The sequence below is a fragment of the Apiospora phragmitis genome, assembly GCF_038363925.1.
Source record: "Apiospora phragmitis strain CBS 135458 chromosome Unknown utg000002l:1.0-5516284.0:1.0-5523493.0, whole genome shotgun sequence".
In the NCBI taxonomy this organism is placed as follows: domain Eukaryota; kingdom Fungi; phylum Ascomycota; class Sordariomycetes; order Amphisphaeriales; family Apiosporaceae; genus Apiospora; species Apiospora phragmitis.
This window is the reverse complement of record NW_027117400.1, coordinates 6,304-540,932: the sequence shown is the minus strand read 5'-3', so window position 1 is coordinate 540,932 and position 534,629 is coordinate 6,304. Positions and strand designations below refer to the sequence as shown.

The 534,629-nt window shown below is 48.6% G+C and overlaps 168 protein-coding genes across 168 annotated transcripts in view; 86 read left to right on the top strand and 82 right to left on the bottom strand.

The window, feature by feature from the left end:
- Nucleotides 1-14,898: 14,898 nt before the first annotated feature.
- PG994_001046 (transposable element tc1 transposase) lies at nucleotides 14,899-15,750 on the bottom strand (the record flags this gene model as incomplete). The annotated part of the gene is made up of 2 exons (XM_066852455.1): nucleotides 14,899-15,402; nucleotides 15,463-15,750. The coding sequence occupies 2 exons, from the start codon at nucleotides 15,748-15,750 to the stop codon at nucleotides 14,899-14,901; spliced, it is 792 nt and encodes a 263-aa protein (XP_066720596.1).
- Nucleotides 15,751-20,915: 5,165 nt separating this feature from the next.
- Nucleotides 20,916-21,864, bottom strand: PG994_001045 (uncharacterized protein; the record flags this gene model as incomplete). Its single annotated transcript, XM_066852454.1, has 2 exons — nucleotides 20,916-21,094; nucleotides 21,231-21,864. The coding sequence occupies 2 exons, from the start codon at nucleotides 21,862-21,864 to the stop codon at nucleotides 20,916-20,918; spliced, it is 813 nt and encodes a 270-aa protein (XP_066720595.1).
- Nucleotides 21,865-24,185: 2,321 nt separating this feature from the next.
- PG994_001044 (uncharacterized protein) lies at nucleotides 24,186-26,250 on the top strand (the record flags this gene model as incomplete). The annotated part of the gene is made up of 4 exons (XM_066852453.1): nucleotides 24,186-24,284; nucleotides 24,416-24,782; nucleotides 24,926-25,867; nucleotides 26,069-26,250. 4 exons carry the CDS (start codon nucleotides 24,186-24,188, stop codon nucleotides 26,248-26,250), a joined length of 1,590 nt encoding a protein of 529 aa, XP_066720594.1.
- Nucleotides 26,251-28,018: 1,768 nt separating this feature from the next.
- On the top strand, nucleotides 28,019-28,207 carry PG994_001043 (uncharacterized protein; the record flags this gene model as incomplete). The annotated part of the gene is made up of 1 exon (XM_066852452.1): nucleotides 28,019-28,207. The coding sequence occupies one exon, from the start codon at nucleotides 28,019-28,021 to the stop codon at nucleotides 28,205-28,207; it is 189 nt and encodes a 62-aa protein (XP_066720593.1).
- A 23-nt stretch (nucleotides 28,208-28,230) lies between these two features.
- On the top strand, nucleotides 28,231-28,440 carry PG994_001042 (uncharacterized protein; the record flags this gene model as incomplete). Its single annotated transcript, XM_066852451.1, has 1 exon — nucleotides 28,231-28,440. The coding sequence occupies one exon, from the start codon at nucleotides 28,231-28,233 to the stop codon at nucleotides 28,438-28,440; it is 210 nt and encodes a 69-aa protein (XP_066720592.1).
- Nucleotides 28,441-30,178: 1,738 nt separating this feature from the next.
- PG994_001041 (Autophagy- protein 8) lies at nucleotides 30,179-30,859 on the bottom strand (the record flags this gene model as incomplete). The annotated part of the gene is made up of 3 exons (XM_066852450.1): nucleotides 30,756-30,859; nucleotides 30,289-30,506; nucleotides 30,179-30,230 (listed from the first exon to the last, which is right to left on the bottom strand). The coding sequence occupies exons 1-3, from the start codon at nucleotides 30,843-30,845 to the stop codon at nucleotides 30,179-30,181; spliced, it is 360 nt and encodes a 119-aa protein (XP_066720591.1). The 5' UTR covers nucleotides 30,846-30,859.
- Nucleotides 30,860-33,158: 2,299 nt separating this feature from the next.
- On the top strand, nucleotides 33,159-33,685 carry PG994_001040 (uncharacterized protein; the record flags this gene model as incomplete). Its single annotated transcript, XM_066852449.1, has 2 exons — nucleotides 33,159-33,194; nucleotides 33,263-33,685. The coding sequence occupies 2 exons, from the start codon at nucleotides 33,159-33,161 to the stop codon at nucleotides 33,683-33,685; spliced, it is 459 nt and encodes a 152-aa protein (XP_066720590.1).
- Nucleotides 33,686-35,463: 1,778 nt separating this feature from the next.
- PG994_001039 (uncharacterized protein) lies at nucleotides 35,464-35,877 on the bottom strand (the record flags this gene model as incomplete). Its single annotated transcript, XM_066852448.1, has 1 exon — nucleotides 35,464-35,877. One exon carries the CDS (start codon nucleotides 35,875-35,877, stop codon nucleotides 35,464-35,466), a length of 414 nt encoding a protein of 137 aa, XP_066720589.1.
- Nucleotides 35,878-37,816: 1,939 nt separating this feature from the next.
- PG994_001038 (uncharacterized protein) lies at nucleotides 37,817-38,011 on the bottom strand (the record flags this gene model as incomplete). The annotated part of the gene is made up of 1 exon (XM_066852447.1): nucleotides 37,817-38,011. One exon carries the CDS (start codon nucleotides 38,009-38,011, stop codon nucleotides 37,817-37,819), a length of 195 nt encoding a protein of 64 aa, XP_066720588.1.
- Nucleotides 38,012-38,125: 114 nt separating this feature from the next.
- On the top strand, nucleotides 38,126-40,479 carry PG994_001037 (uncharacterized protein; the record flags this gene model as incomplete). The annotated part of the gene is made up of 2 exons (XM_066852446.1): nucleotides 38,126-38,998; nucleotides 39,085-40,479. The coding sequence occupies 2 exons, from the start codon at nucleotides 38,126-38,128 to the stop codon at nucleotides 40,477-40,479; spliced, it is 2,268 nt and encodes a 755-aa protein (XP_066720587.1).
- A 1,022-nt stretch (nucleotides 40,480-41,501) lies between these two features.
- On the top strand, nucleotides 41,502-43,048 carry PG994_001036 (uncharacterized protein; the record flags this gene model as incomplete). Its single annotated transcript, XM_066852445.1, has 4 exons — nucleotides 41,502-41,619; nucleotides 41,957-42,271; nucleotides 42,412-42,627; nucleotides 42,726-43,048. The coding sequence occupies 4 exons, from the start codon at nucleotides 41,502-41,504 to the stop codon at nucleotides 43,046-43,048; spliced, it is 972 nt and encodes a 323-aa protein (XP_066720586.1).
- A 676-nt stretch (nucleotides 43,049-43,724) lies between these two features.
- On the top strand, nucleotides 43,725-45,222 carry PG994_001035 (uncharacterized protein; the record flags this gene model as incomplete). The annotated part of the gene is made up of 3 exons (XM_066852444.1): nucleotides 43,725-44,528; nucleotides 44,672-44,928; nucleotides 44,988-45,222. 3 exons carry the CDS (start codon nucleotides 43,725-43,727, stop codon nucleotides 45,220-45,222), a joined length of 1,296 nt encoding a protein of 431 aa, XP_066720585.1.
- Nucleotides 45,223-46,476: 1,254 nt separating this feature from the next.
- On the bottom strand, nucleotides 46,477-47,300 carry PG994_001034 (uncharacterized protein; the record flags this gene model as incomplete). Its single annotated transcript, XM_066852443.1, has 3 exons — nucleotides 46,477-46,604; nucleotides 46,786-46,961; nucleotides 47,017-47,300. 3 exons carry the CDS (start codon nucleotides 47,298-47,300, stop codon nucleotides 46,477-46,479), a joined length of 588 nt encoding a protein of 195 aa, XP_066720584.1.
- A 6,688-nt stretch (nucleotides 47,301-53,988) lies between these two features.
- PG994_001033 (uncharacterized protein) lies at nucleotides 53,989-55,665 on the top strand (the record flags this gene model as incomplete). Its single annotated transcript, XM_066852442.1, has 1 exon — nucleotides 53,989-55,665. One exon carries the CDS (start codon nucleotides 53,989-53,991, stop codon nucleotides 55,663-55,665), a length of 1,677 nt encoding a protein of 558 aa, XP_066720583.1.
- Nucleotides 55,666-56,306: 641 nt separating this feature from the next.
- PG994_001032 (uncharacterized protein) lies at nucleotides 56,307-56,783 on the bottom strand (the record flags this gene model as incomplete). The annotated part of the gene is made up of 1 exon (XM_066852441.1): nucleotides 56,307-56,783. One exon carries the CDS (start codon nucleotides 56,781-56,783, stop codon nucleotides 56,307-56,309), a length of 477 nt encoding a protein of 158 aa, XP_066720582.1.
- Nucleotides 56,784-57,466: 683 nt separating this feature from the next.
- On the bottom strand, nucleotides 57,467-58,940 carry PG994_001031 (uncharacterized protein; the record flags this gene model as incomplete). The annotated part of the gene is made up of 3 exons (XM_066852440.1): nucleotides 57,467-58,263; nucleotides 58,481-58,693; nucleotides 58,730-58,940. 3 exons carry the CDS (start codon nucleotides 58,938-58,940, stop codon nucleotides 57,467-57,469), a joined length of 1,221 nt encoding a protein of 406 aa, XP_066720581.1.
- A 10,086-nt stretch (nucleotides 58,941-69,026) lies between these two features.
- On the bottom strand, nucleotides 69,027-69,539 carry PG994_001030 (uncharacterized protein; the record flags this gene model as incomplete). Its single annotated transcript, XM_066852439.1, has 1 exon — nucleotides 69,027-69,539. One exon carries the CDS (start codon nucleotides 69,537-69,539, stop codon nucleotides 69,027-69,029), a length of 513 nt encoding a protein of 170 aa, XP_066720580.1.
- A 51-nt stretch (nucleotides 69,540-69,590) lies between these two features.
- On the bottom strand, nucleotides 69,591-70,208 carry PG994_001029 (uncharacterized protein; the record flags this gene model as incomplete). The annotated part of the gene is made up of 1 exon (XM_066852438.1): nucleotides 69,591-70,208. The coding sequence occupies one exon, from the start codon at nucleotides 70,206-70,208 to the stop codon at nucleotides 69,591-69,593; it is 618 nt and encodes a 205-aa protein (XP_066720579.1).
- A 32,879-nt stretch (nucleotides 70,209-103,087) lies between these two features.
- On the top strand, nucleotides 103,088-103,513 carry PG994_001028 (FAD/NAD(P)-binding domain-containing protein; the record flags this gene model as incomplete). Its single annotated transcript, XM_066852437.1, has 2 exons — nucleotides 103,088-103,092; nucleotides 103,312-103,513. 2 exons carry the CDS (start codon nucleotides 103,088-103,090, stop codon nucleotides 103,511-103,513), a joined length of 207 nt encoding a protein of 68 aa, XP_066720578.1.
- Nucleotides 103,514-103,953: 440 nt separating this feature from the next.
- PG994_001027 (uncharacterized protein) lies at nucleotides 103,954-105,754 on the bottom strand (the record flags this gene model as incomplete). Its single annotated transcript, XM_066852436.1, has 2 exons — nucleotides 103,954-105,445; nucleotides 105,582-105,754. 2 exons carry the CDS (start codon nucleotides 105,752-105,754, stop codon nucleotides 103,954-103,956), a joined length of 1,665 nt encoding a protein of 554 aa, XP_066720577.1.
- Nucleotides 105,755-106,487: 733 nt separating this feature from the next.
- PG994_001026 (uncharacterized protein) lies at nucleotides 106,488-108,677 on the top strand (the record flags this gene model as incomplete). The annotated part of the gene is made up of 3 exons (XM_066852435.1): nucleotides 106,488-106,583; nucleotides 106,798-107,166; nucleotides 107,277-108,677. 3 exons carry the CDS (start codon nucleotides 106,488-106,490, stop codon nucleotides 108,675-108,677), a joined length of 1,866 nt encoding a protein of 621 aa, XP_066720576.1.
- A 520-nt stretch (nucleotides 108,678-109,197) lies between these two features.
- On the bottom strand, nucleotides 109,198-110,484 carry PG994_001025 (uncharacterized protein; the record flags this gene model as incomplete). Its single annotated transcript, XM_066852434.1, has 2 exons — nucleotides 109,198-110,008; nucleotides 110,123-110,484. 2 exons carry the CDS (start codon nucleotides 110,482-110,484, stop codon nucleotides 109,198-109,200), a joined length of 1,173 nt encoding a protein of 390 aa, XP_066720575.1.
- A 304-nt stretch (nucleotides 110,485-110,788) lies between these two features.
- Nucleotides 110,789-112,717, bottom strand: PG994_001024 (uncharacterized protein; the record flags this gene model as incomplete). Its single annotated transcript, XM_066852433.1, has 3 exons — nucleotides 110,789-111,884; nucleotides 111,947-112,443; nucleotides 112,535-112,717. The coding sequence occupies 3 exons, from the start codon at nucleotides 112,715-112,717 to the stop codon at nucleotides 110,789-110,791; spliced, it is 1,776 nt and encodes a 591-aa protein (XP_066720574.1).
- Nucleotides 112,718-114,271: 1,554 nt separating this feature from the next.
- Nucleotides 114,272-115,648, top strand: PG994_001023 (Cholesterol 7-alpha-monooxygenase; the record flags this gene model as incomplete). The annotated part of the gene is made up of 1 exon (XM_066852432.1): nucleotides 114,272-115,648. One exon carries the CDS (start codon nucleotides 114,272-114,274, stop codon nucleotides 115,646-115,648), a length of 1,377 nt encoding a protein of 458 aa, XP_066720573.1.
- Nucleotides 115,649-116,651: 1,003 nt separating this feature from the next.
- Nucleotides 116,652-117,541, top strand: PG994_001022 (uncharacterized protein; the record flags this gene model as incomplete). Its single annotated transcript, XM_066852431.1, has 3 exons — nucleotides 116,652-116,858; nucleotides 116,919-116,994; nucleotides 117,084-117,541. 3 exons carry the CDS (start codon nucleotides 116,652-116,654, stop codon nucleotides 117,539-117,541), a joined length of 741 nt encoding a protein of 246 aa, XP_066720572.1.
- A 1,626-nt stretch (nucleotides 117,542-119,167) lies between these two features.
- PG994_001021 (uncharacterized protein) lies at nucleotides 119,168-119,503 on the bottom strand (the record flags this gene model as incomplete). The annotated part of the gene is made up of 1 exon (XM_066852430.1): nucleotides 119,168-119,503. One exon carries the CDS (start codon nucleotides 119,501-119,503, stop codon nucleotides 119,168-119,170), a length of 336 nt encoding a protein of 111 aa, XP_066720571.1.
- Nucleotides 119,504-119,539: 36 nt separating this feature from the next.
- Nucleotides 119,540-120,421, bottom strand: PG994_001020 (MFS general substrate transporter; the record flags this gene model as incomplete). Its single annotated transcript, XM_066852429.1, has 5 exons — nucleotides 119,540-119,651; nucleotides 119,747-119,925; nucleotides 120,081-120,129; nucleotides 120,187-120,311; nucleotides 120,362-120,421. 5 exons carry the CDS (start codon nucleotides 120,419-120,421, stop codon nucleotides 119,540-119,542), a joined length of 525 nt encoding a protein of 174 aa, XP_066720570.1.
- A 2,196-nt stretch (nucleotides 120,422-122,617) lies between these two features.
- On the bottom strand, nucleotides 122,618-123,335 carry PG994_001019 (uncharacterized protein; the record flags this gene model as incomplete). Its single annotated transcript, XM_066852428.1, has 2 exons — nucleotides 122,618-123,055; nucleotides 123,114-123,335. 2 exons carry the CDS (start codon nucleotides 123,333-123,335, stop codon nucleotides 122,618-122,620), a joined length of 660 nt encoding a protein of 219 aa, XP_066720569.1.
- Nucleotides 123,336-124,600: 1,265 nt separating this feature from the next.
- On the bottom strand, nucleotides 124,601-126,225 carry PG994_001018 (uncharacterized protein; the record flags this gene model as incomplete). Its single annotated transcript, XM_066852427.1, has 7 exons — nucleotides 124,601-124,796; nucleotides 124,872-124,961; nucleotides 125,018-125,120; nucleotides 125,202-125,541; nucleotides 125,626-125,766; nucleotides 125,844-125,952; nucleotides 126,020-126,225. 7 exons carry the CDS (start codon nucleotides 126,223-126,225, stop codon nucleotides 124,601-124,603), a joined length of 1,185 nt encoding a protein of 394 aa, XP_066720568.1.
- A 2,822-nt stretch (nucleotides 126,226-129,047) lies between these two features.
- On the top strand, nucleotides 129,048-130,781 carry PG994_001017 (uncharacterized protein; the record flags this gene model as incomplete). Its single annotated transcript, XM_066852426.1, has 5 exons — nucleotides 129,048-129,243; nucleotides 129,307-129,326; nucleotides 129,739-130,109; nucleotides 130,167-130,262; nucleotides 130,313-130,781. The coding sequence occupies 5 exons, from the start codon at nucleotides 129,048-129,050 to the stop codon at nucleotides 130,779-130,781; spliced, it is 1,152 nt and encodes a 383-aa protein (XP_066720567.1).
- A 638-nt stretch (nucleotides 130,782-131,419) lies between these two features.
- PG994_001016 (uncharacterized protein) lies at nucleotides 131,420-131,944 on the top strand (the record flags this gene model as incomplete). The annotated part of the gene is made up of 1 exon (XM_066852425.1): nucleotides 131,420-131,944. The coding sequence occupies one exon, from the start codon at nucleotides 131,420-131,422 to the stop codon at nucleotides 131,942-131,944; it is 525 nt and encodes a 174-aa protein (XP_066720566.1).
- A 437-nt stretch (nucleotides 131,945-132,381) lies between these two features.
- Nucleotides 132,382-132,759, top strand: PG994_001015 (uncharacterized protein; the record flags this gene model as incomplete). Its single annotated transcript, XM_066852424.1, has 1 exon — nucleotides 132,382-132,759. One exon carries the CDS (start codon nucleotides 132,382-132,384, stop codon nucleotides 132,757-132,759), a length of 378 nt encoding a protein of 125 aa, XP_066720565.1.
- A 590-nt stretch (nucleotides 132,760-133,349) lies between these two features.
- PG994_001014 (zinc-binding dehydrogenase family oxidoreductase) lies at nucleotides 133,350-133,688 on the top strand (the record flags this gene model as incomplete). Its single annotated transcript, XM_066852423.1, has 1 exon — nucleotides 133,350-133,688. One exon carries the CDS (start codon nucleotides 133,350-133,352, stop codon nucleotides 133,686-133,688), a length of 339 nt encoding a protein of 112 aa, XP_066720564.1.
- Nucleotides 133,689-134,467: 779 nt separating this feature from the next.
- Nucleotides 134,468-135,199, top strand: PG994_001013 (uncharacterized protein; the record flags this gene model as incomplete). The annotated part of the gene is made up of 1 exon (XM_066852422.1): nucleotides 134,468-135,199. The coding sequence occupies one exon, from the start codon at nucleotides 134,468-134,470 to the stop codon at nucleotides 135,197-135,199; it is 732 nt and encodes a 243-aa protein (XP_066720563.1).
- Nucleotides 135,200-137,855: 2,656 nt separating this feature from the next.
- PG994_001012 (uncharacterized protein) lies at nucleotides 137,856-139,197 on the top strand (the record flags this gene model as incomplete). Its single annotated transcript, XM_066852421.1, has 2 exons — nucleotides 137,856-138,392; nucleotides 138,508-139,197. The coding sequence occupies 2 exons, from the start codon at nucleotides 137,856-137,858 to the stop codon at nucleotides 139,195-139,197; spliced, it is 1,227 nt and encodes a 408-aa protein (XP_066720562.1).
- A 3,448-nt stretch (nucleotides 139,198-142,645) lies between these two features.
- Nucleotides 142,646-143,527, top strand: PG994_001011 (uncharacterized protein; the record flags this gene model as incomplete). Its single annotated transcript, XM_066852420.1, has 2 exons — nucleotides 142,646-143,036; nucleotides 143,118-143,527. The coding sequence occupies 2 exons, from the start codon at nucleotides 142,646-142,648 to the stop codon at nucleotides 143,525-143,527; spliced, it is 801 nt and encodes a 266-aa protein (XP_066720561.1).
- Nucleotides 143,528-144,991: 1,464 nt separating this feature from the next.
- PG994_001010 (uncharacterized protein) lies at nucleotides 144,992-146,142 on the bottom strand (the record flags this gene model as incomplete). Its single annotated transcript, XM_066852419.1, has 3 exons — nucleotides 144,992-145,570; nucleotides 145,973-145,993; nucleotides 146,128-146,142. The coding sequence occupies 3 exons, from the start codon at nucleotides 146,140-146,142 to the stop codon at nucleotides 144,992-144,994; spliced, it is 615 nt and encodes a 204-aa protein (XP_066720560.1).
- A 384-nt stretch (nucleotides 146,143-146,526) lies between these two features.
- PG994_001009 (uncharacterized protein) lies at nucleotides 146,527-147,155 on the bottom strand (the record flags this gene model as incomplete). Its single annotated transcript, XM_066852418.1, has 2 exons — nucleotides 146,527-146,991; nucleotides 147,060-147,155. 2 exons carry the CDS (start codon nucleotides 147,153-147,155, stop codon nucleotides 146,527-146,529), a joined length of 561 nt encoding a protein of 186 aa, XP_066720559.1.
- Nucleotides 147,156-148,047: 892 nt separating this feature from the next.
- PG994_001008 (uncharacterized protein) lies at nucleotides 148,048-148,665 on the bottom strand (the record flags this gene model as incomplete). Its single annotated transcript, XM_066852417.1, has 1 exon — nucleotides 148,048-148,665. The coding sequence occupies one exon, from the start codon at nucleotides 148,663-148,665 to the stop codon at nucleotides 148,048-148,050; it is 618 nt and encodes a 205-aa protein (XP_066720558.1).
- Nucleotides 148,666-150,084: 1,419 nt separating this feature from the next.
- PG994_001007 (uncharacterized protein) lies at nucleotides 150,085-151,329 on the top strand (the record flags this gene model as incomplete). Its single annotated transcript, XM_066852416.1, has 1 exon — nucleotides 150,085-151,329. The coding sequence occupies one exon, from the start codon at nucleotides 150,085-150,087 to the stop codon at nucleotides 151,327-151,329; it is 1,245 nt and encodes a 414-aa protein (XP_066720557.1).
- Nucleotides 151,330-151,997: 668 nt separating this feature from the next.
- PG994_001006 (cytochrome p450 protein) lies at nucleotides 151,998-154,376 on the top strand (the record flags this gene model as incomplete). Its single annotated transcript, XM_066852415.1, has 5 exons — nucleotides 151,998-152,593; nucleotides 152,653-152,907; nucleotides 153,009-153,488; nucleotides 153,533-153,722; nucleotides 153,819-154,376. 5 exons carry the CDS (start codon nucleotides 151,998-152,000, stop codon nucleotides 154,374-154,376), a joined length of 2,079 nt encoding a protein of 692 aa, XP_066720556.1.
- A 5,598-nt stretch (nucleotides 154,377-159,974) lies between these two features.
- Nucleotides 159,975-162,527, top strand: PG994_001005 (uncharacterized protein; the record flags this gene model as incomplete). The annotated part of the gene is made up of 4 exons (XM_066852414.1): nucleotides 159,975-160,052; nucleotides 160,128-161,325; nucleotides 161,384-161,686; nucleotides 161,788-162,527. The coding sequence occupies 4 exons, from the start codon at nucleotides 159,975-159,977 to the stop codon at nucleotides 162,525-162,527; spliced, it is 2,319 nt and encodes a 772-aa protein (XP_066720555.1).
- Nucleotides 162,528-163,365: 838 nt separating this feature from the next.
- PG994_001004 (uncharacterized protein) lies at nucleotides 163,366-164,655 on the top strand (the record flags this gene model as incomplete). Its single annotated transcript, XM_066852413.1, has 1 exon — nucleotides 163,366-164,655. One exon carries the CDS (start codon nucleotides 163,366-163,368, stop codon nucleotides 164,653-164,655), a length of 1,290 nt encoding a protein of 429 aa, XP_066720554.1.
- A 511-nt stretch (nucleotides 164,656-165,166) lies between these two features.
- Nucleotides 165,167-165,848, bottom strand: PG994_001003 (uncharacterized protein; the record flags this gene model as incomplete). Its single annotated transcript, XM_066852412.1, has 2 exons — nucleotides 165,167-165,575; nucleotides 165,727-165,848. The coding sequence occupies 2 exons, from the start codon at nucleotides 165,846-165,848 to the stop codon at nucleotides 165,167-165,169; spliced, it is 531 nt and encodes a 176-aa protein (XP_066720553.1).
- Nucleotides 165,849-167,367: 1,519 nt separating this feature from the next.
- PG994_001002 (uncharacterized protein) lies at nucleotides 167,368-168,662 on the top strand (the record flags this gene model as incomplete). Its single annotated transcript, XM_066852411.1, has 2 exons — nucleotides 167,368-168,402; nucleotides 168,447-168,662. 2 exons carry the CDS (start codon nucleotides 167,368-167,370, stop codon nucleotides 168,660-168,662), a joined length of 1,251 nt encoding a protein of 416 aa, XP_066720552.1.
- A 2,306-nt stretch (nucleotides 168,663-170,968) lies between these two features.
- PG994_001001 (uncharacterized protein) lies at nucleotides 170,969-173,202 on the bottom strand (the record flags this gene model as incomplete). The annotated part of the gene is made up of 2 exons (XM_066852410.1): nucleotides 170,969-172,789; nucleotides 172,855-173,202. The coding sequence occupies 2 exons, from the start codon at nucleotides 173,200-173,202 to the stop codon at nucleotides 170,969-170,971; spliced, it is 2,169 nt and encodes a 722-aa protein (XP_066720551.1).
- A 5,777-nt stretch (nucleotides 173,203-178,979) lies between these two features.
- Nucleotides 178,980-180,649, top strand: PG994_001000 (uncharacterized protein; the record flags this gene model as incomplete). The annotated part of the gene is made up of 2 exons (XM_066852409.1): nucleotides 178,980-179,078; nucleotides 179,186-180,649. The coding sequence occupies 2 exons, from the start codon at nucleotides 178,980-178,982 to the stop codon at nucleotides 180,647-180,649; spliced, it is 1,563 nt and encodes a 520-aa protein (XP_066720550.1).
- Nucleotides 180,650-184,909: 4,260 nt separating this feature from the next.
- Nucleotides 184,910-185,233, top strand: PG994_000999 (uncharacterized protein; the record flags this gene model as incomplete). The annotated part of the gene is made up of 1 exon (XM_066852408.1): nucleotides 184,910-185,233. The coding sequence occupies one exon, from the start codon at nucleotides 184,910-184,912 to the stop codon at nucleotides 185,231-185,233; it is 324 nt and encodes a 107-aa protein (XP_066720549.1).
- A 1,104-nt stretch (nucleotides 185,234-186,337) lies between these two features.
- Nucleotides 186,338-186,848, bottom strand: PG994_000998 (uncharacterized protein; the record flags this gene model as incomplete). The annotated part of the gene is made up of 2 exons (XM_066852407.1): nucleotides 186,338-186,568; nucleotides 186,675-186,848. 2 exons carry the CDS (start codon nucleotides 186,846-186,848, stop codon nucleotides 186,338-186,340), a joined length of 405 nt encoding a protein of 134 aa, XP_066720548.1.
- Nucleotides 186,849-187,439: 591 nt separating this feature from the next.
- PG994_000997 (uncharacterized protein) lies at nucleotides 187,440-188,734 on the bottom strand (the record flags this gene model as incomplete). Its single annotated transcript, XM_066852406.1, has 3 exons — nucleotides 187,440-187,704; nucleotides 187,856-188,583; nucleotides 188,672-188,734. 3 exons carry the CDS (start codon nucleotides 188,732-188,734, stop codon nucleotides 187,440-187,442), a joined length of 1,056 nt encoding a protein of 351 aa, XP_066720547.1.
- A 581-nt stretch (nucleotides 188,735-189,315) lies between these two features.
- Nucleotides 189,316-191,311, bottom strand: PG994_000996 (uncharacterized protein; the record flags this gene model as incomplete). The annotated part of the gene is given in 3 exon segments (XM_066852405.1): nucleotides 189,316-189,624; nucleotides 189,644-190,089; nucleotides 190,207-191,311. The coding sequence occupies 3 exon segments, from the start codon at nucleotides 191,309-191,311 to the stop codon at nucleotides 189,316-189,318; spliced, it is 1,860 nt and encodes a 619-aa protein (XP_066720546.1).
- Nucleotides 191,312-191,972: 661 nt separating this feature from the next.
- Nucleotides 191,973-194,539, bottom strand: PG994_000995 (C6 zinc finger domain containing protein; the record flags this gene model as incomplete). Its single annotated transcript, XM_066852404.1, has 4 exons — nucleotides 191,973-192,809; nucleotides 192,848-194,063; nucleotides 194,132-194,309; nucleotides 194,386-194,539. The coding sequence occupies 4 exons, from the start codon at nucleotides 194,537-194,539 to the stop codon at nucleotides 191,973-191,975; spliced, it is 2,385 nt and encodes a 794-aa protein (XP_066720545.1).
- A 2,425-nt stretch (nucleotides 194,540-196,964) lies between these two features.
- Nucleotides 196,965-197,240, bottom strand: PG994_000994 (uncharacterized protein; the record flags this gene model as incomplete). Its single annotated transcript, XM_066852403.1, has 1 exon — nucleotides 196,965-197,240. The coding sequence occupies one exon, from the start codon at nucleotides 197,238-197,240 to the stop codon at nucleotides 196,965-196,967; it is 276 nt and encodes a 91-aa protein (XP_066720544.1).
- Nucleotides 197,241-197,285: 45 nt separating this feature from the next.
- PG994_000993 (uncharacterized protein) lies at nucleotides 197,286-198,799 on the bottom strand (the record flags this gene model as incomplete). Its single annotated transcript, XM_066852402.1, has 5 exons — nucleotides 197,286-197,437; nucleotides 197,527-197,591; nucleotides 197,638-197,940; nucleotides 198,038-198,567; nucleotides 198,635-198,799. 5 exons carry the CDS (start codon nucleotides 198,797-198,799, stop codon nucleotides 197,286-197,288), a joined length of 1,215 nt encoding a protein of 404 aa, XP_066720543.1.
- Nucleotides 198,800-199,346: 547 nt separating this feature from the next.
- On the top strand, nucleotides 199,347-200,586 carry PG994_000992 (uncharacterized protein; the record flags this gene model as incomplete). The annotated part of the gene is made up of 3 exons (XM_066852401.1): nucleotides 199,347-199,367; nucleotides 199,720-199,950; nucleotides 200,059-200,586. The coding sequence occupies 3 exons, from the start codon at nucleotides 199,347-199,349 to the stop codon at nucleotides 200,584-200,586; spliced, it is 780 nt and encodes a 259-aa protein (XP_066720542.1).
- Nucleotides 200,587-200,637: 51 nt separating this feature from the next.
- PG994_000991 (uncharacterized protein) lies at nucleotides 200,638-201,334 on the top strand (the record flags this gene model as incomplete). Its single annotated transcript, XM_066852400.1, has 2 exons — nucleotides 200,638-200,828; nucleotides 200,878-201,334. The coding sequence occupies 2 exons, from the start codon at nucleotides 200,638-200,640 to the stop codon at nucleotides 201,332-201,334; spliced, it is 648 nt and encodes a 215-aa protein (XP_066720541.1).
- A 257-nt stretch (nucleotides 201,335-201,591) lies between these two features.
- PG994_000990 (uncharacterized protein) lies at nucleotides 201,592-202,875 on the bottom strand (the record flags this gene model as incomplete). Its single annotated transcript, XM_066852399.1, has 1 exon — nucleotides 201,592-202,875. One exon carries the CDS (start codon nucleotides 202,873-202,875, stop codon nucleotides 201,592-201,594), a length of 1,284 nt encoding a protein of 427 aa, XP_066720540.1.
- Nucleotides 202,876-204,465: 1,590 nt separating this feature from the next.
- On the top strand, nucleotides 204,466-206,026 carry PG994_000989 (uncharacterized protein; the record flags this gene model as incomplete). The annotated part of the gene is made up of 3 exons (XM_066852398.1): nucleotides 204,466-204,926; nucleotides 204,989-205,625; nucleotides 205,712-206,026. 3 exons carry the CDS (start codon nucleotides 204,466-204,468, stop codon nucleotides 206,024-206,026), a joined length of 1,413 nt encoding a protein of 470 aa, XP_066720539.1.
- Nucleotides 206,027-206,322: 296 nt separating this feature from the next.
- Nucleotides 206,323-207,221, top strand: PG994_000988 (uncharacterized protein; the record flags this gene model as incomplete). The annotated part of the gene is made up of 2 exons (XM_066852397.1): nucleotides 206,323-206,484; nucleotides 206,562-207,221. The coding sequence occupies 2 exons, from the start codon at nucleotides 206,323-206,325 to the stop codon at nucleotides 207,219-207,221; spliced, it is 822 nt and encodes a 273-aa protein (XP_066720538.1).
- Nucleotides 207,222-208,301: 1,080 nt separating this feature from the next.
- PG994_000987 (FAD dependent oxidoreductase) lies at nucleotides 208,302-209,710 on the top strand (the record flags this gene model as incomplete). Its single annotated transcript, XM_066852396.1, has 2 exons — nucleotides 208,302-209,354; nucleotides 209,381-209,710. The coding sequence occupies 2 exons, from the start codon at nucleotides 208,302-208,304 to the stop codon at nucleotides 209,708-209,710; spliced, it is 1,383 nt and encodes a 460-aa protein (XP_066720537.1).
- Nucleotides 209,711-210,851: 1,141 nt separating this feature from the next.
- Nucleotides 210,852-212,679, top strand: PG994_000986 (uncharacterized protein; the record flags this gene model as incomplete). Its single annotated transcript, XM_066852395.1, has 4 exons — nucleotides 210,852-211,559; nucleotides 211,628-211,892; nucleotides 211,961-212,037; nucleotides 212,131-212,679. The coding sequence occupies 4 exons, from the start codon at nucleotides 210,852-210,854 to the stop codon at nucleotides 212,677-212,679; spliced, it is 1,599 nt and encodes a 532-aa protein (XP_066720536.1).
- An 889-nt stretch (nucleotides 212,680-213,568) lies between these two features.
- On the top strand, nucleotides 213,569-214,215 carry PG994_000985 (uncharacterized protein; the record flags this gene model as incomplete). Its single annotated transcript, XM_066852394.1, has 2 exons — nucleotides 213,569-214,024; nucleotides 214,141-214,215. The coding sequence occupies 2 exons, from the start codon at nucleotides 213,569-213,571 to the stop codon at nucleotides 214,213-214,215; spliced, it is 531 nt and encodes a 176-aa protein (XP_066720535.1).
- Nucleotides 214,216-215,060: 845 nt separating this feature from the next.
- Nucleotides 215,061-216,890, top strand: PG994_000984 (FabD/lysophospholipase-like protein; the record flags this gene model as incomplete). The annotated part of the gene is made up of 3 exons (XM_066852393.1): nucleotides 215,061-215,182; nucleotides 215,259-215,521; nucleotides 216,178-216,890. 3 exons carry the CDS (start codon nucleotides 215,061-215,063, stop codon nucleotides 216,888-216,890), a joined length of 1,098 nt encoding a protein of 365 aa, XP_066720534.1.
- Nucleotides 216,891-224,644: 7,754 nt separating this feature from the next.
- PG994_000983 (uncharacterized protein) lies at nucleotides 224,645-226,199 on the bottom strand (the record flags this gene model as incomplete). The annotated part of the gene is made up of 4 exons (XM_066852392.1): nucleotides 224,645-225,113; nucleotides 225,180-225,504; nucleotides 225,567-225,925; nucleotides 226,018-226,199. The coding sequence occupies 4 exons, from the start codon at nucleotides 226,197-226,199 to the stop codon at nucleotides 224,645-224,647; spliced, it is 1,335 nt and encodes a 444-aa protein (XP_066720533.1).
- A 1,010-nt stretch (nucleotides 226,200-227,209) lies between these two features.
- PG994_000982 (uncharacterized protein) lies at nucleotides 227,210-227,851 on the bottom strand (the record flags this gene model as incomplete). The annotated part of the gene is made up of 1 exon (XM_066852391.1): nucleotides 227,210-227,851. One exon carries the CDS (start codon nucleotides 227,849-227,851, stop codon nucleotides 227,210-227,212), a length of 642 nt encoding a protein of 213 aa, XP_066720532.1.
- Nucleotides 227,852-228,149: 298 nt separating this feature from the next.
- PG994_000981 (uncharacterized protein) lies at nucleotides 228,150-229,229 on the top strand (the record flags this gene model as incomplete). Its single annotated transcript, XM_066852390.1, has 3 exons — nucleotides 228,150-228,155; nucleotides 228,201-228,524; nucleotides 228,696-229,229. 3 exons carry the CDS (start codon nucleotides 228,150-228,152, stop codon nucleotides 229,227-229,229), a joined length of 864 nt encoding a protein of 287 aa, XP_066720531.1.
- A 2,339-nt stretch (nucleotides 229,230-231,568) lies between these two features.
- On the top strand, nucleotides 231,569-233,633 carry PG994_000980 (uncharacterized protein; the record flags this gene model as incomplete). Its single annotated transcript, XM_066852389.1, has 6 exons — nucleotides 231,569-231,667; nucleotides 231,754-231,875; nucleotides 231,950-232,080; nucleotides 232,195-232,496; nucleotides 232,578-232,760; nucleotides 232,866-233,633. The coding sequence occupies 6 exons, from the start codon at nucleotides 231,569-231,571 to the stop codon at nucleotides 233,631-233,633; spliced, it is 1,605 nt and encodes a 534-aa protein (XP_066720530.1).
- Nucleotides 233,634-234,092: 459 nt separating this feature from the next.
- On the bottom strand, nucleotides 234,093-234,791 carry PG994_000979 (uncharacterized protein; the record flags this gene model as incomplete). Its single annotated transcript, XM_066852388.1, has 1 exon — nucleotides 234,093-234,791. One exon carries the CDS (start codon nucleotides 234,789-234,791, stop codon nucleotides 234,093-234,095), a length of 699 nt encoding a protein of 232 aa, XP_066720529.1.
- A 33,813-nt stretch (nucleotides 234,792-268,604) lies between these two features.
- PG994_000978 (aminotransferase) lies at nucleotides 268,605-270,190 on the top strand (the record flags this gene model as incomplete). Its single annotated transcript, XM_066852387.1, has 3 exons — nucleotides 268,605-268,724; nucleotides 268,940-269,000; nucleotides 269,088-270,190. The coding sequence occupies 3 exons, from the start codon at nucleotides 268,605-268,607 to the stop codon at nucleotides 270,188-270,190; spliced, it is 1,284 nt and encodes a 427-aa protein (XP_066720528.1).
- Nucleotides 270,191-270,832: 642 nt separating this feature from the next.
- On the bottom strand, nucleotides 270,833-272,067 carry PG994_000977 (uncharacterized protein; the record flags this gene model as incomplete). Its single annotated transcript, XM_066852386.1, has 2 exons — nucleotides 270,833-271,825; nucleotides 271,924-272,067. The coding sequence occupies 2 exons, from the start codon at nucleotides 272,065-272,067 to the stop codon at nucleotides 270,833-270,835; spliced, it is 1,137 nt and encodes a 378-aa protein (XP_066720527.1).
- Nucleotides 272,068-272,518: 451 nt separating this feature from the next.
- On the top strand, nucleotides 272,519-273,295 carry PG994_000976 (mitochondrial 54S ribosomal protein bL28m; the record flags this gene model as incomplete). The annotated part of the gene is made up of 1 exon (XM_066852385.1): nucleotides 272,519-273,295. One exon carries the CDS (start codon nucleotides 272,519-272,521, stop codon nucleotides 273,293-273,295), a length of 777 nt encoding a protein of 258 aa, XP_066720526.1.
- Nucleotides 273,296-273,704: 409 nt separating this feature from the next.
- PG994_000975 (Tryptophan synthase) lies at nucleotides 273,705-276,050 on the bottom strand (the record flags this gene model as incomplete). The annotated part of the gene is made up of 6 exons (XM_066852384.1): nucleotides 273,705-274,460; nucleotides 274,528-274,778; nucleotides 274,805-275,468; nucleotides 275,504-275,733; nucleotides 275,807-275,897; nucleotides 276,000-276,050. The coding sequence occupies 6 exons, from the start codon at nucleotides 276,048-276,050 to the stop codon at nucleotides 273,705-273,707; spliced, it is 2,043 nt and encodes a 680-aa protein (XP_066720525.1).
- Nucleotides 276,051-277,009: 959 nt separating this feature from the next.
- Nucleotides 277,010-279,316, bottom strand: PG994_000974 (serine carboxypeptidase; the record flags this gene model as incomplete). Its single annotated transcript, XM_066852383.1, has 5 exons — nucleotides 277,010-278,071; nucleotides 278,138-278,288; nucleotides 278,362-278,952; nucleotides 279,012-279,124; nucleotides 279,188-279,316. 5 exons carry the CDS (start codon nucleotides 279,314-279,316, stop codon nucleotides 277,010-277,012), a joined length of 2,046 nt encoding a protein of 681 aa, XP_066720524.1.
- Nucleotides 279,317-280,124: 808 nt separating this feature from the next.
- On the bottom strand, nucleotides 280,125-281,330 carry PG994_000973 (uncharacterized protein; the record flags this gene model as incomplete). Its single annotated transcript, XM_066852382.1, has 5 exons — nucleotides 280,125-280,245; nucleotides 280,376-280,480; nucleotides 280,620-280,733; nucleotides 280,779-281,110; nucleotides 281,187-281,330. 5 exons carry the CDS (start codon nucleotides 281,328-281,330, stop codon nucleotides 280,125-280,127), a joined length of 816 nt encoding a protein of 271 aa, XP_066720523.1.
- A 1,787-nt stretch (nucleotides 281,331-283,117) lies between these two features.
- On the top strand, nucleotides 283,118-283,340 carry PG994_000972 (uncharacterized protein; the record flags this gene model as incomplete). Its single annotated transcript, XM_066852381.1, has 2 exons — nucleotides 283,118-283,192; nucleotides 283,221-283,340. 2 exons carry the CDS (start codon nucleotides 283,118-283,120, stop codon nucleotides 283,338-283,340), a joined length of 195 nt encoding a protein of 64 aa, XP_066720522.1.
- A 235-nt stretch (nucleotides 283,341-283,575) lies between these two features.
- On the top strand, nucleotides 283,576-285,351 carry PG994_000971 (HET-domain-containing protein; the record flags this gene model as incomplete). Its single annotated transcript, XM_066852380.1, has 1 exon — nucleotides 283,576-285,351. The coding sequence occupies one exon, from the start codon at nucleotides 283,576-283,578 to the stop codon at nucleotides 285,349-285,351; it is 1,776 nt and encodes a 591-aa protein (XP_066720521.1).
- Nucleotides 285,352-285,901: 550 nt separating this feature from the next.
- PG994_000970 (uncharacterized protein) lies at nucleotides 285,902-287,727 on the top strand (the record flags this gene model as incomplete). The annotated part of the gene is made up of 4 exons (XM_066852379.1): nucleotides 285,902-286,528; nucleotides 286,618-287,023; nucleotides 287,099-287,303; nucleotides 287,376-287,727. 4 exons carry the CDS (start codon nucleotides 285,902-285,904, stop codon nucleotides 287,725-287,727), a joined length of 1,590 nt encoding a protein of 529 aa, XP_066720520.1.
- Nucleotides 287,728-287,812: 85 nt separating this feature from the next.
- On the bottom strand, nucleotides 287,813-289,971 carry PG994_000969 (uncharacterized protein; the record flags this gene model as incomplete). The annotated part of the gene is made up of 4 exons (XM_066852378.1): nucleotides 287,813-288,373; nucleotides 288,796-289,236; nucleotides 289,295-289,382; nucleotides 289,451-289,971. The coding sequence occupies 4 exons, from the start codon at nucleotides 289,969-289,971 to the stop codon at nucleotides 287,813-287,815; spliced, it is 1,611 nt and encodes a 536-aa protein (XP_066720519.1).
- A 2,602-nt stretch (nucleotides 289,972-292,573) lies between these two features.
- Nucleotides 292,574-292,903, bottom strand: PG994_000968 (uncharacterized protein; the record flags this gene model as incomplete). The annotated part of the gene is made up of 1 exon (XM_066852377.1): nucleotides 292,574-292,903. One exon carries the CDS (start codon nucleotides 292,901-292,903, stop codon nucleotides 292,574-292,576), a length of 330 nt encoding a protein of 109 aa, XP_066720518.1.
- A 1,454-nt stretch (nucleotides 292,904-294,357) lies between these two features.
- PG994_000967 (glucose-regulated 78 of hsp70 family) lies at nucleotides 294,358-294,729 on the top strand (the record flags this gene model as incomplete). Its single annotated transcript, XM_066852376.1, has 1 exon — nucleotides 294,358-294,729. One exon carries the CDS (start codon nucleotides 294,358-294,360, stop codon nucleotides 294,727-294,729), a length of 372 nt encoding a protein of 123 aa, XP_066720517.1.
- Nucleotides 294,730-294,946: 217 nt separating this feature from the next.
- PG994_000966 (ER Hsp70 chaperone BiP) lies at nucleotides 294,947-295,640 on the top strand (the record flags this gene model as incomplete). The annotated part of the gene is made up of 4 exons (XM_066852375.1): nucleotides 294,947-295,041; nucleotides 295,096-295,207; nucleotides 295,245-295,427; nucleotides 295,506-295,640. The coding sequence occupies 4 exons, from the start codon at nucleotides 294,947-294,949 to the stop codon at nucleotides 295,638-295,640; spliced, it is 525 nt and encodes a 174-aa protein (XP_066720516.1).
- Nucleotides 295,641-297,750: 2,110 nt separating this feature from the next.
- PG994_000965 (uncharacterized protein) lies at nucleotides 297,751-299,093 on the top strand (the record flags this gene model as incomplete). The annotated part of the gene is made up of 4 exons (XM_066852374.1): nucleotides 297,751-298,065; nucleotides 298,265-298,770; nucleotides 298,827-298,895; nucleotides 298,949-299,093. The coding sequence occupies 4 exons, from the start codon at nucleotides 297,751-297,753 to the stop codon at nucleotides 299,091-299,093; spliced, it is 1,035 nt and encodes a 344-aa protein (XP_066720515.1).
- Nucleotides 299,094-299,212: 119 nt separating this feature from the next.
- On the top strand, nucleotides 299,213-300,282 carry PG994_000964 (uncharacterized protein; the record flags this gene model as incomplete). Its single annotated transcript, XM_066852373.1, is given in 2 exon segments — nucleotides 299,213-299,689; nucleotides 299,701-300,282. 2 exon segments carry the CDS (start codon nucleotides 299,213-299,215, stop codon nucleotides 300,280-300,282), a joined length of 1,059 nt encoding a protein of 352 aa, XP_066720514.1.
- A 75-nt stretch (nucleotides 300,283-300,357) lies between these two features.
- PG994_000963 (caspase) lies at nucleotides 300,358-302,440 on the bottom strand (the record flags this gene model as incomplete). The annotated part of the gene is made up of 3 exons (XM_066852372.1): nucleotides 300,358-300,992; nucleotides 301,159-301,897; nucleotides 302,069-302,440. The coding sequence occupies 3 exons, from the start codon at nucleotides 302,438-302,440 to the stop codon at nucleotides 300,358-300,360; spliced, it is 1,746 nt and encodes a 581-aa protein (XP_066720513.1).
- Nucleotides 302,441-303,092: 652 nt separating this feature from the next.
- PG994_000962 (uncharacterized protein) lies at nucleotides 303,093-304,108 on the top strand (the record flags this gene model as incomplete). Its single annotated transcript, XM_066852371.1, is given in 4 exon segments — nucleotides 303,093-303,386; nucleotides 303,398-303,640; nucleotides 303,695-303,960; nucleotides 304,045-304,108. Coding segments are annotated over 4 exon segments (867 nt in total), but the record flags the coding sequence as incomplete, so codon positions are not given.
- A 507-nt stretch (nucleotides 304,109-304,615) lies between these two features.
- Nucleotides 304,616-304,957, top strand: PG994_000961 (uncharacterized protein; the record flags this gene model as incomplete). The annotated part of the gene is made up of 1 exon (XM_066852370.1): nucleotides 304,616-304,957. One exon carries the CDS (start codon nucleotides 304,616-304,618, stop codon nucleotides 304,955-304,957), a length of 342 nt encoding a protein of 113 aa, XP_066720511.1.
- A 606-nt stretch (nucleotides 304,958-305,563) lies between these two features.
- On the top strand, nucleotides 305,564-306,608 carry PG994_000960 (uncharacterized protein; the record flags this gene model as incomplete). Its single annotated transcript, XM_066852369.1, has 3 exons — nucleotides 305,564-306,146; nucleotides 306,214-306,228; nucleotides 306,283-306,608. 3 exons carry the CDS (start codon nucleotides 305,564-305,566, stop codon nucleotides 306,606-306,608), a joined length of 924 nt encoding a protein of 307 aa, XP_066720510.1.
- Nucleotides 306,609-306,908: 300 nt separating this feature from the next.
- Nucleotides 306,909-307,844, bottom strand: PG994_000959 (uncharacterized protein; the record flags this gene model as incomplete). Its single annotated transcript, XM_066852368.1, has 1 exon — nucleotides 306,909-307,844. One exon carries the CDS (start codon nucleotides 307,842-307,844, stop codon nucleotides 306,909-306,911), a length of 936 nt encoding a protein of 311 aa, XP_066720509.1.
- Nucleotides 307,845-308,370: 526 nt separating this feature from the next.
- PG994_000958 (uncharacterized protein) lies at nucleotides 308,371-309,737 on the top strand (the record flags this gene model as incomplete). Its single annotated transcript, XM_066852367.1, has 2 exons — nucleotides 308,371-308,652; nucleotides 308,778-309,737. The coding sequence occupies 2 exons, from the start codon at nucleotides 308,371-308,373 to the stop codon at nucleotides 309,735-309,737; spliced, it is 1,242 nt and encodes a 413-aa protein (XP_066720508.1).
- A 627-nt stretch (nucleotides 309,738-310,364) lies between these two features.
- PG994_000957 (FAD-binding oxidoreductase) lies at nucleotides 310,365-312,085 on the bottom strand (the record flags this gene model as incomplete). The annotated part of the gene is made up of 4 exons (XM_066852366.1): nucleotides 310,365-310,872; nucleotides 310,927-311,260; nucleotides 311,337-311,427; nucleotides 311,510-312,085. 4 exons carry the CDS (start codon nucleotides 312,083-312,085, stop codon nucleotides 310,365-310,367), a joined length of 1,509 nt encoding a protein of 502 aa, XP_066720507.1.
- A 626-nt stretch (nucleotides 312,086-312,711) lies between these two features.
- On the bottom strand, nucleotides 312,712-314,533 carry PG994_000956 (uncharacterized protein; the record flags this gene model as incomplete). Its single annotated transcript, XM_066852365.1, has 4 exons — nucleotides 312,712-312,837; nucleotides 312,858-313,422; nucleotides 313,495-314,286; nucleotides 314,337-314,533. The coding sequence occupies 4 exons, from the start codon at nucleotides 314,531-314,533 to the stop codon at nucleotides 312,712-312,714; spliced, it is 1,680 nt and encodes a 559-aa protein (XP_066720506.1).
- Nucleotides 314,534-314,990: 457 nt separating this feature from the next.
- PG994_000955 (uncharacterized protein) lies at nucleotides 314,991-316,225 on the top strand (the record flags this gene model as incomplete). The annotated part of the gene is made up of 4 exons (XM_066852364.1): nucleotides 314,991-315,182; nucleotides 315,259-315,366; nucleotides 315,427-315,812; nucleotides 316,048-316,225. The coding sequence occupies 4 exons, from the start codon at nucleotides 314,991-314,993 to the stop codon at nucleotides 316,223-316,225; spliced, it is 864 nt and encodes a 287-aa protein (XP_066720505.1).
- Nucleotides 316,226-316,989: 764 nt separating this feature from the next.
- Nucleotides 316,990-317,876, top strand: PG994_000954 (uncharacterized protein; the record flags this gene model as incomplete). The annotated part of the gene is made up of 3 exons (XM_066852363.1): nucleotides 316,990-317,024; nucleotides 317,100-317,532; nucleotides 317,655-317,876. The coding sequence occupies 3 exons, from the start codon at nucleotides 316,990-316,992 to the stop codon at nucleotides 317,874-317,876; spliced, it is 690 nt and encodes a 229-aa protein (XP_066720504.1).
- Nucleotides 317,877-318,031: 155 nt separating this feature from the next.
- Nucleotides 318,032-319,218, bottom strand: PG994_000953 (NAD(P)-binding protein; the record flags this gene model as incomplete). The annotated part of the gene is made up of 3 exons (XM_066852362.1): nucleotides 318,032-318,161; nucleotides 318,288-318,799; nucleotides 318,838-319,218. The coding sequence occupies 3 exons, from the start codon at nucleotides 319,216-319,218 to the stop codon at nucleotides 318,032-318,034; spliced, it is 1,023 nt and encodes a 340-aa protein (XP_066720503.1).
- Nucleotides 319,219-319,620: 402 nt separating this feature from the next.
- PG994_000952 (FAD linked oxidase-like protein) lies at nucleotides 319,621-321,412 on the top strand (the record flags this gene model as incomplete). The annotated part of the gene is made up of 6 exons (XM_066852361.1): nucleotides 319,621-319,636; nucleotides 319,771-319,876; nucleotides 319,938-320,275; nucleotides 320,411-320,834; nucleotides 320,891-321,096; nucleotides 321,147-321,412. The coding sequence occupies 6 exons, from the start codon at nucleotides 319,621-319,623 to the stop codon at nucleotides 321,410-321,412; spliced, it is 1,356 nt and encodes a 451-aa protein (XP_066720502.1).
- Nucleotides 321,413-321,627: 215 nt separating this feature from the next.
- On the bottom strand, nucleotides 321,628-324,199 carry PG994_000951 (uncharacterized protein; the record flags this gene model as incomplete). The annotated part of the gene is made up of 5 exons (XM_066852360.1): nucleotides 321,628-322,652; nucleotides 322,726-323,093; nucleotides 323,167-323,328; nucleotides 323,479-323,993; nucleotides 324,023-324,199. The coding sequence occupies 5 exons, from the start codon at nucleotides 324,197-324,199 to the stop codon at nucleotides 321,628-321,630; spliced, it is 2,247 nt and encodes a 748-aa protein (XP_066720501.1).
- Nucleotides 324,200-325,828: 1,629 nt separating this feature from the next.
- Nucleotides 325,829-326,160, top strand: PG994_000950 (uncharacterized protein; the record flags this gene model as incomplete). Its single annotated transcript, XM_066852359.1, has 2 exons — nucleotides 325,829-326,043; nucleotides 326,100-326,160. 2 exons carry the CDS (start codon nucleotides 325,829-325,831, stop codon nucleotides 326,158-326,160), a joined length of 276 nt encoding a protein of 91 aa, XP_066720500.1.
- Nucleotides 326,161-326,713: 553 nt separating this feature from the next.
- Nucleotides 326,714-328,369, top strand: PG994_000949 (uncharacterized protein; the record flags this gene model as incomplete). The annotated part of the gene is made up of 3 exons (XM_066852358.1): nucleotides 326,714-326,951; nucleotides 327,119-327,371; nucleotides 327,424-328,369. 3 exons carry the CDS (start codon nucleotides 326,714-326,716, stop codon nucleotides 328,367-328,369), a joined length of 1,437 nt encoding a protein of 478 aa, XP_066720499.1.
- Nucleotides 328,370-328,449: 80 nt separating this feature from the next.
- On the bottom strand, nucleotides 328,450-329,914 carry PG994_000948 (Protein BTN; the record flags this gene model as incomplete). Its single annotated transcript, XM_066852357.1, has 2 exons — nucleotides 328,450-329,681; nucleotides 329,776-329,914. 2 exons carry the CDS (start codon nucleotides 329,912-329,914, stop codon nucleotides 328,450-328,452), a joined length of 1,371 nt encoding a protein of 456 aa, XP_066720498.1.
- A 631-nt stretch (nucleotides 329,915-330,545) lies between these two features.
- Nucleotides 330,546-331,996, bottom strand: PG994_000947 (phosphatidate phosphatase APP1; the record flags this gene model as incomplete). Its single annotated transcript, XM_066852356.1, is given in 4 exon segments — nucleotides 330,546-330,747; nucleotides 330,823-330,859; nucleotides 330,930-331,849; nucleotides 331,866-331,996. The coding sequence occupies 4 exon segments, from the start codon at nucleotides 331,994-331,996 to the stop codon at nucleotides 330,546-330,548; spliced, it is 1,290 nt and encodes a 429-aa protein (XP_066720497.1).
- A 1,552-nt stretch (nucleotides 331,997-333,548) lies between these two features.
- Nucleotides 333,549-334,070, bottom strand: PG994_000946 (2-oxoglutarate-dependent dioxygenase; the record flags this gene model as incomplete). Its single annotated transcript, XM_066852355.1, has 2 exons — nucleotides 333,549-333,857; nucleotides 333,957-334,070. 2 exons carry the CDS (start codon nucleotides 334,068-334,070, stop codon nucleotides 333,549-333,551), a joined length of 423 nt encoding a protein of 140 aa, XP_066720496.1.
- PG994_000945 (uncharacterized protein) lies at nucleotides 334,027-334,579 on the top strand (the record flags this gene model as incomplete). The annotated part of the gene is made up of 2 exons (XM_066852354.1): nucleotides 334,027-334,136; nucleotides 334,342-334,579. 2 exons carry the CDS (start codon nucleotides 334,027-334,029, stop codon nucleotides 334,577-334,579), a joined length of 348 nt encoding a protein of 115 aa, XP_066720495.1.
- A 2,315-nt stretch (nucleotides 334,580-336,894) lies between these two features.
- Nucleotides 336,895-337,503, top strand: PG994_000944 (uncharacterized protein; the record flags this gene model as incomplete). The annotated part of the gene is made up of 1 exon (XM_066852353.1): nucleotides 336,895-337,503. One exon carries the CDS (start codon nucleotides 336,895-336,897, stop codon nucleotides 337,501-337,503), a length of 609 nt encoding a protein of 202 aa, XP_066720494.1.
- Nucleotides 337,504-338,024: 521 nt separating this feature from the next.
- Nucleotides 338,025-338,874, top strand: PG994_000943 (uncharacterized protein; the record flags this gene model as incomplete). Its single annotated transcript, XM_066852352.1, has 3 exons — nucleotides 338,025-338,389; nucleotides 338,412-338,619; nucleotides 338,683-338,874. The coding sequence occupies 3 exons, from the start codon at nucleotides 338,025-338,027 to the stop codon at nucleotides 338,872-338,874; spliced, it is 765 nt and encodes a 254-aa protein (XP_066720493.1).
- Nucleotides 338,875-339,813: 939 nt separating this feature from the next.
- PG994_000942 (uncharacterized protein) lies at nucleotides 339,814-340,236 on the bottom strand (the record flags this gene model as incomplete). Its single annotated transcript, XM_066852351.1, has 1 exon — nucleotides 339,814-340,236. The coding sequence occupies one exon, from the start codon at nucleotides 340,234-340,236 to the stop codon at nucleotides 339,814-339,816; it is 423 nt and encodes a 140-aa protein (XP_066720492.1).
- A 1,199-nt stretch (nucleotides 340,237-341,435) lies between these two features.
- PG994_000941 (Integrin alpha N-terminal) lies at nucleotides 341,436-346,031 on the bottom strand (the record flags this gene model as incomplete). The annotated part of the gene is made up of 8 exons (XM_066852350.1): nucleotides 341,436-341,816; nucleotides 341,928-342,270; nucleotides 342,583-342,760; nucleotides 342,879-343,058; nucleotides 343,103-343,698; nucleotides 343,787-344,309; nucleotides 344,354-345,720; nucleotides 345,790-346,031. The coding sequence occupies 8 exons, from the start codon at nucleotides 346,029-346,031 to the stop codon at nucleotides 341,436-341,438; spliced, it is 3,810 nt and encodes a 1,269-aa protein (XP_066720491.1).
- Nucleotides 346,032-347,571: 1,540 nt separating this feature from the next.
- Nucleotides 347,572-348,631, top strand: PG994_000940 (uncharacterized protein; the record flags this gene model as incomplete). The annotated part of the gene is made up of 2 exons (XM_066852349.1): nucleotides 347,572-347,637; nucleotides 347,795-348,631. The coding sequence occupies 2 exons, from the start codon at nucleotides 347,572-347,574 to the stop codon at nucleotides 348,629-348,631; spliced, it is 903 nt and encodes a 300-aa protein (XP_066720490.1).
- A 1,834-nt stretch (nucleotides 348,632-350,465) lies between these two features.
- On the top strand, nucleotides 350,466-350,941 carry PG994_000939 (uncharacterized protein; the record flags this gene model as incomplete). Its single annotated transcript, XM_066852348.1, has 2 exons — nucleotides 350,466-350,490; nucleotides 350,535-350,941. The coding sequence occupies 2 exons, from the start codon at nucleotides 350,466-350,468 to the stop codon at nucleotides 350,939-350,941; spliced, it is 432 nt and encodes a 143-aa protein (XP_066720489.1).
- A 144-nt stretch (nucleotides 350,942-351,085) lies between these two features.
- Nucleotides 351,086-352,160, bottom strand: PG994_000938 (NAD(P)-binding protein; the record flags this gene model as incomplete). Its single annotated transcript, XM_066852347.1, has 2 exons — nucleotides 351,086-351,639; nucleotides 351,734-352,160. The coding sequence occupies 2 exons, from the start codon at nucleotides 352,158-352,160 to the stop codon at nucleotides 351,086-351,088; spliced, it is 981 nt and encodes a 326-aa protein (XP_066720488.1).
- Nucleotides 352,161-352,942: 782 nt separating this feature from the next.
- Nucleotides 352,943-355,458, bottom strand: PG994_000937 (uncharacterized protein; the record flags this gene model as incomplete). Its single annotated transcript, XM_066852346.1, has 4 exons — nucleotides 352,943-353,217; nucleotides 353,361-353,800; nucleotides 353,868-355,287; nucleotides 355,437-355,458. The coding sequence occupies 4 exons, from the start codon at nucleotides 355,456-355,458 to the stop codon at nucleotides 352,943-352,945; spliced, it is 2,157 nt and encodes a 718-aa protein (XP_066720487.1).
- A 723-nt stretch (nucleotides 355,459-356,181) lies between these two features.
- PG994_000936 (uncharacterized protein) lies at nucleotides 356,182-356,804 on the bottom strand (the record flags this gene model as incomplete). Its single annotated transcript, XM_066852345.1, has 2 exons — nucleotides 356,182-356,350; nucleotides 356,410-356,804. 2 exons carry the CDS (start codon nucleotides 356,802-356,804, stop codon nucleotides 356,182-356,184), a joined length of 564 nt encoding a protein of 187 aa, XP_066720486.1.
- A 9,930-nt stretch (nucleotides 356,805-366,734) lies between these two features.
- Nucleotides 366,735-367,142, top strand: PG994_000935 (uncharacterized protein; the record flags this gene model as incomplete). Its single annotated transcript, XM_066852344.1, has 1 exon — nucleotides 366,735-367,142. One exon carries the CDS (start codon nucleotides 366,735-366,737, stop codon nucleotides 367,140-367,142), a length of 408 nt encoding a protein of 135 aa, XP_066720485.1.
- Nucleotides 367,143-368,680: 1,538 nt separating this feature from the next.
- On the bottom strand, nucleotides 368,681-372,462 carry PG994_000934 (uncharacterized protein; the record flags this gene model as incomplete). Its single annotated transcript, XM_066852343.1, is given in 5 exon segments — nucleotides 368,681-369,410; nucleotides 369,477-369,585; nucleotides 369,662-370,972; nucleotides 370,990-372,315; nucleotides 372,381-372,462. 5 exon segments carry the CDS (start codon nucleotides 372,460-372,462, stop codon nucleotides 368,681-368,683), a joined length of 3,558 nt encoding a protein of 1,185 aa, XP_066720484.1.
- Nucleotides 372,463-373,112: 650 nt separating this feature from the next.
- On the bottom strand, nucleotides 373,113-374,172 carry PG994_000933 (uncharacterized protein; the record flags this gene model as incomplete). The annotated part of the gene is made up of 3 exons (XM_066852342.1): nucleotides 373,113-373,136; nucleotides 373,202-374,010; nucleotides 374,085-374,172. The coding sequence occupies 3 exons, from the start codon at nucleotides 374,170-374,172 to the stop codon at nucleotides 373,113-373,115; spliced, it is 921 nt and encodes a 306-aa protein (XP_066720483.1).
- A 1,883-nt stretch (nucleotides 374,173-376,055) lies between these two features.
- On the bottom strand, nucleotides 376,056-377,288 carry PG994_000932 (RmlC-like cupin; the record flags this gene model as incomplete). The annotated part of the gene is given in 5 exon segments (XM_066852341.1): nucleotides 376,056-376,355; nucleotides 376,418-376,529; nucleotides 376,625-376,727; nucleotides 376,803-377,020; nucleotides 377,032-377,288. The coding sequence occupies 5 exon segments, from the start codon at nucleotides 377,286-377,288 to the stop codon at nucleotides 376,056-376,058; spliced, it is 990 nt and encodes a 329-aa protein (XP_066720482.1).
- Nucleotides 377,289-377,870: 582 nt separating this feature from the next.
- Nucleotides 377,871-378,125, bottom strand: PG994_000931 (uncharacterized protein; the record flags this gene model as incomplete). The annotated part of the gene is made up of 2 exons (XM_066852340.1): nucleotides 377,871-377,903; nucleotides 377,976-378,125. The coding sequence occupies 2 exons, from the start codon at nucleotides 378,123-378,125 to the stop codon at nucleotides 377,871-377,873; spliced, it is 183 nt and encodes a 60-aa protein (XP_066720481.1).
- Nucleotides 378,126-378,726: 601 nt separating this feature from the next.
- Nucleotides 378,727-380,295, bottom strand: PG994_000930 (5-carboxymethyl-2-hydroxymuconate isomerase; the record flags this gene model as incomplete). The annotated part of the gene is made up of 3 exons (XM_066852339.1): nucleotides 378,727-379,006; nucleotides 379,085-379,732; nucleotides 380,240-380,295. The coding sequence occupies 3 exons, from the start codon at nucleotides 380,293-380,295 to the stop codon at nucleotides 378,727-378,729; spliced, it is 984 nt and encodes a 327-aa protein (XP_066720480.1).
- A 251-nt stretch (nucleotides 380,296-380,546) lies between these two features.
- PG994_000929 (uncharacterized protein) lies at nucleotides 380,547-381,377 on the bottom strand (the record flags this gene model as incomplete). Its single annotated transcript, XM_066852338.1, has 1 exon — nucleotides 380,547-381,377. One exon carries the CDS (start codon nucleotides 381,375-381,377, stop codon nucleotides 380,547-380,549), a length of 831 nt encoding a protein of 276 aa, XP_066720479.1.
- A 1,691-nt stretch (nucleotides 381,378-383,068) lies between these two features.
- Nucleotides 383,069-383,485, bottom strand: PG994_000928 (uncharacterized protein; the record flags this gene model as incomplete). The annotated part of the gene is made up of 2 exons (XM_066852337.1): nucleotides 383,069-383,429; nucleotides 383,463-383,485. 2 exons carry the CDS (start codon nucleotides 383,483-383,485, stop codon nucleotides 383,069-383,071), a joined length of 384 nt encoding a protein of 127 aa, XP_066720478.1.
- Nucleotides 383,486-384,332: 847 nt separating this feature from the next.
- PG994_000927 (uncharacterized protein) lies at nucleotides 384,333-384,821 on the bottom strand (the record flags this gene model as incomplete). The annotated part of the gene is made up of 1 exon (XM_066852336.1): nucleotides 384,333-384,821. One exon carries the CDS (start codon nucleotides 384,819-384,821, stop codon nucleotides 384,333-384,335), a length of 489 nt encoding a protein of 162 aa, XP_066720477.1.
- A 2,592-nt stretch (nucleotides 384,822-387,413) lies between these two features.
- On the bottom strand, nucleotides 387,414-387,734 carry PG994_000926 (uncharacterized protein; the record flags this gene model as incomplete). Its single annotated transcript, XM_066852335.1, has 1 exon — nucleotides 387,414-387,734. One exon carries the CDS (start codon nucleotides 387,732-387,734, stop codon nucleotides 387,414-387,416), a length of 321 nt encoding a protein of 106 aa, XP_066720476.1.
- Nucleotides 387,735-387,777: 43 nt separating this feature from the next.
- On the bottom strand, nucleotides 387,778-388,663 carry PG994_000925 (uncharacterized protein; the record flags this gene model as incomplete). The annotated part of the gene is made up of 3 exons (XM_066852334.1): nucleotides 387,778-388,083; nucleotides 388,153-388,464; nucleotides 388,529-388,663. 3 exons carry the CDS (start codon nucleotides 388,661-388,663, stop codon nucleotides 387,778-387,780), a joined length of 753 nt encoding a protein of 250 aa, XP_066720475.1.
- A 1,917-nt stretch (nucleotides 388,664-390,580) lies between these two features.
- PG994_000924 (uncharacterized protein) lies at nucleotides 390,581-392,134 on the top strand (the record flags this gene model as incomplete). Its single annotated transcript, XM_066852333.1, has 6 exons — nucleotides 390,581-390,776; nucleotides 390,837-390,856; nucleotides 390,918-391,025; nucleotides 391,111-391,419; nucleotides 391,450-391,578; nucleotides 391,673-392,134. 6 exons carry the CDS (start codon nucleotides 390,581-390,583, stop codon nucleotides 392,132-392,134), a joined length of 1,224 nt encoding a protein of 407 aa, XP_066720474.1.
- Nucleotides 392,135-405,909: 13,775 nt separating this feature from the next.
- PG994_000923 (uncharacterized protein) lies at nucleotides 405,910-408,153 on the top strand (the record flags this gene model as incomplete). Its single annotated transcript, XM_066852332.1, has 4 exons — nucleotides 405,910-405,975; nucleotides 406,071-406,435; nucleotides 406,516-407,691; nucleotides 407,823-408,153. 4 exons carry the CDS (start codon nucleotides 405,910-405,912, stop codon nucleotides 408,151-408,153), a joined length of 1,938 nt encoding a protein of 645 aa, XP_066720473.1.
- A 2,041-nt stretch (nucleotides 408,154-410,194) lies between these two features.
- PG994_000922 (uncharacterized protein) lies at nucleotides 410,195-412,895 on the top strand (the record flags this gene model as incomplete). Its single annotated transcript, XM_066852331.1, has 4 exons — nucleotides 410,195-410,277; nucleotides 410,401-411,808; nucleotides 411,889-412,666; nucleotides 412,753-412,895. The coding sequence occupies 4 exons, from the start codon at nucleotides 410,195-410,197 to the stop codon at nucleotides 412,893-412,895; spliced, it is 2,412 nt and encodes an 803-aa protein (XP_066720472.1).
- A 1,498-nt stretch (nucleotides 412,896-414,393) lies between these two features.
- On the top strand, nucleotides 414,394-415,535 carry PG994_000921 (Chanoclavine-I aldehyde reductase; the record flags this gene model as incomplete). The annotated part of the gene is made up of 2 exons (XM_066852330.1): nucleotides 414,394-414,612; nucleotides 414,642-415,535. 2 exons carry the CDS (start codon nucleotides 414,394-414,396, stop codon nucleotides 415,533-415,535), a joined length of 1,113 nt encoding a protein of 370 aa, XP_066720471.1.
- Nucleotides 415,536-416,847: 1,312 nt separating this feature from the next.
- Nucleotides 416,848-417,267, top strand: PG994_000920 (uncharacterized protein; the record flags this gene model as incomplete). The annotated part of the gene is made up of 1 exon (XM_066852329.1): nucleotides 416,848-417,267. The coding sequence occupies one exon, from the start codon at nucleotides 416,848-416,850 to the stop codon at nucleotides 417,265-417,267; it is 420 nt and encodes a 139-aa protein (XP_066720470.1).
- Nucleotides 417,268-418,919: 1,652 nt separating this feature from the next.
- On the top strand, nucleotides 418,920-419,873 carry PG994_000919 (trypsin-like cysteine/serine peptidase domain-containing protein; the record flags this gene model as incomplete). The annotated part of the gene is made up of 1 exon (XM_066852328.1): nucleotides 418,920-419,873. One exon carries the CDS (start codon nucleotides 418,920-418,922, stop codon nucleotides 419,871-419,873), a length of 954 nt encoding a protein of 317 aa, XP_066720469.1.
- A 1,194-nt stretch (nucleotides 419,874-421,067) lies between these two features.
- PG994_000918 (uncharacterized protein) lies at nucleotides 421,068-422,173 on the top strand (the record flags this gene model as incomplete). Its single annotated transcript, XM_066852327.1, has 4 exons — nucleotides 421,068-421,130; nucleotides 421,198-421,373; nucleotides 421,478-422,010; nucleotides 422,139-422,173. 4 exons carry the CDS (start codon nucleotides 421,068-421,070, stop codon nucleotides 422,171-422,173), a joined length of 807 nt encoding a protein of 268 aa, XP_066720468.1.
- A 221-nt stretch (nucleotides 422,174-422,394) lies between these two features.
- PG994_000917 (uncharacterized protein) lies at nucleotides 422,395-423,489 on the bottom strand (the record flags this gene model as incomplete). The annotated part of the gene is made up of 3 exons (XM_066852326.1): nucleotides 422,395-422,740; nucleotides 422,800-423,173; nucleotides 423,220-423,489. 3 exons carry the CDS (start codon nucleotides 423,487-423,489, stop codon nucleotides 422,395-422,397), a joined length of 990 nt encoding a protein of 329 aa, XP_066720467.1.
- A 495-nt stretch (nucleotides 423,490-423,984) lies between these two features.
- On the bottom strand, nucleotides 423,985-424,761 carry PG994_000916 (uncharacterized protein; the record flags this gene model as incomplete). The annotated part of the gene is made up of 3 exons (XM_066852325.1): nucleotides 423,985-424,196; nucleotides 424,274-424,464; nucleotides 424,562-424,761. The coding sequence occupies 3 exons, from the start codon at nucleotides 424,759-424,761 to the stop codon at nucleotides 423,985-423,987; spliced, it is 603 nt and encodes a 200-aa protein (XP_066720466.1).
- A 1,657-nt stretch (nucleotides 424,762-426,418) lies between these two features.
- PG994_000915 (uncharacterized protein) lies at nucleotides 426,419-428,357 on the bottom strand (the record flags this gene model as incomplete). The annotated part of the gene is made up of 4 exons (XM_066852324.1): nucleotides 426,419-427,139; nucleotides 427,267-427,771; nucleotides 427,875-428,202; nucleotides 428,268-428,357. The coding sequence occupies 4 exons, from the start codon at nucleotides 428,355-428,357 to the stop codon at nucleotides 426,419-426,421; spliced, it is 1,644 nt and encodes a 547-aa protein (XP_066720465.1).
- Nucleotides 428,358-429,068: 711 nt separating this feature from the next.
- PG994_000914 (uncharacterized protein) lies at nucleotides 429,069-429,919 on the top strand (the record flags this gene model as incomplete). The annotated part of the gene is made up of 3 exons (XM_066852323.1): nucleotides 429,069-429,275; nucleotides 429,355-429,689; nucleotides 429,742-429,919. The coding sequence occupies 3 exons, from the start codon at nucleotides 429,069-429,071 to the stop codon at nucleotides 429,917-429,919; spliced, it is 720 nt and encodes a 239-aa protein (XP_066720464.1).
- A 43-nt stretch (nucleotides 429,920-429,962) lies between these two features.
- Nucleotides 429,963-432,306, bottom strand: PG994_000913 (uncharacterized protein; the record flags this gene model as incomplete). The annotated part of the gene is made up of 5 exons (XM_066852322.1): nucleotides 429,963-430,287; nucleotides 430,348-430,829; nucleotides 430,892-431,577; nucleotides 431,629-431,931; nucleotides 432,228-432,306. 5 exons carry the CDS (start codon nucleotides 432,304-432,306, stop codon nucleotides 429,963-429,965), a joined length of 1,875 nt encoding a protein of 624 aa, XP_066720463.1.
- A 1,370-nt stretch (nucleotides 432,307-433,676) lies between these two features.
- On the bottom strand, nucleotides 433,677-433,970 carry PG994_000912 (Endoglucanase-4; the record flags this gene model as incomplete). The annotated part of the gene is made up of 1 exon (XM_066852321.1): nucleotides 433,677-433,970. The coding sequence occupies one exon, from the start codon at nucleotides 433,968-433,970 to the stop codon at nucleotides 433,677-433,679; it is 294 nt and encodes a 97-aa protein (XP_066720462.1).
- A 6,748-nt stretch (nucleotides 433,971-440,718) lies between these two features.
- On the bottom strand, nucleotides 440,719-444,511 carry PG994_000911 (general substrate transporter; the record flags this gene model as incomplete). The annotated part of the gene is made up of 7 exons (XM_066852320.1): nucleotides 440,719-440,862; nucleotides 442,642-442,861; nucleotides 442,967-443,264; nucleotides 443,350-443,515; nucleotides 443,587-443,859; nucleotides 443,880-444,324; nucleotides 444,438-444,511. The coding sequence occupies 7 exons, from the start codon at nucleotides 444,509-444,511 to the stop codon at nucleotides 440,719-440,721; spliced, it is 1,620 nt and encodes a 539-aa protein (XP_066720461.1).
- Nucleotides 444,512-447,218: 2,707 nt separating this feature from the next.
- Nucleotides 447,219-450,340, top strand: PG994_000910 (uncharacterized protein; the record flags this gene model as incomplete). The annotated part of the gene is made up of 3 exons (XM_066852319.1): nucleotides 447,219-447,930; nucleotides 447,968-448,396; nucleotides 448,563-450,340. The coding sequence occupies 3 exons, from the start codon at nucleotides 447,219-447,221 to the stop codon at nucleotides 450,338-450,340; spliced, it is 2,919 nt and encodes a 972-aa protein (XP_066720460.1).
- Nucleotides 450,341-457,185: 6,845 nt separating this feature from the next.
- PG994_000909 (PTAB protein) lies at nucleotides 457,186-459,928 on the top strand (the record flags this gene model as incomplete). Its single annotated transcript, XM_066852318.1, has 4 exons — nucleotides 457,186-457,384; nucleotides 457,495-457,772; nucleotides 457,958-458,725; nucleotides 458,789-459,928. The coding sequence occupies 4 exons, from the start codon at nucleotides 457,186-457,188 to the stop codon at nucleotides 459,926-459,928; spliced, it is 2,385 nt and encodes a 794-aa protein (XP_066720459.1).
- Nucleotides 459,929-460,721: 793 nt separating this feature from the next.
- Nucleotides 460,722-461,429, bottom strand: PG994_000908 (uncharacterized protein; the record flags this gene model as incomplete). The annotated part of the gene is made up of 1 exon (XM_066852317.1): nucleotides 460,722-461,429. The coding sequence occupies one exon, from the start codon at nucleotides 461,427-461,429 to the stop codon at nucleotides 460,722-460,724; it is 708 nt and encodes a 235-aa protein (XP_066720458.1).
- Nucleotides 461,430-462,014: 585 nt separating this feature from the next.
- PG994_000907 (uncharacterized protein) lies at nucleotides 462,015-462,203 on the bottom strand (the record flags this gene model as incomplete). Its single annotated transcript, XM_066852316.1, has 1 exon — nucleotides 462,015-462,203. One exon carries the CDS (start codon nucleotides 462,201-462,203, stop codon nucleotides 462,015-462,017), a length of 189 nt encoding a protein of 62 aa, XP_066720457.1.
- A 3,664-nt stretch (nucleotides 462,204-465,867) lies between these two features.
- On the top strand, nucleotides 465,868-466,263 carry PG994_000906 (uncharacterized protein; the record flags this gene model as incomplete). The annotated part of the gene is made up of 1 exon (XM_066852315.1): nucleotides 465,868-466,263. One exon carries the CDS (start codon nucleotides 465,868-465,870, stop codon nucleotides 466,261-466,263), a length of 396 nt encoding a protein of 131 aa, XP_066720456.1.
- A 103-nt stretch (nucleotides 466,264-466,366) lies between these two features.
- On the top strand, nucleotides 466,367-466,966 carry PG994_000905 (uncharacterized protein; the record flags this gene model as incomplete). The annotated part of the gene is made up of 2 exons (XM_066852314.1): nucleotides 466,367-466,429; nucleotides 466,619-466,966. 2 exons carry the CDS (start codon nucleotides 466,367-466,369, stop codon nucleotides 466,964-466,966), a joined length of 411 nt encoding a protein of 136 aa, XP_066720455.1.
- Nucleotides 466,967-467,434: 468 nt separating this feature from the next.
- On the bottom strand, nucleotides 467,435-468,933 carry PG994_000904 (uncharacterized protein; the record flags this gene model as incomplete). The annotated part of the gene is made up of 3 exons (XM_066852313.1): nucleotides 467,435-467,767; nucleotides 467,869-468,466; nucleotides 468,551-468,933. 3 exons carry the CDS (start codon nucleotides 468,931-468,933, stop codon nucleotides 467,435-467,437), a joined length of 1,314 nt encoding a protein of 437 aa, XP_066720454.1.
- Nucleotides 468,934-469,506: 573 nt separating this feature from the next.
- Nucleotides 469,507-469,839, bottom strand: PG994_000903 (glycosyl hydrolase; the record flags this gene model as incomplete). Its single annotated transcript, XM_066852312.1, has 1 exon — nucleotides 469,507-469,839. One exon carries the CDS (start codon nucleotides 469,837-469,839, stop codon nucleotides 469,507-469,509), a length of 333 nt encoding a protein of 110 aa, XP_066720453.1.
- Nucleotides 469,840-471,472: 1,633 nt separating this feature from the next.
- PG994_000902 (uncharacterized protein) lies at nucleotides 471,473-471,792 on the top strand (the record flags this gene model as incomplete). The annotated part of the gene is made up of 2 exons (XM_066852311.1): nucleotides 471,473-471,644; nucleotides 471,716-471,792. The coding sequence occupies 2 exons, from the start codon at nucleotides 471,473-471,475 to the stop codon at nucleotides 471,790-471,792; spliced, it is 249 nt and encodes an 82-aa protein (XP_066720452.1).
- Nucleotides 471,793-472,305: 513 nt separating this feature from the next.
- Nucleotides 472,306-473,793, bottom strand: PG994_000901 (alkaline protease (oryzin); the record flags this gene model as incomplete). Its single annotated transcript, XM_066852310.1, has 4 exons — nucleotides 472,306-472,608; nucleotides 472,711-473,022; nucleotides 473,159-473,515; nucleotides 473,566-473,793. 4 exons carry the CDS (start codon nucleotides 473,791-473,793, stop codon nucleotides 472,306-472,308), a joined length of 1,200 nt encoding a protein of 399 aa, XP_066720451.1.
- A 2,176-nt stretch (nucleotides 473,794-475,969) lies between these two features.
- On the top strand, nucleotides 475,970-476,740 carry PG994_000900 (uncharacterized protein; the record flags this gene model as incomplete). Its single annotated transcript, XM_066852309.1, has 1 exon — nucleotides 475,970-476,740. The coding sequence occupies one exon, from the start codon at nucleotides 475,970-475,972 to the stop codon at nucleotides 476,738-476,740; it is 771 nt and encodes a 256-aa protein (XP_066720450.1).
- Nucleotides 476,741-477,167: 427 nt separating this feature from the next.
- On the bottom strand, nucleotides 477,168-477,909 carry PG994_000899 (uncharacterized protein; the record flags this gene model as incomplete). Its single annotated transcript, XM_066852308.1, has 3 exons — nucleotides 477,168-477,310; nucleotides 477,401-477,489; nucleotides 477,605-477,909. The coding sequence occupies 3 exons, from the start codon at nucleotides 477,907-477,909 to the stop codon at nucleotides 477,168-477,170; spliced, it is 537 nt and encodes a 178-aa protein (XP_066720449.1).
- Nucleotides 477,910-481,536: 3,627 nt separating this feature from the next.
- Nucleotides 481,537-482,418, top strand: PG994_000898 (uncharacterized protein; the record flags this gene model as incomplete). Its single annotated transcript, XM_066852307.1, has 2 exons — nucleotides 481,537-481,920; nucleotides 481,978-482,418. The coding sequence occupies 2 exons, from the start codon at nucleotides 481,537-481,539 to the stop codon at nucleotides 482,416-482,418; spliced, it is 825 nt and encodes a 274-aa protein (XP_066720448.1).
- Nucleotides 482,419-483,277: 859 nt separating this feature from the next.
- On the bottom strand, nucleotides 483,278-487,079 carry PG994_000897 (uncharacterized protein; the record flags this gene model as incomplete). The annotated part of the gene is made up of 4 exons (XM_066852306.1): nucleotides 483,278-484,297; nucleotides 484,335-484,551; nucleotides 484,617-486,299; nucleotides 486,379-487,079. The coding sequence occupies 4 exons, from the start codon at nucleotides 487,077-487,079 to the stop codon at nucleotides 483,278-483,280; spliced, it is 3,621 nt and encodes a 1,206-aa protein (XP_066720447.1).
- A 3,732-nt stretch (nucleotides 487,080-490,811) lies between these two features.
- Nucleotides 490,812-491,491, bottom strand: PG994_000896 (acetyltransferase; the record flags this gene model as incomplete). The annotated part of the gene is made up of 2 exons (XM_066852305.1): nucleotides 490,812-491,061; nucleotides 491,199-491,491. The coding sequence occupies 2 exons, from the start codon at nucleotides 491,489-491,491 to the stop codon at nucleotides 490,812-490,814; spliced, it is 543 nt and encodes a 180-aa protein (XP_066720446.1).
- Nucleotides 491,492-492,066: 575 nt separating this feature from the next.
- Nucleotides 492,067-493,715, bottom strand: PG994_000895 (chitinase; the record flags this gene model as incomplete). The annotated part of the gene is made up of 6 exons (XM_066852304.1): nucleotides 492,067-492,157; nucleotides 492,244-492,434; nucleotides 492,469-492,609; nucleotides 492,712-493,315; nucleotides 493,371-493,500; nucleotides 493,559-493,715. 6 exons carry the CDS (start codon nucleotides 493,713-493,715, stop codon nucleotides 492,067-492,069), a joined length of 1,314 nt encoding a protein of 437 aa, XP_066720445.1.
- A 1,531-nt stretch (nucleotides 493,716-495,246) lies between these two features.
- On the bottom strand, nucleotides 495,247-495,426 carry PG994_000894 (uncharacterized protein; the record flags this gene model as incomplete). Its single annotated transcript, XM_066852303.1, has 1 exon — nucleotides 495,247-495,426. One exon carries the CDS (start codon nucleotides 495,424-495,426, stop codon nucleotides 495,247-495,249), a length of 180 nt encoding a protein of 59 aa, XP_066720444.1.
- A 262-nt stretch (nucleotides 495,427-495,688) lies between these two features.
- On the bottom strand, nucleotides 495,689-496,165 carry PG994_000893 (uncharacterized protein; the record flags this gene model as incomplete). Its single annotated transcript, XM_066852302.1, has 1 exon — nucleotides 495,689-496,165. One exon carries the CDS (start codon nucleotides 496,163-496,165, stop codon nucleotides 495,689-495,691), a length of 477 nt encoding a protein of 158 aa, XP_066720443.1.
- Nucleotides 496,166-496,173: 8 nt separating this feature from the next.
- On the bottom strand, nucleotides 496,174-496,518 carry PG994_000892 (uncharacterized protein; the record flags this gene model as incomplete). Its single annotated transcript, XM_066852301.1, has 1 exon — nucleotides 496,174-496,518. One exon carries the CDS (start codon nucleotides 496,516-496,518, stop codon nucleotides 496,174-496,176), a length of 345 nt encoding a protein of 114 aa, XP_066720442.1.
- Nucleotides 496,519-497,425: 907 nt separating this feature from the next.
- Nucleotides 497,426-499,124, top strand: PG994_000891 (uncharacterized protein; the record flags this gene model as incomplete). The annotated part of the gene is made up of 3 exons (XM_066852300.1): nucleotides 497,426-497,443; nucleotides 497,549-498,655; nucleotides 498,699-499,124. 3 exons carry the CDS (start codon nucleotides 497,426-497,428, stop codon nucleotides 499,122-499,124), a joined length of 1,551 nt encoding a protein of 516 aa, XP_066720441.1.
- Nucleotides 499,125-499,987: 863 nt separating this feature from the next.
- Nucleotides 499,988-500,968, top strand: PG994_000890 (uncharacterized protein; the record flags this gene model as incomplete). The annotated part of the gene is made up of 3 exons (XM_066852299.1): nucleotides 499,988-500,134; nucleotides 500,499-500,677; nucleotides 500,758-500,968. The coding sequence occupies 3 exons, from the start codon at nucleotides 499,988-499,990 to the stop codon at nucleotides 500,966-500,968; spliced, it is 537 nt and encodes a 178-aa protein (XP_066720440.1).
- Nucleotides 500,969-501,531: 563 nt separating this feature from the next.
- PG994_000889 (uncharacterized protein) lies at nucleotides 501,532-502,039 on the bottom strand (the record flags this gene model as incomplete). Its single annotated transcript, XM_066852298.1, has 2 exons — nucleotides 501,532-501,719; nucleotides 501,811-502,039. The coding sequence occupies 2 exons, from the start codon at nucleotides 502,037-502,039 to the stop codon at nucleotides 501,532-501,534; spliced, it is 417 nt and encodes a 138-aa protein (XP_066720439.1).
- Nucleotides 502,040-502,297: 258 nt separating this feature from the next.
- On the top strand, nucleotides 502,298-503,700 carry PG994_000888 (uncharacterized protein; the record flags this gene model as incomplete). Its single annotated transcript, XM_066852297.1, has 3 exons — nucleotides 502,298-502,376; nucleotides 502,852-502,930; nucleotides 503,412-503,700. The coding sequence occupies 3 exons, from the start codon at nucleotides 502,298-502,300 to the stop codon at nucleotides 503,698-503,700; spliced, it is 447 nt and encodes a 148-aa protein (XP_066720438.1).
- Nucleotides 503,701-504,326: 626 nt separating this feature from the next.
- PG994_000887 (uncharacterized protein) lies at nucleotides 504,327-505,922 on the top strand (the record flags this gene model as incomplete). Its single annotated transcript, XM_066852296.1, has 1 exon — nucleotides 504,327-505,922. The coding sequence occupies one exon, from the start codon at nucleotides 504,327-504,329 to the stop codon at nucleotides 505,920-505,922; it is 1,596 nt and encodes a 531-aa protein (XP_066720437.1).
- Nucleotides 505,923-507,410: 1,488 nt separating this feature from the next.
- Nucleotides 507,411-507,796, top strand: PG994_000886 (uncharacterized protein; the record flags this gene model as incomplete). Its single annotated transcript, XM_066852295.1, has 2 exons — nucleotides 507,411-507,648; nucleotides 507,738-507,796. 2 exons carry the CDS (start codon nucleotides 507,411-507,413, stop codon nucleotides 507,794-507,796), a joined length of 297 nt encoding a protein of 98 aa, XP_066720436.1.
- Nucleotides 507,797-509,088: 1,292 nt separating this feature from the next.
- On the top strand, nucleotides 509,089-509,689 carry PG994_000885 (uncharacterized protein; the record flags this gene model as incomplete). Its single annotated transcript, XM_066852294.1, has 2 exons — nucleotides 509,089-509,214; nucleotides 509,594-509,689. The coding sequence occupies 2 exons, from the start codon at nucleotides 509,089-509,091 to the stop codon at nucleotides 509,687-509,689; spliced, it is 222 nt and encodes a 73-aa protein (XP_066720435.1).
- Nucleotides 509,690-511,311: 1,622 nt separating this feature from the next.
- On the top strand, nucleotides 511,312-512,442 carry PG994_000884 (uncharacterized protein; the record flags this gene model as incomplete). The annotated part of the gene is made up of 2 exons (XM_066852293.1): nucleotides 511,312-512,131; nucleotides 512,180-512,442. 2 exons carry the CDS (start codon nucleotides 511,312-511,314, stop codon nucleotides 512,440-512,442), a joined length of 1,083 nt encoding a protein of 360 aa, XP_066720434.1.
- A 1,604-nt stretch (nucleotides 512,443-514,046) lies between these two features.
- Nucleotides 514,047-515,893, bottom strand: PG994_000883 (oxidoreductase; the record flags this gene model as incomplete). The annotated part of the gene is given in 3 exon segments (XM_066852292.1): nucleotides 514,047-514,269; nucleotides 514,282-515,113; nucleotides 515,683-515,893. 3 exon segments carry the CDS (start codon nucleotides 515,891-515,893, stop codon nucleotides 514,047-514,049), a joined length of 1,266 nt encoding a protein of 421 aa, XP_066720433.1.
- Nucleotides 515,894-515,943: 50 nt separating this feature from the next.
- PG994_000882 (uncharacterized protein) lies at nucleotides 515,944-516,451 on the top strand (the record flags this gene model as incomplete). Its single annotated transcript, XM_066852291.1, has 2 exons — nucleotides 515,944-516,083; nucleotides 516,340-516,451. 2 exons carry the CDS (start codon nucleotides 515,944-515,946, stop codon nucleotides 516,449-516,451), a joined length of 252 nt encoding a protein of 83 aa, XP_066720432.1.
- Nucleotides 516,452-517,112: 661 nt separating this feature from the next.
- On the top strand, nucleotides 517,113-518,728 carry PG994_000881 (uncharacterized protein; the record flags this gene model as incomplete). Its single annotated transcript, XM_066852290.1, has 4 exons — nucleotides 517,113-517,231; nucleotides 517,287-517,699; nucleotides 517,762-518,042; nucleotides 518,123-518,728. 4 exons carry the CDS (start codon nucleotides 517,113-517,115, stop codon nucleotides 518,726-518,728), a joined length of 1,419 nt encoding a protein of 472 aa, XP_066720431.1.
- A 219-nt stretch (nucleotides 518,729-518,947) lies between these two features.
- PG994_000880 (uncharacterized protein) lies at nucleotides 518,948-519,948 on the top strand (the record flags this gene model as incomplete). The annotated part of the gene is made up of 2 exons (XM_066852289.1): nucleotides 518,948-519,608; nucleotides 519,677-519,948. 2 exons carry the CDS (start codon nucleotides 518,948-518,950, stop codon nucleotides 519,946-519,948), a joined length of 933 nt encoding a protein of 310 aa, XP_066720430.1.
- A 13,398-nt stretch (nucleotides 519,949-533,346) lies between these two features.
- The window catches only part of PG994_000879 (uncharacterized protein), a gene marked incomplete at both ends in the record, with an annotated part of 1,406 nt that continues 123 nt past the window's right edge, over nucleotides 533,347-534,629 (top strand). The window contains 2 exons of the mRNA XM_066852288.1: nucleotides 533,347-534,226; nucleotides 534,304-534,629. The exon at nucleotides 534,304-534,629 is cut by the window's right edge and continues 123 nt beyond it. Of these exons, the coding sequence (XP_066720429.1) occupies nucleotides 533,347-534,226; nucleotides 534,304-534,629 (1,206 nt within the window). The remainder of the gene's footprint in view (nucleotides 534,227-534,303) is intronic.

Below are 534,629 nucleotides of genomic sequence, written 5' to 3'. Positions count from 1 at the left end.
TTGTTGTTATTGCTGACTGCAGCTCATGCGACCGACGAACCCTGGTCCTAGTTTGCTCTGGTCGAGACCTTCCATTCTCAAATACCACACCACCCAATATGGTCAGGCTGTCACTTGTCACTTGCTGAGGTGTATGTACGTACCGGATGAACCGGTTGCACGAAAAAGCAAAGAAAGAAAAAGCCACGAAGAGAGTAAAGCGAGCACCAGCTTCCAACACCAACACGAATGGAGAATGGCCTGGGAAGCTTGGGAAGCCACCGCTATCCCATAACCAGAAGTCTGATCTGACGGATTACTTGCCGTGTAATCTTTCACTTTTTTACCCCACCCACAGCCAGCACAGGGGACGGAGGCATGGCCGATAGCCCAGTGATGTGAGACGTCATTGATGGGCAAGCAATGGAAAACACAAGGGGAAGAAGGTCGGGCGTTCTAAAGACCGACCACGATAAAGAGCCGCTCTAGAGCGTGGCCGGCCTCCCAAAGTGTACCGGCGTCGGAGTTACGCACGTAAGGTCGGGCCAAACCAAATCATTAAGACATTGGAGAGCCGCCCGCCAGAGGTGGATATCCCTCCGCCTGCGAAGCAATGCAACGAAGTCAAACAGGATGGATCCTCAACCGTTGTATTTATGCAAGACATACAGCAAATGCCTGCCGTCTTTCTGGTTGTCTTTGCATATGTCTCAAAGACATGCGCGCGCGCTCGCGTTTTTACGTGGCAGGGCTGGACTACCTTGTCATAAGCAGTACCATTACGGAGTACAGTACACACCATACCCCCAAAATGCCAAGGTCCGAAGTTAGGAGATACCGTAGTGGTTGGGGAATCAATGTCCTGATCTCTACCGGCAAGAGTTGCTCAGTTGGCCATCGAAAGTGACCGATAGCAATTATCAAATGTGACTGCCAGAACCAGCGGCCAATCTGGCCAGATCTACTAAAAGTAATCTACCCCGCGGGGTGCAAGTCTGGTAATAAGCGGGAATAGGTCCTGCGCATTCAGTAAGTGATCTGCAGGGTGTTTATTAGTACATAGTGCGCCCTGGCACCCTTGTCAGACCGACGACGGCTAAAGGAAGGACGCGCCCGCCGTACGTGGGGTACAGTACATGGCCATCAATAACCTTGTGTCAGTGAAACTTGCTCGTCACCGTCACTGTCTTGTCTGTCGCGTGGGAAATTTGCCAGCGCCGAGGTGGCTCATCAATGAGATGAGACCCTCGCTACCTGGGCTAAGAAGAGAGTTGCTCGACTAGGGTATGCAGAAACCTGGCACATGGTGAAAGGAAAATTCCGAGCAAACAGTTCGAAAAAAAAAAGGCAAATGGTAACCGCCGGGCGGCTTGTCACGGGCTCTGGTCGTCGATCCCCCTGTACATCGACTGAGACTGCGTATCTGAGATCTGATAACATGACGACGGCGGGATTCGCTTTCGTAGCTTCTTGCAACCGCAAATAATCACTGGGCTGGGCTAGCTGGCTAGCTGAGTAGCTGGTAGACCACTGCAGGAAGAAAACGGCTTGCGTAGATGCTGCTTTGATGCAAGGATTCGCGCGAGAAGTAGTCTCGCATAGGCATCGCGCCGGCATTGGTTGCATGGGGGGCTTAGGCGTGGGTAGTGGGCAGCTCCTGCGACAGATGTAGCTTATACCGAAAATTCATTTGCAGAAGGTCTTTCGTTCAGTTCAAAGTAATGCTGTGCATGGTTTCAGCTCAACCTCAACCCTTTCCCCTCGGTCTGCGAGAATGGATCGGAGTACGACGGGGCCCCATCTCACCTGTCACTTGTGCGGGGAGGGGAGGAGTTCCGTCGGTCGCGTGTTGTGGCACAGCATCACAGCAGTTCGTTCACCGGTCTGTCTGACAGCACGAGCCGTGCCTTTGACCGGACGGGAAGATAGGGCCGTTGAATCGCCTTTCCCATGTGTCAGAATCTCTTCCCCCCCCTTCCCATCTCACCTAACCTTTTTGCCCAGGGCTTACATACCTCTCTGGAAGAGACCGTTTTAGGCTAAGAAGAGGTTGCCCCAAACCCCGGTGTACATCCCTCTCTCTCTACGGTCATGATACCCGGTGTCACCCCAAGGCGGTGATGCGGATGCGGATGCGGACTTTGGAATAGCGGGAGCCGCCAAGCATGATTGTACTGGCTGCTGCTGCCAGGCTGCTGCTGCGATTGTCAAACAAGGAGAGCACAAGACCAATCAATGGTTAATGCCAAAAATAATCAGGCCCAAAAAAAAAAAAAAAAAAAAAAAAAGGAGAAGAGCACTGCATGTGACTCCCAATTGGCGTATAATGTATAGAATAAGTCCAGTCATCCTGGGAGCGAACGGCCGCATGGGCGTTTGTACGTCGATTCTTATTAGCTGGAGCTGACCGATGTGAAAGTTGAAGAAGCAGCTTGCATTCGTGTCGTCGTGCGCGTGATACACGTAAGGCCAGCATCAGGAAGACAAAAAAAAAAAAAAAAAAGCCGTCGCCAGGCTTTCGGTTTCAACTTGACGTGACGTGACTGACGGTCAAGGGGGAGAAGAAAAGTGAATTGCATAAACCCGGCGACGAAGAGCAAAAACAGCTCGATGACCATCGACAGTAGCTCCCGCACCGCGTAACACCGGAAGATGCAGCTTCCTTGCCTTTGCTTGCATTGCAGCACGCAGCACGCAGCTATGCGAAGAGACTAGAACCTGACTTTTTTTCTTTCCGTTTTGAGGTCACTCAGTCAAGGCCCAGCTCGATACCACAGAAGAAATACCCGTTAGATCGAACGCCTCGCGTAAAAGAATAGGCCTAACTCTTGTCGTGGTGAGAGCGGATGGGTTTTGATAATGAAGGCCTAAAAAGCCTTTGGGGAGGGTGGCATGACCTTGTGCGATCTGGGCTTGGCATGGCTCTTATCGACAATCACTGGCGCGGCTGAGTCTGGTTCAAGACCATGTCATGGCGACCAGCAGTAAGACCCAACAGTAATACGAGCTGGATGCAATGTAGATATTGATGAATTGATAGAGATTCAAATTGCCAGGCTCCAAGCCCACTGGAAAATAGATTACGGTCTTGTCGGCTTTAAGATGTCAGAACCACACCAGGGACTAGGATCTTGCCCTACTTTAGGGAGTAATCTGGCTCTCTAGCGGGCGCTACCGCCTAACTTACGCGCTACTCTGGTGCCCCGCCATGATATGATCTCCCCGTCGTCGAGTTAGTCTACACCACATGGCCGAATGGCATCACGATGTGTGCCTGGCTTACCGTGGTTGACCTACCTTGGGTACGAATGGAAGCTTACAACAGCCTCGCATGTTGTGTTGCGCTGTCTTGTGGTGGCTCATTGGTGCTGCCAATGCATGTTTGCTTGGGCTGCCATATGGGCAGGATTACTTACATACATCTTGGGGTACATACCTGGGTAGGCAGGATAGAAAGGAGTACATACAGCCAGCCATGCAGATAATCGGCAAGTAAATGCTGTACGTACAATGTCGACCAATCCCCGAGTTCCTGGTGGTCGGTTCATCCAATCGTGGTTCGCTTAGATGAAAAACCCCCCGGTCATCGCAGCTGCTGCTTTGCTGATGCTGCGCTGGACCGACCTGTATGGCGACATGTGGTCAACACTTACTTACAGGTTACCTTAGGTAGAACCGAGAGGAAAGAGGGCGACTGCAGGTCGGGTCATCAATAATCATCATCATGGTCTCCTGCTTTGAGGTCCCAATGCAGCAGGTCGAGGATTGGGTTGTCTCGCCGAAGCAGCCCTGAAGATTTCGCGAACCTTTTTTTTTCTGCCCTGTTGCTGGTCCTCCTGCTGCTACATATCCGCATGCATGCATGCATGCACGCACTCGAAGGTCGCAGAGACAGCCAGAGCGGAAGTCTATGCACACGGGTGGCAGCATTGCAGATTCCCGTGTTTGGTCTGTCCTTCCTTCCCCTCTGTATAGAGTGGTCGGCATGTGGGATGCTGGCTTGCACTGCATAGAAAAGAGAGGTGCATTGCGCGCAGGTTAGGTGATCGAGGTCCAATGTTCGTGTCGTGTCGTGTAAGGGGGGCACAACGCAGGCGCTGCGTCACTCGGATTGTGCGGTTCATCCAATAACACGGCTATCTGCGCAATGGCGGCCATGATAACGACCGATGAAATGGTATCTCGATCTCTCTGTTTTTTCGGTCTCGCATCCTCGTTCCTTTGTTTCCTTTTTTTTCCACTTTCGTTCTCCCGTCATCATCTCGTTCAGTGTTGGACGGTTTGCCCGGGATTGCCCTGGGCAAGATTTCCCCGTTCCTGGATGGTAAGAAAAGGGGAGGGGGTTGCCGTGGACGGGAAGATAGCCCTACCTTGAACTGTTGCGGCGGCGGGCAGCTGACGTTTTGGTTCGGGAGGGGCAGCTAGGGAACTCCGGGTGCTGACCCCCCCCCCCCCTTTAGCCATTAATCCTTGGCTGCCTGCCCCCCCTTCCCCCCACCAACCGCTTTTCTGGTCTTGGTTCAAGAGAGACAGACTCCTGTCAATTAAATCCGATCATCACCACGAAATCCCATTTAGCCCATGTGACTTGTCGCTGGTCAGATTCCAGGCGCTCGGGAGCCAATCAGCGCCCGCGCTGGCTGCTTTGGTCAGATCCGATGCATCATTGTTCGGCGTGACGATGGCATCAATAAGCGGTTTCCGCTACTTTTTGCGTTGTCTCTTTCTCTCTTCTGCTTGCCCTTCCTCCCTCCCTCCCTGCGTGGTATTGAGCCGACGAGAAGCCCCGGGGGATTGACCAGTCCAGAACAGAGACCACCCTCCCTGTCTGTAAAATACAACTAATGGAACTTTGGTAGTGGTAGTAGTAGTAGTAACTTTGTAGTATTGCTTTTCTATATGGCCCAAGGGTATCTGCAACATCAGCCAGTCTCAAAAAGTATCAGTATCGGCGGTGTTCCTAACCAACCTTTCTCTCTTTCTCCGTAAAACGCCAGTGCCAGCAAATTGATCCAAGAGAGAAAATACATGACGCCGAGGGTTGGCAGAATCGTGTATGTGTGTGTGCGTGTCTTGATATCATCAGGAACCTGCCAGGGGAGGGGGGGGGGTGTACATCCATCGGAAGAGGCAGACCGCGGGGCAAAATCCATTACCGTTACTTTGCAGTTCGAAAGCAATAAATGATCAAACGCCGACCGCATCTTCCAGACAGCGAGCCCCTCGTAGTAAAAAAAATCAAATCCTTGTTGAAAAAACACCCATCCGTATCGGATATGCAATGTTGCGCGAACCGGTTCCGCCCTTTATTTTTATTGGATATAACGCCCATGATATGTAGTAGTGTGTGGTAGTAAGACATCCGAAGGCCTGAAAGTAGTGTTGAGTCGCATTGAAGGAAGGCTCCGGGAGTTGCGCCGCTGGTTCCGTCCTCCCAGCCCTAGTCGCCTTTTGCCTGCTTGCTTGCTTTCTTTCTGTCGTTCGTTCGTCCAGGGGCCGCAACGCAAGTAAGTATGCGGCAGCAGCATCTAGCAGCGGGAAGGCAGTTCAGACGGAAGCTAAGAAGTCGTCGAGAAGGGTCAGGTTGAATTAGACGTATTGGCCGGCGCGGACAGTTCGCCGGATCATGTGTTCCCAGGGCGCGGGTTTGTGAGGTCGGCAATCCGCTGTTTGGTGACCGTTAGCGTAAGTGCTCACCACCCCAAGACACCAAGACAAGCCCGAGTGACCGCTGCAAGCCACTCAGCGGCCAGAAACAGTTTGTGATTGACTTACTACATAGCTCGTCACCTCTGTAACCCCCACATCGTCAGCATTTGGACAAGACATATACACTTTAGAAGAACATTAGAAGCATGGGATATGTGACTTACCGAAGCTCTCCCGTTGTGATGTTGGGCGGGCACACTCGATGTGTGCGTTCGTAGTGAGAACACCATCTCTGAACACGGAAACGGAAGTGGCCGCAAGAATATTCCACCTGAAGAAGAACAATGTGTTAGTTGGTTTATTCGACCGCTAAGAAACCCGTCGTCCATGACCAATGGACTCGAGAATAGTTGTAGGGAAGGCGTACTTGTGTGTAGTCACACATTTCTGACTACGGGGCAGAGTTGAGTCGGGTTGACTGCCTGCCGCCTGTCCGCGCCTCGCCAAGGGGACCGGTACAGTATGGCAGCGGGTTGTATAAGTCGAATAAAGTCGAGTTATAGGTGGTGCACTCAATGCACCCCAGAATTACCAAGAGGCTTTATAGATCTTCGATTCTAACAAATCTCCCGCCCTCTCTTTTCAGGGACTGTACGTTCGTTGTTGTCGAGAGCGTGTAGTATGACGAACAGGTTGAGAGGTAGGATGTCGTTCCTGGGAAAACGGAAAATATGGAGAAGCTAGTAGATTGTAGGATGGCGTTGGTGTGGTCTTTTCGAGAGTGGGATTGGTGAGGAACAGTAACGAGTTCAATGTGGTCGCACTTGTGCATATACTTCTGCTCCGGATGAACGAAACGTCGGAAGTAGGGTGAGGAGGGACGGGAACGAAGTTATTTAAGTGTGTCAAGTTCAAGTTCACGGTTCCCAGTCTAGTCCATGGTCTTGTCTTGTCTCTGCGCTGCTGCTGCTCGGTGCTTGCTGTTGCTCGCTGGCTGGCTTGGGCTTGGGTCGTTTGAGTCTAAAGCTTATTAGTTGCCAAAAAAGAGCCCACCCCAGACAACCCGAGCAGACGTGTTACCGGGACCCCCTTGGGAAGTAGCTTGTTCCTGGGCTGGCTGCTGGGATTCATGCAGTGGTGTGGTATGTACATCGTGCAGCAGCCGTGCAGGGAAAAGATACATACCTGGCTTCGACCGCAGTACGGGCGGTACATAACGTCTCCATACACCTGCGTGTTGCTTCTGCCGTATAGGGATACATAGGTACGTATTCGATGCGTCGATTTGCAGAGGAAGCAAGTTGACAGGTAGACCCATGGCTGCGAGGGGTGGGGTGAGGATGGGTATGAAGACCCGGTGGATCCTCGATATTTTCCTCAGAACTAGACTAGTCGAAAGAACATTGGAAGCAATGGAGAGCATGGCATGGACATGGCATATGGCGTATCTGCATGGGTGCTACTTTGACCTGTTTCTGGCCTATATACCTACAGGTACATTACATTACGTAGGGTGCGTATGTGTGTACTTTACTTCAACCGAGAGCCAGACTGGCAGCAGCCCTTTCGGAGAGGAGAGGACACTACCTACGGAGTACCAGTAGCGATGTAGTGCGTTGGCGACTTATTACCGTGCAGTATGTTAGGCAGAGGACCCCTGATCCCTGGCGCCATTCAACGTCGAACATGCTGCTCACTGGAGCCCGCCCTCACGGAAATGGCCTATCGCATGCTAAAGTTTAGCGTGTCGACCTCCCTCCTGCGATTTGACAAAAAAAAAAAAAGGTCGAGAAAACGAGTGACGAGTGGTGGCTCGAAATGCGAGAGCCGCTTTTCTTCCCTGTTCTGTCTCTTACCTCACAGAGTTCAATGACCACTGACAGCAACCCCTATGAGACAGGCCGCTGCAATAGACAGGAAGTCCACTTCAAAAGGTATTTGTGTTAGCAACAGAATAAGCAAGCCTCGACCCAGGCCGGCAGATGTACAAAAAAAAAAACGAGACACGGCCTGGCAGACAGACGTCTAGATTCAAAACTGTACTGCACGTTCCTGGCCAGTCTTTTCTCTCGGCTTTCTTTGCCCTTGAACCAGCCAACCTCACACACGCACACTACCTACCTTCTCAAGCCCACGAGATCGTCGCTGTTTCCTTCTTGTCTCTGTCTCTCTTGCCATACAGCAGCTTTGGTCCCCAATGCAGTGCAACGGTGAGCGAAGGAGGTATGTAGGTCATGGTCCACGGAAGACCGGGAAAGATGTTTGCTGGCCCTAGCCAGCTTAGGAAGGGGGATAAAAAAAGAGTAGGTAGGTACTTCTCTTGCATGGTGGGGGGCTTTTCATCCCTCCCATCAATCATCCCGCGAAACTGTGGAGTGCGTCTTCTTTAGCTCACGAGCGACCGGTGTTCCAGAAAAGTTCTATTTGTTATTGCTAGGTCGCACTCGAGCTAGAGTACTCCATGAAAATCCTGCTTGCCACTTGCTTGCCTGGCTTCTCGTTTGTCTTCGACGATGGGGTCTAATGAATCAATGACCCTGACCGCGGTGCAGACGACGACAGCATTATCGGGGCCACGGACTGTTCGCCTCAAAAGCTACTACAGTCAGTGCCCGCCCCAGTTGCTTCAGCTCAGGCACAAGCGCCAGCACCAGCATCAGCTGGGTTAGAGGGAGGGCGCAAGTACCTTGTTCGAGCTGATACCAGCCGCATCCCCTGGAAAACTTGCGAAGTACAGTAGATCAGTGATGCAATTTGATGTAGGTACGCCTTCCTTAGCCGGGCCTAATGCATCATCATACTTATGACACATTGGAGATGGCGGAGTGAGAGAGCAGCAGCTCGTCGCCATCCCATATCTCGAAATAGGGTGGGATCAGTAGAACCTGCCTATTCCAACGTTAGGTACAGCAGGTAAGGTTGGGGTGTACCAAACAGAGAAGCGAAACGCCAACGCTGTAAGGGCGGCACGTGGTCCGTATTCACCTTTAGGCAAATGCCGACCGGTTTGGGCTATTGGCTCTGGGTGCGGTTCGGGGACAGGATTGGGAGCAGAGAAGGGATGAGAAACTATCCGCTGGCCACCGAGTACAGGCAGTCAGTCAGCAATCGACCTTTGCCAGCAACATTCTGCGTATGTATGTACTATCGTAATCAACTGGCCTCTGTTTTACTGGGCAATACCAGGGGGGTTGCTACCTCGGACAGCATTCCCCACACCGGTGAAGAATTAACGTCGCACCGGAAGATTTCGTGCCTCTTGTCTACACCCTGTAGCCTTGTCTGTTTGCCATTGTCTGGTTCCGTCCTAGCGGTCCCTTTCCTGGCTGACGCTTCACAGGTCAGGTAGGTATCGACGACAACCGACAGCCATCAAATCCTCAACGGTGCGGCGTCGGCCATGACCGCGCGCCATTCATATCGCAGCAAATGAAACCCGATCGCCCGATAGGGAAAGTCTGTAAGGAATCCATGGACGGTGATGATGTGATCCGATAAAGGGCAGGCATCTTTCGCATTATGGGTGCACGCACTGCAAGCACTTTATCAAAGCGCTCTTTTTCCAAACAACAGCTTTGAACCACGGTGAAACTGTGGCATTCACTTACAACCTGCTGTTGGCCGTTCGCTCGCTCCGACAGAGTTTGGAGGGAAAATTGGGAAGTGTCAGCTATTTTCGAAACATGCTGGCCTCTCTGCCTACAATGTGTGGGATCTCTCTTCTCATTCTCTCCTTCGCTTCGAGAAGAGTACAGGAAGTACATGCTCATGTACCTACATGTTTCCAGTAGCCGGTCAAGGTCCACGGTGAAAGAGAAGGGGGCGGTGGATGCTGCGCTGTGGGTGCTGTACCCCTTCGGTCGGATACAGACTAAGCGGCAAATGCAAGATGGGTGTGTGGGCAGAATGCGCAGCGGCAACACGTGGACTGACTTGCCCACTCCCACTCAAAAGGTGGGCAGCTAGAAGAGCAGAGTCTGCAAGCAAGCACCCTCCGCAATACATACGTGATGGAAATGTCGCGCCAGACTCCTCTGCTGCGGCGCGGAATCCGTACATGTATGGAGATCCTTCAAGGCAAGGGAGGGGGGAAGGCATCCTGGCAGGAAGGGAGGGAGATATCCATACCTGCTGCACAAATGCTTGCATGTTCAAGCATGCAGCGTCAAACTCAGTGCTGAGTGCTAAAACCCCCACGGCAAACCCAAGAAACTACTACTACGGATAGGATTCGCCCAATGCAACGACGGACACGCCTATCTTCGAGACCACGACACGAGAACAGTAAGAAAAGGAAGGGAAAGACAGCGGGTAGAGTAGGTCGAGTAAACGCGGTTGAGTCGAAATTACAGCGACTTTCATCTCATCCAGTAGGATACACAGGAATGACCAAGTAACGAGAGCCGCTTTGGCCCTGCCCCCTCTTTCTCCCTACCTAACCTAGCACCGTTCGTTGCCGGTGGGCTTTCTTGTTGCTGTCTCAGTTGCTGACGCTGATTGGCCCAGCAGGCGACCGCCTAGACATTGACCTAATCTCCGATGATTGAAAGAAACAGAACTCTTCGACGACGACGACGACGTTAGCAACCAGACCGATACTCTCTCAATCTATTGAACTCATCTCTTCAACGGTTGATTCAGGAGTGGGCCTGCAAATTATCCAATAAATAAGCATGTACCAATAAGGTTAGGTACTGGCTGACTCGGACGAGCGGCTCTAATGCAAAATACAGGCCCTCTGACAGCTCGGGTGTCGGGTGATTGCCAGCTAACATCTAGCGTGCGTCCCCCGTCAATAAGCCAATGGGATCGACAGCAGCACACCTGGGGGAAGGGGTTAGTCATCTGATATCATTGTGCGGTCATTTTACCCTGACATTCAGACATCTGGGAAGGATTCAGGGGTCGCTCAGGAGAAAGTCAAGCGGTCATACTCCGTATGCATTCGAAATATGTAATAAGAAAAATGGAAGACATGATGATGGATCCTCAGGATGTTCAGGGTCCAAATCTCGTTCGCCACTGTTTTTTGGTTCTCCGTGTTTGCTACGAAAGTCGGTACCAGCAAATAAATAGCAGGTCAACAAAGGTCCCGACAGACTGGATGGCCGGCTGGGTTAGGAAGAACTTGGAAATGAAGACGGTGTCACGGATTTCCTTACATCTGGCAAAACCGGTCAGCAGGTCGGTCGCATTGAGATTGAAATCATCTGATTCCGATGATCTAACCGACCATTCAGACCAAGTCACCAATATCTCAGCCACCGCAGCACCGCCGTGCTCCTTTTTAAACACCATTCAACCCTGGAGAGGATATGTAGTCCAGCCAGCCTGATCAAAGATTATGTACAGACCTTTCATATAATAGCATGATGGGCCCCCAAGTTACTCGAATGTCAATAATCAACCAGTAACTCAGATGGCCAGGCCGATGGCCGTGCCGCACCGGGTACGGCAGGCTTCGATGCCAGAATCTCGCTGCGCTTTTCTTTCCATTTTTTCTCAACTCCTATGCGGCCAGTCAGGGTATGGATAAATCATCCCCACACCATTTATCCATCCTACGGGACGGACTCGTTCCGCTGCGGCGTGTAGACCTCCGCATTAAATCCAAATGCCCTGGGCGAGGACGAAGCTTTAGGTAGACCCTGAAAAAAGAGGCATCATGCACGATACGGCTGTCGCCATCATCCCGTCATGATGGAGTTTCGTGGCCGGTTCTCGCGGCACATCTCCTGGCGAAGCCAGTTAATCGCTTGTCGTCGGGATACTACGTGGTCAGGGCGCTCCAAGGGCCTCCAGGGGGGTGAATTGACCAGACAGGCAATCTAGGCCCTCGTTGATCAGCGCATTTTCGCCTTTTGAGTTGATCTGTGCATAGCCTCGGTGAGACCGCGAGAGCGGCGGTGGCCCGACTTTCCTGCTTTCCAAAACTCGATTGTAAATAATTGTACCTCAGCGCTGAGTCCTTCCTGGCCTGGGTTTCCATAGCGTCAGGAACCTGCCAGGGGGGGCGAAGGTGGTTGATCATTGGTTTAAGCTTCTTATTCGTGGCTCTAGAATTCTAGACAGCCCAGCACCCCTGCTGGCGCCTTGGAGCAAATCCCGCCGCCTGGCGCAGTCGTTCAGAAGGGGGGCAAAAAGAAGGCCAAAACCGCGGCAGCCACGGTTATCGAATTTGAGTACCTTCCTGGCTCGTTCTCAGCCCGAAAGGGAATGTCGAAGAGATGACATGCTTTCTATGGAAACTGGCAAACATATGAAATGTCTGCGAAGCAGCATCTTAGATTTGTGGCTGTCAGTAGTTTCCTAGAGGACAGAAGCCCTTTTTGGTCCTTCGATAACCCATGCAAGCTGTGTGACACCGAACCAGAGGATAATGCCGTATTAACCGCAGGTGAGATATGTTCTCATGTCTATGTACGGAGTACGCTCCAAGTTGAGTCATCCATCTACTGTCAGTTGTACACCAGCAAAAGGTGACTTTCTTCTGTGTACATACGGAGTAGTGACCCATTCATTCATTGCTCCCCTTGAGGAATTTCGGTACTTGTGATAGGCTAGCCAGCCTTGTTTTCCTTCTCCCCTTCTCTACATACGATCCACACACACGTTAATGAGCCTGATGGAGAACGAACTCGCTCCACCAAGGCTATTCTTACCCACTTGCACTCCCACGCTGCCGCGTACTGTTCGAGAACGAATCTCGGTAGTGAATCGCCATGAAACGTGACAGTCGAACTGCCAGTTCCCGCAAGTCCACATAGCGTATATGGGATGAGGAGAGGAAACTCGGAGTGAGAGGGGGACAGAAACGAAAACAGGACGATAAAAATCGAAAGAGCAATATGAATAACATTTTGACAGAAATCTCCGGGTGGGGCACTATTACACCCTTAGACATTAATACACATCTTAATGGTATATACCGGTACCTGCCTGTACCTTGAGTGTGTAGTACTGAAATATTCAGTACCCCCCGAGATACCCGTTCCTTCCCCGGTAAAGACTAACGAACCGAGAGTTCTGGATGAGGACCTGAAATTACTCGGGTTTAGATATTAGAGCGGCATGGTCTAGTAGGAGACCGGCTTTGGGGTCGAGATGAAAGCACCCAATCAGCCATTCTCCAGAGATGGCTTATTTAAGCCCGAGACACGACGACACTCTTTGGGATAGATGATGGTTTTGGTTGCAGTTCGGCAGTTCTCGTCACTGGCTAGAACTAGGCTAGAACGTACTACTAAAACTCACTATTGTTCATGCAACACAACTAAATCACCTAGCTGCTGCTTCCCCCAAGACGCCAGGGCGTTTTAGGGGCACATACCATTAGAAAAAAGCAAACAAATGTTGAACTGAGCCTGTGCAAATCATGAAACCATGACGGAAAAGCCGTGATGATCATCCCACTTACTGTACATACGACTGGAGTAAGGGGAAAAGGGAGATGGTCGGTCTTCCTCCCCTTGTCTTAATACGCATTCTGGTTCACATGGTGGTGTGTTCTTGGTCATGTTCCTGGCCAGTTGATGACTTGCAGCAACAACTGGCGTCACTATCCACTCAAAGCACGGTACTGAATTTGGTTTGCTCGTGGCCAGGCCGGAGGGTGGCCGGGTGGATAGGTCGCGGTGCATCAGCACGAACCCCCGATGATGCAAGCAGAGAATGACTATATGTCCATTACAACATGCTATAATATGTGCTCGTTTTATTGTATACGTGCCAACATATCAATCTCCATACCGAGATGCATGCATATTGCATCAATCTCAGATGTTGCCGTGTTTCAATAACACATGTCGTAGGGATGCAAGGTCGTGTCAGTGAGCCCTGAACGGCCTGATCTCCGGGCGCGTTCCTCTCGCTAAAACGAGCACTCGCATCAAGAATCAGTCACGGGATCGCTACCAAGTTTTGGCTGCTGGACAGGGCGTTTCTATTCTTCTTGTCTGTTTGTTCTTGTTTTGTTTGTTTGCTCGTTGCACACTATCACCCAAATGGGCGTAGGACAAGATGCGACTAGGTAGACTAAGCAAGGAGATCAAGAGAAAATCATACGACGAACACTCGGAGGTTTCTTTTTTCATATTCTCTATTCTCCCTTTGGCACAGCATCACGGAATACATAAATAGACATTTTATGGGCCAATTGAATGCATACGGTGTGTCCGACCGCCATAGTCGCGCCCGCCCTGCGACGAAGGGCGGTCCTCTGCGTCAGTTTAACCCCCCCCCCTCCCCCCCCCTGCTTTCTGACGGCCGAGTCCTTTGGTAAAGTAGCATTGTGTTGGCTCACGAACCTGGTAACTTCCCATCTTCCTCCTGTGTACATACCTGTTTTCCACTGACGATCTCGAGCCAAACGCCACACCTGCAACCCGAGCATGACAAGCCTGAGCGCACTTCAAAGTGGTATGCGACGGTTACACTACTAACCAATTGCGCCATCGAATTGGCCAGTGCCTCTCTCCCTCTGTCTCCCGAAAAGGGTTATCAGCTCGGGTTTCTCTGCCCCATTTGCGACTGCCGGTCCGCGCCTCGCTTGCGGCATATAGACGAGTTTCGAGTTTCCTGTCCGTACACTGCGAGATAGATAGAGTTCTGACTCCGGTACGACCCCAAGTTGCAAGGGGGTTGATTGATAGGCGGAGGAGGTGCGAGGAGGGGCAGAGAATAAAACGTCAAACCGGCGCTTGGTTGGGAGCGTTGTAACCGCGGAACAGCCGAGCGGGCCGCGGGCATTTCCTTCGCTCCAAGCCAGACCGGGGGGGGGGGCGGTCAGATACATGATGCACGCATCATGGCGTGAAGAGATACATGGCGCGCCGGCCGGGCATATGCACGAAGGAAGCAGCAAGGCAGGTAGCGCTAACATACCATGTTGGCCAGAAATACAACAAGGTGTACAGAGTACGGTGTGCGGCGTATGATAGGTAAGAAAGAACTGGTTACGAAACCCAATATCCATGTCAACTATCTGCAGGTGTGGGGTAACAAGGTACTATGGTGTTAGGGGTAAGTTTTCCATGACCCATCCATACACGGGCCAAAACCTTGGCATCCCCCTCCTAATATATTTTATTAGTATTTTGTATGTATTCTATTGGCCTCGATTACAGCCATACATCTCTCGGGCATAAATTGTAAAAGTGACTGTAAATAATCATCCGGTAATTCGTCCCAGGCCTCCTTAACCCAAATCCGAAGCCGGTCATACGAAGGCTTCTCGATAAGACCGTACTTATCTTCAATATAATCCTTCATCTAATTCCAACACATCTCTATTGGATTTAAATCAGGGGAATAAGGTGGCCATTGGATAATTTGGATACCTCTCTCCTGTAGATCTAGAATTGTATCACTGGCAGAATGAGCTGGCGCACCATCCTGCATTAGAACCAGCTGGTCCGCGAGCTGTTGTTGACAAAATTGTATCCAGCCATGGATGATTGGAATTGTATGGGATCGATATGTCTCGGCAGTAATAGAACCCCAATCCTTTTCCCAGAATAGACCAGGTCCTTTTCCGAGGCCCGAAAAACAGCCCCAGAACATCCAGCCGTGCTTTCGTTGGTATCGCTCGATGATACAGGTTGGATCCCATTCCTCTCCCAGTCTTCGGGTAACGTACTGTTTCCGATGGTGTCCTCCCGTAATCCAGGTGTCGTCGGTCCATAGGACTCGAGCCCATTGTTCTGGGGTCCAGTCCTTATGTTCGAGGGCCCGGGCCAGGCGTTTCTGTCGGTTGGTTTCGGATATTGGTGGTTTCTAACAAGCAATATATCATTTAGATCCAAATCGACGGAGGGTAGATCGTATAACGTATACTCCAAAGAGGGACTGGAAGAGGATAACGGAGAGTTGGAGGAACGAGGCTCTGCGTCCTTCTTTAGAGCTAGTCACGAAAGAAACGAGTTCTTTTTCTTGCTCACGGGAAAGGACCCGAGCTCGGCCAGACCTCTTCGCTACATTGCTCGAAGGAGCCTTGATAGCAGTCTTAATCTGGTCGATAGAAAATACAGCAATATCGTGAATCTCGGCTTTCGTTTTATTACCCTCAAAATAAAGGGTTCGGATACGTTGGCGGTCGTCGTTTGTAAGGTGTTTCGTACCCATCGTATCGTACTGCGTATCGTAATTGAGGAGCGCGTCATTTTCCAAAAGAATGAAAAGAAGTACCGATTTTCTGAGCCCAAGTAGGCTATACTGTAATTAGTATAGTGCCTCCTTGGCAGTGGATTATCGGTACCTGACAAGGGGGGGGGATCTTATGCCTGATACCGCAGTATGTACTGACCTGCCAGCAGCCATGGAGAAGGGCCAGCACCAAAGCGATGAGGGTGCAATTCGACAGGTTCCGTAGATGTTCAATCTTCGGACTTAATTCAGCCGCCAAGCCGCGCGCGCCATATTCTTCCTCCCGTTGGTTACGATACGTAAGGTATGTATGTACGGAGTACGATCCGGCAATAAGCCCCATACGTGACGATGGCCAGCTGCAATTGCATTGAGAGCCGTTTCTGGATGTGATTCCACGATTATCTGCGATCGCAATCGATATCACCATCCTGATCGTTCGATCTTTGAGATATCGATATCATACCACAGTTCTTCCTCGGTCGTCCCACTCATCGATTGGCGAACGAATATAGGAAGAAGAAGGCGAACCTAAGAATATGCAGTGGCAATCGGTGAAGGCAGGGGCTCGCATGCCAGGCTGCCGCAACGACCAGTTACATAACTACATACAACCTGCACTGCTGGGGTCCCCGGCTGGGTGTCCAAGACCTTACATCGGTGTCAGGTCACATGACTTAGACTGTATGCGGGTAATGCAAGCTGCCTGTCGATCGATTACAGCGTCCGTCCTGCCCTGGTAAGACATACATACGAACCAACAGGGCCGCATGGGAACTGATTGATTAGCAGATGCGTATGTATGTACTACTGCGTAGCACACAGCGTACATGCACGGCTTTCCTGCTTCATCACACAGTGCTGTTTAATGCCGCAAAAATGGCTCGGGATTTGAACCGCCCTTTAGCAATCCGTGGCACCGATCATCTTCCCTGCCTTACCTTCGTTTCTGGTAGGGAAGCAGTAAAACTCGGTCAAATATGCTGGACAGGTGTTTACGTGAGACAACAACAGACGAGAAGCCCCGGCCAACTGTTCGTTCCGTAGAAGATGCATTCGTGGTCGTGGTAATCGTCTCTTCTCCCCTAACTGCCCATTACCAGGCACGGTATTGCATGTCTTCCATATGAGCCATTTTATTTACATCGATATCGGCGGTGCAAAGGACAGAGATAGATCCTTTGGACGGAAGTCGGCAACGATGATCTCGAGGCGAGGTACATAGTAGTACATACGCGCGAAAATGGCGCCGAAGGGTACTTACCTGGTAGGTTGTAAGTCAGTGCTGCCTTTCGGATTACTGTGATGGGTATCTATCGTGATTAACGTTCTGCCCTGCCACGGTAATTGATACTACGTCTTTGTGGTACGGAGTAGGCTCCGGAGCTTAATGCAAGCGGTAAAGCATAATATGTGCGTTAGTAATATTATGGCGGTACGTTGCTTTGGACTCGGCATATACTGTCTTCGTGTTTCATCGGATCCGGCGTTGAAGGCCGGGGCCGCGAGTTCCGCTCACGCAGCAGCTGTTCGAAGGGACAAGGTCTCATTTGCTACCATGAGACGTCGAATTTGGGTTCTATTACGGAGTAAGACATGTAGTGTTAGCCAATGAGTACAATGCGTTCGTGGGTGAACCCTTGCTCGCTTCTTGTATGTGCTAGGTATAGTTTAGAATCATTTGTCACGCACTCATATCTTCGGAAGGATCGTCAGGACGCGTCTATCAAAGCAATTATTATCCTGAATAGCCACTTACCATGCTATCCATACATATGGTTGCATACACGAATGACACTCTGATGTATCGTAGTGGAACTCGAAGTCGATATACTAGCCGTGATTCATATTGACCATGTCTGGGTCTTATTAAGCGCGTACTACGCTCCCAAGGCTGATCGTATACTCTTAGGGAACCTGTGCCTCGTGACTGCATGATCCACCAGATAGGTAGATATGCCCGGTAAGTGTGCGTATCCCTAGGGCTCCACTGAGTTGGTTACCTCGTGACCATTGGGGCAATCCTCTATAAGCCACAGTACTGCTTGGCTGTCCATCCCATCCCCATAGCAACAGAGACTCAAGAGGAGAGTTGGTGGCAGGAAATACGACGCAGTACGGGCCCGGATAGACATGACGAATCTGTGCACGTTTGCACGCCTATACAGCAGCCACTACCATTGGTAGCCTGATAAGAGCTTCGACGACACTGCCAAACACCAGTGGGTCCCACAAGTCAAAGCCTAAATGCCGCGCAGACCAATAGTAGATTCTTAGCGGTGTGTATGTGGCGCGGCTGGAAGTCTAGAGACGCTGTATCATGCGCCAATACCTCGCTGGCCACTCCGATAGGCATGTGATCTTCTCGTCCGTCTCCTCAACAGACTACTCCAATAACGGTGTGCTATAAGATCGACACTTAAGATGCCCCAACTTATGTAGGACTTAGGCATGTCCTAATGAGAATATAGGATATTGGCATCAGCTGGTATATTACCCGGGGTTCATCTGAAGGATCGGTCTAGACCATGGAAAAAGTCAGCATGTTTGAAACTACAGGGACTTGATGCAGGAGACGCGGAACTTAGGGCAGATCATACGGGCAAGCCACGAGGCACCCGGGTTTTGACAGGAAGAATGACACTCTAGTCGCAGGACCTGCGTAAAAAGTTCTTCATCCCCCTGGTCCAGCTGGGACAGGGGGAGGATGTCACCCATAGCTTATCATGAGCTGCCCTTTGCCCGCTGATGCCCAACGTCACCTTAAACTGAGGATCGGCGTCGCATACTGCTGCCCAACGTAGGGGTCTTGGTCTGATACTACCAGGGTGCAAAACTCTAAATGAAGGCCCCCCCTTTCCAAAATTTCCGCCGCGGCAATAGCGACTCAGTATCGAATTTTACGAAGATTCGATGAAACAGTCTCATGGGCGTGTGGGAGAGCTTCGGCAAACTGATGAGGGTTGCTACTTACTGAAGAGACTGGGGGGTTGTTGGATTCGGTGACCTAATATTATGTACCACATCTCCACTTCATGTCGGCAGGGGTCTGTTCAGGGTATAGACGCACACCATGGCGCATTTTTCCGCACGGCAGCTTCCAAGTCGAGCCCTAGTGTGAACTCTAACATCCGCATTAAGTGCGCACCTATGGTCGTCGTCTCCGAATCGGAGTACGCGACAAGGTCACGTCAAGTCTTACTGGGGTGGCTTGATGCATCATCTTGTCCCTGCACCGTTGAGTCTGGGAATACACCACACTGGACACGTGTGGCGTTAGAGTACGATAAGAACAACCTGTTATCTTCCGTTTATACGAGATCATCGGGTTGTACTGCTCGAGATGATGCCAGATTCGCAATCTTGATGCAATGCCAGAGTGAACATTGTCCGTGCAGATGTTCAGTCGGACGTTGCCCGACAGGCAGCTTGACATTCGTTCAGCTCCGCACCTGAGTCGGACTTAACGAGTCGGCTGTACTCAAGGCGCTCTCTCTCCCTCTCTCTCGATATACCAAAGCCCCCGAAGTCGACACACCTACCTATCTCTCTTCCTTTCTACCGGAACAGCTACCTGGATGTACTCATCGACAGTGATCACCCGCGGAAATACAAAGATGTGTGACAAAGCTGCATCTGACCTATGCATAGATGATGTGAGATATGAGTTCATGCTGAACGCGAGCCGGGGACCTCGGGGACCTCGGGGACCTCCTTATCCCCCAGATCTACCACTCTAAACCTGAACCTAAATGCGCCGGATATCTAGACAACCGCGGATCTTGAACGGGATGCAGTTTATGGAAGTGCAATGCAATGCCATGTGGAAATAGTAGGACCGATGCTAAACATATCAGCGCTGTTGCCGTGTCGGACACCCCGTCTCTACACAGATGCCTAGTAGCGTGCTAGTTCTAATAAAAGGGGAAGGCAATGTCTGATGGCAGCTCCTATGGGCCCGGGGGACACACCCTAAAACACTTAATACCATTGATAATAGTATAGAACAGATCGAAAAATGCCTCATATTATAGGAAAAGCGATACCCCTCGCAGCTCGCGGTCTAGGTAAGACGTGATATCACGAACGCCGTCTCTTTCATAAATGTGATCACATGCAAGTACCTCCAGATACGATAATAAATATGTAATCTAGCCCAGATACTCCCTATCCGTAGTAGGTGAGCTAGTTTATGCTCTGGTTGGGGCGGTAGAAGTGAAAGAGAAAACCTCTAACAGTATGGGAATTACCACGGTACTCTTATGCAGAGAGATCGATCTAAATAAATGTGAAAGCTCGGTCATTATTCCTGTAGAGCCGTACTGGGCTTCCTGTTGATGAAATAAAAAAGCTGCTGGATGTATGACCTACAACTGCGTCTCCTCTCATACTCCCATTGTCAGCTCGGAGCCGGGGATGTGGAGCTCCCGTCGGGCTAACCAGCAGTCTGTCACTCCTGATTCGCTCCGACCAATCCTCCCCGCGGTCACCAGAGTGACAGCGGCCCCATGCCGGAGTCGATTCGGGTCGGTTCTGACCGCCCGCATCGATCCTGACCAACCCCCCCCCGAAACGGCACGCGCACGGGGCTACAGATCACTCAACCCCAGGTCTAATTATGTCTTGTATGCTTTGATATCGGTTACGCACGGATAGTAGGATTGTTTTTGAGTTTCATTTGTCGCCTTTGGCCCTGCGGTCGCCAATCCCCGGGTGAGCGAGTCTCAAGGCGGGCGGGATGAGAAGCAAATGGTGAGTAAGTAACCCCATACATATACTCTCGGGCTTCGGCCCCACTGCGCAATATCGGTTGTATCATGTTAGATAACTACACACTCCTGGCCATGGTTGCCCTCGCGGACGCACGTTGCCCCTGTAATGACCCTACTGTGCTTGGATAAATCTGCGATAAAGAGTTGCTTGCGCGACGTGGACATTCACATCTCAAAGAAAGGCCGTCTTCCTTCGGTCATCATTTTGGCATCTGGGACATATATAAACCTAGCAATTGGGTTACCTAGTGTGTCCTGTTCTACATCTCTTCCCCTGAGTACCGAATTAGCCTGCAACGAATAGCACCAAACACCCAACCTGAAAGATCCCGTCCCCCCATTTCCAAGAAAATTCGCCAGCTCAGAAGGGGCTCAATGCGGTAAACAGCAAGACCGACGTGTTTGCAGATCGCATCCATCCCCGTTGTGCTCCGGGGGTTGGCACTGGACGGCTCCGCCGCATGCCTCGAGCCAGCCGATGCCGTTGCCCTGCTCACATTGATACAAGTCGTTGTAGGGATCGCTGCTCCCCGCACGTTGGAGGAGGTTCACTGCGTAGTCTGTATGGTTGCAACCTTATTAGTCTTCATCATAATCAACAACACCCCAAAGCGGAGCTGAACCAGGGCCAAGAAAGGGAGCGTGTGTGTGTGTATGTGTGTGTAAAAGCTAGGGTCCGCAACTTACGATGCTGTTCTATCAGGTCCCAGCCGCAGTACCGAATACCAGTCTGGCACGTCGCGTTGGCGTTAACACCCGGCGTCACGGTGGACGTCGGCGAAGGAACGGACGCGCCGCCAGAAGACGACGAAGCTGCCGCATCTGACGTCGCCGTCACAGTAGCCGTGTCGCTGCTGCTCTTGTTGTTGTGCTGAAGCCCGAGCCCGACGCCGAGCCCGACGGCCACGATGACCACGGCGAGCAGCGAGAGGACGGCGAAGAAGGCGAGCCGGGACACGCCGCAGACCCGCGTCCGCTGCGCCGACCGGTCGCTGCGGATGGCGATCGCGTGCGAGGTGTCGTTGATGGGCTCGAGACCGGAGGCGCCGCCCTCCTTGGTGTGGGCGTATCCGTGGTGCTGCTGGTCTTTGCCGCCGCTGTACGACGAGTATTCGGGGAGCTGCGGCGCCGTGCGCGACCCCCTCGTCGACGGCCGAACGGATTCGGGGTGGAAGCGGGGGTCGGCGGCGTTGTACTCGATGCCGTGGGACTCGACGACTTCGGGGGCGTAGTCGGCGCCCCGGTTCGGTTGCGTTGGGGCAGCGTTGTGCGCCTTGCGGAGAGTATCCGGGTACCCGTCCTCTTCCGGTGGGCCGTACATGGCTGGGTATGATATGTTCGTTCCGAAGCCCAGTGGCGAGATGTGCCCAAAAGAAACGAAGTTTCTTTCACCCGTACAAGCGGAAGAATCGAGAGGACGAGTCAACCAAAGCGAGGCTAACGAACTCTCCAGGTGGCTTGATTACTGTGCGACAAGAAGAGATGGAGAGAACAGATGGCGACCGAAATCCCTCCCTTCCGCCTAGTAAGTAATAAGCCAGACGCGCCTATTCGGAACGGAGAGGGGGCCAGACTGACGTGGGAGACAAAAAGCAAAGAGAGACAGGATCACCCGTCGATCATCAGAGTCTAATGTGAGCAGGAAAAGAAATAATAGTATCCTGATAAAGGATTTTTAGTGATAACTGTTTTGAAAGCCCGAGAGAAAAGAGTCGGCGCGGACCAAGGTGATGGTAATGCACTGACAGGAATCTCGCGGGAACACCTCTTCGACCCCTTTTTAGACCCCGAACACTGGAAAGATGCGTACAGCAACCATTTCACGGTAGGCCATGCACCGACGGGAGCCTTGCGAGAGAACGTCATGGACCCTTCCCCTTTAGACCCCAAACGCTGGAAGGATGCGTACGGCAATTGTTATTGCGGTAGCCAAGGAGGCGCGTATAAGCTTGAATATTTCCCGTAGCCGTATTCTAGATGAACCCGCGAAAGGCGGACTGCATCGTGGAGAGCCGCATGATTGGCTGCACAGCCAGCCAATATTTGCTACTACCACCCGAGTGCGATAAGCGTCGATGGTGTTTTCTTTTTCTTTCTGCGGGTAGCCACCAACCAAAGGTGTGTGTGGCACCACACCATCCATCCATGCTTGCTTGATTGCTGCTTGCATACCTGAAGGATTCTGAGTCTGACGCAGGAAGGATTGTTCGGCGCCGTTGACTGGCTATATTTGGGTGCCACAGCCGCCGTGGCTTTGCTGCTGCACTAACGTCTGTCAAGCAAGAAGAAGTAGGTAATTGGTTCTGCTTCCCCGTCTTGAACTCCGATGACGCAGGAACCCCAGGAACCCCAGGAACCCCAGGCCGCCAGGGGGGCTCTGGTTCCCGCCGCCCTCTTTCTACGGCGAACTGACTATTGACCCAGCCAGCTGAATCGACAGTGCATATTGCCACCCGAGACAACCGCACTGTAATCAAAACAGATATGTGCATCGCCGGACTGGGTAAGCACGTGCCCATCGAGAAAGCCCCTGCTTTCTGATTTACATATGTAGGCAGGCTGCGTGCAGGCAGTCGACATGGAGTCAGCCCTCTGCTCATCTGCACGATTTGTCGCCGCCGGGGGTTGATCAGAGAACTCAGAAAACCCTATCTGGGATGGGACTGCCTCCTCGATTCCGCAATGGTCCATGGAGATGACCGCTGGGCTGGCCTGAGGTGTCAGGACCCTTCATCTCAAGTCCCGACACGGTTTCCTCGAGCGCGGGCACACCCAGCGGATGATGCCCAAAAGAAGGATCGGTCCTGCCGTGCAAGCCACGAGGCCCAATGTCATCATTGCTACGATCCGAGATCGTGACTTGCTCGGACAATGTGGCTCAAAGCCATATCAAGCTGGTAGAGAGATGCAAAATGAGACCAAACAACACTTGCACGAACCCCGTTGAGAGGTTAATATGCCATTAACCCTAAGAGGGGCACCAGATCGTACAAATTCTTAACTGGGATGTGACTGACGGCATAAAAGACAGCTAGCTATTCAAGGGTTATAGTGAACAAGTCGTAAAAAGAACTCCATAGGTTTCTAGGATGTTTTCGGAGATCAAGGAACTGTAGAGTATAATATTTATATATTATGTAGGTGGCACCGGCACGGATACACGGCCGTGATATATCGAGTTAGCAAGACGGGCCAAACCTGGGAGGCTCGACAGCGTGTTCTCGATTGCAAGTGATATATTACTAGCTGTCTGGGCAGGTAGGAGAAAAGGCTACATGGTTTGCCTTGACACCTTGCCTCAAAGAATCATGATATTTGATGCATCTACTGCACTCACGATGTGAGAGAGCTGTGCGTATCCTGTGAAAGGTCATACTCACCGTCGATGCGCCCCTTTCTTGGCAGTTTCGAGCCTTTCGGGATATAAAGGTATGCCATAGATATGACTGCTATTTACATATGGCCTCCTAGCTAGGAAACTCATTAGTGAGACAGAGGACCGAATGCAAAATAACATCGAGACTCGAAACTGTGAACATGCTGGTTGAGAGAATAATATGTGAGAAGTATAGCTTGCTTTCAGGGCAATTTGTAGCATTGTTCATGGGAAGTGACTTGACCTGCCACTCTAAAGAGCTGGCAATGCCAGTGTTTGAGCATACCACTGACCACTGTAAGCTCAGCTCAGTGGGCAACATCGCCGACCTCATCGTCGCCCCGGCCGCGAGCACAGACCGATGCGTACCGAACGAAGCCCTCAAACACAGATAAACAGATCAAGTTTCTGCCCTTGCGAATTTTTCCCTTGAGTAAACCAACACGACTCTTGACCAATTCTTTTAAGAATTTTTCATCGCCATCATCAACAACAGCGGCAAAGCCATCTCTCTATCCCTCTCTCAAACCACCATCATCATCATGTCTCCCCCTCCGCCCCCGAGGAGCCCCCCTACCTCGCCCTCGTCGTCCTCAAGCTGGCCGAGCCCGCCGGCCTGAAGCTGGCGTACCGACAACCACCGCCGGTGCTGATCGTCCCGATCGTCCCCGGCGCCACCACCAAGCGCGCCTTCGTCCACGCCGACGTCGCCCAGGTCGCCGCCGGCGCCGTCAAGGCCCCCGACCACATTCTCCAGATGCCGCGCATCACCGGCGCGGGCGGCCGCCCGCTCGAGACGATCGTGGCGAGCACCGCCAAGCACGTCCAGATCGTCTGGACTATCTCGGCCTTGCCACCCCCTGGTAAGTTAGGTAATCTTGGCATCCATTCAATTCCAAGCGCTTCTTGTAGTTGGGTGATTCATATTCTGTTGAATTGTATAAAGTCAATTTGAGAGCTTTGAGTCATTCGGTGAAAGAGTGATACTGACTTCGAAACTTGATAGGTTTCGGGATCGGCAGTAATGCCACCACCTCGGCTCTTCCCACCACCACCACCACCAGTTTCCAGGCCATCACCAGCCTGGCCGATCTCAGCGACGCCCAGTTCCACGACTGCGTCCGCAAGCTGCAGTCGCGCGAGGCCAACGGGGGCCGCGCCCAGGAAGACTACTCCGTCATGGATGTGCAGTACAGCTACGAGGAGCAGAAGCAACAGAAGCAGCAGCCACTACAGGAGGACGTGGAGGAGGAGGCGGACTTCTTGCCGTTGCCTCCCGTCGCGATGTCGACCACGTGCGAGGACTTCTCGCCGGAAAAGAAGAAGAAGAAGAGACTCGCGCTGCCCCAGCATCCCCACAGCCCGCAGTACGAGGAGGACCTGAGGAACCTCAACATGTTGAGCCAAGCATCCTCGTCGGGTCTGATGGGGCCTCCTGCTGGCGGTAGCCGTGGCGGTGGCCTCCCGCGCTCGCGGACCCAGTACCTGCCGACGGTGGAGGAAGAACCAGAGGAGATTGAGCTGTCTAAGACTCCTGTCGCTTCTCCTCGCCACCGTCGCCGTCAGCAGCATCTCCGGCCACGAGAACCCGCCGCCGGTACCGCCTATGATCTGAAAGGCAAGCCCGAAGATGACCGGCCCCAGACCTACACCCCCGAGGTCTGGGGCATCAACAAGACGATCCTCGATACCCGCATCGCCGCCCACGAGCAGCAGCAGACGGCGCCCAGCGACGACTTCGGCGATGATGAGGAAATGCTACAGCCACGACGATCCCCTAGCCGACGCAGTGACAAGTCCCGCATCCCGATTTTGCCGTCTTTCCGTGGCTTCAACCTTAAGAAGTCAGCCTCGTCACCTTCGCTTTCGGACGATTACAAGAAGAAAGGCCACATCGTCTTTGTCGTCTTCATCTCAGCAGAAGAATCATCCCGGTCCCGAGAGCTAAGTATCACAACCGGCATATTGTGTCAAGGATGATCAGCGAATCAGGGTGATGGTGCCACGAAGTCTGGTATTGTGAATAAAACGAACAGGCAAATACCCTATCTGCCTTTGGTTCGGGAGGGCATCGCTGAAATGTGGACATCATCATCTCAGAGTGGATGGGCTATTTCTTGTTGTACGAGTCCATGCTCAACACGCTGAGTAAATCCGCCTGATGAGGAGTTGGAGAATTCCGATCATCTTGTCGTCAACACTGATCTGCAATTCGAAAATGCAGATCTTGTTCTCAAGACTGACGAGGATCTCTACGGCCACCTCGTGATCCCCCTCGTGATCCGCCCTGCTTCGAGCTTTGTGGATGCCTCCATGGACCAGATAGGTTAAGGTGTCGCGACACAGCTCTGACGCAGGATGAAGTCCGTAGTTGACATAAGACAAAGGAATGTTCGCCAGTCTTTGATGTAAGAATTGTGACATGTAATTAATGAACATTGTTAAGGCATCAAAAGATAAAGAAGAATAAAGACGTGGTATTCTAGAAGGGTCATCTATATAATTCCATTGATGTTTGTAAGCAGCTTTGATATTTGCTCTCCAAGACTCCATCCTCGGACCACACCCTTTACTTTACTCGAGAGGTAAGTAGCAAACCACAAGAACCATCTGAGAACCCCGGTCTTCGTAGATATCTATCTACCCTTCTTTTAAGATCCTAAACCACTTATACAAGTCTTTAGGTAGGTAAAATCACCTCGCTAAAGTCTGCGCACGCACCACCTGCAGCCGATTTCCAGCACTTTTACCACCATCTTTAAATAGTAATAACGCAGTTAAATTAGCTGTAAATCGGTTATATTCAGGTTTATTTTAATCGTAATCGTATACATTTTAATAGTGACTATACTAGCCCTTTACGCGCCGCACAGCAGCTATGCGACGAGGGATAGAACGTAATAGCCGGAATATTATCTCCGGATCTAGTACAGCCCACGCCCTCTTAATTATCTCCTTCGCATACGTTTCGTGTACTATATTCTCTTTAAAGTATTAAAATTAAGGCTCTATTTCATATATTTTAAGCTTAAGGGCCTTCTACACCTGTTTAATAGGGTTCAGATCGGGTGAATAGGCAGGCCATTAAATCGTCCAGATGCCCTTTAATTCGAGGAACTCCTTTACGGGGTTAGATCGATATATACGCGCGTTATCCTATATAAAAGGGTCCCTAGGCTCGTAAAAAAGAAGAAGGGCAGCCTCTAAAACCTCAATATACCGGGTAGAAGTAAAGCCGCCGCCTGGAGAGTCGGGATCTCCCCGGCAAAAGATAAGGGGGAAGTCCTAGCCTCTCTATCCCTCTGCCACACTATTACCTACACCATAAAGCTAATCCGAGGCCTAAAATAAGGTTCAGGGTTAATTAGGTCCTTCCGGAAGCGTTCTAAACAGTACCGGAAGACCTAACGGCCCGGTATGTACGGTGCATTCTAGATCGTGCATTCGTCGGAAAAGAGGCAGAGCATCAGCTGTCTCAAACGCGCCGGCGAGGACCAATAACGGCAGAAAGAGAGTCTCTCTTTGGCGTCATCATTCGTTAAGAGGATGCACTTCGCAGCGCGCCAGTGGCCGATCCTCCTTTTACGTAGGTTGAGGCGTGCGGTGTCGACGGAGAAGGAGCGTGGTCTGGACCCTAGCATCACATTCATGTCTAAGCAGAGCTCCCTCCAAGTAGCACGGGGCTTCCGGCGTACCAACTAAAATAGATAGCGCTCTTACCGAGTCGATAATCTATGAGGGCGACCAGGTCTCGGCTTCTTTTTTTGGTGTTTTTCGTTCAATGAAGCGCTTCACGAGGTTATTAATAATAGCTGGCCGACGCGTACCAAACGCGTCGGCAATGGTGCGCCTTGGTACACCGGCGATGGAGAGCGCGGAAATGGCCGCAACAGCTTCGGAAGAGTATTCGCCATTTGGCTTGCGATCTGCGGTTAAAATACAACCGAGCTCGTTTAAATCCATGTTGATTTAATAGAGTTATAGTGAAAGTAAGTTAGAAGGAAGGAAAAGATGATGAAATGAGATTTGAGGTGTTGGTGGTGCGTGCGCAGACTTTTACGAGGTCACTTTACCTTCCCCCCAGTGACCGAGAACAAAGATGGACAGGTTCTACGCCCTCCCCCCGGTCAGCGAAAAGGACTTCATCGCCGGCCTGGTCCCAACCACCTTCCTGATCTACCAGGCGGGCGCGCACCCGGCCCAAGACAACCCCCATGACGCAGCACGACGACTACGTGCGCCTGTCGTTCCTGCCCTCCTCCTCGTCGCGGCGGCGGCGTTGGCCTGAGCGTGTCCGAGGTCGAGAACACGATGCGGCGGAGCGCGAAGCTGCTGCTGCACTACATCGGCGGCCTGGGCGAGTGGGGCGACATCCACCATGGAAATAGTGAGATCAGTGTCCTCGTGATATGCCAATGTGAGCTGGTCTACAGAGAATTCGTGTGGGCTCAAGACGTTTCCGAGTTCAGTTATGGCCAGCCAGAAAGCAGTCTGTTTGTACACTTGACCATGGATTTGTAATATCACTTTTGGCGAGAGCATTCTGGAATATTCGTTTGGCTTGAAGCAACGAACATGATGGCATGTTCCTCAACTAGACTCCCTATAATGACCGGCCACTTAACCCCATTACCCTTCTCGTCTCACTCTCGGACACTCCCATCGTCGATTGCACGAGTCGCCCCGCGAGGTCGGCATGATGGCCCAGTTCAACAGTACGAGTAGCTCGCAGCAGCAGCAGCAGAAACAGAACGCCCGGCTGGCGGACTGAGTCTGGTGAGGGATACAGCAGAGGGATCCGGCCAAGTTCCGCTTCGTGGTGCATCCCATCACTCCAGCTGACAACCTGGCCTAGGGTCAACAAGAGACGGCGCTGACACGTTGAGGGATATGTAAGTTACATGAGGTCAGGAGGGTCAAGGTAGTAAGGACGATTATTGAGAACCTTTGCTGCTAGTAAAGAAAGGACAAACCGGCGTGTGCGGTTACTGGACCCCAATTAGCAATGAGATATCTGAAATGAAATGGCTGGCCGGCAGTGTAATGGCGGTTGGAGAACTGGCTGGTACTGGAGTAGTTGGCATCTTCCCCGGATTTCCCAAGAAAGATAGAACTATCTGAAAGATTTGCCAGACAGCGAGCTCCTCATTCAAGTTCACCACAGTGGATATGTGACACTGGCCCCAATCATGCTTGGAACAACCGCCAACATCATGCCCTGTCAGCTGTAATTCCGCCCCATCCTCGCCTGGGCCCGGAAGAGTGAGGATAGACAACGCCCCTGTCTCCTAGATAGGTATCCAGCCTCAGTACATTCGAAGCCAACAGTAGTCAGTCCCTCTCGCACCGACATACCTCTCTACCTTCCATGGCTCCGATCCAATAACCATAAGACGCAGCAGCCCTGGAGAACTGCCAGACCCCAACCAACTGATCCTGGATCACCTGCGGCTTCATGAAGGCATATCTGTCTGATCGTACTAGGATACAGTGAATCGATTGAAGCGATGTGCCCGCACATCAAGGGAGCAGTAGCGAAGAGGGGCGTTCCAAGCCCACCACCAAGTGGCAAGGAGAATAGCAGATTGGACAAGACATCAAGCGAGGCTAGAGTGGATAATATCATATAGAGCTACATGCTGTAGTTGCGGGAACTAATAAGCTGAAAGATATCAACTAACTAGAAACGATACCAGGGTGGACCCGCTCCAGATAGGGGAATACGACATTGTAGATGGTGGGATTATGGCTGGGGACGATGAACAGGTTTACCCGTACTGCGAGATCAACCTACTGTCAGCATTCGCAGATGAGCCGTTCATGGCGCAGTTGTACGCAATGCAATATACACCGTTTTCCCAGGTACAAGAAAGGCAAGAACTGGCAGACAAATAGGACCATAGATCACCAGGAACAGACATAGGTTTGATGGGCCAAGTGCCTCTGATGATGTATGGATTGGCAATCAGCAGGGCTACCGAGTCTTCTGGGTATTGTCTTCAAACCCAGCATATCCGTCCTGCCAAATGTGGGAAGAGTGTAGACCAGAAGAATACGAAGCATTACCAAACTACTGCCGACGGATGCAAATCCGGTGCAAATTCATTGCCGCATGGGCATTCCATTGCTACCTAGCTGCTCTGCCGTATCCATAATGCGTCCATCGCAAGCTCTTAACGAGAAATCCATACGCGCATCGTGTAAACCCTAACCGTGAACGCCGTCGATTGTATCAATGTGAGAGGAAGAGGGACGTCGCTCAAGCCGACTCGCCGAACGTGTTCTCGCCCGAGTAGGTGATGTACAGGAAGCTGGTCGGTGTGTTAGTCCGGGTCGCCAGTACATAGTCATGGGGAAAAAAACACGTACCCATCCTCGTCCTTGTGCTCCTCGTAGATGCTGCTCATCAAGGCAGCGGTTGGGGGCAGGACCTCATCGACGAAGATGAAGATGGCCTTCTCGGGCGACAGCTTGATGCGCTTGCGGATGACGTAGACGAACTGGCCGACGGTGAGATCTGCGGGGACGAGGTACTTCTTCTTGTCGATAGTAGCGATGTCAGACTTCTCGACCTTCTCGCAGATGACCTAGAAGCAAATGTCGTGTCAGCAACTGGCTCATAATGTGTTGGTCGGTGAATATGATTATCCAAGTCGGATCAAGACATCGAGGCAAGAGATTCGACGATGCGGCGATGGGCGTTCGGCGTTGGGTGGGGTTGATTAGACGGAGAGATAGGCGCTTTGTAGTTGCTGTGTTGTCCTGGAGTCGTTGGGCGCCCCAAACCAGGCCAGACGACCATGGTAAAAGACAAAGACACGATGCAGATAACTTACTGGAATACGGTCGGCGTATTTCTGTCGGATGCGCTCGGCCTCGGCCTTGCGCTTCTCGAAGGGGTGCTCGTCCTTGAACTTGGAGCGCATCTTGGCGGTGATGAGTGACGACTAGCGGTGGAGGTTGGTGTTCTTTACTTGGGAAATCAATACCAGTACTGTGATGATGAAGTGTAGGTGATGCTAGGTTAAATGACGATGGTGATGGGATGTAGTTGTTGGAGGGTGCTTAGAAATAGGAAAGAGGGATGGTTTGGGGCGATAAGGTGCCTGCCTGGTCGAAACAGTGCCACCGGTTCGGCGGATGACTGATCGGCCTGACTTGAGGTGACTTCACACTACCACCCGAATGGGTGTCTGCCTACCTAATCCAGGCGCGAACGAACCTCCTGACTGGGTAACTGCACGTAATGGTATGTATCTAGGGAATGACTGGGATTGACTGTATTGGGGAATGTATTTCTGGTTGATTTAGACTCGACTTACCAGGATTCCGCAGGTACGGATGGGAAGGCTGATGGGAATGCGTGCAAGTGTTGAAGATGTGGATGGGAAATGGCTTCAACTTACTGTAGAGTGTTGCAGGTGATTGATTGATTGATGGGGGAGTTTGGAGTGACGACTGACGACTGACATGGGGTGGAGGTCTGCCTTGTAAAGTGGGTGCTGCGCCTGGGACCAGACCGGTTGAAAGAGAAGCGAGGCACTGAAGATTGAATAAAGACAGGCAAAAGGGGATCCTCTGATTTGGTAGGAGGGGGAGGCGGGACACATAGCGGGGCGGCGACCCCTTCTTCCTTAAGGAACACTCTCTGACTGACTGAAGAACGTGACCGCCGTGGATATGACCAGACGAATTCGGCTTAACGCTCCCTTCCTCTTTGTGTAAGCTTCAGCACGGGTCATGTCGGTGAGCAATCACGAGTCACTTTTGGCACAGTCACCGCCACAAAGAAAACAAGAGCGTGGGAAACATCGGACGCAATCTCATTAGTAGATTGCCCGGTGGCTGGCTATGGGTTTGTGGTTTGTTACCCGCATGGATATTGCGCTCATGTTTGCGTTCGTAGGTAGGAAAGCATTATATCATCCCCGAAGTACTCCGTTGTAAGTCTTATCGTTATCGGCATCGCTATCGTAATCGTACATTCGGGGGAGAGATAAGCATAAGCATCAGTGCGGGGTCGGGGACTTCGGCTCGAGTCTCAAAACCCACCCTCGAAGCGATCTATTTTGAACCATCGAAAGCGGCTCAGCTGGGGAACTCCGGATTACTGGATGCAACCTTTGAAGGCTGGGTTGGTCGACACTTGCCTCATCATGGGGACCAAGAAGCCGGGTCAAGCCTGTCATCTCCCTCCCCTGACTAAGAATGAAAGCATCCTACATACTCGACCCAAGCTGGCGGATGAGGCTGTATATATCGAAATCGGATGTCACCATGTTAATCCAGCCGTTCGTATTGTCGGGTCTCGAGCCTCGCTAGGACAGCCACGTTTATCGGTGTTCCAGTCCCCGGTGCCGTTCATGAAGCCCAGCTGAGGCACTGTCTCTCCACCAAACGTATTCCGGGGAAAAAGAAGCAAGCATGGGCGCCATCCCTTTCCGAACTCCCCTCGCTTTTTCCCAGAAGGGTCTGCTTGCCTCGGCTCGCCCGAGGGGTCCATCTTCGTTGTTTGGTTACGATGATATGATGGTATGATGAGAGGGGACATATACCAGACTTCCCGCTCGTTGAAGGAGGTCCAGCTTCGAAAGAGGGAAAGATCCCCCCCATCCAGACTTGATCAAGATGTCTGCCCCCGTAATCAGCAGTTCGGGAATAGTAACGACCAATGACGAGCTCGCCCCTATACGGGAAGCAAGGGGAATTCGGCTGCTGTGTCACCACCCTCATGGCATTCGATGGCTTCATCTGACATCCGCAATGAAGCCGCTTAGCCAGAAATGTACTTACAGTTGGTGAGATCCTATTGGGTTGCCGCTGCTTACATCCGCATCTAGACCAGTGTATGTTCCAGCTCTCACTGCCATCAACATGTCATCACTCGGACCCGAGACTTGATTACCTGCACGACACGACAAGACACAACACTACGCCGAATACTTGCTTGTTGTCGCATAATATTGATTGCGTGACGGTAAGGCTCTGGAGAATAAGAAAGCACAACTTGAACGGCATGGTAAGACTAGAGAAGGTAGAGTATCTCGAATATGAATGTCGAAGGGTATATAAAGGCTCCTCGATCCAGCTAAGTCAGGTGTCTTTTCATGCCGCATCTCACATCGTCAAGCTTCACCCTCCAACAGATAGCAGCAAACTCATCCCGTCCGCTCGACCATCATCCCCGAGACCTACCCCTCATCATTACCACTCAACACCGTGACCCATCAGCCTCCAACATGCGTTTCCTCACCTCACTCCTCTTCACCGCCGTGGTCAGCGGAGCCTATGCTTCTCCCCACCCCAACCGGACGGTGGCTATGGCGGCAAATGCCTCACGAAGTCCGATGTCGACGACATCACCAAGAACTATGCGCAGGTGATCGGCAACTACACCGAGGCCCTGGCCGACAGCTTCATCGCGGAAGGCTTCCAGGACACGTCCGACTCGATCAACGTGCTGGCGCAGCAGCCCCTGGGCAGCGTCACGTTCCCCAGCAAGGCGGCCTTCAAGGCCGGCCAGAGCCAGCTGCCCAAGATCCCGCTCGTCGTCAAGTCGGTCAACGCCGTCACCTGCGACACCATCGTCCTGCGCTGGACCCAGACCTTCGGCAACCCGCCCGCACCCGCCCAAGGTATCAGCATCCTCGTCGTCGTGTTCGACAAGTCCAAGGGGTGGCAGCTCAAGACGCTCTACACTGAGTTCAACAGCTTGACCTACTTCACCAACACTGGCGGCAGTTGCACTCCTCCTCCCCGTGCCTAAAGCGTTGTTCGGATTTAGTAGGGGGCTCTCCTCTTCGGTCGTTGGGGGCGTTGATATGCGTCTCAGCCAGTCCTAGGCGGGGGTGGATTCGGAGCTGGGAGAGCCTCAACGGCCAGCCAGTCTCATAGCCGATGAATGTCTTTCTACTTCTTCTACCTTTGTCTAATATTCAATACTTTTACGGTTCCCGTCCTGACCCTTCCTGGTACTGCGAGTTGCGAAACGTTTAATGACGTGATGATGGTCTGATGGCGAATGTAATGCGATATGTCTAAGGACTCTTTGGCCGAGCCTGGTTTCTCGCAACTTACAGCATATCGCCCCATCCCCCCCTTGTTTGACCAACTTCCGGTGAGGCCTTTCGGGCGAACTAGCCCCCGGTTTGGTTGGTTGCGTACGAGTCCTCCCAGGAACGTCTGAGACTACCTTCAGGTATAAGTTGATGCGTCACGTATGCTCAACGCGATGCTGGGTATCGCTTGCTGGCATAGCTGTGTATCTGTCCGACTGGCACTCGATTCGTGAATTCGTCTATACATATTCAAGAGGTAGGTTTGATCATCGATGTTCGATATAGGCTGATTGTGCTTCGAGAAGAGACATCACTGGATCCGCGAACAATGACACATGGCATGGAGAGACTTGCCCGTCGTATGTACGTCTTGCGCGACCATCCATCTTATTACTCTTCTGTGAGACTTGAGCACAACATCCAATGCTAGATCGTCAGATTGCTCGGATTCTATCCACGCTCCGCCATGTGTACCCATCCTCTTAGGATGGCTGGATGACATTGGAAGAGGGCGACTGCTGCGACGGCGACGGCATCGTAATATACAATATACATATCTATTGAATACTACGACTCCTGTCCACGAAGCAACATGCACATAGCCATTGCCACATGGTACAGGGTCAGGACCAGAGGGGATGTGAAATTTATATCGAGCGCATTGAATATAGACTGGACCCGAAATGATGCAGGTGAGGCACCAACCAAAATTCACAGTATATACAGTAATAAGCTTCATAGCTCTCACCACCAAAAAGATGCACGCTTATGGTCTGTTGGCCCAATGGCAAGGCGTCTGACTACGATTCGTGTAATCAGGAGATTCTGGGTTCGACCCCCAGGCAGACCTAAAATTTTCCTTTTTGACAAATCGCGTATCAATGACACTACAATATAGATAGGTACTTTTCCCCGAGTCTCTTCTCTACATTTATGCTTCTGCATCGTCTTCTTTTTCTTTTTTCGCCATTAAGAGCCATATTCACTGATGAGATTCCATGGCATGTTACTTGTGTAATAGTTTCGGTAATCTGCGAGCCTGCTGCTGCCAGGGGCGCACGGCGGGGAAGATGGTACAGTCGCTTACTGCGTCCATATTGACCACCTGCAACCTTACGCGACTAAGGGGGAACACGACTCGACCTAGGAGCTTGGCCATGATAGGGCATCACAGCTCTGTGTCGTCACCAATCCCAAGCTCTCAGCGCCAAGTTCACTGGTGATGATGATTTGGGCGGGTATGACACTTTTCGTCTTTTCCCGTACTCCTCTTCACTTTGTAGCCCTGGGGCGAATGAGCACCAGGCTGTGGGGTTCAGCGCCCATGCAAGACTTGGGTATCAGCGATAGCGCAATGCGCCCGCGAGAAAGACGCTCGATTGTTCCATCGTTGGACACTACCTTGTCCATATCTGCATCGCGCTGACTCTCGACCACAGCCCTGATGAACTTTCCCTTCTCGATGCTCGGGCCCCCCGTGCCCCTTCTACTTAAGTTGGTCGCCAGGAACCCGGGGGAGATGCACTACATAGGTCCTGAAGCCGGCGTTGGCGAGCCGCCAGGTCCTGTTGACCATCATCATGCGGTTCCCCATAATGACAAAGGCGGGTAGATCCTCCTCCTCCCCAGGCCAGTCAGCGGCCGGCGGGGTCGGGCCCCCCGAGGAGAGCTTGTGTGTCGCTATGTCCGCTGCAGGCTCGACAAGGGGCCTGTTCGTGAGGAAGAGAGGAGTGGCGGGTGCGAAGACGGTCGCGTCATGACGCGGGCTTGCCGCGGGCACACGTTGCCATCGAAAGGCTTTGTTCCAAGAGTGCGCGCAGCGAGATCCGGTCCCGCCTTCAGCCCCCCCCCCCAGTCGAACGCGAACGAACGGCTCGCCCGTGTCGTTGACGAGGGGCATCGAGGCGGTCGTGTGTCGAGCTGACTTGTTGAAAGCCCACCCTTCATTCACCTCTAACGACTCATCGCTGGCGATGTCGACATGGACTGCCTCAGTGCCTCCATGAAGCCACGAGGGTCCGGCACTTCTCTGCCTACCCTCTCGATGGCGTATTGGGCTTTCTCCAGCGATCGGCAAAATTCTACCAAGCCGAGTGCCGAGTCACTCATATTCATCCATGCATTGAGAATATTTGGTACTTAGCTTACTACTCCAGGTGAGGGTTAGGGCGGGTATGAGGGTCCCGAGGGACCGTAGGAAGGCATTTTCCGTTTAAGAGGACAGCACGTCGGATGCGACTTCCTCCGGGTCCATTCTTAGCTTGAATACCTTCAGTCTCTTCATCAGTCTTCGTAATTTAATCCAATGAGCGAAGAAGAGATTACAGTATTAATCGCATAGAATATCCAAAAGACTAGTAGATTAGACAAGTCGTCAATGGCAACGAGCGGATGCGAGTGTGTTAGTTTGGTTAGACAGTCGCATTGATGTCCAAGAAGCGCACTTTCCTCGTTGCCGTCCGTGGCTTGCAGTGGCGTACCGCACTTGCGTTTAGGGCAGGTTAATTCGTTCCATCGATCATCCATCCACTTTCCAGAATCCCATTTTGATGCTCGTCAACGTCAACTCACCCACTCTGCGAAGCGCTTTTTGTCTCGTTTTGTTGTTTCTCCTGCTTATTTATCTCTTAGTCAGAGGCTTCTATCCCACTCATCCCGGTTTGCGATGATGCCAAGGAAATACGCTCGACCCGCCGAGACGGCACGATCCGCCTGGGGACATCTGGGTTTGCCAATCGTGCATTGCCGTCGTGGCGCATCTGTCATGTGTCGTCGCCATGAGACCAAACAACCCTCATGCAACGGCCAAGGTGCAGTTGCCGAAGCCATATCGACGATGGGCTAGACCTCCGGTCATTTGCACCTTCGTTAAACTCGACGACACCAGCGTTCCGGCATTCAAGGGTCGCCCTACCAGGAACATCGTATCAATGACGGACCCGCGTTCGGTGGTGCCGCACCGTCGAGCATCCATCGAACGAATTGCTCGTGTTTTACTAGCGCAGGCGTCCCTATGCATGCCATAGTTCCTCCTGGAAGGGTGATCAAATCTCAAACGGGCTCAGGTCGCGTAGTGTCAGCTGCCTGGCTGGAGGAGGCATGACTGTTTTCGAGCTCCTGCATTCTAGAGAGAGCTATTGCGCAGCCAAGACGTCCATTTTCGGCTTCCCCGACTCCCGTACGCCCATTCATTTCATCTTGACGTCGCCGCGATCGAAGCGTGAGACCGGATTGAACCCTGCCAGAGCTACCGTCAGCTCAAGCCTGGGAGATTCATTGAGATAGACGGTCATGGAGTCATACAATTATGGACAAGAAGTGATGCACGACTGCGTAAGAAAGAGTAATAGGCTGTGGCGTTTGGGTTGGGGTAGTGGATGTGACACTTTTGACTTTGGGGCTACTAGTCCATCATGCTATTATCACCCGACAGTGGGAGTTTTAGCACGACCCGCACTGCGTCGGGGTTCATCCCGACAGCTAAACCCTTTGGGAGGGTTTCAATTCGTAGGACCGTTACGTGAGCCCTGCCATGCCATGCTACCCACGACTGCTGCGAAGAGGAATCAATCAAGCGTCGGACAGCAATCCGATGACCTCAGTTGCGCGAAATGCTCTCCAAATCTCTCTCCAAGGTCTCCAACGGCTGGCTATTGCATTCAACCTGCCCGCCGCACTTGCTACTCGCCTTTGCCCGGCTCACACAAAAGCACGCCTCGATTCATGCCTTGCTCTTATACTTGAGCATTGCGAATCAGCCACAGAGTGGAATCGGCCCCTAGGATTGCGATGGGGCGGCCTGTAAAAGACGGAGCTCCCTGAACTGGCCTTTCCGACCTTCAATGCTTTCTCTGCGGCAGAACCCAGAACCCGTAATAATCCTGGGGGAATTGCTCGACTGTTCTGCCATTCGACTGGCCGAGCGCGCCCATACCCAAAACAAAATCATTGCAGGCCATGCTCTCCACCTGCTTACCGGTCTCGTGGGATCCCCGAAACTTTATGAAGTGTGATGAAGGCAGGAAAGGATCCATTGTTAAGATCCGGCCTCCGTGAGAGAAAGCAAGAAAAAAGCAAGCATACATCGGGATTACGGAGACGGATACAGATATCCCCCTACCCCCACACACAGCCGCCGACTCAAGAGTATGTCCACAAGTGATCTGGAGTCGTCACTCCATCGTTTTCGCGTCAGTCGGACAGAACCGACATTCAAGACTGAAGACACCCCGTCGTCTATGTCACCTCCGTCATTAGCACATGAGCAGCCAAGGTCGGCCGTCGGCGGCCGAGCGACGCCGCCAATCGGTGGAGCGGGCGACAGTTGCCACAACAAGCCTACCGGTCTCCCTCCGCCAGCAGCAACGTCATCATCCTCTAAATCCATCCCGGCATGTGACCGCTGCCGCTCCTTCAAGAAGAAGTGCTCGCGGACATTCCCCGTATGCTCGCTGTGTGCTAGTGCCGGTCAGCGCTGTTCCTTTTCCACCCCGGCTTCGTCGACCAATGCCCAGATTCATCATCTGCGGGCGCGCGTCGAATGGCTGTCGCGCTACATCAACGAGGCCCTCCCCATAGGCCCGGCCGGCATTGAGGCGGTCGAGACGGGCACCGACATCAGTGAACTTCTATTACTACAGGGGACTTCCCCGGGTCTTTCCCAAAATGGGCAAAGCCCGGCGGCGTCGGCCATGTCGGCGGTGGCAGCGCGACAGGCTCAGCAGCTTCAGCAACACCGTCAACTGCCACCTATGCACGAAGACCATCCCATGATGGACCACACGCAAAGTACTGTTGAGGTGAACATGAACAACAGTCAACCAGCTTCCTCGCCCGATCATCATTCTATCGCCCATGGCTCCGTGGAGAGCTACAGCGATGCTCGATCAGTTACGTCTACGATGACCGCACAGCGGCTGCCGCAGGACGCGGCGGCTCGGCGCTTCGTCGACGCCTACTTCCGGAACGTCAACCGCGCCTACCCGTTCGTGGATCGGAACAAGATCCTCCACGATCTCGAAGTCATTGGCGACTTCGCCCAGCGGCGGCGGGATGCCGATTCGACATTGCTCTACCTCATCATGGCCATCGGCTGCACCACCTGCAGCGCGCCGGGCAGATACCCGACGATACTGCGCTACGGTTTGACGTTGCTTACTCGGACATCATCCAGGAATGCCTCTGCCGGGAGAGCATCGAATCCATACAGATCCTCGTCCTCTTGGCGCTCTACTCCCTGTTCGACCCTGCCGGCGCATCGGCCTGGTCCATTGTGGGCATCGTCTCGCGGCAGGCGATGCTGCTCGGCCTGTCGCGAAGGGCCTCGGACGAAACGACGTTGTCGGCAACGGCCATCGAGTTACGGCACCGCCTGTTCTGGAGCATATACGTGCTGGACCGCATGATGGCAACTTCTCTGGGCTTGCCGGTCGCCCTGACGGACGAGAATATGGACGTGCCTTTGCCAGGCCTGACGGTGGAGGAATTCGCATCAGCGGAGCGGTCGCATTTTGCCACGATCTTGCAGACGAGCCGACACGTCATTCAGCTGCGGCAGATGGAGGACCGCATCCTGCGTCACGTGCACTTCCGCCGCCAGGCCGAGGTCAGCTCCCTCACCTATGCCGATCGCCGCGCCATCCTCCAGGAGATGCGCGCCGACATTGAGAACTGGTACAGCAACGGCTGTCTCGTGTCACCACTGGAGCCCGACAACGTACCCATCCACAACTCCATCACCTGGCTCAGCGCTCGCTACTACTACCTGCTCCTGCTGCTGTATTACCCGTCGCACTTCAACTCGCAGCCGAACAACGGCAGCAGTGGTGGCCGGGGCGAAGGCGCAAACGGCGGTGTCGTGTCCAAGGCGGAGCTGCTGCGTTTTGCGCAGAAGCACCTGCAGTCGACGTCGGCCCTGTTCAACCAGCGCCAGCTGCCCCTTAACCGCGTTACCTTGAGCCGCCTACTACCGGTGGGTCTCGTGCTTATCCGCAGCTTCCTGGCCTCCTCCTACTGCAGCGGTGGCGAGGGCGGCGTGCCACGTGTGGGCTCGGGTGCTGCCGCGGGCGACATGCTGCCGTTCGCTGCCCGGGAAGACGTCGCCGTCCTCATCAGCATCCTCGACGCCTTCCCCGAGGGCTGGGACAGCGCGCGGCACGGGGCCCAGATCCTCCGGCAGTTCTTGGGCCTACTCAACAGCATCTCGACGGCGCCGCCGCGGACAACCACACCGACATCATGCCAGGACATGATGCGCCCCATCGTGTCGGCTTACCTGGCTCTGATGCAGGATGCGCTGGGCAAGGCGTCGTGTTACCGCTTTCTCGACGTTCCCGAGGACGACGACAGAGAGCTAGGGGCGTCGGCCAGTTCCCACCAGCCACACTCGCAACCACAGCATCAACAGCAGCAGCTGCAGCCGCAACAGGCACCGACGACGATGCGCGGGCGGACGCCTTCGGTCAGCATGGGCGGTACGGACGTCGGGGGCGGCATAGTGTAATGACGAATGAGAATGCTGTAATGAATTATGTCAACGGGAATGGCGGTTGGGGCTCCATTGAGCTTGATTTCCTATAAGTAGTAGCGTGAGAAGAATGACGACCGACCGGACAACAAACAGTCGCGTGATGTGGTGAATGATAGAAAAAAAAAGTAGATGTGGCTCGTCTAGCAATAAATATTATGATCATGAATGAGAGAGACTATACGTCTCGTGTGCTTTCCATATATATGTTGAAAGTTTGATGAAGTTGGCTGGCCTGCCTGGTGGTGGTGGTGGTACAGCATTTGTTTTCAAACCGAAAATCCGATGGCTCGTTTCTTTTTCCAACTTTTCCGGGCCCCCAAGAAATGCCAAGCATAATAGCTACTTACTTAGCCACTTATGAACATTTCTTTTTCTATCCGCCTCGTTACTATTGGGAAAACGGCTTACGTCTTTATATAGGCGAGAAGGTGCCTCCTTTTTAGGAGCGAGAGAGAGAGAGAGAGAGCGAGAGAGACGAGCGTGTGCGCGCAAACTCCGACGCCAAGCGGGAGTAGGATTTCCCTGGTTCGTATCTCCTCCCGCTCGCCGCCAAAATCGTCGCTGACTGGTGGGTTTGGGTTGGATCACGCAAACCGTTGGGGAGTCGGTTGTCGGGTCTGCACCGACTGTCGCACTAATCTCCGGCAACCGGGCACACGTGAACCTTCTATTCTGGGGTAAGTAAGGTCAGCCAAACACAGCGGTCCTATTGGGGGGGTTAGGTAAGATGTTCGGCGATAAAATAGAAACACATCCCAACTATCATGATGGAGATATAAACCTGATTGAGAAGGTGGTGATTCTTGGTGGATTGTTTCGGTGGGGGATGTATGTTATGCAGTACAAGTGCATCTTGGGACGAGAGGGGTGGTTGTTCTGCTGGCTGTAATGTTCTACTGCTCGGCTTGACCCATTGCACGCAAAGTTCTAAAGACCGATAGTTTAAAAGAAAGAAACCTTTTCGCGAAGAACCTCAAGGATATCTCCAAACCATCATGGGGGGCGATGATAATGTGCAATTCGTCGAGATCAACGGCGCCCGCCTGGCCTACCGGATCGCGGGCCCTGCGGACGCCCCGTTGTTCATCACGCTGCATGGCGGCCGCGGCATGGGTGAGTTGCAGACTTGCTTACCAACATCATCCATCATGCCCTTCGTTTCTGCTTTACGCCTCCCTCTGTGCAAATCCCGAATACCGAGATTAGATCCCGGGTCATATTTCATCAGATTGGGTTTCATCCTTATTACCACCTACGTTACCTAGTCGGTCTGGTTTAGGCGCATAATATGTCTTCTTTGGCCGGCTTTCCCTTGGCTGTGTGCCTCATTGTGCACTTACACATACATACCCTCCAAGCCTGTCACGTCGGGCTGTTGGCCGACGATCTGCATAAGGGAAGGGAAAGGGCTTGCCTAATAATTGGTCGCGCGGACTAAAACACAAAACAGGCGACCACCGCTCCGACTTCAAGGCCTATAGCCCGCTCTCCGTGGGGGACGCTGCTAGCAGCGGCGGCGGCTGTTACCGCGTCCTCTCGTTCGACTACCGGGGCCACGGCCGGAGCTCCGCGACCAGGCCCTACACCTTCTCGCAGATCGTCGACGACGTCGAGGGCATCCGCGCGCACTTTACCAACAAGGAACGGGAGAAGGTTGTCATCTGCGGTGGGAGCTTTGGTGGGTTCTTGGCTTTGCACTATGCTATCCGGTATGCGGATCGGGTGCGGCATCTGGTGCTGAGGGGGACGGCGGCGAGTTGGCATCGTGAGTCTAGATATGGAGTTCCATTTTCTTCCGCCACACCCCCTTCTCTTCAATTTTCTTTTTTCTAGTGAGAAGGTAAGTGTAGGTATGTGTGTGTGCTATGCTTGCTGACTGCCGAAACCAAACACCACCAACAACAGAGGAAGAAGACGCCATCAAAGTGCTCGAGCAGCGCCTGGACCGGGCGCCGAGTTTCTCGGTCCGGATGCTGCGCGACAAGGTCTTCGGCCGGTTCGCGAGCGACCTCGAGTTCCGCCTCGTGCACCTAGCCATGCTGCCGCTGTACAGCGAGGCCTTCGATGCTGACCAGGCGCTGCAGAGCTGCCTGGGGAATGTGTACAATGCCGAGGCGCATAGTGAGTCCGTCCGTCCGTTCCGGTGAAGTGGCTACGAGAGTGTCGAAGGAGAGAGAACGAAGAAGCAGGTGAGAAAACCCAATTAATCTAGGAATTAGATGACCTCTACTCGGATTCGGAAAAGTACTTTGACTACCGGGACCAGCTGTCCCGGATCACGGCCAAGACGCTCGTCATCGTCGGCGACAAGGACTGGATCTGCCCACCAGGTCTGTCACACAGTTCCTCCACAGAAAACGATGCTGCGTCATTATCACCAGGCGGCAGACCACTGACATGCGAGAAAGCAGAGAACTCGGAGTTCATTGCTTCCAGGATACCTGGCGCGGCGCTCATGGTGGTCGAGAATGCGAACCACAGCGTGCATCTCGAGAAGAACGAGGAGGTCATCGCCAGGATCCGGGGCCATTTCGAGACGTGATGAGATGCTTGCATACATACTTACGCTGAGAGGGAGAAGTATGCTTCTATAGCTCAGGTGCTGGACTGACATGTTGTAAGTAAACCACGGGTGAACGCGGGATTATCCACAGCAAATAAGCGGGCGCATGCGTTGACACCTTCGGTATGACGCAGGGCTCCAAGCGTGCGTGCCAAAGAAGATCCAATAGAGGCAAGAACCTACATAAGTACTTAGGTGAAGAATCATACTGCTTTGAAATCTTGTACGTTTGGTATGTTTCTACTGTGAAATGGTCGGTATTCCAAAGCATTTGACCACCAACGGGCGTGCAAAATGAGTCGAATGTTGGTGCTGTTTGACGTCGGACAGCGGGGTCACGTCACTCACTAAATTTTGATTCTTGAGAGTCCGCATTTATGCCGGCCGCAAACATACACCACACCAGCAGAGCAACATACATCGACGTGAACAGGCCTTGGAAATTTGGATTGGTTCATCTTCTATTTAAAGAGCACACTTAATTTTGCCAGAACCATCTCGAGCTGCAACGGAAGCTTCGCAATCTATTTCCAGAGGATCTGAAATTTATAGTTGTTCACGTCCGGTGGAACCCCACCAAGAAACGGCCGGGCCGTGGAAAAAAAACGTCGACAGCTTCCATCTCTTCTACGGAAGCAAGCAGTAGGAACGAACCATGACCACGCCCAATGAGCGGTACGCCGCCCTCATCCACTGGGTCGAAGAGGCCGGCGGCAGCCTGCACCCGTCGGTGGAAGTGTACCAAGACGCCGTGACCAAGGGCTCCTTCCGCGTCAAGGACGGCGGCGCCGTCCGCCTCGGCGAGACGGTCGTGACCCTGCCCATCGCCCGGAGCCTGTCGTACCTCAACGCCATCTGCGGCCACCCGGACTTCCCCGCCGTCCAGCACAAGAGCATCTCTGGGAAAACCGACGACAACGATTGGTTCCCCGCCGCGTTCCTGCGCGAGGTCCTGCCGCACGTCGTCGGCCGCTTCGTGCTGATGCGGGAAGACCTCCGCGGGCCCGCGTCGGCCTGGTGGCCCTACCTCCGCACCCTGCCGCAGCCCGAGCACGTGGCGGGGATGCTGCCGGCGCTCTGGCCGGCCGACGACCTCGAGTTCCTGGTGGGGACCAACGCCTACGTCGCCGTGCAGGAGATCAAGTCGACTCTAAAGAAGGAGTACAAGCAAGCGATAAAGCTGCTCCCCTCATCGGATGCGGCCGCCTACACGCGGCCACTGTACCTCTGGGCCTACGCCATCTTCACAAGCCGCAGCTTCCGCCCGTCCCTCGTCATCCCGGATGCGGACGCGCTGGCGCTGCCGTGCGAGATCGACGACTTTTCTGTCTTGTTGCCGCTCTACGATGTGGGGAATCACTCGCCGGTGGCCAGGACGGCGTGGAGGACGGACAGCGAGACGCTTCTGTGCAGGCTAGTATCTGGGCAGGCTTGCGAGTCCGGTAGTCAAGTGTACAATGTAGGTTTCTTTCTCTCTCTACCCATCACTTAGTCACTGCCTAGCCTGCCTCCTGCCGATGCAGGCACACACACACATACACATTCACCCCACAAAACAAGAACGCAATTATTTACTTACATGAGAGGCTTTCTTTCTACTAGAACTATGGCATGAAAACGAACGCCGAACTGCTTCTGGGCTACGGCTTCATCCTGCCGGAAGAGGAGTATCTCCATAACGACTACGTCCACGTGCGGACCCGCGCGACTGACGACGACGACCTCGCGGGCACGCACCTCGTCTCGCTGCGGCCCATGACGGACCCCACCTCGGTCGTGGGCCGGTCCAAGCGGCTGATTTCGGGTGACGACGTGGCGACGCAGTTCGCCCACATCCAGGACTCGCTGGTGACGAGCCTGTACGAGGCCATTACCCGCGCCGCCGCCACCGCGGCGGCGAAACCGATTTTGAGGACAGCGCGACCATGGACGATATCATGGCGGGCCGCATCGCGCCGCCGGTGAAGGAGCGCATCGTGCAGGCGCTCGGGTCCAAGCTGGCGCAGGACCTCGACGTGCTCGAGGAGGTCGAGGAGCCCGACGCCGAGGCCGAGGGGCTCAATGCGAACCAGCGGCTCGCGGTGCGGTACCGGCAGCAGTGCGTCAAGGTGCTGGAGAATGCGCTGCGGTGTCTGGCCAGTGACGATGAGTAGAACCCATTCGTTGCCCGGCCCCCTGGCTGCTATTACCTGTAGGGCGGGCTGTTGTTTGGCTGATAGAGAATGAGGCCGGCTCCACAAGAAAGTTAGGGCTTGAATTTAACAGTATACTAAGTACATGCAGTTGGTGTAATGGGTCGGACCCGGTACGTCCCCGTCTGTCTGTCCGTTTTTAACCGATGTTAACATGTATCATCGTCAACAGTATACATACCTATACTTTCAATAATTGGGGGCCAATAACAACAACCTGTCAAAGTAGCGCCGTACTGGGTCTTTCGTCCCTTCATCACAGAGGGGCTGGGCCGCAAATAATTCACCGCTCATGCCACCCACAGAAGAAGAAGACACAGAAAAAAAAAGTGAACAGACTGACAAAGTCGGAATGTACCGGCGAAGCTGCAGTCGGGTCGACATATCGGAAGCCAGTCGTTCTGGCAATCAACGTCAGCAAACTCCTGGAAGCCCAGCTTTGGACCTTGGCACTACAGCAGCCAGCGCCCTATCGAGCCTAGGCAAGCGCTAAATCGTCGTCGGCCAACAGCCTTTTGCTTGCTGGGCAATCCTTGCAGCAAATCTTGGTCCGGGCAAGATTGTGCTATGTGAGATCAAGTTCTGACCATGCAATGAGATGAGCGTTAGCAAGATTCGTTGACGGCTACACACATACTCAGTTACACTCGCAAACATGTTTTGCCAAGGAATCGGACATGCTGGGTGCGCCACATTTGCGTATCGAGCAAGCCCATTCAGGGCGCTGACTCGGGCAGCAGCAGCCCTAGCGCAGTAGACAGTCACCTAAAACAATAACAACAACAAGAACTGAAAAAGCAAGCTTCTTGAATTCAAAAAGTGGTCGACTACTAACCACTGGTGCAGCGTGCTAAGGGGGTATCATCGCCTTCCTTAAGTTCGTCGTCCGATCAATCTTATCGCCCGCCGCCCAATGTTTTCATGCCCAATAAACTCCATGCGATACGAGATTCAACAAACCAATGCCCGTGGTAAAACCCAGTTTGCGGCTGGCTGTGTTTGCTCCTTAATACCATCCGCCCAAGATAGAGTGAGAATTGAAAATGCCTCACCCCAAAGCAAAATTAAGCAAATAAACAAGGAAACACAAATCTAGTATCCAAGTAATCAATCTCGTAGTAAGATCGCTCGCCCGCTGCCCAAATTAATTAACACCTGCCAAGGTCCATCACTCAGCCCCCGAAACGTGGCTGAGATACCGGTTTTTCTTTTCCCTTAGTGATTCCTCGGGTGCCCGGCAGAAGTTGCTGTGGTTGTGGTGTTGCTATCCCTGAGAGCGTAGTCCGTGTCATCGGGGAGGAGCACCATGTGTTCGTTCAGGAGATTCAGGCAGGCTCTCGACGCTGTTGTTCCCGTTCGTTTGGGTCAGCCAACCAGATCGTAGAATTGAAGACAGACAGACAGGCGTATATGCATGCATGCACGCACGCACACCACACGTCCCAACATGCCGGGAATATAGAGAATGGTATGTATGTGTGGGGAGAGAGAGAAGAAGGGAAAAAAGAAAGAAAAAAAACTCACGTCGTAAACTGGCATCGCCCGACTCGAGCGCGGCGCTCATCCGCGCCGAGTTATAACACCCGTAGGTCTGCTGCAGCTCCAGCATGCGTCTCCAAAGGCGTTCCGGATCACCGCCCGCGCCCTGCTCGAGCGCGCGGACGGGAGTGGCGGCGCCGGCTCGCGAAGGTGTCCAGGGCCTCCTCCGAGTTCGCCTCGCTCAGCGATGAGGTGATGGTGGTGGGCGACGGCGACCTGTTGCTGCGGTGCAGACCCAATGCGGCTGCGAGCATCCTCCGGTGGCTGCCGCTGCTGTGGCTGCCGCTACTGCTCCGTCTGCTATGCCTCGGTGCATCTTCTGAAAGGTTGCGACTACTGGTGGTAGAGTATGAGGAGGAAGAGGAGGAGGAGGGGCAGACTGGTGTTTTTGATGTCGATGTCTCGGTAGTGGTGGGGGCGGGTAACGGACACGGCGTGATAGCGTCGATGTCGTCGTCGGAGGCCGAAACCGACGATGATCTGCTGGAGAAGCGCGGCATCTTCTTGTGTTGTGGTTGCTACTTTTGTCCTTTCTCTCTCTTGATATTTCCGCCCTTGTTGCTCCTTCTCAGCCCTATGTGTATATATGTGCTGGTCTGAGGTTCGGTTGGGATGACTTTGTTAGTTGCCCAAGCGTAGTAGCGTTGAATTTGGTGGGTGGTGGGGTGTGATATATAAACACAGTGAAGTATTAGATGTGGACAATGGTTTAAAAGATTTTTACCAGGTTAAGATCGAGGGATGTTTCCAGGTCTTAAATACAGAATGTACAACAAGCACGAACCTATTATTACGAGTAGCATGGGTTATGGGGGTCCAAGTATGTAAGTACTTTGACGAGACATGAGTGCTTCTGGTCGGAGGGGGGCGGCGAATGCTACTGGACTTATATAACTGGAAGCGATGCAAGATGTCATACAAACATCCCCGGCGCAGTATGCATGCACCGATTATTGAAAATATCTGGTAATCCCCGAGTAATAATACGGAGACCTATTATTCATTATTGACTTGACTTGACAGAAGCCTAGTACTAAGGTGGTAGTAAATAAACATTCGATCGGGAAAGGGGGAGGGAGACAAACGGGAAAAATCCTGTGATGCGCTGTTGCTGTGTCTGTTTGGGTGTGTGCTATGCTGCTTGCTGCTTACTGACTAACGTGCATGCTTGGATGAAGTAATTTTTGCATTATTTTTACAGGGCCTTGCATGCCCAATCAGCCAGCGTTGGGCTTTGCATGTCTTTGTCCCCTCAAGGTCCCCTAAGCTGCTCAGGTTTGCTCACACACTCCACTTTGGGTTCCTAGTCTAGCCGGACGACGCCCCGTCGAATACCCTTCGCGTTAGGGACAGCTAATGCAGAGAGAGGAGGGAGACAAGAACAACGCTCCCGCATCTGGATGGATGGGCGGTACATCCCACATGCCAAGATGCTGTCTCAACTTACCCCTAAGTTACGTGGTACATGCTAGGTCAGGTTCCAATCGTCAAGCTTGTCAGTCGATAACGGAGACGGCGACACCATCTACAAAGCTTGGCGTGGGTCCGCGTCTCCAGATAGATGTGCAAGTGTGCGGATGTCTGGATATGGATTGGATGGGTGAAGGGAAGAAGAAGAAAAAGGAAGTACCTGCCAAGCTGCGTATCTACAGGTACGCATAAGCTCATTTGATTCCACATCTTGAGATGCTCTCAGCTGCTCCCCTTCGGGATGATGAGTCTTGGGGTGACAGACAACCTTTATTGAACCGCAATCTAATATGGATTTATCGAATCTGGCAAGACTCAATTTTTGGCAATCTATTCCTCCATGGGGGGCCAGGGCGATGCAGAGGGACGGGAGAATGTGACAGGCTCGCTTGGCATCACCCATTCTTAGAAAAAGGAGGCATGCGCGTGTCATCATCATTCAAAGGGAATATTGTTGATTTGTTGTTGCTCCCTTATTAGAGCCCCTAAAGCAATAGGCCCCCCAAGCAAGAACGAGGCGCAGGGGGGCTTGGGTCTTCGCTTCTGTGCTTCCTCTGCCGCAGGAGCCGCATCTGGTCAGCTTAAGTCACATTAGGCAATCCCGAACCTTCAGCAAATCTAACCCGAGTCCGAAGATGCCAGCACGCTGAAGACCGAAAACATGGACCTCATCTGCGTGATAAGAGAATGCGAAAAATAACACATCCAACTCAGTTTTCTTCTGTCCCGCTGAAATGCCCTGGCCCTGGGTGAGTGATCTCTATCCATCCCGATCCATGTGATGATGAATGGGTGTGATGAGATAAAGTACCCGTATCCTTCCTTGGCGAGGATCTAACCAACCGACCCAACCCAATCCGTCTGATTCAAGGTTTGGCCTGCGCGGCAAGCAACCAGCGCCAGCGCCGGCACGTCGATCATCTGGTCTCCAACTACCGAAGCGCAACACCACCCAACCCACTATCCCAGACCCGGTCAATAGCCCTGAAAAAGTGTTGTTGGTGGGGTCCTCTTCCTTTCAGTGCCCACTATCGGCTCCGGCTTTTTGCTTGTACACCCTACTGCACATTCTTTCATCCCACTCACAGGGTCATAGGTATCATCATCATCATTGGGAAGAAAAAGTAATCCAAACAACAACAAAAACGAAAACCACTAGTTCAGGGGGACAGAGATACGTGGTTAAGCTTATTGGCCGTCACCAGATGGATGATGTAACAATTTTCTTAGCTGTGTGGCGTAGCACACTCCAGATTCGTCAATGCCATGCGCCTTTTGGCGTCTTACGTGGACGACCATCGCTTGGGGGGGGAAGGCCGGACTGGCGATGGGCTTGACGGCGTGCCGAGTTTGATTCCAATGTAACCTACTACAGTAGGTTAATTGTTTCCAGCCTGGGGGCCGTTTCGCAAATCAACGTGCATCGTCCACCACCACAAACGAACATGTGACCAACTGGCAATAAACATGCCAAGCATGCCCGCCACTTCGTTCGAATGGCACGCAAACACAGACAGGAGATACCCAACCTGCTAACGGGTCTGGATACTTTCTGCCGTCGTCGTCGTCTAGAGCGTTTCTCGTTCATGCGTCCGTTGTTCCCGAGGGTTCGATATCGCCGAAGCGCCGCCCGCCTCTTGTCACCAACTACAAAGTTGAGTGGGAAGTGAAGTGCAATGAAGCGAGGCGTGCAACGTCGGGCGAGAAGCGGTGACCATGAATCTCACCAGGGAAATACTCCGCGACATTCGGGAATGCAGTCATCACCAAGATTTTTTTTTCCGCCTTATTTCTTCTACTTGCATCGGCGAAGAGTCATGACTCAAAGGTGCCTTTTGGTCCTTCCCACGTCGCACAATGGGCATTGAGTCCACATGCCCCCGCCGCCCGCCAGAAAGTCTCGGAGATAGATCTCCCAAGACCACCACACTTCAAGTGGGATCCGCCCATGGGGATTCGGGACCCTTCCCCGGAATTCATTGATTTGATACCATACTATGGATTTCGATACCTCCTCCATGAAAGCCTCACCATCCCGATCACACCGACGACCATTCACCGCTTCCAAGACCCTCGTCGCTTTATTGAGTTTTAATCTTCTATTATTTTCTTCTTCTTTCTCTTTTCCTTCCTTGGTATATCGCAATCATGCGAAAAGTGAAGTACATACGGAACCTCACTGGGCATCAAAGTCGATGCCGGGGGTAAGCATCAACCGAAGTTACTCCACTGGGCGGCTTTGTCACCACCCTGCCCTGCACTGCTACATCTCACCGACAAGCAACATGAAAGTGGAGATAGGAGAGTGGCCATCAAGTCCAGACCTATCGCTTTTCCCCTCACGATCGTCGCAGCTATAGGATAGAACATACGACCCGCGTCGAACAATGGCTTCACAAACTCACGAGGGTCAGCTGTTCGACCCATACCGTAGGACCTCTACTAGGCATCTAGACCACAGCATGAACAGCGCATTTACGCACACACACAAAGTGGAATCGCGCCGACTATCCCTTTCACACAACATTTCATCTCGTGAGCTTCTCTTTCTGGCGGGTTGTGGTGTTTCCATTACGGAAAGGGGTGAAGCTCATCTGCTGCACCTGCACACCCACAGTTCCTTATCTACTACTACCTATGCCCCCAAGACATTTGAAGATAGAGATGCACCACGAGCCGCGGCATCCAAAAAAAGATTCCTGAGGTGATGAAGTCATGCGCGGCCAGAGCCCGGACGGGACCTGCCAAGGTAGATCGCGGGGTTTGGAGATCTCTAGTCACCGGGTCGGTTTTCTTATCAGAAAGATAAAGTAAGTAAGCATGTAGATCAATGAACTATCGACCAAGACCGTCGTCGCCAGTCCCCAAGAGCGAGCGAGAGAGAGAGAGAGAGAGAGAGAGCTAACCTAGGTTAAGCACTTGTTAGATTGGCGAAGAAGCTCATCAGTCTTCCCGTACCATATCTCGAGACCTATCGAAAAGTCACCTAGCCTTCGGTCCATCGGTCGGTTGCGAGTGATCTGGGCAGCAGAATTGGCATTGCAACTGTAGCATTTTACTTCAATAGGGTTGAATGTGAGACCTACATATGTACAGGTCAGGATACATACTAAGTGGTGGTTACCGGTACCCATGGGGTCACAGTGATCGGCGCCGCAGACTGATCGGTTACATGGGTTGGGGAGGTGGATGTCCGCTTTCGGTAGCACCTCGCGCCCCAGTCGGTCGAGGTGTCAATGTTGCCATATGCCGAGGTAGTCACACTAACACTATCGCCAACCTAACAACAACACTGGTCAGCCAGTCTCGGAGGGAGGTACTCAGCACATTGGGACGTGAGGCAACATTTACTGGCAGAGACGCCGGCATTGTTAGATATGGTTCGCCCAGGGAATGCAGATATAACTGTGATACATTTCGTTACCCCCGATTGGGGTCCCGCGTTTGTTACGATGCACCAACAGAGTCACAGTGGACGACGGGATCACAAGCAGGGAGAAACTGATCGGCAGCGAGCACGCGGAGGTTGTTGGGCTTGTAAGTCGTATGCACACACTAACCTACTGCTGTGTACACTGTTGCATGGAATTCAGAAGTGTGGCGCCTGGGGTGCAGGAGGAAGGGCAGTTGACGGGGATCCGGATGTCTTAGGGTGATGCTGATAACCAGAATAGGACATTCTTGGAGTGGTTTAAACTCAGTATCACAAGAATCCGAATGTCGCTTTTTCTTCTTCTTTTTCTCTCAGATCTGCATTATTGGCCATGGCAAGACGATGGAATCATCTTGGACCGGTGGCATGACCGACGATGTTGCGGTGTCGGACTTGGAGACCGCCCCCCAGTTGGATGATGGACGATGAAATGATGATGGATGATGACAATCAGTCCATACTCACATCGGTATTTGGGGGGGCTGTCAACAAGCAATAAGTAACGATCGACAAGATACTGCATCTTGGAGGGTGGGATTTGGGGCCCGGCCAGCTAAGCTTATCATTAGCGTCGAGGCGGGGTCGGTCGTCGGTTTTGGCGCGGGGTTGTTGACCGCAATCTTGAGCATGTAGATCCGATCCCAGACGACAGCATCACTTCTTCGTCGAAAGAAAAAGCAGAGCCGGCTAGCCAGGTTCATTAATAAGTGACTTCACGGGGAATGGAACTTTGGGGTAGCGAATCCACCCCATAGGAGGAAACGTCTGATTCCACACACAGGTCATATGTCCATGCCTACTCAACCTGGTAATGATCGGTAAGACAGCCATTTCTTCGGGGGCAGCTTAGCTTGAACGATAAAGCGCGCCAGAGATGATGATTTGGGATCTCTTTGAAGATATGATCGCCCGCCCGTTACAATAACTTCACGACAAACGCACTCTGCTGCGGCTGGAGTAAGAATTAATTATGAAGCCATTTCATCAATACCCGAAAGACTAATAAAATAAAGCACTTCGTCCTTGGCCGACCTGAGCTGAGCTGAGCTGAGACAAGTATATAGTTTCCCCCTAGTTATTCATGCAATTCCAGTGTCGGTAGTTTATTATTCCTGAGCCTCATCTAAACCACAGAACGTCCGATCGATAAACTTCGCCGTCTCAAGCAAGTAACGCTCGACAATATGAGTGTACCGATTACTTGAAGGTTGCGTGCTGTTACTAGGTTACCAGATTGATCATCAACGGCCGTCTGAATAAGAAGCAAGTTACCTATCTCATCCACGAATCGGATGGTGCATGCTGAGTACTCGACTCTGGTTGCTTCCAACTCAAGGGTGGACGGATAGGGGGTTCTCAATATTCACCAGTATCTGCAGTATCTGGGACTTGTTGTCGCGCGGTTCATAACGAGACCAAACAAGTACGCCATATGCTATCTCTCTATCGCACAAATCAAAGCAATTGGCTAGACTATATACCTAGAGTCCCTCCATTCTCACTCCATGTGCGCGAGGGTAGTACTTCGAGCTTCCCACCTCAACCAGACTCCCACAATTCCCGCGCCACAGGACCTACACTACACGTATCCATAGGTGCATGCTGTTTGGGTAACTGCCGTAATATCATTGGCTATTGAGAGGAGATGGAGTGGCTTGGGTAGACCAAAGAAACTCGGGTTCGGCCCCCAATGGCGGCGCCTCGTCAATCGTACAGCAGATGTTGGCCACGAGCTTGGGCACCCGAGTCCTCGTTCCAGACCTGCCGATGTTACACGTCTTTTCCAAGATCTTGCTTTGAGCTTGGAGAAAATCGTTTCACAGGTGCTACCGAGTTGCGTCCGTCTTTCTCATGGCAGCTGACGTCGTTGCATGTTCCGACTTACCGTAATACTCACTTCACGTACCCTTCTCGCCATCAAGTCTTTGTCTATCTCTCTTCTCTTCCTCAGCAAGTGCTTGGATATCGGAGGATCCACGGCAAGTCATGCGCCACGGTAATGAGTATCCGCCATTCGCCCTAGAACGATGTTTGGTTTTCCTTAATGTTAGGTACGGCTTGACCTCCCGCGGCGTTCGAGAATGATTGCGGTTTGCCCCTGCTCGAATTAAAACTTGCTCGGCTTTTTTGGCCGCTGACGGTCCGCACCTTCGATCATGAGTGGACACAAGCGGGCAGATGGCCCTCCCCCATAAAGAGCGCGTAGCCCTTTGCCGGCCGGCCAGGTTAGCAGCAATGCTTCCATTTTGGCCTGGCTAGAGCCCCCCAGTTGGTCAGTACTAGCGATGCATCTGCTCCCGAGGTGGAATGTGCTGCTATGCGGGATAGTCCTACTGCTGGGTGCGACGGCCCTGATTCACCCCTATCTCCGACTGCGACTTACCCACCCCTACGTTGCGAAACCATGGTCTCCGGGAAGGCAGGGTGTCCAGGCAGATGAACCCGCACTACCACCGCCTCTGCCTCCTCTCAAGTACAAGCCGGCGCCGACCTACACCGTCCCGCCGATCCAGGACCCGTTCCCCCTCCTGTCCCAGACCTCGACACCCCCGCCGATCCCGGTCTACAACGTCCCCGCCAAGGACGCGTGGAAGCAGTACGACGGCCTCGCGGTCGCGCCGCCGCTGCTGATCGGCTTCACCCGCAACTGGCCGATGCTGCTGCAGACCGTGGTCTCGTACCTGACGGCGGGCTGGCCGGCGGACCAGCTGTACGTGGTGGAGAACACGGGGACCCAGCAGGCCAACGCGCGGGCGCAGCTGTCGCTCCAGAACCCGCGCTTCCTGAACCACACCCAACTGCGCGACGTGTTGGGCGTCCGCGTCGTCCAGACGCCCGTCCTGCTCAGCTTCGCCCAGCTGCAGAATTTCTTCTTGGCGCTCTCGTACGAGCATGGCTGGCCTTACTACTTCTGGAGCCATATGGACGTCGTCGCGCTCTCGCATGAGGACGGCGTGCCGGGGCTCACGGAGCCGGCGGGGCAGCCGGGGTACAAGTCGCTCTACACCTTATGTCTCGAGACGTTGCAGCAGACGCTACGCAGTAATAGTAACAGTAGCAGTAGCGATGACAGTAGCGGTGGCGACATCACCATCCCCGCCAGATCTAATAAGGACCGACTCCGGAAGTTCTGGCCTACGCCCCCATCGCCGAAATCCCCGCCCTCGTCAGCCCCACCGCGCTGGGCGGCGCGCTTCTTCGCGTACGACCACCTGACGCTGCAGAACCCCGCGGCGCTCGAGGCCATCGGCGGCTGGGACACGTTCATCCCGTACTACATGACCGACTGCGATACATACTCGCGCTTCGCCATGGACGGCTGGAGCGTCGAGCCGGCCGACGCGGGCGTCATCACCGACACGGCCGCCGTGTTCGACGACCTGCGCGCGCTCTACCGGGACCCGGCCGTGACGCCGCGGTTTACGGATCCGAATCCGCCGCCGCCGCCGCCGGAAGAGAAGAAGAAAATGGACAGCCACACAGAGCGACGGAGAAGAGGAAGAAGAAGCGATGGCGACTCTAAAGCCTACTACACACCACCATCTGCCTCTTCTACTACTAGTTCGACTACTACTAGTACCCAAGAGAAGAGGATATCACTACTCAGACAACCACCCCCACCCCCACCCCACCAGCAGACCAAACGCGACGTCCCCTTCCCCCACGAGCCCCTGAACACGACCCTGCCGACGGACTACTGGTGGCAGCTCCGGCGCGAGGCGGACAACATGTTCCACCACAAGCACGGCGGCGCCCGGGGGCGCAACACGTGGCAGTGGGCGCAGGCGGGCGGCGCGGGCGAGCCCTTCCACTACGACGCGGCCGGGTTCGAGGAGGCGGTGCAGCTGCTGACCGAGGCCGGCAAGCAGCTCTTCGCGCGCAAGTGGGGGCACCGCGGGTGCGACCTCGGGGGGCGGTACAGGACGGGGGACCAGTGGCGGGTGGTGAGGGACTGGGAATGAAGAATAGATAGGAGAATTGGGAAGTACGTAAGTAATGAAGAAGAAGAGGTAGAAGGGAGAGGGATGGTTACTTCTGACCTTCTGTGCAGGGCAATTTATGTAATTGGGGACCCCTGGCTTCGTGTGTATTAGCTTAGGACTGTAGAGTTTTGGATGAATGCTGAGGCAGCCCGCCCCCGGGCGGCCTTCTCTGCAGGATATATTTTTCTCCATGCGTATTGGTACCACGAATCAGCGGACCGTGTTTGCCAACCTAATACTTTTGGTCTCAAGAAACTCGAGATCTCAACCTGCCAGCTAACCCAGTGCCCAAGATGTGAGTTTTCCTTCCACTCGACTCATCTTTTCTAGCCAAATTTGAAGGACAAACTCCCCTTGAATATCCTTAAAAAGAAACTTCCATAACTCTTTTCATCTGGCTGAATTGGCTGAATTGGGCTGCCTCTGGTCTCAGAGGTAGAAGGACTGCAGGACGCCAGTCACTTGTACAGATGTCCACATCGCTTATGGGCGTTTCTAATGGGACGGGAAGCCCTGGCTTGGAAGCATCGATCAAATCAGTGCTATTAAAACATCTCCAAATCCATATCAACCTCTGTCTCGCCCGTATATTCTGTCAATACCTGTTGGACTAGCTTCACCTACCAAGCGTGCTCGGTCCGCGAACCAAATAGGGCCTTCCGATACTCCCACCACTCGGGCCAGAAACCTACCATTTCCCAATCCACGATACCAGTAATACTCCCGGAGACGGCATCCACCAAGATGTTCTCCACTGACAGATCAGCATGAGAGAAGACGGCACCGTAGTCATCCGGTAGTTGGCTGCGATACTTTTCGACACAGTCGGGGCGTGGACACTTCTTCACGGGGGCGGCCAGAAAGTCGTTGAAGTCGCGGATGGACGCAAACGGCCCATATGTCTCCCTGTTGCTGAGGCGATGATCGTACACAGGTCCCCCATAGCAAGAGCCAAGAGCGTAGGGCGAGTCTGGAGGGGCCCGAAGATGGCGCAGTTGTTGAAGATAGGGTCGAAGCTCTTGAGCTGTCCGAGTCCTAGCTTCTTCGCCCATTCGTGGCCACGCCTCGCCGAGCTGCTGGCCGGGCAGGCGGCTCATCAGGATCCAACCCACTTCCCGATCCCCACCGTTCTGGGACGTAGCCCTCGATCACCGTGGGAAGCGGAATCGACGTATGGCGTTGTACATAGTCTAGTGCCTCCAGCTCTCTTCTAGTACGGAAGGCGAATGCTTGTTTACGAAATGTGTCGGACGTGTCAGACATTTTCGCAAAGTTGGCGGTCGCAAGCCGGTGGTGCGGGATCATCAGTCGAGGTCGGGACGGTGTTTGGGAAAGGAAGAAGTGAAAAGAAGAGTTGGCCGATAAACGAACTCGGGGTTTAGTGGATCCAACCCCGCCAGCCGAAAGGTGTACTGTTACCCCTGACTTCCCCGGGAGCTACTTACATGAGCGGCTATGGGTGTGTCTGTACACGCGTGGTAGTTCGAAGCCCATCTCCGTGACGCCGCGAACAAGGATATCGAGGACCTGGGAGGCTTTTCGCCGGGAGGGGCAAAGTAAGAAAATTATATACCACCTTAGGCGGACCCCTTTGTTCTATTATTCGTCACAGAAGTATGTTAAGAAGTACGTCTTGGCTAAACTTAGCTCGCCATTCTTCCTCTTCTTTTAGAACAAAAAGCTCGTTTGAGGATATAGGTATATATAACTTAAGCACATAACCTTCCCTTTAATACCTATAGGTATCAGGCATAACATAAACGCGCTACCCTGGTTAATATCAGAGTTCCTCGTCATAATACTCGTCGTCCCAATAGATGAAGGGGACGGCACAGTAAGCCAGTCCGGGAACGAGTTCGGAAGTGCACTCAGAGACGACGTCGCCCAACGAAGGGTTGACCCGCAAGAAGATGGCGACGGTGGTGCCGCTGCCGTATGCGATGGGCCCGCACTCGTCGCCCGCCTCGGCCGCGACATGCCAGACGCCGCACTTGCGGGCAGTGCCCTCCGCGATCGTCGCGTTGGCGGGCGGCGCCGTGACATGGTCCGAGTACCCGTTGGAGCGATTAGGCGTCGTGGTGTCGCCGATGGTGGAGGCGTTGCCGATGAAGGTGCCGCCCTGGGGCGAGAGGCACAGGATGTGCCCGAAGACGTTGTCGCTCGTGAACTGCAGGTTGTCGCAGGCCTCGTTCACCCACCGATTGTACTTGCGCACGTAGCCCTCGGACCAGCTATGCAGGGCCTCGGTCCGGTTCATCTCGATCGAAGTGCAGTTGTCGCCCGGCATGAGCTCGTACGTCTCTTGGCAGCTGTCCGGCAGGCACAGCTCCGTTCCCTCGGCAATATCCTTGCAGTTGTGGATGCCGTCCGGGTTGCTCTGGTACAGCGACGCGGAGGACAGGCTGTGCGACTTGGCGATGGAGTCGCATGTGTCGTCCGCTTTCGTGGTGTAATACTTGTCTGTGTAACAGAACTGACTTGGCTTGGATGTCTTGATGGGGGAGTTAGGGATCGTGGTGTTGCCGTCGATGCCACAGCGCTCGAAGGAATAGTTAAGTTGAGATTTGAGGAAATCATCTTAGAGGAAATACGGGGATTTCTGCATCATGGAGTATTGTTCCAACCAGCACTAGGAACATATCTCTTCTTGGGGCATGTCCTCGATGTCGTCGACGTCAGTGAAGGCATCGATTATCTCTGTGCCTTGGTTAGCTGCCATCCTGTTTGCCGGAAAAGAAGGCGGGGATCAGGTAGATGCCGCAAGCAAGGAAGTGGAACCATTCCGAAGACTTACCATCACAATACTTATCAGTCGAGGTGCCCTTAAGACAGGTTTGGTTCCAGCCCGCCCAGACGCGCCCTCCGCGAAGCGTCGGCAGACCGTCACTGATTTGGTAGCCATCGCAAGCAGTACTCACAGAGTCAAACCAAGACTGCAAGCTTTGCCCACAACTCTGGTGACACACGACGTCGGTTTGGTTATTGTCACCAAGCCAGCTCCGAAGTCCTGGAACCTAGAAGTCCTTGGTCTGATTGTCGCAACGGATCAGTTCCGTCAATGCAGATTTGCACGTCTCTGGCAGCGTGACCGTGACCAGACTGTCTACCGCCTCGGGCGTCCACAGTTGGTAGCCGTTAAAGTCTCGCTTACCCGCCGTCTCGACCGAGCCTTGGAGCCAGGCGAGGACAGAGGAGAGGAGGCCGTTCATGTTGTCCCGCGCATAGGTGGGGACACCACCGAGGGGCGAGATCATCTCAACGACCGCCTTGGTGCAGAGGTTGTAGATCCAGATGTCGCTGGTCTGCTCGACCTCAAACCCGCAGAGTTGGCAATCCTCGGTGCCGAGGCAGTCCTGGCTGTAATCGTTGAACCAGCTATAGAATCCCGCTCCGAGGACGTAGATGGAGCTAGAGTCGATGATTCGAACAGCCCAAGACGACGCGCAACCCGAAGTAGTGCCAGCAATGCAGTCAGTAAAAGTTGGGTCGTTGGAAAACAATCCGGGGCTAAATGGCGCTGGCGCTTTGGGAGCCGGTTGGTAGTACTACGTATTCTGGTCAGGGTGATGAAGGTAAAGGCGATACACATCTTCGCGCCAATGGCACAGAGTACCTCGTCAAGCGTAATGGGGGGCACGTACTGGCGACTCGGTTTGTATCATGCCCATGACAACATCACGGGCGTTGGAGAGCTGATACTGGTAAAAGGTATTGTGCTCGACGGATGTGCCCCAGAGCCAGGCATGGTCACTTTCAATGAGCAAACCTCTTGCAGAGTAGACGTCAATCTGGTCCTGGGTAACCTTGTCCATATCATGGTCGGCCACCCAGAGCCATACGTTCTCCAAGTACGCTGTAGAGCCCGGCGTCAAGTGCATGAGCAGCGATGCCGCTTTGCAATGCGGCTCAACGTGCCCGAGTTGCTTCGGGCAGTTCTCCACGCTGAGGTCACTTCTTTGAGCTCCGCCAATACGCACGTGGGTATCTAAAGTCGACATGCAAATTCAGCAAATGAGCATGTCATAGATATAAATAACGTATGTCACCTCATAACCGACACCCCTAAACAATACTAAAATAGCTTACCGCTACTTTTCTTTATTACTTACTTTTTTAACTAATTTTAAAGTAATTTATTTTATTCTTTTTATATTATATTTATTTAATATTTATAGTATTTTTATTAAATAAGCTTTCGTACGTACGTATAAGTGAGTTCCGGGTTTAATCGAGGTTATATTATTATATTCTATTGTTTATATTTATCTCTAGTACTAGCTACGAGGGGTATTGTATGCCCCTCTTAATAAAATAGAAAAGGGGTTCGTATGCGCAGGTACGTGGTACCCTTTTTAAAGTAACATAGAAAACCTTAGTTCCTGCTGTTCTAATAATTTTATATATAAAATAATATTACTACCGCGATTTTTAACGTTATAAATAGTAAATTAATACGCCGGGCCGCTTTAAATTAAAATATATCAAAAACTACGCTAGTTAACCGCCTTTATAAAGCTAAATTAAAGCGAGAGGTTAAAGAGAGTTATTAAAGGCTTTTTTTAATATAATAAAAGCATTTAATAGATTAGGTTTTAATTTAAAAAGCCCTTAGCGTGGCACTAATATATACGTAAATTAAGAAACAAGTTTAACGAGTTTTAACCCTTAAAAGGAATTATTAACCACTTGGTAAAAATTAGATAAAAGCTTTCCTTTAACGCTACTTAGTTTTAAAAATAAAAAAGTAACGCCGAATTTATTTTTAACGCATTAATAAAGTATTAATTATTAAATAAACTGTTTATATATACGAGGGTTCCGGGTTTAATCGAGGTTATATTACTATATCTTTTTTATTTATATCTATCTTTAGTACAAGCTACAAGGGGCATCGTATACCCTTTTTTATAAAATAGAAAAGGGGTTCGTACGGGTAAGTACGTGGCACCCTTTTTAAAAGGGTATAGAAAACCTTAGTTTTTAGTTTAACGATAGACTTAATTAAAGTGATCGTTTAAAAGTTTACGCAAGGACCACCTTTATTAAAACTTATATTTTACTACCTTTTTACCTTTTTTATTTTTATCTTTAAATAACTCTATTAATTTAATATAGATTTAAATAAAATTAGTCGTAATTTAGCCGTAGAGCGTAAGCTTAATAAGGAATATATATTCGAGGCTGTCGCGGCTATTATAGCGCTAGCTGCTATCGAGGTTAAAAAGAAGGCTATTGCCGACGCGTTCGAAACGCGTCGGCCTGCTATTATTAGTAATTTTATAAAGCGTTTTATTTAACAAAAGTCGCTTAAAATAAAAGTAAGACCTAATAGCTTTTATAAATTATTAATTTAATAAAAGCGCTATTTATTTTAATTAATATATAAAAAGCCTCGTTTTATTTAAAAAAAGCTTTATTTAAATATTAATATTATATTAAGCTTTAAACGACGCTCCTTTTCGATTAATACGGTAAGGCGTGTTTTACGTAAAAGAAAGATCGGCTATTAACGCGCTACGAAGCGTATCTTTTTAACGAAGGAGGACGTTAAAGAGCGGCTCAAATTCTGTCGTTATTAGTCCTTTTATGCGCGCCTTAAGCGGCTAATGCTTTCCTTTTTTTCGGACGAATATACGATTTAGAACGAACCTTTTATACTAGGTCGCTAGGTCTTTTAGTATAGTTTTAAACTTTACCGGAAGGATTTTATTAGCTTTACGTCTTAAGAACGGCCTTGAATTAGCCTTATAATATAAGTTAAGGTGTAGTAAAAAGAAGGAGAGGTAGGAACCTCCTCTTTAATTTTTTATAAGGGAGATCCGGACTCTCTCGCCGGAGGCTTTATTTTTATTAAGTATATTAAAGTTTTTATTAAATAAGCTTTCGTACGTACGTATTAATTCCGGGTTTAATCGAGGTTATATCGTTATATTCTATTATTTATATCTATCTTTTACTAGTTACGAGGGGCATTATATGCCCCTCTTTATAAAATAAGAAAGGGGTTCGTACGCGTAGGTACGTAATACCCCTTTTAAAGTAATATAGATATCTAGCTATTTTAATACTAGTAGTTTTCTATTTTAGCGATAAAATTAGCTTATTCCCCTTTTTTAAATACGAGCCTTCCCTTTATAAAAGTTTCGTACGGTTTCGTACGATTAAGTTACTTTAATCCGGTATTCGGTACTTATTTAAACCGTATAAGTAATATTATACCTTTTTAACATTAATTCGGTTAAATAATAAGTCCTTTCGAGTAATTATTTTAATCGGCCGAAGGTAATAATAGTAACGAGGGCTCCGTCGTATATTAAACGTTACACCTTGTTAAAAACTACCCTTACTAGTTTTATAAATAAATATTCCTTCGTACGTAAATAATTTATACGGTTTATGTTAGAACAGCTGGAACTAAAGCTGTCCATATTGCTCTAAAAGGGGTGCTACGTACCTGCGCGCACGAACCCCTTTTCTATTTCATAAAGAGGGGTATACGATACCCCTCGTAGCTAGTATTAGAGATAAATATAAATAATAGAATATAGTAATATAACCTCGATTAAACCCGGAACCTACTTGTACGTACGTACGAAAGCCCATTTAATAGTTTAAATTCTTTTCTCTTTTTTTATATTTCTTTTTTTCTTACTCGCCATACGAGTCTAACTTCTTAACGTACGCCTCGACGCGTATAGTAAAACTATTCGTTGAAACTATCCTATTTCGAGGGCTCGTAATACGAATTAGCGCTTATTTAGTATTATTTTTAAAATTTTAATTAATTACTTTTCGGCGTATTTACTTTTCGGTCGTATAATAATAATCGCTATTTAGTTTATAAAGTATTATATCTTTAAAAGAGGGACGACTTTATTTTAATCGATCTTATTATTATAAATAGCTCGGTTTAAAAAAATATCGTATTTTATAACACACGCTAGACTAAATAATTATACGGTCTAGTCCGGCGGTACCGGAGTTAAAAAAAAAAGGGACGATATTTTATAACGCTTAAATACTTAAGAATCTAAGGTTAAACGTCGGGCCTAGAATATCCCGTAGTGTCGCGGACGATTATTTCGTACGAAGACCGGGTATCTCTCGTTTAGGCGGCGGTTATTCGACTATCTATTCTTAGGAAGAATATAGAGCATCCTCTTTTCGAGTTTTTAAAATCGGTTCTATCGGTCGGTCCCGTTAGTAAGTAAGAACGGCCGGTAATACTAAACTTGCGAGCTTGCTTTTAAAGGATCCGTTCACCGGTATATTAACTCCGTTTTTTTCGAAATAATAAGAAAGCTTTTTTTAAAACGTATAATTAATTTAATCGAAATAATATTCGGTTTATTTTTTAAATTTTATATTAAATAGTTTTTTTTAAAAAAGTGTTTTATATTATTAATATATAATATTTTAAAAAGTATAGTATAAGGTATATTGTAAGTAGTTCGAGTATTATTTCTTCGAAAAGTACGTTTAAAGGTTCGAGTTTTTAAAAAACGAGGTTAACGTTTCTTTTTTAAATTATTAAAAGGATCCCGGTATTTTAAAAAACTTTTTCGTATATAAATAGTTCGGGGTTTAAACTCGTCGGTTTATTTAAATTTAATATATCCGGGCTTAATCTCGATTTACCGACTATAATTAACTCTATTTTAATAAGGGTTATTATTTTATAAATCGTTTAATAAAGTTATTTAAATATATAATTATATATAGCTTAGCTAGTTTCGCGTATAATTCGAACCCTAGTCTCCTCTTTATAATATATATTCGAAAAAAGGGTTCCTCTTTATACGGTTAATTTAGTTCAGCTCTTCCTCCGAATCTTTAACGGGCGGAAATTCTCGGGGCTCTTTAATACGATCGCCCTTATATCGATAAGGGCGTAAAACCGTCTCTTTACTCTTATTAATTTATAATTACTTTACGTAATTATTAATTAATATTAAATAAGCTTTCGTACGTACATATTAATTTCGGGTTTAATTAAGGTTATATTATTATATTTTATTATTTATATCTATCTTTTATTAACTACGAAGGGTATCGTATACCCTTCTTTATAAAACAAGAAAGGGGTTCGTACGCGTAGGCACATGGCACCCCTTTTAAAGTAATATAGATATCTAGCTGTTTTAATAGTTTTAAGAGCTGCTATCTTTTCTTTTTATAAGCCTAGGGACCTTTTTATATAAGATAACGCGCGTATATATCGATTTAATGCCGTTGAAAAGTTTTTAAAATTAAGGGGCATTTAAAGGATTAAGTAGCTAGCATATTTACTTAATTTAAACCTTATTAAATAAGTTTAAAAGGCTTTAAAGGTCAAAATCTATAAAATCGAGCCTTTTATTATAATGCGTTTAAACTAACCACTACGCTATAAAGTAAAAGCTTTAAAAATAACTAGACGGTTATTTTTATTTAATTCTATACTTCGAACTCACGTCTCTTATTTAATAAGTATATTTAATTATTACGTTATAAAATAAAAGTTTCGGAAATAAATAAATGGTTATTTTTATTTAATTCTACGCTTTAAATACTACCCCGCGAGGGATTAACCTACCGATCGTAATACCGGGTTATAACGTAATAATAAAGGGTCGAGTAAAAGTATTTATATAATAAAATTGTTAAAGCTATTTATTTTATTAATAAATTAAGATTAATACTTAAATTAATTACTAAAGTAAAGAGTATTTATATAAAATATAGAAGAATACTTATCGTTATATATTTAATCCTTTTTTTATTAATTACGTTCGCTTAGTAATTTTTATTAATTATATTTAATATTATTTAATAATTATAATTAAGCTACTTAATATTATCTTATTAAACTACGTCTGACTTTTATTATTACGTAATTTATTTTTAATTATTTATATTACTTTATTTATTTTTATTTACTTATAATTAGCTGGCCTTATCGTGCTATTATCGTAGTATTAATTATCGTAGTGTTATAACGGTATAGCGAGGTTTATTATTATAGGGGAGTTCGTTAGCGTTAACCGGTGGGGTAAGCCTTAGTGCTAGTTCTCGTAGGCGCCTCGAGATATAGTGTCGCCGTGCCGAGGGTGGGTCTAGCCGCATAGTTAAGTTAGGTTATAATATAAAGGAGTATATTAAGATCTTATTCTTTACGAGGTCGCTAAGCTTATTATTAAACGAGATATCCGCGCTTTTTTTAAAAATAAGCTTATACGAATTAAAAAAGAGTATAGTACTTTCGTATTAAATAATCGATACGTACTCGCTATATAAGCGCGCGAAATTAATATTTAAACTTTAATTAAAATAGCGGTATTATTATTTATTATCGGCGTTATTATTTATCGCTTTATTAAAGACCGAAAGATTAATAATTCGATTAAGAACTTAAGCGAGGTATTAAAATAATAAATACGAAGTTAAAATTTTTAACTTAATATAACGTATATACTTATTTTAAAATATTTACTTTTTAATTTCTCGATATAATAACGAGCGACTAAACTATTATAATTATATATTATTATTAACTCGATCGTAGTATTTATTAGTCCTCTTTTTATATCGGCTTTAACTTAGTTATTTTATGTTATTTTAAACGATATAAGCTAAGGCACCTCTTTATAAACTACCCCTTTATAAACTACCGCGTTTCGCGTTATAAGCGCGTTAAACCTTTAAATAATAATATAGATTTTTTTATTACTTTTACCTCTTAATTCTATATATTATTATTATTTTATTCGGTTTTTTTAATTATTTTTTATATTATTATTTAATACTTAAAAACGCGCGTAGGTTACGATACGTGACGTAAAACTCGGACTAGGTGTTCGCGAAGCCGTCCGTAGATAAGATACCGACCGATCGTACGTTATCCGGCGCCTAGCTGGTATATCGACGCGATAAAAGCTAAATAAAGACCGGCAGGTATTATTACTATTTTTAGAGACTTAATTAGCGAATTAAGTTATCGGCTAGGCTAAACTAGGCTTCGCGCTAACGTTTATTAAGTTTAAATATATAGTTTAATAAATATTAAACGTTTTTAAGATATCTTATACGCTAAGGTAACGTTAATATAATCGATTTTTAATTAAAAACGAGTTCGTTAAAATTATTAAGTTTAAAATAATTAATTATAACCGCGTTAATAAGGTAATTATCGTTAATATTAACGTTTTTTTAATAGATTTAATATTTCGAAGCTAGTTAATATTCGTTTTAAACGCTTTTATAATACCGATAAAATAAATATCGGCTAAGGCGTTAGCGGTGACTATTAGGTAATTATCGAAGCTATTAATTATCTAGCCTTTAAAAAAGATATCGAAAAAAGGGAATAAATTACTACCCTAAAATGTGTAGGTTATAATAGGGTAGCCCTCTCGCCGCTAGTTATTTTTAAAGGGGCCGACGTTTAAAGCTAGTAGTTTCTAGACTAAGACGACTATTTTTAAGATAACTAGCGGTTTAAGGTATCGCTTAAAAAATGGATTAATAATCTTATAGTATTAGATTAAATTTAATATATTTTTATTCTTTATATTTAATTTTATAACGATAATAAATAAGTCGTTTTAGTTTATAACGGCTATAATTTATATATAAACGAAAACGTTTTACAATTTTTTTTATTAATAAAATATAGGTCGTCTTTTACGAGCTATATTATAATTATGTCGTATGAGTTTTAAATATAAGGGTCTTCGGGCTATTAAAAAAAAGGCTAAGAATCTATTTAAAAGTATACTTAAACGCGGTCCTTAAATTTAAGCCTATTAAATTAAATATATTAAAGGCATACCGCTAGGCTAAGACTAATGTGTTAACTCCTTTAACGATTTAAAATGCCTAGAAGACAGTTAGGATTTATCCGCGGGATCGATCGAAACCTTTATTATCGAAATATATTATCCTAGAGGATAAAGGTGTTGCTTAACTACGTCTAAAGCCACCCCCGGTAGTTAATAAAGAATCGACGCTTAATTTCGTCGCCGAATTAGCCTTAACGCCTATTAAAACACCCTCTAATAATTAGGCATTAAGAAATAATAATCGAAAACTAGCCATTATAAACCTTACTTTTAATCTCTTTTTTTAAAAACTCTTTATTTATAAGGCTAATAAAGCCCTTAATAAATAAACTAATAAAATCGCGAGCCTCGAGGCTTAAATTAATTATTAAAAAGGTAGTCCACCGACGGCTAGCGATAGAATATATACGAGTAATAAATAGCTCGCTGCGGACAGATATCTGCTAAGTCTAAGCGGCAAGGATAACACTCTCAGAGATCGATCCTAAGTAGATCAAGACGCACCTGCGGCTAGAGATATAATATACCTGTCGTTACTAGGTGTACTACTTAAAGTATTTAAGTACTAAGCTCTCCGACGGCGATAAGGTCCACGAGTTCTTAATTATCTATTTTCTATATTAGTTAAAAGCGTTTAATTTAATAAATAAAGCTTTAAAAAGCTTACGAGTTTTAATTATATTAAATAGTTTTATAATACGCTATTTTTAAACTCGTTTCGTTAAATTATTAATTAACTATTAAGCTAAATACTAATAAACTATTAATCGATTTCCTTAGCAACGCGAACCGCTTTATTCTAGCTAACGTTTCTACTATTTATCTAGCCTCCTCTTCGCCCCGAAATAGAGCGTAATCCGTGCTATATTTCAAGATCTTATCCCATAATGGATCCTGCACCAGCTAGTAGTAGACGACAAGTGGAATAATTGCCGCCAGACGCTCGAGGGCCACAGCGGTCCGGTCGACCCGGTAGCGTTCTCGCCCGACAGCAAGCTGGTGGCGTCGGCGTCGGACGACAACACGGTCAAGGTCTGGGACGCTACGACGGGCCAAGAGAAGCAGACGCTCGCGGGCCACAGCTCTTGGGTTAGGTCGGTGGCGTTCTCGCCCAACAGCAAGCTGGTGGCGTCAGCGTCTTCCGACAAGACGGTCAAAGTCTGGGACGCGTAGAGGGGCCAAGAGTTGCAGACGCTCGAGGGCCACAGCTCATCGGTCAGGTCGGTGGCATTCTCGCACAACAGCAAGCTGGTAGCTTCGGCGTCGGACGACCAGACGGTCAAAGTCTGGGACGCCCAGACGGGCCAGGAGAAGCGGACGCTCGAGGGCCACAGTAACGCGGTCAGGTCGGTGGCGTTCTCGAACGACAGCAAGCTGGTGGCGTCAGTGTTGGATGACCACACAATCAAGGTCTGGGACGCGCAGACGGGCTAAGAGCTGCAGACCACCCATATAGACACTATTTCCTTTATAATATTATTTAGACCGGATTCTTTATATCTTCTTACTAATGTTGGAGCTATTTCTGTTGGTGCCCAACCTAGTTAGTCATTACCTCCACCGCGCAAGATTGCACCCCTTAGCTATGGTATCAGCGAGGATCGCTGTTGGATAACCTAGCATGGGAATTATCTGTTATGGTTACCGCCTGATTTCCGGCCAGTATCATCCGCTGTTACCGGTTCTTTGATTACGATCGGCTGTGCTTCTGGGAGGATCGTTTTCATAGAATACGACATGGAAAGGGTTGGGAAGCAGTGAGTCTGGTGCAATTTCTATTCTAGAGCTTCTCCTCTTTATCTTCTCTTTCCTAATACTTTTGAAAATGGAGGGTTCCAGGGAGCGTCGTCAATTTATAGACCGCTTCGCTTTCGTTGGGGACCAGGAAGAGTCTAGACATAGGTCCGAAATGAGTAATATTTATTGCCACTGTAAAGTAGGAGGGGTATATGCCAAGTCTATCCAGTGGCGCCAGCCTTCGATCAATCGATAGAATTGAAAGGGCATGCAGGCTTCTTCGTGGTGCTCTATATGTGATGCTCTACATGGGATGCTGGAACATTCCTCGAACGCTTTTGAGGTAATGCCTTCATGGGGTTATGTAGAAAGCAGCGCGGAGCTGGTTCGCAACCCCGCGCTATTAGGGTCAACTTTGTCCTCGTGATTAATTACCTAGAGCCTATATGGGATGACAGGTACATGCTAAGCCTTGGTAGAGTACAAAACCAGGCATCTGGTCAGCGGGTAAGCGTCACTGTGCACCTTTCCCAAAATAGAAAGTGGTCCAAGCGGAGACGAATTTCTCGGCCCGCCAGCGAGGAAGCCGATATCGTTACCTTCTGTAGCATGTGCTGTAGTGTATTCTCTACGCCTCAGCTATTTGTGGGCATCTAAAGACATCTCATTATGGCCGTAGTCACCAGCGTTGTGAGCCCTATCCATGAGGCAAATATGTAATCCTTTCTCGGGGACCCTATCAATTGCCAATAATGTCCCCTTTCTCTACCTTCCCCCAAGGCCTTAATTCGCACCTGATTTTCTGGTCTGCAGCCGAGAGGAGCGACGGAAGGATGCCGACTGTACGGCAATGGAGTCACTACTGCGGTAAGACGGGTCCTCCTGCTCTTCGCCGCTATCCTCCTCCTGAACATTGTCGTCGTTGCTCATCTCGTCCATCGTACAGTCACGCTTGGCTTTCAAGCGAGTTGGTACCTCGAGCGGTTGGTTGTAGCGGAGGTGGTACTCGATTGCCTCATCGACTGCTGTGACGATTTGACCGTACCGTAGCTCGATAGGCTCTTTAGGAAGGTCCTCATGTAGATCCGATAAAAAGAATTTAATCGTATCGTCCGGGTTTTGTCGGCGGATATCCTTGCAGGAAGAATCATGTACCACTTTCCACGTTTCTTCTGTTTCAGCGATGCGGATAATTTCGAGACTGATAGCATCTTCAAGGGACGGGACAGGGTTTCGGTTGTCGTATTTCAGATTGATGTGAATAGCACTTCGGGGCTGACCCCATCGCTCCCTCATAGCAGCGATGGTATTCGGAATAGGTGTCGGACTAGACCATCCAACTTCCAACTAAAAAGCAGGGATGACCTTGCCGGGCAGACGGAATACAATCATGCCATCGGAAAGTTTGGAGGATGTGATTTCGATGCCGTCTTGCTCGATGCTGACTTTACTTGCGCCATAGCCCCTTTCAAGTCGGGCATTGGTAAGAGAAGGTGGTGTCGGGACTTGTTCGAAGGCAGCCCTCGAAGCTTTGAGGATGATGCCATTGAGGAGATGGGCGGCCCTGTCATGAAACGCTGTCGTAGTCATAGTAAGAGTGAGCCGATGAAACCGAGGGAGGTAGTCGTAGTGGTGAGCTTTCGTGCCGAGTAAATGTTGGCAAAATTCATTGGCTTCCAGGGCGTTGAAGTCGGCCGGATGGAGGGTAAAGACCTTGACCTCTTCTTGGCTGGACTGCGCGGGGTAGTCGGAGAGAAACTGGGCAACGAGGCGGGCGTTCGGCGGGAGATCTGGACACGCAAGGTGCCGTTCGGGAGACGTGGCAGCAGCGTGAAGCCCACCGGAGTCCTTGGACTGGCCTGCGAGCTGCTGGGTTTGCGGTTGGGCCTGCGGCTCGTGAAGTGCCTCATTGTGACCCACTTCTGGCAGTTGAACTTGCGGCTGGAGAGGTGCTGTCGGCGCCATGCTGTGATTGACCTTGCTGGTGGTGCACAGAATGGGCGACGACGAGCTTTGTGAGTATCGGCGAGGATGAAAATGGAATTGAGAGGGTCGGCGATTTGGCCGGTAAGGATAATTATTCTAGCTATGGTACAAGTGGGGTCGACGAATGGGGTGGCCTAGCGCCTGCCTGCTTAGTGGGGTTATCCCCCTTGCTATTGTTCACACTGTTTAGACACCTCGCTCTACAGTACCTGAAGACCAGAGGCCTCTGTTTCATTGATGTACACTTAAATTCTTTCGCCAAGAGAATTAGTATCCAGGGCACCGTAGGCGGCTCAGTCGTCAGCATCGCTACCATCATCTGGTCGGTACAGTACTGTGATTGCTGGATGGTGCATCCACTAACTTTTCTACTTGCTTGGAAGTCCTCGACCTTGTTTGTTGTTGCAGACAATTTGCTGGGACTTTCCCCTCTGTATTCGCAATTCGATCATAAAGCATACGGTTCAGGACATGACATTGGAAAATTCTCCTGCGAAACACTTATTGATCAACTGGCGATGAGTAAAAAGACGAAAAGAACGAGGAGCACGTGTAATGTAGGCTGACGTATTGCACTCAAAAGCGGGGGTCGGTGCTATCGACGCTCTGGTTCCCTTCCTGCGGCTTCTGCTTGATTATCTTTTGGCATAGGTTTTTATCTGTTGATGTATAAATTTTACGATATTGACTATAAGTGCCACAAATGCCACTATGCAGGCAGCATCATAACGGCCTTTTTTGTGGGCAATGAACGGAAGCTCTGCTATTGTTTCGAGAGTAAGCTTGAAGCTGAACTAATGGCTGATCCACTCAGTGTTAGCTCTGCACTGCTAGTCATTATCACGGCTACGGCCACGGCTACTAAGACGCTACATGAGACCATATAAACGTTTAAAACCTATCAACGATGCATCCGGCAGCTTCTGGACGAGCTGGCTGGCCTGTCTGGCGTTGTAGAAAGCCTAAAAGCTTCTGCTGTCCAGGGTGATGATATTTTCGAACCACTGAAGCCTCCTCTGCTCTAATTCTCACGAGCTTGCAGCGAGTTCAGGGGGCTTGTCCTCAAGTGTAACAAGTATGCTGTGGATCTAGAACGAGTTTCCGCGACTGGGCTAAGACAAGAGAATCGGACTGAAAACTAGAGTACTAGAGATGATCGAGGGCAATAGTAAGGTAAATCATTTGCTGCCCTTAACTCACCTACCCTACTAAATTAATTATTTCTATTAAATACCTTAAGAAAAGTAGTATCCACTTTTAATAGCTGTAAAGAAAGAGATAAATAAGCTAGACTAAGTTTAAAATATAGTTTTAAAAGCGGTTAATTATAAGTGTTTATTTTAATTTATAAGTATTTTAACTTTAATAAATATAATATTTATATATATTTAATATTTACTTTATTATTTTTATTATATATAAACCTTTTTAATATTAATAATTATAACTTATAAAAAAGTTTCTTACCTTTTTTAAAATAAAATAACTTATTAAAAAAAGTTTTAACCGAGACACTATAAACTGAGGGCTTAGTCAACGAGGTAGTTACTATTCCTCTCTAAGTAAATACGCTAAACCCGAAATAAAGGTTCCCCACGCGACTAAAAGAGCCTTAAGAAACGAAAAGCATTTTATAGTGCCGCGTTATTTAAGTAGTCCGGTCTCTTAAAACGCGAGGCGTCGAAAAGCAAATCAACGGTGCTTATAGAACGATAGGCAGTAAAATATTAGCGTGATATGAATAGTAGGCCTGGGACTAGTAGGCTAGTGAAAGAAAAGAATAAACCCGCCTGCGCGCCAATAATAGCTGCAGCGATCTTAGCGCAGCAGCTGATCTGTCAGCGCCACAGATGTCCTGCTGGTTGGTACGTCTGCCGGAGGTGTTATGAAACGGAGCGGTAATGGTGGAAGGGTTGTTGGTTAAAGGGATGTTGCTAGAGGGGCAGCTGTTAGAGGGGTAGCTGTCGCTGGCTCGGTTATAGATAGAGGGGTTGTGAGTACTGGAACATTCGGGGCGCAAGGTGGTCCTATAAGATCTACTAATATAATAACTGATAAGTAAATATAATGTGAGCGGTAAGTGTTTTTTTTAACTTTAAATAATATACTTTATAAGTGAGTTATATATATAAGCGAGCTGTGCATTTTTAATTAACTTTTTTTTAATAAGTATAGAATTAAAAAATAAAGAAAAAAGGTTTAATTTAATACTTTAAGCGCTTTAAAATAACTCGAAATTAAGTGTACGAAAAGCTATAGTAATATATTATATCTTAGAGTCGACGTTACGTAGCCGACGGTGCGGAATTCGATTACGATTTAAGAATTTTATAAGCTTTTAAAAGCTTTTTAATTTTAAAAAAGAATTAATTATTCGATATATTATTAATTTAAATACGGGATCGTTTTTTCCCCGGTTAAGTAGTATAAAATATATAATAAATTAATTATTTAATTTATACGACGCGAGACGCGTCGGCGTTAACTAAGCCTTTAATTTTATACGATAATAACTAGACCTTCGGACGCGTTTTAACTAAAAAATCGATTATTAAAAAGTTTTTTATAAAGATTTTACCGCGTATCGCGCGTAATTTTTTTTATATAAAATATAATTAATAAATATAAGATATAAAAAGAGGATATATATAATTTCGACGAGACTAGGTTTTTTATAAATTAAATCTTGTTTAAAATAATTATAACCACCTTTAATTATCGCGGAGAGCTTAAGGTAATATAATAAAAGAATAAAAAATAAATTATAATTATTTAAAGCGTCGGATTAAACGGTTACGCTATCCCTTCGTATATTATTTTTACCGGGAAAACATACCTCTCTTTTTTATATAAAAACAGCTTATTATTAAAGGATTAAGTAATTATAATTATTAAAAATAACTAAATTACGAATAAAAAAAGCGAGGACTAGATTTAATATTTTAATTAATATATTAGGTTTTATATAAAGGGTTATTATCGCCTTTTAGTTTTAAACGACTACGAAAACTATTACTTAATAGCTTTTAAGCTTTATTATAAAAAGAACTCGATTATTATACTTTATATATCTTTTTATTCGTTATATAAGCTTTAACTTTATAATATCGGCTATTTTTATATATTAAAAAAGGCGTATAAAAAGAAATTAAAGGTTTTATATAAGCGTACATTATTTATATCTTAAAGGAGGGCTTCCTATTAACGTTTTTAAAAGCGTTCTAAGCGATTTTTATCGTTTCGAATATATAAAGAAGCTTTTAAAAAACAGGACTGGTTTTATATAATTAAGAATATATGAGTTTATAATTAAATATAAAGCTATATATTTTAATACCTCTAGGGATATTTTTCGACTTATTTATCCCTTAAAAATTAATAACTTTAAATAATTCAATTAAAGCTTAGTTTTAAACTTAATACGTTCGAAACCCGTTAGAACAGCAGGAACTAAAGTTTTTTATATTACTCTAAAAAGGGTGCCACGTACCTACGCGCACGAACCCCTTTCCTATTTCATTAAGAGGGGCATACGATACCCCCCGTAGCTCGTATTAAAAATAGATATAAATAATAGAATATAACGATTAAACCTCGATTAAACCCGGAACCTATACGTACGTACGAAAGCTTATTTAATAAAACCGTATCGTACGATATTAAAATAGCTCTCCGATGTTTATTTTAATTAATTTTAATTAAATCGTAAAAATTATAACATAACGTATCTTATAAACGAATATCTTATATAAGCGAATGTTTTACTTTTATAAATTTCTTTATAGCCTTAACCTTTTTTTATATTCTTTTACGTCTAAAAATAATATAACTTAAAAAAAAGGAATATAATTCTAGCGCTTTAAACGTTTTAAAAAAACTTAAATTTAAACGTATAAAAAGCTATATTAATTTATTACGTTTTATTAAAACCTTTATAACGTAGACGAAATAATTAACCTATACGACGCGAAATATTTACGAATTTTTAAAAGCTTTTAAATTTTAAAGAAAATACGATTATTCGATATATTATTAATTTAAATACGCGATCGTTTTTTTCCCGGCTAAGTAATATAAAAGATATAGCGAATCGATTATTTAATTTACGTAACGCGAGACGTGTCGACATTAATTAAGCCTTTAATTTTATATAATAATAACTAGACCTCCGGAATCGTTTTAATTAAAGAATCGATTATTAAAAAGTTTTTTATAAAGATCTTAACGCGTATTACGCGTAGTTTATTTTTATATGGTATATAATTTATAAGTATAAAATTTAAAAGAAGGATATTTATAATTTCGACGAAACCGGCTTTTTTATAAGTTAAATCTCGTTCGAAATAATTATAACTACCTCCGATCGATGCGAAAGGCTTAAAGTAATATAGTAAAAGAACTAAGAATAAGTTATAATTATTTAAGGCGTTAGATTATACGGTTATGTTATCCCTTTATATATTATTTTTATTAAAAAAACGTACTTCTTTTCTTAATACGAAAACTGCTTATTATTAAAAGACTAGGTAATTATAATTATTAAAAATAATTAAACTATAAATAAAAGAGGCGAAGATTAAATTCGACAATTTAAATAAATACACGAAGTTTTATATAAAGGGTGCTTACCGCCTATTAATCTTTAACGGCTATAAGAGCTACTACTCGATAAATTTTAAGCTTTATTATTAAAAGAACTCGATTATTATAGTTTATATATTTTCTTATTTATTATATAAATTCTAATTTTTTAATATCGGCTATTTTTATATATTAAAAAAAGCGTATAAACAAGAAATCAAATATTCTATATAAGTATATATTATTTATATTTTAATGGAGGACTTTTTATTAACGTTTTTAAAAGCGTTCTAGGCGGTTTTTACCGTTTCGAATATATAAAAAGGCTTTCGAAAAGTAGGACTCGATTTATATAATTTAAAATATATTATTTTATAGTTAGATATAAAGCTACGTATTTTAATACCTCCGGGGACGTTTTCCGGCCTATTTATTTCTTAAAAATTAAAAACTTTAAATAACTTAATTAAAATTTAATCTTAAACCGAATACGTTTAAAACCGTCTTATACGGTATTAAAATAACTTTTTAACGTTTATTTTAACTAGTTTTAATTAAATTATAAAGGTTATTATTAGAACAGCTGGAACTAAAGCTATCCATATTACTCTAAAAGGAGTGCCACGTACTTGCGCGCACGAACCCCTTTTCTATTTTATAAAGAAGGGTATACGATGCCCCTCGTAGCTAGTACTAGAGATAGACATGAACAATAGAATAAGAACGATTAAACCTCGATTAAAACCGGAACCACCGTACGTACGAGAGCCCATTCAATAGTTATAACGTATATTATATACCGAGTTACTTTTTTAAAAAGTAAGAACGCGATATTTCGAAAAGTAAATAAAATACTTAACCGGCGCCGCTGTACGAAAAAAAAACGGCTATAAAATAAAGGATTATTTCGTATATAAGCTAAAAAAGACTTATAGTTTTAAAGGAACATTAATAAATAGTTATAAAACGAATCGCGTCGAAAGAGTAGTCGTATAATAACGTTTAGGACACGTTTATAACGCGATAGAATCTACGGAGAGCTCGGGTATAATACGCGTACTTATTAAAATAATATAAAAGTATTTAAAGATAAGGATTTCGATTAATTTTAATATATTAAATACGTTATAATAAAATTAATTTATATTTTATTAAAAAGGGTGTAAAAGAATAAGATATTCGCTTATGAGATACGTTAGGTTATATACCGAGTTATTCTTTTAAAAAGTAAAAACGCGACACTTTAAAAAGTAAATAAAATACTTAGCTGGCGCCGCCGTATGAAAAAGAAACGGGAATAAAATAAACGATTATTTCGTATATAAATTAAAAAAGACTTATAATTTTAAAGAGACGTTAATAAATAATTATAAAACGAATCGCGTTAAAAGAGTAATTATATAAGGATGTTTAAAACACGCTTATAACGTTATAAAATTTACGGTGAGCTTAGGTATAATACGCGCACTTATTAAAATAATATAAAAACCTTTAAAAATAATAATTATTAATATATTTAATTAATTCTAAGCGTTATAATTAAATTAATTTATAACTTATAAAGCTTAATAATAAAAAGTGCGTAGTTTATTTATATATATAGCTCGCTTATAAAGTACGTTACTTTTAAGCTATTAAGTTTATTTCGTAAGCTTATCGTTAAAGTATTAATTTTATTTATAAACGTAAGGTAGATCTTTAAAAATTAACCGATGCTACTACTTATATAATATAATCTTAGCTAAGCGGACTTTAAATAGCTTTAATAAAGTTATAGTATATATTAATATAATAAGGCTTTAAGGCGAGAATTTTAACTTAAAGGGTTATAATAAGTTAATAGTTATTATTTAAATAATCCGGCTTTATTTTATTCGAAGGTATAAAACTCATCTTTTTATTTTATTATTAATATTAAGTATTATATTCTAAGCTATTATAGATTTATAGATTATGCTCACCGACCTATCACTTTCACTTTTAAAATTAATAGCTTAATCGAATCCCGCCTAGAGGTTATTATATATTAAAAGTCTATACCTTATAATAAAGGGCTTATACTAAGCCTCGCTTATATCTATGCTTTAATTATAAATCTATTACACTTGAGACAAAATTAAGCTCGCATTCTCTTTCCTTAGTTTACGAGTCTGCCATATAACCAATGAGCTACGCACTTCGCCACTTCGAACCCATGTAGGAAAACAAGGGACAGCCCAGACCTCTCATATAAACCTATCACCGGGCTGCATGCTACGAATTGCAGCGAGGTAGTTCTACTGAACTAGTCTATCGAACATTATTTACTAACGCATGCTTATGCATCTAAGCGATAAATAAACCGGCAAGTCGCCTTTTTAATTTTAATTTAACTATATATTTATATAATAACTTTAATATAAGACTACTTTAATTAACTTTATTAACTTAAAAAAGTAACGTATAAAATTAAAGTAAATAAATTAAATAATAAAAGTATAAGTTCCTCTTTTTAGTTTACCTCGTATTTTAGTTTAATAAAAAAGTACTAATCTCTTTTATTAAAACATTTTTAAAAAGTATATATTCTTACTTCTTTAAGCTTAAAATAAAACACTAAGCAAGCTTAAATAATATAATAAATTATACTATATTATATAAAAGTGTATATATTAATAAAAATAATAAACTTAAAATATTATAAAGCTATTAATATATAGCTTAAAATAATATAAGTATTTAATAGAATTATATAGCTTTTTATTATAGTTTTAAAATATATTTTAACTTTAAACTTTATAATTTCCTCTAGTCTTATTTTTTTTAAACTTAAATTAAAACCTAAGTACTAGTTTTTAAATATTAATAATATTCGCCGCCTTTTATATACTTAAATTTAATATAACCTAGTTAATTTATTTCTTTAACTTAAAGAACTTAATCTTTATAAGAATTAATTTTAATATTAATTCATTTATTAATACTTATAACGAAACTATAGCGAATTTTAAAGAGGTTATTTAAATAATAAAACGAGCGGTAGAGGCCACTCTAGTAGACCACTTAAACCGCGCTGCGATATTAAGTAACCTTAGAAATAGTCTCGGTAATAGATAAACAAGAAAGGGATCCATAGCTAATCTAGAAGAGGCTATTAAAACAGCACGATAAACGGTCGAGGCCACGCTAAAAGACCACCCAGACCGAGCTATAAGGTTAGATAACCTTATAAGAATCCTCGTTAAAAGATACTCAAGAGCGGGAGCCATGGTGGACCTCGAGGAGGCTATTCAGGCAGCACGACAAGCGGTCGAAATCATACTAAAAGACTACCCGAACCACGCTAGATGGCTAAATAACCTTAGACTTATGCTCGGTAACAGGTACTCGAGAACAGAAGCCATGGTAGACCTAGATGGGGCTATCTAAATACTCCGAGGAGCAATCGAAGCCGCGCTAGACAACCACCCAGATCGCGCTGCAATATTAAGCAGCCTTAGAAGACATCTCGGTACTAAATATTCGAGAACGCGATCCATGGCGGACCTAGAAGAGGCTATTAAAATGGAACGACAAGCAGTCGAGGTCACGCCAGACGACCACTCAGACTATGCTGGACGGCTTAATAACCTTAGAGTTAGCCTCGGTAATAAGTACATAATAACGAGAAACATGGCGGACTTAAAAGAGGCTAACGTACGTCACCTCATAATTGACCCCCCCTTATAATTAACCCCCTTAAAAAATTAATGGTATAAATCGATCATTAACTTTAAATAGTAATTATTTTTTTAATTCTAAATTATAATATAATCGCTTTTAATAATAGATATAATAGATTTTTTTAAATTTAAGTCTTTAATTTTAACTTAATCTAATCTCTCCTTTATATATTATATGCTTTTAATCGATATAAATTTCGAATTTAAATTAATTTATACCCTTCGCTTTTTTCGTAGCCTTACGAGCTTTAACTTCTATTTTAAAGACTATAATTATAATTCCGTATTAATTAATAAATAACTATTTTCTTAATATTTTTTTTAAATCTTTTTAAAAAGCTAGCGTTATATAATAAGGTCGCTTTAACTTAATTAATAAAAGTATCGAATTTAACGCTTTAAATTAATACCTTTTTTTAATATTAATTATAAGATATTAATTAAAAGAGTTTAAATAAGTGTAAGGGCTTTATTTTAACTAGTTAAAGCTTGTGTTATCTCTTTCGGTCGTTTTCAATTACTATTTTTAAATAAAAGAGGGCTAGTAAGTAGCTTAGTAACACATACGGGCTAAAAACTACTACCACGCTAACCACCTTTAATATTTTAAGCCGATAAAGCCTTTTTACGAGCTCTAGTATAGTATATAAAGAAGTTCTATTTATTAATAAGGGCTAAATTCGTTAATAAAGATAAGAAACTAATCTCCCTTTTAATAATAAGCCTTTATAGGGGTAAAAACCTTAATATCGAGGGGTTAAAAAACGTGTAATAAATAAAGGGGTAAAAATAATAAGTAAATATTATTCTACTAATAAAGGGATATAAAATCGTCGGTTATATAACTACTATACTTATTTAAAATAAGTAAACGAGCATCTTTTAAATCGTCCGGGGCGGTTTCCGGTATAGAGATATTTTCGAGCTATTTAATAGCGATTTCGTTATTCGTTTAGCCTTTATTAATTATATCGAATTTTTATCCTTTAAATTTATCGAGTTTTTAAAAGAATTATTACTTTTAGTATTAAATAAGCTTTCGTACGTACGTATAAGTAGGTTCCGGGTTTAATCGAGGTTATATTACTATATTTTATTATTTATATCTATTTTTAATACGAGCTAAGAAAGGTATCGTATACCCCTCTTGATAAAAAAAAAGGGGGGTTCGTACGCGTAAATACGTAACACGTTTTTTAAAGTAATATAAATAGCTTTAGTTCTAGTTATTCTAATACTGGTAATTTTTTATTTTAGTGATAAAATTAACTTATTCCCCTTTTTAAATACGGGCCTTCCCTTTCCGAGGGTCTCGTATAAATAGGCTACGCTAATCCGGTATTCGGTGCCTGCCTAAGCCGTATAAATAATATTATACCTTTTTAATATTAATTTTATTAAATAATAAGTTTATTTAATTAATTATTTTAATCGTTCGATAATAATAACGATAATAAGGGAAGTTATTATATATTAACGTGTATTATTTCCCGCTATAAATTAAACAAAATAGTTTAAAAATAATAATAATAATGAAAGTGCCGTCATATATCGCGATCCGTTACACCCTATCGGGGACGTGCGAGTCTAGCTTCTCGATATACGCTTTTATACGTACGGTAAGGCTGTTTATTAAAACTATTTACTCGAGGCCTTATTTAGGGATACCTTAGTAAGGGCGTCTACCGGGTTATCTTTATTATCGATATAATAGATTTATAAAATCTCCTTTTTCTCGTACGACTTTTAAAAGGATATAATATTAATTATAAGCCTCTTTTAGTTTATTATACTTAACTTAACTAGGTCATTATAAAAGAACCTTAAATCTATATAAAAAGTTATTAATATATCTTAAAGTTTTAAAGTTTATACGATTCTTTTAAGTATAATACTTAGTATAATATCGTTATTTATACCGGAAATCGTGCCGTGTAGTTCGTTAACTAATACGCTCTATATAACTCTTTTATATTTCCTCGAACTTTAATAAATAATATTACCTTAAATCTCGAACTAATTTTTCGTATAATTTATTTCTTAAATTAATAAAATTAAATATTTAAATTAAAAAGTTAAGTTCTCGTTCTTTATAAACGAGCCGTTAATAAAAATATATATTTTTATATAATAAAGGTTAAAAGGGATATATTTTAAGCCGCGTATAAAGTTTTAAATTTATTAATTAATACGCTTATTTAAGTTCTTAATATTTTTGTTTTTTAAAGTCTATATTTAAACGATAACAAATAAGTTATATACTAATTTTAATTAATAAATAAATATTAAATATATTCCTCTTACTCGTTAAAAGACGTATTATTAATTTTTATCGATAATTTTCGAATTAATAAGCTTTAATTAGTTAACCTATTCCTTTTATTCGAAAAAAATATCGTATAATTTAATCGAATCTTACCTTCGTTAAATTTTATGGGCGTACTTTCGGTCAAGATGCTTTTCAGCTTTGCACGGAATCGTTACTGTATTAACTTTTCTCCCTCTTTTTAAAAAAAGGGGCTATAGCGAAAATAAACGTATCATTAATTTATATTACTATAATATGGAAAATATCCGGTTTATTCGTAATAAATAATAAATAAGCGTCGTACGTTATAATAATTATTTTTAAATTTCGTATATAATAATTATAATACGTTTTAAACTAATAAAATCTTAACTTTATTAATTCGTATGAGGATAATACGATTTAAAATAGCGTCTTTTCGAGATATTAAATCTTTAACTATATTAATAAATATATATAAACTAGTCGGTTTAATTTATTATAGGATTAAATATACCCCTATATAATATCGCGTAACTCGCTTTATATATTAAAATCTCGGATCAAGGTCGGTCCGAGGGCTGGTAAAAATCTTTAGCTTATTCTTTAAATTATCGATAACTAAATTAAAATAGCCTCCTTTTCTATATCTCCGTAACCTTATATTACGAGCCTAAACTTCTCGTATAGCTTCGTAGTTTTACCTTTAATCTCTCGTACGAGCCGTGTTTTAAAGATTTTCCGGCCGGTATACTTACCCGGGTCGATGTAACGAACGCTATCAAGGGTCTAAAGGGAAACCTAGTAAGACGTACCGAAGGGTTTATGTTTAGTAATACGAGAGAGTATCTAAACGTGCGATAAGAGTCTGCTCTTATCGATATAATATATAATAGCCGTAGGAATAAAAAATAATTAAGGCGCGTTAATTTAAAGGTATTTTTAATAAAGTTATTAAAGTAATATGCTTTATTAATAAATTAAATTAATATTAAAATTAATCGTTAAAATAAAAAGTATTTATATAAAGTATATAAAAAACGTTTATCGTTATATATTTAATCTCTTTTTTATCGATTATTTTAGATCTATTAAATCTGCTTAGATCTAATAGATCCTCTCTTCCCGGGTCTTAGGATCTGCTTTAGATCCCTAGATCCGTTACGTGATCCCGTTCCGCCGTAATTACTTTCCGGGTACGTTTAGCGCTGCCCTAAGCACGTTTAGTATTATTCGATAATCGTTCTTTACTATAGTTTTACGTATCGGTTTTTTAACTTCGCGTACTCGGGGTAATAATAGTTTTATACTTATTACGTACGCCGTATATTAGTCGTAAAGGGGTCGTCTAGGTTTATAAAATTAGTACGCGCCGTAAAGTATTATTAAGCCGTTTCGTAAAAGTGGGTCTAGGCCGTATAATTAGGCTAGGTTATAATTCTATTTTTTCCTTTTTATTTATTTTATTTTTAAAGCGCCGAGTTTTATAAATACTTTAATTTATTTATTCCGTTAAGTTTTAATAAATTCTTTACTTTTTTTATTTTTATTATAATATATATTTATTATAGTTTTTAATCGTATCGAAAAGCGTTATACGTTAAAATATTTTAAAACTAACCGTTACGATATTATTTTAAATCTTATTACTTAAAGGTTTATTATTATACTTTTTTATTTTTATTACGAAACCCGTAGTTTTACGAACTATAAAGTTTTAAAGATCGATTCTTTTCGTTATAAATTATATATAAAACATAATTAATCGCGGTATAACGTATAAAGTTTTTCGGCCGCTTAATTAAAAATCGTTAATAATAACTACGCTCGCTTTAAGGGTAACCTAAACGCCGCGGAGGAGGAGCTAAAGCGTGCTACCGCGAAGGTGCGCTTACTTCGGAAAAAAAAGAAGTTATAGTTTAATAAGATAATACGTATAATTCGTTAAGGCGTTTTTAATATAAAGGAGTTAAAGCGAGTTAAGCGCGAAGAGGCGGAAGAGGAAGCTCGTTATAAGGCGGCTGCCGAGCCGTCTACCGAAACTACTCCTACGTTACTTTCCGATTTTATTTTTAATTAAAACGAGGTATACTTTAACGTTTTATTAAAGCCATCGTTACTAACCGATTTCGAACTTATTCCTCGAAGCATTAAAGTTTTTAAGCGGCGTTTTTTAAGTACTTTTTAAGTTTTTAAGTATTATTTTTTAATAAATAACTTTTTTATTTAACGAGATATTTCTATCCTTATTTTAATCGTTTTTTATTAAAGATAGCTTCGATTTCGTATTCGTACTAATCTGTTTCGATTTCTAGTTATATATTAATTTTCGTATTTTCGGAGGCTGGTTTAAATAATAAATTATAAAATATAGGGTATATCCGTATTATTTTAAGTAATAATAATCGATAATTAATTTTTAAAATAACTTTTACGATTTTAAATAGTCCGATCTTTTTAAAGTTTAATTTATCGCTTAGTCGTTTAGTTTTAATATTTCGTCGAAAGAGGTAAACTTTTCTGCCTTTTTTAAAAATAGGTCCCTTTATCCTTTTCTAGTTTACGTATTCTTTTATTCGTTCTTAAAAAAAAGTAAGGTTTTTTTATAACGATATTTAAAGTTCTTTTAGTTTTTCGATTTAAATAGTTACTATTAATACTAAGTCTCTTTTTATTTAAAGCCGGGTAATATTTAATTCGAACCCGTAATTAGCTTTAAAAAGTAATATACGTATAGCTTCGTTATCCGTGTTATTATAAACGAACTATGTTATAAGTAATAGCCGTACCTAATTATTTTATCCGTAATTAACGTAATATTATAAATATTACTTAAACGTTTAGTTTATACGTTCGGTTTATTTATCGGTTTACGGATAGTACGTTATAAATAACTTATACTTAAGTCTTAATTAAGCTATAAGAGATTTCTAGAATTTAGCGGTGAATAACTTGTCCTAATCGGAGATAATTGTTTTTAATAACCCGTATTAATTAACGATTATCTTAAGGAAGGTATATATTAAATTATCCGTATCGCTTACTTTTTTATAAAGTAAGAAATAAGTATACTTTATAAGTTTATTAATAATAATTAATACGTTATCGTATTTAACCTTAATTAATAATTCTTTTAATAGTAATAATTTAATAATAAAATTTAATACGATATTACGACCTAGCCTAATTATGCGGCTTAAACCTATAGAAGCTACCGGCGCGGAGATATTATGCCCCGACTAGGTTACGACATTACTAGCACCGACCGGACCGCTAGTTATACTAATATGAACTTACCTACGCTCTACGACCGATTACTACCCGACACGACACCTCCCCGACGAGCCATAAGACGAATGGGCACCCGGACGAGGAAGGCCAAGGACGGAGGTCACGTGACGGATCTCAGGATCACGACGAGATCCTAAGATCCGGCTTAAGCAGATCTCGCGAGATCTACGAGATCTAGGGAATTAGTAAAGGAGGGATTAGATATATAAACGACGAACATTTTTTATATATTTTATATAAATACTTTTTATTTTAATAATTAATTTAAGTATTAATTTAATTTATTAATAAAATAAATAGCTTTAACGATTTTATTATAAATATTTTTAAATTAAACGTACTTTAATTACCCCTTTTATTTTTACGGCTATTATATATTATATTAATAAAAGCGGACTTTTATTATATATTTAAATACTTTTTTATATTATTAAATATAAACCCTTCGGTACGTCTTATTAGGTTTTTATTTAAACTTTTAATAACGTTCGTTATATTTTAATTACTCTTATTTTTATAAGTTATTACTTAAACCTTTAAATAATAATACTTATAAGAACTATATCTATACCTAGACCTAATAATACCCCTCGCTACGGGAAGGCCGCTATTATTACCGTAAACACCCCTTAGCGAGATCCCGCTATGGAGGTAGATAGCGACGATAGCGACGACGGCTTTATCCGTTAGGCGTTAGTTAAGCGAATTAAGGAATTTAAGTAAGAAAGCGTTAATTATTAATACTATTACGCTAAGCTCGAAAAGGAACGTAATACCTTTTTAATAAAAAAAAACTTAAAATAAATACCCGATATTAATAAGCTACGCGAGGAAGTATGTTTCTTCTGTACCGCCGCTAATATTATTTAAACCCTTGTCGTTTTAAAGAAAGGAATAAAGATTAGTTTACCTACGCCGTTTAACGGAATAAGCGAGAACTTTTAAAAGTTTTTCGTTTAAGTTAAGGCTTATTAACGGTTTTATAAAAAAATATTCGAAAACCTTATTTAGCGAGTTATTTACGCCGCCTCGTTTTTTAAAAATAAAATACTCGCTTAGTTCGAACCTTACTTTAACGAATTTATAAAAAACGACTAGTAAATCGAGCTGTGCCGCACGGAGGTATAACGTATTTTCGGAAGTTATGATAGCTTCGAGGACGTTTTTAAGTTATTTTTTTAAGACCCCAATAAAAAACGATAAGTAAAAAGAGAGCTTAAAACTCTTAAATAAAAGGGATTAGCCGCTTTTTACACCGCCGAATTCCGACGTATTATAGCTCGATTAGATTATATTAAAGCTATTAAAATTATAATATATTATTAAGAATTAAAAGAGGACGTTAAGGATAAATTTAGCCGGCTCGATACCCCCGATAATTTCTTTTCGTATATAAAGTTTACGATTAAGATCGATACTCGTATATATAAATAACGCCGCGAAAAGTAAGGCGAATAATAGCGATAAATTAATCGAATTTAGGTTAATATAAGACGACCGCGTTACTATTATAATATATAGTTTCGAAGTATTACCGCGTATAGTTATTATAATAAGCCGATAAATTTTAACGCTATTAAATATAATAAAAACGATAAAAAATAAAATATTACTTATTATAACTATTAAAAAAAGGGGTATTATTCCCGAGAATGCCGAGCCTCGAAGAAGGACTTTCGGAAGGTCCCAAACGGACGACACGTTAACGCTACGACGAGCGAGAACGCCCCTATATTAGCTATTAAAAGAAGTAGCGTTATTACCGAACACGATAGCCTATCCTGGATAGCCTATTACGACGATAGATATACCCTCTACCTAGCGGATAAGGAAGGAACCGGATGGTTTCCCAGGGCCTTAAAGACGAAAGAGAGCCCTAAGCGGAGCGTCGCTATAATAAGTAGAGATTTCGCCTTAACTCACGATTTCGCCCCCAATAACTCTAATAATAATAATAAAATTATTAATTAAAAAGAATAACCTATTAATTATAAACGATTAATCGGTATATTAATAAAAGAACTTGTAAACGAGATTACTGGGTTTAAAAACCTTAAGGACAACGGATAGCTAGTTATTTTAAACGTTCCCCGCTTAGATTTAAAATATTTACGCTAAGTACTTATTACGGTAAAATTCGTTTAAAGAGTCCGCGGTAACTACATAATAAGCGATAACCCCCGAATCTTTTTTATAAGCGAAGTATACTTTATACTCTTATAAATCTTATACGTATACGACGCTTATATAAAATATTTCGCGAAAAAACTCGAAAACGAATAATTTCCCCGATAAATTAATAAACGAGTTATTACGAACCTATACCTCGATTATATAATCGAGAAAATTAAAACATTAATTTTTAATAAACGATACGCGTACTTATTAATATAAAAAAATTTAAAGTAATTACGAAAATACTACTTAAAAAAACGGGATTAAAAAGAGTATTTCGAGAACTAATACCTCGAATACGCTTAAAAAAAATCGTAAGCCTATAAACGTTTAAAAGAAAACGCCTAATACTTTTAAAACGTATAGGTATACATTTAATAAGAAAACTTTTTTATTATAATTAAAAACTTATAAAATATTTATAAATTCTAATAAACTTAATAAATTTCCGAATTACTTAAAAAACCCGAATTTTAAGTATTAAGAATAATATTATATACGAGGAGGGATATAAAAACATTTCCGCCGACGTATTAAGAAGCTCCTTATAAAAAAAGGAAAAAATAATAACGACGATAAAATAATCGGTCGTAAGAATTTATTACTTATTTAAAAAAATATCGGTCGGGAAATAAACGCCGCCGAATATAAGGGAATAATACTAAGCGAATTAAAAAAGGTTTTTATATTAAATAATAAATAAATAAAAAATTTATAAGTATATTATTTTAATAATAAATATAAAAAAAGTTTATATTAAAGCGTTACTTAATAACGGAACGTAAAAAAACTATATCTTATTACGAATCGTTAACCGCCTAAAATTAAAATAATAAGAGAAAAACGCCCTATACCGATTTAGGACCGTTAATAAAGGATTTATAACTTACGAAGATAGAGAAGTACGGAAAGAAGTCGCGAACTTTTCGATCGATATCGAAAGACGCTATAAACGAATCTCGTATAATATTACGGATATCGCAAAATACGATATAATTTTAAAAATACCCTAATTACGGGTAAATAATCTTAAAATTAATTAAAAAATAAATTAATTTTAATAAAATATATTAAAAAAAGGTTTAATCGATAAGTAACGATTTAAAAAACGATCTTTTAATAAACTTAAAATATTTAAAGTATATATTATTATTAAAAAACTTAAACTAAACGTTATAACGATTATATTAAAAAAGTACCGGTAATTCGAAACTTTTTTTAATAAAAAATTAAAAATAAACTTACCGCTTTATACACAGTAAAATTATAAAATACCCTTTAAAAATAGGGAAGAACCCCTATTTATATTTATATATAAATTTAATTAAGAGTATAAACAAGCCTTAAAAAAGTATATTACGGAAAACCTCGAAAAAAGAGTTATACGACTATTTATATTACTAGCGGGCTTCTTTATCCTCTTCGTTTTAAAGAAGAGTAAAGACGGGAAACCTAAGTGGCGTATATATATCGATTATTAGAAACTTAACGAAATTATTATTAAAAACCGGTACCCTTTACCTTTAATTAGCGATTTACGAAATAAATTACTACGCGTTAAAACCTTTATAATACTTGACCTCTTTAACACATATAACCTAATTCGTATTAAAAAAGGAGAGGAATAAAAAACCGCGTTCTAAATAAAATATAAATATTTTAAATACTAAGCTATGCCGTTTAATTTAATTAATATATTAATAAATTTTTAATTAATAATTAATTATATTTTATAAAAATATTTCGATAAGTTTATTATTATATACCTCGATAATATCTTTATTTATTCCGAAAACGATAAATAATATAAAAAGTATATAAAATTAATACTTTAAAAGCTATAAAATACTAATTTATTAATAAATTTAAAAAAAAACGAATTTTATTAACGAACGGTTACGTTTATAAAATATATAATATTTTTTAAAAAAATCCGAATAAAGTAATTAAAAATCGTAATAATAAAGGAGTAACTTACGCTTATAAGCGTTATAAAAGTTAGATCCTTCTTAAAACTAGCTAACTATTACCAAATTTTCGTTCCCAAGTTTAATAAATTAGCGATACCCCTTACAAACTTAACGAAAAAGGACGAACTATTTAAATAAACGGAAACGGAAGAAACCGCCTTTTAAGTAATAAAAGAGCGAATCCTTAACAAACTAATACTTCGCGTAATAAATCTAACTAAACCCTTTAAAATCGAAACCGACGCATCGAACTATGCGATCGGAGAACAACTAAGCTAACAGGACAATAACGGAAAGTCGCACCTTATCGCATTTTTTTTTTAAAAAACTAAATAAACCGGAACTTAATTACTAAATCTATAATAAAAAATTAATAACTATTATTAAAATATTTAAAAAATAAAGATATTATTTTAACGAAATATTAAAATTAATAAAAGTTTATACCGACTATAAGAATTTTATAACGTTTATTACTATAAAAAAACTTAATAAATAATAAATATAATAATCCGAGTTCTTTTTTAAATTTAACTTCGTTATTATCTACCGAAAAGGTAATAAAAACGGTCGCGCCGACGCGCTAAGCAGGCGACCGGACCATTAAAAAGAAGTCCCACCAAAGACCAGGACTATCCTTAAATAAGACCAAGACGGCAACCTTATGCCGTCACGACAACTAAACGCCACGAGCCTCGTTTAATACTATAATAATTAGGTCACTAAGTTTAAATAACTAAACCGGACCCTCGATTTCACTAATTATGCCAGGGATCACCTCGAGGACCGCAATGGCCTCGTTTTTTACCGAGACAAGATCTATATCCCTAAGCAGTATCGGGAAGATTTCATTAAGGATTTCTACGAACACCCCGCACACGGACACCAAGGAGTGTTTAAGACCTGGAAACGAATTACTAGGTAATTCGATTACGAAAACCTCAAGCTAACCGTGACTAAGGTCATCAGCAAATGCGACTTGTGTAGTAAAGCTAAGCCCGCAAGATATCGATCGTACGGAGAACTATAACTAATTTTACCGCTAAATAGGGAATAAAAATTAATCGCGCTCGATTTTATAATTAAATTACCCTTATTAAAAAAACTATTAATTAAGGTTAATTACGATAATATCTTAATAATTACGGATAAACTCACGAAATACACCTACTTCTTACCGTATAAAGAGTCTAGCGATACTAGCGATTTAGCCTACACCTTCCTCCGCACTATTATTAGCCAGCACGGGCTATTAAAAACGATTATCTCCGATCGAGACAAGCTATTCACGGCTAAGTTTTGAAAATTACTTATAGTATAACTCAGTGTTAAGTACAAGCTATTTATAACTTACCACTTTTAAATAAATAAATAAATTAAGAGAATAAACTAAACTTTAAAATAATATTCATATTATTATATGAATTATAAATAAAATAATTAAATAATATTATTATTTATAACGTAATTTATATATAATAACGTTAATAACGAAACTACGCGTATTTTATTATTCCGAATAAATTACAAGTATAATTTAAAAATTATTAAATAACCTTTAAAAAGAGAATTAATATTAATCGCGACTATATAAATTAAAAAATTAAAAGAATTTTAAACTATTTTATAATAAGACTTTACTTTTTTTTAAGAACGAATAAAGAAATACGCCGATAAAATAAAATTAAAAGGATTAATTTTTAAAAAAGGGAAAAAGTTTACCTCTTCCGACGTAATATTAAAACTAAACGACTTAGCAATAAATTAAACTTTAAAAAGATCAAACTATTTAAAATTATAAAAGTTATTTTAAAAACTAATTACCGATTATTACTATTTAAAATAATATAAATATATCTTATATTTTATATCTTATTACTCGAACTAGCTTTCAAAAATATAAAAATCGATACATAACTAAAAATCGAAATAAACTAATACGAGTATGAAATTAAAAAGGTTATTAATAAATAAAAAAAGGCGAAGGCTTTAATACCTCGTTTAATAAAAAGGATACCTATTAAAAAATAATACCTAAAAACTTAAAAAATACTTAAAAAACGTTATTAAAAAACTTTAAAAGTTTAAAGAATAACCTTAAACTCGGTTAATAGTAACGGCTTTAGCGGGACGTTAAAGTATACCTCGTTCTAATCGAAAAAAAAGCCCGATAACAGCACAGGAGTAACCGCAGGCGACGGCTCGGCCGCTACCCTACGACGGGCCTCCTCCTCGGCCTCTTCTCGCTCGACACGCTCTAACTCTTCTATACTCGAAATACCACGACGAACCGCCCGTATTATTTTCTCGAACTATAACTTTTTCTATTTACGAAAACGCTACACTTTCGCGTTTATCTCTCGACGACGCTCTTCGATCTCTTCGATCTCCGCCTTTAGCTTAAAATATTAAAGAGTAATATCTATTAAGACCTTCGCGGAAAACCCTATATCGTAATTAGATTAATAATTAACGATATATTTACCGTAACGCGATAAATCGTCCGGAAAAGTATAATAAAAAAAACCGCGACGAATATAATAAGAATAACCGTTTAGTATTTTTATAAGATTTTTAAAAATAGTTTACGTAAAAAGATCGCAAATACGAAATTTTTTAATTTTTAATTTTTAATTATTTTAATACACGACGCTTTTTAATACGATTAAATATTATAATAGATAAATATTATAATAAAAATAAAAAGAAAAAAACTTACTAAAAAACTTAATAAAATAAGAAAATAAAGGTATTTATAAAAATCTACCGCTTTAAAAATAAAATAATTAAAAAAGAAAGGATAATATTACGACCTAGCTTAATTATACGGCCTAAACTTATAAAAATTACCGGCGCGGAAATATTATACCCCGACTAGGTTATAATACTACTAGTACCGACCGGACCGCCAACTATATTAACATAAACTTACCTACGCTCCACGACCGATTACCACCCGACACGACACTTCCCCGACGGGCTATGAAACGGATAGGTACCCGGACGAGAAAGGCTAAGGACGGAGGTCACGTAACGGATCTTAATATCACGGCGAGATCCCAAGATCCGGCTTAAAGGAGATCTCGCGAAATCCACGAGATTTAAAGAATTAATAAAGAAAGGATTAAATATATAAACGACGAACGTTTCTTATATATTTTATATAAACACTCTTTATTTTAATAATTAATTTAAATATTAATTTAATTTATTAATAAAGTAAATAACTTTAATAACTTTATTATAAACACCTTTAAATTAAACATACCTTAGTTACCCCTTTTATTCCTATAATTATTATATATTATATCGATAAAAGTGGACTTTTATTACACGTTTAAATACTCTCTCATACTACTAAACATAAACCCTTCGGTACGTCTTACCAGGTTTCTATTTAGACCCCTAATAGCGTTCGTTACATACGATCGTTTTTTAAGCCCTATCTAGCGGTGGTATAGGCTATAATTCCTTATACGGTTAGTATCGTACGGCCTTAGCTTTATTATAAAGGTCGTAATTATTAATTATTTACGCGATCTTACTTTTAAGGTTCTCGTAATCGAATTACTTAATAATTCTCTTCTAGGTTTTAAAGATCCTTTAATATTTATACGCGGGGTGCGTATAGAATCCTTTAATAAACTTATTTTAGTACCGCTTAAAGATATAGATCTTATTATAACGGTATATAAGTCCGTTTTTAGTATTAAGCCCGTTCTTGGCCTAATTTACGAAATTTAGGGTTCCGGTATATCTTTTAAACTTCTCGATTTATTTTTCATAAAAGTATACCTTATAAGTAGCCTATATATATCGTAACGGTATAAGGTTTCCGTTTTTATCGTATATTAAGATCGTGCGTATTTTTAATAGCATATCTTGCTAATAGTTTAGTCGTCGGTTTAAAATATTAGCCCTGCCGTTATCGCTACCTTTATAATAAATAATAACGAAGTTAAATTTTAATAAAAATTTTAATTATCGTACTTATTTTTTATTTAACTTTTTATTAGTAGTAAACGTTATAAGGTTCTTATAATCGGTATAAACCTTTACTAGTTTTACTATACCGCTTAAATAATGTTTCTATTTTTTAAATACTTTAATAATAGCTATTAATTCTTTATCGTAAATTTAATAGTTAAGCTTTAATTTATTTAGTTTTTTTTTAAAAAAAATACGATTAGCTGCGACTTTCCGTTATTATCCCGTTAATTAAGTTATCCTCCGATCGCATAGTTCGATACGTCGGTTTCTATTTTAAAAAGTTTATTAAAATCTATTACGCGAAGTATTAGTTCGCTAAAGATCTTTTCTTTAATAGCTTAAAAGGCCGATTCTTCCGTTTTTATCCACTTAAATAGTTCGTCCTTTCGTATTAAGTACGTAAAAGGGGTCGCTATCTTACTAAATTTAAGGATAAAAATCCGGTAATAGTTAATTAATTTTAAAAAGGATCTAACTTTTATAACGTTTATAAGCCTCGGTTACTCTTTTATTATTAATATTTTCGAAGGTTCTATTCGAATTTTACCCGGGGATACTACGTATTTTATAAAGGTAACGGATTTTTAATAAAACTCGCTTTTCTCGGGGTTAACTAAAAAGTTAACGTTTTAAAGCTTTTAAAATACGAGCTTAACGTACTCTTTGTACTATTCCTTATTCCCGGAGTAAATTAAAATATCATTAAAATAAACTATTATAAATTTATCGAAATATTCGCGTAGTACGTACTTAATTATACTTTAAAAGCTTATTAGCGCGTTCGTAAATCTGAACGGTATAGCTTAATATTCGAAATATCCGTATTTAGTACGGAATACGGTTTTTTATTCTTTTCTTTCTTTAATACGGATTAGGTTATATACGTTAAGTAGGTTAAGTGTTATAAAGATTATTACCTTATAAAATTTATTACGTAAGTTATTAATTAAGGGGAATAGGTATCGGTTCTTAATAGTGATTTCGTTAAGCTTTTAATAATCGACGCATAGTTTTTATTTCTTTATTCCGTCCTTGCTTTTTTAGGGAACGAAGAGGATGGGGTATCTTGTTAGTGATGTGGATGGTTATATAACTCCTTTTTCGAGGTTTTCGGTAATGTACTCTTTAAGTACTTTTTTGTGCTCCTAGTTAAGCTTATATATCGGTATAAACTAAGGTTGCTTCCTTTTTTTAAGAGGTATTTCGTAATCTTATTGTATATAAAGCGGTAAGCTTGTTTTTAGTTTCTTATTAAAGAGAGTTTCGAATTACCGGTACTTTTTTAATATAATTATTATAATATTTAGTTTAAGTTTTTTAATAATAATATATACTTTAAATACTTTAAATTTATTAAAAAGTTATTCCTTAAACTGCTACCTATTAATTAAACCTTTTTTAATATATTTTATTAAAATTAGCTTATTTATTAATTAATTTTAGAATTATTTACCCGTAATTAAGATATTTTTAAAATTATATCGTATTTCGCGACGTCCGTAATATTATACGTGATTCGTTCGTAACGTTTTTTAATATCGACCGGAAGGTTCGCGACTTTTTTCCGTATTTCTTTATTATTGTAAGTTATAAGTCCTTTATTGATAGTTTTAAGTCGGTATGGGGCGTCTTTTTCTTATTATACTAGTTTTAGGCGGTTAACGATTCGTAATAAGATATAATTTTTTTACGCTCCGCTATCGAGTAACGTTTGAATATAAACTCTTTTTACGTTTATTATTAAAATAATATATTTATAAATAGCTCGGTTATCTGTTATTTAATATAGAGATTTTTCTTAGTCCGCTTAGTATTATTTTTTTATATTCGGCGGCGTTTATTTCCCGACCGATATTTTTTTAAGTAAGTAATAAAGTCTTATAACCGATCGTTCCGTCGTCGCTATTATTCTCTCTTTTTTTTATAAAAGGCTTCTTAATACGCCGGCGGAGGTGTTTTTATACCCCTCCCCGTATATAGTATTATTCTTAATGCTTAAAATTCGGGTTTTTCGGGTAATTCGAAAATTTATTAAGTTCGTTAAAGTTTATAGGCGCTTTATAGGTCCCTAATTATAATAAAGGGGTTCTCCCGTTAGGCGTGTACCTATACGTTTTAAAAGTATTAAATGCTTTCTTTTAAACGTTTATAAGCTCGCGATTTTTTTTAAACGTATTCGAGGTATTAATTTTTAAAGTACTTTTTTTAATCCCGTCTTTTTAAGTAATATTTTCGTAGTTATATTAAATTTTTTTATATTAATAAGTACGCGCGTTATTTATTAAGGATTAACGTTTTAATTTTCCCGATTATATAATCGGGGTATAGGTTCGTAATAACTCGTTTATTAACTCGTCGAGGAAATTATTCGTTTTTAAATTTCTTTACGAGGTATTTTATATAAGCGTCGTATACGTATAAAATCTATAAGAGCGTAAAGTGTGCTTCGTTTATAAGGAAGATCCGAGGGTTATCGCTTACTACGTAGTTACCGCGGATTCCTTAATCGAATCCTACCGTAATAAGTATTTAACGTAAGTGTTTTAAGTCTAAGTAAGAGACGTTTAGGATAGTTAGCTATCCGTCGTCTTTTAAATCCCTTAGCTTAGCGATCTCGTTTACGAGTTCGTTTATAGGCATCCCGATTAACCGCTAGGGGTCGTCGGTTTACTATCCTTTTTTAACCGTTTTTTTGTCGCCGTTAAAGTTATCGACCTCTAGGGTATACACGCGAGCGTAAGTTCTCGGCTAGTTACTACGAGGGTCCGGTCGTAATTTCTCTTACCTTACGGGGCTTTTAAGAACTACCCGGTGCTTTCTTTATTTACTAAATATATATTATATCCGTTATCGTAATAAGCTATTTAGGATAGGCTGCCGTAAGGTACGTTTAACGTGTCGCTAATACTACTTTTTTTAATAGCCGTTATAAAGGTAGCTTCGCTCTTAGTAATATTAACTTGTCGTCCTTTTAAAACACGTTAAAATACTTTTTTCGGTTCGCGGTATTTTTTAACGTAATATTTTTTTTATAGTAATTATAATAAATAACGTTCTATTTCTTATCGTTTTTATTATATTTAATAGCGTCGAAATTTATAAATTTATTATAATAATTATACGCGGTAATACTTTTAAGTTATATATTATAATAATAATATAATTATTTCATATTAGTTTAAATTCGATTAATTTATCGCTATTATCCGCCTTACTTTTCGCGGCGTTATTCGTATATATAGGTATCGATCTTAATTATAAGCTTTATATACGAAAAGAAATTATCGGGGGTATCGAGCCGGCTAAGTTCGTTCTTAATATCTTTTTTTAATCCTTAGTAATATATTATAATCTTAATAGCTTCGGTATAATTTAATTAAATTATAATACGTCGAAACTCGGCGGTATAAAAAGCGGCTAGTCCCTTTTATTTAAAAATTTCAAGCTCTCTTTCTACTTATCGTTTTTTTCGAGATTTTAAAAAAGTAACTTAAAAGCGTCCTCGAAGCTATCGTAACTTCCGAAAATACGTTATACCTCTATACGGCATAGTTCGATTTATTAATCGTTTTCTACGAGTTTATTAAGGTAAGGTTCGAATTAAGCGAGTACTTTATTTTTTAAAAATAAGGCGGTGTAAATAACTCGCTAAGTAAAGTTTTCGAATATTCTTTTATAAAACTACTAATAAGCTTTAATTTAAATAAAGAATTTTTAAAAGTTCCCGCTTATTTTATTAAATAGCGTAGGTAAACTAATCTTTATTCCTTTTTTTTAAAGCGATAAATATTTAAATAATATTAACGGCGGTACGGAGAAAACGTACTTCCTCACGTAACTTATCGATATTAGGTATTTATTCTAAGTTTTTTTTTTTATTAAAAGGGTGTTACGTTCCTCTTTAAACTTAGTATAATAGTATTAATAATTAGCGCTTTCCTACTTAAATTTTTTAATTTATTTAATTAACGCTTATCGGGTAAGGCCGTCGTCGCTATCGTCGCTATCTACCTTTATAGCGGGATTCTGCTAGGGGGTACTTATAGTAATAATAGGGGCCTTCTCGTAACGAGGGGTGTTATTAGGTTTAGGTATAAATATAGTTCCTATAAATATTATTATTTAAAGGTTTAAGTAATAACTCGTAAGAATAAAAGCGATTAAAATATAACGAACGCTATTAAAGGTTTAAAAGAAAACTTAATAAAACGTACCGAAAGGTTTATATTTAATAATACGAGAAAATATTTAAACGTATAATAAAAGTCTACTCTTATCGATATAATATATAATAACCGTAAGAATAAAAAATAATTAAGGCGCGTTAATTTAAAAGTATTCTTAATAAAGTTATTAAAATAATATATTTTATTAATAAATTAAATTAATATTTAAATTAATTATTAAAATAAAAAGTGTTTATATAAAATATATAAGAAACGCTTATTATTATATATCTAATCTCTTTTTTATCGATTATCTTAAATTTATTAAATCTACCTAGATCTAATAGATCCTCTTTTCCCGGGTCTTAGGATCTGCTCTAGATCCTTAAATCCGTTACGTGATCCCGTTCCGCCGTAATTACTTTCCGAGTACGTCTAGCGCTACCCTAAACACGTTTAATACTATCCGATAGTCGTTCCTTGCCGTGGTTTCACGTGTCGGTCTTTTAGCCTCGCATACTCGGAGTAGTAGTAATCTTATACCTATTACGTACGCCGTGCGTTAATCGTAAAGGGGTTATCTAGGTTTATAGAGTTAGTACGCGCCGCGGGGTATTGTCGAGCCGTTTCGTAAAAGTGGGTTTAGGCCGTATAATTAGGCTAGGTCGTAATAGTCGAATGGAATAAATTCGAAAACTTTTTATACGGCGAGATTATTAATCTTCTCCGCGTTAAACTTTTAAAATAAATATCCGGACGAAATAATAACGCCGTTTTATTAAAACTTAATTATTAAGTCGTAATTCTCTTATTTTTTTAAGTAAGAAATACGGCGGTTAGAGCGTTGTAGAGTAAATATTTTCTAGGTCGTCCCCGGCTACGTTACACCGGAATTATCGTAGTTTCCTCGGTTATCGGTTTAATATCTAGGGTATTTACTAGCTATTCCGGATCTAGTTATATATCCGGCTCGTTGTACGGTTCTCCGGCCTCTTCTCGGTAATACGGCTTAATTTAAGTTACTCGAAAAGCTTTCGGGCCGTTTAAAGTATTTACCCGGATCGTATAGTTTTTAATAATTATTATCTTATATAATCTAGTTTATCTTTTTCTTTTTAGCTAGATTAAAACTTTATTTCGGAGCGGAAATATTAAAATATTATAAATAACCGGTTCATTCTAAGTATTTAAAGTTTAATAAATATCGATATCCGCATATATTTTCCGGAGTATCTTTATTACTTTTCGTACAGCTTCTCCTCGTGCCTAAATCTCCGGTAACGGTAATAAGTTCCTATCGATACGAAGGTATATTTTAAATACGAGCAAGGTAAGTATTAGGCCGTTAAAGCTAACCGTATTATTTAAAGTATTATCTCGGTATTTATTTAATAACCGAGATCTTTTTATAAAATATTAAAAGCTTTATATAATAAAACATACGTTCGTTTAATTTTATTTATTATTTAATAAGCTTTAATAAGTATTTATTTATAAATAATTCTTATTATTTATATATAATATAGAAATTCTTCTTAAAAATACGTACTTAAATCGTATAAAATATAATTAAAAAGTCCTTAATACACATATATTTAATACTTATAAAAAGTATTTTAAATATTTCGTGTATTAAATAAATATAGGAATATAACTATTTAAAAAAACGTACTCGAATTAATTATGTAAAATACGTTTTATTTATTAATATAAATAACGTTTATAATAATATTATAATTAAAATCGTATTCTTTTTATAACGAGAATTTAAATCTTTATAACGCCGGATAGTACGATTAATATTAAGAGCAGAACTTTTAAATCTCGTCGAGAATAGCAGGGTCGATGTCGTCGTAGCCGGCGTTCTTTAAGAACGTATAAAGCTTCACTATACAAGGGTATTTAAACCGTCGGTAAAAGTGTCGAAACTATCTTTCGGTAAAATATAACGTTATTTTTATACGGCCGATATTAAAGAACGGGTATCCTTATTTCTTAATTATAAATAATATCTCGCCGTCCTTTTATATAATAAAATTAAAGATATTATTATAATACGTTTTAAGCCGGTCGGTATTATATACTAAAAATAAAAAAGGGTTATAATATTTAATTACTTTTAATCGGTTCCGTATATTAATTATTTTAATCGACGAGATAGGCATTAAGCTTCTAAACTTAACCTCGGCACTTCCGGGGTTTAATCGAATCGTACGTCTAAGTTCTTTCGTATATAGGCCTCTATTTAAAACTTTCCGACTATCGAAAGCAGGGCGGCGCCGGTATTTTAAAGCTTTTTTTAATAAGTTTAGTTATACGAGCTATTAAGGTTAAATTAGTTAGTTTATACGGTAGCTTTTAAAGAATAAATATCCTTGCTAATAAACTAATAATAAAACGCGGCGTTCGTTAAGTAAGTAATATTTTATTATACGTTTTCCGGATTAAAGTAATCGTACTCTTTTTCATTATTTTTTAGCTCCTCTTTTTTTCCCTTTTTAATTTTAAACGAAATCCTCGTATTCGTTTTAAATAAAGAGTTTTTATTTAATATTATTATATACTTAAAAGTATTAAGTTATTATACGAGTTCGCTTTTCAGCTAAGTAATTTATAAATTAATAAAGGCCGGTATAAACTCCGGAACTCCTCGATAAGCTCGTACGACTAAGGTATAAAGAGCGATCTTTTCTTCGAATCCTTTTCCGAAAGCTTATTATATAAATTAGAGCTTATTTAACAGGATTTCTAAAACCTCGATAAGTTGCTTTTCGGCGTTTTTACTTTTTACTTATATAAAAAAAGTTATTATTTAATCCGTAAAATATTATATATGAGGATATATATAATTTTAATAAAACCTGGTTTTTTCTAAGTTAAATCTCGTCCGAAATAGTTATAACCACCTCCGATCGACGCGGAAAGCCTAGGGTAATATAATAAAAAAACCAGGAATAAGTTATAATTATTTAAGGCGTCGGATTAAACGGTTACGCTATCCCTCCGTATATTATTTTTATCGGGAAAACGTACCTCTCTTTCTAATATAAAAATAACTTATTATTAAAGGACTAAGTGATCGTAATTATTAAAAATAATCAAATTATAAATAAAAAAAGCGAGGAATAAATTCGATACTTTAATTAATATATTAAGTCTCGTACGAAGGGTCGTTATCGCCTCTTAATCCTAGACGGCCACGAAAGTTACTACTCGATAACTTTCGAGCTCTATTATAAAAAGAACTCGATTATTATACTTTATATACCTTTTTATTCGTTATATAAGTTCTAACCTCTTAATATCGGCTGTTTTCGTATATTAAAAAAGGCGTACGAGAAAGAAATTAAAGGTTTTATACAGGCGTATATTACTTATATCTTTAAAAAAGACTTCCTACCAGCGTTTTTAAAAGCGTTCTAGGCGATTTTTACCGTTTCGAATATATAAGGAGGCTTTTAAAAAATAAGATTCATTTCGGAGGTATTAAAATATATTATTTTATAATTAGATATAAAGTTATATATTTTAATACCTCCGGGGACATCTTCCGGCCTACTTATCCCTTAAGAATTAAAAACTTTAAATAACCTGATTAAAGCTTAGTCTTAAACCGAATACATTCGAAACGTATCGTATAATATTAAAATAACTTTTCGATATTTATTTTAATTAGTTTTAATTAAATTATAAAGGTTATAATATAAATTATATATCGAGTTACTCTTTGAAAAGGTAAAAACGCGATACTTCGAAAAATAAATAAGATACTTAGCCGGCGCCGCCGTATAAAAAAAACGGCTATAAAATAGAGGATTATTTTATATATAAACTAAAAAAAACTTATAGTTTTAAAACGATATTAATAAATAGTTTTAAAACGAATCGCATCGGAGAAATAATTATACGAAAACGTTTAAGACACGTTTATAGCGTTATAAAATCTAGGGAAAGCTCGGGTATAATACGCGTACTTATTAAAATAATATAAAAACCTTTAAAAATAATAATTATTAATATATTTAATTAATTCTAAGCGTTATAATTAAATTAATTTATAACTTATAAGGCTTAATAATAGAAAGTGCGCAGCTCGCTTATATACGTAGCTAGCTTATAAGGTACGTTACTTTTAAAAAAGTAACGACTTTATTCTAATCGATTTTATTATTATAAATAGCTCGGCTTAAAAAGATATCGTATTCTATAACGTACGCTAGACTAGATAATCGTACGGTCTAGTCCGGCGGTACCGGAGTTAGAGAAAAAAAAAAGGATAATATCTTACGACGTTTAAATATTTATAAATCTAGGGTTAAACGTTAGGCTTAAAGTGTCCCGTAATATTACTAACGATTATTTTATACAGAGACCGGGTATTTCTCTTTTAAGCAGCGGTTATTCGATTATTTATTTTAAAGAAAAATATAAAATATCTTTTTTTCTAGTTTTCGAAATCGGTTTTATCGATCGGTCTCGTTAATAGGTAAAAGCGCCCGGTAATACTAGATTTGCGAGCTTACTTTTAAAGGATTCGTTTATTAATATATTAATTTAGTTTTTTTCGAAATAATAATAAAGCTCTTTTTAAAACGTACTGTTAACTTAATCGAAATAATATTCGGTTTATTTTTTAAACTTTATATTAAATAGCTTTTAAAAGAAAGTTCTTTTTATTTTTAATATATAATATTTTAAAAAGTATCGTATAAAGTATATTATAAATAGTTTAAGTATTTTTTTTTAAAAAGTACGTTTAAAGGTTTAAACTCTTAAAAAGCGAGGTTAACGTTTTTTTTTTAAACTATTAAAAAGATCCCGGTATTTTAAAAAACTTCTTCGTATATAAATAGTTCGGGGTTTAAAGTCGTCGGTCTATCTAGGTTTAATACGTCCGGGCTCGGTCCCGATTCGCCGACCGTAATTAAATCTATTTTAATAGAGGTTATTATTTTATAAATCGTATAATAAAGTTATTTAAATATATAATTATATATAATTTAACTAATTTCGCGTATAATTCGAAACCTAGTCTCCTCTTTATAATATATACTCGAAAAAGGGGTTCCTCCTCGTACGGTTAATTTAGTTCAGCTCTTCCTCCGAATCTTTAACGGGCGGAAATTCTCAGGGCTCCTTAGCACGGTCGCCCTTACGTTAATAAAATCGTAAAACCGTCTCTTTACTCTTATTAATTTATAATTACTTTATATAATTATTAATTAATATTAAATAAGCTTTCGTACGTATATATAAATATGTTTCGAGTTTAATTAAGGTTATATTATTATATTTTATTATTTATATCTATTTTTAATACGAGCTACGAGTGGTATTATATACCCCTTTTAATAAAATAAAAAAGGGTTTATACGCATAAGTACGTAACACCCTTTTTAAAATAATATAAACAGCTTTAGCTCTAGCTATTTTAATACTTATTATTATTATTATTATTAAACGATTAAAATAATTAATTAAGAGGACCTTTTATTCGATAAAATTAACGTTAAGAAAGTATAATATTACTTATACGGCCTAAGCAGGCACCGAATACCGGATTAGCGTAACCTATTTATACGAGACCCTCGGGAAAAGAAGGCCATTATTTAAAAAAGGGAACAGGCTAATTTTATCGCTAAAATAAAAAACTACCAGTATTAGAACAGCTAGAACTAAAGCTGTTTATATTACTCTAAAAGGGGTGCTACGTACCTACGCGTACGAACCCCTTTTCTATTTTATTAAGAGGGGTATACGATACCCCTCGTAGCTAGCACTATAAATAGGTATAAATAATAAAATATAACGATATAACCTCGATTAAACCGGGAACTAATACGTACGTACGAAAGCTTATTTAATAAATAATATATTTATTAAGCTTGTTAAATTATTATAAACTTTAAAAAAAGAAATAATAATATAACTATGGTTTAATTATTTATAAATAAAGAAATTAATTTTATAAATCGCCTAAAAAAATAAAGATTATAATACGACTATGTAATAAACTAAAGATTAAATTAAAATATTAAGAGCGAAGTTATTAATATTAAACTAAATATAAATTAAACGAGGTATTTTAATTAATTTCTTAAAACGTGTCAAGAAATATTTTAAACGCGTTAATATAACTTTTTTTTTAAACTTTACAATGTAATTATACGATTAATTTTCATAAAAAAACTTAACGTATTTATATATATTTAAATAAAGAAAATAAAATTAAACGAATATTCATATTAAATTAAAACAATATCGATTAATTAATATAATTATAAATAAACGAGAGAAATAATAAAATATTTTATCTTTTAATATAATAAATAAGTAATATATCGAATAAAAGTATTATAATATATAAATATTTATAAAACTAACTTATTATTTTATTTAAGCGGAAAGTCGCCTTTAGACGGCAGGTTCTAGTCTCTTAATATAGAGGCCGTTCAAGTAACGATACGATTTACGAAGGCTACGGGCCGACTAGATGTATACCTATTAACCTAAAAGGGTACACCTTAGGGTTATTTACTAACCTATTTTGTCACTGCTAACTAACCCGTGCCTCAGACTGCAGGCACCGCTTGAGCTGCCGAGAATAGGATGCTGGACACTTGAAGAAGAGCCTTCAAGCTGGCCTGCCAGGAAATGCTACTAACACGGGATCCCGAACGAGAACGTGCTGACGACAATGAAGTAACCAACCGAAAATGAAGCATGTAAGGGCTTTGGGTGACAAGTAAGCGATTCAAGAATGTACCGTAGATTCGCGTTAGTTGCCCTTTCGGCTCTGCCGCCCGGGCGTTAATAAAAGTGTGTGTATGTGTGTACTGGGTTCGCCGACAAGAACGCCCGTAGCACGATTGCCGAGATTCTTGGGGGCGGAGGAAACAGTGTTGCTAACCATCATAACAGATTAGAAACCCCCAGCAGTATTAGTGACGAGATGATTCTTGCCCCGTATGAGATTGCCAATCGCATTGAAGCCACCTGGGGCCTCGACGCCGAGGGCGAGATCCGTGGCTTGGCGAAGCAGCAGCGCGATATCGAGAATCATTGGGCAATAGGGGGTCCTGCGAATACCTCGCGGTGGTACGCGAAGATCCTGGCACTATAGATCAAGGCCGCATTGGAAGGGATCCTTCCCCTTGCGTACCGCAGAACCCCTGGGCGCGCACAATAGATGGGGAACGTCAGGTCAATCTGTTGTAGTTCAACTCAGTCTTCATATTATCCATCTAATACCCATGTGGTCTACTTAGTTTAACTCCCCAAGGTCTTTCTAATTACTCTATCTAGTACGGAGGAAAATGTGCAATGAGGCGGTCAACAGTACTACGGCCGTGACGAAGATGTATGTTCCGTAGCCGGGCTTCTTCTGAAATTGGGCTTTGCCAAAGGTGGTGTACTCGATGTCCCAGTCCTGCCACTTCGGATATTTGCACATCATGGTGAAATGGATCTGATTGTATCTGATGGCGATGGAAGTTGTTAGCACTGCAGTAATCATCGACAAGCAAATCCAAAGCGAAACGAGAGAGGAGAAGGTGGCAATACTTACGGGCAAATAGAACTATTCCAGCCCGACTCCGCAATATACCCCCCACGACACCCCTGCCACACCTTGTCCACCGACCGCCGCTGCACGTCAGCCGTGTACCTCCGCTCCGCGTCCCCCCTCACGTCGACGGTGCGCGCCTCGCCCCGCAGCACTTTCGACACGAAGTGGGTCAGCGCGTACCCGGCCACGTTCTCGCTCGCCAGGATCGCCGACGAGTGCCCGCTGACGGCGTTGGGGCCCAGCACCATGAAGTAGTTGGGGAACCCGTGCACCGCCGTGCTGAGGTAGGCCCCGGGGCCGCCCTGCGCGCGCCACACGTCGTGCAGGGACTGGCCGGCGCCGTTGCGGATGGTGAGGCGATGCAGGTACGTCGAGGTCTCGAAGCCGTTGGCGAGAACGATGACGTCGGCGGGCTGGGTGATCACGGTTGATGGATTGCCTGATGACGACGAAGCAGTCCCTCCTTTCTCGTCATCGCCACCGGGTCCTGTTTCCGAGGCCGGCGAGGGCCCTAACACGACGGACCGCTCCCCGATCGAGACGAGCGGCCGCGTCGTCAGCTCGAATCGGTCCTGGAGACTCAGGCAGTCGAGCCAGCCGTCGTCGACGATGATGCGCTTGCACCCGACGCCGAACGTCGGCGTCAGCATGGCGTGGTACCGCGCCGGCACCACGTTGCGCAGGTGCGCCAACAGACTAGCCTGGAACCGCCGTCGCCGCGTGACGCCGAGCGTGCCGAGGCCGACGTTGAGCCACGTCGACTCGGCGTACAGGAAGAGCAGGAGGCGGAACAGGCGGCCGAGGCCCGGGATCAGCTGGATCGCCGTGACAAGGCGGTGGAACCAGGCGGGAGGCGGCGTGGTGCGGGCCATGTACCAGGGGGCGGTGCGCATGAGCTGGGTCACGTGCTTGGGGCCCCTTTTCTTCTCTGTGGTGATATCGCCAGATGATGAGGATGATGATGATGAGGCGGCTTTACTGCTGCTGCTGGTCTCGAGCAGAGCCGGCACCAGCTGCGCCGAGGTGCAGCCCGTCCCCACGACGACGACGTTCTTGTCGGCGAGTTCGACATCGTCGCGCCACCGGGCCGAGTGCATCACCTCGCCCCGGAAGGCGTCGATGCCGGGCACCTCGGCGGGCCAGGCATTCGGCTCCACCAGCTCGCCGGCGCAGGTGATGAGCACCTTGGCCCGGACCACCTCGTCCTCGAGGTAGACGCCGGCGCGCCCGTGCTGTGCGATCCGGCGCTGCCGCTCGGCCTCGCTGAGGTCCCCGGCGAAAGGCACGAGCCGGGTTATGCGCACCTCCCACTCTGCGGACTCGGGCAGCCATTGCGCCTCGCCCACCTCGGTGTTGAGCTCGATGTTGTCTTCGAGACTGAATTTGCTCGCCACCGAGGCCAGATACTGCTGGATTTCCTGGCCTGGGGGGAAGAGCGAGGTCCATACGTAGTTGGGCGCGAAGGAGTATGAGAAGAACAGAGCCGGGCTGTTCAGGTAATAGAAAATCAACAAGTGTCAGTGATCTATCGGAATGCTAATATGGTTTACGATGAAACAGCAGTATTTTGCTGCTATCTCCGATGAGAGGGAAATAATGGCTGTAGTGGAACTTGACAACTCACATGTCACAGGCGACTCCTGGATATCCGTTGATATACCATGCACCCCCGATTCCGCCCTGCCGATCAAAGATGCGGAAATCCGTCACCCCGAGTTTGGACTTGAGTTGACAGCCTACCGCAATGCCCGACTCTCCTGCGCCGATGACGATCACGGAACAATGCTGAGGCTTCATGTTTTCGTTTGGCCGCTCCATAGCCGTTTCCAAGTAATTGATTAGGTCACTGGACCGGGAAGTGAAAGCTGCAGGCATATGCGGATGGAGAAGAGCGCCCTATCCCGACGACCTGGCATTGGCTTTACAATTAGATACCCGCCAGCACGCCTAGAATACTTCGTTTTGACGGCCAACTTCTGATCAACTTCTTACTTCTCACTTGTCTTATCGTGCCACCCACAGGGAGACGCCGAGTCGAGTCGAAAGGTACGATGCATCATGTAAGATTCGCCAAGCCTATTTGTACTCGGGTTCTCTTGGCTCTTAGAGTCATTTTCCCCTTCCAGAGCAAATGTTGAAACAACATGTACACTTCCGCGTGCTGCAGGGATAAGCTGACGATGCGCCTGAGCCACTGAGATAGGGGGTTCTACCAGAACATAGCGATCCGATTGGCTGAGGAGTTATTCCGGATGCCGCAGGATCTTACTCGGGTCGTTCCGAACAGAGAAACCGTCCGAGACACGCATGCGGTGTAATTTCTCATCCAGGTTACCGCTTACCACCCAACGTCAGCCGTGGCCAACGTCATACGGAGCTCCCGCCGCCAGCTGAAGCTATCGTGGTAATCGATACGCATTGGAAGGGCTAACGGGAGGTTCAAAACCTCCTTCCTTTTTGGCGAAAGCGGCGCTAGTGGGTCCTGCGTTCCGTAGGGAGTCGGAGGAGGGGTTCGGTTTACTTGCTCACGATGATAAAACCAGACCAAACACTGATACTGACCGCATATGCGGCCTTGGCCAAGAGCTTATCTGTAGCCAAGCATCTGCCAAACTTTGGCTGCCGTGTACCCGCAACTAGCTTATCGCGCCAACTTGATTCACTACCCCAACTGCGGTATAGGCGGCCTTCTGCACCTGTCGCATATTCGCCCATGGTTCAGTGTTTTGGAGTTCTAGACCGATCACCAAAAGGAAAGATTGCCCCTCTCTCCATGTGACCATAAAATAATTATGTATCAATCTTGGCCCGAGAGGGGGGTTACGGCCGAACCAATATAGTTAAGCGAAGACCAAGAAATTGGTATCCAGTTGGTTCTCTCAGTAAGCAACACAACCAACCAGTTGCCCTCTCTCGCCGCACCACCCTCTACCCCCGTCCTACCACCTCCTTTACACCAACGAGCACTTCCGCGGAGGATGTCCCTCGTGCGAGGAAGCAAGGCGCTGCACCGCCTTGCGCCAATAGCCGCCTCGGCAGACAAGGTGTTTCCGGTCCACTACTGGGACCATTCCTACACCAATGCGGTTATGAACTTCATGCTCCGGTTCGACCACAAGTTGGACGCCGGCAAGCTTCGGGGTGCGCTAGAGAGACTCTTAGAGCGCCCAGACGGTTGGCAAAAGCTGGGCGGCCGATTGCGCCGAAATGTAAGATGTCTTACCCCCAAGGCCATGCCATTATCCTCTAGGAAGGTTTCCCCTTCTCCAGATCGGGTTATCCATTCCCACGTGTGTTTTATTAATTCCCGAATACGCAGACAGCCGGCAGACTAGATTACCATGTCCCCGCGCGCTACACAAACCAGCGCCCCGCGGTGTCGTACCACCACGAACCGTATGACATGCGGATCACGCAGCACCCGCTGGGCGCGCACATCCCCAAGGCCTCTTCCTCCTCCCCGGGCAAAGTCCACAGCAGCCCGCGCATCGTAGCGCGCGGCGAGGACTTCCTGCCCCTGATGCGCCGGCCGGGCGACCCGACGTGCCTCGAAGACTACCTGCGCCCGGACGACGACACGCCCGTGCTGGGCCTGCACGTGGTCACGTTCCGCGACGCCACGCTCGTGTGCCTGCGCGGCTCGCACGTCTTGTTCGACGCCATGGGGCGCAGGGAGCTGCTGGACGCGTGGTCGCTGACGCTGCAGGGGCGCGACGACGAGGTCGCGCCGCTGATGGAGCGCGACCCCATGGCGTCGCTCGGGGCGCAGGCGCCGGAGGACACGGAGCCGTGCGCGTTGCCGATCGAGCCGTATAAGCATGCCGAGAAGCAGCTCGGGCTGCGCCAGTTCATCACGCTCGGGCTGCGGCAGGTTCTGGACAGGATCTTGTACCGCAATGCGGTGGAAGAGGCTCGGATCGTGTGCGTTCCGAAAGCTTACGTAGAAGGCCTACGGGACAAAGCACTCACGGAGCTAGATTCTCGGAGTAAGACGGGAGATGATGGCCAAGAGAAGGGGCCGGAATCCCCCGTGTTTGTAAGCGCCGGCGACATCCTCTGCGCCTGGTGGACAGGCCACCTCATCAAGTCTCGCCTGCGCAACGCGCGCACCAGCAGCCAGACCATTTGCATCATGAACATGCTCGGCCTCAGGGGTCACCTGCAGCAGGCCGGCCTCGTCGCGGCCGCCGAGAAAAAGAATGCAATCTTAGGCAACGCCATGGTGGCTGTGCCCGCCTTCCTGCCCGCGCGGGAGCTGCTGGCGCGGCCGCTCGCCGAGGTCGCGGCGGCGCTGCGCAGCGCCATCCAGGGGCTGGGCACGTGGCCGCAGGTCGAGGCGCTGCTGAAGCTGCAGCGCGCGGCGCACGACAAGAAGGGGAGCATGCCGGCGCTGTTCGGGGACGCGGGGATGCACATGGTCGTGTGCACCAACTGGCTCAAGGCCGGGTTCTTCGTCGTCGACTTCTCGGCCGCGGTAATTTCTGAGAAGGATGACCTCAAGAAGTCTGGATCTCTTCTTCCTTCTTCTTCTGTGGTGGCGAGGCCGACCAATGTCCAGATGCATATGACTACGGACAGTACGCCTGCGTTCATGATGAGCATTTTTTCGATTTTGGGGATGGACGCGAATGGAGACTATTGGATACGGGGCTCCTTGAGGGAAGAGTACTGGCCCAAGGTCGAACAGTCGCTGCTGGAAGAAGTCTTGCTAGAGCACTAATAGCCTCATTGGGAGTGGGCATGTATATACATTATATGAACGAACAATACGCGATAACTGTCCAAGTATTCTTCTAATACCCGATTGGTCCCGGCTATCTAACTGTGCACCACTCAAAGTTTGTTTGTTGGCTTGTGACGCTTTACGTCTATTCAGTGCTACGTGGTAGCGAAGTCGTGCATATTGTTAGCTACTCACTCTGTAGTTGTTGATATATTATGGTACAAGTTCAAGTCCCCGTTCCGTTGCATCGTTTTCTAGAACGATCGGAAATATGCCAAGTCTAGTATATTAACTGCTTTGTATTTATGGTGCAATCTTAGCTATGATAAGTTTAGCGCATCATTATATAAATCAAAACCCTATTAACATGGCTGAGTGTTAAGAGGTACGTTCTTGCGCTACTTTAACTAATTACAAAGCTTGCGTAAACCCTTGATGGAGCCAGCAAGGTGAGAGCATTTCGTTTCTCGGTGTTTCTGGAGGTCAATCCGGAATCATACCAAAGCCCATGGTCTCTTCAATTCATCAGAATTGCGATGGTGAACCCGGGACCACCCATCACAGTACTCGTAGCGATCATAAGACACTGCTTCGCCCCGGCAATACCGACAGACCACCAGCTTCTCTCCGTGGAGGCATTTTGCCGCTTGGACACAACCTGACGACGACGGGAATTCCGGAATATTGCGGCCCAGAGCAGCGCAGCTGCCGTGCCGATGTAGTAGTCGTACCTAAGAAAGTTGCCGGCCCCCTCCGCCATGCTGCTTATCTGGACGCGACTATCCCACTTGGGAGGAAGAAAGAAATGGCCCGCTTGCAAAGACAACAGGGTGGGTTCGTCCAGATTCACGGGGGATAGTGCAACCAAGTGTTCGGGCCAGAGGATGGCCAGCAGGACGGGCATAAGGCCGGCCACATGCATCAGGCCCGAGATGAGGGCAACGGCACGGTAGATGCGGGTGGCTGCGTTCTCAAACCCTTTGGATGGCGAGGGAGTTGGCTTCTTTGATGATGCAGCAGCATCAGGAGGTGAGGGCATGGAGGAAGTCCACCACATCAGAGCCCACTGGACAGTGGCGATCCATGCCGGAAAGTTCTGCCAGACCGCTACTGCCACTTGTCGGGACTGGCCGGAGTGCAGCGACGACAAGGACATGGCCACGGACGGAAGGACATAGCCCACGAGCATGGAGATGGGAATCAATCGGGCCGCAGTGGGTGACGGTCGCCAAGAAGTAATGGTTGATGACAGGAGGTGCACGTAGCAGTAGATGGGCATGGTGACGAAGTACCCGCAGTACTGAATCGCAAGCCCCCAGAGCCCGAATCTGAGAGGGTTAATAATCGTTAGTCACATGATCAATGAGATATGACTCCAAAGGTGTAAGTGGTGTGGTTGATGACGGCAGCAACAACAATAATGACAAATAATGACGACTTACAAGACCAAGTCTCTTGCGCGGCCGCTCCGTAGGCTTTCGCCTAGCATAACGACGAAGAGAGGCAGCAGTAGGTTTCCCCAGTGCCAGCCCAAAAGGGACAGCTCCGGCGACGAGCCGTCCACGACGGGGACGAAGATGTACTGCAGGTTGGCCAGGTAGGCGTCCAGGAGACCCAGGCCCGTGTACGCCGTCAGCACCGGGGTGTGCCCGTCTGGGAGTAGACGCACGTACGGGCCATCCTTGCCTCCTCCTTGGCTGGCGGCAAAGGCCTCGGCGAGGCCGGAGTACGTCATGAAGGAAGAGACGGCATAGAGGCCGAACACGGAAACCAGGGGGAAAATGTGCACGGTGAAATAAGGCATGGTTGCGAGCTGGCTTACGGCGATTTTGCCGCCAAGGAGGGAAGGAGGGAAGATGGTTGTGGTGGAGGGAGGCAAGCGTGGATGTGTGTGCGACAATGTGATGATATGATGATATAAGGTGGGCGATAAGAATCTTTAGAACCGGCGGAGAAATCCAGGATTATCATTGTCCGAGTCAAAGTAAGATTCTCCACTCCCTGCTTACTAGCCTATTTAAAGAAGTAGCTTACCACAGAACATAACTCCGATGCGTCTTGGTCTCATGTCAGCTTCTCACCACCATGTTCGTAATCGTATCGCCCAGTTAGGCCTTGGACGGCACCCGTCTCGACACCTTGCATGGGTACCCATTATTCGGTTTGCTGCTACCGAGCAGGACCTGGTAAGCCCTGTCCCCCCTCACCTCGGTGGGGCCACCGCCGCCGCCACCATGCTCGGCATGGAACTCGGTGTAAGCGTCGGCGAAGTCGAAGTCGCGCAGGACCATGGCGAGGATGACCTTGACTTCCAGCAGCGCCAGCTCCTGCCCGATGCAGTTCCGCGGCCCCTTCTCGAACGGCCGCCACGCCTCCTTGTCCCGCGGGTACAGCTCGTGGCCCGGACTGACCAACCAGCGGTCCGGGATGAAGCGGTTGGGCGACGGCCAGTGCTCCTCGGCGCGGTGGATGGCTTGGTGCACGCCCCACAGCATGAACCCCTGCGTCTCGAACTCCTGGGCCTGGCTGACGAGCTTGTACCCGGGCGCCGAGTTCCGCGTGCTCGACACGGGCGGGTACAGGCGCAGCGCTTCCTTGATGGCGGCCGACGTGTAGGCCAGGCGGTTCAGCAGGTGCGGCTGTTGGGAGATGAGCGCGGCCGTCTCGGCCCGGGTTAGGTTGGCGCCCAGGACGGCGTCATGCTCCTCGCGCGCTTTTTGCAGGGTGGCCGGGTACAGCGACAGCAGGTGGATGGCGTAGACGGCCGCGCTCGCCGTGGTATCGTAGCCGGCGAAGAGGAACAGCTTCATCTGCGAGACGGCGAACTGCTTGAACCGGGCGTCCATGACCATCGGCGCTTTCGCCGCCGTCCCGTTGGTTGCTTGCTGGGGGGCGGGAGGGGCGGCAGATCCAGAAGACCCCCGCTGTTCGGCCAGGTAGGTCTCGAGTGCGAGGTCGACGACGGCCTTGCTCCGCTTGGCGCGCGTGCCGTTCTGGCCCTGCGCGTGGAGGGCGAAGTGGGCGTCGAGCTCGGTAGAGACGTATCGGTCCATTCGCCGCCGGTTGTAGCGGTAGACCAGATGCCGCACCGGGTTGAAGATTTTGAACGGGTTCGTCTCGTTGGGCGAAGGGATCCAGCTTGCCTGGCTGCGGAATGCCGAGACCAACTCGCACCCTTGTCTTTGGGCATTCAATCGAGAGCCCCTAGGGAAAGTTAGTGTTCAGGGGTCTGATGTATAGTGAACATATGAGCGGATACTACTCACAAGGTAGCCAGGCAGCTCATGTCCATAGTTAAGCGGGACATGGTCTCAAACAAGGAGAACAGCCCGCCCTCCCCGGCGCGCTCCCCCAGGATCTCGCACAGCACCAGCGTGTTCTCGACGACGCCCGGCACGAGCGTCTGCAGGTGCGCCGCGTTGAAGCCCGGGTTGAAGATGGCGCGCCAGTACTTCCACTCGGCGCCCTCCATGGTGACGAGCCCGTGCCGGCCGATGAGCGGCTGCAGGAACCCCAGGACCCCCTCGTACTTGGGCAGCTGCGGCTCGCGCAGCGCGATCTCGGCCGCGCCGCCCGCCGCCGTCATCACCACCAGCGGCGGGCCCGTCGGCCACAGGTCCAGGTAGAACACGGGCGGCAGCGCCGGGTACCGGTCCCGCAGCTCGGCCGCGATGTAGTGGCCGTGGAAGTCGCGTGGCCAGCCCTTGGTCAGCTTGGCGACTAGGCCGATGTGGCCGAGCAGGAAGCTGTGCGGCGGCATGGGCTGTGGTGAAGACACGAATCGTGCATCATGTTAGCCGAAGGCCTTCGCATACTCTTGTCTTTGATAGTGTTACGAGGAGAGCGGTACTTACGAAACCTTTCTTCTGCAAGCTCACGAATTTGCGGCGTTGTTTGATCAGCTTGGTCACGAAGCGCAACACCACGATGGCGCAGAGCGTAGCGACGAGTCGCACGACCGTCGACGGCCGTGGGAGTGACGCATGGCCGTAACGCAGGTCTGTACCGATACGACTGGCATTGTGGTTTGCATCCATTTTGGCGGCGCCGAACGGAAGATCGCCTGTGTCTTGGGACTTCTCCTTCGTGATGCTCAATTCGGTTATGCAGTTCTGCTAACTGCCTTTTGGCCAGTCAGAAGTCACGGGACTTTGTGTTTGGTGCAGCGTTAACACTGTGCCGCCCTTCAGCTAAAATAATTCAGTGTTTGGTCCCTTTGAGCGCAGAAGCGAACACGGTTTGTCTCACTCGCGGAGAAATGGTAAGCAGGTATAAAAGTACCATTTCCGCTTTCGTTATCTCGGAATGTCAGACTGGCCATGCAGTAGGCGTCTCACAATGGTACGTCGTCGGAAACCCCCCGCTTTGAATGTCACTCTTCCAGTGCAGTCAGATCCAAAAGCACATGGCCAGAGGAGTAAGCATTACTGGCGGTAAATCCGACGGTGCCTGCTTCCTCGACCTTTCACGTGATTACAAATATGTATGTCAGCTCAGAGCCTAGGCATTTGGGCCGTCGACACCGCCCCTGAGACTGAAACCAACTTGGCCTTCCTGATTGGAAAACTGTGCATCTCCGGAAGATCTAAAACCGCCAATATGTTCCTATAAGCATGGATGTTGTAATCTTCCGTAAACGTGATAGGTGCTCGAAGACCTCTGTGCTGGCGGCCCTATCTGATATGGGCAGCGTTGTGGTGGTTGCTTTCGACCTATGGAAAATATGTTGGGACAACCATGATAAGGATATTGGCTCTTTTCGGCAAGTGTTTGTATTTCAGGGCGCCATGGAGGATGATGGTGTGAGTCATTTGCCCTCTCGTCAGCCCACGTTTTATCTTTGTAGGAATCTTATGTAGAGTCAAACTTGGCTCATCCTATCTTACGCCACGCACTTAGAGGCAGAAGGTGTGGGCGGTCGGAGTTGAAGTGGTAAGACTCGGACTAATTAGTAACCTCGGGTCGGGAAACTGGTATATAGCATGTAAACATGCCACAGACATGGACGTTGCCCGACAATCGTAGATAGTTAGAGACATGATACCAGAAACCCCGAGTATCACCCTCTGAGCAAGAGCAGTTAAAAAGAAAATGGATCTATCAAATCAGTCCATCGCGGCCAGTACCGCCAGCCTCTGCACGGTTTTCGACGAGGCCTGCACGTATGACATCCGCTCATACCTGCCTCTGCTCGTGCAGAGCTTGTGTAAGGCTGCATTGAGCATCGTTTTACTATTCGTGGCCACATATCTCTTCACATCATGTCGCTTTCACATGACCAGTGGCCAAAACTCCCGTTTCAGGGGCAAGGAGCCGCCCACATTACCGTATTGGCTACCTTGGATCGGCAATGCGTGGTCGATGGTTACAGACCCTCACAAATTCTATGAGGAAACACTGTACGAATGCCCTCCCTCGCATGCCTAACCACTGTACTTGTTGACTGATCACTTCTCGGGATGATCTAGATCGAAGCGGCCAGACAATGGCCCCGTAACGATGCGGCTCGGGCCCATCTCGATGTACTTGATCTTTGGGCGGAGAATATCCAGGCCATATTCCGGAATTCCCGGAGTCTCTCGTTTGAGTTCATGCAGCTGCGTATCGCGGAAAAGGTCAAGGGCCTGCCACAGGGCGACAAGGTCAAGCTGGGCCTGGACGACTCGGGCAGCGGGTCGGTTCCTCTGAACGACCAGCGGGGGGACGAGAGGATCTGGCACAACCTGCACAGCATCTACCTCAAGAACCTCACCGAGCGGGGCGCCGTCGACTTCCTCACGCACAAGTTCGCCGAGGAGTTCGCCAAGCAGCTCGACTCGCTGCCGTGGATGCAAACCACCACGGGCCTCTATGCCTTTCTGCAGCAGTACCAGTTCAACGCCTCGACCATCACCCTCGTCGGCCCGCGCATACTGAACTACGGAAAGGACTCCGCCAACAAAGCGGAGAACCAGCTGCGGTTCTCCGGCACGTTCTGGGAGTACGACACGGCCTTCATGACGCTCATGCAGGGCATGCCGCGCTTCATGTGCCGCCAGGGCTGGGCGGCCCGGGACCGCACGCTGGAGGCCACCAAGATGTGGCTACGCGAAGCGACCGAGGCCGCCGACATCGCCGCCTCGTCCACCAACAAAGAGGACAAGGACGCCGACCCGGACTGGGACGAAAACTTCGGCCACCGCCTCGTGCGCGAGCGCAACGCGGAGCTGGTCCGGTACGGCATCAGCTTCGACGGCCGCGCCGCCATGCACATGGGCCTGATCTGGGCCATCAACGCCAACGCGGTGCCGATGACGGCCTACATGCTGTTCGAGCTGGTGCGCGACCCGGCTTTGTTGCAACGGGTCCGCACCGAGATCCGGGCAGGGGCGGTCTTCCCCCACGGCGTCGGCGCCCTGCACAAGGTGGATATCGCCGCCCTGACGAGGCTGCCTCTGCTCGGCTCGGTCTACAGCGAGTGCCTGCGGCTGCGGTCCAGCATCCCCATCTCGCGGCGGCTGCGCGAGGACATCGTGATCGACGGGTACACGCTGAAGAAGGACAGCTTCCTGCTCGCGCCCAGCTGGCTGTCGCACATCAATGAAGATGTTTGGACGGCTCCCCTAGCTGCTTCTTCTTCCGCAACGGGGAGCAAAGGTCGCATCCCGGGCGCCCAGGAGTTCTGGGCCGAGCGGTTCCTGCACCTGGAGGCGACCAAGACCAAGGTCAAGCTGGGCGACTACTGCCCCTACGGCGGCGGCAGCGTCATCTGCCCCGGCCGCTTCTTCGCCAAGCACGAGATCCTGGCCGCGGTCGCCATGGTGGTCACGCGCTTCGACCTCGGCTTCGAGGGTTACTCGTCGCTCGACGGGACGACGCCGTCGGAGCGGGGGCCCGGGATGGAAAAGGCTGAGTGCCGGGGCATCGTGAGCTTGGACCGGGATATGGTGGTTAATATGCGGAGGCGGGATGCGGCGAGTGTGTTCTAGACGCGTTGTACCTGGCTGAGATAGATGTTTGATCAGTTTGCTGCGACAAGACAGTGATAGAAAGGAAATGAATAGAACAGGTTTAGAAGTAACTGGACACCACAGTACATACCTGTCTCCATGTCACTGAAACCCTAGTGCCTCGTTTTAATCTACCTCGTAGTTTGGCTGCCACATAAAGACGTTATAATGGCGCCTTGAAATACCTAGAAAGTGAAGGCGCTCATATTGATTACAGAGGGGCATACCTTGACCTGCTTATCACGTTTGGTAATACTGTTGGTTACGACCTCAGATTCCACGTTGAGGTACTTACTTGGATGCATTTGCAAGTAAATACTGCCTACCTGGGGTAGAAATGATTGGACCCTCGAGGACGAGAACATACTTGATTCAGGTAACTTTTTTAAGCACCTACATTATCTGCGCGTCATCTCGCAGAGCCTGCATGGATTTACACACAAACACCCAACACACAAACGCACATTTCTGAGTTGATTCAATTCAATCAACCCAACCATTCGATTCTTCCATTCGTCGTTGAATCATACGTTCAGCAGCTTGCAACACCACTTAGCTAGTGGACGCCCCTCCTCGACCTTGTGCCATGAGCATTTGCCGCCAACCTCGATTCCCGACAACCTTCGCAATGGGAGCGTCCCAAGGCCATTTCATCAGTGACGAGCTGGACAGGAATGGTGACCTGATCCTGCAGATCACACATTCAGGGTCTGACACCGAGATGTTCGATGATCCCTACAGCAAATCACTCCTTGTCGACTCTCGGTCCTTGTCACGCGCATCCTCGAAATGGGCCCAGATGGTCAAACGAAGCGAGCCAGTGCGGAAAAGGATGCCGACATCTGGTTATCTCGATTGAAGGGGATTTCATGTCCCATGAGATTTTGCTGAACATTATCCATGGCCATTTCGACAAAGTGCCCTTGTGTTTTGACATCGACACTGAACTGACCAAGTCCCCCGACCCGACGTCAACATTGCAATGCGTCGACTCTCCTATCTTGTTCGCACTGCCGACGAGCTTGGAGAACTGCAGCTGCTCCGCCCATGGATCCCCACTTGGATCAATGATTATGATTATTGGCTGGAGGATTCGATCTCGTTCCGGTATGCGCGTCTTGAAGAGAATCTAGTGAGACTCGGCATCGCTTGGAGACTTGGCGAGAAAGAGTTTCTCAAGCAGTTTACTGTGCGACTCATTAATTATTCATTCTGCAACCCCGAATCGTATCCTTTCGCTCTTCGGTAGTTTGGCGGCGAAGGGCACAGACTTCCACCAACTTACCAAGTATTACCAAGCACCGCACATATTGCTAGACTCCTGAGTAAGTTCAAATGTTCCCACTTTCTAGCCCCTGATCCTCATATCTAGCAGCCTAGTTATCAAGGGATAATTAGCTAACAATAAATCAAGGCAACATTGTGGAAAAGCGCAAAACCGTCATGGGAGAGCTTCTCGGCATCCTTAGCCATTTCCAAAAGGACTGGGCCACCGGAATGCATTATCAATGCATTGCCACCGGCGTCATATCAGCTGAAAAGGCCGCTTGCGAGTCGCGGCTCCAGGAGGAGATCAAAGTAGCCCAGAACAGCGACAACGCGAGAGAACTGAAAGCAGAAACCAAATCCTCAGTCATGGGACATGCCTTAACCCTAATTATTCGGATAACCAACATATCATGGTATCATTCACCTTGGGCGCCTCCTGGCCCCCATGATCAATGCAATCCTATGGCACGGATGGACGAACCTTTGTTCAAAGTCAGAAACAGCATTGAAAGCCCCATGGATGAAGCACAAGAAGAGTTCCTAGACAGTCAGGCGGAACTGACTGGAGCGGACGAACTGTCTGTCAGCAAGAAGGATAAGTAGGAAGCGTTTCGACGAGATACCCAGCCTCGACCAAGCTATCGCCTGAATCCAAGGGCTGAGACTTTGAGTGTAAGGTACACTACGCGGGACACATCGAATGCCACGTGAACCTATATCGACCATATGGGGCAGCACGATATGAGGGTTTCCGCAACTCGGGTCTGCGTTGAACAAGCTTGGATGCCAGACTGTGCAGAATCCGGGTAACGCATGAAGGAAACAGAGCGATGTATGGATAGTTTCATAATACTATTTGTCTTCATCAGCTTCACGTGTCTTGTATCCTGCAGGCAGGTCCGGCGGCTCGAGAGCTTAGGAAGTTCAGCTCATCTCTTGAAATTCGTCCATCCTTGCAATCAGGGAATCCCTATGCTTTGTTGGAATGCTAATGATTTGTCAGTATGTGAGATCGCTGGCTACGGGCGTTTTCTTCTTCATCGTTCCTATGGCCTGACGACACTCCCTAATTTAAGTTCCTACCACAAAGCCTTGCAATAAATGTAACTTAGACGCACGCCAGCCAGGTAAAGTGCATTTGGCGTTCTCGCGACTCTTGGGAACATGAGCCTGTGGCAAAATAACCCATTTCATACTTAACTCATAAATGCCAACTGATTGAAATGGACACGGCCATGACGACGTAGGCATCTCTGACAGTGATTGGAATACATCTTCCAGGTCCTGCAGGACCCGGAGGCACCATCAAGCTTGTACCAAATCCTTTACTGTACTATAATATAATGACATAACAGGCCACGAACAGGAACCCCAATGAACCCAAATTTCGGGTAAGAAGCTCAAGAAGATTGTTTCTTGGACCTGTGCTTTGATCCATGACTTGGTTGCCTTGGCAAGCAGGACAGAAAACAAAGATAAAGGGGTAGAAAGGTTTCATGAGGCAGTCACTGGCAGTACTGTTGTTGCTTCCCCTTTGAATTACATGTTGGACCTGCTCTCTGGTCTGCATATTGCTGATTTGTATTGCATTTTGCAACTGCTGGCCACCAGGTTAGTTCTTTGTTTTTCGATATTTGTGGTATCTTCCCCTTCTGTCCTGTCATTATGATATTTCCTGGCGTTCCTTGTCTTCTGGTGTCTCTGTCGTCTCTGTTACCTGATTTCCCCTATCTTCTAACTTTAGTGTATTTGGTGTCTCTCATCACTGTGGTCTGATCGTTTTCAATTTTCCTCAGTCTCTTTTAATCTCCACTTTGATCCATAGGAAACATCAACTATAACATCTTACTCTATTACCTTGCTATTCTTCTCTCACCCCCCCCCCCCACCTCCCCAATCCTGGCCCTTTCATATACGTCTTTTTGTCTTGCTATGGCTTTCGTATGCTAAGTGTCAATGGTTGGTTGAAAGTCCCACTCTCAGCGCTATAGACTTTTCGTAATCTTGATGTGATTAGGGTCTAATCATTATATGTCCAAAGTGAGCTCGGAAGTATGCTTGGTTTCATAGTCTTGTCTAAATATATTATCTATTTTGCATTCTAGACAATGTATTGCCAGCCATACTAGTGGAATTGCATGCTCTCGGGAGTTTCTATATTCTCCTCTCTACCAATTGGTACAACCCCGATATTTACCCGTGTCATCTGCTCAGTCAGATCACCGCCACCTACGAAATTGATTTCCCAATTTTCAAGCTAGGGGATATGAGTTTCCCAAAGACTCCAAATGCGGCGGCACACATGGCGGCGCCCGTGTAGATCATCAAACTCCGCCACTTGGTCCCGGTGCCGTACCCCGCCAGATCGGTCGAGTCCTCATGCACCAGGGCAATGGTCACGAAGCCCGAGCTGAGAATCGCGGCGCCCCGGGCGGCGGTGAAGACACCGAAAATCAGCATGGATTTGTTCTTCTGCAGAGCCTCCTCTTTGGGGTCGTCCACAGTCTCGACATTGTTGGCCTGTTCTTGACCGATGACCGCGCTGGCGAATCGGGGCCGTAGCATAGCGAACCCACCGGCGGTCGCGCCAAATACAAGGGATTAAAGGGACAGGGACAAAAGGTTGCGAGCGAAAGGCCATATCAGAAGAATTTCGACTCCGCCACCGAGGGTGCTCAGCACAAGGGACGTGTAGAAAGAAGCCTTAGAGTGGCTATGTCGCCGGGTTTATGTGTTAGCGCAGGACCCAAATGGAAGAAAGATGAGGGGAAACTAGTGCTTCGAAAGGGCTTGGGGTATGAATCTTACGTGAGAATCCCTTGAAGGGGTTGCCCTATCGCCTGAGCCAAGTTGAGCAGAGCCACGAGCAGAGCACCTTGTTCGCTCGATAGGCCAAGGTCTGCTCCCATGGAGGGAAGATACACACTAGGACCGTAATGGGCCAAGGCTTGTACGATGGTTGCTGCAAGAAACACCATGAACAATGGCTTTCGAACGAAGTCGAAGTCTTGCCGCATCGGCAGTGGTGCTTTTATCGGTTTGCCTCGTGGGTGGACAAGCAAGAGACCCAGAGTTGTCACCACCAGAGTGACGAGCCCCCAACCGATCAAGGTAGCTCGATACCCTTATTTTTGAGACAAACCGCGTACACAGGCGAGAGGCCAGCTCCAGCTGCAGCCCCAGCACCGCAGCTTCATACAGTTAATTATTTCTTCGGTTAAGTTTCGCTGGTCTAGAATGGAACTCACATGACACCGTACGTAAAGCTCTTGCGCTCTACGAACCAATCGCCCAGGAAGTCTATAGAGGGCGCGAACAGAAGCCCAGCACCTATGCCATAGAGCGCACCAAGGCAGACCACCAAGGCAGTAGCCTGCTTGAGTCAGTTAGATGTCCATGCTATGGTGTGCTAGTATGACTTACACTTGTCGTGAAAGCGGCACCTATCGGACTGACAGTGTAAATGAGACACCGTAGCCACATGGCATTCTTGCGCTGCAGCGGAAACCTGTTCAAGGCATAAATGATGAAAGGGAGAGATATTTGTAGAACGCCCTGAGCAGAAAACCATGTTAGCCAACCCAGAAGTCAGGCAGGACTTGGAATTGGGTACTTGCATTCGCCAACATGCCCCCTGTGGAGACGATATCGGCGCCCTTGAACGGCTCATGGGTGATGAAGTATTCCCGAAAAACACCGTAGCAGTAAGGAAAGCCTATACATCTCGCGTCAGTCTCTGCGCATGTTTTCTGTTTCGACTCGCCCACTATGTGACTCCGGAGGACTCACCCCAAGCCGTAATTTCTACAATACACGCTCCGAAGAGAAATAGGCAGGCTTTCAACCCGCCATCCCGAGGGGGTAGAGACTGAGTCGACGGGGCGTCAATCGAGATTGTGGCATCTTGGCTTTCGTCTGCCTTTGGTGGCATCATCTGGAGTTTGGTGTTCCATACTGGTAATTGTAGTGCGAAACTTATGAAACATGTAGCCCTTGGTAGGGGAATATGCAATCTTACTTACCAGCAGTTGTTCATATATACGTATAACACCTCGAAATCCTTGAAGAGAGTGTGAAGCAGTGACTCCATGAACAAGCGTCAAGGACCCAGGCCAGTGTAGGCATCTGTGCATGGGTCAACGGGGAGATATGCACATCCGCGCCGGAAAACTGGCGGCATAGCTCAAGACTGAATTCTTTCATATATCAGCCAATAGATCCGTTGTCGATATTGCTTTGCTCCATAAGATGCAGGGCAGCATATTGGGGATTGACACGGAACTGATCATTCGAGTGTCACTAAGTACCTAGGATCTCCCCTCTTCGAGCCTCTTCGAGGCTTACAGTCAATTTCTGGCGCTGATAAATGGAACAGGATTCTGGCCGGTCCCGAGGTCCTTTGGTTTCAAAGGTGCTTGCGAGCAGCGCAAAAAGAGAGTCCGCGGGCTTCTCGGGGTTTTCCAAACCGAGTTACTGAAATGCAAGGACGGTCAAGGGTATTTCTGCAACTTCCACGAGCGCTCAGTTGCCGAGACGTCCATGTATGACTTCATAGTGATTGGTTCATTAATCCGCGGATACCACGACAAAGTGGTGGAGCCCGCCGGAGGCCTCGTGGAAACGCAGAGTGTCAATAGCACCTACGACCGACTCAAGAGCATCAAGATACTCAACTATCTTTTCATACCTGGCGACGGGATACCTACATCACCCGATCCACAAGACACACACGACAGATTCTGCAACCCCACCCATCGGATGCATGGCGATTTGGATGGAATCATGTTTTGCTCTATGTGGCCTATGGATGATGGCCTTCAGCAGCACCTGGACCGTCAATCGAGGTATACAGGATTATATCGCCCAAAGTGGGAGGGAGCTAGGAGATTGTTTGCAGACTACGATGAATTAGCCTGATGAACAACCGGATACTTAGGCAATGGTCAGAACTGTTTCCCACATGGTCCTGCGGTATTGCGAACATTGTTAAGGAAAAGAACCTCGTGGACTCTCTTATATGGTCTTGCAAAGAGGAGAGACCTGTGCCTACTCGTGGGCAGATACCGTACCTTATTTAGCTTTGCCTAGCTATGAATCATGCTCGATCTCTATCTGCTTTTATTAATAGTATAGATTTGGATAACGTATTAGATTTGTGGTACTGTTTTCTAAGAATCGAGCTATTATTACTAATAGCAGTGGCTCATCCAGCTTTAACAGGCTAGTACATAGTCGCCGAGCATCGATTCACGAAGAGAGTGAAAAATCGCCGAATAGAGGGACACGGATCTCTGCCATAAAGCTGGCGAGGGAGCCCATTCCCTTCGACACAGGTCTCGCTACCAGTCCCTGTCTGTGGACTCGACCATGGTAAACTTGGTAGACTAAGTTAAGTTGGTGATGAACTTTCATGTCGGACGTCGGCGCCAACGCCTTGCGATGACACCAACACAGCAAGGACGTGGCTCTTACGATTAAATGACCTTGTCACGAAGCTTTTGCTTCCTCGCGTTGAAGTGTGATCCAGGAAAGGGGTGTAGGCCTGGATGTTGGGGTCCTATTAAACGCTCCAAGATATCCTTCTAAAGTTTCGACTCCAAACAACGACTGTCAATCCCAGAGCTCGCATATAAATCAATATGCAACATCGATTTAATAACGGAGGATTCCGGTTTCGCGTCATACCATCTCAACAACGCCTGCCCTCGAATCCATCTCGGGCATGGACAAACTTCGTTCCTCTACTTTGGATGGGATCCTGCCCATGACGCTTGAGTGCCGCTCCTTGGCCTCCCGTATCGTATCGGGGTGAGAAGTGTTGATCATGTGGATGATGCTGCCATCACTCTGCATAAGCTCCGGCAGGGTGTTGTCCCTGTCGAACGACGTCGATCCCTGTTTGGCCTCGACGTACGCGAGCAGGCGAAGAGTCAACTGGTGTTGGTAGGTCCCCACCCGTTCCTCGAGGCTCTTGATCTTGTCCGCGTTCCACACTGATGCGATGGCGTGGCCGATACTGGCCCACGCCGATTCCTCCTCCTCGGGTTGCACCCTGTCGAGCAAGTCGATGAGCTCTTCTGTGGTCTTGTCGCAGTCCACTATCAGCTGATCCAAAGCCTTGATATCATTAGCTTCACGTGTTCTTAGGGCAATAGTCAAAAACCAATCGACTAACTTTCTGATGCTCGTGGACCGAATTGGTGAGGTCGGGGGGGGGGGGTTGCGGGCGCTGCTTGAACACCGAGCTGAGCTTCCGCAAGTCCACGGCCGTCTTCTTGAACGCCGCCTGCGACACGGGCGGTTGGCGGCTGTCTTGGTACTCCTTGACTAGGTTGCGCGCAATGTCAAAGAACTGCGTGGCCGCGGCCGCGACCCCGAGGGCTGCAACAGGCTCCATTGATCTATCTATTGTGCGGCAAGGATTGCATCAGTTACAGCATCAAATGAATAGCTAGCAGAAACCCAAAGTGTGGGCATCGGGTGGAATTTTTCACGGCTAACCTTTCTTGATTGGCAGGGAATGATAGGGAAAGTCAGGAATGACAAGATGATCACCATATATGCGGAGCGCAGGCGGTGCGAGCCGACGCCAGTGGTTGCCTCGTTACAGCCTGCTTAAATTACCTCTGGGGCGGACCGACTGCGACCTGATCACATATATCACCATGCAGCCTCGCAAGGCATATTGTTGACTTCTAACGTCGGGTTCCCAAGTCTGCCTTCGCCGTCGACCGGGTGCGCGAAAACCTGAAACTGTCCAGTCCTGGTCTCCAATGGGAAAGAAATGGTTGTGCACAGCCATTCCATAGCAGCCAATCAGCTTGGCTTACAATCACCAAGGCGTCATCATGCCTCCCGGTGTGGCGTCGTCATCATATGAGGTCCTGCTACATGATATGATTAAGTACAGAGTAGGCAAGCGAGAGTCAACAAAGGCGTGAGCTGCTATCACCCATCCCTTAAGAAGGTTTGTATCGTAGCCCACAGATCGCCTTGCCAATTCTCATCCAGTCGTTTCCGTCCATCGATAACGGTACACGGCATTGCATTACGAGTGCCTCAAGACTAACTGGCCCACTACGAGGCTTCGATGCTCTATTTCGGTCGCTAAATTAATCGAATATGATATGCAAGGTAGGCCCGAAGTGCCAGACGGAGTGCGATATTGGCTATAAGCTTAGTAAATTCTACTGTCGGAAAAGGGGGTGACTGAACGGTCCGCCGTACGTGGGGTATGTATAAGTACTTAAGCTGGTAGGAAATGGGATCAATGGTAGGGTTCTCAACTGGCTGACCTGATCGCACTGCAAGAGCGTAGATTACTTGATCGAGACCCCCAGACCTCTAGCACCCCCTCATTAGTCTCTCCCTCCTGGGCTCGCATTCTTCAGCACCCGCTACCCCGCTTCCCCTAATGAGCAGCAGTGTGTCAAATTTGCTGTGCAATTGTGAAAAGTTCATCCGCCGCATTCTCTCTTATTACGCCCTCGACATTATGCATGTTGAGACCGCCCCGAAAGCATATGTTGACATAAACCCCCTGTTGTACCAAAGCCTCTTACCCCCAACCGCGGCAGCCGCAGCACCAAGTGGCCTTATAGTACGTAGTCGCAGATATGCTTAGCCCAAACCCCACTGTGCGGCATAAATGCCACTACCGCATTAGTCATAGAAGTAACACAACTCCCCCGATGTCGTCGACGCGACTTGGCCAATCGTCGTGGAAGGCCCCGCGTATCCCATGTCAATGACATCGTCGAGCGAAGCTAGGCGCGAAGCAGGATCATTGGCCCATGTGATGTGGCCGTAGGTGCCATCGTCCATTTGCGTGTTCCTTGTCTCAGGGTCCATTGCTTGCCTTATGGCAAGGATTCGACTCTCATCAGCGCCATTGTTTCTTTGGCAAGAAAAGCCACACGTTTTTGAGACTCACCACAAGGTCCACATCCGGTCCATCATGCCATGGTGAACCCAGAACGCTGGGTCCCCAGGAGATATATACAAGTCACCACCGGGGTCACCACTAGTGAGAGAGAAGTTAGGGGTCGAAGGTAAGTGGATCTGGTGCGAATAACGTACTTGATGACATAGTGTCCTCCGCCATGAGGACCAATTTCCGCAGTATTAGCAACACCTTCAGACAGACCGCGATATTCCGTCACGTTGGACTTCGACAAAAGACCTACCATCATGGAGGTCAAATGTTAGCATGCAATATCCTGAAAACAGATACACCAAGTCAGTCGTCGTTGTTATCACGTACCCAGAATCGTAGTATAGTTAGCGTAGCGCCCGTTCAGCCCGGGCCCCACGTCGCGCCGGACCCCGCGCGGGTTGTACCCGAGCCCGCCGTCGGGGCCCGGCTCGACCCCCGCGACCCCGCCTACGGGGCCCAGGTGGACTGTCATGTTAGCAAAGGGTCCCGTACGGACATAACCGCCGCCGAGCCCCGGTGCTAGCTGGATCGGGGGGCTGCCGGGCGGCACGATGACGGAGCCGTTGTGGCCCGGGATGTACTCGCCGTTGCCGCCCAGGCTGTAGGGGTCGCCGTTGAAGATGGGCGAGTCTTGGGGTGCGTCGGCGTACTTGGGCCAGTCCCAGTACTGATATCGCACAGTAGGTGGCTCATCAGCTTTTTGAGGTCACACACTCTCTGAGGACGGAGGGGGGACTGGGGCGTGACTTACGGGTTGATATCCTTTATATCCACACTCGTCCCGCAGCGCCTTCTCGTAGAGATATACGAACCAGCGATGCCAGTGCTGGAAGTTGCCCGTGTAGTGGATATCCAGAGTATGTTGGATGTGGGTCAACACGAAATCGTCGAACTATGTTGCCCAGTTGCTAGATGTCAATGTCTCGTGATCATACTAGGGAATGATGAATCCATATTCAGAGTACTGACCCTCGATCGAGTACCATTAGAGATGCCAGCGGGCGTCCGCGCTGGCAGGGCCTGCAGGCATTTGACAGCGGTCACATAGTCGAGTCTCTCTGACTCTGAGAGTGAGCCGCTGGAAAGTATTGTCAGCAAAGTTCGCTCGGCAGTGTTTCGAGCTGCTCAGGAGGGTAAACACTTACTATTCGCGACGGTAAACGATGTTCTCTACTGCGCAGCCATCGTCGCTCAGAGAGGCACGGTGCTTCTCCTTGATTGTATCGATAATCTGGTCGACCTCGACCTTCACGTCCTCATCCTGCCTGGGCTTGAGCAATAGGTTACAGCCAGCGGTCTCAGATACCACTGTCGCCAGGATGGCCGCCGTGGTACATGTAAAGAGTCTCATGATGAGATGAACGAACAGAGCTCGGTAAAGGGCTTGTGTTAGGGTGGAACAACCTGCCGTCACTATCGAGCAAGCAGAACCCTTTTATATAACAGCGATATATGAGATTGCTTGCTATTTCGGGCAGACCATGATTATTGTAAGCCTCCATGCCCACATAGTCTTTAGCGCCTCGTACTAAGGCAAGCTTACGGTGACACTGCAGGCCCCTCGGGGACACATCTTTCATTATCGTGCCAACTGCACCTCTCGTCAGCGAGTAAGATGGCCTCACCGCGATGGTGATACAGCGGGGTAACGCAAGTCTCTCCGCCCCATTCGTCTGTGAGCAGCTGACATGCATGGCGTTGGAAGCATGCTTCATATCAGACATTTCCATATGGTCTTGAGCAAATTCGGAAGTTTTTGAGGAGTGGGGAAGCGGTCGATGGGAATAGCTTGCGATGCTGTTGTGAGTGTTGGCTTCTGCTGACTATGGCTAAAATGAAGATATCCACTTCTCACCTCGTGATGAAGCCTATATGCTCGGCAACGTATATATCCAAAGAGGGAAATGAATTTGGAGGTCACTAAAGTTACCTGCAACTCTGATTTATCGCATCGGAGTCCGCCGTAGTGCTGTTGGCGCGGACTCACGGGGGGCGTTGGTGACAATATTGCTACCTTCGGTAGCTTCCCGCGCGTATTCACCGCCGGGCCGTATATCGTCAACATCTCGGAGTTGGCTACAGAACCGACAGATGTTGTTCTAGCCTCGAAATCATACACCGGGGTGCTCCCCGTAGTTTGCTGTCAAGGCGGGCGCAGACGGCGCATAAACCTATATTAAGAAGTGTGTTTATTGATGGCGATCTAACGCACACAAAAAGTGCGAGGTGCAGGAAAAGTCGGCCAATGGAGTGGCGTACCAATTGCAATGGCCCCCTTCTTGGCGATGCGGTTAGGCCAACGCAAAGCGTGGTCTCCGGTTCGGATGCAAGGGACTGCGCCCTACTGCCAATTCCGGTAGTGACTGGAATGTGCCATATCTTAGCCGCATGTGTGTTTGATCACCAATAGAGCAGTCAGAGGAGCGCTGGGTGAAAACAACGTTCTGCTGTGGTTTACATGTCGAGACGTTGTCAAATAGACATCACCCCCTGAATGGCCGTAGCTCAAGTGACCAGCACAGTATTCATATCTACAGGCTCGCTTGTATTAGTGAAATGAGTTAAGCAATACATTGTGCGACCCCAATCACCATAATTGCCGGTATCATGTTTGTTCATCACTTCCTTTTGGAAGAATGTGACGACGTTGGTAGGTAGCATCGTGTCAATTACCTGCATGTTTCCCTGCATGGAAAACAATTCTCCGGGATTCGTGAAACATGCGACACATGGACGTTTTGGATCCGGAGCTGGGCTGGATTCATCTCGTTTCTGCTAAGCTGATTACCCCTTATTTCGGCCGATTCGTGTTTGTTTTCCGTTCTATGCAAATGTCCTTTGACATGCAGCGCAGGGCCTGAAGTTGGAGCTGTATCCTGAGCGAAGTCTGTGCCGTCTGACAATGGGGTTCAACGGCCATAGGGCAGAACATGGGACTTGGACAGGGCAATTGAGGCATGGACAGGGGTAGTAGCAAATTGTCAGTGCAGCAACAACGCGCTTGAAATAGGCCGCCAGCCTTGTGGCCTTCAAGGTGAGCTGACAGGAAACAAGGGGATGAGGACATATCGTGATAACTCCTCAGCTACACGCATGTTTTGGAATGCGGGTTGGAACTTCGCATTTGAAATCACAGTCGTGCTTCTTCCCTTGTCGCAAAATCCTTCGAATGTAGTAAGATCAGCTGTTTCCTGGGAACTTGTTGATTGGTCACCGATGCCCTCTGCTTAGAGGAAATGCTACTCAGAACTGCTACCCAACAGGGATCGAGACCTGTCGGAATCCTACCTGATGAGAACACCCCGGTTTGCCCTATTTTGTTGGAAATGCGAGCATATGCGAGAGAAACCAACACCATGCTCGGAAGGATGTTTTCTTTTATTCACTCGTCTCTGCTGGTGCTCAGTTTAGATCATGGCGTATAGGACGCGTCACTTGTAATTGAAGGCCAGGGCTTTGATCATTAATTCTTCAGATAAATGTTCTTCTGCAAGTATCTTCCGTTTCTTTCCTAGCATGTCCATTGCCTGAATGCATTTCGGTACGGCCGCGGAGGATGTCGCATTTGCTGTCCCAGCTCTCTCGATAATGCGGCTAAACGCGGCCATTTTGCCCCTGACATGCGGGCACGCGTTTATTGATGCGAGCAGCCAGGAACGGCTTGGTGAGGAGGCTCGGATACCGCTCCCACACATACCAAGCATGCATACCCCATTCCCGCGCTCAGCTGTCCGAGCCCCTCGAGCGAAAAATCTTTCGATGTCCCTTACACATTTGTACAAGGGTTGAGAGGTCAGACTCGGTTCCCCTGGCTCCTGGCTCCCATCAAACGCGACTCTTGCTCCGACGGCCGCCCATTGATATGGAACTGCTTGCGAGCAGAAGAAACAAGGTGGTATTTGGCTGTGTGCTGTTTATTCATCCCGGACAGTGTCTTGGGTCAAAAGTAATTGATCCCCACCCCGTTTTACCCCATCGAATGGCCATCTTGATTTGCTTCACCCCATTCGATCTAAAATCTAGCGGACCGTTCTGTTGGACCCCCTCTGTGTCCTCCTCTAATGCCATAGCGCCCACGACCCGACTAAAACAAACCACTAATTACGCCAGTGGCGCCTCCCGATACATCAACCCTCCTCTGGAAGAGAGTTAGTCGATGTCGCAACAAAAGCTATGCCGACTACATACGGTGTAGAGACTTTCCTCTCCCCGCCTCCGAGCTACGCCGTCAACTTCGCCGACCCTCAGCGACGGGGCGATGCCGAGATCTACTGGGTGACGGGCGTGGGGAACGCCTTGATGGCCTTCTTTGTCGGTCAACGCCTGTACACCAAAGTTGCGTTCTCGAAGAGGCTACATCTGGAAGACGGTATGAATATCGGGTTTCCCGATTATTCGTTTTGATGAGTAATGAACTAATGATTGCGAGTAGGATTGCTCATCTTGGCATGGGTATGTGCTGAACTTTCGGTGCCATTTGGGACATGTGATGTACTAACTCTCGGAAGATCGCGTCCATCATCGTGCAAGGACTGAGTGCATGTGAGTGTTTCGATGATGCTCAAATTCAGACCGACGGTTATGCTGACTCCGTGATCTAGATAGCTACTCGTCAAGGGTAGCAGGCGTGCATGCGTGAGTCAACCTGGGCCTAGCATGCCCCATCAACGGGCAGCAGAGATATACCGCTATGTCGCGTGATGCGGAAGTCTGCAGCCAATGGAACCAGAGCTGACTGTATCTTCGCCGGATAGATGGGAGATATCACTGAGTGAATATCAGTCCTCACGACTGGTAGGTCCGACCGGCCATTGACCAGCAACGCAACTACAGCACCGATACTGACACTCCGATCACTTACTAGATGAGTTACATCACAGCACTATTCCACATTATCTGCGCTGCCGCCGCCAAGCTATCGCTATCTGTCTTTTACCTGAGTCTGGCGCCGTCCACGTGGTACCGGCGATCCGTGTTGGGGACCATGGGCATCCTCGTCGTTTACTCGGTCGTTATATTATGCTGCACGATCTTCTCCTGCTCGCCTATACCGAAGGCATGGCACCCTAATATGGATGGCACTTGCCTCGACCGCACCGCTCTGCACATTGCTGCGGTGAACATGGACACTTTGACCAACGTCATGCTCTTCATGTTGCTGATGCCGGTGGTCACCCTACATATGCCGCCCAAGCGTCGCCTGGCTGGTGTAGTTATCGTTTCCGTAGGGTTGCTGTGAGTAACGCTGCCCGGCGAAGAATTTGAGAAACAGAGCTAACAGACGGGGTATAGGACCATCATCACATCTCTTATCCGATGTGCGTACCTACCAGAGTTTCTGGGAAGTGAAGACCAAACCTGGGCAATGGCTCCGTCGAGTCTCTGGGCGTAAGTACCCGCGAGATGGGAGCAACGTAGATCATGCTGACCATCCCCAGATCCATCGAAGTTAACCTCTTCGTCATCTGTCCCTCCATGTTGACCCTGTACGAATTCTGCCACGAGACCAAGCGGCGGTGGACCGGAAAATGGCGGCACCTATCGCTGGAAAGCTTGCCAGTCACTACGCTATCATCGTCAGCGTCGACAATGACGCTGAAGAGCACATCATACATAACCACGATCGACTGCAGTGGACCCAGAGACCAATGCGAGGACTGGAACCACCAGCGGAAGAAGTTTCCTTTCTTCGGCACAGCCAACCATCACAGCAATGGGAGCGATCTATCGAATCTTGCGGGGCTGAAAGGAAGCAACGGCAGTCAGGTTTCGATAAGGCTGTGTGACAAGACCGACTTGAGGGAACAGCGGTCCGCGTCGGCGCTGTCGATAAGGGGTGACAGGGGCGGTGATAAGGGTATCTTGATGACGACTACGGTTACGGTGATGCACGAGAAAGGGCCATAAGATATACCGACGGCGTTGTGTACAGTATGAAAAATGGGAATATGTATTATATTGGTAATAGACGGTTCGTCAATCAGGGGATTGTTGGATGTACTAATAATATTGCAAAGGATGGGTTGGCGGAACAAATCATGTGGTCATTCCTGACTTTCTGTTTCGATCTCCAAGGCACCTAGACTGACAACCCAAGTCGGCCGTGTGTTTATTAACTCCGAAGGGTGGGAAAATAGCCCGAGAAAGTATCTACGAAGCGTCTTGAGGTAATAGCACAAACCTAGGCCCACAACACCACTAGTCTATCATAGCATGTGTGTCTGGGTCCTGATGCCGTCTGGGAATGTCCCATCAAACCCTCTTCCATAGTGTCTCGGACTTAGCGGTAGTAAGCCGGGCGGTCTGGTGGTCGGGTGGGCCGGCGATCGGCATTAGACGGATGGTGCGAGACAACCAGAGGTTCAGCCACCGCGTGTCTCAGCTCTGTTATGGTTATTATTTTAATATAAAACTCATGGTATTTCCTCATAACATGCCTCATCTCGTCCGCAACATACTCACACAATTCTCCAAAAGCTTAAAGAGGAGAACTACTATTATCTCTTATCCACTCGAAAACGTCGTCTAATAAGACCAAACGCACTATGTCAAGCTTTAACACAACCCACCTCACCGGCCTCAACCCGCGCGAAGCCGTCGCCGACGTCGTCTACCGCGGCACCGCCGCCTTCGACCTGGCTGACGCCGCGCTGCTCGACTCGGCCTTCACGGAGGACGCCGTGATGACCATCGGCGACCGCCAACACTTGCCCAACCGGGCCGCGATCCACGCCGAGTGCTGGACGCCCGTATCGCGCCTCGACACGGTGCACATGGCCAGCAACGTGCGCGTGCGCTTCCACTCCGATGACAACGCCAACGATCAGTACAATGCTGTTACTACGAAGACAGCGACGGTGACGGCCAATTTTCAGGCGAACCATTACCGCGCCGGCGAGGGGATGAAGCCGGATACTGTGGGCTTTACTACGGGGGGCACGTATACGCTGGAGTGCGTGAGGGACGAGAAGAAGGGTGGGTTGTGGAAGGCTCGCAGCTGGGTCGTCAACTTGACTTGGCTTTTGGGGGATCACTCTGTCATGACGTCGGGCGGTGCCGAGGGCAAGTGAGAAAGCCAATTTCTTTGTAGAGCAATGAAGAGAGTTGCTAGATAGCGGCGGTCCTTTCTTGTCCGTACATTGCAGTATTCGCTCTCTATGCTGGCGTATCCTGACAATAGTTAATAACTAGGAGGTACAATTGAATTGTGTTCGCGGCTACGGCTTAAAACTATCGCTACGGGAACAAAGGATTTGTTTTTATTGATACAGTAGTGTTGCATTGTCATCTGGTCAGCCCTTGTGGCTTGGGACTTATAGACAAGAGTTATGTTCCAAGCTACAAAGCATCTTTGTTTATATCCCGTGATATATATGAAGATGACATGTTCTACGGAAATGATAAGAGAGTATAAGTTGCATTGTCTGATTTGCAGGTAAGAACACTTCTTGACATACCCGATTACTTCCTATCCGCATACACCACTGTGTCTCAGTCGAAGGTAAATATGGCGGCCAACTACCGTCTTTGTTACTCTGCAGATGTCTACTTTGGCTCACCTCCCGCTCCCCCCCCACCGGGTGGGCAGCCCAGAACCAGGAGCATAACTTACGATCCAGGCGCCGGGTTTCAGCTGACTATCGAGTCCGAAGTGAGTCTGTCGACTCGGAAACGCAAGGGCAGTATTGACGACACGGCCGGCCAGGATGCGCTGGAGGCTCAGATCCATCTCGCCTTTGTGCTGATGGACACTGCACCTGCCATCGAAGATGATGATGCCACGGAAGCGATACAGGTGGGTTCGATCGCGCACTGCCACAGTGAAGGCGGCGAGTATTCCGATTTTATGGTCGGCCTCGATGTGGACAGCGATGAGCTCAGGTAAATGGCCATCGGTTTACTGCTCGAGGGTGAGCAGGAGACCGGCCCCTCTTCTGACGTCCAGATTGACCGCGCCATCCAACGCATTCAGCAAAAGCTCTACAATCTAGTGATCGAAGCCAAACGAGTGCCGGATGAGCCGTGGACGGAGTTTTTGGGCTTGAACGAGGATGAAGACATGAAACGGAAGCTCAGGAACTGCCTGTTGGACTTGTATCCCTTTGAGTATATCGATTCCCTCCGCGATGCCCTTGCTTGGCTTCAGAAGCGCTGCAGAAAGTACGAGGAAGGTAAGAAAACGCTTGTGGGGGAGAAGCTGTAGTCATGTGAGCACTCTAAGGGGTGTCAGGACAGAGTTATATGACGTTCTGAGTTGAAGTACCACTATAGCGAATACAAAGTCTATAATCCTTGGAGCATCTTAATAGTATCATCACTACATATACTCTGTCCTTGATGGCACGCATTGTATTATAGCCAGTCAAGTAATAAAGTGTGCCATGATGTATGATGGCAAGTCCACCACAGAACTCTAGTAAAGCTTCCAAAAGGCGTATTAGGTCTTTTAATGGGTACGCCATTTCCTACGTGTAAATGGAACACAAGGTGAGTATTAAATTGACCGAAACTCCCCCCTATACAGTAAAATCCCCAGTGCAGAGATCCCTTTGGGCCGTGTCTTTAACCAAGTCCCCAAAGCTGATTCTAGAATTACAACCCGAGTATGTTTGCGTGCCCATCGCGGACGACGGCCTGATCAAGATCGAAACCAAAAGCTCCCACGACGACCTGAACTACCTGTTCCTCTCCGACATCCTAGCCACGGGTTGGCAGTGTCTGGACTTCTCCGGTTTCCAAGCCGGCGACTCCGTGGCCGTCTTTGGCGGCGGGCCCGTCGACCATGTGCCGGCGCGGCCGATATCGTGGGGTTGAGCTCGACCGTCCTGGCCGCTGGTGCAGACAGGGCGGGCCTGGTCCGACTTCGTCATCTCGAGCGAGGTCGGGATCGAGGACGTGTTCGCGGCGTCCGGCCGGTTCGACCCGAAGCTCGAGACCAAGGTGGTGATCCGGTTTCCCTGGGAGTGGGAGAGCAATCGCCGTGGCGGAGCTCTGGCGCAGCAAAGCGATTTGGCTGAGACGACAAATGGTGTTTCTCCCCCAAAGCCCTGCGGCTCAGGCTCTTCTTTTGAGGAATGGGGAGGTCAGCCCAGCTGGCCAACAGCAAGTTAAGTAAGTCATTCACTTTTAGCCTAAACTTATTGTTTTTTCAAATAGAGACGTGCTCACAACGCCCGGTAGGAAGCAACTTTACAAGAAGGGGAGAAATGGACACTGGGCAGCTGTTTGAGAGGTATTCCAGTCTGAGATGCATGTTGATTTCTTCCCATGATTGGAAGAGAAAATTTGGCCAGTCAGCCTAAAAGGATTAGTAATTACTTGACTGGCTGTAACTCAATGGTTACCATTGAGAATAGAGGGTACGCTGTGACATTACTATTAAGATGTTCCAAGGATAACAATGACTTTGTGGCTGGATCAGAGAACAAGGGTTATGTTGCAAGCTATGGAAATTTCCCTCTGTCTTTTACGGTGTATATATATGAGGCAACTCGACATGGCTCAGGATAATAGTTGTATCACCATTCAAGAAGTCACAGCTTCAGGTACACTAACTCAACAAATACCACACGATTCACCTCAATTACATCGACATGGCAGGATCAAACGACAAGAATGCGGAGAAGTTCCGCCTCTGCTACTTTGCGGATGCCTATTATGGGTCTCACCCTGGCTGGACGGCTGGAGACATACCACCCACAGTGTTCGAGGTACCACACGAGCCCGACTCCCGTTTCGTGCTAACGTTGGAGGTCAAAACTAGTTTGTCGGGTCCCAACGCGGACACCAGTTTCTGTATCGGCCAAAGAGGTGAGAAAGAAGACGGGGCGGCGCTCACGGGCTACATCGACGCCGCCTTCGTCCTGACTGAGCGAGCGGCCGTGCCGCCGCCTGGCGGGCCCTGGACCGAGATCACTACGGAGGCGGTCTACTCGCAGCAGCTGACCCACCGGCACGACGAGTCCGACTACGCCAACATGATGGCCCGCCTCCGCGACGACGCGCCCGCGGCCCACGCGAGGGGCGTGCTCTTCGGCGCCGCCAACACCAATCCCAGCGCCGGCGACATGATCGGCATCGTGGCACAGGTCGAGTACAAGCTCCTCGGGCTCCTGTACCGGGCCGTTGGCAATGGCGGCAAGGACGAGACGGGCGAGGTCGTGGGGTCGACGAGCGTCGACGGGCTGGAGAAGGACTTCAACGCCTGCATGACGCCGTTTACGTATGAGGTGTATCTCGATGTCCTGAGTGGGGCCATTGACCGGCTTCGGGCCATGTGCCAGGACTATGAGAATCAGGATAGCACGGCTGAAGGGACTGAGTAATATTCTCAGAGGAATCGAATTCTGAGGGGGTAAGGGTAAGTAACTTAGGCAATTAGGAAGTAGAGAAATCTGACTCGTGACCATCGGCAATAGCTATTGGTTACCTGGAGTAATATGTGTTGCGGTCGCAAAGTGAATGGAAATATGCCTTGCCCTTTTCGCCCTGGTGTTGTGAACTGCCTTCTCGTACTTTTGTGGCTGTGTGTTGCATTGCTCATTGCTGCGACGCACCTGCCATGGGCAAACCTTTAGCTAGGACGGAGACACGTCAAAGGCAGTCCTGTTCAGAGCATCGATGCTACTCTACCCCGATTCCCCTTCACCTGCATTACTTCGCCACTGCGATGTCCAGCCAGTCCTAGTATTCAATAGGCCGAAGATACCTTGCCACCTGAACTCAGGAATACGCAGGTGATGCGGGGTACTGCATAGCCCGGACACAGCCTGAGGCCTCCTGTATTGATACAAGTTTGCCAGATCTGTCTGAATCTTTTTTTCGAGACGCCTTTCCTCATGAACATATGCTCCTACTGCAAGACGCCGAAGACATGGCAGATGCATATGTCTATACCCCGCTCGACCTATGGAAGGACTCAATACGTATTCTTCGCCTTTGCAAGGGAGACCCCGGACACAGATCAGTTGCGAAGTCCTTAAAAGCTAAAATCAGTGTCCAAAAGTCTGCGCAAGGGCCACTTTTAGCCGATTCCCCCCTTTAACACCACCTACGTTTAAATATTAATAATATATTTAAATTAATAAAGAATTAAATAAAAGTTTATATTATTACGTAGCTAATTTAATAAATTTTAATAATAATTATATTAACCCTTAGCGCGACGTATAATAAAAAGGCGACGAGGGAGAGAATATAAAAGTTTATAAATAAAGCTTAAATCTAAGGCTGTTTACGTTAATTAAACTACCTCTCTCGTAAGACTTAGTATAATATATTATTTTTTAAGTTTTAAAAAAAGGCTCGATTTTATAGATTTTAGCTTTTAAAGCCTTTTAAACTTATTTAATAAAGTTTAAATTAAGTAAATATACCGGCTATTTAATTATATAAATACCCCTTAATTTTAAAAACTCTTTAACGGTATTAAATCGATATATATGTGCGTTATTTTATATAAAAAAGGTTTTAAGCTTATAAAAAAAAAAGAGAGTAACTTTTAAAACTTTAATATATTTAATAAAAATAAAGCCGCCGGCGAGAGAGTCCGGATCTCCTTTATAAAAAATTAAAAAAGAGGTTCCTACCTCTCCTTCTTTTTACCACATTATAGCCTATACTATAAGGCTAATTCGAAGCCGTTCGTAAGATGTAAAGCTAATAAGATCCTTTCGATAACGTTTTAAACCGTATTAAAAGACCTAGCGACTTAGTATAAAAGGTTCGTTTTAAATCGTACATTTATTTAAAAAAAAAAGGGAAAGTATTAGCCGCTTAAGGCGCGCACGAGAGGATTAATAACGATAGAATTCGAGCCGCTTTTTAACGTTCTCCTTCGTTAAGAGGATACGCTTCACAGCGCGCTAATAGCCGATCTTCCTTTTACGTAGAGCGCGCTTTACTATATTAATTAAAAAAGAGCGTTACTTAAAGCTTAATATAATATTAATATTTAAATAAAGCTTTTTTTAAATAATATAAAGCCTTTTATATATTAATTAAAATAAATAACGCTTTTATTAAGTTAATAGTTTATAAAGGCGACTAGGTTTTAACTTTATTTTAAGTGATTTTCGTTAAATAAAGCGCTTTATAAAACTGTTAATAGTAGCAGGCCGACGCGTTCGAAACGCGTCGATAATAGCCAGCGCGGTAATAACCGCGATAACCTCGGATATATATTCCCTATTAAACTTACGCTCTACGGCTAAAATGCGACCAATTTCGTTCAAATCTATATTAAATTAATAGAGTTATTTAAAGATGAAGTTAGAAGGGGTAAAAGGGTGGTGGAATGTGAGTTTTGATGAGGGTGGTCCTTGCGCAGACTTTTGGACGGTCACTTTACCTCAGCGAGTCCAAAGGGGTTCCGTATGAGGCTCTCTCGTATACTTGGGGAAAGGGCCTGACCTACGATTCCCCTTCCATCCTCCTTGATGGCCACCAGGTCTCTGTGACCGAGAACCTCTTCAAAGCTCTGTACTCTCTGCGGCTTAGTGACCTGGATAGGCTGCTCTGGGTCGATGCTCTCTGCATCAACCAGAATTATCATCGCGAAAATGGTCATCAAGTCGGCCATATGAGATCTGTTTACCAGAATGCCGAAAGAGTGCTTATCTGGTTAGGCCCGAGTTCGAAGCGCATTGATCAATTGATGGTAAGTCGTTTTTTCTCTCTCTCCTAATAAGTGTACAATCACAATGTTGAGTAGTCGTACATAGGATATGATGACTCTATGGGGAAACCAATCCAATTGGGCTGCCGCAAACTCTGCCAAAGCTAGAGGCTTCATAGGCAACAACATTAGCCACATCTGGAGACACCAGCAATTCCCTTTATCGAAAGCATCTGTCAACCTTGAAGCGTTTGTGCCGAAGACGCTGGTTCACAAGGGTCTGGATTATCCAAGAAGTTGCCAGCGCCCGTGTCGCGACCATCATCGGCAGTTCCAAAAGCGTCTCATCCCGCATATTTTCAGTAATGCCTCATCTCCTACGACTGAGAACCGACTCGTTTATTCAGCCCGTGCTGGAAATTATGCCGGGTCCTCTCCGCAACCAGTCTTGGTGGAACGCTGATCGCAGGTTAATGACACTCCTCGCGAAATTCAATGGAAGCCACGCCACTCAAGAGCATGATCACATTTATGCGCTTCTAGGGATTGCCTCTGATACTCCAGACATGCCTATTGACTACGGTTTACCCTTCCATCAAGTGGTTAATCGCACGGTAGCACTCTTGACCTTGGGCGATGCTGGACTGGGCAGTCTTATTTGCAAAAGATATTCCATTCCATACCCAGATGTATTCCAAGGCCTCTCGGACACCAATGCTTTCACAGCCCGAATCGTCGAGCTAGCATTAGTGCGTCGTGAAGACTTGTTCCTCTTATGGTTAATCCGCTCGGCTGACACGACTGTAGTCGCAGAAGAGACCATTGCAGGCTGGAATAAGGATATACCTGATCACTTACATCCTACTCATGCTATGGAAAAGACCGACTTTGATCAATTATGGGTTAGGCAGTTATTCTATTACGCTTTGTGTGGAGGCAACTACTCTTCCTGCGAAGCGATATTGAAGCTTACCGGGTTCGTACCTGACGTTCAATCTCTCGAACTATATTCACCAGCAATCTGTCGCGGGTTTCCAAAACATTATGAAACGAATTCGTACCACAGATCCGTCAACATTACCATCCATCATCAAACTCATTGTGTGTCAAGGTCGCGGCTACCAGTGGCAAACACTCGAAGATTTTGGTTTAGGTGAAAGTTTGAACTTCAAAACATCATGTTACGACGCTGTTGATTGGGGCAACACCGAAACATTGAAGCATCTACTAGAAAGGTGCGCGCCACCATCTACAAAATTCGGGCCGTTGGTCACGGGACTCCTGTTTCGTGCGCTCAACGTCGACGAAGAGCGGCCTACCTTCCCTCGTGTTCGCAATAAACCTAGCCACCTTGCCTCTCTGCGGGTTGTTCCGATGCTAGCTGAACAAGGGGCAGACTTAGGGAGACGCAATACGAACGGGGATACCCCATTGCACCTTGCAGAACATGGCTATATCCGCGACATCACGAATGGAGGGTCTATAATACCTGGGATACTTTTGCTTGGGGCTGACGATTTGGCTGAAAATAGCTCTGGACGTACACCATGGCAAGTCAACTCGTTGAATATCCCCAAGCGGAAGAGAAGAAACAGAAAGGAGATGGAGGACCTGCTCTCGGTCGTACCCACGACTGACCGACACCTGTATGTAGGATTCCTCGAAGGCAGAGAAGATGAGGAAAAACCTGTCACAACGGTGCCATGAGATCAACTCAAACTGTGGGGTGGGCGTAGTACCGTGATGTCTCAAGTGGTGTCAGGCAGGAGGATGGCATAGTCTCCAGCCCGATCATAGCGCCGGATAGTGTCCTGGTCGTGCACGAAAGGGGGCAGCCAATTTAGGTTTCTTCTTTCTGTTTCGTTCTTTTTTTTTCTTCGTATTTTTTCTATTATACGCCATATAATACCGTGTTATCTGTGTCTTTTGTAGATTCTGTATCGATCGATCAGTGACACATTAATTGAACATCTGAACATCAATTGAAAATCATATGGCACCCCAAAAGCGTGTTGCAGAAAGATAAAGAAGGCATAACCTCACATCGCATCATCACCTACCCCCCCCCCCCCAGCGCAGTCAATGCAACTTTCCTTGGTCGCCTTAATGACGCGTCCGCGGCCACAGCTGCTGCGAGGTTAACACGACTAAGGCGAATCACCATAGAACTCACAGAGTTAGCTTTCTGGTCTTCACACAATCCAAATACCGGCAGGCCGGCATATATGTTTGGGGGGGTACTTGCCAAATAGGACAGGTGACCCCGAACTCCGCGAGCCATTCATCAATGCAAATAGGATGGAACAGGTGCCCGCAGGTAAGTTTCCGAACTTCAAAGCCCTCGACGAAGTCGTCGATGCAGATGGGGCAACTCGTGTCTTGCCCTCGGCTCGAACGCGCACGGCCGACGTTGGTATTGCGCAACGGCACTCGAAGCCGAGCGAGTAGACCCTTTCGATTCTGGGACAGTTGCGGGAACTTTCTGCTGCCAGCCTCTTCGTCGATGGGCAGACCATCTGCTCTGCCAGTGCTGTGTTCTGGCTGCTGGTACCGGGTGACGGGGAACGAATTGACGAGGGTGCTGTCCAGCCCGTGGGAATAGGAGCCGCGCCAGCCATCTGCTCGCTCGTGTCTAATAATGCAAGGCCAGACTGATTCAATGAATCAATGAAGTTGAAGTGACATGTCCGTCTCTTTGCAAAGCCCGAGCAGGTGGGCAGTAGAATAGACTGGACGAGCCATTTAAGGGGTTCCTCCCTCAGAGCAATTTCTCAAACCAAACCAGTCCAAAACCAGTCTCCCGGGCGTATCGTCATTTCTTTACATCATACCGCCGTTCAATGTCTCAATAGTCCAGAAAATCGCGCTGGAGGATTTGCGCCCCCTAAGCATTCGGTGACGTTCCATCCGCGGACATGCCTAAGTTTATCAAGCGCAGCGGGATTGAGCATGTGCGGACGGGGCCAGTGCTTCTTATATGGTGAGGGCGCCCAGCTCGAGGAAAGCTTCAGGTAAATTTCACGTAATGGAATGCTAATGCAAGGTCGATCAGCGTGAATCAGGTACAGTAACACCAAAAGGAAATATATGAGGCATTTCCTTTTTGGTTGTTGTTGTTGTTGGGGTCGATTTGTAGCAAGTCGCGCACTGACCAGCTCATTTTTTCACCAGCAGCAACTGTCACCTGATGACTTGCCCCTGAATGTCGTCGGGTTGCCAATTCGGGATGGCATCCGGATGGAAATTTGTGCACAGAGCGATCTCGTTCATCATCTCGAATTCAATTGATTCGGTATTTTGTTGGGGCCAGCAGCTTCATCTGTCGGTATTGCAAGTTTTCAATTGCAAATAATGCGGGGTTGGAGAACTCATTGCACTCTTGCTGATCAAAGATAACTACGACCATGTCAGCTCTTCTGAGATCATAGCCTGACTGCCAATGCGCACGTCTGGGCTTGCTCTAATTCGAAGACTAATAGCCTACTTAAGCTTCTGGTCAAACTGGATGGGACAATTTAGAGAGTCACGTTGATGACGCAGGTTAAGCCGCTGGCCAACCTAGGTGCATTGCCATTGTGATGTTCGGCAATTGACATTTGGGCGTTAAGGTCTGCTTCCCGTTGGCGTTCAAGAAGCGCCGGGAGCTCCCTGCACCGACTGATCCTTAGCTCGAGGTCCCAGTCACTGCCGCTACAAAAAGTCCATCCCAGGCACTTGTAATCTGATCTAGACGGTCGCCCGTTTCGATTTAAGCACAGGCTTCGGGGCAAAGAATCAAGGAAAAGCAGGTTGCGGTCTTGCCCACAATTTCGTCGCGGGATGATAACTGACGAATTGAACAGGGGTTGCGCAACGACCCCAAAACCGGGTTAGGCCCAAACATTTTGCCTCCGGGAGCAGCCAATCGGACGGGATGTAACCTGACGCAAACTCCAGCGAGATCACACCGTCCCATTGGCTTGGGTCCGGGGACTGGCAAGAAGCTCGGTCTGCGAGTCGGCGATGCAGTCTAGGCTAACTGACAGGACAGGACCGGAACAGACAATGTGAAGTGCAATTAAGGTCTTCGCTTGGACGTTGGATTTTGATCTTGGTTGGACGAATTTAGCGAGCGCGGCCCGCACCGACGCACACTCCAATGCAGAACCTTTCAGTTCCTTGGTTTGGTAAACACCAACCACCGATCGAGAGACTGAGAAACCGTCCGATCTATCGCTCCCTACTTGGCTGGATCACAACCCACAGCCGGGGCGTACGCCGCCTTTTCGGTCCCTAACCCTCCGTAAGGCTGTAACCGCCAACATGCGCCATGTGCCAAGTTGTTGCGTGATGGTTGGTGGGATAGTGAATCTCCGTAAGACATAAGCCACGTTCGTACGATGTGAATAACCTGGGCTTGCCGGGATGGACATGTGGCCACCCGTGGTGAGAACATTTGGCCAAATTTCAATTAGAAACCTCTGGACTGGGAAAGCTGTTCGTCTGATGGCATCCGTCCCATCATCGTCTTATGTATGAGGTCGCGCAAACTCACGGTGTGCCCATCGACGTTTGTTAGGTTGTGGAAACTCACGATATCACATGGAGATGGTCCGCTCGCAATCAGGTTAGCAGTCGGCCACCAAGTGGGACCGTCCGGGTTCCTGGCTCATTTTCTTTTTCACGTTTGCCTGGCGTATTTCCGGCAACATACGGAGTACCTTGCGAGACTTTCTAGATTGCCTACTGGCTCACGATCTTGTAGGGCTTGTCGCGCGCAGGGGTTCCTGTCTTGGTGATCACTTAAAATGATGTAGTTGACAAAGCCTAGACCTGAGTCCAACAGCTGTAATGAAGCTAGCTGACTCGCTGAAGCAGATGGGGCACCTAATCTCAACCCCCGTTTCCTGCTTGCGTTTCAAGTATACTAATCAAAAGGGGAAACGGATTTGACTTCAGCGAGGAGAAATGTCGAGGACTGCTGCTGCCATGGGGCTCAAATTTCAACTTAAATACCACGAGCCCGGCTGCGCATCCCTTCTATATTGGTTCCAGCCAAACATCTGCCGCACAGTCGTTCGTTCTACTGCTACTTACCGTTGCATCATCGTCGCCACTCGTTTCTGAGGATTCCAACTTTCAAACTTGCTACCCGCAACTCCATACCACCGCGAACATGCAGATCAACGCCCTCCAGCTCATGCCCCTCGCGGCCTCGGTCGCCTCCGCCGCCTGTGCTGCCCGTCACCTCCAGGGCCAGCAAGCTGCTGCTGCTGCTCCTGCAGTTGCTGCCCCGGCTGCCGTCGCTGGCGTCCAAGAACAAAAACAGCAGGCTGTTGCCTCGCCGGCTGCCCAGAGCAAGCAAGTCTCTGCCGCTGCCGGGACCACCGGCACTTCCACCTTCTACGGCGGCAACCTCCAGGGCGGCACGTGCTCCTTCTCCACCTATACCCTCCCCTCGGGCATCTACGGCACCGCCTTCTCCGGCTCCGCCTGGGACTCCGGCGCCAAGTGCGGTTCTTGTCTAGAGGTTACCGCCAAGGGCAAGACCATCAAGGTCATGGTAAGTTTCTTTCTTCTTTTTTTGTCACTCACTCCTTCAAAAGTATGCCACACAAGCATGTATAGCTAACTATCCCCAAACAAAGGTCGTCGACCAATGCCCCGAGTGCGCCGCGGGCCACCTCGACCTCTTCGAGAACGCCTGGAAGGCGCTGTCGCCCGACTCCTCGGACCCGATGACGACGTCGTGGACCGAGGTCGCGTGCGGCATCACGTCTCCCTCGTGCTGCACAACAAGTCCGGCACGTCGAGCCACTGGTTCTCGATGCAGGTCGTCAACGCCAACGAGGCCGTCGCCAAGCTCGAGGTCAGCACCGACGGCGGCAAGACGTGGCAGGGGACCAAGCGCCAGCCGTACAACTTCTTCGAGAACCCAAGCGGGTTCGGCGTGGCGACGCAGACGATTCGCGTTACGAGCGCGTCGGGCAAGACAGTGACGATCGCGAATGTGGGGGTCGAGTCGGATTCGCAGATTAAGGCGGCGTCCAACTTCTAAGGCCGCTTTTTGGTGGTTCTTTCCATCATCTCACTTGAGTCCTTCTTCGTGTACATATTTCTCTCTAAAGCATACATACACAAAGGCCGGTGTTAGACATAAATAGAAGCACCAGCGCAAGGTCCCTCTTGTATTAGATTTCTGTTCTTGTGCAAGTGAAATTGAATGTCGACCCTCCGTAACTGGGTTTTCGTCGAGTATGGAATATTTGCAAGTCCTGGACACATGATACCTGTATTTGGGCTTGTGGTGAGTAAGCAAGCAAGCAAGTAACATTGGACACTTGGGCTTCTGGGCAGGAAGCAAACGGTGACATAGGGTCAAGATGAAACGGCATTGGTTCTTTTCGGGCGTTTCATTGCTAATGAAAGATTGGATTGGGTTGCTACATTGATCACATGACTTACAGTAAGGTTCTTTAGGACGTTCAGGTTGGAATGCAAAATCCGGGAAAACAGGCTCCAACATTGAGACGAAGAGGGCTTGCGGCCATTCAGTTGGGACAGTTCGGAGGCCGTACGATAAGTCAGAGAAATCACGCACACATTATGGAAGCAGCAACGAGATAGGTGTTTGCCAATGTAATGTATTATAATGACAAAGTGGGCTCCTCGCAGTGCAGACGTGACGCAATGGGCTATACAGAGAGCAATATGAACAATGTGCAGAGGCCCGCTCTTTCCACAGTCAGATCACTGGAGGGTGTTTTTTTTTTTTTGGTTCTTGTGAAGGGGGTCCCGTCCGTACCATTATGTGATTTGAACCAGAGCTTTGGGCATAAGACAATGGACAGGGATCACGTCGGCGTGTATCAGACGGTTCTGACCATTCCCAACATAGTCCTCCAACTGAGTTGGCATCATTACAGCCATCTTTGTCTGTATTTGCCGATCTAACTCCCACAAGCAAAATCCATATACATGCATATCCAGCTCTCATGATCTCATAACCTCATAACTAATATACACCATGGCACCCTGTAGTCGAGAGGGCTAGCGCATGCTGTAATGGACTGGCGAAGGTTTGTTAGCAATGGCCTCAACCTTGGCTGAGCAGACATCAATAAGTACTTCCCAGGCCTAGCAGCGCAATTCATATACATCGTTGGTAGTGTGACAGTTCTAGAGTGCCAACACCACAGTAGTTGTTTTTTGTTTGTTTTTATTGTTTTTTGTTTTTGTGACACCCAAGCGCAATTGAGCTCGGTCTTTGCGGTTTGCTACCTTACGTCGAGGATTAATTAGTTAGAAATAATATCAACTTAGGCTGCCAAGCCACCAAGGATTACTTACCAGACGCAATGAACCGTCCCACCAGACAGGACGTGTAAGGTATGCGGCAGTGAACCTGTAATAACTATGTGAGTCAAAGTGGTTGAAAACGCTTCGGCGCTGGACCTAGTACTTACTTAACAAGCTACTGAGCCCATATCGTACCAATCATGCCATCTTGGCCTCGCACCATTTAGTAGGAGGCTGAGACCTTCGGCTCGAGTAGATAGGCTGCGGGGCGCCAGTGAAAAGCCCATCCGCCGCCTCCAATACGGTGTGTATCGCAGTGAATTCCCTCGTCGTTCCACTGATTGGCCAGGATTTCACGGCTGGGCCACTTGCAGTGGCGGCCGATGTGTACGCGAGCGAGTCTGTAGATGGCCCATTTCATGTTGAGATTAGTGACACGCGCTAGTACCTCGAGCCCGTCGAACATGATGAAGTTCTTCTGGCGGTTGAACTGAAGTGAGTCGTCCTCGAAGCTGGACTCGATGTGATAAAGACCCACCAGCCTACCACTCTGCATTACGCGGCCGACTTGGTTGGTGGGGAGCTCCACGATACCGAGACGGCGAACATCGTTTTTGTGATCAAAGATGGCGTCCTTCCAGTCGTACTTGACGTGATCGACGGAGCTCTGGGATCGCTTGCGCTTCTTGCTGTCCTGCTCATCGGTCTTGATAGTGGTGCTCTCAGCCTTGACAGCAGACTGGTTGCCGTTGAACTCGGCGACAGCGTCCAGGGATTGATCCTTTTGGCCGTCATCTTCACACTTGATGATGCCTCTGGCTCTTGGTTATCGACAGCCTCTTGCTTTGGCTGATCATTCATGGTCTCTTGCTTGATCTGGTGATCCGACATCTTGACAGGTTGGACAGCGAATCGGTTACACTTTCTGATGTCGATGGGTGTGGGAAGCTTGGTTTTGAGGTCAATTGATGATGGAATTCGGCTATTGACAATGCCTGTTGGATCCTGCGTAGAAACAACGACGAGAAAGTAGCTTGGTGTTGGAGGGAAGATGATGGTAGTTGGCGATGTGCAGGAAGAGGGAGAGGAGACCTGACGGATTTTTAGAGGAAGAGGTTGTGTGGGTGCAGGTGTGTGTTTTAGACAACTGGGTTTATGTCAAAACGGACACCCTACTTATTTAACTGTCTCTACTTCGTTGTACCAGCTTGTATCTCACTGTTACCTATGTAGAGCAAGGAACGTTGAAGGGCCTTACGCTAAGAAGTAGGTAGAGACCTTCCATTCAATTGCTACTGGATTTTCACTTTCATATGATATTTACCTTGCCTTCACGTTGTCGTGGCCAGAATAACGTACTAGAACACTGAGCATATCACCGGAACGACGGAATTCAAGTTGTCTGTGCGTTGTGTAGAAAACAGGCCGTTCATATTCGCTGGCGCATCTCAGATATTACAAGACCAGCTGTTTTGATGATCCAATTCTCATGGTTCCTCCTGTATTCCTGTTTCTCGACTGCGCTTCTCTCTGTCCATCAAGAAGGGCGCCGGGTGCTCCCAGAATTGTGATGCATAGCCATGTGCATTTGGGCGTGCCAATTTGTGCATCACCTTCCCTCGTATCCTACAGCATATCCTACAATAGTTCCTCTCTTCCTCTCGAGTGATATCCCAAAATGCAACAAAATCCCGCAAGTAGTGGCCAAAGTGGAATCATACTCGAGTGTTCTTGTAGGCGTTGATGATGTATCGACGCTCAGTTGTAAGCACGTCTCTTCACCTGTTTCCCCTGCTTCTGGGTCTCGGTCGACTTTCTCTTCTTGCCGGGAACGACCTCTGGCTGAATGAAGATGGCCCAGCCGCTGAAGGAGCCTTCGTCGTCTTCCATAATCTCGGACTGGACGACAAGGTCGACGTCGCCGGGATGGTTGCTCTCAGCCTTCGTTCCGATATGGAGCTTCGCGAGGTCGTAGATGACCGCATCGAGCAAGAACGAGTCTTGGACACATGCCAACACATCAAAGCCGTCATATGCAATGAATTCTCTTTTGCCGTAGAGGTTGGTATCGAACAGGCTGGTGAGCTTTCCGTCTTGCATCACGCGGCCAACTCGGGAGACCGGGAGCTCGGCAATTCCTTCACTCCGCGCCTTTTCGTTCGCAGTGCGGCGGGCAAAGTCCCAGTCGTAGCCGGGGTAGGACGCACGGCGCTGGCGGCGAACCTGGGCTGAGCCTGTTGAGGTTCTGGCTTCAGGTTCTCTTGCTTGATGGCCGCCTCTTGCTTGACGACGGTCTCTTGTTTGATGTTGGAGTGGCTGGCATGCTCCTCCTTGATGTCTTCCTTCTTGATCTCAGAGGCGAGAGTGAAACGCTTGTAGCGAGGCATCTTGATCGAGTGTTGTGAGAAGAAGATTTGCTGGTGAATGGGCAAATGAAGTGTGATGACTCTCGTTGGTTTTTTCTTTTTTCTTTTCTTTTTGGTAGGATTCAGGATGTTCAGCAAGGAGCAAAAATCTGAAGGTATGGATGGATGACACTGAAGAGAATGAAGTTTGGTCTGATGGTGGGTGTATTTATGTGTTCAGAGGTGATGTTGGTTGAGATGGAGAGGGAGAGAAAGTTGGAATGAAGCTGGGGAAAGGTATGAATTTATACCCTTCCGGAGAGTCAGGATCAGTAAATGCGGTCTAGTGATTGTGATTATTGCTCCAGAGGCTATTGTAGAGGTTACTGTAAAAGCTGCTGCAGAGGTCTATTGTTGTACGTCGAAGGTGATTGTTGCTTATCGCTTGTTGCTGTGCCGGGTGGTTACTTCGATTGACTTACTAGCAGACACGTCCACCAATCAGAAAACATCTTTTGATCACATGTTACTTGATAATTATTGGTCTTATGGCATATTCTAGATCAGCTATGTTACAAGAGATGGAAAACAGTTAAGATTTTACACGCACATTGCACTGGGAAACAAATAGCGTGTGGGTGTTTATAAGTGAAGCTCAATTCATTATAGCATACTGCGGCTCACAGGATCCCGCCCTCGTATCTGCTCCTATACATATGCTCAACAACCTCTGCCTTCTCGTATCCATCCCTGCAAGGTGGTTGGTGTGTACCAACAGTCCAGTCCTACCCCGATCTCTCCCTAAGGATTGCTGTGTATCAACTGGCCAAATGATTGCATTCAGCAAACTTTAGCAACGTGACGCTGCGATTTTCCTGTTAGCAGCGACATGGAGTTCATTAGTTTGTTCAACAGATGGCCGTACTTACCAAAATTAATGGTGATACAAGCACCCAGCAAGTGCTGCGCAGCTAGTTTCCCTTGACTCTCTTGATACTGGACTGGAGTCTGCCTTGGGGTGAATATAAATCGCCCAGCTGCCCTCATCAGAGCCCTCCATCTTGTGCCAGTTCTGTTGGAGCTCGACATCGTCCGGGTGCGCACTGTTGCTCAGGCAGCCGATGTGCAGCTTGGCAAGCTTGAGGAGGACGGTATCCTTCATGACGAGATAAGGGACACAGGCTAGCAAGTCGGATCCGTCATAGCTGACGAAGTGCTTTTGATTGTCATACATGCTCAGATCGTAAACCCCGGTGACTCTTCCGCCCGCAAAGCCCCAGCTCACGTCGTGAATGGGGAGCTCCATGATTCCAGCACGCTCGGCAGCCTCCTGGGCGGCTCTCAGGTTGCCGGCCCAGTCGTACTCCCCGAAGGCGCGCTTCCTGGATGAGACGGGTTTCTTGCTGTTGTGGTGCTCTTGCCCGACCGGGGTGGAAGCCTGGATTTGTCTACTAAAACCACTAATCTGGGAGGGATTGGTGTCGTCATCCGTCTCTTCCTGCTTGACGGCGGCAGAGGTGTGACGGCAGTTGGCCACGCGGTTGTTCGGCATGGGCTGCTTATTGTCCTCGCCCTCTTGCTCGACGGGCGCGTGTGGAGTTGAACTCCAAGTACTTGCGACTTGGACTCATCCTCGGACCAGTCGTTTTTCTGAGATGCAGCCCCAGTGTTGGGGTACTGGGTGGACTTGTCGAAATTAGACAATTGTAGTGGTTGAGAAGAATCTTCATGTTGATTCTGGATGATGATGGATGAAAATGTGAGGAGAAGAAGAGAACTCTCTTGGTATCCAAGGCAGCTTCTGGTGATGAACAATGTTTTTTTCTGTTACTATATAGCAGTGGGTGATAGATGGAGCTGGTGCGACAATGAAGAGGGGGGGAAATGCAGAAACGACCTTGGAGGGAAGAGGTGCATTTGTAGGCCTCCGGAGCTGGTAGCAATCAGTAAGAGAGGGCATTACTGATATGATGGATACTACAATCACGGATTGATCTGTGTGTCGAACCTTTTGTAATGATTTAGGAAAACAATCAGTCCAGAGGTGAATTGTGGGGGGGGTGTTGACAGAGTGGGGCGCATACGGGCGTGCACCGGAAAAGAATTAAATCGATCAGGGCGTTCTGTTTTCTAATTGGTGCTTGCATAATACTTTTACTGATCTATCTGCAGTACATGCGGCTTTTCTACTGATCTAGAGGACCGATACTGACTGGTAAGTGGACAGTGGTTGCTAGGTACGACGGCAGCCGGTAGGTGAACTTCCTGTGATCCAAGGTTTCGACGTCAACCCGGATCGGAGCCGAAGAGCGGACAGCCGACTTTAAACTACCAGATTAAGACCCCGAGCCAGCCTGGCTAGTGGTTCTACAGGGCCACCGGCCTCCGTAGCTCACATCCATGATAGGATGAAGTATGCAAACTTCGGTGAGCGATGCCACCACTCATCACCTACTGACCGCATACCTGTACATGTGGCACACGCACGCCATCTAAATAAGAAGCCAATGGTTTCTTCCGAGTCCCGACGAGATTGAACGCGAATTCATTTCATAATGCGAGGCATCTGTTTAGATTCCTCTGATCTGCAGCTACAGCCTGCCTTCATACGTGTCTCTTTACAGACCCGCTGGCTGATGGCAGACGGTGCGTCGTGGAACGAAGATCCTGCTACCAGCTTGAGGGCTCCTTGCTCTCTTATCGACATCCGGCTTGTAAAACGGGAACCCATATGACGTAGATCAAGGCCGCCGTTGCTGTGCAGCGGCTTACTTTACCAATCTGCTACTTCCTTCCTTAAGCAGAGCCTGTCGGGTGTGGTTTCCTAGCTCACCGCGGAAGCCACAACCCACCGTCAGCTTTGCCTTGGAGTGGGTTCAATCCCGACCCACCTAGCCCAAGAGAACCAAACCCAGCTCATATTCTTCTTGTTTCCTCGGGGAGATCGCACCGACAGCCAGTAAACACAGTTATGGCAGACCCTCAGAGCAGACGCTGCCTGTTCGAAACGCTGCCGGTCGAGGTCCATCTGAACATTCTCAAAGGCCTACCAGATCTGACGTCTCTCGACAGTGTCCTTCATGCATCACCTAAAGTTTACGGCGTCTTTGCCGTGTACGCAGTCGAGATCACGGAAACCATCCTTGCCTGCGACTACAAAATCGTCGTGAGCTACCACAGACATCCGGCTCGGACTGACGAAATTCACCATGGCCCCCACCCAGTGGAGTCGGGTATCACGTGTGCCTACGTTCGAGTCATGTTTTACATGATGGCTGCCATCCGCTCATCCAAATTCCCCGTCCACAGCCTGTCCGACTTCTGCGTAAAGGTCATCGATCCTTTCTGGTGGAGAGCAACCACCCGTCGGGGCCGGGCCACTCCCGGATACTACATGCCAGAGAGTCTTCCCAGAGACACACCCCCAGGAGTGCTCCGCAGTCTGGTAGCGACTCATAGAAGGCTGAACTGGCTATCTTTGGACTGCTTGAAGTTCTACCTGGCCCGGTTCGAATCCATCCGCCCATCCTGTCCTGCAATAGGGAGGAAGGCCTTCGCGAGGGGTCGTCGAGCCGGAACAATTCACCTCGATGCTGAGGGCTTGGACGAAGTCCCAGGTCGACCTGTCGTGATGCGGGACGGCGGACCGCCTTCGTGGGTCGAGGAGCAGCGCATGACCAGAGCCTTTTGGCGCCTGCAGTTCGTGTACGATTTGCGGAAAGCGGCCCGAGCCTCCCTCCTCCCCACCTGGCCCGCCGAAGACGTCGAGCGTTTGCGGAACTCCGACCAGACCCAGCTGCTGTCTCTGTTCATGGAGCACGACATAGCCTACCCCCGTTGCATCGAGAAGGAGGAGATCGACAGCCTCGGCGAGTACATGGAGGTGGCGCATGGGTGCCACTGGCCCGACGAGGTGCCGGGGAGCCTGCAGGTGTCGCGCGCCGAGTGGTGGCCGCTCCCGCACCACGAGGCTCGGGGCGACAAGAAGCTGGCCGAGAGGTCGCTGGGCGTCCGGGCCAAGCTCCATCTGGCTTGGTACCTGAATTGGCGGGACTTCGAGCGGGATGTGGAGCTCGGGTTCGCGTTCTGGAGCGAGGAGAGGCTGCAGGCTATCGGTCTGATGGGGCAGTGCAGGAGGTTGGGGGTCTGGGCCAAATTCAAGTACGCCTATGTTTGGCACAGCATTAATTCTGGGGGAGGAGCTGCAACACTCTAGATTGGAAGACGCTGGGACTCGAGGCGTGGCTCTAGAAATCATGTTATATCTGAGCGATGTGACCATACGTCAATGGGGGCTTTTTATGTAGACCCCAAAGGAGATAACAACCAGGCGCAAGCTGTATTACCACAGGATAAGCTAGGTTCCTTGCATAAGGCTATGATCAATACTTCTATCAGTCAGCAGCGCTGTGTAGTGTATTTTTAGAATAGGACTCTGTCTCGTTTACGGAAGTGGGTGTCGTGCAACCACAGCCTGATGGAACTCTACACGTTGTCTCAGTTCTTACGTTGCACCAGATATAACAATTTTTACCCGAGCCTCGTCGTTCTTCCCTCGGCAGTTGATCGTTGTAGTACAAGCTCCAACAAGCTGAAAACCTGCAATTGCTTACACGCATATTTGTTGGGGGCGGTTTTGTGACCACACCTTGAAGTCTGATTTCCCTCTCAGAACACAGAAATTTATATAAATTCACTTGAGAAAATCAAACATGTTCTTCGCAGCTAGAATCTCCTTTTGCTTCACCTACCTACACAATTACGATTAGCAGATTGCCCGCATTCAACTTGTCTTTTTACCTCGCTGTCAACGCATAATGGATAATTAGAGATGGTCAAATTTACCTGGGTGTCTGGACCAACTGGTCCAGGGGCTCGGCGATCATGGGTGCGACATTGACCACAACCCAGAGTAGTGGCAATATTCTGATTGCATTCACCGCTACTTTCATCCCCTCCGTGGCCTCCCGACTTTGGAAGATGCTCTGTTTCGCCTTTCACACCTGCAGTTCAAAGAGAGGTGCTCAGGGCACTATTTATCACCAACGACAGGTTGTGCTTGGGAACTCCTCCAGCGCCGACGCTGGCACCTTTTCCCTCCTCGTTCTCCTGTGGGTATGGCGCCGGTTGCAGGCAAAAACGCTTGTCCGCCTGTTGCCCCTACTCATCTTCGGTATCTTGTTCATTGTGGGTTTTACATTGACTGGCGGGTATTCCTCTCAGATCTCGTCTGTTGCTGGTGATGAGGTCCTGATCAACGGGGAAAATTGCAGCATATTTTCTCCGCCTAGTACAGACGATGCCAATTTTACCGGAACCATTGCGCATAATACATGGATAGCCAACAAGATGGATGATGCAGCTAATTACGTACAACAATACTACGCACATCAAGGCGCCAATGTGTTTGATTGCAATAGATTTGTTGTCCAGAGCCTCCCTACTGAAACGTCTGATGGCAATGCCGGATGCCCGTTTGCGTCAGATGTCTGTCGCGAAATACGAAAAACCTACGACTAGATACGGGATACATTGACAGCAACGACCATATGGGTCTCAATGCTCCGCAAGACCGAAGATTTCTTTGGAGGATGGTACTATCCTGTGCGCCATTGAAAACCGATGGCTACACGTCCAGCCATATCTACAACAACAGGACCTTTATCGGGTACAATTACGGAAGAAGATATGGGCCAGGCGAGACGTTGTTTAACTACACAATATCGGTGCAAGATGTGCAATCTCAGTACGCGCAGACAGAGCATGTGGTCCAAGGAACAAACTTCCGAGTACAGTATGTGTCATTTCAGATCTTTTTTCCAGTATACCTATGATACGCATAACCATCGACATCTGCTGGTAGTACTTCCCTGTAGCTAACGGCCTCATACATAGGTCCAGTATGGCGATGTCGTTTAATGGCTCATTGTCCGAGACCTTTAGCGATTTCGTTCCCGACCATACTATTGAGACCCCAGACGGCGATATTATACTCGTATTCCTATCAGGCAACGGGGTAACGTTTGCTCAGGAGTCCGATGATGCCTGGTATAGGGCAACGTCTCCCTATGGGACAGAAAAAACCCTTCATTCCGCCACGTACGGCAATGCATATACCACCACTGAGGCAGCCTCTCCGCTAGGTTGTAAGCAGCAGTTCCAGTGGTGCAATTCAGAATATGGGATTCCGAAAGGATGTGGACCACTCACAGGTTGGCTGGACGCTACGGCTGGCGCCTATCCCCTCTTCAATCTGTCGGCGGATAATTTCAACTCACCAGGAGCGCCTCCCTTCGACACTGAGCCCGGAAGTAGGCTCGACTGGGCTGCAGGACTGGACACTCTAAGCGGGGCCGGTATCCCGAACCTTCTGGGGTATTTGGTGCCAAGGCATTGGCATCTCAGACACTGCTGACTAGTGGTGTTCAACTGGGTCTCTCCAAAAACCAATGGCAGCTTGGTGTCACTAAGTGGTGGAATACCACACTCGCCTTACACCAGGCCGGCTATGTCGATGTAGCTGTAGGGCACAACAATACGGATGCCAACCTGCAACGCTTGGTTGACCCACCTTCCAATGAGTATCAACGCCATTTCTGCCAAAACCAGGTACGTCGAATTCATACTCCCATCTCATCTTCGCACGTGGCTATATGAGAATAAAGAAATCAAGGGCCTTTATTCAGTGTGCTAACAGGCAAGCAGAAAATTCGCCAGGCTGGATACGCCTCGTTCAGCATGTTCGGGCTTCTGTTCACCTACATATTAGGAGCCCTGATCATATTGATGTCGTTTGCGCTAGACCCCATTATGTGCTGCCTGCACAGGCGGGCAAAGTACCGACAATACCAATACCTGGAATGGAGGACTAATGGCGCTCTGCAGCTCCATCGTCTCGGGCAGGACGAGCTTGGGTGCGGGAAATGGAGCGGCTGCACCGATATCACTCCCGTCACGCGCCCGGAGGATCGGCTGGCTGATCTTGACATCTCTGATCTCGAATACCCGAGGCTTAATCGTGAACTCGTCGTCGTCGAAGAAGAAGAAGAAGTCAAGCCAGAAGCCGACAGCCATACTGAAACGGTGGGAAGCGATCAAGCTTCTGCAGAAGCATCGGAGAATATTACTGTGCAAGACATGGATACCGACCACGCCCCGGGCGAACCACAGCGCACATCTGAGGCGGAAGATGTGGATCAAGCGCAAATGGGTCTAGAAGGGCCCATCCTGGAAAACGCCCGGGAAGCGAATTCTCGCCGTTAGCCCCCCTTGCGATCATGATAATATAACCATATAATAAACGACTAAGTGGTAGTGCACACAAAGAAGCTAGATTAGAACTGGACTCAACTCCAACAGTTCCCGCCATTTCATATTTCCTTCTAATGATGTTGTCCTGTAACAACTTGGTACTGTCACCTAGCGGTAATTGGACACAGCAGCCCCCTTTACCCCGTTTCCTACCTACAATTTATTACACCTTGTCGGTTTTCTTAGAACAGATTTCGGGGGCTACAAACCGACGATAATCAACGTCTTGTATTGAAAAGGAAGTTCAGTGCAGTTGTATGTCTTGTTGACTTTGACACGGCCGATAATATCCGTAGGGAGCCACCTGATATGACGCCTTAGAGAGAGTCTTGGAAGCTTGCAGCTCCCCACGCGGACACACCTGACCGGGCCAGATACGATGTACTCTCCAGTGGATGGTATGTAGAAGGCGAATCTTGTGCTGTCTCTGGGCGAGTCGGGGCCTCAGCAATCTTTCGAGTTCTCCGATTCATCTTCACGGCCCCAACAGCCAATTAGGGGCATCCTCTTCAACCAGTCAGAAAGTCGGCCGACTGCAAAAAAGCAAGCCAATCGCTCGCCATGACGAAAGACCGTAAATTACGGAGACTAAACCAAAGCCAGTTTGACGACAGTACGGTCAAGTCGCTGCATCGTCAAACCGTTTGCTTGACGACCTAGGTAGAAAGCATCAAGACTTGCCGATGCTGGAGAGACTAGCATCCGAGACAGCCAGCTGACCAGAGACCAATGACGAACGTGCAGATATGTATGCATGGTCAGAGGATTTGACACGTAGGACGAGTTGATAGAGCTGCAATGCACCCTCTGCCGCCATATATATCCTCAGAATTTCCTTTTCGGGTATCAAGATGCATAAGTGGGTGCCCAAACAGCGTTACAGCCCGAGACGGAACGCCCTGCAAAAGCTTTGGGGAGGGTACGCAGTAGTGGAGGAGGAAGGGGAGGAGGCATTATGCCCCGTCTGCAATCAGATCAGATGCTGCACGTAAACGCCCGGAAGCCCGAGTGACTGCGTTATTTCTCACGCAGTTCCACAGTTCCACAGTTCCACAGTTCCATAGTTCCCATATGCGATATGCTGCATGAGGGCAGATAGACAGCACACACGCAGACGACACCATCCCATTTGCCCTGTGGGGGCCGCGGGGAAAGGTGGGAGCCGCCGGCACAGCTCTCATTCGGTGGACGGCGCCGAATGAGAGCGACCGTAAGCCCTCCCGCATTGCCCCGACTGGGGACTGGAGGAAGCGCCGGATCCCCCATTTAGCCGGCATGCGGATTTGATGTTGAAGAAGCCCCCCGTCTCGGAGTCGTGTGACGGGACTGGGAACTGGGGAAGTCAAAGCCGAGTGAATAGGCGAGCATAGTTCCAATTACGACTGACCAAAGGGGGCCGCTCAGCCATGTTACATGATAACTTCACCATTGGTTGTTTTGTCGCACCAATCTGCGTCAAGTCTCATTCATCCCAGCCGTCTCTCTTATCAGCATTCCGCTTTCTACCGAGACTCCCAAATCTTCCTGTCTGACTACTTGACACGTTAGATTAATGCTGCTCTGGTGCGGCGAGATGACGCGCTCGAAGTCGTTTTGTATCATCGGGCGAAAAGAAAAATAATTACGACGGGATCAGCCGCTGAGACCGGCCGGCCTTTGCTCACTAATGCAGGCTGTCTGGCGCTACGTTGATAGCGCGATCCTACGAGAAAGGCGCAAAGAGGTTTTGCCGTCATCTGGAATGAAGTTGTCGTAGCAATCGGAAACTTCGAATAGTGCATTGCCACTGGCTCCGAAGGTGTGAGCCCTGTGCTTATGAGCTTATGGTTGACGTGGTTGCTGTTGCTGTGACAGAAAAGGGTCTGCCGCTTGACACAGACCATAAACACTGAGACCCTTTCGAAAATGTCCCGAATGCCCACACACAGTGTATTATTGCATCCAACGGACACGACGACTCGAAGGAGCGCCACCACCTGATCATAACGGGAGGCATTTCCGGTAGTGCTGACAGTTCACTTCAGTTCAGCTGGGCAGAAGCTTGCAGGCTGGGCTGCTACTCTGTCCGTCGTAGGAAAATCAATCCGTGCTGCGGACATTTAATTCCAGTTAGCAGTTAGCCTGGCAAGCCTGGGCGCCGACCGGGTGCCCCAGGCGGCGCTAAAACATGCAGCTAGAAAGGACCACCCCGGATGTTTCTTTTGACAGTTCAGCAGAAGGAAATGGGCGAAAACGCCCTATCACTGTGGGCTTCGTTCGGAGGGTTTTAGTAGGGGGGGGGGGGTAGGTCTCTTATCATGCAAGCACTTTGGCAAAAATGGAGGCCGCGCGATTAGCGACCTTCGAATGGGGCCGATCCACCAATCTCGAGATTGAAGATGCGTGTCTGAATTGATTGTCTTCCACAGGTTGCTTCCTTGCATCGACAAAAGGTCCAAGCAGATTGCAATGCGACCCGAGAAGGATAATGTACGCGTGGGAGATGGGCTTTTTGGAACCTATTGCCAAACTTCGCGCTGATAGCTCCATTGGGATATTCGGTTGCATCCAATTGGAAACGAAATCACGTTGCGCGTCCAGTCGCAGACTCGCGAGTCGCGACACCCAAGACACTTAAGCAGCAAGGTTTGAAAAGGTGACCACTGACGATGGAGATGGGGGAAGGAGAGACACCCGAGGTGCGGCCCAGCGCCCCCCTCACTCTCCCTGGGTTTTCCGTCACACTTCCTCAAGATTGAAGGAAGCAGTCACCTCTATGACGGCCAATCACGCCTCTTTCCAGCGTTGTGGAAGCTAAACCATGGGCTGGGAGGTTCAGTCGAGCCCCGGTCCCGGGTCCTGCCCGGCAGGCCAGAAGGCAGGCTACAGCTCGTTGTGGCTAGGCGGCTCAAAATTTGGTCCCTGGCACCATACTTAAGCTTCCCTGGCACTGGGCTCCCTTGTCCGTCACAATTGATTTGAGTACTGCGCGTTGTTCGTCACAATCACCTCTACATAGCACCAAACTGGTGTTGCCCAACTCGTATCCGATGATGGTGATGTTCGACGGAGTTGCAGTTGCCGCAACGTCAATATCCGTGTTGGCGGCAGTTGTTTGTCCAAAGTGGGCTAGAGCTCTGTGCGGCCATGTGCTGATGGAGCATTGATTGAATCTGTTGGCCAGCAAGAGCAAGATGCCCTTGGCACACCCGCTTGCCTCTCATTGCATTGCATCGAATCCTGGAACGCTTCAATTGCCATGAGGCTGTCAAATCTTGTAGACGTGCACCATCGCCATATCAAACACTTGCGATTGATTTACTAGCCCATCATTCATGGGATTCTCAATATTCCGGTACATACCATCGCATCTCCAGCTACATGTATCGAGTTTGCTATCGCCATGGATGGGGTGCCTGTGAGGATGCCTGTCTGGGTTTTGGAGGTTAGACACGCCGTCAGTTGCGCACCAAAAGAAGGAGACCGTCCGATCTCCGCTAATTGCCTGTTCCTGGCTCAGCTTTTGGAATTGGAATCTACAAATTGAGCACCGTGCCAGGCACCAGGCACCAGGCAGCTCGGCACACTAACCTCTTAGCACTTGTGCAGTCTCCATGTTGAAATCGATTTCCAGCCAGCCCATAGAATGCAAGGCGAATTCAAACAAGGCAAGCAACGATGGAGTCAAGGACCCGCTCGCTTCTACCTGTGACTTCCGTTGACGTCGGGTGCGTGCCTCTGTACCTACCGGGATAGATCACCTCTGCCTACGACGGACAAGGTTTCCTCGCCATGCAACCTGCTTGCCCGCTTGCACTTGCAGGGAAGTTGCTGCAGGAGAGGCTTCAGCACATTCGTCTTGGCTCTTCTGCCCAGAACGGCCCCTCCTCGACTACGACTTCGGTGTCTCTCTCACTCAATTACCCACCCGTGCTCTCATCCGACCTAAGACCTGAGCTGTTCTAAAGTTCCCTGGAGACCCTTCCGCTGCCACTACAACAACATGGCCTTTGGGATGTAGACTTCGCTGTCACTACTGCATCGCACGATCCACCCCATTGTCGCCCAGTTCTCTCATTTTCGTATTTGTTGTTTTTCCTTCTGCTTAGGAGAGCTTTCTTTTCTTGATTCATTCTCGACATCATATGCTAGCTATCGCTTCAGGTCTGAAATCGAGAGACCGATCCTTATTCTTCCCTATCGTCAAATCGTCTATCACTGGGTGGGATTCTATACTGACTGCGCACACTTACTTGAGTGGCATTGATCTCTTCTCGCTTCCATCGGTACTCTTTACTACCCGCGAGGAGCTTCCGGGCTAGGGTTTTTTCTCGACGCCATTCCAATCGGGTCTTGCACGTAACGACCCAATCGCGCGACACTCCCGTCTGCATGAGACACCGGAAAGACATATCATACCCTCCAGCTCACTACTTGCAAGTCAACCAACCTGGCTGTCTTGCATTTTCTATCCCTATCTACTGTCCCCTCGACAAACCACCGCAATCGAGGTATCGCTATTGGTTAGACACAGGCAGCCCTTGCCTCTATCGTTGCGACGGAACATTGCTCTCAACATACTGGCAAAGAAGATTGGAGGTCGTAGCACGTGGCTTTTTTGTTGGTGAGGCTCAAGCGAAATCGGTCCTTGCAACGATTCTGCCAAGGGTCATCACGTTGCGTCAGCAAACTACGTCGCGAACCCCCCTCCTACACACAGCCATATCAGGCCGTTGGTATAGGTGCCCAAGCAGCGCCTTTTCCAGGAAACCTTGAGTTGTAGTTCGCGCCACGCGCCATTCCCTATCGACGACTAACGTAGCGGCGCTTTTTTAGCTTCCTAGCAACGTCTCTCTTTGCTCTTTGTTGGTCGCCAAGATTCTCCATTGCACAGGGTCTTTCGTCACTTTTCAGGTTGTTTCAAGCGATACCCTGCTCGGTGTCTTTGCCCCTGCAGCTTGCCGAATCACGTTCCGGCCAATCCTTGGCTTCCAGAGGTTGGCTAGCGCCTCTTTTTTAGCCCAGGCGTGTTTGCTAGATGCAAGTGCCGCTCCAACTACTTTTGTTGGTCTCATTGCCAAGTGGATGCTTGGACACGCAGCTCTTGCTGTTTGATTCATAATGGATGGGAGTACCTGCCCAAGGGAGCTGAGAGGCTCTCATACTTCATCACACCCCCGGGCTTTTTCAAGTTCGAGCGTCGCTACCAGCCATTCTTCGAACCCACAGGGTACGTCGAGAAGCACAAACACTTCCGTATCCCGAACCTCTTCTTCTGGGTGGCCATCGCAGTCTCACCCGGTACACAAACATCATCATAATCGCTGCGGAAGCTCCAACGTCAGTGCGACAAATACTAGGCCGCCTTCACGATTAGCCAGAGAAATGAGCGATGACGCGAAGCAAGGAAGGATCCCAGCCATATCCAGCTATCTCCAGGAAAGGCTGCAGCAGGAGAGGCGGGATGGCGCTAGAAACAGCCCGAGAAGAAGCGATGGTGGGAATACTCCGACTAGTGGGTTCCTAGATGAAGAGGTAAACAGCTCGCCCTTGCGGAGGAGTACGACAGCCATGGGACGGCGGCCTCGATCGGCTAGTGGCGATGAGGCCGACAGCCAGAAAGGATTTGGAGCGAAAGAAATGGAAAAGGTACGAAATGCACCGTTCTCCTACCGGTTTATCGCAATTGAGAGCGTTTACGATGCTAACAAACTATCCATACAGACGTTGTCGACTTTGCACAAACAGAATTTCGACCTGAAGGTGGAACTGTACCATCGAAGGGAGCGGCAGAATGCATTGGAGCAGAGGAATGCCACGTTAGAGAGGGATCAAGCCGAGCTGATGGAGCTCAACGAGAACGTGTGGTCTGAACTGAATCAGCGCGATATAGCCCTTAAGGAGGCCATGGCCCTCATCGTGGGTTTGGAGGACAGAGTAGCGGATCTCCTGCTGGAAAGAGAAATGGTACGGCAGGTCGAGGCAGACGGGACGTACCGACACTCGCGTAACGACGAATCCGAACTAGACGAGCCGGCCGCCTCGACGCCGAAAGTCGCGCGATTTCCAGGCGCGCTTGCTGTTAACGACGATAAGATCTTGGAACGGATGCCTAGCTTCATGTCGGAACGCAGCGCGCACACCGAAAATCTGCGAAATGTCATTCTCAACAACCAGAGCAGCATCTTCCACTTGCGCAAGATATCACAGTCCAGCGCTGACCCTAGCGAGCTTGCTAGAATTACGAGCCCCAGCCTCAGCGTGCTGAGTGAAAGCTCTTTCAAGAGTGTGTACGGTGAGAAGGATAAGCTCCTTGCTTCTCCACAGTGCCATCCGCTGGACCACCTCTTCGACGATAACATCGACGACAAGTTTGACGACTACGACGACTTGCCCGCTCCGACGAAGCAGCCGAGCTGGGAATGCCAAAGAGGCGGCAGTGCATCGAGGACGGGTAATGGGACTTTCAAGAGCAGTGCCGCCTTCTCCTCTCCACTCCAGTCACTTGGCACCTTGGTCGATACGCCGTCTCCTCTCCAACAACTGGAAAGGCTGGAATCACAACTAGCATCTGGTGAGATGCGAAGACCGTCCATGGCGAGTCGAGGTAGTAGCAGCAGCATCAAGATGTCGCCGTCCGCTCGACACTCGCAGGCTGCCTCTCAGATCAAGACGAAGCAAGAGAAGAGGGAGGCACTCCGTCGCGTGATGACGTCGACGCCGACCGAAAGAGACCTAGCAGCGTCCCGAGCACTGCCTCCGACACCCGACACTGTGTCAACCAACACACTTCGTCGATACCACAACTCGAACGACACTTTATCATATGACCATAGAAGTACACCGCAGACCAGTGTCTTTGATGCGCGTTCCAAAGCGTCGTCGGGTCAATACTCGCTCGCATCGTCGCTTGATGGCCGAGGTAACCCAGCGTCTCAGACTTCTCAGCCCGCTTCGACTACCGCCTTCACTAGTCGCAGGGAAAGAGCCTTCACGGCAGTTCAACACCAACCGTTTTGCGCATCACAATCAGTACAGCCATCTCTTGCCACCTCGACCGCACTCGGCATGCGAAACGACTTCATCGCGGGCCAGGGCCAACGATTGGTCGTCGGATTCGGAAGACTCGGATGGCGGCGCTGATGCCTACTCGGAGGATAAGGACAGTGACTTGGACTACTGGATGCGTGAAGGCTCCAAGGGCAACGGTGGAAACCTTGGTCTGCCACCTCATTCGCGTAACATGGGAAGAGCCGAGCCGGACCTCTTCAGCTTTCCTGAAGGTGGGTTCAAGGCGGAAGCTCTTCTCGGGAAACGCAGACGAGCGGGCTGGTCAGCTCCCCCGCCTCGGGGTTGAAACGGGAACCTCTGGATGCGCCACCAGCCACGATGACTCGCTCCGAAGCGGGCAAGTTTCAGGCACCAGCTCCCGATGAGCCGGAAGGTGGCATCACACCGCCACATCGTAGGTCGAGCCTGCATGCTGGCACGGGAAGTATGAGTTCGAGCTCCAATGCTATGACTTCTTCTTCAGCAGGGAAGCTTAGGAAGAACCCTGTGCAGAAGAGCAGCTTGGGCAAAAGCGCAGGACGGGTGAGAAGCAGCAGCATCGACTCCTCCGTGCCAGCTCCCCGTCAGCAGCAGCAGCAGCAGCAGCAGCAGCAGCCGTTACAGCAACAAGGCCAAGCCGGCGCTATGCCCAGCGGGAAGCGGAACCAGTACCCACCGATTGCGGGACAGCCTGTGCGATCCAGAGCGTTTAGCGGACTCAACGGACTTTTTCGACGAGGGGCTGCGGCCGATGACCAGCAGCAACAGCAACAAGTTGAAACGCCGCGGCAGACGAAGCCGTCGGGGAGATTGAGCGTGCCACCACCACCGACTCGGCAATGGGCCTCCCGGCCGCCCGGCGTGATGGACGATGAGCTCACGAGCGCCACGCCGCCGCCGATCCAACGAAAGCGAGCACCCCCTACACCTATCAACACAACTAGCGTTTCGGAGATGGATGAATTCGGCATGCGGCCCACCACATCTGACCTGGATACTGTGCCTAATACGCCGCAGAGTGCCAGCAGGCGATCGAAGTGGCTGGGGCTGGGACGCAAGAAGAATGCGGCCTGAGGCAGTAAAGAGGATTGATTGAATGATTGTATTGATATGTGAGATGAGAAGGGATGGACAAATAGGTGGCCTGGCCTGTCTCTATTGGCAAAAGGTTCGGGGGATTCCGGGACGACGGCGTGTTTATTGGTTACATTTTACAAGGACTTGCGCAAGCATGGTCAATCGCATCGAATTGTGAGATCGCAGAGAGCAAGTAAGCAAGCAAGCATTGTTTTGTTTTGTTGCTTCTTAGGTTACGACAGTGTTAAAAATTGGGCGTACTGAGGGGGTTTGTCATTTTAGCTGGGGACACGACAGGGCAGGGTCTTCTCGGTCTGTCGGGGTGTAAAAATAAATATTTGAAGCAAAATTGGCATGCAACGATTGAAGAAAATGAGAAGAGTTTCACTCTGGAGAACAAGCACAATCATCATAGGTATATGTAGTCTTACTTTTTCTTGGCTGCGTGTCACATATGGTAATGCCCAGAGATGATCTGCTGTGCTGTACTGTTGTTCGCCTGGCCGCATGCGATTGGGTAGGTGCTCCAGGCACAAAGGAAGAGGCCTAGAGAGAAAAGCTGGCGCCCGGAATTTTCTTTTCCCCAGGTGTCCTCGTGTCGATCTTCCCGCACGCTAGCGCAGGGACCGATTCGACCTCAGATCTGGTGACATCACCACTCGAGCTTGAACTTACCTGACATTTCAGCCATTCGCCCGTCGAGATGCACAAGACTCATTCCACTTGCTGCCAATATCAATTTACTGGACTTGCCTGAGATTAATATATGTTTCGAGCTGCGTTGATCGTGAGACGCATTGTACCCTCTCTTCCAAATATTGGAACGCAGACCATCATGGCTAAGGCTACAGCTAGCACGGCGACGGGAGCAGCGCCGCTGCGCCGAAGTGGGGGGAACTCCAGCAAGCACGCAAAGGAAGAAGAACAGCGAGAAGATGTGAAAGTCAAGGCCGAGGTGCTGGAAAGTCTGAGAGGGGTCCCGAAGCGCGTGGCGTCTGCATCTGCCACACCGGACCTGCGGGGGAGCAAGCGCGTCAAGAAGGAAGTGAAAGAAGAGGACGACGACGAAGAAGCGTATTTCGATGATGAGCCACCTCCAACCAAACGGCGCCGCGCCATCAAGACGGAAAGTCCCAGTCCCAGCAAGAAGAAGACGAAGACGAAGAATGCATCAACGCCCAACAAGAAATCGCAGGACGAGAAAGCCGCCGAGCTGCAGGCGCGGAAGCTGAAGTCCTACGCCCAGTTCGCCAACGCGTCGCCCTTCCCAGACTTCGCGCACCCGACGCCCGCCGAGTGCAAGCTGGCGCACCGGATCCTGGTCTCGCTGCACGGCGCGCGGGCGCGGCCCACGGAACCCCCAACCAAGGCGCCCGCGAGCCGCGCGGGCTGCGGCGACGCGCCCTCGGTGCTGGACGCGCTGGTGCGCACGGTTCTGTCGCAGAACACGAGCGACCGCAACAGCACGCGCGCCAAGCTGAGCATGGACGCCGCGTACGGGGGCAGCGACAAGTGGGAGGCCATCGTCGCGGGCGGGCAGGCGAAGCTCGAGAAGACGATCCAGAGCGGCGGGCTCGCGGCTAACAAGTCGCGCACGATCATCAGGGTGCTCGAGGAAGCGTACGCGCGGTATGGGAAGTACTCGCTCGATCACCTGTTCGAAAAGTCGGATGAGGACGCCATGGCCGAGATGCTGGGGTTCCAAGGGGTCGGGCCCAAGACGGCGAGCTGCGTGCTGCTGTTTTGTCTGCGGCGGGAGAGCTTCGCGGTGGATACGCACGTGTACCGCCTCACGGGCCTGCTGGGCTGGCTGCCCAAAAAGAACGGGAAGATCAGTGCCAACCGCGAGCAGGCGCAGGCGCACCTCGACGCGTGCGTGCCGGCTGAGGACAAGTACGGCTTACACGTGCTGCTGATCCGGCACGGGAAGGACTGCGGCGAGTGTAAGGCGGGGGGCCGGAACTTGGGGCAGTGCGAGCTGAGGCGGGCGTTTCGGGGGGCCAAGGTGGATGGGGAGATTGGGGACGAGAGCAGGAGGGAGGAGATTGAGGAGGTGAAGGGGGAGGTGGAGGGGTGCGAGACGGATCGGGATGCGGTGGCTAGTACGATTGAGATGATGTCTTGAGAGCCGAGCGAGCGAGGCGTGTATTTGACTTACTTGCTTGAGGGGTGGGAACGGATTGGGCTGAGGTTAGTGTATGATATGAAATGACAAGATATATATGATTTTCTGGGGTTTCTGGGTTTCACAGCTGGGCGGCTACGAGTTGGCGTTGGCGTGGGTGTTGGGCATGGCTTGGCTTACACACGACTTGCCTCCCATGGGTGATCTACGGCGATTTGAAGCATGTTTAATTGACTCTGGGAGACTTCAGCTGAAAACTCAAGCCGGAGTTGATAACTTATTATACTACGGTAGCTGTTTTGGGTATGTCATACACGTCCAAGAACATGCCTCCGACGAGAAAGATTGATTGGATGAGTGACAATCCCCAATCAAGTCACGTTCATTGGTTCGTACGTGTATGCTTACGAGCGCACCATCTCTTCCCGTCGCAATCTCCCCTATGGATGAAATGTAGCCTCTGTCTCTCTCTTCTTCACAACGCCATCACCCGCACACACTACATACGTAGTTAATACACAATCTCCACCGGCACCGTAAAATTGGCCGGTCCCGCGTAAGCCTGCACCGTACCCGTCGGCGACTGCTGGTTCGTCCAGACGATCTGGTCGGCGGGCACATGGTGCGCCGCGTAGAGGCTATAGTGGGGGCCTTCGAACCAGTACTCGATGTTGCAGGTGGTGTTCGTCGTGCTGCTGCTCTTATCATCTGCTGCATCTAGTGTGTTTGGGTTGGACGAGTCGGAAGAGGAAGAGGTGGAGGAGGTGGAGGTGATGATGGTCCAGGCCCACGTGTACCGCGCGTCGTCGGCGCAGGGGGTCCGCGATACGTTGACCAGCTGCCCGTTGGACTCGGTTTGGGGCGTTGCGAGGCAGGAGGTCGCGATAGTTTTGGGGCTGGTGCTTAGGTCGAAGGAGTAACTGTTCGTTGTTTTCGCCTTGATCAGAGAAGGGAAAAGCAAGTCAAGCAAGTGGGGGGTTGATGGATAGGGGCTATAGGAGGAAAATTGGATCTGGGTCGAGTGGTGATGGACAAAGTTTCAGACGAAGGGAGAGAGGGATGTGCTCATACCTACTCAACAAAGAGTGCGAGATAACTTCAGCATAGAGGCCGGTGATGGTGAAGTCACTGGGGGCTTGAGAGGGCGCCGCCGAAGCGAGACGTAGGACTAATAACAGAGTAAGGCATCTCATCTTCGAAAGAGGCTTGGGCTATTGTTATCGTGGACAAGTTTCGATATTGAGATGAGTGTGGTCGAAAACAACCCCGAAGTCTTCGGCACAGTAACCAGATGGTGTATTTATAGACCCCGGCGATCACACTCCATGAGTATCATGGACCATATTTAGATAACTATAGCCCGGAACCGAGTCCGCACGAGGCCATAGATGCAATCGTCACAAGGCAAACATCCTTTTATCAGCTGTTCTCTCTGCTCTGCCTCTCTCTTCTAGAACTTCCCCGAACTACCACCATGAGGTTCGACGAAAGTCGTGCAAGACACAGGCCGTGGCACGCTCCACCTCGGCTCGAACCCAAACGATCGGCGTCGCTACGTTACGCTTGGGATACCCGCGTGATCGTGGACCACGAGGCGGTCAGCCGGGTGGAAGGTTTAGCCGAGCACCCTGATGAAAAGGGTGATTCCTCACGAAAGAAGAAGTTGAGCTAGTGCCAACACCAGTCACATCATCGTTGGCCGCTTCGTGTCGTCGCACAGAGATCTGGCTAGACCACTGCTTGGCGGCGTAGTACAGCCCCTAATGTGGTATAAGGGGAGGTTTCGGTCAGAGCGACTGGTCGGTCTGCCTTGTGCCCTCCAAGGCAATGGGTCGCATTTAGGATGACGAGACCACGATAGACGTCATATGATTTCTTGGTTGGTTCGAGTAGAGGAGCAAGTCGTCTACCGTCTCATTTGTAGATTTAGTGAATAGGGGTTGCCCTGGCGCCTACCACACGAGAATCCAAGGCTATGACCCAAAGGAGGACCACCTCAGGAGCCAAACGTATCAAGTGGGCCGGGTGATTTCGATGTCGCCTTGTGATAGAAGATACAGCAAACCATCTATGGCTTTGGTATTGGGCTGCAACCAACTACATGTGGTACGGAGCGCCCTGCTATCGTATACTCCTGGAAACCCTATATACCTCCTATTGGTTGACGCTCTGGATCCTGGGCTTGGCACCTGGGTATGATTGGCCAAACAGAATCAGGCAGATATGAGAAATACTCTAGCCGTTCTAGCCCCCTGTTGATGATGACTGAGACGTGACCAACTGCATAAAAGCACATCACACACAACCTTCCTGTCAGATTTGATGACTTCCCCATCTCTATGAGACATTACCTTGTCCTCGGTTCTGCCACACAAGTCACTGCTAATTATTTTCAACAACCATGTAGACCCAACAACTTCTACTTTTGCTGTTCTTGGGGGCGCTTTCTCGGGGTGCAGTGTACAACAGCCCATTGTGGTGTGCCGGCACCACCAACTCAGACGGTCGCCAACTCCCTGCTCGGTCAAACCAGGCTGTTCTCTCCGACGACTCGCCTTGGAAACAGAGTGTCGACATGTGAGTATGGGACTCTACTCTACATTGCCTCATTGAACAACCAGCTTAGAATAATAGGAGAGACTCACTTCATGCCTGATTTCAATTATCTGACTTGAAGCACGCACACAGTACTGAATCGGACCCGTGGGCCTGATGACCACGGCCGCCCTGGGTACCCCGCCCCAACCGTTCCGGTTCTGCATCGATCTGGTATGGGACACCCTGTTCGTCCCGAACGCGTCGATCCACCTGGGCTATGGTGCTATGCCCGGCCGGATAGTCCGCTACTACGCCAATGAGTCGTCCACGGCCGAGCCCCGCTGCAACTTGGGCCGGCGCTCCTTCGAGCAGAACCTCGTGCATTTCTCCGGCCCCGTCGCCCAGGATACTTTCCGCGTCATGGGCAACGGAAGCGAAGACGGCGGCGCGCTCGAGGTTGCTAACCAGCTTTTCGTCGCCGTCGACAAAGCCGGATCCGACTACTATAACCTGCGGATCAACTCCGACGGCGTCATCGGCCTCGGCCTCAGCCCGCGCTTCCACACCACACCCCCCACGCCCAACTCTATCTCTAGCTTCCTCGCCTCCCCGTGGTCCCGCATGGTCCAGGCGGGCACCCCGGACACCAACCTCTTCGCCATCGAGGTGCCGCGCGCCGCGAGCGACGACATCGAAAACGTGCCGAACCGGTCGGACCCGGCGATGACGGGCGAGATCAGCTTTGGAGCTATTAGTGCGCGGTACCGCGGCGCGCCCTTTGCCGCGCTGCCGCTGGTGCGGGACGACGATCGGTTCTGGGCGGTGGAGGCGCGGTGGGATAACCGGACGCATCCCCTGCACCGCCGCTCTGATGATGACGATGGTGACGATGACGATGGTGACGCTGATAATAATAGTGGTGATAACAATGCGTCACCTCACAAGAAGAAGAAGAAGAAGAAGAAGAAGAAGAAAACCATAGCCGTCTTCACGACCGAGTACTTCATCGCCCTCCCGGACACCGCCCTCGTCCAGCAGATCTACCGCTCGCTCCCGATGTGGGCGCGCGAGGAGGATTGCCTGCATATACCGACCTACCTTCACTGCGCGGCGCGCGATCATCTGCCCGATCTGGTCTTCGAGCTGGGCGGCACAAGCCAGAGCTTCACTGTCACGGCGCGCCAGTACGCCTACCGGATGAAAAGGGAGGTTCGCGGGGGGCGGGGGGGGGGGAGGACTTGTGCATGTTCAAGATCGTGCCGACGGAGTGGTACGCTGACGGCGGAGAAGAAGAGGGCGGTAGTCCGGTCCCGCGCGATGCGGTGGTTTTGGGGAGCCCGTTGCTGAATGCGTATTATGGCGTGTATGATTTGGATCAGATGGAAGTCCGACGTGAGTCCTGTCCTCCTACACTACCAATAAGTGGCACCGGTGAGACACTGATGAGTCAAAAGGATGGCCCAACGTGAGCCGACGCATGGAGAGGCATAATCGCTTGCCGGTCAAGCATTATTCTCCCAAGGTGTGAGTAGCATCTGTTACGCGGAATAGTAATTAGCCTGCTTTATGTCCATACTAGGGAGTTCCAACCGTAGATATCTCTCGAGTCCATTATTGGCAAAACTACGCGTTGGCAGAGTAGACATGATAATAATAAACGTGCCTTATGGATATGGTCCTTAGGTGCATTGCAAAACGTTTCGATCCGATTGCCAACTACTAATGGCCAGCTCACCATACCGTCAGGATATAGCATAGCGTTATTATGTAACATTGGTTCATGTTTCATTCCCAGACTCGCCCATTGCCTCTTTCGACCCAACCGCACACATCCGATTGGGAGGGGGTAAGAGCATAAGAAACCGGTGTGTGGTTGTCAGCAAGGGATGTGCAGTAGGGATTGTAGGGATGTTGTGGGATGGTAGAGCTAATAGGAACCTCGCCCGAAGTCCCCCTTGCTGCATGCAGCCAACCCGCATCCGATGGGAGAGCTAACGAAATGGTGGCTAATATATGTACGGATGGTAAAGTGACATTGGAGAAATGCGAGGCTAAGGTTCGTGGGCGTGGGATGCGGCCCTGATCACTATCACTTGTTTCTTCTGTTCCGTCCTGGTGGTGCCGACTAACAAGATTGGGCAGCCGCCGGGTGCGGATGGACGGCAAGGAAAGGTGGTGGTGGGGTGGTGGTAAGAAGGGATTTTGCCCATTTCCAGTAATATATGGTAAATCAAATCAGACGCTGCAAAGCTACGTTACAGAAGAGAGACTCGGCCCGCATCCGCGCTTATTGCGATAAATATACCCTTGCCCAGCAGCCAACATCGCTTGTTCCAGCCTTACCGGGACGACAAGAAAGTTCTGCTAGGCGACCGTTAGCACGGTATGCTATGTTATGTAGGTATCGTCATGTTCATTCTAAATGGCTTGCTATTATGGAATGTGGAAGTATGTATGTAATAGTGTTCTTGTGCATGAGCTATTGGATCAAATTAGACGAGATCTTCTAGGCGCAGCCAAGCACATTTCACACGGTCAAGGACAGAAGAAGTTACAAGTGGTCATATGAATAAGAAAAACAATGGTTTGAATTTATTTTTGACTGACGTTGGCAAGCATGCCTCACACCAACCCCCTCTCGCTCCGCTTGTCGTTTCGCTGCTTCTTCTCTCCCAGCGGACGGACAGCGGCGAGTGTAAGACGGCGGGCCATGCTTAATTGCAGCACGTCGGTCGCACGCCACCACGTCCATTCAGACAGGACAGGGACGAACGGCCGCCATGTGCTAGCAACTCTCTCCTCCACGAGGACGAGAGAGTCCCCAACTTTGTCAACAACTGATTAAGGGATTAATACAATAGTTCCCCCCCATCTTTCCTTTCCCATATTCCATTCCCATCCCCAGCCCCAACCCTGTATAACCGATTCCCTTCTTTCGCGACCGTCAACCACTTCTGGCAGCTTGACGTACCTAAACCCCGATGTATGCAAGATAGCGGGGTGGAAAAAGAAGAAGAAAAAAACACCAGAAAGCTGCTTCCCCCAAAAACGCCAGATCGCTAATGCACCCCCCGTAAACCCCGCCCATGCTACTTCCCAGTTTGGTCCGCTGGATTTTGAGTCGCCTTCCAAGTTTCCTTTCTACAACTGGCCCTTTCTTTCTTTCCTTCTTCCTTCCAAGCAATGCCTCGTCGGTGTGACAAAAGGTAAAGCGATAAAAACGTTTGGTGTTTGGTACATCTGCTCGTCGCGTCTTGCGATGGACGAGAGAGAGAGGGAGCGCCCATCTATCTGATTGATGATGGCCCTCTCGCGCTGGTGCGCATGCATGTGGCCTTCTTCCTCCTGGCCAGCAAAGCGGTGTTGGGTAAAAAAACGTATCCGCACGAAAAAAAGCCCACGCCCGCCTTGCCCATGGTGAACAAAAATAAGAACCAGGTAAAAAGCGCAATTAAATCAGTAACTTCGAAAAACATGTGTGCGACGCGAAACTGAAATCAGAAACAGAAACACAGCTGAAAACTCCTGTAGGCATCATTTGAAACGGTGGGAACGAATGGCGGCGGCTTTGGTCAAGGCCGGTCATGGTTCCTTCGTGTTGGTTTCATTGCATTGGTCGTTCATCATCATGCCAGAGCTGAACTGAAGCAGAGAAAGAGCAAGCAACCCCCCATATTTGACGGTGAGATGATATTTGAGTAACGATGAGAAAAAGCAAAAGATGGAGATGAAGCGGGCGCCATCGTGCGGGGGTTCGAAGCAAAATTTCGATCCACTACTGCGGATACGCCATGTCGAAGTGCATCTCCTCGAAGTTGGTGTCGGTGCCGTCGTTGAAGGCGGTCATGGGGGTCACCGTATCGTTGCTCGACACGACGCTGCCGTACTGCGCCGGCGCATTCATCTGGTTCTGCGCCGCCATGTACGCCATGAAGTTCGGGCTCATGGGCGAGCCCGCGAAGTCGAAGTTGGCCGACGAGAGGGGGATATGGTTGGGGTAAAGCGGCAATGTGTCGGGATTGATGTTCATTGTCTCCGCCGGGTTGAACCCGCAGTCGATCTCGGTCAGCACCGGCTCCGGCATCTTGCTGGCGTAGTCGTGGTGGACCGATCCAATGCTGGCAAACTCCACCTCGGTCGGTGGCATGGAGGCGCAGGCACCAGCACTGTTGCTGACGTCGTCGTCGGCCTCTTCGTCTTCTTCCGCGTCGAGCTCGTCTTGGCGCACGTAGATCTCCTTCATCCAGTTCTTGAGCTCGGGCATCGGGGGCCAGTCGCCGCCGCCCTTGCCGCCGCGCTTCTCCTCGTCGCTGCGAGGTCCACCGCCCGACTTGTTCTTGGCGCGCGAAGGCTTCTCCTTGAAATGAGTGCGGCGCAGATGCGCTGCGGCGTTGTAGTAAGCGCCGTACTTCTTCTTGGAGGTGCAAGCCTTGCACTTGTCAAGCGGGTTGACCACGGGCACGCCAATGGGAAGGCCGACGGAGTGGGGATCGACACAGATCCACTTCTTTACGACGCCCTGCTGAGGGTGCTTGGCGTCGCGATGGCGTCGGAGTTCGTGGTCACCACGGAACCCCTCCGGGTGCTCGCTGCACTCGTTGCAGAAGACCTTGGGCTGTTTCGGCCGCACGTACTTCGCCTTGGCGATGGGTGTCTTGCCGTCTTTCTTGGTATTTTGCTGCGACTCGGCCTTGAGTTCTGACGCGGGCTTGGGCTTGAGGAGCGTGCTCTTGCTGCGCGCGTTCTGCTGTGAGAGGGTCTCCTTAGCGCGGGCGCTCAGGGAAGAGGCCGACTTGATACTGCTCATGCTGGCGTTGGAGGCGGAACGGGACATGTCTTGTGAAACGAGGAGAGTGTCCATCGGGCCCGACCCAGAGTAGTACTGCCCATCGAGATTCGCACCGACAGCAAGCAAGTCTTCGTCGCAGGGCGCAGGGCGTTTCCCGAGTGGCGAGTTGCCCCCACTGCCCATGAGGGAAGTCTGGGGGCTTTCCATTGGTGGCACCATGCCGGTGAAGCTCTGCTGAGATTCGATGTTGACTCTGTCCATCGCATGCGAAATTGATGGGTTGCCAAAGGAGCTGTTGTCACGACTCATGGCCGTTTCCAGGGTAGGGGCCGACGTCATAGAGCCGCAGACGGAGACGTTCCCGGCATTGTACTGGGCAAAGTGCATGTCAAACTGGTTGTGCGTTGGCATGGACGAGGTCATGTAGTTCTCCTCATCAGCAGGCAGCATGGCGATGTAAGCCCCGGGATCCATAATGATAGACTCATTGACAGTTGGCATGTCAGGACGGTGTCTCCGCATGGAGTGCGCTCGATTTATCGGGATGCCATTGGGATAGGACGTGTAAGTGTTGGCGGCCTCGTCTTGACCCGTGTACTCAAACATGTTGCCGCTGTTGTTTGCCGACATCATCGTTGGCCCGTTGGGCTTGGGGGGCGGGGTGATGGGGACGCCGACGAAAGGCCCGGCTCCGGCAGATCGCGTGGACGGATTGGAGGTTGAGCGGTCCATCTGATGCGAGCGGGGAGCCTGTTGAGACATGGTCCTCGGACGTTTCACAATGGGGTGATCTTGGTGGGATCGTATCTGTGATATGAGGTCAGATGCCTACTTGGTCTCCATGCGTGAACCTAGTAACAGTTCTTTCTTACAGATGATCGTGGGGTGTTCTGCACAGCAACATGTTGGGTGGCTATGGGGACTTGTCCCTGACCGATGTTGCGAGGTATCGAATTTCGTCTCGATGTCGCATCATCCTGGTCAAAGGACGCTGTCATATGCGATGCGCCAGACAGCTGGAACTCATTGCAGACGGGGGAAGCTCCATCAAGATTACTTGGACTTGACGACTGAGGTTGCTGGAATTGAGTTTGATACTGCCATAACTCCTGCCTTGCTCTATGTGCAGCGTCTACCGCAGCTTGGTGTTGGAATTTCTCCTGTCGCAGTGCTTCCTTGAGCTGTTGAATCTCACAGTCCACCTCTAAGCCCCGGTTCATCATGGGTACGAAGCAAGCTGCAATGCCTAAACCTAGACTGATAGAGTACGAGCCGAGGATGCCGAAGAACTCCAATGAGCTCCGAGTGTGACGACAAGGAGAAGAAGAAAAGAAAGGCGAGAGAGGATGATACGGTCGTCGTGCGAGCTTGAGCTGAGACAAAAAAAAGACAGCCTCGCTTCCGGGTTGACGACGATGGGATATCTCGACGTTCTGTATGGCTCAGGCGCGCCAGCAAGGGGTGTGGGTTCTTTCTCCACTACTGTTCCGGCCGAATCGGTTTGCAGGGTAGGGTTCGCAGGCAGGACAATAGCAATGTTTGAGAGAGTTGGATGAACAACGGATGCTGGCTCAGCGTGAAGCGTCAAATGAAAGACAAGAAGCAAGCAGGTGGAAAGGTCGAGGCCGAGATTGGGACAAGCAAAGGATTATGTACCAGTGAACCCGATGAGGCTTTGGGCGGGCACACCCATGGGAAGCGGGTCAGGTTCAAGACTTCACTTGGGTACGGTACCAGACCCGTAAGGCATGGGTATAACATGGTACGTATAGAGATGTACATAGTGTGTATGCAGCCAATTTACGAGGCCTTGGCTTGGCTCCGTCAGCTCGAAGGTACATACATACCTAGGCTGTTGCTGGTGCTGCTAGGCCCTATGGAAGGATTCGCAGCAGCCAGCTTGGGCAGGGACCGCCGTATTGGATGCCGAGCAGCAAAGTCGGTTAGTGTGTGTGGTTTGGGTCGAAACGGAAATTTGCAAACTGCCAGTCCGTAAATGGCTTGTTCGAACGACGATGCATGTTCCCACCCTCGTGCTGTTAGGAGGGTTACATAGGGGGTGTGGTGGTGAGATGACGAGGCCCACACCCCTGGCTGGTGTCGGTCAGTCGGTTTCGTGGGTGTGAGAGCGACGGGACATCTTTTGGCCCTGTTGGGGGGGCGTGCGTGGAACAGCGTGTCAACGCCGAGTGTGGAGAAAATACTGAGGCCAACAGCCACTGTGACCATGTCAGCCAATGCCCGGTCGGCTGTGTTTGTGGAGTAGAGAGAGGCCCTCTACCGGCTGTCGGCGCTCCGAAGGAGAGAGCACTGTAGAGAGGAAGACGGTATCGATATGAGACGATTACACACCTCTCTGCTGTCGTGTGTCGGCCAGCATGTAGTCTGTCTGTCTGTCTTCCTGTCTTCACGGCCCAACTCTTGTTGGATACCACCCCAAGGTGGCATTATTGAAAAACGCAAGCGCGGTTGCAGCAGTAGGCCGGCTGGCGTGATTGAGTGCATGCTCTGGGTCCGTCCCTGCTGAAGGCCGTATCAGACGGTCCTTGGCGCTGCAGGCTGCAGGGCATGTTACTGTAGGTACTTACTACACATCGCCTGCGCTGTGTGTGCTGTGTGTACTGTGACCAATGCTGCGCTGAATGGGCGCTGGAAAGCCATCCTACAGGTCAACTCCTACAGTTGTCAAATGAAATGGCCGACAGGGGGTGTCCCCACGCCCGATGCTGATCACGGTGACGCAGCCCGCCATGCTGCTCAATCTAGGTAGTCTGTGTCCTTTCCGGGGAATCTCACGGTTGGATGACGATGGTTGCTGGATGTGCACCGTATCGTGAGGTACACAGCTGGCTTGACCGAATGTCGTCAAATGAGATGGAGGGACCCCCATGCATGCTGCCATAGTCGGCGTCGTAATGGGTTGCGGCTGTGACTTGACGCCGTTAGGAGTTACGGACGGGGACGAATATGAGATGAACGAGATTTGACGAGAATCAAGATGAGATGCACTAGAAAGGGAAAGGGCATCCCATCCCCAAGCTAGCCAACTGTCAATAAATTGGGGAGCCAAGGGCCAAAGGCATTAATTCGGCAGTACAGGCCGGGAAGGGAAAATAATGTTTCACTATGTCCTTGACAATGTTTTGTGTCCTCGTGATCCGGAAGAATTGAAGAAGGGCTTTTTGCTCTTCTCCATTGCCGTGGGTAGACTGTGACTAACTGGAGTTTTGGATCTTATTTTGGGATGCCGGCCCTGCTACAGCGGCATGACAATTGGCAGGCCCCATATTTGAAGCCTTAGATCCCCCCACTTCGGTCGATCTTGCATGGCCCTACCTGCCCTTTTCTTCACCCTCTCAGCGTGTCTCTTCTTACGGGCAAATACAATACAACTCATCAAGCAAATTACTGGATTGCCATGTTCGGAAAATCCCCAGAGTACCCAAATTTTGGAACAGGACCTTGGAAGAAACCCTCTAATTTCAACTGCGTGACAAGCTAGATCCTGGCGCCGACTGGGCAGAGCTAGCGGGCTAGTCATATTAAAGCCGTGCTATAATTAACATCCTACAGGGTCCTCCGTAGATGACCTCGCAATGGAGCGACCAGCTGGCATTTCAAATTGAGGATTAGTCGCGAATAGTAGTAGTCCGTTGATCATTTCATGTTGTGAGCAACAAATCTATCTCACTGTCATGACGACGAGGGAAAGCATACGCAAGTCACGGAAATGACCTCGTCTGAGGCATTGTGGACTTCATGCAGGCAACATCATGAGATCAAGTTTAGGGGATTTTATGTAGGTAGGCACGTCTGATTGGGTTTGGTCCATACCGGGGAAAAGTGTCCGTTTCGTTGCATCGCTCTCTCCATCGGTTTTGTTTCAATATCACCAATCCGTTTGAAAAGGAATCTTGATCATTTGCAGATAACTGTAGCCTATCAGATCATGATAGCAACCTTGGGTAAAGCAGAAAAAGAAACACATTGCGGGGTCCAGTCCACGATCTGATTTCGCTGACCGACCATTGGTGTTCAGCGAAGATCCATGGAGAGGCTTAGAGGGAACACGCGGTAAAAAGCAGCTAGCACCTGCCTACTATTGCCCGCATGCAAGGGAGAGGGAGAAGGAAGGAAGACCTTGGAGGCTGTACTGTATGTCCAGTCAAGGTGTGTGCAGTGCAGTGCCGTCATTCGATTCGACTGTTTCGAGAGGGTAAGAAGCAAAGAAAAACGAGACTAGAGGAAACGTGCATGCAGAAGTGTATGCATAATGGCAGAGTTAGTGCCAGCTGATTGCCTTGTTTTCCCATCGACTACCAGTATTGTGCGCTGGCATTAGCCAGAGGTGTGGTTGCTATTGGGTATCGGCCGGCCGTCCAAAGTGAGGCGGAGATCTGACTGGCCCAGAATCCCTGCCCGACCTGGAGGGCATATCCCGGGCGCCGGCGGGTCTTCGTCTCGTCTCTCTCCTCGTTCTCTCTCCACGCTACCTAGACTTGGAACCCCCCTACTTGCACCTGCACAATCAATCAATTGATTGATTGATACCACTAATCGATACGGTCAGTATCAGTTCCGCGTCTGCGTTTCCGTCTATGTACTCGCCCGGCCCCTACGGTGGCAGGGTGGATGGAGTCATCGAGTCGCACGACAGTAGCAGCCGCATATACATGTTTGCTTTTTGCTAATCTAAGTATCGGGGGTTTATCGATAATACACGTTCGGCGCAACAGCAACAGCAGCCGCAGCGGGAAGAGACGAGAACCACGGGAGAGAACCATGGAAACAAAGACACAAGTCAGAGCCGCGAGCAAGCGTCGAAGTGGTGAGTCAGTAGTGGTAGCATTCCCCGGGCTCTCCAGTTCAAAGTTGGATCTTACCGCAATTTCCCTCGGCGGTGTCACCGAGAAAACGTGACGATGGCACACCAAGAAGCACCCCAAGTGGATCTCCCCTTCTATCCGTCAGTCGTAGAACCCGATCCTACACTCTGCCATGATGGATTTTAGAATTCGGTGTGAGACATGAACTTGTGTTGACGCCCAAACAGCAACAATAACATGATTCTTCACCGTCTTCTGTTGACTGTTTTTGTTTTTTGCCCGTCTCGAGCTGAAGAGTACCTACCTACGACAACGAGTCCCCATCCATCCCAGGAGGTTCCTACCTAACACCGCCTGGGGTACCAACGCGTACGCCGAAACCTTACGTCGCAGTGGTTTGACATGCCGGGTTCACGAACGGGAAAAGCAAGACCAGGGTGTTCGTCGTTCGTTGCAAGGGCAAGGAAGAGCCGGTCGGGACATATCCGGACGATCACGGCCGACCCAACGTTTTCCTTCAGGCCGGGATGCAATAAGCCATCGCGTCATCTTACCCGACCTGTCGGAAACGCAGCCACACACACTTTCTCTTTTTCCCCAGGGGTTCTTCTCGACACCACCACCAAGGCCACACTCCTTTTTTTCGTGATACAGCAGAGTAATGATCTAGGGTATCGACAGCCTCAGGGGCACGTCAGTTGAACCGGGTAACGATCTACAACCCCCTTTACTTCCTGTTATGTACGAGAAAGCCACCGCAAGAGCTCAATTATGATCGATGTTCTCAATCCTTGATGACATCGAAGATCGCGACACTCACGCACACAGACGCACATATGTACGCGCAAACTTCTTCTAAAAAGCCAGGGTTTGTAGCCACGGTGTTCCGACTTTTCGACGTAAGGGTCTTGCAATATCGCTACTGCAATCACAACTCACGTCCACGATGTTTTTCGGGGCTCAGCTCTGATGCAGTGGTGGGGGTCAATGTCTGTCTCATCCGTCGTGGTACCCTCGTGTGGTGCGCGGCGCGCGTGTCAAAGCAGCACAACACCGCGCTGTCTGCACGTTGAAGCCAGAGTCTACGTAATTGTTCCCTTTCCAACTGACATCAGCGTGCATCAATAACACCCCCATGCGAAGGTCGTGGGACAACATATCGAGTGTTCGTGCATGATTAATATGGCTGTCTGCTATGGCCGTGGCATCCCAGCAAGATGCAATATCGCGCCGCCCGGCCTGCCCTGCCTACCTACTCCTGACAGCACACCTGCAGTCGGGGGAGAGGGAGTGGATCAGCACTGGCCGGTCGGACTGCCGGGAAGATCCGGTCGGAGCCGACCAAAAGCCTATGACGGTGTCCCGAGTCGCTTTTGCGTCGATCTGAGTCAGAGGTATGGGTTGGTGCAGATCGATACAGGGCGGCGGGAAGAACAGACAGTGGAGGAAAAGAGTACTCCCAGTACACGGTTAGGTACATGGCAGATATGTTAGATACGTTACAGTTTTGGTATTGCGATGACCTCACAATGTTATTGATGCTCTGCAATTGATACTGCAGGAACTGAAGTCTACATAGGGGCGTTCATGCAATATCGCTTGAAGCAAACCACTCGACGGACACCCATGCCGCCACGACGGCATGTGGGAAGAACTGGCAGAGTGAGGCTAATCTCGAGATCTATGCACAGTCGGGTGGTTATCGATATTGTATGAGATCTCCAGTCAGCCCCAGTTGATTGCCCGTTGCTAGTTTGAATGTTTTCGGCCGACGTTGAACATACTGGTTGGTACAAGTGATTTGGTTGTTCAAGTCAAAGATGCAGAGTGGAAAACTAGAAGCAGCAATACAGGTGAATGTAGAGGGAACTATTGATCATTGTCGAGCTGACATGGAATGAGATCTCTTGCAGTTTCATGAGATCCCGCGGCACCCCACTACAGCTTGCTGCTGAAGCTGTACCTACGGTAACTGTCCCTTACTTAGATCCCACCTTCCATTGCCGGCCCGGCAGAAGTCCGGTTTATCCGCCAATGATGCCACCTCGACACTTCCTAACAGCCAACTTGACAATAAGCACATCCACGACCGAAGCACTCGTTGCGCACTCGGTAATTCTCACAATCGAGTCGCAAAGCTCATGTGAAACAGCTCGATCCCTAACGGCATAATGCGCCGTCACATTGCCTTCTTGCTGGCTGGTTTGCACCTCAGCCAAGCTCGCCAGCCGGGCTTCAGCATTCACCATGACCTACTAGCATATCCACAGGTGCGTACTTCACACACACACTGACGGGAGACGAGACGGACAGCGGCAACTACATCAAGCGCAATCGACACTCAAGGCTAACACAAATCTTGCAACCCGAAATTTAGTTCGAGGTCATCTTTTCAGAAGCTTTCATCTCGGAAGCAGAAGCCAAATCGCTCCTAGAACGTGCCAACGAGGCGACCCATCCCCAATATGCCGCCGACTTCAGCAGCGCCAACAAGGCCATCACGTCCAACATCCGCGCGGCTGACGGCCGTGACGAGCACGACAATGAGAAAGACAACCCAAAAGTCGCCGAGACGTACGAGATCATGAACATGGCGCCGCACCGCTACCTCTGCGCCCTCCCCGTCCTCGCGGCCCCGCCCGCCCCCAACAAGACGGCGACGGAGCTGGCCAAGGCCGAGGAGGCGCGCGAGCTGGCCCGCGCCTCGGCCAACGGCTGGGAGCTGATGAGCGGCCTCGACGGGTCGTGCCTGTACTACGTGTCTGGCTGGTGGAGCTACAGCTTCTGCTACGGCGAGGACGTCGTGCAGTTCCACGCCCTGCCCAGCCGCGCCGGCCCGCCCGTGCGGGACCCCCAGAGCCAGGAATACGTCCTGGGCCGCGTCGCGGGTTCCAGGACTCCGACACCCAAGTCGCGGCGCGGCCGCGGCGGGCAGGCGGCCCCTCCTCCGCCTCCGCCGGCCAAGGGCGTCAACAAGCAGAGCAACAGCCCCCCGCCCAACACGGAGCTGCAGGTCAAGGGCGACCAGCGCTACCTGGTGCAGCGCCTCGAAGACGGCACGCTCTGCGACCTCACGAACCGGCCGCGCGTCATCGAGATCCAGTACCACTGCAGCCCGGGCTCGACGCAGGACCGCATCGGCTGGATCAAGGAGGTGACTACGTGTTCCTACCTGATGCTGGTCAACACCCCGCGCCTGTGCTCCGACGTCGCCTTCCTGCCGCCCCAGGAGACGCGCGCCAACAGCATCGCGTGCCGCACCATCATCCCCGACTCGGAGCACCCCGCGTGGCACGCCCAGAAGAGCCTCGAGGCCCAGGCCGCCATGGTCGGCAACAGCAAACAACAACAGCAAAAAGCCCCCCTAACGATCGGCGGCGTCGTGATCGGCGCGCGCGAGATGCTGGGCCGCGGCGAGGACGGCAAGGAGGCCGCGACGCTGACGGCGCCCCGACACTTCCGCTCGGACGCCGACGCGTACGTCGAGATCGTGGCGCTTGGGTCTGGCGGCGGTAAGGACGGCGAGGAGGGCGGGGACCAGACGTTCGAGGTGTTGACGGACGAGGAGCTCGAGCGGCTCGCCATCGACCCCGAGGTGATCGAGCAGCTCAAGAAGAAGCTGCAGGAGGTGGCCGGCGACAAGGGCTGGAAGCTCGAGGTGGTGGAGGACCAGGACGGGCAGAACCGGCAGATCCGCGGCGTCATCGATAACGACGAGGACGAAGACGGAGACGGAGGCCAGGGTCAGGGTCAGGATCGTCAGGATGAAGGCGGCAACGGCGGCAAGGATGGTGGTGAAGAGAAAGGAAGCGAGGAGAAGTTCTTTAAGGAGGAGCTTTGAATTCTCAATTAGTAACAGGCATGGCGAGGCGTTCTAGGATCAATGAGTCCCTTGTGGGCTAGCTCAATATTCACTCTTTCATGATATCGACTTTGGTGTTTGCACGTTTCTCCCTGCTCAATTTCTGGGAGTAATTTGGTTCTCCCTATCTCTATGGCCATATGGCAGGTATATTTCATACATTAAATATTCATATTAACCTACACTTTCGCAGCCAAAGATTAAATGTCAACGTTTAAGGTTACTGATCTGTTGCCAGGAGTGAACGGTGAAATTAACAGCTGCTTACTTCCGTGCAGAACAAATTGAACAGTTTTGCTGAAGATGACTACGCGCCCTCCACAGCCGGAAGCTCCCGACACAGCTGCAACCAAATTCAACAGGACTTGGTGCTTCACTTTATTCAAAACCGCGCTCATGCAGGGATGGCTGCCTGTCGATTGGTCGGGGTTGTTGGCAGATTATCCAAGGGCCGGCCCGCGAGCATCTGGGTTTTGCAAACAACCAACAAAGTGACCATGTGGGCCCCAAGGGGTGGGCAAGCGCTACAGAACCAAACTGCGAGACAGGAAGATTACGGCCAAAAGGCGCACATTGCAAAGTGGAATGGTATTCTTTGAATATCATGGGTGGAAAGGAGTTTACAGCATAATACTAATCTAGTTCTAAGATTTAACCCCCCTCGCTATCACCCCCGCCTCGTTAACACCTCACATAGATATTAAATAAGCTAGATTTAAAGCTTTATATTAAATTAATAAAAATAAGAAAAATAAACGAGTTTAAGTATTAATATATTTCGTATTTATATTATAATAATATTTAATAATAAAGTTTATAATTATTATTATATAATTTAAATATTAAAACTAATATTATTAAATAAGCTCTCGTATGTACAGTGGTTCCGGTTTTAATCGGGGTTTAATCGTTCTTATTCTGTTGTTCATGTTTATCTTTAATACGAGCTGCGAGGGGCATCGTATACCCCTCTTAATAAAACAGGAAAGGGGTTCGTACGCGTAGGCACGTGGCACCCCTTTTAGAGTAATATGGAAAACCTTAGTTCCTGCTGTTCTAATAAATATAATTTATATTATTTAAATATATTTTACTTTTATTAAATAATAAGTGTTTTAAATTAAAATAAATAAAGTAAAATTAATTTTTTATATTTATTTTAATCTTATATAAATATATTTATTAAAATATAATTTATTAATTATATATTTTAATTATATTATATAATATTTAATAAATATATAAAAAAGAATCTTATTTTAATTTAATATTAATAATAAAAATTATTTATAAATATTTAAAAAGTAATATTAAACTTATAGTTAAAATAAAAAAATATTTTTAATAAAAAAAAGTATTATTAATAATAAATAGTATTTTATTTTTATTTTAATATTTAATCTTAGTTTTTATAAATAAAGTCGAGTTTTTTATAAAAATAATATTAAAAATATCTTTTATTAATTACTTAGTAAATAATTTATATAAAAGTATTTTAATATTATAATTCGTTTAATATAATAATAAATAATATTTAAAATATCTATTTATAATTTTAAAACTTAATATTATAATATTTTAATATAATTATTTTATAAAATTAAAATAAAATAAATAATGTAGTTTATTATTAAGCGATCTACATATTACGACCCGACCTAACCATACGGCCAAGACCCACTTCCGGCACGGTACCACAATACCCCGAGGCGCTTACGATACCACCGCCACCGACAGAACCGCCAGCTACATTAATACGAACAAGCACCACAACGTACCAAGCATCACGGCCGACCAATAGGCACCGCTCAGAACGATCGGAGGAACGGGACATGCCACCTCCGAAAACAAAGGACGGAGGTCACGTAACGACATCACTAGGATCACTGCTAAGAAGTCGTGATCCACGTAAGCTAGGGATTACTGAGCTCACTGCTAAGAAGCCGTGATTTAGGTGATCTAAGGAGATTAGTAAAAAGTCGCTTCATTCGGTCAGAGAAGTAAAGAACGCGCTTGCCTCGTTCCCTTCTGCTTATTACCCTTCTTATTCCAAAATTCACTTTAACTATTATGTAAGTGCAGGTAGAATTAAAATTTCTAAGTAGCAGGTCGTTCCAGGTGAACTATTATTCGATACAGGGATATCAGTTTACCGATATATAACAAGCCCACCCCTGACGGTGATATTTATATTCCCTGTTAGACCAGCCAACACCTATAGTATTCCACCACAATGCTAAATATAGGATATGGGTTCTTTCTAATCTGTACTCGGGTTCCATGCAAAAGACCACAATTAGTAACGATAATAACGCTGGGCAAGTCTAATTCGACAACCTCGTCAACAGGAACCATGTAGTTGGCTGCAGCTGGCGAGAAGCTGGGAATCGTGTCAAGGCCAAGGAAAAAATCCCGTCCCGTAAGCTTCCCACCATCATCGTACCTGCAGGGTTCCCTTGACATTTGCTTCCGCCGGCAGTGTTTGTTACCCCACGTTTGCGTGTTACTTGCTTGTTTTCGAGATGGAGGAGGAAACATTGCCAACTACCAACTGTTGCCTGTGACATGAAAGAACGCTGATCCATGGAATGTATCATGGTTTTGCTTGTGTACAACAGATAACCCTCGTCATCACTGAGGTGCTGCGTCCCAAGCATTTCTATATATTTTGATCTATCCCCGTGGATTTCTCGTTAGCATGTTTCCATACTGCAAACATCTGTCCATACTACAAATATATACGCCATCCGGGGAAGGGTGGCAGAGGTGTCTTTTTGAGCTTATATATACCACATGCCTTTTGTTCATAGTAGCACAGGTTCTGGTCACGAGTCCCTTATCAATACAACCAAGACAACCATTCCCCAAACAGCTTGTTCTCATTTAATCCACAATGTCAAGTACGTACCTCACCACGCCGATGAGGGAGATATACACAAATGTCTATTACCACCTGCTGGTCCCTTTATTTTTTTCTGAAGAGCCGAACCGACCACTACGTGGTGGGCGTGTGGAGTGGGAAAAAAGCGACACGTACGTTGGTCCTGGCGAAAAGAATGGTATCTTGTCAACAATGTTCCCATGACAGATACTTATGACCAATATGAGGTGAGAAGAAGCAGGCTCTACCTCGACGTTGTCTTGGGTCTCTCTGAGCCCGTATCCCATCCTGGCCGTCGATCGCATTACACAGTGCTGGGGCATGAATGCCTGGTTCTGATTTTCATGTGCGATCATGTCCTGAGTTTACCTCGCCAGGAGGGACAGCACGAGCTCTGGCATACGAAATCGGATATCATGGACTCGTCCTACGAAGAGGACGAGTCAATGCGCTGGCCGGACTCAAATGATAAGCTCGCCGAAAGAACCAAGGAAGCACAGGAAGACCATCACTACGGCATTATACCTCCATACTCACACTCAGACCGCTATCGTTTGAATATTCCGTCTGAAGAACGGCGCATTTATGGCCTGCGGCCAGATCTATTACAACCAGAAATGAGTTGGCAGGAATACGAAGTATAGACAGGGGCCAGCCCGTCCAGGCTTAGCGTGCTATGCTAGCTGTTCCTTTTGTGTATATATCTCGCACTGCAGCGCAGCTCTCTTTTGTTACTTTCTCTCTTTCTAATACACATCATTTTATGTATCATCTGCTGCTCTCGATTGTGCAACACAGGACTAATGAACATTTATAAGACTCGCTGTCCAACTGAATGTCACTGTGGGATACAGGAACTGATAGTTGTCAATTACATTGCTCAATGCAGGAAATTCGCTTTGATGACTGAAATAGTATCCCATTCACACAGATAGGAAATATGTGACAATACGTGCCATAACATAATTCAAGACGGCGTGCAACACAGGGCTAGAAGATGAGACTTTGGTAGCAAGGGATAGGTAGAGATTAGTCTTATGCAGGCATAGCGGATGTTGGATGGTTGGAAATTGCCCAGAACCAGGGAGATTTGGACTTTTCACAGGACGCCCTGGTTGCCCATGTCTGTAGCAGCAACTGAATGTGTATATCAGTAAGCGCGGTTGCTGTTACATTCCGCTAGGAAACAGAGCACTAACATTTACAACTCAACTATTCCCACACTCGTTTTCAATATAACAGGAGTCACTATTTCGGCACATACACACACTCTCTTTTCCCCTATTTTGGCTTATCATACACATTAATACAGATTCTTATATTCTATTCGTCGAACTCTCTCTTCACGTCGTAACATCATGCACCTTTTCCCCGTCGTTGTTCTGCTGGCCGTCGCGTCACAGGCCATGCCGACCAATGAGCCACCTGCGAGCCTTCGCGTCCCGAGCGGCCGACCTGATGGGGCTTATTCCACCCATAACCAGAGCATTCCCCAAGAGCTCCATGAACATCTTCCAGGCGTACTTGAGCACGAGCACCAGGCCAACACCTCGCGGCCCGGCAACGGACTGTCGCCCAAAGTGCAGGCAAGGTATTCTGACTCCGACTTAATTGCCTGTGGGTGTGTGGACCTGAACCACCGCGACTGCGATGAGGCCGTCAAGGATCTCAACGCGCAATGAGCCAGTCACATCACTTTGCTTCCGGGAGATTGCTTGCACTCCGTCAGAGGCAGTGTCGTTGCCTTCATTTGCGCGCAAACGCAGCAAAGTTGGGCCGCACCGATCAGGTTGAACGCAGATTTCTACGCAATAACGAATCACTGCGGTCAGTATAAGGCCGGCAGTCGCGGCATGAGAGGACAAGTCGTCACTGGATACATGACTTCGGACCACGCAGATTGGCTCGGAGACGCATGGGGTCCGTGGAAGACGAGCTGCTAGATGCGCCTGAACTTCGCTCAGCGGCTTTGACATAAGAGAAGCACTCGGGTTAGCTGGACGGGGAAGGGGAGAAGGTTCTCCAAGATTTTAACAGGACGTTACATAAGCTTTGTTTTCTTCTATTCTCTACACTCGCTCATGTCCATAGCCAGCTATCAACTTTAATTATACATACAACGAGGAACCCATGAGGACCATTCCAGTCTGCACACTCACTGCATACCCTTTATTAAGAACGCAAGTCGGGAATGGATTAGACGACACGCACGTCTGATCACGGCTAATATCAAGCTGGCCGGCCAAACTATCAGATGCGTTTGGAATGCATAATCACCCCTATTCAACTTCCAGGGCGATATCTTGAATGACCTAATCCCCTGGCAAACAACATGTTGCGGAGCTCAAATCATATGAGTTTGTCTGTGAGAGAAGCATCTTTGAAGCTTGCCGACTAGTTCTATACGTTGCTCTGGATTTGTACCCATTGCTTGGACTTTCGCCGCGGGGAAGATCTGGGGCTGACCATCCAGAGCCCCACGGGGGCCAAAAAATGCCAGAGAACAAAGAACCAACCAACACTAGATGCCAGGCAAACATTATCGCGGTTTTCACAGCAAACACTTGCACGTTTTCATCCCAAATTCCTCCAGATGTCACATTCCGATTCCTAAGAATCCGGCTGACCACAAGATATAACACCGCTGAGTCCACCCTACATATGTATCAAGCATTGGAACATCTAGATATGTAGAACTCAAACTTGTTTTCTCTAAAGCAAAATAGCAAGTCAGCTATCATAAAGACCTGTTTGGTTCCAAATAATATGCCATATCCTCAGAACAATTACCAGAGGTTTGTATTCGGGAATACCCAATCGCCAAGTACCAAACCGCGTGCAAAGACGCCGTAAGGAGAGCTCTTGCGAGAGAAGATGGGTGGGGCCTGATCAACGCGGATGTCTACACCACCTTGGGATCCGGAGTGCTTCGCCGCGACCGTCATGTTGTCGTCAGGGCTAAGCTGCGTACCAGCCATGCAAAAGCCAGAATCGACGCGTTCGCCCTGGAAGAAGCCCTCGAGAAGGGAGCTGAATTACAAATCAGCTCTTACTCTGTGACGCACAAGTGCAAGAATGATGTATTTCGCGTGCGCGTTGAGATAAGTAAGGATGGGAACTGACTTCGTCGCGCTTCATCGTGGACTCTGATGGGCTTTGGCTAACCATGCCGCAGGGGACGTTCCAACGGCCACGGTTCGAGTATGCGAACAACGGGCCGAGACCAACTGTGGTATTTCCCTGGATAATCCCCCGCCTCGCGATGCCAATACCAATCCCAACCTGGGGACCCGTCATATCGAGAGTCGCAGGATCAGAGGGGTGCCCCTTGACCCCCAGTCTTTGGGTCTCGACGGACGGGAAAACCCCCTGGCGCCGTGGTTTGTCTACACACGACCGAGCTACGATGGCGTGTATAGTACAAGTACAGGTGATTACTCGCTGGATCTCCGAACGAAACGTAAAGCATGGTATGTAACTCATTGGTGATCATGGAGGAGGGTCTTGGTGTAGGAGGTGGTAGGGTCACTTCTCCCTTCATGATAGTCTCCAAATTCTTCTGAGTGGTTTGGGTGGGTTTGGGAGAAGGGGGTCCAAGGAACCGGAACGGGCCCGGATATTCTGTGGGACATAGGCCTTGCTGGTGCTGTAAAGGGGCATCTCACACATAATTATCATGGTCCGATATTTTCTGGCCCAAATACTCACCAATAGCCATCTCTTCCATTGTCATCCAGCTATATTATTACTAGCTACCCCGTTGCTAACTATTCTAATGCCGCGAGATATATGGGCTGACTCTACTAGTATCCTCTATACCGATAAGAGAGTGCCCATACAGCTTGGAGGAGGTATATCAGTTTTCCTACTGTCCGCACCGAGACAAACTCAGGGGGACAGCAAGACGACATTACAAAAGTGCCCCTTCGGCGCAATCAGAAAGTGGTGCTCCATCTCCATGACCGCGTCGGTCGTGTCGAGCCCGAGCCCGAGCCGGGCGCCGCGGCACTCGCGGAAGAATAGTGCTGTCGCCAGCCGCAGCTCCATCCGGGCCAGGTGGATCCCGAGGCAGACGCGCAACTCCATGCCGAAGGGCGAGAAGGCGAGCTTCTGTTTGGGGGACAGGGGCTGGGTGAACCGAGTCCCATCGAAGCTAGTAGCGGGGGAGAGAGAAGTGTTCGTTAGCTTACGTGATTTATATAGTTTCTTATCATACTTACGTTTCTGGCTGCTCAAAGACAGGTGGTTCGTCTGCGCCTCCTTCTCCCCGGCCTGCTCCTCTTTCCTCCTGAGACGCTGCCGACTAGGCCGCCACCATCTGACTGAACAGATTTTGGGCCCCACCGCTCTGCCGTAGGTTGCGCACCGCCTTTACTGCGTTCTCGGCGATGATCTTATCACAGTGCACGACTTCTTGCACCGCCTGCACTGGTATGTGCCGCGCCACCGCATGCAGCCAAGGCAGCTTCCGCCGGAGCCCGCTGGACATGAGCGAGCTCTGGATGGCCTTGACGTACGCCGTCTTCCGGCCCAGGCCGACCATGTCGAACGACTCGCCGAAGGACAGGTGCGCGATCACGTCGGTCGCCATGAGCGTCCACCACTTGAGGACGTCGGCCCCACCACCATTTTGGGCCTCGGCCTGGATCCGGCCCACCGTCTTCTCGACCGTCCGCCGCACCTCCCGCTCCCAGTTGGCCCGCAGCGCCGTCTTGCTGGAGGCGCGGGCGAATAAGCGGCGTCGCTCGCCGTGCCGCGGGGGGTCGGGCATCGCGAAGATGCCCGGGTTGACCGAGTTGTACCAGGGCCCCTTGAGGAAGGCGCCGCCGACGATGCGGCCGATCTGGGCAAAGGCCACGAGGTTGGCCACGGCGGCTTCGGTGGGCGAGATGCGCACGACGGGTCCGTAACGCTGGTGCACCGCGTGGAGGTAGTACATCTCGCGGCCCGCGAGGATGTGGTACTTGAGCACCAGCCTAGTGAATCGGGAATACCAGGGGCCTGGGAGTGCGGCGAGAGGGCATTTGGTAGCCTGTATTATCCCACGTGGGCAAGGAAGTCAGTCAGTCATGTTGAAAGAATTCCTGGGAGACAGGAGGGCAGCGGGACTCCGGTCATACACGGACGACGGAGAATGCAAGAGCACCTGCGACCACGGCGATGAGGAGATATATGTTCAGCATTTTCACCAGATAATACTAGGTCAGGCTTGGGGGCCCGAACGACTATCTCAACCTGTTAAGCTTTTTGAATATCGAGATTGCATGTAGAGACGAGTTATTTGCGTGTGGTTTATATAGCAGACGTGCATCGGAATCTGGAGGCGCGACAAGGTACACACCCCACCCTCCCCTGCTTGGTGCCGAGTGACCAGACGGAGGAGAGGGTGAGGGGTTGGACGGGGGGTCCTGGAAAGTGTAACTGGTCATCAGGAGTTCAGCCTTACCATGAGGTAATCGTATAGCAAACAAATATGATTGGAAGGTGTTGGCGATGTTGACAATGTCATGCCATACAAGTGCTCTGTTATAGAACGCGACGAGGCCTTACGAACGACCATGGTCCTCCCATTTAAGCGATTACTAGATCCGGGCACCACTTCATCAGCTTTTTTGGGGCGCTGGAACCTCCGCGTCCTAGATTTGCAACCTTTCACAGAATTCAGCCCAATGACGCCAAGACCCTTATAATAGCCACGCCTCACAATTTTGTTCGTAGTGGAATCCATCCATCATGGCATATCATGAACACATCTCCCCGAACCCTAAAACCGTGATTCCCCCGAGCACTGCCCCGGCCGCCCCTTGAACTCGGGCCGCACATTACCCGTCAAGATGCGGTCAGGCGTGATCCCTGGTTCATCGTAAAAGGCCTCGTTGACGTCGCGCTTCTCGCTGAAGACCGTACCGTCCACCGAGCCGCCGATGTAGAGACCCCGGGTCTTGGTATAGATCCACATCGGCGGCGGGGCCGCGGGGAGCGTGGACTCACGTAGTTCCGCCGGCATGCCGCCGCTGTCCAAACCGCTTTCAGTAGTGGGGCCCGCGGCCACGGCAAGCCCTCCGTTCTTCCCCTGCTCCCCCCAACCGCACCGAGTTGCGCTGGTACCCGCCCAGCTCGGCCCCGCCCCGACTCGTGCTGCCGCCGTAGAAGGCGCGCACGGCCTCGGCGCTGTTGAGCACGCACACGGACTCGGACACGTCGAAGCCGCCGAGCAGGGTCGCGCCGGCGCCGTACACACTGAACGCCGAGGGCCCCGTCCAGCGGCGGAAGCTGCCCCAGCTGGTGACGCTGCTGGCTATGCTGCAACGGCTACTGTTGTTGTTAGAATCTGCTGCTAGTCCGGTCGCCGCATCTGTGGGGGAAGGGAGGCGGGCGAGGACGACGCCCGAGCCCCGCGAGCCGCTTAGGTTGAAACCGGCGCGGATGACGGTGTAAATGACGAGGCCGTGGGCTTGCTGCAGGACGGCGTCGGGGATCTGGACGGGGCTCTTGCTGCTGCTGCGGTTCGTGGTGGGCTTGGGGTCTTCGGCTCCTCCTGTATGCATGCAACTCGAGTGCTTAGTACGTGAACCATTTCAGGGGGCGCTGCGGGTAAGAACGGAAGACACAACGAAGAAAAAGGTTAAAGAACTCTTGTTCGTTACGCGCATACCTAGGAATGATTGTAGGATCTTCCGGGCTTTGACACACTCCTTGTCCATGGCGGCTGTGCTGTTGAGCTTGGCGGTCCATTGCTGAAAGCTGGTGCTCGAAGAAGAAGTCTTGGGCCTGCTGACGGGCCTCGGCGAGGCGGTAAGGCTCGGTGCCAGGACTGGTGGTCGGCTAGACCTTGGTGAGCCTCTTTCGCCGTCGGGTCTTCTGTGATTGTGCGACGGGCCGGAGACTTGTCGCGGAGGAGGTACTGGCCGTCTCAGCAGCGGTACGGTTGACTGCCGCGCTGGCTCCACCCGGGGTAGACTCTCCATAGAGACCGGATGCATCCGCAGGGGCGACCTCGACCGCGGCTCGTCGGTGATGGGAGATGGTACTAGTGGCGATACGGCTTGCAGCGACGGCATGGATCGAAGTCCCGGTTGTTGCTGCTGCTGTTGTTGTTGCTGCTGCTGCGTCGAGAGTGAGGGTGGCGGTAGCGCCGAGAGCGGCGACACAGGCGACACGGAACGGTCCACTGTCAGATGTGTCGTCGCCATCTGCGGTGATGGTGGTTGCAAACGATCAGCTGAGAATCTCAGCGGTGGTAATGATGGCGCAGCGTCCGACTCTTGCTGTGCCTCCTCCGCTCTCGAAGGAGGCGCATAGCTGTTCCTGCTGGCGTTCGTGGTGTTATTGTTGCTACGTTGGTGCGCCGCCATCGAGTCCTCGTAGCTCGGCGGCGCGTCGTGCCCTTGCATCATCATGTAGTCGCGGTCTTCCGTACGGACGCTCATGGTCGGCGAGCCGGGCACCTGCTGCGGCAGGTGATACTGCGGACGCGTCGGATCGGCCTTGTAGTCGTCGTCGTCGTCGTCGTCGCCTTTCATGGTGCTCCTTCTTTTACCCTTTCTGCTCATGGTGGTGGTGGTGACGGGCGGCGGCGAGTGGGAGAGTTTGCCGTCGCTGTTGTTGGTATTGTCGCCATATTGCCGCGCCGGAGGTCTCGGCTGATCTCCCAGTTGGAGGTGCGACTTTTGGTCTTGGTTGTCGAATGGCCTCTGGGCGCCATTTCCGCCTCCAGATCGGGAGGTCGCCATACCGGCGAGTGCTAGGAATTTGACCATGACTTTCTTTTCCAAGAGCGCCTGTGTAATTAAACTCCTCCGACCTCGACAGTTGAGATGAAGAGATTACTGGCCGTATTTCAATTGCGACCAGGACGAAAAGCCGTTGTACTCTTTCGTCGATGTTGAAGATGCATTGGGGAAAAGACCGGGAGTCGGCTATCCCGCTCCTCCTTCCAGACCGCAACCTCTTCTGACCATCCACCACGCTGAATGACTGCATAAGCCCAGTCTTGTATTCACCATCTCATTGGCAGATAAACTCTTCATCTCCACAAATTCGACTTCCTGTTCTGGCGGTGGCAGAGTGGTGGGATGTGCTTTTGCCGTTCTGGAAGCCCCAAGGGTCTCTTTGTACAGCTGAGAAGTGCTGGGTGTGTGTAAGTGTGTCACCCGAGATCACCAATCCGAGGAGTTGTACGCGCATGCCGCGCTATGCCGGATCGAGTCAAAGGAAATGCCAAGACGCCATCATTCTTACCGGGACCCCGGGATAGGACAGGGGGCGTCTTTCAGCAAAGAAAGAATCCGAGAAATGATCCAGTTTGAGGGGGCACAACAATTTCAAAGATGCCCAATTCAATGTTTTCAAATGATCGCTATGATGATGCATGCATATTGTGTTAGTTAGCTGGTAATACGGGCCCTGAAACAGCCGCTACTACCAAATGCCCATCAGCCGACCACTGGCAGGTTCCCCCTGCGTATTTCGATTGGTGGTGGTTGTGTCTCGGTCCCTGCCCTCCATGTCCATAAACAGCCTATCATGGATGGCCGTGTTGTTGTACCCCTCCGCCATAGCCCCGAATCCGTAGTTCCCCTCACTCGCATCTGAGAACCCTGCCGCCAGGGGATCGCCCGGCAAGCTGCTGTAGCCCCCGCGGTCCAGCGAGGCCGCCGCGACAAGGTCTATGGTCAACCCCTGTCGTGGCAGGGTTATCATCATCGCATCACTCATCATACCCGCTTGTTGGCTGGCGGTGTCGGAATAGTTCCACGCGCTGCTTCCCAAAGCTGCTGCTTCAGCAGCTGCCGCCGCCTGGCAGCGTTCCTCGTCGCTGGCAATCTCCGCCCCCATCACACCACAACCACCACTGCCGCTGCTCCAGCTCTGCTGTCGCATACGGTGGGCCGCCTCCGGCAGCGAGCCCGCCATCGAGATCGAAGGACTGAGGCTCGTCCGCATGCCCACAGCCGTCTCCCCGGCAAACAGCAGCAGCTTGTCCGCGTACATGGTCTTGCTGTTGGGGCTAGCACTCAGCGTCTTGATGAAGAACTCGAGCGGGTCGAGCACGACCCCGCTCCTCCCGCTCGGCCCGCTCAGCAGCGCCATCTCGCCGGACAAGAAGTCCATACTCCCGCAGCCGCCCCATAAGGGGACAGGCCCGTTCATGGCCCCGCTCGCGGCGTTGGCGTCGTAGGCGTGCAGCACGTTGACGCACCAGACGCCGATCTCGAAGATCTTCTCGAAGATGCCCATGCCGTGCACCTCGACGGCCTGGCTCGGCAGGCTCTGCAGCACGGCCGCCGTGTCACGCGCGATGGCCAGGGGAAACCGAAGCCGAAACTCGCGTGGGGCGCCGCCGTCGACAGCAGGCCCTGCCGGAACGAACTTTGCCACACGATGAGGCGCAGCCACTGCTGCGTCATCAGCAGGTCCGCCTTCTGGATGTCGGTCGGGTTGGGCTCGACCTCTTCGACCCCCTCTTCGTCGTCGTCGTCGTCGTCCTCCTCCTCCTCCTCTTCGACTCCGATGTCGCTGCTCCTCCCCACTTCGGCTTGCGTCGGTGATGATGTGGCAGAAGGCGTAGGAGTAGGGATGGGGACGGGGTCCGGGGAGCTCTTCCGCCTCGGCTGGAGGAAGTCCAGGGGCTGGGCCAGGAGCTGCTGCAGGTGCAGGTAGGTCGTGGCCGAGACGCTCGGGTCGCTGCCGTCGTTCCACGCGGTCACGAAGCTCTCGTCCAGGGGCACGTAGCTGCGGACGAGCTTCAGAAAACCGGCGTGGATCTCGGGCTCTTCGTAATCGTGCCGCGTCGTCGGCAGGCTGGGCGTCTTGCACAGCGTGAGCGGCTTGTTGCGCAGGATGGCGAAGCTGCGCTCCGTCACGAACAGGATCCAGAAGACGCGCTGCCGGCAGAGGCGCTCGGCCGGCGGGAGGGCCGCGTAGGCGCGGTCGTCGTGCAGGCGCAGGTCGAGCGCCGACGTCAGGGCCTCGCGCAGGTAGTACCAGCTCTTGCGGCTCTGGTTGATCTCGAAGAAGCTCGTGCTGAGCCAGAAGGACGAGATGATGGCGGCCAGCGAGTCGTCCTCGGGGAAGTCGTACGACTGCCGCGTCGCGATGCACTCGTCCAGGAAGAAGCGGCCGACCCGGTCCCAGCTGGGGTGGCCGGGCTCGGAGAGGGACTTGCCCGCCATGTGGAAGGCCGTCAGGGCGCTGAGGGCGTAGATCAGGTTCTTCTCCGAGGCCGTCATGGTCCTGGTAACAGTAGTGCGGATGGTGGGGATGTGCACCAGTGGCATGATGGGGTAGATGTGCTCATAGTAAAGTTCCACGCATCTGGGGATCAGATAAAGATAGCTGGGGCAGTTCGGGCGGAAGGTGTCTGTGGAAAAGCTCCCGCGTGGCTCCGAGACAAGGCGGGGGTCTGATGTGACGGCAGTCCATGTGATGAACGGCTGGTGAGTTGGCGATGGTGCCGCCGATGGGATGGCAGAGGTCTCGGCAGAGTTCATGAAGAAATCCGTGTCGATACTTGTATTGGATGAGCATTGGATCCAGATAGATCAATGAGAGATTTGGTGGGTGGGATTGGATCTCACTCTGTACCACTCGCGCCCTCAGACTCGGCCGACCCTTTACCCTCCAGGGCACGGAGCTCGTTGATGACTCGGCCATGTCCTCGTTTGGGTCCCCTTTTGCGAGGCACATGCTCCCTCTTGCAGTTGAGTGAGGCATCCTCGCAATGTTTGCAGGGAGATAAGCCGTCGCATCGTATTCCTAATCATGGTCGTTAGCTCTATGCGTGTATTCGTCGCCCAGACTTTTGTGATGCAGGTAGCTCTTCCATCGCCACCCTTTCTTTCTCTGGCGCTGAGGGCCGTCACGAGTAAGAACGGTGAGCATGCAACGAGAGACGTGAGAAAGGAAGTCTCGGGAGGTTCTGCATTGATAGGATCTCGAACGTACGCCTTCGTCGGCAGTGGTCGCAGACGGTCCGCTTGGAGCATTTTGGCGAGGCTTGGATCCGGCCGAGCCCGGGCCCTGCTAGCCTCTCCTCGCACTTGACCCTTGCAGTATGAGACAGCGATTTAGCGGGCCGTACGCGGACGGAGACTGTAGGTTCTTGCAGGTGGTCACACTGCATCGTGGGGGAATAGAATTCGCAGAAGGGGATCTCTCGCTGGAGATGCGGAGGTTGGTGCGGTGAGAGGAGTTTCGAAGTTTGGGTTTCGGTGGCACCCGCCATAAAAAGGATGCGAGAATTTCAGCGAAGAGGCGAAAAAGGATGAAAGAGAAAACCCTAGCAATTCTCTCACTCTCTGTTTTTGACTCTCCACTTAGCATAAGCATAAGCGTGCATGTCTCCCTGCCGTTACTTTGGCCGGGCCAGCCGTTGACATCACAAGGACAGCAGCGTGAAAAGAGGAGGATGGCTGGGGGCCGGATTTTTGCTTGCGTCGGAAATGCGGGGGAAGACATGGGGTTGAAGGTTCAACGCCGTCGTGAATGGTTCGATGGGCGAGAGGGGGCCCAATCAGCGGCCTGCATAAGACTGGAAATCCGTAGTCTGGCTCCTCACCCATCGTGTCGTGCATGGGCTGAAAGGCGAGATCGAAGACAAGAAATAAAGCAGATACAGATGACCATCAGCTGATACCCCCAGCAGGTGCGATCGTGACTTCATATTTGATGGAAACGCCATCCCTTATCAGCAAAGCCTGACTGACGACAACTCTCCCTCTACTGAATCGCTCCCTTTCAGGAGTTGACTACAAAAAGCACGGATAGATGTAGCCCAACTTTACGAGCCCCCTAGTGCTGTGCCGCTAACCCACATCTCCCGCATTGTCAGGTGTGTCTTGGCAATCTCGAAATCGGCCCTTTTGATTACCTAAGCGTAATTGAAGCTCGAGGTGTTTGTGTGTAATCTTCATTATCTTGTACGAAAAACATATGTTAATGCCGCAAGTCTTCCATTTGCTAACCAAGGGGCTTTACTCGGTCGGTGATTATTTCGTGGTCAGCACCACCTTCCTTACCACCGTCAGAATCAGAGCCGAGGCCTGACCCAGTTTTAGTCTTCCTAGGAGTCTTACAGCATATTCTGGAGACGTATTGGCGTAGACAACCGTGATAAGGCTTACATTGCTCGATATAACCACGGTGGGTTCCTTGGACGGGGTTGGGATATTCAAGGCTGACAAGCACAATATCGCACTGGACGGCCAAGGAGCCGTGGCACATTAAAAACAGACCCAACCCGCTATACTCCCGAACTACATAATACTCCCTGGACAGTACTTAGTGGTGTATATGTATCGTTGACCCGAGCCTGTTACACAGGAATCGGGCATCAAACACTGCCGCTACTATACCAACGCCCCTATCTCAACATCAAGGCGAACACTAGATGGTAACGGACCCCCTGGGGTCCATGTCGAAGGGTTAATGCACCAGATACAATCACAGGCAATCATGAGTGTGAGTCACTGGAGACCCGTGGTGATTGCTTGCAAGTCAACCCTCACCGCCCGTCACACTGAGGCGTTTGCAAGCCGAAGAATCCCACAAACATCCAATTATCCGTCTTGACATATCGAAGACTTCGTGGAAAGGTACCAGAACAAGTCCATTGAGGTAGTCTTCGTCGTAGCGGTGTGAGTAAGTGAATGTGGATTGATGTGTTATTGCGCTGATATCCGTGCCGTGATAGTATGGGCGTAGCAGACCGCCACGTAACATTTGACAGGCGTGTTCTGGGTCGTCCTCGTTTCACAAACTTCACTCTCACCATCTTCTCTTTCCGGTCGTTCATGTTGGCAAGTATCCGTAAAACGGGTAATTACCTGGATGGCACATGGCATCGTGATCCCGCCATAGGGAAACGCTGGCGTCAACACAGTGTGTATAGGACGTCCTTACCGTTTTAAACTGACATGGAAATAGGCAAGCAGCAAAAGTTGCTTTTCATACAAAGAAACTTTGGAATAGTACGACACGGAGTATAAGAGGCGCACGGGTATAGAGTAGTAATAGTGCTGAGAGGTCCGTCTAGGCCGGCATCTTGGCTGACTGCGTAACCCCGGGCCTTTGCCAAGTTGCAGCTCAATACGAGCCAGGGATAATTTTTTGTCCCGAATAATAGAAGTTTCATTTCAAGCAGTACTATTAGGCGCAACTACACATGGCCGCTTACTCCAGTCGATGGCAGCTTCGGTCTAGTCATGGAATTTTTCTTCTTCCTTTTTCCTCTTTTCAAATTCGGTTTCAATTTTTCTTAACATCCTCAAGCTATCTCTTTAAATATTCCATTACCACCCTTGACATGTTTCGCCAAGACCAAGCCAATAGAAGCAGATTAACTTCTTATCATATCGTCAATGAATCTCAATATCGTATGGTAGAACTGGTAACACACAGCAAACGATGAATTCAGCTGTAGCTGCTGCTGTCGGACGAGTCCAAAGCCCTGTCTTCGTGCAACTCCCAGTTCGTCCAGGGCGGATCGTCCTCGTCATCCGAATCACGGCCGTCTTTGATGCAAGGCGTCTCGAGCGGGAAAACGACAGGATCATCCTCAACATCATCATCCTTCTCGTCGCTGTCATCAGCAGCACCTCCGTCTCGCTGCTGCTGCCAAGGCAGTAACGGCGAGGATGGGTCAATCTTCTGGAACCCCTCATGCGCGTCCACCTCGTCGGGGTGCATGTTGTTCGGGTTCACGCCGGTCCCGAGCTTTCTCAGGGCGTAGCGTCAGACGCTCTCGTGGTGCGTGCCGACGAAGTTGTAGCGGGGGCCGGTGTAGTCGGCCACGAAGTGGTCCATGCGGTCGCCGCGGAGGACGGTGCAGGCTCCGGGGGCGTACGGGACTTTGATGCCCAGCTGGGGCAGGCAGAGGTTGCCTCCTTTTCAGAAGTAATCAGCAGTTGTCAAAAAAGAAGAGTAGCTCCTAGTACTAAGATTATCTACTGTGCTGTTTCCAGCTTTTACTCACCTGTGTATTGGCCGAGAGTGAAAAGCCCAGTAAGGCCACCGCGAATGTCGGAGGTATCCCGATGTCTCTGGGTATAGGCATTGATGCCTCAGAACAAACAGACTCAGAAACTCATCGTCTGTCGTCTTGATATGGTCGTCCGCGTCGAGAGCTTTGCAAACGGTCCGGCAAGTCTCGTAGAAGACTGGGTCAAGAGGTTCCACCAGGAGACGGATCACCTCGCTGACCTTGTTCAGCACCGACTTGCAGAACCAAGGGAACACCTTCCGGGGCAGGTGATTGGCACGAGTTCCCCCAAAGAAGCAGTCGGCCGACGTGAACACGTGGTTGCCGCGGGGGTCGCCCTCCTCCTTGGACCAGCATCCGTAGTGGGCGACGGCCATCTTGGCGTTCGGCAGCTCGGCGAGGGTGGCCCTGGACGGGGTCAAGGTAGGGGTGCACGCGTCGGATGTAGCGATCCACCACGTGGCGTTTGGCCTCGGGGGCCGGGATCGGTACGAAGAAGGAGAACATGCCGACGGTGCGGTTGAGCTCGCGCACGATGTCGGGCCCGAACAGGAGCTGCGCCGCGGCTTCCACGTTGGCCAGGATGACGCGGCGTTTGGCGTCGACAACCACCAGTACGTCAGCGTCCACAAGTTCCCACACCTGTCCTGCGGCTATTTTATCTCTCGGGTAATGGCGAAAGAGATCTTGGTCGGGGCGGCCGTTGTCCCAGTTCTTGCGCCAGTTGCCCTTGATCACGGTAACGAGATTTTTGATCCAGTCATCGTAGTGGCCAGTTGTGTGTCGAAGAGCGTCTCTTTCGGATCGAGAAGAGTACAGCCAGAAGCGCTCTTGGGCTTCCGTGCGTAGATTCTCGAGATCTTTGCGGAATTTCCTGGGGTTGACTTCCATCTCGAACCCCATTTGGTGTTTGGCCCAAGGGGGGTAGTCGCCATTCTCTTTAATAATGCGTGCCATGAGAAGCTGCTGAACTTCGGTTGTCATGGGGGCCTCGCTGAATAGTTCGCGCAAACGTTGTCCAGTATCCATGTATCTCTGGGTCTTATTAAATGGCTCCTTTTCGTCCATCCAAGTCGATGTCAAAGCATTGCATCAGACGAACGGTTTTGGAAGCGACACTGAATTCGACGACTATCTCTTGTGAATTATCTCGCAGGATAGAGAAATTGTGGTCAGTCGAAGCGTCCTTCGCGAGCTGACGAATGTCGGTCGTGGGGATTTTGGCCAGAAGGTTACGGATATTTCCCAGGATTGCCGACTGGGCCATGTTGATGCTTTTGATGCCATCAAATATGGGCTCCAAAATCCCAAGCTAGTTTTCATCTGGTGATTAGCTTTGCTGTCAGGTAGTCCTGTGGGTGCAGATTGATATACTGTACTCACCATGCGATAGTCTCTGGCCAAGCAGGTGCTCGATGGTCTCCTCATCGGGCGTTCCTGCAGGAGCCTCCGCTCTAAGGAAAGGCATCTTGATCTTGCTCTGTGTGTGTGAGTTGCAGCAAATTTAAGCAATGATGCGATGTGAAGGAATAATATGCAAAGGAAGGGAAGAGTATCAAACCTAGGTGTCGTGGTAGGTAGATTGATGGATCAACCATACAGCTAGGTGTAGAGAGGGAGGGAAGTCCATCCTTATATACCCTTGTGTGGTGTATGTCGGCTGAATTCCCTATAATGCGACAAAGAGAAGGGGGACAGCAGAAATAGGGCACTGCTTTGGAGAAAGTAATTTGTTTGCTGGCAGAGATTCTGGATGTTTGCATTTCGATTTCCACATTGCAAACCCTGGATCAAACCAAGAAACAACCACGCTTATGCAGTTCAAATCACTAAATGTAAGTGAAAGCTGGAAGTGGTACGTACATAAAAAGACATCATTTTATTAACAAATCACCTTAAATAATAACGTTATATATTTAATAAAGTAGCAATGAGGCCACTAGCTTTCTAGTCTTATTATTGTAAATAGTGTATATCTCAGAGATATGTTTTACAGAAAGAGCTGCAGTTCACTGGTAAATATCAAGTATCGAAAGAATCGCAAAGTCTACCACGTTGTTCCAAAGGAATACGTAAAGGAAGTACTAAGGTCAGATGGAAACCCAAAGCAAATAAATCTCAACTAATCCATACTGCTAAATTAAACACACAGGCAGCAGCATGATACTTTAATAGAACTAATCCCAGAGATCCTGCCGAGAGAACCCGGGACTGCTGTGTCTAAGCCTTTCTTTGCCACCACACCTAGGCTTCCGTGAACCAGGCCTCCATCCCCTTGTAAAACTCCGTCCGGATCCACGCCTCGACGCGCCTCAGGCACGCCACCAACGCGTAGATCGAGACCATGTCCTCGGTCGAGCCGAGCCGGACCGGCCCGTAGACGTCGATCGCGTCGCCGCCATCATCGTCGCAGGCAACGTACAGCGTCCAGGCCTCCGCCGCCACCACGATCAGCGGCACGGATATTATGCGCGGATGTCGCGGCTCGGCCGCGCCAGGCGGCAGATACGCCGTGGGAGCAGCTAGCGGGAAGAGGCCCTCGCGCAGGGCGTACATCCGCTTGTGCCACGCGGCCGTCCAGCAGCACAGCCGCAGCAAGGGTCCGTCGTCGTCCCGCCCCCCAATCGCAGCGGTAGTCGCGATCGCGCCGGCAATCGGGGCGTACCGCAGACTTTCCAGCCCCGTCTGGTTCACCGACCCTTCTCTTCCCCCTGCTCGAATAAGACCGTGCCAGATGGCCCGTCGGACCTTGTCTTCGTCGCCCAGACGCATCGTGAGCACGTAGTCCACCTTCATTCCGCCCGCGCGGCGGCTGTGCACGTCGGGGTGGACTTCGCTGAAATGGATGCTGCCCGCGGCGCGCCGGATCCGCGCCTGGGCGGAGCTGGCCGGCGAGACGGAGCCGGCGAGGTTGTCGTCGGGGATCTCGGGCGTGAGGAGGTCCTGCTCCGCCTCGGTGTCGAACGAGACGGAGCAGGCGAAGGCCGGCCTCGTGTAGCCCCAGTGCGTCTCCGGTACGGGCGAGAGCATGAACGGGACGGCGTCCCCCCGTGATGATGGCGTCCATGACGGCCTCGAACTCGACGGTCGGCTTTCCGGATGATCATGTCGCCCGACCATTTCTTGAACAACGTCGCCGCCGAATACCAGGTCCAGCAGGGGCATGTGCACATGGTGATTCCACCGGACGTCGTGGTCCCGCCCGTACAGGCGGAGGGAGCCGGTTTTATGAACCAAACGGGCCAATCTGTCGAACGTCGCGAGGGCGGCGTCCCGACTACTGCTCTCCTTTTGTGGTGTGTCCTGGACCCCTTCCTCCTTGGGGCAAAGCTAGTGATCTAGGAGGCGCCCTTCGAAATCCATCATCTTCTGCTTCACCTCATGCGTGATGACGCCTCGGTGGCTGCTTCCAGCATCATGGAGACTGGCATGCAAGGATCGCACATCGTCTGGCAAACAGTCACGTGGTATACTGGTAATACGGACTATTCGCACGGGCTTCTCGAGTGCATCTCAGGTCATCCAAGCGATTCAACGGATGGGTCCTACACCGTTTCGGCCGGAATGGAGATGGCGGGCGGGTAGCATCAAGGTTGTCTGCCTGATCGAAATGCTGGGCGGATGTGCTGTCTGCACCATCGGTCTCCACGACTCCGAGGCGTTCTGCAGGAGTGTCTTGCATTACTGCATCTTGGTATTCTTCAGTGCACGAGCCTTGGACCGATTCGATCCAGCTTTCAACCATGTGGGTATTGGCCATGCCGATCGATTGTATTCTGTATTTGATGAGAGGGATCAATGAACTAGGTCGACTCGACGGCAGTAAAGAGGAACAAGCCTAAATACGCTGTTGCTGCTTGCTGCATGTGACCCCCACTACCACTCAGAAGTGCGATTGCTGCCTGCAGACGCCTCGTGTCAGGGATGGCAGGGCGGGGGGTCACCAGTAGCAAACGCGACGGATTTATCTTCTATTTCATGACCAAGTCCGCCTACTACACTGCTTCACTTTCTTCACGTCATCACGGACACAGGGAGAAATGTATGTACATGGCCAATTCAGGGTCCACCCCGAAGCCTTCCTATTATATTTTCTATTAAACGGTCACTCACATTATCAAGATCTTCTTCAAATACCTCCCGTACCACGTCCTTGACCTGGTTGGCATCATACTCATGATCATGATCATCGGTCCATGCGTCGAGGGAGGCGAGCCCATCTTCCACTCCGTCCACTCGGCGTTCTAGCTCTTCGCCATCCGCGTCAAGACGCTGCTCCAAGCTCTCAACCTTGTGATTAAGAGCAGCAATGGTGGCACGCATGCCAGCGACTTCGCTGGCAGCTTGCCTCAGCTCGCGGTTCTCTTCCCTCAGCTCCGCCATGGCCTTCTCGAAATGTTCAAACATGGAACGGAAAAGGGAAAGTTGAGAGTTTTCGGGAACCAATCGCTTCAAGTCCCCGCGAAAGGATGTGGCTGGCGGTGGCGGATGATCATCGTGTTCCGTGACAGCACTGTCCCGCCGCCGTTTCTTACTGGGCGGCGAGCAGAGGAGAGGGTCCGGCGAAGAGGCGTCTGTGACAGCCTGGTTGTAGGGAGGGGGTACATCAGCAACAGAAGTTGATGGTAGCGCCTTTGCATCTCCTGCACAATATTGTGGTTGCTTCCCCTTTCGCACATCAGTAGTGGGTGGATTGGCCAAGTCAACGGCAATTCCACCCTGGCCACGATAGTATCTGCGGATATTGGCTTGATCAGGATCCGTCTTTAGGCACTGACGCGACAAGCTCTCGGAAAGGGCTCGGAAGCTAAGGTCTGAAATAGTCCTCAGAGGTATGTTGGCTACAAGAGTAAAGACGGTGGCCTGACCGAGCTGTTGAAGCAATTGCAGGGACCTCTCCGACCGAGGGTTCTTGGTATGGCACGGCCAGGAAGGTGCAACGAGAACAGCAGGCTGCGTCATTTCGAAACGCAGACATCGCGTGTTAGGCCCAGGTAGTGTCGACCCATTCTCTTGCATCGTGGTTGGGCTCACAAGGGCCAGGCTTCGGATGCGCTCTGGCGCAACGTGGAGATAGAAATGATAGTGTTTGCAGCCCTCGAGGTCGACTCTTGTTTGTAGCTTAAAGAAGGCTGTGTTTGCGACGGGACTGTAGCAAATGCTGAGCGCCAATTCAGGCAGGCTGTGGAGCTGGCCATCAACGTCCTGCCATTCTGCACGAACCGAGCGATGCCAGCAAGCCAAGATCTGCGAAGGAGGTTCTTCGGGTTTGTCGTCTATAGAAATGTGTGAGAGTTCGGAGTCGGTACTGGTATCGTACACAGGCGGCGCCAGGTCAGCCATGGACTGCGACCTGTATATTACTAGTTAGCAAAAAGCGATGCAACGCGCGAGCAACATTAGTTGGGGATGGATGGATATGGTATAACTCGGCCCCTCGTCGCCCATCATGCGCGTGCGCAGATAGGCAAACGGTCGTCCCACCCGCCCAGGCTTCTGGCAACAGGAGCAGCCTTGACTCCCAAGTTTTCCGAGCGAACGAAGGCGGATGGTGTGGGATCCGCGTGGGCTGATTAAACCCGGCCGAGAAAAAGAGAAGAAAGAGAGAGATAAGCACAGCATGATGCAGAACCGGAGGGCGCAGTAGCACTGACGGAGAACGCTGTCCCATCTTCGTCGGCAAGCAAAAGGCATGCGGACTCGGAACATCATTCCCCTACCAAGACCCTGGGCCTTTCACCGGCCGGAGACGGTGAGTAGGAGCCAGTAGGATGATCATGGCCATGTTAATACAGCGCCCACCGGCCTGCATCATGGCGGGCAGAGGTGAGTACCTTATTTTGAGATGTCGCGTCGTCGATGTATTGATGGTGGATTGAAGGTAGGTGAGGTAAGAGGGAGGTTGGATGTTGACTTAATTTGGTTCAGGAGTGTGAATAACTGTTGAGCACATACCATGGGAGTCAGTCACCTTTAGTAAGCGTGTTTCTTCCAGCCTCAGAAGCAGCCACACCTTCAGCCACAGCCACCCACGACTAACTGCGGAACCCGAATTGGTATCATGCTCCTCCACCAACAATATCGTTCGCTTGACCCCGGAACTATTCATGCATGATTCTCAATTCTTCCCAGGTGAGTTAGACACGAATAAAGGACTCCTTTTTCTGTCATTACTTTTCTTTTTTCATTCGTAGCAAGTCAGCCTGGCAGAAACAAATGAAAGACTCGCAACGAGGCGAGTCTAGGGTAATAGGCAGTTATGCTGCAAGAGTTAACGCTAGCTCTGGAAACGACGGTTGCGTTTCCGTCTAAGAACGATCTTTAAATATATTACCTTCACAAACAGTACATGGTGCTGGATGAAGCTTCCCAACCTGGCAGTTTATCTAGGTGTCAGGACCCTTTCTGTGGACGGCTCGTTAGATGTTCAGTTAATGTTAAAGTATGCGAACTTTCGCGCTCCTTTCATCGGAAGGTTCAAAGCCTTTCCCGACTGTGCAGGACTTCAGATGGTACCAAACGATAGGGTTCAACAGTAAATAGCTAAAACCAACATCACACGAACAATGGTGTTAGAGGCGCGCCGCTCACCGTGTGCAAACGTGTCATTTAGGTGGTTGTTAGTGCAATCAAGAAAAAGGGGAGGCTTCAACAAGCTGTGTCTACTATTAATACTTCCTCATTTCCTAGTGAAGAAACCTGGCCGGTCCCTAACATGAAGGCTCCTCGTCCAATGCCTAGCCAATCGGAAGAAGGTAAAATATCTCGTAGCACCAAAACAGCAACGAAGCTTGGCTGCATTTCAAGGCCCAATCACCTGAGGTTTACTCTGCGCCAGTCACGTGGTCTGACCGGACGAGAAAGTCCTTAGAACACCACCCCCTCCCTAGATGTTTTGCCCTTCAAGGCAGCATCCCGGATCTTGCGATGAGCATGTCACCGGATGCCGTCGGGATGGATCAAACGCCGGTCATCATCCCCTTAGTAAGGAACGCGGCTTTAAGGGGCGCAGCAATATCAAGCGCACTATTCGACCTGCTATCTACCACAGGCCATGCCCCGAGGGAGGTGTACGAGGTGGCCAAGGCTGTATCAGACCTGTCGGTCAACGTCAGTCGCATCAACCACGTGTGGCCGCCGCCAGGGAAAATGCCGAAATATACACCGAAGCCAAGACTAGAGCGACAGCTTACCGCGACAGTGGAACGCATCGCCGCTCTGCATGATGAGATACAGGCTCTTATCGATCCGGGCAACGCGGCGGCACGCTTGCTGTGGGCCTTTCGGCGGGCCAGATGGCGCTCGCTGCTGCTGCGGGCCGACGCCTACATCGCTGGCATCAGTATCATCTCGAACACGCTGGTCTTGGCGGACCAACTGAAGAAACTGCAGCAGTAGGTATTTATCAAGTCCCGAGAAGCCATCGAGTCAAAATACATATTCACCCAGCACACAGCTTCCGGTCTGAGAGCGTCGGGGATAAGTACATCACGACAACGAGGCAGCAATTAGAAAGCCTGGTCCAGATATTGCATCAGTCCATTCTGACCCTCAGTGCTAAATCTGATGTCTGCTACCCAGTAGGTGGCGTCGAAGGTGAGAAGTTTGACGCTCAAGGGGGCATCAATTATCTTCTATCGGATGCAAGTGACTCGCTGATTGGTACCTCTCCATCCTTGGAAGATACCGCCACCTGGCTTTACAATCTGGTTTTCTCCTCGACGGCAAAGGGACCCCGTCAGCAACAAGAATGGGACACAGAGGAAGACGACACGGCCACAGAAGCTAGGAACAGCCACGCCTTAATCCATAGACATGGCATGCAAGATTCAAGACAGAATCATAGGGTCCAATCTTTGATCCACAAGCCCTTCAATGCCAGGATTATCGTCAACACGCTCCTCTCAAAGTGGACCAGTTTATCTAAGCGCGATGTATATATGACAAGTTTCACGACGCAGGCAGAAGGCGGCACAGATAGTTCGTCGTCATTGTCAGTACCTGGGGAGCTCGGGCATCCTAGTGATGTTCACCTGACAGATGCCCGTTACCGCAAGTACCGCATTCCCTGGGATGTGGCCAAGACATGGGTGGTAAGTACTTGATCAGGTCACTTGGCCAACAAGATAAATTATATATCTATATCCAATCCGTTTGCTAATTACATTTTTCATCACAGGGCATGGAAGGGTTCATTTACCAGCTCTTCTGCCGCACGGGGCTTTGGCCCCGCGTCCTGAACGAGCAATTCGACCTACTAGGGGAGAACGACATCATTCTACGGCCGCAGATCTACGACAGGCTGATTCAGCCCGGGGCCTCCCTCGTGATGCGAATGTGGGCTTTGGAGCCCACACCATCTGGCCCGCCACCTCCACTGCTGCTCCCGGGGCGCCGGCCGACTGGAAGACCTATGCCGCCCCCTCCGGCTCCGGAAAGGGGAAGAACACGAAGAGCCGCGAATTCGAGTCGTCCGGTCCATGTAGGCAGCTAGTATGAAGGAAGCCGTTCGATGTATTGACGCACGGTAGGGCGGCGAAATCAGATTGTTTCGTGACGGATAGAGGAATTGAATACCATTTACCTTGTGCCTTTACTGCGTCTGTTTATACGCCAATAACGTTGTATTGCATTAAGAACTTAATGCAAAACCACCTTGGGGTTTTACTCTCGTAAGCAACGGGGTAGCATCCCCTCCTACCTCAAAAGCCCCGCATCTTCCTGCGGAGGATGCTGACACAACTCGGAACACCTCGCCACTTAATAGACCGTAACCTGGCCGTGTTCAAGATGGAGACCTCTCCAGAAGCCACGGATCATAGAGCAGAAGCGACGCAGGATGTGAGGTCTCGTGCGGCCGAGTTTCCACCCGAAATTGAACCAGCGCTTCGCCTCCTGCAACAGTATAGCGGCATTGGGCTTGAAGATGCCCCCGAATTCATCAGTAAAATCGTGAGTTCCGAACCAAATCTCTTTGATTGAGATGAGCTCAAAACAACCCAGCTGACGAAGAGTGACTGAGTGCGCAGCAAGCCAAGGCCTCCGCCATTTCCCCCTACGGCTGCTTCAAATCCCTGTTATTTCTGAACCTGACGCCCACTCTCGAAGACCCCCGCTACCAAGCCACCGTGGAGCGCCTGCGGGCCCCGGGCTCCACGGAAACGTTCCTGGACGTGGGCTGCGGCCTCGGCTCCGTGGTGCGCCTGCTCGCCAATCAGGGCGTGCCGGGCGCCCGGCTCTACGGAACCGACCTGCACGCCGGCTTCCTCGACCTGGGTTTCGAGCTCTTCGGCGACCGCGAACGCGACCGCGGCGGCCGGGGAAGCCGGGCCACCTACGTGGCGGGCGACATGCTGGACGCAAACGACGCGAGGCTCGACTTGGTGCTCCGGGGTAAGATCGACGTAATCTACGCCTCGGCCTTCTTCCACCTGTTCGAGCGCGAGGACCAGCTCCGGGCGGCGAAGCGCATGATCGGCTTCCTCTGGGCCGACAACCCGCGGGCGATGATCTTTGGGCAGAACCAGGGGCCCAAGATCGAGGGGTGGGAGAAGTACGTCCTGGACCCGGGGAGGTGGGCGGGCTTGTGGAAGAAGTGGGCCAGGCGACGGGAACGAAATGGAGAACGGAGATGGAAGTCGACAGCACCGACGAGTGGAATAACGTCAGGTTTGGTGTTTATCGCGTAGTCTAATGGCGGTTTCAGGAGGCGCATTGGGATCTAAGCGGGGGCTTGCGGGACTACCCTCATTTTGGTAACTTGACGGCCAAGTACCTACGCAAGTTGCTTTGCTGGGATACTCATGATCAGTCGTATAGTGGTATAATCATAACAGAGTTCCAATACTACTCTCTTCCAATGTATTTATCAGTATCAATATGGGATGCCATTTGGCCCAATCATGCGGGACGTATACTTGGGTATCCCCTTAGTTGTCAAAAGTGGAAAGCAGCGCTTTGGCAACTAAGGGGATGGGCTGTTAGTGGCTAAAACTTGATCACAATTAGGTTCAGTCGGCCTATGTACTTAACTGACCCCGGATGCTCTTGACAAAGACTAGTCGAGGTGCTGGCCCATCCTCTTCACGCCTCCGGCGTGCTACTAAGGCCAACAAGCGGCTAACCTTCCAAGACTCAGCTGGCTACTTGCAACGCAAACTTCCATACTCCAAAGAGTGGAAATTTACCACTGTTTGCTAACAAGTGGTGAAGCGCAGTTTCTTTACACATGCGAGTAAGCCGTGGATGAATCCTGGGGTTTTCAAGTTTGCCAACGCCACGCGGAACTTCCCTGCAATGGCTGGTGTGATGAACGATGCCAATGAGTATATGCAGTGCTACTTACTGACCGAACCCGAGGAGTTGATGCTGTCACGGCCATCCGGGAAAACGAAATTGCGCCAAACCTTCAACGACGGCCCGACAGTCAGATGGTGGCGTGCATACCTACCCAATCCTTCCCGGAATCCTTCAGCTCTAAACTAGACTCTAGAATCTAGGCCAAGACTCAAGCGAACTAGTGATAATAATCCCTGCAGCCACTTGCGCCAAGGGGAATTTCACCCTTCGCTGTAGCTGACCATGATTGCTGAGAAGGCGGTGCTAGATAATATAGCATGGCGCCTTTCGACCCCTCGACCGTAGCTATCACTATAACTCTCCAACTTCTGTCGCTCTTTCCAAACATAAAACTTGTCACTCCTTTTGAAACTAAATTCTTTTGAAACTAAAAGTATTAATTATCCCACCTAATATACATACACAGCATAATGCGCTCTCTCACGACGACGACGACAGCGCTGGTGCTCAGCACCTCCCTGGCCTACGCCTACCCTGCGGCGGCCGGCTGCTGGTCTAAGCACAAGTTCGCCGCGTCCGACATCCTGCAGCGCGACGTCCTGGTGGTGGGCGGCGGCGCCACGGGCACCTTCGCGGCCGTCAAGCTCCGCGACGCCGGCAAGACCGTCGCCGTCGTCGAGCGCGACCCCCAGCTCGGCGGCCACGTCGACACCTACTACGACCCGGCCTCGGGCTACCCGGTCGACTACGGTGTGCAGGCCTACTTCCACAACCAACAGACCAAGGACTTCTTCGGCAAGTTCGGCGTACCACTCACCCCCGTCACCGGCTCGCCTTTTCCCCAGAAGATAGCCGACTTTAGTAATGGGTACATCGTCCCCAACGCCTCGGCCCCGGACTTGGCGAGCATGCAGCCCCTTCTGGCCAAGTACGCCGCCGTCCTGGCCCAGAACTTCCCCTACCTGGCCCAGGGCGCCTACGACCTGCCCGACCCCGTCCCGGCCGACCTGCTGCTGCCCTTCGCCGCTTTCGCCGCCAAGTACGACCTGCTCGACGCCGTCCCGCTGATCTGGACCTTTGCCCAAGGCGTCGGCAACATGATGGAAGCCACCACCCTCTACGTTCTCCAGAGCTTCGGCCTGTCGCACGTGCTCGGCCTCCAGGCCGGTTTTGTTGTCGCCCAGCAGGGCAACCAGGTCGTCTACGACAAGGCCGCCGCCTTCCTCGGCGCCGATTCCGTGCTGTACAACAGCAAAGTGATCAAGCTCGCGCGCGGCGACGACGGCGTCACGGCCGTCGTCAAGACCGCCACGGGCACCAAACTGGTCCAGGCCAAGAAGCTGCTCGTCACGGTCCCGCCCACGCTCGGCAACGTCGGCAAGTTCGACCTGGACGCCACCGAGAAGACCCTGTTCGGCCAGTGGGCCAACGTGCCCTACTTCATCGGCGTCCTGGCCAAGACGGGCCTCACGGACCAGACCAGCTTCCTCAACACCAACTTGACCTCGCCCGACACGCTGCCCGTGTTCCCCTGGTCTGGCGCATCGAGACCGTCGGCGTGCCGGGGTACCAGATCGCCCAGGTCATCGGCGAGGGCTCGTCCAACGTGGCGCAGCGCCTCGTCACGGACGCCGTCACGCGACTCGATCGTTCGCTCCAGACTGACGGCGCTGCCACCGAGTTCGTCCGCTGGGAGGAGCACGACAACTTGGGTCTGCACGTCTCGCCCGCAGAGCTGAGCCAGGGCTTTTACAAGCAGCTCTACGCTTGCCAGGGCAAGCGCAGCACGTGGTACACTGGCAACGCCTGGGCTACGGATTACTCATCCTTGCTGTGGGCTTTCACCGTGGAGAGGATCTTGCCTTCGCTGCTTACCTAAAGTAGGCAACTAAGCACTTACTGGTAGTCCTATGAGCTTCGGGTGCGACGGATTCACTGGCTTCAGTACTTAAGATGTTTCGAGTCTGGACGAATACAATTGCCATGGATATGTGGCCGAATGCCTGTTCGAATCCATATTCAATTGGATTTCGCAAATAGATACGAATCAATAACGCCACTTAAGCCCATCTCCCCTTCGCCGTACTCGATTTTGTGGTCTCATTAGCTCTTCTTATATTAAGAAATGTTATTCTTGTTCTTTTCCTTTAAACTTCAACGTCTTCGGACGGCTTTGGTCGTGGCATGAGGGCGAGCCTATGAGTCTGGCTCAAGCAAAGGGCTGGTCCCTGGAAGACCGCGATCTTCTCATTCACCTCGGAATTGCCGATCTCGAGGGCGTTCTTTCGAATTTTGAACATTGCCATGACGTCCCACAGCCAGGGAAATACCAGGATCATCAGTATCGATTCCTTGCCTAGATGAGGGCCCACACAGATCTCTAGACATGCTCCACGCCGAGATTCATCACCACGAACTCGAGGATGGGGTCTGTTTTCCCAGACGAGTTAAGGAGAGCAAGTTGGTCGACGCCCAGCTCAGAAAATACCAGGTCAGCTCGGCGAAACAAAGGACTGATGATCATAGGGATGGATATATGAACTCATAAATAAATCTTGACAAGTTGATGATTGCCGACCAGAGTCGACGTAAACGTTCGATTTGGCCAAGACACCATGGGCAACCGGCAAGCTGACCTGCAGCGAGAGATGTTAAATGTGCACCGTTCCATTAGCTCACAATTTTACTGTATAACTGTAATACGATACTACTAGCTACGCCATCCCCTGACACGGCAGGACCTCGTATCACGCTGAGAGTGCCAGCAGGTTCATTGATCGCCGATCCTGGGGCACACTAGACTTTTCTGGTGCAACATAACCGCCGGCCAGAATCAGGGTAACGTAACGCAGCCAACCCCCTCGAATAAACGGTGAGTCCACCCGCCCTGGGACACTGGGATAACTAGGTGAGACATATTATTTTCTGCTTTCTCAAGTCCCATCAAGTCCTTGAACTTATCCATCCACAAACACAAACCTCTCGAGGGCTGTCAAATGCACCCTAGTCATTTCTTCACGATGGGCAGTCCCTTAGATGACTTCACCTTCATTAACACGTCTCCCGGCGATGAAGAGGTAGCAGAAGCCAATGGGGTCGGCGGCCCACCCCAGCTCAGCTGGCGCCACCGCGAGCTGACGTCCGCCAAGGTCCCCGACTTCCACGTGCAGTTCCTCGCGGAGCTGCGGGCCCAGCACCCCGAACTCATCGTGACCGGGGTCCCGGCCGGCAACGTCAGTCTTCTGCGTTTCGCCGCGGCCGGCCGCGCCAAGGCCATCCTTGACCTCATGGACCCGCTCAGTCTCCCGGTCAGCGAACGCTTGTTCGTCAATCCCCCGCGGTACGACGGCGGACATGGCGAGGCTTCCCTGACTGAGATCCGGTCGTACTCCAAGTACGAGTACTTCTGGGGCATCGAATCTTTCATATTGTACACAGTGCAGTACGGCGGCTTCAATATGCAATATGTCTTGGCGCGTCCGAGGCCGGGTGAAGGCCCAAGGAACTCGATCTCTTCCGGAATAACGGACAAGTTACTCCACGCCATCTGGGGCTGGATGGTGTCGGACCAGCAGCTGGTCTGGGTGTACGAGGTGATGCGCGGATGGTCTGCGTCCAAGAACCTGTGGCTGCAGGTAGAGAAGACGACATGGTCCAACGTGATCCTGGACCCTGCCACTAAGCAGGAGCTGCTGCATATCGCGGACCGCTTCTTCGACAGCCGCAACGTGTACAAGGACAACGGCATCCCGTGGAAACGCGGCCTCATATTCCACGGACCCGCGGGCAACGCAAGACCGTGTCCCTCAAGGCCTTCATGAACTCGCTGGTCACTGGGCGCGACCCCAAGGATCGTATTCCGTGCTTATACGTCAAGAGCGCGGGGATGATGCCCGGTTTGGGGGCTATCTTCGAGTTCGCCCGACGCATGGCCCCCTGCCTGCTGGTCTTCGAAGACGTCGAGACCATTGTGACGTCCCGTACCCGGTCGTCCTTTCTCAACGAGGTGGACGGTCTTGAGAACAATGATGGCATCTTGATGATTGCCACCACGAACTTCCGTGAGTTGACTGCGCAACGCCCCTATCATCTCGCTCGTTGGGTCTCCCTAATGAATTTTATCTTCTAGTTGACCGTCTTGACCCCGGCTTGTCGCGACGACCGAGTAGATTCGACAGGAAATATTCATTCCCAGAGCCATCCTTGGTGAGTGCAGCTAGCGGCTTGATATCTTAACCCAAACGCCTCTCTACTTCTCCCCTGCGTTCTCAGCGGATCCTTGAAACTGATACCTCGCAGGATCAACGCGTCCTCTACTGCCAGTACTGGCACGGCAAACTCAAGGAAAGCCCCGCCGTCGAGTTCCCCAAGCACCTCTGCCGCCCCATCGCCCGCATCACCGGCGACTTCTCCTTCGCCTACATGCAAGAAGCCTTCGTGGCCACGCTCCTGACCCTGGCGCGCGGTGACGGCGGAAACGCAACAGCGTGTCCCGTCGGCGGTGATGAGGGTGGCGGGGAGGACGACAAGGACGACCCGGAGCAGTACGAGTTCTTCCGCGTCATCAAGAAGCATATCAAGACGCTTCGCGACGACATGGGCAGCAGCAGCTTCTCAGCGGACGATTACTACTACGACGAAATGAAAACGATGGCCGAGCGAGGCACCGCTCCTCCTCCCGATAAGGCCGTAAGAAATGCCGCCATCTGGGCGCCCGGGGTCGGGTGGCGGTTTGGCGACGCTCTGCCGACAGGAGCACCGCATGAGGCATTGAGCCATTACGTTAGGCAGGACGAACCGGCCCGCGTGATGGACCTGACTGACAGACCTCATGGACTATCCTGGTAAGCCACTTTCGGGGATTATTCCTTCCTATCCCGGCCGTTAATCCACGTTATCCCAGTGTCTCAAGAGGGGATGGATTTACCGGTAATTCGAGGAGTTGCCTTTATTCCTTCCTGAGACATCCCGTTTATATCGAAAAGAGTAATACTAACGCCGAGAGTCGGTAGGTTCCTCAAGACCCCTGGTGGGCGAGTTCCTCCCAATGCGAGTGAGCTTACGCTACGCGGCGCGACGCAATTGTGAGACGGGTGGTGATGATGGATACAAGACACCGGGTTTTAATGATCCATTACGTGCATTGCATTCCATCAAGACAAGGTAGAGGGTTAGGATTGATGCAGCTTGCGACTCGGACCATATTGATTGAACTCGAAGAAGGATGGGTACTCGGCGGGCGGCGGGGACAAACCGGGGAGGTGGTTGTCCCCACATAGGGGAAGAATGCCTATATCGAGCTAGCTCACCCTTTAAAAACAACCTTGTCTTCAAGCTTCTTCTCGGGATCCATCAGAGCCAGGGCCTCAGCCTGGTTGAGCCCTTGGTGATGTCGTATTAAGCGCGCCCGGTAGACACGCCAAGCTTTGTGAAAGGTGGGAAGAGGCTCGTCTCACCCCCCTGCTGGAACGTCGCATCGTGACCCACCACCTCCTAGAACCACAATGTCAAAAGTCTAGCGTCGCATTCTTTAGTTGAGCTGTCCGCATATAAGATCTTCAAGATCTTCAGCGTTCATCTGATGTTCGTTCTTTGCTAGTACCGGTATTATCTCTTCTTCGTTAATCTTGAACTTTCTATTCTTCAGACAGCTGTGCTGTAATTCCATTCGTTCGTACTCAGTATTATTATCTTCGCCTACCAGTTTTCTAAGCCTGTCGATCTATCTTCGCCCACAATGCAGTTCTCCAGCTTCACCGTCCTCCTCTCCCTCGCGGCCTCCGCCTTCGCCGCCCCCTTATCCTCCTCGTCCCCCTCTTCGCCCCTGGACAAGCGCGCCCTCACCTTCCGCAAGTACAACACCTTCCAGATCTCCGGCGGCGTCGGCGGCAACGCGCTGGCCGAGACGAACCAGGCCTTCCCGGTGGACATGAGCAACCCGGGCGCCGTGTCCAAGGCGGACCTCGCGATCCTCGTGGCGGCGCGCCAGACGGCCGAGAACGCCGAGACGGGTTTTAATAGTGCCGTGGCCGCGGCCTCGGGCGCGAACGCCCAGGCCCTCGACGTCGGCAAGACCAAGAACAAGGTCCTCAAGCTGCGCACCTTCGAGATGCTCGTCCAGGTCCAGCAGGCCCGCGGCGCCACCGACAAGGACGCGCAGCTGGCGGACATCCAGAAGAAGCTGGCGGCTAACGTAAGTTTTACCTCCACCGGGAAGAAGATGCCCCGATGCCCCTATCAGGTGACGAGGGTCAAATACAAGACCTCACAATTGACGTGAATGGTATGCTAATGCGAATTGGATTCCAGGTCAAGCTTGACCAGGCCAACAAGGGGAAGAAGAGCCAGAGTGTTAGCTTTACTGCTGATGTGCAGCCTAAATAAGGGCGTTGCCTCTCAGTAACTAGGCAAGAATGTAGATGGGGTTTTGCTCTCGGTGACTTGAGTTGAGAGTCGATTTTGCCAAAACTTCAGCCGCTGTTACTGCAGCTTTGCCTCGACGCAGCTCGTTCGGGTAATGTCGCCGTCCTGTGGCCGTCGCTGTACCCCTCGTGTGTGGAGATGACGCGGTCACCACTCATAGCCCAATAAGATCGATGGGAAATGTTGTGGCGCGGGAGGCCTCTCACCGTACTACTATTGGATGGAATTATTACCCCTCGCTTACTGCAGTAATATAATAAAACCCTTGAGCATCCTAACCGGTGCCAGCAAGCATTTCCTCTTTCGCTCAACTGCCCCGTTGTGATTCAATGTCCGCAAGTATGAGTTCCGTGGAGGAAAAGCCTTTGAGGCTTCTCTCTTTCGGTGGCTGTTCCATGTCTCATCTATTGATATACATCCTGCCCGAGAAATAAACAACATTTCAAGGCTGCATTGCTCAGCATGGTGTGAGTGATTAGATGGAGGAGGCATCCGGGGGCTTTCCTCCCCTGCATATCCTGAAGTTTCTGATGAAGACGATCAGCAAGGAGAATCCCCCCAAGCCCTACGAGTATTTCGACTTGATCGGAGGGACGAGTACCGGCGGGTAGGTGAAATGATCACCGCATCTGACAAGTATCACGAAACAAACTGACGCGACCCTCTGCTCGGCCCAGCCTGATTGCCATCACGCTCGGAAGGCTCCAAATGGACATCACGACTGCATCGACAAATATCAGCAAATCTCAGCGGGAGATTTCCAAGCCAAAAGACACGCCATCGACGTGCTGGGCCGAGGGAAAGACATGTTGAAGGGCAAAGGTCGATACCAGGGAGATCGCCTAGTTGAGGAGTTCAAAGCTGCCGCGGCCGAGTTCGAGGGTAATGAAGATGCAACGCTTTCCAGCAGTGCTACTAGTTGCAAGGTGTAAGTGGCGCTCTAAGGCCTTTCTTCTACTAGTCTTTCTCATGGCCACCCGACATCTTGTCTGACGGACGTCCAGATTCGTTTGCGCTTTCCAGGTGAAATTGAATATGCCTGTGCGGCTTCGTTCGTACACTGCAGGAGACGGCAACGAATTGCCATCAATATCGCAGTGTACTATATGGGAAGCCGCACGCGCAACATCAGCTGCGGCAACATATTTCGATCTGATGTCTATCGGTGACCATCACTACGTAGACGGCGCAACCGGACTCAACAACCCCGTCGAAGCCGTTCTCGAAGAAGCCCGGTCTCTCTGGCCCGCAGAGGATCGATTCCATTGTGAGCATCGGAACCGGACTCCAGAGCCCCCAAGGCTTCGGCGACGACATGATCGGTATTATCAAGACACTGAAGGTCATCTCGACAGATACACAGAGAACACACGAACGCTTTTTGAGGTCTCTTTCCGATTTGGGGCTCGAGAGCCGATACTTCAGATCCAATGCTGATCAGGGGCTCGAAGACGTCAGGCTAGACGACCATGCAAAGATCCCAGCCATTTAGGCAGCTACACTCGCGTACCTTTCATCTCCAGAAGTCCAGAAGAAATGCGAGATACTTTCAACCCTAGTACCTCCATCCGACGGGTATAAGTGCTTTGAGTCCTTCCTGTTGAAAATCGATGCACGTGACTGAAGAGCGAATATCCTCAACACTTGCTAACGAACTTCAAAATGATTCTAGCCTTTGTCAGCGAACCCGAAAAAGACAAGTAGCTTGGTTGGTTACCGTACAAGGACCCAAGAGAACATCACGAAGAGGCTCGAAAACACAAAAGAGTGGTTATGACAGGTGATTGGTTCATTGAAGGAGAGTTTAAGGAATGGATAAACTCTTCCAAAAGTTTCATGTGGTTATACGCGAAAGGTTCGTCCTCACCCAAGTTCCAAATTATCATGAGGACATACCATTATGTCTGACAACTGATGACAAAGCTGGTTCTGGAAAGACGGTGCTGTCTTCTACGATCATCGATAAGTTGGAGAATCACTTGAGCGAAGCCAGGAAAGGAGCTTTGGCTTACTTCTATTTGTCTTTCCAGGATAAGTCATTCCAGAATTTGCGGGACCTGAAGACCTCAATTCTTATCCAGATCGTTTCGAGACTTGCGATGATGAGGGCTCGAGGTTCTTTCTCTTACATTCCACCCAGCTTTTGCCGTCTGCGCCAGAAATACTACCCTTCTACGACAGCGACAGCCGAAGACCTTGATAAAGTTCTAAGGGACGTTTTGGGAAAGAATGAAGATAATTTCATCGTCATCGACACCCTTGACAAGTGTGATACCTTGGATGATCGTGTTGAGGTTATGGACTTTCTTTCCGACCTTGTACAAGATTCCAAACATCACCTCCGAGTTTTCGTCACCAGTCGTCCGGAGCATGACATTATGGATGGAATGACCAACCTGAAGGTTTCGAAGACCTTCATTCCCTTCGATACTAAGAGTGTCAATCGAGACATTCAAAAACACTTATCTGGCCTCATTCCCAAGGCACCTTTCAATAAATGGGATGGAGACATTCAGAATGAGGTCATCACAGGGATGGCGTCTTTCGCAGGGCTGATCTCCAGATTCAAAGTCTGGCCAGGTTCTCCCGGAAGCCGGACATTCGTCGTGCATTGGAGCGGCTGCCTAAGGACCTGAGCCAAACCTATGAAAGAATGCTCGGTTCCATCGAGGAGAACTATATCCAAGAAGCTTCAGCTGTATTGAAGTGGCTTTGTTATTCTTCACGTCCCCTAAGTCTGGAACAACTTGTCGAGATTGCAGCCTTTCGTATACAGACGGACACTGAAGAGAACGACAACTCACCAAGTACCGAATCCGACATAGTATTCGACCCGGACTAAGCTAAAGCACCCCTTACGGGCCACCCCGTTACGGGCCACCGCGTTTTACCTCACGAACGCGTCTTTTCACTGTACATCCTAATTAGAAAACTTTTTATTTTTTAAAGTTATTATTACCCTTATTCTTTTCGCTTATTTCTATTTTTTATAATAATATCTTTGTTTAATATTTAAAAGTGTATATAGGCTGCCGTGCGTAACGTAAAGTTCGGAGTAGTTACTCGCGAATCCGCCCGTAAATAATTAACCCCTTAATTATATATTTAATGCCGTCTCGCTAGTATACTTATTAAAAGTAAGTTTAATAAAAATTAATAGGTTTTATTATTATTTTTAAAAGGCGAATTAATATATTAGGCCGTTAGTTAAGCTAGGTTAAGCTTCGTGTTAATATTAATTAAGTTTAAGTTTATAGTTTAGCGGATATTAAACGCCTCCGGGGCCTCTTATATTTTAAAATAACGATAATATACTCGTTTTTTAATTAAAAACGAGTCCGTTAAAACCGTAAGGTCGAAAATAATTAATTATAACTAGGTTAATAGGGCTATAATAATAAATATTAATGTTTTTTTCGATAGATTTAATACCTCGAAACTAGTTAATATCCTTTTTAAACGCTTTTATAATACCGATAAAATAAGTATCGGCTAAGGCGTTAGCGGTAATCACTAGGTAATTATTAAAGCTATTAATTATCTAGCCTTTAAAAAAAGACGTTAAAAAAAAGGAATAGATTATTACCCTAGAGTATATAAATTATAATAGGGTACCCCTCTCGTCGCTAATTATTTTTAAGGGGGCCGACGTCTAAAGCTAATAGTTTCTAGACTAAGACGGCTATCTTTAGGATAACTAGCGGTTTAGAGCGTCGCCTAGAAAGTAGACTAATAATATTACAGCCTTGGATTAAATTTAAAACATCTTTATCCTTTATATATAATCTCGTTATAATAATAAATAAATTATCCCAGTTTATAATAATTATAAATTATATATAAATAATAACTTTTTATAGTTTTATCTTTTAAATAAAATATAGCTAGTTTTTTATAAGTTATATTATAATTATATAATATAGGTTTTAAATATAAGAGTTTTTAATTTATTAAAAAGAAAGTTAAGGATTATTTTAAAAAAGTACCCAATACGGTTTTTAAATTAAAACCTATAAAAATAGATATATTAAAAATATACCGCTAAGTTAAAATTAATATATTAATTTTTTTTATAATTAAAAACGTTTAAAAAACGGTTAAAATTTATTTACGGGATTACTCGAAGCTATTATTATTAAAATACGTTATCCTAAAAGATATAAAGGTTACCCGGGCACGTTTAAAACTATTAAAAATAATTAAAAAAGAATTAATATCTAATTTCTTCGCCGAATTAATTCTAATATTTATTAAAACACCTTTTAATAGTTAAGAATTACGAAATAATAATTAGAAATTAGCTATTATAAACCTTATTTTTAAAATACCTTTTTAACGGTTCTTTATTAAAAAGGCTAATAAAGCTTTAAATTAAAACGTTAATAGAATTACGTATCTCAAAGCTTAAGTCGATTATTTTTAAACTAAACTTAATAAAAAACTACGAAAATATATTAAAAAGTAAAAATTATATCGGGATAATAATTTATTCGTATAATTAATATACGCCGGGCTAAGCGGAGGCTAAAAGGTAGGGTCGTATACGAAAACGAAACTAGCGACGTCGAAGTGCTAGGAGGGCCTCGTAACGCTATAAAAGTTATAAAAGATGATAGCACGGAGGCGGAGGACTATATTATTATTAAAAATAACGAAAAATAGTGTATTTACATTAATTCTAGCCGTAGAAATGGCTTTGATTACAGGGGTAACGGTAGCTCAGTAAAGTGGCCCGTGAGGGGGTGCTTTAGCTTACAGGTTCGGGGACGCTTTGGAGATACTGGACATCCTTTCCGGCCTAGTCATAGTGGTGGACTCAGGTCAGTCGGATGCCATTCTGCCAAAGAAGAGGAAAGTCACGTTTGCACACTTCTCCGTCAGTCAATACCTCAAGTCACGAGATGTGACGCAAGCTGAGTTCCAAATGACGCCTGATATTTGTGAATGGTTCGTTTTTAAAAGCTCACTCGCTTATCTTGGTCATTATGACAACCCTGAAGTTCGCCAAGTACCATATCCCTTATTATTGGATGCTTGCCGGAATCTTTCGATCTATGCGTGGCGTTTGTCCAAGGGATCTAAGGAGAATCTCGACCGGGTATCCAAACTTATCGTACCCTATCTGACTACCAATGGCTACGCTCTACCGATGGCCTTGAGCCACTCGAAACTCTTTTTTTTTTCTCAGACCTTAGCTGAAGCAGCTATATTTGGCGATACTTCCCTAATGCAGCTTTTTCTAGATTCTGGGGATAACGGAACAACCGGCGGCGCCGACATCAGTCTGGCATTCCCCAATGTTGTCTTGGACGATAAACACTGCCACACGTTTAATTCAACGCCCCTGACGGCACAACGGCTGATCGGCGCAACAGTGATTTCACACCTAAATCTCTAAAATCTCACTATATTAAGAAGTTTATAATAAATCGAATAAAATAGCTAAATTATAGGCTAAACGTACTTATATAATTATGAAATATTAATAATAAAAATAAAGTATTAAATAAATAAAATATATACGGCTTAATATAAACCGTTAAAAATTAAAAATTTTATATAAAATGTAAAAGTAGAAATTAAAATAACTTTTAAAATATTTATTAAAAAATTTAAATAATAAAATAAAAGAATTTAAAAACTTAAAAAGTTATTAAAAATAGAATAAATACGGGGTAATTTTTATTAAGAGAAATAAAATTTTAAAACTTATTTTTTAATAACGTACCTTATAAGCGAAATAATGATATAAATAAATTAACCACTTTCTAAGACTTAATATAATAAAGTATAAATTTATTAAAACAGTAGAAACTGAGGTTTTTTTATACTATTCTAAAAGGGGTGCCACGTGCCTACGCGCACGAACCCCTTTTCTGTTTTATAAAGAGGGGCATACGATGCCCCTCGTAGCTCGCACTAAAGATAGACATGAACAATAGAATATAGCAATACAGCACCACTTGAACCCCCACTTATACGTACGTACGAAAGCTCATTTAATAATTAACTTATTTTTTTAATATAAAAAATAACGAGTAGATTATTATTATTAATATATTAAATAACGTGATAATTATAAAGCTTTTTAATTAAATAAATAAAGTTAATATAAAATTATATCGTTTTTAAAATAACTTATACGTGTAAATAAATATATTATAAAACATTAAAATAACTTTTTTCCCTTTATACTTTTACTTATACGTTTATTCTTTTAATTTATAATAATATTAAACGATTTAAGTTAAATTAAGACAACTACGTATGGAGACCACTTGACTGGGCGATGCACTTGAAACGAGAGTCCATGCTGCTACGGTTAATGTCGTCACTAAAGAACTCGGGCCACGACGTAACCGAAGCCAAAAAGTAGGCTGGCTTGCTCGCTTTCACCGAAAAAATGCGCATTATTTCTACAATAGGCGATGTCTGGCACGTGATGTTCTCGAACGATGGGTTTCGGTTGGTAATTTGTGCGGAAACCGGGGATGTTCAAATCTGTGACGGCACTGTTGAAAACGCCGTGTGGCTTCACCATGGTGACGGAGTAGGGATGTGGAGTACAAGTTGGAGCCCCGATGATGCTTTGATCATCACTTGCGCATGTGATGGACATGTCATTTGTAAGGGTCTAGACTGAGTGGTACACTCTAACGTCTATTGTCTCTAGCTACAAGAAGAATTCTCTAAGGAGAGAAAGATTCTTCCTAACTACCGTACGAATATTACCTATCTATATACGTGCTTCTGTTCTGGTGCGTATGTGCTCGGCATTTCCAGTAGGTTCTATAGGAAGCGGGAAATGCTGATCAGTGGGTCGCAAAGGGGCCACGGGCCCCTAAGTCTTATTGACAGGGGCTCATCCCATAACAGTCAGAGTCCTTGACAGTATGGTATGCACCAAAGTAACTCCCCCCAAATGGGCACATTGACCTGACATAGACGTAGACAGGAAAGCTCCTGCGAGAATTAGACAAGTTTCGTGGGAATGCGACGGGATGTGTCTGGTCAGATAACCAGACCTTCTTCGTCAGTACCATGAATTGCGACAAGGCCCTGCTTAAGGGACGCTGGGATACTAGCCTGCATGATCGCATCTTCAATACCGGAGATATCAAATACTGCGACGCTCTGTCTCTCTCGAAAGACCGGAACGTTATATATGTCACGGGACTATGTCATTCTGGAGCCTGGCATCTTGGAGCCTTTCGAATAGACGAAGAGAAGATGATATATATCGTCAAGCTCCGTGCTCGTGCTTCCTACTTGGATGTTAGTCCAGACTCGAAGGTAGTGCTGGTAAGCTATTACGATGGAACTCAAGGAATATTAGATGCAGATACCGGAGAGACTGTTAGGAATCCTCCAGGGATATGTTCTATAGATGGTGATTCCGATTTCTGGCTGCAAAGCATGTTCGGCGGATTCAAAGGTTCCATGATTCTGACGGGTAATAAAGGTAACTCGACTTTCCGCTCAACGCTGAATCTTTTTCCTACCAGCTTCTTCGTTTCAACTAACGAATTCACACACAATCTTCAGATGGGAGCATCACGATATGGGACAGAGACACTGGCCGTCTAATAGGAATCGTCAAGGGCCATAAGAGGCCAGGAGGCGGTTCGACTCCGTGCAATACCGTCTCCTGGAAGCCTCGAGACCTGTTCACCTTTGGGTCAGGCGGAGACGACGGCGTTGTTCGCATTTACGTTGTCGATCATCCCTTCCACACCCTCCTAAGTGTAAAGGGGCTGACATGCAACATTATGCAGCTGGTTTTGTAACAACTTCCATGAGAACGTGACTTTGCCAGACTCAGTTAATCGACATTTCAATCTGTCAGACAAAGAGCTTCCACTCCGTATTGGGAATTAAGCGGAAGAGAAATCAGTCAAAACTATTTCAAGCTTGGGGAGTATAGTCGAGAAACTTTTTTATGGTCATGTTGCAGGATCGAGAGCAGCAGATGATACATGAAGTGCTGTATTCTAAAAAAGAGAAAGTGACACAAGAGAACTGCACTACGGTGTTGTTATATACACACAAAAGGAACAGCTATCATAGCACGCTAGCGCCGCAGAGGGGCTATTCGTTTATCTTCTCTAATCCCAAACCATTTCCTAGCTGAGGTGATTAGTCTATCTCTTCCATCTCTGACACTCATTCTAGAGACGAGATTGATGGCTCTATTATTATCGACTCAGACGCATCTGCAATCATTGCGGCAGATTGAGGCCGTCACCTCTCGGGCAAGCGGGTCCTCAATGTCGTCTCTTATAACAGGAGGTGAGCCGACCGCCGTGCAGCCAAGAAGTTGCGCGCACGTTCTGTTGGAAATTTCGATTGGGTCATCCACAGGTATGTCGATAAACACGGTCTCGCAGCTCAAAGTCGGAGCAGCGGCAGCGTAGACAGGCATGACTATGAGGAGCGACGAGATCTGGACATAGAGTTAGCCTAGGAGGGCACTAACAAATCATGAATGGCTGGAGTTTGAGCATGCTACCTTCATGATGGATTTTAGAAGCAAACACTGTTAAAATAGAATATAGGGTTTCTGTAACTCGGGGGTTTGAGGTCGAAGCTGTCATGAATCGACCAAATACAAGTACCGGCTCATGAGTTCAAATAATACTATGTTCAACCCCTGCATCGGCGCTCATCCTCTAATGCAGATGTAATGGTCCTCCCCTAAGAACTCAAATTGGCTAAAAGCCTATCCTTGCTTGTCTTACCCGAAAACATGGTACCACATGAAGAACAGCCGTAAAGAGGTCAGAATGTGATCAGGCGCCCTACTGTCAAACCGAGACAGGGCTAAATAGTCCATTTTTGCCTACTGCCCATGCTCACATGTGTTCGCCAGAAGCCAAGCGGAAGCGGGGCCCTGGATCTGACAGAACGCCGACTCTGTGACACTAGTGTCTCTACCTGCTGGTGGCGGTGTGATGAACTGAACCACGTGGGCTTTAGGAGAAAGACACTGGTCTTACCCTATTCGCCAAAACTCATCTTCCGAGGACGGCCTATCGGCAAGGAAGACAATGATACATACGTGCGTTTATCCAGGTATGTACGCCATCTACGTCCTGTGCGGCCGTTATCTAGCAGCTACCGATTTGTTCGCCTTGGGATTCTTAGCGAGCCACCGAGTAAGCCACCTAGTAAGCATGAACGACCCGATCAAAACTCGGCCAGGCGTAGTGTTGCAGGACATTACCAGAGATATCTCACGCGGCCCTGATGCTTACAATGAGTCGGGCAGCGGCCATTGCATAGTGCATTGCAGCACGACGATAGAGACAGTTGATCACAACTTAATTGTACTTTACTCGACAAAGTTGAAGCCCCCGGGCGTCATTTCAGCCAATTATGGGTTTTAAAGGATGAGGAAAGATTAACATAGGTTCGTGGTCCGCGCTGCCCCTTGATGATATCCTCCGTTCACTCAAACCCTAATACCATCCGACTAGAGTGAGAAAACACCCAAGGTCCATAGACTGCGTCCTTCCTATGATATTTCACTTGGCATGATTCCCAACCCCTTGAGGCTTCTAAGAACATGCCCTAAGCACTGCAGCAGGCCGGAACTGGAGGACACTCGTCGGTGCTGAATTCGAAGTCGCAGACATTGAGTTTTCGGTTCCACATCAGTCCGTCTGGGCAAGTGTAGAGTACTGGTGTTCCGTTGTCGCACTCGAAAAACTAGTGGCACAAGGCGTCGCAGGGGTTAGGGGAAGAAGATGCTTCGGTTGGGGTCATCGCGGGTCGGGCAGACGGTCTGGCAGGCATCGTCAACCTGACGCGAAGCAAGATGAGCTGGCCCCGCTGGTGCCGCTGTTGCTGCCGCTGTTGCTGCCAAGGCAAGGACGAGGGTGACGATGGGGTTGGTGGGAAGCATTGTAGCCTGGTGTTCAGGGGTCGGTTTGTTGTGTTATTTATTATACGAGAACGACTACTTCTTGTTTGATAGATAGACGATGGAGGGAAGGGACAACCAATGACACAGGTGGTAGCAACAACCTTTCTCGACGAAACATATCTGCGATGTCTCACGAGAAGATCGCAATCCGGCCGGCCCCGTGGTGACGAATCTTAGACAAATGCTAGAACCATACGGATGCTTCGCACTCTGTGGCGAAGGCCTGTAGCTTGGTCCATCGTCAACACTATTACCATTATTATCTCTGTCACCTGCCTCCTTGTGTAACATGATTGGTCGGGGCAGATTTTACACATATCGAAACTTCGATAATTACAATACTACTTACAAGACTCATTATAAGCTATATACCTTTTCGCTTTTGTAATAGAAGAGAGGTGCATTTTCTATGAATCAGGCCGTTAATCAGACAATTTCCCATCGGTAGCAATATATTCATACCATTTATGATGCAGCGGCCGCCTTCCGCTTCCCCGCCAGCCGCGCCGTCCACCCCAGCAGGGCGGACCCCAACAGCATCGTCACGCCGCAGAAGACAATCAAGCCCAGCATGTCGTAGCCGCCGCCGTCAGCCTTCTCGGTCACGGTCGCGGTCTGTATGGGGAGCCCCGTCAGGCTGGCGAGGGCTACGACGACAAAAAAGGTGCCGAGCATGACGCCGAGGTCGGAGCTGTGGCCGCCGGCGACCTCGATGATGGCGGGCGTCATGAGCGAGACGAAGGCGCCCGAGGTGAAGCCGAAGACGATGGCGAAGACGATCAGGCCGCCGAGCGAGTTGTGGTAGCTGATGGGCAGCCAGATCACCAGGACCGAGACGCCGGCGAGGAAGGCGCACAGCGTGATGGACTTCAGGGACGAGCCCAGGCGGTCGGCGTACATGTTGGGCAGAATACGGCCCGGAATTGAAGAGGCACTATCAAACATGTGTTAGTTGTTGCAAGGAAATCAAACCAGGAGGAGGAGGATCAGCAAAACTGACTTGATAATGGAGACTGTGTACAGTGCCACGCCCTCTGTCGACTTGTTCCCCAGCGCGAAGGCCGGGAGATAGTCGAAGGGGCCGAACAGACCCCAGAAGACGAGAAAGGCGCCAGATACGTAGAAGAGGTAGGTGGGCTTCTTGAAGGTGGCGAAGCTGATGAGGTTTCGGCGGCCCGCCAACCCTTTGGCAGGCATGGCGGGGCGGACCAAGAGGTTGGCGATGGCGAGCAGGACGCCGATCAGCAGGGCGCACCAGCGCATCGTGGGGCGGAAGCCGATGCTGTCAAACAGCCGGGCCAGCATGACGGGGAAGACGACACCACCTAACAGACGTCAGTTGCTTGTCGTCGCCATTTGTTGCTGAAAACGTGATGGAAGAACTTACCGCAGGAGCTCCCGCTGGCGACAATGCCGAGGGCCAACGCCCGCTTCTTCTTGAAATACTGCCCGGCCACGACCAGGCCCGGGATGAAGGCGGCGGCGGACCCGAGGCCGAAGCACAGGGACTGGGCGAGGAAGATCTGCCAGTACTGGGTCGCGAAGCTGAGGCCGATGAGCCCGGCGACGGAGAGCACGAAACTGAGAATCAGCATCGGCCGGGCGCCGAACATGTCGACGCCGACGCCGACGGGCTGGGACAGGAAGAACATGAGGAAGAGCTGGGTGGTGAGGATCCATGAGATGTTGGAGGCGGATTCGCTCTTCAGGATGTCGGATTGGTAGATCTCCGTGAAGGACCCGAGCCTGGGTTGACGTTAGCAGCCAGAATAGGGCGAGGAGATACACATCAATCAGGTTGCGCTGACTTGTGAATAGGAACATGATAGTGAACTTACGCGTTGATGAAACCGAAGGAGCAGAATTGACACAACCAGCCGCCGGCGACAGCGAGCCACGCCCGACTTCCGCCATCGGGAGGAGGGGCCGGTGCCTGTGGGGCAACTGGTGTGGCTTCGGAGTTGGGCTCGGCATCGAGCCTCTGCTCATGCTTCACTGATGCTGTATCTGCGGAAGACATATTGGATGAATCCGAAGAAGTAAGTTGTCAGATGAATGGAAGGAGGCGCGTCTTGGGACGAAAAAAACCGATGATACGATGATGATGATAATGGAACGGTCGACGGACGAGCAGTCCTAGATGGCGTGGGATGGAATATATTAAATATCATATGCAGTGCAATTCCGCCTAATTTGTTCGAATCCACACAGATATCAATATCAAAATACATTGCATCCTTTATGCGACGTTAGAACCACTGCCGGAACGAAGGATTCTGGCAAGTGGGACTAGGGGAGAGAGTACGTTGCAGGAGACGCTGTGGGCGCCCGAGTAACGAGCGCGAGCCCGAAATGTCGCGAAACGCGAGCTGATCAAAGGAATGTCTCTGGAATGTGAGTAAATGGTATAGATCACCATTCAGCCCCATGTACTAAGGTATCTATTGCATCTATGCTGTCAGCAGCTTTGATTGTTTCTTGCACCGGAGGTCCGCGGCCCTCCATGGATGATCCGCCCTCCATGGATAATCCGGGTACAGTGTCGTCCTAGTCCGTCGCATACTGTGCTATGTCTAAGGTACTGCATGATTAGCTCGCGGCGCGACTCAAGAATGTAACAGTCGCTGCCACCATCATGCAGGCCTTTCCCCAGAAAAGGATAAGCTGAGCTGAGTAAGACAGGCACCGGCATCCGTACCCGAAAGGCTTATGTTGGGTAGCATGGCCTAACGACAGACAAGCATTGCGGATTCTTCCGCTTAGCCACTCCCCTTTCATTCTCAACATGAATTCTGATCGATCATTTCTCTATTGGGCTGCCGCTAGGCTGACCCAACAGTCTGACCCAAGCCTCCAACCTGCATTATCGGAATTCTCCTTGGCCCCTAGACGACGATCGATTCTAATTTCTACGCTGACCTAACTCTAGAGTATTCGAAGTACGTAACATGAAAACCAGGTTGGTATAATATACTAATATACGTCGTATCTGATCCTACTAAGCGCTAAGCGCTACGGCCCCAGTTTCTCTTACATACACTTTACTGGTGCCTTGAGTGGCATGAGGTCATCCTCCCTCTGCGCCTGTCTCAGCAGCGCCCCCAACCGGCCCTTGGACTCGAGGAAGGCGTGCTGCCAACGGAACGTGCCCATGTTCTCCTCTCCCGTGCCTACCCTATCGGCATCTGCCCGACATTGCTCCCACAGGCGCCACAGCTCTGTCCCGTGCGGAGGCGACCAATCGCTGGCCTTGTCCCGGATGAAATGATCCACATGCTCGCCTGGGCTGAGGGGAAGGGCATACGCCGGGTGGATCGCAAAGAAGGAGAGCGCCAGCCTGTCGTGATCAGCGCGCAGGAAGGCCTCGACGTGCGCCTGATTCGCCGCGCAGTGACTCGCCCCCTCCTCGTGGCCGCCTTCGTGCTCGCAGGCGCGCCGCGTCTTGGTTCCGTCCCCGTCGCGTAGCGAGGCGTAAACGAGGTCGGTGTAGGTCTTGTACGACCCGTCCACAATGCTGTTGCCCATCACGACCATGTGCGGCGTCGCGGGGTCGCTGAGGGCCATGATTTGTTCTACGGACGTCTTCTGTATGCGCCAGACGGATGGCCCTTCGATGCCGTCTGTCCGGGTTGACGCATCGCGGGCCGCGTCTGTAGGGTCTTGACAGTGCATGTCCGTCTCGTTACCTGCGGCGAGCGTGGCGGTAAAGATATTCAGATGCGTGCCTGCAAAACAAAAGTTAGAACATCGTGCTACGTGACTAAATAGATCTGCCCAGTAGAATGCGCACCTTGGGGGCAAAAGTGTCTGTCTACCAAGATCAACGTTTGGCCCTGGCGCGTAAGGGCCTCGCGCTGCAGTATGTAGCCGGGAAAGCAAGCTACCGACTTGAGCCCGAGTTTGGAGACTCGTGTAACCTCGCGCACGAGACTAATAATTAAAACGCGAGCACGAGTTAGTAAATCTCGCCATGAGCGTGAAAATTTAACCCCTCCAACATTGTAATCTTCACTCACCTCAGCATGTTGGGCCGAATCGAAGAGCTTCGGGCAAGCGAATAAAGCCATTCGCAGCTCATGTCCGAAACCCAAATCTGCATCTCGCGGAACTCGTGCTCGATCCGCCGGAGCCCGGGCCGCTTGGTGTGCTTTCCCCAGTGCGGCTGCAGCAGCTTCAGCGTGTAGTCGCCGGCCACCTGCGGCTGGAGGTTGCCGTTGGGGCTGCCGTTGTAGTAGGAGAAGGCCTTGTACTTGGACAGGATGTAGGAGAAGACGACCAGGCGCACGACGACGTCCAGGTCCTGGATCATCGGCCAGTTCGCCGCGCTCCTCGGGTCGTCCGCTTCGTCGGTGTCGTCTCCCCAGGAAGAAGCAGAGGATGATGGGGTTTGCGACACCGGTTCAGTGGAGTCGATGGAGCCATCGACCGAAGAGGCACCCTCAACTACGGATGACAGAGAGGAGCTGAGCTCTGACATGTCAAGTTTCGCTTCTGATGCTGCGACGATGGTGCCAAGGGACAGGAACCCCAGTTTCTGGTCGATCGATTCTTTCTTCAAGCCCTGCCACCCGAGCACCTCCAGAATCCTCTCGGGCGTGTCCTGTTTAGGGCCCAGCCCCAGCGCCGTGGGCTTCACGTTGGCCTGCGTGAGCCTAGCGCAGACCTGCCCGGCCTCACTGATGACAAGCCCCAGACGTTTCTGTGTCTCCACGAGGCAGTCGTCCAAGACCCGCCACGCAGCACGGTCGTTCTCGAAGTGCCCGCGATAGGTCGAGAAGAGGTCCAGAAACATGCCGGCCCGGAGGTGGCAGCCCGTCTCCCCCACGTGGGCGTCGAACGCCATGTAACCCGGGGCGTCGTCGCCGCCGCGGTCCTCTGCGCCCACGACGAGGCTGTGGAAGAGGCTCAGGGCCTCGACGGCGTCGGACCCGGCGCGGACGATATCAGCGCAGAGTACGTGGTATTCGTCTTTGCGGCGGCCCTTGTTGATGCTCTCGCCGGCGGGGAACAACAGGTGGGCCATGGTGACGGTATCTTGGAGCGTGGATGAAAAGCAAAAAAGGGGGTATATTCTTCTACTACGAGGAGAGGCAGCGGGATTCAAGATGCAACAGAATCTAGTAGAGAGAGAGACTCAACGTCCAGTAAGTAGTCCGTCTTTGTCGTTTCCTTCGAAGTACGGTTTGATTCTCAGATTGCCGGCGGGCTCAGCCACAATATGAATATAACGGTATCGATTTGAGACCCGATCCTTTCACCCAATAGGAACAAGACTCCATAATCAGCAAAGAACCCTTCAGGCACATCAGATCCTTCGTGCCTTCATATTCTCACCACCAATCCTTCCGCTCACCCTATCCGCTTGCACACTCCCGATTCAGAAGGAGAGCTTACACCTATGCTCCCCTTCTATGCCAGGGGCCTAAGCCGGGGGCCGCGGAAGTGCATCCCTCAGCCTCTGGTGTTAGCCTGATGGCGAGCTCATCATGACAGTCTCACCTTTACGGCCTTACCCTGGCAGGCACATCTTTACGGCCTTGCCATAACAGGCACATATTTACGGCATTACCTGCCGCTGACATCTCATCTGCACTATCCAGTGAGGCACTATAGCTCTGATCTTTACCTCCCAGAACACGGGGTTACGTTGCCATCCTACGAATAGACAAGATATCTGACGAGGGAGGCGTGCTACACCGAAGAAAAACAGGCCGTACCAAACGATCGGCTCCGCCCGATGGCCTCTACATCCAAGCAAAGCTCGAGTATGATGCCACGCGGCAGACTGATGTAACTAAAGAGTATTACTCTCACGCCACTTGCACCAGGGCTAACGACGTCTATCAGAGCCCAGGCCTCAGCTCTCCTAAAACCATGCTGCAGAGTAACTCCGGTGCCGGTACCCGGTGTTGATGTGCCGCCGTCAACCCAGCGACTTAATTCCGGGCGAACTCGGTGTTCTGACTGGCTCGGGACCGAAAGAAGAGCCAGGTTGGGAATCCCACCAATGTTAGCGTTGACACAATAAGTGCAGTAAGACACTGACGATGGAATGCAGCGATCATGAAAAGCGTATCGGTACTTTGAGAGTTTGGGTGAGTTGTCTGCGGTCACAGAGAAAGGATTCGTATATGCTATGACTGTGGATCACCACCGGAGGATCGTTACGGCGAAATTGATAAGTGGAGAAGAAAGCAGGCTGAATCCTTCCGGCATGCCGTTACCGATTTCCACCCCCCTGTTACCTATTTTCTGAGGTGCATAGATTACGTCATCTTGATGTGTCATTATAACGTTACATTGTTCCTTCCGAGAAAGCTTTGTTGCGGCCTGAGACTCATCAGTAACTAACAAATGCATGGAACTTTTGGTGTCTATCCATCTGTCAGCACGTGGCCCGTCTTAGAAAAACGGCTAATGGAATTAAGCCTGGGTCTCAGCCAGGAACCAATGACACCTTCGTCATTTCAGCTCCAAAGTCAGCCGAGGAATTGGGCGGGCTATAGGCTGCATTAGGGCTGACCCCACAGGACACCCCTTGCCTTGTGCATGGGCTTCCGCCTTGGGACACTGGAGACCCCACGCCCTGTCTCTCCTGCAGGTCATGCGGTCAAGCTTTTGCTTGGCGCCTTGTTTCACTCGGGATATACGAAGGAGCGATCTTCGTCGAAGGATCGATCCAAAACGTACACTGCATATCGAAGGATTCTCCTAGATGGACTCCAGAGACTCCACAGAGCGGGGATCAGCCAATAACGATGTTTGTTTTAGCAAGACGCCGCAGAGTAGGAAGGGGACGCGTTGGGCTTTTCTATTCCATCCTCCAGCCCTTTCCCAAATCATCGAATAAATCAAATGCCAACCCCCTAAGCCCCATGATAAGGAGACCCACGAGTTCCTACTTACCTAGTCAGATCACACCATAATCAGGTCATATGGGGCATTCAAGTGACCAATCGGGGCGTTCCTAGACTGAGCAATCCGGGAGAAGCCATAGTCCGCCTCGAAAGACGACGATGTTGGGGGGTTGTTCGGCTGAGGCGTCACCATTTTTAGCTCCCTCGTAAGCACCAACATACGATGTAGAGCTACATCTATGTGAATCTGAGAAGGCGGTGCATGACACTGTACCAAAGCTCCGGGGAGATGTTGTGCTGTCCTTGTTTCGTACCGCCGTCCTTCCTGAATGGGATTGGGTGCGGCTGTAATATCTATCGTGGTGAGAATACGAAAAGGAAATAAATACCGGAACAACGCAGGCTATTATTTTGTCAAACATTAAGAGTAGACCATTGCTACACCACACCACTTAACAATACTGCCAGAGGACCTTTTCTATTCCTTGATCTCTTGCCATTTCGTACAGAAAGATAGAGTGGCGCAGACAAGATGCAGTCTATGAAGCACCTCGAGGCTCTACAGCCAAAGGTCACTTGGCTGTGGATTGTTGTGGGATTCACCGCCTGCTGTATCATTGTGACTAAATGGGTTCGTTTTGCGAGATGGCTTTCTATCCCCCTAATCCAAGCAAGCTGCCCATACTACAACGATATACTGATCTCCCGCGTTTCCAGACATCGCTCCGCCGAGGGGCCAGGAAGTTCTGGCTCCGGCGCCAGGGATACCTCGTCGGACACAACGGCGCAGCGATCCCCGAGATCACGGGGGAGTCGAGGTTCTTGCGCTTCAACAAAGGGTAGGAAGAACTCTATAACCTTTGCTACGAATCTTGCACCACTAGGCTGACGTGTTAAATTTCCCTGACCCTAGTTACGAGCTATCGACCCAGGCTAGTCTGACGGCTGGGAACGACCCCTGTTTGATCTGGAACGGGGACCGACCGGAAATCATCCTCACGCAGCCGGAGCACGTCAAGGAGTTTTACAGCCGCAAGGCGAAAGGTAAGTACACAATTCGAAGGCGGCATGGAAGAACGTTCTTTCCCTCCCCTACTCATCCCCTCTGCAAATCGGGAACTATGTCGCTGACCAGAAATACCCCTCCCCCAAATATAGAGCACCGCAAACCCACCAACGCCTGCATGGGCCACTACTTCGGCCGCGTCATGGGCCAGTGCGCCGGCGCCGTCAACGGCGACCTGTGGCGCAGCATCCGCGCCGTCTTCGACCCGCACTTCAGCCACCAGTGCGCCAAGGCCTTCCTGGACCCCATGCGGCGCGAGTTCGCGCGCTGGCGAGGCGAGCTCCCGGCCGTGCCCGGGCGACCCGACTTCGTCGTCGAGGCGCTCGAGGCCTGCCGCATCCTGCCGTTCAAGATCATTGCGCTTTCGCTGTACAGGGAGGTCATGACGGACGAGGTGAGAGAGAACCAACACCTGAGTTGTCACCCTTCCAATGTGTCCATATGATGACTAACCTCGCCTTTTTGGTTTTGATAGATGTTTGATGAGCTCCTTCAGCTGAACGTTGTTCATGACAAGGTCCTCTTGGCGACTTGGTTCGGGAGCCGTGAGCGGTCCAGCTGGTACAACAAGCTGCCCACAATGGCCAAGAAGAACATGGACCAGTTCGAGGCGGAGTGGGAGGCCTACAACCTGAAAGCCGTCCGAATTGCCACCGAGGTAGGAGCTAACCCCTCTAATTCATATCTACTTAGTTTTGAGCCTACCCACACGGGGCCAGCTTGGAAACATATAGACGCTAATCTCTTCACTTGGATTTTCTAGAAGGGCATCGCGTGCCCCGTAAAGGATATGTATCAGGAAGTGAAAAAGGGCACCATCGGCACCGTGAACTGGCTGCAGACCATCGACGAGATCCTCTTCGCCAACCTGGACGTGACCTCGGCCATCCTGGCCTTCCTGCTCATCAACCTGGCCATGAACCCCGAGGTCCAGGCCGAGCTGCGCGAAGAGGTCCTGGCGCAGACACGTGAGGCAAACATCGGTGACAGCGACGACGTCTTTGAGCGCTACCTCCAGCGCAGCGACACGCTGCTCGAGTATACCTGCATGGAGTCGACGCGACTCTGCCCGGCCGTCTGGTTCACGCTGCCCGAGTACGCGACCGAGGACCTGTGGATCGGCGGCTACCGCATCCAGGCCGGGACCTGCTTCATCATCGACTGGGCGCGCCTCAACACCGAAAGCCCCATCTGGAAGAAATCTTCCTCCACTTCCTCCGAGAAGGGAGAAAAACAGCAGCAGAACCTGGGCAAGACCTTCCGCCCCCAGCGCTTCCGCGACCTGTCCCCGCTCGACTACCGCTGGAGCATGCTCCGCTTCGGCTTCGGCGCTCGCAAGTGTATCGGCAAGAACTTCGCCGTCCTGCTGATGAAGGGCTTCCTGCTCGAGGTCCTGGCCGGCTACCGGCTCGAGATCGACGGGCCGCCGCCGCCGTCGGGCGGCTGGGGCGCTACCAACGTCGAGCTGCGCAACGACCGCTTCACCGTCATGCCGCGGCAGCGCGTGCGGTTTTACAGCTTGGCGGGCTAGGAGGCTTAGGGTCGGAGGAAGAGGGCAGGAGGGGATGTGGTCGGCTCGCCATCAAATCGGTTTGTCGTTGTTGTAGTCATTATTCTTGCCGTATTCAGATTTAGGGGAGGGTCAATAATGGCTGCGAAGACATTGGCCAAATCATGCAAGCGTCTACGAGCCAAAGGAGGAAATAGAGAATGAATATATTGCACATGCCACATGCCTAGATAGATTTAAACTTGAATCTGTCGCCGCTACACACGTGTGTGGGGGCCGTCCCGGTTGTTTCAACCCTGCTGCCGATCTGGTCTTCACCGCACCCAAGGACATTCGATCATAGCCGCCTTAGCATACCTCGAATACCGGCTGGTCCATCTTTCGGTTCCTCGAACTCCCACGGGTTCTCGACTGGCTGCCAATGAATAATCATGGCTCTGTGCTGGCTGGATATATCACGACGAAACCAAGCGTAGTATTTCAACTTCGGATCAGGATGTTTTGGTGGTCCAGCCGAGCATCGACCGCGATGCGCCGGTTGACCCCTCGGCGAGCTCTGCGAGCCTCCATTGCCATTCTGAAGTCCTCCCACAGCTCCCGGACTTCAATTAACGGCGCAGTGATCTTTGCCTTCAGGTATTGCTTGACGCTTCCCTTCTCACGCTTTGCTGCCTCCTGTGCCCGTTCCATCGTCTTTTTGACTCGTGGGGTAGAACGAACAATGACGTAATCAGATTCCTTGCGAAGACGACCTTTTGTGAACTCGTCTTGATTTATATTGCATTGAGCCTTGGTCCACTGGATGGGCGGAACATCGATTACGTGCTCGATGGGGAATACGTGTGCGTGACCATCCACGCTTGCAGTGACAGCACCGAGCCCCTTGTAGGTGTCTGGGAACCGCACCCTGATCCAAGGTCGTGTGTGGTATTCGCCATAAGTAAACGCTGGGTTTCCTGGCGAATGAGTTTTATCATCTGGCTTGAACTCATTGGTGCTGCTGGAATTGGATGCCGTCTTTTGGGAGCAAAGATGAGGGAACCAACTTGAGACTAAAGGACTTCTCGTTGGGTCAAATCGAGCTTTTGTTGATTGTGTGAATGGGCTGAGGGGTCGAGGATTGGGAGAGCGATTTCGAAGTAGATTGAACTTGTGATTTATAGCAGTTTTCTGATTCATCCTGGTTTTTCTCTACTGTTTCTTTCCCAAGGTTTCAGGAGAGGATGGCCTGAAGCAAGATTTTCCGGTGGCGAGAAGGTTTATTTCCCTTCACATAGTTGGCCTAGTCCACGGAACTGTGAAACCCATAACCACGTGGATGGGTCAATCCTCGAAGCTGGAGGGCCCATCTGAGTCTGACCAAACCGCAAAGACATCAGAGTGCTGCATCGCAGACGTATCAAGGCACCATGTCGACGACGCTGGCTCCTATGACTAGTTGTAATGGACCACGTTGATCTGGTGTGGTTGCTCTGCTGCAATGAGAGATGACCAGTGCTTAAACTTGCATTGATGAGGGATATCGAGGCTTTCGTAAGGGAGAACAAACCCTCGGCTGATTATCCAATGATTTATCTCGCCCTTGACCGTGATGATTCGTACCATATCGCCAATGATGATAGACTTGATAGAACGTTGCGAGGGGGAAGTCGAACAGCGCAGAAGCAATGGGCTTCTTCCCCAGTATGCCGATTATATTGAAAATTTGGGGTCGGTCATATATATGGCCGAGTTCACGCGGCATCGTTCGCTATTGAGGCTGTTGCGTATATCTTGAAGCTGGTGGATCGGGACCGGATGGTATAACAGGCCCAGCAATAACAGCGCCAGGCTCAACAACCGGCCCGGCAGCAGGCTCGGTCGCAGAAGCAGGGCCCCGGCCAATGGCAGGCTAGCGGCGTTGAGCCGTTGCCGGGGGCGTGGCAGCCCACCGTCGAGTTATGGACGGCAGCGGCGGCGGCAGCTGGGCGACCACACCGGAGGTGTTTTAGTTCTTTTTCCTTCCCTTTTCACGCCATGGAGTTTGGTCCAAGATTTTCAAAGTGAGCTGGTGTTCATTTCCGGAATTGCTTGATATCAACCGGCGCCGTTCCGGTTGACCTTGTCTGTGATTTCAACAAATGAGCCACGTATGGAATGCACTATATCCTGAGCTACAAGCTATGGTAATCAAACCGACCGCTAACATGTCTTTCGATTTGTATGTCACCCATTTGGAGGAACGCAATACTGTTCACTAGCGCCAATTGGAAGCCCAAGGTTGGTGGGCTCGCGGACAAAGTCAGAGGAACACACTGCAGCCACAACGTCCAACGGGAATTGGCGATATGGTAGTCCACAATTCACTACCAGCACCACAGCTTGCCACCACAAGCCAGGCCCCGCCTCAGCCCAAGCAACTCACAGCCAGTTTTGCTGGTTTGGCCCAAAGGTTGGTAACCAGGCATGATCAGTGATCTAGTTGCGGTGATGTCGATCAGCCGTCTGTCACTGAGAGTTGCCACCAGTTTTAGTCTGAAACTGGACAGTCCGGTTGCCTCGGTCGGGTTGAGAGATGTATGCTTCTACCCCGCCAGATTGGTCCCGTCTAACTGAAAACACCAACCAACCAGCTAACCACACTTAGGGGTTTTGTTAAGTCTGGTGATTTGATAGACACCCGTGGATAGCATCGTACCGAGGCCGTCCGGCTGGCCTTGATAAGAGCGTATGATTCGGTAAGGCTGTTGCGGGTATCGTGAAGCTGGAGAATCAGCGACCGAATGGTATCTGGGTTCAGTTGGGCAGAACTCGTCGAGCCACGCCGGAGCATGATTGTAAAGCATCACTACCACTACCACCATTGCCGACAGGAGCCGGGTGACGCTCGAACAAACAGGGGTGGTGATAATCGAACAACCAGAAGGCGTCGGAGGCCGAAAGCATTGGAGAGAGGGACGAGGATGACTCAATAACTGAGAGGAGCGCCATCCAATAACGTCTGGGTCCGACTTGACGTAAGCAGGTGGCAGTAATGAGCGCGATGCCAGTCCTGACCTGGCAGTGTGTCGAAATCTGCTGATTGGATGAACGAAGGAAATCCTCTGGTGTGATTGGGAGCTGGCCTATTGCCGGTGTAGACGATGTTGTTGAGCGTGAGGATCGGACCTGCTGCCGGTATAGACGATGCGTTTTAACGTGGGAAGCTGGCTTACTGCCCCCAGAAAAGTAGACGATGTCATTGCAGGCGTAGAATTGGGCGGAAACCCAATGACGCTCGAACAGACAGGCTTTTTTTTTAATGAAGCCGCTGCTTTAAAAAAGCGAAACAAAAAGAGGCCTGTCTGTAACATCACCCCTTTTTGTTAAGAAAAAAAGGGGTAAAAGATTTTTATTAAATATTAAAAAACACGAAAACCAACGCTGGAAGATCCTAAATCAAAAACAAAAAAACAAAAACCGAACGAACAGCGACACCCAAAACAAACCAAAACAAACCAGAGAGAAACAAGAAACGAGTGACTGTGATGAGAGTATCATGGGATCTCCAGGCCAAAGTTGTCGCCCCGCACCCCGACGTTCAAGTCGCCCAGCACGTCCTTCAAAGGGGGTTAGTATAGGCCAGTCCGGCTATATAGGCTGCTCTTATGATGGGGTCAATCACATCCCATGGTATATCCTCCTATACATCATTAGCCTAACCTCATTCACGTCGCCCAGAAGGGTGTAACCATATTTTGGTGACAACAACATCGACGCGACGGAACTTTCGGATGGTCGCGGCTAAAGCGGCATCGGTGGACGAAAGGATTAAGAAAGCAAGGTTGCTCTACTTACCGACAGAATCTGACGGCAGGTGGTATTGGCGTAAGAAGGTGGCGTCGAAATAAGATGCTGACATTGGCATAATCAACGATGGAATGACTGTCGCATCCCAGATGCTATGAGCCCAGCTGATTCAACATGGATGTATCCACCTTAAGCTAGGTTTCCTTTCGACCGCAGCTGACGCTGAATGGCGGCGCACGGTCCCCGGCAGCCGGCGGACTCAGCTGATATTTTAAGCTGGCTTTTTCCGTTTATCAGCCCGCTTGTTATCCGGATTTAGCTGTGCGTTCCATATTAGCTAATACTGAATCCCTTTCGGTGATATCAACGTCACCACGGGCTTTTCCGTGCTGCCGTCGAAATAGAGATAGCGTTCATCCGGAGCGATCCGGAGCGTCGGGGGTTGATCGCTAGCAATACTACACTTACCAAATTTGACGCACGCTAACGGAAGGACGGACGAGACCGAGCGCGAGTAATGCCACACTTACCGAAATATCGTCGCACGAGCCCCTTCGCTCAAAAGCCTCGAGGCCCATAAAAAGGTTCCCTAGAAGGCCCCTTAGAAGGCCCTTTGGAAGGCCCCCTGGAAGGCTCCCGAGGCTTTTAAAAGTCCCCTAGAAGGACCCCTAGGCCCCTTAAAGGCCCTCGATTAGCGGAATTTAGCGGATTTAGCGGCTAATAAATCGTCGGTACGAATTAGTGAAGGTTTTATTATTGAATTAATTAAAATAATAAGGTTTAATTAAAGATTATTTTAAACTAATATTTAAAACGTTTAAAAAATTTAAATAATATATTTATAATTTAAAAAGCTTTAATTAATAATTAAAAAAACGTAGCCTTAACTTATTATAATTATATAATTTATATTAGTTATAAAATATACTTATTAACTTTATTAATAAGTAGTAGCCTCGAATTTTTATTATAATTAAAATAAGTGTAATTAAAGGAATTTAAAGAGGTAGTTATCCTCTTAAGTTAGCTTGTGTAACTCGGTATTAAAAACACGACTCTCGTCTCCTTCTTTTATGCCTCTTGTTACGGAGTTTATTACTGACTATATCTAACTCGTGTAAGGCTACACCGCCCAAGTCGGTGCTTACTTAAAATTCCTCGTGTAAGCGCCCTAATGGCTTATAGGACCCGAGTGAGATATTATATCTAGGCTGTATTATACCTACTTAAGGAGATATTAAGTGTGGTATAGCTTAGGGGCCGAGGGGCTATTTAAAGGGTTAGTAATAATAAACTCAGCTTTATTAGTGGGTCACATATTCTCTAAAAGGGAATAGATACATATATTATACTCTCACAACTAGCTATAAAGCTTTGCCTTAGCTATTCACCTATGAAATTTATCGGGTAAATTTATACTATTAAGCGTACCTCCCTCCCTTTTTTATACGATGATTTTTAAAGTATAAATAAATAATAACGGCCGTTAAAGGCGATAAGCACCTTAATTACTTAGTTATTTTATTATATAAGTAGTCACTTAAATTAATTATTAATAAGCGAAGCCCTTTACCTTTTATTTTTATTTAAATTAGCATTTAACTCTTAAATTAATAATTAAAAATTATTATTTAAATTATTACTTCTCGTACTTTATAACTATATTTATTTTAACTTTCGAATCCACTATTTAACGTGCTATTTTAACCGTATAAGCTGGCGAATCGAAACGTGCAGCTTTTAAAAGACTTAAGGTACCTCGAGCCGCCTTGCGAAATAAAATTCAAATGTAACGAACGCTATCTAGGTTCTAAAAAAAACCTAGTAAGACGTACTGGGGTTTATATTAGTAATACGAGAGAGTATTTAAACGTGCGATAAAAGTCGCTTTTATCGATATAATAGGTAATAGCTCGTAAAAACGAAAGTAACTAAGGTACGTAGATTTTAAAAGTATTTATAATAAAGTCGTTAAAACTATTTATTTTATTAATAAATTAAAATTAATATTTAAATTAATTATTAAAATAAAGAATATTTATATAAAATATATAAAGAAATATTTATCGTTATATATTTAATCCCTCCTTTATTAATCCGTTAGATCGCCCGTTAGCTCATAATAATCCTATTATTAGCTCACGGTGATCTATCCCTTAATCACGGTGATCTATTCCGGTGGCTTACTCGGAGCGTCGTGATCCCGTAGCTCCTGGCTTATTAGGAGCGCGGTGATCTAGTCGCTCCTTATTACGTGATATCTCCCCGGTTGTTCTCTCGGGTCGAGTCTATTCTTTCGTTATTTAGGATATTTTTATAGTTATGGTTACGCGTTCTTATAATATAAAAGAGTTCGTATTAATATAATTAATAATATAGTCGGTAATTATAACGTTATAACTTAATCGGGGTATAATAAACTCGTTTTAATAAATAAAGTTTTAATTATATAATTAGGTTAGGTTATAATATTATCCTCTTTTTTTTAATTACTTTATTTTTAAAGTATTAATTTTATAAATATTTTAATTATTTATATTATTAAGTTATAATAAGTTTTTTTATTATCATTTTTTATTATAATATTTATTTATTATAAATAATTATATTAAAAAATTTCGGTTTAAAAAAACTATTACGCGTTTAATTCTTATTATTAATATAGAATCTACGGGTAACTTAATTAATATACCCTACACTTATTATTTTCGTTAAAACCTAGCTTATTATATAAACGAGAAATCGTTTCGCTATTCGGAATATATTTAAGTTAATCGTTCTTATAATAACACCTTTATTATATCGGCCCTAACGAAACTAGCCGCTTAATAAAAAAAATTAGAGGCGGAAAAGTTGGACGTAAAGGAGGCCTTATTCCTATTATAAACGCAACTATTTACCGCCTTAGGTCGTCTAGCCCGCTTTTATCGTATAAAGAAGGTTATAATAAAAAAGCGTTCGGAAGCGTTCCGTCGGGGATATAAAAGCTAGATAAAGAGGATAACGTTTCTTCCTCGATTATTAGTTAAAAGAATTTTATTTTAAATAACTTATATTTTTTAAGTATTTCCGAAGATATTAACTAGTCGTTTTTTAATTTAATAAATTTATTAAAGCTTAAGCCGTTAATTCCTATAGGGGGAGTTCCTTTTTAAACCTTTAAAGTTCCTCCGCGGCGTTTATTAAATGTTTTTTAAATTTTTAAGTATTATTTTTTAATAAATAACCTTTTTATTAAATAAAATATTAAAGGCCTCGTTTTTTCTTTTTTTTTATTAATAATTTTATTAATTTTATACTCGTATTAATTTATTTCGATTTTTAATTATATATCGATTAAAATTTCTTCGGCCGTTAACTTAAATAATAAAATATAAAATATAAAGTATATCCGTATTATTTTAAATAATAATAATTAGTAATTAGTTTTTAAAATAATTTCTATAATTTTAAATAGTTTTATTTTTTTAAAGTTTAATTTATCGCTTAGTTTTTTTATTTTAATATTTCGTTATAAGAAGTAAATTGTTTTTCTTTTTTTAAAAATTAATCTTTTTAATCTTATTTAATCGGCGTATCTTTTTATTCGTTATTAAAAAAAAGTGAGGTTTTATTATAATATAATTTAAAGTTTTTTTTAATTTTTCGACTTATATAATCGCGATTAATATTAGCTCTTTTTTTAAAGGTTTCTTAATAATCTCTAAATTATACTTATAGTTCGTTTAAAATAATAAAATACGCGTAGCTTCGTTATTTACGTTATTATTAATAAATTAAGTTATAAATAATAATTATATTTAATTATTTTATTTATAATTAATATAATAACGTAGGTATTACTTTAAGGTTTAATTTATTCGCTTAGTTTATTTATTCGTTTAAAAGTAATAAATTATAAATAGTTTATATTTAATACTAAGTTATGCTATAAGCGATTTTTAGAATTTAGCAGTAAATAGTTTATCTTTATTAGAAATAATCGTTTCGGGTAGCCCGTATTAATTAACGATTATTCGAAAAAATGTGTACGTTAGGTTATTAATATCGCTAAATTCTTTATATAATAAGAAATAGGTATATTTCGTGAGTTTATTTATAATTATTAAGATATTATTATAATTAATTTTAATTAAGGGTTTTTTTAATAGGGTAGCTTAATAACGAAGTTAAATACGATAGTTTTTTATACTTTATTTAATAATAAGATCGGTTATAATTCTTTATATAATTAATATCGAGTAGCTTTAGTTTTATTATAAAAGTTATATTTATTAATTACTTTAGCTACGATTAGTTTAAGGTTTTTATAATTAAATTATTTAATAATCCGTTTTTAAGTTTTAAATACTTTTTAGTACCCGTGTATAAAGTGTTCGTAAAATTCTTTAATAAAGTCTTTACGGTACCGCTTAGGGATATAGATCTTGCTTTAATAAAAGGTGAGACCGTCGTGGTTTTCGAGGTAATCTTTAAAGTAGCTTACGAGGTTAAAGGTTTAATTAAATTACCGAAACTTAGTAACCTAATTATTATTATATTAAACGTAGTTTATAATATTTAATTATTTTAACGGTATAAGGTTACTGTCTTAGTCATAAATAAGGATAATCCGCGTTTCGAACGGGACCTCCTCCTAGTGGTCCGGTTATCGGCTTAGTACATCGACGCGACCGTTCTTATTACTTTTTTAATAAATAATAATAAGGTTAAATTTTAATAAAAATTTAAATTATTATATTTATTATTTATTTAATTTTTTAATTATAATAAACGTTATAAGGTTTTTATAATTAATATAGACCTTAATTAATTTTATTATTTTATTAAAATAATATTTCTATTCTTTATAAGTTTTAATAATAATTATTAACTTTTTATTATAGATTTAATAATTAAACTTTAATTCGTTAAACTTTTTCGAAAAGAATACGACTAAGTATAACTTTTTATTATCGTTTCGTTAATTAAGTTATCCTCCGATCGTATAGTTTAATACGTCGGTTTCAATTTTAAAGGGTTTAAACGGGTCTATTACGCAAAATACCGGTTCGTTAAGAATTCGCTCTTTAATATTATAAAAGGCCTTGTTTTCTTTCTTTATCTATTAAAATAGTTCGTCCTTTTTCGTTAAGTTCGTTAAAAGTATTGCTATCTTGCTAAATCCGGGACGAAGATCTAATAATAATTAGCTAGTATTAAGAAAGATCTAATTTCCGTAGCGCTTATAAGCGTAAGCTATTTTCTAACTATTAAGATTTTCGAAGGTTTTATCCAGATTTCGCTTAAAAATATCACGTATTTTACGAAAGTAACGGATCGTTAATAGAATTCGTTTTTCTTTAAGTTAACTAGTAAATTAGCGTCTTATAGCTTTTAAAATACTAGCTTTATATATTCTCGATATTATTTATCGTTTTCGGAATAAATAAAAATATTATCGAAATATATTATAATAAACTTATCGAGGTATTTTTATAAAACGTGATTAATTATAAATTAAAAGCTAATTAATATATTAATCAAGCTAAACAGTATAACTTAGTATTCTAAATAGCCGTATTTAGTCCGGAACGCGGTTTTTTATTTTTTTCCCTTTTTAATTCGGATTAGGTTATATACGTTAAAGAGGTTAAATATTATAAAAATTTTAGCATATAATAGTCTATTTTATAAATCGCTAATTAAAAATAAGGGGTACCGGTTTTTAATAATTAATATATATACACTATTTAGGTTTCCCGTCCTTACTCTTTTTCGGAACGAAGAGGATAGGGAAGCCTGCTAATAATATAAATGGTCGTATAACTCCTTTTTCGAGATTTTCCATACTATACTCTTTTAAAGCTTATTTATGATTTTAATTAAATTTATATATAAATATAAATAAGGGTTCCTTTCTATCTTTAAAGGTTATTTTATAATCCTATTATATATAAAGCGGTAAGCTTATTTCTAGTTTCTTATTAAAAAATGCTTCGAATTACCGGTACTTTTTTAATATAATTATTATAACGTTCGGCTTAAGCTTTTTAATAATAATATATATTTTAAAAACTTTAGGTTTATTAAAGGGTCGCTTTTTAGACCGTTACTTATTGATTAAACCTTTTTTTAATGTATTTTATTAAAATTAACCTATTTTTTAATTAATTTTAAAATTATTTACTCATAATTAGGGTATTTTTAAAATTATGTCGTATTTTATTATGTTTGTGATATTATATATAATTCGTTTATAGCGTTTTTTAATATCGATCGGAAGGTTCGTAATTTCCTTCCGTATTTCTTTATTATTGTAAGTTATGAGTCTTTTATTGACGGTTTTAAATCGGTATGGGGCGTTTTATTATTATTATTCGAATTTAAGGTAATTAACAATTCGTAATGAAATATAGTTTTTTTACGTTTTATTATTAAGTAACGCTTTAATATAGATTTTTTTTATATTTATTATTAATATAATATATTTATAGATAGTTCGATTATTTATTATTTAATATAAAGACCTATTTTAGTCCGCCTATTATCGTTCTTTTATAGTAAGCGGCGTCCGTTTCCTAAACGCTGTTCTTATAAGTAATTAATAATCTTTTACGATCGATATTCGTATCGTTATTATCGTTCCTTCCATTCTTTATAAAGCGCTTCTTAATATATTAATAGGGTGTTTCTATATTCTTCCTCGTACGAAATACTATTTTTAATACTTAGGATCCGGGTTTTTTAAATAATTCGAAAGTTTATTAAGTTCGCGGTAATTTATAAACGCTTTATAAGTTCTTTAATATATTAAAAGGGTTTTTTTATTAAGTATATATTTATACGTTTTAAAAGCATTAAACACTTTTTTTTAAACGTTTATAAGCTCGCGATTTACTTTAAACGTATTTAAGGTATTAATTTTCGAAATACTTTTTTTAATCTCGTTTTTTTAAATAATATTATCGTAATTACCGTAAATCTTTCTATATTAATAGGTACGCGTATTATTTATTAAGGATCGATATTCGAATTTTTTTAATAATATAGTCCGGGTATAGTTACGCAATAAATCGTTTATTAATCTTTTAAAAAAATTATTTATACTTAAGTTTCTTCGCGAAGTATTTTATATAAATATTATATATATATAAAATTTATAAAAGCGTAAAATATCTTTTATATATAAAAGAAATTTATAAATTATCCTTTATAATATAATTATTATAAATTTTTTAATTAAACTTAGCCGTAATAAATATTTAATATAAATATTTCGAGTCGAGGTATAAAAGTAAAACCTTAATATTATTATATATATAACTAATACGAATATATTTTTTATACTTATTAACGCCTTTTATTATTATATAAAACTACCCCTTTATAAAATAACGATTATAAGGTATAACTTTAAAACTAAATTTAAAAAAAACTTCGATAAAGTCCGCATAACAGACGTTCGTAACTTCGGTATAATTTAATCGAGCCGTGATACGTTAGAACTCGGCTATATAGGATACGGCTAATCCTTTTTATTTAAGGGTTTTAAGTTCCTTTTCCGCCTGTCGTTTTTTGTCGGGGTTTTAGAAGAGTGATTTAAAGGCTTATTCGAAGCCGTTATAACTTTTAAAAATATATTATACCTCCGTACGGCATAGCTTAACTTATTAATCGTTTTTTATAAGTTCGTTTAAGTAAGGTTTAAACTAAACGAGTACCTTATTTTTAAAAAACGAGGCGACGTAAATAACTTATTAAGTGGCGTCCTGAAATATTTTTTTATAAAATCGTTAATAGGTTTTAATTTAAATAAAAAAGTTTCGAAAGTTTTCGCTTATTTTATTAAAAAATATTAATATATTAATCTTTATACCATTTTTTAATATAATAAAGGTTTAAATAATATTAATAACTATATAAAAGAGATATATTTCCTCTCGTAGCTTATTAATATCGTAAAGCGTTTATTCTAAAGTACCCTTAGCTAAGAGCTCGTTACGCTCCTTCTCGAACTTAACGTAATAATATTAATAATTAGCGCTTTCTTGCTCGAATTTTTTAATTCGTTTAGCTAACGTTTATTAAGTAGGTCCGTTATCGCTATTATTGCTATTAACGTCTATAGCAGGGTATCGTTAAAAGGTGCTAAGGGTAGCGATAGAAGTCTTTCCTTATTAGACGGTATTACTAAGGCTAGGTATAAATATAGTTCTTATAATATTATTATTTAAAGGTTTAAGTAATAACTCGTAAGAATAAAAGTGATTAAAATATAACGAATATTATTTAAGTTTTAAAAAAAACTTAATAAGACGTATTAAGGTTTATATTAATAATACGAAAAAGTATTTAAATATATAATAAAAGTTATTTTTATTAATATAATAAATAATAATTTATAAAAATAAAAATAATTAAAATATATAAATTTTAAAAGTATTTATAATAAAATTATTAAAGCTATTTACTTTATTAATAAATTAAAATTAATATTTAAATTAATTATTAAAATAAAGAATATTTATATAAAATATATAAAAAAACGTTTATCGTTATATATTTAATCCTTCTTTTATTAATCCGTTAGATCGCCCGTTAGCTCACGGTGATCCTATTATTAGCTCACGGTGATCCATCCTTTAGATCACGGTGATCCATTCCGGTGGCTTACTCGGAGCGTCGTGATCCTGTAGCTCCTGGCTTACTAGGAGCGCGGTAATTTAATCGCTATTTATTACGTAATATTTCCCCGGTTATTCTCCCGGGTCGGGTTTATTTTTTTATTATTTAAAATATTTTTATAATTATAATTACGCGCTTTTATAATATAAAGGAGTTCGTATTAATATAGCTAATAATACGGTCGGTAGCTGTGACATCGTAGCCTGGTCGGGGCATAATAAACCCGTTCCGGCGAGTGGGGTCTTAGCCGCATGGTTAGGTCGGGTTGTAATATTAAAGCAGACCGACCCGGATTAAGTTTAAAAAGTTCGTTAAGATCCTCTCTTTCGCTTAAGAGGAATATTTTAAAACTTAAATTATTTAATAAGCGTAATTAAGCTTTATTATTAAATATAATATATTTTAATTATTTATTACCGGTTATTTAAAACGAACTAGCGCGTTTTATTTTTTAAAATAATAAGTAATAACTTATTATTTTAAGTTAAAAATTATAAAAATTATAACAATTATAGTAATAAACTTTTAACGCGTTTATTATATATTCTAATGAAATATTTAGCTTTTTTTCTTTATTTCAAAGTAAGATTTTATTAAAAAGATTTTTATTTAACTTATTTATAATAAAAATAAAAATAATAAAACTATAAGTTTAAGTAATAATTATTATATAATTAACTTAATTTAATTAACTAGGATTTTAATTTAAAATATCGTTTATTATAAATAAATAATCGTTAACGTAGTTTATTATTAAACGAATTATATTACTTTTATATAATTAAATTTATTAGTTATTTAATTTATTATTCGATTTTATATTTTATGTCGTATATTTATATATTATAATTTATTTCGCCGTAAATATCGCAGCGCTTTTCCCGGTCGCCCTTTACTTTAATAAATATTTATTTTCGCCTTTTTAATTATTAAATGCTTTTTTTTACATTCTTGTTTTATATCTTTTAAAATTCTTTAATAATAAAGGCTTTTTTAAATTAAACTCGCGATTTTTTAACCTTTTAAAAATAAATATTTAGTTATACATAAAAGTTATTTTATAAATTATTTCATTTATACTTTTTACTATTTAATTTATAATATTTAAAATTAATATTAAAAACCCCTATTTTTAAAATAAAAAAGTATTATATAACTTTTAAAAGTTAACGTACCTCATAAGCGAGCTACGTACTTTTTATTATTAAGCCTTATAAATTATAAATTAGTTCGATTATAACGCTTAGAATTAATTAAATATATGAATAATAATTATTTTTAAAGGTTTTTATATTATTTTAATAAGTACGCGTATTATGCCCGGGCTTTCCGCAGATTTTATAACGTTATAAGCGTGTCCTAAACGTCCTCGTATAACTACTCCTCCGACATAATTCGTTTTATAATTATTTATTAATATCCCTTTAAAACTATAAGTCTTTTTTAGCTTATATATAAAGTGATCCTTTATTTTATAGCCGTTTTTTCTCGTACGGCGGCGCCGGCTAAGTATCTTATTTATTTTTTAAAATATCGCGTTCTTATTTTTTAAAAGAGTAACTCGGTATATAATTTATATTATAACCTTTATAATCTAGTTAAGGCTAATTAAAATAAACGTCGGAAAATTATTTTAATATTATATAATACGGTTTCGAACGTATTCGGTTTAAAACTAAGCCTTAATCGGGTTTTTTAAAGTTTTTAATTCTTAAGGAATAAATAGGCCGGAAAACGTCCCCGGAAGTATTAAAGTGCGTAGTTTTATATCTAATTATAAAATAATATATTCCGGATTATACGGAACGAGTCCTATCCTTCGGAAGCTTCCTTATATATTCGAAACGATAAAAATCGCCTGGAACGCTTTTAAAAATATTAGTAAGAAGTCCTCTTTAGAGATATAGGTAATATACGCCCGTATAAAACCTTTAATTTCTTTCCCATACACCTTTTTTAATATACGAAAATAGCCGATATTAAAAGGTTAAAGTTTATACGATCAATAAAAAGGTATATAAAATATAATAATCGAGTTCTTTTCGTAATAAAGCTCGAAAGTTATTAAATAATAATATTCGTAGCCGTTTAAAACTAAAAGGCGATAATAACCTTTCGTATAAAACTTAATATATTAATTAAAGTATTAAGTTTAATCCTCGCCTTTTTTATTTATAATTTAATTATTTTTAATAATTATGATTACCTAGTTCTTTAATAATAGGATGTTTTTATATTAAGAAGAGAGGTGTGTTTTCCCGGTAAAAATAATATACGAAAAGATAACGTAACCGTTTAATTCGACGCTTTAAATAATTATAACTTATTCTTAATTCTTTAATTATATTACCCTAAGCTTTCTATATTAATCGAAAGTGGTTACGATTATTTCGAACGAGATTTAATTTATAAAAAACCCGGTCTTATCGAAATTATATATATCCTCTTTTTATATCTTATATTTATTAATTATCTTCTATACGAAAATAAATTATATATAATACGCGTTAAGATCTTTATAAAGGACTTTTTAATAATTAATTTTTCGATTAAAACGTGTTTAGAAATCTAATTATTATTATATAAAGTTAAAGGCCTAATTAACACCGACGCGTCCCGCGTCGCGTAAGCTAAATAATCGATTCGTTATATCTTTTATATTACTTAATAAGGGAAAAAACGATCGCGTATTTACATTAATAATATATTAAATAATTAATTCCTTTTTAAAATTAAAAAACTTTCGAAAGTTTAAAAAGATTTCGGATCGTCGTTAAATTCCGCGTCGTCGGATACGTAATATCGACTTTAAAATATAATATATCGCTATAGCTTTTTATATACTTAATTTCGAGTTATTTTAAAACGTTTAAAGCGTTAAATTAAACCTTTTTTCTTTATTTTTCAATTCTATAGTTATTAAAAAAGAAAAGTTAATATGAAATTAATTATAAAAAAGTTAATTAAAAGTGCGCAGCTCGTTTATATACGCAGCTCGCTTATGGGGTACGTTATAATATTAAGAGATATCTCTCCGCACTTCTCTATAAGTCTACTAGACTCTAGATGTATCTAGATCTTTTTAAAAACACGTTATTAACTTTTAACTAGGTCTATAAAGACCTAGCCTTTATTCGAGCTTTAAGAGATAAATAACTAAGGAAATTAAACAATACACTCTTTTACTTAACTTAATATATAAGTATTAATTATTTTTAAACGCGACGAGTTAAATATAAGCGATTAAAAACGTATATTTAATTTATTAATTATTTCGTTTAAATAAAAACATTATAAAATTAAATATAGATTTAATATTAGTTTTTATTAAAATAGTAGAGTATACGGCTTTAAAAACGATAAAAAACTCTAGCTTTATAATATAATTTATTAATACTTTAACGAATAACTTATCTTATTATTAATTTAGTCGTTAAAAGCTAGTTTAATTAAATAATCGCCCGGTAAATTATATGCGCGAGCTTAATTCGCGAGGTAATATTAGCCTTATATAATTAAGAACGGCGAAATATATTAGCCCTATTAATTAATATATTTAATAACCGTTACTTATTTTCGATTATTAAACTATATTAACTTCGCTTTTTCATAATAATCGGCGCGTATTATAACGAGTATTAACTTAAGTATATTTATTATAAATTTAATGTTATTAAAAATATTATATTTCGCTTTAATATTAATAATTAATTTAAATTAAATAATAATAATCCTTAAGTTTTAATAAAAAGTCTTTTAATAATTATATTAATAATTTATTTTAATTTTAACGTTTAAGTTATAATTAAAAGAAAGTTTAATTTAATACTTATTAATGCGCACGTTATTATATAATATAATAAAAAGATTAATTATATTTTTTATATTAATTATATTTAAAAGTACTTTATAAATATTTAAATCGAATATATAATCTTAAAATACCTCTTTTTTCATTATATTTAGTTTATTTTATAAATATTATACTTCGCGTTATAAAGTTCAATAGTTAATGTAATACTATAAAATAAAATAATAAACGTCGAATTTTTTTATAATAGCGTTTTTACTTAAAAGATTTATAAGAGCTCGCGTTACTTTAATTATTAAACCGATTAAATCTTTTTTAAAACTAGTTATTTATTTATTTATTTAAAATATAAATTAATAAATAGTTAATAATAATATATAATTTATAAAGTTTAATTATTATATTTATTAATTTATATTTCTTATATATTATAGTTTTTAAATTTATATTTTTTAATATTAATATAAAAAGTTTAAAAATAATTAATTCTTCATTATTGATTATTTATATTTAAATTTAATACTATTATAACCCGACTTAACTATGCGGCTAAAAGACCCCACTTACCGGCACGGGATACGATAACCCGGTCCGGCTACGATACTACAGCCAGCAATCGTACCGCCAGTTATATTAATATACACGTAGCCACACTCTAATATCGTGCGACAAGACAAGCGGCCTTAGCCCACGTAACGATAAAACGAATAAAGGCAGATATAATAATAAAGTACGATAAGTCACATAATAGACCCCGGAGCGATAAAAAGCACGACGCCCGAAATAAGCTAACTAAAGTTAGATCACCATGATTTAAAGGATGGATCACTATAAATTAATAACGAGATTACCGTAAATCTATAAGTAATTTAAAGGATTAATAAAAAAGGAATTAAATATATAATAAAAAATATCTCTTATATATTTTATATAAATATTTTTTATTTTAATAATTAATTTAAATATTAATTTAACTTATTAATAAAATAAATAATTTTAACGATTTTATTATAAATATTTTTAAATCTATATACTTTAATTATTTTCGTTTTTATAAGCTATTACCTATTATATCGATAAAAGCGGACTTTTATCGCACGTTTAAATACTCTCTCGTATTATTAATATAAACCTTAATACGTTTTACTAAGTTTTTTTTAAAACCCGGATAGCGTTTATTATATTTTAATTACTCTTATTCTTACGAGTTATTATTTCAACTTTTAAATAATAATACTATAAAAACTATATCTACGCTTAGCCTTAATAATACCGTCCGATAAAGAAAGATCCTTATTATTACCCTTAGCACCTCTTAATAAAACCTTGTTATAAAGGTTAATAATAATAATAATAACAACGAGCTTACCCGATAAGCGCTAACTAAACGAATTAAAAAGCTCGAATAAAAAAGCGCTAATTACTAATACTATTATGTACGGCTTAAAAAAGAGTATAACGAGCTCTAGATTAAAGATACCCCAGGATAAATACTTTATAATATTAATAAATTACGCGAGGAAATATATCTCTTTTATATAGTTATTAATATTATTTAAACCCTTATTATACTTAAAAAGGGTATAAAGATTAATACTTTAATACTATTTAATGAGATAAATAAAAACTTTCGAAGCTTTTTTATTTAAGTTAAAACCTATTAATAATTTTATAAAAAAATGTTTTAAAACGCTATTATAACGAACGCTATCTGGGTTCTAAAAGAAACCTAGTAAGACGTACTAGGGTTTATATTAATAATACGAAAAAGTATTTAAACGTGCGATAAAAGTCGCTTTTATCGATATAATAAGTAATAGCTCGTAAATACGAAGATAACTAAGGTATATAAACGTTTAAAAGTATTTATAATAGTTTCGTTAAAACTATTTACCTTATTAATAAATTAAAATTAATATTTAAATTAATTATTAAAATAAAAAGTGTTTATATAAAATATATAGGGAACGTTTATAGTTATATATTTAATCCTTCTTTTATTAATCCGTTATTACTTAATAATCTCGTTTAAGCGTACTTCGCGTTACTTAGTAATCTTCCTTAATTACGTTCTACGCTGCTTAGTAATCTCTCTTAATCACGTTCTGCGTTACTTAGTGATCTCTTTTAAACGTTTACCGTGCTACGTAACTTATTAACGGTCGCCGTTACTTTATAAGCGTATTCGTTTTATCGCTAGACGTGGTGGTGTTATTATTGCTCGTTATTAGGAAAAGTCTAGCTTCGTGTTAATATAGCTAGCGGTACGGTCCGTAACTATAATATTATAGCCTGTTTAAGGTATAGTAATTCCGTGCCGGTAAGTGAGGTCTTTTAACCGTATAATTAGGTCGGGTTATAATATTATTTTCCTTTTTTTAATTGTTTTATTTTTAAAGTATTAATTTTATAAGTACTTTAACCGTTTATTATCGTGGTTTATAATAAGTTCTTTCTTTATTATCGCTTTTATTATAATATATATTTATTATAAATAATTACGTTAAAAAATCTCGAATTAAACCTAATTATTCTTTTATCGTTTATTATATAGATTTTATTAAAGCTTTTTTTCAATGTAGTTTCGAAGTTATATTTTATAATCGCTATTTCGTAAAAAATAGTTCTATATAATAATAAAAGGCGTTAATAAATATAAAAAATATATTCGTATTAATTATATATATAATAATACCGGGGTTTTATTTTTTTTTTTACTGCGTATATAGGACGAGCACGACCGCCTGTTTCGAAAAAAGTCCGCCGCGGAGGCTTATTTTTTAAAGCTTTAGTACTAAACTAACGAGGCCGTCGCTCGCCTTATTCGTTTCTATAAATAGAAGGAGATAGCCCGTACCTAAGGGGTTAAATTAGTACAGCGTGGCTTACGCTTCTTAAACGAATTAGAGAAATAAAAGCGTCGGGAGTTTAAAACCGTTATAACCGTTTAGGTTTAAAGGGGTTTTAATATTATTAATTAAAACGTGACCGACTTCTTTTTTAAGCCGATTTTTAAAGTTATTATTTAAACGTCCGAAGCTTTTTAATAATATTCGCTAAGTGTTTTTTAAGTTTTTAAGTATTATTTTTTAATAGGTAATATTTTTATTAAACGAGGTATTAAAAGCTTCGTTTTTTCTTTTTTTTATTAATAATTCCGTCGACTTTATACTCGTATTAATCTGTTTCGATTTTTAATTATATATTAATTAAAGTTTCTTTAACCGTTAATTCGAGTAATAAAGTATAAAATATAAGGTATATCCATATTATTTTAAATAATAATAATTAATAATTAGTTTTTAAAATAACTTTTACGATTTTAAATAATCCGATCTTTTTAAAATCTAATTTATTATTTAGTCGTTTTGTTTTAATATTTCGTTATAAGAAGTAGACTTTTTTTCCCTTTTTATAAGTTAATCGTTTTAATCTTATTTAATCGGCGTATCCCTTTATTTATTATTAAAGGAAGGTAAGGTTTTATTATAATATAATTTAAAATTCTTTTAGTTTTTTAATTTATATAGTCGCGATTAGTACTAGCTCTCTTTTTAAGGGTTTCCTAATAACCTCTAGGTTATACCTGTAGTTCGCTCGGAATAATAAAATACGCGTAGCTTCGTTATTTATATTATTATAAATACATTAAATTATAAGTAATAATTATACTTAATTATTTTATTTATAATTAACGTAATAACGTAAATATTACTTTAAGGTTTAGTTTATTCGTTTGGTTTATTTATTTATTTAAGGGTAGTAAACCGTAAATAATTTATATTTAATACCGAGTTATACCATAAATAATTTCTAGAATTTTATTATAAATAACTTGTTTCGGTTAGAAATAATTATTTTTAGCAGCCCGTATTAATTAATAATTATTCGAAGAAATGTGTACGCTAGGTCGTTAATATTATTAAATTATTTATACGGTAAGAAATAAATATATTTTATAAGTTTATCCGTAATTATTAGGATATTATCGTAATCGATTTTAATTAGGGGTTTTTCTAATAGGGGTAGCTTAACGATGAAATTAAGTACGATAGTTTTTTATACTTTATCTAGTAGTGGGATTAGTTATAGCTCTCCGTATAGCCGGTATCGAGTAGCTTTAGCTTTATTATAATGGTTGTATTTACCGATTACCTTGGCCACGATTAATTTAGAGTTTTTATAATCGAACTGCTTAGTAATCTGTTTTTAGGTTTTAAATACTCCTTAATATTTATATATAAAATACTTATAGAATTCTTTAATAAAGTCTTCGCGATACCGTTTAAGAATATAGATCTTATTTTAGTAAAAGGTAAGACCGTCGTGGTTTTCGAGGTGATCTTTAGAATAGCTCGCGGGGTTAGGGGTTTAATTAAATTGCCGGAATTTAATAACTTAATCGTTATTATATTAAACGTGGTTCGTAACGTTTAATTATTTTAATAATATAAGGTTATTATTTTAGTTATAAATAAGGACAGGTCGCGTTTTAGGCGGGACCTCTTCTTAATAGTCCGGTTATCGGCTTAATATGTCGGCGCGGCCGTTCTTATTACTTTTTTAATAAATAATAATAAGGTTAAATTTTAATAAGAATTTAAATTATCGTATTTATTATTTATTTAATTTTTTAATAATAATAAATATTATAAGGTTTTCATAATCGGGTATAAACCTTAATTAGTTTTATTATTTTATTAAAATAATATCTCTATTTTTTATAATTTTTAATAATAGTTATTAGCTTTTTATTATAGTTTTAATAATTAAGTTCTAATTCGTTAAGCTTTTTCGAAAAGAATACGACCGGGTATAATTTTTTATTATTATTTCGTTAATTAAGTTAACCTCTAATTACGTAATTCGATATATTGGTTTTAATTTTAAAAGGCTTAAACGGGTCTGTTACGCGAAGTATTAATTCGTTAAAAATTCGCTCTTTAATATTGCGGAAAGCTTTATCTTTTTTTTCCGTTTATTAGAATAGTTTATCCTTTTTTATTAAGTTTATTAGAGATATTGCTATCTTATTAAATTTAGAGATAAAAATCCGGTAATAATTAGCTAGTTTTAAAAAAGATTTAACTTTTATAGCGCTTATAGGCGTAAGCTATTCTTTAATTGTTAAGATTTTTAAAAGTTCTATTCGGATTTTGTTTAAAAATATTACGTATTTTATAAAAATAACGGATCGTTAATGAAATTCGCTTTTTTTAAATTAATTAATAGGTTAGCGTTTTATAATTTTTAAAGTATTAGTTTTATATACTTTTAATATTATTAGTTATTCTCGAAATAAATAAAGATATCGTTAAAATATATTATAATAAACTTATCGAGGTATTTTTATAAAATATAATTAATTATACATTAAAAATTAATTAATATATTAATTAAATTAAACGGTATAACTTAATATTCGAAATAGTTATACTTAGTTCGGAACGCGGTTTTTTATTTTTTTTTTTCCTTAATTCGGATTAAATTATATATATTAAGGAGGTCGAATATTATAAAGATTTTAATATTTAATAATTTATTTCGTAAATCGCCGATTAGAAATAAGGGGTACCGGTTTTTAATAATAATTTTATTAAGCTTTTAATAATCGATATATATATACTACTTAAGTTTCCCGTCCTTGCTCTTTTTTAGAATAAAGAGGATGGGGAAGCTTATTAATAATATAAATAGTTATATAACTCTTTTTTCGAGATTTTCCGTAATATACTTTTTTAAAGCTTGTTCATACTCTTAATTAAGTTTATATATAAGTATAAATAAAAGTTCCTTCTTATTTTTAAAAGGTATTTTATAATTTTATTATATATAAGGCGGTAAGCCTATTTTTAATTTTTTATTAAAGAATGTGTCGAATTATTAATACTTTTTTAATATAATTATTATAATATTCGGCTTAAATTTCTTAATAATAATATATACTTTGAAAACTTTAAGTTTATTAAAAGGTCGCTTTTTAAACCGTTATTTATTAATTAAACCTCTTTTTAATATATTTTATTAAAATTAACCTATTTTTTAATTAATTTTAAAATTATTTATTTATAATTAAAATATTTTTAAAATTATATCGTATCTTGCGATATCCGTAATATTATATATAATTCATTTATATCGTTTTTTAATATTAACCGAAAAGTTTGCGACTCTTTTCTATACTTCTTTATTGTTATAAATTATAAATCTTTTATTAATAGTTTTAAATCCGTATAAAGCGTTTTTTTATTATTATTCGAATTTAAAGTAATTAACGATTCGTAGTGAAATATAGTTTCTTTATATTGCGTTATTAAATAACGCTTTAATATAAACTCTTTTTATACTTATTATTAATACGATATATTTATAGATAGCTTAATTATCTATTTTTTAGCATAAGGACTTATTTTAGTCCGCTTATTATTATTTTTCTATAATAGGCGGCGTCCGTTTCTTAAACGCTGCTCTTATAAGTAATTAATACTCTTTTACGATCGATCTTCGTATTATTGTTATCGCTCCCTCCGTTCTTTATAAAGCGTTTCTTAATATATTAATAAAAATATTTCTATACTCCTCCTTGTACGGAGTATTATCCCTAATATTTAAAATCCGGGTTTTTCGAATAATTCGAAGGTTTGTTAAGTTCGCGATAATTTATAAACGTTTTATAAGTTTTTTAATATATTAAAAGGCTTTTTTTATTAAATATATATTTATACGTTTTAAGAATATTAAACGCTCTCTTTTAAACGTTTATAAGTTCGTAATTTTTTTTAGGCGTATTTAAGGTATTAATCCTCGAAATACTCCTTTTAATCTCGTCTTTTTAAGTAATACTATCGTTGCTACCGTAGGTCTTCGTATATTAATAAGTACGCGCGTTATTTATTAAGAATTAATATTCGGATTTTTTTAATAATATAGTTCGGGTATAGTTATATAATAAATCGTTTACTAATTTTTCGGGGAAAATTATTCGTATTTAAGTTTTTTTACGAAGTGTTTTATATAAGTATTATATATGTACGAAATTTATAAAAACGTAAAATATCTTTCGTATATAAAAGAAATTTATAGGTTATTTTTTACGGCGTAATTATTATAGATTTTTTAATTAAACCTAGCCGCGATAAATATTTAATATAAATGTTTTAAATTAGGGTAAGGAATATTAAAAATAATTAATTATTTATTAGTTTTTAAGTTTTTAAACTTAATAATTTCGTATATTAATTTATTTATTAATATACTTATTAAGCGTTCGTGGTTTATAGGTTGTTTTAACTAGTTTGTAATATTGTTTATTAAATTATTATTTTTATTATGAGGGAAGGGTTGTTCCTTTTATATTATTACGACGCTTCGGCTATGGTCCTTTTTACTTTCCGGGGTTTTAAAGAATTATCCGGTACTTTTTTTATCCGCTAGGTGAGGGGTATACCTATTATCGTAACAGGCTATTTAGGATAAGCTGCCGTATTTAATAATAGCATTATTATTTTTAATAATTATTATAGGGGTGTTTTTTATTTTAATAATATTAATTTATTATTTATTTAAAACTCGTTAAAAATCTTTTTTTAGTGTTTAATATTTTTAAATATAATTGTAACGAACGCTATCCGGGTTTTAAAAGAAACCTAGTAAGACGTATTAAGGTTTATATTAATAATACGAAAGAGTATCTACACGTGCGATAAAAGTCGCCTTTATCGATATAATAGGTAATAGTTCGTAAAAACGAAGGTAACTAAGGTGCGTAAACTTTAAAGGTATTTATAATAGTTTCGTTAAGGCTGTTTACGTTATTAATAAGTTAAGATTAATATTTAAATTAATTATTAAAATAAAAAGTATTTATATAAAATATATAAGGGGAACGTTTATTATTATATATTTAATTTTTTTTTATTAATTTATTATTACTTAATAATCTCTTTTAAGCGTGCTTAATATTACTTAATAATCCCGCCTAATTACGCTTTACGTTATTTAGTGATCTCGCTTAATCACGCTTTACGTTATTTAGTAATCTCGCTTGAGCGTTTATCGTGCCACGTGACTTGTTAACGGTCGCCGTTACTTTACAGGCGTATTTGTTTTATTACTAGGCGTAGCGGTGTCGTTATTTATTATTAAGGAAAGTCTCGCCTTATATTAGTATAGCTGGCGGTGCGGTCCGTAGTTATAATAAATATTGCGTAGCTTTTTATTTTATTTATTATATTTAATAATATTAAGGTTTATAAGTTTATTATAATAGTTATACGCCGTAATATTTTTAAGCGGTATATAGTTATATTAATATAGTCGTTTTATATTAGCTTAGGTTCGATTAGTTTATCGCTAAAGTTCGCTTTATTTCTCGCGGCGTTATTTATATATATAAGTATTAATTTTTATAATAAGCTTTATATATAAAAAAAAGTTATTAAAAGCGTTAAGCCGGCTAAGTTTGTTTTCAATATTATTTTTTAATTCTTAATAATATATTATAATTTTCGTAATTTCGGTATAGTTTAATCAAGTTATAATACGCCGGAACTCGGCCGTATAAAAAGCGGCTAATCTTTTTTATTTAAGGGTTTTAAGTTCCTTTTCCGCTTGTCACTTTTTATCGAGGTTTTAAAAAAGTGATTTAAAGGCGTGTTCGAAGCCGTTATAGCTTTCGAAAATACGTTATACCTTTATATCATATAATTTAATTTATTAATCGTTTTTTATAAGTTCGTTTAAGTAGGGTTCGAATTAAGCGAGTACTTTATTTTTAAGAAACGAGGCGGCGTGAATAACTTGTTAAGTAGCGTTTTAGAACGTTTTTTCGTAAAACCGTTAATAGGCTTTAATTTAAATAAGGAAGCTTCGGAAGTTTCCGCTTATTCCGTTAAGAGGTATTAGCGTGCTAATTTTTATACATTTTTTTAATACGATAAAGGTTTAAATAATATTAATAACTATATAAAAAAGATATACTTTTTTATATAGCTTATCGATATTATAAGGCGTTTATTTTAAAGTACCTTTAATTAAGAGCTCGTTACGCTTTTTTTCGAACGTAATAATATTAATAATTAGCGCTTTTTTACTCGAGTTTTTTAATTTATTTAATTAATATTTATTAGGTAAATTCGTTATTATTATCGTTACTATTAACATTTATAATAGGGTCTTATTAAGAGGTATTAAAGGTGGCGATAAGAGTCTTTCTTTATCGGATAGTATTATTAAGGCTAGGTGTAAACATAATTTTTATGGTATTATTATTTAAGTTTTAAAAAAAAACTTAGTAAGATATATTAAAGTTTATATTAATAATATAAGAAAGTATTTAAACGTGCGATAAAAATCGCTTTTATCGATATAATAAATAATAGTTCGTAGAAATAAAAATAATTAAAATATATAGATATTTAAAGGTATTTATAATAGTTTTATTAAAGTTATTTATATTATTAATAAGTTAAGATTAATATTTAAGTTAATTATTAAAATAAAAAGTATTTATATAAAATATATAAAGAATATTCGTAGTTATATATTTAATCCTTTTTTTATTAATTTATTATTATTTAATAATCTCGTTTAAACGCGTTCCGCGTTACTTAGTAATCTTTTTTAATTACGCTCTACGCTACTTAGTAATTTCCTTTAATTACGTTTTACGTTACTTAATAATCTCCTTTAAGCGTTTATTATACTACGTAACTTATTAACGGTCGCCGTTATTTTATAGGCGTATTCGTCCTATCGCCGGGCGTGGTAATATTATCGTTGCTCGTTATTAGGAAAGGTCTAGTTTCGTATTAGTATAGCTGGCGGTGCGGTCCGTAATTGTGGTATCGTAGCTTATTCGGGGTATGGTAGTTCCGTGCCGGTAAGTGGGGTCTTTTAGCCGCATAATTAGGTCGGGTTGTAACAGCTATTTAACGAGTCGTTCACGCTGCCTCGTTTTTTAAAAATAAGGTACTCGCTTAGTTCGAACCTTACCTAGATATTACGATCGGCGGATTGGTCCCCCGCGGGGTAGCACTTAAGGCGTAGAATTAGATAGAAGATAACCCGAAGAGTTATTTCCGAAGCTTTTATTTTATAACGTAGTAATTAATTTATATATATTATAATATAATAACTCTTCGCCCCTATTAAATAAGAGACGTAGGTTCGATTCTTATATTTATTAAATAGAAGCTCTTTTTAACTACCTAGGCAAGATCGTTAATAAATAAATAAAGCCTTAAACGAACTAGTTACTCGTATAAAAGCCTTAGAGTTTCTTTATATCGAACTTAAATAAATTATATAATACTAGGGGTTTATCGCCCTAGGTATAAGGGTATACCTTTAAAAAGAGGGTATAGTATTACGATCGGCGGGTTAGTCCCCCGCGGGGTAGCACTTAAGGCGTAGAATTAGACAGAAATAACCCGAAGAGTCATTTCCGAAGCTTTTGCTTTATAGCGTAGTAGTTAGTCCATATACACTATAACACTAGACGAATTCGTAAAAAACGACTAGTAAGTTAAGTTATATTACATAGAGGTATAACGAATTTTTAAAAGTTACGATAGCTTCGAGTAAACTTTTAAGTCACTTTTCTAAGACCCCGACAAAAAATAACAGGCGGAGAAGGAACTCGAAACCTTTAAATAAAAAGGATTAACCGCCTTTTATATAGCCGAATTCCGACGTATTATAGCTCCATTAAATTATACTAATATTATAAAAATTATAATATATTATTAAAAGTGAAAGGAAAACATTAAGAATAAACTTAGCCGGCTAAATACCTTTAATAATTTCTTTTTATATATAAAATTTATTAATAAGATCGATACTCGTATATATAAACAACGCTACGAAAAATAAGGCGAGCTATTACGGTAAATTAATTAAATTTAAACTAATATTAAACGATTATATTAATATAATAATATACCGGTTAAAAATATTATAGCGTATAATTATTATAATAAACCTATAAACTTTAATATTATTAAATACAATAATTTAAATAAAAAATAACGCGTTATTTATTATAATTATTAAAAATAAAGATATTATACTCAAGAATATCGAGTATTAAAAAAATATTTCCGACGAGTATTAAACAAATAACACGTTAACGTTATTAAAATAAAAAATAACTTAATAATAACTATTAAAAATAATAGCGTTATTATTAAATACGGCAGCTTATCTTAAATAGTTTACTATAATAATAGGTACGCCTTATAACTAGCGGATAAAGAAGGTATTAAATAGTTTTTAAAAGCCTTTAAGAGTAGAAACCATAACTAGAGCGTCGCGATGCTACGGAAGGAGTAACCCCTTTTATACGACGACGATAACGACTTTATAAACGATATTATAAATTAATTAATATATTAATAAAGGAGTTAATAAATAAGACCGTAAAGTTTAGAGATTTAAAGACCAATAGATAGTTAGTTATTCCTAATATTTTTTACCCTAACTTAAAACATTTATATTAAGTACTTATTACGGCTAGGTTTAATTAAAAAATTTATAGTAACTATGTAATAAAAAACGATACCCGAATCTCTTTTATATATAAAAGATACTTTACGCTCTTATAAATCTTATATATATATAATACCTATATAAAATACTTCGTAAAGAAACTCGAATACGAATAATTTCTTTAAAGGATTAATAAACGATTTATTACGTAATTATACCTTAATTATATTATTAAGAAAATTTAAATATTAATCCTTTACGGATAACGCGTATATTTATTAATATAAAAAGATTTATAATAGTTACAATAATATTATTTAAAAGAATAAAATTAAAAGGAGTACTTTAAAAATCAATATTTTAAATACGTTTAAAAAAAAATCGTAAGCTTATAAACGTTTAAAAGAAAACGTTTAAAGCTTTTAAAATATATAAGTATATATTTAATAAAAAAACCCCTTTAATTTATTAAAAAATTTATAAAACGTTTATAAATTACCGCGAACTTAATAAACTTTCGAATTACCCGAAAAACCTAAATTTTAAATATTAAAAATAATACTTTATATAAAAAAGAATATAGAAACACCCCTACCGGCATACTAAAAAACGCCTTATAAAAAACGAAAGGAATAATAGTAACGATATGAGAATTAATTATAAGAAAGTATTAATTACTTATAAGAATAGCGTTTAAAAAATAAACGCCGTTTATTATAAAAAAATAATAATAAGCGGACTAAAATAGGTCCTTATATAAAATAACGGATAATCGAGCTATTTAAGAATATATTATATTAGTAATAAGCGTAAAAAGAGTCTATATTAAAGCGCTACTTAATAACGGAGCGTAAAAAAACTATATTTTATTACGAATCATTAATTGCTTTAAATTTAAATAATAAGAGAAAAACGCCCTATATTAATTTAAAACCGTCGATAAAGGATTTATAACTTATAACGATAAAAAAGTACGGAAAAAAGTCGCGAACTTTTTAATTAATATCGAAGAACGTTATAAATAAATTACGTATAATATTACGGACGTCGTAAAATACGATATAATTTTAAAGATATTTTAATTACGGGTAAATAATTTTAAAATTAATTAAAAAATAGGTTAATGTTAATAAAATATATTAAAAAGAGGTTTAATTAATAAATAATGGTTTAAAAAGCGATATTTTAATAAATTTAAAGTTTTTAAAATATTTATTATTATTAAAAAACCTAAGTTAAACGTTATAACGATTATATTAAAAAAATATTAATAATTCGAAACTTTTTTTAATAAGAAATTAAAAATAGGCTTACCGCTTTATATATAATAAAATTTTAAAATACCTTTTAAAAATAGGAAAAAACCTTTATTTATATTTATATATAAACTTAATTAGGAATATAAATAAGTTTTAAAAGAATATATTACGGAAAATCTCGAGAAAAGAGTTATATAATTATTTACGTCGCTAGCAAGCTTCCCTATCATCTTTATCCCGAAAAAGAGTAAAGACGAGAAACCTAAGTGGCGTATATATATCGATTATTAAAAGCTTAACGAAATTATTATTAAAAACCGGTACCTTTTACTTCTAATCGGCAATTTACGAAACAGATTATTAAACGTTAAAATCTTTATAATACTCGATCTTTTTAATATATATAATTTAATCCGAATTAAATAAGGAGAGGAATAAAAAACCGCGTTTCGAATTAAGTATAAATATTTCGAATATTAAGTTATATTATTTAATTTAATTAATATATTAATTAACTTTTAATCTATAATTAACTATATTTTACGAAAATATTTCGATAAATTTATTATAATATATTTTAATAATATCCTTATTTATTCCGAAAATAACGAATAATATCGAGAATATATAAAGCTAATATTTTAAAAGTTATAAAACGTTAACTTATTAATTAATTTAAAAAAGAGCGAATTTTATTAACGATCCGTTATATTTATAAACTATATAATATTTTTTAAAAAAATCCGGATAAAACTTTTTAAAATCTTAATAATTAAAAAATAGTTTACGCCTATAAACGTTATAAAAGTTAAATCCTTTTTAAAATTAAGTAATTATTACCGGATATTTATTTTTAAATTTAACGGGTTAATAATACCTCTAACGAACTTAGTAAAAAAGGACGAGTTATTTTAATAAATAAATAAAAAAAAAACTAATCCTTTAACGATATTAAGGAGCGAATTCTTAACGAATTAATACTCCGTGTAACGGATTTTTTAAAAACCTTTTAAAATTAAAACCGATATATCTAATTATATAATTATAAAATAATTAAATTAACGGAACGATAATAAAAAGTCGCACCTTATCGTATTTTTTTTTTAAAAAACTTAACGGACTAGAACTTAATTATTAAATTTATAATAAAAAATTAATAACTATTATTAAAGCTTATAAAAAATAAAAGTATTATTTTAATAAAATAATAAAACTAATTAAAATTTATACTAATTATAAAAACTTTATAATATTTATTATTATTAAAAAACTAAATAAATAATAAATACGATAATCGGAATTCCTTTTAAAATTTAACCTCACTATTATTTACCGGAAGGGTAACGAGAACGGTCGCGCCGACGCACTAAGCCGACAACCGGACCACTAGGAGGAGGTCCTGTTCGAAACACGAACTATCCTTACGTACGACCAAGAGGGTAACCTCACACCGTCGAGATAACTAAACGCTACGAGCCACGTCCAGTATAGCGACAAATGGGTTACCAAGTTCCGGCAACTTGGTTAGGCCCCCGATTCCACCGACCACCCCGGGGATCGTTTCGAGAACCGCGACGACCTTACCTTCTACCGGAACAAGATCCATATCCCTAAGCGGTATCGTAAAGACTTTATTAAGGAATTCCACGAGTACCTTATATACGGACATTAAGGAATATTTAAAACTTAAAAACGAAGTATTAAATATTTTAATTATAAGAATTTTAAATTAATTATAATTAAAATTATTAATAAATACGATTTATATAATAAAGCTAAGTTCGTAAAATATTAACCGTACGAAGAGTTATAGCTAATTCTACCGCTAAATAAGGCGTAAAAAACGATCGCGTTTAATTTTATAATTAAACTATTTTTATTAAAAAAACCTTTAATTAAAGCTAATTACGATAATATTTTAATAATTATAAATAAATTTACGAAATATACTTATTTTTTATTATATAAAAAATTTAGCGATACTAATAACCTAACTTATACTTTTTTCCGCGCTATTATTAATTAGTACGGATTATTAAAAACGATTATTTCCGATTAAAATAAACTATTTATAATAAAATTTTAAAAATTATTTATAATATAACTCGGTATTAAATATAAGTTATTTATAGCTTATTACTTTTAAATAAATAAATAAATAAATAAATAAATAAATAAATAAATAAATAAATAAATAAAAAGAATAAATTAAATATTAAAATAATACCTACGCTATTACGTTAATTATAAATAAAATAATTAAGTATAATTATTATTTATAACTTAATTCGTTTATAATAATATAAATAACGAAACTATATATATATTATTATTTCGAACTAATTACGAATATAATTTAGAAATTATTAAAAAACCTTTAAAAAGAGAGCTAATACTAATCGTAACTATATAAATTAAAAAACTAAAGGAACTTTAAATTATATTATAATAAAACCTCACCTTCTTTTAATAACGAATAAAGAGATACGCTAATTAAACAAGGTTAAAAAGATTAACCTTTAAAAAAGAAAAAAAGTTTATTTTTTATAATAAAATATTAAAATAAAGCGATTAAATAATAAATTAAACTTTAAAAAGATCGGATTATTTAAAATTATAAAAATTATTTTAAAAACTAATTACCGATTATTATTATTTAAAATAATACGGATATACCTTATATTTTATATTTTATTACTCGAATTAGCGGCCGAGGAAACTTTAATTAATATATAATTAAAAGTTAAAATAAATTAATACGAGTACGAAATTATTAATTAAAAAAAGAAAGAACGAAACTTTTAATACCTCGTTTAATAAAAAGGTTATTTATTAAAAAAATAATATTTAAAAACTTAAAAGATACTTAACGAACGTCGCGGAGGAACTCTAAAGGTTTAAAAAAGAGCTCCTTTTACGAAAATTAACGGGCTAAACCTTAAGAAATTTATTAAATTAAAAGATAACTAATTAATATCCCCGGAAATATTTAAAAAATATAGGTTATTTAAAACGAAATTCTTTTAATTAATAATCGAGAAAAAAATATTATCCTCTTTATTTAACTCTTATATCCCTTAACGGAACGCTTTTAAATAATTTTTTACTATAATTTTCTTTATATAATAAAAACAGGCTAAATAACCTAAGGCGGTAAATAACTACGTTTATAATAAGAATAAAGCCTCCTTTACGTCTAATTCTTCCGCCTCTAGTTTTTTCTAATAAGCGGCTAGCTTCGTCAAGGCCGACGTAATAAAGGTGCTATTATAAGAACGACTAACCCGAATATACTCCGAGTAACGAAATAACTTCTCGTTTATACAATAAGCTAGGTTTTAGCGAAAATAATAAGTACAGGGTATATTAATTAAATCACCCGAGGATTCCACGTTAATAATAAGAGCTAAACGCGTAATAGGTTTTTTAAACCGAGATTTTATAATATAACTATTTATAATAAATATATATTATAATAAAAAATAATAAAGAAAAAAAACCTATTATAACTTAGCGTTATAAATAACTAAGGTATTTATAAAGTTAATACTTTAAAAATAAAATAATTAAAAAAAGAGGATAATATTATAACTCGATTTAATTATACGGCTAAAAGACCCTACTTATTAGCACGGGATATAATAACCCGGTCCGGTTATAATACTATAACTAGCAATCGCACCGTTAGCTATATTAACATGTACATAGCCACACTTTAATATCGTGCGATAAAATAAGCGGCCCCAGCCCACGTAACGATAAAACGAGTAAAGGTAGATATAATAATAAGGTATAATGAGTTACGTAATAGACCTCGAAGTAATAAAAGGTACGACGTTTAAAATAAGTTAACTAAGGTTAAATTACTATAATTTAAAGGATGGATTACTATAAACTAATAACGAGATTATTATAAGCTTATAAATAATTTAAAAGATTAATAAAGAAAGAATTAAATATATAATAAAAAATATTTCTTATATATTTTATATAAATACTCTTTACTTTAATAATTAATTTAAATATTAATTTAATTTATTAATAAAATAAATAACTTTAACGACTTTATTATAAATACTTTTAAATCTACGCACCTTAATTATTTTCGTTTTTATAAGCTATTATTATTATATCGATAAAAGCGGACTTTTATCGCACGTTTAAATACTTTCTCGTATTATTAATATAAACCCTAGTACGTTTTACTAGGTTTCTTTTAAAACTCGAATAGCGTTCGTTATAATAATATAGTGGTTAATTTAAACATACTATAATATTTACCCTTATAAAAGCTTATTATTAAGAGACTTGTTTTTTATCTTTATTAATAGATTTAACCCTTATGAATAAATAAAACTTCTTTATATATTATATTAAAGCTTATAAAAAGGCTTTATTAGCTTAAAGTATTTAAGGTGATTAATATAATAGTGGTCTTTATATAATAAACGTTATTTAAGTTTTAAAAGAAACCTAGTAAAACATACTTAAGTTTATATTAATAATATAAAAAAGTATTTAAACATATAATAAAAGAAACGCTTTATTAATATAATAAATAATAGCACTTAATTTATAAAGTAATAATAAAAGTAGTTTAATAAAAATATTTATATAATAAAGTTACTTACTTTATTAATAAATTAAATTAATATTTAAATTAATTATTAAAATAAAGAGTATTTATATAAAATATATAAGGAAACCTCCGTCGTTATATACCTAGTCTCTTTTTTCCTAATAGTAGCCCTGCTCACTGTTACTTAGTAGTGATCAAGTGAGCATCACTAAGCTTAATTAGTTATGATTAGTATTGCTCACCTAAGCACTACTAAGCTGCTCGAGGCTTCCCTGCTGAGCTGCGTCTCGTATCTTATCGTCACGTGACCAGGGTCGGTCGTTCAGCTTGGCCTGTTTGTCCCGATCGGTCTGTCCGTCGTGCCTCTAATGGGTAGGTCCGTCATCGCTGGTGGGTCGTAAGCGCTGATGCTGGGTTTCGTACATGCCTCGGGTCATCGTAGCGCCGTGCCGTAAATGGGCCTTGGTCGCATGGTTAGGTCAGGACGTAACACTTTGGCCCGTATGTGTTGCCAAGCCACTTACTAGCCCTCTTTTATTTGAAAACAGTAATTAAAAGCGACTGGAAAAGATAAGATAAGCATTAGCTAGTTAAGATAAGGCCCTTATATTTATTTAAACTCTTTTAATTAATAATATATTATAATTAATATTAAGAAAGTATATTAATTTAAAGCGTTGAATTTTATACTTTTATTAATTAAATTAAAGTAACTTTATTATATAATATTAATTATTTAAAAAACTTTAAAAATAATATTAAAAAAAGAATTATTTATTAATTAATAGAAAGTTATAAAAAAGCAAAGAGAATAAATTAGTTTAAATTTAAAATTTATACTAATTAAAAGTATATAATATATAAAAAAAAGATTAAATTAAATTAAAATTAAAGGATTAAATTTTAAAAAATACATTATATTTATTATTAAAAGCGATTATATTATAATTTAAAATTAAGAAAAAGGTTACTATTTAAAATTAGTGATTAATTTATACCAATAATGTTTTAAGGCGGTCAATTACAGGGGGGGTCAATTATGGGGTGACGTACGTTACACACCTCTTTTTCTTGGGGCAGATCGGCTAAGATATGGGCCTGAGAACACCCGCTCCAATGAAACATGTGAAGGTGTCTGGAGACGGCGCTCAACAACGATGTTCCGGCCGGACTAGAGGAAGCTGTCGCCCCTTACAGGGCTGATCCCTGCGCGCCAACTGTGCTGTCATCGTTCGATGGCGTAGAAATTGAGGATTGAATTATTCTGGAGCTTCCGATCTGGCCCATTGCACCCCGTTAGTCGGTCGAGTCATACGATTTATAAAGAATACACCTGCATTCTTTTCCTGTATCCTCCAAACATCCCATACCGACATTGATACTGCAGCCCACGCCCGACTGTGGTCTCTGTCTCCGTCACGATGCTCTCTACTCTGCGTGTCGCAACCCGCGGTGCCGCCGTCGCCCGCCGCGCCACTGCTTTCCGCTTCCAAGCTGTGCGAGCCGGCTCGACCTGGGCCAACGTGCCCCAGGGTCCTCCCGTGAGTTGTCATTCGCTGCATTTGTTGACATATACCTACTATTAGATGCGCTGACTGACATGCTGCTTCCAGGATGTAAGCTTTTTAACTCGATTGCACCTGTGTCACTTTCCGACGTCAATGGCTAACCTGAACCTTCCTACGCCCGAAAGGCCATCTTGGGTAAGACAACAAAATTGCTCAGTCAAGCTCGACTCCACACAAGCTAACCGCAGCTGCAAAAAGGTATCACCGAGGCTTTCAAGGCCGACTCCTTCGACAAGAAGATCAACCTGGGTAAGTGAACCACACTCAAGATCCTCTTTTCCCGAAGCTTGTGCTCCAGACCCCGAGACTGACGTTTTGCTCGTTTTCCCCCTCCAGGTGTCGGCGCTTACCGCGATGACAAGGGCAAGCCCTACGTCCTCCCCTCCTCCGTCCGCGCCGCCGAGCAGAAGGTCGTCTCCAACAACCTGAACAAGGAGTACGCCGGCATCACCGGCGTGCCCGAGTTCACCAAGTCCGCCGCCGTCCTCGCCTACGGCAAGGACTCGTCCGCCCTCGACCGTCTCGTCATCACCCAGTCCATCTCGGGCACCGGCGCCCTGCGCATCGGCGCCGCCTTCCTCGAGCGCTTCTACCCGGGCGCCAAGAAGATCTACATCCCCAACCCCTCGTGGGCCAACCACGGCGCCGTCTTCAAGGACGCCGGCCTCGAGGTCGAGAAGTACCGCTACTACAACAAGGACACCATCGGCCTCGACTTCGAGGGCATGCTGGCCGACCTGAAGGCCGCGCCCAAGGGCAGCATCTTCCTCTTCCACGCCTGCGCCCACAACCCCACCGGCGTCGACCCCACCCCGGAGCAGTGGAAGGAGATTAGTTCTGCCGTCAAGGAGGCCGGCCACTACGCTTTCTTCGACATGGCCTACCAGGGCTTCGCCTCGGGCGACACCAACAAGGACGCCTTCGCCGTCCGCCACTTCGTCGCCGAGGGCCACAACATCTGCCTGGCCCAGTCCTTCGCCAAGAACATGGGTCTCTACGGCGAGCGTGTCGGTGCTTTCTCCATCGTTGCTGAGAATGCCGAGGAGAAGAAGCGCATCGACTCGCAGGTCAAGATCCTCGTGCGCCCCCTGTACTCGAACCCGCCCATCCACGGCGCCCGCATCGCGGCCGAGATCCTGAACGACCCCACCCTGTACAAGCAGTGGCTCGCCGAGGTCAAGGAGATGGCCGACCGCATCATCACCATGCGCGCCCTCCTCAAGGACAACCTCGAGAAGCTCGGCAGCAAGCACGACTGGAGCCACATCACCAGCCAGATCGGCATGTTCGCCTACACCGGCCTCGACGCCGCCCAGATGGATTCTCTGGCCAAGGAGCACAGCGTCTACGCCACCAAGGACGGCAGAATCAGCGTCGCCGGCATCACCAGCGAGAACGTCGGCCGCCTGGCCGAGGCCATCTACAAGGTCAAGGGTTAAAAGCTGCGATCTCTTTCTCTTTTAAGATAATGCGGCTATTTTTGACCAATGAGAGATGTGCTATATGAAAAGTCACTTTTAAAACGGGGCGGCGTTTTCTTTTTGATTGACCGACAAAGATGTGACGATACCCCCGGCACAACAAAACGTCGATCTTGTACCTGTATGCTCGGCCTCGGGTTTGGGAAGAGAGGCGAAAAAGAGTCGAGACTGGAAAGAAGGCTGCCAGACTCGGATCTGGTTTAAAACGTGCCTGTGCATTGGATCAGGCCCCATCATCAATCAATGCTAGACCGTTAGATAGAAATCGGTCTCCGTGCGGTACGTCTTCGATGTACCAACAACCAAGATTCTTTTCCCAAAAACCATTGCGCTTTGGATATCGTGCTTATGACCCAGGCTTGTAGCCTACATCTCTGCAACTGAGCGGGCTCATGAAAACGTAGTTCGTATTAAGGTAAGCATTGCCTAAACGCCACTGCAGGCGAGAAAATCCCGATCGCAAATTGTTAAACATGACTTATCCCAACGCTCGCTTTCCGTACAAAACGACTTGAAACTCCTTCGCTAGTAAATACTCATGCTCGGACCGGAATGTTTGTTTAATAATGCCGAGATGCTTTCAGCTCCGACCCAACCGGTCTAAGTCGGCTTGGATCTCCACCAGCCTGCCCTCCATCTCGCGCCAGATCCTCGCCATTTCCCGCATCCTCCGCTCCTTGATCGACATTTCCTCGTCCTCGTCACCATCATCATCTTCTTGATTGCTCTTTCCGCTTCCTCCAGGTCGGACACCGTAGTCCAGGAGTTCCCGCTCCCGCACCCGCGACGCGTCCTCAGCCGCATCTGCGCATCCCGGAGATGGCGCCGGTAGTTCCGGAGAGCGCCGCCGGCACCCGTGGGGTAGACCTGCCCTTTGGTTTCGACGAGCAGCAGCCGCAGCGAGGCGGCCCAGAGCGCGGCCTCGAGGCAGGCGCGCTGGCTGCGGAGGGCGGTCGAGTGGGCGGCGGGGCCGTGCTTGGCCTCGAGGGCGCGGACAAGGATGGCGAGGGCGTGAGCGTGCTGGTCCAAGTGGGCCAGGAGGGCGGTGGTGGTCCGGAGGCGCGCGTCGGTCAGCTCGCGGCGCGTCGTGGCGTGTTGGGCGAGGAGCGAGGAGGTGCTGGTGGGCAGGTTCACGGTGTGGCGGTGCAGGAAGGAGGCGTTGGTGGTGGGGTGCAGGACGCGCGTCAGGGCGACGGCTTGAGTGGTCAGGTGCGTCGAGAGCAGGGCCGCGAGGCCGGGGAGGTGCGCCGGGAAGCGGGAGAAGGGCGGGGTGCTGAGGAGGAGGCGCAGGGCCGGCTGGGGGGACAGCGCGGGGCGCGGGGCCTTTTCGAGGAAGTCGGGGAGGAGGAGGAGGAGGTCGAGCAGTTCGGGTGGGAGCTGCTGCTGTGATGACGAGCCTGCTTCTCCTCCGGTCGCCGCGGCAGCTGGGTTTGAGGAGGCACGGGTGAGGTGCGACCTTGTCCGCTGGTGCTGCGGGATCATCTGCTTTGGTGCTGCTGCTGGCTGGGAAGCTGCAGACTGGGGAGTTGCGGTGGCGATGGCCTGCTTGAGGAGATGCTGTCGCGTCGCTCTTAGACGGTACTCCTTTAGTTCCTGCAGTTTATGTTAGTAAGAAGAACGAACCACGACGAAGAAGAAGAAGGAAGCGAGGGCATGTATGTCATTGGTTCTGTTTCATTCATTATACTCACTCGACGGACGGCGTCACGCTGCTCGGCGGCCGCATCCTTCTTGGTGGACCCGTCGGGATGGAGGATGTCGGCGGAGAGGGACTTGTACAGCTTCTCGAAGTCCGGGTTGTCGGTCAGGACCGACTCGTCCACCGGAGGCAGCATGATGGTTGAAACCACTGCTTGTGATTTTTGGTAAAGCCCAGTCTCAAAATCTCAAGTCAACCAATCCTTGATGGGCAGTGCGCCTGGCAATTAACTTCCTCCCCTTCTTTTTGTCGGTGAGTACGTCACTTGATGCTGACGATCCCCCCCCCTGATAAGTTGTTGAAGGTCCAGCCAGGCACGAACGAGTCGCCAAGTCAGGTGATTCGTGATTGGCCCAGAGATCCTGCCATAGCGGGGGCTTGCAGTAAACCGACCTGGACCCACCTAAAACTGACGGGCCGTCCATCATTCCAATCCAATTGCTTCCCAAAATCTTCCAGAGCAAGCAAGCTTCAATTCGAGTAGTCGTCGATTGTGTGTCGCCGAGCGAAATCCCCGACCGACTACCACCCGATTCAAGCGACCACGACGGCAACCAGTGTCAATTGAGTGACACAAGACCGCCACCATGGCCTCCCTACGCCCCATAACGTCGCGCTGCCTCTTCGCAGCAGCATCACCAACCATCACACCCACAACCACAAGTGCTGCCGCCGCCGCCGCATCCTCCCAACGACGCACCTTCACCACCACGACCCCCCTCCACCGCCAAACCCCCACCCACCTCACCGTCCCCAAAGACCAAATCCCCGACTACCCCTACGGCCCCTTCCGCACCTACAAGCAACGCAACGTCGGCCTATACGGCACCTCCAAAATCCGCTTCGGCAACACCGTGGCCGCCAAGTACCACCGCAAGGAAGCCACGCACTGGAAGCCCAACCGCCACACGAAGCGGCTCTGGTCGCCCTCCCTCCATATGTTCATCCGGACGCGCCTGACGACCCACGTCCTGAGGACCATCGACAAGCTCGGCGGCATCGACAACTACCTGCTCGGCGCCAAGGCTCGCCGCCTCAAGGAGCTCGGCCCCGCGGGCTGGCGCCTGCGCTGGAAGGTCATGCAGTCGGCCCCCGTGCAGGAGCGCTGGGCGCGCGAGCGCGAGGTCATGGGGCTGCCGCCCAAGGCGCACGATTTGTTGGTCGCGGAGCAGCAGGAGGGCGGGGGCATGGCCGTGCCCAGCGTCGAGCTGATGGGCGAGACGGACCGCATGCTGGCGCAGGAGGAGGAGTTCGTGCTGGGCGAGGAGACCGAGGCAGGCGAGATCCTGGTCGAGGAGGTCAGGGTGGCGGCCACGGAGCCCGCCGACCCGAGTGCATCGTCCCAGACGACGAATACGGCATAGAGTCAAGTGGTCCTTTTGCTTTTGGCACCCATCACGCAAAAAAGAAGAAACTCTCAGACCATACATACACAGTTGGGATGGAACATGTACGAAGTGTGAACACTAGACCAAAGACTAAAAGGGACAGATAGGGTGGCAAGCAAGATATGGCAACATTGTACTACTATATTTTTACTCTTGTACAAATCGGTATCTCGTGATATGATGTCTCCTGAAAACCATAGGGGATCTCAAACTCCCAGATGCTATTCGAATGTCAGGACCAATGCTTTCATCTACGCTTCTATGGTGTTTTTCTTTTCTCTATTCTCTTTTTCTCCGTGTGTGTTTGGTTTCTTTTGACCCCCACGAAAATGCCCCTATCTAGAACCGCAAGTCCCAGCCGATCTTGGGCCCAATAGTAGGCAACTCATCCGCCACGCTCTGCACGTCCTTGTCCCCGCGCCCACTCAGACAAATCACCACGTCCGAGTCCTTGGGCATGGTCTTGGCCAGCTCCAGCGCCCCCAGACGCCGTGCGCGCTCTCAGGGCCGGGATGATGCCCTCGAGCTGGCTGATGATCCGGAACGCCTCGAACGCCTGCGAGTCCGTCGCCACGACGTACTGGGCCCGATCCGAATCTTTCCAGCTCGACAGCTCCGGGCCCACACCGGGGTAGTCCAAACCGGCCGAGACCGAATGCGTGTCCTGGATCTGGCCGTGGCTGTTCTGCAGCACGTACGTGCGCACGCCGTGCAGCACGCCTTTGGTGCCGGCCGACAGAGTCGCCGAGTGCCGTGGCGTGTCGATGCCGTCGCCGCCCGCCTCGACGCCCAGCAGCTTGACGCTCGGGTCCCTGCTGAAGGGGTAGAACATGCCGGCCGCGTTGGAGCCGCCGCCGACGCAGGCGACGACGGCGTCGGGCAGCTTGCCGCGCTTCTCCTGCATCTGCTTCTTGGTCTCGTCGCCGATGACGGACTGGAAGGTGCGCACAATGGTCGGGAACGGGTGGGGACCGATGGCGGAGCCAATGATGTAGTGGGTGTCATCCAGGTGCACGACCCAGGATCGCATCGCTTCGTTGACGGCGTCACGGAGCGTCTTGCAGCCGGCTTCGACGGCGATGACCTTGGCGCCCAGGAGGCGCATGCGGAACACGTTCAGGGCTTGGCGGCGAACATCCTCCTACAGAAGGGGTCAGTATATGTACATATGTATAGCTTGTCGCAGAAAAGAGACGGTGACAACGTACAGCACCCATGTAGACGGTACACTCCATGCCGAACTTGGCGCAGACCGTGGCAGTCGCGACACCGTGTTGTCCCGCACCCGTCTCGGCAATGATCTTGGTCTTGCCTAACCGCCTCGCCAGCAGAATCTGGCCCAGCGCATTGTTGATCTTGTGGGATCCAGTGTGGTTCAGATCCTCACGCTTCAACCAGATGTTGGCACCGCCCGCATGCTCGGTCAACCGTTCCGCCAGTTGCAGGTGGCCCGGCCGACCTATCCAGGGGTAGTATGACCGGAACTCCTCCCAGAACTCGGGTTGTCCTTGATCTGGTTGAAGCCCTCCTCGAGCTGCTGCAGGCAGTCCATCAGGGACTCGGGCACGAACTGGCCACCGAACTCGCCGAAGCGGTCGGGGATCTTGCCATGCATGGCCGCCAGCTCCGCCATCAGGTCCGTGTCGTCGTTCTCAGTGATGACGCCGCTCACCGTCACGTTCTCGCCGCTGGGCTCTTTGGCGACGGACATGGCCTCGACCATGCCGACCTCGCGGGTCAGCCCCGTCTGGGGATCGCCGGTGCGGCCGCTCACGTACGAGCAGTACTCCTCGACGGCCTTGGGGCCCTGGCCCTCCTCGGCCTTCATCAGGGTGGTGACGATCTGGGAGCCGATGACGACGCCGTCGGCGATGGCGGCGACGCTCTGGAAGTGCTCGCGGGTCGAGACGCCGAAACCGACGGCGGCGGGCTTGTTGCCGCTGTACTTCTTGACGCGCTCGAGCAGTTTGGGCAGGTTGGCGTTGAGGGTGCCGAGGGCGCCCGTGACGCCCTGGCGCGAGACGACGTAGATGAAGCTGTCGGCGAGCGAGCATAGGATGCGCATGCGGGTGTCGGTGGTGGAGGGCGCGATGAGGGGCACGTAGGAGAGGCCGCCGCCGCTGCAGAACTTGCGGAACGAGACGGCCTCCTCGGCGGCAGGTCGCAGATGATGAAGCCGTTGACACCGGCGGCCTTGCAGTCGCGCAGCAGGCCCTCCTCGCCGTAGGCCAGCAGCGGGTTGTAGTAGCCCATCAGCAGCACGGGCGTGGTCAGGCCGCGCTTCCGGGCGTCGCGGACCATCTCGAGGGTGGAGCCGATGGTGACGCCGTGCTGGAGGGCGACTGTGTTGGAGGTCTGGATGGTGGGGCCGTCGGCGATGGGGTCTGTGAAGGGGATGCCGAGTTCGATGACGTCTGGAGATGAGCGGGCGTGTCAGTGCACGAGGCGAAGACTTGCATACAGAAGGAAAACTTCATGAAAAAAGACATACCAGCACCACCTTTTGCATGCCCAACATGACGTCGGGCATGGCCTCGGGAGTGGGATATCCTGCCGTGACATAGGTCACCAGGGCGGCCTACCACGCAAAAGGTCAGCTGGGCGTGTCGTAGCAATTGAAGAAGTCCAAATCGAAGCCATTGGCGTTGGTGACTGCGGAGAGGAGAAGGCCACAACATACACGGTTCTGGGCCTTGCAGCGCTGGAATGTCTGCTTGAGGTGATCGGCCATGATGTCGGTGGTGACTCTTCGGTTGAACTGCCCCGCGATGGCTGGTGTGGAAAGTGGGATGGCGGCTTGCTTGCAATCGTTGTTGGACAAGAGGTTCTGATGCGTCTCTTATAGATGGTATATCGAGTTGGAGCGGAGCCAATTTACCTTGCTTTTGGAAATGAATGTATAAATTGTTGTTGAGTCACGAAGTAAGTAGTGGCCCAGGCAAGATGTCGCTTGTCTTTCTTTATGGTGGGATGCGAAAGCGAGGCGGGGCGCGGCGGCGACAATTAAAGTGGGATGGCCGATTAATTTTTTGCAATGTTCGACGTAGTCATTGTGCCCCGCGATTCGGAACGAGGCGATCAGCATCATTAGCTGGCAGACCATACAACGGGATCCCTGGCAACTTTAGCCGGCCTCCAATCCCCGGGTACGCATTCCTGAGTGGTCAATTGAGTTCATTGCCGCTAGACAGACTGTTGGATGGCTGGATGCATCGCACATTGCATGTCCAGATGCGGTACAAATCTGATGACTCGGCAAACCATCTTCCAGTCCTGATGTGGTTGGTAAGCTGTGCAGCGGCGATGTCGGGGGCCATTTTACTATGTAGGGACTGCATTGCTTACCACATCAGCACATCCATGGGCTGAGCTAGAGCTAGAGTAGGTAGCTGCAGGGCCCTTATCCCTTAATTAAGGTTCCCTTGGTTGCTTGGCCATGAAACATTTGCGGTGAAGTCATACAGGTCCCGTCTTGTCCCTATTCAGCTTGAGGATTTCACTGCAATTTGAAGATGCAAGTCCTGGTTCATTCTGCCGTTTACGTCTTCTCCTGATCCAACATGTTCAGCTTTCGAATTGTCCTTCAACCAGAGTGAGTGAGTAGACCTTGGGAGTTAAGCAGCAAAATCGAATTGACTCGGACCTTGCATGAACCAGACATCATAGGTGGCTAGTTGTTGCGACATTACCTCAGAGCTCACCCATAACTTCCTGACTCTCTTCTCTTTCATCCACCGGGAACCCCAATCCACTTTCTTCTTCCTCTCCCTCTTTCTCATCGTCGTTATCATCGAGAATGTCAACCACGTAGTAATCCTTCACCACGACCTGCCCCTTCTTGACCTTGTCCCACACCTCGGTCGTGCACGTCGCCGGCTTCAGGATATAGCACCGCGGCACCGGCCACGCCGGTGCCACATTCTTAATATGCCACGTGTCGGCGGGCCCCTCGGTGACCAGGTCGTCCGTGACGCGCCGCCGCCCCGTCGCGATATCGCGGTCGAACATGGCCCGCAGGAAGACGGCGTACGCCGCCGCCGGCTGATAGCTCGGCACCTCGTGCCCGGCCTGGAACACGCGCGTAAAACTGAAGTGGCCCACCTGCCGCGTCATGCCCGCGACGACCTGCTCTTTCTCGTCCTTGTCCCTCCCCAGGGACAGATGCGAGGCCGGCACGTAATCCGGAGACGCGGCTAGCATGGCCTCGTACCCCGCCCCCGCGAACTCGGCGGCCCGCCTGTGCGGCACCGCGAGGCTAGCCCGCTCCCCGCCGACCCAGTTGCACGCGTAGTCGCGGTCGCCGTAGACCATATGGACCTTGACGCCCGCATCGAGCAGTGCGCCCGCCGCCTCGAGAAAGCCGCCGCGCAGCATGTCGTACGTGCGCGAGAAGTCGCTGGACACCGCGGCCGAGTGCTCCGAGTAGTTGACGGGCACGCCCAGCGCCGCCAGCACGGGCGCCGACGCGAGGTAGCCGTACAGGTGCGGCGGCGGGAAGGGGTCGCGCAGGGGGTGCGCGATGTCGTAGAAGCCGCGGTCCTCGGCGTAGTAGCGCCGGATCGTGCGGACCCAGCAGTCGTCCTCGACGCCGCGGCAGGCTTCTTCTTCTGTGGCCGGGTCGTCGCGCTTCTTCTTCTTCTTCTTCAGGGCGGCTTGGCAGTCGGATACCCGTTGCTGGCAGCCGTCGGGCTTGGTCCAGATGTGCATGAGCTCGTCATAGATGCTCTGGTTGAAGGCCTCGATGCCGTACGTCTGAGGAGCCAGGCGCGGTTAGCAAGCTGTCGTGTTATGGGCTCCGGCGCGGTATTATGCTCTCACATTGTTGTATGCGAACTGGATGTTCGATTCTCCTTGCACGGCCATGTCTAGCAAGCCATTGATGATCCCAAGTGTGTCCAAGTGAATATAGTGAGCCCCCTGCTCCTCCGAACTTCCGTTGGCAATCTTCTCGTTCTGCTGCTGGAAGAAACTGGTGACAGAGTACTGTCAGATTTGCGGTGGTCATCTTCGATTGGGCATAGCATCATGTGCGCCTCACTTACTTCATGATCCCCGGCCCATAGTGTCCGCCATAGCTCTCCGTCCACAGACTGACGCGGCCATCGGCCGGCTTGTAGTGGGGGAACTCGAAGAACCAAGTCTGGGCGAAGTGCCACAGGGCATGGGCCGCATGGGCCGTACTGTTTGCCGTCTGGGCGAGGTCCTGGCTGGCAAAGGTGCCGTAGTGGCTGGTCAGGTTCGTCTCGGGCAGCGGCCCGTCGTCGGTGAAGTTGGCCGGCACCACGAAGAAGCCCCCCTCGTCGTCCAGCTCCCAGGTGCCGTTTGTCGGGACGTCGTACGAGAAGCCCACCTGGTTGGGCTGGTCCAGGTAGAGCATGTTGACTTCGTTGTTCCAGCTCCAGGGGTTCAGGTACGTCGTCTTGGAGTCGTTCGCGATCCGGCATGGTCCGTTCTCTACAGAGGAGATGAAGTCAGACAGCCGGCTACGGTCATTTTGTTGCCTCCATTGGTTTCCCTGAAGTACCTTACCTTCGAGGAGTCCCATCATGGATGACCCTCCTGGGCCACCGTTCAGCCAAATGGCCAATGGCGAATTGGCAGGATCACTGCGGGCCTCGAAGAACCAGAAGAACCTACATGTTCGTAGTAAGTCCCACATACAAGACGACGACGGGGTTGAGAGTGGGCTTACGTGTTGATGGGGTAGTTTTGGGCCTCGCCACTGCCATCGTCAAGCAGCCCGGGAGGCAGATGAACATAGCCGGAGTACGACTTGACGCCCGGCGTAGTTTCGCATATCTCAGGCTGCGGGGTCAAATTTCAATCAGTGAGGGTGTCACCAAGGAAGTCAATGAGTCTCGCACGTACCTCTTTGTATGAAATCGTCACTTTCTCATGGAACCTGGACTTCAGCCATTTCACCCCCTCCCGCTTGGGTGGAAACTGGGCGCTGGCGAGACCGAGCAGGCCGCCGAAAACGAGTTGCTGTGTCCTCATGGTGTTGTGTGCTAGATGGATGCATCAAGTGTGAGGCATCGCGACGAAAGAGCCTCTTGACTTTATCAATCGCCAACCGTTGGGCCAGCCTAAAGTGGCGCGTCAACGGCCGCCTTATTCCGACCTCGAACTCCGAAACAACCTGCCTCTTGTGGTGTAGCGCGGGGTTTACGCGACGCCCGCTGCGTAAGCAAGGAAGTGGATATACGATACAACGTTCTTTGATGACGATTGCTGTCCTATCTAACCCAGATGCCGTAACTCTGGAAGGTGATGCCTGCACCGGTTTTACTTTGAGACAAGAGTGAATGATCACCCCGAAGATGCGGGACATGGCGGTAAGGTGATCGGATCAATCCCCGGCTGAACAAAACCCATTGACGAATACACCGCTCGTCGGCTTCATAGCAAATGATTAGGCACACATGATGGTATAATTAATGATAATGCAGAGTAAGTGGGAATAATTCCCGTTTACTTAATCTCCACCCCGTCATCGAGCTGGAGGTTGGATGATCAGGGAGGAGATAACCGCATTTGAAATGCCTGTTGTGAGCCACGAACTTGACACAGCTTATGTAGTGGAATATCTAATAACGACTGGTATTGATCAATTATAAATCTTGCCAATTCCATGGCATTATATATCTCCCGATATCTCCGTCGCGGTGAGAGCCCGGATCGCATACCATTCCATCAGATGTTACGGCATAGGTTGTCCATTCCCATTTGCTCTCAATTTTGATATGTTGTCTCGCTTTCGATGACCAGATGTATGCTGGTCCTTGAACCTCTCCTTGCATAGAGTTCAGACACTCTCGAACCGAGCAAGGCCGTGGTCGTACATATGAATTGGCGGGACAGTATGAAGATTCTCAAGCTGCAGGTCCGGGGAGCCTTTCTCATCAGAGACATTCTCATAAGAGTGCCTTGAGAAGTAATGCACTATGCTGCGGAGCCCCTGGCCTTTCTTGAAAAGGGGCGCGAGCAGACTGTATGCCGGATGGTCAGCTAGATGTCCGGAACCGAACCCGAAACGGGTCTCCGAGGGATACATACGGAAGATCGGCTACGATGATGGAGAAGCATGCTTCGAGGATAGACCAGACAATCACGTTGGTGACGGAGTCGGAGTAGTTGTAAGAGGGATCCCCGTCGATGAGCCTGTAGATGGGTTCCACCCTTATAAAACACACCAGGCGCACGGCCGAGCCGAACGCGACACTTGTAAGAAGAGCTGAGGTTAGTAATACTACAATATCAGGCAGTAGCGATTGATAACGGAGATAGGGGGCAGACTTACAAGGCACCAAGGCAGAAGATGGCGCCGACTTGTATCTTCCGCTTCCGGCTCAGCTGGAGCGACGAGAGCACGGGGAAGGGCAGCGTGAGAATGGCGAGATCCAGCAAGATGTCACTCGCGCTCATACAAGTTCACATGGCTCCCCCGTTCCAGCGGTACGGCGAATCGGCGGGCAAGTTCCACTCGTTGCTGATGGGGGCGCGCTTGAAGACGATGAGCAGCACGAAGACGACGGTCCAGGCGCCGCAGAGGCCGAGCAGGACGGTGGCCGCGACGTTGAAGCGCGGCTGGGTCGCGAAGACCTGCTGATAGAAGAGCAGGACGCCGAGCTTGACGGTGCCGATGACGAACGTCGCGACGATCTCGAACGACCACATGAACTTGCGGGACGACACGACTTGCGCGCTCGCCGCCGAACCGTTTTTCGGCACCTCGATGCTCGCGTTCATGGCCGCCCACTCGGTCGCTACGCAGAGCGCGAACGTGATGATCTGATCATGTTGAAAAGAAGAGCAGAATAGTTCAGCAAGCTGATCACGTTAACCCCTGCGCCTCAGGTACGCTTACCGAGTTTGCTATGATGATGTAATCATTAAGGCGCAGGCGGGACCGGGTGATGCGCCGGGCCCATATCCATGCGCCCGTAAGGAGAAGAGCCAGTATAGAGAAGAGGATGCTGGTGATGAGGATGGCTCGTCCGTAACTGTTCATCTTCTCGAACACTGAAACCTATGATGGTCTTATATGAAGAGGGTAACTTTGGACTGGGCAATGAGCCTTCACGCCTTGATCAAAGAACGGGGGTACGCACAATATATTATGTCTCAAAAAGAAACCCAGTGCTGAGGGTTATAATCATACAAACTCCGCTAGGAATCACTCTGGGTCGTCACGGCTACATCCTACTCATGCCAGGTGGGTAGATGTTTACTTATATATGTATTTACCCTAGTTAAGCAACCTTGCTTCGCAAATTGCTGGCGTTCGTTGTGTGATGAGAAGGAAAGTGGTGAAATATGCGTACATGGAGGGTGGTAATAATTCACAGCAGGTAAGACAACAACTGACCCCAACTGCGCGATGCTACACCACCCCAATTAGAATATGTAGAGTAACCTCAAAAATCAAAGATTGCTTCGGGGCTACACACTCAGCTACTACCCCGGCTAGCCCAGCCTGGTCGCCTTTCACGGTTGTGTGATTGCTCCAAACGATCGGCCCCTTTCTCGTCCCCATTCGGCAAATCGAACACCAGCACGCGCAGCCATTCCGGTCTGACGTGCTTATATTTTAGCTCAGCCTAATACTGCAACGCCCGACTATTTTGTATAAAACGATCAGCGTCTGCTGTACGGGACTGGGAATCTGATACGCGGGAGTAATGCAAACCATATCTCATTCGTTGCCCGGGTTTTAACAAGAAATCGGCTAAAGGCAAGGCACTCTTTGACTTTAGCACCAGCAAAACACCCATAGACTGTAAGGGCTGGTTTCTCAATCTCAAGTTCCTGCATTTGACTGCTTCGAGTATGGAGGGGCGCTTGCCTTCATACTTCCAAAGAACCCCTGGATGAGTGACTAGGTAGATACCTACTAGATAACCACAAGTTGGAAGCATCCCAAAGGTTGACAGTCTGGGCTTGGGGCTGAAAGAAATGTATTGAACTGTGTAAGTAGTGCTTTCCGCCCACTTTCCCAGAAAGACATGAGGGAAAAAAAGAAGGAAAGAAAACACCAAAAAGCTCAGCCCAGGAAGTCGTCGAGCCGCCCCGGGTGGGGCTCGAACCGTCAACCTGGGCCTACGAAAACCCCTGTGCCCGGGGCACGGTGTCCGGGGAGGGGCGTCCCCCTTCACCCGGACCGGGTTTTCATCCTCACCTTCGACTCACCCACTCGGCCCACGCGGACAGGCCAGCCTATTGACCAAGCGAGTGAGTTCCCGGTTCGGTGAAAAAATCGACTTTTATTAGGCCTTACAACCTACAGCTCAAATTGTCATGTTGCCCCCCCCTTTCCAGCTCACCGGGCAACCGATGTCAATGCAACTCCAGCTACTCATGGTTCTTGATCTGCAGGAGCCAGCGCAAATATCCGTTACTCCCTGGCCGCAACAAAGTAGTTCGATTCTTTCCATCAGCCTCCTCGGCAAATCCCGTGGCCGATTATCGACCTTGTCGTTGTGGTGGATGAGGAAGTGAGAGCTCGCTTCTAAGAACGCCAACCGGAAAGTGCTGCCAAAGTTCATTGTCGTCATCGTCCGCCCTCCCCGGTAAGCGACTTTTGGGGTTTATTCCTTCTTCTTCCAGTGTTTATTCCTCATTATCCCAGTGTCTCAAGAGGAATGGACTCACCGTTTATTCGAGGAGTTGCCCATGTTCCCTCCTGAGACATCTCGATTATCCCAAAAAGAGTAATACTAACGCCGAGAGTCGATCGGATTCGGATAGAACGGTTCGTTCCGGAGAAGCGCCCGGCCACCTCGTCGTCATCCCCAGCTCATGGCGCGGCTGCAGCCGAAGTCCAAAGTCCAGAGTCAGTGGGTTCCCAAGACCAGCGAAGCAAAGGAGGCAGTAGTGCGAGCAGTATTATTATGATGTACAGCTCGGTCCCCGCCTGATGGCGCGAGCAGCGCCGGCGCCGCCGCCGCCGCACGCCAAGACGGACCTTGACGCCGGTCGGGTCGATCCCCGGCGAACCAGCGCAAGAAGGCAAGCGTCTTAGCTATCCCCTTATCGTGTAACCAATCAGAGCATTCCCTGATGTGTGCGCTACTGCTAGCTGCATGAAAGCTGAGAATAGACGCTTGAAAGTTGAACTATTGACTCCACATCTCGGCATCAGCTAGACTACCAGGCAATTAGATCTTTCCTCCTCGGTGTCAGGTAGTTTGAAAATCATAGATATCTTCTTCTCCGCCCTGAGATCAATCCCTCCTTCCAAAGCTCTGGCACAAAGCATGGCATACTCGTACGTTTCCCTTGACCGGTCCGAACAGGTAATTAGGCTATTATACATCACACCTCGAAAGGGTTCCGCTGCAGAACTGCATACGTACCAGCTAAAGCATGTTTCGCTCGACGAGAGTCCGCAATTCGAGACGATCTCTTACTGCTGGGGAGATCCAACACCATGCCGCACCGTGCTGATCGACGGGAAAGAACTGCGGCTCCCGCGCAGCTCGGCCGCCATTCTCGAGCAGATCTCAGCATCATCCGACCAAGCTCGCGTGATCTGGATAGACGCAGTCTGTGTGAACCAGACCGACATCACGGAGCGGGCACACCAAGTGCCGCTCATGGCGCGCATCTACGCGCAGGCCAGCCGGAACATCATCTATCTCGGCCAAGGCGACGCCGTGTGCTCGAAAGCGCTGGAGGACATCCGAGCATTGAGCAGAGAGATCGACGGCCTCGGTGCGGACTGCGACGGTGAACTACAAACCCCGATCGACAAGAGCGCGCTGTCAGCTTTCTTTTGTCTCCCATGGTTCAGGCGGGTCTGGGTCGTACAAGAGGTCGCTCTGGCCCGCAGCAGCGTCTGCATACTGGGTGATGGAGAGATCCACTTTTTGGAAATATGCCAGGTCGTCTTCTCACTCTTTTTCCGCTTCTCGGTCATCAGCTTCGTGGCCAAGTTCGACGGTATCATTGGCGCCACGGTGGTTCTCATGATGAGGGGACTCCGCTTCCGGATTGCCAGTGGGCTGCCACCCGATCTGAATAACGTCTTTTTGATTTCGATGATGACCCAATGCACCGACTTGCGAGATAACGTCTTTGGGGTCCTTGGACTTTGCCATGATGGCACGGCGGGAGCTGGGACATCCTCCCTGATAGCCGTGGATTACACCAAGCCGTACCAACAGGTATTCCGAGATGCAGCCCGCCACGCCATCATGACCACCCGAATGACCCAAAGTGATGATGCCCGGCTGGCGTGCATAACGCGCTGGATATCTCATCACAGCATGGCCGAGCTGCACGACTCGACTCTGCCTTCCTGGGTTCCGCGATTCGATCGAAAGATGGACACCGACCAAGACGGCCACGCCTTGGTCGTTTTCTGCGACGACGAAGAGGTCGCAGAAGAGCAGAGCTGGTCCAGAGACTTAGGCGACCCCAACGTCCTGGAGCTTCGCGGACATGTACTCGGGAAAGTCGTGCAGATTTCGCCCGTGTTCGAGCCCGACATGTTCTCTGGCGATCTTGCGCAGCTGGGCTGCCAGCTTAGGACCATCCAGTCCATGGCGCCAGCCGGCAGATATGATCACCAGCTCGGGCGCGTTCTAATCGCAGACACGACCTACCAGACCCAGCCCAGCACGCCGGAGGACTGGGAAGGCCTCCAGAGTATGCTAGACTGCTTGGTGAAAAGCCCCGGGCGGCTCACCAACAGTCTTTCCGACGACGTTGTGGCGGACTGCAGTATTAATGGCTATGGGGACGCAGACGTATTGTACTATAGAGAGCTGGTCCAGTCATGTCGGACTCGGCGCTTCATCGTCACAGATCGCGGCGACCTAGGCCTCGCACCAAGAACCTGCCAAATAGGCGACACGGCCGCTGCGCTCTTGGTGGACTACGGCGGCACACCCTACATCCTGCACCCCAATGAAGAAGATGGCACTTTCAAGCTGGTCGGGCATGCCTATCTCGATGGGTATATGCCGGGGCGGAAGGATGAGGCCGTAAGCAAAGGCAACATCAACTACGACTGGCTGAAGATGACATGATTCAGTCGCGACTGGATTTCGCGTAATCAAATAACAATATTGGATTGGGAGTACGATCGACCATAGTACTAGTATCCGTACATAGCTGGATAAGGTATGCAAACTGAGTTTGTTAAAGCGGCATTGCTATGTACACACGTGGACGGATAGCCGAGAGCGGAGGAAACTACCAGGGGGCCTGTATTCCAGGCTCGTCCGGTCCTGTCTTTTCAAAATACCAAGAGCTTGGATCAAGGACGTCCACAATGAAATCATCGTGAAGGTCACCGCAAGTGGAGAAGCCTAGGCCTCTTTCAGGGGTTTGACACCGCCAAGGGTGGAGTATTTGACGTGGTATCTAATCAATCGTAAGTTGTCGACATTCTTATCAGATCAAAAAACTTCCACGCTAATGAGGACCCGAGGACCCCTTTGACAGCTTCCGCGGTTTCCCCGAGCCACGTGCGTATATATATATATATACATATACGCGAGGTTGTTTCCCACTTCCACCAAGGCCCTTCTTCGGTTTCATCTGTTCGAGCCTCACCTTACATCCCCCGAAAACGTCATGTCTAGCCCCATTGCTGACACGGAGGAGAAGCACGGCAAATCAGCAGACGTGTCCGTCGCCATAGAGTCGGGATCCGAAGCCAGCCGAGACGACCCACCACCAAGCGGCGGAGGAGACGACGATGCCGCCTCGAAACCGCCGCCCCCCTGGAGCTGGAAGGTCACGGCCATCGTGCTCGTCAGCCTGATCCGCTTCGGCGGCTCCTGGAGCAGCGGCATCACGGGCGCCATGAAGTCGACCCTGAAGCGCGAGCTGCGCATCGACAACCGGCGCTACGCCCTGCTCGAGGCCAGCGAGGACTTCATGGCGACGCTGCTGATCCTCGGCACGGGCCTGCTGACGGACCGCGCCGGCGGCGCGGGTGCCCTGTTCTGGGGCAACCTCGTCTACTCGCTCGGCTCGATCCTGGTCGCGGGCGCGGCCCAGGCCCGCTCTTTCCCCTTCATGATCGGCGGGCGCATTGTGCTCGCCGTCGGCGACATCTCGACGCAGATCGCGCAGTACCAGGTCTTTTCGTCTTGGTTCGCGCCCAGCGGCGGCTTCGCGTCGACGCTCGGGCTCGAGCTCATGATACAGAAGCTCGGCGCCCTGGCCGGCACGGGGTCGGCTAACGTTATTGCCGTGGTACGTAATCTGGTCTCCCGTAGTGGGAGAATGAGAGCGACTCAGGGTAAGACTGAGTTGATAAGCTAACATCTCTACCTTTCCGTTAGCGCACCGGCAACTTTGCCTGGGTCTTCTGGATCGCCGTCTTCATCAACATCTTCACCAACATCGTCTGTGCTCTCTACCTCCGCTTCGTGCGCACGTCAGCGGGCAAGTTCGGCAACGTCGTGGACCCGGCGACGGGCGAAAAGCTAAAGCAGAAGGCCAAGAAGCTCGAGGTCGGCAAGATCTTCCGTCTGCCCTGGGCCTTCTGGTCCATCATGGCCTACTCGCTCTTCACCACCAGCACCGCCGTTGTGTTCAAGCAGAACGCGACCGAGATGGCCGAGCAGCGGTTCCAGGTCAGCGCCGTCACGGCGGGCTGGTACTCGGCCCTGATGCAGTACGCAGGGTTCTTCATCGTGCCCGTCGTCGGCGTCTGCATCGACCTGTTCGGGCAGCGCGTCACCTTGAGTAAGCCACCCCACTTCCCGCCCAGCCGCCTTTTCCTGAGGGCCTATCGCTATACTTACTGACTCCCGTACTTAGTGGTAATTGGCGGCACGGGCTCGTTCATCGCCATGGCCCTTGTTCAGTGGGCCGGTGCGGTTCAAGGAACGGCGGCGGGCTTCGGTATTTACGCCGTGGTGTCCTCGTATAGTCCAACGGTCATCATCGACAGCATGCGGACTTCGCTTTTCCATCAGACCGACTTTGGTACTGCGTATTCGTTGAAGATTATGATGAACAATTCGTTAGTTATCTCTTCTTTTGTAGTTATCTCGCTCTTCCGAAAACTCACTTGCTGACCATACCCGCTTCCCAGGATCAACATCATCGTCCGCATCCTTGCCGGCGTGATCCAAGACGCGGACCACAATTCCTATAACAAAGTCGTCATCCTCTACCTCGTGCTCGCCGGCTGCTCGCTGTTCGTCTCTATCATGCTGGCGCTCTTCGCCTACTTCTCAGTCGACCTGGGAGCCCTGCAGTGGAACCGGAAGCAGCGCAACGGCCGGACCGAGCGGCTGCTCGAGATGAAGCGCGTCTTCTACGAGGCCAAGGGCGCGAGGAACCGCCTTATCTCCCGGACCTGCTTCGGCCTTCTGATCTGTCTCCTGCTTGGGGGCTGGTCGGCCTACATTTGGGGCGCCGTCACGGGCGCGAAGAAGATCTAGGAGGATGGGGGACTTGCTCCAACGGCACTGGAGATAGAGACATAGAACTGCATCATAGTAAAACGATAATATTATTATTAGTACTTCAAGTTAATATCAACCCAATACAAAACGCCCAAAAGCAACCTGAAAATCCCGATACCCAAATCCCTAGAGAAGTAAGAAGAAAGCGGAAGTTGACCTCCCGAAGAAACCTGTCGAACTGATGACCATCCGACGAGTCCTTAGTGCACAAGGCCTTGAGGGTGACGTTCGTGGAGCCCCCAGCATTTCCGTTCGTCAAGTACAACAAGTTGCCGCTGTACGCGTTCGTGTTCAGCTGTCCGCCGTCGTTGCAGGCGAGCAGCCCCCCCGTGATCTGGCACTGCAGCCACTGCCAGCTCTGCACGATGGAGGCCTCGGTGTCGAAGTAGTACGGGAAGCTGCCGGACGTCACGCCGCGGTTGACGTTGGCGTAGAGGACCGCGGCGCCGCTGGGCCGCAGGATGGCCAGGTGCTGCGAGCTGCGGTCCAGCTGGAATTGGCTGGCTTGGGCCACGTCCTGTACGAAGTACGTGTTGATCTCCAGGGCAGTGGGGTTGCTGGCCATGGCGTAGTACTTGTCGAACTGGCCGCCTTGGACTTGGAGGGTGAATTTCGCGTTGGCCTGGTGGGTGAGATGTCAGCATGAAGACGCGGTAGTAGCGGTAGGCAAGGGCAAGGCAAGGGGCAAAACATAGCTGGTCAAGTATTTACCTTTTGGCACAGGTCAGTTGGTTGGCATGCACCCGAAACACACTGGAAGTTGGTGCTGCAAACGTTCCCGCAAGCGCCGCAGTTCTTGGGGTCCGTGTTCAAGCCCGCTGGCTTGCCCGGGTTCGTCGTGTTGGAGTATGTCAGACTCCAAGTGATGGTGTAATGGTCGTTGCCTCGCCACTGGCCGTCGTTGGTGAAGTACGACTTGTCCCGGATTCGGTGTACTAGAGAGAAGAAAAGAAAGGCGGCGTGTTAGTGAAAGCAATGAGTAATAATATTACACGTCAGCAGCACGAGGGGTAAACTAGTTATGCGGGCTGCATGCAAACTTACCATGGCACAGATCTGAGCTTCCGCCACCCCGTTCTTCATCAGCATGTACGTGTTGAAGAACTGGCACGTCTGGGGCGCTCCGGTGGCCGGCGGGTGCTCCACGTTGTACTTGGTCTGGGCCTCGCAGGCAGCGGCACAAAGACTGGCGTCGAAGGGCCCGTCCGTGAACGTCTTGGCGCCCATGAAGGTGTTGGCGCCAGTGCAGTCGGATGGCGCGTTGAGGGCGTAATTGACGGCATCGCCGTTCAGCGGGCTCGTGTAACCCGCGAGAGTCCCGAAGTTCTTCTTAACGTAGCCGTTCGAGCCCGCCATGACGACCTGGAACTGGCTGATCGGCTTTCCCTTGTCCTTGGCGTTGTCCGCGTCGACGGGACCGCCCCAGAAGACGCACTTGATGGTCGTGGTGCTGGCCGGGTTGGGACAGCTGAAGTCGTCAGGATTCTATCCGATGTGTCAGACCGGGCCCCAAAAGAGCTTCGCAGTTAATTATCATACGTACCAGACTTGGATCTCGTTCGAAGTAGATGTTGATGGCAGAACACCCGCTCGTGTTATCGCACGCGGTAGCGCAGGCTTGCGTATCGTAGCTGCATATCGAATGATTGTGAGCGAAATTGACGGCGAAGTCACATGTGCTTTCGTCGGAAATACTTACGATGTCAAGGTGGTAAACCCCAAGTATCCGTAGTCATTGTTGGCGGCCTGGAGATTGGCAAAGGTCTGGACGTAGTTGTTGGGAGCCTGGGCACCGTTGGCCGCGTTGGCGAAGTCCGGCCACGAGAGAAAGCTGTCGGGCGTGTCCGGGCTCGGTACCGGCCCGGACCCGAGAGGCTGCGGTTCGCAGCCGTCCCGACGGACAACGTACAGGGTCGATGCAGGGGCCGGAACGGAGACGGGCGAAATGTATTTTCCCGCTCCCTTGCCTGCGGGTGCGGTCGGGAGAGGCGCGGCTTGGCCAGGTACGCCGCGATGGGCGGTGACAGCAGGTCTCGGCGGATGGATGGAGGATTGGACCTTGCCTTTGGCTTTGTTGCCATCGTAGTGTACGACAGCCGGCTTGCCTCCCTTGGGGACAGTGACCTTTGGCGCCTTCGGTGCAGCATCAACGACATTCCAAAGGATGGATTGGGCATTGGCGAGGGCCACGCAACCTGAGAGTAGGAGGGAGTTCTTCATCGTTGCGAACTGTATGGTCGATAACTGGGATGGTAGGAAGAAGGGGGAATGATGGAGAGGAATGCTGATGGGATGAAGATTGGATTGAACAGTTCATCGTGAAGAAGGAAAGAGGCCTTTATACTGCCTGGTAAGCCCATCCTCACGATCATTCAACATGGCCGGTCTAGACCACTATGCTGAGAAAACTGAGTTTCAGGGTCTGATTGAATACGCCACATCGGCATTATTTCTACTGACCATGTGCTCTAGTAAGTCCAATCAACGCATTCTCCTGGTCTCTTTCAGGCGCTATAGCCTTAAAGGGGAGCAGTAAACAGTGCTAGCGCAACTGGGGGCTATTGACCTTAACCCCTGCAGCGGTAGCAACGGCCTGGCCAGAAGCCTGACGGTCTATTGAATGATGTGCTGCACCTTAGTTGCAAGAAGTGCCTACGTCGAAAAGGCGAGATCCCTTTCGTGGCTGAGCCGGGGAGATGCTAGCAGGCTAGTGTTGAGCAGCCCACGGTGGAAAGCGCTATTGAGGCGTAGGGGTCGTCAAGGCTTAGCTTCAACGGGCTTTGGATCTTAGCAAGCCAGAACTTGGCACAATATCAAGTACGCCTCTATTGACTTCCATGCGTCGTGACTGCGGCTGAGGATGGATGCACTTAGTTATTGTGAGGCATTATATGCATGCTACTGATCACAAGAAAGGTAAAAGAAAGGTTCTCGGCGTGGTACACGTGTTAGCACACGTGGAACCCCTGAATCTCCTGAGCATCCCTAGTATGTTTTTGCCAAGTCTTCATCCCACTCACATTCACCGTCCTCGAGAGATTACCATTGTTGCTGAGGTTGCAGTTGCGTATCTTCCCACTTGGCCGATCTCCAAGTCATAACTTGTTCTTCCTGATATACCAGCAAGGGCTTTGCATGTGTTCTATTGCCTGGCCGACGCAGCCAATAACAAAAACTCTCACGACTCTAGCAGCTGGTGCATCACCAACTAGTATTTGTACATGTATATCGACTTGGGGTAAACAAGCAAATGTAAGAGCACAAGCCCGTACTAAGCTCCCAGATCCGTTTATTCAAACGTTACCAGCTTCTAGGCTATATGTAATAGTTCGGGCAGCTCCCTTATCCTGAGCTTGGATTTGGACGGCTATCCCACCTTACGTGCTATTTGCCAGCTTTAATTAACGAAATCTTGCTGTATATGGGCGTAATGGATGTAGGAGACATATAACTATATAGCAACCCGGTAGGGTCTTTCAAATACTCACCCAAGTACTCCTCGGGCACGATTTGGGATTATGGCGACGGATTATTCGCAATGACTGGCGCCATATGGAAACCCTGCCGAATTGAGCCATCTTTGTTTGAATCAGGCCGTCGTCTTCGTTTCGGAGTATCTCAACAGTTTAAGGGAGCCTGTTATACTGCTTCTCGTTCTGAATCGGCCCTACCACCTTACTGTGGTTGGCAACCATGGTTCTGGTCGTGTTTGCCAGGGCCACGAAGAAGACGTCGAAGATTTCATGATGGACGTAGAGTCTTCTGGTCGCCGCACACATTTGGGCCGTATTGAGAAAAAGAATCATAGTGGCTGTGCGTTTTTGGTTTGATTAGCTGGGCTCAGCCAGGAAAACTTCGGTCAGGTGCACGACGGACTTCCATGCCACGTTCATCATACAGGGCCTCCACCAGTGCCTTGGCAGCCATTGTCCATTCCTCAGGATCCTCCATCAGTTAAGTCGACACCGCCAGCTCGAAAGCTTCTTTGAATACAAGTGACTTATAGATTGATGCTCGTCGGGAGTAAAAGATGAGAGAGTTCCTCTGATTGGTGGCTATTGCTCCGTGATACGGGGGTTTGACCGGGGTTCTTTTGCATTCTGGATTCCGCTGGTACTGCGAGGCGACCAGATCTGAAGATTGTGGGAGCTAAACTGCGCCAAAAGTTACGGCACAGCATAGTTGACCACTTACAGGAAGCCTAAAAATATGCTCAGGGATACACCTCATTCGTGTTAACCGACCAAGAGGGATACCATTCAAAATCGATAGCGACAGACATTGCTAGTCCTGTTATGGTTCACCGTACTATAGATTCGGAGTAACAACATGCTGATGACTAAGGAAATACTCCGGTCGATCATAACCAGCTGGACAACTGCGGCGCAGCTGGCGCTCTCGACATAAAACGAGTGGCAATCCCTATGAAGCTGATTTTTCGAATGTATAAGTTCTTAAGAGACTTCTGCAATAGACTTTATTTATTTCCTGCGCCTCCAATAGTTCAGGGGAAACAAAACCTTTTGGCTATTGCACTTTTGAGTCCAAGAAAGCATCCAGCATGGTCGCCATTGCCTTCCCCGACGCCCATTATACACCGGTGCTGGTTCCAATACTTGCTGGCCCAGTATCAGAGCGCCCCATCACTCATAACGTCAGCGAAGTAAGTGTATTCTCATAACTTTTCCCGTCTTTGATTGCTATATGATACCACTAACCCTCTTAACCGCAGAGAGGTACAAATTGCCACATTGGCCACATTGGCAGCACCAACTGCGACAGCAGTGATCGAGGAGGCGGACATTATCATCGTATGGGTCCCTCAAGTTATTCCGCCTGTTCCGACGCCCCCAACGCCAAATATCCCTTCGCCAAACATTCCGTCACCAAGTATCCCCTCACCCAGTGTTCCTTCCCCAAGCATCCTGTCACCCCACGTGCCGACCATCAACGCTCCGTCGGCAAACGTGCCAACGCCCAATGCTCCCCTGCCGCCGCCTACACCATCGGTACCGACCCTGAACATCCCGAGCCCTCCGACCGTGAGCAGCCCCGCCCCGCCACCATCACCACCGGGGAACGGCGCATCGGGTCTGAGCGCCAAGACGGCCGCGGTCTGGGCCTTGGCGGTATTGGCGGCCTTTGTCGGCATGTGGACGGTTTAAGCAGATGCTGCAGGAGACAGATAAAGCGGAAGTTGTTATGCGTACTAGAGGGGAAATGGGAAATTTCGGGAAGTGTTTCTTATACTAAGGTGTACTGCTACCAACCACATATACAATGATCATGAAGCTTTAAACTTGAGATCAGGATCCTGTCAGGGTCAACTCCATCTATATTTGCCTCACGGCAATCATGCTTAGCGCACTTCTCATTACATCAGCCGACGGAATTTGAGAGGACTTCGGTGGTTCGGAAACGTCAACGTGGTTAATTCAGACTGCTAGTACAAGTCCCGCCTAGGGCCGAAAGTCTGGCCAGATGTCGCTGAATCACCCGACTGGAGGGCTACCTCTCATCCGTAGTTGTCGTTGGTTGGCACCACCAACGAAGCTACCGTTAATGGTGCGGCACGTCATCCTTATTACCAGGCAGCATCGGTTGTAAACAGGTATCAATATGCATGAGTGTTGACATTGCCCATGAGATCTGGCTTTTGGGGCGGGCGATATGATTGAAAGATGTGCGGCATGAGCGAAACATACCTTTCACCCCTTTTCATCATATCATCTTTGCACACTGACTTCATCAATTGACCGGAGAATTTATTAACTGATAATCTGGATATGTTGCAACCTCTTACTGATCAGAAAGATCAGCCAATCAAGCATGGCACCGCGGTGCGTCAGTCCAAGATGAGCAACTCTCAGAGAGCCAAGTTCTGGGGCACTCTCTTGATCATTATTGCAAGTCTTGCAACAGTCACCTTCCTGGTCCGCTCACGACCTCCATCCTGGGACACCAGCGATGAGTACGGTCCTATCATTGGCATAGTACGTCTATTTCTTTTCCTTCCTAGTTTGCTCAGATGCCTCTATTCTGTTATGCTCGAGACTGAATAATTGACATGGCTTACAGGATATTGGAAACGTAAGCCAAATCGCACCCTGATGATCAACCTCGTGGGCGTTCAACACCCGGACGCCCAATAGGAGAAGTACTACTGGGGAAACCGGGAGCTTACATGAACATGAACAGACATACGCCCGGGTCGGACACACGACGGGCGACTTCAATAACATCACAGTTTTCAATGAGAGCCACGGGAACACATCCGTCCCTGCCTGCGTCGCCTTTACTGACACCGAGATATTGGTGGGACAGGGTACGCATCCCTCCTGAACCACCTACCACAGAAAATCAAGTGAAGACGCTGACACATTCTGCTTCGAAGATGCTCTCCATCACGCGCATGCGAACCCAACGCGAACGGTGTGCAACGTCTGGAGATTTCTTGAGTCCCGGTGGTCCAGCCCCGAAGTGCAGTCCCTCATTCTTGACCTGCCTTACCAAATCGTCGAGGGCGAGAACGACAGAGTGGCAGTGCAGATGACGATCGCAGGCAGGCTCAGGACGTATAAACCCCTGGAGCTGGTCGGAATATAAATGGGAAGGCTCAAGAGCATCGCGGAAGCGGCCCTTGGCGAGAAGGTCAAGTACGCTGTCGTTGCGGCAGCCCCGGGATTTGACGTTGATCCCGAGCGGGGCCAGGCAAAGCCGGCATCTCTCCAGAATTTTGATAATGATAATAACCCCATGGGGGCCGCAGCGTCTCTGGCTGGGCTCACTGTCGTGGGGATTGTTAAAGAGCCCATTGCTGCCGCGATGGCGTATCGCATGGACGATTTGTACAGCGAGCGCAACATCGTGGTTTACGATATGGGCGGTGAGAAGGTGCGGATCACCGTCATGATCGTGGACGACGGGGTCTTCGAATACTGGACACAGTATCGCTCCCTGTCGGAGGCAGCCATTTAAATGAGCACGTTGCGGAAAAGTAAGCAACCGCAGTCTCGCCGCATGTTGTGCCGACTCCAGAAAAAGGCTGACCTCTTTTCCTTATTCACGTCCCATCTAGCTTACTGAGGAAGATCGAACGTAAGAACGGCATACAGGCTGCTGAAATTACGCCAGACTCGTTGAAAAGACTCCACGACGGGGGGTCGAGACGTCGAAAAGGATGTTGAGTACCACAATGTCCACCCAAATCGAGATCCCCAGTCTCTACGAGAGCCTCCACCTCAACGAGACACTCACGCTAGCCAAGTTCGAGGAACTCAATAAGGACCTGTTCCAGTCGACTCTAGAGCTTCTCCAGAAACTATTGGATAAGCTCCAATGAAGCGAGGGCTACAAGACTGGGAGCTCACTGACATGGGGTACAGATGACGCAAAGTTAAAGCCAGCCGACATTGACGACATTATTTTCAGTGGTGGCTGCAGTCATGTACCCAAGGTGAGTATTATTTCCCGAGACCTTGTCCAATGTCCAGGCCGGTGCTGACAGCCTTGCAAAGTTGAGATCCCAACTTGAAGTGTTCTTCGGCAAGAAGCACGCAACGATAAAAGCCGACGAAGCGGTCGTTTCCGGGGCCGCTATACAAGGCGCTATGTTCTACGGCTATTCCGATGACTTTGGATGCCTGATGGACGTCCACCCCTTGAGCATAGGAATGGTACCGCCACTCTACCCCATCTTGTCGGCCGTCACCCGGATTGCAGAGCAAAGGCTGATCTACTTCATTCTGGTATAGGAGATGGCAGACGGGTTAGCCTTCCGAGTCATACCCAAGGATACCCCAGTCCCGACTCGAAAGAGCGTCAAGATTATGGCGTCGGGAGATCAAGATCAAGAGTCCAAGGTCGTCACCAACATAATCGAGGGCTAGAGATTGCATGCCAGGGACAATCGCCTGGTGGGACAACTCTATATTACCAGCATCTTGTCGCCATCCAGCTCTGCCGCCAACCCCGATTACTTGGACCTCTCCATGGAATTAGACGTGAGTGACCAACGTTGTGAGAACAGGATTCATTCACAGAAGCCAATCTAACCTGAGATGACAATCACAGCCCGATGGTATTTCGGCAGTCTACGCCTTCAATCCAGGTAAGTGTTATTTTCAGGCGGTACATATGCGCCTATAGTCTCGTCGATTGACCTTAAAGCAGCAACCAAGAGCCAGGCGCGCATAGTGATTGTAAGGAAGCCAGACGAGAGGCCGGCCCCCAGCCCCCCTACACCTACTGGACTCTTTGCTGATTTATACTTGTGCGGCTCAGACGAAAACCAGCGATGATGCACGCGACGGCCAATTGGTCGAGTCCATGGTTCTAGACGGCGAGTGAGTACATTGTCAACATTCTCTTTGAGCAGTCGCAACGAAAGCCATCCATCCAGTACTCCGCGTACTAATCACATGAGCCTCTCTACAATTACAGGACACAATGGCACATCGAAGCTCCCCCTCATGGAGCAGTACAGACAGAGGGTCGATCTCGAGAGTTTCGGGCTAGCCATGAAGAGAGATGTTCTGACTTAGATTGCTTTGCCTGGAGCTGTGAGGTGAGGTGACAGCTCAATGAGGTATAATTATTTCCGATTTTGTCCCCTTCCTTCCCCCCACCCAATTCTTGTGCAACAGTAGATACATAGATGTAGTCCGAAATGCCGTGGGCTCACACACCCTCTCTCACATTGGATACAGGCACGTCTTGCGGGCGGCAGAGTCTGCCCTGGCCTGGAGACTCGACGAGGAGTCTGTCGTGGTTCCTCGTGATCAGATAGCGGAGGCGAAGTCCCAACTGGAGCTAACCTGAGTTTGTCTACACATTTAGAATTGGTATCCCTATGCGTCGAGGCAATATTCCAGCAGATATTAACTGAAGTCTTGCAGTGTGGAGAACTTGTTGGTTGACGACGTGTCAAGTTTTGAATATGAAACGTATCACAAAATTGGGAGTTCGTCGACAGTTGCTTTAGATGACAATCGGGATGAGCTGTAATTAGCACATAATCAATGGGACGCCGCCGTTAACTATTAGTGGTCGGTGTGCTCATGTACAGAAGTACCTGTATGCAGCAGTACTCATGTGTGATGGTCTTCACGTTATAGGGCAGGCAGACGCGAACATTAGGCATAAACCTCGTAATCAAAGAGCTGTTTTCTCTCTCTTAGGCCTTCGTTTGTCAAAGGATTTACCACAGCCTGCGTTTCCCTAAAAAATTGATCAGCCCAACTAAGTCGCTTTGCTGCCCACTTAATCACTTTCGCGAACATGTCCGACTCGAGGATGATACGGAAGATTCCATCCTTTACGTCGCAAATCCGGAGCCTGAACTTGACGGTGCAATCGACACACTTGAAAGAGGGGTTGATGGGCACTCCAAAGATCCGGAGACTAGAGCGACGCTACTATTCTTCCTCGGAAACCATTATTACCAACGTTATGTCCTGGACAAAAGAGGTCGGACCTCGATGATGCTATCGAGGCACTCCAAGAAGCGGGCGATATCGGCACGGACGAATCAAAACGAGCAGCCCGTCTAGGGATGCCCGGAAACTACTCCATCACAGATTTACACTTGTGGGAGAGTTGTCCGATCTCAATGACGCTGTCGATGCACTCAAGGAGACGATCGATATCCACACAGACCAGTTAAGTCAGGCATCATACTCGGGGTCCCTAGGACAGGTGCTTCGCGACAAGTATAGTAGGTCAGTTGAGATGAGAGGTGTCACCTTGAAGAGGCAATTCAGAGAACCAGGCAAGCAGCCAACACCTGTCCCGATGACCATCCCAGAGGTGCACCTTTCTCAGCAGTCTCGGGATCATGCTCGCGCAAAGGTATAATGGACGGGAGAGCCCGAAGATATCAACGAAGCGATTCGAGAAGAACGGCGAGCAGCGCTTGCAGCTCCAGATGCTTCAAAACGAGCCACGTGCCTGAACAATGTAGGACAGCAACTCAAGGAGAGATATTTTCGGACAGGAGACATGGGTGACCTGGACGAAGCAGTTGAGTGTGCAAGAGAGGCTCTTGAGATAACCCCAAAGGGTGAGATCCTAGACCAAGGTCTATATTCCAACCTACTCTGTGGCTCGCCTCGCGAGAGGCATTCCCGTGTGGGAGCCATGGCGGATCTTGATGAAGCCATCCAAGCGGGACGACGAGCTGCTGATCTGATTCCAACCACGCATGTGGATCGGCCTAAGATCTTCCACAATCTTGCCATGACGCTCCACCAAAGATACGCAAGGACGGACTCGGCTGGAGACCTCGACGAAGCGATTCAATTCATAACAACAGCGGTCAATACTGCCGACCAGCACATAGGCCGATCGTCAATTCTGAACAGTCTTGCAAACTGTCTTGGTGACAGATATACAGACAGAGGCGAGACGTCGGATCTTCGAGAAGCAGATCACGCCATGAGGCAAGCCATCGCGGGGGCTCCCAACAATCATGCGGACAAGGGAATATGGCTGAGTACTCTTGGAACTCTGCTAGATCCCACCCTATCCCTTTTCTTGGGCAAAGGATGCTGCTGTAGAGGGTTTGACCAATTTAGAAGAGGCTATCGTTGTTGCCAGACAGGCAATCGAGACGACGCCACCATCTCATCCTACAAGAGGGACCTTCAACTACTCCCTTGGGCGTCGACTCGTACGCAAATTGTGGGCTGTTGATGGGGATACCGACTGTCTCAGGGAAGCCATTGCTTGTTTGACTTATGTCCTAGAAGATCCAAGGACACTCACCCTCAGGCGTATTCTTGCGGGCAAATCTATTCTGGAGGAATCGCTGAACTGGCACGAAGCTCACGAGGCTTCGAGTCTTGCCGTACAGCTCATCCCCACGCTTACCTCAAAGTCACTTGGAAATGCAGACAGACAGCAGCTTCTGGGTCAACTGGCAGGTTTGGCGTCCGATGCAGCGGCGACGGCTCTTTTTGAAGAGAAAGGACCATTGGCAGCAGTAAAGCTTCTCGAACAGGGTCGCGGCGTCCTGGCGGCGTACCTCAATGAGATGAGGGCCGATGCCCTAAGATTTACGAAACGCACATCCTCAGCTCTCAGAACGGTTTGAGCATCTCCGAGATCTACTGGCACAGCCCATCGTCACATCTGACAGCGCCTTCGTGAGAAACGAAACAACCCTTTCCAACCAAGCTCCGACGGACCAGCGTTACAGCGTAGGCAAAGAGCTGGAGACGCTTTTACGAGAAATTCGAGAGCTACCTGGCTTTGAGAACTTCCTGGGCCAGCCGGGCGAGTCCGAGATGAGGGATGCCGCCAGCCACGGCCTAATCGTGGTCATCAATGTCAGCGAGTTCTGATATGACGCCCTACTAGTGACGAAAGAAGGAGTGCAAGCTCTGGAACTTGAGAAACTTTCATTGTATGATATCGAAGAGCACGTGAGGAAGGATGACCTCGGAAGCCCTCTGGTTCCCCAATGGTTATGGGACAACATCGCCTTCCCGATTCTCGAGGTCCTAGGATTCAGAAATTCACCCTCTGGAGACGACTGGCCGCATTTGTGGTGGATTACGACAGGCGGTTTGAGCAAGTTCCCCATCCATGCAGCAGGTTATCATCCGAGACCGTGCTTGACAGGGTTATCTCGTCCTACAGTTCTTCCATCCGGGCTATCATTCATAGCCGCCGGCCATCTATTGCAACCTCTAACTCGGCCCAAGCACTACTCGTGGCCATGGAGTACACGCGTGGGTGGGGTTCCCTACCTTCTGCCGCTAAAGAAGTGGCTGCGGTGCGCAGCCTGTGCCGTTCTATGAACATCCAAACTGTCGAGCCGCTATGCCGCAAGGCTGAGATAAAATCGCATCTTCACCGGTCTGCCATATCCCACTTCGCCGGCCACGGATGCACTGATGGAATTGATCCGTCGAAGAGCTACCTGTGTCTAGGAGACGTAAATAATAGCGACAAACTGATGGTGGAAACCTTACTAGACATGAACTTAGGGAGCGCTCGCCATTCTCAGCGTACCTCTCGGCATGCGGAACAGGCCGCCTCAAGGTGATGAAGTTCATGGACGAGAATATCCACCTGATCAGCGCGTTCCAGCTTGCCGGGTTCCGCTACGTCATAGGTAGCTTGTGTAACGTGGACGACGATGTCTGTGTGGATATAGCTCGGACAACATACGAAGAGATTTCCAAGAACAGAGGTTTGGAGGACGGAGCAGTTTCTCGGGGGCTACACAAGGCCCTACGAAAGCAGCGAGACCATTGGCTCGACAAGCTAACAGTTCAGGGGCCAAAGAGAGAGTCTGCAGGCCACGACCGGGAGTGGCCCAGGGACGCTAGCCAGATGGAGGGGAAAATTACTGAGAGAGACGAACATTGGGAGATGCCCGTCAGAAAGGCGCTGTGCAGGGAGAGGCACCGGAACCAGAGGGAGGATAGAACCCCGAGGCCAGCAACCTTGTGTGAGGCGGATAATGGAGATAACCAGCCCAGGGCGCCATTGCACTGGGTACCCTACGTTCATTTTGGGCCCTGAAGAGGAACGAGTTTTCCTGTATCTTTCTTTTCAAGCTAAATTCAATGCCAGAAGTGTTTCTCCCGTTTTGTTCATCTACTTCTGCGTGCGGGGCCGGAAATTGAGCGCAGCCCAGTCCTCTGATACCTTGCCAGAACCCCCTCTGAATTTGCCTGTCTTCACGTCCGGCCTGGCGTGGTTTGCAATCTTTGGCAACTCCAAACACATGAAAGAGGTCGGTGCAGACGTGAGAATGACTTTTATGATGTCTTCACAATTATCATGACCCATCGCCAAGAGCTCCTCGGAAATCTTCATGTGTAACGATGGTTTCCACTCACCAGTGGTTCCCGACTTGTAATCATCCTCGTCTTGGTTGCTCGAGCGTGGCGGGAGGGCGCGGTAATCCCCGCCGGAAATGTTCTCGACATCCCACCTAGAACATGCCATGTTGTATAAGTGAATGTAAAGATCTCGGCCTCCCTCGTCCTCCTTGTTTTTCACCTTCAAGCGGAGCTTGTCGCCGTGTCTCACGTTCACGATGCAATCTTGATGAGAACAACCGGTAGCAAACGGTCCATCATATCGACATCCGGGGAGGTGCACCGTTCCATCGGAGTCTACGACATGGACGTCGATTGACCTTGTGAAGGTATCTGTTAAAGCCTTGTTGGTTAATACCTCCATGGCTTTGAACTTGACCAGATGTTCCATGGTGTCTAGGACATAATCTGCATTCTCTTCAGGATCATAAGGTGACGATGGTAGGCCATGAATTGGTTGATGTAAATTGATTCCAGATTTGATAATCATCCTTGGTGACGGTTACATAGAATGAAAATGAGGTCTCCTCGGCCAGTTGGCTATCAATGGTGCGTACGACTCTCAGAGACGGACGTTGTCTGAGGGCCTCGATCCAGATATCCGGATGAGGGAGATACAGATCCAGTTTGATAGGGAATCGACGAAGATCCAGATGGGTAATTGGCGTCGCAGTCAAACCGGAGCCCAATTCCTTGGTGGTTTGCGTCGTCTCTCTTAGATCTGACGTGAGGGCCCTGACTTCCATGACTTCTGCCACCACCTGATGGTCCTCCGAAGAGCTGAACATGCTTGATGCTGTTTCCTGAGCCTTGATGATACCATGTAAGGCAAACCGATCCCCCTTACAAACGCCATGAGCTTCCCCAGCTTCCAGTTGAAAGGGCGCCTGGCCCAGGTCCCTCTGACCTTTCTTCCTGACCACGACGATGGACGCAGTCTCATCCGTAATGCAGGCTTCGCCAAAGAACCACAGACCCATGCTCCCATAGAGCATCTGGTTCTGTTCCGGGGAGAGGTCTCGAAACCGACCACACACGTGCGCATAGACATGGTGCTGCCAACCGCCGACGCGCCCGTACCTGACAAAGGCCCGGATCAAAAAGTACGACAAGGCTCCGTACCATTCATCGGTGCCAAATTTTAGCTCTTTCGCGACCTCTCTAGGCCCACACGCTGTGAGGATAGTGTAGCCGTCCGGGTCGACTAGCCAATTTGGGCGCAGGGAGGCATCGCGATGGGACGGCTGCGCGCTCCCGTCATGGAGACTGAGACTCTTCCCGGGATAGGAGGGTGCGCCAAGTCTACTTCGTGGCTGTAGGGCAGATAGCGAATGCACGGATCCGGCTTGTCCCGCACCGCACTCCCAGCAACGCAGCAGTCCAAGACGAGCGTAACCTTTAGCCCCTTGTCGATCATTGCCTTCAGCTGATACGCCAACTCCAAGCCGCGGAGGTACTGAATCTTGGCCGCATTGTCAGCAGACAGCACGACCAGCGCCAGGTCCCCCCGTAGAGCCATTGGAGAAGGGACTGCCGCTATCAGGGGTGATGGCGGTGCTGTGTCCGCTAAAGTGGATGTACACAAAGTTGCCAGCCGAGGCGCGTGCGATGATGTCTTCCAGGCTGGACAGTACGTTGCTGTGAGTTGGCAACTCCGCACCCTCGACTTCACCTGGACGACCAGAATCGCTCGCAGCCTTGGGGCCAGCTGCGAGCACTTCGATGTCGATGCCCGCTGAGGATCGGGCCGGCTGCGCCTTGATCTTGATCACATCTCGCGCACAGCCTTTGAGCGATAGTCCCCAAGTTCCGTCACAGTAACAGTTGCCAATCAGGAGCGCATAATGCGTCGTCATAATGTCATTTCGCTTGATTCTAGCTGAGTAGAAAATATTTCGTAACGATTGTCAGCAGGCAAGGAATCGAGTAGGTTCAGGCATGAGTTCTAACGTATTGCCACTGTTTTCTCGCTTTTGTGGTTTGGAAAACCAGGGCTATCTCGACAATGGCGTAATGTTGAATTACCAGGATAGAGAAAGTATGGGCGAACGGAGGGTGCCCAAGTACTGAGGTTTTGATTAAAAAAGCAGCGGGGTAAGACACTCTCGGCATTTCATGCCTGGTAAGATTACAAGGCGGTGTTATTGCTGTGACTGTGTCTAAACCTGTTTGGGTTTCTTGTGTTACCACCCTCGATTCATAAATAAGAGTTATTGTGCTACAGGAATCAGGTCACAGTAAGCCTTTACAGAGTGCTTTATCATCAGCTGGCTTTACTTTCAAGCCAAACCATGCAAGGAAATGTGATTGGGATGGGTCCCCTTTTGTCTATGTTGTCCAGAGCCCGGGGCTGTTTGTCCTTTAGGGGGCACGGGGCTGCAACACTGGACATGGAGATGATCTCAATCCAGGAGGGAGCTAATAATGAACCATCGAAAATTAATACCAGTTCGCATTTCTCCCGCTGTCCTTGTGTTCATTAGCTGATTGAATGAGATATTGCTAGTTGAGGACTACCGGGCCGGGTATCCGAGATTTTCTGCCCTCATCGCAGCAAACGCCAACTTTTTCGTTTGCAGACGTTTTCCGAGACTGCGTGCAGGGCTTCTCCTTTTGAAGCAAGACAAGCTTGCAGTGCTTGAGTCCCAACTAGACGAGCTGGACCGCAATGAAGGCCATCCTCTCTTTCTGGGAATGAGTCGGTCCGATAACAACACTGCCCGCAAATCATTGCTTGCTGAGATAGACTTGCATCTAGCGGGATACGGTTCGTCTAATAGGATAGTGCCGGTCTTGGAGCGTGTACTAAACAGTGTCAAGACGAGTTCCTGGGCCGCTCCCACAAAACGCTCAACTTGCAGAAAGCGTCGTCTAGAGACGTATCAAGTCTTGAGAACTGCGTGGATGCAACCAGCTGCATAAGCCGGGACGAGAGAGACTTCCTCCACTGCGAGAGGGAGCTTCTTACCCTTTCTGCCTCCGATGACAGTGCTATAAAGAAGCTCGAGGACTGGGTAGAAGACTTGCTCGTCGATCGCTACGAGGGCTTCCGAACGGTGGGTTTCTCTTTTTGAATCTTACATGACATTATTATCGATACTTAGTTGCAGCTAAACATTATTCAGATCCCACGACATGACTTGTCGACCGATCCGAATGTATTACTTTACATAGGGCTGCTGATCAAGGGTACAGCCAGGGTGTTGATGTTGGTTATAATCACATCGCTTCTCCTGATCCCAGTTGTTGTCTGTATCCTCATCAATAGCGTTTGGGCCCGAATATGCGTCATCATAACGTCTACCGTTATATATCTCTCAATACTATCTCACCTCACCAAGTCAAAGATGATAGAGCTAATTCTAGCTGGAGCGACGTATGTTTCCTCTCATCATGAACTAAGCCTTCTCAGTATAGGCGTGATAAAAACCGGTCAGATTAGCTTATCTCTCACCAAAAGTTTCGCCACTATTCTAACTCTGTTCATTTCAAATGTTGATGAGGGTTCGGGTCTCAAGAGTTAAATGTGCAGATGCCTAAATCTTCACACCAGGGGTACAGACGGATGAGAACTGGGTAATTCTCATGTATCAATGGAAACTGTTGTTTCCATTCACCCTTTAATTGCCACTCTGTCACAGGAAGTGGAATGGCTCAGCAGGAGATATCCATCAGCAGCAGTGACATCATGGCACTTACATGGGGTAGTACATCACAAAGGATTCTTCTCAACCAAGGTTATTGTTGGAGTCGTGGGGCATCGTCAAAGGAACAAAGGATATGGGGACATTTCATTTGAGGAGTCCTTTTGTGTATCCCTCATTGTATTCCACACACCATTGTTCGCTTCTATCCACACCAATGCCAGACTACATGGCCGCATGGTCGGGTTTGCAATCCATAAATAGTGTACAAGTCCCGTCCATATCATACTGGAATTTCTTGTAGTGACATACGAGACATTGGTGAGTATTGAGTCTCTACTAGTGTAACTTAAAGCCCTCGCCTAGAAACCGTCTGCCAACCGCATCATGGCTCAGACACCCCAACAAAAGCCGCAAGAGCAACAACACAGCGCCATGTTCGAGGCTCTAGCCGCGACAAGTTTTGAGTACGACGAAATCTGCGGCTTGCTGGCAAGCCAGCAACGTCAGCCGTCATCCGCGGTGTTGACGGAAACAAGCGGCAGTGCAGCCGTTGTTATTAGACGTGACATCAACAGTAAGGCCACTGATGACATACCTTACTGGGATCGCGGCGTCGGGCCGGACGATGATGGTTCGGTCCCGGTGGTAAAGAGTTGGTGGGGTGTGGCGCTCAGGTGGACCGGCTGGACTCGCCGTCCTGATATGTATCGTGCTGTTTGCCAGTAATATGGTACCTGTCTTTAAGGAAGTTGTTATCTCACTGGAATATTTCGGTGTATCGGGAAAGTCTCAGGTGTATAGAGCGTAACACGCACATTAAAGACTGCAATCTAGTTATCTGCTGCCGGCTATCCCGTTCTTAATTACTTCATTACAACCCCGATAGTGAACGAGGCTTATTACTTAGATGACCATTTTGGCCATTCTGGTAATGACGTCTCCGGGATTCAATATGTTGTTTGGCAGCATCCAGTACATGCGACTAAGATCTTACGTTATATTAACCATCTAACCACAACTAACATATGCCGCATTCGTCTAGTAGTGAACAATTTCGCCGGTATGTGTTCCCATAGGCCATATTCTCGCCGAATGATATGATGCTGGCTGTCGGCCCTGTTACAAACCCCAGGCCGCTGCCACCCCTGAGCATGCGCATCCATCGTATATCAACGCAATTAGTGCTTACTGTTGAGGAGTCGTTGCTGCCTTCACGCCATTTACTATTTGAGGGCTTCCCTTTTTAAGAAAGATTGTCTTTTCGGAACTCACTTGCTTTGCCACACACATCCTGTTTCTTTTTAGTCACCGTTGTCCTTCTCTATTGCCAGTATGGGTGACACAAACCCTGAATCAACAACCTCTACTACGGAAACAACCCCGCCCACGGAACCATACAACCGCAACCTACGTCCAGGCGATGAAGGCTACGACATCGAATGGGACCCGAACGCGCCCTGCATGTACGGGTCGTCCGACGCCAAGCCGAACGTCCTCATCACGGGCTGCAGCGACGGCGGCATCGGCTCCGCCCTGGCCCGGGCCTTCTGGGACCGTGGCTGCCACGTCTACGCGACGGCGCGCGACCTCGGCAAGATGCAGGCCGTGAGCAGTATCGACAACGTCTGCATGCTGGCGCTCGACGTGACCAAGCCGGAGTCCATCAAGGCCGCCGCGGCCGTCGTTGAGCGACAGGCGGGTGACAGGGGGCTCGACATCTTGGTCAACAACGCGGCGCGCAACCGGTTCATGCCCGTGCTCGACGAGGACCTGGACGCGGTGCGGGACACGTTCGAGGTCAACTACGTGGGGCCGCTGGCCGTGACGCAGGCGTTTGCGCCGCTGCTAATCAAGGCGAAGGGGACGTCGGTGTATATCACGTCGATTGCGGGATATGTCACTACTCCGTACATGGGTCAGTAGCAGTAGTGCCCGCAGCACCTCTCTTGCCTATCCCTTTTCCCATCCCGACTCCCTTCCAGGTTCCAACTGCCTGGGTCCGTGTGCATCACCAAGCTAACCTGGCGACTGATCATTCCCATCCCCTCCAGGCGTCTACTCGGGCCTCAAGCGCGCGCTGGAGATGCTGGCCGAGACCCTGCGCCTCGAGCTCCGGCCCTTCGGCGTCGACGTCATGGAGATCGTGACGGGCGCCGTGCGGTCCAACGGCCAGACCTACTTCGGCGACTGGGCGCTGCCGGACGGGTCCCTCTACAAGGACATCGAGCCCGTCGTGAAGCACCGGGCGCAGGGCGGCGACGGGCTGCCGCGCAGGGACACGGCCGAGTACGCCGCCGCCGTCGTCGACAAGATCCTGTCGAAGCGGACCGGGGCCGGTTCTGGTACGGGGTCATGGCTGACATGGTCAGGGGCATGACGGTGCCGGCGGGGCACGATCAGGATGCCATGGTGAGCTTTACACAATCCGCCTACCCAATTACCTCTTTCGAATTTTGTTTTGCTGACTACATGGTACTAAATACAGGACGCTAATGCTATTATGGGGACTGGCCTGGATACTCTGGGAAAGAATAGGGAAATTAAGGTACGGGGGAGGACAAAGTGGGTAGAGGCGTCTCTGGGAACATCCTTATATCAAGATACTAGTGCCAGAATATCAGAGTCGAAACTGAGGTATAATTTTCAAGGACATATTTATTATGACTGCGAATACACATCATGGAGACTGGGGTGAGTAAAGAAGGGGAGCAATTGTCCATTCCCACAGCAGACCAAGAGCGATGGAAGCACCTGTATACCAGAAGCCAACTGAGAACCACCACCAACAACTGGCCTGGTCCTTAAGCTGCACCTTGGCGACCATGGTGCCGAGCGATAACATGCAGCCCCCCACTGTGATGACGAAGTACCCCAATCCAGCCTCAGTGAGACGACTGTAGTACGACAAGAGGACGCCCATGAAAACTAGGAGCCCCCAGAGTACAGCCGTTGTGTTCCCCCGCAGTAGAACTGTCATACTCTTGACGCCTATCCGCACGTCGTCGGTGAGGTCCTGGCTCGCATAGACGGTGTCGTAGATCATGGTCCAGGCCGTCGCGCTGCCAACCAGGCACCAAAGCGCCGGGCTCCGGTGTGGCGCCTCGACGCCACCAGCCGCGCCGCCGACCATGATGCCCCAGGAAAGGCAGAGCCCAAGCACCAGCTGCGGGAAGTGCGTGTGGCGCTTGGCCCACGGGTAGTACGCCGTCCCGACGATGGTCGGCACCGTCGCGGCGGCCGTCGTCGTCGCCGGCGCCGGGAGCACCAGCAAGAAGGCGGCGGCGCCCAGGGCCTGGGCCCCGGTGAAGGCCAAGGCGGCCCGCGGGCGGACGGCGCCGCGCGCAATGGGGCGGCCCTTGGTCCGCGCCACCTGCCGGTCGATCGGGGCGTCGACGAGGTCGTTCCACGCGTGCGCGGCGTTGGAGAAGAACAGGCTGCCGCCGAGGAGGAGACCGCCGGCGCGGAGAACCTCGAGGGGCGACAGGTGGCGCGACTTGGCCGCGTGCAGCAGGCCGAACAGGTGGGGAGGTAAACTAGAAACAGGGCGACGGGCGGGTCTAGACGAGCGAGCTGGATGTAGGGGATCCAGGACTGCGGAAGGCGACCGACCCATCCCGCTGCCGTGGAGCCGCCGTATTGACTCGCAAGCACTTTTGTGCCGTTCTGCTTTGTGTCAGAAGAGGGAGACATTCTAGTGTTGTTCAGGATGATAATGTAGAAGTGGTTCAAGACACTCCGTCATGGCTGTATAAAACCGAGCATTGGAGACAGGGTATTAAACACTACCGCGTAGGGCTGCCCGTCTTTGCTTTTATAAGCGTACGTAAGTAGTTAATCAGACGGGATGTACTTGATGCAGCTGTACATGAGGGAAAGTACGTGCATACAAAGTACCTGCCTAGAAAGTACGTGCATAATAGGGTCATATGTGTCGAGGTGGGAGTGGAGAGGGCTGCCGGTCCTGTGTCATTGGTGTAACTTGAAAATCAAATGCAGCAACGAGGGGAGTATTCTCCATCCACCCTTTGCCATGGTCTGAATGGGTAGGTGGACCCGGGTCGGCTCCTCCCATTTCACCGACCATATGAGCTCGTTGTTACCCGACCACTGGAGAGTAATTGGTGAAACTGTACGGCAAGATGGACATCAACCTGCACTCACCACATATACACATGATCAGAATGCCGGCCTCGAAGTCGTTTAGCGAATTGGGATGTAGTATCAAGTCTTCTACCTCCTCCATAGAGGACATTATAACTTCACTCAACCTATCCCACCTTCCCCCCTTTCCTGATGGAACCACATACCAGTATCCCACGGTGTTGCAGGAGCATCGCGAGCGGCTTCTTGAAGCGCTCGAAGAGCTGCGGGTACTGACACTTGGCCCCACGGAATACCTCTTCCGTACAGTGATGTTCAGCGTGAGTCCAGACCAGCACACAGAGCTTGACTACTTGGTACACCCAGCCGATTGACATTTTGACTTACACAAACCGTGGGAAAACAAAAGCCCTCTTGGACGGCCACTTTCCACGTGCTCTACCAGTACAGTATCGCATCACACGTGCCCGAGAACGGCAACAGCATTTCCTACGAGGAACTGGCGCAGCGCTGCGGGCTACCCGAGGCCGAGCTCCGCCGCATCATGCGCGCCGCCATATCCCTGCGCGTCTTCGCGCCGGGCGAAGGAGAGAACCCCGGCGGAGGAGGACGCGGCGTCCGCCACAATGCCGTCTCGGGCGCGCTGAGGACGAAACTGGCGCACGACGCGGTCGGGTTCGTGCTCGAGGAGTACGGCCCCGCGGCGCTCCGGTACGTCGAGTCGCTGCGCCGGTTCCCCGCGTCGTCGGCCCGGCCGGACGAAACGGCCGTAGCCCTCGCCAACGGCTTCGCCGGCACCGGCGGCGACATCTTCTCCGCCATCGCGGGCGAGCCGGCCCGGATCGAGCGCTTCGCCAACGCCATGTCGTGGGTTATGACGCTGCCGGAGAACTCCACGGACCATTCCGTCGGCAACGTGCCCTGGTCACCCTCGTCGTCGACGCCGCCGCCGCCGCGGCCCGCCTCCTCTGCTACTGGGCACGACGATAATATGACATGCCCGCGGGTTATTGTCGATGTTGGCGGATCGCGTGGCGCCCTCGGTCGGGCGCTGCTGCGCCGTTATCCGCGGATCGAATGCGTCATCAGCGAGGACCTACCCGAGGTGACCAAGCGCAACCAGCAACGACAAGTCGACGAGGGCGAGGGCGGAAATGTGTCTATGCGCCTAAAGTACCGCGAATACAACTTCTTCACAGAGCAGGTGGTGCATGGAGCCGATGTATACATGTTCCGAACAGTGCTACACGACTGGCCGGATAAGCAAGCCATTCAGATCCTCCGGAATCAAGTGCCTGCGCTGAAGCCTGGAGCTCGGATTCTCGTCAATGACATCTGCCTCGAAGAGCCAAACAGCAGCCAATCGCCAGGTCAGTCGCAGCCCAAGAGGCAATCTCAGTTGTAAGTCGAACTATCTGTCCCTTTCCCATTCCGCAATAAGACGTCAAACATCATCATTCTTACCTGCGTTTTGCACGCCCCCCAACACAGCGCCACCGACTTGATGGTCAAAATGGCCTTGAACGCCAGAGAGAGAACACGCGAGGACTGGTACCATCTGTTTTCGGAAGCTGACCCACGTTTCCAAATCCGATCCATATCGTCACCACCGCTTGCGGTCCATTCCATCATAGAAGTGGTCTGGCAGGGGGGGTCCTAGCACATGCACGTAAGATGTGTCCAGATATCACACATCGACTATTGGCTGGTATACGACCCATTATTGTCATACGATGTAACCATCCCAGTTAACTTGGCTATATTAATAAAAGAGCGTACATATGTAACCCCGCATCTACTAGACGAACACCCCCCCTGCCCTGATTGTGGTGGACCAGTCGTAGGGCTTAGCGGTCCGTTCCTCGCTTCCTTTCCCCCGGATGAAATGCACGATAGGCCAAGAATGGTCATGTCAGACCGGGAAACTGGCTTGTTCTATGCACGTTGGTTCCTAAAACAAGAAAAGCCCCTCATGCACTTTGCTGACCACCATCACCCAGACGTACTACCCTCGTGACCCAACTCGCCCTTCTCATCCTTGTGCCACCTCCAGTGGCGGCAGCTTGAACCCGCCCGGCAGCAGTTTCTGGAAGGCCTGGTGGGGATCGTAGCGTTTCGAGACCTCCCAGAGCTGGCGCACGCTCTCGGGGCCGTAGCTGGCGATGACGGGCACACCCTCGTGCGCGTCGTTCATGAAGAGGTACGGAAGGTGGCTTCCCTCGCGCCGCGCCGCGCTCGCAATCTCGTCCACGATGGCCTGGGCGGCCCGCGCCACCCTCTCGTCGTCGGCCGCCGACTGCCACAGCACGTCCAGGTGGAACCAGTTCTGCGCTACGGGCTCCAGCCCCAGCGCGTTGTTCTGCTGGTGGCCGCGCCGGCCTGCCTCTACCAGGCTGGCGGCGACGGGCTGCCAGCTGAACACGCCGGTCCCGGTGGGGACGGACTTGATCGTGTCTAGATGGGGCGTTGTGGCCATGATGTGCTCAATGGTCTTCTGCATCGACTTGGTTGCTTTGTGCGTCGTTATCCAATGCTTTGCTCTGTCGCACACAATTGTCAGCGTTGCGCCTTCTTGAGCTGCCGTCCTTGCTTACCGTGGTACTACGGGTGTCGGGAACTCTCCCATGATACTGGAGAGCGGCTTGAGCCCAGTCGTATCCATCAAAGCCTCGATTTTGTAGAAATCGGAGAAGATCTCGGGCTTGTCCTCGGGCTTGAGGTAGACCAACGTCAGGATGACGCCCACGTCCGTCTGGTTTGTGGCGGCTGCGTTCAGGTTCATGTTCGCATAAGGGTCCTTGTTGGGCAAGTTCTGGTACGCCGTGATGGCGTCCAGGACAGCACTGATCTTATCCCAGGCGAAAACCTTGGTTCCGCCCCACGCCTCATGAATCGGATAGCTGCGTAGGGTGTAAGCAGTCACGACACCTTGGTTAGAAATCGGAGTTAGGTATACAGCTTCAGGCCATTGGTCACACGAAAGGGCGTGGGAAGGAACTCGTACCGAAATTGTTACCGCCACCCTTCAGAGCCTGAAACAGATCTGGGTGAGACCCAGCATTTGCATTGACGAGAGAACCGTCTGCGAGAACAACCTGAGGGATGTTATTGAGCCATGAGACACTCGAAAGAAGCGGGGGATGCAAGAAAGATACCGAAATAAGATACATTACGTACTTCATAATTGACGATGTTGTCACACACCATCCCATGCAAATCCGACAAGTAAGAAAGTCCGCCTCCCAGTGGCAATCCGCCGACTCCGACATCCAAAACTCTGCCTCCCACAACAGTAACTTTGAATGGATCCAGGTAACCATATACGTCTCCCCACCGTAGCCCGGGGCCTAGAATGGCCTCCTGAACTTCAGCATGGTATTCCAGGCGCCGCAGTCTCGACAGGTCGATCAAGACGCCATCGTCGGTGCTGGCCGCCCCCACAGCCTCCAGGTGGCCGCCCGACCGTATCGCAAAGGTGCTCTGGTGCCCGACAATGAGGGGGATCGCGGCCTGCAGCTGCGCGACGTCGTCGGGCAGAAAGATGCAGGTCGGCTGCTCCCAGGCCGTCTGGGACCAGTGGGCGTGGGCGAGAGGCGTGTACAGGGCATCGCGTAGTGCGAAGGTCGCGTTGTTGCTGAATGTCGCGCCCAGCTCCCGGCAAGCGGACAGGGCGGAGGGCGATGCGCCTGCCGAGGAGCTGTTCAGGGAGCCTAGTCCGAGGACGAGCTGCACGGCATTGCTGAGTTTCTCCATCGCGTCTCTGTTTCTTCTTCGCTTGCTTCTGTGCTTCGGAAAAAAGAGCAATGAGTCTGACATGGCAGCCATCAACACAGGTTGGTTTGCTAATAATCTGTAAGGCAGGAGGGGTAGGTCGCAGTTGGTTACACAGTGTGTGCCGCACCGTCACGAGATGCAGATGCAGTCAGGTCAATCAATGCAACCGCGAAAACCAGCATGGGTGACAATGAGCCCTTCGATCCTGAACGGCGGAAGACGCGGCGAGTTTAAATACATGATTGCTCTCATATGACTAAAGATTGTGGCAGAAACGTCTAGTGCTGCTTCTCTGGTGATATCTATTGCTATCAAGCACACCCCTAGCATCGAAGGATTCGAGACACATGAAAAAGGAAGTCTAGGAAAAGGGATGCGGAGCCCTGACGGCGACTGCAGTAGGTAAGAACACCGAGTCAAAGTTCCAGCTGGGCGGGCAAGCGTTGGGTAGCATTAGTGCTGAAATACAGTGTGACACCCCTTGTCAAAACGTGGCTTTGTTCGGGGCACCCCGGCATCCCCTCCAGCTCTGCCATTTCCACAAACCACTTTCACCTGTACGGCACTACAATGGGAAACCTCAGGTTTCGTGAGAATGAGATTGGTCACCGTCTTTTCCATCGGATCTTAATGTCACAGTCAGGGGGCCTGACTACGAACCCGGTATACGCCCTGTCGTCCCGAGGTGGCGCATCTGGGATAGACCCGTCCGGTTTGATCCAATTGACGAGCTCTAGGTCGAATTCGTCACCAAAACGGCGATTGTCAGGAGAACCTCCTGCTTGGCAAAGTGCCGGCCCGGGCATATAAGGTAACCACCGCTGAAGGGAAAGAAAGCCCAGCCCCGGCCTTTCATTGAGAACCGAGGCTGCCGTCGCACATCAGAAGCGGCGGCGGCGGCGGCTGTGGTATTGGTATGCTCCGCTGAGGTCGTGTCCTCATAGGACAAGTGTCGCTCTGCCCAAAAAGTGTCGGCGGGATGCCCTTCGGCTCCCCAGACGTCCTCTTGCAAGTGCGCCATGTCGGTGCTTGCGTGCAGGAGCGAACCCTTCGGTATCTGGTACCCACCCACCATCACCGGCTTTAGAACCTCGCGGACAGCACTAAATGACACATGAAGTCTCAACAGCTCTGTAAAGATGGATTGTAAGAGAGGCAACCCAACGAGGACCCCCGCGTCGATCCTAAGTCTACCACTACCCGAGTCTGTGACGATGGCAGTGGCGACCTCCTCCCGTACTCTATGTATGAGCGTCGGATCTTGTATCAGCTCTACTAGGGCCCATTTTATCAACGGTATCGTATTCCCGTTGGTCCTGTAAAGATGGGGTAAACAAGTGGCCATGTTAAGCGAGTGTGTTGGGAGAAGCCATGGGGGATACTCTTACCCAAATAGGACGGCCACCACATGACCAGCCGCAGCATGCGATGAGAAACCCGATTCCATCATCCATCTTGTTGTCTCCCGGGTAAGTCTGGAGCCAAACTGTGGCTCCCATTCGGAATCACTTCCTGGCCCCTGCCAATCGAAGCTGGCCCAGGCCGCGGCCATGTGCGTTTCGACCATTTTGTGTAGGCGCTCGCGTGTACGGTAGGGGCGGGGTCGGAGCCACCTCGGAAGGCCATACATGAGGTTAAGAGCGATTCGGTCGAAGTCCAAATAGGCTCGGACTAGGCCGGGGTTGGTTTCTAGGATCTGCGAGCCGAACATCGCCACGATGGCGCTTTCGCAGATCGCCGTCTCGAGGAACTCCAGAATATGTATCGATTCCCATTCAGTGTTTGACATTCTGACCTTGTTTTCGAGTTTGTCCAAGAGCAACGAGACATAGCGGGAAGCGAGAGCGTCAGAACTCTTCCGTGAAAGGTGATTTAGGTAGAGGTTGTTGTGTTCATGCCAGTACCTCTTCCCATCAATCCCTGTCATGACACCTTTTGCAGGTGTCTTGAGCCGGCCGGTCCGATCGCGTATGAACTTGTTGATTTCTTGGGCTGTCCAGTCTTGATGCTTCTTCATGAGCTCCACTTGGACAAAGTTCACCCCAAGTACATCGTCTGGCGTCTGGAACAGCTGCTGCACGTTGGCTTGACCAGCCAGCATGTAGACGTTCCTGAATCCCAGGTGGAACTTGATGATCTGGCTTTGGGTCCGTTCGAACGTCTCACTGGGGATTTGTAGTCTGGGTTAGAACCTAGCCGAGCTGGGGCTGGGTGGACAATTGGAGCTTACGTCGCACGCTTCAGAAAGGTGGCCATGTCGGTCAGGAATTCGTGCGTGTTAGATATGTAAGGCACTGCCTCCCGTAAGTGCGGAGGCTCGCTCTTTGGCGCTATGCGGATCCGGGGTACCAGCCATGATGCAAAGATGGCAATACCGACCAGGGATACCAAGATTGCGGACTGGAAAGCAATGGAATGTTCATCCATGGTGAGAGTAGAGATGTTGGAGATGACTCGGTTAAAGTATGCTCCGTTTCAGAACTGACTGGCCAAAAATAACGACGTGGTCTGGTTCTTGAAGTGTCCAACCAACAAAATTCCGAGGTTCTGAGCCTGACCAGATCGCCGCTAACCCCCTGTCTTCGCCGGGTAGGGTGTGACCGTACTCTCACCAAACCGGGGCACGGCGCTTCAAGCCCGCCAAGGGGAAGAAAGAGCGGGGGGTACGGCATATCTGGGAGCTATAATACGTGTGGTGCAAAGCGCAAATTTCGATGTCCTATTTAAGGCTGACGCAAGTACCAATGTATTGATTTGCTTTCCCTATATTTGTCTGGGAAACTCGGAACTTGTTCGCGGCTCAAGGTCAGTTTATCTCGACAATTCAAGACGTCTCGACATCGTCCTTCCCAGACCGCCAAAGACTGCTCTAACCACGGAGGCCATGTCTGCACCCAAGCTAGAGGACTTGATTCCCCCGCCTGACCAGGTAGTTGATACCCACAAGGTGCATTCCATTGCAATAGCGTGCATTGCCCTCGGGGTAATCGGAACCCTGTCCGTAGGTGTGCGCGTGGGTGTTCGGGTTGGCCATGGCAACTTCGGGGCAGACGACTATGCCATCGTTGTCGCAGCGGTAAGTCATACCAGAGTCTCGAACGAACGCCCAGTGGCGCCCTCACTATCGAAAATTAACGACGTGGACTGTATAGATGTTTTACATCGCATGGTCGGCATTTGCGGCGTATTCTAACCTCCATGCTGGGATCGGCAAGCCCTTGTGGGAGATAACCGTCCAAGAATACTCACTCTACTGGCAAGTTAGTTTCGCCGTCTTCCTCTGCCCCTTTCGCCAGTATTTCTGACGATAAAATTCACAGTCTATTCTGGCCGCAACGTTCCTCTATCCTGCCATGTCGGGGTCCATTCGTATCTCCATCTTGCTATTCTACCGTCGCATCTTTTCTCCAGAGCGAGCCTTGAGGAGGGTCTTATGGTTCTTCATGGCTCTGCAAACTGCGTACATTGTTGCATTCTCCGTCACGCCTGCGTTCATCTGCAATCCCATCTGGAAGATCAAATACCCACTTGAGATACTCACTTCCTGCGACCTCCTTTTTTACAACGCGAACCTAACGTCGGTTTATGTCGTTAGTATCGCGTTCGACCTTACACTTGCTGTTCTCCCAATCTTCTTCCTATCAAAGCTGCAGATGACACGAACTAGGCGACTCCGAGCAGCTTTGATCTTCGTCTTCGGAGCTAGGTAATAAGCGCTCCTTGCCCACAGTGACACTAACTGAACAACTACTGACTCCTTCAAAGCGCCTGTGTTCCAGCCATATACAAGTTTGCAATTGCGACCAAAGAGTGGAAAAACCCGAGATTGGGACCAATGGAGTGTAGGTGGAGAAGGGCTTTCTCGCTAATTGCTCCTTGTATAATTACTGACGGGAGACTTAGGGTACAACTATCAGATGGCATTCTTCATCCCGATACAGCTGGACTCGTATGGGACGACGTATTGGATTCCTTGTCAAGTTGAGCCATGCGCCGCACTCTTGGGGACGTCGCTTCCTGCGTTCCGCCAACTCTACCATCGACTACGAGGCTTGGAAGGGTCGAGAAGCAAAGGGTCTACCGGTAGCAGCGGTGCGAAGTCATCGAACCCGATGCTGAACCGCCACCACCCCCAACAGCAGGATTACACGACGGTTATTTCGGAAGTGGAACTTCAGTGTCAGCATAGGGTGAGTGGGGTTTCCGATGCACCTTTGCACCCTTCAGTCCAGGCGGAGAACCGGGGATGAGGATATGTATGGTATGCCTTAAATAGTCAACTGTGCATCGAGCGCATTCCAATTAATTTAAAAGTAATACAAGCACATCCGTCTGACCGGGTTGGACGAAAAGAGTGTGTGGCTCGTGACGTTGACAATTGCGCCGGATGTAACAAAAAGAAAGAAAGATAGATCAGCATATGTTGCCTATCTCAGGATCTGGTTGCTGACATGGTGTGCACACCCAATGTGGGTGAACCGACCGGAAGCTGGGGGTGGGTGTGGTTATATTGGGTTCTGCATGCAGGGTAGTATTGCAGTACGGCCAACTGAAATCATCGTTCAGTAAGGCTGAACATGCCATCCAATTTATCTCGCGCCAACCGGAAGCCCTAGTAATTGTCTTTGCATATGCGCCATGGTGGATCAAAAGTCTGTCAACCAACGAAACCGTTCGAGATACGGCGGAAACCTACCACACCCGCCCGCTCCTGTCGCAAAGCCTGCCCAGGAAGTTAACCGAGAGATTATCCATACGAAGACGGCAGGTCTCTAATCGTAGTAGTTCGGCATCATCGAGATCAAGCGAAGCTCCTCCAACATCAGACATTTCTCGTAACCCAAGTAAAACTGAGCGTGGGATACCATGACAAGCCGTGCACAATGCAGCACAACGACGATGATATAATCGTATCAGTGTGAGTTGCGGACGACCCGAGCCTTGTCCATTGCATGTAGAGACCGAATCTCCGATAACCAATTCGAAATACCAGTTTGAACGGCGCGGTCGAGACGCGCGTCGCCGCCCACCCGCCGCACGACCGCGCCTTCGCCTTCGACGTCAAGCTGGACCTGGTCGCGGGGCGGCAGTTCTTCGTGGAGAAGCCGCCGCGTCACTTCCACGTGCTGCAGGCCGAGTACCTCGAGGTGCTCGAGGGCCGTGTCGTCCTCGAGCTCGACGGCCGCGACCGCGTCCTCGGCCGCGCCGACGGGCCCCAGACCATCCACCCCTACGTGCATCACCGCACCTATCCGCTGCCTCTGGAGGAGCAGGAGGAGGCTACCCGCTGCGTCCGCTTCCTCCTCTCGGCCGAGAAGACGTCTGACCCTTTTGAAATGAACACGCTGATGTTTGAGAATTGGTACCGCTACCAAGATGAGGTAGTCACTAAGGGGGGCCGCATCTCTCTGATCCAAGTATTTAGCGTCAGTGTTTGCTTGCATTTCAAAAATATTTCTCTCTTCCCCCTTTGCCCTCGTTTCCGTGCGATGAGAAAGGAGAAGGGGGAGAACCACGTCCGGCAAGGCTGACCACTCGCGAAAGCTAGACATTTGACGCTGGCGGAACGTACATGACGCTGCCATGGTGGGTTCCATTCCGACGGACAGTGGCACAGGCCCTCGGCGTGGTGGTTGGGAGGTGGATTGGAAGCCTGCTCGGCTACCAGCCATACTACCGCCAGTGGTCTACTGACTGGCCATTGGCTTGCGACAAGATGGAGACCTCGGTCTTTCAGAGACGGTTCGCGGACCGGACCAAGACAGCGTAACCAGGTCATTACATGAACGTTTTCACAGGTAGAAAGCTACCTCCACAGAGTAGGCGGGCCAGCATAAGTTATTCTGGCAAATGATAACTTGTAAATCAAGAGGTGTTCATCCGTCCTTCCGCTCAGTCTTCACTAGTGAGCCCGTAGCACCAGTACTACGACTGCCCCTTGGCGATCGTATCAATAATCTCTTTCACTCCAGCAAAGGAGAGTTCGTCGAGTGTTTCCTTCCACAACCGCTCCATAATGACTTTCCCTTCCTCTTTGTAGACAATTGGCGGCAAGCTATTGTTCATTAAGTATCAGTATCGTGTTTGTCCTAATGCATATTTTCAACGCCGTGTCATCTGTATGGAGAGTTGCGTGTGTATGCCAGGGGAATGATAAGTAGAAGAAACGGGCAGAACCTACGGTCTGATCTTCTGGCCGGAGAAATACTGGCCGTGCGACTCGGCGCCATGGTTCACCGCGGCGTCCACGACGGTGCGTGAGCCGACGGCGGCCGTGTAGCCCACCCGCCGCGTGACGAGGGTCTTGACCAGCTTCCCCATGACGGTGTCGTCGATGCCGCGCGCGAGCCGCGTGTCGTGGCACATGCCCGGCGAAGCGGCGTTGAGGATGGCGACGTCTCGGTCGGCCGGCATGACGGCGGCGAGCTGGGCGAGGAAGAGCAGTCCGAGCAGCTTGGTGGTGAAGTGGCGGTTCTGGAACTCGCCGGAGCCGCCGACCACGGGCGCGTCGAAGGCGGGCAGCAGCGGCACCGCGTCCCGCTCCGTGAACTTGGACCAGGCGGCGCCTTCGGACGTCACGAATGTGATGCGCGTGGGCTGCTTCTGGCGCGGCCGCTTCGAGGCGGCCGTGGGGAGGAGCAGCAGCGTGAGCAGGGCCGTGGACAGGTACGCCACCTGGAAGCCTTCCTCGTGCTGGGTCCGGGGGTCAAGGCGAATTGGAAGGGGATGACGGCCGCATTCATAATGACAATGTCGAGCGTCGCGAGCGTCTTGGCCCGGTCGGCAAACGCGACGACGGAATCATAGTCGGACAGGTCCAGCTTCCAAACCTCGATCTCGGCGTTTTTGGCGTCGCGATTACGGGCCAGCCCGGCAGCGGCAGCTTGGCCTTTGGCTTCGTCCCGAACGGCGAGGATCAGCTTGCTCAGGCCCAGGTCGAGCAGCTGCCGACCGCACTCGAGACCCACGCCACCATTGGATCCAGTCACGATCGCCGTTTGCCCCGAGAGGTCAACACCATGTACCGGGGCGGGTGTGAAGGTAAGTTGACGATGGAAGAAGGTCAGGAAACTGGCCTCTTTCTCGGGCGAGACTTCAAATTTGGCAGCCATGGTGGAACCGTATGCTGTCCAGTGGTAAGTAGAATTGGTTTCCAAACACAGTCTAGAAAGTAGCCGAAGAAAGAGAAATTTTACTTGACGTGCCCGGGTGCTCATCCCTTTGTTCGCTGGGGGGTGAGGAGGTGGGGCGGAGAACCAACAAAATACACTACATGAAGAGCTGTTTTCTATTGGCCTGCAACCCGAGCCCGTTGGTTACATTGCATAACTAAAAACGGAAGCGTCAATGCAACAATTCGTTACTCTGAAAGAGGAGCCCTACGACACCGTTGTACCACCGTAAGCACATATTCCGTACAACAAAGATTAGGGGCGCTGGGGGCGGGCAGCACAAGGTGGCGATGAGAAAAAGTATGGTTCTGTTTGGTTTATTTCACAAGGTACGGGAATAAAATGCTCTTCGACCTATGTACGTCCCTTCTATGTAGCTAGATTATGTACCGAAACGAAGGGAAGAGAAAAAGCACAGACACGCCATTAACCATTCAAACCGGGCCATGACACTCTTCTGGGTGATCTGTATCTTGAACTATGTCACTTCAGTAACGTGCGGTTCTGTGGACGGTGCTTGTAAGGCAGCGCAGGAGGCACTGGGGAACTTCAAGGTTAACACTTCTCCGTTGAACCAGACTGTGGTGGACAAGAACTGGTGAAGTCCCTATTCCTGATACTGGCTACTAGCACTGTTCATAATCCTGACTCGCCACAAGGTCAGAAACCTGTATTCTCGAACCACACTGTATGTTCAAGCCGACCAACTCCAAGGATGTCTCAGCATTCATCCAGATCGTCACCCAGTTCCAAGTCAAGTTTGCGGTTCGGAGCGGAGGCCACTCGCCGAACCCGGGCTGGAGCAGCATCGATGGCCGTGGCATCCTCTTCGATTTAGCTGGACTGAACCACCTGACCGTCTCGGAAGATGGCAGTGTGGCCAGCTTTGGTCCTGGGGCCAGATGGCTAGATATTCTAGCAGCTACGAGCGCTCATAATGCTAGCGTCATCTGTCCCAGGACCCCTGAAGTTGGTGTGGGGGGTTTCTTCCTCGGAGGTGGCGTCTCCTTCACATCCAACCAATATGGCTTGGCCGCAAGCCATGTCAGGCAGTACGAGGTAATCTAGTCTCTCGGCTCAGTCAGTCCTGATTACATCGGGAGTACCTAAGCAGTCCTAACACTTGTTCCAGGTTATTCTAGGGAACGGTTCCATTGTGAACGCCAACGAGAACCAGAATTCCGATCTCTTTTGGGCTTTGAAGGGGGAGGGGCCAATTTCGGTATCGTGACTCGGTTCGATGTTGATACGATACCTACGAACGAAATGTGGTACTACTTGACCACCTACCCATCCAGCCAGGCCGAGGACATCCTGGACGCCATGGTACGTTGGCAACGGCACGGTGCTCATGACTTGAGGGCAAGCGTGCAGTTGGTCATTGGCCTGGACTCCATTGTGGTTCTGCTATGCTATTCGGAGGTTGCCAGTCATCCTGCTTCGTTCGAGCCCTTTTACGAGTTGCGGGGAGGTCAAGTGGTGCTACCCCCGACCAACTCGACATGGCATTCCTTGATGACGATGATTGGAACGATGTTTGCGTCACAACCTGCACGGTAAACACATCTATTAATCTTTATTTGCTCTCCTGCTGGTCGCTAATTTGCAATAGTCATGATTACAGAGGGGTTGCCTCGGGTATAGACGCCCAGCTTTACAAAGACGTATACCGGTTCTGGGAGCGTAACGCCAGATCCGTGAGGGCCGCTACTGGTGCCAATCAAACCTTTGTCGTCCAACACGTATCAAGGAACATGGCTATCCAGTTGCAAAAGAGAGGCGGGAGCCCTCTGAGCATCCCGGTCAGGGACTGCCAGTGTGAGTAACACAGAGCCCGGCGTACGATGGGGACTAACCTGGCCGTCTAGGGTGGACTACCACGGTGGATTGGAAGAACGCCGGGGATGATGCCGTGGTGCGAGCCGTCTCTATCGGAACGACGGCTCTCATGAAGAGCCTGTCGCTGGAACGCAATCTCGATGTGCCATTTCTTTACATGAATGACGCCTCAAGAGACCAAGATCCTATTGCCACTTACGGGTCTAAGAATGAAAATAAGCTGAAAGAGGTGTCACTGCGGTACGATGGGGAGCAGGTTTTCCAGAAACTCCAGAACAATGGATTTCTTCTGTAGAAGCAAGAAATAGGTTGTCGTATTATATAGGCAAGCATTGATGTAACGATAAACCTCACCATGTTCCCGGAGTGGCGTGTTTATTAGGGAAGAGGTAATGAAATATCTTTTTCAGCTTACTATCTACAACCTATCGACTATTAGACTGGGAACGATGCAGACCCTAATGGCTTAGCAACCTGTTAACCAAGCCCCGAGTATCTCCAGGCATCCAATCACACAACAGCAGAAACCTCCCGAACCGACACCCCGCTAATGCCCGCCGCCAGCTCCCGGAACTGGCTCCCGAGCGCCTCAACCACGACCCGAGCATCCGGCTCCCGCGGCCCCCCAAGACCGCCACCGACACCACCAATACCATTACTGCTACTGCCGTTACCGCTCCCCGACTTCTGCGACGGCACGAGAGAAATCGTATCCTCCCACCCGCTCTCCTGCTCGTTCCCACTACTCCCGCCGCCGCTCTCCTCCCCCGCCGCCCCCTTCATCCCCGTCTTCCCCGACACCTTGGCGCCCCGCACACCGCTCCCCCAGCGCAGCGGCACGCCGCGCCCGGGCCCCGCCGGCGTGATGACGGTGGCGTCGAGCAAGGCGTGCCAGCGCGCGAGGTAGACGCCCGGCCCCTGCATGCTGCGGCGCACGGCCGACTCGCGCACGCCCGCGAGCCGGTCCATGATCTGCTGCAGGTTGCGGCGGGAGGCCTCGTGCAGCGTCGCGAGGTAGTCGGCGTGCAGGTCCAGCACCGGCGCGACTTGGTACTGCGTCTCGCGCGGGAGCGCCGCGTACAGGGCCTGTAGGTCGCTGCTCAGGGCACCCGCGCCGCCTGCTCCGAAACTGGCGCTTAGGCTGCCGTTGCTGTGGGTGCTGCGAGTACGTAGAGGCTTGATGTCGCCACTGTAGTGCTGCTGCTGTTGGGTCTGGCGAGAAGGGTTCTGCGGAGGTACAGGTGGAGGTGGAGTCGGTTGTCGGAAGCTCTTTGAAGCCTCTTTGACCCAGTCGAGGAAGATCTTCTGGATCTCGGGGCAACAGCTCGAAACTTCGTGCAGGAACTTGAAGAGGGAGGACTTGTGTTTCCGGAGAAGCACGACATAATCCTCCACAGAAGGGACGGTTCGAGCTTTGGACTTGGAGCTCTTGTCCGCCTTGCCCGTTTGGATGAGGTCACCTACAAACTTCTGAATCAGGGGAACGTATTTGTGTAGTGCTACACGTGAATGAACCGCTCGGATGATAGGTTCCACTGGTAAGAAAAGGGTATGTTAGTACCTTCTCTGGCACGTAGTCTTCGCCTGAGGGAAAAAGCAAATACTTACTTGAGACTGACGAGTCTTTCATCAATGAGGTGAAGTAATCAGGATTAGACCGACAGAATACTTTAATAATCTGTTCTCGGTCCCGGGCAGATAGTCTCGCCGAGTAGTACTGCTGAAGAAGCGAGTGGTCGGCTTGGCTCAGGCCTGCGGCAAGGGCGGGATCCTTGGTCACGAGAATCGCCGTAATGATGGACTCTTGGTCCATCATACTGGTGTAGCGCATCTTCTCGTGGCAGTCCCTCGACTGATTGACATGTTCATCAATAGCAGCAAAGTGTCTGTCACTCGGACCATTCTTGGTCTTTTTGATGGCTTCGGCGGCTTTGCGGAAGTCGCCAGCATCATAATCCACAATGATCGAGAGCATTCTGCCGAAATGTCAGGCATGCTTTCTACAAGTTGGTCAGGTAGACAGATCCTGGACGGTGGTGCTGCACCAACCTTTGCATCAGGTTCATGCCATCTTTGGCATTCTGAGTGATTCCCATCCAGTTTGTGATGCTTCCGACCGTCATCTTGGAAAGAAACAGCTTGTTCATGGCGTTGATCATGGTGGCAGCATTACCAAGCCGCAGCGTCTGAGCCACCATGGTAAATGGGTATCTAGCAATAGCCGTAGTAAGCAACCACGGTGCATATTGGCAACTCAAGTGCACCGATTGTATCACGACACATGACCATCAATCAAGACCCGAAACTAAGCTTGACATCATGGAATGTTCCGAAAAGGAATGTTGAGACGGGATCACTCACATTTTACTGAAACTCTCGATAAGCTTCAACAGGTAAGGGCCTTCGGGCGAAAGTACCAGAATGTAGTGAAGGAACGTGGCCAGGTGAATCACGATGTACTCGATCGAGTCGCCAATCTGCTGCGAGAACCGGTCGAAGTCCTGCGACTGCCGGGCGAAATGGAAGAGGCGCTCGAGCAGGTCGCCGTAGACGACATCCCGCAGGCAAAACTCGAACGAGGCCTCCAGCTCAGCGGCCGACGTGTGGTCCGGGTCCCACCTCTGCTCAGAGGCCGGCGACGCCTCAGCGGCGGAGGACAAGGGCACGCCCCCGAGCATGCCGCGCGTGACGGCCTCGTGGAAGGCCGAGGCGGCCGTGGCCAGGGTCTTGCGGGTGCCCAGGGCGGCCTTGTCGTAGCTCTCGGACAGGTCGGCCTCGCCGAGGCGCTGCATGACGGCGCGGAACTTGACGTTCCAGAAGTCGGGCGGGAAGTCGGCGAGGCCGGGCATGGGCAGGACCAGGCGGGTGAAGAGGAGCTGCAGCAGGGGCGTGGCCGAGGCCGGGCCGCCGCCGCCGCCGCCGCCCCCTCGGTACCGGTGGCGGTGGTGGAGAAGGGGTAGCCGTAGCGGGCGATGGCGGTCGGGGCCTTGAAGCTCTCGACCTCGCGGTAGGTCTCGTGGTGGGTCAGGATGTCGAACAGGGCCTGCAGCTGGGGGCCGGTGAGCTGGGCGTGGTCCGACATAGTGGCGGCGAATGACGATGACGGGCAGGTATTAGTAAGATGCCAGATCTCGGGCGGATAAAACACCGTTGGTCTCGTCGCCAGATCTTGTAAAGAGACTCCGTTCTTTTGCTCTCATTATATAGACCGGAACAAAAGCTCATCGCGAAACCGAATGCGCTGATCTATGCGTTACCGTATTCGTGGAACGCACATGGTGGAACTGACGTCAGTGCCCGTGGCGGTTGAGTTGGGATGGACAGTGACACTCTTCGAATGCTAAAACATGAGGCTGTGTGCGGAAGCATAAATCTATCGTCGAGGCCAGATAAAAAATACCTGACTAGCGACGGAGGAAGAGGTCCGATGGAAGCGATGGTGGCAGTGTTATTGAAACATCCAGTGTTGAATGCAGATGCGAGATGCTGTGGTTGTCGTAAAGTCGGCAGGAGAAGAACGAAGCTTGAAGACGGCGAATTATTTTCTGTCACACCTGCGCTGAGGGCTGCCCCGCAGCGCCCCCCAAGTGATGCAACTTAAGCTTCTTACCAGAACACCTGAACAGCAAATGAACAGCTAATATCCATGACGCCTAGTTTATTGGCGCGGCACTAAAAAACACTGGCTCCTCCGGCTGCTTTAAAACCACGAGAGCTCGGCGTCTTACTGCTACAAATGTGGTAGTAGGTCGAGTCCCGGCCCTACACCCCTTCTAAGTCCGCCTACCCGCCTACCTAGTGCAAAACGGTCCGTCTCTTGGTCCCCGGGCTCCTTCTCGAATTCGTACCTGGGGATTTGTATGCAGCTAGCCAAGTATAAGTAGATAGCAGCGGCCCTCCGCGGGCTCCCTTGTGGACCCCCTTTTCCCTTTCTCCACCGGTAAAGGTTTGGTCACTACTGCTGCAAGAAGCTCCCCAACTCCAGGAAAACGACCTCGCGAAATGCCGTAAGGGCTTACGCAAACCGCCACCCTCACAGCCGCGGTGATTTCAGTCGCAAAGCAGTCCAGGAAAGGACTGAGATTGACGACCAGAAACTCAGAGTCGGCAGATTTGTTCGTGATTTGTGCTAATTCTCCCAAAGAAGTGTCAGGTATGTACGTCTTTAGTGTCGGAATATCTAGCGCGCCAATCAAAATTGAGAAGCCGGCTTGTCTAAGCGGACGCCTCCCACATGGAAAAAGGAAAGGGGTGAAAGACCCAGTAGCCTAATTCAACGACACACTTCTAGAATAAGCAAATCTCCATACCTATCGGGTAGGGGGGCGAAACCAGGATTAAACCGGCCAATACTTATCACTCCTTTTCATCCGTGACAAATCTGACAACGATAGAAGACCTGATAGCCCAAGTTGATTGGCTGGGCGAACTCAAGCTACCAGTATCGCTGGTGTGGCGAACAAATTTCACGATTCTTGTCTCCGTGCAAATGTCCGATGTTCAGGTCTCTCCACTCTGCCGAAGCGGGCCAATGAAGACTCGAAATAGCATCGCCTGAACGGCACGCACGTTCGCTCGGCTCTCCATCGGCCCCACCGTACGATTTTAAGGTTGGGGATCCGGGAGATCCAAAGTGAAAACCAGATAGACTATGGGGAGAGGCAGAGAGAGCAAGGTTTCGAAACGGAACAAGCCATGATGTCGCACAAAAATGTTCAGCTACACCCAGAAATCGGACAAGTACGACCACGGTCCACGGGGACCGGGAAATAGGATTCCAGCAACAAAGGGGATACGGCCTCCCAATCGTGGCTGCGCAAGATGCGCGACGCGTAAATCTGTGGCCAAAATTGCGCCAACAGAATTCGCCATGCCGCCCCTTGTTTTGCAGAATGACAACGCGGATGAGGCACCAGAAGGGGAAACGTAATGCAACCTCCGTGGGAAGCTCATCACGCGGATACTACGACTGACATCTCCAGCCACCCTTTTGCCATTGGTGCTTTTGCCATGGGTACACGTGAACCTCGGTTTGGTGCCTGAGCCACGCAGAAGCCGCCAACTGCTCAAAAGCCCGGCCGCCACTTCACCTTCTTAAGTACTTCGCAGGTTCCTGGGCCGTGGACCACCAGTAAGCACAGTTGTAGTGGCATGTTTTCATCCCATAATTTCACCCGTGAGAGCAGCAGCATCGATACCGATACCGAACTCTCTCTCTGAGACCGTTCCATAGTGGCACTTGGCCTCGTTTAGGACGAACAGAAACCAGTATGCAGAAGAGAAGTAAGGCGAACCTGAACTGGTCATGAAATCACAGTGAGTAGAGACCTGCTGCAATTCCTTCTACTCCATCTTCCATAAAGCTATCTGATTTTCGAAGACAACCATTTCAGTTCCTGTATTTACCATCAGCCAAAACGCCACCTCGTATCCCAACGACCTCTTCGAATGTTTTCTTCGCCGAACGACTGCCAGATGATGATGTCATCATAAGCCATATCAACAACATCGATCTACACAGCCATACTAGCAACACCACCCGTGATAAAAGACGAAAGAAGATAGAAAGAAGCGCGAAAGAAAGAATAACGAAACGATGCGCTTCCCCCCGCCCTCGGTCATCGCGACCTGGCCGCGGCCCAACTACACCGACCCGCCGACGCGGGGCCCCGAGCTGCTCATCACGGAGGTGACGACGCTGTCGCTGGCCCTGATCTGCCTGGCGCTCCGGCTCTGGGTCCGCGTGCGCCAGTTGCACAAGGCCTGGTGGGACGACTGGGTCATGGTGGCCGCGGGCGTCTGCTGCACGGGGACGACCGTCGACGTGATCTTGGGTGAGTTTTAGCTCTGCCCCCTTCCCCATTCCCAATACGCCCGGAGCAGTGAGAGAGAAGAGAAAGGGCTGGAATATATATGATACCATCAGAAGAAGAAGAAGAAGAAGAAGAAGATGTTGTTCGTTGTAATTTGGGCTGATACCCCCTGTGCCCCCGAACCACAGCCACCAAGCTCTACGGCTGGGACCGGCACATCTGGGATGTGCCCTTCTGGATGCTCGTGCAGGGCCGCAAGGTCTCGGCCGCGGGCCAGGCCTTCTTCGTCTTCGCCTCGGGGCTCGGCAAGCTGTCCATCCTCATCAGCTACCTGCGCATCGCCCTCGAGGGCACCCTCTTCCGCCGCCTGACCTGGGCCGCCATCGTCGTCAACACGCTCAACATGCTGGCCTTTTTTATATTGCTCTGGGTCCAGTGTAGGTGAGTGGATATCCCCGTCCCCACGACATTTGATGCGCGACATCATGTGTAGATGGCTAATGAATGGGGGCTCTCCCGTCTGCCCCACCCACAGCCCCCCCTCCAGCTACTGGAACCTACTCCGCACCGAATCCGACTGCATCTCCGAAGTCCCCGGCCTCCTCACCCAAACCGTCCTCACCGTCCTCATCGACTTTTGGGTGTTCGTCCTCCCCATGCCCACCCTCTACCACCTCAGCCTCCCCCTGGCCCAGCGCGTCGGCCTCATGGCCCTCTTCGGCTTGGGGGCCGTCGTCGTCGCCGCGGGCTGCATGCGCACCTACTGGGTCCACCACGTCGAGCTCGAGACCTACGACGTCACGTGGGAGGGGTACGACCTCTGGATCTGGGCCGCCGTCGAGGCTAACCTCGGCGTCATCTGCGGCTGCGCCCCGATCCTGCGCTCGCTCGTCTCCGACGGCGGCGAGCGCTACCTGCGGACGCGGGCCAACCTCGGGGACTCGGAGGAGGTTTGGTCCGGGGGCACCGCCGCCGCCAACCACCAACATCGTTATGGGGGGTGGAGCCTTTTTACCAAGACTGGTGGTGGTGGCGGCGGTAAGCGGAAGCGAGGAAAGGGACATGGTGAAGGGGGTGGAAGTACGACGCAAGGCTCCGCATCCTCGGGCATGGTGGTTGGCAGGCCTTACTTCGAAATGGTGCGTATAGAGGCGGGGACGGCGCGGAACTCGGAGGTGCCCAGTGGGCGCATGGAGTCCACACGGCATCTGTATGAGCCGCCCGACTACACCAGTCAAGAGTCTCTACATTTGCCGCGGCAGGTGGCCGAGAACCAGATCAAGGGTCCAGAAAGCCCCGAGCTGGATAGGCGCTCCGGGTCATGGCAATACATAGTATTGGAAGAACAGGCTGCTAGCCCGGGAAGTCCGCAGGTTGGGAGGAGGGATTCGGAAGCATGGCCACTCGGCCCACTTCCATTTGAGCGAAGGAAAGCATGACAACGGTTGAACTTCCAAGTTTGGGTCTGTTATTTGTTGTTGTCGAGCGGCATGCAAGTATACATAGCATAGTAGAAGTTCTATCCGACTTTGATCCTCTTGCACCAGTCCCTGCCGTTGTTGACCTGGTAGTTACACAGCCACGGCTCGATGCTCATCCCTACGAAGCCCGCCAGGCAGATTCCCGCACTATCACTTACGCTGGTGGCGCCGAGGCTGAACTCGCGCTCCGAAGTGGGCACGTTCTCCATGATCTCGGCAAAGGTATTGACGTAGACCGCCCCGCCCAGCAGGCCCTCCCAGAAGATCACGAGAAAGACGAGGTAGACACTTGGGATGAAGAAGAACAGGGCATGCAAGGTCAGCAGCACGAGGTTGGCGATCTGCAAGACCGAGGGCAGATACAGATGACGAACACGGATGAACGCAATGGAAGATCGCGAGATGAAGACGCCGAGCTGGTAGAGGAATCCGTAGAAGGGGTAGAACGCGCGGTACTCGCTGAACGGTGTCCCTTTCAGAGGGAACAGTAGGGTGGGCGCGACACCCTGATTGATACTATACTCGGCGACGTAGACCAGCAGCAGGGGCATCATGTAGGGGAAGAACAAGGACTTGGCGCGACGCAAGTTGGCGTTGAACCTCGCCGTAGCACCGTCCCTGGTTCCCGAGAACGCCGTCGCCGCCACCGCCGGCCCAGGAGCCAACAGGCCGGACGCCGCGTTATCGGCGGGCAGCGCTTCCACATCGTCCTGCTTCAAGTCCTGCTCGGGCAGGGTCTCGTAGTCCTTTCTCGTCTGGCCCTCGAGGAGCGGGCCCCGCGGCAGGATGACGAAGAAGCTGACGAGCATGATGACGGGCAAGAACGCCGACGCCAGCAAACTGCTGCGAACGCTGAACGCGAACCAGTCGGTGAGCGCGACGTAGAGCCCCGCGCCCACGAGCCCCGCGGCGCCGGTGCCACTGCCCCAGGCCGCGAGGCTCATGTGGCCGTAGTAGTGCGTCAGCCCCAGGAAGCTGAGCTCGCCGCCGCCGCTCGTCAGGCTCGCGACGACGACCCCCGCCATCTTGATGCCGACGGAGCGGTCGGGCGGCGTGAGGGCGATCAGCAGCATGCCGACCGACGAGCCGGCGACGAAACACAGTATGCGGACGGCGTAGGGGACGCGGTGGATGAAGTAGGGCGCGATCAGCTTCGTGAAGAAGGACGGCAGCACGTCGGCGAGGAGGACGACGCCTTTCGGGACGTCGGAGCCGACGAGGTCTTGGGCGGCGGAGAGGATGATGACGTAGAGGACATTGTTGATCAAGCCTACGTCGGGGGAGGGCAGTATACTCGTTAGCGATGGTCTCTCTCTCTCGATGAATCAATCAGACTCCAGGAACCGGGGGAAGGTTCTCCGTACCAAATAGCCAAAAGGCAATCAGAACCGACGTGTCGGATTTGCGAAATATGGCAGCAAGTCGGGCCCGATACAAGGCCCAGGAGGAGGATGGCGAGCCAGGCATTGGTAGGAGTCCAGAAGATGCCGGAGACCGACTCATTCTGGGTGTCGGTGTCGTGCGCTGTCCACCTCTTTCAATCCCACTTCTTTTCTTTTGTCGGTTTTCCTGCACGAGAAATGAAGTGTATATTCGCAGCTCGGAAATACCAAGTGTATGGCGTCGTCTAGATAGCCACGCGACCGAGGATCTGTCGTCTTGAAGGGTTCATGTGGTGCTTATCAGGAGGTCAGTGTGATGTCGGAAGCACGCGACGCTGATCTCCGGTGATGCATGTGCGTAGTGGAAATGACCAGCACCCAGGCAGCCACGCCCCATGTCATTTGAGCCAGTGGGGCCTGGCAGCTCAGCTGCTTATCGCCCTATTTTTAGGGGCATGCAGCCTTGTGGGCGCTTTGGCGGGGAGCTGGACGGGCTGAGCCGATCGACTCTCCGCTAATCAAGTAGGCAAGTCACATTAAGTAACAACGTGTGCATGAACTGTATTACATTATGGACGAAACTTGGATATTCAGAGAAGGGAACACAAACAGTTGGCATCGAGCACTGGCAAAGACAACCACCAAGATGACATGTCAAATTATCACTCTCAGGACGCTAAACGCCGAACACCCCCTGCTTGGACTCGGCAAGTCACAAACCCCTGGCAAAGAAAGCGGCATGAAGAATGCTCCTAAGATTCCTCAGCAACCATCTTCTGGATGATGGCCCTGCACTCCGCTGCGTCTTCAAACACGTGCCATCTCTCCCGCGGGACGCCCTTGAACGCACGATTGAATCGTTTAGGCTCGTTCTTGGACTCGATGCCGAGAGCTGCGATATCCGTCACCTTGCGAATCAGGATGAGCTTCACCCAGCCCGGGTACTTGCGGTATCTGCACATTTTTACTGTCAGTTAATCTACCTCACCAAGGTTTTGAAGGGTTGAGAAAGTGGAAGAATAAACATACATCTTGCCGTAGGACTCGGGATCCGCTTGTGTGGAATCTGTCATAGCACAAAATTAGTAACTGCTCAGGTTTCGCGATGCATCGTAAAGAAAGGAAGTTTCTCTTACCGCCAATGCAGATGAACTTCCTCTTGGGAAGCCACTCGCGGATCCTGTCCATCCGGCCTACCTTGTACTGCTCAGTGCCCAAGGTGATGCTCGACAACAGCCCAGGGATGGACATCCAGCTCGAGTCTCGCAGGATGATGGTGCCGTGGGGGTAGTATTTCTGACGGAAGTCGCGCAGGAAGGGGTAGAGGTTGTACGGCGACGCAGACAGGTAGAAGAACGGCGACGTCTCCTTGATCAGGGACACGATGTACTTGTAGAGCTCCGGCATGCCGGGGCACGGCTGGGGGGTGTCGGTGAACGTGGATTTCAGAATACCGATAGGATCGCTCGTCATGGTGACCTTGATTGTGTCGTCGATATCTAGCGCGTTCGCAGTCAGTCTTGGTGATTTTGGGGGGCTAGCGTTGCGGTTTGCCAGCTTACCAGATATCACGCTCCAGCCCTCGGGCTCGGCAAAGAACGTCTTCATCTCGAGAACGCCATTGGCGCCGTTCGGGACCTGTGCGAATGTTGGGGCGACCAGAGGATTATCGTTGCTCTTTTGTACTGGTTTCACATCACTGCTAATACCGTTGCGACCGCCAGGTCCTAACTTGAGAGAGTTCGTGCCCGCCTGGAGGGCTTGGACCTTGGTGCCGGGGTGAATGTCCTGTATGAATGGCATGATGCGCTCCTCGATCGTAGGGTAGCTCGGGTCGTCGTCGCTGAGTCCTATCCCCTTGCCGACGGAGCTGACAGCGTCGAGGACTGTGCAGGACGGGTGCTGTGCGAAGACGGCCGAAACGAACTCGGCCTCCCAGTTGCCGGACTCCGGGTTCTTGTAGGCCGTGTTGTCGAGCAGCCACACGGTGTCGTCGGCCGCCACGGATCGAGGTAGAGGGTTCTTCGAGCCGAGAATAGGATAGGATATCGCCGGCCTTCCCTTTGGCGGACAGGGTGGGAGAAGACGCCTTGCTCGCTTTCGCATAGTTGGGCAGTTCGGCCTCGACGTCGTCGAAGCGGCGCTGTTTTCTCGTGTGCTTCTGCATTTCGTCCGGGGACATCACCGAGAATAGGGACACCATATTGACTGATTCGAACGGTGTTTATGCTGTGAATGTTATATAGACACGCCAAGCGGACGTGTAGTGTTGAGGCGAGGTCAGGAAGTGCTGTCTCGAGGGCGCGTGACCAAGTCAAGAGTCACAAAGAGGTAGTCTGGGTCACAAGACGATATATGACGGGGGCGCATAAGAATAGGCAAACAAGGGAGAGAAATGGGCTTTGGTTATATGTTATGTAGCGCAGACAATTGAAACATGAAGGGGACGACCGCATTCAGCTCTGGGAGGGCTGGTTCTTACATCACCAAACCTGCCAGCAAGCGACTACCGCCCGCACTCCACGCTGAATGGGGACAGCTTTCAGCTCCGCGATCAGCGATCAGCGGCAGTGGCGGTGTCGGGGCCACCAGACCTGCGAGGAATGACTCCATCGCCAAGGACTTGGTATTGTCTGTGATGGTGGTTGCCATTGTGTCATTCGGCATTAGGTCAGCATAGCCTTGGGGTTCCCCTTGTAGAGCTGCAGGAACTTGGGCTCGTTGGAGTGTTTGGGGGTGTTTGGAGGGGTGGGATCAATCGAATCTATTTGCCGTGATTGATCACGCTGAAACAGAGATGGTGCGCCTCTAAGCGACCTCGATCTCCACAGGGGCCTAAAGCGCCTAAACCACAGCAATGCGGGGCCCACCAACCTCCATCCAGTGCCTGTCCTGTGGCGCTGTGTGGCTGTGGCTTGTTCTGTAAATAGACGTGCGTCAGCGTTGAATTGTACTCCTCACGCGGATGGTCGGTCTCCTACAATACAACACATGACCAGATCCTGAGTAACGACTTCTAACGTCTTTTGGTCTTATCTTTTCAACTGTGTACTCCAGGCACCAATGCAATGGCCGACATCTGGTAATTTGCCACGATTCTTAGTATTTGATCACTCTCCGGGGAGGATAACTTGGAGCCACTCAACTGCCTCGCGAGAATCACACTCGCGACCCCCCCTGCGCCTGGTATTCAACCCCCAATAATACCGTTGATAATATAAGTAGATCAAGTCTATGAGTTGTTAATGATGTCACACATGTATTTGGCGTAACACAGACTGTTGGTACTTTTATTGCAGCTCGAGTTAATTGCTTGCATCCAGAACATGACTACGCCCCCCTATTTCGTTTCTGGGAAAATCAGGTGACGACTGCAGGACCAGCACTAGCGTTTTGCTACACATCTACTCGGAGCATATCTGGAACGACTCCTTCTCTGTCATTCGGACCTCCTATTCGTAATGTTCACCATGACGATCATCTTGGTAGCCCCGGACAGGAACAATATCTCCCCCTCAACGGGGCTGTTCATAAACAATAAGTTCCTCAAAGACAATTCCTCTAAGTTATTAACTAGGTAGTATCAACCTAGTGTAAGTCACTCGCTGCCATGTCAGTTCATTCGTAATGTGTGTGGTTGGTATCTACTCGTATTAATCAACCCCTTCGTGGATTATGTGTACATGAAAAACAGAACGAGGAAAAGAAAAAGGGCAACAAAAAAAAAGAATAACCTTCTAAGCCTAACTCACTCATCAATTTTGTACGCCATCAAATTTCCCAAGCAGCACCGCCAGATTCTCCGCCTGCACGTCGGGCGGGGCCTGGAACACGTCGAGCTTCTTGAAGTGCCAATCCAAACTCGTGCAAACACGCCCGTCTCCTAGGTCCAGCAGGGCCGTCTCGCTCGGCCGCAACAAGTAGGCAAACGAGTGCCTCGCTCTGCCCACGGCGTTGGCGTGCGGGATCGCGCGACGCAGGCTCGACTTGAGCTTCCTCCCGGACAGGAGCCTCAACGAGTCGCCCACGTTAACCACGAGGCAGCCCGGTCGCGGTTGCACCCACTACCATGTACCAGTAGTAGTAGTAGCCCTGTCGTCGGCGGCCCCTGGAGAGAAGACCTGCAGGCCGTCCTGAGCAGAATGTAGAAACGTCAGGGTTACTATGTCGGTATGCGGCACGTGGCCGCCTTCCGCTTTTACCTCCCCCTGCTCGGTGTATTTGAGAAACGTCATGCTTGATGTGGAAGACAGATCGGCCGCATGCTCATTTGCCATTTTCTTACGTGTCGAGCATCCCAACGCCTTCGAGAGCTCGTCGAGGATGAGGAGGCCGATCCGATGGTAAGCGGCCGTGTGGATGGCTATGATGCCCTTTTCGAGTTGCACTAATACCGCCGGGCCGTGCAGTTGGTGAGGATAATTCGGATATCATCAGCTCGTTGTAAGGCAGCTAGAATGTCAAGAGTCGTGCCCTGGATATTAGCTTGCATCTCTCCAACTCATCATCGGTTGCAAGATACGAAACGGGGAACTACACCATCCATAGCTCGAATCCGTCTGGCGTTGCAAAAGTCCCAGCCTCAGACCCGAACGACTTATACCTGACTGGGTATCAGCAGGCCCCTGTTACTATATCAAACACGAGCTACCGGGCATTTGAACTATACGCACCCGCAACAGCCGCCTCTGCCCGTGGTCTGGAATGGGTACCGTCGCTTTTCGTCCTCCGATACGTCGAACAAGCGCGTGTTGAGAACAGTCAGATACGCGACCGCTTTGGCTAAGATACAGTGGTCGTCGTCGACATCCAAGTAAAAGAAGCCATCATGAACGCACGCGTCAAGAAGCCGACGCTGGGTCTCAGGAGTAGCCCCTTTCGAGATCGCTAAGGCGAATCGTCTCCAGTGTGGCTGTAGCATAGGTTGTTTCCGTCATTGAGCACAAGTGTCTTGTATAGAACGATGCTGGCACACGAGTTACTGCCAAAGGGTGTCCAAAATCGGTATGGTTTCGTACAGCATCTTCTCCTTCGCTTACGGCATCATAGTCGACATCGCAGCACCCAGCGAGAGGACGCGTTTGACGGAGCTGTTCCCTCTGAGCAAACCAATGATGCGTCTTCCCCACCCCTTGCTCAGCCTAGATTAACAGACCCGACTTCGGGATCACTGCTGCTCCTAGCCTTTGCCCAGTGATTGGAGAGGCGCTGGCTGCGGAGAGGGTAGGAGGTTCATGTTTTGGTTTCTGAATATCACGCCTGGTTCTTATCTCGTTGCAATGACGCAGGCTCTTCCCAAACACAAACCAAGCCTTCGTGAACAACGGAGGCTGGCAGCCATCTCCTTGATCGCAACTACTCATTGCAGAAATAATGCGATCTTGGGAACATGATCGAGGCCCGAGTACGTCAAGTGTTCCCGTGGACAGATGGTGTCAATCCTAATGAACACTCCCTATTCTCCCTGACACCCTGGTGGATACTTGTCCACCAACGCCTGTTATTTAGCGATTGTCCCGTACGTGATGGGGTAGCTAAAGAGATACTTCATTCGTGGCAATAAGACGGACGCCTACTGCTGAAGATAATCATGGTTGTTTGGATAGAGATAAGAGCCACAGGAATGCCCACGCTTCCAGAAGATCAGCAGTGTAATACTCGATGGAGTGGGCAAGTGAGACTTACTTCGCATATATCGTAAGGCGGTCCTCGTCGTCACCCTCCCAAAGGAGTTCCGTCCAATGTCGCTTCATTCTGCATTTAGGGATGCTCATGTTTTCGAGGTCATCTATAATGACAGTGTTTCAGCTCTCATAAGAGCGAATAATCCGTGGTTGACCAGAGGCGAAAGTCGACTGATTCTCATCATGCACCCCCAAAAGACGGCCGGATCAAACATGACGGTATTTCCGGTGCTTGCATTAGTGTTCAGGTATGGCTCGGAAAACGGCAAGTTCAATCAATGCATCCGATCGCAGGAACTGTGATGTGGGTGGCACAAGTTCCCCCTGATTGCAGGTCGCTGGAACAGGCTGTAGAGCGAATGTGACGGGCTACCTGGGAGAATGGGAGAGCCCGACACTAACAAAAGACGTGATTGAAACTAGAAAACCAATACTCACGGTCGTCCAGTAAAGGGGGCACTTCAAGCAATTAAGCCTTGAGTTGAGCCGTCTACTTCCGTGCAATATCTCCACTGAGAATTGAAAAGAGCCTCGAAGTGTGTGTTGCCAATTGGTCTGCTCCGGTTTCCCCATCCATTCGTATTCTTGGGGCTCTTTCACCGTCGTTGTCACTGCCACGATCAAAACCACCCGTCACGGGCTGCAGGCGAAGTTTTCAAGATGTTTTGGAGGAGTAGAGTTGGGGATATATTTGGATACGTGAGTCGTGGCTTGCTAAGAATAATGAAGAATAATAAGTGAAAATTTAAACATCCAGTGGTCAAGGAGATCTTAGGCTTGTGTAGTGTAGTGGCTATCACTCCAGATTCTGATTAACCATCAATATTCTGGCAACCCCTGTTCGATCCAGGGCACGAGCTGAATTTTTTTTCCTTTTTTCCTTATACTTGAACACTCACACTGACTGACGTTTTCTGTCAGTGTCATTATTGTCTTTACCTATTTTCGGCTGTCATTGCGCATAAGATGTAAGACATGCAGTTGTTGCACGGCGACTTCGAATTGACGGTGTAGCTTCCTGGCATTGGTGTGACCCCACTGAAGGCTCAGGTCACCAAGTTTTGTGCTGTCGGGCATTAAGACCGTTTCCCTGGCCACTCGACTAACCAACTCAAGCATCATAGAATAATTTCGCTATGGCAAAATACAGATGGGATCCCTTTTCGGAAATATCAGTCAGCGTCTCATCCGACTCAGAGGACGAAAAGCCCGACCATGAACCCCCTGCTAGAAACCAAGCAACTGGCCAAGGTGCCGATGCGACGTCATCGACGAGGGGCAATGCCACTGTAAGCCTATCCCGCCATTCGTATAACATCACTGCTCTAAGAGTCTACTCACCATTTCGTGCTTGATCATACCAGTCTCCAAAAGAGACACCGCGCATCTCAGCCGCCGCTGCAAGGGCCGCTGGCACATGGATAAAGAGTTGGCAAGACGCGGGGACCCCAAGGCGCTACTCCAACAGGTCAGCCAATTCCGCAACAGCCCCGCGCCGAGTGCTTTCGGCGCCATCGCCGGCCTGGAGAACATCCCCATTCCCGATGCCGTGCACAAGGCCATGGCCCTGGCCAACGGCGGGGGAACTGTCACCAACGGTAACGGTAGCAGCACCCCAGCGTCCGGGTCGCAGCAGCCCGTCTACTTGGTCACGTATATCCAGCACGGCCAGTACGTCGACTTCGAGCACAAAGTCCTGGGCGCCTACAGCAACGTCGCGGCCGCGACCGACCACCTGCTGGGGTACATACCCTCCTACAACGGCATGACCCACATCCTGGAGATGAAGGACTGGCAGCGAGGCCTCAACGCCGATTCCTATCACAGCGGCGTCTTTTGGGACGTGGACTTGGACGGGTGCCTGGCCATCGTGCTCAAGGAGGAAAAGGGGACGCAGAGAATCGATTGCATACTTCAGGAGATCCGGGACAAGCCACCGCCCACGTTGGAGAAGCCAGGAAGAGGTGGCGGCGCTTCTATTTTTTACCCCGACGTGCGCGACGACTGGGTTGCCGATTTTAGTTGAAATACGATGCACAGCCAATATAGACCATCATAAACAATGAGAAGTCGCATAGCCAAAAACACGGCGTATATTGTTTTTATCTTTCATGACGATGATCGTATCGTTGCAAAAGTGTTGATGGGTTTCGGGAGAGCTTCGGGCTTTCGGCGCCCGTGTGTGTCAGGACGAGAACCCCACCATCGGCCAATTAATTGCCCCTCATGCAGGCACCTTTAACGAAGGGAAGTATGATGTAAATGATGAGACAGGTTGCAACATTCATCGGTTCCTCTTATACTAGGCGACAAACTTCCCGTTCTTTTCATACTTGAAAACAAAGGAAACAAGGCAATCCATTCATGTTTACTTGCAGGCACTTCTCAGCTCCAACCAAATCAATTGCAGCCTCCAGTGCACTTCGAAGACCAGTCCTCACCGCTTACAGCATCAGGATTTGTTCCCGGAGCTTCCGGGCAGAGCTAGCTATCACACCCCGCACTTTCACTTCTTCATCCTCCACCAGCGCCTACAGCAACACCATCATGTCGGCCGCCAAGCGTCAGAAGACCTCCAAGGACGGCGTCCCCTACGAGCTCATCTACTGGCCCGGCATCCCCGGCCGCGGCGAGCACATCCGCCTCGCGCTCGAGGAAGGGGGCGCCACGTACACGGACACGGCGCAGCCCGGCCAGGGCGGCGCCGACCCCGTGCTCTCCATGATCGGTGAGTCTAACCTGGGCGACGACGCGAACCCGCCCTACCTGGCCCCGCCCATGCTGCGCCACGGCGACCTCGTCCTTAGCCAGACGCCCAACATCCTCCTGTACCTGGCGCCGCGCCTGGGCCTCGCGGGCGATCCGGAGGACGAGGACGCCATCTACCGGCTTAATGCCCTGGCCCTGACCGCGCTCGACGGCCTCTCCAACGAGCCTCATGACTGCCACCACCCCCATCGCCGTGGGGCTGTACTACGAGGACCAGAAGGACGAGAGCCTGCGCCGGACCCGGGACTACGTCACGAACCGGCTGCCCAAGTACCTCGGCTACTTCGAGAAGGTCCTCAAGGGCAAGGCCAGCGGCGAGGGGCCCTGGCTGTACGGTGGCCGCCTGACGTATGCGGACTTGGTTCTGTTCCATGTGAGTGCAACGTTTTCCCCGTTTTGAAACGAGAGTCCAGGTCGGCTAACAAAACGTGTCTAGTGCGTCGACGGCCTGAAGTTCATGTTCCCCAAGGCGATGAAGGGCATGGAGAAGGAGCACAAGGGCGTGTTTGAGCTGTATGAGGCGGTCAAGGCACGACCCAAGATCAAGGAGTACCTCGCCAGTGACCGACGGCAGCCGTACTCTCAGGGTATCTACAGGCATTATGATGAGCTGGACATCACCGAGTAGGCCTCGCCGCAACTTGGAGCGCTGATTACAGCAGCCCGTGGTTTACGAATTGGGACTTTTTGTTCCTCGGCATGTTTAAGACTAGGTTCTACCCAAAACCAAATAAATAATTCATAACAGAACTAGACAGACCAAATTTTGAGATATAATTTCTGTGCTTTAATACATATATCTCCGATGTAACCGAGTTTTCCCCGTTTAGTAGCCAGGTAGCCTGAAAGACCACGTGTCGCTTGAGGGGGGCTATGTTCCCTGTTCCCAGGTGCAAACGGAGAGTCACTTGACAATCAGCCTAAAACTGAGCAACAGTCCTTCGGCTCATGCTGTGAGCACGGGAAGCAGGTTGCTTACTATACTATCCTCAAGATCTTTGGCCGCCCATCAACCATAGATCATCGCTTGGAGTCCCTGCAGCCTCAATGTCACAGACAGCAAGAGGCCGATGAAACAACTGAACGAAGGTCGGTCCGTAAGCATCCAACCTCTTCGGTAGTCAATGCTTAACAACACGTTCACAAAGATGGCCTAGGAGATGAGAAGGTGGATTTGTTTTATTTCATATTACTCGCCCGCAGCAAATTCATACAATATATATATAAAAGATTGGATTTTAAGCAAATTATAATAAAACAGAACAAAACAAGACAAAACACAACTCTACGCACTAAGGGGCGTTACTTACTTTGGCGGGGTGTGAGGCTTATCCTGAGCGTCATAAATGCATTGCAACTTGTGTCCGGTAAAGTAGTCTTGGCCGTACGAGATAAAGATCTCCTCATTTTCGACCAGGTCGCGGTTCGCCCGGAAGAGGATCATATGCCGCCGCCCGATGACGGCATGTTGGACGTCCGCGTTGGGCCGGCAGTGGTGGTTGACGAAGCGGGTGTGGTTACCCATCACAAGCGCGTCCACCTGGGCGACATTCTCGATATTAAACCCTTACCTGGAGCCACCGATCCCGCTCCCGGCGCCATTGATGGGGACGAGCTCGCCGAGGTACTCGCCGACGTTCTGCCCTGGCGGATCCGCCGCCCCGGCCGCACGTACAGGCCCAGGCCCAGGCCCCGGCCCAGGCCCAGGCCCAGGCCGGCCGACTCGCGCACCTCGACCGAGCGCCCGGCCCGCCGCGCGGGGCCGCGCAGGAACGCGCCGTAGCACCCCGCGCCGTCGCAGACCTCGCACGGTTGGTCGTCCGCATCGTAGCCGAGCACGGCGGCGACGTTGCGCTCTTCCTTGTCCATGACCGGCGGCGACGGTGCGGCTGCTGACGCCTGCGCCTGCGCGGCGACGCGCTACGAACGCCGTGTCGGGGCTTCGGCGCGGAGCCTGGTAGGTTCCCGGTACAGCCGATACCTCGGCCATCGCGTCGGGTCGAGGCTGTACTCCGTTATGTGCCTTTTCCGGTCAGTGCTCAAACATTCTGATTCGATTCTTGGTTTCATTCTCCGTCCATTTCCTAGTCTGCGAAGGTTTTCGGCTATGCGACGTTGTTACTCTGTGCGAGTATCTCTGAGACGCCTTTTATATCTTTTCTCAGGACGTGAGGAGATCGGAAATCTGAGACCAGGTACGAAGGAGTTCGGAGCGGCCATTCTTGCAGTTGACTATATATACACGCAGTGTCTCCTTGCCCCCCTGTCGAAGATACTGTACCCGAAACCGAGCTGCATGCTTGTCTCGTAATTGTGTAAAGGGGTGTCAGTTCGGTTTGCTTACCTCTTGCTCCTTTTTCTTTGCACTTGTTCAAGCCAAATAACTACCTTGGGGAAGAGAGCCGACAGGGGCGTTCTTATACCCGATCCTTGCTCGGTGCTCTGTCGCGTACAACCACCTAGACTTTTGCGCACACTGAGTCGAGCAACAATGGCGTTGTGAGTGAGAAAGCAAATGTACCAATCCGGTGAATGGGTTCTAATAAAGGCCATTGTGAAGAACGGGCGATGCTTTGATACATGGGCAGTACAGTAAGCTCGAGACAAAGGTGGTTTGATAATGCACATCATCTCTCTCAAGTCCATCCAGTCTTCTTTGAACAATGGGAACGCCCGCGAGAGTATGGCATTGACCTATCAAGACCCAGGTCGGAGAACGCCACCAAGATATTGCGTAACCCATATGGTTGATGAGGATGGGTGCGAAGATCCCTCTGGTACTTTTAAGCCGTAATTGCGTGGTCCGAGTGGTGACAATGGTCTTTTCTATGATGTCTATATTTAATACTGAAGTGGCTTCTACCTTTGGCGAAACTGCACCTATTTGCCGCGCTCGAGTAATTACCCCTGAATCAAGAATAATCGAGAAATAAGCGGCAATAATAATTATTGTCGTTATATTATCAAAATTACATAGCTTCCTCTTAATAAATACAAGCGTATATACTTAAAAGGCTTAAAAATAAGATACGGTGGTTACAACCTGGCAGCGGACAGATATCGTGATCGCGTTTCGGTCTGCCAGCAACCAGTAAAGGGAACTTGCGTGGCGCTCACATCGAGCACAAAACAACAAGATACCACCACCACGGAACCGCTCGAAAAAAGGGGCGATCGATTATCCCCGGCTCATCCGTAGTTGGGCCGCTCCCGCGGCATGGCGCTGATCGAGTCGAAGATGTACCGCGCAATGGCGTCGTGGCCGATGGATTTGGGGTGGAACGCCTTCATGGCCGCGATCGGGACGAATGCGTCGACGTCGCCCGCCTGCAGCTCCTGCAGGGCACGGCACGCCTCTCCAGCCTCACCGGCGGCATTCGGGTCGCACGTGTCCGGGTCCGGCGGCGACTCGGTCACGGCCGGGCCGTTCTCGTCCTCGCCCGGCTGCATGTCCGGGCCGCCGACCTGGAAGAACCAGGCCTTGGACCAGGGGCCGATGGGGTTGCCGGTGCCGCCGTCGCCCGGCTCGCAGAAGCGGTGGCCCGCGAAGAGGGTGTCGGTGTCGATGTACTGTGGGGGAGAAAAAAACAAAAGTCAGTCACTGTTTCAGCTAGCTGGCGGGGGGCGCAGAAATGTGTACATCAAGGGAGTCTTGGGCTCGTGAAGGGGTTACCGGCCTACCTTGTAACGGTGGTAATATCCTGGATTACCCTGGCCAGGCCAGCCTTTCTCGTAGTGCAGGCTGAGGGTGACCCTATAGATCAGCGTGTTGAGGACCTTGACCCAGGTGTTCAGTTGGTTCCGGAACTGCCTGGTCAGCTCTTTTCCCAGGCCGAAGGAATGGCACTCTTCCGTCTCGGCGTTGAAGAACTCCTGGTACCCGGTGACGACGATGAGACCTTCGCCAAGGTCTTCCGGAGGGGCCCGCGGGCTCGCGATCGGACAAAAGATGTTGGCAGGGCTGTCGATGTTCTCGCATTCCTCCTCCGTGTCTTTCCACACAGGGCCAGCGCGTCTCAGCACGCTATCAATGGTTGGTAGGGTCAGCACAGGTTATCTCAGCTGGTTCCTGCTTCTCTTATTGCAGAAGTTGGGGGAGGAGGGATGGATGGCGCATACTTTTCTATCCGTCCCATCAGTTTCTGCGAGTCCTGAAACTGCTCCCTCGTGAACCTCAGAGCGTCCTGGCACTTCTCGTCGTTGAAGTGCAGGTAAATACAATTGGAAACTATCGCGCCGAATCTGGGTTTTGGCAATGGCACAAGTCAGTGAGTCAGTCAGTCACCCGAGGAATCGGTCTAGGTAAGGAGGGATGAAGAGCCCGAAACAAACTTACCCGACATCGTTGCCGCCGAAGGACACAATCGACCAACCGTGCGGTAGGGGGTTCCTGTTCTCCGCATCTTCGCGTTTAAACACACCTCCGCCCATTGACCACTGCGCGGGCTGGCTAGCATGCTGTGGGTTCTGGAAATAGAACTCCGGTAACTTGGCCCCTGTGCAAGCCACGTGGTCTACATTTGTGTCGACTACAATGTTGCGGCACCAGATATCAGCGACCTCACCAACAGACTACAGCGATTGGGGCTGGGGGCTGGGGGGGTGGCTGGGGAATACCATGGCAAGACTTACAATGATTCGCGTCCGCAAGATACTGAACATGGGAGTGGTCGGTTTTTGAGCAGTCGCCCCCAGAATCGTACGGGTCATTCTCGAGTGTCTCACCGGCGCCGATGCCGGCCGAGTACGAGTCACCGTAAGCTACGAAGTTCCTGCGCCTCCAGTCGAACCACTGCCACTGATCCATCGCGTCTTCGGGCACGGGTGCAGGCTCCTCGCCGCCTCATCCGGAATACCCGGCAGGTTGGGATTCGTGATCTCGCCGTCGTCGCCCTCCTGGTCGTTGCCGGATCCGCCGCCCGATTCGGGGCAGAGGTTGAACCAGGTCTCGGCCGTGTTCAGCTGGGGGCTGAGGATGGAGTGCAGGTCGGCCCGGCCGTCGCCGTCGAGGTCCGGGTAGTGGATGCAGGCGCCCTGGACGTTGCCGGCCATCAGGATGCCCTGGGGCAGCCAGTGGAACAGGGAGCCAGACGGGTCGGGGCTCGTGAAGAGGCCGTTGTTGTACCAGATCTCGCCGTCGCCGGTGTACTTGTTGATCCAGATCATGTCGTCCCGGCCGTCGCCGTTGATGTCCGCCCAGCGCAGGTTGGCCCGGTCCTTCTTCTCGCTGAACTTGATCTGGCCGCCGCGCCAGTCGCCGCCCGCCTCACGGATGAAGCCCGTGACGCGCCCGTCCTTCTCCAGGCACAGGTAGTCGCCCCGGCCGTCGCCCGTGATGTCGGCGAAGCGCACCGCCAGGTCGGTCAGGGCGGGGCCGTTCCTCTGGCTGCACGACAGTTGGTCAGCGGGGTTGTCGAGCATCTGCCAGTCCCAGGATCCAGTGCGTTTGTATCTAAGGTTGTGAGTGCGTTAAGGGTCAGCATATCCTTCCCTCATCCCTTGGTCAAGTTGCACCTGTGAATTGCCGAAAGGGGACTTACTGGTTGATCCACACCTTCTCCACGTGATTGTTCGCTTCCTCGTTTACCCAGACAATATCGCAACTACCGTCGCCATCCCAGTCGGTGAGGTGCAGCTGCCGGCGGTTGATCTTCTGGGGCGGGGTCCAGATGACGGCACTGGGGCCCCAGAAGGACTCCGGGTCGGTGATGGACTTCTTGCCGGCGTTGGGGTAGATGGTCATCTCGCCCGTCGACAGCGTCCAGATGTAGTCCATCATGCCGTTCTCGTGGCCCATCATGTTGCAGTACTTGTCGCCGTCGGCCTCCATCTTGGTCGCGCCGCCGCCGACGTTCTGCCACACGCGCATGTAGAACTTGTGCTTATCACCTTCCTTCACGTGCTCCATCCAGACGTAGTCCTTCAGCGGCGGCAGGAATTCGGACGGGTTCGCGTGGCCCAGCCCGCCCGTGATGCGCGCGAGGTGGATGCGGTGGCGACCGACGTCGCGGCCCTCGTTGGCGTAGTCGATCATGCCGCGGTGCGTGTAGGGGAGTCGGGATCCTCGCGGTTCCGGCCGCGGCGCCAGGTCTGGCCCATCAGGGCACCGTCGATGCCCTTGGTGCAGTCGCGGTTGTTGGTGAAGGTCACGATCTGGCCCTCCTCCGAGACCCACATCCAGTCGTCCCGCCCGTCGCCGTTGATGTCCTCGAACCGGACGCCCGCGATGTCGTCGTGGTTCTCGGCGTTGCTGAACTGCACGCCCAGGTCCTGCCAGTACTCGGGGAAGTCCTCGACCCAGCCGTTGCGGTAGCAGCGCAGGGCGCCGTCGTTCTGGATCACGCAGTAGTCGGTGCGCCCGTCGCCGTCGATGTCGGCCAGGCGGACCCGGTCCTGCGCGAAGCCGACGTTCTCTTTGATCTTGCCGAGGACCTTGAACGACGGCCACCGGTCGGCGGTGCCGTCGCCCTTGTTGATGGACACCCAGAGGTCGCCGTTGGGGGAGATGCAGGCGAAGTCGTCGAGCCCGTCCCCGTTGAAGTCGGCCCAGTGCACGCCCCGGATGCGGCAGAAGGTCGGGGTCGGCATGTCGCCGAGGCGGCGGAAGTTCCAGTAGCCGTCGGCGTTGTAGCCGCCGTCGTTCTTCCAGGTGACGTAGACGATGTCGGCGTCGTCGTTCGGCCGGTACCAGGCCAAGAGGTCGTCCCGCTGCGCGGTCCAGAGGCGCGCGAAGAAGAACTGGTTCTGGTCGAAGGCGCTTTCGTGGCTCCAGAGGTGGCCCTGGCCGATGCCCAGCGAGCTGTGTTGGTACGTGCCGTCGCTCAGACCCGAGCCGCGTTGCGTCAGGGCGCCGGCGTACTGGCCGCTGCCCAGCTTCTTGTCACAGGTGTTGTTCTCATCCGGGGTGGAGGGCCGCATGGGGGCGGCCTCGGTGATGGTGCCCTGGTTTGCGACGCGGTCGATGGCCACGGCCAGGGACGCGGCCATCTTGCTGAAGCCGTAATCGTTGGGGTGGATGTTATCCACTAGATCGCCCACAACGACGGAATCGATGGTGTGGAAGTCGATTTTCCGCCCCTCGCTTCGCAGTCTGTCAACCAAGTCACTGTACTGGCTATTGATGCTGTCGACGTTCTGGATGCACGTGTCGACACCCGTGGCAATGAGGGCAGTCAGGAGCACCCAGGTGTCGCCCATACCTTCCTGTGTCCAGAAGTCGGTGATGAGAGACTCCATGCGGCCGCCAATGTTGGCAACATCAATGTTCTGGATGCAGTCGTTGGTGCCTCCGTTGATGATGACGACGTTGGGGTTATACCCGTATGAACGCCGTGAGGCCGAATGAATGCCGTCGACGAGGAGGCCGTTGGTGGCCTCGACGTCATTATCTTTGAATTCGCCGTTATTACGGCTGCCAACCATGTTGACATCGTAGCCCCAGTACCGCAACTGGTCTCTCAGGGGCTTTCGAAAGCTAAGGGGGTGAGGTTGACCTCGTTAGCGCAGCACATCAAAAAGGGGGTTGGGGATGTTATAAACATACCCGTTGCCATTGCTTGACCCGGTTCCCCATACGATAGAGGCACCCAAAGACAAGATTCGCAGTTGAGGCGTGTTGCCATTCGACGCGCGCTTGGTGGTGTATGACACTGGTGTGAGATCGGTCAAGTTGTGCGAGAATGGCGCCAACGATCCATAGTACTGGGGTGTCGGGAATGCAACAATGCTCGACCACAGCCCAAGGGCGAGGTATAAAGTCAAGTAGATGGCGGGAGAGCGAGCCATGGTGTCGCCAGTTGTGCAGATGCTCGACGGGTTCAGGGCTTGAGGAACGAAAGCATGAAGCACGGCAATGAAACCGGTGAAGGCGATTCATTATATAGATACCTATGACCCAATTGCTCCACCACCGTTCTGTGCGCGATAAGAAGGCCCCCGTATCAACAACATGCTATGTTGCCAATTCCCCCTACACGACTTTCGGCCCTACGCGCCATGGAAGGAAGACGCAGTTGTTGGCTGTGCCCACCAGACTGGTGAACTATTTCGACCTAGCTGCATGTGAAAGGAGCCGATATAATTTTGGGTAAATTGCATTGCACGATAAATACGGCGCAGCAGTTTATACCATGGGTACATTATAGCCTGGAAACATCGTGGCTGTGATAGCCGTATTGCCGTGGGAGCCAATCATGGAGTTGTTCTTTGGTTCAACATCTCCAGGGGTATTATCTCGGAAGGCCAGCCCAGGGAGGTTCTCGACTTAGACAAACCATGGTCCATATGTCTCGGAGGGGCCCCGGGGGGTCTCCACTGCTGGGCCGGGATTGCGACTAGCTGCCTAAATGTGCGCCGCCTGAGGGTTGTCGTCTGTTATCAGACTCACGTCGTATGTTAGCAGCCATTCCGAGGAGGCTCGTATGATACAAAAAAAACGCAGTTCGGTTCTCAAGGAGCAATTATTCCGCAAAATATGGATAGGCAGGTGGTGCTTTGCGATGTGCTGGATATTACCAGGTGGAAGCAGACCCAATTTTCGGTTTTCGGTTTTCGGTAGGTCGATGTGTTATCTGCGAAAATCAGTTCGCCAAGTGCTTTGCCGCTCCGAGATTATTACCTAACGCCTAGGAAGGCTACTGTCTCCGAGATTCCGCCTTCCTCACGGATCTAGCCCCCCTGTGCCGCAACTAGCCCGCCGGGCCTGGCTTACATAAGTGCTAGCATATGCAGGCTGCAGCTGACCACCTTGCCGCCTAAACCGAGAAGGATCGTACTGCCACTCCTGAATAGATAAAGGATCCGTACCACCTGGAAACAGATTGAGCGAACGTCGGAATATGCACGGATTGGTGGAAGCACATCGGAATAGGTAATCCTCCTGTCCCTACGGAGGTCCCATCGAAATATTTCTAAGCCTTCCTCCTAGCCGCCAAGACCGTTCTGTCAGCTGGCCTTCCGTACATAACTCTGTACCCGGGATACCGGCCTAGGTTCTTTATTGGCCCAGACGTAGAGATTGATTTCCTAAATAGTCCCTTTCCTATTATATCTGGGCTCGTTGTTGATTTACGGTAAAGCCGCAGCTAGTAAGCAGCTGTGCCAAGAGACTCGGCCGACAAGGAGCGGGCGTCAAACCATATGAAGGGGACCTTCGTCAGCGCAATTGCATGCTCCTAAGCTGCAACCCCTCTGTCCATCGAATGCTTACACCACCTAGAGAACAACTTGATCCAAACTTCACACAATCCTCTGCCCCCTTTTCAATACGATGCTCAAACACTGGGCTTCTCTTGTCTGCTTGCTACTCGACGGCATAGCTGCAGCCATGGCCGACAGCGAGCAGATTGTGATGGCGGACCCGGTGTCTTCGCGGAACCGAGCCGACGTTTTCGTGAGCTTTTCCCATACTCCCTCCATCTGCGGCTTTACTGATGGCGGGCACGCGCCTGCAAGGATACGCCCTTTTCCCCCAATGGGCATTTTGGTCCCGGCCACGCTTGGCACGCCCCCGCAGCAGTTCCGACTGCTGCTGGACCTGAGACTCCGAGACTCTATTCGTCCTGGACAAGCACGTGAAAGACGAAGACCGGATGGCGGACGAGGCTTCGAGGTTCTCCCCAGGCGAGTCCGAGACGTTTGTACCCAGTCCCTCCACGGGAGACTTCTACTGCTACTATGCGGGCGCGGTCTTCAGGGGACCGAGAGCGTCCGAAATGTTACGCGTGGCGGGGATAGAAGTCGCGAGCCAGCCGTTCGTAGACACTAAGTACGCTGCTCCGCTCGCCTTTCTGCACTTCTTCCAGGGTTACGACGGGCCGTTGGGCCTCAGTCCGAAACTCGACACGGCGGACGACGACCCGAAGGCGATGCGATCGCCCTGGGCCAGCATGGTCAAAGGCGGGCTGCTGAAAGCGAACATATTCGCCCTCGAACCACCCACGGGACTTCGTGACGAGGACCGCGTCGGCGAGATCTCCTTTGGCTCCACCAACCCCAAGTACGAGCATGGAAACTTCAGGTCTATTCCTCTTCTCGCCGAAAGCGGTTTTGGCAACAAAGCTTGGGCCGTGTCGCTCCGCTCGATCGCCTGGGAAAGCGAGGCGAACCCACGCCGCGAGGAATTCCCCAACGGTGGCGCCCATGCTGTCTTCTCGACCGCGAACATTCTGGTCCTGCCACGGGCTTGGGTCGAGTACCTGTTCCCGGAGATGCACGTGCTCGGGTGCGACGTGATGAACGTCTGGTGCGAGGTGGACTGCGCGCAGCAGCCGGGCCTGCCCAGCCTCGTGTTCGGCTTGGGGACGACCCTGGCCAGACCTTCGAGGTGCCGCCGTCCGCGTACGCCCCGAGGCGCATCATGGCAGACGGGAAGGAGAAGTGCCTGATCAGCCTGCAGGCGACCGAGCTCCTGGAGGCGAGGCGGAGCATCCCTACAAGCAGGTCACGGTGGTGCTCGGGCTGCCGTTCCTGAACGCGTTCTACAGTGTGTTCGATTTGGATAATCGCCAAGTGCGCTGTAAGTGGAAATGCTTGTCACATTTACAAGACTTGACTGACAGAGCTAGTGACGGAGCTGGTACCCTGAAGAACTTTGGCTCAACGCCCGGCTTTGCCCGATAGCCGGAAGAGGGTTGGTGATTGGTTTACGGAACCCTTAGGTATTTAATTCAACTTATTTCCTTTCGTTTTTGTACAGTCCACATTTGAGTATCACTCTTTCCACCTAGACGCCCTCTTCCGACGGCATGTGATTATTGGCCTTGATGCTGGGCGTTGTCATCCTGAGCCTTGTAGCAAAATATAAGAGGAACCATTATCCGATATATTATATAAGATATCCATGTTCTGTCATTTTGCTTTCTTTTTTCCGTAATTAGTATGGTTATGGACAATCTTCATTGTCCGGGCGAGACCATGCAGCTTATGAGCCCATGCACGCCAGTCCCGCTTTGCGGAGGATTTCACCAAGGATCACCTGCTTAAACGGAAAAGGAGTGTTGGTTGCCTTGCGGGCTATGTGATAAGTCAATATTTAGGCCGGCTGTCGGGAGCCAGTTGCGGCTGGCAGCAGCGAAACTGGGCACGTGCAGGCGTTTCTGCACACTTTGATCTCAGAAGCTCCATGCGAGATAGTACAGCTAGAGCGAGCGTGCTTTCTGTTGATACCATGAACCCGGATTCCGGGTTTGGTGGCCTTGTCGAACGGGTAGTGACAGGCGCCCTAGCGAAACCCGAGGGGCAAGGGGTTTGATTGGCCATCTCCATACCCATGTTCTCCAATTTCTTGTGATACACACAATGGGATTGATTGGTCATCCTTCGAGGTGTCTCATTACAATGCTTTCCCGAGTTCAGAGATATCACAAATTGCGGTAGCCCGGAAAGACAAAACCCCAATCGACCTGTTCATTTCTCCGAAACACTCGACGAGCCGAGCGAGGCAAAGACGCCTTTCCCTCAAAAGTCTTTCTCTTAGGTCCTACTATATGTTTTTAAGAGGTGTGTGCGTGCCTACGACCAATAACCGCTGCTGCATGGTTGTGAAGGCGACGCGGGTCTAATGTGACCGGCCGCTGTAGGGTGTCAATTGCAACACCAGGCAAGGTTCTCGACCCGGCATATTACGCCCATCGGGAAAACCACTCAATGTCAACCACTTGATGTTTCGGTGTGCCATGCAGATCAGTCATTGGGCTGTCTACGTTGACAACTGCCAAGGGCGGCCATCAACCCCCACACTATGACCAATGCGTAGGGCAGGCCCAACAAATACGACGTGAATGCCTCATGTGTAATTTGAAGCCGAGTAGACGGCAAAGCATTATCGACAGCTCAAAAATGACTTGTCTTCTTCTTACATTGGAGAAAGGAGGGATGGCCTCGGGGATTCGGCTGGAGGCAAAGACACCACTGCGACTATATGGCCGTAGAAAATGCAGAGCCTCAACCTCTATAAAAGGAGCATGGTAGATCAATATTGTTCGGTATACAGTTGTGGTAGGCACCGCCACAGCTCCTCTGTAGAACCCGACTAGCAACAACACTCAGGAATTGACGAGATGCCCGAAAGAGACGTATGTTTCACCACATCTTATATGTACCTGCCTACTAACGATATTCGCGAACAAGAATTCACGAGACAGACACTCCCGGCATCATCGTCGGCACCGGCCAAGACACCACGCGAGCAACAGAGCTGTGTCAGGTACACAGAACGACATGACCCGCTATCAGACGGACCAAGGTCGCGGCAACAGCACCACAATGAACGAGCCAACTGATGTGCAGGCTTCAATGTCCCAGACGACGTCCACCTTCCCTATTCGACAGCGGCCCCTTGGGTTGCCCAACCAGTCACGACAAACAACCAACTGGGCTCTCAGCACGCTCTTGCTTGGTCGCAGGACGCTTCAAGCCTCCAGTACCTAGCAGCACCTGATGCGAACTCGAACCGATGGACGGATGCCAATATGAGTGCCACCAGTCAAATCACCAATGGGTACGGACGACACGACCAGGCGCAATGGTCAGCCCTTGACAATGACACCAACGTACCACTCAGGGATGATACATGGACGCCTTGGGTCATGCCGGTTCACGATGAAGACCTAGAGGAGGAACATGATGAAGTAGGATACAATCATGCCAGGGATGACGGAGAACAAGTGGTAGAGCTGAGGCGGAACAGTGCCTGAAAGCATTCCCATGTAGGATTCAAAAGAGGTAACTTATTTATTTACTCACAGGTCTCTAGCCAGTTCCTAAAAGAAATACTATCCAAGTTTCGTGACTACGGCATTAGGATATTTCAAGTCCATTTACCCTGTTGTCCTAGCATATCACCGGACCTCCTCAAACCGTCTCCGGACCTCCTCATCCCCGCCACTCAAGAACCCCACCGTCCAGCGCCACAGATCCTCCTGCTTCTCGACATCGTAGCTGTCCTTACTGGACTGGATCTCCCGGCGCCCCTCAAAGTACTTGCCCGTGACGCCCCGGACCCCATCGTCGTCCCCCACCGCGAGCCGAGCCAGCGCGGCCCCCGACTCTGCCGGGGAGTGGATATTGGACGTGCGCAAGAGAGCGCGCAGCAGCGGCATCGTGTACGGCATCACCTTCAGAAACAGGAACCGCGCCGCCGCGCTCGCCTCCCGCGCCAGCCCCGTCCCCGGCATGAACCCGGGGCACATGACCGTGACCATGATGCCGCGCCTCCGCGGCTCGGAGGACAGGCGCCGCCCTAGAGCGTAACACCACAGCACGTTGCACAGCTTACTGCTGGTGTAGCGCTGGCGGCCGCCTTGCGACGCGGCGAACGCGGGCGTCGGGTGGGCGAGCGCCTCGGCGCTGGTGTAGATGGCCGGTAGCAGGCCGGAGAACTGCTCTGGGTCGTCTTTGCAGCTCAGTGTGTTTGATTAGTCCTCAAGTCTTGTTGAAATGAATGCACAATTTGCATTGCCGGTTATGCTGCTATGATAACCACTTACGAGTTCCACTAGATGTTATCACGACCCGCGCATTATCCGCCAGAAACGGCGCCAGCAGATGAAACAACAGCGCGTGCCCGACGTGGTTGATGCCGAAGGTGGCCTCGAGCCCGTCGACCGTCGTCTTCGCCTCGCCGGGGAACTGCAGCCCCGCGTTGAGCAAGAGGGCCCGGATAGGTGGGTGCCGCGCCGCCGCGAATTCCTCGGCGTAGGCGCGCACGTTCGCCAGGTCGCCCAGGTCGAGCGCCGCGTATACGACGTTGGACTGCTTTAGGGCTTTGTGGATGGAGGCGGCCGCTTGCTCCCGGTCGGACCGCGACGAGATGATGACCTGGGCGTCCGGGCAGGCACGCGCTATGTCGAGGGCTGCGTGGTAGCCCAAGCCCGACGTCCCGCCGGTTATGAGGATGGTGCTTTTGTAAGCCATTGTTGGGGTTGTGTGCGGAGAAAAGCTGTTGATGATCCCGCGGCAGACGGCAATGGCGTTTTTGTAAAGGTGGTTGAGAGTGGTTCTTGTTTTCCCGGGTGTTTACTCTTTACGTTATACGAAGACCTTTTCTGATTCCTACCAGTAAGTGGCAAGTGCCTTATATATCATAGTTGTTGACGTAGTCGTGACTCGCCGAGCCCGCCCCCCAGGCGCGCTGTTCTATGTCAGACAAAGGACTTCGGCATATTGCGTATTGTGCAAGAGAGTCCGTATGTGGAGTTGCTTGATTGGAGTTCCTCCGTGCCTAATTCCCAGTCTCTCCTTGTGGCCAGGGAGCTTGCGTGTGGTTGCTCGGCGGTCGGGATTTTAATGTTGAAAGGTTGCTCCGTATCCGACTTGGCCGGATGTGGAACCGGCCGGTCGGCAACCCGCGGATCCCGCTCAGGGGTGCCTATGACAAAGCGAATAATGTCTGAACCAATCGCAACAACAGCGAGTATAGATTAATTATAATTTTCTTTCCATAGAAGAAATAAATGTATTCGCCTGCATTCTTGCATGCTCCGATCATCTGTATAGAAGCACCGAGCCCTATGTGGCGCGTAAAGATGAAAACCAGCCAGAATGCACAAAGGATCGAGGACTGTACTCTCCGTGCTGCAAAAAGCTTTTTAAACTCTCCCTAAGTCCATGATACCTAATCTCAGCGAATCAACGCAACCTTGTCTCCTACAATGCGTCCATGGTCTCAGACTTCCCTATGATGCAGTACTTGACCATCAATATAGTGCATCTCCATCGTTATCCAAGTCAATCGGGTCCTCGAGCGAAGACGCCGGGAAATTCCAAGGGTCCCTAGGCGGCGGCGGCGGCGCCCGCTGGTTCGCGTCCACGCACAGCAACACAGGACGAGTTTGTGAGATGAGAATGAGGTCGCCGCCACCCGTTCCATCAATCTCCATGAGATCGTCGTCGGCCATGTCGTCGTCATCTTCATCATCTTTCCACTCGACAACAGGAAGGGTAGCAGGCTGTCTCTTGCGAAACCGCCGACCTTCGAACACGACCTCATCATCTTCTTCTTCTTCATGCACATCGCCACCCCTTCTTCTTCGTCGTCCGCGCCCAATAGTACCTTCACCTCCACCACCTCTTCCACCATCTTCATCATCCGAAATCTCATCCCCCTCCCCAAACACCACCTCCTGCCGATCCCCCGGCACATTCCCCACCACCACCCCGCGTCCGCCCGCTCGAGCCAGCCCCGCAGGTGCCGGTACAGCGCGCGCGTGAACCGTGCGGGAAACGCGTTGCCGATCTGCCGCTGGTAGTTGCGGCCCCGGAACTGGTAGCCGCGGGGAAACCCGTTGAGCGTCGCGTACTCGCGCCGCGTGAAGTCGCGCTCGCCGCTCCAGTGGTGGTTGCCGTAGCCGCCGTTGCAAGTGATGGCGCGCCGCAGCAGGCCGGCGTCCGGGTCCCAGGGGGTGTCGTCGCGGAGCTTTTGGACGCGGTGCAGGGGGTCCACGTCCGCCGCCAAGTTCGCGAGGGGGTTGTCCCTTGCAGTAGTATTAGCGTCGAGATGAATGGGCGGTGGCAGGCCCCGGAGAGACTCGTACACGGTCCGATAGCGTTTGATCCTGGACCCCGGCTCGGGGTCCTGGCCGTGCGTCGGCAGCGGGTAGTCCGGCAGCGGCTCTCGGGCACGAGCCGAGGATGACGAGGCGCTTGCGCGGCGACGGCAGGCCCCAGTTCTCGAGGCGCAGGATGCGCCAGCGCACCGAGTAGCCGTGCTGCGTGAACCCGACGAGGAGCGCGTTGAAGTAGTACTCGAAGCGCAGGTCGAGGATCCCGAAGGTCTGCTCGAGGGTAAAGAGGCGCGGGCGGAACTTTTGGATCAGCTGGTGGCACGACATCAATGCTGCGATGTTCTGCTCGTCATTTTTACCCTCGACCGTGTGCGCCGGGGACCAGAACTGGCAGGGCGGCGAGAGGTGCAGCACGTCGACGTGGAGCTCGGGTCCGTTGTCGGGCACTTCCGACAGCAGCGCGAAGATGTCCTTGGCGTGCAGCTCCGTCTCGGGGAAGTTGTGGCGGTACGTCTCGAGCGCGTCCTTCCAGTGGTCGCACGCGGTCCGGATGTGGAAGCCGGCACACCTTGCGCCGTAGGATGCACCACCGGCGCCGGAGAACATGTCACCAAAGGTGTAGCGCTGTCCAACTGGCTTCACCATTGGTATCCCCTGTTGCTCAGTCCCTGGGTTCTCATCATTGTCTTCGATGAGCGTCAGATTATCCCGGACCGCAAGGTCAACGCCTGCTACCTTGTCGTACGAGCCACCCTCCACTTTGCCGCCACGCCACTGATTCATCAAAACCGATTCCCTGACCTTGAACTTGGCCTTCACCCCCTCGTCGTCGGTATTGATATGAGCCAACACGAACTCGGTGGGAACCGCCTTGGTCTTCACCCGAGATGTGGCGTCCTTGTAAACGAGCCGGTACTTCCAGCGACAAGTCAGCGGGGCATAGCGTTCGACGTCCGCCGCGGTCGTCCCGTACGTGCCGTCGAACCGGTGGGCCGGGAACATTGCATTGGTGAAGTGGAAATTGCGGGTGCCCATCGCGTGACGCAGCGGGACGTCGACGGCGGCCTGGACGTGATCGGGCCGGTCGTCGTCCGCGTCGATCTGTAAAATCAGACAAACCTCGTTGCGGTACCGGGGCAGCTTCCCGCGGAGACAGCGGGTGCGGGTGAACGGCAGACCCCGGAGCATTAGGCCGTTATCACCATCGTCGTCGTCGGCCGGTCGGTACACCTCCTGGACGAGCAAGAACGCGGCCTCCCAGATGCCAGGTAAAGCGGCTTCGAGCTCGACAAAGTTGCCTCGTTTCACAATTGAGCCTCTGTCAGCCACGACAAGCCGCGGCTCGATGGGCTCGTTCCGGCGAGTCAACACCTTTGCACCTCGCTTGGACGGTGTCTGTCTACGGGCTTTGACGGCGGGCTCGTCCTCGGTCAGATCGATCACCTCGGCCACGGCATTCCATAACTCCAGGGAATGGTCTCGGTCGTCGCTGATGTCTTCCGCCTTGAAGGCTGTTACCGAACTCCCATCGTCTGCCACTCCCGCAGCAGAGCCCGGTTGATGATAGTGGAATGGAGAGGGTGGATAATTCTTTGCTCTATGTCGAGCTGCCCGGAGTTTAGGGGGGATGACTCATCCTTGGGTTCAGCCGGGCGCTCCATGGCTTCAACTTCCCTCGATCGTGGACCCTTTACTGTATCCCTGCTCATGTAGAAGTGATGAAACACCAGAGTGGTAGTAGAGAAATATCCGCGCCCTGGAATATGCTTGCGTTGGTCTTGGATAACTTCGCCCGGTGTTGGTGACGAGATAGTTGGAGATATATGAGCAGCAATGGTCATGAGCTTACAACGAGATAACAATGATGATTGGATACCTCACAATGGAATCGATACATCGTTGGAATCCTGAAGGGAACACGTTATTATATACGTGACGCATCAGAAGGGAATACTATGATGCGCATTTGTGAGAGCAACGACTTCCTGGAACACAGCCAGGCTGCTTTACGTCGCGCACGCTTTCCAATGAAGCTCAATGGCAAATTACCAACATAGGACAACAACCATCTGGGCATGCAAAGAGAAGATGCACCGTCTTAGAGCGAATGAAGAGATGCATTAACGTCTAATGCAGTGTGGATTCGACAAAGATCGGCGTCTGGACAGACGGGGATTGCCAAAGAACCAGTTTTGCATTGATTGCATCTATATCTATTCCGTCGCCTAGTTCGACGCATCGGTGAAGATGTTCCCCAAGACCCTTCAAAAGTATGTCCCTCATTGTGTCAGCAAATACATGCAGCTCCAAACAAAGCCTTGTAGTGTAACCTCCTTTCTGCGGTACAGTGATGAAATCATGCAAGCACATCCATTCTCTGATGAATGCTGACCCCATACACGATCCATTGCCGCTGACCGTCACGGAGAGTCTCATCCCTTGGAAATCTTCCAGCACACTTTCGGATATGAATCCAACTCGCTGACCTTCCCCTTGCATTCTTCACTACCCTGGGTCACGTGCATGTAGATCGGGTCCTTGTAGGCTTCCCTGGCCTGATTAAGCCAGCCGTAGACGTCTTTGTTGCCGACGCTGGGGTGGCTGTGTGTTATTATGTGTTTCCTATCTATTCGCGGCTGAGGAGTCAAGAAACAACGTACTAGAACTCGAGTTCTGGATGGCCATTGGTTCGTGCTACCGAGACAGAGCAGGAATCGAAACTGGCCTGAAGGCCGCAGTCGCCGGATTTACAGCTGGCATACCCGTCACAGTCCAGTGTCCCGGGTTCGTTATATATTCTCCCGGCGAGACTAGCACAGTCGGCCTTGAAGATGTTCGTACCACTTCCCGAAAGCATCTCTATCTTGGGGACGAAGCAAAGTTTTTCCCAGTACGACGAGGGTGTCCATCCAATAGTGCCGTCGATCCAAGGCTCCACATGGGGCAGAGCGCTGGAATTCGAGTCGAGGGCAGTGAGGTTGCCATGTCTGATGAGGCCAGCTGCGGCACACCAGGCAGTGGACAGGATGACAAGAATGAAGGCAAAATTCTTCATTGTGGTAGTGAAGGAGATCTCAGTGAGGAATGTGTGTTGGAATCCAGGATGAAATGAAATCAGATTGACAACCTGAAAGACGTCTTTGCGAGGAGAGAATTGAGTTGTGGGATGGAAGCAGTCTGGGGTTGATGGAGGGAAGAAGAGGTCTGGTGAAAAGCTGCAATGAGGACGACGGGTGGGTCATATCTGCCACTTGGTTGGAATGTAGGAAAGCAGTGAAATCATGGGTATAGACGGCGTCTTGTCGGTTGACCAGGTTTAATGGCCATTGTTGGACAAAAGTGGACGTTGCGTGAGTGCAAGGCTGTTAATGCACCAACCGAAACCACCATGATTGGCAACCAACCAACCATACAGCCTTGGTAAGCCACTAAGAGCCTTTTGGTATATTATATTAATTAATTAAAAAATTAGCTTAGTAAGCCACCTGGTGGTTTAAGTGTATTAGGTTAATGTAATGCTTTTTTTTATTAAATTTAATTATATATTATAATAATTTTTAATATTATTATTTTATATTAATTAATAAATCGAGTTAAAAGTTATTATTTATTAAAATAGTTAAATGCTTATATTACTCTAAAAGGGGTGCCACATGCCTATATGTACGAACCCTTTTTTTATTTTATAAAGAGGGGTATATAATAGCCCTCGCAGCTCGTATTAAAGATAGAAATAAATAATAAAATATAGTAATATAACTTTAATTAAACTTAAAACCCACTTATATATATATACGAAAGCTTATTTAATATATATAATTATAAAGCATTTCTTTTTTAACTTAATTTACTTTAAATTATAAATATTAATATTAGTATTAAAATAAAGTATTATATAATTAATCGCGTAAAATAAGTTTTGAAACGTTATATATTTTAACCGCGCTTTTTTAATTACTCAAAATCCGATCGATACGTATCGCTTAAGTCGTTAAAATAATACGATTTTTTTTAAAAAGTATTAAATATTATAATTATAAAGTTATTATATATTAAAGTTTAAAAGCATTAAAAAATAATAAAAGTAAATAATATAAACGAAATATTAATAAACTACGTTATATATTTTATCTTAAAATATATTATAATATAAAATTCATTATTAAAAATACATATTAATAAATAAAATAAAAACTTAATAGAATATTAAAACAGTAAGAACTAAGTGTAACGAACGCTATCAGGGGTCTAAATGGAAACCTGGTAAAACGTACCGAAGGGTTTATGTTTAGTAATACGAGAGAGTATTTAAACGTGCGATAGAGGTCCGCTTTTATCGGTATAATGTGTAATAGCCGTAGGAATAAATATAATATAAGGGTATAAATGTGAAGGTATTTATAATAGGGTTATTAAGGTAATATATTTTATTAATAGGTTAAGATTAATATTTAAATTAATTATTAAAGTAAAAAGTGCTTATATAAAATATATAAGGAACGTTTATTATTATATATCTAATCCTTTTTTTATTAATTTTTTTAGTTTAATAGTTTATTCTTAATTTAATTAATAATCCTTTAAACTTCTAGGCTTACTAGCTTAGTAACTTATTCCTTTTAAGCTAGTAATCCTTATAATTCGTTACGTAACCTCCGTCCTTTATCCTTTTTACTTAAGAACCCATCCGGCTTATCGCTAGTTACGGAGTATTTATATAAAGCGTTAGTCGGTTACGAAGTATAAGTAAGTTTATATTAGTATAGCTAGCGGTTTTATTAATATTAGTAGTATTATAGCCTGGTCGGGGTATCGTAGTTCTGTGCCGTTAATTTATAGGTTTAGGCCGCATAATTAGTCTAGGTCGTAATACTATTTTTCCTTTTCCGATTGTTTTGTTTTTAAAGTATTAAGTTCTCGTAAATACCTTAGTTTTTTTATTTCGTTAAGTTTTTTAATAAGTTTTTTATTTTTATTTTTATTATAATATATTATTTATTATAATATATTATTTATTATAATATATTATTTATTATAATATTTAATTATATTAAGAAATTCTTTTATTATTTTAAGTTTAAAAAAACTAAATAACGTTATAATTTTATTATATTTATTAACGAGTTTAATATTAAAGTTATACTTTATTTTTTATATTCGTTCCGGAAATAAGTATATAAAATAATAAAGGGTTTAGGTCGTTACCGTAAGTGCGTTCGTTTCGGGGTGTTTTATAACGGTTCGGGGATATTAATATCGGCCGTTTCTCGTATTATAGACGAGTTTCGTCGCCTTCGTATTATAGAGTAGGAAGTTAGTGACTCGTTTCGTTAAGTTAGCGAGGCTTTAGAACGGGTTTATTAGGAGGTTTAAGAGGCTTTCCTCCGACTAGAGCGGATTAGGGTTTAGCGGGAGTCCTTAGTGACTCGTGGTATTAAAATAGCGAAGCGTGGCCTCCGTTCTTTAGACGAGTTAAAGACGTAGGAGCGTATTAAATTTAAGGCCGTAGCTAACGTTTATAATTTTGGTATGTTTAGCGTAATCGATTAGTTCGGGACGGATATTAATTTTTCGTTCTCGTTTTTTTTTTAAACTTTTAAAGCTTTTTTAAGGCGTTTTTTAAGTGTTTTTTAAGTTTTTAAGTATTATTTTTTAGTAAGTACTTTTTTCATTAAACGAGATATTAGAATCCTCGTTTTTTTTATTATTATTAATTTCCTCGATTTCGTATTTATATTAATTTATTTCGATTTTTAATTATATATCGATTAGGGTTTTTTCGGCTATTAATTCGAGTAACGAAATATAAAATATAAAATATATCCGTATTATTTTAAATAGCGATAATCGGTAATTAGTTTTTAAAATAATTTCTTTAATTTCAAATAATTTAATCTTTTTAAAGTCGAGTTTTATACTAGGTCGCTTTATTTTAATGTTTCGTTAGAAGAGGTAAACTTTTTCTCCCTTTTTAAAGGTTAGTCTTTTTAATTTTATTTAGTCGGCGTATTTCTTTATTCGTTTTTAAAAGAAGGTAAGGTTTCGTTATAATATTATTTATAGTTTTTTTTTAATTTTTCGACTTATATAATCGCGGTAAGTATTAACTTTTTTTTTAGGGGTTTCCGGGTAATTTTTAAGTCGTACTTATAGTTGGCCCGAAATAGTAAAATGCGTATTATTTCGTTATTAGCGTTATTATATACGAATTACGTTATAGGTAATAGCGTTATTTAGTTGTTTTGTTCGTAGTTAACGTAGTAACGTAAGTATTATTTTAAAGTTTAATTTATTTTCTCGGTTTATCCGTTTATTTAAGGGTAGTAAGCCGTGGATAATTTATACTTAATACCGAGTTACGTTATAAATAATTTTTAAAACTTAGCCTTAAATAACTTATTTCGATTAGAAATAATTATTTCTAATAACCCGTACTAGTTAATAATAATATAGAGGAAGGTATAGGCTAGATCGCTAGTATTACTAAACTTTTTATATAGTAAAAAGTAGGTGTACTTCGTAAGTTTATTCGTAATTACTAGGATACTGTTATAATTAACTTTAGTTAATAGTTTTTTTTTATAGGGGTAGCTTAATTATAAAGTCGAGCGCGATCGTTTTTTATACCCGGTTTAGCGGTAGAATTAGTTATAACTCTCCGTACGGTCGATATTTTACGGACTTAGCTTTATTATACAGGTCGTATTTATTAATAACCTTGGCCACGGTTAGTTTAAGGTTTTTATAATCGAATTACTTAGTAATTCGCTTTTAGGTCTTGAATACTCTTTAGTATCTATACGCGGGGTATTTATAGAAGTTTTTAATAAAGTTTTCCCGGTATTACTTAAAGATATAGATCTTATTTCGATAAAAAATAAGATTATTACGGTTTTCGAGGTAATTTTTAGCGTAATTAGTAAAATCGAGGGTTCGGCCCGGTTGTTTAAACTTGGTAATCTATTCGTCGTTATATTAAACGTGGTTCGTAGCGTTTAGTTACCGTAATAGCACAAGGTTACCGTCTTGGTCCTATTTAAGGATAGTTCTAGTTTTAAATGGGGCTTTTTTTAGTGGTCGGGTCGCCTATTTAGTGCGTTGGCGCGACCGTTTTCGCTACCTTTTTAATAAATAATAACGAAGTTAAATTTTAAAAGAAATTTAAATTATCGTACTTATCGTTTATTTAACTCCTTCGTAATAGTGAACGTTATAAGATTCTTATAATCGGTATAGACCCTTATTAATTTTATTATTCCGCTAAAATAGTGTTTTTATTTTTCGAATACCTTAATAATAATTATTAATTCCTTGTCGTGGATTTAGTAGTTAAGCTCGGGTTTATTTAACTTTTTTAAAAAGAATACGATAAGGTGCGATTTTCCGTTATTATCCCGTTAGTTTAGTTGCCCCCGATCTCATAGTTCGATACGTCGGTCTCGATTTTAAAAGGTCTAGCTGGATTTGCTACGCGAAATATTGGTTCGTTAAGGATTCGCTCCTTTATTATTTAAAAAGCGGTTTTTTCCGCTTCCGTTTATTTAAATAGTTCGTTTTTTTTTATTAAGTTTATAAGGGGTGTCGCTAACTTATTAAATTTAGGGACGAAAATCCGGTAATAATTAGCTAGTTTTAAAAAGGATTTAATTTCCGTAGCGTTTATAAGCGTGGGCTATTCTTTAATTGCTACGATTTTTAACTGTTTTATTCATATTTCTCCGGGGATATTATATATTTTATGAACGTGACTGTTCGTTAATAGAACTCGCTCTTTTTTAGGTTTATTAATAAATTAGTGTCTTATAGCTTTTAAAGTATTAATTTTACGTGCTTTTTATATTATTTTTTATTCTCGGAGTAAATAAGGATGTTATCGAGGTATATTATAACGAACTTATCGAGGTATTCGCGTAAAATATAGTTAATTATTAATTAAAAGCTAGTTGGCGCGTTAGTTAATTTAAACGGCATAGCTCGGTACTCGAAATATTTATATTTTGTTCGGAACGCGGTTTTTTATTCTTTTTTTTTCTTTAATACGGATTAGGTTATATATATTAAAGAGGTTAAACGTTATAAAGATTTTAACGTATAATAACTTATTTTATAAGTCGCTAATTAAAGGTAAAGGGTACCGGTTTTTAATAATAATTTCGTTAAGTTTTTAATAATCGATATATATACGCTACTTAGGTTTCCCGTCTTTGCTTTTTTTAAGGACGAAAAGGATAGGGAAGCCTGCTAGCGATGTGGATAGTCGTATAATTCCTTTTTCGAGGTTCTCCGTAATATACTCTTTTAGGGCTTATTCGTACTCCTGGTTAAGTTTATATATAAGTATAAATAGGGGTTCTTTTTTAGTATAGTTATCGTAACGTTTAGCTTAGGTTTTTTAATACTAATATATACTTTAAGTATTTTAAGTTTATTAGGGGGTTATTTTTTAAACCGTTATTTATTAATTAAACTTTTTTTTAGTATATTTTATTAAAATTAACCTATTTTTTAATTAATTTTAAAATTATTTACCCGTAATTAAGGTATTTTTAAAATTATATCGTATTTTGTAACGTTTGTAATATTATACGAGATTCGTTTATAACGTTTTTTGATATTAATCGGAAGGTTCGCGACTTTCTTTCGTATTTCTTTATTTTCGTAAGTTATGAGTCCTTTATTAATAGTTTTAAATCGGTATGAGGCGTTTTTCTCTTATTATTTTAATTTTAAGCGGTTAATAATTCGTAGTGAGATATAGTTTTTTTATACTCCGTTATCGAGTAATACTTTAATATAGACTTTTTTTACGCTTATTATTAAGATAATATACTTATGGATGTCTTGTTTATCTATTGTTTAATATAGGGACCTTTCTTAGTCTGCTTAGTATTATCCTTTTATATTCCGCGGCGTTTATTTCCCGACCGATGTCTTTTTGGGTAGGTAATAAAGTCTTGCGATTAACCGTTTTATTGTTGTTATCGTTCCTTTCTTTCTTTGTGGGGAGCTTCCTTTTGGTATTTTGGCGGAAGTGTTTTTATATTCCTCCCCGTGTGCCGTACTGTCCCTAATACTTAAGATTCGGGTTTTTCGGGCGGTTCGGAGGTTTATTAAGTTTATTAAAGTTTATAAGCGCTTTGTAAGTCCTTTATTATAGTAAGGGGGTTCTTTTATTAAGCGTATACCTGTGCGTCCTAAAAGTATTAGGCGCTTCTTTTTAAACGTTTATAAGCTCGCGATTTTTTTTAGGCGTGTTCGAGGTATTAGTTCTCGACGTACTCTTTTTAATCCCGTTTTTTTAAGTAGTATTTTTATAGCTACTTTAAATCTTTTTATATTAATAAATATACGTGTCGTTTATTAGTGATCGATGTTTTAACCTTTTTAATTATATAATCGGGGTGTAAGTTTATAATAGTTTATTTATTTATTTATCGGGGAAATTATTCGTTTTTAAGTTTTTTTATAAGGTATTTTGTATAAGCGTTATATACGTATGAAATTTATAAGAGCGTGAAGTGTGTTTCGTTTATAGGGGAGATTTAGGGGTTATTATTTATTGCGTAGTTGCCGCGGACTCTTTAATTAAATCCTGCCGTAATAAGTACTTGGCATAGGTGTTTTAAGTCTGGGTAGGGGATACTTAAGATAGTTAGTTATCTGTTATTTTTAAAGTTTTTAAATTCGGTAACTTCTTTTATAAGCTTATTTATTAGTATACCGATTAGGCGTTCGTAGCCCGTCGACTATTCTGGCTGGCTCGTGGTATTTTTAATAAAATCGCTTCCTTTATTATATATAGGGGCGCGCTCTCGGCTTATTATTGCGAGGCTTCGGTTATGGCTACTCTTATTTTTTAGGGTTTTAAAGAATTATCCCGTTTTTTCTTTGTTTGTTAAGTAGGAGGTGTACTTATTATTATAATAGGCTGTTTAAAATAAGCTGCTATAATTAGTAGTAGCGCTACTTCTTTTAATAGTTGGTATAGGGGTGTTCTCGTTTCGTATAGCGTTAATATATTGTTCTTCAGGGATTTTCTAATCTTTTTTCGGGGCTCGGTATTTTTAAAAGTAATACCTTTTTTTTAATAATTATAGCAGGTGATACTTTATTTTTTATTATTTTTATTATGTTTAATAGCGTCGAGATCTATAAGTTTATTATAGTAATTATACGCGGTAATATTTCTAAGCTATATATTATAATAGTAACGTGGTTATTTTATATTAGCTTAGATCCGACTAGTTTATTGTTATTATCCGCCTTATTTTTTACGGTATCGTTTATATATGCGAGTATTAATCTTAATTATGAGCTCTATATACGAAAAGAAATTATCGGGGGTATCGAGCCGGTTAAGTTCGTTTTTAATGTTCTCTTTTAATTTTTAATAATATATTATAATTTTAATAGCTTCGGTATAGTTTAGTCGGGTTATAATGCGTCAGAACTCGGCGGTGTAAGCGGCGGCTAATCCTTTTTACTTAAGAGTTTTAAGCTCTCTTTTTACTTATCGTTTTTTGTCGAGGTCTTAGAAGAGTGATTTAAAGGCGTTTTTAAAGCTATTATAACTTTCGAAAATTCGTTATATTTTTATACGGCATAATTTTATTTATTAATCGTTTTTTATAAGTTTATTTAAATAGGGTTTGAATTAAGCGAACGCCTTACTTTTAAAAAACGAGGCAGCGTAAACGACTCGCTAAGTAAGGTTTTAAAACGTTCTTTTATAAAACTATTAATAGGCTTTAACTTAAACGAGGAACTTTCGCAAGTTTTTACTCGTTCCGTTAAACGGCGTGGGTAAATTAATTTTTATTCCTTTTTTTAATATGATAAGGGTTTAAATAATATTAGCGGCGGTATAAAGGAGACGTACTTCCTCGCGTAGCTTATTAATATCGGGTGTTTATCCTAGGTTTTCCTATGTTAAGAGGGTATTACGTTCCTTTTCGAGCTTAGCGTAGTAGTGTTAATAATTAGCGCTTTTTTATTTAAATTCTTTAATTTATTTAATTAACGCTTATCGGGTAAGGCCGTCGTTATTATTATCGCTATTTACCTCTATAGCAGGATCTCGCTAAGAAGTTCTTACGGTGGTGATAGAGGCCTTCCCGTAACGAGGGGTATTATTAAGTCTAGGTGTAGATATGGTTTTTATAGGTGTTATTATTTAAAGGTTTAAGTAGTAATTCGTAAGAATAAAAGTAATTAAAATATAACGAACGTTATTAAAGGTTTAAATAAAAACCTAATAAAACGTATCGAAGGGTTTATATTTAGTAATATAAGAGAGTATTTAAACATGCGATAAAGGTCCGCTTTTATTAATATAATATATAATAACCGTAAAAATAAATATAACTTAAAGGTATAAATATAAGGGTATTTATAATAAGGTTATTAAGGTAATATATTTTATTAATAGGTTAAGATTAATATTTAAATTAATTATTAAAGTAAAGAGTATTTATATAAAAAATATAAGGAACGTTTATTATTATATATCTAATTTTTCCTTTATTAATTCTTTTAGCTTAATAGTTTATTCTTAATTTAATTAATAATCCTTTAAACCTTTAGGCTTATTAGTTTAATAACTTATTCCCCTTAAGCTAGTGATTTTTATAATCCGTTACGTGACCTCTATCCTTTGTCCTTTTTACTTAGGAGCCCATCCGGCTTATCGCTAGTCGCGGAGTATTCGTACGAAGCGTTAATCGGTCGCGAAGTATAAGTAAGTTTATATTAATATAATTAGCGGTTTTATTAATACTAGTAATATCGTAGCCCGGTCGGGGTATCGTAATTCCGTGCCGTTAACTTATAGGTCTAGGCCGCATGATTAGGCTAGGTCGTAATACTAAGGTTTTCTATACTACTTTAAAAAGAGTAATATATGCCTATGCGTACGAACCTTTTTTTATTTCATAAAGATGGGTATATAATACCCCTCGCAGCTCGTATTAAAGATAAATATAAATAATAGAATATAATAATATAACACCACTTAAGCCCTCACTTATACGTATATATAAAAGCTTATTTAATAAAAATATATTTAAAAATAAATTATAAATTATTTTTAATATTAAATTAAATTTATTAAGAATAAATTAAAATTACTTTATAAATATAGATTTATACTTTAACTTTTTTAATATATTATAAAAAGTAAATTATAAATAATTTAAAACTTTATTTAATTATTAACTTTTAATAAATTAAACTTAAAATAAATTTAAAAAACATGTAATATTTATACATAATTAACCCCTATTATAAATTATTTAAATCACTCTTTTATAACTAAAATTATATATTTAATAACTTAAAAAAGCCATGGGGTTAAGATTAGCTGCATTATATGTTCATATGTGTTACTAGTTCCGTCTAATGGCTAATGAGATCTCTGTCCATCCTCCCGGCATTGCAGATTTCGTGATATTTGCCCACTAATTGGACAATGTACATACATATTGAATGACTGAGGGGCAAAGGGACTGGAGAGCAAGGTCCAAGCCTCTTGTAGGCACATGTTGTGAGGAAGACGAAGCGGTGGATGAGAAAGTAGGGGACTCGATGAAGCAGCTGACGAAGTGGACCGGGCTGGCTTGGTCACCAAAAAGATTGCCTACCCGCGATGGGCTGTCTGTCCTCGTGAGCAGCATCAAATGGCTGCCGAGCTGAAGTACAAGTACAGTACATATACATTAAGTACCAATTAACTGAGATCCGCTCGCTCGGCAGGGATGTGCACAGTGCTGTGATTGTAGTGTATCAGTTCAAGTAACAGATGGTTCTTCAGCCACAGCGGCGCCCAAGGGAAAAGCTACCCCGCGACCCCACCATCCAAATGACCCTCAACTCCAACACCAGCAACAATTTCTGTCCAGGTATCATCACCACCGCCAAACGTCACTGCTACCACTCGGCCAATCTCTTTCGTGCGTGTCGCAAAATATCTCCGATTCCTTCTTCCGCCATGCCGACCCTGCAAACCCACTCCGAGGCGCCGCACAGCGACGCCTTCACGTTCACCACCGACCTGTCCCTCAGCGGCAGCGGCAGCGACAGCACCACTACCACTACTGCCACCACTGATGGAATAACCGCCGAAGCAACCCTGACGACGGCCCAAAAGTCCGCCTACCTCGCCCGCCTCCGCGCCGCCGTCTCGGACCACCAGTCCCGCATCAACGACGCCCTGACGGCGCGCATGGAAGCCGACAAGATCCGGGACCCCGCCTCGGCGCCCTCGGCCACGACCGAGCCCACCTCCAGCAAGAGCAAGAAGCGCAAGAACAACAACCAGCAGAAGGTCATCGCCGACGAGGACGCCGAGGAGCAGAATTACGGAGAGGAGGTTGTGGAGGGAGATGACGAGGTTTGAAAGAAACCACCGAGACTCGAGAAGCGGCAAAGAGGAACCATCGGCTCACCAATGCTCCATTCATCAGGAAGAAGAACAAGGCAAGAAGAAGAAGGGGAGGAAGACGGCACCCTGAGATCGAGATTCGAAAGAAGAATTGGGTGCGCGGTGCGCGAGTAACAATTGTCGCAGACCGTGGGGGTTGCAAGACAAGAAAAGGAAACAAGCTGCTTGGGATACTGCTGGACAAACATAGCGAGGATGATGGCCTGCCCCCCTACGAAGCAGCAGCGGCCATGCCTCCTCAGCACGGCTCGAAGTATGACAGCAGCATACCAGCATACCAACCGCCGCCTCCGCCGCGCTTCCAGGGACGCCGCCTCCCTTTGTTCCTCGTCCTCCATCGCCATCTCTCTATGGCAAGGGCGGGCACCCAGCCTTAGGACAAGGGCACCACCTGAAGCGATGAGATACTCCATCGCGCTCTCTCTGGATTGCCACGGTGATCCAGAATCTTCACTGGTTTCCGGTCTCTCAGTACATCATACCAAAGAGATGCCTGGCGTGGTCACTCCTCTCCCCATCCCAGTCCAAGTCACGAGGGCGAGAGACAGGGCTGCACGGGAAGAGATTCCAACACCAAGATGACGGCGAGAGCAACGATGGATGCGTATTGATGGGTGGGTTATGTCACCAATCAACCTTCGACTAGGAGCAGTGAGGGCCGTTGACCACGAAACCGAGATACACAATCTCACCATTTGGAGTACTACAGGTAGAATTTGATGGGAACGGGTGGTGTCAGGCGATACGCCAACTAGTTACTCAAATGAGTCTCTGTCATCACTGGTTTTGCCATTCAAGAGAGTAGAGAAGACGAACCACATTTCCCCTAGGGAAGAAGCACTGGTATCTGGACTACCTACCCCCTTATTAATAGGTACATGTAGATAAGAAGTCCCGTCCTCTACAGCCATCTACTTCCTGTGCCCAGCTCATCCTATGTGATATGCAGGAGATTCGCATGTGCCATGACGGTGGGTAAATGAGAGAAACAAGGCATATTGATGAGTAATATCTCACGCAGTTTAAAACAAACCATAGACGAAGATGGATCATGTCCGGAACCAAAACCACGACGTTTGCATTCTCTATACGGGTATTTCCAAATTCCACACCAGCAGCAGCTTCACACAATCCCCTAGGACCATCATCACCGAGCGTATTCCACTATGCTCGCTCGTACCAGCATCTCGCCGCAATATATACATAGAGGCAGCATTCTCTTCTGGTTCGATACCCCCATCAGAAGCACCATAAGACTCGTAAAACACATCGCACATTCATGCATACACCCCCACTGATGCTTGCCCAGCTACACACACACACACACACACACACCTGGCTTGCTTTTCCTCCCCCCTTCGCTTTCCATTGTGTGAAAATGCAAAGCATGTCCTAATCTCAACAAATGCTCACATGTAGATAACGAGATGCAAATACAAAGGCGGCTGGCCACCTTCTTCCTTGACGAGCCTGAGCAACAGTCTTCCAGTCAGTCAGCTATCCAGCCCCGTTCGTTCTTCAAGAACTCTCCCCCAAGACCCAGCCACCTGCCCCTTCCCCCTCAACCCCGTGGGCCCCCCGCCCGTCCGCCCGAGACAGCCGTAGTGCACGACCCCGTTGTCCGGCAGGACAGCCACGACGCTGTTCCCGAGCCGCTTGTGGCAGACGCCGCAGACGCGCTCCTCGCCGACCACGACGCGACGGTTGCGTCCCCCGCCGCCGCTGCTAATGCCCTGAGCGCCGCCACCACCAGGGACATCAAGCCCGTCGCCCAGCAGCAGCATCGCCTGCGTATCCACCAGCAACGTTTTCCGCAGCCCCTCTACGACCCGCGACTCTGCCAGCCGCGAATTGGCCGCCCGGATGCGCCCGCTGAAGTACGACTCCAGCTTGGTCGCCGGCAGGCCATCGGGGATGAGCGACAGCGTCGACGCCGCCGGCAGCCGCGAGCCGTGCTTTGAGAGCAGGTCCAGCGCCGGTTCCAGGTTCGGCTTGTGGGGCGGGGCTGGCGTGAGGTAGAGGCTGAGCAGGGTGTGGTAGATGGACGGGGCGCCGTCTGGGTCGTCCTGATACTGCTGATCTGGAGCTTGAGGAGGTGGAGGTTGAGTCTGCTGCAGGACGGAGAAGGCTGGCTTGGCCGAGGACGGGCGATCGTCCCGGCGGGAAGTGGGCGAGGGCGGCCTGCTGGGCTCGCTTTGGAGTTTGTGTATACGGTTGCAGTACCTATTTGAATTACAGTTTTTGTCAGTTACCCGATCAAGAGCGGTTTTCCGAACTGATCCAACTCACTCTTCCGCCTTGCCGTAGTCCTGCATTTTGAAGACGTATATATCCAAGGCTTGCTTATGGGAGCCCATATTGGACAAGATCACAGCCTGCGCCTCGTAGAAAGCCGAATCTGTCACTCACTCGGGTTAGCTCTGGGTCTCGAGACGTTATATCGGCATACACCTGGGCAGTAACAGAAAACCTACCATCTCGGGGAATAATGCTGTAAGCCCGACTAAGACTGTACTGCCTACTTTCCCGCAGGAACTTAATCAGCCGTTGCATCATCGGCGCCTTCTCGCCCTCATTGCCGCCGTGTTCGTCACCTCCCCCGGCCTTCAGTACATCGATGAAAAGCTCCGCCAGTCTGTTGTGGAAATCCGGCGTGGCGTCTCCCAGCTCGCCAATGATATGTTCGAGGTACCTGATCTCGAGCAGCTCATCGATGTCACTCAGGTACTTCAATACTCGCTCTCGGGGTAGTGTCTCGGCGTTCTCCGAATCGGCCAAGAAGACATCCATGCCCAAGTCGGGATCTCGTTTGAGTACCCATTCGGCAAACTCTAGTATCAAGTCGATCAGATCTGGCGGAAGAGCCTGGAGGTACATGACGGTCCGTTGAGGCCCACGTAGTTGACGCGGGATCTCGGATGGATTGATGGGTATTGCGAGAGGACTATCTGCCTGCGCAACGTCCACATGGACATCGTTGGCGCCCATAGCAGGTTTCTCGCCGTCACCATTGGGCTCGTCTGATGCTGTCCCAAAACGCCGCAGCAAAGTCAAAGCTTCGCGATGCAGTTTCTTGCCATTGAAGAACTCCACCAGGTCGTTGTAGCGGTGGCTTTCGAGGAGCTTCTCGTTCACGACCTTCGGGTCGCAGAAGTTGGCAATCCGGAAGAGAGAGGAAGCCAACGCTGGCGTACTGTACATATAGGCTCGGAACAGCGCGGTATCAACAATGATGAAGGTGGTCCGTAAAGTCTCTGCCAATTGTTGGTCGGATTCGGGGTCAGCTGAGCCCGTGAGTAATGTGGTGAATGGGTCCTCGGTCGAGCTTATCGAGGGTTCCGTGGAGGACGAGGCTTGGCGCTTCAGCTTGCCGGTAACAGGGTCGATGTATCGCTGGAGGCGAGCACGTGTACCGGCAAGATATGACCTGAGCTCTCCCACGGCCGACTTCAGGTCGTCGCCAGACAGGGGCCCTTCGTCCTTGGCATTGGTGACTGAAGCAACGTCCGACCCTTTGATGCTGGAAGCATCATCATCCTTCAAGGTTGTGGCTGGGCCCTTCTTGGACATAATGGAAGCAGCATCAGAGTCGGTCTTCTTGTGTCCGCCGCCAAGGGGCCAATACTTGGAAAAGGCGCCGGCACCCGCTTTGGATGGAGACGCAGCTTCGATGGGTTCGTCCTTGGCCTCATCTCCGTCTACTGTCTTCTTTTCATCTGACGGACCGTCTTCCTCGTGCTGGTCTGTCTCCGATGCCGTCGCGACCGTTTCTTCGTCCGCCTGCGCTTCCCAGATAAATCACCGGCAATCATCCGCGGGAACAGCTTCAGTACTCGCTCGGGAGGGGCCCGCACTTCATCCTCGTTGAAGAGATCCATACTCTCCCTGTACCGCTTGGCTTTGAACAGCACCTCGGCCTTCCGCATCTTGACTTCGCGCATAGTCCCGGTCTTATCCTTGAGCAGCGCGTCTTCGAGCATCCCCAGGACGCTGATGGCCTCGTCGAGCAAACCCTGCTGTATGAGGTCCGAGACCTGGGCGTCGTAGTCGGTGGCGTCCATCTTCCATACGCACCTGTCACTACTGATGTGGAAGCCTTTCCCGGCATGGGCCAGGCTGTAGGTCGGCGGCGGGAAGTGCAACTGGGCCGCACCGGGCAGGTTGATGTTCTGCAGGAGGCTGAGAGTGTCTGGATTTCGAACTTCGAGGGCGCCCTTGCTCGGCGGTTGCAAGGCCAGTATGTAGGGGTAACTATAACCGATGTTGTCGGGTGCATTTTGCCATGGGATCTGGCGTTTTTCAATGGGCTTGCCGTCGGTGTCGATGAACAATGTGTTGATATCCTTGGCCAGCAGCATCCCGCCGTCCGCTAGCTTCGCAGCCAGCGGCTTGGGCATGTAGCCGCCGAGTCCCATGTAGCCCATGCTGGCCGCCCCAAAACGGCTTGCCTGTCCCGTCGCGGCAGTGGCGGCGGCGGCAATTTCGGTCGTGATGGAGGTCTCGACATCGACGAGAACAAAACCAGCATTCATGCCGCAGACAATCTTGGTGGCCGTGGCCCAGGTCACGCTGCGAATGGCTTCGGGCAGGACGATCTCGGTGACTTCGTCGCCCAGCTCGCTCTCGTGCCAGCTCCACAGCAACAGCCTCCTCTTGACAGCGACGGCGAGGCGGGAGATGATCTCGGGGATGCCGGTGGCGCCATCTTTGACAATGTTGCTCGTGACGGCAAAGCAGCTCGCATTCTTGGTGCGCTGGATGGTCTCGATGAGCTCGTAGGTCTGGAGGTCGTAGAGGGAGACATGGTAGTTGGAGAGGGAGATGAGGGTGTTGGCTTCTTTGATGATGGCCAGCTGCTCGACGGCGCGCGTGGAGAACTTCTCGACCTCGCGCAGGAGGTCGGTGGGTTTCGAGGACCGCGGGCCGGATTGGGAGTTCGGAGGTGTTATGGTGTCGGGGAGGCTGCTGGGCTCGGATGTGGTGCTGCCGTTGTTAGCATGGGCGTAGTGGTATGTGGTGGTGGTGTTGTTCTTGTTGTTGTTGTTGCTGTTGCCATTGGAGAGGGAGATATTGTTGAGTCGGTAAACCCGTAGAGAGCCTGTGTTCAAGCCCACAAGCACGCGATCGCCTGAGAAATTTGGAGACTTTTCAGCAAATGACCATGTCGGCAAGTAATCAGTAGGCAATACATACCATTTGCGAGGATGGTCTCGATCTTGGACTTGTCGCGCGCCTTGAGCTCGATGATGGGGCGGGCGGTAAAGGCAGAAAGCATGACGGCGGCAGCTCTGCCTCCAGCAGGCTAGGCGGGGATGCACATCAGAGGAAGAGCCTGGGAGGTGAAATCGTCTCTACCACATCATGCCCATGCTCATCTGCAAATATCGGATTGCCAGGTGGTGTGTAGTGAGTGTTGGGGTTGTAGAGTCGTAGTGCTGGAGGATGGTTATCGGGGTTGGGAGCTGGGTGCATGGATTCGATGTCATTTGACCTAATCAGAAGCCGAGCTGTTGCGTGGGGAACTGGGAACGGACCCTTGCTTGCTCTGGAATGATGATGGCATAAATCCCGTCCAACCTCCAAGCTCGTATCGCACCTTTTGATTGGTGCTACGAATTGAATTGTCAATAACAACAGAGATACGATAGATGAAATATTTCAACCATTGGCTTTGTGGCTGGATTAGTGGTGCATCTGTTGCTGTGTCACAAAGTGTGTCTTCAAGAAAAAGGTTCTTGTAGCCTTACAAGCGGCATGTACACACACTTCTGCCCGGCAGAGCTTTGGCATGGCAAGTAAATCTTCAAAGTTCATTACGCTACCCATCTACACTGGGATATAACCACAACAACGCCTTGAACACCATTCTAATTCAACTCAAACGACAAGCAGTTCTACACATTCCCGATGTCTAGCGTCCCGTGTCTAGTGACCTCCAGTTGTCGGGAGCTGCGAAGTGTTGTTAGTCAGATTGTCGTGCAACAGTGGTTCAAGCAAAGAAGGATGAAACTTACTCCGAGGTAGACCTTGAACGAATCGTAGATCAGCCACTGGAAGGCCGTCAGGGTACCGATCATGACGATACGGACGGGCAGTCCGTTCCAGAGTCCCTTGAACCCGATATTCTGGTAGATGCGGCCCACGGCCGTCATGGCGCCCTCGCCCGGCTTGCGGTCCGCGTTCAGCTTGGACACCATGACGTCGGCCGGGTGGCTCACGACGGCGCACCCGATGCCCGCGATGTAGCCGCCCAGGAACGACACCCCCGTCTGCTGCAGCGTCGTGTACGCCTCCTTGGGCTTGCCGAGCTGCTTGTAGATGAGCTCGACCGTCTTCTCGAAGCTGGCGAACTTGACCATGGTGTAGGGGATCTGCCGGCCCCAGAGCGGGTAGAGGCCCTTGTACAGGCCCGCGACCCCCTCCTTCTGCGTCACCTTGCTCCAGCCCTCGCCCAGGCCCTTGGCGTAGGGCGGGATCGTCGTCTGCATGCGCACCTTGATCGACTCCCACGGGCACAGCGCGATGTCGGCCAGGAACTCGGCCGACGCGCTGGCGCCCAGGTACACCAGCGTCTTGGGCGCGTTCGGGAACAGCTTCTCGCCGTAGTAGTACTTGAAGACCTCGTAGAAGCCGTACTTGCCCGCGCCCTGGAAGGAGTAGCCGACGTACGTGGGCGCCCAACCCGTGAAGATGCCCCGCAGCCCCTCGGTGGCGTAGATCTTGCGGAAGGCCTGCGCGTTGGACTTGTAGATGGAGGAGTCGACTTGCCGCCTGCACTTGACGAGATCGAGAGGCGTCACCGAGGTATGCGTCGGACCACAGGCTATCGTTCGCGCGCATCAGTCAGCAAACTTGAATGTTTCTTCGTCCCGCGACAGGTCAGCCAATGCGACGTACCAATGATGCCGCCCAAGGTGCAGGCTGCGAAGTAAGTCGGCGAGTACAACTCAATGGTTGACTTGGGCTTCTGCGCGTTTTTCGACATTTTCGCTGGCCAATTGTTTCTTTATCTTTTTAATCTAGTGTGCGACAGAGAATCGAGGAGGTGGAAAACCCGAAAGAAGGAGGGGAGAAGTGTGGTGTACAAGGTGGGAGCGACGAAAGGATGTCAAGCCAAGCCGAGAAGAGTCAAGAGAATGGCAGTGTTGATTGTTATATGTGAGAACTTGTTTGAGCTCCGAAGCATCCGTCACACTGACAACATGCGGCCGTCCAAGTTCTAATGAATCTACAGGTCTAGCCAGGCACAACGACGTAACTGCTCGCTCGCTCGGTCTTTTGTCGCGGGACGACGGCGGGCTGGAGCTTGGGGGGAGAGCTATGCTTCGTGGGGCCGCATGATGAGGTCATAGGTTCGTAGCTGATTCCAACCCCCCAGCAGAGACCAGATCAGATCTGGATCCGATCGGTCAGTTGTGCTTGTGCAAACGACAAAAACAGCATTTTGGAATCAGTACTTCTCATCCTAGAGAATCAATTGATGTTTATTGCGAAAGAGTTTCAGCAATACCTAACTTCGCGATTACGGATTCGGCACCCGGTTGATTTAGTGTTCGGCCGAGTCGGGATGCGCTCAATCATCATGACCCCGAAAATAAAGTGGGGTTGGCCAATACATACCAGTTGGCGGAACCAGATCCGCCCAGATATGCTCCCCTGCACTAAGAGGCAGCACACAGCAGAGCGTTAACCACTGGCAGGCTTGCAGGTCTATGGAGAATCGCCAGTACGCACGGTATCAATTGTATCTTATGGAGGCGAGAGTAGGAGGTCTTGAGAGACACGATTCTCAAATGTAGACCATCATGGTCAAAACCTGATGGTGCTGGTCTTGCATGTCATAGATCAGTCCACTCATACTGGACGACCTACATGGTTGCTTAATACGGAAATTCAACCGAAGAGGAGCATTATGTCGAAATAGTTACCTAGTGTCTAACAAGCCCAGTAAGTGTGTTGTAGTGTTTCCCAGATTCCATCCACTTGGCCCTCCCGTGATATCCACTAGCCAAGATATCGTGCTAATTCGGATTGGACAGTCCGCAGTGAATATGTGTTGACATCGACGATCTCGGAAAGGCCTTACTGGATAGCTTTTATACTACCATACTTAGATATTAATGGACCGGAATCGGATTCTCTGGTTGTGGGTGATATATGAATTGTGAGTATCGTCCATTTTGGTAAAAGCCTTCGGGGGGCTTTCCGGTCCTGGGGAAGAGGAGGGGGGGATTGCGTGCTCGGAGCAACTCCTGAATCGTCAATGAGCCAACCTCCAACTGGTCCTCAGCCTGTTTGCCGCATATAAATTCTAGCAGGGCTAATCTACATTACCGTCTTTGAGACACTTCACCTTCGTCCGAACCACGGAAACACGCGCCATCCGTCGTCGTTATACCATCAGATAACTTATCATGACATAGTAGCAGCGACCCGTTCGAGGTGAGAGTCAATGCCTTGCCTCCAAGTGCTGACGTCTCTACCACCCCTAACAGATGAACAGTACAAATCCCACATCGAGCACGAGTCCTAAAAAAGGACAACCTGAAATCACCAGCTTGGGCAACTCTCGTCCTGTTCTCATGACAGATGGTGGTTGAAGCGGAGATGTCTGGCGGCCGGTTGGGGGTTGCTTATGTCTGAATAGCCTTGTGGAAGAAGGCCAGTATTATGATATCAGCGCATTAAAGGGTAAGTTTCTATAAGTATATCAATCTCTTAATCGTAACCACATAGCAACACCCAATAATGGTTTGTTACGGTGGTACTCAGGGATACTCCCTTTCAGTAAGTTGTGACAACAATCTTCTGCATACTTACACATACATACAGGCACACCAACATGCGTCGAGAAAGGGGAGCTTTCTTTCAGCGACCCATGCCATCATCCCCTTCTCGTTTATACATGCCCAAGTTCCGCAGCAGCGGCAGATCATTCACCGCAAACAGATAACTCGCCCCGCCCGCCTCCCCCGCGTCCGCCTCATGCACCACCTCCGTCCAAGCCGGCACCGCAAACGTATCGCCCCGCCGCCACTCGACCTCCTCCTTGGAGACCCCGTCCGCAAGCCGCAGCCGCGTCCGGCCCGCGCCCTCGAAGCAATGATAGACAAAAGAGCAGGCCTCGCGCACCGGCGCGCTCGCGGTGCCAGCCCGGACCCGCTCGGCCTGGCCCCCGATGGTGCGCGACAGCGGCGCCGCCGAGGGAACGAGTCAAGCGTCGGGGAGACGGTGTAGCTCGGGAGCGTGTAGTGGTAGATGGCGTGGTCGCCCGGCTGCGCGTCGAGGGCGGCTTGGACCTGGGACCAGGGGATCTTGAGGAGGGCGTCTTCGTCGGACGGCCTGGGAAGGGGGAAGTCGGTCAGTCAATGCATTTCTCTGCGGGTTGGCACGAATGTGTCCCGACTCATCACGTGGTGACTGCCAATGAGACTCACTCGCTCGGATACCGGCTCTCCGAGTACATCTCGGCAAAATTGGTCGGGAAAGCTTGGTAGAGCGGCAGATCAAGCCCGTCGAGCCAGATCATAGGACCGTCGCCTGATGTTGTTTATTCACATAAGCACTTCCCTTTCCACTGCAAAAACACACACATGGTCTCTCAACAATACAAACCTTCGTGCCCATGGTCATGCCACTGCCAACTCGGCGTCAAAATGACATCCCCACGGCTCATGTAAACCTTCTTCCCGCCCACCGCCGTGAACCCCCGCTCGCCCTCGACGATGAACCGCAGCGCGAACGCCGTGTGCCGGTGCGCCGGCGCCGTCTCGCCCGGCAGGATCAGCTGCAGGCCCGCGTACAGGGTGTCGGTGGTGTAGGGCGCGCGCAGGCTCGGGTTGACGAGCATAAGGACGCGGCGCTCGGCCTCGTGCGCGTCGACAACCTCGCCCGCTTGGAGCAGCAGGGGCGCGCCTCGTCGTCGTAGCGCCACAGGGCCACCGCGGCTTTGGGCGCGGGCCGCGGTGGCACCATGGCGCCCATGACGGTCCAGAGCGGGGCCAGGTTCTTGGACGGCAGGCGTTGGAGGTAGGCGGCCTTCACTTCCTCCCGGGAAGCGCTGCCCGGCGTGGCATTGGGCTCGTTCTGGTTAGTGGCCATGCCTGTTCGGTCGAGTGTTTCCGGCTTGGCTTTCGGAGCTTCTAAAGTCTATGGGAGGGTTCTCGAAAAGCTAACGAATCTTGGGTTCCAATTTGGTAGCGTGGAACGATCAGACTAGTAGGGTTGATTCTATGGTGTTGAACGTGAGAGTGTTGGACGACTTCACCGCTCAGGCTTAAGCAAACTAGCGGCCGTTACAAAAGTGACAAAACTCCATTACCCCGGGGGAAAGCAATTGCCGAGGGAATCATTCGCGAAACCATCCCCGCCTGCCCGCTCGAGAAGAGTGTCAATATTGGAGATCATTTCTGGGGCAGTGGGAATGGGGCAGGTGCGGAAAGGTCCCCAAACCCACGTCTCCACACGGAACCGTCCCGATCCGTTCTCGGAAACATCTTGAGCTCGAATTGCATCGACAAACCCAGGAAACCGCAATGCGATGTGCTCTTCGATGAGAGTTTCCTGCTCGGTCCAGGCGCTTTGCGATGGTGTTGCCTAAAACCCCCATGACGGGTCTACCGTTGAAGGAACACATCTTGTCCCGAACCATACTTGTTAAGACTGTGGATGATAAATCAATAGTTAGTCGGCGTCTGAGATGTGCGAGATCGCGGACTAGAAAAAAGGGGTTGAACATACCCATCCTCGAGAAGACTAGTCCTCACCATACATGCTTTGTCCCCGTACTTCAATGGCACCGTCCATAGAGTGCAACCGCAGTTGCCACAGAATTTTCTCCTTGGGTAATCCCCTCTTCGTGCCCTCTATTATCATGTACTTCTTGATATGGCCGTTCGGGTCGGATATAACCATGTTTCTCGTCAGGAATGCGGCCATCTGGAGTTTTGGGACCTCATTTCTTAGCCTTTAACGAGGTCTATAACAAGAGAAAGATGTTGATCGGGGGATGAACACACAACCTGGAATGGGCCGCCGGCGTTCTTTTGGCAGTCAGAGCAGTAACACGTTAGGACTTTCTCGGGTTTCCCAACCACCTGGAACTTAACGCTACCACACAAGCAGGCACCGTGGCTTGTATCTGGTACCATGATGATGAGAGAGAATGTATGTCTAAGTATGAGGTTTGGATTGTAAGAGACGGCCAAAGAAGAGTAGCCTGGAACGAAGTGAATTGCGCCTACATATAAGTCAGTTCAGTATTTGGGCGTCCTCCGAATAGGAGTAAAGATTTGGACAACGAAGTGGATCTAGTGCTACCGTGGAAATAATGAGATCTGACGATCCCGGGCACCTCCATTGAATGTCATACAGTTGCTACGGTCCACAACTAATCAGGGGTCGTTCTCAGCCTTTTGGGGCTACCTAATATTCATCGTAGCAGTGGAATAAAGATGCTTGTCTCGAATCATCCAAGTAGCCAGCATCGTATACATACCTAGAAACTCGACAATAAATATTTCATACACATATCCATTAGTTAGGCTTGGAAAGTCATCTTGTTGCGGAGTTTCCCAAGTTCCTCGATCTCAACTTCGACCACGTCTCTGTCTTCCAGGTACTTGGGTTCTTTCATCCCCATGGCAACACCAGCCGGTGTTCCAGTCAGGATGACGGTACCTCTCTCAAGTGTGGTGCCCTGGCTCACGAAGGCCACTATCTCTTTGACCCCAAACAGCAAATCGCTGGTGTCCGAGTCTTGCCTCAACTCTCCATTGACCCATGTTCTCTGAGCTAACTTATCAGCGGAGGCCCACGACCTCGACGAGGTATTGCATCAGCTCCATGCTTCTTCAGGAAGTAGAGAATGGGGGAAGGCACATCGTGCTGATGCTTACCTTGGGAGAAACCAGCACATAGGGCCCATGGGACACCACTTGTAAAAACCCTTGGAGAAACACCACTGCGGAACTCCGCCGGCGTATGCCGGGTCTCGCTGCCACCTGCGCGACGAGACGTCGTTGCCCGCCGCGTAGCCTGCGATGTGATCCAGTGCCTGCTCCTTAGGGATTTCCTTGCTTGCCTGGCCAATCACTGTGCAGAGTTCCCCTCGTAGTCCACCTGGCCGTCTTCCTGCACCGCCACCTTGGGTATGGGAATATCTTCGCCGTAGTCTGCTATGGATACAGACGGCTTGATAAAGACGGACGGGTATGGCGGTGGTTTCCGGCCGCCTTCTTGTACTGAAGAGAAGCATGGTAATCAGCTTCGCGCTCTCCTTAAGCAGTCCTTCTTGGCAGATGCTATAACCAGTCGACTTACTATGCTTAATATAGTTCAGTCCAATGCAACGGACAATGGGAACATCTCTCGGAGTTAAAGGTCCGAGTAGAGACTTGACCTTCAGCTCCTTCCCGGTGGCGTCGCCCTCAAATGGGTTGGAACCCAACACTTCAGTCGCTAACAATTCGCCCTTTTCAAGGAGAGACTCGAGTTCCGAGGCCGTGGTGATCTTTGGCTCGCCATAATGTACTTCATCGTCGTCACTGACGAACCGGATTAGCTGACTCCACGATATGATTTCGACTGGCAACGGTGTCCGCGCAGAACTGGGCAAGAAAACAACAAATGAAGAAATTTTACAATTGACTAATTCATTTGAACTACAAGAACCATTCATCGATTTTTGTAATTCTGTGAAGTGCTATCTAACCCGGGAGAGGGTACCGATGTTGCGGGGGTCCCGCACTGTCCTGGAAAGCTCCCCGAACCCCCTTTTATTATGGGTCGGTAGATCTCCGAGGTCGCATATTTCCGACACAAGTCCGACCCAATAACTCCAAGCCACGGTTACCCATGATACGTCGCTCCTTTGGAAACTAATCGCCATCCAAATTCAAGGAGGCTGTTTCACGTGTTCGACACCCTCGAAACAATGGCACTCTCTTTCGACGTCCAAGACATTACCACGAAGCTAACACCCGATGAGAAAATTCAGATTGCTCTCACGAATACTTGCTGTGCACGCATACATGCCCAGAACAAAGACCTACATGTGCAGAGTAGTAGAGATTGCATCTGAGCATTGCCAGGTAAGGTCTCCTGGCATACCCCGGATAGTACCAGGCTCTTCGTCAGTGAGAATCCTCGGTTGATGGAAGATGATTTCGACGGGATGACTCCTGAGTCTATGGATTCAAGAGCCTTGAACTTCAATATATGGTGCGCGAGAGGGTAGCAGCACGATTTCCCGCCCGGGTCGTGCCACAACTATAGATATTTTGATTGCATCCGATAGTCAAGGGTCCCGGCAGAGCATAACGTCTCCCCTGCCGGATTAGCCTGCAACATGTATCTGCCCTAGTTAAACAATGTCAACTTTTGTGCCTCTGCTCTCGCTTCGTCCACGCCGGGAAATTCAACACCAAATACCAGTATAAACAGCACCGGAAACCACGTAAAGCAGGCCAGGATTTGACCAAAGCCAACCTCCGTCTCCGACGTCTGACCCTGTCCGTCCTCGATAGCCAATGTTCGGATGTAGAACGGCATGATTAACTCCACCAGCGCCAACAGGAGACAGACCACGCAGAAACATGATCCGGGCCACTTAATACGTGGCTGCTGGGTAGGCCTCGGCTTTGGTGCAAGCGGCCGGGCGCGACGTAGAGGGCCGTGATTCACGTATACAGTGCCCCTACGCTGTGACAGGACCGGTGAAGCAATGCCTAAGCAGGACAGGGCGGATACAATCATCCCCAAGACGGGCAAGGTCGTCGTCAGGCAGGCTATCGCCAGCGTGTAGTTGCCCGCCCTTCGGTACAAGAAGTCGTTGACGCGGATGTCGAGACTGTTTCCGAAGGTGATGCCAACGGGGGATTGCCGGCCTTGGTCGCCGACGAACCAGATCACCCATATCACCACGATGGATAGGAGAAATACCAACGGCGCCGATACCCTGGCAAGCAGGAGTCGACGTCGGCGGTCGTAAGTTTCACCCGTATATTGCTCATCTTCGTAGAGCGCGTGCGCCACCAATACTAGCAGGACCGAAAAGGCGAGGGCCATGACAAGCAGCCGGTACTCGTAGATCTCGGGAAACCGGAGGTCGCTGCGGACGGAACTCGGCGCCGCGCGCTTCGTCGCAAAAGTAATACCCGAGGCGATGGCGATGGAGAAGGCCAGGATCATGGAGGTACTGTAGAAGATAGAGAATAACCTGTCGGCACGCCGACGGATATAGGTACCATCGCGGTAGAACGCGGAAAGGGAATAGATCGCGGTAAGTATCAACTGGATTAGGTACGACGCCATCACCTATAAAACACGTTAGTGACAATCCAATATCATCTTGTCCAATTTTCATGTTTCATCTAGAGAGTTCAGCCTTACGCCAAGTGAATCTTCTACCGGCGCCAACATACACCAACTCATCGGCTGACGTCAGATTACCTCCCTGCTAGCGAGCCTGACGCTTGAACGGTGCTGCATGCACCGCCTGATTTTCCGAACAAGGTACGAAGATCACAAGCAGGAGCTTCAGGTTTCTCCCAAGCCCGGCAATAGCAGCCAGCGTCATGTTCGTGCTCAAACACAACGTCCCCGAGTCGTCAATTGCAAGTGCGGGTGTATTGATCAGTGTAGATTTCGCCATGTGATTATAATAAACAGAGCTTATAAGCCTCATGTCAAGCACCGAAATTATGCCGACGTGCTTCTGGACGTGCTGGGCCTCCTGACGCTTGGCCTGCCTAGTTGGTGGTTGGTCAATGCCCTGCGCCGAAGACATTCCTCTTACGCACCTGCCTTCTGTGGCGTTTTCGCCCGAATTACTACTTCAAGGCAAATGCATGCTACCATAGATCGGCCAGGTTCCGTTGAATGCTACGGTGGACAGGGGCTTGATGCATGTGGCAGCGGTGGACAAACGGAGCCGGTTAATAAGCCCCTATTAATGGCAGTGAGCCACTAGAAGCGTAAAGAAACCTCAATTAATAGTGTTTGGTAAGACGTGGAATAGCAGTTGAAAAGTGCAATTTCAGTACGAGTGAACGAAATTTGCTGCTTCCAGCATCTAGGTATACATGTACCTGGAAAGCCGTTGTCCCCGTAGATATTACAGCTTCTGAGCACCCTTACTTGATACACGGTGCTGCCTCCCGACGATGCTGAGTCGGCTGCTGCAGACAGCTATCAACCAAGCACCGGGTCAGTCATGCAGAGTGATGGCAACGCAGCAACTTGACACAAGCGCCAGCCTGCTTGTAGGGGCTGTCGAGTATATTGAATACAAGGGAGGGAAAGGTATAAATGCTTCCTCAGCCGTCCAGCTATCTATCTCGAAACACTCCAACAGAACTCCAAACAATTTCAGCAACACCAAGACCAGAGATACAACCGAACAACATCAAGCAAACTTCAAGCTTGAGCTTCAGGATAATAACATAAACAGATACGGACAAACGACTTCAAACTACTCAACCAAACACCCATCGTTCAAAATGCCTGGAAGCGTTGCCCCCAGCACGGACAATACGGCGGCAATTGCTGCGTAACCTGCGGCAAGGTTTAGGAGTAAGCCGACTCGGCTGGTCACCAAAATGCAAGATTCGGCGGGGATAGTGCCGAGTGGTGGACTTGAGAGATTATGATTGTGATGGGGAAGATGTAGTGGATCAATTGACGAGTACTTAACTTAGAATAATAGAAGGGCCCTTCTCTCGAACCCCTTTGCTGAGTATCGGTAAAATATTTTATTGACATTGACTTTCTCAAGAAAGTGTTGACTTGCGGGGGCTTCTACCCTTTGTGTCGCAATCCTTCGTCCAGGTTATGTAAAGATTGTACTGACAAGATAATGCGGATACTTGGGGTAAAGGATGCTAATACTGCTTGGGCAATCTCTCGGCCTGTCTCAGGCGGAAGACGACATACACCACCAGCGTCCCTAGATACGTCCAGGGAATGAAGCAAGTGTAGGCGTCAATCACATTGTCGCTCCCGAACGCCAGCCGAACTGCATGGGCCGACACGAAGCCGCCAATCCCGGGGGTGACCCAGAAAGTCAAGTCCCACTTGTGTCGCCAACAGAAGCGGCAGAGCCTGATTGCCAGAGCGATGACGGCTCCGAGTTGAAAGATGAAGTTCAGTTTCTGACGAAGTTGATTAGCCCTCCGGTTTAGGCATTGCTTGTCCTTCTTCTCCTCGTCCTTTTCCAGGAACTCCCTCTCGGTGTCTCTTGTGCTAGTAATGAGGTGGGAGGCAATGTTAGCTCACCCATCTGGAGTCCGTCCAATCATTGGTGGACGACGTGTCTGTCCAATCGGGGACGTCAATCCAAGGCGTCAGGCCAAATGTGGCGAGGAACGAAAATGGAAGGCCGAGGAGGAGGAAAAAGATGTCATTGATGGTATATTCCGGATCTAACACAGGTGCCACTCTGCCTTTTTTAATGCCACTGAGTGAAGAGGCAGGTTTGCTGCTCTTGTCTGACTTATTTGTCGTCATGTTCGAATCTGCCAGGCTGCTGCCGTGCGAAGAGTAGTAGGGTCAGAAATTTTGGTCGTTAGGCTTCTGCTTTCTTTGCTAAAAGGTTTTTGGATGATACATAAACATCCCCCAAAATAAAGAAGAGAAGTGAAGCGAAGCCATGATGGTTTGGAAAACCGGGAATGGGGTGGCAGGGCGGACCGGGCCAATGTCGGTGAGTCAGCGAGCCTCAGCCCCCTCGACCCCGAGACACTAACCCCTAATGACGCCTATTGGGCTTCAAGAAAGCGGCTGAGAGTACGGACTGCTTATCTTAGCCCCTTAATTGCACATGGGGAGTGTAAATGTTCCTTAATATGGTACAGGAACTGACTATATCATTAGCAAATAAGATTCATCGCATTACAATGCACAGAGTGACTAGATCCCTTGAAGACGCTATGAGGGACTGAGGTCACGCAGCTGTACTCGCTGGGATGACTTTCTATATTGATTTACCAGGATCCATTTACTCGGGTTCCAAGTACGTACGTAGTTGCTTATCCATCGACCAAATTATCGAGCTAGAAGGGGTTGACGACAAACATAATGTCGGTAGCCCGCTTCCCAGTCTCTTTATGTCCTGTATTCCGTTTCTACTTCTCTCAATGCCCCATGTCACACCGAATCCGGATGCTGCTGGTGCTGCTGCTGCTGGTGCTGCTGTACCTGCTGCCGTGCCCGCATATTCTCCGCGTAGTCCTGCATGATCATCCCAACCAACTCCGGGTCCGCCGCGATCCGGTCCCCGCGCTGCTCTGCCAGCCGACGTGCCTGGGCATTATGCGCGAAATCCATCTCGTCGTCGTCATCGTGAGTAATAGTCTTAGAAACGGGAGCTGCCGTGTCTCTCATATTACCACTGCCCTCAAACCCACGTCCATTCGTGGTGGCCGTCGTGTTGTTTCTGCTGGCTGCGCAAGTGCTCGAGGAGGAGGAACCAACGCCATCTCCGCCAGCACTATTTGAGACATCGGTCATCTCTACATCTCGGCTGTCCGTCTCGTGTTGAAATTCACGCTGAAGGCCAGCTACATTCTGACGGTCTGCTGCTTGCTCCCGCATCTTGCGCGTGCTTGGTTGGGCGATCTTCCGTGGGGTCGCCATGATGTGCAATAATCAGTATCGTGGCAGTTCCAGGATTCCTTCCCAACAAGAATCCACTTTCTTGATATAAAATGCTGGAAGGAGTCTTCGAGGCACACAGAGGTAATGGGGAGCTGCAAGAAAGCAAAACTTGTTCTTTGTATGCAGACGAACAATTCGAATGTCTATCTACTCTATTCTCGTTGTATGTACAAGTATCGCCGTGTACGGGCCTTTGTTATCTGTGCTTCTGCTATCCATTGTGGGCAAGCCTTGTTTGGGTCTTTTTCGCTCCAAGGAAATGGGGTTGTCCCAGCAAGATAGGCAGCGACACAGGATCCCGTGTTTCTGGGCGTATCCGCGGAGCTGAGATCTGGAGTCGTTCTGGCGGCATGAAGGCGCAGAGGCCAGAGGTCCTATGGACGCGAAGGAGCCTTAAGGTGAATCATCGCTCTAGCAGCCTCACCGGTACCTAAGCCATTGTCACTGTTGCGGGGCATCAAGTTGGGCTGTAACTTGACTGAAAAGGGGGTGGCGCGTAGGGGAAGTCTAAATTCGAGGACAGACGAAAAGTCCCGAAACCTTGGCTAAATACCACAGCAGAGCCACAAGTCTATTTCGACTACACCCCGTTATCTCTTGAATCGTAACGTCCCCGTCATCTGTGACTCGTCGGGAAGCTCCGCCGCTTACAACATGGCCCCCTCAAAGGCATGGCACACCATCTCCTTGAGCTTCGCCCGCGTGCAAGCGACCAGGAACTCCGCGCCCGCTTCAGGGCTCCTACTACTACTGCTGGCCTCTCCCGACACCTAGGAGATCTGCGCCCGACCACTTCTGCTCCCTCCGGCGGTGAGAACCCTGTCACCTGAGGAATCGGTGACGCCGTCGAGATTGTTGTTGGTGGTAACGTCGAGTCCTGACCAGTCCAGGCACAACGTGAAATGGGTCGTTTCCTCGGCATGACTCAGGGAGTAGCTTCGTTTCCGAGTTGAAGGGAAGGGAGTGTTCGGGAAATGCCCAAGCCCATTCCTCTGCTGAAATGAGGCTTGTCTTAGATGCCGTCTTGGGTGATAAGCTGATCTTGGCTGGTAGATGATGCTAGAGTTGTTAACGTATGATCTCTCAAGTGCCTTGAATTCATGTGCCTTGAATCATGTAAGTTGCGATCTATCGCATCTCTTTGCGCCCTCTCTTATCATTCCCCCTGTTCTCGCGACCATCATGACGCCTGTGCCGTTTTTGCTGCACAAGTATGGAGCCGGGATTCGCACCATGAGTAAGATTGCGCCTCTCTAGGGTGTGAGATTGTAGCGGAGGGGGGAAGTATGGCTATTGTAGTCTGGTCGAAGGTGGTGTCTGTGGCTGTGAAGGGTCTAATACATTGTATCGAGTTTCCTGAATGGGTTGTGGGTTCTGCTCCCTCTCTATGTGTAATCTGCTTAATAATGGTTCACGTATTGCCAGTTCCCGCCCTGGGATACGCAGCGAGGTTACAATGCTTTGCAGTAACCGGGGGAAGGCCGATTGTGAAGGGGTGCAGCATCAGGTATCAAGGTGAGGCAATTGTGATTGTTCAGTAATTGAGCGGGCCATAGCTTCCCCAGAATTGGCAGTGCTTGCTTTATAACCCCCAATTGAACCAATGATTCTCAATAGTCCCAAGCAGGAAGACCTTGGCTGTTTGGTGCAGTTGTAATAGTGTGAGACTTGGTCTAAATGTGATGACGGATGCGCCCTTGAAGTAGAGTAAGTGCTCACCCTTGAAAGGGGCTCGGAGGCATAGGTTCGTCCCCCCCTCAACCGACTTGCCTGGTGTTCATAGAAAACTTTGGGGAAAGCGTTTCTTGAGCTGCGGCTCAAATTCTTTTTATTCTCTTTCTCTTTTCCTTCATTATGGATGGATCTTTCCATCTCACCAGTTCAATCTTTTGATATAAAGCAGCACCACAGAAGAAGGCAATCGTTAACACCGGCTAACATGTCCATCATATCTTCTGCCATACCATGTATCTATTTTCCGCTTCGTGAGAAGCCTGGGAATATTATTTTACAGGCGACTTAGCGTTCAATTAGTATTGCCGACCAATGCCAACCGCAGTGTTGGCCTGTTAGTTCATTGATTGAGGGCAAAAAAGAAAAAAGACAGAAAATGAGAATTGCACACAGCTGTATTCGAACCATCAAATTGATCGAAAAGCTCTCCCAGCTGTATTGACAATTGCTTACAGTCAAATCTACGTAGGCAGCCGAGCATATGTTGGACAAGCATCTAAGTTGCAGGCCGATTCCAAGTCATTCATGCTTTCAACATTTGCAAGATGACTCAACTTCAGCTACATCATCGTATCTTCGGCGAGGTTTCCACTGAGCTGCAAATGTCGCATCCGCCGCTCCAAGTTGTGATCAATTATCAAAAGTCATCTACAAAGTCCGGCATATTCACATTCAGTTGCAAACAGTTTCAAGTGATGCTTCATCAAATCATATTCTTGGTGTATCTGCCTAGGACCAGTAGCAACCATTATGTCCCTATAGCCCACCAAGAGAGATCGCTATCTCGTCAATTCTTCATCCATCGCAGAATCCCAAGCGAAGCTCATGCCAACTTGATCAAGCGTCCCAGTTTCTCAAGGGAACCTTGATGTTTCGGAACATGCGCATGCTCAGCGTCTGCGAGTCGCTCGTCAGGCTCTCGGGATCCTCCGTCAGCTCCGAGACCAGGGCCGCCGATAGCTCCACCGGGTCGGGCTGCACACCGCGCGCGCTGGCGTTCGCAGCGTCGACGCCATCATCGTCGCCGCCGGGCTGCAGCGTGCTGCCAAGCCAACCGTTGTTGGAGACGCCACGCAGAGTGCCGCCGATGATCTCGACAAGCTTGTCGACCCACTCGTCCGGCTTCTGGCCACGACCGGCGCCTCGGGGGGGCGGCATGAGGATATCTTGGGGCCTGGAGCTGGAATAGGACCACCCTATACTACCAAACTCGGTTGTTCTCGGTCTTGCCATCGCGGTCCACGATCAGCGTCATGCCGGACCGGTAGCACTGGTTCTGCCAAGCGATGGGAAGGGCGACATGTCCCCCAGACAGGGTCATGACCTCGTCGGCATCGTAGAACCAAGGAGTCAAGAGACAGATGACTCGCTCGGTGCTGTTGTTGCGCAGGGCTTGCTTGGCATCGTCGATGAACTCGGGCAGCGTGCTGTAGAATCGGCTCTTGTGGCCCGTGAGCGTGTACCAAGTCTCCCGGGCGTCGTCGTCGAGGAAGGCGACGAGGGCGCACTAGAGGGCCCAGCTGCTGGCATTGACCTTGTTCTTGGTCAGGTCCTCGTAGCAAAGGAACTGGCGGACGGCGATGGGGTTATCCTGGTCTGTCGGATAGGTCGGCAAGCTGCCGGGGTTCTCGGGTGTGATCCCGAACAGGGTCGTATGAACGTCGTGCTGGCACAAGTGGGCGATATCGAGGGCGCTGAAGTGCGCAGGGGGCCAAAGGGTGTTGGCGCTGACGACGATGCCACTGTTGTTCTTTGCTCCCTTCAGCAGGAAGGGGCGGCTCAGAGGCTTGGGCGGCTTCAGGGTTTTGATGTGGTCAATCCGGTCAAGAGCGTTGGCGTCTTCATGGAGTTTGATGATCATCTCCAGGGCGATGACAAGCTCCGACTTCTGGACTGCGGTTCCTGATCCTTGGGCGGCCGACACGGCGCTCTTGCGCGCCTTCTCCACCGACTTGAAGATCGGCTCGACGTCGGCGGCCGAGAGGGGGGGCAAGGGGGTTCATCTCCTTGGCAAGGTAGATGTAGAATGCCGCGTTGCCGCGCAGGCGGGTGAAGACGGCGTGGCCCTGGGTGGCCTGAGAGAACATGTTGGTGAGGCGGGTCTCGAGAGGTTTCGATTTATAGATGCTTTGGGCTTGAGCCGAATTGTGCGAGAATGGATTCTTTCGAGTAGTCCACCCTCTAATGTCACCGCGACTCTGAACGATTCATGCATACTGGACATTGATGAGGTTGCGGTGTTATAAAGCTGGCGGGACCAGGTTGGCACAAGACAGCGCCATAAGCCTATGGACAATAAGGGGGTCTGGTGACTGACGGTAGCACGCAAGACAGAAACTTTTACCTGTTGACCCCAGACTGCACCAAGAGAAGTGTGGTGTTGCCATGTGGGTCAGTTGTGGAATTGGCCGGCGCTGACTGGTCTTCACGATTTGTCACGAGAGAGGGTGGCGTGCAACTGTGAGAAGCGGTTACATTGGAGTCGGCAATACCGCCTTGCCTAAGATACATGTGCATCGAGATCAGTCGTGGCACGATGCATCGTAGTAATATCACGAAAATCTCCGAATGTCAAGCAACCACCGTCGATTTGCCCGGGGTATCCTCCAATGCTGACTTGTTGTCGTCTCCTGGCTCTCCACTATGATATCCTCCCGGATCCACACCAATCTTGAATAGCCCAATATGGCTAGGTGTATTCTTGACATGACATGATCACACGCGGCAACCCATTCATTGATTAGGAAATCCAGCCTTTCTCGTTCAAACCATGCTAATTCCTATAACCACAGCTTGACTCGAAACAAAGTCCAACGGTATGTGTATTTAATCCTTAGTGGCGAGGTTGTTCCGTGATACGGAATGAGAGTGGTTGCTACTCGATAGACCTGGCGAGCCTGTTTTGGGGTGGTATATATATATAAGTAGGTATCGGCATGAAAAATTCCCCGCTGCATATTTTGGTTGCTGCCCTTGTCATGTGAGAAAATTCGTACAGCCGGGGACTCAGGGCTATCACGAGCAGGGGTCTTCCTCGTCATTTGTCCACCCTTTTCCATCGGACAGTTGACAGGCAGGCCCTGGACCATGATGCAAGTGCCCAATAGACTCGTGGGAAAGCAGACTTTGAAGTTTTAGTAGTCGCCGACCTGGACTACCCAGTCGATAGCCGGGCCTAAGGCGTACTCCCGTAGGCGGCAATGGCATTTGACTTCGCTTGATACCTACCTACCCCAAGGCCATGTTTCAGCCCATTAGCAGTGACGGCGTCAACATGGCTGCAAGGTGTGCGGACATTCCGGTTGTTCCTGCAGATCCCTCCCTCGTGAGCTGCTTCGGGCCTTAAGCATACTGCCTTTTTGAGGTCCTGGCCCCTGCTCTCTGCTCGTGATCTGCCGTTTTTGGATTTCCCCGATCCTACACAAGAAAAGATAACCTGGTTTCATGGTTGCGACGCCACTGGGGTGGAGTGATGATGGCCCGATCGATGTAACCAAATCCCCACAAACTTGCTCTCTGCACGATTCGGACTCGCATTCATGAAATCTCAGAGTACATTATGTTTTCCCATCCGCGATAAAGAAGTTTCATCTTTACTCTACGTGATGCGGGCTTGGAGGTGTTCTTGTACATAACCCCAAACGCCAACATCGCATTGTGCCGAGCCTTCCGGCGAACTACGGGGAGGAAACTTAACAACAGCAGCCGGCGCATTTGACTTTTGCCGACGCTTCAGGTCTGGATTCTGAGAAGAGACTGCTGCCTTCGTCGCAATCTCTTGGGCACGATTCTGGCCTTACTGCTTTGGGCAAGACCCCCCTGAACAAGAACTCTCTGGGCTGTCCACACTGGGGATATAACACCCGCACCTGCCCACGTGGAACAGCTGCCGCTTGTCCCTAGCCCCGAGAGTAGGATGTTCCTTGCCTTGTAATACAGTCGAGGGCTGTATTATGAGAAGCAACAAATAACGCCCCTTTACCTACAATCGCCCCCAACGAGAAATGTCGATTGCCAATGGAGTAGCAATCGTATCGCCCGCCCCCGGGGGCTACATTGTCGACCTCGACCATCCCCGAAGCCAAGCGGATGTTGAAACGTACTGGATCGTTGCCGCCGGCAATGCCCTGGCTCTGTTGATCCTGGGACAGTGGCTGTGGACGAAGATTGCGGTGCTGAAGGAGTTCAGGCTGGAGGATGGTAGGTCGCCCCTTTGAATCCCAGTGGCATCACAGCTCTAACTAACAGGTCTCTATGCAGTATGCTTGGTACTAGCGTGGGTAAGACAGTTCTCAACTCAACAGTCTGTATGCCGGCCCGGCCCAATACTGACACCATTAGATCGCCTCCATCGGCACACAGGCTGTGCTGGTCTACATGTTCGCCACCGGGATTCTGGGGGTTCATTCCTGGACGATTTCTGCCAGCGATAACCGTCTCTACAACATCGTGAGTTCAGCCTCACCCGGAACGTGGAATTGCTACATCCGCAACTCGAATGCGCGCATACTTATCTATACTTAACACGGTGCAGATGATACTAGTGGTACCGCTTATTTACGCCTTCTGCGCCGGCTTGGCGAAGCTATCGATCCTGTTATACTACCATCAACTTAGCCCTCAGGTGTGGTTCCGCCGGTCTGTAATCGCGACCATCATTGTGGTCCTCGGATACACGCCCGGTACCTTCTTCAGCTTGATCTTCGGCTGCTACCCTGTCGCTAAGAGCTGGGATGCCACCATCACCGACGGCACCTGCATCGACCGCGACGCCTTATACTTTGTTACGGGCATACTCAACATCGCCACGAATGCTTCCATACTCGCCCTGCCCATCCCGGCGGTAATGGGCATGAGAATGCGCAACCTATAGAAAGCGGGCTTGCTCATCATGTTCGTCATCGGGGGCTTGACGGTGGCTACCTCGGTTATGCGTCTGGTAGTCTTCCTGCCGGTTTTGTCGGACCAAGATCAGCCTTGGGCTATGGCGTACCCATCCATGGTGAGTCGTGCATCCTGGCCTTTCCGCACATAGTCGCCTGCCACTGAGAGGTTCAGCTATATACTAACACGAAGGGACTTTTGCGCGCGCAAAGTGGACCTGCGTCGAGGCCAACCTGCTCATCATCTGCACCGCCCTGCCGACGCTCCGGCGCTTCTTCCGATACCTAGCGCCCGACCTCATTGGAGACAGCGGCTACGATTACGACGACGAAGACCGCGAAAGATTAACCCCCAGCCCGGGGCCGGGAGGAGGCGCCATGACGAGCAAAGGCGAAGGCAAGGGCAAGGGCAAGCAGCGTTCGGGTCGGCACCGCCACTGCTACCACCGGTTCTTCAACAACGACTCGGCCGTGCAGCAGAAGTACCCGATGCGGTCGCTCATGGACCTGCGGCCGGACGCGGTCCAGACGGTCGAGACGCGGGCGGGGGCCAACAGCCGCTGCAGCCGCATGTGGGACGCGCGGCCGGTCAAGAGCGACGGGGACTCGGAGAAGGCGATTTTTCAAACGTGGACGATGACGGTGACGTACCAGACGCGCGAGGGGATGGCGTGAGGGGGCCGGACGAGGCCGGATCGGGAGAAAAAAGAAATGAGGAAATGAAAAAAGAGTTTAACAAATCAGATAACGTATCCCACAAGCGAATGTCCCACATAAGCGAATATCTCATTCTTTTACACCCCTTCTAATAAAATATAAGTTAATTTTACCACAACGCATTTAATATATTAAAATTAATCGGAATCCTTATCTCTAGATATTTCTATATTATTTTAATAAGTACGCGTATTATGCCCGGGCTCTTCGTAAATTCTATAGCGTTATAAACGTGTCTTAAACGTCTTTATATAACTACTCCGACGCGATTCGTTTTATAACTATTTATTAACGTCCTTTTAAAACTATAAATCTTTTCTAGCTTATATATAAAGTGATCCTTTATCTTATAACCGTTTTTTTTATACGGCGGCGCCGGCTAAGCATTTTATTTACTTTTTAAAGTATCGCGTTTTTATTTTTTAAAAGAGTAACTCGGTATATAATATATATTATAGCCTTTACGATCTAGTTAAGGCTAATTAAAATAAACGTTAAAAAGCTATTTTAATATTATATAATACGGTTTCGAATATATCCGGTTTAAGATTAAGCCTTAATCGAGTTATTTAAGGTTTTTAATTTTTAAAAAATAAATAGGCCGCAAAACGTCCCCGGAAGTATTAAAGTACGTAGCTTTATATTTAACTATAAAATAATATATTCCGGACTATACGAGATAAGTCTTATTTTTTAAAAGCCTCCTTATATATTCGAAATAATAAAAATCGCTTAGAACGCTTTTAAAAACGCTAATAAAAAGTCCTCCTTTAAAATATAAATAATATATGCCCGTATAAAATATTTAATTTCTTTCCTGTACGCCTTTTTAATGTACGAAAACAGCCGATATTAAAAGGTTAGAGCTTATATAACGAATAAGAAGGTATATAAAGTATAATAATCGAGTTCTCTTTATAATAGAGCTCGAAAGTTATTAAGTAGTAGCTTTCGTAGCCGTTTAAAACTAAAAGGCGATAACTATAACGAACGCTATCAGGTGTCTAATAAAAACCGTGGTAGAACGTACGGGGGTTTATATTAATAATACGAGAAAGTATCTAGATATATAATAAAGGATCGCTTATTAATATAATAAATAATAACCGTAATTTAATCGTAATTAAATTTAAAACTTAAAAATATTTATAATAAAATTATTAAAATAATATACTTTATTAATAAATTAAAAGTAATATTTAAATTAATTATTAAAATAAAGAGTATTTATATAAAATATATAAAAAACGTTTATAATTATATATCTAATCCCTCTTTTATTAATTCCTTTAGATCTCGTAGATCTCGCGAGATCCTCGAGATCTAAATCTTAGGATCTCGGCGCGATCCCGAGATCCGTTACGTGACCTCCGCCCTTAGTTTTCTTTTACGAGGATGTTTATTCGTCCTATAGCCGTCCGGGGGCGGTATCGCGTTAAGCGGCGGCCGGTCGCGGAGTATAAGTACGTTTATATTAATATAATTAACGGTTTTATAAGTGTCGGTAGTATCGTAACCTGGTCGGGGTATAATAGTTCCGTGCCGGTAAATTATAAGTTTAGGCCGTATAATTAAGCTAGGCTATAATACTATTTTCCTTTTTTTATTACTTTATCCTTAAAACGCTAAATCTTATAAGTACCCTTATTTCTCTATTCTTTTAAGTTTTTAATAAATTTTTTTCTTTTTGTTTTTATTATAATATTTAATCGTATTAAAAAACGTCGTATATTAAAATATTTTAAGATTAAAAAATTTCGTACCTACGATCTTTTTACGTAAACTATTTTTAAAAGTTTTCTAAAAATACCGAACGGTTATTTTTATTATATTCGCCGCGGTTTTATTTATCGTACTTTTTTAAATAACTCGTTTCGTTATAGCGAATATATTATTAATTATTAATCGGGTTACGATATAAGGTTTTTTATAAAGGTTTTAATAAACGCCGCCCTTTAATATTTAAAATTAAAAGTTAAAATTGAGGAGGTCGAGGAGCGTCGTTAAGAAATAAACGCGAAGGTGTAACGTTTTCGGAAATAAAAAAAATTATGGTTTAAAAAAATAATACGGGCGGTTTAGCGTAGCCTTAACTCCGTTAAGGAGCTAGAGCGTATAAAACGAGAAGAGGCCGAAGAAGAGGCTCGTCGAAAAGTAGCGGCCGAACCGTTACTTAAAGTTATTTCTATATTATTATCAAGCTTCTCTTTTAATTAAAACGAGGTGTACCTTAATGTTTTATTAAAGCCGTCGTTATTAATTAAATTTAAGGTTATTCTTTAAACTTTTAAAACTTTTTAATAGCGTTTTTTAAGTATCTCTTAGGTTTTTAAGTATTATTTTTTAATAAGTATTCTTTTTTATTAAACGAGGTATTAAAAGCATCGTCTTTTTTTCGTTTATTAATAATTTTCTCGATTTCGTATTCGTACTAATCTGTCTCGACTTCTAGCCGCGTATCGATATATATATTTTTAAAAGCTGGTTCGAGTAATAAAATATAGAATATAGGGTATATCCATATTAATTTAAGTAGTAATAATCGATAATTAGTTTTTAAAATAACTTCTACGATTTTAAATAATCCGATTTTTTTAAAGTCTAATTTATCGCTAGGTCGTTTAGTTTTAATATTTTATTAAAAGAGGTAAACTTTTTTTCCTTCTTTAAAAGTTAGTCCCTTTAACCTTATTTTATCGGCGTATTTCTTTATCCGTTTTTAAAAAAAGGTGAGGTTTTATTATAACGTAATTTAGAGTTCTTTTAATTTTTCGACTTATATAATCGCGATTAGTACTAGCTCTCCTTTTAAAGGTTGTTTAATAATCTTTAAATCGTACCCGTAATTCGTTCGAAATAGTGAAATGCGCGTAGTTTCGTTATTTACGCTATTATACGCGAACTGCGCTATAAGTAATAATTTTACCTAGTTATCCTATTCGTAATTAATATAATATTATAAGTATTATTTTAAGGTCTGGTTTATTTATTCGGTTTATCCGTTTATTTATAAATAATAGGTTATAAATAACTTATATTTCACGCCTAGCTACGCTATAAATAATTTTTAAAACTTGGCGGTAAACAGCTTGTCTCGATCGGAAATAATCGTTTCCGGCAGCCCGTTTTAATTAACGATAATTCGGAGAAATATATATATAAAGTCGCTAGTATCGCTAGACTTTTTATATAATAAGAAATAGGTATATTTTGTAAGCTTGTTCGTAATTATTAGTATATTATCGTATTTAACCTTAGTTAATAGTTCCGTTAATAAGGGCAGCTTAACGACGAAGTTAAGTACGATCGTTTTTTATACTTTATTTAATAGTGGTATAGGTTATAGTTCTCCGTACGGTCGGTGTTTTACGGACTTGGCTTTACTATATAAGTCGCATTTACCGATAACTTTAGTTACGGTTAGTTTGAGGTTTTTATAATTGAATTACTTAGTAATTCGTTTCTAAGTTTTAAATACTTTTTAATGTCCGTGTGCGGGATATTCGTAGAAATCCTTAATAAATTCCTCCCGGTACTGCTTAGGGATATGAATCTTATTTCGGTAAAAGACGAGGCTATTACGGTTTTTAAAGTAATCCTTAACGTAATTAATAATATCGAGGGTCCGATTTAATTATTTAAACTTAATAACCTAATCGTTATAATATTAAACGAGGCTTATAGCGTTTAGTTATCGTGACGGTATAAGGTTATTATCTTGGTCTTGTTTAAGGATAGTTCTAGTTTCGGGTAGGACTTTTTTTTAGTAGTTTAGTCGTTTATTTAATACGTTAGCGCGACCGTTTTCGCTACTTTTCCGGTAAATAATAACGAAGTTAAACTCGGAAAAGAATTTAAACTATTGTACTTATTATTTATTAAGTTCTTTCGTAGTAATAAACGTTGTAAGGTTCTTATGGTCGGTATAGACCTTTATTAGTTTTAATGTTCTATTAAGGTAGTGTTTCTATTTTTCGAATGCTTTAATGATGGCTATTAACTCCTTATCGTGGATCTAGTAATTAAGTTCTGGTCTATTTAGCTTTTTCGAGAAGAATGCGATAGGGTGCGACTTCTCGTTATCGTCCCGTTAGCTTAATTACTTTCCGATCGCATAATTTAATGCGTCGGTTTCGATTTTAAAAGGTTTGGCTAGATTTATTACGCGGAGTATTAGCTTATTAAAGATTCGTTCTTTTATTACTTAAAAGGCGGTTTCTTTCGCTTCCGTCCACTTAAATGGTTCGTTTTTTCTTCGTTAGGTTCGTAAGGGGTGTTATTAACTTACTAAATCCGGGACGAAAATCCGGTAGTAATTAGCTAGTCTTAAAAAGGATCTAATTTTTATAGCGTTTATAAGCGTAGGCTATTCCTTAACTATTACGATTTTTAACTATTCTATTCGTATTTTTCCGGGGGATATTACATATTTTACGAACGTAATTATTTATTAATAGAACTCGCTTTTTTTTAGGTTTATTAATAAATTAGTATCTTATAGCTTTTAAAATATTAACTTTATATGCTTTCTATACTATTTTTTATCTTCGCAGTAGATAAGGATATTATTAAGGTATATTATAATAAACTTATCGAGGTATTCGTATAGGATATAATTAATTATTAATTAAAAATTAGTTAATATATTAATTAATTTAAATAATATAGCTTAATATTCGAAATATCTATATTTCGTTCAGAACGCGGTTTTTTATTCTTTTTTTTTCCTTAATACGGATTAGGTTATATACGTTAAGGAAATTAAATATTATAAAAATCTTAACGTGTAATAACTTATCCTATAAATTACTAATTAAAAGTAAAGGGTATCGGTTTTTAATAATGATTTCGTTAAGCTTTTAATAATCGATATATATACATTATTTAGGTTTCTCGTTTTACTTTTTTTTAAAACGAAGAGGATAGGGAAGCCTACTAGTAATATAGACGGTCATATAACTCTTTTCTCGAGGTTTTCCATAATATACTCTTTTAAAGCTTGCTTATACTCCTAATTAAGTTTATATATAAATATAAATAAGGGTTCTTTCTTATCCTTAAAAGGTATCTCGTAATCTCACCATATGTAAGGCGGTAAGCCTATTTCTAGTTTCTTATTAAAAAAAGCTTCGAATTACTAATACTTTTTTAATATAGTCGTTATAATATTCAGCTTAGGTTTATTAAAAGGTTACTTTTTAAACCGTTACTTATCGATTAAACCTTTTTTTAATATATTTTATTAAAATTAACCTATTTTTTAATTAATTTTAAAATTCTTTACTCGTAACTAAGGTATCCTTAAAATTATATCGTATTTTATAACGTTCGTAATATTATACGAGATTTATTCGTAACGTTTTCCAATATTAATCGGAAGGTTCGGGACTTCTTTTTATACTTTTCTATTTTCGTAGGTTATAAATCCTTTATCGACGGTTTTAAGTCGGTATAGGGCGTTTTTTTCTTATTATTTTAGTTTTAAACGGTTAACGACTCGTAATAAGATATAGTTTCTTTATATTCTGTTATTGAGTAGCACTTTAATATAAACTCTTTTTACGCTTATTATTAAAATAATATACTTATAGATTTCTCGTTTATCCGTTATTTAGTATAAGGACCTTTTTTAGTCCGCTTAATGTTATCCTTTTATATTTAGCGGCGTTTATTTCTTAACCGATATCTTTTAAGTAGGTAATAAGGTTTCGCGATCGATCGTTTTATTATTACTATCGTTTTTTCTTTTTTTTATAGGGAGTTTCTTAATACGTTAGCGGAGGTGTTTTTATACCCCTCCTCGTGTATAGTATTATTTTTAATACTTAAAATTCGGGTTTTCCGGGTAATTTAAAAGTTTATTAAGTTCGTTAAAGTTTATAAGCGCTTTATAAATCCTTAATTATAATAAGGGGATTTTTTCGTTAAGCGTATACTTATATGTTTTAAAAGTATTAAGCGTTTTCCTTTAAATGTTTATAAGCTCGCGATTTTCCCTAGGCGTATTTGAGGTATTAGTTTTTAAAACACTTTTTTTAGTTCCGTCCTTTTAAGTAGTATTTTCGTAGCCACCTTAAATTTTTTTATATTAATAAGTACGCGCGTCGTTTATTAAGGATCGACGTTTTATTTTTCTCGATTATATAGTTAAGGTATAGGTTCGTAATAGCTCGTTTATTAATTTGTTAAGGAAACTATTTATTTTTAAGTTTCTCCGTAAAATATTTTATATAAGCGTTATATACGTATAAAATTTATAAAAACGTGAAGTATATTTCGTTTATAAAAGAGATTCGGGGGTTATCGCTTATTATATAGTTACTACGGACTTTTTAAACGAATCCTACCGTAATAAGTATTTAGCGTAAATATTTTAAATTTAAATAAAGAACGCTTAGAATAATTAGTTACCCGTCGTTTTTAAAATTCCTAGACCTAGTAATCTCGTTTATAAGTTCTTTTATTAATATGTCGATTAATCGTTTATAGCTAGCAAGTTACTCTTATTAATTAGTATTTTTATTATTATTATTAGAACTATTGGGGGCGAGATTGTAAGTTAGGGCGAAATCTCTACTTGTTATGGCGACGCTCCGGTTGGGGCTCCTTTTTCGTTTTTAGGGCCTTAGGGAATTATCCGGTTCCTTCCTTATCCGCTCGATAAAAGGTGTACCTATCGTCGTAGTAAGCTGTTTAAAATAAGCTGCCGTGTTTAATAGTAGCGCTACTTTTTTTAATAACTAATATAGGGGCGTCCTCGCTTATCGTAACGTTAACGTGTTATCCGTTTAGGACTTTTCGAAAGTCCTTTTTCGGGGCTCGATATTTTCGAAAATAATACGCTTTTTTTTTAATAATTATAATAGGTAATATTTTACTTTTTATTATTTTTATTATATTTAATAACGTCGAGATTTATCGGTTTATTATAATAGCTATACGTAGTAATATTTTTAAGCTATATATTATAGTAATAATATGGCCGTTTTATATTAACTTAAATTCGATTAATTTATTATTATTATCCGCCTTGTTTTTCGCGGTGTCGTTCGTATATACGAGTATTAATTTTAATTATAAGCTCTATATACGAAAGGAAATTACCGGGGGTATCGAGCCGGCTAAGTTCGTTTTTAATGTTCTCTTTTAATTCTCGATAATATATTATAATTTTAATAGCTTCGATATAGTTTAATCGAGCTATAATACGTCGGAACTCGGCGGTGTAAAAAGCGGCTAATCCTTTTTATTTAAAAGTTTTAAGCTCTCTTTTTACTTATCGTTTTTTGTCGGGGTCTTAGAAAAGTAATTTAAGGGCGTCCTCGAAGCTATTGTAATTTCCGAAGATACGTTATACCTCTGTGCGGTATAGTTTAACTTATTAATCGTTTTTTATAAGTTCGTCGAGGTAGGGTTTAAACTAAGCGAGTATTTTATTTTTAAAAAACGAGGCGGCGTAGATAACTCGTTAAGTAGGGTTTTCGAATATTTTTTTATAAAACCGCTAGTAGGCCTTAATTTAAACGAGGAATTTTCGGAAATTCTTACTCGTTTCGTTAAATAGTATAAGTAAACTGATCTTTATTCCTTTTTTTAAGGCGATAAGGGTTTAAATAATATTAGCGGCGGTATAAAAAAATATACTTCTTCGCGTAATTTATCGATATTAAGTGTTTATCTTAGGTTTTTTTTTATTAAAAGGGTGTTATATTCTTTTTTAAGCTTGGCGTAATAGTATTAATAGTTAGCGTTTTCTTATTTAAATTCCTTATTTCGCTTAGTTAACGCCTAGCGGGTAGGGCCGTTATTGCTGTCGTTGCTATTTACCTTTATAACGGGATTTCGTTAAAGGGTATTTACGGTAGCGATAAAGGCCTTTTCGTGGCGAAGGGTGTTATTAGGTCTAGGTGTAGATATAGTTCCTATAGGTGTTATTATTTAAAGATTTAAATAATAACTCGTAAAAATAAGAGTAATTAAAATATAACGAACGTTATTAGGGGTTTAAATAGAAACTTAATAAAACGTATCGAAAGGTTTATATTTAATAATACGAGAGAATATTTAAATATATAATAAAAGTCCGCGTTTATTAATATAATATATAATAATTATAAAAATAAAAGGTATCGTAAAGAGTAAGAGTTAAAAGTATTTATAATAAAGTCGTTAAAGTAATATACTTTATTAATAAATTAAATTAATATTTAAATTAATTATTAAAATAAAAAATATTTATATAAAATATATAAAAAACGTTCGTAATTATATATTTAATCCCTCTTTTATTAATTCCTTTAAATCTCGTAACATTTTACGAGATCCCCAAGATCTAGATTTTAAGATCTCGGCGCGATCCCAAGGTCCGTTACGTAACCTCCGCCCTTAGTTTTTTTTTTACGAGGATATTTATCCGTCCTATAGTTGTCCGGGGGCGGTATCGCGTTAAGTAGCGGTTAGTCGCGGAGTATAAGCGCGTTTATATTAGTATAGCTAGCGGTTTTATAAGTATCGGTAGTATCGTAGCTTAGTCGGGGTATAATAGTTCCGTGCCGGTAAATTATAGGTCTAAGCCGCATGATTAGGCTAGGTCGTAATATTAGGTGGCATTATCGTAACTACCGTGGGTTTTTTTATACTAATAAGTACGCTCGACGTCCGTCCGGGATCGTTATTTTAACCTTCTTAATTACGTAGTCCGGGTGTAGTCGTGTAATAGTTTATTTATTAATTCGTCGGGGAAATTATTCCTTCTCGAGTTTTTTCGGGAAGTGTTTTATATAAATATCGTATACGTACGAGATTTATAAGAGGGTAAAGTATATTTCGTTTATAGGAATAATATAGCGGTTATTATTTATAGCGTAATTATTAGTAATTTTTTAGGTAAACCTAGCCGTAATAAGTATTTAGCGTAAGTGTTTTGAGTCGGGGTAAGGATACCCGGGATAATTAGTTATTTATTAATTTTTAAATCCTTTAATTTAATAATCTCGTTTATAAGCTCGTTTATAGGTATTCCGATTAATCGCTAAGGGTTATTAGTTTATTATTCTTATTTAACCGTTTCTTTATCGCTATTAGACTCGTCGGCTTTTAAGGTATACGCGAGCGTGAGTTCTCGGCTAGTTGCTACGAAGGCCCGGTCGTAGTTTTTTTTACTTTTCGGGGCTTTTAAAAATTATCCGGTACCTTCTTTATCCGCTAGGTATGTGTTATATCCGTTATTATAATAGGCTATTTAGGATAAGCTATTATAAAATATGTTTAGCGTATTATTAACGCTACTTTTTCTAATAGCCGTTATAAGGGTAGCTTTATTTTTAATAGTATTAATTTATTATCTTTTTAAAATACGTTAAAATATTTTTTTTTAATCCTCGGTATTCTTTAACGTAATATCTCTTTTTTAATAATTATAGTAAGTAACGTTTTATTTTTTATCGTTTTTATTATACTTAATAACGTCGAAGTTTATAAGTTCGCTATAGTGTCTGTATACGGTAATTACTTTAGTTTAAGTATTAACCTATTAACGTAGTTATCTCGTATTAGCCCTAGTTCGTTCGCTTTACCGGGGTTATCCGCCTTACTTTTCGCGGCGTCGTTCGTATAAGCGCGTATCGATCTTAATAGCAAGTTTTATATACGCGAGGAAGGTAGTTAAGGCGTTTAGTTAACTAAGCTCGTTTTTAATCTCCTTTTTAAATCCTTAATAATATATTATAATTTTAATAGCTTCGGTATAATCTAAGCGAGTTATAATACGTTAAAACTTTATAGTATACGTTATTACGGATCCTTTTTATTTAAAGTGTTCGAGTTCCCTTTCGGCTTGTTATTTTTCGTCGGGATCTTAAAAGAGCGATTTAAGAGCCTCTTCGAAGTTATTATAACTATTAAAAATTTATTAAGTCTCGGCGCGATATAGTTCGACTTATTAATCGCGTTTTACGAGTTCGTTTAAATAAGGTTCGAACTATAAGAAAGCCTTTCCCTTAAAGAAGGAGGCCGCATAGATAACCTTCTAGGTTAAGTCTTTAAACGTCCCCTCGTAAAATCGTTAATAGGCCTTAACCTAAACGAAGAATCCTCGGAGGTTCCCGCTCGTCCTATCGAATAGTGCTAGTGCGCTAATCTTAACCCCTTCCTTAGGTGCGACGGGGGTTTTAATAATATTAGTAGTAATTCGCAGGAGTTAAACCTCTTTATAAAGCTCGTCGATATTATTTATCGTTTATTTAAAAGCTGCTTAGGCCCGGAGCCCGTCTCGCTCTTTTTCGAGCTTAGTATAGTGGTATTAATAGTTAGCGTTTACTTATTAAAATCGCTTAAACTGCTTAACCAGCTCGCTTAGGTTAATAGGGACGTCTTTATTATTATTATCCTCGATTTCTATACTAGAGGCAAGTCGGGTAATATCTTTACCGTAGCGAGGGGCGTTATTTTTTAAAGTAAATATGTTTTTTATAGGGTTATTATTCGAGGGTTTAAATAATAACTTATAAAAATAAGAGTAATTAAAATATAACGAACGTTATTAAGTATTTAATAAAAACCGTAATAAAACGTACGAGGGTTTATATTAATAATACGAGAAAGTATTTAAATATATAATAAAGAATCGCTTATTAATATAATAAATAATAACCGTAATTTAATTATAATTAAATATAAAATTTAAAAATATTTATAATAAAATTATTAAAATAATATACTTTATTAATAAATTAAAATTAATACTTAAATTAATTATTAAAATAAAATATATTTATATAAAATATATAAAAAACGTTTATAATTATATATTTAATCCTTTTTTTAATAATTCCTTTAGATTTCGTAGATTTCGCGAAATCCTCAGATCTAGATCTTAAGATCTTAGCGCGATCCCGAGATCCGTTACGTGACCTCCGCCTTTAGTTTTTTTTTTACGAAGATATTTATTCGTCCTATAGCTGTCCGGGGCGGTATTATATTAAGCGGCGGCCCGTTCGCGAAGTATAAGTACGCTTATATTAATATAATTAGCAGTTTTATAAGTATCGGTAATATTATAGCTTAATCGGGGTATAATAGTTTCGTGCCGGTAAATTATAAGTCTAAGCCGCATAATTAGGCTAGGTCGTAATAATAATAACCTTTTATATAAAACCTAATATATTAATTAAAGTATCGAATTTAATCCTCGCCTTTTTTATTCGTAATTTAGTTATTTTTAATAATTACGATCACTTAATCCTTTAATAATAAGCTGTTTTTATATTAAAAAGAGAGGTACGTTTTCTTAATAAAAATAATATACAAAGGGATAGTGTAATCGTTTAATCCGACGCCTTAAATAATTATAACCTATTCCTAGTTCTTTTATTATATTACCTTAAGCTTTTCGTATCGATCGAAAGTGATTACGATTATTTTAAACGAGATTTAATTTATAAAAAACCCGGTCTCGTTAAAGTTATATATATCCTCTTTTTATATCTTATATTTATTAATTATATTTTATATAAAAATAAACTATACGCGATACGCGTTAAAATCTTTATAAAAGACTTTTTAATAATCGATTCTTCGATTAAAACGTGTCCGGAGGTCTAGTTATCGTCGTATAAAATTAAAGGCTTAATTAACGCCGACGCGTCTCGCGTTATATAAATTAAGTAATTAATTCGTTATATCTTTTATATTACTTAGCCGGGGAAGAAAACGATCGCGTATTTAAATTAATAATATATTAAATAATTAATTCCTCTTTAAAATTAAAAAGCTTTCGAGAGTTTATAGAGATTTCGGATCGTGGTCGAATTCCGCGTTATCGGCTACGTAACATCGACTCTAGGATATAATATATCGCTGCAGCTTTTCGTACACTTAATTTCGAGTTATTTTAAAGCGCTTAAAGCGTTAAATTAAACCTTTTTTCTTTATTTTTTAATTCTATACTTATTAAAGGAGAAAAGTTAGTATAAAATTAATTATAAGAAAATTAATTAAAAGTACGCAGCTCGCTTATGTACGCAGCTCGCTTATGAGGTACGTTAGGTCTTTAAAAAATCTAATAAACCGGTTTTTAAAATCGCAGCCCTAAGCAGAAGGACCAACTTGACCCCCGCTCCTCCCCCACAGGAGGCGTCTATCCGCATTTATGGGAAGCCGAGCGGTGGCGGCGTCGCATGGCCGGATAAGGAAAGAAATGTGACTGTAAGGCTGGCTGGACACCGGGACCGACTGCTCAGTGCTGGATTGCGCGGACGAAATAATGGGTGATTGGTTAATCGGCCGTGGTCTGATATTTCCAAGACACAGATACTCGTAGGAAGTGATTTTTGCATATGGAAATGGGTTACTAAAGTGAAATCGAAAGGTCGCCACGCATGGCTATCTCCTGTCGTGAGTTGAGGAGAACAGGGAATTGATCAATCCATGGTGGTCGGTACTCGGCCGATGGTCCTGCCTTATTTTCATTTGCTGACATTTCCGGAGTTCGTCCACAACTCCGGATTTGAAAACCGCCGTACTTTTGGCAACTGGCTCCCGTCCTACGCATCGGTAAGTACACAATACAGGTAGGTACAGTAGGTACTGAAATCTGATGCATGTATGGTACTTATGTAGAGGACCTCCTAGTGCAACAGTGAATGACTGGTTGCAGTCAGTCAGACAGTCTATATTGTGCTGCCAGGCAAATGTAGACAAATGAAGGAATGACAGGTAGTAATCCCGTATTATTCCCGGGCATATCTTCCAATGGACTTCCAACTTTTCGCTGCACCGATACGATTGATCTCCATTTGACAGGCCCCATAGGTAGCCCCGTAGCAAACGTGCTGTACTTTTTCATCTGCACCGTACTTTTCCTACCTCCAGTCCACTCGGCAGATTGCAGGCGGCTGATAGGCGACGGGCGCTCCACTACCACGCGTGTGCAAGGTACTTTCAGTGGGTGTCACGCTGAACCTCCCCCCGCTGGCCAGGCCCTACCAGGCAGGCCCAGCTACTACTGCAGATTCCTGCAGATATCGAGGTTGCCTTACTATGCTAATCCCAACACCAGCCAATACGAACTCATCGTGAATCCGAATATCCGCGGATATGTATATGTATCGCGTGGGCATTGGCGATATCAGTCAGGTAGCATGCATAACCATACCCAGGCCTGCCTGATACGGCCATTCTCCAGTCTTCCTTGGGCGGCCCGAGAGAGAGACTGATGCTGAGGCTGCTGCGCCGTAAAACAAGGACCAAGAAGACACCGACAAGAGCAGACTGACCAGGGTCGCCAGGTCGTCAGTTAAGCGGGAGATGGAGAGGGAGAGAAAGAGAGAACAAACACACCACGCACTAAGGAGTTAAGAAGCAGCTGAACTTATGCAGCCGACTTGGGTTGCTAAGGATGATCATCACCCTGGTCTGACGGTGTACGGTGCTACCCCCGGAGCATGCGGGGATTGGACACCCCCCTGATTTATGTAACCCCGTCGCACCCATTCATCTCTACTCTGGCCCAGACGACTTGGGATCATCTCATACCCCCTTCATCCGTTCTATATCCTACTTGCCTGACAAGCGCCAGGCCTTTTAACGTTGCCATTGACAAATCTGCCCCCCGGACAAACGCGCTCGCCCACTCGCCCTCTCTGCTCAGCACACGTTTCGTATTGGCACGCGCGCCGCCACACTCGCCCACTTTGGCGCATGTCAGCACTAAAAGGCCAAGTCTCGCGTGGAACATGGCCAAGTCTGCGTCCGACTCGGACCCAGACTCCAAGCCCGTTTCTTCTCTATTCTGGCGCTCCGTCCTGAATGCAGACGAACCTGATCTTCCTCCGCCTTGCGCGTAGGCACCGGAGATGTCAAGTCAGAGTCAGAAAGCAATAATGCGCCTCATCAGCGAGAAGGAGGAGAAGAAGATGAGGCGGAACGGTTCGCCAAGAGGCCACATGCAACTACTGCTTCGGTGAAGCAGGAAAACCGTCCCGACGAGGCCGGATCCTACGATATCCGGTTCGGCCAGCCGCAGATGCAGATGCAGCCGATGCAGCAGCCGTCGCACCACCCCCTACTATCACCACTCACGGGTCCAGCAGCCGCGGTGCCAAGCACCATCGCCACCTCCGCTGCCCGGAGGCCCATCCAGCAGTACCCGGCCGAGGTCTGGGAAACGCACAAGGCCCATCTTCACCACCTGTACATCCAGCAGGGGAAGTCGCTGAAGCAGATCCAGCAGATCATGGCCCAGCGGGGCTTCAACGCAAGGTTAGCACCCGAACAAAAGCCTATTATGTCACTGCCCTGCACGTTCTTCTGGAAGAGGGCCTTACTAACGCTGGCGCAAGCGACAAGATGTACAAGGACCGCTTTTCGAAATGGGGGTTTCGGAAGAACAGGCGCGCCTTGACCAGGGAAAAGGCGGAAGCCTATCCGGGCGGCAGCAGCAACAGCAGTAGTTTAATGCACGCGAATCATCACCATTATCGCGGTAGCAGTAGTAGTGGCAGTGGTTCTAGTATTCGGGCGGCTGGGATGATGCATGCACAGGATTGTTACGCGCACTTCTTGGCGACAGCTACGACGCCACCCCGACTAAGACAGCAACAACAACTACTAGGCGAGCCGGCGGCGGCCGGAAGCCTATTACCTCTAGCCTATTTCCAGGACGCCCTCTACGACAACCGGCCGCGGCTGCCGGATACCTACCTGGTGCAGGACCAGCTGCTGCGATGTTTCGACGGCATGGCGGCTCGGGCCTGGGCAACGGGCGAGGTGCGGCCCGGCGACACCAACAAGATGATGTACGTGACGCCCGAGGTGCACCGGCGCCTGGTGCGCCTCTTTGACGTGGACGACTACATCAGCACTCTGAAGGACGAGACGCCGCATTGCCGTGCCTCGGCCGCGATGCGGCCCGGGTACGAGTCGGTGAGCACCTTCTTGAAGAACCCCTCCCTGTTCGGCCTCCTGCGCCTCCTCCAGTTGACCATGTACGCGGGGCCCAACACGCAGCTGCCGGTGGTGTGGCGCTACATCGCCCACTCCCCGCAGCTCCGGCACTGCTCCGTGCCGGGGCTGTACGAGCTGTGCCAGAACATGGCGCGGCTGATTGGGTCGTACCCGCCCGGCAGCCGGGACTCGTCGCCCTTTGTCGAGTTGGTCATCAACACTTTGCCCCGGCTCGAGGCCATGGTGCCGCTGCCGACGACAGCCTCGGATAATGACGCCTCGGCGCCGTGGACGCCGACGCGGAAGCTACGGGACATGCTGCGCCGGCTACTGCTGGCGACGTCGCACCGGCAGTCGCTGTCGGAGCCGCTGAAGCGCTACGCCCACAACAGCGAGCTGCTGGTGCGGGAGCTGCTCGAGGTGCTCGAGCGCGGGAACAACAACGAAGGCCAAGGCCAACCACAAGGCAGGTGGCACGTGTGCGAGGAGCTCAGCGCGGCCTTGCCCAAGGAGGTGCGCGTGGACCTCGTCATCTTTGGCGCCTTCAAGCGGGCCGACGAGAACGGGAACTGGTGGCTTGAGGGGAGCGCTTCTTGGACGGGCTGCGCAGGCTCGAGCGGGACGAGGGCCGGCGCGGGGAGGCGCCGATGGATGACCTGCAGAGGCGGCTTTTGCTGATTATTCAGGCTAATATACATCAGAGCTTGTGGGGGGTGGAGAGGGAGAGGCAGAGGCAGAAGCTCGAGCTACTCGCCACCAATACCACGACGGCAGGGCCGGAGGAGGAGGAGCAAATATTGAGCGACAGCACCGGCAACGACTGCAACGCGCGACTGGGCCTCGCCATCGCGCTCCGCCGGCAGGCCATGCACTACATCACGGGAATGGAGCAGCGCGAGCACGGCGAGCGGTTCGAGGACCTGAAGGCGCTCGAGGCGTGGTACCGGGAGGTCGGGGACGCGGCGGCGGCCGACGAGGCGGTGCGGCAGGGCGACTTGGAGCTTGAGAGGCATCTGGCCACGTTGACTCTCTAAGGCTCCGAGGAATGATAATAATAATCTAAAGGACAAATATACCTCCACCTACCTACTTGGTAATATCGTGAAGTGGTGGGGATGGAAAGTAGTTCATAAAGGGGTCGTGCTGCTGCATTCCAGTTGGCTGGCATGTGCTTTCTTGAACGATCTAGTCAAGACAGGAGGCCCAAACGTTGGGGTTCGAATCGTAAATAGCGGGAGTAGTCATGCATCTTTACTGAGTGAAGATTCCCGTCAGATGTCATGTCAAGATGAGATCTTGGCATCTTCTCCCGCTGTTGGACCATGATCTTTAAGCGAGGGGATCTGCGAGTTTCCGGTCTGGAGAAGGATGCGTCCGTCTCCAGTTTCTTCTCCACCGTGTCTGCATATCAAATATACAGCTGGTTGCCTCCCCGTCATGACCATCAACCACCGCCGGAGAACTGATTCGATCTATCCCGGCTTCATTTGAAAGTATTCCTGTGCTGAAACGGAGCCGTACGTATGCAGTCGGCTGCAGGCATTTTTCATGGCCAACGCGGCTATGTATAATTATGGTTATGGCAGTTCGATGCGTAGCGTACCTCTCCTCTATGCAGCCAGTCTACGTCACGCTGCAAGAAATGTTCCAGGGTTGGAGGCGCGTTACCGGGTATTTACGTACGACAAAACCCGGCCAATTTAACAACGACAGATGTGCGATTGGATGCAAGATGCCCGACGGGAACTGCCGATGTACATGAAGATTACATACGGGTTAAAGTGTGAACCTTGTATCCTCACTTTCCATTTGCTTTTCAAGGGAAGTGGCATTTGCACAACACACATGCACACATCAACAAGATTCTGCGACTGTCAGAGCGGTCCCAGTGCGGCCACACGCGTTATTTAGTGGTATACCCGTCTGCCCGTCTTGCCCGTCCGTCTCCAAGTGTGGGGGTTTGTACTTGTGCAAACACACAGGCATGGACCGCATTGCAACTGCAAGCGACACTGAATCGCCAGATGCAGTGTGATCAGGCCATGTATTTCAAACCCCTAACCTACCCTCAGGGCACATCGTCCATCAAATGACAAGTCAGTTGTTCTGGAATGCCTTGGCGGATAAAGCACACACCAATTGCCAAGCAACAGGAAGAAGAAGAGGAAGAGGGAAAAAAGAAGAAGAAGAGATAGACTCCCAGGCATTGAAGTAAGGGTTAAGTTGGATGCCAAAAGTCAAGCCAAGCAGCCTGTCAGTGTCAGTGGCAGTGAGTGAGTGGATGACCTCAGTGAGTGCTAAGCTAAGCCTGGAGAATCCATGGGTGGGACCTGAAGCCTCGAAGCTCCAGGCCTGTCAGAGTGGGTAAGCCAAGCTGTGGCCGGCCATGGCAGGGCATGGCACAATGGAAGCACCTGATTTGACGGTGGCACAAGCAGCGCCCAAGCTCGACCAAGCTCGCGCTGCAACGCCGGAAGCTGCAGCTGACGATTTTGCTTCCGACGGGGATGGAACCTAAGCTGCCTCATCATCCACTAACCCAAGCAGACTGATGACCCATTCTACTATTGCCGTGGCCATGACTGGGAGCTAGCCGAAGACGTGAACAAGGCGAGTCGATCTATCGATTGCATACCGAACCTGAGCTCAGGGACTTGTGACCGACCCAAGCCTGCCAGCCCCAATCCAGTCTGCATACATCAATCCAACCCAAATCGATACATAGACTTTTTTTCTCCCCGTCTGTCCATTTTGATAAAAGCCACCATTCCACCATCAAAGTCTACTCCGGACCCCTCCTCTTCCCGCGACACTTATTCTGCGCACCGAGCTGAACACGACAGGGCCCTGACTCGGTCCACCAGCCAATCCGTCCATAGAGGGGGGATCGAAGCGACTACTACTACTACTACTACTAGTACTACCTCATCACCGCTCACCACCGCCGACGCCGACTCCTACGAGCTTGACGCTATCGTCGTCACTAGCGAACAGGAAAAGGAAAGAGAAGCAAGGGACGCCAGGAGACAAGTCAAGCGAGACCAGAAGCGCCGCTGGCTCGACGAACGCGACGAGATGAAGTTCTCCCATAGTATCCAATTCAATGCTGTGCCCGATTGGAGCAGTCATTACATCGCCTACAGCAACCTGAAGAAGCTGTAAGTAAAGTCCTCTAAGCGAAGCTACTCAACTTATCATTGCCATGCCATGCCGTACCATCCTTTGCCTAGTAGCTAACGTGGAATCCACCGCAATCCAGCATCTACACCCTTGGAGAAGAGCATACCCCAGCAGCAAGGCAACGATGCCGAGTCCCGACCGCTCCTCCGCGAGGACGACCCCCAGACCATCTTTTCGCGGGCGTTGGACGTAGAGCTGGAGAAGATCACCTCCTTCTTCCAGATCAAGAGAAAAGAGATCTTCGAGGATGTCGAGGGTCTGCTGCGTGATCTGCGCGACGAAAACGGCGGGGCTGCCGCCATCAGGAACATGTCCCGGAACAGCGCCGAGAACATCCGCCAGATGGCCCGCGACCGGCGCACCTCGCGCGGTGCGCGCTCAACCGAGGACGGCCACGAATACAGCGACAGTGACGAAGACGACGAGACGGCCGCCCTCAACAAGCGGCCCACCTCGAGCCAGCATGGCGGCCGCCGCCGGTCCATCCCCAGCGCCATGCACGCCTCTACCGACCTGGGCGCCTCAACCGACATGGGCCGGTCCACGCGGCGGACGAGCATCGCCGGCGGCTTCACCGACTACGCCGAGATAGAGGAGATGTACACGTCGTCCCTGATGCTCAAGAAGCGCATCATCGGCCTCTACGTGCAGCTCTGCGAGCTCAAGTCGTACGTCCAGCTGAACCACACCGGCTTCCGCAAGATCCTCAAGAAGTTCGACAAGATCGTCGACCTCGACCTGCGCTCCAAGTACATGACCGGTACCGTCGAGCCCGCCTACCCCTTCCGCGGCGAGACCATGGCCCAGCTCGACGACTACATCGGCCGGCTGGAGCAGGCGTTTGCCGGCACCGCCACCCAGGGCGATCTCGAGCTCGCCAAGAAGGACCTGCGCTCCCACCTCCGGGAGCACGTCGTCTGGGAGCGGAACACGGTCTGGCGTGAGCTGATCGGCCTCGAGCGGCGCGCCGAAGCGGCCAGCCTCGGCCACGGGCTTCTCGGCGGCGTCAACGAGAGCCACTCGAGACTGCAGGGCGACGATCCGCCCATGTCTCCGACCAAGGAGTTTCGCACCCCCATTGGCCGCTTCAACGTGCCGACTTGGGTGTACGGCATGCCTGTGATAACGCTCTTGATCGTCATCGCCATCTTCATCGTCCTGCTCTACGTGCCGTTCATGGCCAGCCCCGAGCAGCAGAACTGCGCCGCCATGTTGGCTTTTGTCAGTTTGTTGTGGGCGACCGAGGCCATTCCGCTTTTTGTGACGGCCCTGTTGATCCCCTTCCTTGCCGTCGTCCTCAACATCCCGCGTTCGGACGAGGAACCGCACGAGAGGCTGGATTCCAAGGCGGCCACGGCCTACATCTTTGCCGCCATGTGGACGCCTGTCATCATGCTACTGCTGGGTGGATTCACCGTCGCGGCGGCCGTCAGCAAGATGAATATCGACAAGCGCGTGGCGACCTTCGTTCTGGCCAAGGCGGGAACGCGCCCCCGTACGGTTCTGGTGGTGAACATGTTCGTGGCCGGTTTCGCCAGTATGTGGGTTAGCAACGTGGCCGCCCTGTCCTGTGCTTCTCCATCCTCGAGCCCATTCTCCGCAACCTGCCCCAGGGTTCCAACATGGCCAAGGCCATCATCATCGGAATCGCCTTGGCCTCGAACATCGGTGGCATGCTGTCGCCCATTTCGTCCCCGCAGAACATCATTGCTCTTGACAACATGGATCCCCAGCCGTCGTGGGGCACGTGGTTCTTTGTCGTCATCCCCGTCGGCACCGTGGCCCTTCTCTGTATCTGGATGCTGCTCCTCGTGACGTTCAACCCGGGCAAGGGAACCACCATCATGCCGGTGCGAGTCGTCCGCGAGAAGTTCACGGCGAAGCAATGGTTCACGGTGGCCATGTGTATCGCTACCATTTCTCTATGGTGCGCTAGCCACTCGCTCGAGTCGACCTTTGGCGACATGGGCGTGATTGCCATCCTGCCCATGGTCGTCTTCTTCGGCACGGGCATCCTGAGCAAAGACGACTTCAACAACTTCCCCTGGACCATCATCATCCTGGCCGCCGGTGGCTTGTCGCTCGGCAAGTCGGTCAAGTCGTCGGGCCTGCTCCACACCGTCGCCGTGGACATTTCGCGACGTGTCGACGGCCTGGAGCTGTACGCCATCGTGCTGGTTTTCGCGGCCCTGACCATGGTGTTTGCCACCTTTATCAGCCACAGCGTAGCGGCCTTCATCATCCTGCCGCTGGTTGCTGAGATTGGTCGGGCCATGGACGAGCCCCACCCCAACCTGTTGGTCATGGCCTGTGCTCTTATGTGTTCTGGTGCCATGGCGCTGCCCACGACCAGTTTCCCTAACATCAGTAAGTTTTTCTCACTCCCTGTCTTCGCACTGGACTATTATTATCCATGTCCAAAACATTTTACTGACTCCGCGCCTTCTTCACAGCTGCCATCATGAAAGAGGACGCTACGGGTCAGCGGTATCTGACGGTGAATCACTTCATCAGCCGCGGTATCCCTGCCAGTATCATGACTCTTGGCGTCGTGGTCACCCTGGGCTACGGGGCCATGCGTGTCATGGGCATGTAGAAAGCCGATACCCCAATCTCTACGAAACGTTGTCGACAATTGGACTTGGTTCCAATGATTGAAATTTGTTACGGTTGGCTGGGTGGCTCTCTACTTTCCAGCATGAATGGGTCGCATAGTTGGGCGCGCGCGCGGTTGGGTGCGGTTGCGGGACAGCGGTACGGGGTGAAGAAGCAGCAGTTGCGAAGATCTCAGTTATTAAGGCATTTCTGATTTACTACCTATTGTGGTTGATTTTTCCTTTGGGTCGCTTGGTCGGCGGGAGTGTGGGAGTGTGGGAGTGTGAATCTACATTACAGATATGTGTGTTTGTATGTATTATTAGGTATCTGATTGTCGGAATATAGAATGTCACTAAATTGCTTTTCGTTATCGGATCTGGCGGGTGTGCTTACTGCCAGTCATGAATCGGCCCCCGGTGCCCGAGAGAAGTCCGACACATGAGGTCAGGTTTCAGTTGACCCCCCTATCACTTATGTTGCCCGGGGGGGTCGAATTATCTTGGCGTCCCACATGAGGTTATTACCTCAGCAGGCATGTTTCCGAGATGAAGCCCCGGCATTTGCAAGCTACTGCAGGATGTGCCCAATCTATAGATACATACATAGGTGTGCACCTGTCGTCATTACTAAGTCCGCACTGGCGCCCGCATCATGTAAGTACGTAAGGGTTTCACATCACCCAATGAGTCTTCGGTGACGAAATGGCGGCAGCTTCCTCAATTCTATATCTGAAACAGCCAGTCTGTCATTCAACATTGAATGCAGCAGATTGAGGCTCAATCTGCTACTTCAAATACACGAATCTTGTGCGCACACGACTCAAGAGATCAGATTTCCCTAGCGGCCCCCATCGCTTCCGCGGTGGGTTAAAGGCAGTGGATTCGCTGGCCACCATGCCACGAATCACGGAATTTGTGAGGCAACATGTTTTACAGTGGACCGACCGGCCACGACAAACAAAAACATCTTGTCTTATGCGCCGAACCGGCCAGAAGCAGTGCTTCTGTTGTCCTTTATTCATCCCGCCGAGCCAGCCACGGGTGTACTTACTGACGGAGAGATACTAGTATATGGTGGATACGGCTGACGATTGCGGCACGGTGGTTAGCGGCTAGGCGGTGCCTTAGGCCGTTCGGTCTGCATTGGTTCCGATGATAAATCCGGCTTTGAGTCGAAACTGGGGCGGTGGCTCTATGTATTTCCCTCCTATTCTGGGGCGGTCAAGTGGTGCTTTTGTAATCAAGGGGCTAACTAGACTAGAATACTGGACCGCCCGCAGCTTCTGGAAGAACTTGGCCATCATACTGGAGCGCTAGTATCTGAATATATAAGTAGGGAGCCTGGTCCGACTACTTGCTGCAATCTGGAATCTTGATAATCTCAACATCATCGTCCTCCAATCTTTCCGGTTTTATTTTTAGCCTTTTTCGTGTGACTCTCTTTCTCCCCAGATATCCCCGGACCCCACCCCCTTATTATCAAAAACAAACACCACCATGGCCGACTCGTCCAAGCTCTTCCAGCCCTTGAAGGTGGGCAACAACCAACTCCAGCACCGCCTGGCCATGGCGCCGCTGACGCGGTTCCGCGCCGACGGCGACCACGTGCCGCTGCCCATGGTCAAGGAGTACTACGAGCAGCGCGCCTCGGTGCCCGGCACGCTGCTGATCACCGAGGCCACCTTCATCTCGCCCCAGGCCGGCGGGTACCCCAACGTCCCCGGGATCTGCACACGCCCGAGCAGTGCCGCGCCTGGAAGGACGTGACCGACGCCGTGCACGCCAAGGGCAGCTTCATCTGGGTGCAGCTGTGGGCTTTGGGGCGGGTCGCCAACCCGGACGTCCTCAAAAAGGAGAACGCCGAGTTCAAGGTCAAGGGCGCGAGCCCGCTGCCCGAGGCCGAGGGCAAGACCGTGCCCGCGGAGATGACGGAGCAGGAGATCCAGGAGTTCGTGCGGGACTACGCCCAGGCCGCCCGCAACGCCGTCGAGCTCGCCGGGTTTGATGGTGTCGAGATCCACGGCGCCAACGGCTACCTCGTCGACCAGTTCCTGCAGGACGTGACCAACCGGCGGACCGACTGCTACGGCGGCTCCATCGAGAACCGGTCCCGGTTCGCGCTCGAGGTGGCCAAGGCCGTCGTCGAAGCGCCCGGCGTCGGCCCCGAGCGTGTGGGTATTCGGCTGTCGCCCTGGTCCCCCTTCCAGGGCATGAAGATGGCGGACCCGGTGCCGCAATTCACGCACGTCATCAACGGCCTCAAGCAGCTGAAGCTGGCATACCTGCACGTCGTCGAGTCGCGCGTGGGCGGCAACTTGGACGTGCCCGAGGAAAACGTGGCCGAGCGGGTCGAGTTCGCCGTCGAGGCGTGGGCCAACACGAGCCCCGTCTTCATCGCGGGCGGGTTCACACCCGCGAGCGCGCGCAAGGTCGTCGACGAGGAGCACCCGGGCCGTGACGTCGTCGTCGTGTTCGGGCGCTACTTCATCTCGACGCCGGACCTGCCGTTCCGCATCCGGGAGGGGATCGAGCTGGCGCCGTACGACCGTGACACGTTTTACAATGCGGGCGAGGAGAAGGGGTACCTGACGTACCCGTTCAGCGAGGAGTTCTTGCAGAGCCAGAAGGCGGCTGCTTGATTGATTGATGGAACTTATACTGGGTATGGAGATGCTTGGTGATTGCATGGCTATGGCGTCGGGATAGAACGAAAGATAGATGAGAATTCTTTCATAGACAGACGACGGCGTCACGTGAGAATCGTGGTACGACTGGAATGCATACATACATATAGACAGCGACCTAAAGAATAGAATCTGTGTTTTCAAGACATGATCCCGTTTCCTACTTACTGAGCAATATTCCGGTCGATTGTTGCCATCGCGACTCCTTCACCATTTCATCATTCCCAAGCAATGAGCATTTGCTTCGATGGCACTCACGTGTACTACAAGCCTCGCTTGATGGCTGATAAGTGGCCGGCTTTTTTTCTACTTGGTCCCCATCGGTCTGACCCAAGGAACATCGTCCTTTAGGGGTTTCCCGGAATCTATCGACTTCACTCATATAAGGGGCTATTCTGCCATGAAGTAGATATACCATGCCCATTAAAGAAGCTTTAGTTCACGGCCTGCATCCTGCTTGCATCTGCAGAAGATACTGAGTGTCATCGTGGTAGATCTACATCGATGCTCGCTTCTGTCAGTTCTGTATGTCTGTGTACAACTAGCCAGTCCAATGCCATGTGTTGAGACAACACAAGCATGCGCTGTCGTGGCGGCGGCCTACCGCGCAGAACACCGGCCCCGCCGGGCGGAAACCCGCGGACGATAGACTCGGGGGAGGCATGTCGGAATAGAGTCTAGGTCTCCACCCAGCATAGTCTGGCGGCGCCCCAGCTGCGGCGTCACTGTATGGGGACAGCCGGGTCTTGGCCACAGATGTCTCCCTCGGAGAAAAGAGGTTGGCCGGCGCACGGGCTTGCGGTTACCCCGGTCCCCTTGCCGGCTGACGCCGCCCAGAGGTGCTGTCAATCGTAGTAGCCCGTTCTATTCAGCTCGGTGCGGAAGGGCTTGGTGCACGTAACCATCTGCTGCGGAGGCGGTGCGCGCCACCACCGCGCGCACGAGAATATGTAAGCAACCCCCTCAAGGGCGGCGGCGCCCGCAGGCTACTTACCAGAGCAACGTGGCGTGGTTCAAGCTGAAGATGATTGACGCTGTGGCGTGCTTGGGGCGGCGCCATCTTACGCAACTTGTCACGTGGCGACTCTCTGCTCCGAGCCATTGGCCCGTCTTGCATTTGCATCTATCCAATTGCATGTGTCGTCACTACGCCACCACCATGGATCGTTCATTTTACGGCCTGCTCTCGTTGATCGTGTCCATTCGTCAGTCCCCCATCTTCCCCTCTTGAAAGTCTACAGACACGAGCTCTGGCTCCGTGGCCAAAATGGCCGAATACCAATATGGCATCCCACGATTATCTATGGAAGGTTTGCCAGAATCGAGAAGTGACGACAGGATACAGCAAATTGAGAGAGAGCCGACAAATTCATTCCGCTATACACCGCTTGACAATGAGAACAGCATTCGGCTCCTCACCATTCAGCCGGCAGAGTCTAATTCTGACCCATTGGTTTGCACCATCTCTCCTGCCGAATTCCGCGAGAGACCCGCATATGAAGCCCTGTCCTACACGTGGGGGAGCAATCTTGGTTCCCATGCCATTACTCTAAACGGTAGCCCATTCTTCATGGACCAGAACCTATTCGAAGCTCTTCGCTACCTGCGATCCCAGAGACAGAAGAAGGCTCTTTCGGCCGATGCGATCTGTATTTACCAGAACGACATCCCGGAGCGAAATTGGTAGGTTCAGATCCTGCCACAGATTTACATGCGAACCGAGGATGTGGTGGTATGGTTTGGAGTGGAGGTTTCGATGCAAGAAAACCCATATCGCCTCTTTGAGAATGTGTGCGGCCACGATTATTGGCAACGACTATGGATCATTTAGGAGATCGCTAATGCGAACGAGATTCGCATATGCTGCCGCCAGCGGGAGTCATGGGCTGACTTCATTCACCTTATTCGGAGCCAAGCCAAATCCTTCGATATTGGGCCCCTCAGACTGGGTAAAGTCCGAAACGATTTGAGAAATGGTTCTTGTACTCTAATGTCTCTCCTGTCGGATCATCAAGAAGCCAAATGCGCAGACCCCAGGGGTAAAATTTACGGACTCAAGGGACTGGCATACGACGGTATGGATTTCCCCACGGATTATCAGAAGCCATCATCTTCGTGCACAATGGCCACTCAAGATAGATAAACCTTGTCCAGGGGACGAAGTCAACTGGCTCTGCAATTCTGCCTTCTTCCTTGTGGAATTACGAAGTCTCGTCGGGCGACGGTTGTATAGTGAATACAGAGGTTGTGTTATGTTCACTTGATATCTTCAGTCCTATCACTAGTCTCTCCTTTTGGAACGTCCAGAGCCCCCAAAGATGATGTGATACCCATGTCCGAAATATTTTGAATCTTTCAATAAGGGTTGGTATACATGGTCAGCATTATTGATGACCGCATGGACTTGGTTGTGTTATCTGACCATACCTCCCACTCGGCGTGCTTTGCAGAATGGCCAGGAAAGGCCATCCTTGATAATGACCACCTCTAGATCAGTACTAATACTGACGCAAGAGACTTGGAAAGCATTTTTCATATTGAATAGAATACATACACTTGATTAGTTCCCACAGATTGCGACCAAACGGGTTGTATCCGTGATCTTTAATGTCAGTTTAACTTAGAACTAACCCGAATATTGAGCCAGTCAATACAGCATCTTACATGAGTATTCAGCTGCTGTTCCATCTGACATCCCACGTTGTAAGCATGTCCCCCGCTGGTTACGATGAGATCTTGGCGCGGCACCGTGTGGTCTGCTGACAGGCCCGTTAGACGAAGCTTGCGTTAAGAACCTTCCAGATTGTTACCGTTGATAAGGTCAGCCGTAACCGCTATTCAATATGCCAGAACTAGGGTGTGCAAGAACCGACTCAGAATGAACAATATCGCTGAAGCATCCATAACGAGCTCAACTGGTCTGGCCAATGTGCTTATATCATTTGCGCTGCATATGTGCTCATCACACCCATAAGTACTTTGGTGCTCAGCAACTGGCCTAGAACCCGGAGTAGGCATCACCCCCTATCATGATATCGCATGATTTCCGGTAGAGCGATGTTTATTCACCTTCCAATTTGAGAGATCAATACTGAAAGGACCAATTCGCTTGCTGCGACGAGCCTTTCGGGGACTTATCGTATCTACATCCTACTCTGAGCACTGCGGTGCTTACGGACGCCAAAATGATTCCATTGTTGTTCAAAACCTCTTCGAGATGTCTACGGCAATCGAGACGCCTATAAAAGCGCTGCCCAGGCCGTGTTCACCACAGATGGACGAGACGGAAACAGCAATATTCACCAAGATAGCAACCTGAAAAGAGCTAGAATAAGAACAATGTCTCGGTTCACTGCTTTTGCTTTGGCACTATGTCTGACCAGCCTATCAACTGCTGTTCCTGTCGGAGAGCAGCCTGCCTTAACTGACTTCCAGCCGATCGGAATCCTCCCTCCGGGAGAAGCGGATGACCAGTTCTGGGCAGCCATCGCACCCCCCGAAGCCGTCACACTCACACAGGCCGACCTGGCCGCCTTCCACAACGTCACCGAGGCCCCCAACGGCGGCGGCAACGCGGCCGCACTCCAGGAAAAGCGCTGGGCCATCGGCAACGACGACCGCGTGCTGTGGACCAACCGGGACTACCCCTACTCGGCCATGGGCAAGATCACCTTCCCCGGCTCCTGGTGCTCCGCCTCCCTGATCGGCCCGCGCCTCGTCGCCACCGCGAAGCACTGCTACCAGCCCGGCGTCCCCTACCGCTTCAACCCGGCCTACGACAACGGTGAGGTGCTGCCGGGCTCGTACGCGACGCGGGTGATCCTCTCGTCGGACCCGGCGTCCGGCGGCCCCTGCAACGAGAAGGAGGACTGGGCCCTCTTCGTGCTCGACGCCAAGCTCGGGGACCAGCTGGGCTACCTCGGCGCCAAGGTGTACGACGCCGCGTCCCAGGCCGGCCGCGCCGTGTTTTTTAATTACGGCTACCCGCAGGACAAGAGCGGCGGCAGCCGGCCCTACCGCATGGAGGGCATCTCGGTCACTCGCAAGGAGCCGCGCTGCGACTCGACGGGGCCCCTGGACACCGATATGGACGTGTCGCCGGGCAACTCCCGGGGGCCCGCTGTGGCTGCTGGAGGACGGGGCCCGCTACCAGTACGGAGTCACGAGCAACGCGTGGCTGCTGGATGGGCAGCTGCTGTTTGCCTCGTTCGCGTCGGGACAGAACTGGGTGGCGGCTATCTTGAGTGCACGGCAGAACTACCCGTAGAGGAAGCTGATATGTGGTCATGGTGAAGTAAGACAGAATGGGGCCAGGGATCTGTCCGATAATAGGATATGGTGGTTCCAGTAAACAAGGAACGATAGCTGTGGTGACAACTAACTAATTTATGAAGTATCCCTAATAGAATTATATATACCGAATAAGGAGGTCATCTCGTACGAGAGAAGGTGCTCATGCACCAATAGGTTACGTGCGTAACAGCGGGACTATCAGTCCTCACTTATCGGGAACCCTCTGCGCGGCTTCCACCATATCATCACCTTTTACTTATTTGCTTATGCCCAGGCTGGTCTGCTTTAAAGGTCATTGAATGAAGATGTCACCAGGCTTATCGATAATGCAATATGACCTTACGGACTGGCAGATGCGCCTTCTGGGCAAGGTGTAGCATCACACAGCTGTGTTCGTTGGAGCGGGGTAAGTATTCACGCACGCCTCTTTCCTGTACTCGATGTAGCATTTTCTACGATCGGGATAAGTTCATGGATACTCTCATTGGCTTCGACGAACTGGACTTCATCTCTCTTTCGGTCCTGTTTAGTATTCACCAGCAACGGGAAATCCCTGACACCCGGGCTGTCTTCGACGATGCAGACATCGACAGCTCAGACAGTGATTGCGACGACGACACGAAGGGGGTTCTGGCAACTCGCCACAACCCGTCAGACGGGGGTCAGAAGGACAAGCAACTCGCCAAATTCCTCGATCATATCGCGGAAACATTCGCGCGAGAGAAATCTGCTCCGCCATCGCAGGGCAAACGGCATGAGCGACGGCTGATCTACATGTGTGTCGGTGACACAGTGCACAAGGGCGCCTACTCGACTGTGCTGTTGGTTGCGCTCATCTCAGGGTTGTGCTACGCCTCTCCCTGCATACTTAGTTCCCCTCGCCGGAAATTCCCAGCACTTGGACTTCCCTTCTTGAAATATGGAAAGCTCTTTCCCTTATTGCACATTTCCTTCTCTCAAGTCATCCCACAAGTTGTTTGCAGCAACCGAGTTGTCAATAAGTTTGCCGCTCTCTGCTAAAAAGCTCGTATTTCTCAAAGGCTGGAGTCTTTCCATGTATATAAGATATACCCTTGATTGTTTCAAAATCAAACGGGGCACCATTAACGATTTACTTCCACCTGCACATTTCTTGAAGCTTTCCAGTGCCGACGTCGGCTAAATTTGTATCATCCATTACTATTTTCAGATATCATGGCTAATAATTCCGATTATCCACTTCTTCAGGATCCGCGAGTTAGTCAGGCAACCTTTCTCGTGAGTGAACTAGATGGAATGCGCAAAGTCAGACTGAGCTAATAATCGGTCGTCTAACTAATTACAGACTGTCACTTGGGTCGTCACTGGAGTTTCGATGGCGTTTATCATCGCTCGCTCAGTGATCCGTGTTCGAGCCTCTTCCAAGCTGCTCGTCGATGACTGCCTCATCATTGCGGCCTGGGTAATGCTCCTTGCCTCGGCCGTCATATGGCAGGTCCAATCGAGCTCTGTCTACTGGATGTACGACGTTTATGCCAGTCGGCGCCCGTTGACGCCTTCCTTCGTCTCGGCGTTTGGAGTCCTCTTGCACTTAAACCTGGTTTGCCAAATACTGTTCAGCACAGGCCTTTGGGTGATCAAGTTCTCCTTCCTAGTATTCTTCCCGCCGGCTGGGCTCTAAAGTCAACCAAAACAGGACCTGGTGGTGGATCGTGTTCGTGGTCACCATATGTGGTTGGATCGCCTGCATTGGCATCAACGACTGGGGTTGTTCGGCATCCGATACTGCGCACATTATGGGTGGGTATAGCTCTGCAGCATATCTTGTTCTTTACTGTTCTGGGGATAACTAATGATATACGAGCAGAAGAATGCTCGAAAAAGGTGCATGTCCTCTATGCCTACGACACTTTATACGGGAAAACGGCTATCGATATTGTAACTGATTTGCTAATTCTGACTATCCCTTTTCGAATCCTTTGGGATGTCCAGATCCCTGCCCAGAAAAAGGCCATTCTTTTGGGAATCTTCTCTCTAACCGTTGCCATCGTTTGTTTTGCCATTATCCGTGCCGTTCTGGTCGGAGGTATTGGATCCGAGCTACGAGATATGAGTTTGGAATGGCTGTACTTGTGGTCTAATGTCGAGCTCGCGGCGGGTAAGTTCTATACGTTCATTATTATCAAGGCTATACGTGGCACGTCTCCGGTTCAACTGTGTTGCTTCGAAGCCGGGGTTGAACACAGACTCATACCGGGAAGGTGCTCAAACTCTACAATATCCAAGCGCCGGAGGCTCTACGTATGATGTCTTGCCGCTAAGGTCGGTTCATGTCAAGCAGAGTTTTGATATCAGCCGTGTCCGTTTAAATCCAGGGGTTCAGGCTAAGAAGGGCCCTCTACACACAGAGCAGGAGTTTTTGCGATGAACACCATTGCATATGGACCTTCGGGCTGACATTGTTTATTTGAGTCGGACTGCCTTGGTATTAAGAAAAGTTGAGAAGTAATTGAAAGGATCCTACAAGCAGGCGTGGAGCCTGTTAGATATCCGCCTTATCTTCCTCGGTGTAATCTACTTCTTCCGTCTCTTCTTGGGGGTTATCCTCTTCTTCCTTCTCTTCTATATCAATCTTGCGCTCTTTCCCGTCTGGCAGTGGCTCTTTCTGACGAGAGAAAACTTGGGCGCTATACTTGGATATCTCTTTCTTTCCCCCCGCACTTCGGCAGTGGTTCAGTAACACCGCTATGCTGGAGGCGCAACCCAACGTTACACTGATAAGAGCACCAAGGGTGGAAAGAAGGCCCAAGTATGCTTGATTATAAGTGAAGTCTAAACTATCCACCTTGTCGAGGGCATAAATTCTTAGACCGGTAATAATGGAAACCCTAAGAAACGACCTTTTTTAATGGACTTTTTTACGCGTGGGTAAACAAGTCGAGCTTACAAAAACCCAACAGAAAGAATGAGCGAGACATAAAGTCTTTTACGCAAAGGCAACATCAGCCGATATACCCAGTAGAGAGGGGCTACTGCCGGAATCAGGTCAAGTATAAGGCCCAAGACCTCAAATGCCACATAGGCTTCGGTCTGTTTACCACAATGACCTGCGGAGTGGTCCCAGTTTGCTCGGATCGGCTGGCAGATGAGCAACGTGACCAAAACAGCCGCCACTCCATGGATGGCCCCGAGTCCAAGCAGGATCAGTGTAAGGTGTCGGCAAAATGAGGCGACTCCGAATATTCTGCGAATCATAATCAAGGTCGCAGTCCGAAACAGGGTGGCCACCAATGACCACAGTATCTCGCCGAGTAGAAGGGACTGGGTGATTGTTAGACTTGCCGCTGTTGCTCTTGAACAAACGTACCTTGGCAATGACTTCAATGTCACTGATGGCGACATCCTGTAAATGTTGTCCTTCGTTCTCCTCAAACACAGCCCACATGATCTGGCCCACCAGCGCAAGAGATAGCAGAAATGCTGTCAGAATTAAGACATCCTCCAGTCCAACTGGGTATGGCCCGGAGACTTTCGCGTACGCCTGTAACATGACTGAAATGATGGCGAGGACAGTGAAGATAGGCGTGCACACTACCGTGACGAACGCGACATGGGACTGCTCTACTGACGGTGCCATCTGATATGAGAATGGTGTTTTTCAATAGCTTGGGTGCGATCAGAAGATTTCTCTGGGGATAACGTAGGGATACGACTCAGAGGAGTGAGCCTGTCTCAGAAATATTCGTTACTTTAATTAGGCTGCATTTTTTGGCTGTGCTAAACACATGACAGGCTCTTGTCGCACAGCATGTGGCGAAGTGCTTGCAGACGCAGCAAGGCCAACTCATCAGCCTTAGATATGCAGATAAATGCATAGTTCACATCAGGCTCAACGGCAAAGACAGTTTACTCTACGAAACTTTTCTGGCCTGCCAGAATCAATGTCACATTGGTTTATTTCTCCTAATGCCGGCTTTCCCGGCCCTGATTTTCCCACCACCAACGCCAATATGGTGCGGAGAAAGTTTCCAAAAGTCCAGAAGGCACTTGGTGGCATTGGCGTTTTGCCATATGCTACCCCACGAACAGATCTAGGCAAAACTCCATCAGAACAGTTCGATTCCCGCAAATCTCATTCCTGAACCTTGCAGTCGGTCGTCCCTAGCTCCTGGCCATTTCGAACAACTTTGACCGTCAGATAGCCATGCTCGTCAGCAAGGCCCATACGCACGGTGGTATCCAACCGATACAAGATGCTTCTGTTGTCGCTTGCGTACTTCCTGGGGATTTGTCCCCAGTTCAACCCTTTCAAATCGACTCGGATGTCCCCAACGTGTTCAACCCCTATAGTCGTTAGTTCGTAGTCTCTACGTGCATGGGGGTCCTGTGAGATGAGGGGCCTGCGGGACGGAAGGCTTTACCGTCGTCTGTGATGTTTTCGGCGGCGGCATCGTTGCCGCAAGCATAAAGCGATATGGTCACTGTGTCCCAGCCTGTTCCGGAGCAATTGTCGAGGGTCCAGCCCATTGAATAGTCCGCATACTCGCCCTTCTCCATTTCTGATCCCTGAAGAGACTTGGAGTCAGTTTTACCTTGGACCCTCGCCCATGCACTATTTCAATGCTAAAGGAGCTGGTAGGGATTAGTAGTATAATACCTTTTTCATCAGCCAGCGAGGTAGGCCATGTTGATACACTTGATGATCCCACTTGTCTATGTATCGGTGCATGCCAAACTTAGTGGTATCGATATGTCCATGTTTCTCGGGGTTGAGAAGCTCAGGCATGTTGAAGCCATAGTGCTTCTGGCACTTGACTGTTTCAGGGTCGATAGCCACGATATCCACGGTTGTCCGAGGCTTAGGCTTTACCGACAAGAAGGTCGACATGTCTTTGCGTTGTTCTTCCATGTTTGGGGACTTGATCCAAAATTATCTGATACAGGGATCAAATAAATAATACGGGCATGCAGAGAATGAGAGTTGATGGAAAATATGCAGGCTTTATATGTGCCTGCAAGGTCTGACTTCTTTATCGTGAGAAAGGGTGGAATACTCGGACTGCCTGCCCTAATAAGGAGTGAGTAGCTCGGAGGCTCTACAGAATGCACAGCACTCTCGTACGATAGGTGAGACATAAGGGTCTGACAGGTAAGACTTTTCCTGTATGAACCTGCAGCGAGCTGAAGTGGATGGCTGGGTCCTACAAGCGAAGCCCTTGCCGCTTTTAGCCATGTAAGCCCGGCGCCCAGGAGCGGGCCTTCCTCTTTCTAGAAAACCGAGTGTCATCAACGTTCGGTTAGTTCAGGCAGTCACAGATATGTTCTCGCTACAAGCGGCGTTGATTATTCTGAATTACTTCCGGGACGGAACCCCTATTGGCTTTGCCAACCTGCTCATGGCAACTTTCATCCAATCTTGGCGATACTTCATAACGACAGATAGAAGGGAATCTGGTGTGAGCATGCCCTTCTAGACTTCGCGGGAACACAGAGGAAGAGCGCATTGCTGATCTGGATCAGCGAGTGATGAGGTTTGAGGGTCTCTAGGAGACGCCAAGCCAAGACAATCGTCTCGATGAGCTTTGTTGCCAATTCCGAGGAAGTAAATGTCATGCATATGGCGCCAATGGTATTGCTGGAAACTGCCGCCTACCGTAGTCTATAGACCCTGTCCCTAGCTAACCCTTACTTCCCACTCGGCGGTTCTAACACAACTTCGAGCCGTGTTGGTTCTCACCGCTGGGTTTGCGGAAACTGGGAGTAGGTCCGTATTGGAAGATCAGTTGAGTGGGAGGAAGCAGGAGGAGTCAATTTCACCTTTCGGGTCAGCCGACTCTGCTTGTCAATCGCAAGAGGGAATGACAATGAAGCCAGAAGGATTTGGGCGCACCCGTAGATCTGCTGGAGACGACTTTTGCACTCGACAAGCGTCGCCTAATCGGACGCATTCATCGATAGCCGCGTCACTCTGATGTCCTCAGCCCTCAGCCAGAAAGAGCCAAACCATGGGCAAGGATGACTATGCCGATGTCGTCTGAGTCGGGGTCTCTGGCGAATAGATGAACGAGGTGGGCGCCTTATTCCCTCCTTCTTTCTCTCAATCGTTCAAGCGAGCAGACGGCTGAGGACGGGACAAAGATGACATGGAGTAGGCGAAGCATTGGAGATTTGATGGCCAGCTTCGATATCAAGCAGTCAGTCAATTTTGTGGCGTCCCCAAGCCATTGTGGCTTTCTTGGTCGGTAAAAGCAGCATGCCTCGGGCTGTCGCTTATTTGCTTTTCCTCTTGCTTGGTTTTTCCCATCCCATATAGCGGCCAAAAGTCGCTGAGGGGGGCATCTATGCAAGCTGGCTTTCGTCGGGATGTGAATGAACCCCTTTGTGCGGGAGACGTTACGTAATGGGTGCAGTCATGGGAACAGTTCAACACGACTAGTTCCCGGCATAGACCTAAGTTGGTATGTTTCAACGTGATATGTAGTTAAACTGATTCGAAGCTTGGGTTCATTTCCTTTTCACATAGTAAGTACCTATTAGTAGTCTTGCCCATGCAACCCCCCACCCTCTCAAACCCTCCTCTCGACCTCCACCGCCCCCACCCGCGCCGCCGCCTCGACCTTCTCCTCCTCGTCGGGCCGCCGGTCCACCACGAGCCCCACCCGCGCCGCCGCGTCGAACAGCCGCGCCTTCTCCTCGTGCGCGGCCGCATCGCCGAAGACGGCGTCCATATCCTCGAGGCTCTTGCCGCGCGTCTCGGGGATGACGAAGTAGACGAACACGAGCGCGAGCAGCGCGAACGCGGCGAAGAAGATGTAGGTGCCCCAGCCGAGGCGGTCCAGCATGTCGGGCGTCACGAGGCCAATCACAAAATTGCACATCCAGGTCGTGCTCGTCGTGAGGGCCATGGCTTTCGACCGATTGCCCAAAGTAAAAATCTCCGACGGCAGCACCCAGCCGATGGGCGCGAACGAGTACGAGAAGTTGACGTCGTAGATGTACACGAAGGCCACGCCGACCCAGCCGGCCGCCGGGTGCGCCGGCAGCGCGGCGCCGTACCCGCCCACGATGCCGCCCACGATGACGAGCGAGAAGCAGGTCCCGGCAGCGCCGCACATGAGGAGCGGGCGCCGGCCGACCTTGTCGATGAGGAAGAGCGCGGGCAGCGTCGAGAGCGTGTTGACAATACCATAAACGCCCGTGGCCAGCAGACCCGTCGTGCCGCCGCTCAGGCCGAGCTGGGAGAAGATCTGCGGCGCGTAGTAGATGATGGCGTTGCAGCCGATGAACCTAGGGAAACTCCATGTTAGCGACTCACTGGAAAATGGCCAGTGTCAGATGGGAACAGCACTTACTGCTGGAAGAACATGATGCAACACCCAATAGCGAGCCGCTTGAACGAGGGCCACGTCGACACGAGGTCCGCGTACTGCGCCACGTACAGCGCAACCCCGTCCTTCCCGGGTGCCGGTCGCGCGCAATGGACTCGTCGAACAGGACCTCGGCCTTGATGGCGAGGTACTCGTGGCGCAGCCCCTCGGCGTCCGGGTGGCAGCGGCGCAGCTGCGCGAGCGCCGCGAGGGCCCTGTCCTCCTGTTGGCGCATCAAACAATACCGCGGCGACTCCGGGAAGAACAGCATGCCGAAGCCCAGGACCAGGGCCGGGATGATCTGCACGGCGAACGGGATCCGCCACGCCGCCTGCGACTGGCCGGTGCAGCCGCCGAAGCCGACGTCGCGGGTGGGGTCGAAGGTGCGCTTTGCGGGCGTGCCGCCCGTGTAGGGGATGTCGGGGGCGCAGCGGTGGCCGCCGATGTACTGGGTGCCGTACTCGAGCCAGTAGCTGAGGAGGATGCCGAGCGTGATGCTGAGCTGCTGCAGGACGACGAGGGTGCCGCGGACCGTGGGGGTCGAGACTTCTGCTTTGTGGCGGATATCACGATGACATGTTAGTATTCCAGTCCGCTTTCGACGTTTATGAGAAAAAAGGGGAAAAGCAAGCAACTTACACATATACTGCGGCACGACCATGGCGAGCATCCCCCGCAAAACCCGCCACGGCGCGGCCGGCAAAGAGGGTCTCGATGTTGTTGCCTCCTGCTTGCAACGCCGCGCCCAGGGTGAAAATGACGACGGCCAGGAGCATGCTGCCCTTGCGGCCCACGTTATCGGAGATGGGCCCGTTGACCAGGGACCCCAACCAGGCGAGCAGCAGCAGCGTCGACACGAACCAGCCCTTGTAGCCGGCGTCCAGGTACACGCGCGGGAAGTGCGCGGCGAAGTTCTCCATGGTCAGGACCCCGCTGACGACGCCCTGGTCGTAGCCGAAGAGGAAGCCTCCGAGGGATGCGAACTGGATACGGGGTTTAGCGAGAAGAACATCGAGTGGGATATGAATGCCAAGGGGCGGCGACTTACTGCTGAGAGACCAAGAATGTAGGGATTCGCCCGCAGTTGACGCCAGACGTCCTTGTCCTTGCCGGACGGCGTATTCACGTCAGTCGCCATGGCCGATAGTATTACTCTATGATGGAGAATAACTAGAATTAGGGATGTAAATCTAGACCATTGGGCCTGTAATTCTTAGGCAACCTGGACTTTGAAAGGGGTGCGACCAGTATTTATGTATGCAAACCGGCCTGCATTATTGGCATCACGCGATAGATGGAGAGGGTGCTGGAGATCATCACTATTGCGATCACCCCACGGGGAAGGTGTGCTGACCCGTCAAAAACAGCCGATGTGCGCCGGGGAAAGTGGAAGCCCTCACACCATTGCGGAGTCAAACAGCGGAGTCGCGATGCGGAGCAAGGTGTACCCCGGACGAGTGTCGCCCGAGCCAATGGCAACTCCTGATGAGCAGCCCGCGCCAAGGCCCGCCGTATCGCACACCGGCACCCGGCTGGGCAAGAAAATCAAGAAAACAAGCCTAAATAAGTTCCACATTCCACATCATCCATGTATGAATGGCACGTCGGTCCACGTTGGAACTGCAGCAAGTGTTTCTACCACCCTCTTTGACGCCAAGACGATCGGCTCAGTCTAAGGATCGGGCGTCATCGACGGGCTGCTGTTGTCCGTCCAAGCCTGATTTAGATGCTCCCGAGGCTTTGATCAAGAGAACGATATATCGACTATCATGATTGTTATTGCCTTTTTAGTACATGTGTGCTCGGTTCACTCAGGAATATCCAGCAGGATATGACGATGACCGCTTCAATGGCGATGGACCTGGAGAAGAATGTCGCGACTCTGCTAGTCCGAATAGAGCGGCTACTGGAACAGCAAAAGTCAGATGCGCGGGGGAGAATCCTAGTAGCTCTCGCGGGTGTGCCTGGGTCTGGCAAAACGACAGTATCATCAGCTCTGCTGGCGTCTCTATCTAACACCGGCCGGAGCCGAGAAGATGTGGTGGTCGTGGCTATGGTAAGTGTATATATAGATTGACTAGATTGACTGAAACCGGTGCCCCTTTCCCTTTTTTTCCCTCTTGCTGCCCAAGAAGCTAAGCCTTGGAGCTCAGGACGGATTCCACCACACCAAAGCAACGCTGGCCAGTTTCCGTGACCCGGACATGGCCTTCCGGAGACGAGGCGCTCCCTTCACATTTGATGCCGATGGGTTGTTGGACTTGGTTTCGGCTCTCAAAGTTGGGCCGCTCACCGGGCTAGAGTCAGAGGAGCACATATTCACTGCGCCAAGTTTCGACCATGCTGTGCAAGACCCCGTCGTGGACGACATCCGCATCTCTTCTCGGAGCAAGATTGTCATCATCGAGGGCAACTACACACTACTTAACGAGCACCCGTGGAATAAGATCGCGAAGCTAGTCGATGAGAGGTGAGTCTTCCTGCCCCTTTTGGGTATACATAGACTGACCGATCGCGGACAGATGGTTCGTCGATGTGCCGCCGGAAGTGGCCAAGGAACGCCTAGTCCTCAGGCATCTCGCCGCGGGCATTGAGACGTCGCGGGAGGCAGCCGCGCACCGGGCCGAGGAAAATGATCTGCCGAATGGCGATCTGATAAGATCAAAGCTCATTGAGCCTGATGTGCGGATTGTTAACTAAGCCTACTTGAGACGGAGAGCTAGCCTGTTGGCAAGCAAACAACTCATAGGTTCGGGTCAGGTTCCGGCCAATTGAACGAGTTGAGCAGATCCGCCGACTCGGCGGTCCAGAGCGAGAAGTCCATTGTGGTGGGATCGAACTGGTTCATGGTCTCGAACGGCATCATCATGTTGTCGGGCTCGAGCGGGAGGAGATGGTCGAGGATGTCGGCGCATCGGTTGGCCAGCGGGTTGTCGGCGAGCAGGCGGCGTAGGACGTCGCGGACAAGGTCGATGTCGCTCTGCCATTTGGGCAGTTCGGGCGATTCCTTGTCGCCCAGGATGGCCAGCGCGATGACGAGCGAGGCGTGGAATATGAAGTAGCTGAGGCTGTGTCAGTGTGCAGAAACTTGTAACATAATGATGACGATAATGATATGGAGAACTTACACCGAGTACCAACTCACAAGCCTGGTGTGGATGCAATTGTTTAGATATTGATGGATCGACACCACGGTGGAATGAGCAGCATCGACGCCGATGTCGCGGCAAAGGTTGTCTTGGTTGTTGGGCGCAAAGGTCGAAGCGGGCCCTTGATGGCGCTCAATCGCGCGCTTCAGCACAATCTGCCGGAACAGGATGATCTTCAGGTTCCACAACCGCCACCACAGTCGCGGCTTGGCAAACAAGTACCATTCCTCCCGACAGGGCACGTCTCGGTCCGGTTGGAAGTATGGCGGCAGAGTCTTGGACCAGGCGTCCAAGGTGGTATTGTGTATAAGAGCCTCCTCGACGGACACGCCCGTCGAAAGGAGTAGTCGGTTCGAGATGTGGTTGGAGTGCAGGTGGAAATCACTCTGCGCCTTGAGACCCGAGTAGATGGTCGGCATCTCGGACTCGTCGGGTAATGTGGTCGTCCGGGGTGTCAGGATCTTACAGATGTTAGCCAGACTTTATAAAAGAGGATTATATTGGATGGAAGCATGGCACTTACATCATCGCTGATATTGAGCACCGGCTTGGCATCCATGGACTCACGACCAGGCAGAAGGATGGGTCGGCCAAATGTCGTCGAGGCGCCAGAGTCCATCAGGTACAAGCCCCACCAGACACGCCGGCGCATTTCTCGTTGGAGTAAAGTGATTTTCCAGTTGGGCAGTTCCCGATGTAGGCCTAGACTGAGTGCCATGCGGATAGCCAAGCCGAGAAAGTTGGATCCAGTGTTCGGCTTATTGCGTTTCTGGCTCAGGTTACTCAACAGCACCAAGGCTTGGACCAGGGTCAAGTTTGCGCTCTCAAATAATGACTCATCTTCGCCAAAAGAGAGAGCTTGGTGGTACAGATCGTCATGGAGGCCGTCCTGATCATGGTCGAGACACCAGGCCCCGAGAGCCAAGACGGTGCACTGGAGCATATGCCAGGAGCGTTGAGGGGGGCGAGGGATGATCTCGTGATACTGAGCTCTGAAGGTGGCTTCGTGGATGAATGGATAAGACAGGTGGTAGACGGAAAAGTAGGACTCCATGAGCCTCGTCATGACTTGGCTGGAAGCCAGCGATTGCGACAGTCGCGAAGAGGCGAGCCCATGGTCGGACAGTCCAGGCGACTCCGGTAGCATCAGAGCAGGGTTGCCCATCCAGAACAGCAGGGACCGCAGGAAGAAGACTCCAGCAGTCGAACCTGTAGTTACGCATTAGAGAGATAGCTTGGACGAGGACGCGTCGGACTCACCAAGGTAACCGGCCCCTTTGGGTTCGACGGAGAGTGCCGCCATGCCATCGGCGATCTCATTGGCGTCTTCTTGCCAATCAAAGCCGTCTGCCTCGTCCGGCACCGCTTCGGAGATCTTGGCCGCGCCATCGTCTGGCCCGGACGTAGTAGTGGTGGGAGCGAATGGAGTCTGCGCCGTGGAAGGCGACTGCGCTGATGCCGAGGGGCTGGCCGAGCCGGTGCCGACCGAAGCCAAGGCTTCTTCAATGTTGAGGTCCGGCAGTCTTTGCGCAAGCAGCGCTTCGAGCTTGTTCAAGCGACGCTCTACGCTGGTGAGGTATCTTGAATGGCCATGTCAGAAGAAGCAAGCCCGGGTATATCGGTAGACAGCCGCCCAACTTACACGCGTGTCAGTGGGGACCGGAGTATCCGGCCACTGTAGTGGCATGCCCTCCGGGTTTGGAGACATGCGCCGCAAGTCGGGCGCTCTCTAGAGCACTAGAAACCTCCAATATGAGCCCCACGAAAAAAAGTATGCAATCATGAGATTGGTTGGTCGCCTACCTTGAGCTTCTTTGCACGGCACGTATCGCACTGTTGGGCTTCTCGTCAGTACTTACTCAAGCGTGTTTCTGCGACACGAATCAGGGAACTGACCGCTAAGGGGCTTAACGGTGGTGGGGTTGCTGCAGCGTCCATCTTCACGCCCAGCAACCAGTCGTGATCATCCACGCTAAGTAGCTCGGCCTCGACGCGGATTGGGTCGGAATCATCCAGAATCGAATCCCCCGGGATCTTAAGTGCGATGCGTGCCCATGCTTACGGGAAGAACTATCGGTGTTGATTGCAGTCCCAAGGTCTGGATGGCTTGAGGGGGTATTGAGATTGAGAAAGGCCTAGATTAGATTGTGGACACCACCACGGACGGCTGAAGAGAGGTGACACTGTAACAATTGGATTTATCGGGAATTTTCCGATTAAACCACCCCTTAATTGGACCCTAATTAGGGTTTAATTAGACCCTTTCACGCCCCCGAAGGACGAGACCGTACCTCTACGCCCCAGCCTCTGCCTCCAGCCACCACTAATGACTTACCTAATTACCCCGACGAGCCATTACATTTCGACGAGCCATTTACTCCCCCGACGAGCCTTTTGCTTACCGACGAGCCACAGCTTTCCGACGAGCGAGCGAGCCACTGCCCACCCTTCGACGAGCCCGAAGGGCGAGGGCGTTAATTTCGAAAAGATATCGATTTTTAAATAGAAAAAATTTAAGGGCAGTACTAGATACAGAAAATCGACGTTAATCGTACCGAATGGACGTTAATCGGATCTAGTCGACGGTCGCGATAGCTCGTCGGAAAGTAGTAAATAGGCAGTGGCTCGTCCGTTAGAAAGCTATGGCTCGTCGGAAAGCTGTGGCTCGTCGGTAAGCAATGGCAATACTTCGCCGCGGGGGGTGGCTCGTCGGCAGGTAATTGGTTCGTCGGTAGTGGCTAGAGGGTAGTATAGGGGTATATAGAGTATATTCGACGGGCGGAAATGAGTCGAAACAGAGTGCCGAGGGGTCGATCTATCCGTATTTTAGCGGAAAAAATTCAATTGTTACAGTGTCACCTCTCTTCAGCCGTCCGAGGGCGGGTTTTGGAGGGGTTTTCAAAGACATGCACTAAGCTTTGCTTGCTGTCTACTCACGTGACTCACCGTCGCAACATCATGTCATCAACGCTCACTCAGAGCAAATGACCAGCCCAGCATGGTCCCCAATCAAACACCGATCAACGCAGGCGGGCAAACGATGCTCCGACTCACGGTCTTTGGATGACTCATAGTTCCGGTATAAGGCAAGACTCTGATCTGTCCGGTACCAAGTCTGTCAGAGGCACTTCAAGTCAAGCTCATGTTGCATGTCGCAACTGTCAATTCAGCTCGAAGCGCTCGAGGCGGTTATGAAATATCTCTATGCGCACATGGTCGTCTGAGTCCCAGGCCAATGCGGACTTTATACAGCAGGTAAGACACAATCCCATATCCTTCCAGAAGATAACTTTCCACCAATCGGCTGTTTATGTCTTCGTTTGACGAGCGTGAAGTCGTCTGCCGTTGCTGTCCTTGCTGGCGCCGGCACCATTACCGGCACCGCTTCCAGTTCCGCCGTCATTTCCTGAACCACCAACAAAGCCAGCACTAGCGGCAAAGAGGGCGGGGCCGGGAATCTTATAAGTAAGACTCCGCTCGTCGTTGTATATGTTGTGCTTGAGCCCGGCGTCACTTGGCTCGTAGAGCGCCGTGCCGGCCACGCCAGCGGGTGACTCCGTCCCCGAGCCCGAGATCTCCAGTTTGATGCACTGCGGGTACATCTCGGCCTTGCCTCGTTGGATCGGGCAGCCTAGTAAGCCAGGTCAACCGCAGAAAGGAGTCCAATCCGATATCAGACCAAGGCTGGAATTCTGAGTGGTAGCATTATTCCAATGTCGACTGGCTGAGTCACCTGCATGAAGGAGGCACATAGAGCAGACACTGGCTGCCAGTGGTGCCGAGGTAGGTCGACAAGCGCCTTTGGGAGACCCTCTCGTTGATCTGAAGGTCCAAAGCCGCCAAGTACAGCCACCATGCTCTAGGCTTAGCTTTTATAAATAAACGTAGTTTATTATTATTAAAAAAATTTAATTAATGTTTCTCTTTTAAAAAACTTTACTTATTCACTAGCTCTTTATTGTAACGAACGGCTATCGGGGTCTAAAAGAAACCTCGTAAACGTGCTGGGGTTTATGTTGGTTAAGACGAGAAAGTATTTGAACGTGTAGACGAGTGCGTCTGTTTAATATAATGGGTAATATTTTTAAACTAATCGTAAAACTTGATTAAAAATGTAATAGGTTCGTTAAGGCAAGGTGCTTTATTAATGTATTAAATTAATACTTAAATTGATTATTAAAATAGAGAGTATCTATATAAAACATATAGGAAATACTTATAGTTATATATACCTAATCTTTTTTTTATTAATTTATTATATTTCCTTAGATTACTAGATTACTAGTAATCTAATAATTTAATATAGTATTAGCTCACTTACTAAGCTAATAAGCCATACCCCTAGGCTTATAGTGGCTTATAATAATCCATGGCGAGCTATTACATAATATAGTAGTCCGTGCGTCTTTTACCGGTATTCTTATTCGTTACTTCTTCCCTACGGGGCTTCTATAACCGCTATACCTCTTTCTTAGCCGCATAAATGGCCAGGTCGTAATACTATTTCCCCTTTTCTTTAATCTTTATCTTTAAAGCGCCTAGGTTTTTCTTAACCTTAATATTTTCCTATTCCTATTCTATAATCCTAGTAAGTTTTCCTTTTCTTTTTACTTTTTAATAATATATACTTATTATGTTTAGTTATATAAAAAAATCTCGTTCGTTAAAAACTAATTAACGCTTTAAGCTCTTTACTATTATTAAAGAATTCGGTTTTAAAGTTATACTTTGCACTCTTTACTTTAAACGGGGGTGGAAATGCTAAATAATAGAGGGCGTTTCTTATTATAAGGAATATGTTCGTCGTAATCGTTTATATAATAGTTCCGAGGTTCCGGTGTCGTCGTTATCGCGTATTATAACGGAATTTTAGCGTCTTCGTAGTAAAGAAGCTAAGGCGGAGGCAGAGTTAAACTCCTCTTTAAAACAGTTCCGTTCCTTTTAACGAAAAGTAAACGAGTTTCTTACTCGTTTAAAACGTTTTTCGTTAATAGTGCACCTTCTTTAAAACTCGTAGTACGGAAATAGTTAATCGTAAGCTTTAATCTTTAAACGAGCTCGAAAAACCTAAACGTAAAGAGTCGGAAATAATCGTAAAGACCTAATCTCTTAATATTTTCGAGGTAATTAATTAAAACACGGCGGGCTTCGACTTTTCTTTACCTCCCGTGCCTTAAATTCTTAAAGCTTTTTAATAACGTTCTCTAAATATTTTTTAAGCTTTTAAGTATTATTTTCTAATAGGTAACCTTTTTACTTAACGAGGTATTTCTATCCTCGTCCGACCCGTTTTTTATCGAGAATAGTTTCGACTTTATATTCGTACTAATTTGTTTCGACTTCTAGTTACGTTTCGATTTTCGCGTTTATTAGGGCTAGTTTAAATAATAAGATATAAAAAATAGGGTATATCTATATTATTTTAAATAGCGATAATTAGTAATTAATTTCCGAAATAACTTTTATAATTTTAAATAGTCTAATCTTTTTAAAGTTTAATTTATTACTAAATCGTTTAGTCTTAATATTTCGTCGAAGGAAATAAACTTTTCCTCTCTCTTTTAAAATAAGTCCCTTTATCCTTTTCTTATCGGCGTATTTCTTTATTCGATCCTAAAAAAAAATAAGGTCTTCTTATAACGATGTTTAGAGTAGTCTTCAAAATTTTAACTTAAATAGTCGCTATCGGTACTAACTCTCCTTCTAGCGGTATTCGAGTAATATCGGGGTCGAACCCGTAGTTCGCCCTAAAAGGTAATATATGCGTGGTTTCGTTATTTATATTATTATATATAAATTATGCCATAAGTAGTAATCGTACCTAATTGTTTTATTTATAGTTAACGTAGCATCGTAAGTATTACTCGAATATCTAGTTTATACGCTCGGTTTATCTATCGATTTACGGGTGGTAAGCTATAAATAATTTATGTTTAACTCTAAGTTATATTATAAAAGATCTTTAGAATTTAGCGGTAAATAACTTATCTCGATCGGAGATAATTATTTCCGATAATTTATATTAATTAATAATAGTTCTAAGAAAGGTATACGCTAAATTATCCGTATTACTTACTTTTTTATAAAGTAGGAAATAAATATATTTAATAAGTTTATTAATAATAACTAATATATTATCATACTTAACTTTAATTAATAGTTCCTCGGATAATAGTAACTTAACGATAAAATCTAATACGATCGCTTTCTAGGCTCTACCTAATAACGGTATAGGTTATAGTTCCTTATACGGCTAGTATTATGCGGCTTTAACTTTATTATAGAGGTCGTATTTATTAATTACTTTAGCTATTTATTTTTTAATATTCTTATAATCGAATTATTTATTAATTCGTTTTTAAATTTTAAAAATTTCTTAATATTTATAAGCTAGGTATATATAAAACTTTTTAATAAACTCGTTTTAATATTATTTTAAGATATTAATTTTACCGTGGTAATACTTAAGCCTATTTTAGTTTACGAGGTCTGTGTTTTTAGGGGTATATTCTTTAAATTTCTTAATCTATTCTTTATAGAATTATACCTTATAAATAACTTAGATATATCGTAATAATATTAAGTTCTTATTTTTATTATACGTGAAGATCGTGCGTATCTTTAGTGGCACGTCCTATTAATGGTTTAGTTTTTAGCTAAAGGTATCGGCCCTGCCCCTTATCGCTACTTTTTTAATAAATAATAACGAAGTTAAATTTTAATAAGAATTTTAACCATCGTATTTATTATTTATTCAATTCTTTACTAGTAATAAACGTAATAAGGTTCTTATAATCTATATAAATTTTTATTAGTTCTTTTATATTACTTAAATAATATCTCTATTTTTTAAAAGCTTTAATAATAGCTATTAACTTTTTATTATAAATTTAGTAATTAAGTTCGGGTTTATTAAGCTTTTTCGAAAAGAATACGATTAGGTACGACTTTCCGTTATCGTCCCGTTAACTTAATTACCCTCCGATCGTATAGTTCGATACGTCGGTCTCGATTCGAAAAGTTTATTAGGATCTATTACGTAAAGTACTGGTTCGCTAAGGATTCTATCCTTAATAGCTTAAAAAGCCGATTCTTCCTTATTTATTTATTAAAATAGTACGTTTTTTCGTATTAAGTGCGTAAAAGGTATCGCTATCCTATTAAATCCGGGGATAAAAATCCGGTAATAGTTAGCTAATCCTAAAAAGGATTTAATTTCCGTAGCGTTTATAGGCTTAGGCTACTCTCGTACTGCTAATATTTTAAAGGGTTCTATTCGGATTTCTCTTAGAAATACCACGTATTTTATAAAGGTAACTAACTTCTTATAGAACTCGCTTTTCTTTAAATTAATTAAAAGCCCAACGTCCTATAACTTTTAAAGCACTATCTTAACATATTCTTTATATTATTCCTCGTTTTCGGAGTAAATAAGGATATTATTTAAATAAACTATTACGAACTTATTAAGGTATTCTTATAAAATATAGTTAATTATGCTTTAAAAATTCGCGGGTATATTAATAAGTTTAAATAATATAGCTTAATATTTAAAATATTTGTACTTAGTTCGAAATGCCGTTTTTTACTCTTTTCCCTCTTTAATACGGATTAGGTTATATACGTTAAATAGGTCGAGTATAATAAAGATTATTACCTTATATAATTTATTACGTAAATTATTAATTAAGGGAAGTAAGTATCGGTTTTTAATAATAATTTCGTTAAGTTTCTAGTAATCGACGCATAATCGCTATTTCTTTTTTCCGTTTCTACTTTTCCGGGGAACGAAGAGAATAAGGTATCCTGCTAATAAAGTGGATAGTCGTATAACCCTTTTCTCGAGGTTTTCCTTAATATATTCTTTTAGGATTTTTTCGTATTCCTAATTAAACTTATATATCGGTATAAACTATAATTCCTTCCCTTTTTTAAAAGGTATCTCGTAATCTTATTATATATAAAGCGGTAAACCCGTTTTTAATTTCCTATTAAAAAAGTTTATAAACTACCGATATTCTTTTAATATAATCGTTATAACGTTCGGCTTAGGTTTTTTAATAATAATATATATTTTAAATATTTTAGGTTTATTTAAGGGTCCTTTCTTAAAACGCTACCTAATAATTAAACCTCTTCTTAATATATCTTATTAAAGTTAGTTTATTCTTTAATTAATTTTAAAATTACTTACCCGTAATTAAAGTATCCCTAATATTATATCGTATCTTAATACTTTTATAATATTACACGTAATTCGTTTATAATGTCTTCTGATATTAATCGAAAGGTTCGCGACTTCTTTTCGTACTTCTTTATTTTCGTAAGTTATAAGTCTTTTATCGACGGTTTTAAGTCAGTATAGGGCGTTTTTCTCTTACTAGTTTAATTTTAAGCTATTAACGGTTCTTAATAAGATATAATTTCTTTACGCTCCGCTATCGAGTAGCGTTTTAATAATAACTCTTTTAATATCGATTAATAATACGATATATTTATAGATATCTTATCTATTCGTTATAATATATAAGGACCTGTTTTATCCCGCCTAATGTCGTCCTTCTATATTTAGCGGTATTTATTTCCTAACTATTATTAAAACCTAACTCGTTTTTTAACTAGTTTTTAATAGCGCCGAATCTATTTATACGGCGTAGCTCGTTCGTAAGTAAGGGGTGGTATATTAAACCTAGTTATTACAGCTGGTCCTCGTATCTGGGATTCGGGTTCCTCGATAAACCTTAATTCCGTTTATAATCCCGCGAAGTTATTAGCCCGTCTTTATTAGATTAGGATTACTTCGCCGTTACTATTAATACGGCTATTAATAATATTAGCTACCCGGAATAATCGTTTATTTATATTTTAGAACACCCGATTTTAAAGTTCCTCGTCCTTTTAAGGGCGTAGATCGTACGTTTCGTAGATATCGATCGTAGTAACGGATCGTTACTCTCGCGACGTTTATAGCTGTCGGAAGGCTCGGGACTTTTCCTATACATAATCGAAACATCGGTCCTCGTTACATGCTATTTAATACTACCCTTCCAGGTGGCATTTCCTTAGCTACTAGGGGTCTTTTTATATTAATAAGTATATTTGTCGTAGATCGGGAATAATAGTCTTAACTCTTCCGATCATGTAATTTAGGTAGGGGTGCGTAATAAGTCTTTTACCGATTCTTCGGGGAAACTAATCGTTCTCTAGTTTCTCCGTAAGATATTTTATATAGGCGTCGTGTACGTAAGAGATCTATAATAGGGTAAAATAAACCTCGTAAATAGGAGACACTCGGGGTTATCTCTTATAGAGTAATTACCGTATACTCCCTATTCGAAACTATAGGTAATAAGTATTTATCGTAGTTTCCGGGATTTAGGGGATGGGATACTAGGGATAGTGAGCCATCCGTTAATCTCTAGGCCCCGTGGTTTCGCCACCTCTGCCACTAGCTCGTTTATAGGTATATTAATTAATCGTTTATATCCTTTTAAGTTAAAGTCTTCGTTCTTTAATTTATAAGGTACGAGGTTAGTACCTCCTATAAGTTCCTATTTAGTTATAGTAAATGTTCGTGTCGGGCGGCCTCCCTTTTTTAAGGTTTTAAAGAATTATCCGGTTCTTTCCTTATTTACTAGGTGGACGGAATACTTATCGTTATAGCAGGCTGTCTAGGATAGGCTGCCGTGTAATAAGTTTAACGTATTATTAGCGCTACTTCTTTTAATAGCTATTAAGGTTTCCTTTACCTTAATAACGTTAACGTGGCGTCCGTTCGGAACGCGTTAGAACGTTTTCTTAAGACTTTTATAGTTCCGTACGAAGTACCCGTCCTTCCCGTAGTTATAATAAGTGACGTCCTTTTTACGCTTACTTTTATTGTTTCGTTAGGTAGCGTCGAGGTTTATAAGTCCGTTATGCGACCTATAAGATATCTTTTTTTAAGTATGCTAAACAGGTCGTCCGCTATTAGCCCGGGGTTTATTGTCTAGTCGTGGGGCTCGGTTACCCGACTTTTCTAGGCGTCGTTTATATAAGCGGTTATCGATTTTAACCACTCTTTCTACGTACTTATCGAATTAATCGGGGCGATCTTTCCGATTAATTTCGTCCTTTACGTTTTCTCGTAATCCCGCGTAAAAAAGTATTATTAGGGCGTCGTCGTTACTTTACTCCGTTCGCGAGGGAGATCTATTTAAACTTTACGGCGTACGCGGAAGCTAATCCTTTTTACTTAAGCTATATAAGTTATTTTTTTATAGTCCGAGCTTTATTAGGATTTCCGAAAATAGCTTATAGCTTTTCTTTAAAGGTAGAATAGTAACGGAAAATGCGGCGTGTCTAAGTGTCTTACTCCTTATCGAGGGGGTTGTCGAGATAGTCTCTTATAATGGGTTCGAACCATGCGAGAGCGTCCCTTTTAAGGTCTCCTGCGGCGTAGAGGATTCGATCGGCCTCCGAGTTGAAATCCTTAGCATAAAAGCGCAGGTACGCCTTTATTTAGGTTAAGAATCTATAGACGGTCCCTTCCTTACCGTCGTAGGTTTGTGGCGCGGTAAGCTTATATCTAGAGCGTTGGTGTCCTCGTAATAGTATTAAAGCTACTTGGTCGGTAAGCTACTCGTTATTATTAACTAGCTAGTTAATTCGTTCTTATAATTACTAAACGAGCTAAAGAATGTTTAGTCCTCCCGTTAGGTTGCTTATATTACTTTAAGTAAGAGCTCCGTTATTATTAGGATTTTAAAGTATTATAATGCTCTTATAGGATATTGCTTAAGGGTTTAAGTAATAACTCGTAAGAATAAGAGCGATTAAAATATAACGAACAGCTATCAGGGTTTAAAAAAAACCTCGTAAACGTACTAAGGTTTATATTAATTAAAACGAGAAAGTATTTAAATATATAAACGAGTACGTCCGTTTAATATAATAAGTAATATTTTTAAATTAATCGTAAAAGTTAATTAAAAATATAATAAGTTCGTTAAAATAAAGTGCCTTATTAATATATTAAATTAATATTTAGATTAATCGCTAAAGTAAAGAGTGTCTATATAAAACATACAGGAAATACTCGTGGTTATATATACCTAATCTCTCCTTTACCGATTTGCCATATTTCCTTAGATTACTGGATCATTAATAATCTAGTAATTTAACATAGTATTGGCTCACTTGCCAAGCTAGTGAGCCATACCCCTGGGCTTATGGTGGCTCACAGTAATCCATGGTGAGCTATTACGTAACATGGTGGTCCGTACGTCTTCTGCCGATGTTCTTATTCGTTACTTCTTCCCTACGGGGCTTTTATAACCGCTGTGCCTCTTTCTTGGCCGCATGAATGGCCAGGTCGTAACAAGTTATTTCGATAATTTCGATAAAGTGTTTCATTGTTCGTATATTACAAGGGTCGGATTTAAGAAATCGTAGTATGTATTTATTTAAGTTAAAAGCTTATACTCTTTTTTATAATTAATAATATACGACTTTTAAAGTTTTATTTCTCGTTTATAAGCTTCTTTATTTTTTTCGTTAAAGCTTTTTATAAATAACGTGTTTATTAATAATAAATCGCTTCGATAGCTTATTTTAAATAATTAAAATAAGAGCGGCTTTAATATTAAACCGATTACGATAATTTAAAAAAGCTATATTTATTTATATTAAATAAACTATTTAAACTTTAATAAAAGTTGTGAGAAAATAATACCTAATAATAAAATAAAAATAAGAAGTCTTATATATAAAAAGACTATTTAATAACTAAGTTAAAAGAATTCTAAGAAGGAGGAAAACATGACAAGTTCGTTAGAAGAAAGTTTTTATAAGCATCCATCTTCGGCTCCATGGAGCTTTCGGAGCTTCTACTTCGTGTAGGATTACCCCTAGCTCCATTTCCGCCCATGTCTGAAAGCAGTGCTTTATTCGTATCCATATTTGTCTAAGTGGGTTATGGATCCTGGTATAATTTGACAGTTTACTTCTAGAAGCTCCGTTGTCGTAATGGATAAACCGGAGAGACCTGAGCAGGGGTGAGCAATGCCAAGACTATACAAGCCGAACTTGAGCCGGCCTGAGCGAAGCCTGAGCAAAAGCGGCGACTGATTATGTGATCCAAAGCGTCCAGATTGGCGGGGTATAACACTACATAACAAATGGTGAAGTTGCTTTCGAAGTGCAACTTATGCATCATCCATCACAGCCTAGCCTCTTGTATCCGCGACTGGACCGCTTATACTTACACAGCCTTGGTAGCGGCCGTATCCCCACCTTGTTGTCTGCAACCTCCGAGACCGTACGGTTGTCAGCTGTCACCGAAACCTTCGGCTCGTCGTTGTTGTAAGTCTTGCGCTCGACGACGGCCTGGATCTCGGCCGTGAGACGGGACTCGCCCTTGCGGGTCTTCCAGGGAGCGGGCCCGTCCTTGGCGAACATGAGCTCGACCTCCTCCAGAGTTTTGCCGCACGTTTCGGGGTAGAAAGCGAAGAACCTTTTGCGGCACCGCCAAAGTCAGCGCGTGGTCGAGCATGGTTTCTGAAGAAAGGGAAAAAGAGGGGATGTGGGGATAAATATGCGAGTTTTCCTTTCGACTTACCATCCAGCTGCCGCCATGCAAAGCGCGCCGAAAACGATAAAGATGCGCCACTGGATGTTGGCAAAGGCCGGGGGCAGGAACATGCCCAGCGCGAAGTTGAAGACCCAGTTGGACAGGGCGGCCATGGACATGCCCGTGGCACGGGTGCCGAGGGACCAGACCTCGGCGGCGTAGATCCAGCAGCCCGGCGCCAGCGTCAGGGCGTAGACGACGATGAGTAGGTACGAGAAGGTGATGACGGTGTTGGCGGCGGGGCCCGAAGTCACTTTGAAGATGACGTTGGGGTTGCCGCCAATGCCTCGGGCACGGGCACATAGTTGGTGGCCATGGCCGCGCCCACGGCGAAGTGGCAGATGGCCATGCCGACGGCGCCGTAGATGAGCAGGGGGCGCGGCCCGTCTTGTCGATGAAGAGCCACATGACGCCGGTGAAGATAATGAAGACGGCGTACTGTACGCCCGAGGTGATCATGGCGACGTCGCCCGTCAGGCCGGCCATGCTGGCGATGTAGGTGAGGTAGTACACGATGGTGTTGGCGCCGGCGAGTTGCTGATCAAGAGGAAGAGGAAATAGAGTCAGTATAAGCTTAGAGAGGTTTTGATACCGTTTTGCTTGCTTACCTGCCAGGCTTGAACCGACACACCCGCCATGGTTCGCTTCCACATGCCGTTCCGGAAGAACTTTCTAAGCCCCGGGCCGGCCTCGCGCTCGGCCTGTAACGTGGTCTCGATCTCCTCGAGCTCGGCGATAACGAGGGGGTCACTGATATTGCCACCGGCCTGGATGCGGGCCAGGACCTCGATAGCCTCGTCGCGGCGGCCGACCTTGGCGAGCCAGCGCGGGGAGCGGGGCAGGAAAGGTAAACCGATGATGAGCAGGACGCAGGGCACGAACTGGGTGCCCCAGGCGGTGCGGAAGGAGGCGTGCCGGGGATCTTGGAGCAGGCGTACCCGATGAAGTACATGATCAGGATGCCGAACTCGATGGCGAGCTGCTGGATGATGACGATGGACCCGCGCTTCTCGGCCTGCGCGATCTCGGCCAGGTAGACGGGCACCTGGGCCGAGGTGATGCCGACGGTGAAGCCATTGATGACGCGGCCCGCGATCAGCGTGCCCGCGTTCCGGCACGCCACCTGCACGGCCGTGCCGACCAGCCAGAAGAGGCAGGCGAACATGACGGAGTCCCGGCGGCCGATCTTGTCCGAGATGGGGCCCGCGATGGCCGAGCCCAGCACGGAGCCGGCGGCCAGGGCGGAGCCGATGGCGCCCTGCAGGCCCCCGGCGGGCTTATTGAAGTAGTCGAGGTACTGGTCGGTGATGACGATGGCGGACATGGACGAGATGTCGAAGCCGAATCTAGGTAGGGGGCGGTCGTGTTTAGCCCTATGCCATGCGACTTCTTTGCCTCGCCCGCCGTAATGAAAAGAGATAGTGCGGAGATAAAAGGAGAGAGCTCATGCTTTACTTACAGCATGCCACCCAGTGTGGCGATGATGGCCACGAAGTGGATGTTGTAGATCTTAGGAAAGGTAGGTAGCTTCATCTTGGCTGTGTCTTCCCCTTACAGATACTGCAGACCCAGTAAGAAGGTGTAATCCTGACGGTTGCTTCTGTGGATGGAAAGCAATCCACTAAAAAGACAAAGAGGAAGAATAGGGGGCGAGGTAACAGTGACAACCATTTCAGCAAGTGGGAATTACCTCTCACTTTATTCTCAGCTCAGCGTGCATTCCCATTCTCATGTGCCTTCATCCCATCTCTGCAGCCAAGGGGTGACACTCATGGTACCTCGAAATTTGATTGACGGATATGCTGTCTTCATGTACCAAAACCCAGGGATTGCTCACTTGGCAATACCACGGATGGCAGTCTAGGCCCTTCGAGGCGACGCTGCCACGGCCTGCTAATGCTGATCGAAGCGAACGCCGATGTTCCGTTTTCTCATGCTCAGCCTCCGGATGAAGTCGTATTCTGGCTTAGCCATGCGCCAACTACTACCCACTGCTGGCACTAACGCCCCAAGAACCCAAGGTTTTGGGGGTGGAGCGAGTCGATCGACTCCAGAAGGCATCTGCGACTAATCCAAAGCTGGAGAAGCTGACTTCACGAATCATGCCGTCTAATGGCTTGGAATTGCTCGGCTTTGCGGGGCATCCCGGGGGTGTGGTAGGTGCGTTTATATAGAGAAACGGCAAAGCCCCCCTTTCAGTCTAGCCGCTCATTTTACCCATGAAAAATACACCTTGCGACTCCTCCCTCAGGCCACTGGTGCTCTTGCCCAGAAGAGATGCCAGTATATTCTTGGGGAGGGATAGCGCATCGTGCTCCGGCGCGTAAACTAAAGGCAGGCCTCTTGGCCGCCAGGCGACAGCAGACCTGGGAATGTACAAGAGATGGAGCGACTCGTCGGATCCGGAATTTGGTTGCTTCTCCCGATGCGGTGGTTTTCTTGGGAAGAGCTTGCAACTTGCTTGATCCGGCAGGAAGTAATCTTGGACGAACGACCCAAGACCTGCTAGCTACTTGGCAAAGATGGGGTAGAGAGTGAGACTTGAAGGGAGCCACGAAGCATACATACATGACCAGGACTTTCAGCTACCCAGACCAAGAAGTGATGTTCCATCCAGTTTGTCCAACCTATTGGATTTGAGCCTAAATAACGACACCGATTTTATTTAATTCATGCCGATCTTCTGCCGCCTGATGTTGGTTCGATGATGCAGGGGTTGCAGACACACCTTGAAGCTCCCAGTTCCCCCACTCATCCTTGAGCCGCCAACCTAACCTGGCCTAGGTACGCTGTGTGCACAACGGGCAGAAGCAACACAGTATGTGACTTGGATGTTCAGAGGTGGACTGACTAATAAAGCTACATGTACTTACCGTCGAATACTCGAAACCCGAGGAGATGGGAAGACCCCCAAAAGCTGTGGTGCTGTTATATGGGTTATCAAGTTGCGCATGATCGCTTGTGGAGATATATGGGTAACACACTTAGACACCCTTGAGCCTCGCTCTACTGACTTGTATGCTTTCCAACCTTATTCCGATGTCGAGAAATGATCAGCAGTGGTTTTTTCGACTTCCAGTGCAGAACCAAATCATCATGGGCAATCTGCTTGCTAAACATCTGGCAGTATCCCTGTCCTGACTCTATGCAGTTGCTATACCGCGTTCAATCAAGCCGCTCCTAGGTTAGAGGCTGTAGACACGCCTCGTTTCTCGAGTTCAGTCTGGGTATAGACCATTATATACGGAGAGGCTGTTGTTTGAACATGAAGAAACATCGAGGGCTGAAAAGGCTATCTACTGTTGCTGGAAGCAGCCGGAGGCATACTTGAAGCCTTTAACAATCAGTAGTTAACGCGGGGAGACTCCCCTGTGCAAAGGATGGTCAGGAACAAGGTGATGGCTGGGTAATATTGCTGCTTTGATCGCACCAGACCACACCTTCAATATAGGGCCTCAATCAAATTAGGCCAGCCAGACCGGACAGCGAGTTGAGCAAGATATCACGACGTACGCTGAGGAAGAACGAGGCAATTGAAGGGTTGCGTCTCACGTGACTGTCGACATAAGCCCTGGTCAGTAAAGCTTGGTTGTCGCCCATGACGCGCGAAATAGATCCAGGTTAGTGCGACAAATGAATGCTGGAATGGATGCCCCTGTACAGACCCGATCATGGGAGAAATAGAGAGAAGCAAGAAAAAAGCAATGGGGTTGTTGGAGATTGCCATGTTTTTGTTTTTCTTGCTCCCTTGTCTGTCTGTTTTTGTTAGCCCGCCTTGCTTGCCCGCCACCCAGCTGGGCGGTGGTGGTTGGTTGGTTCAGGTTCAGGTTCAGGTTCAGGCCAGGACACACGCGCGGGGCACCAAAGCCAGCGTCGATCAGATTGGGATCGAAGGAGGCGTAATCGGTTATCATCAGCCACGACCTCTTCCCATACATTCTATTGATTCCTTCACTTTCCGTAGTCTTTTAGTTCAACAGCATTCTTAACATATCGTCACGTTCTTTTTCCTCCAAGTGGCCGTCCTCATATGAAAAATGTCTGGCTGACGTCTTCCAAGATGTAACCGTGACCAGCGCTGGTGGACCCCCGTTACGTTCTAGTATCAAATGTCAATTGCGAAAGCATTTGCGCCACCAAAGGCCTTGGACAAATCCCGGCTTTTTCCTTCTACTACCTCTTGGCCTGCCTTGAAGTTCTCGAGAAGGGTATCGCAGAGTAGGTAGGTAGGTAGCCCAAGATGCAGTCGGGTCGCTCACAGCAGCGGGCGCCTGGCAGCTTCTCGCCGCTGCCCAACAGCTTCTCCCCCTCAGCCGCTGCTACTGCTGCCGCTGCGGCATCGGGGCGAGATCGAGAACGAGAACGAGAACGAGACGGGAATACGAGACCGCCCTCCTCTTCGTCCCAACGCAACCAACAGATCCAGCCCGCCTCGTCTTCGAGCCGACCCCAGATCCGCCGCATCGACACCTCCTCAAGCGACGACACCACCGCCGCCACCTCCTCTACCTACTTCAATCTGCCCAAAGTACGCAGCCCACAGACCCCATCCGGCGCCACGAGCCCTTCCTTCCCCGGTTTCACCGCGCATCCAAACGGTAGCGCCTCTAGCCTGCAAAGCCCCCAGAACTTCTCCCGCCCCAACCGCGATGGCGCGACCCCGAGCCTTCGCAATGCCTCGACTCTGACCCAGCCCACGAACCGGATCGGCGGCCACTCGCGGAAGCACTCCCAGACCCAGGGCATGTTCGACACCACGCTGCCCTCGACGAGCTCCTCCAACCTCGCCCAAATCACCACCATGTCCCAGGGAAACATACCGCCCGCGCCCGCCTCGGCAGGCTTGTCAGCAAGTCAAATAGCAGCCCAGGCGGCCATGCAGCACCAGTCTCTGAACGCCTACCAGCACCACAGTCGCAACCGATCGCAAACTGTCCCCTTTCAGGGCAGCGGTGACATCCACGAACCTACGAAGCGGCAGGTGTCCAGGTCCAATGGCCCAACCGCCATCGCGGGAGGACCACTCAGCCCGCCCGCCCTCAGTCTTACCCAAAGCGAGTGTGCCCCGAGACGCCCACCTTAACAATGCTTCTCACGCGGCCGCCGAGGCACGATATCACAACGGCTTGCTCGGAAAACCAGGCCGCAACTACAGCCGCCAATGTCGTTTTCCCCCGATCCTCGCCGCAGACATCGCCGGCCTTGCCCTCCGAAGAGTACCGCCCGTCTGGCTTTCCACCACCGCCGCCGCTTACGATTCCGAGAAACCGCCCAAGGCCGAGAAGTCCAAGGTCAAATTATTTTCACGGCCCAAAAAGATCGACACCAAGGGCGAGGCAAGTGTCAAACCTCTACCCAGCCCCAGCAAGATTGGCTCGGCACTTGCCTCTCTACAACGAGGGAACTTCAGCACGACGAGTCTGGCCGAGACTCAGTCTCTCTACATCTAAATAACTCATCCTCTGCTACGATCCGCGCCGTCGACACACCTCCCGACAAGGAGAGCAGCGGCAGGGAAAAGGAAAAAGAAAAGGAGAAGAACACCATTTTCTATCGCGATCCAAGCACAAACTGTCGAACAAAGAGGACTACCACCTCCCCCTGTCGTCGGCGGCCAGCAATTCGCGCCCCGTCGACCCCAACGCACCGTCCAGTCTCTACAACTTCAACGTCCCGCCAAGTCCCGGCCCAAACACGTCGAGTTTCGGAAAATCGGTGTCAGGGCTCGACCTCCGACACGGCGGCCGGGCCCTGCGCGAGAAGAGGAAAGAAGAAAAGCAGCTCGGCATGGCCCACGACAACGAGTCCGTCTTCACCTTAAACCCTACAAGTACGACCTCGGAATGGGCGGGTCCTTCGAGTCTTGGCACCAACATATCCCTGACCCAATCCAACCTCAACTTCTTCGACCCCGTCGACAGCTCCAAATACGGCCTCAACAGCATGACTCTCGACGACGCCTGGCCCTACCTCAAGGCCAAACTCCTCGCCATTTTCGAGGGCGAGGATCTGCGCCTCCCCATCGAGGACTTCAATCGCGTCGTCACCATGCACATCCAATATGCCATCCAGCGACGATCCGCCAACATCATCATCGAGGACGTGCGGGAGCTGCTCTCGACGGGCTTCCTGTCGCTCGACTACACCCTGCGCAAGACGCCCGAAGATCGACTGATCCCCGCGCTCGCTGAGCTATGGGTCTTCACCTTCACCTCCGTCCTGCCCTACATGCAAGCCGTCTTTCTGCCTCTCGACCTCGAATTCTCGGGCAGCGGCCCTTTGATGACGGCCGAGCAAGCCCGCGACTTCTGGAGCACCGTCCTGCCCACCCCTACTACCAACAACAATGACGCGCCGCCGTACCCCACGCCCCCGACGCAGACGCTCGACATCCGCCGCCTGGTCCTGCTGGCTTACCGCGATACCCTGATTCTCCCGCGCTACGACAAATTGAAGATGATCTTCTCGCGACTGTCGCTCGAGCACCTACCCTCCAGTCTGGCCAGCCTCGCCCTGGCATCACCTCCGCCGCCGAGTGACGCGATTCTTAGCACCAGCCTGCCCCGCGATCTCGAGTTCCAACCTCTGCACCAGCAGCCACCGCCACCACAAACCCAACGACCCGGCACCGCCATGAGCCTCGACCCGTCGGTCGCCTCGTACAATTCCTCGTCGTCGACGCTTCTCAATAACAACAATAACTACGAAAGCAGCAGCAACCCGTCGCGGTCCCGCGCCATCTCCAATGTTTCTTTTGGGTCCGGCTCGGAGGGCACCTCGAGCATGCTGCGCCCCTTCACGCCGGCAGCCATTAGTATTGGCGGGCGCGACCGCAACAACTCGGGCAGCAACGCGAGCCTGCGCGCCGCGCAAACACAAGAACACCGCGAGAACGTCGAGCTCGGCGGCAAGCAGGTGACGGACATGGTGGGCCGCATGCTGCAGTGCCTGAGCGTGCTGGCGAGCGTGCAGACGGGCGGGCTCGCGCCGTTCGAGGCCAACGTGCACTCGTCTTCGGCGGCGGCGGGCGCGGCGGCCGCCAATGCTGCCTCGGCGGCTGCAGCAGCGGCTGGGAGTGGCAGTGGTGGCGGCAACGATGAGGGGAGGAACATGGTCACCGAGCTGGGGAGATTGCTGAAACTGAACTGGCTCGGGCGTGGGCGGACGGGCCGCAATAGGCGCGGCATCGTTGGAGGGCGCATCAAGAGGGAGGATAGCAGCGGCATGTTGGGAGGCGGCGGCGGCTCGTCCATCCTGTCGGCGCGGAGCAGCCATAGCGGGCTGAGCGGGTTGGCGATACAGCATCAGCAGTCGCAGCCGCAGCCGCAAGTACTACGAGAAGGTGTAGGGGCTGCTGGTTAGAGAGAGAGACCTTGGCAGGAAGATGTTGTGCCTTTCCTTCCTTTTTCTTTTCCTTTTTCTTTTCCTTTTTCTTTTCCTTTTTCTACGCATAGGCGGGCTGGTGTTCTTCAAGGGGGCAATTATCATGGTTTTCTTTCTGGAGTTCTGGCAGCGGCGACAGGGCTGGCATGAAATGATTGGACTTGAGACAAGTGAAGGCATCTCTTCTTGCAAGACAAGAAAAGCTTCACGGAACACAAGAACAAGATTTCCTTCTCGGCTTGCTTGCACTGGCTGGCGTTGGGGGAGGGAAATAAAATTGTGTCTTTTCTTTTCCTATGTATGAAGTACATGATCTGTTGCGAAGTTGGGCAACAGGAACAACTCTGCAATTGGATGAATGATTTCCATCATGTTCTTGGGTTTTCATTTGGTTTGAGATATTTGGGAGTTTTCATAGATGGGGAATTGATACCCTTACGACAGTGACATTGGTCTTCCGAGGCGATGAGGTGCTCAAAGTGCATGGTGAACGCTTCTGTCCGTCAGGACCTGCTCGGATGCAGAGCATGTCCGCGTAGCATCGTGTAAAAGGCATTCAAGGCAATGCTGCCGTGTCGATATTCTATCATAATACATTGGCAAGTAGTATCCAGAGGATCACGATCATGCGCCATGCTGGTAATTGTTACACGGGCGCGCGCACATGTCACATTGGATCCATGGTCCAGTAGAAGTGGTATTGATATTTTCTGTATTCATTCTGTCTGCTACTAAGGCGGAAGAGCCGGAAGCCAGCTCGTCGACGAGGGCAATCGCGTTTGAACGACATGGAGAACCTATTGAAGTCTTGTGGAATGTTAGCCAGGTGGTCTGCGAAAAAGCTGGGCCAACAAAAATAATCGTGGTTGATTAATGTCCATCATACATCCAAGGTAAGGTCTTGCAACCGTCATCTGCTTTCTAAAAGGCTCGTAGGCGAAAGCTCGAGTGGAAACTGCGAATTAGGTGGAATATTGAATCATATGGACTCGGGGAGTGAATTGTGCAAAGTGTGCTTGAGAAGAGAAAATGTTGGCCTACCATTTGTGTCACGGCTGGAGGCAGCAGCGCAGAGGCTGCAAATGTTAGTTGGGTGATGTTGATTCTCGAGAAAGATGGCTGCTTTACTACACTTCCGAGATGGTCAGTTGGGACTGTCAAATGGAGGTTGTGAATGGTGTTGAATGATATGATCCTCCCTCTCCACGACCTTTCGCAGTTGCAGCATAGCAAGCGAAAAGGCCGAGGATTGAATCAGACAAATTATACTGGCAAGTAACAGGCGGCCGCTGTCGCGACGTGCCCGAAAATGTAGCTTCGTTCATGGTCGATTCAGCTGGGAAAAGAAGACATGTTTCTTTGGTTGTCATCAGATGGAGGATGTTGGGGGAAGAGCATTGTGTTGGTGTGTGTGAATGAAGGTTGCTGGTGGGAAAAAGTCTTACCATTTCATGACGCGCCGCAGATTGATTGCATCGTGTCGAGAAGGAGAGAGCCCATGCAATCAGGCAGTCAGTCAGTCAATCGATCAAATGATTAAACGACCAAACGAACGAACAATCAATCTGCGGCAGTCAGAGACCAGCTCAGCTCAGCTCATGTTGCATGATGAGAGAGTGCTGGGGGATGGTTGGCGAAGAAGAGAGGATTGGATCTTGGAGGGGATCTGGTCGGCATTTTGTAGTTGCTCTTGGAGCCTCTGGCAGAGAAAGCAGGAAAAAAAAAATTAAAGGTGGGGAGTCCGCGCAAAAGCTTAGGAAAGTAGGAATGTGCGGGTCGCTAGTTTTTCCGATCGATAAGAAAACGTGACCGCCTGCCAAAACCGGGTTAGCTCGGATCTTCCCAAGGGTCTCATCCATGCACCTGCAGCAGTCTGTACCTGATTGACATCAACGTCGATGGGGCTGATGAGAAGGAAGAAACCTCTCGAATGACCAAGAACAGGCCTTCTCTGGGTGATATCAGGATCGAATTTAATGGAATTGGATTATTTCCATGTTTTCCATAGTGCGGTAAGGTCCAGAAAGCCAAATTGAAGCCCCAGGTTCAATGAAGACAACCAATGCAGGACCTTCCTAGCTTTCGGGAAGAATTGGATGTCTCCGTCTGCTGTGACTAACAACCTTATCTAATTGATAATCAGAGTCGACTGAACCTGAGATGAGGGCTTGTCAATTTCTATGCCTATCGTCCAACCAACTCTCGTCTGTCTTTGCTCGTCGGATCAAACCGAACAGCAGCCTTCGGCGTTGTGCCTTGACTCCGTTCTATACCAACATGAGTTACCTAACCCAGCAGAAATCACCCACATAATGACCATTTCACCCCAGTACTTACTTGGAGACATGTATATACAAGGTAAGGGCTGGCACCTAGCAACACCCTAAGACGAGTCTCTCGTTGTCTCGCTTTCTAATGAGTTCTTTCTTCCATGTACACAGAGTCGGGACTAGCTGTTGGATATTTTGGTCGACCACCCACCTCAACTGTAAGGGCACGTCATTGCAGTCGGAGGTACGCTACAAATCCGCTGCCTTTGGCTGGATGTGTTGTGTTTTAACAAGGTGATTCTCTCGGCTGAGTGTTTTGCGATGCTGAGTAAGAGTGCCAAATCGTCAAGGGGTTGTATCAAGCTTTAGCGATACTCGGTTCGGTTCGGTTCGGTTGTTTTGAAGTCACACAGGCCCAGATGCCATACTCATTTATACTGACGAGATTTGCACCCATTCGGGAATATTCCGCGCGTTGTGAGCCTACAGTTTCTACTGGGTGGCTGACTTGACCTTGCATCGGCCTCAAAACCAGAGCTTGGAAGAACAATGTCACTGAGTGTACATCGTGGAATTCCTTGCTTCTCAGAGCCACTCATCACCTTAAGAACCCCATCTCCTGTTGGCGGCTGCATAGGGGTAATGTCACAGCTAGGATATTCTTCTATGCCCACAAGAAGAGTCAAGGAAGTGTTGCACTGTCTAAAGAAAAGCGAGTCGAACCAATCGTCTATGACAAGATCCTATGCTTCTTTTTAGGCGCAGCAACCAGCACGCGGTTGAGAAACCACCCAGCTTACAGCCCTAAGCGCTGCATACCTCCTACATGATACTCGTGTATCGAGTGAGATAGCCTAGAGCTGTTCTGCTGTTATAATATCAAACTTTGCTTGCCTTGCATACAGCTTGATAGATCCGCATGGCCAAACCAACTCCTGAGAACCCATTGGTTTAGCTGAGAACCATCACCAGCCATCAGTGGCTATAACAAAGACATGGGAGATGATTCTGGATAGCTGAATCCGCACACCTAATACGTACTACCTTGAGTGAAGAGATTCTTATAGTGTAACGAGATTAGCATAACACAGCTAACGGGCTACTGCTAAAGAACCAAGACTGGGTAAAATGGCCGAGCATTATGAGAATTGCTTTCTTCGTCCGACTTTTAATTACCGTATACCAGATCAGCTCGCTGGGTGAGCGGACGACTGAGGTGTCGGATAGCTTTACTTCGTTGAAATTTCTTTTCTTTTATTTCGATCCATGCCAATCTCATTACAGCGCGCCTTGAAAGCATATGCGACGAAGTAAGTGAAATCCACACAACTGCTTCATTTCCATACTATTGATCATACTTAGCTACTCGTGCAATTGGCTCGACTTAGATTTCTGAACGGGATTGATATCTGAGAAGTTAGGCGGTCGTCTTCTTTCTGTTTAGATAGGCATAGATGTAGACGTGTAGTTGGCTGGCTGGTAGCTGCGCCTCTGAAGTCGAAGGGTGACAGGCTAAAAATAGACAAAGTGCCATTGGGGATGTGCTAGGGTATTGGCACTGGGGTTCTCTTCACCGAACTCTTCAGCTCAGGTCACTTGCAACCTCTCCAGGCTTCCAGATAGCAAAGAAAACAAGAGCCTGATACGGCAGAGTTTTCATGCGTTATATAAATAGCAGCTCCCGAGTTTCAACTTTTGGGGGGAAGACACATCCCTGTCAACACAACACGCGTCTTCTGAAACGGACTCTTCCTCAAGCAAGAACCCCCGCGTGGGATTTCCCATCCATAGTCGCGCCCCAACGAGTAATGCACGTTGTTGTTCAATAATGAACAGTGCACTGCGGTTTTGATATACATCGACCGGCCTTTCGGGAAGAGCCAGCACACAGGACGGGGCACAGGGTCTTCCTAATCAGGTGGTTCTACTAAATCGCCCGCTTCATCCCACGCCTGGCGTTCTGCCTGGCGCACCACCACCTGGCCAACCGACCACCTGTACTGTACGTACAGACGAACAACAAAGCATCCCAGTGTCCGTCCGGGTGGCGCCCGCAATTTGCGCGCTTCGCCTTGGGTCAAGAAGAAGTTTATGCGGTCCCTGTTCTATACGTGACAGTTGCATACTAGTAGTGCCCGGTGACTGCCGCGCACTCTGCCGATCCCATCAAATCGCATCGCATCGCATGCGACTGAAGCTGCCAGTCCTACATCGTTCGATTCCGGCCAATTTGCGAGTGATTGCGAAAACCGCCAACTCTCCGATCGATTAGATCGTGGGATATCTCGGGAAAGCAGGATTTCTGGGCTGGCAACATCGCGTTGTTTCCATGCCATGAGTGAGCTTGAGCTTGGAGAGACCTAGCCCACTTGAAGCTACGCACCTCTATACCTGCATAACCACTCCATACCTTTATCTGCATGACGTCCCGACACCCCATCCAAACTTGGAATTTGTTACGGCCTACAGTTCGGTCGCATTGATATCTTCAACGGAGTAGGTGTCTACAATACCTACTTGCTTTATACTAGCGACCAGAATCGACTCATCTACAATACCTCTCCGCCGGTGCCCAAGTAGGTATTGTGTGAAAACAACCACTTCAGGATGCAGGCCTGACTCTCTGTGCGCCTAAAAGCTAGAGAGCCTGCATCGGAAGTCGGGAAAACAATAATTCTGCCTATTAAAGTCCAGCAAAACGGTGTTGGTGTGGGGGTGCTTTGGAGTTGTCTAGCGCAGCTACGGATACCTAGTCCCCGGCTCGACTGGGCTCGTCTCCCACCTCTCATTCAGCACTCGGGACTCTCATATTCCCATGCTTGCATCCATCCCAGCCAAGACGGACTGGACCCTCTCTGCCCAATTTCCTAGCCTGCCTGTTCCAGTTCCAGTTCTATGTAGTCTTCTTCTTCGCCGGACGCCTGCTGTTGCGTGCAGTGACGGTTGGAGTTTAAGCCCGACCCGATACACAGATTCCAGATATCGGGAGTGCCGCCAGCCCACATCACAAGCATAATATAGTCGACTGATTGGTCGCTTGGCTTGGATCATACGGCACTTGGCACATGCCTACCTCGCATCTTTTGCCGATTCTATCCAGGATTGGAGAAGCCTCAACACCAGTCAGCGACGGGTACCTACCTTGCCGGGGCGTTGCTGTCACCGATACTTACATATCTACTTAAGCAAGATACATAGCCTGTGTGTGGGTGGGAGACTTGAGCGACGAGAAAGACAAGGACAAAAAAAAAACAAGCAGGCCGATATCTGACACGGCCACGTCCTTTTTTTTTTTCTCCTGCGATCACCGCCCGCTTTTCTTGCGCCGGTACTGGGCGCGCATACAGCCCACTCAGGAACCCAGAAACTCAGACACTCTCCCAACTCCCAATCGCAGTCGCAGTACCAATCCCAATCCCAATCCCAGTCAGTCAGTCCCAGCCAGACTCCGACTCCCAGACCCCGTCGCCAGTACCTAATCGCTTGACTGCTGCCGCCAATTCCCCCCCAAATTGCTCTCTTCCACTCTGATCCCGTCAGATTCCCCTCACCCTCACCACCCTCTCAATCAGCCACACCAAATCAATCGTCCAATTCGGTCGGGACCCAACATCCCTCACCCACCACCACCCCCCCCCCCAGCTTTGCCCAGTTCAGTCTGCGCAACACTCCCACTCCTAGGGACCATCTACATACCGGTTTATCTTAACGGAATATTATTATTATTATTATTATCGTTGTTGCTATTACATACCTCCCCTGAGGTTGCATCGAATAGTCCTGTCTTTTTCTCTCTCCTGTCGGTCGGGCTTATTCGCACGTACAATCCATCCCTTTGCGGTCTAGGGTGGTTGTCGAAACAAGCAGCCCTGCCTGGCGTGTTCTGTAATCGCGCGCCTCCCAAGACCACACAAACCAGCTCGGCAAGCATCACGCATCACCTCTTCCTGGCTCCTCCGGGTTACCTTGCCTTTGCTGTCTTCGCCTGACCATCGTTTGCTTCGCGTCACCCAAGCCACTCCAAGTCTGCCCCGACTCCAACGTCCACCTCGACCCTTCTTACCCCCAGTTCCGCCGTCTTATGCATCAACCCCCCGATCTGGCCGTCGATTACTACTCTCTGTGGACATCCGCCTAACCACCCAAAGGATCGGCGTCGCGAAGCCGTTCGTGGCTTGACCCGCGCTCTCGTGTTTTGTGTGTTGGAGGCGATCAAAAAAAGGGGACAAACATCGCGACAACGCATTTTCCGACTTCCTTCGACTCGGACTACGATTGGAGCTGTCTTGGGCGCGTGACGATTTCCCTCCACCACACCCCACCGCACCCACCGCCGCCGACCTCGACCCTCGAGGGCCTTGCATCCCAATACCATTGGATCGTTTTATGAAATAGCGCGGAGGTCTAGGCGTCGGTATCCACGTCGGTGGATAGTCGACGACGAGACATTGTAGATACGGACCATGATGGCCAGTATGGGACCTGGTGGCGGCTTCCATCCCGGAATGCAGCAACATCCAGGCGTTCATCCAGGACACCCCATGGCCCCCCGGCATGGCTCATAACCCGAGCCAGCCAGGAGCCCAGCCGGGTATGCCTCCGCAGATGGCCGGCCACGGCATGGTCTCTGCGCCTGGCGGTCAGCCCAACCCGGCCGCCTTTATGGGAGGCATGCAGCCCCAGAACGCGCAAGCGCATGCCTTGCAGCACCTCAACCCCAACCAGCAGTTCCAGATCCAGCACCAGATGGCCTGTAAGTATCCCCCTTCGCCCTCTGTGATTTGCTGCCGTATACCACTGAATTTGGGAGCGTAAGTCTTTCGTCGCGGACACGGGAATGCTAATGGAGGTTCGACTTCCCAGTAAATCAAGGAAACCCCGCGCTCGCCGCCCAGATGCAACAGCAACAGCAGCTCTTGCGACAGCAGCAGCAGCGGCAGGCCATGCTGTCGGCAGGTATGTACGGAGGCATGAACCCGCAAAACATGCCCATGGGTATGCCGATGAACCAGATGAACGCGGCGCAATTTGCGGCCATGAGGAGTCAGAACATGCGACCGGTCGGTGTTCCCCCTCACCTGCAGCAGCAGCATCTCGCTCAACAGTTACAACAGGGCGGCGGGAATCCCCAGCAGGCACAAGTAAGTACTAGAGATTTTCCTCCTCATAAACTTTCCTTCTGGGTCTCATACGTCGTGTCGTTCTCTAGATGCTTGCCCAACAAATCGCCATGCAACAAGCTGCAAACCAACAACAGATGCAACAACATGGACATCAACCTGGTCACCCTGGGCAAATGAACCCTCAATTGATAGCACAACAGCAGGCTCAGATGCTCCAAGTAGCGCAGCAGCAAGCCCAGAACCAGCAGCAGCAGCAACATCAGCAGCAACACCAACAGCAGCAACAGCAGCAACAACAACATCAGCAACAGCATCAGCAACAACAGCAGCAGCAGCAGCAAGCTCAGCAGCAGCAACAGGCTCAGCAGGCCCAACAGGCCCAGCAGCAGCAGGCCCAACAGGCGCAACAGCAGCAGCAACAGCAGGCCCAGCAGCAGCAGCAGGCTCAGCAGCAACAGCAGCAAGCCCAGCAGCAGCAGCAACAGGCCCAGCAACAGCAGCAGCAGCAGGCTCAACAACAGGCCCAGCAGCAAGCCCAGCAACAGGCCCAGGGCCAAGCTCAGAACCAACCGCAAAACCAAGGACAACCTCAACCACAACAAGGGGGCCCGCAGTCCCAACCCACGACACAACCACCGCAGTCAACGCCCACTCCGTCAGGAGGACAACCGAGTCAGCCCCCCAGCCAGCCCCCAAATGCAGGACCGCAGCCCAATCAACAGCAGGGCCAGGGACAAGGTCAGGGCCAAGGCCAACCCGGCCCCCAGCAGAACGCCCAGCCGAACCAGCCTCAGCAACCCACGCCGCAGATGCTCCAGGCTGCCCATGCGCAACAACAGGTCCAGCAACAGCAACTGGCCAATAACCTGCAGCAACTCCAGCAGCAGCAGCAGATGAAGAACGAGGGCGCCATGAAGGGGCACTACTTGTTGAAGCTACAGCAATTTTGCGAGCACCTCAGTGGCTTTCAGGTACGAACTTTTATGTTGTTTGGGTATATTGTGGCTGAACTTGACTAATAAATTATTATGTAGGGCGGCGATAACGAAGAGGCTTTGATGTACTGGTCGAATTTCGTGAGGCAGTTCTTCAGCCCCTCGGGCGTCTTTCAACTCAGCCTGTACATCATCGACAACTCCAACAGCGAGGAGTCGACCGAGAAACCGTACGAGATCCACGTCCCGGCCCTGCCAAGGTTTTTCCACGCACACTTCCAGAGTGGAGTGAAGAAGCTGCAACTGAACCTGGGCAACGGCACCCGTGATCGCGGCATCGGCGCCACGCACGTGGTCGAGAATGAGAACGCGAGCTTTACCTACTGGTACGAAAGCTCCCATGTGGTCTGGACGGGCAAGCTGCGCGCGCAGTTCGACGCCGAGCAGAAGCTGGCGTTGTTGGAGTTCACGACGACGTCGCACGACGAGTTCATCTCGAGGAAGATGGCCATTGACGCCGCCAAGCCCAACCATAACTGGATCAAGGACTGGCATCGGCTGAACTCGTCCGACGCAAAGCAGTCGCCCGAGATGAGCAAGAAGGGCAAGGCGAAACAGATGAAGTCGCCCATGACGGCTCCTCCGGACATCAGTCTGCCCGACTCGGCCGTCAAATCTAATATGGGCATCACGGAGCACGTCTTCCAGTATCTCGAGCTGGCCGAGGTCATCGGCATCATGCAGCCGCTGATGAGCTATTCTGTCGCGAACCCCAACTTGGGCCCCTACCAAGCCCTGGAGATGTACAATGCCAACAACGCCACGGGCCCCCAGATGGTCATGAATGGCCAGCAGCCGGGCAACGTCCCTGCTGGCCCGGGCCCACGGACACCCAGCTTCGGCCACTTCCAGATGAGCGCGTCTCCAGCCGCCGCCCACCACGCACTTCCCGGGTCGCCGCATATCGGCAGCCCCGCGACTGGGCATATGCAGGCACCCGGCATGGCCCTGCAGCAGAGCCAGCAGGGAACAAGCTCGAGTGGCCCGAGCGCCAACACCAGCCCTGCGAGTAACAAGCGAAGGAGGCCGTCCACGGTGAAGACGGAAGACGAGGGCGGAGCACCAACACCTGCCAGCATGGGTCCAGGCGGACAGATGAATGGTGTCGTGGGCGCCAAGGGCAAGCCACCGACACCGCGCATGCAGAACCAAAAACGATTGAAGACGGCCAATTCGTGAAAATGGCCATCGAAGCAGGTTGAACTCGTAGCGGACGAAGCCTAGCGGCGGCGACATGATCATGGCCCCCACTTACTGGGGAGACTGTGATGACGGAAAATGACCTTGGGACCTTTCGCTTTTGCGCTTCTCATTGCATCACGGAGTTTTCTCTTCACCGCTGGGGTGGTTTGGAATTGCTTGCATTGTTCGATGATTGCTCTTGGATCGAGCGTTGGACCGGCGCTGTTCATCATTTCAACTTGCGTTGGTCATCTTGCGCCTCTTTTTTGTCATACATCCATCTCAAGCAATGTTCCTGATCTTGTGAATGAGAGGACGCGCCACGAAGGTTCCGTTAATACTTGGCGATATCGGGGAGCCTCTTCTCCTGGAAAGAAGAAGAGCGCAGCTCTCGATCGCCCTGTGTACGATATATCAAGACGGGGGGTTGGTTTGGCGCACTGGTGTTCCTCATTCCGGGTATTTTCTCATCATCGTCCTACTGCTACTTACTACTACTACTACCCCGTGTGCTACGCCGTTGTTTTTTCTGCATCGTTCGCGAGAGAGAAAGAGAGAAGATGAGAGGGGGAGAGAGCACAGGAGTTGACCCCCGAACGAAAAATTGCGAGGCAAGCGAAAAACGCATTTGGCGCGTGGGGATGTGGCGACGAGACGAAGGGCTGATTTTTTTACATAGGCCAGGTATTTATCTGGATTTTGGGACTTTTATGGATATATCGTTGTGCATACCCTTTCTACGTATTCAAAAATGTTTCTATGATGTGTCTTGTTTGGTTATCATGTGCTACTACTCCAGGTGATTTGACTGGGAACAGGGGCTTTCGACGTCATCGTCATTCTCTCCAAGACTTGCAGTGTCTGACGACGTATATGAGGGGATGCTCATTGATTCCTGTAGGTCGTCGTCGCGGGCAACAGCCGGCCGCAACAGCACGACGATCTCAGCGACCTCTCGGTGCCGCGAGATGCACCGCAGCACGCCGCGGAACTCGTCCTTGCCCATCGCGCTTAACGGCCGCATCCACGACGTGTAGAGACGCAGGCTCCCGAAAACTGTCGGCCTCGGCGGCTCCTCCGGCGCGATGCCGCTGCGCAGGCTGAGCCGGATGTCGCTGGCGCGGACCTCTGTCGATGCCAGGGCGGCGGCGTCGGGGCTGGCGCTGCTGGGGAAACTGCGCAGGTTGGGGTAGTCGTCGTAGTAGCAGTAGCGGTGGCGGGACACGGCCGCGGAGACGGCGCGCTCGAGGGCGTGGATGGGGTTGTTGGTGGCTGGGAGGAAGGGGAGATGTGCAGGAAGAGGGTGGTCGAGGATTTCGAGTTCGGGGTAGAGGTCGGATGATGATGATGGGCTGCTGTAGATGGAGGAGGCGGAGGATAAAGACGCCGACGGGGTAGAAGGGGGTGACGGGGGAGGCTTGGGGCGGCAGATGTAGGCTAGGATGCGGGCGGGGCCGTAGGGGTGGAGATGAGGGTGAGAGTGCTCGTTGGCGGACATGGCGTTGAGGCTTCTGTATGGGCTGCCACTGAAAGGAAAGAGATCGATTTGCTCTCACTCCTTGGAAGTTTTCCTCTTGGAGAGTCGGGAGTTCCGGACTTGAGAAAAGGAGTATGTGTGTTGGCTACTTTCTTTACATGTAGCTTTATTTCAAGTTTCGGACCTGAAGGTCAAGCAAGGGTGCCTGGAATAGAAGTTTCTGCCCCTGACGTGCTACTTCCTTCGCCGTGGTGCCAGATGACTTTGTTGTTTGCGAACGCGGTGACTCTGCTTGATAGTTGAATCATTTTGCATTTCCTCGGTAATCACACCAACGAAGTTTGCTATTTACGACGAGCGCTATCTGGGCGGTGGGTCTAATCCCATGGGTTTTTGGCCCTCTTGGATAAACTCGAGGCATTTATTTGCCTGCCTGCCTGCCTGCCTGCCTGCAGATTTCAATTTGCACCGAGTGAAGCCATCGAAGCAGCCAAGACCATCACTCCCTGAACGTCCTGCATTCCCACAATTGCCTGTCTCTAAAATACCAAGTGGTGATTGAATTTCTTCTGTCACTCTGATACGTATTCCGCAGCAGCAGCACATTTACATCCTCGAGTGGGGTGTAGGCTGCGGCGGCGTCACCCGAATCTGCGGCAGTGGCGATCGGGCCCGTCGAGGCGATGTCTGCTGCGTCGGGGGCGCCAGTGGATGACTCCCCAGTGGGTTGGGGCCTTTGAGGGGCGTCATGGGCTGCGGTTGAGACAGCAGACGGTAAGGGAGAGTGCGCGGCATGTTGATGAATCTTTTGGGTTTGTGTTGTGGTTTCTTTACACCTTTCTACCCCTTGCCTCCTTTCGGTTCGGGAGGTGATGGACGGCGGTTTCTGGTGAGTGCTCGACGACGAAACCACAGGCTTGCTGTGCGATATGATGAATATGATCAGATCGTGCAAGAGAAGTGTGCAATTGAGAAGCGGTGTTGTGTCTTTTTGCTATTTGTGACTGGCTCTGACGTTGTCCGGCTCGAAATGATAAATGCTCCCAGGTTGGTCAAGTTGAAGCAAATGAAGGAGGAACGAGAAGCAGACGATGCTAGCTCGCGTGGCCGGGACCGTGAACGAGAGAGTGTGGTCAAAGAAAAAGGAGCGTGAGTTCCCAGGCTCGGGAGTGAGGAGCGAATATGTAAAGAAGAGAATGGTATAAGACAGACACTGGCTAACTTGCGTAGGTGGAAGACAGAGAAACAATCCAGTCCAACGGGGAGGAGATTCCCAGCAATATATGCCCAACGACTCCCCGAGCGTGCCGTCATGTTTGCTGTGATCGGAGTCGCCTTAGCCCCCCCTGGCGCCGTTCCTGGGTTGAAACACGTGGATCAGCACAAGGGCCATCCAAGCTGTGGGAGATAAGATTTACTAGGCCTTGATCAATTAGGGGGAAAAGACGTTATGCTACTTACTACCTGACAGGGCCTACGCTGACGATTGTTGGGCTGAGATGTGTGCTAGTTGGCTAGCTGGCTAGTCTGCTGCGCTGGACCCGGCGCCAGCCAGTGGCTAGTGACGGACTATCTGACGTCTTGGCTTCCGGGCCGTCACCTCCTGCATAGCATGCACCCATATGCCCATAATGCGAACCGAAGGCTTACTAAAGGTGGAGGTACAGAACCAATGCTGGCGTGCCTCCAACAAGTATTCGTTCGACGTTACTACCCGTACTAGTTATTTCGTTCTCATTGGGCTCTGCAAATGAAGATGACAATTTTAGACTGAAGGTGTCTGGCTTGAAGATAGATAACAGGAAACAGAGAACAGGAAGCATGTGATTATCTCTGGTTTACAAATTGGCGTACTGTCCAAGCCACCCTTCTAAGCTTCAATGTTTGATTACTGCGACCAAGCCACCACCGACACAACACCACAGTAAGATGCTTATCGGAGAACATGGCGAAGGAGAGACGAGGTAGCCAACCTCACTGCTGCTGATTACCTCAGAGCTAGCTCGGTCCGTGGGCGTTGCCGTGGTACACATGGGCTGGCTGTCACTGTTTCGTCATCCTTATTAATAGCGATGATACGGATCTCGACACCGAAGCACGTTGTTTTTCTTGCGCCTAGTCTAAGATGGAACTGCGTATCCGAAATTAGCAGCGGTGCATTGAATGAGTCGTCATGAACGCGGTCTGGGTACACAGCTGCCATAACGTGCTGGAATGGCTCGTCTTTCGACCCAACAGGGACGCATGTAACCGGTACTCCATAGACCAAATTGGGCCGTGGGGATAGCTGACACGGCAAGTAAACTGTGTCGGAGTTATCCAGATGATTTAATATCCTTAATAACGTACGATTCTACAAGTGGCCGATTAGACTTGTTTGTGCCTAGCCACCACCCACAGCCCTGTGTAACCGGCTGGACCAGTCGTGGATATTTGGTCTTGATTCACCGAGAAATGAATCCACCGCCCTTCTTTCATTTTACACGCCACTCTACGAAAGGATACACATGAATCCTTTTCTCCGTGATTCTCTCGGCGTGGTTTCCTCCGCACCGGCGTGTCCGGCAGGAGCGGGCTGAACCCCGCGCAGGCACGGTCCGCCTCCAACTCGGAAGATGGCCACCGGCTGCTGATGGGTGCTGATGGATAAGTCCGTTGCGGGCATCTCCCGAGGTCCTTCCGGTTGGCCAGATATCCTGGACGAATTGCTGACCTAGGAACCAACCACCCAAAGACCCTGCCCAGAGAGTCGACTCCTATTCTCCTCTCGGTGGCGAGTGCATTTGATGACGTCTAGTCGTCGTATGACCTCCGTGAATTGGTTGGCTTGTGCCTGGGCTCTGTTCCTGAGCAGATCGAGATCGATGATGATGAGGACAGCTCGAGTTCTGATGAGGATGAGAACTAGGATTCTGAGCCCTGAGTGGGTTGGTTTTGTATTGTCGATCGGTTAGGTTTCTTCTAGTTTTCGCTTCTTTTGACCCTTTGAGTGGTCGACACTGGTCCTGTCTGTCTGATTTTCTTTCTGGCGTTTAGGTTAGGATTTTCCTGATGCAGTCAGTCATCTCAGGTGGTGCCCATCTTCAGGGCCGAAAATTCATCATGCAGGTTCCTTCCCGCCTACTTTCCTTAACTCAATGCTCACTTCCCACTCCTTTTCTCCCCTCCGGATTCCCACCCTGGGCGTTTGTCAGTTGTTGAATCGTGGAGGCACCCAAGTTGATGGTGTTATTGCCTTAATGATCACTGGAACCGGATTGGCGTATTCCGGATCTTCGGGGCCTTGGACCTGGACCTGCTTAGCAGGCTTGTTGACCCAAAGGTAGACGGCCGGAGATTGGTCCCATATTTCGACGAGCATCTTCTAGATATCGTATCCGAGGAAAGCGAGGCCTAGGACCAGGGCGGCCCTTCCGGTACTGTGATAATATCCTACAAGCGCAGGAGAAGATGCCATAGCACATCGGCCTGGTATTCAATTGTACGAGATTCTAGTTCCGCAGGTGGTGTGTTGGCAGTGCAAGTCTAATAATCCACACAATTGTCCCAATCCCATTGAAAGAAGTCGCCCCTATGCTGATGGCGCTGGATTAAGTAGCATATGATGCCTGACACCCAGAACTCGACAAGTGTTAGTCCAGTGTCATGCCCAAAGTAGGTCAAGCACTTACTCTACTTATTCCGACAATGACAACTGCCAATCCATGATTATACCAAGATCTCGCCCAGTAGCCGCTGGAATAACCACTGTCCCACAAGGAGGAGAAATTCTTGCTGACGCAATTCCTGCCACACCAACCCAGGTACATCATTGTCCATGACTCCGAAGTCTGCGTGAAATAAGCCCTTCTCTTCTTGCCGCCACCCGTCTTCGCCAGTTCCGCCATTTCCTCTACCTACTTCTCGAGTGACTAGTGAACTTCCACCATCTCACACGGTTGCTTGCTATTGCCGGGCCAATTGTGGTCGAGGCATGCAGACTTCGTTCAACGGGGATGGCTGCCTGCTTCTTTCCTTCCGTTCTTTTCCAGGCACCAGCCTCGTTTCTTTTACGTCATCTCCCTGACCATCTCTACTTTTTGCATCCCGGTCTACGTTCGTCCACAACATACATTCTGCTTCCTCTTTTGACATACTGCTCACCTTAGCTCTCAGCGCTGTAATCACTCCCAGCGTCGGCCGAATGCCTCTTCAGAGAGTCCTCGATGTGTCGGGCTCAGACCGAAAATCCGACCTTACCTTCACTATCGATCGAACGGGACAGGAGCCAATGAGATAGTTGGCCGTCCATCCAGGCACGCCACCCTGAACGTGCCGCATCCACCGGCCTGCGTTGACCCGTACGAGCACCCCTCGTCGATGCCAATGTCACTACACCAGCAGCCGAGGCACAACCCACACCATACACCTCGCACCGCCTTGCTCGACAGTACGCCTTGCGTATACTGGTCCTCCCACGATGTCCCAACCCAACCCTTCCCCGCTGGCCCCGTGGTTCAGTTGCCGGTCAAGCAGCCCTCCCTCGGCCATGGGATGTGATCAACGCCGTCTGCCCCTGCAACACGTACTACCGCTCTTCCAATGGAATGACGCATGCAGCTCGTGCACCACATTTCTTCCTTTCACCATGTATGTGTGGCCTGTATACCCCGCATTGCAGAGGGTGGCTGGTCTCGAGAGGCAAAGAAAGCGCTGCCAGCGCTCATACGGCTGCAAGCATTGCCGCAAGTCCTTCCCTTACTTCCATGTGATCCTCTTCCAGACCAAGGAGCAGAGCACTGGCTGCGTTGTCGCCTTTGGGCTTTGCGCCGGGGACTTGCCCACCCCAGATGTCCTCGAAGACATCTGGAAGTAGCCCATCTCCTCTGGGTAGTCGCCATCATCATCAATGGATTCGAATCTCGTCCCGGGCCCCGTGCCCTTCGAAGAAGTGGCGATTTGGTCCGAGTGGCCATCGCATGGCCCTGGCCCGCCGCCAGAATCACCAGAACTGGAAATGCTGGGCTTCCCAGAGGCAGAAAGTGAGACGAGTAAGCAATGCTGTCCTATACTTGTTCTTCCGCAGGTGATACCGCCATAACTGAACTGATGATTCTTGATTATTCTACTGGGAATGAACTGACTTCTTTGCTAGTTGAAACCCGTTTTTGAGACAATGAAATTCGTTATCTTTAAGTTTTTTTTAAATGGCTCACCGCATAAACCAGCAGCGCCAGCCCGAGATCTCCAGGCTCCAGACCGACCAGGCCGTCGATGCCGAGCTCCACGTGGCCTTGACGACAAGGGTTGCCGCCCTTGAGGGCTCCCGCGTCGACCGGAACGACGTCGTGTCCCGGACCGAGGTCGATGGCATGATAGCAGTCGCCAGAGCCAACGATGCCGCCGCCATTGCCAGCATGGACGCCGGCGAGGCAAGAATGGATGAGCGCGAGGCTAGGCTGGAGGCCCGTGAGGTACACTTGGATGCACGGATCGAAGCCGCCGGTGAGGTTACTTTCGAGCACCGACTCGCTCGGTTTAAGCTGTACCGATCGAACTCCTCCTTCTCGAACCTCTAAGCCCCCTTCATATTGGTTTGGAATACATGGGTTCGAATCCCTAAAAGTACCACCCCCATCCCTTCTCTCACACTGTCTCTCCCTCCCTCTCTCTGTATTGGTTTGGATGCCATGGGTTCGAATCCCTAAAAGTGCCACCTTGCCCCCATGCTTTCGGGCATTCTCGCCACAATGGGCACGCGTTCCTCAGCTCCCACCAATCGTTGGTGTTATTTAGTAGATAGGCATATCACGGTGAAATAGGATGATGGAATCAACTTCTTTGCTGAACCAACTTACTGGCAATGCTTATACCTTCTTTCCTGTACGGTCAATAGCATCCCATAGTATTCCACCAGGGATGCCACTTAAACAATCAAACTGGCCCATACTCACAGCCTCGAAGATTGTTCATGTGTCAACAAACATCGATGTATGAAGATGGCACCTCTATTATTAGTCCAAACCTATGAGCTTCGCTTTGCATCTTCACCAACTCATCGGTACGACATATTTCTTCCAATGCCACCACGTGTCCGCATCCCGCCATTTCTCCATGCCGCCCAGAATCCCATCAGGCCCGACCTTCCAGGCACCGCTCTCGACCAGCTTCACCCAAACCCGGAGCACCTGCACCAAGCGCACCTCATGCGCCGCCACGAATGGCTGGTACCCGAGCTGGAAGAGCGAATGGTGCATGTCCTGTCCCTCGACGTCGGCATGCTTGACTTGCCCGGTGTTCTCGCCAAACTTGGCACCGTCCGCCGTGCGCGCCCAGCCCCGACCCCCGATTCCGAACGGCAGCACGAGCTTGACGCCGTCCTCAAACGCGTGCCCACCCTGGTCCGTCTCGGTGAAGTAGAAGCCGGCCGGGTAGGAACGGATCTGGCTCCAAGGCTTCGTGAAGGGGGCACAGGGTCCACCTCGTAAAAGTTCTCGCTGGGAGGGGCGTCGTAGGTGCGTCCCTCGGACGAGGCGAAGAGCAGGATGGGGAACTGGATCTTCGGGCTGCCCGGGTATTCCGGACGGTTGTGTGGACAGACGAGCGGGACGGAGCGGAAGGGCTGCTGAAAGGCAACGGACTCGGCGTCGCGAATCTGCAGACCCGGAGCGATGTGGTGGAAAGCAGGCCGGCGGGCCTTGGCGAGGAACTCGGGCATGAACCCGGGAAGCACACCTGCCGCCTCCAGGTCGATCTCGTCGTCGTCGAAGAGCGTTCTAGAGTCATTAGATGGAGTATGGTCCGGGATCCGAGCTTCAATGGCATTCAGGAGTTGTTCCCAGACTTCCAAGGTCTCTTCGAGCTGGCGTTCGCTGTATCCCACTAGCGTCCACGGGCCCTGTTTTTCCGATCTACTTCTCACGCCCTCGGCGACGGCCTGCACTTTCCCAACCTCTATCATGTCGAGCCATTGGCTCAGGACGACCTCGAGGGGATACCACTTCTGTCGCCCATTCTGGGTAACAAACCCGTCATGGATGGACATCTGCATAATGGCCAGGGTTTTCTTCTGATCGAATCTGTAACGATGGGTGGTTTTCTATAAGCGCAATGTTCCACGTTCCTATCCATCCCGTTTCTGATGCTTGCAGTAATTGACTTACACTAAACCATCAGGATAAGAGGCGAATTGGTTGGTCGAATATAATGTGACGTAACGGTAGGGATCGGTCAGATCCTCCGCCATGCCTACTTGGTGAGCCCACATAACGTCGGGAGACTCGAGGCCATTGACGTAGTAGAAAAAGGAGTGGCCGTCGCCCATCGCCCCGGCCCGTTCCAAGAAGGCCGTCAGGTTCGGCGAGAGATACGGGCGCACGGCCTCGGCCCGCTTCCCCCAGTGCTGAAACCAGTTCGGGTGCTGGAGCACTGGAGGGCTTTTGATCGAGTGCGGGCTGTCGTTGCGGCCATCACCCAGGGTTAGCTGCTTGCGGATTCCCATATCCAGGATTCTGTTGTGCAACTCGGCGCAGCGAGCGTAGTCCATGGGGACGACCGAGTAGTAAGCAGAGGTCAGAGGAAGTGGGGGGGGGGCAATGGAAGAGGATATATACCTACTTGCGCAGAAAAAGGGTTGGTGGATGCCGCCCCTGTTGTTGCCTAGTCCTGTCCTACTGGCGGCTCAATTGTTGTTCCGCGCTAAACTAGTCGGTCCGGCCATCCCGGGCATCGTCTAAGACGGCACCAGCATTGGTGGACTCGACCTGTACCGCAGTATGTATACTTTCTTTCAAGCGTATTTCTTCGCCAATATAGCGTCTGGGGAGAAACCCCGGATCATCAATGCGCCTGAAGAATGGAGAATCACATTAGCGGCTGGAGAAAGGACCCCATGATCCTGTAGCTCTGAGTAGCATGGCGCTGAGATTTGAGGAGCACAAAGGTCGGTTGAAATCTTGCTCAACGAGGTGACTCAGGACAGAGTCTGGAAGAAAGAATAGAGTTACCACAAACAAGTAGCTTCGCTAGATGGTCCGATGCCTCCTCGCTTTCCCACTTGACAAGCCCCTTGTCTCTACTTCTTCCGCTTGCGAGCTTCAAAGGTCTCCATCACCTCTCGTTATGGCCCCAAGAGAAACCCCAACCTGTTTGGGTGGCTCTTATTAGCGTGGCCCGTCGCGATCGACAGCGCCACCAGCCCGCTTACGAGCGCGCCGTTCGAGTACGTGTACCCGTGCGGCTTCTTGCCGAGCTGGCACGTCTGGACGCTGATACCCGCCGTCACGTAGTGCTCGTCCGAAACGTACATGGGGCTGCGCCGGAACCCATCCCAGGCCCGGACGGCCCAGTTGGCGTAGTGGGCCTTTTTGTCGGCGGGCACCCGGTTCGCGAGCCAGACTGCCACCAGGATGGGCTGTAGCTCTTCCGCAGTCCTGTGTCGTGGTTGTACCATTGCTGCAGTCTGTTCAAGGCAACCTCGGCAAGATCTTGGTAGACACTCGCCTTGGCCTTAATGTCTGGGGTCTGAGTGTGTGCTGCTGCATTACTGCCATATGTTTGTGGGCGAGCAGCGACGCCCTCTAGGCAAAGGCCTGCCAGGAGGAGAAGAGCCGATCGCATGGTATTATTCGTCAGGAGAGTCGAGAGTCCAGGGCCATTAATGAGGCTGATTCGTGTGGACACGTTCACTACCGTTGCCACTGCAGATCAGCGGGAGCATATATATAATTGTGGCAGACCCAAGCGCTAGCATGAGCAGTGTTCGTGCGGCGCTACAGAACGGTAGCCGATGCAGTAAGACTTGCCGGCTCCGGGTGCTACGGGTGCTGCGCAGGGACTCATTGCAGTAGCATAGGTTGTAGTAATCATATTGCTGACAGTTATATCCTTTTAGTAGGAGGATATCGTTACGGGCTGAGGTGCTAGTTACTTATTGGCCTGTAACAGAGGCCAGGCGCTACCCCCTTGTCTAGTCGGATCGGACTAGAGGCAGTGCCCTCCTATATTAGGCACGGGCTCCACTCGGGGATCTCTTCGGGACCGCCCATATGGGGGCAATGATTAGCCTATAATGTTAGCGGCAGGGATTTCCATACAGAGGCTTACTATGACATGCTCTCGGGGTAAGCATATTTTCTCATTAATCAACCCACGCATTAGTATAATAGACTCCCGTTATGAAAGCCATGTAGAAAAGTATTTGCAGTGTATTGAAAAGCCCCGCTAGTCACTCACTATCACTTGCTCTGATCTTCATTGGGTCATGGTTAGATATTGACCGATTGTGACACCAACGCCTGGTTTGATTCAGATCTGGTTCATGAAGAGGATTAAAGCCATATCATATCGAGTGGGATATTCGACTGATGGCTTCCATAAACGTACAAGAGGGTCTGTTGGGATAAGGCAAGGCGGGTGCTGCTACCCTGCCACATGTAACTAAGCAGACAGAGGAGATCACAACAGGACCGTGTGCCAATTTGAATGAGTAAAGCATCACTATCCAGGTATTTGACCATGACCAAGTGCGAAATATCATACAGCACGCGTAATGTCCAAGTATGACCCATAACGAAGTGAGCAAAGTAGTGTCGTAGGTATATGTGAATGCAGTGCTTTGTAGAGTCAACGTGACTACTCCTCCAGCATTTGCCAAAACCCCCACTGCATTCACTGCAGTGGCAATATCTATTTAGTCAGTTGGCAATTACCAACACTCCTACCACTCTTTCCTTTTATTTCCCACACATCCCAACATCTTTTGATCCCTAGCAGCAGTCCTAATTCCTTCAGCCAAGTCCAGCAACCACCAGCCAACATTCCCTCATCACTCTACTTACTCTAAACCACCATGAAGATCTTCGCATACATCCTCGCTCTCATCGTCGGCTTTGCCTTCGCCGATACCCCCCATCGAGGACACGTGCTCGGAATGGGAGCTCTGGAACCCATCGCCCCAGGTCTGGTACCTTCAAGGTCACTGCTTGGATAACGGGGGCAAGAGTGTCTGCAGCCACGCCTCTCTGGATGCGTAAGTTTCCCAACTTCACCCTCACTGGGTATTTCCCGTTGGCCTGGAGCCCACAATGACTGACGAGGATGACAGCTGCTATGGCGTCGACGACAATGGCGCACTGCAGCCCCAGCAGTGGGGCCACGGCCTCGTCAAGTGCCAGAACTGCAGCACCGACCAGCTTCGCTTGACTTGCGACTGCAAGGACAAGAATGGCAACTACGTGGAGACTGAGCGCGGCCTGGGTAAGCTGCTCTTTGCTGTTGTTACCAGCCAAACATTGCTTGCTTGGGCTAACAAAACCTTCTACCTACAGACGAGGCCATGACGAGCCACAACGGCTACTTGAGCTGCTTCGGTCTGGACGGCGTCAAGTGCCCTGACTCGAAGTGAGAGAGAGAGAGAGCCGACGATCCCTGCTGGCGATAGGCTCAGCCTCATCCAAGAAAAGGTGCGAATCGATGTTACAGAGCGGCCTCTTCACGTGTTTTGGCAAGAGGGTCTGGCACATTCCAGTATAGAAAGATATCGATTCAAGGCTTGGTAATAGAAGACGGCAGAATGTAACGCATGTGCATATCTCTCGCGAAGTCAATCTATGTTCCTCCATGATACCCCTTGATCACCGATGAGCCCCGTGTCTAATTTCACTTTCTGGTATCTTTTCTTCATACGTTACTCGCAATCATGTAGAGAACACAAAACATTAAAGACATACTGCAACGCCAGGCCGAATCCTCATCCCAATTACAATCTGGTATCCTCTACCCTCTATTTGAAACCGTTATTCGCGATCAAGTTAGAAGTACCCTGGGTATTCTGCTTGACTTCAGCCCCCATATCAGAAGCAAGTTCGCGAATCCTAAGACGCAATGTCATCGGGATCCTTTAAGCCTTCGGAGCTCATTAGCAGAGCAGCGATTCCAGCAACGTGAGGTGCCGCTTTGGGTTTAGAAGCACCACTGTCAGTTTCATCTCGTTCGTATCTATATCATGTTGGCTTGAGAAAGTTGACTCACCTTGACTGGTTCCGCTGTAGGTACTCGTGCCTCCATTGTGCGAAAGACTGATGACCTTGACGCCTGGCGCGAAGATGTCGACATCGGCGCCGTAGTCGGAGAAGTCGGCCTTGCTGTCGTCGTGGGCGTTGATGGCGCCGACCGTGATGGCGGATTTTGCCGATGCGGGCGAGACGGATGATGCGTCTTTCTGCATTTGCCCAAGCGTTTGTCCCAAGTCAGCCCAGTGATTTTATATATCATCATTTCCAGGGTACGGAGAAGAGAGAAACAGAAGCAGCAGTCCACTCACGTTGTAGTTGCCGGCGCAGACGACGACGGGGATGCCGGCGTCGTGGATGGCGTCGAGCATCTCGTTCATGGCGTCGACGCGGTCGCTCTGGATGGACATGTTGATGACGGCGCGCCCGACGTTGCGGCGCCGGTACTTGGCGTCGTCGGCCGCCCACTGCATGCCGTCGATGATGCCCGACCAGGTGCCCCAGCTCTGCGAGTCGAGCACTTTGACCGCCACCAGCTCCGCCTTCTTGGCCACGCCGTACGTCTCGCTGGCCACGATGCCCGCCACGTTGGTTCCGTGGCCGTTGTCGTCATGAGAGTTGGTCTGGAAGAAAGGGGGAGTATAGTTGTTAGCTTCTTCTCTCTTATTTATTTCCATTCTTCTTCCAATATATCAAGGAAACCCGAACGTGGATGGAAAGTCAACAACAAAGGCTTGAAGAAGTGTGGCTTATACTCACGTTCCTATCGATAGCGTTGTACCCGTGGTACGCGCGCCCGCCAAAGTCCGGGTGGTCGATGTAGATGCCCGAGTCGATGACGTAGACGGTGATCCCTTCGCCGGCCGAGCTGTCGTACAAGTAGTCGCCGTCCGAGTACTCGAGCGGCTGGGACTGCGAGATGCGGGCGAGGCTGGCCACGGCGTCGGGCTGGCGGACGGGGTTGCCGGCGTGGGTGACGTAGGTGTCGTAGAGGACGTACTCGACGGCCGGGTCCTGGGCGATGCGCCGCACCGTCGGGTGGTCGGCCTGGACGTGGAGGCCGTAGAAGCTGCTGCTGACGTTGAAGAAGTTGAGCAGGAACGGGGAGGCATCCGGCTCCTCGGAAGAAGATAAGGGGAGAGGAGAGGGGCGGCGGCGTCGACCACCCCGCGGCGGCTCTTTCGCTTCATCAGGTCCGCGGCCGTCTTCTGGCTCTGTATGAGGACGTCATGGCCGATGCCCTTCTTGTACTTGATGATGTAGCTGCCGGGTACGATCCTGGTGGCGTCCGGGTTGGCAACCTTGAGTCCGGGTGTGGGCGAGGCCTGGACACCCAGGGGCAACAGGAGCAGCAGCAGTGCTGCCGAGAGGGTGGACCGGAAGATGGAAGCCATGATATTACTATTACTATTATGGTGGTAGTTTCAGGTAAGCAGGAGCCGAGACCTCACACGCTGGCACGGGAAGATGAGCCAAGGCAGTTAGTTATATCTCAAGGCCTGTCTTTTAGGTTCCAGTTTGTGGGAAAAGGTCCCCATGCTCCTGGGCCACGGATGCCGAAGTCTGATGGGCTGACGGAGGCCGGTTACGGGTTAGCAACGTCGCGTCCCCCCCCTCACGGTGTCGATATGTGCTCACATTTTGCTTCCAGCAAATACCGACTAAGTCCCGTGCGGCGATCCTCAGGTGAAGGTTCCGGGGTAAGCGCTGTCGTTTACCAGGATATTGACTTAGATGCTTGGATGCTCGAGGAGGAGTGGGCCAAGAAATGAGGATGGCCAGACTTGGACGGCTATATGGCATTCCCTGTGCACATCACTGATCAGGGTATAGCCTGATGTAAGTCCATTACTGCTTGTAAAAGCTCAGTGCTGAGCTTATCGATTCACCCCTACGAAGTGCATTCAGTCCAGTGCAATGCCAGTCTCTCTAGCATAGGAGTGCATGGGCAAAACGTAATGCTATGTATCCGGCCTGGAGTATTTCCCGTAGTACAGCCAATCTTGCTGTGAGACCAGAAAAGAGCCTTCTTGTCCTGTTTGTTTGATGCTGGCGAAGAAGACACAAGACAACGACAGCCGGTGGAATCCCCCACCTTCGCAGCACCCCTGGCCCCTGACCCCTTGACCCCTGACAGTTTAGTGGGAGCCAATCTGCCAATCTGGCAATCGTCGCTCACTAACTGGACCCTGTCCACCCAAGTGTTTGGTACAGGCAACGTCACTTGGAAAGACCCACGTGCGTTTGACTGATTCAGGGAGGTCATTATCCAGATGGGAAAGTATGTACTCGACCTCCCAATCCGGGTCAGGTCGAGGGTAGATCCTGGCTGGATATCAGGTTTGCCCACTTGTCTATTTGCTCAATACTTAAGCTTCCCGGGGGCCTCGCTGTCCGATCGCACGAATGTGTGTTTCCTGATTGCTTCTCTTAGCGTGAGTGCATAATTTGATGAATGCCCCCGGCACAATGCCAAGTCGAGCAATCCGCCGTGTTAAAACATCTCGAGCAGCCAGACAACAGGCGGCGGAAGTGCTGGATGACAAGAGACGTGGTGTAGCAGCAACATTCCGAACCAAGAACAGAAGAGACAACACCCAGGCAGCACGGGGGTGCAGACGGGGTGTGGGCTTATGCTACCAGAAGTCAGTGCGGTTAATAAGGATTGGCGATTCTACCCACTTCGATGCACAATCCCGGGTTTACCGTCGGCGGCAGTCGTTCACTCTTTAGGGGAGGGAGACAGGCAGACAGGGAGATGAGAGCTTGAGAGACAGAGGGAGAGAGAGAGAGATGACCCCGGCTCATGGGCCCCTAGAATTTGAAGACCACTTATTACCAGAATTCTTAATCAGATGCAGAGGGGAAAACAAGGTGGCGATTCATGTTGAAGTTCAACGACACCATGTGCAGAACTGGACTGTGTTTTTTTTTTTTTTTTTTTTGTTTTTTTGCGAAATTTGGGCTTGGTATTGACTGAAGAAGTTTAGCAATCTCGGTCTACTCGATGACCGACAACTTGCAGACTGGCCTGGACTGTTTACTGCTTTGCAGATGGAACAAGTCTAGGATTCGAGCCAGATTGACAATGATGATGAGCATGAGCAGCAGGTCCGTCCTTGTCGATTGCGCTGGCGGTGAAATAGAAGCATGCATTATTGGCAAAGCTAGGCCTCTAAAAGCCTAGTCTACAGCCGCTATCAGGGGGGTTGGGGGTGTTCCTGCAGGGGATTTTGGGCTTGGGGGCTTTGGCAGGTCTTGGCATTACCGCATTCTGCAGCAGTGGCTGGGTTCGGTGGCTCACCAGCAACTTAGCAGGCTGGCCGTCTGCAGTAGCGCGTTTATTGCATGTCGCATCCAAACCTGAATCTTGCGCAAGACTGCCTTGATTTTGGGCGCCAGCAGCAATGGCCCCGGCCATTGCCAACCTTTGGCGCACTTTCTGTGTAACTGCCATGGGAATCGCTACGAGGCCATCATCACTTCCATTTCCTCTCTTCATCAGCAGACGCCAACCGACGGCGAATCTCCAATTGCGAAATCAGTCGATACGAGAAGCGAAGCAACATCATGACCGAACCCCAACCGCCGCAGCCTGTCTACCAAACCCCCGACTGGGAGACACCATCGCATCCGCCTCGAGCCTCCCTTCTGGACCGAATCAAAGAATGGCCGCTTCGAAAGAACGCACCTCTGTTTGTTCGCACACCCAGTGATGGGACCCAACATGCGCCCGCCAAAGAAGTAGCTGCGGGACGAGCACCACCAGCACAATCGCCGCCGACAAGGTCCCCGCTGCAGAGGCGCCTCGACGCCATCCTGCCCCCGCACCGCACGTACCTAGGCGGCCGATCGCGCCGATTCCTCTTGCTCTCCGTTGCCGCCCTCGTGCTCGTGCTTGTGCTCGCCCTTGCCATCGGCCTCGGCGTCGGGCTGTCGCACAACAAGAAGAACTCGACCAAGAACCTGCCGCTGCCCTCCAACCACGGCGTCTTCACCGGCGACCTGACCTACTACGGCCCGGGCCTGGGCGCGTGCGGCGTCACGTCGAGCGGCCAGGACTCGATCGTCTCCGTCAGCCACATCACCTTCGACGCCGCGGGCGCGAACCGCGGGAGCGGCGGCAACCCGAACGCGAACCCGCTCTGCGGCAGGAAGATCCGCATCCAGCGGGACTACAAGGAGGATGGGGGTGCAGGCAATCGGTCTGTCGACGTCACGGTGGTGGATCGCTGCACGGGCTGCCAGCCGGCGGACCTGGACGTGAGCATCAGCGTGTTCACGCAGTTGGCGCCCGAGGACCGCGGGCGGGTCTTGGTGAGCTGGGCTTGGCTGGAGTGATGACGTTCTTGATGCGATGATGTTTGCTGATGCCCAATGCGATGATTTCCTTTTCTGGCTGGTCAGCAGAAGTGGCGGCGGGCTGGCATACTGTTTGTTGGCTGTCGGAGATGATGCTAACGTTTTGGTTAATGTTTGATGATACCCATAGTGTACGAGGCCTCAGTCTAATGATAGATACCATTGATCCTTGAACGTCCCTCGGAAAGGGTCTCTACTGCCCAAGGTGGAAACGCGGGTCACAGTACTCGAGATGGTTTGGGGTCCAATCCCATTGAGATGGGAGGTGCGAGAGTCTATCTCTACTAGATGTGTGTAATCCTCCTCTGCCACAGGATGCCACTCCCAGGCATAGCTTTATGTTCTCTCCGCCTTCTTGTTCTCATGCCATTCTTCTTCCGGTAGCTTCTCTGCTACTTGCCCTACATCAAGGCCACAGCGTCGGGACGTAGGCGGCCTGGCCTGGGACGGCCGGCTTGTCTGGCTGGCCGCGGAAGCCGCAGTAGGGACCACCCCACCACTCGCCGCAGCAGATGCGATCATGGGCGACATCGACGTAGAGATCGTCGTCTGTGTTTTTCGCATAGGCTCGTCAGCAAGGGTGCAACAGATACGAACTACATGTTGCTGCCGCCACGGACGGTTGCCATGTTAACATACCAAGATCCTTGACGGACCAGACTCTGCTGCCGTCCGACCTGGAACAGAGGCACTTCATACAGACGTCCTTGTCAAGGTCGGTGCAGCGGCTGCAGCGGTCGCATCGTTTGTCCATGCCGCCACTGCGCAAAACGCAAACCGTATCAGTAGCAGTAGGAAGGAAACGTGGTGGGCAAAAGTTCGGCGAAGTAGTAGAATACTTACACGCGCTTGTTGTCGACCGCCAGCATTCCGTCGTCGGTGACGGTGTAGCAGCCGGTCAGGTCGATGCTGAGCCAGGCGCGGGCGTCCGGGGGATGGGTGACGTCGCACTTGCCCACGAAGTAGTAGGGCGGCATGATGGACCAGTCGTCGTCGCAGTAGTCGTACAGCCAGCCGATGCCTCGCTTGTCGGGGGCCTTGTCGGGGACCTGGGCGGCGGCAAGTGGCATGGCGGTGAGGGCCAGCATCGCCATCGTGGCCATCATGACCGTGATGACGGCGGTGAATATGGATCCTGAAGGAGTCATGACGAGACGGCGGGCCAGGATCTTGTTTGGAAACGTCGGATTGGAGGGTTTGCAAGTTGTGGGAAGATGGATGTCTCGTTCCGCCCAAATGGTGCCGCCTCGTTGGATAGTTCGAGGTATGGAAACTGTAGGTCGGGGTGTATTGGAAAGGAAAGCAAGCACGCATGTTTATTCCAACTGCGTGATCTTGACACGTCGGGCCAGGTCATATTATTTCACACGAAAGGCCAGTTTATTCCACATGTAAGTGCACGGGATGGTTCATACTGACACACCAAAGCCACTAGAATCATCAGTCGAGGGGTCATCATCAATCTCCCTGAGGCAGCAACTAAGTAGAACATCATCGTCCTCACAACCACACAAGACATGGCCAGTACATCAGCGTTATTCCAGCTGTCAAGTCACTCCCAATGGACTCTTCTGGATAAAGTGCAATCTGTCAGGTTCCAGTATGCCTGGCGTAAAACGGCTCGAGTCCGCCACAAAAGCTATCATAAGGATGTTGTGATGCTCAGACACTTGAGAGCATAGCTGGTGTTGAGCCAGATTGACTGAACCTAAGGAGAAGACTAATGCCAGTATTTTGGGGGACTGAGACCAAGCCGGACTGGGTGATCCTTTCAGCGGCCATCAAGTCCTATCAGGTTCTATTAGAATCAAAGAGCTCGTCTACGTTTCGATTGGAAATTATCTCATGCAGGACACCAGACAAAGAACCAGAAATATTAACGGTTCTCGGGCGGGTGAGGCTAAGACCGTGGGAGCAGCAGACAACCCAGGAGTTGATGAGTGATCGTGTAGGCTGGTGTAATCCCGCAGGCGTGGCCGATCATTGGTATTCAAGTAAGGTACAATTCTGGGGTAGGTAGCATCAACAACATTATCGCCTTGAGGTGTAGAGGCCCTGAGTGCCAGTGTGCTTTCTATTATCAGAATTAGCTACGATCTCACGGGCTTGCCGCTCCTGATCACCCAGTTCTGTGACGTAGACACTAGCCCTAAATACACAACAATATCGATCATACCGCGCTGGCGGACAAAGCACATGGTTCAATATCCTAGCTGGCGAAGCTGTGTGACTTTATCCTACTCCGAAGCCACCCATCATATCATCCCTTCACATACATGCTCAGCACCCTTTTGCTTCCTCCGAATCGTTGCCACCAACTGCATCTAGGTCCCTTTGGAACTACAATGAACTGGCCTAGCCTCTCTGTCATCTCCAACACTGTGGCCACTGCTGACAGGCCAGTACCTGAAAAGAACCCTAACGTCTTATTCAAATCAAACAGCTCCATGGAGGACCTCGTAATGAACTCACAAGATGGGTCTAATTAGGTACACCAATGAACCGCAACATACTAGAATTTATTATGATGTACTCCGTTTCGAAATTTCAACTACTAGTCTAGACCGTATCGGTGGCACCGGACCTCCCATGCTTCCGAACCATCACGCCTGAGCACCTAGCTTAGCAGCCGGGAGAAGATGTCAAGAAATACCTGATGTGGCCCGATGACGCTATACACCAGAGTCTCCGAGATCAAGGGGGTATGAAGAAGCTGGGTATCAAACTGGTCGGCACTTGTTAAAAACGGCGAGGGTAGTCTTGAGTACTGATATCTGCCTATGGTCAAGGAGCAGCGGGACAATATTAAGAAGTGATGATTATAGGATAAGAACCTCATTATGAACATGCCGGTTGGAGAGTCTATGATTCTCAGCGACATCCACCTGTAGGGCAACCGACAGGAAGTGGAAAGTGATCCTAATTGAAAAAAAGAATCGACGAAAAATCTGGGATCGCCCCTTCAGGGAATCGAACCGTACGAAAACCCCCGCTTGAATACTTCAAGCCAACCTCCAACCGGGGATTTTATCTAGCCTCTTTTAGGCAGGAGTTTGCATCTGCAACCGCTCGGCCAACTGGGACAGGGGCCCTACTGTGCGAGTTGGCTGTCTTTGCGTCTTGGCTGCTGAAATCGTCATTTATTAGGAATTACATACCCTCTGCTGCATGCCTTATCTTTCCTCTGGCAATGATCGGCTGCTCCCCCTCAGCTGCCCGCCTCCCCCCTACTTGTCCAGCGGTGAAATGCTGCTGCCAGCAAGCACTGGACGGAAGGATGCACCTATTGTATTAGCTGTAGATAGCCGCGTCCTGTCTCAGGAGAGCTGCCGCGTGAGCAGAATGAACTGGGCAGGTTAATCATTGTATTAGTCGGCTAGAGCCAATATATATGCCACCACAACTCAGACATCAGGCCATGCCCAACACGCCCAACGTGATCGCACCATGCCGTGGTAGCCCCTGGCGATATCTGAATACTGCAGACATCTGGGGCCTGGCTGGAGCCCCTGCATGAGCACTTTTCGGTTTGTCCCGAGGGCCCGACAAGCGAAGCTGGCGTGGCCCCAATGGTTATACTCTTATATGCTTATTACTCTCATTCGGGGTCCTCTGTGTGTTTGAAACGCCTGGAGATATCCATATAGCTTCTTCGTCTTCCCCATCCCCGTTTCCACTGCCGAGGAAGCATGGGCGACCTATGCCGATGATTGGAAGAGCGCGCCGTACGGCGATGCAAGTGACTGGTCGTTGGGCAGGCCGGAGTCGCAACCTGCGGCCCCGTGTGTAACAGTCGCAACGGTAGTGGCGCTAGGCCAGAGAAGCTAACCTCAAGTCGATCGATATCGACGAACATATACATAAGATGCATATTGGAGGCGGCAGCACTTGCCAGCAGCAGCAAGATGCAAGATCACTAGAAAAGAACCTGGAAGCAAATCAGACGCCTCACCAGTGATGCGACCCGTCCACGACTCCAGAGCCCTGGTCGGTGATTCGCCCGGATCTGGGTCTTGGCCAATGGGAGATTCGCACCGATCCTCGAGTCTGGGCAGCATCGTGTGAGCAGCCCATGTCGCGATCATGCGCTGCCGGTACTCGCTTCCAGTTGCGCATTGGCGAGTTGGCAGGCAAGCATGTCCCGACTTTGGCTTTGGCTAAGGGTCGGTGCTGAGGTGTTTCAGCGCGAAACAAGGCCACTTCCAGGCCCGGCATGACCCCCTGATTGGCCCGTTTCTGTCAGTCTGTCGTCCTTTCGTCGCATCGTGTCAAGAGAAGAAAGAAAAGAACGAAAGATGCAGTCGCGTTCGCTTTCCCCCAATGTTTCGGTAGCTGTGCCAAGACGGCAGGGATGGCCCTGGCCGCGTGGCCTTGGCGCAGCTATTTTGGCCGATGGGGGGGATCCTCTTGGTTGGACCGAAGCATCGGGGCGGGCGCGCCAAGACGAAACACCGACGACTCTCTGAAACCTATCAACCCCCCCCCCCCGAAGCTGTCGACGACTGAGGGAAACGCTAGCTAGGTGAGCAAGAAAATGAGGTGAGCCTCAGCCGATGTCGCCATGCATATAAGACGACTTCGTCCGTCCCCGTCTCTTGGCTTGTCCTCTTCCCAATAGTTCATCGGCTAGCCCAGGATACTATCGACCACTCTTACATTCTTCACACCTTTTTATTTTTATCTTCTCTTCTTCGTCGCCGGTCCGACTCACTTTATTGTCTACATATAAAACCGTTTTTGTTATTTTGTTCTATTGCCACTTTTCACCAGTCAAAATGCAGTTGTCCAACATCTTCGTCTCGGCCCTTCTGGCCATGGCCGTTTCCGCCGAGGGCGGCGACAACAAGGGCGGCAAGGACAGCCTTGGCAAGCAGTGTTTCCAGATGGCCAAGCTGGAGATGATCACGCAGCTGGGCGCCAACGACACCGCGCTCGCCGCCAAGTTTAACAACAACCAGACCCAGATCGACGCCTTCAAGAAGAAGGTCGCCGACGCCGACACCAAGCTCAAGGCCATGACCGCCAACGCCACGCTGGTCGGCGAGTGTGCCCCTATCAATGCCGTCGCCCGCGAGAAGGGCCAGTGCGGCCATATGAAGTTCGCCGAGAAGATGATCGCCATGGCCGGCAACGACACCGCACTGCAGGCCAAGTTCAAGGTATGATGCACTCTCACTCTCTTCCGCGAACCCACAAGACTAACGCCGTGAAACCAGAACAACCAAACCAAGATTGACGCCTTCAAGTCCAAGGCCACCGCCGCCCAGGCCGACCTCAGCGCCATGCAGAGCAACGCGACCCTGACCAGCTTCTGCTCCGTCGAGAACACCAAGCAGGAGTGCCGCAAGATGAACATGCTGCAGAAGACGACCGAGTTGGCCAAGAACCAGACCGCGCTCGACGCCAAGTTCAATGGCGACGAGACCAAGGTCAAGGCCTTCCAGGACAAGGCCGCCAAGTGGCAGACCCAGCTCGACGCCATGATGGCCAACTCGACCCTCATGGACACCTGCAAGACCCTGAACCAGGCCCAGGCCCAGAACACCAACAACGCCGCCAAGGACGGCAAGAAGTCGGCTGCCGCGACCCTCGACGCCTTCAGCGGCTTCATCACCGCCGCTTTCGCCGTTGCCGTTGCCGGAGCCCTGATGCTCTAGAGTGTGGAAAGGGAGTTTGGTAGACCAGATCTTGAGCCACGCCCACTCAAGTAGAAACAAACAGACATAAAACAGCATCCTTCTTTTACCGCGTCCGATACCCCTGAAAGGCAAGCAAGCCTTATGATGACTGTCCTTTCTCTCAGTTTAGCGATGCTTAGCCAAGTAGAACGAAAATGTCAGATAATACACAATAATGGAACAACGCTGTCAGAAGTTAGAACCCCCCATTGCACTATGAAAGTCCTCAGATTCCGCAGGTTTCGTCATTGTCGTATACCATTGACCCATTCAGCTCGACTGGAGTTAAAGTAGCTCCTTTTGATGAGTATCTCTTTTCTCCTAGGCTGACCTGGCACCGATGTAACATTGCCTCGAGTGGTAACAACGCTCACGTCGATCGCAAGCAAGGAAATAGCTCTGTTTTGCATACTTGGCGAATAGACACGCAAAGACCATCATGCGAACGGGAAACGTCAAGATATATTATTCGTCAAATAGTTTTTGGAAGATGAGTAAAACGCCCACGCTATGCTGAATGACCCGTTGAACCATCCAGTCCAGCCTGACTAAGGTATCTCTCGCGAAAGGAAAACTAAAAACAGCAAGCAGGAAAACGCTGATGATGGGAGGAGTGTGATGAGAGAGAACAACATAGCAGAACCATGATATCGTGATCGACCTCTCTCATCTGCTCCAACCCCCCTGTTCTCGTCCGCAGTAGATGATGCCTACCTCTAAATCAGTACAGCATCTCCAACCAATAAATCGCCTGTTTTCATGTGACGTCGTATATATATATATATACACCCTCTCTCACTCCCTTTCTTCCCCTACCAGAATGGCGTCGGAAAGTCGTTCAAACAGCCTTGGCAGTCTCGACAGCCGGCATATCGTCCACCTTGGCAGGCCCCTCCTCATTGCTGCTGGGCTCTCGAACTTCTTCATGAGCCTTCTCGGCCGCCGTATGTACCGCCGCCGACGGGGGCGGTTTCGCGTCGACGATCCCGTTGCTGCTGCCATTGACGGCACCGGCCGGGTGGTTGTTCTCCTTGTCACCGTCCACACTGTTGTTGACGATCTTCGCAGTCGTCGGGGCCACCACAGGCGTCAACCCCGGCAGCCTCTTTTGCTTCTTGGCATCTCCGCCAATGTCGAGCACGTGGGCGCGCTGGACCTCGCTCATGGCCTTGCGGATGCGCTCGCGCCGGGCCTTGCCCCTAAGCCGGCTCTGCGGCGCCGCGCCGTCGACCCAGCGGATGGCTGTGACCATGAAACTGATGCCGTCGTGGCTGCTCTTGCGCCCGTTGTACGTGCCCCCGAACTCGCGGCTCTGGATCCCGAACCGCGTTGTGCTCGTGTACTTCTCGAGCGCCGGCAGAATGAGAAGCGTCACGTGCAGGTCGCGGTGATGAGGTACCTGCACTGGTCCGGTCGCCGGCGGGGATGTGAGAACCTCTTGGGGGCCCTGGTCAGCAGCAGGCGACGCCGCCGCTGCGTTGCGGCCTTTGGATTTGGGCGGCTGCACCCGCAGGTCCAGCAGGTCCGTGTCGATGTCGTTGGGCCACTCGCCGCGGATCCAGCCGGCATGGATGCACGCGGCCACCACGTCGCTGTCGTCCGAGTAGACGTCCGTGCCCCAGATGGCCCGGCGCGTCGTGATCTCCTCGCGCGCCACCGTCGTCAGGTGCGCCCGCGGGATCTTCACCGTCAGCGTCGAGTTCTCGTTGCCCCGGATCATGGCCAAGGGGAGCGGGCGCGGCGTCGAGGAGAAACCGAAGCGCGAGGGCGACATGAGCTTGGCGGGCGTGAGGCTGGAGTCGTAGACGACGTCCCCCCAGGTGCTTGCGCGGCTTGTGGGAGACGCTGTCAAGAACCGCTTGGGAATTCACGCTTCTTTTTGTTTTGGGGATCACGACAGGCGTCGTCGTATTGGACTGCTTCGGAGCTGAAGTGGGGTGGTTCCCATTGGAGCGTGGAATCTGGTGGTTGTTGGTGAGGCCAAAGTCCTTGGGCAGACCGGTCGGCGACGGAATGGGCGTGGTGGACTTCATGTTCTTGAGTGGAGCGCTGCCGGCATGGAGTGGAGAGGTGGTCCCCCTCTCCGCCCCATGGTGGTGATGGTGATGATGGCTAGTTCAACAAGAAGTGTTAGCAGGGAGTGAGCGAATGGGGGCAGATGCGACAATGATACGTACTGGTGATGGTGATGATGCGCATGGGTCTTGGGCCGCTTGGCCCGACCGACCGGCGTGTTCCGGCCGGTGCTGTCATCATCATCAGCACCCTTGCCGCCGTCGACGTCCTTGGCTTTCCGATTGCGCTTCCGCACGGCCTTGACCGGGGGCTCCGGCGGCCCTTCGTGAGGGGGCTCGACATCGTCCCGACGCGCCAGCCCGGAGTTGGTGAAGGGCATGGTGGCGCCCGAGAGTACCGGGCTGGAGAAACCCAAACCGCTAGCACCGCTTCCTATGCCAGAAAACATGCGGCCGAATTCGCTCTTGATGCCGGGCTCCCCCGCGGGCCCTTGATATTGGGGCTGGGCGCCCTGCACTGCCTGTGGCAGGGGCGAAATACGCCCCTTGCGGTTGATCTCGCCGATGCCCAGGAGCCCGTTGCTAGACTGCTGGCGCATCAACGGGGGTGCCGGGCCGTCGTCCATGGGGCGGGGCTGCTGTCGCGTCGGCTCATAGAGGAGGGTGCCCGGGCCGCCATTGTATGCTATCGAGGGCGGAGGGGGCCCTTCTTCGTTCGGTCGAGGTCGATGCTGGTGGGGCGGGGGTTGTTGCTGCTGTTGCTGCTGTGGATGGGGCGGCATCTGCGCAAACCGGTGTCGCTCGGGAGAATCGTACGGCTGAGGGGGTGGCGGCCCTGCCTGGCCCTGCTGAGGCATCGGCATCCCCTGCGGTGGGGGCCCGCCCGGCGGATATCGCTCCATGGGGGGTTGCGCAGGGGCTGGGTAGCGGTCATAGACAGGGCCGTTCGTGACGGGGTAGTCATTTGGTCGCTGGCCGGGGAATTGCTGATCGTAATGACCCCGTGGTGGTTGGTCAAAACCAGCACGCTGTTGCTGCTGCTGCTGTTGTTGCCAAGCGGCTGCTTCTCGCGGGTCCATCCTGCCGTAGGGAGGTGGCCCCTGAGGAGGTCCGTGTCCGTTGGGGCCTGGAGGGCCGTAATCGACAGGTCGCTGCCCATGTGGATGGTTCGGGTCGGAAGAAGTCCTTTCCCTCATGCCGTGCTCCCGCATCATCTCTAGCTCGCGCTCTCTTTCCATCCTGTCTCGTTCCATGCGTTCGCGCTCCATTCTTTCCCGCTCGGCCATGAACGGTCGCTGTTGTTCTTCAAACCGGGCCCGCTCCATGCGCTCCCTCTCGCGGTACTCGGCCTCCCTGTCCATCTGTTCCCGGATTTCGCGGTCGCGGTCCATCAGCCTCCTCTGCTCTTCAAACGACATGGGTCGCGGGACTCGCTCGGGGTTGTATTCTTGCTGCCCTGGTCGCATCTCCTCGCGACGTCCGAACATCGGTTCGCCAGGTTGCGGCTGTGGCTGCGGCGGTGGTGGTCCACGTCCCATTTCCGCAGGGCGCCCAGGCATGCCGGCGTAGGCCCTCGGCTGACTACTCGGCCTCGGGGGGACACTGGCCGCGGCCATCCTTCCGCTCGGGTCTCTCCTGTCGTCGCCGGGGCCCATGGGTGGTCCGCGCTGAGGATACGCCTGCGGCGTGCCAAAGCGCGCCACTTCAGGCGTCCCGTACATGGCCTGAGGAGGCGAGCCGGCCACGCTACCTCTTTGATCCCTCGCGTCGTACGGGCGGATGTGTTCAGGCGGCGTTTGTGGCCCGCGGGCATAGCCGTTGTTGTATTCGGTCGCATTCTGCATCCTGGGCGAGGCGTGCACCGAGTTCGCATAGGCAGGGCCGGCCCGGCGCCGCAGCACTCGTGGTCGGCGGTGGAGGGAACGCCGTATGATTGGAGGGGTGGCCGGGTGTCGGTTCGCGATGAGCAGGGCCGCCGCCTCCGCCCAGCATCGCCGAGATGGACATGCTTCCACCCGCGTTTCCTGTCCTGGGAATTGAGTTCAGCGCGGGAAGTTCACGGCCCGCGGGGAAGGTGCTCGGCGGTCCCAGATTGACGGGAGGTCCTCTCGAGGCGGATGGATGTCCATAGTGATTCATGGGGTGCCCTGCCGGCGCCTGGGATTGTTGCGGGTGTTGTTGCGAAGTCGGAGGCGGCGAAGGAGGCGCCATATTGCGATGGATAGGGGCGCCTATGGAGGAGGAGCTCGGGTGTCGCGAGTGCGTGTGGACCGAATGCGAGGTGGCCTCAGGGGCATATGTCGGTCGTGCGGTGGCTTGATGCGCGAAGAAGGCGGGGTCGGACGGGTGTCGCTGATGCTGGTGCTCATATGCACCGGCCACGGAACCTGCAGGACTCGTCGGGGGCGGATGCGATTGCGGATGCGATGCAGACGGATAGGGTGAGGGAGTCGTCGCCGGATTTGGTGCGTGCGGGAATGGCGAGCGGCCGTAGGGCGGTGAGGCGCCGGCGTTGCGAGCAAAAGGCACACCGATGGGTTGCTGTTGTTTTTGCTGCTGTTGTTGCAAATGTGGTGGTGGTGGTTGCTGTTGATGATGAAGTTGCTGCTGCTGTCGTGAATCCATGGCGCCGGGAAAAAACAAACAAGAATTGACGCTGTGGATATTCCCAGTCCTTTCCCACCCCCAGGCCCGGTTTCTGGAACCCGACTATGGTTTTTTGGTAGGGTACCTCTTCCCTCCCTACGTTTTTGGCAGCTAAGCTCTTTTTCTCCCCCGTGATTGGGAAACTTGGGGGAACCCAAAACCCGACAAGCTCCAGTGCGTTCTTCTTTCGTCGTCGCCGTCGGGTTCAAGTCTCGTAGAGTCGGAAAGGCGTAGCGGTGGTTTGGTCTTATGGACGAGCCCAGCGTCACCAGGCGGCATAAACACAGCGAAGACGTGCAGCAGCAGGCAGGCTAGAATTACTTGATCGGCCAAGGCTAGGAAGGCAAGAAGACGGAGATGCAACAGACAACACGCGACGACCTCGAAGCTGCGGGTGATACGGAAACGTAGTAGTGATAGTAGTAGTCGTAGTAGTCGGTATGTGAAATGGGCGAGCATGTGTCAGAAGTGCCGTGCCAGTTGCAATGTGCGGTATGGGAAAAATCAATAGGTTACAGTAGTTGGACTTGGCTGGGAAAAGATGGGGATTGGGGACCAAGCGCGGGACCTTTCAGTTAGTCTGTCCTGCAAAAGACGATTCGATGGGCTGCGGGCCCGGCCAAGCACAAGCAAAGCAAGGTCGCCTGCAACTGCAAAGGCAAGGTAGCCTACATCCATGCAGCAGCAGCAGCAGCGATTGCGCAGCTTTTTTTCTTTCTTTTTTTTGGCGCTGTTTGGCTGTCCCCCAAGTCACTAACTAAGGTGCCCCCCTCGCTCCCCTTCCCTGAAAAGGGTTGAGACGGGTAGTTCGGCGGCCTGCAGATTAGCTGCAGGCGTGCAGGCCCTTCCTGGGATGCAAGCCTCGGGATGTACCTCTGATGAGCAGCCATACCCAATCTTGGAGGATTCTAGCACTCGAGGTACCTATTTCTACGAAGGGACAAATGACAAAAAAGGAGGGAATGCTGGATTGTGTGGGTGTGGGTGCAGGTGGGATGGACCCGGTAGCGCGTTAATACAGAGAGCCTGTACATACTGCCCTCGACCGAATTGATCGTCCCTTTTAGCGGGAAAACTGCCCAACGGCGCCAACTCAGACGACACTGACGATGCGGCAGCTTTCTTTCAAACGTTCTGCACCTTAAAACACTCCTGGCGGCAATGGATAAATCAATCGAATCGGACTGCAGCCTCACAACTGATGTACATACGTATTTGTACCTAATATAGTAGTAGATCCAGGATTACCAATACCGCCAGGAATGTAAGCCGGCGTGGGAGTTCTTAAGTCAGACTGACGGTGGCGCTTTCAATCCCATCAGTCAGTCAAGTCAAGCAGGCACACACTGACAATAATAGGCTCGAGTACAACTTTACAAGTGCAGGCCAGGAATGTGTGCTATGTATGGGACGTGACGATGTGTGTCTGTGGCAGAAGGAGATCGCTACTTGGTCTGTCCTTGTTTAGGCGGTTGGTGGAACTCTGTCAGGCCTGCATGCTGTGTGTTGTACCTACATCGATGCCATGCGATGAGAGTATTTGACTATGGAATCGGTTGAGGCGTTAGATACCTAAGTTAAGAGTCCTGACATCGTGATAAGTAGCAGCTCGAGTCGTTGCGCCTCTGTCCAGGACAGATCTCCGTGGTAGCTGTCGGTCTCATGTAGTCTCTCCCAGATTCCGTGATGGTGACAGCGAAGGGGGGGGGGATACCGATGCAAGCGTGACCAGAACACAGCAGCACCCGGCTTGGACAGGGATGACCCCAAATTCCGGCTGCAGGTCTTGAACAACAATCGGGGATGTTTACATGCTAATCAGCGACCGACGTGGGCCGCCGTGCTGGAGGGTGGGCCAGTTGAGACAGGGGTTCCAGAGCTCCCCCTTGCCCCCCCTGTAAGCCCCAACCCAAGCAAGCCAAGAAGCGGAGCACCATGTCAGAAAGTAAAAGTGTCCTGGCAGAAATGACGAATGGAATTCCTTGTTTGCCTAGGGTACCGGGGTAAAAAATAAAAATAAACGAATGAAACCCTGCTTGCTCTTCCGTCGTCGCCATCATCAATCAGCATAAATCTGCTAATCTAGGGCGGCCGCTATATTGTACTTCCCTAGACCCGTCGACAATCCCTTTGGCCTGGACAGAGAAGAGAGGCTGAGAGGCAGCGAAAGACAAGTTGAATCGGGAAACACGTCGTCTGTGCTCCCCGCTACATGTACAGAACGAGTCAAGCATTTCCAGGCACGGACGGCTTGACAAGAAGCCAAATGCTAAAACAAGACAAGACGATGTTGCGATGAAACGGACAGAGACAAGATAATCTCGCAGCAGGGAACGAGGGCGACACGAACATAGCCATTGGTGGTGTGGTGGTGTTGGGCGCAATGCAGGGCCATGATAGGTTTGCCTGCAGCTGGGGATGATGGATGATACAGCCATCACGGCACCGTTGGCTGTGGTGCATCAGCAATAGGGATTGTTTCCCTCGGTGGGCGCTTGAGCAGGTAAGTGCCTAATACTTAACCCAAGATACCATGCATGGCCATCGCTGCACGGCTGCAGCGCATGTGTGAGTAGGTAGGTATGTAGATGTCTTAATAAGCTATGATGCCCTCTCTCCATCTCTCCATGTTGGGTTGGGACGATACTGGAAGATGGTATGACCAGCCAATCTGGAATATGTCTTCCGCCTTCCGTCTTCCGCGCCTGACGCTTACATAGGAGTCTGACCCAGGCCTGCCAGGGGCCCCCATTCCCGAACGCCACTGTTTTTCTTTCCTTCGAGGGACTGGCCACCCCCACTTGGCTTGGTCCCTGGACAGCTAGCAAGCAGCTGGATTCAATTCTGTGACCCGTCTATTCTCGCGTCATCTACATTGATTTATTTACCGAATTCACCTCCCTGATCCTGATCGCCATGTCGGCATATATACACCTTCGCGCGCTTGACATGCCTAGTACTAAGTTACGTAGCGAACAGACTCGGCAGAGACAGACTGTTGTACCGATCATGGACTACCACCATGCGCAACGCTGGTGTCTGGTCAGTGGTCATGATGTCTTCGCGTCTTTCTCGAGACATTCCCACTCCACATTTCAATCTATCACAAGCGGATCCTGGACAGGGGTTGACTGGGAGGTTGCCAACGCGGCAACCAGGGACCCAAACTTTTAGCGAAATGCAGAGGCTCCCAGGGCTGAAAAAAAGCCAGTGAATTCCTGCCGCCCTCTTCACCGCAAATTCACACTCCCACATGCGTTCCATCGTTGGACACCGCGAGCGAGAAAAATCGCCTCCAGGCATGTGAGCTTAGGCTACTATCGAGAGAGGGCAATACAATGCGCCTCCTCCTCCTTCTCCTCCTTTACTGCTGACCGCCACGAACTTATCCACCTGCCATCCCTCTCGCTCCCCCTCTGCGCCCGCAGCCAATCAGGCAATGTCACGATGACTTGCATGAACCAAACCTGTTATCTCTCCACTGAGCAACGGTGTCTTGAACAACACCTCGAGTCTCGGTTGCGTCACGCTAGAATTGATGCGCACCTCGTTATGTCATGTGCGTATGTAGGTAGATTAACTACTTGATAACACTACCGACAAGCAGCCCGGGATGCGCTCCGGTTCGCTTCGGTGCCTAGAAAGCTGGTGTACCGCCGGCTCGGATTTGGTCAATCCAAAACCCCACCATCCATTTGTGCAAACAACCTATCAGCCCCTGTGGTAGGCGTCTACGGCCTCCTCAAAGTATTGCGACATCTCGATGCCCGAATTGTGGTAGCCACACTTGACGTAGAACTGCTCCGTACGCTCCCCGCAGTTCAGGATGGTCTTGTAGCACCCGACCGCCGCCGCCAGCGCGTTCAGGGCCTGCACCATCTTGAGCCCGAGACCCTTGCCCTGGTGCTCCTTGGCTATCGACATCTCCTCGATGTGGCCGCACTTTCCGCGGTTGTGAATGCTACATGTAACGTTGGTCAGTAGAGGTGTACTCGTGTGAGAAGGGGAAAGCAAGTCAACAGATAGATCAGTAGAACCGGGTAAAGGCACAGAAGAAAACAACTTTCTTGAAGCGAGCAATGAAAAAAGAGAACGCACAACTTCTTCTCGGCGACCAGCGCCCCCGTCCCCACGGCGCGCCCCTGGTGCTCAACCACGAGGTAAAAGTACGTGCCGTTGGACCGAGCCATGTCGTCGTAGCGCTCCTGAAACTCGGCCTCGGTCATGTCGCCCACCCACGTCAGCGCGCGCAGGCAGTCGACGAAGCCGGCGCCGTGGTCGTCCCGCCGCAGTGGCCGCAGCCGGTAGCCCTCGGGGAACGCATTCGCGGCGTCCGCGGGGATGGTGGAAGCGGGGAAGAGCTCCTCTGGAGGGGCGGTAGATGCGGACATGTTGAGGATGAATAACTTAATTCGTGGCCGATGTTTGGCGACAAGTTCAGTCGTTCGAGTTTTCAGTTCGCAATCAAATGCACCGGCTGCGTATGTCCGGGTGGTGAGTCTGTGGCTGGAGATGTGCAGTTGAGGTTGCCGATTGCAGAAGAAGGTTCCGGGCCGGTTTGTGTGGAGGTGGGCAACACCAATTCGGTTGGCCTTGCCGACGCGCTACGGCATCTCCACTTGTAGCGCTCAAGAGCATTGGGGGAAAGACCATCCATTCGAGATGTTGAAAGTAATCTGGAGGCTTTGGATGCATTATTCCCGATGCGCATGGATTGACTCGTCTTGGCTAATTATGTTTCTTTTAAGCCTGATGTTCCGCTATCTACCTAGCAGCGAAGCCGCCTCATCCCCGTTGAGCCTTTCCCGTAAGGCACCAGAAGAATCATGTTGAAAACCCGTAAGCAGCAACTCCCATTTCCGTATCAGTCATTAACATAACATCGCCATGGTAGTAAAGAAAGCCAACCCCGACTCCTTGAATTCTCTATCGACTACCGCTGCTCGGGGGGCTCAGCTGCGCCCAATCATCGGCAGTCTGACCACCAGTCGCCTCCTTTAACACACGTATACGGGGGTTTGCATTGCGTCGGGCCTGTGTATCCCTGCCCACCACATCTATTGGCCAAAGGCGTCAGTGATCAATACTGTGCCGCCCAGCCAGGCAGGACGCGAGATAGAGCGGAAAGGAGGAGAGAACTTACTGTCCCCATTGGTCCACCAGCGTTCCTCCGGTCGGCGTCGGTTCCGGGGTCGTCTGCACTGCTTTTTTAGTGACATATACTGTAGTAGCAGGCATGTCTCCTCTTCCCGCCGTCACGGTGACGGTAGCCGTGACGGTGGACACTACGGCGGTGCAGCCCGATGACACGTTTGCCACCGGGACGCTACGTCGCTAGTGAAGATAATGAAATCGCACTGCTGCTTACCATCGTCCGGGTCGTCAACGTGGTTCCCGGCGGCGGCGTGTTCGTGGGCGAAGGCGGGCTGGTACCGCCTCCTGAAGTCAGAGCCGAGTAGACGCCGTCCAGGAAGCCGGAGTTGGCGTATAGCTGGCTCATGTCCCACATCTATTAGGCAACCACAGGTCAGTATCTCTATTCGCCCGACGGGGAGGTGTTGTAAGGAAGAGACGCTATGCCAACTCCCACATCTACTGCGGGGATACGAACCATGATGCCACCAAAGCTGGAGAATTGCTTGGAGTAAGCAATGACCGACGCCAGCGTGCTGGCAGGCACATAACCGCCACCCGCGCCGGTGTTAGCCGGAATGCCGATCAGGACCTTGACGTCCTTGTTTATGCTCGTCTGCTTGGCCCAGTTGTCCCACGTCCCAAAATTGTAGTTGTTCTGAGTCGCGTCGCCAGGCCGGTAGGACGAGACGCCGCAGTAGTTGTTGTAGAACTGGACGAACACGAAATCGAGCGCCACGTTGACGAGGATGTCGTTGTCCGCCACGTCTGGATAGGGACATTGCGGCGCCGCCGACAGGTAGTAGCGCTTGCCCGACGCGGAGTCCATGAGCGAGCGCAGCTTCGCCGCGAAGGGCCTCATATTAGACGTCGACGACTCGAAGTCGAAGTCGAACCCGTCTATCACGGCACTTCGGAAGGGCCGGTTGGCCGTGCCGGTGCTGGGCCCGAATAGGTTCCATATGTTGGTGGCAGCGGCTTCGGCGTCGGAAGGGGAGCTGAAGCCGCCCTCCGTGTAGGTCGCGCCGCCGAGGGAGAGCAAGATGGTCTTTCCATTGCTCTGGCAGGTCTTGATGTCTTCCCTGATGGTCCGTCTTAGTCAGCTGCACCCGTCGTCGCCCATCGGTCATTACTTACTCGATTTGGGGGCAGTTTAGAAGCTGCGTACCGGCATATACGGTACAGTTATCCCCGGCATTGGCAAAGTTGGTGATGGGGGTCTTGATGCCGTTCATGAACGCCAGGGGGGTAATGTTGATCTTGGAATCTGGGATGGCCTCTCTGTCAGTGAATGTCCCGGGAAGAACCATGGATGTGCTACGTACTGGCACAGTATACGCTCAAGCGCTGCTGGGATGATGCCTGTCCATACGAATTCTGCCCCCAGTAGACTGCAATGTTTGTTTTGGAGTCGGCAGACACCGAAGTTACAAGGGACAGCAATGCCACCAGCGGTAGGACAAGTGTCGCACGGAGCGTCATGTTCGGCCTCATGTCTTCTGAGTGAGATGCAAAGGAGCGTACAAACACTTTGAGAGTGCAAAGTAAGGACCGAGGTACGAGCTGTGAGATATAATGTCTGAAGACGAGCGTCTCTCTGTTCTAGCCTGCCAACCACAGGGGGCAATTTCGAAGCCTTCTGTCTCAGCCATGGCTCCGATATTTAAGCAGTCCAGACCTTTCACACAGCCTGCAATTTTAGCCCCTGACGATGGATGGCGAGGGCTACGGTTGGGAATCTGAGGAAATGCCGTTGGTGGGGGTTCAGTGCTGGTCAGGAATGTGGTGTTGGTGGTCGGGCGCAGGATGCACGAGACAGGCTAGGGAGAAGCATGAGACAGGGCAGGGAGAAACACAAGAACAGGTGTTCTGGAAGAATACTACGCTGGGTCACGCAGGTACACACCAATAGCCGACTTTCAACTCTTCTCCAACGTAACAACGTAACGTTCCCTGCTCGCTAAAATCCTTATCAACATCCTGGATGCCGATCGCGTTGGAGACTAGGGCGCGTGAATCTCCTGCTCCTCCTCTTCTGAATCCTCACTCGAGCTTCCTTTTCCGATTACCCATGATAGCATTTTCGGTTCGTCTGCACCCTCTTCCGTCCAATCATGCGCCTTTGCCGAGTGCCGCCTTCCTTTACTGCCGGCCAAAGCTTATCTTGTCGTAGCTGGGCGCTTGAGATTCCAGGTCACTCCGTCCATAGTAGTGACCAGCCGTGTGGCACGCTAGAAAGTCACGTGCAGCGACCGGTGAAAGCCAAATCAGACTTCAACTCACGGCATGGCCTGCCAACAGGCTCATCCGCCCAGAACAGCCCCAAGGGCAATGGCTGCAACGTATCATGGGTTGATGGAACAATTGCGCCCTCCAAGCCTCATCGCGCCGGACGTAACGAGTCCTCTTGGTGAGTCGGCCGGGGTAGTGCGGAGTGGCGGGCTACTGTTGGAAGAGCAGCCGGTGGGGGGCAGCGTCATGCAGGGGACTTCTGGATACTGAGAGTCCTTGATCCAGGGATCTGGGGGTCGCATCAAGACCATGCCGTTCCGAGATGCTTCTATCTCCCCTTGATGGTGAATTGAGCATGGCTGGTTGAATCCATAGTGTTGTTGGTCGGATTCATGTGGTGTTGGTGTAGGTGTTGGCCTTGGCTCAATTCAGCACTGCCCAGCTTGCCAGCTACCGGACTTAGTGGGCTGACTTGCCGTTGGCCGAGTTTAGTCGGCTAAATTTAGCGTCGTGATGGCGGTGCTCCCACTGGATTACGCCGTTATACGGATCCGGGATAATTTAGTGATATTGGTATAACCGTCTAAACTGCTTATTTCACTGAGTTAGGTATAATCAGATAGATTTGTCTTCTAGACCTTTTTCCTCGGGGGTTGCCTAGGCCTGTTTTGGCTCACCTGGCGCCAGAGCAATAAGACGTACGGTCTGCTGGACGTTGTCGGCGCCATGAAGAAGTGCAGCGGCTCGTTTTCGAAGAAGTTTTAGTCCTCGAAGACAGGGCTTATTTAGAGAAGAAGACAGTGTAGTCGTCCAACGCGCTGCCTATATCCTGGGTGGTAGTGCCACCACGTTGGCGTATCAGGTGGGCCAACCCGAGAATCGGCGGTGGGAGGGGGGAAGGCGAAGGCGGTGCGATAACGGTCAGGGTGACCATGATCGTGATGAACGAAACTTGGGCCATGATGTCGTTCTGGTTGTGGTCGATTATGGTGAGGTAGTGGTTTACGGAGACAAGGAAAAGGGGACAGTGGACGTTGTCTAATCTAACTTTGACACCCAACACCACCATTGCTGCTTCCTTCATATCGGAATTCGGATGCCAACATGAAAAATGCGTAAGTAGGTAGGAAGCGACATGCCCAATCGCACACGCTGATCTCATGGTATAACCAATTCGTGCGCCTCAGCTCAGCGTAGCCCCCTGGGCATCGCAACCTTGCAGCTCACCACCCGTTTTCATAAGGACCATCGGCATACATGTCTGCCTCTTGTTCCGCCTTGGCGATCTTTTCCCAGTCACTATCCCTGAACAGGTCCCTCAATCCGTCCGAAGCTTCTTTTAGCTCCTCGTCATTGAGTGGCCCACCTTTTTGAAAGTAATTACCAATGCAGCCCAGCACCCTGTCGCCGTTCTGAGGCACGGCGCAGGGTCCTTCCCCCCGGTAAGCTCTGAAACTCCAGTAGTGTTCTGCCAAGTAGCAGCGGTCTTCGCTTTCCTCATCGCCAGCATCCCTGCGCTTCGCTAGGCCATCCCGAACTGTGACGCCTGCATTCCTGAATCCGTCCCAGTGATCACTCGGGCAGTCGGCCTCCTCGACGTACAGGTCCACGCTCCAACCGGGACGGCCGCGAAACCGGGTCCGGATAGACTCTTCCCAATCCGGGACATAGTCGTCGAAATTTTTTATACTCCCCGACATTTTACCGTCTATTCGCCGGTTCCCCGTAAAGGCGTCTCCGCAGCACGAATATCAGCCTGCACTTCCCGGAACCCGTCGGCTTGTAAAAGAGATTGGACAAGGTCAGGGCCGTGGGCACATTCATACCCGGTCAGGCCCGAGCTCATCCCGTCCTCTAGCACGAGCAGGCCCAATTGGAGGCCGGGGAACAACCCTAATAGAGCGCCTACGTGGAAACCTCGGGCATCGGGCTCGGGGCTGGGCCTCGTACTCGAAATGTCGGCTGCGGAAGGATAAGGTAGTTGGAAGCACACGATGCTGTAGCAGACGTTCAAGTACTTCAGCTGCCGGATCTGCTCTGGGTTCATGGACATCAGGCAACGCAATATATCCGGTGCGTCCATGCAACAGATCATTACATGGCGCAACACAAGTGGAGAGGCTTCTGCGTAGACTTGTCGACAAACGTGCAAGATGGCCAGCCGCGGATCAAGTCCTTCTTCTCTTCTTCGGAACGGTCTTGGGGGTTGTTGCGATCAAAGACGAGTTGGCGAAACAAGGATACGTATACCTGATCGCGGATCCCGCGGGGAAGACGCAGGTAAGGGGAGGGCGTAGTCATAGTGACCGATTTTGCTGATTTCAACCGAGGTGGTTGTTTAACAAATCATTAGCCAGGTACATGAGATAGATGCCAGACGAACCCGCGGCTGAAAACACACCGTATGTTGCCAAGGCCGGAATTTTCTCGGCCTGCAGGATGAGACCCCTGCCGATCGTTTTGCGGGACCTCGGAATTATCAAACATACCTCATTTGGCTTAAACGCTTTCGCTACGATATAATTGACTCCTAGAGAAATACTAAGCCAACCACTGAATCCAACCCATCTGACCTGAATTCTGGTTCATGACAGTGCCTTTGGTCGCTTCGGGCGAAGCAACTTCAGGGCTGCGGCCAGACCAGTCGCTGTGTTCTCCTGGGTGGTGTAGGAGAGCATATAATTTGAATAACCTACTAAAAGGTCCCGCCAGGAAAAGTATATAATTCCACGGATCTCTGCAAACCTTGAATCAATGCCCACAAGCCTCATGGGTTAGCAGTCATATCATCATCACTACCTTTAAACTTGTATCGGAGAAAGGTCACACGAGGGTATATTTCACACACGTAGCCCAGAACATCAATCTTTATTAAAACTCATACACCCACTCATGGAATATTACGAGACACAGAAGTTGTGGCTACTTTATTCAGTTACAATATCCCACTGGAACTAAAAATGATCTTTCCTCAAGACGTCGTCCAACCCTCGACGTCGCGAACATCGACGTTGCCGGCATCGAACCCCTGTGCTCCCCGGCATATGACTCGGATTGGGCTTACAAACTAGCCATCCATCCAGTATGACGGGTTCCTCGCGAGTCAACAGCGATGGCCTGTGGGCGCCCAGATAAAGGAACAGCCACCGCAAACTCTTACCACTCAGCAAGCACAACCGTCGCCATCTGGCGGAGGGCGCTGTTCGCCGAGAGCCCTCGATTGTGGAGCTCAAACAGATGATTGTAGGTCTACAATCACCGGACCCCAAGTTCCAGAGGCGACCAACAAGACGAGCGAATCAGAGAAGCCCGCACTGGTATTTGGATCCATACCTCGGCAACATCAGTTTGACTTTATCTCTCTCGTCGACCACGGGACAGCCACTCAGTTGCCGGTGCCAAGCCCAGGCGTACCACTTACTACACCGTTAATACTGCAATCATCGAAGCCTACAAATAAGCCGCTCGCTAAGGCAGCGAGGCTTGGATCACAACCAGTAGCTCAGACGACGCCTCCCCCGTATAAGCAGATCTACGAAAACATAGAGGTGTTCCGTCGAAGCGGCGAGCGGTCAAGATATCTCGCAAACCATGCAACAAGGTTGGCAGATCTGGGGGATCGCATTGTCATGTTTACCGATGGAAGCGCCCGATCAGCCGGATATGGCTCCCCTAGAACCTCAGCGGTAACTTGCAGGCATGTTCACGATACAAAAGGCGTGCCGAAAAAGCCATGGATCAATAGGTCATTCGGTGTTTGGGGAATTGAAACGTCACAAGAGGCAAAGATCGTGGCCGTTGCTGAGGCGGTGAACGCCTTGGAGCAGGAAGTCCGTTCATACGTCGAGGCTAGGAAGCAGCAAGCGAATTCGCGGTTTCGTGTTCTGATCTTCAGCGATTCCAAGAACTGTCTGAGCATCCTTGACAGGATGACTCAAACTTTGATGGAGGAGAGACCTTTCACAGGACGTGATTGGACGGTAGAACGCCTCAAAGCCAGCGTCAAACGTCTCGTGGAAACTATCGCGTCCACCAATTTGGAGTTGCCTATAGAATTCCATTGGATCAAGAGCCATTCAGGAATTGAAGGCAATAATCGCGCTGATAGACTGGCGTCTGAAGCGTTTCCGATCACCAAATCCTATTTCTCAGGTCACAACCCGCCTGCCTGTCCCGCCACGCATGAAGTTGTAGAAAATGGAGGAAATGAAGAGTGCGCTTGCAATGCGGCAGGAAGCAAAGTCCAATAATGCTCCCTTGGCAGACGAACCATTGTCAGCCACCGAAAGCGCAAACGAGACAGACGAATCTTGGAAGACAATAATATGGGACATTGAGCCCATTATTGACAATGCCAAACCCAACGCAGAGCCCCAAGCAAATGATACTGCTCCCCTTTCGGACGTGTACAGAACGATTGCAGACCTCAGGAGGGAGTTGCGGGAACAACGCGAAGAAGAACGACAAAAGAGCGAAAAGATGACTTCGAAGTTTTTGCAGGCAATGGTAGAGCTGAAGAGACCATCACTAAACGAAGATGGGATGGCACAATCGAAGCAAAAACCGGATAAACAGCGAAGACGGAATGCCCTTGTCGCCACGATCCGCCAGGCTGGCAAAAGACTTCGCAGCATCGGTCGAAAATCTCGGTCGAGCTAGAGTCGCCCAAATCGATGCTACTAATAACATATATTAGAAGCACCGACAGAGGCGGGATGTCTCGCCATAGGTTAGCCAAGGATGAGCCCACAGGCGGTGTTGGCCGGATCTAGGGGCCTATTGGTTGACGAGATGCAGATCTTTTCAGACTTAATGGCACTGGGGGTCGCTTTTTTCGCCAAATATAGCTCAGCAGGACCAACAATCAAATAGAGATTTTTAATTCGCCCAGAAGGCCCCATTGCCCCATCCGGCGTAGCAAACCTGCACGTATTCGAGCCACAGAAAACGCATCAACCATGCACACTTGTTTGCTTCACGTTGGCCCTAGTGAGTCCGACACCAAAACGATGTAGATCTCCCCAGTGTTACGTGCCTGCTCCTATTGGCAGTCGAGGTTGGCAGCACAGATGATGCGACCCGAACAGAGACACACACACTAAATCGGAGATCGACATCCTCATTGGACAGGTATAGTAAGGCTGAAGTGCAAAAAAAAGTCCTTTGTTGGTTCAACTAGACCAACGAAACTACTGGAGGCAATCAATGGCTCCGGACAGACTCTCTGCGTGGAAAAGGACTCCGCGCATCCATATGCAGCTTACGCCAAGCAGGTCCTGTCCAGAAAACCTTCACATCCAACTGCTGCGAGGCGACCTGGAAAGACGTTGTGGAGGAAGAAGTGGCCAACGACACCCAAAAGGCGAACCAAAGTCCCCAATGGCGCAGTAGGCAGGCTCAGGGCCATGCGTAAAAAGGCATAGAGACTTCTACCGCTACTCGTGCTTAGACGATGCAAGACACAACCCAATCAAGCCAAGCCTACTATTCTTACACCGTTTCTAATGCTATTGAACCCCATAATGCTTTGGGCTGTGAGTCTCCTGTCAGGCTGCTGTCTTGCAACCAACGAACTACAAATCATTGACGATCTACAAGTTGAGGCCACCAAGGCCTTGGAAGCTTCACATGTGAAGAGAGAAGCGGGGTGTTTGATGAAAAACGCTGCAGTACGTCGCGACTGGTCAGTCTCGCCACTCCTCACCAACTACCCCCATTTAACCTGAAGTCGGGGCCTCAGGGCATCCTTGGCTACTACAGAAAAAGAAGACTACATTCGCGCGGTTCAGTATCTTTGAGATCGACCCTCCGAAGGAACTCCTGCCTTCTCGGCTGCCCAGAACCTGTACGATGACTTTGTAGCCACGCACATCAACCAGACGGAAAACATCCATTCCACTGGGAGGTTCTGACCTGGCACCGCTTATTCATCTGATCTTGGGAATCCCGACTCCGCAATGAGTGTGGCTACAAAGGCTATCTTCCCGTAAGTCGCCGCATCTAGTATAAGGTGTCATGCCTAACCGTGACTAGTATTGGAACTGGTTCGAATGTCCCGACCACCTGACGGACTCTCCTGTATTCGACGGCAGTGACACCAGCATGGGCGACGATGGCGACTATTTCGAGCACAACGGCACCTTGATCGCAAATAGCTTCCTCCTGCCATCTGGAAAAGGGGGTGGCTGTGTCAAAAGCGGCCCGTCCGCCAAGTTAGTCTTCGTCCGAACCCAGCCACACCTTCGACCATCGTGCTACGAGATAAGATCAAAACACTGACATGGGAGAGCAGTCGCACCATTCACCTAGGACCTCTTCAACCGAAAATGCAGGGAATGAGCCCCGTCATGACATCGATCCGAGACTACAACCCTCGCTGTCTACGGCGGAATCTAAGCGTAGTGCCAGCAGCTGCTTTCATACATCAGGATCTGCACAACTTGATTACGGGCGATGCTTCCAGGACCGTTGGCTCGTTTCAGGCGGAGCTGCAGTCATCATAGCGTGGCAAGATGTTCACGATGCATAACGCCGGCCACTAGTCCCTGGGCGGCGACGCCACATGCAGTCCCTCGTCGTACAACGACCCGTCGTTCTACCTCCATCACATGCTAGATACACTTGGGGGATCACCGCTGTGCTACATCTATGCTTAACGAAGAGCAGAGTAGTCAAGTTCATGGTCCATGCAATAGTAGCCCCTTTTATAGTTACTAGAGTTATGCCAGTCCCGTTTAGTCTATCTCTGGAACCCTGCCGTGATGTCTTATGAATGGAGCTTATTCTACGAGGTAATACATACAACAAGTGCCGTGACGAGTCAGACATACGAACTACTCAAATATTTACACAGCGTCATATTTGGGACTACCTGCGATAGCTGTGTCTCAAGGGCCAGCCTATTTGGTTGAAACTTCACTTATCGAGAAGCCCGTGTGAAAATACAAACAGTCTCCCGACTCCCGATTGTCGCGTTTCATCCATCCGCCCTTCCCACTCAAAGCCTTGGAACTCACCAGAGCCTGGTCCGGATGCCACAGCGCCAAGGGCCCGGTCCGCACTGCTTTCAGTGGCGGTAGCCACCACCATAGCCACCGCCACCTCCGCCGCCGCCACCACCACCTCCCCCAACAGATCCAGATCCGCCGACGCAGATACTACCGCTGCCTCCGGCATAGCCGCCACCATAACCACTGCCTCCGCCGCCTCCGCCTCCGCCTCCTCCGCCGTAGCCACTACCACCTTTGCTCTTCCCTAGAAGCAGCAATGCATGTCAGTTTCCACGATGGTCTACAATAGGGGCACAATCCGCTCGGGAAAAGGAGGTAGTATAGGCAATACTAACACAAGGTAGCGGCTTCTGGCGAATTGTTGTCGGCAGCAGGCTGCGAGCCGCCGACATCTCGGGTATCACGATTGTGAATGTGGTAAATATCGTCGTCCGCTTGCTGCACCGGCTGGTTGTGATAGGGTGTATTGATCTCGTGGCCCTCGACCGCCGCTTCAGTGCGAGACAAGGCCAGGGCGCCGACGTTAACGACCAGCAGAAGCGCGGCGATGAAGGTCTTCTTCATTATGTCTTCTGAGGAGAGACGAGTCTCAACGGGGATAGAATAAGTGATGAAGAGTTTACTGTCAAGTGTCGCGGTCCGGTGATGGGTAGAGACAGAAAGATCAAACTGTCCATCACGAGGACGAGGAGCCCCTTAAATGCTCAGCCAGCTCTTTAGTGTTAGTGCACATGCGAGCGAAGAAAACATCATGAACAAGACAGCATATCGTATGTTCTAGGATCTGGACAACGATTGGCGCGGCCACACGCAGAGCCCACCATGAAGTCAAGCGCCTTGCTCGTGAGGTGCCAAGGGGCCCTGCGCAATGCTATCGAGTCGTTAAGCAGCCCCAAGCTGCGTGAGTCTCGGAGACATCCGCCTCGAATCTCGTCTCGCAAACCCCCGTCACGTGGCCGTGGGCCGTGGCTCGGCCCGCATTCGTAAAGGGACGAACGAAGACTGGCTGCGGCTCGACGGACCCGATTATTTGGGTTTCTGCTCTTGCGACGATATAAGATTGAGCTTAAAATGGTAGATACCAGGGACGACTCCGAAAGAGAGACGATTCAGTGCGGGTAGTTCCGCGTGTAGCTCACGAAAACGAGGGATAGCTCTGCGTCACGCCAGGTAATTAGGGTTCATAGTTCATACAAGCCACGGATATGGGGTTCGCCCGAAAACCTGCTCCGCTATCCGATCATGATCATGGATTTGAGGCCAATGCAGGGTCCGTGTACGCTCTGAACTTGTTCATCGGATGATCCTTCCCGTACCTGTCCGGCAGCATGGTTTGTCGGCATAGCTCAGGAACAATTTCTCACTTCAAATAGCAGCCCTGGAGGAGAAAGTAGATGCTGCTGTGACGACATCGAGTCAGGATAGTGACCTGCTTGCCAAGGGGCCCATTTGGAGGTGAGCTGGCATGTTCATCGCCTTGACTCCCATTGCGCCGTGACGTTGATCTTGGCAATTCTCGCCAACATGCCTCTTCTTAAAACCGGAACTCAACCTTATTGCGGCCGGTGCCAGAAAGCCCAATCGCCATCGTGATTGCCGACCACCGTGATTGCCATTGTGTTTGCAGTCTCTTGTTACCCGAATCGTATATCAGCTTTATGCTCGGCTCATCCGGGATCGGTTCCTTCGGGTTTCCTTCTAGTGTGATTGAAGGTTGGGTGAAGCAACTAACCATCTGAATGGCACAAATTGCCTCTTGCATACCGTAGAAAATATGTTTAATCTGAACGTATTAAGAAGCAAAGGGGGCCTCGGCATCAGCGGAGTTAGTCACAGAGGTTGGTGGAGAAAAGACAAGACCGCTTGCGCCACAGCCTCAACCAGCCCGCAGTAGGACTCGCATAGAAGCAAACTGTGCTTTGACAGTTTGGTGCAGTGCGGAGAATAATGCGACTAAATCTCGCCTGTGTGGAGGTGTCCGCGAGGCATTTCCACCAGCCCTCACCCCCGGGCTCGGCTACCCTGATGCAACGCTGGGCGTACTCAAGCCAAACCAGATAACAACGGACAACGGCCGACCTGTGGAAGCTACTGGCCGAGTCATCGGAGACGTACGGGATTTCCGCTTGGCCTTTGACGCGCTCGAGACTCAATTGAGACCATGCAACGACTTGTGCCGCGGCAAGGAGCAAGTTATTTTCTTTCGAAGGCCTTACTCCGAGTGACATAACGCAGTCGCTGCGCCAGTTGAACAAGACTGTGAGCCGTTTGCCAGCGGCTTACAGGCAAGCATCCTAGGATCGCTAATGGACTACTGCTCGTAGAGCATGGTTCTAGAAGTAGAAAAGCAGCAAAGCGTGTGCCACGGTTGGCCATCTCCAATGTCACCGTCACGCACTTACACACACCTAAGACGTCTATGACGCTAAACTAGTCCGGCAGCGCTGATTCTGGCCATGAAGGTTCTAAATCAATAACTCATGCCACGATGCCGTTATAGTTGCTAGCAATTGTAATCAACGGATGTGACGAACAGGATGCGATCACTTAAATCCACCTTTCAGGTTGCATGGACAGCACGTGTGAAGGGCTCTAGGATGGTTTCAAGCGAGTGGGCACTGCGAGCAAGATAAACTTGCGCATTTACGAGTTGAGTTTATTTAATTCGATAAGGCAATAAATTCTCCCAGCGTGGGATAAGCAGTAACGACACCGGAGAGGGGTCTTTTGCTACCGAGAAAGGTCTTTTTATTACAGTAAAACAACCCAGCCCCTTCCTTTGAAGGGAAACCTTGATCGGTATTTCGACCAAATCCCCATTTGCATTCTTGTTTCTGGCGTCCATAGCACTATGGCATACATGGGCATAAGCACAAGCCCCGCCACCCCAGTCGCGCTTTCCGACGGCAAGCCGCATAGTATACGCAAATTCTATGGTGCTGTGCGAGAGTGGACACGCAAGCAATGGCGCGCCCTTCGACCATCCAGGCCTCGGGCGCAGGCACAGGCGCGGGAGAAACCGCTGTGGTGGCTGAGAATGCAATACAACCTAGTCCTCAGCTCTCTTTACCAGCTGCCAGACGAGCTGGTGCTTGCCATATGCCGCGACCTTGAAGGCTCCGACGTGTATATCATGCGTCAGACTTGTTCCTTGTTCCGGCGCGTCTTGGCCGCCCCGGAGTTCGTGCGGTCAGTGGAATTAATTTACATTGGATTGTACTTGATTACAGTGAAACGCTCGACTGTCGATCTCCCCAACCTTCAAGTGGACTGGGATGACGTCTTTGAGCGCCTCCGCCGGCGCCGGTGCTGTTCGGCCTGCATCGATGCGAGGATCCCCAAGCAAGTCGGGGGTGCTTCTCCCTACGACACCACCATGCTGCGGATGGCGAACGAGACCAAGTACTGTACCGAATGCCAGGCCTGGCACCCTCTGATCATGTTCTCGCAAACCCAGCGTGAAGCCGAGGGCGGAGCGACCTGCATCATGGTCGAAGGCGGCGTTGCGGTCTGCCCACACCATACTGTCTCTCTGAGGAAGCTGCGGGAGTGGCAAGACATGATCCGGAACAGCAGTGGCGAGCTCCAACCGCCTCCGTGGCTTCTACGCTGCGACCTGTGCTTTCAAGATCTAGAGGACCCCTTACGTTCTTCAGCGGTCCAGCCTTCTGCGACGTGTCTTTTGCCCGAGGTGGTCAGGACGACCGCCAGTAAGGGCGCACTCTGCGTGCAATGGGCCCTACCGCTTCGGGTGGACGCGAAAGCAGTAGTCGCCGCGGGTGACACGATAGTGCACTGGAGGGCAGGCGTCTCTAACTCGCACCAAGCCGAAAAAGTTGAGAAGGCTTTGTCCCAGGCGGCCGAGGGATATAACGATCTTCTGTGTCCCCATGTCAGTTTCGATGATCTGCATGTTTTCCACGACTTCACGCAGGATTCATATAATTTAGCGATGGACTTTCGACGAGGGTGGCTTACTCCCAGAAGTGCAGTAGGAACCCACGGATTCATTGCAACGCCTGATGACCCTCGCGCAGCCGTACCCTCAGTCCTTGGAATTTGCAGAGTTTGTTCGAGTCCCGGCAGGATCAGGCAACTCGACCGGCCGTGGCCGATCTATGAGTATTTCTGGGGTTTGGGAGAACACGGACTTTCTCTTGAACGGCACCTGAATCTGCCAGTACCAGACTTAACGGCCCCATTTTCCCCGGTGCATGAAGCCTGGCTACAGATGCTGAGTCCTCCGTCGTACGGACTCTGCACGGACAGCGTCCTACAACATATCACATGGTGCCCCGACAAGCAGTGCGCAAATGGTAGGACTTGGGCCTCTCACCAGAGACACCTGGATAACATCATTGTGCACCATCAAGCCATGAAATCGAGGTTTTCGCCGCAGTTTTACCGAGAAAGATTCTCCCCAGGCCGACTTCATCTGACGCCTTAGCGATAGTGGCGTCCTGGGTGAATCACTGGGAAGGAGCGCAAGAAGAGGATGCGTCAGCCTCATATGTTTAGGGGGGTGAAGTTTCTCCCCAATTGCAGAAGGCAAACTCTAAGTTGAACCACCATATTCCAGTGAAAGGCTATATTATTCATGCGTCATATATCTCTTTTTTTCTTAGCACCAGGTTCCTCAAGTAAAGATAACCCCATGAAATCTCCAAAGGCTGTCGTAAATGTGCCCAAATGGAGATTGGGTCTCTTGAGGTGGTACGCCACCGACCAGACAGTCCGATACACGCCATAGTAGTCCTGTCGAGTATTCAGGCGATACTTAGAGGGCCGTTTCTGCATAGGACCCTTCCCAGTCAAAAGTGAGTTCCACTTGGGATCGAGCCGGTCGACACCAGCACCCAAGTTTCTATACACCGTGAATCGAACGAGAAACTCATGGTCCCGAATTTCTAGGCTTTGTTCCAAGTCGCAGTGGCATGTCGTACAAATATGAATCTCCGCCAGCCTCCCAGTGTCACTGTCCCAATTGACCCCTGGATCTCCGAGCCAACGAGCCGATGTATACGAAATGCGCGCGGATGCCTTAAGCCCGCTGCTTCCATTTGTCACCCTAAGATTCACTAGCGATACAGTGAAATGAGGGCACATGGTTATTATGGTATCATCTACGCCTCGTGCATCTATACGTAAGATGATCTCTTGCTTTTGCAGGAAGTCCCGGCAATGGTAAATTTCATTCGACCACGTGTAGTTGTTGGATTCACTGTGGCACATGTACTCCTGGATGCCTCTTGAGTGGTCCATTATGTTGCCATTCTTCTCGAGGTTCCGGCGAGCCGAGTCCAGATGGTAGAAAGCGAGGTGGCAAGGAATCGATGGATGTATAGACGTGAGTGTGCCGAATGATCCAGCATCAAGTGGCAAGCCAGTCCCATAACGCCACTTAAGGACTTTCTGTCGAAGCAACCTCTAATACCGCCATTCGCTAACTAAAAATTGGGATGGCGGATACGGCGTACAGAATACGGCTTGTGAGGATTTGAACTGCTTCTCTGTCTGCAAAACTAGTAGCTTTCACTAACGCTGTGACGTACGATACCATCCACCATACCCAACACAGTAGTAATCACGAGGTTTGAACTCCGTCCTCGCCTCACAGCTTCATGGTGATAAACGTAAGAAGCTCGACCGCGGTCGCCTCGATGCCCATGAGCATTCTATCGATCCGACCGAGATGGAAGGGGTGGACAGCATGATCAACCGGGTGTAACAGGCAGTGGGGATGACCGGTGGAAGCATCAGTTTAGGTCGCGTCCATACACTGCCGAGTACTTGGCGGCCATACGATTTACTGCAACGGAGATTTGGATTGACTGCTCATTCCGACAACATAAAGCAAGCAAAATCCTTGATTTACTGCAGGTCCTTTCCGTAACAATAACAACAGCTACCCACTCATAAGAAAACAGAGAAAGCTATGCGTGCGCTGAGATACCACGGCCCGGGTGGCCTCCACCTGCAACACAACATGCGCGAGCCCGAACGCCTCCAACACCAGGTCAAACTGCCCTTCCTGCAGCCAAGGCGTGGTCAACTGCCGCTCCTCTCTAGGCTTTGTCGACCTCATGGGGTGGGGCGGCGGTTGTCCGACTACATTTGCATGGATACGCGGTTCGCCCATAAACTCGCGGACTTGATCCCATACGAGATTGGAGGTATGTAGAAACGAGCACTTACCCAAACCCGGTCTCTGTAGAAGAGATGAGAGAATCATGTGTTAGAAAGCGTCACTGACAAACCATAGAAGCCCTGGTAGAAGCCGCTCTTGGTCGCCTGACGCGCTATGGAGCAAGCTGCGGCTAAGCCGGGTGACGACGTCCTGGTCATGGGTACGGGTCTCATCATCCTCGCGGTCATAAATCGCCTCAATGCCTGACACATTGGTGGACGTATCATCGTATTGGAGCTGTCCACCAAACGGGAGCAGTTTGCGCGGCAATATGAAGCGACTATGGTCATTAACCCGGAAAGAAGACGTGGTGTCAAGAGGTGGGAGCTTTGTGACGGGAAGGGGCCTGTTGTTGTACTGGAATGTGCTGGCGTACCCGCCAGTATCAACGCAGCTTGCCGGGCGGTCCGAACGAAGGGGTCGATCGTCAACGTCGCCCTTTGGAATGAGTCGGTTCCCATTGGCATGATGTTTAGGGGAAAAAAGGCTGTGGCAGGTGACCCAAACACCGAAAACCTTTTGTGGCATAAGGCTGACACGTTACTGACTTGTCAAAAAGCCGTAAGTCTTACTGCATCTAGCTTTCGAGCAGTCATCGATGCTCTAGAGAGCGGGCGGCTCATGACCCGAAAGCCCCTCTTTGCGGCACTGATCCTATTATATTCACTCTACTTATCTCAGCTGGTAAAAGCTCCCTATAACTTCAAAACAACGGCACTAGTCTCTCACTGAATACCTCGACTGTATAGGATATACTTTTCTCGAAAGGTCATTACTTATTGATTCATAATAATCAGTGTTGCGACAAAATATAGCGACCTTGTCGCTGTCCCATATTTCACTCGCCTTAGCTAGAATAACTCATATTTTAAATGTTATTGGTCATGGACGGATGATATGTAGGAGGAGTAAGCCTGATAGCTGACATAATTTAGTTGATGCATATTACAGGCTGCAGGGTGACTATTTAGCTAAGGCTTTTCAGAATATTCACAGGGGATTACCATGCCGTCATCGTATTAGCCAAAAGAGGAAAAAGTACTGCCCGTCTTACCGCATTTACATGTCTAATATAATATTTTAGCCTGGAGCAAGTCCACAACTTCGGTTGATGCGGGACACTACTTGTATTAGTCGCAGGCCACATGTTGTTATACTGTGTGGTCTTCAGTCGGTGTGTGAACCGCATGGCAGCCTCATATGAGTCTTACCTACATGAGGGTGCATTCCAGAGCCCAGAGACGAAATACATAACGGTCAAATCATAGAGCGCTGTAACAGTCTGAGTTACTACAAAAGGGGCCAAGTCGGCACTCGACATTTACGTTCTCTTCCTCATTCCTCCCTCAGAAGACATCAACCTGACAAACAACGCATTCAAACTTCTAATATTCACGTCATTATACAAACACGTATCAAAACCAAGATGCAAATCACCAAGCTCGTCATCGCCGCCATTGCCAGTGCTTCTGCTATGCACGCCCTGCCCGCTTCGGGAACGACCAATGCCAAGATCGAAGACAAAAGGGCAACCCAGGCCGACTACGACGGCGTACGCGGTTTTCCTATTTCAGACTTTGATCAGCCATGAACTTGTGCATAATACATCGTTGTTGCTTACTGACTATTCCGAGGTCAACAGGTATGCAACGGCACAAGTTGCTTTTTTTCCTTCCAGAACATCGCGTGCACTCAGGGAACTAGTGTAAGTGGGAGCGCAAGCCCAACCCTCCCCCGATTCACCGAAGTCTACAACGAGAAGAATGAGGGTCACTAACATAAGTTGCTTTTCCGTGCCATAGTGCGTAGGTCTTCCCGTTCAACGTATTTATCAAGGATCGTCGAATCTTCGCTCGGTCGCTACGAGCCGCTGGAGGCAATCAAATTCCGTCTCACGCGTACTCTACTAACCTCTTCTCTCACGAAACCAGACTGCACAGAGTGGCGGCGGCGACGGAAAGACGTGCCGCGTCCACGACTTCGGCAACGGAAATGCTTACGCGATCTGCCCTGGCCGCGCAGGCTAAACGTTGGAAATGGGACACGGACGACTGCTTTTACCAAAAGGATTGTAATATACAGCCAATGGTGCAGGACTTGGAACTAGGTGTGAAGATCTGGGATATTAAAGAATTCTATACATTCGTTAACCCTATATACTGCCCCTATTTAACATAAGGGGGGGATGGGGAAATACAGTCTTGTTAAAGCGATAATATAGGTGTCAGGCCTTAGTCCTCTTGTGATAAATATCAGCGAGCGATTTGAATGGGTCTTTACATTGGGCCGATACACATAACCCATTTTTGACACAACGATCGTCGAGGGCTTGCTGAACTACATATAAGTGTCCGAAGCTTCTCGCAGTTCCAACCTTGTCGGGCTCTTAGCGGAAAGTGTACATAACACTCGCGGACGCATCTGCTCACATCTTGCGGCATAGGCCACATGATCGAATGGCTCATCGCCACTTCGGATGAGGAAAATGGCAAGGCCAATCGTCTTTAGGCCAAGGTCAGAAGGATCCTCGCATATAACACCATACGCGGGAGTGGCGAACGACGATTTATGTCCCGATCCAGCCACCCTCGCGTCGAGTCCCGATTCCTTCGAGCTCTGTTATCGCGGGATCGGGCTTCGCGGTGAAGGGCCACCGTCTTGGTTGAGTGCATTATGTAACTCGACGTCGATATTGTTAGTGTCTACGCTGTGTCCCACCACAAGAAGAAATAATGGGCATCTATTCAACGACAGAACTATCAAACGCACCAGAGGCTTGTTCCTAGGCATCCGTACCATGTCATTTTCCTCTTCTTCGTCAAGGACAGTACTGGTCACGACATTGCGAGACTATTGGAGGAGCTGGGAATTTGTCAGGAGCATGGCATCGGTGTCGAAGAAACGCCCTGGTCGGAGAGTATCGATGCTGCAAGAGCAATCGACAGGAACCTGGAGATCGCCAACAGCTACTGCGTATTCCACGGCTGAATAAATTTGGTGCGCCAGCTAAGCATCACTCTTGACCACTTCATAGTCGACCTGAAGGGCTCGCGGAATCATATAAGACTGCGCGACTTGTAGCATTTCCGGGAGCCTGGATTTGGCGCTGCGTTTTGCCGCCCATCGATTGTCAGCTGTCATTCTGATCATTACGATGAGTCGTACCAGGCAACCAGAGTAAGCGATTTTGAGGTCTCTTCCTGCCTAGTCTAGTTGTTATTTTTTATTATCCCAGTGTCTCGAGGGTGAACTGACCGTTTATTCGAGGAGTTACCTTCATTTCCTCCTGAAGTATGTCGTTTATTCCAACAAGAGTAAAACCAACGCCGAGAGGCGGTAGGTGTCACCTACATCTCGTGACAGGTTCATGCAGAAATCCTTCTGCGAAAGACCCATGACAATTGCCTTCACTCAAGCCGCGAGGCACGGTATCGGTATCGGTATCGGTATCGGTCTCGTACGCATCCCGGTCGTGTGGACAACCGCTATTAGGGGAGTAAGTAAGCACTAGTGCCATTAGTACCTGCTCAGCCACCATCACCCATGTCATCATATCGATACCATCTCCAACCTCCAGCCTATATGTAGTCGGACTGCTCGACTCTTTTGTCTCGTCCCATTAACTTCACATCCCAGCTCCATCTCAACCATGAACCGTGGGCAACGGAACACGGATGGCCGCCAGCAGCTCGCCGGGCCGGTGGGGACGCTTGTGCGTGGCCTAGCAACTGCCATCGGTCTGGCCACGGAGAGCTATCAACATCACAAGGAGAAGAAAGCTTCCAAGATAGTGCCGGGTAACAGCGAGGTAAACGAGGCAAATGAGGATGTCGAAGACGAAGACGAAGCGCGCTTGTCCCAGCAGATGGACGAGGCCGCCTGGGAGCTGGACGAGTCCAAGACCAGTTGGCGGACCATGCGCCGCGCCTTCTGGCGTTTCAGCAGAGCACCTCCCCGCGCTCACCGCGTCGTTTCTACGCGACCACCCCCGCCCCCATACGAACAAGACAGCGAAGACCACCAACTCGCTCTACCCGTCGTCATCACCCAGCGGCGGCCCGGATCCCGCACCCGGGGCTTTGTGCGTGCCTACTCGCCTCTGCTTGCCGATGCAGGCATTGACCAGGCCACCTTCCTTGACTTTCTCGACAAGCTCAACAAATCTGTCGAGCCCAGCCCCTGGATCCAGGCCATCAACTTGGCTTCTTTCGCGGGGCAAGCTGTGCCCGAACCGTTCACCGTCATCATCTCCATGGCCGTCAAGAAAGTGACGGACGCCACCAGCGAGCTTCACAGTCGGTCCAAAACCAACCAATTCCTGGATCAGGTTAATGAGTCCTTCTTCACCCCCCGAGGCCTGGTTGCTCTGGTCATGACGTGGAAGCCGGGCCAGTCGAACGAGATGTTGACCATGACGGAATTCAATATGGAGTCTTCCATTGCGAAGGCTTCATCCCAGGGCCAGCGCGGTCGGTTCGAAAGCTCGAGCGGGGCTTCCTCTTTTTGAGTGGCCGGAGACCGCCCCCTCGTGTTCCCTACGCTCGATGAGCTGGTGGATTCAGGCGACGCTGGTGAAGCCAAGAAGCAATCGGCTATCAAGCGCGGCGGGAACTTCGCCGGGCAGTACATGGACAAGAGGGCCAGGGCGACGTGGGCTGGCGAGAACCCCGACAGCTCCATGGCCAACGCGACGGGCCAAGAGCAGTTCGCCTCTAGATATGCCGACCCGAATCATCCTGCCAGCAGTGGAGATCCCATTGCGTTATTGACAGGAGGGTGAGTGACGCAGACAGCACTTCAATGACCAAGACTGACTTTGTGCAGTTTTCTCCAAGGCGGATTTGCTAGACATCGCGGTGGACTCATCGGCGGACGCAGGGGTGGCCTAAGGGGTGGTCGTGCAGACTCGAGGGATGGACTACCCGGTAGCCTCCGTGGCCGCTCAGGCCGCAATGATACCGGAGATGGTTCCGGAAGAGGTATTTCATGGGCATCACGAAGAGGTGGTGGCCTGCTCGCGGAGGTGGCATTGGCAGTGGCATTGGACCCGTTCACTTGATACAAGGCGCCAGGAAGCTCTTGCAGAACGTGAGTAACGCAAACCAAGGTCTACCAAAGCCTACTTCTTGGAAGATACTAACACTGTCGCAGGACGTTCTGTACTTGATGATCGTACAGCGGCCCACGGAGGAGCAAATGGCGGAGGCAATGCAATATGTGCGCTCTTCGGGGCAACATCGTGATGTTTAGCTAGGAATAAGGATGCTATGGCTTTGTAGCTGTGCCGACTCAATTGATCGAGGTGGCGCGTCTGCAGTGCTCTCTCTGTCCCTTGGAGTTGTTGTCCTCGGCATGGTTGTTGCCGCTGGCCGTCTTCGCTGTCTGCCTTCGCGTCTATAGGTCACTGTACACACATCTCGGTTTTGAAAGTCCTCATTGACGTTGCCACCGCAGATGCAGCACCCGCCTTAGTGCATTGCTCTGCGACAGGATGCATGCCAAGGCCAGGTGTTGTCCCGTCCAAGAGCGCGCCCTCCAGGTTGAAAGGCTGCAGGGCCTGTCTCCTATCGCCGAGGACCTTTACTCGCTCCCGGGAGCCAGGGTCGCAGATGGAACCAAGTGGACTAATGCTCTACTCTAATGTCGGTAAAAAAGGTGAATAATTTTATTTAATATAGAATACCCTTGCTAATATTAATATTTTAACACTAATTTCTCGATTCTAGGTGAGATTTCCTGGTTTCTTAATTTCCTAATTTTAGGTGGGATTTCTCGATTTCTTAATTTCAGGTGAGATTTCCTAATTTCAGGTGGGATTTCCCGATTTCCTAATTTTGAGTAAGATTTCCTACAGGCACTTTAGGAAGAAGCCACGGAATAGGAGGAGAAAATCATAACTCTCAAGATCTCAGTGGGTTTTCTAACGTTGAGTCCTTCGTTGAAAAGGTTCACCGTAGCTCCGCTGCCAGCAGTTAGGGTGCCTATCAAGACGTTCGGCGTTATATTCCTTCCCGCCACTCCCAATACCACGAACGGTGTGTCGATTTCCTCGGTGGCATAGATGACATGTAACATTTATCAGGACGCATGAGCTCGTAGTTGAGCTGACGGTCCACCACGTCAACGATCTGCTAGTAGTGGCCGGTCTGTACATTTTGGAGGAGTGACGCACTTTATCAATACCCACTCGAGCCAGGGGTAACACTAACGAAATAGCTAGATCCATAAGTGGTAATGCGAATTCTAAACAGTTAACGGACTTGCCAAACCCTAGATCGGTAAATAGGTCGGCTTCAGATCAGTTGAGCCACGACCCAATATCTACTACTCTGACGGAGGCTCGCCACTCAAACGATCACCAGACAAATCCCTGAGCGTGTCACCTCACTCGGATGATTGGATTTTGAACCCCCCCTTTACCTGGTGTGTAAAGACCATGTCAGGGTCAACCCGCTTCCTCAGCTCCTGCAGCTTCCCAACGTCCTCCTCGCCGTAGCTCTCGGGGACCTCTTGCCACGGCGCCGCGTAGTCGAGGTAGATGTATGGATCATAGAGTCCCTGCCCCTTCGCGCGCCTTTCGACGTCAGCGATCAGCGAGCGCGCGGCGCTGTACACCTACTCGTCATGGTCGGCGTCGGCCCAGACGGGCGAGAGGAAACAGGCCCAGCGTCTTGCCGGGAAGCGCCCGGCCAGCCCCAGGGCGTTGGTGCGCCCGTCGCCGTTGTTCTTGTTGCTCCACATGGACGGAGGGATGGGCTCGATGTTGACGCCCCACATGATGCCCGGCACGTCTTTCACCAACGGCAATGAGGCCGTGAAAGCCTCGTGGGCCGCGCGGAGCATGGACTCGGTGAGCACGAAGCACGTCGGGACCGTCATGTACCTGGCGGCCTGGCGGGGCTGGGGGGGGAACGAGGTCGAGTTCTGCGCGATCGTCGACATGTTCGCGACAACCGGTGGTGTCGCCAGAGACGGGCTGGCCGAAGGCAGATCCAAGATGGGCTGGTAGAGTGGAGGCACCTCATTCCCGACCGGGCGCGTGTATGCCAATTGATTCAGAATGACGGTGGTTCCCATCTGGCCGACGTAGGCCCAACCAGTGAGGAACGATGCGTTCACGTCGTAGTTCTCGGCGGCCATGATCCGAGCGTAGATGCGGACTTGGTTTTTGACCTCTGTGAGCGGGTTAAAGGTCATGCTCGTCCACAGCAAGCCTTGCTCAAATGTCCGGAAGGTCAGGCTCGTCATGATGCCGAAGTTGTTTGACCCACCACGGAGTCCCCACCATAGGTCGGCGTTCTCTTTCTCGTTGGCTCCAACGACCGATCCGTTGGCGAGGACCACTTCGAATTGCGTGACCTGGTCGCACGTCCAGCCCTCACGCGGGCCGAAAAAGGATATACCCCCGCCAGAGTCAAGCCGCCGAGCGCGGCCGCCCGCGACGCTCAAACCTAGCGAATCGAGCTTACCGTAGGACCGGCTTCGGATTTGGGTTAAGGAGGCCTGGGATGAATTACCGGATGATTATTTACAGTCACTTTTACAATCTATGCCCGAGAGATGTATGGCTGTGATCGAGGCCAATGGAATGCATACAAAATACTAATAAAATGTACTAAGAGGGGATGCCAAGGTTTTGGCCCGTGCATGGATGGGTCATAGTACAAGTAGAAAATAGTACAGCCCGACAACCCTGCATACTGTAGGAAACGCGCCGAAGACTTTATCGCAACTTGACCAGCTAAATCAGAACCGAGTCGTGAATGTATACAGTAGCCACCTTTTTCTACCCCCTAATTGTTTTGAGTACGACTCTCGCAGCCTCTGCAGCGTGAAACCTGAAGCTTTTTCGGATAACTCTCGGCGAGGCAATCCTCCACCATACCTGACAGGTCCCAGAGCGAGTCGACAGTGTAAGGCTGAAACCATGTGTCCAGAGTAAAGGCGGTGTTGATGCCCTACCATCGGCAACCGCTGCCTCGATTCTTACGAACAACATCCATCTTCTCATAAAACATACTGCTTTTGCGGAGTTGTCCAGCCTTGGCGGCAAAGTTGTCGAATTCGGCATTCTGCTTCAAGGCCTCACGGAACAAATCAGCGATGACCCATCCCTTCTTCATGTTGTGCCGCTCGATTTCTTGGAGGAAGCGATCGACAAGGCAATCAATGGCGTCGTTTTCGAGGGCGATGACCCTGCAGTGGAGTAAGCTGCCCCTGTGCGTCCCCATTGTGCCTCCACTTTAGCGCCTAACGCCCCTACCTAGTATTGTCGCAGTCCATGGCCTCAACGGACACCGAGACCAGACCTGGACTGCACGAAATGGTATCCACTGGCTCCGCGATCTGCTTCCGACCGACACACCACACGCGCGAATCCTATGCTGGGGCTACGACGCGAACACCCACAGCAGTTCTGATGTAAGCTGACAATACCTGTACGACCATGCCCGCAGCCTGGTATTAGATCTTTGCAGTAAGCGGCAATTAATAGATGTTAGCAAACGCTGGATGTGATACGGTACTGGATTAATTATTTAACTAATAAGGACTAAACTATGTAGCGTCCGATTATCTTTATTGCGCATAGTTTTGGCGGAATTATCGTTAAAAGTGTAAGTAATTTTCGATCTGAAAAAGTCCGATCGCTAAACCTCACAGGCTTTGATCCACTCAGATACCTCGCGTCAGGGTGTATTACCAAACACCGCTCGATCCGACTCTCCACGTTCGGTATCATGTTTATGGGCACCCCATACCAGGGCGGCAACGGTGTTCAGCTGGGCTAACTGCTCGTCAATATTGCCTCCCTCTTAATAACGGCTAATAACTATATCCTCCGTTATTTAGAGCGGGATTCGGAGTGGTTACAGCAGCAGTTAGGGTAGTACGGACCGATTAGCAGAAACTTCGTAATGAAGTTCACCTACGAGGGGTATCTAATACGTATAGCTCTTAGCTACTCGATTATAGTAAGCAGCCTACTAAGTTAATAGGTGCGTTTGCTAAGGCGAACTGAACTAAGTTGTACCTCGTGCGTCGGCCGTTGTGCCCGGCCAGATAGATGCTGAGCCCTATCGTCATTTATTCGGACCACAGTAATATAGTGAAGTTTAGTTTAAGGGAAGATCCCGGCTTTTAAACGATATCGGGAGAGATGCAGATTATAATTAGGAATACTATTATTAATATCTAGTCTCGTTAAGAGGCAGAGGCTAGAGTTAACGATAATGCGCACCGTTAATACTCCCTATATATATAACTACTTCGTTAACTTATTTATTAATACGACGAGGAATTTTACAAGATCAGTTTTATTTCCCTCTCGACCTTTCCGAAGTTACCGTAGTGGAAAACTTCGTCACAAGGATAGAAGAGCTCGAAAGCCTCCATACGATCCTAGAGAAGCCTAGTGGACGTCGCACCGCGGTCGTGCATGGACTAGGTGGTATGGGTAAAACCCAGCTAGTAATAGAGTACCTCAGGCGTTACCAGTCCGACTACTCCACCACGATCTGCCGCGACCTCGACCAAGACCCAGGTATCTTGTACGAGTACAACTTTGCCTCGTGGGTCTTCCAGAAGCTCGGCCAAGACCTGATCACCGAAGCCCTCCAAGCCGAGCTGGGCCGGCAAAGAGCTGGCCACCGTGGTCGGACGATTCAGCGCCAGCCGGACCAATCACCTCGAGCGGCTGTCGCTCAACGTGGGCATCGACAAGTCGATCCTTGCCGGTCTCTTCCTGGGCGCCGGCCACGCCACCCGCAAAAGCCGCGCCGCCATCTACGCCCTGCATGTGCTCTCGCAGAAGTGGTGCGCCCGCTACCGGACCACGTCGGCCCCTCGCCGGCAGGAGCTGTTTCTTTCGACCCTGTACCCGACCCTTCTGCGCGTCCGGTCCGCCAGACTGGGTTGTAGTGCCGACAGCCACCTCTGCGTCTTTGCGCTGCGAGCCGAGCAGGAGCCCTTCAGTGTCGAGGATGTCAATGCTGCGATGGAAGATAGCGAGACCCCCCTCCCCCTTCCTGGAGGAGCACGTTTGTTCTCCCGTGAAGAAGAATCTGGTTGGCTAACCCTATTTTTCTGTTTTCTGTGTCAGTCGAGCAGCGTTTTCCAACCCGGAGCCGAAAACGCAAGAGACCGCCTATCGCGGCGGCGCCGTCGATATCCTCCACGCCAGATCCTGTAGATGCAGAGCAGCAGCAGCAGCATCCCATTGGACCACCCAGAAAGAGAGCACGAATATCGTCGTTGGTAGACGATGCAGACGAGGAAGACGGAGAAGACGAGGAAGATGAGCCTGTTGATCCACCGTCGGACCCGATGGACGAAGAAGAAGAAGAAGTGCCGAGGAGCCACTGTCGGACCCGATTGACGATCGTGCTCTGAGCCCAGCAAGTCCATGCTACTACAGCGAACGGCCGGATAGCAGTGTCGCTGCTCTCTCCTCCCCTGGCCAGGCTCGGGGGAATGTGCCGTCATCGTCGCCTGTAGGTGGCGGGTTCGAGCTTGGTAGCAGCGTGGCCGGTCTGAATGAAGGCAGCGACGACGGTGATGAGGACATGTCTTTTCCCATCGATCAACAAGGATTGCCCTCGCCTCAATTTGGTTATGACGACGTCATCGATGACGCGACTGTTCACACTTCCAGTGCCATGGAATTGGACCTTTCTTCTCACATATCGCCGGTTCATCATGCCTCTGGTCATGTTGATCCTTCTGCTTCTGCTTCTGCGCCGTGCACGCCTACAAAGCCAAAGCCAACAGCGGCTCAGGAGAGTCTGCTGGTTGCTGATCCTGATGAAGCCCCAAGTGACAACAACGACATCGAGCAGCACGCCGGAGACGACAGCGTCAAGACAAAGGGGAAGGAGAATGAAGTAATCACACGTGTCAGCAGCTTGGAGAAGAAAGAGGATACTACCCGCTCGCTTGCGTGGGACTCTCTTTCGAGCAAGACAGCGGTACTCGGCTTGGCCGACGACCAGGCGTGGCTGTATGACCAGTGCGTGCAGGGTTTCATGGAAGCCATCACGGCGGCCAGCACGGCGACGGTCTACTACTAAGACCTTCAACCTGTACTGAAATCGGAGAAAGAAGACCCAGATGCCGATGCCGATGCTGACAATTCCGCAGCCGACGCCAAGGCCAAACTGCGGCTGTGGCTCCGACGTCCAGGCTACACGTCGTTCAACCTGGCCCTGAACCTGGGCGGGACCACTGGGTGCACGCGCACGTCGTGCGTTCGGCCAAGGAGACTTTTATTTACGACTCGCTGCGTAATAATGTTGGTGGTAAGCCCCGGACTGAGGCGCTTGAGCAGACCAACCGGTTCTGCCGGTACTACGTGGTGGCGTTCCCGGAGGAAGCGAACGCGGAATCGGAAGGTCACGGTAGAGGTCAAGTTCAAGGGGTCATGTGGTCGACAGGGGGCGCCGCCGTGTCCTCAGCAGCAGCAGCAGCAGCAGGAGGAGGGAACAGCCAGCAACTGCAGTTGGGATTCCGGCATTTTTGCTTTGGTTTCCGGTCTTCGGCATACCACTGTTGCTGCCAACGCCAACGCCAACGCCAACGCCAACGCCAACGACGACGATGGTGTTGTGTTGCCAAAGGCACTGAAGATGCCTGACCTAGACAGACCGGTCTTGTGGCGACGCTACTTCCTCGTGCTGAGCCGGGGCTGCTCGCTCGAGTCGGCGCTCGATGACGAGGTGCGAGAGGTGCGCACGGTCAAGTGGAAGGACCTCGCCGCTCAGGCGCCAGCGCCAGACGGAGGAGACGACGACAACAACAACAACGACAGCGGCAGCGATTTCGATATCGAGACGAGCATGGCGGCGCTGCTGGCCAAAGCGACCGGGCCCAGGCCATGTACCGACACCGACAAACCTCGGCGGCCCAGGCGCGCTACGTTATTGCTCACGAGATGCGCGAGATTACGCAAAAGTGGCGGGACCTGGCCGAGGCGAACGTGAAACGGTGCGAGGGTTCATCGCGGGACGCGCGGGGCGAAGCGGCCACGTACGAGCAGGTTGCCGCGACGGCCTCGTCGTCGGCGGCGTTCGTGCCCGACTCGGTACTGGCGGAGCGGGCGCGGAAGGCGGTCGGGGGGGCGCGGTATATGGCGCAGCGGCTGGAGGAGGCGGCGGCGACGTGCCGGGAGTCGGTGCGCAGACTGGACGTGCTGGATCTGGAGGGGTGTCTCGCGCGGCTGGAGGTGGTCAAGAAGGGGTACGCGACTAAGGGGGGCAGGATGGATCAGGTGGTGAAGAGATTGCGGGGGTGAGGTGAGGAAAGCAATAAAAAGAAGAGAGTTGGAAGGGTAGAGTAGGGGCAAAGGCAAAGAGAGGGGCGGTGGGATTACTGTATTATTATTAGGCTTTTAAAGGAGGAACTAATTTTTAAGTTCTATAGCTATTAAGTCAAGTATTAAGAGATTAAGTGTCACGTACTTAACTAATAGACGATATTATAAAAAGTAAATAAGTAAGCAAGTAACTTTTTATATTAATTTATTACTCAGATATAATATTATATTTAAAAGTAAACCCACTTTATATAAGTTTTTTTATTTCTTATAAATTAATTTAAGTATTAAATTTAATCGAACTTATAGTTAATTATAATTACTATATTATTTATTATATACTTAAAGAAAAGAAAGAGTAAGACTTATTTATTTATAAATATATAACTTATTTTAAAATATCTTAGTTTTAGATTATATTCGGTCTATTTAATTATATAGCTTATCTAGTGGTTTTTAACGCCTCTTTTTTCTCCTTCGTAATCGCTTTTTATTAAGCTAGTGTTAGTTTTTTATAAGTAAACCCTAGGTCCGCGCCCGGCTCTTAACTAAATTATATTTTAATTCTTTAATCCGCTACTAAAGTATCCGCGAGGGGCGAATACTAAAGAATCGCGTATTTTAATTACCTATTATATCGACTAAATCTCGACGTGAATAAGTACTAGTCTTAGTTAACTGCGTAAGTAAATACGATAAAGAAAAAAAGCGAGCCGTTATTAAATAAAGTAAAGAAACTAAGGTAAATTTTAAAATCTAGTATTACGACTTAACTTAACGACGCGATTAATACCTACCCTCGAGACGAAACTAAGATAACTCGAAGCGTCTACGAACTAATAAACGGTTATTAACTCTACTAATTAACGTTTATAACCTTATTTATAATAATAAGAGTTTATTATACTAATTATAATAACCGATATTATAACGATAAATATATATGATTAATTTAAGATAATACTCGAAAGATAATATATAATAGATAAATAAAAATAGACGGGTAAAAACGGCTAATATAAATTAAATAAATAAAGCGAAGTTACGTATCGATAAAATAAAGAGCTATAGGATTATAACGCTCTTAATAATCTCGGAGTTATAAAATTACGACGCTTTTAATAATTCGGAACGACGCATTACGATATATAGCGTGATCCGGCGTGGATTAATAAAAGAGGGACGGGATATATAATAAAGGATATTTTTTATATATTTTATTTAAATATTCCTTATTTTAATAATTAATTTAAATATTAATATTAATTTATTAATAAAATAAACAGTTTTAATAAAACTATTATAAACTTTTTTAAATCTATATACTTTAGTTACTTTCGTTTTTATAATTATTATATAACGTATCCTACAAGCGAATATCCCACACAAGCGAATATCTTACTTTTATAAATTTCCTTATAACCTCAAACTTTTTTTATATTCTTTTACGTTTAAAAATATTATAACTTTAAAAAAAGAGTAATATAATTTTAGCGCTTTAAGCGTTCTAAAAAGACTTAATTTTAAACGTATAAAAAGCTATATTAATCTATTATATTTTATTAAAAACTTTATAACGTAAACGAAATGACTAACCTATACGACGCGAAATATTTATAAATTTTCGAAAGCTTCTAAATTCCGAAAAAGATGCGATTATTTAATATATTATTAATTTAAATACGCGATCGTTTCTTCCCGATTAAATAATATAAAAGATATAGCGAATCGATTATTTAGTTTACGCGACGCGGGACGTGTCGGCGTTAATTAGGCCTTTAATTTCGTATAATAATAACTAAACTTCCGAACGCGTTTTAACCGAAGAATTAATTATTAAAAAGTTCTTTATAAAAATTTTAACGCGTATTACGCGTAGTTTACCTTCGTATAAAATATAATTTATAAATACGGGATTTAAAAAGAAGATATCTATAACTTCGATAAAACCGGTTTTTTTATAAGTTAAATCTCATTCGAAATAATTGTAACTACTTTTAATTAATATAGAAAACTTAAAACAATATAATAAAAGAACCGGGAATAAGTTATAATTATTTAAAACGTCGGATTACACGGTTACGCTATCCCTCCGTATATTATCTTTATTAAAAAAACGTACCTCTTTTCTTAGTACGAAAATAGCTTATTACTAAAGGACTAAATAATCGTAATCATTAAAAGTAGCTAAACTATAAATAACAAAAGCGAGGACTAGATTCGATATTTTAATTAATATATCAGGTCTCGTACGAAAGATCGTTATCGCCTCTTAGTCCTAGACGGCTACGAAAGCCACTACTCGATAACTTTCGAGCTTTATTATAAAAAGAACTCGATTATTATACTCTACATACTTTCTTATTCGTTATATAAACTCCAGCCTTTTAATATCGGCTATTTTCGTATATTAAAAAGGGCGTACGGGAAAGAAATTAAATATTTTATACGGGCGTATATTACCTATATCTTAAAAAAGGACTTCTTACTAGCGTTTTTAAAAGCGTTCCAAGCGATTTTCACCGTTTCGAATATACGAGGAAGCTTTTAAAAAATAGGACTCGTTTTATATAATCCGGAATATATTATTTCACAATTAGATATAAAGCTACGTACTTTAACACTTCCGGGGACGTTTTCCGGCCTACCTCTTCCTTAAAAATTAAAAACCTTAAATAACCCGATTAAGGCCTAATCCTAAACTGAATACGTTCGAAACCGTATTATACAGTACTAAAATAACTTTCCAATATCTATTTTAATTAGCCTTAACCAGATCGTAAAAGCTATAACGTATATTATATACTAAGTTACTCTTTTAAAAAGTAAAAACGTAACATTTCGAAAAATAAATAAAATACTTAGCCGGCGCCGCCGTACGAAAAAAAAAACGGCTATAAAATAAAAAATTACTTCGTATATAAGTTAAAAAAAACCTATAGTTTTAAAAAGATATTAATAAATAGTTATAAAACGAATCGCGTCGGAAGAGTAATTATATAAAAACGTTTAAAACACGCTTATAACGCTATAAAATCTACGGAGAGCCCGGGCATAATACGCGCACTTATTAGAATAATATAGAAATATCTAAAAATAAAGATTCCGATTAATTTTAATATTTTAAATACGTTATAATAAAATTAACTTATATTTTATTAAAAAGGGTATAAAAGAATAGGATATTTGTTTATATAGGATATTCGCTTGTGGAATACGTTATTATATTAATAAAGGCGGACTTTTATCGTATATTTAAATATTTTTTTATATTATTAATATAAACTTTAATACGTCTTATTAATGTTTTTTTAAAACTTAAATAACGTTCGTTATATTCTAATTACTTTTATTCTTATAAATTATTACTTAAACCTTTAAATAATAATATTTATAAAAACTATATCTATACTTAAACTTAATAACGCCCCTCGTTATAAGAAGGCCCTCGCTATTATCGTTAATACCCTTTAACGAGACCTCGTTATAAAAGTAAATAGTAATAATTATAACGACGGCCTTACTTAATAAACGTCAATTAAACGAATTAAGGAATTTAAATAAAAAATAGTTAATTATTAATATTATTACGTTAAACTCGAAAAAAGCGTAACGAGCTCTTAATTAAAGACACCTTAAGGTAGATACTAGATATCGACGAGCTACACGAAGAAGTACGCCTCCTCTATACCGCCGCTAATATTATTTAGACCCCTGTTACTCTTAAAAAAGGAATAAAGATTAGTACCCTAGCGGCTTTTAACGAGATAAACGAGAATCTTTATAAATTCTTTATCTAACGTATCCCATAAGCGAATGTCCCACATAAGCGAATATCTCATTCTTTTATACCCCTTTCGATAAAATATAAGTTAATTTTACCACAATATATTTAATATATTAAAATTAATCGAAATCCTTATCTCTAAATACTTTTATATTATTTTAATAAGTACGCGTATTATACCCGGGCTCTCCGTAAATTTTATAACGCTATAAACGTATCCTAAACGTCCTCGTATAACTACTCCTTTAACGCGATTCGTTTTATAATTATTTATTAATATCTTTTTAAAACTATAAGTCTTTTTTAATTTATATACGAAATAATCCTCCATCTTATAGCCGTTTTTTTATACAGCGGCGCCGGCTAAATATTTTATTTATTTTTTAAAATATCACGTTCTTACTTTTTAAAAAAATAACTCGGTATATAATATACGTTATAACTTTTATAATTTAATTAAAACTAATTAAAATAAACGTTAAAAAACTATTTTAATACTATATAATACGGTTTCGAACGTATTCGGTTTAAAATTAAGCCTTAATTAAATTATTTAAAGTTTTTAATTATTAAAAAATAAATAAGCTAAAAATATCCCCGGAGGTATTAAAATACGTAGCTTTATATCTAATTATAAAATAATATATTTTAAATCGTATAAAACGAGTCCTATTTTTCGAAAACCTCCTTATATATTCGAAACGGTAAAAATCGCCTAGAACGCTTTTAAAAACGCTAATAAAAAGTCCTCCTTTAAAATATAAGTAATATACGCCCGTATAAAACATTTAATTTCTTTCTCGTACACCTTTTTTAATATATAAAAACAGCCGATATTAAAAGGTTAGAGTTTATATAATAAATAAAAAAGTATATAAAATATAATAATTAAGTTCTTTTTATAATAGAGCTCGAAAGTTATTAAATAATAACTTTCGTAGCCGTTTAAAATTAAAAGGCGATAATAACCCTTTATATAAAACCTGGTATATTAATTAAAGTATCAAATCTAGTCCTCGCCTCTTTTATTCGTAATCTAGCCATTTTTAGTAACTACGATCACCTAGTCTTTTAATAATAGGTTATTTTCATACTAAAAAGAGAAGTACGTTTTCCCAATAAAGATAATATACGGAAAAATAGCGTAACCGTGTAATCCGACGCTTTAAATAATTATAACCTATTCCCGGTTCTTTTACTATATTACTTTAAGTTTTCCGTATTAATAAAAAATAGTTATAACTATTTCGAACGAGATTTAATTTATAAAAAAGCCGGTTTCGTTAAAGTTATAAATATCCTCTTTTTAAATCTCATACTTATAAATTATATTTCGTATAAAAATAAATTACGCGTAATACGCGTCGAAATCTTTATAAAAAACTCTTTAATAATTAATTCTTCGATTAAAACACGTCCGGAGGTCTAATTATCATTATACGAAATTAAAGGCTTAATTAACGCCGACGCGTTCCGCGTCGCGTAAATTAAATAATCGATTCGTTATATCTTTTATATTATTTAACCGGGGAAAAAATAATTACGTATTTAAACTAATAATATATCAAATAATTATATTTTTTTTAAAATTTAAAAGCTTTTAAAAATTCGTAAATATTTTACGTTATATAAGTTAATTATTTCGTTTACGTTATAAAGTTTTTAATAAAACGTAATAAATTAATATAGCTTTTCGTACGCTTAAAATTAAGTCTTCTTAGAGCGTTTAAAGCGTTAGAATTATATTACTTTTTTTTTAAAGTTATAATATTTTCGGACGTAAAAGAATATAAAAAAAGGTTAAAGCTATAAGGAAATTTATAAAAGTGGGACATTCGCTTATATGAGATATTCGTTTATAGGATACGTTAAATTAAAGCTTATTAACGGTTTTATAAAAACATATTTTAAGATATTACTTAATAAGTTGTCCACGCTGCCTCGTTTTTTAAAAATAAAGTATTCGTTTAATTTAAGCTTTATTTAAATAAATTTATAAAAAACGATTAATAAATTAAACTATATTATATAAAAGTATAACGAATTTTTTAAAACTATAATAATTTCGAATAATTTTTTGAATAATTTTTTTAAAACCTCGACGAGAAGCAATAAATAAAAAAAGAATTAAAAACTTTTAAATAAAAAAGATTAACCGCTTTTTATATTATTAAATTCTAACGTATTATTACTCGATTAAAATATATTAAAGCTATAAAGATTATAATACATTATTAAAGATTAAAAGAAAATATTAAAAACGAATTTAGCTAATTTAATACCTTTAATAATTTCTTTTCGTATATAGAGCTTGCTATTAAAATCGATACTCGTATATACGAACGCCGCCGCGAAAAGTAAGGCGGGTAATAGCGGTAAATTAATTAAATTTAAGCTAATATAAGGCGATTACGTTATTATAATAATATATCGTTAAAAAATAACACGGCGTATAGTTATTATAATAAACTTATAAATTTCGACGTTATTAAACATAATAAATATAATAAAAAATAGAACGTTATTTATTATAATTATTAGAAATAAAAATATTTTACTCGAAATTATCGATTATTAAAAAAGAGTTTCCGAAAAATCTCGAACGGATAATAAATTAACGCTACTAAAAGAGGGCTGGTAAATAGCTTAGTAATATATATAAGCTAAAGACTACTACTACGTAAACTACTTTTAATACTCTAAGCTAATAAAGCTTTTTTACGAGCTTTAATATAGTATATAAAGAAGTTTTATTTATAAATAAAGGCTAAATTTATTAATAAAAATAAGAAACCGATCTCTTTTTAATAATAGGCTTTTATAGGGGTAAAAACCTTAATATTAAAGGGTTATAAAATATGTAATAAATAAAGGGGTAAAAATAATAAGTAAATATTATTTTAATAATAAAGGGATATAAAATCGTTAGTTATATAACTATTATACTTATTTAAAATAATATTATAGTGCGTTTAAATTAACTATTACGCTATAAAATAAAAGCTTCGGAAATAACTAAACGGTTATTTTTATTTAATTCTACGCCTTAAGTGCTACCTCGCGGGGGACTAACCCGCCGATCGTAATAAATAAGTAAACGAGCATCTTTTAAATCGTCCGAAGCGGTTTCTAATATAAAGGTATCTTTGAGCTATTTAATAGCGATTTCGTTATTTGTCTAGCCTTTATTACTTATATTAAACTTTGATTTTTTAAATTTATCGAGGTTTTAAGAGAATTATTAATCTTAGACTAATTTATTTTTATAAATTACTAAAGAAGGGATGGCTTTTTTAAAAACCGATATATATTTTAATATAATCGTTTAATATTTTAAACCTAGGCTGTTTTTATTAAATAAAACATAATTTTAAACTATTTATTATAACGTCATTACTTCTTTAGCTTTTTAAAATACCGTGCTCGTTTATATTATATTTATTTTTAAGTTTAATAGCTTAAATTTAAAGTATATATAATTTAGTTAAAAATTAAAACTTAATTACTTTAATTAATACTCTATTAATACGCTAAGAGTCGATATAATATTACTTTTTCGTTCGTAAGATTAAGTGACGTCGAAGGAATAAATCTATTCAGTTTTTACCTAATGGTATAAGGTTATTATAAAGGGTTAAAACGCGCTGAGCTAGTTCTTTAATTTACGTATACGTTAATACGACGCTAAGGGCTTTTTAAGCTAAAATCTAGCCTGTTAAATACTTCTCTTAAACTAAAGAAAGCTTTTAATAAGTAGATATTAATTCTCGACGTAATTATTAAGCGTAAAGTTAATTAATAATGGTAGACCGTAGAATACCTTAATAAAGGGTAGCCTTATAAATAGATTTACCGTTTACTATATCTTAGATAATAATAAAGATGTCGTTTTTAATATATAAATATACTATTAATAAATTCGTATATATTTAAAATAAAATAATTCGAATTATAATTCGTTAAGAAATCTCTTTTTAAATCAAAATGGCGGTAAATCGTGGTGGAGGTCGACAGGGGGGTCAATTACAGGGGGGGGTCAATTATGGGGTGACGTACGTTAATGACCAGCGGTGCATAACTCCAGGCTGCCGCCCTCGAGAACGTGAGCGTGGGAGGCAGTGAGTGTGTCGATGGGTCTAAGGAGCAGCGATAAAGGCAGACAGGCAGGAGGCCGGGACGGTGGTCGGTCTAGGGCGGGAAATATTAGGTAGCTGTTCAGCTCATAGAGCCAACGGTAAACGGGAAGCAAAGCAGGTAGCTAGAGGTAACAAGATTCTACCAGAGATTCTTTTGGATACCCACAGGTTTATGTCAAGTATTATTATCAAATCTGCTTCGGTGTGTGCGTAGCCGCACGAGCAAGTGATCTTCTCGGTGGCCTCGCGCTATTCGCGGGAGTTGATCATTTCCTTGATTTAAGTATCTATAATTTAGGTGATTTCGCCGCCGGCGTTCATACGGGACCTTGCCCATGGCGGTGCACACTTGGCCAATTTATCCATGACTATAGAATTGCCTCCCGTAGCGGATTTGTCGAGGGATATGCCCGAGACCTCCTTGCTAAGAATTGCACTGCGCAGACATGTCAGTATGGTTTGGGGGGCCGGCCTGGGCGATAGGGGCCTTTTTCTTCTTCTTCTATGGCTCCCGCTTCTTGTTCTTTTTCTTCTTCTTAGCGGCGCCCTCGGCGGTGCCTGCGGCGGGCGTCGTCGGGAAGCACACTCTTTGCGTTGGAGATACTGTGTCATCATCTATGTCCCTCAGCTTGCTGAAATGACAATTACACTTCCACTCCTGCTCCAGGCCTATAAACGTCTCTTTCAAAGGTGTTATTCTCAAGCCTACAGGGGCGGCGTGTGGCACCCGGTTGTTTCTATTCGGATGTGTGACTCTTGGACGTCCTTGACAAGTGGGCGACCCGAGGGATACAGTCCAGAGCCATACGTCGTAATGCCTCTACCTTATATGCCGAGAATTAGGCTCCTTCATCGACCGTAACCTCCTGCTGCTGTTTCTTCTTGTCATCCTCATAGCACGGGTGGGGGGAGGGGGAAGGGGGGGGGATGCTGTGAAACAGTCATGGTCGTAGTTGCGGCCAGGTTCGTCCCTGTTAGTCCAGTCCGTTTATTGCTTGCTTGCTTGCCTGCTTGCGAGCGGCTCAGCAGTAAGAGGTTATCTGGAGTAGAGGCGAGTTTATGTGTGCAGGCCGACACGGACATCTGATGGTAGGTACTTGGCTTTTCTAGCATTCACCTACCCCATTCCCGGTACAGTGCAATGTTTGTTCTTCCCACAAAAACAAGCAAGCAAGCCTCTCCAGATCTTGAGACACGCAGCCAGCTCCCCCGGAGCATTAGCCACCGTTGGCCAGCAGCAGCCGCCGCAACTCGTCGAGTATCACGACAGTCATGGGACGTCGGACTCGATCGGCTAGTGGACAACAGGAAGCTGCACTACTCTCACAATGCCACGAGAAGCCGATTGTGCGTTGGCACTGGCTGTTTACGTTGGAAAAACCAGCCGTTAGTAGTGCCGGTTCTGAATGAAGTCAACCAACAGATAAACCCCTGAGATCCAGACGCCTATGGATGTGCTGCTGGCCAACCGCAGCAATATTCACTCATCCCCCGAAGGCAGGCCAGGGGAACAACTATACATTGTGGCATACATAGTCTGGATTCTCTGACAGGGAATGGAGACCAACTGGAAGTGATTACCTGTGAGGTTCATCTCTACGACAAGCCGCCCAACCAGCGCCCTATCCATAGACCCATCATCGACCGAACATCCAGCTGGGACGGAACGTTCTTCAATAATGCTAGTAGAAGCAACCCGCCGAGGTGCTAAGCGAGTGGGAAAAAAGAAAATGAAAAGAATACAAAAAACGGCACTCACATAATAGTAGATCGTCGTCGTAACACTCTCGAGCCAAGTCGAAGCTGGCCACTCAGCCCTGCACGGCAGGGCTCCTTCTCTCGCAAAGAAAAAGGCCGAGTACATCCAGGGCGTTGTCGGTCGTTCATATCGCTGCTCGCCGAGTACCAGCTGAACATTATAGCTGAGTAGCCTTGCCCACAGGCTGCTCGCGCGAATTGTATGATTACGACTAGCCTGATCTTCCAGTGTCAGGAAAGTTTTTCTCGGTGAGCATGATGCTATCGAGTATTACTGTCTATGTATACGAAATACCCGACCCCAGTGAAAGCTGACAGCTCTTCCCAGCAAGGAGAGTGACTGTGCCGACCAGGGGGAGAGAGCAACGAGAGAACTTCCCTGCTCAGTGGTGGCGATAAACAGCAAGTATTACGCAATTGCCACGGCCACACGCAGATTAATTATGCACGCACTCCCGCCCGCCCACTTCCTCCGTAAGAGACTAGCAGAGAGCCATATATGTGCAGTGCTTCAGTGAATCCTCCTGAGTCATGGGTCGAGTCAGCTAATATTGGAATCGATAAACTTTTTTCAACATCTCTCGGATCAGGACGCCTATAATGGTCCGCATTGCTGGATCCCTCGCTGTTAGGCGCCCAGCGCTGACGCCACAACATCCCGACATGCTTCGCCTGATCCTCGATACTTGACATGGTCGTACAGATTCTCGGTTTCAGTCTCCATATATCGAGATATCGAAAGCTGAAACTGCCATATGCAGGCTTCCCTTTTCCTGAACAACTTCCGCCGCAGGCAGCAAACGGTTCCTTGTCGGCCCACACGCGGAATCCTCCACAGGGCACGGGATCAGGTTGGGTGCCCTCTTTAACAATGCCTGAGAGATATATAGTGAGTACTATGCAGATGGTGATAACGATGATAATATTGGGCCTGGGCGCAAGCTACCTGTGCAATCACAGGCAGGAGTGTCTACGAAACTTATGAATGCCGCTGGAACCATGAAAACCAGAGGTACCGAGCCGACTGCCGCGATCTGGAAGAAGAGACGGATGCAAGCCTCGCTTTGCCATGCTACATGAAATGCTGCATTGGGGATGTGGGTTCGGGCAAGTAGAAACGCGCGGCTCGAAACGGGTCCTTCCTCCGCGAGCCACTCACCCGGCGCGTCGATTAAACCAGACGTCGAGCTGGGTATGTATAGACAATTCATGATAGAAACAGATCCGCCCGCCAGCGGCAACCCCCCAGCAGCCCCACTGCGGGCACCTGGACCTTCCCGCGCGCCATGATCGAGGAGAGGGCAAGTTTCCTCGACGCCCCGCCCCCAGGCAACCCCGCCACGGGACATGACCAGCCACTGGTTATTACGACAAGCGCGGAGTACTCTCTCTCTCTCTCCTTCAGCTCGTGTGGTTCAGTGGCGAAAAGGGTTGTCCTGGGATGACTGAAGGCAGGTGGTGCCTCTTCTTGATATGGAGCGCACACGAGCCCGTTCCGAAAAAGACCAACTTGGCAGATCCCCGAGGCGGAGCTGTCAAAATCAATGTCCTGCCTACCTACTCACCCTAGCGCAGGCTGGCCATGTAATATCCTTGCCTTTGAAACTTGACCCTGGTTATTCGCCCTAATATTGCATGCGTTAATAGCTAGAGAATATCCCACCTTCCCCTTCCCATCTCTATGTATTTCGTTTCGTTGCCCGAACGTGTGGCATGAAGAGGACTTGAGAGGACGAGAGGATGACAACAAGACTTCGCCCTGCTTTTCCATCTTTCGTTGACTTTCCCCCTTTCCAACGCAATGCCCTATTCGTTATTGTCCAAGGTTTCCTTTCTGAGATCAATTTCTGTATCGGGATACCCAAAATCACAATAGCTGCAAGATACCCAAAACATCATCGCCGACTTGATATCCTGTTCCCCTTTCTAAATGTCAAAGTGACGTAATACAAACAAGCGCAGGAAAGTGGCGGGAGTAACTATGACTCGAATCTTTAGGGTTTTAGAAGGCTCTAGTGGCGGCTGCAACGCCGCCGCGACATGGACAATTACACGGAGAATGGAAACGGCATGGAAACAAGCGCGACGGCGGCAGTCCAGCGAGAAGCGCAGCAAGCTGGGCCGCAACGCGGATCGGCTCGAGAGGGAGGGGCGTCACGGGGGCATGTTCAAGAAGCTGGATGGAGGGGCCTGTCAAATATCATATCGTCCCTACTGCCCCCTTTCCACGCGCTCCCCAAACAGCCCGCAGAGCTACGGATCATCAGCAGGGTCCTTCATCGACAGGCTTCTTCTCCTCCTTGTGGTGTATCTGGCGGTGCTTGCATGAGTGGACTTGCTCTCGGTATGCTTATGGTCTACCAACAAACGGCCCCTCCATCGCTCGCCAACTGCTACTGACTGATCGCAATGTAATAGCTTAGTCCACTTTATGTGTTCCAGGTATTATCGTGAACCTTTCTTCACGTGAGACCCTTTCTTCAGGCCCTCTAAACCGTGTTATGCCAAGATGTGTAAGATTATGTGTTCCAACAAGTTATTGCAAGAGGCCTCGTTCCCTGGACGAGCCCGCGCCTCTGCGAGTGCTGGCGAACCGCCACATCGCCATCCTGTTGGTCTGGACCTTTTTTTCTGGCACAGCGCGGAGTGTACGTGGAACGATGATATCGACCAGGACTTTGATCATATTAACACCAGTAATAGTGATTTGCATGCATACTGATTCAGCTTAGGGGTGCTACTTTGGTCGACAGCCTGGACACGGCTGCCACACAGCGAACACAAAGCACTTCAAGCACCAATGGCTATCATCAACCTGTGGTCTCCATGTTTCTTTTTCTTCATCAAGGAAGGGTATGGAAGGGGATGGATCCATATCCTCAACACCTGTTAAACTCTTAAGCTGGGCAGCCGTCGCCCCGGGCCATGGTCGCTCGGGCGTCTTGGCACAGGGATCAGGGCGGGTCGTGGTTTGGGCAGCGGCTAGTATGAGGCTCGATATACCATTATAAAAGTATGAGTAGACATGACTCCTAAACGCTACGCTGTCTAAATCTTTAACTTCCCAGGGTTCGGCGGAGTTCGGAGTGAAAGCCAGCCCTTTGTCGGCCTGTGCCGGCTGCCTCCCATCTGGCAGCAGCCGGCAGTAGCTGGCAGTAGCTGACACAGTGCTATGGCCACCTCCCACCTCCGGCCAGCCTTCTTTCTCCTGCATTTCTCATTTCCTGCCTTTCACACCACCATCAATCATGTCGCTCGCAGAACTGTCCACCCGCGTCCCCGATCAACTTCTACTGCCCCGGGCAGCTTGCGCTTCTGCCCTGCTTCGTGTCGGTTGTGCATTGCAATTGCCAAGTGTCTGGCCTGCAATGTCGTCGGGCTAGGATTGGGATCACGTTGGGAACTCTTCTTGATCGTAATTCATAGAGAATAGTCACCCGCGTCCCTAGTCACTCTACTACCCTTGACGGCTTGCAGTTCAGCACTTTGCTTTGCTTTGCTTACATCCACTACCACGGCACTGGGGTCTTCGGTCTTAGGCTCATTTCATGGCGCGCGCGCTCGAAGAAATGAAGAACCGGATTCGCATTCAGTTCACAGCACAGCACAGTACAGTACGTATAGTCTTTTAGACACTTACCATTTGCTTCTTATAGGCATTGCGCCACACGACGCGGACGAGCTATGGCAGACGACATGACCGTCCGGGTTGCGACCACGGTCGTCGCCGTCTGCGAGGGCCCGCAGCACGAGACGACGACGGCTACGACCAACAGCGTTCACCTTGGGCGCTCCTTCAGGTTCGAGGCCACGTACAAACCGGCCGCTTCGATCCTCTTCCGCTTGTCCTTTACCCTCGCCGATGACGTGACGCTCTACCTGCGTTTCACCCCTGACCTCATCGCTTCGCTGAAAAGGATGGCCTGTGGTGGAAATGAGGGCGGCGGCGACAGCGACAACAACCACAACAACCGCCCGCCGCATTTCGAGACGATACGGCGCGACTTGGACAGCCCTCGGGGAACCTTGACGCGCCTCCAGTTCAGCCTCCACTCGCACAGGCGCGGCCAGTTCATCGTGCCGAAGGGCTTCGATCCGAACCACTACAACAACAACAACAACGGCGGCGGCGGCGGCGAAGAAGAAACGCGCCGCATCCTGGCCTCGCTCGCCGCGCTGGCCGCCGCCCCGACTTTTTCGCTATACATGCACGACCGCGACATGCCGAAAGCCCAGTACCAGGCCGTCTACCACGCGTACCAGAGCTGGCCGGCCGCGACGGGCGCCCAGATCGAGGCGTTGGAGCAAATGACGGATCTGCGGACACTGTATAAGGGGAGGGGCGGTGCGCTGCTGGACGCCGAGGCCCAGGACGGCCTTCTGCTGCTTCCGGGGTACACCGAGTGTCCGCCCGAGTACACCGGTCCGGCCTCGGACTATCTGCTGCCGCCCTCTCAGCAGTCGACGGCGTCCAAGGCGGCGTCGTCGTCGTCGTCTGATGTGGCTACTGTCGCTGTTTCCACTCCGCCGGGCTACCGGGACAATGACCACCGCTGTGGACATGGCGGCGCTGAAGGTAAGCATGCATGCCCTACTGCATCAACTACGTCCCACCACCCCCACCGCCGCAATGTCCGCTTACATGGTAACCAGAACCAAGTGGCAAGCGCATCTGGAGCAGCGGGAGCGAGAAGGCCAGCAGCTGGCGGCCGTCGGCGAAGAGGAGGGCGAAAGGTCCAAGTCCTCGGCAGCAGCAACAGCAGCACGATAATGCCACCAGTATTGAAGCCCTTCAAGCCGAGCTCCGGGGCCAGCGCGAACAAGTCGAGATCCTGGAAGAGGAGAACGTCCAACTCCAAAGCCGCATCCAGGACCTCGAGGAGCGGCTCGCCACCATGGAAGAACTCCAAGAGACGGTGGACGACAAGGTCGCGGTGGTCGAGGTGAACCACGATTCCCTCAGGCTGGACCACGAGGGG